The 576,716-nt window shown below is 35.1% G+C and overlaps 3 protein-coding genes across 3 annotated transcripts; 2 read left to right on the top strand and 1 right to left on the bottom strand.

Annotated features, from left to right (window-relative positions):
* Nucleotides 1-146,916: 146,916 nt before the first annotated feature.
* On the bottom strand, nt 146,917-153,316 carry LOC131841404 (uncharacterized). The gene is made up of 3 exons (XM_059189719.1): nt 149,980-153,316; nt 148,120-148,193; nt 146,917-147,090 (listed from the first exon to the last, which is right to left on the bottom strand). The coding sequence occupies exons 1-3, from the start codon at nt 153,314-153,316 to the stop codon at nt 146,917-146,919; spliced, it is 3,585 nt and encodes a 1,194-aa protein (XP_059045702.1).
* A 41,473-nt stretch (nt 153,317-194,789) lies between these two features.
* LOC131841399 (collagen alpha-1(XXIII) chain-like) lies at nt 194,790-556,660 on the top strand. Its single transcript, XM_059189714.1, has 25 exons — nt 194,790-195,639; nt 527,503-527,573; nt 529,695-529,730; nt 530,088-530,123; nt 535,715-535,750; nt 536,101-536,172; nt 536,307-536,375; nt 538,358-538,411; nt 538,967-539,146; nt 539,607-539,712; nt 543,255-543,343; nt 543,867-544,001; nt 544,633-544,656; nt 544,989-545,036; nt 546,526-546,630; nt 547,231-547,275; nt 548,108-548,161; nt 548,958-548,989; nt 550,613-550,862; nt 552,307-552,612; nt 553,233-553,286; nt 553,379-553,405; nt 553,509-553,544; nt 553,797-553,931; nt 556,515-556,660. Exons 1-25 carry the CDS (start codon nt 195,255-195,257, stop codon nt 556,572-556,574), a joined length of 2,445 nt encoding a protein of 814 aa, XP_059045697.1. The 5' UTR covers nt 194,790-195,254; the 3' UTR covers nt 556,575-556,660.
* A 5,584-nt stretch (nt 556,661-562,244) lies between these two features.
* On the top strand, nt 562,245-572,644 carry LOC131841401 (protein toll-like). Its single transcript, XM_059189716.1, has 6 exons — nt 562,245-562,927; nt 565,092-565,998; nt 566,211-566,395; nt 567,753-567,898; nt 569,490-569,615; nt 571,391-572,644. Exons 1-6 carry the CDS (start codon nt 562,750-562,752, stop codon nt 572,642-572,644), a joined length of 2,796 nt encoding a protein of 931 aa, XP_059045699.1. The 5' UTR covers nt 562,245-562,749.
* The last annotated feature ends 4,072 nt before the right edge of the window (nt 572,645-576,716 follow it).

The raw sequence follows: 576,716 nt of genomic DNA, 5'->3' as shown, positions 1-576,716 counted from the left end.
TTCTCGTGTCACAGTTTTCGCTCCCATACTCTTCCGAAACGGATTGACCGATTCTCATGAAATTTTGTGAGCGTATTGAGTAGGTCTGAGAATCGGTCAACATCTATTTTTCATCCCCCTAAATGTTACGGGTAGTCCACCACTAATTATTTTTTTTTATTTTAAGGCTATATAATTATTGATGTCAATATAAACTCTCTTTAATCAATGTCATTAATATATTGACAGCCTCTATGGTCTAGCGGTTTAGCAGACCGCTTTACTTCCGATGGTCGCGGGTTCGAACCATCGCCCTCCTCCATTCCTCGCACGGTGCAAACATTTGTATTCATAAGTACGATTCCTTGTATCGGTCTGGGTGTTTTCTATATATAAACTTTAATTTACTGTTCCATAATCTACTTAATAATAAAGATACATTCACCATATATATCATTAAACATTTGCGTCTAATTATTGTAATACAAGTATAGTACATGTGACAAGAGAGCACTGATACCTATAGCACACGTGTAATACCTAGTTTAGGATATCAGAGTCCTCATTTTGTATTGCACAACTTTCTGCCATTGATTACCTAGCTAAGGAACTTCAACTATGATGTACCCTCCTTTTTAATTTTGTAATCTTGTGGTTGTACAAATAATTATTATTATTAAAAAATGTTTATTTCTTTAAAAAACAATTCTGTTACAATAACATAGCGTTGGGATCACCTAGTAAGCATAGAAATGCCTGTATCAGGTACATCCCGCTCTTCCATATTGGTATATGTGTTTGTTTTTTTTAGATTATTTAAGATATTAGATACCTAATATTATAAAATAAGCAAAAGTTACTTATTAGAAGTGAAGTATAAAAATAATAATAATAATATATTTGTATTAATATCCATGTGTTAGTTTGAATATATATAATGTGTGTGTGTGTGTGTGTGTGTGTGTGTGTGATAACCGTTTTAGTATAGCTTTTGCCCGCGGCTTCGCTCGCGTTAATTTATCCCCTTAGGAGTGACTGGAGTGTTAAAGGAGTGTTAAAATTGACAAAGTTTCATAGAAACTTTCATCCCCTATTTTATCCCCTTGGGGGTAGAATTAATCAAAATCATTTCTCAGGGAATGCCTACGTTATAGTAGCTTTAAGCATGCAAAGTCTCAGCCCGATCGATTTAAAATTGACAAAGTTTCATACAAACTTTCATCCCCTATTTTATCCCCTTGGGGGTAGAATTAATCAAAATTATTTCTTAGCAGATGCCTATGTCATAACATCTACCTGCATGCCAAATTTCAGCCCGTTCCGTCCAGTGGTTTGGGCTGTGCGTTGATAGATCGCTATGTCAGTCATTTATATATAATTATATTTTTTTGTAATTGTTCTACGTATGTGTGTATGTATATGTATATATATACCAATGTCAAATGTGTAATGTATGTTCATATCAATAATGGTTGTCAATAAATTATTTTTCTTTTTTTTCTTTCTTTTTCTTTCATTCAATTTACACAAATATATGCACGAGGTAAAATAAAAAACCTGATTTAGCAACCTGTCCTATAAAATCTAGTATCAAACCTCTGTAAAGATATCTGTAACTATCTCAATTTACATATTTAATTTAATTATCTTTAGCCACGCTAGCTGTGGGCGGGTACATTAAATTTAAATGCAACACAGAAGCCAGTTGGGATCCAAGCAGCGAATAAGTTTGTTTCAAAAAGGAACAGTTTCAATAAAAATAAACCAGTTTTTATTCAACTACCAAAGAAGGGAGTGAATTATTCCAATTCCAAGCAGAGGTTATTTATAACCGACGGCCTCGGTAGTGTAGCGGTTTGGCACATGGTTTTACTTTCCGGTCGCGGGTTCGATTCCTCGCACGGTGAAAATATTTGTATTTTGAGTATGATTGTTTGTGTCGGTCTGGGTGTTTTCTATGTATATTATGTATGTATTCACAAATAATATGCATAACACAAGCTCGACTTAGCTTAGGATTGAATGACGCTGTGCGAATTGTCTCGCAGATGTTGCATCCATCCAGATATCAATGGAAACCACTCTCTTCAAGAAGATGTCCGAGTTTGAAAGCCAGCTGAAGGCCGCTTCGTCTCCAAGTCCTACAGTCAGTCAGCTGCAGCAGCAATTCAGTGAGTTCAAAGAATCCATGCTCACAATATTTACACTCCTTAGGCAACAGATCTCTGAGCTTATTGCCTCTAATGACGATATCGAGATGCGACACAGATGCAACCACCTCCTTATTAGTGGTGTGCCAGAAAGCAGTGATAAAAACATGGCCACCACTGTTGTTAAGCTACTACAGAACCGTGTGGGCCTTACACTTAGTGAAGCTGATATAGTTAGCTGTCGTCGTTTGGGCAAATTCACGGAGGGGCGATGTAGGCCAATCGTATTCCGTCCATGTAATTCTGCTCTGAGGTCAGATATATGGGCTAAAAAGACGAAATTAAAAGGAACTCAGTTTGTCCTTTCTGAGTTCCTGACTCGACGGAGACAGCTACTGTTTCTGGAGGCTCGAAAGCAGCTTGGTATTACAAGGGTGTGGACTCATAATGGCATTATTTACGCTAAAACAGCTGCTGGTTCTCGTCAACGTGTTTCCAGTTTGGAGATGTTGGAGGGCATTACAGTTGAGTCAAGTTTGCCAGCGCTAGTCACCACGGACGTCCCCAATAAGCTTAAGGAAGCAGTTGATGTCGCCGTCAAACCCTCACAGACTGCTGGAGGAGCGCGCTCTAGGCGCACCGGGAAGACGAAGCAGTAGTATTTATGTATCTCTTTTTTATTATTTACCCACTATAGTGCTTGTTTTTTTTTTTTTTCCTAATTTTTTGTATCGATTTATTGTAATGTCTGTTTTTGTTTTGTCAAGCAATCTGTCAATATATATTTTGTCATCGATCGAGTTAATTTATCCGTCAGTCGGTGACAATGACAGTTAGTTTTAAATATTATCTATGGTAGAATACAGTGTAGTGCGCGTTAATTCGTGACTGGATACCTAACTCATACAGTGATTTAAGTTTTTTTTTTTATGTACTTAATGTATATTACTGGATCTGTTTTTTTTTTTTTTGAAGATGTGATATTTATGAATGTTAACTTCTGTATTAATTTCTTTCGAACTTCATATTCTTATTGTAAACTTGTCTTATAACCTACAGTTATTTTTTAATTTATGATAGCAGTTGGCCGGCGGTTTGTGCATTGCATCATTGAAGGCGATACGCTTGCACTTGATTTTGATTTTTTGTATCTATAGTATAGTAGTATTTATATTCATATATATATATATATATATATTTGTATTTTTTTTACTGTATTTATTAATAAATGTCTGATAATGATTCATTTTATACAGCCCACAGTTCTAGTGGATCTTTCGAGTGTCTTGAGGAGTCACTTCTTGAATCTTCCCTGTCTGCTTATCTCAGCAACGAACTCGTTAGTGCGCGCCGTAACCTGAATATTTGCCACATTAACGCACAAAGTATAACTCAGCACCATGGAGAACTGCTAAATACTTTCAGCTCGAATACCATTGATGCGATCCTGGTGTCTGAAAGCTGGTTAAAACCTTCTATACCTTCCACGTATGTAAGCTTACCTGGTTATATTCTGTTACGGAACGATCGCACTGACAGGCGGGGTGGTGGTGTAGCCATTTATCTACGCAGTGGTTTTAATTATAGTATCATGACTAGCTCACCCCACTCAGGCAGCGCTGAGTATTTATTCGTGGCGGTTGATATCAGGGGTATTGGGATCGTTCTTGGTGTTGTTTATTGTCCTCCTTCCATAGATTACTTCCTTGATGTGGAGTCTATTTTCGAGACTGTTATGGCGGAACACACACATCACATTATTATGGGTGATTTTAATACTGACTTGCTTCAGGACACTTATAGATCTCGTAAATTGCGTAGTATCGTGGAGTCTGCGAGCCTCTCAGTATTACCTCTTAATCCTACTCACACTAACATAGACTCTCCTGATACTTGGTTGGATCACATTTTTACTTCATCACCTGAATCCGTATTGAAGCATGGCCAATTTCCCGCATCAGAATTCTCCAGACACGACCTTATTTACATTTGTTACAACATCAAAAGTTTTAAACCAAAACCGGCCGTACTTCGTCTACGTAACTTTTCGAGAGTTGATACCACTCTACTGGGCAAGGATGCGATTGACGCCGATTGGTCACATGTGCTGTCTGCCTCTTCTATTAACGACAAGGTATCCGCGTTTAACAATTCAGTTCTGCAAATCATGGACAAACACGCACCATCTCACCTTGTCAAGGTTAAGAGACAACCAGCTCCCTGGTTAACTAGTGGAATACGTATGGCCATGAGAAGACGTGACCGTGCCTTTAGGACTTTCAAAAGGGACCGTTGTGAAGAGAACTGGGGTACTTTCAAAATTGCTCGGAACCGCTGTAACAATATGGTAAGAGCTGCCAAACGCCGATATATCCACACGAATATTAAAAATTCCTCTTCGGCCAATACATGGAAGTTTCTCAAGTCACTTGGGCTGTGCAAACAGTCTAATGATTTTCCTTCAGTAGTGTCATTAAACGACTTAAACAAGCATTTTTCCTCAGTTACCACCTTGTGTGAAGTTCAAAAATCAACTACATTAGCCGAGATTACTTCGTGGCCTAAACTTCCTATAGAGGAATTTTTATTTTCACCGGTTACTGATGATGAAGTCCTCAAGATAATATCCTCTATCAAATCCAATAGTATTGGTTTTGATGATGTGAGTAGGATTATGATTATTCTCTTACTTGAACATTTGCTTCCTATCATTACTCACATCATCAATTTCTCTTTACTTACTTCCGAGTTTCCCACATCCTGGCTCAAAGCTTTTGTTCTCCCTCTTCCAAAAATATCGTCACCACAACTTTTTAAAGACTTTAGGCCTATCTCTATTTTGCCTTTCCTCTCCAAAATACTCGAAGCTGTAGTCCACCGGCAATTATCTGGCTTTATCTCCATAAACAAACTATTAAGCACCTATCAATCAGGTTTTCGCCCTGGACACAGCACTACTACTGCTCTATTGAAAGTCACTGAGGATGTAAGGGATGGAATGGAGCAATCTAAATTAACTGTTATTGTATTAGTCGACTTTTCCAATGCTTTTAACACTGTTGACCATGATATCTTACTCGCTATCCTTTCTCATCTTAGGATTTCATCATCAGTTGTTAAATGGTTTGCCTCCTATCTTCGTGGACGTCAGCAGGCGATTCGTGTCAATCAGTCACTATCGGATTGGTGCGATCTTGTCGCTGGAGTTCCCCAAGGCGGTATTTTATCTCCATTACTTTTCTCTATCTTTATTGATTTCATTACTAAAAATCTTAAATGCTCTTACCATTTGTACGCGGATGATCTTCAGTTATATTCTCAAGCTGTTGTGTCTGACCTTAGTGTTGCCATAGACCTCCTGAATATTGATCTTGAACATATTCGTAATTGGTCTTCGAGGTTTGGAGTGTCCGTTAACCCATCTAAGTGTCAGGCAATAGTTCTAGGAAGCAATCAACAACTCAACAAAATTGATACCTCCAATTTACCTCCAGTTCTTTTCAACAATCAACCAATCATATACAGTGCCCTAATCAAGAATCTTGGTTTGCTAATGGACAGCACTCTTAGCTGGAATAACTATGTAGGTGAGATAAGTCGCAAGGTCACTCTTACACTACGTAACTTATACAGACTAAAAAATTTCCTTCCTGTAAGTACCAAAATCCTCCTTGTCCAATCCTTAGTCCTCCCCACCCTTGATTATGCTGATGTGTGCTGTTCTGACATGAACGTTGATCTTCTAAATAAATTGGATCGTCTTCTGAATAATTCTATCCGTTTCATCTTTAATTTGCGTAAATTCGATCATGTCTCTTCTTTTCGTTCTCAGCTTAAATGGCTCCCTATCCGTTATCGTCGTAATATACGTATGCTATGCACACTATATTCAATTCTATACGATCCTAATTATCCTGAATACATTAGTAATAAATTTCATTTCCATGGGGACAACACCAATCGCTCTCTACGAACTTCCAGAAAATTCTTACTTCATATCCCGGCTCATTTATCCGGCTTCATCCATTACTCTTTCGCCGTTCAGGCTATCAAACTCTGGAATGACTTACCTCCTGATATCAAGACCGCCACGAGTAAAATTTCGTTTAAACAGAAATTGCGGGAACATTATTTAAATTTGTAACTTTTTTTACTGTCTTTCTACCTTTTACACATCTTTCTGTTATTTCCCTATTGCTCTCTCTATATTTATATATATATATTTTCTTACTTTCAACTTGAGGCTCTACTTATAATTTGATTATCAGATAATTATGTATTTATTTATATATTTATGTTTATATTTATACATTTATTTATGTATGTTTATTATTATTATTAATTTTTATTGAAATTTACATTTAAAATATTTTGCTTTATATTTATATATATATATTTTTTTTTTTTAACATTACTCATTTATATTAGTGCACCGCCAACAATCTTTCTCTGCACCACTCATGGTTGACTGGTAGATAACGCCGCATGGTGTTAAGTCCGCCATATGTACACATTGTTTTTGTGCATTAAAGTTAAATAAATAAAAAAAAAAATAAATTGTCGTGAGATATGTATGAGTTTAAAATATCCACCTAATATATGACCGCAGTTCACCCACATTAAATTTATAGCCTACTAGCTTTTACCCGCGGCTTTGGTCGCATTTAATCAAAAATATTTGTTTTTTTATTTTTTAATAAAAAGTATACTATGTTCATTCCAATACCTCCAAGAAGACGTACAAAATTTCATGATGATCGGTTTAGTAGTTTTTGCGGGAAAGCGTAACAATCAGTCAGAAGTGATGCAATGTAAGTTTAATTGAATAAATGATTTTCTATTCTAATATAGTTTTTTTAATAAAGCTAGTATTACAATTTAAAAATGCGGCATTTTATTACTATGTAGACCGTATCTGCAAGATATATTTAAATAGTTAAGCATATGTCACGTGAATTTCTTGGCTCTGCTAAGATGGGTCGGAGTCTCCATAACATAAAGCTGTAATTAATCAAGTGACCACGCCACTCGCACTAACGAGCGGATACGGCCGTGGCATACCGCGGCATACACTTAGTGTTTTTTCATTACACAACTAACAATGCCCGCGGTTCTACTTGATATTTATAGCCGATGTGTTATTCTGATGTATAAGCTAAGTTTCATTGTTGCGGGTGAGTGATACTATGTTGTTGGTCGAGACGATGTATATTACAGATGATAATAAACTGACAATATGTACATAGAAATATTGATCTTATATACTAAATAACAATTGGAAAATGTAAGGTGGGGTGACACAGTTTAGACACAGCAGTGCTTTGTAGAAAATATTGGATTTGTCTTACTAGACATTATTAAATGCAATTATTATTTCTAGGTAACTGTGTCCCAAATTCATCAAAATCCGTTTAGTAGTTTTTGCCTGAAAGAGTAACAAACATCCATCCATACATACTCTCAAACTTTCGCGTATATAATGTGAAATTATGTTACTCATATATGCTATATGAAATTCCTGAATTTCTTCTAGCAATATTATAAACGCGTACATGAAATTGGTAATAATTCAAACACGAGGAATTGTCAGCTACTGAATTTCATTTTCGCAAAGCAGAATACCATCCTCAACATCTTAATGAATGACAGTCCTCCACCGTGAGTTTTCCATAAACTTTTGCCATGCCACCACATGTGGAATCACCTTCCATCAATGGTATTTCCGAACCGATACGATATTGAAACCTTCAAGAAAAGAGCTCATTTCAATTTAACATCCCGACTCGCACTTGCAATTAGAATGTATGTTGTTTCGTACACACTAAAACGTTTTGATTTATAATAAAGTAAAATATTTACGACTATTGCTAACTTTGCAGTGTTTTTTTGATTAATATTATGCTGGATAATGACATGTTGTTGGCGACCTACCGCCGAACTCTTTTGATATTTATATTATTTTTTAATTTATATTTTTGATGAGTTCTTTTTTATATGTCATGTTATTTGATATACTTTACTTTATTGTATTATTCTCTTATTGTCTTTTGATAGTTTCGCAACTACACATTAATATATTATATTATTATAAACTACGTGCTTTCATCATTTAAACACTCATCATAAATATATATATTGTTAGTATATAAATATATTTTTATATTGTATTTACATGTACGTTGTATTTGTAGTTATATATCACATTTGACGTTAATTCTTTAGTTTTAATTTTTAATTTATCTTTTCTTAATTTTATTATTTGCACTCCTGTGACCCACACACCACTTCCTGTGTCACGCTGTTTTGTGTTGACTGGAAGAGATCTCTTTTAGAGATAAGTCCTCCTTTGTAAACAAAACTTATAAAATATATTCAAAACTTGTATTTAAAAGTGCAATAAAGTATATATACCTACAGTCCACCGATCCATTACACATGTTTTGTTAAGCAATGGTTATGTATTAAATACGAAAAGTAGTAGGCTTGCTGTTATACGTGACATTTCGTGAAGCACCTTGCTTATAGTCGGCGGTAATCACTTACCATCAGGTGAGCCGCAAGCTCCTATGTTTTAAAAAACCGTATAAGGTGTCTAAGAAAGTGCTAAGTGTGCCCACGCTTCTCAACTTCCGCAGGCAGAGCACTGTGTCTAATTAAAACTCATTCTATCGCAGTCATTTAAATATTTAATTGCGCGCAGCCTGAGTGAATTAAAAACTAGAGTATGTGCCACCCACCGGCCCTGATGCGGTGTACGAAACATTATTTCTAACTTTAATTACATTATGCTGATTATGTTACTGGGAATTTATTTAATAGCATAAACAAAAATATTTGGATAGATTTTTAGATTTTCTTTAAAAAAGGCGTGAATAAAATTTACTTTACGGTGTAATGATGAATTATAAAACAAAAGTTGCAGTGAAGAAATATCCTATAATAATAATAATAATAATAATCTCAGGACAATTCACACAGCGCCATCTAGACCCAAGTTAAGCTAGCTAAAGCTTGTATTATGGGTACGTGAATAAAATTTAATTTTTTTTTTTTCGTATACATACATATTATACATAGTGTAATGATGAATTATAAAACAAAAGTTGCAGTGAAGAAATATCCTATTTCGATCAAATTGTTAAAAATAGTTTTACTTTTAAAAAACATACAAGTATTTTTAATGAAAAAAAAAGTATATATCATAAACAATAGGTGATTTATCGAGCATTTAAAAATAACACCATTTTTTAAAATAAATGTAGCAAACATGTTTTATATTCTAAGTATGCAAGAAGGTCAGTTAACAAAGCGGAAACTAGTTCTATTGGAGTAACTCTTAAAGCTAATAAGAAGGGTAACCTATCAAGAAACATTAATACTTTTTCCACTACATAAACTTAACAAGCACTACTAGACGGCCGGGATCTCGTAGAAAAACATTCATGATAACATAGTCCCACTTTACATTATCCCGAGCGCACTAAACCGGCCGAAATCCGGAAAAATCCTGATATGTCCGGTACGGGCTGCTCGGAACTGGTTATTTCCTGTCTCTAGATTAAGATGGCGGACCCTCGTCGCTCTATCGCATTTGGGCGTGCTAACTACATATGAAAGAAAGAGATGCCTTATGTTGTACCATGATAGATTTTGATACGTGTTCACGTCGGCTGTGGCTATCACATCAACACTTGAGTCTGATTAAATGACGGTCGGCGATCGTTAGGCTCCCGCGGAAATTTGTTACGAACCGCCTTTTCTGGATTCGCAAGTAAATAGTGTCGATTATATGCCGCTGGTGCGGCTTTGGACTGCTTATTGGGATCATTGGGTTCCTGTACACGCAGCACTTTGTTCAGAAACTCTTTAGCTTACGCAACGGTTGTTTCATGTGCGTACATTAGCAATGAGGTTAGATTCTTTTTTGTTAAAATCTTAGACGAATTTGTATTTAGAATACGCAAGAACAAATCTATACTTAATTATAGTATAAAATAAAGTCGTTGTCGCTGTCTGTCCGTCCCTATGTATGCTTAAATCTTTAAAACTACGCAACGGATTTGGAAGCGGTTTTTTTAATAGATAGAGTGATTCTAGAGGAAGGTTTAGGTATATATATAATACATGTACACCCGTGCGAAGCCGGGGCGAGTAGCTAGTAATATTATAAAGCTGAAGAGTTTGTTTGTTTGAACGCACTAGTCTCAGGAACGACTGTTTGAAATGAAAAATTATTTTTGTTTTGGATAGCCCATTTGTCAGCGAAAGCTTTAAGCTATATATTATCCGTTCCGTGTAGTATCTTATATATTAACCGTTAGTTATAAAAATTAACTCTCTTTACTTAACGCTTAATTTAGTAATTTTTTTATACCACGCAGGTGGAAATCAAGCATACAGCCCATCACAGGGTAATAGGTTGCCGAAGCCTATACGTGATGGGCCGGGTCATTGGGCGCCCTAAAATATGGTCAAGCGCATGGTGGCTGGCTCAAACGTCATACTCGTGAACGAATGTTGCTTGTAGGGACCGGTCAGCTCTAATCACTACTACTAATCCTTATGTATACTTAATATATGACCCTAATAAATTTTTGTTTTTTGAATTTGAATTGTAAATGTAAAGTTACAATGATTATTTAAAAGAGCAACACGCAAGTTTCTTGCTCGTTCTTCTTGTGATGAGACAGCTTTTCGAATGAGTGGTAGATTAAAAGAATGATAACTATGACTATTCAAAAATACTTAAATTAAGTTTATATTACTAAATGATTTTCTATTCTATTCTATTCTATAGACAACTGACACACCAGGGCTATCACTTGCGCATTACCGACAATTAAGAAACCATTTGAAAAAACGCCATGCTGTATGCCCATAATCTCTAGAGCAGAGGTTCCCAAAGTTTTTTGTGTCGTTTTGAGTAGAACCACCATTCTTATCTGGTATTGATTTTTTTGTAAATTTTCTAACTGTAGTAAAGTTTAGTGTTAAAACATACATTAAAAACAACAAGATGATCGCTGTCGTATACCTTGCAGTTTGTCATAGACCCCTGGGGGTCGATATATACCACTTTGGGAATCACTGCTCTAGAGAAACCTATTGCTAGTCCGTACATACCTAATTAAACCCCTCCACCCCTGAATATCTAAAAACCAAGTTCCAATTTCATATTAAATCCCCCAGTTCTGCTTTGCGTAGTACCAGAAGCCTATGTTTGACGATCCCTGCTCACTCCTCCACATATTATTCCAACTTCTCTCATTGTCCAAGCCATTCGCCTCTGGAACTCTCTACCACTCTCTTTTATATTGATTGCCGCATGCATCCGTATGTAAAGTGCGAATACTGTAACTACCATATAGTAATTTTTGTAGCTGTGACGTGGTCGAGTGAAATGAGTAGTAATGCTCACTAAAATGTCCAGACATGTGGCGGCGTGGTGGGCCGGGTCATTGGGCTCCCTAAAATATGGTCGAGCGCAGTGATGGCTGGCTCATCTGTCATACTCGTGAACGGGTGCTGCTTGTAGGGACTGGTCTGCTCTAATCACTACGACTGATTTAATCTTATTGCATATTTATATTTGACCCAAAAATTAGTGCTGGTTGGTAGTTTGTATTCACACGTTTCGACTTGTAAAATGTGAACTTACAAGGATTATTTAAAAGAGCAACACACAAGTTTCTTGCTCATTCTTCTTGTGATGAGACAGCTTTCCGAACGAGTGGTAGATAAAAAACAAATTGTTATGACTATTCAAAAGTGCTTAAATTAAGTTTATTTGAATAAATGATTTTCTATTCTATTCTATTCTATTCTCCATTCGATCAGCTCAAACACATGCATCATTTAAAAATAGACTAAGATCTCATTATCTCTCTTCATAGTACATTTTTTTTTATTTTATTTTTTTTTCTCATTCTTCCAATATGTAGTATATATGTAGGTTTATATATTTATCCCTAATGTAAGTATGTATATCTAGTAGTATAATAAATAGTGTCTTATGTGTGCCACCTACCCTATTCTATGTACATAAGTCCTCTCTTCTAGGTTGTCAGTAAGAGATTGCATTTAGCGATAAGACCGCCTTTTAATATTATTTTACTATTTACTGTATTTTCTCATTATTTTATGTGTACACAATAAAGAGTTTTATTATTATTATTATTATTAAACGATCGACGAACAGTTTAATTGACACATAAAAAACATTTATAAATGAATCGTGTCTGTGAAGAGATTTTAATCACAGTTTAGGCATATCAGTAAGCTTGGTTTATGAACGTAATAAACGTAAACCATCTTAAGTGCTCGGGGTTAAACTAGAAGACAATTGGTTCCTGCTTATCGGTTTTATAGCTGAATCTGAAACTCTGCGGTACATTCAATTAGTGTTATGTGTTTTCATAAATCAAACGACACATTAAATACAAGTTAAGATAAAAGGTAACGATCGAGAAAGTCGTATTTAATGGTTGCTTAAGAGCGTGGTCTATGGTATGTGACGGTAATAAAATTGTATAGCTCGACACTTACTGGTAATTATTTGTTTTTATTTCGGTGAACATAGATTTAAGAATTAGAAATAATATTTTTTTCAAACAAACTTAATATAAGCACTTTTGAATAATCACATTTTTTTATTCCACCGCTCATTCCGAACGCAAACTCATCACAAGAAGAATGAGCAAGAAACTTGTTTGTTGCTCTTTTAAGATATTAACTAATAAATATAGGAAGTGCATTTATTGATTGATAATAGAAACCGTGCATTTTAATCTTTTTAATAATATAAAAGCGAAAGTTTGTAAGTATGGATGTTTGTTATTCATTAACGCAAAAACTACTGAACGGATTTTGATGAAATTTAAAATTTACAGTAATATAGCTTATGCATATGTATAACTATATATTTTATATAAAAATTTAACGCGAAACCGCGGGCACAGTATTATAGTATAACGGTTAACAATCTATAAAATATATCGTAACAGTATTACACTAAACAAATATTGGACCCATTGTTTAACACAAAATTCTTAAAAACATATTCCTAAACAACACGCGACACGCAAGTTTCTTGCGGATTCTTTTTGTGATCAATCTGTAGAAATAGAAATAGAAATAGAAATAGAAATAATCTTTATTCAAATAAACTCATTACAAGCACTTTTGAATAGTCATATTTTGATTCTACCACTCATTCGGAATGCAGATTCATCACAAGAAGAATGAGCAAGAAACTTGTTAGTTGCTGTTTTTAATAGATGTTTTTTTTCATATAATTTCTGTGTTTGTACTATCCTCTCTAAGTTTAAAATTAGAGTGTTCTGTGTTATTTTTTTTAAAGCTATATAATACAATATAACTAAATGAATGTCTTAGACAAACTGCGTTACTAATGAGTGGTAGAATAAAAAAATGTGACTATTCAAAAGTGCTTATAATTAAGTTTATTTCTATTCTATTAATAATTTGCCTTTTCTCGAGAAATTGATGTAACACAGCTCCAATAAAAAAATATTTTGATATTTAGGTCATTGGCTATATAGTTGTTTCTGTATCGCGTCGCTTGTATATAGATATTTGTACAGTAATACATGAAACATAAAAAATATATATTTCAAATTATTATATATTGTGATTTGTTCAATTTTAGGCCTTGTGTTACGTAACAGGAGTGTTTATATTTTGTACAATTACCAGCTGGCGAACGTTATTTTGTCGTATAAATTTTGGATAGTCAGGGAGGTATCAAAAACAGCTTATAGCCTATTTTTAGACCTACTAAATACAAACCAAGTATTTCATAAAAAATCGGAGAAAAAAGGGTGAAATTCGATAACAAACACGTGTGAAAGTTCCTTTAAATATTCGCATTAATTGCAAAAACCTACCAAATAGTAACCAAATATATTATAAAAATAGTAATGCCGTTTAGGTAAAATTCGATAACTGTAATTTGAATTTTAATAACTGTATTTATGATAAACATGTTCCACTATTATTTGAAAAAAATACGAGCTGAGTTTCTTGTCAGTTCTTCTCATCTCGATATCATTCCGAACTGACGGTAGATTTGACATATCATAAGAGTCTGTAATAGACCTACATGAAAGATATTTTGAATTTGAAATTTGAATTTGAAACACGTGTGAAAGTTCCTTTAAATATTCGCAATCATTGCAACATATTTTATAACTGCGACATATTAATGATATTAATAGCAGAGAAAACAATAATTGTGGTAATAAATAACGGGCACGTGAGCGGTATGCAAATGTGCGTCCCGGCTGATTTATAAATTTGCAGAGCCGCTAGCCCGTGGGAACTGCCGGACCTGGTGTACTGCGTGCAATTACAACACGGTATGCGACAATATGATTTATACAATTAAATAATCATAATTAAAACTAATTAAATTTTATTACTTATTTATATTAATTTTATTACTTGTAATTCAAAATGATGGAAACACGTAGTTTATAATAATGTAATATATTTATGTGTAGTTGCGAAACTGTCAAAAGATAATAGAATAATACAATAAAGTGAAGTATATCAAATAACATGACATATAAAAAAAAGAACTCTTCAAAAATATAAATTTAAAAATAATATAAATATCAAAAGAGTTTGGCGGTCGGTCGCCAACAACTGTATTATTTAATCATCAATTTTGGTTATCAAAAACACTATCGTTTCCCCGATTTTGCAACATTTTTCACTGAAACAGCGCTTCTATTGGTCGTAGCGCAATTCTATACCTATATCTTAAATCCTTCCTCGGCAAATGGACTATCCAACACAAAAATAATTGTTAAATTCGAACCAGTGGTTCCTAAGATTAACGAGTTAAAATAAACAAACAAACATTTCAGTTTTATAATATTAGTATAGATATTAAATTTTTATCAATTTTCATAATTTTTATCATTTTATCAATTTTCATTAAACACAATTACTTATTTACTAAAAAAGAAAAAAAGGAAAATATAAGTAAACCGAATAAATATATTTCATCAAGAATAATTCTCCCTGCATTCCCATACTTATGTACATCTGATTTTGACAAGTGTTTACATTAGCATGATATTCAAATATCGTGTAACTTTGCGCTGAAAAATCTCTTGAGTATGTACAAACAAGCTTTGCGTGAAGTTCTGAAGGAAAATATTTATATTGTACCTTTCTAGATAAGATATAGAAGTGTGAAGACAGTAATTCTTTTTAAATATTATCTTCAAGAAATTGTACTACTCCTCTCCCTCTCTTTTTCTACTACTCTCGACTCTAAAGTGAATTTTATTGGAAATAATAAAACTATTTCTATATTCTATTATTTTTCGAACCAAAGGTTCCAAAAAATAATAGAATAGAATAGAATGATTTTCTATTCCATTCTATTATTTTTTGGAACCTTTGGTAACTCTAGCTCCACTCTACTACTATCTCTCTTACACTCCTACTCTGGACTCTAGTGACCTCTAGATGATCACGCTGACCAATACTTTCCTGTTAAGTGAATTTTGTTGGAAAGAATAAAACTAATTACAGTAGCATTAATTTTATCAAACAGGTGACATAAATAGAAGGTATAACAAATTATTAGACCATGAATATCATTTATTGATTACTTTTCTTATAAGAAATAAGTAATATGATAATGACCTTCCTGTAATGAATTTCAATATTGAAAACAAAAAGAAAAGACCTTATTCCCTATTAAAAGGCCGGAAACGCACTGCAATTCCCCTAAGGCTGCGGGTATTCGTGAGCGGCGGTAATCACTTATCATCAGGTGAACCGCAAGGTCATTTGTCCCCTAAACTATAACAAAAATGAAGATCAACTAATTCTTGATTTATTCTGCACACTGACGTCATTGATAGACATGTTTTCTATAGTCAAGCACATATTGTTCAAACACTGCTTAGATTGGGACTAGATGGCGCTGAGAATTGTCTACATTTATTTATTTAAATTAATATACATTTTCTTCAAGTCACATACCTATTCCTGATCCATAGCTCACGTAGGTCCAAGCAGAGTTACAAGCGTCCTCCAGCCGACGTTCAATCGTTGTAAAAATGTAATTCCGCCAATTTCACCGCCAGCACCGCCATCTCTCCACTCTACTACTCTCTCTCTTACTCTACTACTCTCTACTCTGGTGTTCTCTAGATAACCACGTTGACCAATTCTCTTATGTTGGTAAAGTGATTTCTTTCTATCAATTGTACAGCACAAACTGTTCAAATACTGCTCGATTGCGCTGAGTTGTTATCTACATTTATTTTTTTAAATTAATATACATTTTCTTCAAGTCACATACCCGTTCCTGAACCACAGCTCACGTAGGTCCAAGCAGAGTTACAAGCGTCCTCCAGCCGACGTTCAATCGTTGTAAAAATGTAATTTCGCCAATTTCAACCGCCAGCACCGCCATCTCTCCACTCTACTACTCTCTCTCTCTCTTACTCTACTACTCTCTACTCTGGTGTTCTCTAGATAACCACGTTGACCAATTCTCTTATGTTGGTAAAGTAAATTCTTTCTATCAATTGTCAAGCACAAACTGTTCAAATACTGCTCGATTGCGCTGAGTTGTTATCTACATTTATTTTTTTAAATTAATATACATTTTCTTCAAGTCACATACCTATTCCTGATCCACAACTCACATAGGTCCAAGCAGGGTTACAACAAGCGTCCCCTAGAAGACGTTTAATCGTTGTAAAAATGTAATTCCGCCAATTTCATCGCCAGCACCGCCATCTCTCCACTCTACTACTCTCTCTCTTACTCTACTACTCTCTACTCTAGTGACCTCTACATAACCACGCTGACCAATTCTCTTAAGTGGGTAAAGTGAATTCTTTCTATCAATTGTCAAGCACAAACTATTCAAATACTGCTCGATTGCGCTGAGAATTATCTACATTTATTTATTTAAATTAATATACATTTTCTTCAAGTCACATACCCGTTCCTGAACCACAGCTCACGTAGGTCCAAGCAGAGTTACAAGCGTCCTCCAGCCGACGTTCAATCGTTGTAAAAATGTAATTCAGCCAATTTCAACCGCCAGCACCGCCAAGGGATCGTTCTCTCACTTTGTCGCGTACTAACGCGTTATCATATTATGTTTGTTTCGCTTTAAAATTTACGTCATGCGGTGCTCCAATAATGTCTACTTGTATATTTTGGGGTGAAACATTTGCTTTTATTAAGTTACTAGCTGTGCCCGCGGTTTTATTCGCATGACATTTATAACCTATGTGTTATTCTGATTCTATGGATGGTAGGGAAAAAATGAAAATTATAATGGAAAAATTTTACGTTAATAAAATAAAATGTCCTACATGAATAAATTGATTTTTTAATTTAATTTGAATATATTTTTGTAAAGTTTCATTAAAATCTGTTCAGCAGTTTTTGCCTGAATGAGTAATAAACATCTACCCATCTATTTATACTCACAAACTTTTGCTTTTATAATATTAGTAAAACCACAGATAACATAATATTTTGATATATATATGTAGTTATATTTAACTGAATATACCATTTCGGTCAAGTCTATATACATTTGAATAATAAGAGAAAGTAAGTTGTGAAGAATCTGCATTCCGAATGAGTGGTAGAATCAAAGTATGACTATTCAAAAGTGCTTGTAATGAGTTTATTTGAATAAAGATTATTTCTATTTCTATTAAAGACAATTTATGTTATATTAAGGTTAATTATGGTCATGCAATCGAAGTCAGGGGTCGTAATATGCATATGAATTCATATTCACTACTTAAGGGCACGTTCCCGTATAACTTAGTCAATCAGAAATTTGGGTAAATTATATTTATTGTTTAATTTTTTTTTCTCTCAAGTTAAAGAGAAAACTTAACATCTTCAAATGGTTTTAACTGTAGGGTTCATATAACATATAACCTTCGGTAAATTAGGAATTCAAATAAAACATTCTAAAATAATCCTTAGTAATTTGGAATATGGCAACTTTTGCATTTTTCGCTCATGTTTAAAAGAAAACTTGACTTCAAACATCTTTAAATAGTTCTAAATGTAGGGTTCAAATAATAACCTTTAGTATACTAGGAATTCAAATAAAACATTCTAAAATAATCCTTAGTAATTTGGATTAGGGTAATTTTGCATTTTTCTCTCATCTTCAAAAGAAAACTTGACTTCAAACATCTTCAAATAGTTCTAAATATAGGGTTCAAATAACATAAACTATTTTATACCCCAGTTAAGTAGACACAACTACAAGTTAATACATTCCATTTTAACTAAGCAATAAAATTTCTAAACGTCTCTAGACCATTTTTCATGCAGCCAGATAATACGCGAACTTACAGGGGGAGTGCATACGTGCTCAAATGTTAAGTAGTAAATACACATCGTATATCAAAACGACAAATCTCTCCTGAATTCAAAGTGTAGCCAACGAGGTCTGCAACCAGCGGGGTAAAGGGTAAAGGGTAAGGGGATGGGGTAAATGTAATGTTTCCGTATTACATACCCTTCATAATCACAACACGCCGGAGAGTTGCGCCGCAGGAACATTTCATGCACGAAATAGGAATTTTGAGAAAAATAATACATAAGGGGAATGATAAACCGCTCTGGTATGATGAGCTATAAAGTTTAATGATATTTTGAGCGTCGTACGATATATAAATGTGTTTTTATAATAAGGTTTAGTTATTATATTAGATGACAAAAAAATGTATTATCAACAAAATTATATCCGTTTACTTCTTTATATATAAAAACATCTATTCAAAAGAGCAACACACAAGTTTCTTGTTCATTCTTCTCGTGATGAATTTGCGTTTCGAATGGGCGGTAGATTAAAAAATATGACTATTCAAAAGTGCTTGTACTGAGTTTATTTGAATAAATATTATTTCTATTTCATTTGAAAATTTCAAAATGGCTAACTGTATTATTTCATACTATTAATAAAAATACAATAATTAGATTGTAAAATTAGTCACATTAATTAAGAAATGAAGGTTAAAAGCTGCTATAGGGTAAAAACCAATTTACGAATATTCTATTTTAGCAACACTTACATTTAGCTGTTGAATTAACCAAATACTAAGACTTCATTAGATAAAATTTCAAATCAAATCAAAACATCTTTATTTATGTAAATTCACAGACTCTTATGTTATCTTAATTCTACCTTCAGTGCGGAGTTCTTTCGACCTGAGAGGAACTGACAAGAAACTCAGCTCTTTTTGATATAAATAAAAAAACAGTGTACCTAAAAATATAAGGAAAATAATATTATATACTTATGGGTGTGAATTCAAAACCCAACAATAAATTTGTAATGTGCACACATATAGGTGTGTGCACATTGTACATTACTATACATAATATTTTTATGATGTCCGTGTTATTCACGTTGATCGATACGAGGATTGAAATTACGACCGCCTAAGTTGCCTGAACCACTTACTGTGCCCTCAAACTAAAGTCATATCCGTCAGGCAAGAGTTGGCCTTCACCGCTCCATAAGTCTTTCCGTGTTTGAAGTGACATCTGCACTCGACTCCCATCGCTCAATGAAACAGTAAACAAAAAAAGTCTCATTAAAAAATCTAATTTTACAGTAAATTTGAAAACAAAAAATCCATATTCAGAGTTACCGTTAGGTAGGAGTTGGACTTCAGCCGCTCCATAACTCCTTCCGTGTTTGGAGTGACTGTACTCGGCTCCTATCACTCAATGAAGCTATAAACAGAAAAAGTGTCTCAGTGAAAAAATCTAATTTTGCAGTAAATTTCAATATAAATAATCCATATTCAGAGTGTCCGTCAGGTAGGAGTTGGCCTTCAGCCGCTCCATGACTTCTTTCATGTTTGGAGTGACTGCACTCGACTTCTATCGCTCAGTGAAATTGTAAACATAAAAAATGTCTGAGTTAAACAACCAAATTATTCAGTAAATTTCAATATAAAAAATCCATATTCAGAGTGTCCGTCAGGTAGGAGTTTAAAAAAAATTAATTTTGCAGTAAACTTCAATATAAAAAATCCGTGTTAGTCACGTAGGAGTTGGACTTCAGCCGCTCCATAACTCCTTCCGTGTTTGAAGTGACATCTGCACACGACCTCTATCGTTCGATAGCTGTAAACAAAAAAAAATGTCTCAGTGAAAAAATCTAATTTTGCAGTAAATTTCAATATGGAAAATCCGTGTTCAGAGAAAGTTAAGTGGTCACATTGGGACTAACCGTGGCCAGGACGGGACGGGACAGGGCGCGGCCCGCGGGACGTCGGCCACTTTATTCGATTGGCTCTAATGATCGCCGTGATTTTACCGGGTCTTGAGGGTCGGTCGCGACCTACAGCGATTACTGTAAAAATTACATTTTTATTTAAAAATATCTCATTTAAAAGTGCAATATATTAATAGGTAAAGATTAGTCCATTTCCCTCGCAATGAAATCATGTATCTTTTAAAATTTTCATACCTATTGTCAAATTCACATCGTTATTATAGAAAAAAATCCGTTATTTTAAAAATATATTAAAAGAAGGTAGTTTGTTTTTAGTTCTAATGAAGTACCCAATGTAAGGATTATAACGAATATTGTAAATAGCGCCATCTAGTATTTATGGACCTACCTACTACACTGACTCTGGTCAATAAATACGGAGGTCGGTAGTTGAATAATCCTCTTTCGTAGCGTGAGCCGCGGCATTCAGTCGACGAGCGCAGAGCGTGCCGGTTGTGTTTTGGATATTAAAGTAAATTGTATTAGCAATGGGTTTATTCCGGTCTTAGTTGGGCCTGGGGGGAAGCTGCAAGTAGTGAAGGTGAGTGTTAATGCATTCTAAAAGGGCCTTTTAAACCTACACCCGTGTCACAAGTCACGGGCGCTACTTGGGGTTTCCCTTGCGGTAGCCGGCTTCAAGGCCTCAGTCGTCCATCATAATAAATGCTTCTTACACTTTCGAGTCCATATGACGGTTCTTCCTTTTCACCTCCAGGGGTCGGGGGTTGTTAACTTTCTTAATTTTTTTCGATGCGATCCTGATCAGCTTTAAACATTTGATTATGACATTTGAATGAATAATAAATTCTATTAATAGTTAAAAATGCTTATATACCTTAGATTAGAGTTATCATAAGTGTCTGTAATAAATCTACACGAATAAAGATATTTCAATCGATTTCAATTGAGCCTTTTTGATTATTTTTGACTACGAGCAATCCCAATATTGATAAGTACTAAGCACAGTAACAGTTTATCTATACATTTAAATAAAATTGGAGTGTCTGTTTGTAATATTGAAATACCTGTTTTTTACTACAATATATATGAATACAAATACGGTACATACGCCAAAATAACATTTTTTACAATTTTTGTCTGTCTGTTTGTTTCAGCTAATCTCTAAAATGACTAAACCGATTTTGATGGGAATTTTATTGGCAGGTAGCTGATATAATAAGGGGTAAATTAAGCTACTTTAATTTTAGAAAAAACTTTTTTTTTTAGAATAAAGTATTGTTGTAAAATTCCACGCGGACGAAACCGCGGGTACCGCTAGTAGTATTAATAAGATTACTGTACCTAGTGTGTGCCCTTAAACGTATATAAAAGTTTTATCTATCTATCTATCGCTTCTCGCTAACACTCGGCCGCCACACTGTAAGGTTATAACGCTATGTAAAGAGCTCCATGCGTTAAGGGTGATGAGTCCTCGTGTGCGTGGTTTAGGGCTCTCTAACGTTTAAAAGGGTTCTCATTAGTGGACGCGGTGTACTAAATTCTTTTGAAGATTGAGTTACATGTACTGCATACGTAATTGCTTTTCAATTTAATATATTTACTGAAGGATTTTCATTTTTTGAGAAAATCTAAATATATACAACTCAAAGGTGACTGAGATAGTGATCTATCAACGCACAGCCCAAACCACTGGACGGATCGGGCTGAAATTTGGCATGCAGGTAGATGTTATGATCTACGTATCCGCTAAGAAAGAATTTTAATTAATTCTACCCCCAAGGGGATAAAATAGGGGATGAAAGTTTGTATGAAACTTTGTCAATTTTAAACCGATCGACCGACCGACATGGTAACGGAAAGACAGCGAGAGCAACTTAGTTTTATACCATGTAATGATTATAAACGCGAAAGTTTGTGAGTTACTCTTTCACGCAAAAACTAATAAACGAATTTTGATGAAATTATATAGTAATATAGCTTATGCATCAGAATAACAGATCGGCTATAATTTTTTTACTGAAATTTAAGGCGAGAGAAACCGCGGGAACAGTTACTAAGATCATAAACAGAGAATGTATTGATAAAACAAGTTGGTATTTAATTACTCTTATCATATCAAAACTTATTTGAATACAGTTTTCGCAACCGACATACCCCATGTAATTACCATAAACGTCGATAACTATGAAGTTGACAAATAATAAATCCATACAGTTAGGTTGAACGTACAATTAGAATCAGGGACGAATCGTGAATTTTGGGGCCCTGGACTAAATCTACTAAGGGCCCTACCTAATTATATTACTCAACTAAAAAAACACAACAGAAATTCCCCGTTCCTTTCGATAGATGCCCACTTGCATGGGTTGATTGATCTCAGAGTTGCCAACCTTACGACTGGTTTTTTAACATTCTAGATATTTTTTTATATTATTAAATATCGTTTCAGTGGGGACTTGGGGCCCTTTGTATCTTCGGGGCCCTGGGCTGCAACCCAAAAGCCCTTAGGTAGATCCGCCCCTGATTAGAATCAAACCTAAAATTGACTATATCTCATGCGGTTAGCATTTCTGAATTAAATGGAACATACCCAGTTTGAAAATCATGCGAAGTGCACTACTATTGTAATTCGAATCACACGAAAATATGTTTAGAATAGAATAAGAATAGAATAGAAAATAATTTATTCAAATAAACTTACATTGAAGCACTTTTGAATAGTCATTACATTTTTTTTAATCTACCGCTCGTTCGTAAAGCCGTCTCATCACAAGAAGAACGAGCAAGAAACTTGCGTGTTGCTCTTTTAAATAATTTTATTATTACTTCACATTTTTAAGTTTAAGTGTGTGAATACAAACCACCAATTAGCACTACTTCAATTAAATACTCAAAGAGAAAAAATATTGAATATATAACCAACTGATTAAACAATTAATAAGAGGAAATCAGTCATAGTGATTAGAGCAGACCAGTCCCTACAAGCAGCACCCGTTCACGAGTATGACGGATGAGCCAGCCATCACTGCGCTCGACCATATTTTAGGGAGCCCAATGACCCGGCCCACCACGCCGCCACAAGTCTGGACATTTTAGTGAGCATGACTACTCAAAACACTAGACCACGTCAAAGCTACCTACAATTGCCATCAGATAGTTATAGTATTCACATTTTACATAAGAATGCATGCGGCAATTAATACAAAAACCGAGATTTAATAGAATTGAATCAAAAATCTTTTATAATAACGCAATTTGTTTCCGAACTATACTATAATGGCCGCTGCTGGCTTTAACAGCTTTAGAGAACCGAGGGCGCGTGTAGATGATACTATAATGGTCATATATTAATGGCGAGCAAACAGTAGAACATTTGCAGTAGCTGCGCCGTATTTGGAAGATCCCGGTAGGAGTACGAGCAAACGTGTCGCCTTTATGGAATTGACTCCTCTTATAATTTGATGAGCATCATTAAGAAGCCGGAAACTCTTGCTTCCTATGATGTCCTGGCTAAAGCAAGGCCTATTACTCACTAAACGTTTACTTGAATGACGAGCGTGCATGGCAATAGTTTTCATGCACGGGATTTTCATTTAATGTTAGACATAGACACCTATATAAATACCTATGAATTGTAAATAAACTGGCTTTTAAAAAAAAAGTAATTCAATTAGTTTCTTTCCAGTTCCTCTCAATTGGATCTATATGCCAAACTCGACGGTAGGGAAAAAAAATATAATGTAAAATCTTGACGTTCATAAGCGGCTAAAATGTCCTATATGAATAAATGATTTTTGAATTTGAATTTGATTTTAAAATAAAAAGTATCTATATATATATATATATATATAACTCAAAGGTGAATGACGTAGTGATCTATCAACGCACAGCCTAAACCACTGGACGGATCGGGCTGAAATTTGGCATGCAGGTAGATGTTATGACGTAAGCATCCGCTAAGAAAGGATTTTGATTAATTCTATCCCCAACTGGATGAAATAGGGGATGAAAGTTTGTATGAAACTTTGTCAATTTTAAACCGATCGGGCTGAGACTTTGTACGCATAAATCTACTATGACGTGGGCATCCCCTAAGAAAGGATTTTGATAAATTCCATCCCTAAGGGCATAAATTAACGCGAACGAAGCCCGCGGCTTTGTTCGCAAAAGCTAATTATGTATAAATTAAAACAGATCAACAATACGTACGGGTATACTACATATATGCGAAAACTTTTAAATATTAAAACTATTATATACTTTAATATAATATTTTATGTATAATATACATATATATACCCTACAGTGAAAACTTCTGTTAAAAACTTACCCTGTATCAAATCGCAGAGGGAGCCTAAGAATTTATAAACCCAAACATACACATATAAAACATAATATGAAACAAATAAAGGAAAAAAATACCTCGCTTGACATAAAAGTACTTCTATGATATCACATTATTAGTATATTATTTGTGTCACATTTAATTTTTACTTACTTTCAACAATTTGGGACAACTACTCAAAAAAAGTCATTGTGCTTGTAGGGACTGGTCTGCCCTAATCACTACGACTGATTTACTCTTATTTAGTTATTCAACCAGTTGGTTGTATATTTAATATTTTCTCTATTTGAGTATTTAATTCAATTAGTACTATTTGGTAGTTTGTATTCACACACTTCAACTTAAAATGTAAAGTAACAATAAAATTATTTAAAAGAGCAACACGCAAGTTTTTGATCGTTCTTGTGAAGAGTCTGCATTCCGAATGAGCGGTAGAACCAAAAAAATGTGACTATTCATAAATGCTTATATTAAGTTTATTTGAATAAAGATTATTTCTATTTCTATACGCAGTAACTTAGCTAAAATGTCTTGTTTACATAACTTATTGTAATCATATACTGGTTTTATTTGTTATTTTATATTTATGATGACCTCGGTGGTCTAGCGGTCTGTCACACCGCTTTAGGTCTGATGGTCGCGGGTTCGAGGAATCGAACCCGCGACGGCACAAAGATTTGTATTCATGAGTATGATTGTTTGTATCGGTCTGGGTGTTTTTTATGTATAATATGTATGTATTTACGAAAAAAAATGTATTTGTATGTATTTGTATCAGTTGTCTAGTACCCATAACACAAGCTTTAGCTAGCTTAACTTGGGTCTAGATGGCGCTGTGTGAATTGTCCTGAGATAATTATTATTATTATTACAATATGTGTATTCTTTTAAAACACTAGTTCTAGCTATCAATGGTAGTGGTCGTAAGATTACATTATCTACAAAACTGAATTATTAAACCGGTCACTATAAATCTGCAGCGACGCGGGTTGTTACATTACTAACCGATAGAATTGTCCTGTAACCAATTATTTAAATGTCAATACACATTTTGTTTGTAACACTGATAAAGTGGCCATATAACACAGCGCCGGCGAAGTACAGTTTCGCAATTATGACTGCTATGTGACTAATATGTTATACAGTTGGATTTTGAAATTTAAAACACTACATTTAACTGAACTCTATCGTCAATGTAGTTTGTTTTTAACTCAGGATAACTCAAACAACGCCATCTAGTCCCAACCTGAGCTGAGCTTGTTTTATCCGTACTAAACAACTGATAAATATTATCAGTTAATAATATTTATCAGTTGCTAGATAGCTACCCACCCCGGATTCGCACGGGTGTATTATTATATATATAAACCTTTCTCTTGAATCACTCCATCTATTAAAAAAATCGCTTCAAAATCCGTTGCGTAGTTTTAAAGATTTAAGTATACATAGGGACAGACAGCGACAGCGACTTTGTTTTATACTATGTAATGTAATGTAGTTTTCTTTTAACTTGTGACAACTCACACAGCGCCATCTAGTCCCAAGCTAAGCAGAGCTTGTTTCATGCGTACTAAACAACTGGTATATATTATTTATTTCGCTCATTGTTAATAATAATAGGTTAAAAATAGGTTGGTAATGGTATTACCAAAATTTCTTTTTTATGAAATTAATAATAATCAATACAAATAATATAAACAGGTAATATTTATGTGTGTGAGGTTATAGGGAGTAATATCTGGATCTACTAAAGGTATTTAGAAAATTGTTTTATCAATAGAAAGCAATGTTATTTGTGAGTTTTATAAGTTATATAACATCACGCTATGACCAATAGGAGCGGAGATCAAGTGAAAAATGTTGCAAAAAAGGGAAATATAAGATATAGTTGCTCGGGTATGGTAGTTGTTTAGGTAACTGGAGTTTTTGTAAAAAAAACATATTCTTTTTTACCTTTGATTTTTTTACCCTTAATTTATAATTTGATATAGTTTTAGTTACCAATTAGTTGGTAACACATTACACTATTAAGTCTCCTCAACAATACCTACCGCCTATCGTTCTCAACTCATAACTCTGTTTGCAAGTTCATTATTATTCATCAAAATTAATGAAACACCTCCTATTTCGATGTATGGATTAACTAATCTACGTCCCACGAGTATATTAAACGGATATCGTTCAGATACTCCTGAATTAAGAATGAGTTGGGGACCTTAATGTGGGTAATGACTTCTTGTGGATTCCGACAAAGCGTTTGATGTTGTATGTGAAAGTAAAAGCAATTTGGATAGTGTTTATATCGTACATTATTTAGTAGAGAACATTGGATGCGCTTAGTGTTACAATAGGGTTGACGCGTTGCACAGATGAGGTGATTAAACCCGTAATCCGGCTCGAAGGATCAGCAGTTGTTGTATTGAATTAAGAAACAAATTGTTTGGAATGTTTAATTGATTTTACATAAGTTATTATGTAAATTTGAATGGGACAACACATTGTATTTCTATCAATGACCTATTATGTTATATTATTTGTTATTCATCATCATCATCATCATCTCAGCCCGGAAGACGTCCACTGCTAGACATAGGCCTCCCCTAAAGACCTTATTTGTCATTGCAAGACATTTATTTAATACTAGCTACCAACCTCAGCTTCGCCCGGGTGTACATGTATTATATATATAAACCATCCTCTTGAATCACTCTATCTATTAAAAAAACTGCTTCAAAATCCGTTGCGTAGTTTCAAAGATTTAAGCATACATAGGGACGGACAGACAGCGTCAGCGACTTTGTTTTATACTATGTAATGATAAAATATCAAAATATTTTTTAGTGATCGTCAAATTTAACTCCGTTATATATCGTAAGGTTATTTTGTAACTGATTAATTTTTTTCTCTACATCATGGATCACGTATTAAAGTTTAGATTATAACTTATAATTCGAAGCATCTGGAAAATATCAATTTTTGGTTTATTCTCGAACTATATGTTGTAGAATAGAAATAAAGTGTATCTATATGTTGTGGTCACATGTCTATCAGGGAAACTAGTAAGTAATGTCAATTAATTGTTGAATGTTTTGATGCACTGCACACTTCACTTATAAGTTTCATTTCTAATTGTCCTTTACCCTCTTTTCCGAGGAGATAAAAACCATACAATGCATTATTAGTGACGTCGAAGGACAAAAAAATACCCACAAAATATATTATTAAACTATTTGTAATTTTATAGTTTTGTATTAATATAATTTGAAGGAAAGGAGCTAAGAATATCCTTCAATTCTTGTCCCTGACAGAGAGAAGAGAGTGAAGATGAAATTTTAAAAATTATAAATAAAAATACACTATTAAAATCTGAACTGTCAGAACTCTAGGTAGCGAACTCTGAAAAAGGGCGAGTAGAATAGATCTATGTAGGTCGCAGTGCTACAGGTTCTACAGGTATGTAACAATAGCCCAAAGAAACCCAAAAAAAAAACACATGATTGTTACTCCAGTCTTCAAAAAAAACCCTTGATTGTTACTTTGAATTTAAAAATGAATCTGTATTATTGTAAACATGCACAATATTTATTTGTAAAAAATACGAGCTGAGTTTCTTGTCAGTTATTCTCATCTCGAAATCATTCCGAACTGACGGTAGATTTGACATGTCATAACAGTCTGTAATAGACGTATATGAATTGAATTTTGAATTTCATTTTTTTTTTTCGGACTACTCTAATGCTGTTGGCCGCAGCTGGAATTAAATTTTGATTATCTGTACCCTTCTATATTTGCATTATATACCCGTTTATACTTTCATCCGCTGTGATATATAGATATCCCAACGTCGACGTTCTTTCTTATATTTAATACGGCTGAAATCTGCACCTAAATAAATATTTATTCCATAAACTGGATCCGCTGAACACTAACCATTTTTACATGGCACGTGTCGCGGCCAACATGTAATGAATAATGTATTAGACAATTACTGTGAACCTCGAATCGTAGCTGACCTTGAGTTGACAACCCTAGCTGCTGGTCTGCATGAAGAAGAGATTGCTTAAACGTTAAACATATCTATATCATTAGACGGCCTCTTTGGTGTAGTGGTTTAGGATACCGACACTTACCAACTATGGTCGCGGATTCGTTTTGTCCCAGGGTACAAACTTTTGTTTGTTAATTTGTAACTAGCTACTCTTCCCGGCTTCGTACGGGTGTACATTTTTTATATATATAAACCTTCTTCTTGAATCACTCTGTCTATTTAAAAAATCCGTTGCGTAGTTTTAAAGATTTAAGCATATATTTAAGTTTTATAATCTAATAATACTTTATTGTACAATTAAATTCTAAATAAAAGGATACAATTGACTTAAAGAATAGATAGTATTGTTGAGTATATTTGTTTGTATCGGTCTGGGTGTTTTCTATGTACATATATTACGGTTGTTTTTATACAAAAAATGTAATATATATATATTCATATCAGTCGTCTAGTATCCATAACACAAGCTCTGCTTAGGTTGGGACTAGCACCAAGCTTACCTAAACACTATTTGTATATATGCATACTCAATATACAAAAAAAACGCATAGGCACAAACATTTGTATTCATGAATATGATTGTTTGTATCGGTCTGGGTGTTTTCTATGTATAATATGTATGTATTTACGAAAAAATTATCAATGTATTTATATTAGTCGTCTAGAACCTATAACACAACCTTCACTTGGGTCTAGATGGCGCTGTGTGAATTGTCCTGAAATTATTCTTATTTAACATAGGTACATATGACGTCTGAAGTTGAAATGATTTGTGCGTAAATAAATAAAACTTCCTGTTCAAACGAAATCACAATAATGTTAATGCAAATGAATCCCCAAAGGAAATCATTTTTTCTCATGACCCTTTATGGAATATATATTTTAACAGATCCGTTTATAGATCGTTCTCAATACTGTAATACGTATATATTTGAAGTATATTACAAAAGGACAACCTAAATATACATAGTGGGTGATTGGAATTGTTAGTAATGTGACTGTTGACTCCTTTGCAATGTACCACATCAGCTTGATCTCCACGCATTTCCATCTGGAAACCAACTTGATAAATTTATGGCGAATTTATCACTATGGGCTAACTGATCTGATCTCGTGTTTATCTTACCATCCTCCTATAGTAGCACACCAGCGTCAACCGTTAGATCAGACGGGCGAAAGAATAGAAAAGAATAGAAAATCATTTAATCAAATAAACTTAATTTAAGCACTTTTGAAAAGTCAACATTTTTTTAAATCTACCGCTTATTCGGAAAGCTGTCTCATCACAAGAAGAATAAGCAAGAAACTTGTGTGTTGCTCTTTTAAACAATCCTTGTAAGTTCACATTTTACAAGTCGAAACGTGTGAATACAAACTACCAACCAGCACTAATTTATTTAGGCTCAAATATAAAAACACAATAAGATTAATTCAGTCGTAGTGATAAGAGCAGACCAGTCCCTACAAGCAGCACTCGTTCACGAGTATGATGGATGAGCCAGCCATCACTGCGCTCGACCATATTTTAGGGAGCCCAATGACCCGGCCCACCACGTCGCCACATGTCTGGACATTTTAGTGAGCATTACTACTCATTCCACTCGACCACGTCACAGCTACAAAAATTACTATATGGTAGTTACAGTATTCGCACTTTACATGAGGATGCATGCGGCAATCAATACAAAAGCCGCTACGCTATCATATATCAAGAAAGCAGTATGAAAAATAAATTATAACGTTGTCCGTAAATAAACTTATACTTGCTATATATTGCTATCATCTATAAATGCATGTATCCTTCAAATTCCAATCTGCTCAGCACGAGGTTTTTTTTATAACTAACGAATTTACTCCCAATAACATTTTTTTCATATCGGGTTGAAAAAATGTTATTGGAAACATTGAAAATTGAAAAGGTGCCTGCCTAAATAGGTGATACTACGGTATCCATGCAGACACTTTTTATAAAATCTAGTTCAGTGTAAAACCTCTAGAAAATTGGTCATTGATAATCCTGCAATTGCTCTTTTCATCCTGTAAAAAAAATTGTATTTAGCCAAGAACATAATATAAAAATTTCCAAGAATAATCTATAAATGAAGCTTATGTTTAATAGGCTGCGTCAATTTAGATACGTAATTACTGTCGTATCTGACTTTTTATTGTGCTCTATTTTCAGATTAAATATTTTTATTGTAACGATAAATTTATTTTAATAAAATGTAGATACCTACATATAGTTGTAATGGTTAGCAAAAAATATTGTAAAATAGATGAAAAATAAGTATGGAAGTGTAAGATCTATTCATGTGCATGTTATTTCTCCATCATTAATAATAATAATCTCAGAATAATTCACGCAGCGCCATCTAGACCCAAGATAAGCTAGCTAAAGCTTGTGTTATGGGTACTAGATAATTGATACATAGTTTTTTTTTGTAAATACGTGAAAACACCCAGACCGATACAAACAATCATACTCATGAATACAAATGTTATTGCCGTGCGAGGAATCGAACCCGCGACCATCAGTCGTAAAGCGATGTGCTAGACCGCTACACCACTGAGGTCGTCATCATTGTCTTTAGACTAACCTAAAAATATTATTATTCTCATAATTAAATCTGACCAATGAGCTGACAATATCTTGCTGCTATAGTTTTATGTTTAAGGTGTTATACAATAAATAAATTTGGTTTTAAATGTCTAATTTTTTCACAACCTATAAAATACATTTTCCATTTTCTTCACCTGTGCTTTATCTAAATAAAATATGAACACGAGATGTCTATCAACATAAATATCACGGAACGTTGTCGTAAAAGACAACAAATAAAATATTACAATCAAAAAACAATCTTGCCAACAAAAAGAATAGAGAATGACGTATTTTATGACAGAATACAAAATGGCCGGTGGCATTATGCATTCAGCCACAGTCCCAAGGCACCATAACGGGCACGGATCCTACATGTATTTAAACGGTATAATATCTTTCGGATTGAGCAATTTGGAGCACTTATTTTTTGTTTAGCATTCCCTTAAAACAGTTTTGAGGTTACGCTGTGCCGTTTGCTGGCGTGAATACTTTATGGATTCTCTTTGTCGTCGCGGTTTTGGTGTCAAGTTATTTTTATCTGATTTTAAGTTAAACGGTGTCTTGTCTAAAAAGAGGCTAATGTATAGGAAAATATTTATTTTCCTTCTTTTTTCTTTAATTTTTAATATATTAGTCGAGGCCGGGTTTGCTTAAGGTGTAATCAGTTACTGCATCAGTACAATTTGTTGTTCCTCAGAAGCACAGATAAGACTGCTATGCACTAACGTTGTTAGGTACAATATATAATTGAATAAAAACGAATGAAATTAGTATTATTGTAATATAATATATCTGGTTAATTAGTAGCTAAGGAGGGATAAGTTATTTATAATATAATATACATATTTTTATCCTAAAATATAACTATGAACTGCATTAAATTTGAAAAAAAAATACTATATTTTTTTTAAGTGAAAGTTTCACTTAAAAATTATAGTATTTTTTTAGTTTGATATACATACTATACATGTAAATATTTGAGATCACACACCAGCAACAGCCAGTTTTACTTAAATACTTTATTTGAAACCAGCTTTTGCACACGGCTTCGCTCGCGCTAATTAATCCCCTTAGGGGTGGAATTGGTCAAAATGCTTTCTTAGGGGATGCCTACGTCGTATGTTTATGCATGCAAAGTCTCAGCCCGATCGGTTTAAAATTGACAAAGTTTCATACAAGTTTTCATCCCCTATTTTATCCCCTTGGGGGTAAAATTAATCAAATACCTTTCTTAGCGGACGCCTACGTCATAACATGTACCTGCATGCCAAATGTCAGCCCGATCCGTCCAGTGGTTTGGGCTGTGCGTTGTTAGATCACTATGTCAGTCACCTTTGAGTTATATATATTTATATTAAAAACGGAGATGACATCTTGACGATCTTGTCTATTTAACCCGTAAGTTATCTGGCGTGGAGATATAATAGTGGTGAAATTTTATATAATCTCATTATACTTGTATCTCATACATGACATAATAAAACAAAATCATTTGGCATAATTTAGGTAAATCTTTTGTTATCATAATATATATGTTTTTAATTACACAACTAATTAAAACACTAAATTTTGTAATTTATCTTAAATTCTTTCACAAACTGTTGTTAAAAAGTCGAAATCTCATTTACTTTAAACAAATTCAATATCCATTCATACCGTTCAAGAACTATCTTATTATAAAATCACGAACTCATCCAATTAACTTTTCAAATATGCAGTTTCCAGCATCTCGTCTGTACTTTGTTTGACGAAACTGCGCTGCAGAGACGAGAGCAATTGATTACAGCGTTTCATGAAGTTTCACACAATCCAATAGACGGCTTCATTTCATAAGTTCCAATTTAGTTCGAGGTGCAGAAACTCTGCAACTTGGAGGTCGTTTTTACCTCTGAATAGCTCCATATCTGTGCTGGAATTAGCGCCACCTGGCATAGATAAACGCTTTTAATTACCCCCGCACCACCCTCCATTGCAGCCCTTAGTTCGTTAGCGCGGATAACGGTGTAGATTGCATTACATTCCAAGTTTCTAACAAAGACTAGAGAGAAAAGTATTGCGTTCGATGCGACTGAATTTAGAATTTAATTAGAATATTTTAGACTATTATTAATGTTACTGGAGCGGGAACACAACTACTATTTTAATAAAAACCAAATACTAGTAAAAATGTGTATTCTTCCCAAAAGGGCTCACAGCGAGAAGTAACAAAACAATATATAATAGTCAAAAGTGACGTATAAAAAATAGATATAAAAAATATAAAGTTTGTAAAAAGAATGGTAGACAAGCTGCCAGTAACAATTAAAATTAATTAAAATTTTGATCTTGTGATTTTCGTTGTTATTATATATTTACATATATTTATTTATTTAACATTAATGCACAAACACAATATGTATTCAAAATTAAAAAATCATTTATTCATGTAGGACATTTTAGCCGCTTATGAACGTCAAATTTTTACATTATAATTTTATTTTTTCCCTACCGTTCAGTTCGGTATATAGATCCAATTGAGAAGAACTGGCAAGAAACTCAATTGAAGTACTTTTTTTTTGTATATGGCGGACTTAACACCTTGCGGCGTTATCTACCAGGCAACCATGAGTGGTGAAGAGAAAGATTGTTGGCGTTAATATATAAATTGTGTACTGCTGTCTGTGTGAACGTACGATGTTGGTGGTACTTCTGTTATCTCACACTTTATGTCTTAACACAGGTTGCAAGCAGTGGCTGCAAGTCTTACAAGCTGCGTCTTACAAATAGGTGAGACAGAGAAATATTCTTGTCGACTTTATACAAAGTCCCCATCTAGTATATCTGCGATAGTGCCATATTTATAGCCTGTTCCAACGATTTGATTTACGAGCGTTCTTCAAGTACGTTATTTTAACAAAGATTTTACGTGTTGTATCGGAGAGTTCACGGTCCATTAACTTTGTCAAACTTCGAGCATGCGATGTACTGTGCAAAACCAATGGACAATAAATAATAACATGCACGAGGTCTTATGGAATATTTTAAGTGCTATATCTACCATGCTGTAGTATACTTTATAGATGATGAAATAGTATGCAGTAAAGAACTATAAAATTTGTAGGAATAGTTATGTATATATTTATTTATGTATCATCATCATCATCGCAGTGTAGAATCTCCGATTTTACGAGAGCCGGTACGAGATGGGCGTTTGACAGAATTTTTGTCTTGTCCATGCTCATCTTAAGATCTACTCCTTGTGAGACTCTACTAAGGTCTTCGAGGATTTTGCTAGGGTCTTCCAGGGTCTCAACCATGACCACGATATCATCAGCAAATCGAAGGTGATTGATGTACTCGCCGTTAATGTTGATGCCCAGCCCGCTCCAGTCCAGAAGCTTGAAGACATCTTCCAACGCGGCGGTAAACAGCTTTGGCGATATGACATCGCCTTGCCTGACACCTGCAGTTGGATAGGCTTCAAATTTTGCTCGTGGAGGCGGACTGATATAGTGGCGTTTGCATACAAACATTTCAACGCTTCGATATATCGATAGTTAATTTGGCACCGCTGGAGAGACTGTAGCACAGCCCACGTCTCGATGGAATCAAAGGCTTTTTCATAGTCCACAAACGCCAAGCAAAGTGGCAGGTTGTATTCTTCGGTCTTCTGAATTACCTGCCGCAGCGTATGAATGTGGTCTATGGTACTGAAGCCTTTCCGGAACCCGGTTTGCTCGGGAGGTTGGAAGTCGTCAAACCTGCGCGCGAGACGATTTGTGATGACTCTCGAAAACAACTTATAAACAGGGCTCAACAGTGGCTGATTTACATTTACGGGGCTGAAATTCTTCTGAATTTAGTTATTTAGATTCTATAGAAATATTATTATATTATTTGCACCGCGAACAACTTATCTCTGCACAACTCATGGTTGCCTGGTAGAAAATGCCATTAGATGTTAAGTCCGCCATATGTACTCCTTACTTATATATGACGTGCATTAAAGTTATTTAAATAAATAAATAAAAGTTTGAGACTGTCGCGTACTAAGCAGTAACAAAACGCAATACAAAGGGAGCGTTCTGATTGGAGCGCACACCCATCCAATTTAAATACGCAACGTAACGTACAAATCAAAAAATCAACCGATCGATCTAACGTATAATTTGTTCACCTCACCAAATTTGTAATTACCAATTAAATTCAAGAAATCAAGCAAAATCTATCATTCATTCACCCCGTAATCTGCTGATCTACATCTACCATCTATCATTCGAGCCGCAACATCACCTACCATCTGAGCATTCGAGCCGCATCATCACTTACCAGAGACTGTAATCCCCGAGAGTAGATTAGTAAATAAGTAGAGATCCACTAGTAATTTTACGCAAACATAAAGCAGATTGTAAGAAAAAGAGAATAAAAAAAATGCACAGTAGACTAAGTAATAAATGTACTAAAAATTTAAAATATCGCAATGGCTAAGTTAAAAATATTATTTTCATAATCGTTCCACATGGAGCCATTAAAGCTACTCATATATATATATATATATATGTGTGTAATCTGCAAACTGCGACTTCTGGTTTCCCATTTCTTCTCATTTTTGCCATTATCCGCATTATAAAGTCTCTTACATTAACATAATTATTCTGCACATGATAATTATTTTAATATCCTCTTATAAAACGGAGTTTATTTTAAATATGATATGCTATAATATTTTCTTCTTTCTCGTAAGTACTGCAGAGATATTTCGTTGGTTTATATTAGATCTAACTTGTACTCGCGACTTTTCGTGCTATAACGTTTACAATAGCTTGTGTCTTATGAGATGTATACATATAAATAAATTTTGAGTATCTGTTTGTAATATTGAAATAACATTTTTTACTATTTTTATCTGTCTGTCTGTTTGTACCGGTTAATCTCTGAAATGGTTGGATCGATTTTGACGGGACTTTTTTGGTAGGTAGCTGTTGTAATAAGAAGTAACTTAGGCTAAAAAATCTTTTATTTTAGAATATTAAAGTTAAATTCCACGCGAACCAAGTCGCGGGAACAGCTAGTAACAAATAAATTTACAATTATATTTATAGGTTTAGTAAGAATTGGAATTCTTTGAACCCTTGAGATATATGTATTTATTATTCAATATTTCTTCTGATTAACTGACTATCATAGGCATACATATTATTATGTATATATAAAACTATTATATAAAAAGTATAACTATATATATATATATATATACTGAAGTTTCTTTCTTAAATACTAATATTAATAGTCATGTATATAATATCAGTTACATATCACACACACAGGTATAAACAAATTCATCAGATGTCATATAAGATAGTAAAATTAAAATACGTCAAATTTACCTAAAAATTGTGTAATTGAACAAATGATTAACTATCTAAATAACATCTGTAACACAGGGATTCCCTAGATGTTACGGTCTATAAATTAATGATATTGTTTAAAAATTAATAAATATACTATTATTATTAAATACTAGCTGTCCACACGGTTTCACTCGCGTGAAATTTATAGCCTTTGTGTTATTCTGATGTATAAGCTATATTACTGTAAAATTTCAAGAAAATCCGTTTAGTAGTTTCTGCGCGAAAGAGTGACAAACATACATTCATACTTACAAACTTTCGCATTTATGATATTACTAGCTACTCACCCCGGCTTCGCACAGGTGTATGTATATGTATTATACATATAAACCTTACTCTTGAATCACTCTATCTACTAAAAATAAACCGCTTCAATATCTGTTGCGTAGTTTTAAAGATTTAAGCATACATAGGGATAGACAGCGACAGCGACTTTGTTTTATACTATGCAATGTTTTAGAATCCGATAAAAATAGTAAAAAAAATAATGGGTTATAAAATTAGATTAATAATAATTTAGTTTTAACAAAATTGAAACAGTTCATTATAGCACTACCAAATCCTGATTATTTTGATCTGTAATTTGCAGAATTAAGCTGTAATTTACGATGAAATATATTTTTTTTTTTCGAACTATTTTAATGCGACTGGCCGCAGCTGGCCTTTACAGCATTACCGGACGATAGGGGGCATCTCCACTCGATGGCACTCCAAACCTGCGGAAGGACTTATGGAGCGGCTGAAGGCCAACTCCCGCCTGACGGTCAGGACTTTAGTCTGGAACCGCTAGGAGTTTGAACCTCTTTGGTCCGAAGCTCACCAGGGAGCTATCAGGGTCCGGAAGGTGGCGTGCAGAGGCTATTCCCTGCACGCCTAGATGAAAGGTTCCTTGGATGGGAACCATGTCTTGGAGAATGCATATGCGATCCCATGGATGTTCAAGGAGGAATAGTCATGTTTTTGGCCGGTAAGAATCCGGCTGTACCCATTTTTTTTTTATAACACAGGGGACAAACGAGTATGCGGCTCACCTGATGGTAAGTGATTACCGCCGCCCATGAGCAACACCAGGGGAATTGCAAGTACATTGTCGGCCTTTTAAAAAGGAATAAGCTCTTTTCTTGAAGGTTTCATTATCGTATCGGTTCGGAAATACCATTGCTGGAAGGTGATTCCACAATGTGGTTGTGCGAGGCATAAAGACATTTGGCCCGTAAGCCTCTATGTTGATTTTCCTGACGTTAAGAAAAGGGGTTCGAACCTCGGCTCAGGTCTTAATTTCGATCACCGTTTGAATTAAACGGGGATCGATCGGAGGGGGAGGACTTCCGCTTACATTAGAGATTTTTCCGCGATCACCCATTGCTCCTAGATGAACTTTTTCTCATTAGAAAGTTCGCTGTGCGGAGAATCGCGGTCGGAAATCAATTTATACTTCTGTGTGGAGATCATTTTTGCTGATTTTTCCTTAAAGTTCCTGTATAATTTCTTGGAGATCAGATTTATGTTACAAAAATTATAACAGACATATGTACATACAATAGACCAAACAGACAGATAACTATGACAAAATGACGGTTCTAATTTTGTTACCGAAGAAGTTATTTGTTCACCGAACTAATATAATTAAATGGAATGGAGATCAGGAGACAATCTGTTAATATATATAAAAAATTGGACTGTCTGTTTGCAATATTGAAAGAACTGTTTTTACTACATGCATATGAATATAAATACGGTATATACACCAAATAACATTTTTTACAATTTTTGTCTGTCTGCCTGTCTGTATGTTTGTTCCGGCTAATCTCTTAAATGGCTGGACCGATTTTCATAGGACTATTTTTGGCAGGTACTCCTTATTACATAAGATACCTGCCAAAAAAAGTCCCGTCAAAATCGATCTAGTCATTTCAGAGATCAGCCGAAACAAACAGACAAACAGACAAAAATTGTAAAAGACGTTATTTTGGTGTATGTACAGTATTTATATTCATATGCATGTAATAAAAAACGGTTATTTCAATATTACAAACAGACACTCCAATTTTATTTATATATATATTTCATTACGATGTAGTTATAATGAATATCTAAGTTATGATGAACAATTTGATATCAAAAATTATATAGTCGAGAGTTTCCACAACAATTTTATCCCTGAGGCTTCATTTCAATTTACTTTGAGGAAACCAATTTTGGAGCAATTATAAACTAAACCGTGGTAGAGGACAGAGAAAAATCCCTTTTAAGGGGACAAATAAAAAAGTTTATTGCATTGTACTTAATTTAAGAGCATCTTTAACGACGCACAGACTTCTAAGTCTGAGCCCGGGGCGATGAGATGGCGGCCGTTGTTATATCTCAAAAGAAAACCCGCTAAAACGTGGACCTACAATAGAGCTATCATTTTTATCAACGAACTAGCTTCATAACCCGGCTTCACGCGGGTACGTATTTATATAATACGTACCGACCGATACAAACAATGACTCATGAATATATAATTATTAGAGAAGTTTGTGTCTTTGTAACTTTGGGGATAAAATAATATACGGAAATGCAATATAATGTATAAAAGTTATTCATGAATTACTTTTTGAGTTTTGCGAAACTTGTTTTGTATACTTATAGAAAAAAACTGAAGCCTTCAACAATATATATAAAAAACTTTCTAAAATACAATATATATATAAATTGTTATATTTGCAAATAAAGAATTATTTTCGATATTAATTTAGTGAACTGAACAGGTAGAAAGAAAGATAAACAATTTCTATTTTTTTTTTTGTATTTCATATACCCAAATCAAATCAAAATATCTATTACAGACTCATATGAAACGTCAAATCTACCGTCAGCTCGGAGTGCTTTCGATCTAAGAAGAACTGACAATAAATTTAGCTCTTATTCTTTTCAAATGACCTTGTAATGTGGCGATCATCAGCATATGATATTGTATTTTTGACAAAATGAAATAATTTAACCAGCAACTAACTCAGTAATATTTGTATCAATACACTCGTCTAGGTAATTTTGAAACAAGAGTCCCCTGTAAAAATTCACCTCAGTGCACGGTGTCCGTAATTACGATATGTTGCTGATATTTTTTCTCATTTCCACAACTGTGTATCCTTGTTTTTATATCAAACGGTTGCTCCCCAAATCTGAAACATTGCGCTCCGCTGCCGAAAAGGTTTTTTATGTGTGCCATGAAAAAGTTGGTATCTATCGTGTTACACGTGTACTGTTTCGGTCATTACGACTTGGTAGAATATGAGGTTTCATTGCGTTATAAGAAGGGGAAATATTTCCTTTATACTTTCGATATATTTCCTCTTATGAATGTAGCATTACACGACATTTTGTATTATTAGTTATAAGTAGTGTATTATTTATTTTTTTACAGCCTCGGTGGTCTAGTGGTTAGCACACCGCTTTATTATCCGATGGCCGTGGGTTCGATTCCTCGCACGGCACAAACATTTATATTCATGAGTATGATTGTTTGTATCGGTCTGGGTGTTTTCTATGTATAATATGTATTTATTTACAAAAAAATGTATCCATGTATTTATATAAGTTGTGTAGTACCCATAATAGAAGCTCTGCTTAGCTTGAGACTAGATGGCGCTGTGTGAATTGTCCTGAGATATTATTTATTTGACTTCAATGCACACAATACAATATATAGAACAGTACATTTGGCGGACTTAACACCATGCGGCGTTTTCTACCAGGCAACCATGGGTGGTGCAGAGAATAGCCCCCAGTTACCTTTGAGATATGTAATGATGAGCTCTTGTTACTTTATGATCTTTTTAGAGTTACCCCTATCTACTGTACCATATCGTTGTCTATATTCAAATCTACCGTCAGTTCGGAATGATTTCGAGATGAGAAGAACTGACAAGAAACTCAGCTCGTATTTTTTTTTTGTAATGTTGTACATATTTACAATAATACTATTTCATTTAAATTCAAATTTGGGAGAATAGAGTGACCACCAGCATATGCTATATAAAAAAAAAATAAAAAAATCTAATCAGTGTTCGCAACCTACTATACTAGATAGTAATAACGTCTTTATACCCAATAAAATGCATCAAAACACCATATTTATGGAATATGTGGCTGTTTATCTTGCTTCGCGGCCCATTGGGCCCGCCCGCCGTGTTATGTGGTGCAGAAATACTGTATCGTTACTTTACGTAATAATCACCTTCCAGCAATGATATTTCCGAACGATACGATACTGAAACCATAAAAACAAGAGCTTAGATCAACAATGCACTTGCGATTTTCCTAGTGTTGCGGATGCTCATAGGCGGTAATCACTTACCATCGGGTGAGCCGCGAACTCGTTTGTCCCTTGTACTATAAAAAAGATACGATACTAAAACCTTTAAGAAAAAAAAAACATATTATTCCTTATTATAAGGTGGGCAACGCACTTGAGATTACCCTGGTATTGCGGTTGCTCATGGCCGGTAATCACTTACCATCGGGTGAGCCGCGAGCTCGTTTGTCCCTTGTACTATAAAAAATATTTTATGTACAAAATATATCTAGATTGTTACAAATAAGAATACTTTGGTATTTATTATTGTTTTATTTAACTTCAATGTATAAAAACAATGTGTACCTACTTATGTCGGATTTAACACCTAGCGACGTTATGTACCAGGCAATCATGAGTGGTTAAGAGAAAGATTGTTGCGTTGCACTAATATATATGAGAAATATCAAATATATATATATATATATATATAGGTTAAAAAATATATAAATTTCTATAATAAAATAATATACATACATAAATATATAAATATAAAAATAAATTATATTTATATATATATATATATATATATTTATGTATCTTTACATTAATATAAAAGTAACTTAAGTTACTCCTTATTACATCAGCTACCTGCCAAAACAGTCCCATCAAAATCGGTCCAGCCATTTCAAAGATTAGCTGGAACAAACAGACAGACAGTAGATAAAACGGTTATTTCAATATTACAAATAGACACTCCAATTTTATTCAAACGTATACATAGATTATTCATGAATGTAACAACTGAATAAACCGAAAACCATCGCAAAGAGCTAGTCTCGTAAACTACACTGGACAAATCTATAAATATTGCCTACGCAACTGTATCGAGAATGGAACTGAAATAGCTATCGCTCATAATTCCATAAAAGGTTGCGTTTATCGAATGCCCGGAAGAAACCTTTTCGGCTATTTCGTTAGTTCCGATTCAATTCTCATTTTATGCAAAAGACGATCCAATTTGGTCGGGACGAGGGCGCCACGACCAAAGACCTTCAATCGGGGATAATGCCCTAGAAGAGTGATCCAAATTGAATTCGCGACGAAGACCCCCCTCACCTCCTCAACCCCCCCCCCCCCTCACCTCCTCAACCCCCACGGCTTAGAGGAATACCTCGCCTTCGTCTTAAGGGCTGCTATTCAGCGAAATCCTCGTGCTCGGCCAGATCTGTGAGATTTTTATTAAATTTTCCGCGATACTAGATAGTAGTGTGTTGTCGGGTTAGAAATGCTGTTTCAATATTGCTTTTTAGAGATAATTTTCTCGATGCCTCACACAATGACACAACACAATGAAACAGTTACCATCTATCTAAATATATATAACTCAAAGGCGACTGACATAGTGATCTGTCAACGCACAGCCCAAACCACTGGACGGATCGGGCTGAAATTTGACATGCAGGTAGATGTTATGACGTAGGCATCCGCTAAGAAAGGATTTTGATTAATTCTACCCCCAAGGGGATAAAATTGAGGATGAAAGTTTGTATGAAACTTTGTCAATTTTAAACCGATCGGACTGAGACTTTGCATGCATAGAGCTACTATGACGTAGGCAAACCCCAAGAAAGGATTTTGATAAATTCCACTTCTAAGGGGATAAATTAAAGCGAGCGAAGCCGCGGGCAAAAGCTAGTTAAATATATATAACTAGCTGTGCCCGAGGCTGCACGCGTGTTGAATTTCAATAAAAAATATAACCTATGTGTTATTCTAATGCATAAGCTACATCACTATAGAGTTTCATCAAAATCCTGTGAATTATAATCAGTTTTTTAGTTTATGCTTTATTTTTAAACTCATTTAGTTTAGTTACCCGCGACTTAACTTTATTTTTCTAAATTAAAATATTTATTCTAAAATAAAAGTCCCGTCAAAATCGGTCCAGCCATTTCAGAGATTAGCCGGAACAAACAGACAGACAGTCAAAAATTGTAAAAAAAAAATATTTTCATGTATGTACCGTATTTATATTCATATGTATGTAGTAAAAAACGGTTATTTCAATAATACAAACAGACACTCCATGTTTATTTATATGTATAGATGATTTCATTAAAACTCATCAAAAGGACAACGCCGCCATCGCTCCCCTCGTCGAAACCTGTAACGCGATCACGATTGCAGCTCGTAAATTGGCAGTAAGCTGCTTATTGTAGCTAATTCCGGCCCGATCAGCCGGGCCAATTATTAATAATGGGATCACCAGTTTAATGTCACTTCATCGTGTGTGCGGCCCTTAAGAGCCCGACAATGTCTGTCCGTCCCTATATATGCTTAAATCTTTAAAACTACGCATCGGATTTTGAAGCGGTTTTTTTTTAATAGATAGAGAGATTCTAGAGGAAGGTTAGATCGCTAGTCTTCTGTATGCTTTGCACGGGTGTACATGTATTATATATATAAATCTTCCGTTTAATTATTAATGTTTCTTAAGGACTGTATCTATAATATATATTCATTTTAGTTACAAGAGAAACTACGGTCGCTGATGGTAAAAGACATATATTTCAAATTGACAGTAAAAATGGAACAAAACATAAAATATTTAAAATGTATATATAAAAAAATATAATAAAAGTCTAAAAAGGTGCGTCGTGAACACTTCCTCTTGAATCACTCTATCTATTAAAAAAAAACACTTCAAAATCCGTTGTGTAGTTTTAAAGATTTAAGCATACATAGGGACAGACAGCGACAGCCACTTTATTTTGTACTATGTAATGATACTTAATTTTCTAATCAAAGGATTTGAAAGAAAGGCCAAGTATCGCTTATATATGAATATTCGAAATATGTCACTTGTCTTGTATACATTAAAACCTAAAAAAAAATTACTAGATATTAGTTGTAATAAATACAATACGTAATCCACAATCCGCTAAGTCCTCCAAATATATAATATATATATATATTGTGCACAGCCTTGTTATCATCATTACATAGTATTAAACAAAGTCGATATCGCTGTCCGTCCTTATGTATGCTTAAATCTTTAAAATTACGCAACGGATTTTGAAGCGGTTTTTTTAATAGATAGAGTGATTCAAGAGGAAGGTTTATATATAATACATGTACACCAGAAGCCGGGGCGAGTAGCTCGGTATATATATATATATAATTTTGATTTGTCCATCAATTAGTGCGTAAAACCTTTCTGGCATCATCTTCCCTACAAGTTTATGAATAAACGTATGTGTGTAATAAACTATGGAATAAACGTGTGTACTTAAAACCGCTTTGCTCACTCTACTAGACCGTTGGGGTAAATCTGATAGCCTGGACCTTCCCGAGAAAACGTAATTCATCTAAAATGAATGGATGTAGGAGCATCCCTCAGTTGGTGTCTGTATAATGGACTGTGGATAACGTCTTTGACAAATTACAAGGTTAATTTAAAGATGTTACATCTATGAGTATGTTAGAATGTAAGCTCGACTTAGATGACAGATTGTAAGCTTCTACCATTTAGTAATCTCTAGACATATAAATAAAATTGGAGTGTCTGTTTGTAATACTGAAATAACCGTTTTTTACTACATGCGTGTGAATATAAATACGGTACACCAACTTGACAATTTTTAGCAGCGTAGATCTCCACCGCGATCTTAATCTGCCCTCCATCAAGCAGTTTATGAAGGAAGTGTCTCGACGCTACTTCGACTCTGCCCAATCCCACTCTAACCCGCTTATAGTCAGTGCGGTCGACTACGCACCGAGAAGTAATATCCGACATACTCGACAACGTCGCCCGAGGCACGTTCTCATTGACCCCGACGATCCCATAACGGCAGGTAACCTCCCCACAGGCCCACCCATTTCACCCCGACCACACTTTTACACACACACACGACACCGTCCTCACCGGCGAAGACGACAACCTCAAACACATAATATCGGGCATTCAACCGGGCGCCTGCGCGCGCCCGGGCGCTCCACACCGGCGCCCCCGGGCGCCCCTCCGATCGATCCCCCGTTCAATTCAAACGGGGATCGAAATTACGACGACCTGAGCCGAGGTTCGAACCCCTAGTGGTGCCCTCAGACGTATCCGTCAGACGTAAAGTCGTATCCGTCGGGCAGGAGTTGGCCTTCAGCCGCTCCATAAGTCCTTCCGCGTGTTTGGAGTGGCATCTGCACTCGCCCCATAACGTCCGGTGAAGCTGTAAAGGCCAGCTACGGCCAACAGCATTAGAGTAGTCCGAAAAAAAAAACGATATAACCATTTTTTTAAAAATTGTCTGTTGTCTGTCTGTTTGTTCCGGCTAATCTCTAAAATGGCTGGACCGATTTTGCCGAACTTTTATTGGCAGGTATCTAATGTAGTAAGGAGTAACTTAGGCTACTTTTTTTTTTAAAAAAAACAAATTTAAATTCCAGCGGACGAAGTTGGTTGTACAGTTAGTTACAACATAAAAATATTACATATATTTATGATATGAAGAAATATTTGCAAATAATATATAGTAAGAATAGTTCGCTAGCACCTTATATCAAATATAAGCTATAAACCAGTCACGGGTCGAGATAAAAGTTTCCCCGAAGGAAATTGATGGTAAACCAATAGTTTTTCATACACATCGATTTATGGGGGTGTCAATGGAACTACCCTAAGTTTATCGCTAAAAAATGATTGATGCACCCTGAGCAGGAAGAGAGCAATGACCGCGGATGCATTAGCACTGCAACTCGATATAGGCATCCATCTTAAATGTACATATTTACGATGCATTCAGTTAAACGTGGCGCACAGCTTTTGTTAAGTATACGCATAAAATGTTCATTTTTACTACACAGAAATAGAAATAGAAATAATCCTTATTCAAATAAACTCAGCAAAGATTAAAGAAGTAGATTTCATATTTTAGTATTAATAGTGACGGCATCCAGGTCATTGTTGGTCAGATTTATTTATGAGAATAATATTTTTAGGTTAGTCTAAAGACAATGATGACGACCTCGGTGGTCTAGCGGTCTAGCGCACCGCTTTACTTCCGATGGTCACACGTTCAATACCTCGCACGGTTCAAGTACGAGAATTTATATTCATGCGTATGATTGTTTGTATAGGTCTGGATGTTTTCTATATATATCTAAGTATTTATATCAGTTGTCTAGTACCCATAACACGAGCTCTGCTTACCTTGGTACTAGATGGCGCTGTGTTAATTATCAAAGGTTATTTATTTATTATTTTTATAAAATTATATGTATATATTGACTAGTTTTTAACAGTGATTTTGTTTGTATAATCGGTTTATTATTATCACTATAGTTGTAAAAACAATTTACTCAGATATAAAATTTTTTTTTATTTTTTTTTCAGGTAAGTGCTTCACTTAAGTCACTTTACGAAGGAGGTATGTACAAGTTAATTTCAATGTTATAAGATAATTTAATAAAATTGCAGTGTCTGTTTGTAATATTGAAATAACCGCTTTTTACTACATACTTATGAATATAAATACGGTACACCAAAATAACATTTTTTACCATTTTTGTCTATCTACCTGTTTGTTCCGGTTAATCTCTGAGATGGCTGGACCGATTTTGAGGGGACTTTTATTGGCAGATAGCTGATGTAATAAGGAGTTACTTATGCTACTTATATTTTAGAAAAATAAAGATAACTTCTACGCGGACGAAGTCGTGGGAACAGCAAGTAATAAAACAATATTAATGGATTGACACAGACGCTTTTTTTTATTAAGTATTTTACGGCCCTGGAAATTTCCTTTCCGCCAAACAATTGCATTGTACAAAAAACACGAATGTGAATGAAGTCGCAGGAACAGCTATAATTTAATATATTTGTAACTTTGCTTTGATCTGTACAGTTAATACTATCTTGTAATTTTGCAATACAAATTTGTTTATTGTATATTGTGCTACTTTGTAAATTATTACAATAAATAAAAAGTGACGAACTTTTTAGCATTCTATGGGTCCATCGTGTGGTAGTAAGGGAAACTCGGTACAGACCTATATCAACAGTCACCTGCACCGCTCGTGTTTCTCTTCCTGCCGAGCCACAACTGATAGGAACCTACTAGTGCTGTACATACACAATCTAGTATGGAACTTACTGGAGCTCTAGATGGGCCAAATTCTTTTAGAATAGTGTACAGAGATCTGTCTGGTATACAGGGGCGGATCATGTTTTTGTGGGGCCCTGGACTAAATCTACTTAGAGGCCTAACTAATTATATTAGTCAATTAAAAAAATACACCGACCAAACACAAGCGACCAGAAATTTTCCGTTTCTTTCGATAAACGCGCACTTGTATGAGTTGATTGATCTCAGAGTTGCCAATCTTATGATAGATTTTTTAACATTATAGATATTTTTTTATAATCTAAATATCGTTGCAGTGGGGACTGGAGGTCCTTTGTATCCTCGGAGCCTTGTGCTGCAGCCCAAAAAGCCCTTAGGTAGATCCGCCCCTGCTGGTATACCTTTCGGTCCCATTTCAATCTCATCTGAATTAAACCAATCTAATATATATATAAAATTCTCGAATCACAGGTTTCGTGTTTATACTTTTCCGAAACGGCTTGACCGATTTTGATGAAATGTTATATATATATTCGGTAGATCTGAGAATAGGTTTATAACCCTAAGTGTTATGGGTGGCTCACCCCAGTTTCTTTTTATTTTTACCTTACAAAATTTTTTAAACTTATTTTTTTTATTATTAAAAATACATACAGCCTAAATTTTCACCCTTCTGCCCCTAACCCTTATTTTTTAATAGTGATATTAATACTTAAATTTACATTGTAAAGCAACGTTTGCCGAGACATCTCGTAAACTATTATACATATATATATAACAATAATAAACAATTTATCATAATCTGTTTATATGACTAGACAACTTATATGACTTATAGATTATTTTTATATATTTTTTTTTATACCACTTAGGTGGCAAACGTTAAAGCATACGGCCCATCTGATGGTAAACGGTTACCGTAGCCTATGGACGCCTGAAACACCAGGGGTGTCACATACGCGTTGCCGACCCTTAAGAAACCTTAATATACCCTTCTTGAAAACCATAATATATAACCATAATCTCGAGAAAAGATTATTTTTATATAAAGTATGTTTATAATCCATATAAAAATATCCTAATCCCTACTAATCTAGTGTTGCCACTATTTTATCTTCTCCCAATTCCTATTGTACACACAACACTAACACGGTTATTGTATGAACAATATCCAGCGGCCGTTAATGGGTGTTCCACGCGTAGACAATGGTTCGTTTACAAATGATCTTGTTTATTGTTCGTGGGCAGCGAGCGTCCGATAAATAACTGATGCGATTGGATTATGTTCATTGTGGAACAGCCAGAATTTCGGGCGAATAACCGCACGGTTGCTGTAGTTGATCGTTGGGATTAATGCTTCATATAATATGCACATAATGTTCACAGCCCCGCTGGTTTAGTGGTGTAGCATACCGCTTTACTATCCGATAGTTGATTCGATTCCATGCACGGTACAAACATTTGTATTCATGAGTATGATTGTATCAGTCTGTGTGTTACAAAATTTATACTATTAGTGACAAAATAAATCCGTGTATTTATCTCAGTTGTTTAGTACCCATAACAAAAGCTCTGATTGGCTTGGGACTAGATGGCGTTGTGTAAATTTTCCTGGGTTATTATTATTATTACATACAATCGCTATGGAAATAGCGTTTACAACTAACTGCCGGAGTCTGTACTCAAGTTACCAGGAAATCTTATTATAAAATTGAAGAATTTATAAATGATAATAATGTTTTTGTAGAAAATATCTAACTTAAAATTCATAGCGCTGACAATGTTATCTGATTGAACAGAGATTAAGTGCGTGGCGGTTTCTGTGTTGATTGCATGCCTAATCCTTGTTAATGTAAATCTAGTTAAAACAACATTTATTCAAAAGAGCAACACACAAGTTTCTTACTCATTCTTTTTGTGATGAGTCTGCATTCCGAATGAGCGGTAGAATAGAAAAACTTGACTATTCAAAAGTGCTTATATTAAGTTTATTTGAATAAAGTTTATTTCTATAATGTTTAATTCTGTCAAAGACCATTACAACTGTAGTTGTTTGCTATTTCATACTATTGAAGTGTTCAGTTACCGTTGCATGACGATAATAAAATGTACTGTTACAAATATCGATTCCCATAACTTTATCAGTTAGTGTATAATTTGTGTATATTAATATATAAATTGTATATTTAGTAATAATGTATACATAGGTGTAGAAGTATGAAACCGGAATTTTTTTATAAAAATTGCATGTTTGTATTTTGAAAATTTAAAAAGTTATTTTATTCAAAATAGGATCCATTGGAATTTATACATTTTTCCCACCTCTTCGGCAGGTTATGAACGCCACGCCAAAAATAAAACTCTGACTGGTTAGAGGAAGAAGATGAAGCTACAGAAGCGGTCTTGTGGTCTTTAAACTGATAGCGGGCACCATCTATAGGGAAATTCCGGTTTCATACTTCTACACCTGAATTGAAATATAATTTAGAAATTCTATTTGCAACATCTAAAACGGCAGAGTTAAACGAGTCATGTTAAATTTGCCGTTTTATCCGTTGTAGGTAGTAGGTATACGTTATTCCGGCCCATCGAGTCGGCCGCGCGGCGGAATAAAAAAATACATTCTCACAGGCCATGACGTTTGGTTCACGAACAATTTCACTCGCTTTTGATGTGCGATGCCTGATGGAGCAAGAAATAAGAAAAATATACAGTTTCTGATATCGCGCGGGGAAGGCCATCACACTTACTTTGTCTACTACTGTCGCCCGAATTGCGTACACTTCACTTTTACGAATTACCCACGAGATTGAGGCTATATATTCTTGGGACATGCAAATTCAAATTCAAATTCGAAAATCATTTATTCATGTAGGACATTTTAGCCGCTTATGAACGTCAAATTTTTACATTCTAATTTTATTTTTTTTCCCTACCGTCCAGTTCGGTATATAGATGCCGCCGATCTCTTTAACATGTTGTAAAGCATAGAAATTATAGATCTCGGAACTCCTTGAATTTAATTAATTTTTTACATATAAATAAAATTGGAGTGTCTGTTTGTGAAATTGATATCACCGTTTTTTACTACATGCATATGAATGTAAAGAAAGTACATACACCAAAATATTGTTTTTTACAATTTTTGTCTGTCTGTCTGTTCCGGGTAATTTCTGAAATAGCTGGACTGATTTTGACGGGAATTTTTTTAAGGAGAAATAAGGAGTAACTTAGCCTAAGGTACTCCTTATTTCTACTTTTATTTTAGAAAATAAAGTTAAATTCTACGTGGACTAGGGTTCATGATTTCTCGAGCTTTTCAATTTCTCGGGTCTCGAGAATTCTCGAGGTTAATTTCTCGGGTCTTCTCGGGTTGTCGAGAAATTTACATTTACGTACGTTTTCTCATATTATTTGGTTCCGATAACGTCAAAAAACTCAGTGGTTCCATTTGAGACGAAAACCATTGCATTTTTTGTTAAATATTAAATATAAAATTAATTATAAAACTTTTATTGAGTAGGCTAAATTTAAAAACATTATACATATTATGAATAAGCCATTTTTTTTTAAATACTGAAATATATTAGGTTCTTACATATGAAATTAGCGTTTTGTCGTACTGGCCACTTAGATCTTAAATATCTCCTCTTTGGTTAGAAATTTCAATTTCAAATTTGTACAGCTATTCACTCATGCATTTGTTTTTTGAAAACCGTAATACATATGCTTGGTTTTTTCTTTGGGTCACTCAGCTTACAAAACGGAAAACCTAAAATATCGCGTCATTTACAAGTACAAGTACGAGTTCCGCCATGGCACTAGTGCTACAGAAACGGCTCGAAGGATTAATGATGTGTATGGTGTTGGTGTCGCAAAAGAAAACACAATACATTTTTGGTTGCAACCTTTTTGTTCTGGAAATTTTGACCTGCAAAACAATCCCCGTGGGCGGCTGGAGTCTAATATTGGTAATAAAGAATTGAAGGCTATTATAATAGCAGATCCATCGCAAACCACGTCCGAGTTAGTTGCAGGTTGCGGTGTTAGTGACAAAACTGTATTAATCCACTTGTAGCAAATTGGGAGGGTGAAAAAGCTTAAAAGGTGGGTCCCTCATGAATTGAGTAGACAATTCGCGTTTCGATCGACAAACGCGCGTAGACTGCTGCGTTACATTAGTCAACCGGCATAATAATAAAGGGATTTTAAATCTAATCATTACCTGTGATGATGTGGATCTTGTATGATAATTGGAAACGCTCATCGCAATGGCTGAACCCTGGCAAACCAATCAAATCCTGCCCCAAACGAAAATTGACCCAAAAAAAGTTACTTGCGAGCGTTTAGTGGATTAGTTCCGGTGTTGTTCACTTCAGCTTTCTTAAATCTGGTCAGATGATTACGGCAGATGTGTGTTGTCAGCAAATGAGAAACTATAATGGAAAAGCTAGCTGCTAAACAACCGAGGCTGGTCAATCGCCGTAGGCTTCTGCTGCTTCAGGGCAACGCTAGACCACACACTGCACAACTAACATTTACCAAATTAGAAGAGATTCAATTGTAATGTCGAAGACTTTACAATTGCTCTCCGGATCTTGCTCCAACAAATTACCATTTTTTTCGAAATTTGGATAACTGATTGGGAAAAAATTCAAATCCGATGGGGCAGTCCAAAGTCCAAAGATTTTATTGATATGTCCAAATGCTCCCGTTCAAATGATTTTTTCAGTAAAGCGATCAATGAAGTACCTATGACATGGCAAAAGTGCATAAATAGCAATGGTACATAGTTTGATTAAATAAACATGTTATATTTTGAAAAAAAAAAAACTTCAGGTTACTCCCTTACAAAACACTACTTTCATATATTAGGACCTAATATTATTCAGACTTATATTTATAATGACAGCAATATTTTTGGCTGGTTATTTAGAAAAAATCTACCTTAAACTTGTAAACAAAAATAGTTTCTGTAAAACAAAAAAAAAATACATCAAAGATAAACTTAATATCTTGTATTATTGCGCCGCCACGCAATACAACAAACGGCAATTTAATTTCTATATAGGTACTTGATTTCTCGAGTTCTCGACTTTTCTCGAGCTTGATTTCCCGGGAACGAAACCCAACGATTTCCCGGGAATTCTCGACCCGAGAATTCCCGGGAATGAACCCTAACGTGGACGTATTCACGTGTACAAATAGTTGCTAAATATAATTTAAATTGCAAAATCTGAATAAAAATTACGTTGCCTCCATCGATTTCGATTTTGAAAAGCGTAAGTTATATCGAGATAATCAAAAAGATAAATGTACGCTCCAATTACATATATTACATTTCATATTTCGATGGTGCGTTTTGTTACTATATTATGCGATAATTCTGAAACTGTGGTTTTTAATAATAATCTTTACATCGACGTTATAGTATACTTTAACATTTGAATTTAATAATTTTTAAATTCTGAATTTAAATAATTATGATTTTTATAAAGCTTTCATTATTGTGTTGTAGTGGACTTTTAACAGAGCTTATATTATGGGTATTAGACAACTGATGGTGTTGGCGACCGATCTCCACAAACTCTTTTGATATTTATATTATTTTTAAATTTATATTTTTGAAAATTTCTTTTTTATATGTCATGTTATTTGATATACTTCACTTTATTCTATTATTCTCTAATCTCGGATATTTAAAGTTCAAACTAGGCCGTACTCTGTATCTTAGGCACCAGGTGTTAGATTGGAAAATCACATGTATTTACGAAAAAAATATATATGTCTATGTATTTGTATCAATTGTGACAAATACATAGATACAAGCTTTAGGTAGCTTAACTAACTTGGAACTAGATGGCGTTGTTTGAATCGTTAAGTCTTGAGATTATTATTATTTATTTATTTATTGTAAAAAAGCTTACTATAAAATTGAAGAATTCGTTAACGATAATAAAGTTTTTATAGAAAAACTTAAAATCCATAGCACTGACAATATTATCTGATTGCACTAATAATGAGTGCGTAGCGATTTCTATGTTATTTATCGCATGCCTCTTACTTGTTATACTGTAATTATTTATATATAAAAAACATCTATTCAAAAGAACAACACACAGGTTTCTTACTCATTCTTCTTGTGATGAATCTACATTCCGAATGAGTGGTAGAATCAAAATATGACTATTCAGAAGTGCTTGTAATGAGTTTATTTGAATAAAGATTATTATTATTATACGACAGAGGCCATGATCGACGTTCCGGATTGTATCTGGCGCAAAGGATTTTCCTAGCAATTCAACGTGGAAATGCTGCGAGTGTTATGGGAACCTTTAAGCCGGGTACGATACGGGACAATCATAGCAATTAACTTTTAGGTGTTTTTTTTTATCTGTTTTTTTTTATTGTCTGTATTAATATAATTAATTTTAGGTTTAAATAATAACATCGATTGTATCTTGTGGAATAATATATTAACTTAATAAAATTTAGAATCTGGTGTTATAAAGATTATTTCTATTTCTATTTCTTTATTATTAAATCGTGGGAAATAGCAAGAGCTATATCAACAAGTGCGGCTCTTAAATTATAAACGAATGAATAAACAGGTATTAACCAAACCATCCATCCTACCACGATATTAACAAAAAATTAAATTACTTTAATCGAAATACCGCTCAGGAAGATTGTAAATAGCCACTCAAGATTTTAAATAAGGCACCCCTTTGCTTTTCCATAAAAAAAGGGAAATTTTGAGATGAAAAAATAATAATAATTGACTTGACCCGACTTTGAACGTCAATCCCAAAGAAAAGGGTTCCGTAACGTCCGCGCGGTGAACCGGGTAATATCCGGGACTTTGATGTTGGATAAATATTTTGTATAGTAATAAAAGACCGTATACTATTGTTTACATATAAAGACGTTTGTCATAAGATAACTATTTCATCATCATCATCATCATCTCGGAAGACGTCCACTGCTGGACATAGGCCTCTAACCAAGATCTCCACGACGATCCTGCGCTGCTCGCATCCAATACCTTCCAGCGATCTTGACCAGATCGTCGGTCCACCTTGCTGGCGGGCTTCCCACGCTGCGTCTTCGGGTCCGCGGTCGCCAGTCGAGGATTTTACTGCAATGAATTTAACTACTGGACTAGACAACTGTTTAATATGTTAATTATGGTGAGTCAGGATACCTCTCACTAGTGGAATTGTTAGCAGTTCACAATGCAGTTAGCACAATATTTGACATGCACATAATTATCTATATTTAGTTGAATCCAACATATTTTCATTTATCCAACATTTGATTATTTTTCATCACCTTTCCGGTGATGGAAAATGATCAAATTAGTCAGTTCTTAGGTACGGCTAGAAAAACACTAATAGTGCATTAAATTTTTTTACAAAAAAAATGCTAACAAAGGTTGTAGCAATCTCTTACAGGCAACTGGATACAATTAATAAAAGATTCATTCATTCATTCATAATTTAAGAGCTGTGCTCTTGTCGATGGAGCTCCCGCCACCTTCCACGATCTTCTATCAGTCCCTTTAGCTGTTGATACGACACGACTCCAACTTTTTCTTTAACTTGCTTGATAAAATATAAGATAATAATAATAAGTACATAAATTATAGTTCGAACAATACCTATTTATTTATTTTATGTACACACTTATATGTACATTCATAAAATAATCAAACTTACCGATACAAATAATTGTATTGCGTATGAATCGAATTCGGAACTATCAGAAAATACATTAGTACGCTAAACTACTAGCCATAAAGGTCTTGGTTATGATCTTCACATTAATAATAATAATATTTAAAAGAAAGAAAGAAAGAAAAATATTTTATTCAGTGCAATGTAAAAAATACAATATAAACAATAAACGAAAAAGAAACGAGCAAATAAAATGTACATATAATTAAACTTAATTTACCGTGTAGATAATTAAAAATAAACATAAAATAATCATTTTTTACACAAACCCCATCTAATCCCAGTCCAAAAAGAGCTTGTGTTATGGGTACTAGACAGTTAATATAAATACACTAGCTGTGGCCGCGACTTCGTCCGCTTATAGTGAACTTGACCAAATAGAGAAAAAATTCAATAATGTAACCCAAAAACATAAAAAAAAGATTCCATCTTCAAAATTAAAGAATAGAATAGAATAGAAATAGAAAATCATTTATTCAAATAAACTTAATTTAAGCACTTTTGAATAGTCATAACAATTTGTTTTTTATCTACTACTCGTTCGAAAAGCCGTCTCATCACAAGAAGAACGAGCAAGAAACTTGTGTGTTGCTCTTTTAAATAATCCTTGTAAGTTTACATTTACAAGTCGAAACGTGTGAATACAAACTACCAACAAGCACTAATTTTTTGGGTCAAATATAAATATGCAATAAGATTAATTCAGTCGTAGTGATAAGAGCAGACCAGTCCCTACAAGCAGCACTCGTTTCACGAGTATGACGGATGAGCCAGCCATCACTGCGCTCGACCATATTTTAGGGAGCCCAATGACCCGGTCCACCACGCCGCCACATGTCTGGACATTTCAGTGAGCATGACTACTCATTCCACACGACCACGTCACAGCTACAAAAATTACTATATGGTAGTTACAGTATTCGCACTTTACATGAGGATGCATGCGGCAATCAATACAAAAGCCGCTACGCTATCATATATCAAGAAAGCAGTATGAAAATTAAAATTATAACGTTGTCCGCAAATAAACTTATTCTTGCTATATATTGCTATCATCTATAAATTCATCTATTTTTAAGGGCTTCAAAAATAACGATTTCCCATATAAACTTTCATCCCCTTATTTTATTTTACCCCCTCACACCCGTGGCATTCGGGGCCATCGGCAATAAGGCAGTGCGCCAAACCGTTAAACTACCGAGGCCGTCAAAATAGTAGATTATATTTTATCTCTTAATAATAATGGCAAACAACCTAATATCACATCCGATGGCAAGGAACGGAACCCGCGACCATAGGACTACTAAACCGTTGGACCATCGAGGCCGTTACATTTAATTGTCACTTTCTCAGACTAGAAATAACGCGTATCTCATTTACTATAATAAACGTCATATAATAGTCAAAGATAACTAAATTTCCCGGACATGGAATCATCAACCAAGATGGACTAAGTTGGTCATAGCTTGCAATTAATTCATCTCAGCCATTAGCAGATAAGCTGCCGGCTGACGTACGTGAATATATCACGAGTGGACCACGCAGTTAATCATGAAAGATAGCCAGAAAACATATGACATCTATACAGGGCCGGATCAACCATGGTGAGGCCCCTTGGGGCCCATTTTTGGGGCAAATTAAAACTAAGCCCCACGTTGCTTAAGTAAAAGTAACTAAAACAAATAGAAATAGAAATAATCTTTATTCAAACAAACTTAATATAAGCACTTTTGAATAGTCACTTTTTTTTATTCTACCGCTCATTCGGAACGCAGATTCATCAAACGAAAAAAAAAAACTTGTATGTTGCTCTTTTAAATAAATAAAAAAGTAGCTAAAGGCTCAATAGGCCGTGGCACTCCAAACCCTCGGAAGGACTTATGGAGCGGCTGAAGGCCAACTACCGCCTGACGGATACGACTTTAGTCTGAGGGAACCACTTGGGGTTCGAACCTCGGCTCAGGCCGTCGTAATTTCGGTCGGTCGATCGGAGGGGACAAATGATTGTGCGAGGAATCAAACCCGCGATCATCGTTTGTAAATCTATAATACAGTATAAGTATCTACAATACTTGAACAGGAATATAAAATACAGTGCATCATATCTTAGCTTTCGAACCAGATTATATGTTGTAAAGCAAAACACTCTTAAGAAATAATCTATACATATAAATAAAATTGGAGTGTCTGTTTGTGATATTGAAATAACAGTTTTTTACTACATGCATGTGAATATAAATACAGTACCTACAACAAAATAACTACTTTTTTTACAATTTATCTCCGTCTTTATCTTGTCTTTATCTTGTCTGTTTGTTCCGGCTAATCTCTGAAATGACCGATTTTGACGGGACTTTTATTGGCAAATAGCTGATGTAATAACGAGTAACTTAGGCTACTTTAATTTTTGAAAATTAAAGTTAAATCCATGCGAACGGAGTCGCGAGTACGACTACTAGATTAATAAATAACATCTCTTCGACTTGAGTGATACGGAACAAGCGGTTTTAAAGCCACTTCCAGCGCTTCAACGCTGAACAAACATATCATTTCAGTCCGTAAATCACGGGCGTTCATTCACTCGGCTGAATGGAGTGGACCAAGTCAGCGGATACAATGGGGTCTTGCACATTGTTGCTGCGGCGGCTATCGGCCATGATTTATGGTCCACTACTCCACTGGCGCAGATAAATCATCCAACTATAGACATCAGTTTATCTGTCAACATTTTATTTACTTGTCCAAATATTTTTATTGTACTCGAAAAGTTCTGACCTAATATAGATATAAAATTTTATTAAAAAACAAATGTAAAGTGTTTATATCAATTGACTAGAAGCCATAACACAAGCTCTGCTTAGGTTGAGACTAGATGGCGCTGTGTGAATTGTCCAGTGATATTATTATTATGATTAAAAAAACATAATAAACTATTGTATAACTTTTGTCTCAAAATTAAAAAAATACTATATACTGATGATACAATACAATTCCAATTGAATATCTCCAGAGGTACTGGACAACGTTGCATTGTGGACCCAGTGCTTCTGTACGTGGACACAGATATATGAATTAAATATATCTACGTATATGTATATTATAAGTTACTAACATAGTTTTATAAGTTTTTTACTACAACAATATGGATGTAATCCGAATTAAAATTAAGATAAATAAATACATATTTTATCTTTAGAAATGAACCGCAGGAAATTCTCTACGTACGTATGGTTTACATGTATATATATGTATATATATTATAGTCAAAGACTCAGACTAGAGTAGGTAGTGCTTAGCATACTAGTCAAATATTAGTAGTAATAGACGGTAGGGAAAAAAATTACGTTCATAAGCGGCAAAAATGTCCTACATGAATAAATTATTATTGAATTTAGTTGTGGAAGTTTTTATTTATATTAAAAAACTACAATTTATTCAAAACTCTTAAAATGTAAAACATCTTTTACATTCGTTAATAATTATTTCGTTTGTATTCACACGCTTAAACTTAAAAATGTAAAGTAAGAATAAAATTATTTAAAAGAGCAACTCGCAAGTTTCTTGCTCGTTCTTCTTGTGATGGCTTTCCGAACGAGCGATAGATTAAAAAAAATGTGATGACTATTCAAAAGTGCTTCAATGTAAGTTCATTTAAATTAATGATTTTCTATTTTATTCTATTCTATACTATTTGAGAATCTACAAAATTTTATTGAAGTAATTATACAACTCTATATATATATATATCTCAAACTAAATTTTAGTCTCTCGGTATTTATAAAATTCTGGTACTGTAACTGTGATTCCTACTTTCAAGTTTGTTTATTATTCATTTATATATTTCATATTTACTGGTACAGATTATTTTTGTTTCAAAAAATAAAAGTACATTATTTACCCTCGAGGACATAGCTGAAAATCTGTGTTTTGCTCCTTGAGTGATTCTTCACACTGAGCTATATAGAATTGAATACAAATAATCTTTGTTCAAATAAACTCATTACAAGCACTTTTGAATAGTCATATTTTGATTCTACCACTCATTCGAAACGCAGATTCATCACAAGAAGAATGAGCAAGAAACTTGTGTGTTGCTCTTTTGAATAGATGATTATGTACCAGTTTTGTATTGCTGTAGCACACACATGCAGATTTACCCTTATTGGATTGTTATACTTGTTATGTGATGTTATAATTAAACCTATATATGTATATATATATTATGAGGTCACTCTATTCTCCCAAGATGAATTGTAAAACATGTATAATATTAATTTGAAAAGAATACGAGCTGAGTTTCTTGTCAGTTCTCATCTCGAAATCATTCCGAACTGACGGTAGATTTAACATATCATAAGAGTCTGTAATAGACTGTTAACTATCGTGTGACGCACCATTAATTAAAAATGGTAAAGTCAATAATCATGTAACCTGAAACGGAACGTCAGAGGCCAGAGCCAAATTAATCTATGTGACATTGACAAGTGGATGACGGACGATTGAACGGAGGCAGCGGGAGTTTTGGAGCGAAAGTGTTTATATTATTATAAAACAAATAAGAGATAGATAATTGTGAATATTGTAGGCATTGAGGTGTTTCTCTCCCTGACTAACCGGCATTACGCCTAAGTCGTCAGGATACTAGTGATTTTAAAAGTTCAGAAGCGGTACCAATCCCGCCTACAAATTCGACTGTAAGGTAATTCTGACTAGAAGTTGTGGTAAGTGAATTTACGTTAATAACACGCATACCATTAAACGCAGTTTCTCACTTGTTTTATTGAACTTTTGGATGAATTGCTTTCTACATATTAAATAGATTTAGTATGTACGATAACTTGAGAGTAATGACATGACATGTAGCACGATATTGAGGTATACAATATACCTAAGAAAGAAGTATTATGAATACATTAAGTATAGAACAACATGGCTATCTAATTAGTTTAAAATACAGAGTAACTATTGTTATGTTATTAATGCCTATGATAGAGTATGATAGGATATCAACAGATTAGAAACAGTTACATTAACTATGTTGACATACAGGTTGAACATGAGAACACATACCATGTTATACATATAAACAGTGTAATGGTATTGCTGAGTTTGTTGCTAATTCACAGTAAATTAGTCAAACTTACTGTTCAGTTTTGTGTGTTTGTTCTACGTGAATTGAATTGAAGAATTGTTATTATTTCTTTACATAGGTACACATATATGTTTGATGATCCCATTTCAGATAAATGACAATCACAGGCATAGTCCAGGTATATGTCTTGATGGTGGTTATATTCCCAAATTGAGACACTGTCATATGTATATATATTATATTGGTTGATACTTTGATATGTGTTTATTAATGAATTAATAAAGCATATTAATATAGATAGACACAGTATATTGTTGACATAAACTGATACCAGCAACATAACATGTTATATTTCATAATATTAGATATTAAAGACATTTTAGATGCTATCTCATGATTAGCTGTGAAGCTCTCAGTGAAAATAGTACTTAACTCTGATAGTACAATTATTATATTTATTTCTTGCTGTGTTTTGAATTTTATATATATAGCTATGGCTAACAATTGGTAGTAAACTCCAATGTTAAAAAACCGAATAACTGTAAACTATTATTATTAATAGTTCCTTATTTAATCATTATTTAGTATAAAATCCAATTGAGATCTATTAGAATCCTCAAGGTTATCATAATCATATGATATTGATTATTAATGTGTTGAAAAAGCACCTAGAAATGATATCCAATTCCTCAAAGGTGTCATATTATGCTGGAATTATATATTATATGTATGCTCAGATTGAATGTATTATATGTTTGAGCAATTGGTTCACTTCTTTGATGCTTCTCTTGAAATTCATTAGAATGGCCCTTAGCAGCCATTGTTGATCAATAAAGGTACTTAAAGGTCCTGTGCAGGTACCTGTAGCTATGTACATTTGTCATTTGAGACAATGTTTAGTAAGTGAGTGTTGGAATTTATAAGCACCACATTAATATGTGACATGTTAGAAAGTGATAGATTACAGGTAAGACTATTCTTACATGGTTCAGTTTTATAATTTATGAAGTTGTCTTTTAACCTAAAGAAAAGCTTTTGGTAACTCCAGAAATGAATGTTATTGGCTCTTGATTGTATTATTGATTGTACAAGAAACCTGTTGAATTTTCTAAACAATACTTGAGCAACAAGCTTGTCTTTAAATTTACTATTAGTGTTATGAATATGAATAAAAGTTTTTGGAAATAAGTTAATATTTGTGTACATACAGAATGTTTGGATATATATATTGAGTCGCAACAGTGAGAGTATTTGCCTTTTGATGAGTTATAACTCTCCATACAGTAAATTGCACAAAATGTCATGATTTTATAATATGAATATGTACAACATACGACAATTGTTATCACAATAATGAAAATAGACTATTGTAATATATTGCAATGTATTGCTATATTGTCCAATCTTGTGTAGTGCATAAGCTAATGAACTGAAGATTTGCTGCAAGGATCTGAGCTTAAGTTATCCATTGAGTTTTATTATTTAGTGTCATTTGTAGAATGACAGTACTAAGACACTATAAAGTGGACAGATTCATTGTTAAATCTGTATTGGAATTGAAATGTGAACCAAGGAGGAAATCATTGTTTAAATTCAAATTGTATTATATATTTGTGAAGGACAGATAATAAAAAAAAAAAAACAAGTAGAATATATTATTGAATATTAATATAAATAAATGTATATCAGAAGATAATAACTAATTTAAAGCATTCATGAGTTAATAATGAACTCATCTTGAAGTTAGCACATGGATTGTGTCAAACAGTGTGGTCTAGAATTGTGAAATTTGGATAATAAACTTTATAATTCAGATATTATGGCAGGAAAATGGAAATAAATGAGTGCATAGCACTCTTTTGTTGTATATAGGTATGGACAGATGGGAGAGAATTAAGTGAATACATGTAAACTGTGATATGGTGAAATAGAGGAGAAAGGAATAATTGGATACTATTTTTAAATGGTTTATGTAACTTACCTTCTATGTATTTGTAGACTACAGGATTATAAAATATTTTATGATTTGACTAATGAAGTTTCTGTATATTAATTAGTTATTATTAAATAGTCTCTGGGGGAGGCAATTTTAAGATATTCAAAGTACATAAGCTTTAAAATTATTATAGAGGAAAATTATGAGACACAGACAGACAAGATTGTTAGGAAAGTAAAGAGATATGGATATTCTAGAAAACTTTGCTGATGACCTTGGTAATGTGGTTATTAATAGGCTGCATAATTGTCCATGCATGGAAATTCGTTCCCATTCTATACAACCGTTATATATTTATGAGAATTCCTGATTGTTGGTGTTTTATGCTATGCCTTTATAAGCATGTGGTTTGTTTTATTTAATATAACTTTGTTACCAAAGAGGATGAGACTGAAGTTAGTCGGTTTTATGAAGATACTGTGGCAAGCTTCCAATTATCTTCTGTGAATCTACTGTACTGTAGAGGACAGTGCATGGTGATTTCGGTATAGCTATGACAGGAATATATAAGTAAAAAAAAAAAAAGAATAGGAAAAATCCTCAATATCCTGTGAACACAAGCTAATCACTGCAAATGTAACTTAGATTGAAAGTGAGATGTTGGTATCCGTTGGGATGAACAGTGATTTACAAGCACAGTATCAGTATAATTTATAGAAGAAAAAAAATATATAAATAGTAATGATTCAAAAGAAAATTGTATCATATGTACAGGTATAAATACATATAGTAATGCCTATTTAACATTTAAATAGTATTGTGATTGATTGGATTGTAGTACGCCATATAATGAAATGAAAAATTTATAAGCCATATATATATATATATAAGAAAATGGCAAAGACGACAGACAAAAGAAACGTAGGACAGCAGAAAAAAAAGATAAGCAGATGACATAAGAAAAAAAAAGGAAACAGCAGGAGAAGACTGGATGCAAACTTCCATAGAGAGAGACATGGATAGTCAGTATGGACGAGCTGGTTTATGAATATGGATACTGGCGTAATTTATGAGATTTTTATATGGTTTACTGATGGATAATAAACTACTTTTATTCATAAAGTAGTTTATTATCATATATGTAGAATGAAAAATAAATACTGCATGGTCTAAGTTGTAAGTTTTACATGTTATAGAGAATTATTTGTTGAGAAAATGTTTGCGAGCTGAGCCATTGTTCTTTAATTATAATGGTATTATAGTGAATACAAATTTAAGAAGCACAGGTAGTTAAAAGAAAAACAAAAACAAAAGGACAATTGATTGTTGTTAAATGTATGAGCATTAAAGTTTTGAAAAGTGTACATGGGTATACTAGATTTAAGTTGAAAGAATCCTATTGAACCTATAACTGTTTTAAGAGACCTTTATATCCAATGCAAATAAAATGAGAGACAATATAAGTTGTGGAAGTAAGGCTATATCTGTCAATTTAATCCCAGGAATATATAAGAAAAGTTACTAGAGGATATAAATGAAAGTTAAGATATAAGAAAGTTAAATATTGTTAACAATAGATTACAGTTTACAGTTATAAATTACTGTTGTAGATGGTTTTGCCAATTTTATTAATTTCTAGTTAACCTTTGTTAAATCTTGAGATATTGTATCTATTAAGATTTTAATTGGTTGAAAAAAAAAAGAGTATGATCGAAGCGTATAATACTAAATTAACGAGCATGTAAGAATTGTTGGTATACATGTTGACTCAATTGACTGGAATATGAGATTGGATGTGTTGTATTTAGACCATTGTCACTTTTGACATAACTGTTGAGTTGAAGTAAAATAAAAGTGTTAACTAAGGCTTTTAATAGTAAACTCATCAACATATAAGAATTGATGTTGTCACTTGCATAGCATACGAGAACGGATGTATTAAATAAGTGAGGGTGTTTTAATGTTGAATTGTACAAAATTACAGGTGTAGAGATATTGGAAGTTTATAATAATAACGGTGATGTTGTTTTCAAATATTTGGTTGATATTGATCAGATAAATAAGATTGAATTAAATTTAAAGCGTTGTCTTTGACGACGACGGAAGTTAAAATTTTTATAAGTAATGATCAACGCAATCAAATGCTGGGCATTTGATTCCATAGATTAGTCTGAGCACCTATATGCACTTGTATGTGTGGCTGAACGCCCTTTGGAGAAATCGGATTGACTATTGTACTAACTAAATAGTTTAAATTGAAATTAATCCTTTCAGAATTGATTTTATGTGTCTGTTGTAATTAATGGGAAATTAGAAGAGGTGCTAATTTATAGAACCCAGACACCGTATACAGACACTTTAGAAATATTATGAATAAAGCGCTCGAGGTGTACAAGATAGTTACACTGCAAGATTGTAGTAAGGACGATCACAAGGTAAAATTTGATACACCTCTATGGAAAATAGTCGGTAAATATACGCGGTGAAGAGTTGTACATGAACGAATAGATCTGAAAGATTAAGGAATGCTAGTGATACAATGATGAGTTACAATCGATGACAAGCTGAATTATGAGCAAAATGGCTAATAGAACGGGCGGTTGATATGACAATGAAAAATGATTTGCAATACTTTGATGAAATTATGAGATTAATATAATAATCATATGACTATGAATACGATTTATGGATTTTAAGGTAAATGATGGTGATTTAGATTTGATGATATACTGATGAGATGATTGCGCTGAGATCGCGGCTGATGGTTCCGTATACGTTAGTTCACGGAGAAAATGGGGATCCGCGTGTGCTCAATGCGACGTACAACGAACGACTCGCTTTTTGTTGATGCTACTCAAGATTTGGTAGATAATAATAGGAGTAGGGTATGTGGTAGTAATATATTGCATGTTCGTTCAGAAATTGGTAGATACTAGATATATATCAACCAGATATATAATTCGAATTTGGTACATAATTAAATTGAATTAACTTATGATTAAATGTTATAAAGTCCTTTAAAGCGTTGGAGAAATAGTAAAATGGAACCAGGAAATCCAGTTCTTAAAGATATGTAATAGAATAAAAAGTAATAGTAAATTTTGATGGGAGTGCATATAACCCATAGTTGAGTTGCAATGTAGAGCACTTGAGGCTGAAGTAAAAATAGCATAGTACCATAAAGAATATGACTAGTTGGAGGCCGTAACTCCTTGCGTGCGCAAGCGGTGAATGCCTCATTGAGAAAATGACCAGTTGTTAAATATTTGATGTGTTTCAGTTGGAGGCCGTAGTTCCTTGTGGCGGCAAGCAGTGGCTGAGTCTAATGAGAATCTGACCAGTTTGAGGCCGTAGCTCCTTGTGTGGGCAAGCGGTGGCTGAGTCTAATGAGAATTTGACCAGTTTGAGGCCGTAGCTCCTTGTGCGGGCAAGCGGTGGCTGAGTCTAATAAAATCCAGATCTGTTGAGACCGTAGTCATAGTGGGCAAGCGGTGGCATTTTTTAATGTTTTGTTTTAACAGGTATTTCACTAATTAGCTAGGCAGCCGTGTTTGCAGAGATGCTGACTAGTACCTGGTGTGAAAAATTAAGTGATACAACTTAAGGCGGAAAAATATAACAAAGACTGAATTCATGATGTTGAAATGTAATGTGTAGTTGTCAGTGGCAACTTTCATATTTTAAGTATGTAAAGTATCTCAAACTAAATTTTATATGATTTTAATTTTATTATATTACCCGATGTTAACTGTTATGATAATATCGAATGAGGCCCTTCGATAACGTTGGATGGCCGAAGTGGCTACGAATACCATCGATAAAATATAAAGTGAATAGTAGGCTTACTAAACTCACGTTCGTTTGACGAAAGTTAGTAATTCGTTTTATGGAAATTGCGCAAGGTTTTACAACAAACTCCCAGAGTCTGTACTCAATTTGCCAGAAAAAGAAATCAAATGTGTCATAAAATATTTTCTTTGTAAAAAAAAAAAAAGCTTATTATAAAATTGAAAAATTTATAAATGTCATCATTTATAAATCAGTGTTTTTTTTAGAAAATATCTAACTTGAAATTCATAGCGCTGTCAATGTTGTCTGATTGAACGGAGATTAAGTGCGTAGCGGTTTTTATGTTGATTGCCGCACGCCTAATCCTTGTTGTTAATTAAATATAAGTAAATCAATATTTATTTAAAAGAGCAACACACAGGTTTCTTGTTTATTCTTCTTGTGATGAATCTGCGTTCCGAATAAGCGATAGATTCAAAAATCTTGACTACTCAAAAGTGCTTATATTAAGTTTGTTTGAATAAAGATTATTTCTATTTCACATTAATCTGGAACAGTGGGTTTTGGTTTATGTTAAACTGGTGTTGTAAAGAAAATTGAGATCAGTATCTACGATCATTTATAGTTCCCTAAATGTACAAGGTTCAAAGGGTGCAATAGATTACTTGACCAGTGAGCTGATGGTATTGTTAAGTAAATCATAACTGAAATTCAATGAATTATGTTATATTAAAATAATTCTCTGGTAAATCAAGAGTATCGTCGAAGTAAAATAGTAGTAGTAGTATTGAGGGTATTAGAACCACTTGAATAATATTGACCTGTTATTTTCTATTGGTGAGGTGAAGGCAGGCAGCGATTTTGTTCTAATTTTATGTCACGAGAATAATACTTTCTCTTTATATTTTTTTCTCTATATATGTAGGTAATTAAGTTTTACCTTTTGTAATGTGATATGTTAAATTTATCCGTTAAAATATTCATGATGAGAAATGTCAAGTTCTATTTTGGAGGTATAAAAAAAAAAATGCAATGTTCATAAGATCGGAAACTTACATTGTGATGGTGATATGTTACAGTCTGACTCATAGAAGTCAATCACCGCCAAATAATTGTTTGTTACTCTAAAAGGTTGTTCATGTTTTTGGGTGATTTGGATTATGTAAATTAATATATGTTATGTTATATTTTGTGCATTCTGAATGCATGCCGAAACTTAGCTCTGTTAGTATCGATTTTAGATTGTAAACCTTTGACAGTATACTAAGATAGTCAATGTTATGAAAGTAATGTGTATCTTTAGTTTATTTAGTTAAGTATTTGTTATATGATCCTGTAGACACTATATCCTTTGATAAGCATGACTACGCTCATCAGTTACCTATGTGTCTGGGCCAGACACTATTGCAGGATGGCCGACTGTTAACTATCGTGTGACGCACCATTAATTAAAAATGGTAAAGTCAATAATCATGTAACCTGAAACGGAACGTCAGAGGCCAGAGCCAAATTAATCTATGTGACATTGACAAGTGGATGACGGACGATTGAACGGAGGCAGCGGGAGTTTTGGAGCGAAAGTGTTTATATTATTATAAAACAAATAAGAGATAGATAATTGTGAATATTGTAGGCATTGAGGTGTTTCTCTCCCTGACTAACCGGCATTACGCCTAAGTCGTCAGGATACTAGTGATTTTAAAAAGACCTACATGAATAAAGATTTTTTTTTTATATCTATACTTGGAGACATTTTGTGAGACACTTCACGGCAGTTGCCTTGGTATTATATAAGTGATACACGTAAAAAGGCCAAACACAAAACATAATTCGTACGTGACTTGGGTAAAATTGGTTCGATGGGAAATAATTAAAGTTCCTACATAAATTGTTATGCTCAGGAACTTTCTACGAGTAATATAATAGTGAAAGACAACACGTTCACATATACGTAATATTTTTTCACAATTCTGTTTGATATTACTGGACTCATAAAATTAATACGTGGAGTAAAAACTTTTGTATCCCTTTTTCTGAAAATTGCACGGACGTGTGTATGAAATTTTCGCACATTTATCTAATATAGAAAATTCTCGTGTATATAGTATTTTTTTTTTGGCCGGAAGGCCCCCGGTCCACCCACTGGTGTAGCAGCCGGGACCACTCCGGTCTCCTCCTCCGGCACGACTACTTCGCCAGGGATTATGCACAGGTGGTTCAGCCTCCCAGGGCGGAGATTATGTAATCCCTGGGTTCGGGAACCCAACAACCTGCGGGCGGTTAGCCGTTTCACCGGGTCTCCCTGAACGCCGCGCCACCACGTCGCGCCTATGCTATCCTGAGGCACCGTTGGACACACAGGTCCACCAATACCAGCACAACCATTTCCCATGGGGCTCTGGTCTACTCACCACAGGAACACAGTGCTAGTATAATGTTTTCCGCTTGGTATAAAACAAAGTCGCTGTCGCTGTCTGTCCGTCCCTATGTATACTTAAATCTTTAAAACTACGCAATAGATTTTGAAGCGGTTTTTAATAGATAGAGATTCAAGAGAAGATTAATAGAAAGTGATTCAAGAGGACGGGTTATAAGTATGTATAATACATGTACACCCGTGCGAAGCCGGGGTGGGTACCTAGTACGTAATATTATATTCGGGATTTTCATTTCATTTACTGGAATCATAAAATGAATACGTGAAGCAAAAACTTTGTACCCATTTTTACGAAAATTTCGCGGACGGATGTATATGAAATTTCGCAAACTGTCTGTTTGCTACTGTGCAACGGATTTTGATAATATTTTTAGCAATAGATAGATGAAGTAAATCAAACTAAAGGTTTGTAGGTATCATACATGGACACCCGTGCGAAGTTGAAGCGAGTAGCTAGTATTTTATAAAGAGATATAGTGCAGAATGCTAATGTATTTTTTAAATTTTGCGTAAAAAATATATTTAATGAAGAAAAAAACATTACACACACTATTACACGACTGATGACAAAAGAAAAAAACATTACACACATTACCATTATATTATACGACTGATGACAAAACGTATGGACGTTTTGTAAAATGATGACTGGTTGAGATGGCTCAACCACTCATCATGTATGAGATTTTAAATTTACGAAAAACATCTATGTATTTGTATCAGTTATCTAGTACCGTAACACAAGCTTTAACTAGCTTAACTAAAGCTTGTGTTATGACTGTTACAAAAGGTGGCGCTGTGTGAATTGTCCTGAGATTATTATTATTATTTGTACGTTGTCAATCAGATGATCGGTAGTATTACAATAAGTAAGTGTATATTTAAAGTAATTTATATAAAGATTATTTGCAATTTATTTTTAAATCTATTAGAGGTGTCTTTTATAAATTTAAAAGTAATTAAAATGAGGCCTAAGACGTTTTAAAATATAAAAATCCTATTTTGCTACTTAGAAACATTCGTTTAACTCGAGGCTTAAAACGGATCACGTTTAATTTTTAAATGTCTCCACTTAATGAATATTCATAAGAAAGGCCATTCGATATTAAAGCTAAACGAAAATATGGAAATCAATATTTTTTCATTACTTTTAATATTATAATATTTCTATTGACGATGACGATAATATTTAAAATTTATATATTTTGCATGCCTAATGAGGCAAAACATAATGGGACATTATATTACAATAACAACCAATGTAAACCTATGTTTTGTGCAAATAAATTTGATTTAATTTGATTTGATTTGATTTGATTTGATTTGATTTGATTTGATTTGATTTGATTTGATTTGATTTGATTTGATTTGATTTGATTTGATTTGATTTGATTTGATTTGATTTGATTTGATTTGATTTGATTTGATTTGATTTGATTTGATTTGATTTGATTTGATTTGATTTGATTTGATTTGATTTGATTTGATTTGATTTGATTTGATTTGATTTGATTTGATTTGATGGTGGTATAGCGTTTATGCACCGCTTTACTGCCGATAGTCACTGGTTCAATTCCTCGCAAGCTATAAACATGTGTATTCATGAGTATGATTGTTTGTATCGGTCTGGGTGTTTTCTATGTATAATATGTATGTATTTACGAAAAAAAATTATCTATGTACTTGTATCAGTTATCTAGTACCCGTAACACAAGCTTTAGCTAGCTTAACTTGGGTCTAGATGGCGCTGTGTGAATTGTCCTGAGATTATTATTATTATTATTATATTACTACTTATTTTCGGTCATTCTTCCATCTGTATACCAAACCAGTCATATTTTACTTACTGTAATAAAATATTATATAAGTTTCGATCCAAATTAAGTTTCCTAGAATTAATTAATAACAAAAACAAAAAAATATTTTCTCATAGAAAAGATTCTGCGGGAGGGACAGTTTTTAATAAAGATTAAAAGGTTTCATTAATACAGTAATAATTAATTATAAACTTCTTAACAAAGAAATAATTAAATTTCAATTAGTGCTGAATTGAGTCAGAGGGCCATTGGATTTATTATAATTAGGAGCTGTGCGCGAAAAAATGAACTTTAAGATTGATTGTATTAAAGTTTATTATTATAAATTTACAGTTTTTGAAAGAACTCCAAGCAGGAGAAGTGTCTTAACGGGACTGTATTTTTTTGTATAATCATTTGATAGTTTATAATTGCGATTTAAGATGGATATCATCATCATCATCCCAGCCCGGAAGACGTCCACTACTGGACATAGGCCTCCCCCAGATCTGATCAGATCGTCGGTCCACCTTGCTGGAGGCCTTCCCACGCTGCGTCTTCCGGTCCCCGGTCGCCACTCGAGGACTTTATTGCCCCAACGGCTATCTGTCCTACGAGCTATGTGCCCTGCCCATTGCCACTTCAGTGTCGCAATTCTTCGGGCTATGTCGGTAAGATGGATATATATCGTTACATAGTATAAAACAAAGTCGCTGTCGCTGTCTGTCCGTCCCTATGTATGCTTAAATCTTTAAAACTACGGAACGGATTTTGAAGCGGTTTTTTTTTAATAGATATATATATAAATATATAATATATAAACCTTTATAATTATTTTCCTCATAAAATTCCTAATATATAATACATGTACATCTGTGCGAAGCCGGGGCGAGTGGCGGAGGTTTCATCCGCCTGAAATTTGTATTTGTATCCGTATTAATCTGATGTATAAGTTATATTACTGTGTAAGTTTCATCAAAATTTGTTCAGTAGTTTTTGCGTAAAAGAATAACAAACATCCATGCATCTATCTATCCATTCATACTCACAAACTTTCGCGTTTATAATATTATTAAAATACTACGTAAGTTTTTCTTATGTAATTGTGAATGGAAATATACTGACGGCCCACCGCTTTACTATTCGATGGTCGGGGGTTCGATTCCTCGCACGGTACAAACATTTGTATTCATGAGTATGATTGTTTGTATCAGTCTGGGTGTTTTCTATGTATAATATGTACATATTTACAAAAAAAGTGTATCCATCCATGTATTTATATCAGTTGTCTAATATCCATAACATAAACTCTGCTTAGCTTGGGAATAGATGGCGCTGTGTGAATTGTCCTGAGATATTATTATTATATATATGAAAAATAGCATCACATCACATCATCATGTAACTCTCGTGGTGATATGCATTGCAGTTCCGTTTAGGACTAAGATCTCACGCCTGCATACCTTGTAATTTCACTGGCTTATCTTACCCTCTAACTGGAAAATAAATTACTCAGAAATACTATAATATAAATACGGTACATACACAAAAAATAACATTTTTTACCATTTTTGTATGTTTGTTTGTTCCGGATAATCTCTGAAATGGATGGACAGATTTTGACGGGTCTTTTATTGACAGGCAGCTGATGTAATAAGGAGTAATTTAGGCTATTTTTATTTTAGAAGAATTCTTTTACTTTAGGAAAATAAAGTTAAATTCCACTAGTGATACAGATACAGCTAGTGTATAATAATAATACCTCTGGATAAGTGACATAGCGCCATCTACTCCCAAGCTAAGCAGAGCTTGTGTTATGGATACTAGACTACTGACGTATGTGTTTTAATACTTACATAGTATAAATAGAAAACACTTATACCGACACAAACAGACTCATGATGGTTTGTACCGTGCGAGGAACTGAATCCGCCACTATCGGAAGCAAAAGCGACGTGGTAAACTGTCAGATAATCAAATACAAGATACAATGTAATCAAAATTCTAAGTGTAAAGCAATAAATTACATTTCCCCTTGTGTAGGTCTAAGCCCGAAAATATTTTCTATCACAACCAAAAATAAAGGGCCAATAAGTCACAGCATAAGAGTGGGAAAGCGCACGGGCTATGGCGCCCAAGGGAGCAACTGGTAACCTCATAAATAGGTACCAACGCCTTCTGTGAGCACGTCCGCATTAAGATATCGTATCGACTCATTATAGATCAACCGTAACGTCCGAATGAGGTTCCGTAATGATTTATTGTATTAGTTCGTTTTATTTAATTGACTTGCTGACCCCAAGAACTTCGTGCCACCTCAGAATTTATAATATACTAGCTGTTCCAGCGACTTCGTCCGCGTGGAATTTAACTTAATTTTTTCTAAAATAAAAGTAGCTTCAGTTACTCCTTATTACATCAGTTACCTGCCAAAAAAAGTCTCGTTAAAATCGGTCCAGCCATTTCAGAGATTAGCCGGAACAAACAGATAGACACCACAAAAATAAAAAGTGTATTTTTGGTGTACGTCCCGTATTTATATTCATATGCATGTAGTAAAAAACGGTTATTTCAATATTACAAACAGTCACTCCAAATTTATTTATATGTATAGATTTCATTACGATGTTTTTTTAAAATTTAGTTACGCTATAAGTTTCTAAATGAACCCTGTTTAAAAGGTACGAACAGTTTGTATGTGTAAATAAAATTGCTGTTTTTATTATTTTCTAAGCAATTTCTTCATATTCTATCACCGCTATAACCTTCTCTGGACATCCACGACTATTTCAAGACTAAAATTAGCGAAATCGGTTCAGCCGTTCTCAGTTTTTAGCGAGACTAACGAACAGCAATTCATTTTTATATGTACAGATATAGTGCTAGTTGGTAGTTTATATCACACAGTTCAACTTAAAAATGTAACAATAAAATTATAAAACAGCAACACACAAGTTTCTTTCTCGTTCTTCTTGTAATGAGACAGCTTTCCGAATGAGCGGTAAATTAAAAAATTGTGATGACTATTCAAAAGTGCTTCAATTTATATTTATTCGAATATTTTTTATTCTATTCTATTCTGTTCTTAGGATATTATAATTTAAACTGAGAGCAATATGTTATGATGATATATTTTTATTATGAGTTCGTGAGTTCGAAACTTGACAATATCGAAAATTTTATGGTACGTCTCAGTACATGCAACATAACTTTCTATGTATTTATTTTATTTAAATTATTCTATATTTTTGTAAAGATATATTAATTATATATTTCATTTGTAACATGTACAATCTTACTTATACTACTTACTAATATTATAAACGCGATATTAGAATCACTTTCACGCAGAACTTCTCAACGGATTTTAATGAAACTGAACAGTAATGTGGCTTATACATAAGAATAACACATAGACTATAATTTAAAAGATATTAAGCCAACGGATATTTGGACGGGAGATCGATCGGAGGGGCCTCTCTTAACACAAATCTAGAAACAATAATCTAATTAGGGATGTCCAGTGACATAGGTCACTTCATTTGCACAAAGTAGGATCCATACTTTTCACAAAAATAATATCCAATTAGATGATCGGGGACCGATCCGAGAGGGGGCAGGGGATCGATCGGAGCCATCATATTACCGACACAGATATCCAATCGGATGATCGAGGACCGATCCGAGGGGGGCAGGGGATCGATCGGAGCCATCATATTACCGACACAGATATCCAATCGGATGATCGAGGACAGATCCGAGGGGGGGCAGGGGATCGATCGGAGCCATCATATTACCGACGCAGATATCCAATCGGCTGATCGGGGACCGATCCGAGGGGGGCAGGGGATCGATCGGAGCCATCATATTACCGACGCAGATATCCAATCGGCTGATCGGGGACCGATCCGAGGGGGGCAGGGGATCGATCGGAGCCATCATATTACCGACGCAGATATCCAATCGGATGATCGGGGACCGATCCGAGGGCAGGGGATCGATCGGAGCCATCATATTACCGACGCAGATATCCAATCGGATGATCGGGGACCGATCCGAGGGCAGGGGATCGATCGGAGCCATCATATTACCGACGCAGATATCCAATCGGATGATCGGCTCCGATCCGAGGGGGGCAGGGGATAGATCGGAGCCATCATATTACCGACGCAGATATCTAATCGGATGATCGGGGACCGATCCGAGGGGGGCAGGGGATCGATCGGAGCCATCATATTACCGACGCAGATATCCAATCGGATGATCGGGGATCGATCCGAGGGCAGGGGATCGATCGGAGCCATCATATTACCGACGGAGATATCCAATCGGATGATCGGGGATCGATCCGAGGGCAGGGGATCGATCGGAGCCATCATATTACCGACGCAGATATCCAATCGGATGATCGGGGACCGATCCGAGGGGGGCAGGGGATCGATCGGAGCCATCATATTACCGACGCAGATATCTAATCGGATGATCGGGAACCGATCCGAGGGGAGCAGGAGATCGATCGGAGCCATCATATTACCGACGCAGATATCCAATCGGATGATCGAGGACCGATCCGAGGGGGGGCAGGGAATCGATCGGAGCTATCATATTACCGACGCAGATATCCAATCGGATGATCGAGGACCGATCCGAGGGGTGGCAGGGGATCGATCGGATCCATCATATTACCGACGCAGATATCCAATCGGATAATCGGCGATCGATCGGAGGGGGTCGGGAGATCGATAGGAGCCATTATATTACCGACGCAGTGTATGTAGGGAGGGGCGCCGTGCCGTCTCGAGGAATCGATGTTTCATACGCGGCCGGAAGCGATATCGCGCCTCATAAATCTACAACGTCGCGTTGCTCCTCTGTTCAATGAATAAATTCTACATTCACGCACCAACGATAATGAAGGCAGCTGGAATGGGCGGGTAGGCGTGGTTTTGTTGAGCCACTGTAGAATCTAAACTAGGTAGATTGTGAAAAACTACGTGTTAAATATGAAAACTGTGAAGGTCGATCTGATATGGTATACTGCTATGGCCATGAGGCCAACAATACACATATTATAGTATATTATGTATATTGAGTTTCTGTCATCAATTGAGTTTTTTGTCAGTTCTTCTCAATTGGATCTATATACCGAACTGGACGGTAGGGAAAAAAATAAATTAAAATGTAAAAATTTGACGTTCATAGGCGGCTAAAATGACATGTACATGAATAAATGAATTTGAGTTTGAATTTAAATATATTTACTTAAGTATATACATAACTAGCTGTACCGGCAAACGTTGTTTTGCTTTAAAATAAAATTAAAAATGTTAGGGGTGGACTACCCCTAACATTTAGGGGCATGAAAAATAGATGTTGGCCGATTCTCAGACCTACTCAATACGCTCACAAAATTTCATGAGAATCGGTCAAGCCGTTTCGGAGGAGTATGGGAACGAAAACTGTGACACGAGAATTTTATATATAAGATATACCTAGAAAACAACAAGAACATTATCAATAGTAATACTCATGAATGTTTGTATCGTACAAGGAATCTGACCCATGACTTTCCGATAGCAAAGTGGTAAACCGCTAGACCATTGTGACCATCATCCTGTCTCTTTATTATTGTTGTTAATTGTCAGCAATGTGGACTGATGATCTCATTGCTAGCAATGTACAATGACAGGTTGACCTCCACGCGGTTGCCCCTGGAAACCATCGTGATAGGTAATTTTAAACTTTCGTGTTTAATATACATTATTTAAATTATTAACCGGGTCTTAACACGAATCATTTTATGGCAAATAAAGGTATTTACCTCTCTCGACGTTTCGACTAGTTTGCACTAGCCGTGGTCACGAGCTGACTGGAGTAACAGCGACGTCAATGTAGATAGGTGACAGCAGTTTTTTCTTCATCTACCGTCACTAGATTGTTTAACGAAAGTTCGCGACACACAGCACTCACGGTATCCGTACACTTATTGACTATTGATGCTACTGAACTTTGCTTGAATTTATTTATGACTGGATTCCACGCAGATGATAATTTTAAGCCATCGTCTATGTTCAAATTGGGATGTTTTTTAATTTCAATCGCCTCCCGGACGCTTTCGTGTGTAATAGTGGCGATCAGTAGAGAGGACCTTAGGCGCATGTAGTTCAATCCAGTGATTTGTTCCAGCGTTCAGTAGATAATCGGCAATCGCTGATTTGTGTGGTTGTCGTTTTTAACCGCTGCGATGTGCTCTTTGACTCTCTCGGCTATTGACCGTTTTGTTTGTCCATTATAAGAGCTACCACAACTACAGTCAATTTTGTAGACACCTGGAGCTTCGTAAGGCAGCTTATCCTTTGGTGAACGTAAATTGTTCGTTACTTTTGAAGGCGGATAATATACAGTCTTAATGGAGTATTTATTTAGTGCTGTTCCAATTTTGTCCGTTATTCCTCTTAAGTAAGTCACGTACGCTGGCTGTCTGTTCACTTCCTACCTTAAATACCTTTATTTGCCATAAAATTATTCGTGTTAAGACCCGGTTAATAATTTAAACCATTGTGATATTCACCAAGAGAGCTGACCTGACCTCAATTTTACCTTATCATTCTCCACAGGTGCCTTGTCAGCGCACACTCGTGATAGCCAAGAGAGCTGACCTGACCTCAATTTTACCTTATCATTCTCCACAGGTGCCTTGTCAGCGCACACTCGTGATAGCCAAGAGAGCTGACCTGACCTCAATTTTACCTTATCATTCTCCACAGGTGCCTTGTCAGCGCACACTCGTGATAGCCAAGAGAGCTGACCTGACCTCATGTTTACCTTATCATTCTCTACAGGTGCCTTGTCAGCGCACACTCGTGATAGCCAAGAGAGCTGACCTGACCTCATGTTTACCTTATCATTCTCTACAGGCGCCTTGTCAGCGCACACTCGTGATAGCCAAGAGAGCTGACCTGACCTCATGTTTACCTTATCATTCTCTACAGGTGCCTTGTCAGCGCACACTCGTGCTAGCCAAGAGAGCTGACCTGACCTCATGTTTACCTTATCATTCTCTACAGGCGCCTTGTCAGCGCACACTCGTGATAGCCAAGAGAGCTGACCTGACCTCATGTTTACCTTATCATTCTCCACAGGTGCCTTGTCAGCGCACACTCGTGATAGCCAAGAGAGCTGACCTGACCTCATGTTTACCTTATCATTCTCTACAGGTGCCTTGTCAGCGCACACTCGTGATAGCGAAGAGAGCTGACCTGACCTCATGTTTACCCTATCATTCTCCACAGGTGCCTTGTCAGCGCACACTCGTGATAGCCAAGAGAGCTGACCTGACCTCATGTTTACCTTATCATTCTCCACAGGTACCTTGTCAGCGCACACCGTTAGCGCAGGGGGGTGCACCATCCCATTATCATCCATAAGAAAAATTATTGCCACATTTATTTGATTTAACTCTATGGTCGATGCCATATCGCAACGGACGCAGCCGACTGTGCGCTAAAGAATGGTGTTTGTAAATATACAGCCTCCAGGCGTAAAGTCTCAATTTGTTTGTTTGTCCTTTGTTGTAAACTTCGATAAGCAATCGTTTGATTTATGGGCAATAGGTTCCGAGGTAGTCGCTGCAAGTGGGAAGGGCATAATATTTTTTATGGATGATAATGAAATGATGCACCCGCCTGCGCTAACGGTATACGCTGGCGGGGCACCAGTAGAGGATGATGAGATAAGCATGAGGTCAGGTCAGTTAGCCCATCGTGACAAATTCACCAAGAATTTATCACGATGGTTTCCAGGGGGAACCACGTGGAGGTCAACCTGACATGGTACATTGCTAGCAATAGGAATTTCTAGTTCCTATTATTAACAATCCACTTCTCCCATAGCTATGTTTAGACCTACGCTCCTATGCATTCTATGACTATTTCTCAATCTCCTACCAATAACATTAATAACAATCTCAGGACAATTCACACAGCGCCATCTAGAGGCCAAGTTAAGCTAGCTATAGCTTGTGTTATGGGTACTAAATAACTGATACAAATACGTATGTACTTATTTTATTTGTAAATACACACATATTCATTTCAATTATTCATAACAATTTACATTGTGTTAAATTTTATTACATATCATAATTTTAATTAATTAATTATTTATATGTTTAAAATAAACACATGTCTAATAAGGAAAAATATTGTACGTAGAAAACACTCAGACAGATGCAAATAATCACTCAGGAATAAAAATGTTTGTGAGTGCGATCACAGAGGCCGTCCAATTGGACGGCCTCTGTGCAATTTTGTTAAGAGCAAATAGTCTAATAAGATATATAGAGGAATTCCTCTACCAATGAAAGTGTTGGGTGCGAAACTCAGTTGAAAGTGTCAAGTTTTCGTTTTAACACTTATTAGACTATTTGCTTTTAACAAAATTGCAATATCATATTGTCGGTTAAATAAAATGGCAGTATTCAAAATGTAAATTTTTTTACATGATAAGCATTTAAAGTTTATTTTTTTACTTTAAAATTAAAATTAAATTTATTTAAGTTATTTTTTTCCTTTAAAGTTTTAAATTTACACAAAAGTATTATATATCATTTTAAAAGTATTTGGATAATGATTAAGACGGCGTGGTTAATTTAATTGACTTACATATATAAAAGCAGACAATTCTAGCTTCTAATTTTGAAAAAGGACATTTTTCTATGTAATTGATGGTGAGCTGGTAGTCACTCTATACTTCCAAATTAGAATTTAAAAATAAATCTGTCTTATTATAAGCTAGCTTTTGCCCGCAGCTTCGCTCGCGTTAATGTATCCTCTTAGCGGTGGAATTCATCAAAATCCTTTCTTAGGGGATGCCTACGTCATAGTAGTTTTATGGATGCAAAGTCTCAGCCCGATCGGTTTAAAATTGACAAAGTTTCATACAAACTTTCATCCCTTATTTTATCCCCTTGGGGTTAGAATTAATCAAAATCCTTTCTTAGCGGATGCCTACGTTATAACATCTACCTGCATGCCAAATTTCAGCCCGATCTGACCAGTGGTTTGGGTTGTGCGTTGACAGATCACTATGTCAGTCACATTTGAGTTGTATATATTTAGATACAGCATAGACAAATCTGGTAGGAGTGTCAGCCAGAGTAACTTTAGATACACATTATAGTTTATTATATGAGAGAAATCCTATCCTAATAATCCCAAATAATAAAATATCTTTCATACGTATGCGTCGTGTATGGCCGTTAATGTATTTGCCAAATCTTAGCTATGCATATTTGATCAGCTCCCCAGACGGGGACGAGTGCATGCACGAGTATATATTGCTGGCACGATACGTTATCCTGCAATCTTTATAAATGTTTGAGTTTGTCGTGAAGTTTCTTAGTCACTGGATGTCTTTATCTTGGATAGTATGTGTGGATTGTACACGGAAGATGTATGAAACAACAGATAAAAAATCTATACAAAAAAATTAAAGAGTCTTTTTGTTATTTAAAATTAACAGCTTTTCACGAAATGCGTACCTATGTAAGTTAGAAAGCAGTTAATATCTAGTTATCTATATATTAATACGTGAAATAGTAACTTTGTACTCCTCTTTGCGAAAAAAACGTATTAAATTAAAAAATAAAATAAAAATTATATAAATAAATGTAAAGACGACCTCGGTGGTCTAGCGGTCTAGCACACCGCTTTACGACCGATGGCCGCGGGTTCGATTCCTCGCACGGCACAAACTTTTATATTCATGAGTATGATTGTATCGGTCTGTGTGTTTTCTATGTATAATATGTATGTATTTACAAAAAAACAACTATGTATATGTATCAGTTATCTAGTACCCATAACACAATCTTTAGCTAGCTCAACTTGGGTCTAGATGGCGCTGTGTGAATTGTCCTGAGATTATTATTATTATATATATATATTATACATTACTCCATGTTTTCGTCACAGTCAAACACATGTGTATACTCTTTTCTATAGAGTTTGTCAGCAGAACCTAAATAATGTTTCTATTAAATACATACATTAATAAAAAATGGTAGATAAATCTATATATGAAATTAATTACCACAAAAACACTTTGCAACAGAGCAGCCGTTGACACATACATACATATCTCTCTTTTATTTATAATCTTTGACAATACAACATAAATAATTATTATATTTTAATTATAATAATTAAGTAAAATGGCAAGTAAATCTATTTATGAAACTAATTACATCGTTCCTTTGCAAAGTGATTTTTACAGGTTTCTTATAACTTACGTCATTATCATCTGCTTCTTCCTTATCCCATTTATTTGGGGTCGTCGTAATATGTTTTTCTCTTCCATTCATCTCTGTTCGCAGTCATTCCGTTATTTACTCCCTTTCTCACCATGTCATCTTTCACACAGTCCATCCATCTCTTTTTCGGTCTTCCTCTACCCTAATAACCATCCACATTCATATGTAACACCGTCCTTAGGATATGATCTTCATTCCTACGCATTACATGCCCATACCACGATAGACGATTACTCTTTAACCTCTCTGACATCGGCGCCACTTTCATACTTCCTCTGATGTATTCATTCTTTATCTAGTCTATCCTCGTCACACCACACATCCATCTCAACATTCGCATTTCAGTTGCATGCAGTCGTCTCTCATCCGTCGCATTTATGGGCCAGCACTCTGATCCATACAACATAGCAGGCCGGGTCATGGTCTTGTAAATTTTGCCCTTAAGTTTAAGGGGAACTCGTGAGTCGCACGTTGTCGCCGTAACCTGCCGCCACTTCATCCAACCTGAGTTAATCCTGTTCTTTATGGTTCGGTGTAATCCGCCATTGCTTTGGAGGAGTGAACCTAAATACCGGAAATCGGAGCAGATCGGCAATGGAGCTCCATTTAGTGATATGGCTCAGAGCCAGAAAGACCGCCAAAGTCGCAAAACATGTATTCCGTTTTGGAATTAGTAATCTTTAAGACACCACTTTCCAGCTTTTGCTGCCACATCGCCAATCTACTCTGTATCTCAGCTCCTTAACTCTCTCCTCCTTCTTAGTCCTCCTTAGTCCTTAACTCAATTCCTCCTTAGCTCAACTTCTTATAGCCTGCGAATTGACCAATATTTTACATTATATTTATTTAAATGAAAAATGTCCGAACACACTAGTCGACTATTATTACAATTACAATAATTAAATAATGCTAAAATATTTTACTCTGCTGCAAACAAGAATTATCTGAAATGAAAGGGTAAATATTGTTTAAATTATCACTTTCCATTTCTTGCTTAGATATAAGGTTAAGGAGATAATACTGACTGTACATACATAAATAAATTGTCCAAAAACAGGCGGCACAAGTGTCCTTTATTATTTTCATGTTGCGCTAATTGCCTGTTGGGACGATATTAATCAGGCCGCAGGTGCGTGGTACAAGTGATGAGATGAGGCGTGGAACGTTATTTTGGAGTTCGGTCCATGACGATGTTATATCTACCCATAAAAAGGAATATGTATAAAATTTTTCATAAAAACTATATCCATAATAATAATGTTAGTGCGAAATGAATAGGGGTTTGTCTATTTGTTACTTTTACATATCTAAACAGCTGAACGAATTTTAATATAATCAGTCACAAAGATAGATCACGAATACGTACATGAGCACGGACATAGGCTATATTTTATCACAATAGACATCTGGAAGGAAATAAAATGGGGTCAATTTTGTGCAAATTATCTCGTAACAACTAGTACTGTATTCTATAAAATTTTAATACTTTTCCACTAACATATGAAACTTATTCTGTTGGAAACTGAACATCTTGGATTAGACTAATGTCTTCGATAAAATATATATTTTTTTAGATTCGTGTGAGAGGGACGGATGAAAATTAAAATATATAATATACATACATTTACATTAAATATAGAATATAGAATATACATAAATTATTCATATTCGTTGACTATTTCTTTTGATAATCAGTCTTAAGACACACCATATATAATAGATTCATTAGTTTTATGCAGTGAATGTTTAGTATTTGTATGTAAATTATATAATTACTTAGCTTATTATTATTCAATAGTCATTATCCAGTCATAACATTTCAGATTTTTTTAGAATTATTCTAACGCTGTTGGCCGCAACTGGCCTTTACGACTTCCCCGAACGGCAGGGGGCGAGTACAGATGGCATCCCAAACCCGACTTATGGAGCGGCTAAATGCCCACTCCTGGATACGACTTCAACTTAATAGAAATATTATTAAACAATAATATATTCTTAATTAATTATTTATTTATTTAAAAATTATTAATTTAAAACGCTTACTCTTATGTTTCATGGCAAGGACTCAACGCGACATGGCTACTCTTGGGCACAAATCACAAGCCAATTATTTACATAATACGACTATAGCTGCGTCTGTATCGCCCCCGGCGGCGTTACGGTTTAAACACCGATCAATGGACTACGTACAATTATTATTCATCTATATTTCTATATTAATATTATAACTGTGAGGTGTATCTATCTGTCTATTACCACTTTCTCACAATCAAACGGCTGAACAGATGTGAATGGTATTTAATGCGCTAAACCACCGCGACCAACATATAGGTAAAATACAGAAATAATCTTAATTCAAATAAACTTAAATATAAGGACCTATAGATATATATGTCGCAGAATCAACAAAGAGGATCAATTGATTAATTTCTACTAGAATAGCGCCATCTATTATCGTTGTTGGAAACGTCAAGCGGTTTGCTTGGGTGAGGTCCGTACAGGGTAAAGCAGTTTTAACAGCAATTACGAAACGGCACTTTTGAACTGGGCGCGAGCGTGAGAGGTTGTGCTGCAGTCTGTACCGAACTTGCCGCGTTTCCCTGAATAATTCGTTGTCATCTGACTGATTGTTAGTAATTTTATTATTTTGTTATTGGGAGTGAGTGAGTAGACGATTAGATTTTGCAATAAGACTATTATTTCTTGCCTACACTCTGCCCAACATGGGTTCTGATGACGAAGTATCCCAAATAGAGGAACTACCCTCGTTATATACATAATAAAATATAAGTACTTTTGTATAGTCATATCTTTTTTTATTCTATCATTCATTCGGAACGCAGTATCATCATAAGAAGGTCTAGCAAGAAACTTTTGTGTTGCTCTTTTAAATAAATTGTTTATTAAATAAGGTTTGTTCGAAATTTTAACAATTTTCTGCAAGTACAAACTGCCAAATAGCAATGTAAATAAATAGTTACTTGAGTAACAGTAGTATAAATATACTAGCTGTACCTGCAACTTCGTCCACGTGGAAATTAACCTTATCTTTCTAAAATAAAAGTAGCCTAAATTTCTCCTTATTACATCAATTACCTGCCATAAAAAGTCCCGTCAAAATCAGTCCAGCCATTTCAGAGATTAGCCGGAACAAACAAACACAATAATTGAAAAAAAAATTTCGGTGTATGTACCGTATTTATATTCATACGCATGTAGTAAAAAACGGTTATATCAATATTACAAACAGAAACCCCAATCTTATTTATATGTGTAAATGATATTGAACTACTAGGTCTGTCTGCGGTTTTACTAGCATGAAATTTATAACCTATATGTTATTCTGATGTTTAAGCTATATTACTAACTACTACGGTAGGGAAAAAATATAATATAAAAAGGCGACGTTCAGAAGCGGCTAAACGACTAAAACCTACATGAATAAACGATTTTTGAATTTGAATTTGTATTTACTGTAAAGTTTCATTAAAATCCGATCATCCATCTATCTATGCATCCATACTCACATTCTTTAGCATTTATAATAACTAAGCTTACTTTGAGAGTATCATACTGCAGTATGTTATTATTGTAAGAAGCCCTAATTAAGATGGACGACTGAGGCTTTGAAGCTGGCTACTGCAAGGGAAACCCCAAGTAGCGCCCGTGACTTGTGACACGGGTGTAGGTTTAAAAGGCCCTTTTAGAATGCATTAACATTCACCTTCACTACTTGCAGCTTCCCCCCACGCCCAACTAAGACCGGTATAAACCCATTGCTAATACAATTCACTTTAGTATCCAAAACACAACCGGCACGCTCTGCGCTCGTCGACTGAATGCCGCGGCTCACGCAACGAAAGAGGATTATTCAACTACCGACCTCCGTATTTATAGACCAAAGTCAGTGTAGTAGGTTGGTCTATAAATACTAGATGACGCTATTTACAATATTCGTAATATTCCTTACATTGGGTACTTCATTAGTACTAAAAACAAACTACCTTCTTTTAATATATTTTTAAAATATCGGATTTTTTCTACAATAATGATGTGAATTCTAACATTATGTCACATGTACTACAGTGATCGATACTTGCTCTGGGACTGAAGCGACGCACTGTACACAATTTCTTTCAGTCCGTGTGTGCGCTTCAAATATTTACTTACTGCGGGAATCGACCCCGCTATCTGTATGGCCACTAAACTAGCGAGGTAGTATTAAGGAACTTGCTTCTGTCGTAAAGTGCGAATACTGTAACTACCATATAGTAATTTTAAGTAGTTGTGACGTGGTCAAGTGGAATGAGTAGTCATGCTCACTAAAATGTCCAGACATGTGGCGGCATGGTGCGCCGGGTCATTGGGCTCCCTAAAATATGGTCGAGCGCAGTGATGGCTGGCTCATCCGTCATACTCGTGAACGAGTGCTGCTCATATGGACTGGTCTGCTCTTATCACTACGACTGATTTAATCTTATTGTATATTTATATTTAACTAAAAAAATTTGTGCTGGTTGGTAGTTTGTATTCACACGTTTCGACTTGTAAATGTAAACTTAAGGATTATTTAAAAGAGCAACACACAAGTTTCTTGTTTATTCTTATTGTGTTGACACAGCTTTCCGAACAAGCGGTAGATAAAAAAAAATTGTTATGACTATTCAAAAATGCTTAAATTAAGTTTATTTGAATAAATGATTTACTATTCTATTTTTTCATACGGCTAATGTTAGTTCAGAAGCCACGACTACACAGAAATACTGAAAAGATTGATACTGTCTCGAAAGTGTACCTATTGTATAAATAATATTGTAACGATTCTTCAGGGTTAAATAAAGATTATTATTGTAAAAAAAAAGTATCCGTAGTCCTTACTAATATTATTAAAATAAAAATATACGTGTTTAACAAAGGTATATGTATCTTCTTTTAAAAATATAAAATACTAGCTGTTCTCGCGACTTCGTCCCCGTGGAATTTAACTTTATTTTTTTTAAATAAAAGTAGCCTAAAGAACTAAAAATTAGTTTGTTCGTCTTAATTTATTCTTACCATTTTATTTTGTGGATAATAATGGAATGGTGCACCCGCCTGCGCTAACGGTTTACGCTGGCGGGGCACCAGTGGAGGATGATAAGATGAGCATGAGGTCAGATCAGTTAGCCCATCGTGACAAATACCAAGAATTTAACACGATGGTTTCCAGGGGGAACCGCGTGGAGGTCGACCTGACAAGGTACATTGCTAGCAATGGGGTTATCAATCCACATTACTAACAATCCTTCCCCCCTTATTCATACCATTAGGTACTGATAGGTATATATATACTCATACATTAGGTAACGCTAATCTCGTGGCCCCAACTCAAGTGAGCGTCAAGTTGACTCGTCGCAGTTCCAAGCGGTCCCGAAGTAAGTTGCTCTTACTTACATCTGGGGACTGTCCCGCGCTGATTGAACATAACATACTAGTATATATACTTCACATGTGATGGATACAAAATCCATACTAATGATGTATATTCGAAAGTGGATCTGTCTGTAGTTTTACCTTTTCGGTTTTGACGACCTCGGTGGTCTAGTGGTGCACCACCTTACTTCCGATGGTCGCGAGTTCGATTCCTCGCACAGCGCAAACATTTGTATTCATGAGTATGATTGTTTGTGTCTGTCTGGGTGTTATCTATGTTAATATGTATGTATGTATTTATGAAAAAAAGCATTGTATTGGTGTCAGTTATCTAGCACACAATACAAGCTTTAGCTAGCTTAACTTGGGTCTAGATGGCGCTGTGTGAATTGTCCTGAGATTATTATTATTATTTTCGGGGCTAAACAATAGAATATGATGAATAGATTTTAATGAGATCTGCAACAGCTTCATTTAAAGTAATTTTACATCGTATTTGAAGTTTAATAGTTTATTTGAATAAAGATTATTTCTATTTCTATTATTTATGTACATTTACGTGTTTAGGTCATTGTATTTCATAGTCATGGCCACACTAAAAAAATCATTTATTCATAATTTAAGATACTCTTGTCGGTGGAGCTCTTACCACTTTCTACGATCTTCCATCATAGTCTTTAAACCTTGATACATCACTACTCTAATTCTGTCTTTAATTTCCTTGATACGACTGTACCTTGGTCTTCCTCTCCCTCTTTTTCCTTCTATCTTTTCCTCAATAATAACTTTCATAAATTCATCCTGCCTAAGAAATTACGGTTTTTTATTTAATCTTTAGTTTAAAAACAATTATTGGTCTTATATCTGCGACGCCATGTTTTATTTTTACAGTGTAGCCACTTCGTGTTTTGTTCTGGTAGACAAAGCTTGTCGAGTGATTGTTGTTTATTTGCACTACGCCGGCATCGAACCCGGTGCAGTAATTAGGCCGGCCGGTGGGCGGAGGCGCGGGCGTGAGTTATTGGAGCCGGTAAAGGACTCCTTTTGTTCTGTCGCCGGGTCCCGTGACACTTTATTGGCTCACAAATTGTCCTTGTAAAGTATAAATATAAGACTTATGTTTTCTTTTGTTAAGATGTCTTTACCGACATCACAAAAGAGGGTAGTTGTGTTTATCTACAACTGATTCAAGCGACCAATAATCTCACCATTGTGACGTCACAAAATCGGGGGCAATATCTAACCATATAAATAAAATTCAGGTGTCTGTTTGTAATTTCAAATTAACTGCTAGTCAGTAAAAGCATATGAAAGTATATATGGTTTTTACTTAAAGAACTACTTAATTTTAATAATATTAATTATTAAAATTAATAATTAATTTTTGTCTGTATGTCTGTCTTAAATATACGTCCTGTTACAGTAATGAATGAAACGATTTAGACGCAACTTTCACTCAGAAATATCTATTGTTATAAGAAGTAACTATTAGTAATAATAATCTCAGAACAATTCACATAGCGCCATCTTGACCCAAGTTAAGCTAGCTAAATCTTTTGTTATGGGTACTAGATAACTGATACAAATACATAGATCTTTTTTTTTCGTAAAATACATACATATTATACATAGAAAACACCCAGTCCAGTCCGATACAAACAATCATACTCACGAAATGTTTGTGCGAGGAATCGAACCAGCGACCATCGGAATTAAGGCGGTGTGCTAAACCACTAATCCACCGAGGCCGTCAATGAATAAAATAATGCTAGTATAATATGTATGTCCGTCTGTATGTCTATTTGTTATCTTTAGACGATTAAACGAAACGAAAAATGTGTACCAAGGTTCCAAGGTACATATATTTATGTAAAACGCAAATTACGTTCTGACGGTCGGTGATAGGTTTTTTAAAAGCAAAGAAAGTTCATTTAATAAATTATTTAATTCCAACTTGCAATTTAGGAATCGCGATTGATTCGTCTTATACTAAATTAACCTATTCGCACTAAAACTAGAGTGACCGTCCACCTGCCTTCCTTTGTTCCCGTACTTCTTGGATGCCGCTCGTTTGAGTCAGCCACTGTTGGAAAGTATTGGGACATACTTTCCAAGAACAATCGCTGTATCCATGCCGATTGTATAACTACATCTAGGTAGTTAAATGGACTCAGGGGGTTTGTACTCGTAACACGCATCTAAACTATTTGTTTTTTATATTTATTTTATAATTTAATCAGTATTAATGTATAGAAGAAATCACAATGGCATCCCGTATTCGGGGACAAAATAAATGAGCGCACCACACAAGCAGAACGGCAAATTTACACTGCACTTCACTGGCAACACTATTTCACTCATACACTTCACCAACGTAACTCCTAACAGAAATTATCCACCGTAACACCCCGACTTAAAGATCATAATAGACTACCATCTATTTTCAAAACAGCACATATAACCTTGCTTTTTGGACTTCACTTCAACAAGTTTACACGGTTATAATGTCAAAGGATTATATACTGTAATAGGTATAAAATAACAGCGAGATTTAATAATATAGGACCTACGTAGGTGGACACAAAAGGTGAACGAGAAATATATGAAGTGTGCGCATGTTAATTCGAAAATTGTCTTATTATGCTTTTTTGAATAAATTACTCTGTGATTGTTTGCCTCAGAGTATATTTTAGAATGCATAGCAATTTTAATTATCTATTATTTTTATTGAGATGAAACGGGAATGTACACACTGGCACCGTGTATAGAGTCTGGATAAAGTTGCTTTAAAATCCTTAATTAGAATGACAATAAAAAATTCTTTATTCAAATAAACTTACAAAGAACTTTTTGAATAGTCATACATTTTTTTAAATTAAAATCACATTTATTTTATGTACAATTAACTTTAAGAGAAATATAAATAAACTTCATAGAAGCACTTTTGATTAGTCATATTTTTATTTTACTACTCATTCGGAGAGTTGTTTCGTCACTAGAAGAACGAGTAATATATATTCTTTTCGGACTACTCTAATGCTGTTGGCCGCAGCTGGCCTTTACAGCTTCACCGGACGATAGGAGGCGAGTGCAGATGGCACTCCAAACCCGCGGAAGGTCTTACGGAGCGGCTGAAGGCGAACTCCCGCCTTATGGATACGACTTTAGTCTGAGGGCACCGCTAGGAGTTCGAACCTCGGCTCAGGCCGTTGTAATATCGATCCCCGTTTGAATTGGACCCCTTCGTTGGGATCGATCGGAGGGTGGAATTTAACAATTTTATATTGAAATGTGTGAATACAAACTACCAACCAGCATTTCTATTTATTTGTGGTCGTCGTAATATGTTTTTCCTTCATTCCTGTTCGCAGTCATCTCGTTATTTACTCCCTTTCTCACCATATCATCTTTCACACGTCCATCCATCTCTTTTTCGGCCTTCCTCTGCCCTTATAACCAACCACATTTATATGTAACAACTTCCTTAAAATATTATCTTTTTTCCTACGCATTACATGCCCACCAATCATGTTTACATAGTATAAAATAAAGTCGCTGTTGCTGTCTAGCCGTCCCTAGGTATGCTTAAATGTTCAAAACTATGCAAAAGTTTTTGAAGCGATTTTCTTAATAGAGAGTGATTCAGGAGGAAGATTTGTATATATAATACATGTACACCCATGCGAAGCCGGAGCGAGTAGCTAGTCATAGTATAATATAAATGTAATTCTGAATATAAGCTGAAAATCATGTAAATATATGTGACGAATCTTATGAGTTTAAGCCATGTTTGCTTAGAGTTAACTTACTTCTTGTTAGTGCAACTTCAATAAAACTCACTCGATACCTGTACGACGGCAATATTCGATAACTTTGTTCCCAACTTGCATAACGGTCTGGTGTCCCAAGTTACAAGTTGATTGCGTTCTATTTTCTGTGTGTATTATTATATATCTTCTAAATTTTTGCCATGATTATAATATGATCTGTTTGTGTTGATATAACTCTTCTAAAATAGAAATAATCTTTAATCAAATAAACTCATTACAAGCACTTTTGAATAGTCATATTTTGATTCTACCACTCATTCGGAATGTAGACTCATCACAAGAAGAATGAGCAAGAGAATTGTGTGTTGCTCTTTTGAATAGATGTTTTTTTTATATAAATAATTACAATATAACAAGTACATAAGAGGCATGCGATAATCAACATAGAAATCGCTGCGCACTCATTATTAGTGTAATCAGATAATATTGTCAGCGCTTTGGTATCTTCATCCCTACACTATAGTAATATTTGACCAAAATTGATGATATTTATATATTAATATTACAATAGTTTAATAAGAACATAATATGTATTTCTTTTTAAACATCAATTTAAGATCACAATATTTACACTGTCTGTATTTTAATAACGATTATATTGAATATATAACAATATCTAATTTAAAATTTCTAGATCAATAAATCTTTGTGTAATAATAGCAAAATAAACTATATTAAATTATTGGACATTATAAATTTTATTACTCTGAGTATTTTTATATAAATATATACTTTATTGTAAATATTCACAGTTTTTTAATCTTAGGTTCATAGTTTTACAATTAAGTTATGTAAATATTTTTTTTTGTTTATAATAAAGTATATTTGTTTTAACTTTATTGCACTTCAATAGATTTTTAAATATATTAATTAGAACTAATGTTAACAAACGAGGACTTATCTCTACAAGAGATCTCTTCCAGTCAAGCCAGTACAGCGTGGCATAGGAAGTGTTGAATGAGTCAAATTGTGCAATCGCGTGCGCCGTGCGGTCAATGTATAAGAAATTCCAAAAGATCCAATTATGAAAACATCTATGTAGTTTCATACATATATTTAGTACTGAAATTATTTTCTTGCAACTTGCAACCAATTTCACAATAACGGCTAACTATTGAGAATTGTATAAATTTCATATTGCATGTATAAATAATGATTTAATGTAGGAAACGTTGCACAATGTTCACCATTTTTATTATTACCGTCATCATCATCTGCTTCTTCATCTATTTACTTGTGATCGACGTAATATGTTTTTCTCTTCCCTTCATCCCTGTTCGCAGTCATCTCGTTATTTACCTCCTTTCTTAGCATATCATCTTTCACACAGTCCATCCATCTCTTTTTTGGCCTTCCTCTGCCCTTATAACCAACCACATTCGTATGTAACACCTTCATATATATATATATATTTTATTTTTACCATAAAATAAAAAAAACAAATATTTCATTAATTTAATTTAGCAATCGCTTGACTCCTATAACTTGAAACATATATTACATTAAGAGGGTAGTTAACATTCGTCAATAAATATAAAATAAAAAATAATCCTTGTTAACTCCCACAAGGAATTTTTTTTATTTTATATTTATTGACAAATATTAAATTAATTTAATTTTTATAATCGCTTAACTCTTATAACTCGAAACGTATATTATATTAAGAGGGTAGTTAACAAGTATGGCGTGATGTAACAGTTGTACAGTTTTTGGTACGAAATACCAATATTAACGGTGTACAAGAGTATCTAGTAATAACTAACAAGTAACTTACACTAGTATTCGCAGTTTGTATTTGTTCTTGGTTCTACTTCACAAAGATAGATCTGTTTATAAGGTGGTTGCAGATTTGATTACCGCAAAATACAAATATTCATTTTTAAGTATAATTATTGATATTAGTATTGATGTTTAGAACGTGTGATTCGTTAGTAAAGAGTTAGTGGCAAATTACCAGCAAGGTACCCTATCAGGTCGACCTCCACTAAGTTCTCCTGGAAAAGACCGTGGCATCATCATCTGCTTCTTCCTTATCCCATTTATTTGTGGTCGGCGTAATATGTTTTTCGCTTCCATTCATCCCTGTTCGCAGTCATCGCGTTATTTACTTCCTTTCTTACCATATCATCTTTCACACAGTCCATCCATCTCTTTTTCGGCCTTCCTCTGTCCTTATAACCATCCACATTCATATGTAACACCTTCCTTAAAATATTATCCTCGTTCCTATGCATTACATGTCCATACCATGATAGACGATTACTCTTCAACTTCTCTGACACCGGCGCCACTTTCATACTACCTCTATTGTATTCATTCTTTATCTTATCCATTCTTGTCACACCACACATCCACCTCAACATTCTCATTTCAGTTGCATGCAGTCGTCGTTCATCCGTCGCCTTTACGGAAAAGATCGGAAAGATCTCTTTACGGAAAAGATCGGAAAGATCTCTTTACGGAAAAGATCGGAAAGATCTCTTTACGGAAAAGATCGGAAAGATCTCTTTACGGAAAAGGTCGCCTTTATGGAAAAGACCATGGTAATGGTTTCCAAATAGAACAGCATACGCTTTTTTATTGAGATGTTTAGGCTGTTACTCAGTGGTTTAGACGTGTAGTTTTGCGACATTGTGCTCGCCCTTTTTAATGTTTGCTGTCAGAGATAAGAATTTAAGGATATTCTTAGGAGCGATTGTTTTTTATCTCCGCAACATAGAATGTATACTTTCCAAAGAAGATACTTCGTTATGCATGAGTGCGGTACAACTATATAGGATGATGTTATGTGATGTAGTGGTATTTCCTCTTCCATTTGGCAAGCTGTGTACGCTTATTGACCTGACTTCAGTCTCATCCCATCGTCCTCTATTGGTGCTCAGTCAGCGCATACTGTTAGCGCAGGCTGAATAAAAATAAAGATTATTTCTCTAAAGTTAATCATTACTAAATAGTATAAAACAAAGACGCTGTAGTTGTCTATCCGTCCCTAAATCTTTAAAACTACGCAACGGATTTTGAAGCGGGTTTTTTTAATAGATAGAGTGATTGTAGAGGAAGATTTATATATATATAATATATGTACACCCTGACATTATTTTAATGAAAACCAACTATACATTTTGTAGTATAATACTGAAGATTTTCAAATAGAAAATATTCTTCATATACTTATGAACAATTTTTAAAGTTTCTTAAGAGAAGAATTCTAAGTGAAAAAGACAATAACCTCCAGTGTTGCTAACATATCTATTTCCAATAATTACACAAGCCATATTAAATTGACATATTCAAATTCAAATACAAAAATCATTTATAAAATTTATAAATCTTTAAAACTACGCAACGGATTTTGAAGCGGTTTTTTTTAATAGATAGAATGATTCAAGAGAAAGGTTTATATATAATACATGTACACCCGTGCGGAGCCGGGGCAAGTAGCTAGTTGTATACAGCATAAAGATGATTTTAATTTACCTATTTAATTCATAACAGATTCTGTAGGTCGGTAGTTAATTAATTTAATTTATTCAATAGTGCCTTTGATACGATAGTTTATTTATTGTGGGAATTATTTGAACTTGGGACCCGATTGTGTAAATATTAATTGAGATCGTTAGTTAAGATGGTTACTTAGGGGTCTATTGAGTTACAGTCCTATTGTAATTATATATATGTAGCTGTACACGCGTCTTCGTCCGCGTGGAATTTAACTTTATTTTTCTAAAATAAAAGATTTTTTTTTTAAATAATGGTAGCTTAAGTTACTCCGTATTACATCAACTACCTATCAATAAAAGTCTAGTCAAAATCGGTCCAGCCATTTCAGAGATTAGCCAAAACAAACAAACAGACAGAAAAAAAAATGTTATTTTGGTGTATTTATATTCATATGCATGTAGTAAAAAACGATTATTTCAATATTACAAACAGACACTCCAATTTTATTTATATGTATAGATTAAAGCAGATCGCTGTTACATATGAATGTAAAGTTATAAAGACAAAGCAAGGCTGGAAAAGAGATGGAGGGACTGTGTGAAAGATGATATGGTAAGAGAGGGAGTAAATAACAAAGAAAAAAAACATACAGACAGTAAAAAACTTGACGTTTATAACCGGCTAAAATGAGCTACATGAATAAAAGATTTTTGAATTTTTGAATTCGAATAAAAGAGAAAAACATATTACGCCGATCACAAATAAATGGGATAACGAAGAAGCTGATGATCATGATTAAAGCAGACTGATATATATGATTATTATATATATAGTATATCAGTCGCTGACTTTATCTCGTAGAAATGATACTCGAACTGTTAAACGATTAAAATAAAAGTAGTCCATAACTTTCCTATAAATTTCTTTTTTTTTAAATACCCGTGAACTTTCCTGATTTTTTTTATCTGTAGCGTTTCTAAACACAAACAGTTTATGTAAGTTTAGTGCTAAAATAAATATATAGAATTACGAAAAAAAAAGTTTTTTTTTTGAAAGAAAGTTATGTGTTAAGTAAATAATAATAATAATAATAATAAGTACGAGCCCCAGCCGGTCCTCGAAAGCGACAGCGTCAAGCTCTACTGGGACCGATCCATCATCACGGACAGGACCGTTCTTGCGAACAAACCTGATATCGTGGTGATGGATCGGGCACTTTCGAGGGTGTTTTTGGTGGACATCACCATACCGCATGACGAGAACCTCGTGAAAGCTGACACTGAGAAAAAGAGAAAATATCTCGACCTGGCTCACGAGGTGACCGAAATGTGGGGGGTGATGTCCACCGAAATCATTCCAATGGTTATATCGGTGAACGCTCTTATCCCAACCAGTCTGGAACAACATCTCAGACGGTTGGGATTCCGGCGCGGCTCACTCCCGGGAAAGATGCAGAAAGCGGTGCTGTTAGATTCTGCCCGCATTGTACGCCGGTTTCTCTCCCTGGGGCCCTGAACCCCGGCGGACTGTGCTTCTGCCGGGGGTATGTTACCATCTCCTCTCCTTAAGAGGGGAGATGAGAATTTTTGGAAAAATAAAAAATAATAAGTATAATAAATAAATAATAACATAAGGTTGCTTTTACATTGTTGCACAGAGAGTCCAAATATGAATACCCTTATTTCTTCGCCAGTTGGATAAAAATCAATGTAAATGGTTTCATAATTTCCAATACAAGCATAGTTTAAATAATTCACTGCCATGCAAACAATCTACGTGTTGTGAACACATCGGTTCAGTCCCACAGTAATTGTGGTTCTATTCCTGTATGGGGACAACTCAGGACTGCACGCTACGAGCTTTATAAAGCTTTCCATTATAAGAATTCTGAGAATGTTATACATATCATATTTTATCGATTTTCAATCACCCTCAGGCAAGTTAAATAAGTTATAAAAGTTGTGTAAGATTGAAACTGATTAAAAAATATATACTAATAGTTTTTCTTGCAAAAAAAAAAACATGTTATAAAATTGATAATAATGTTTTTGTAGAAAACTTAAAATTCATAGCGCTGACAATATTCTCTGACTGCACTAACACGTCAGTCAGTATATACCATTATTTTTTTAAGTTGTCTATTACGATAACAAAGGAAGTATATAATAATAATAATTATTGTTCTTTATTTAAATGTGCATTATAATTCATTCCAGAGCCGTAAAAATATAATTCATTCTATTTTCAAAATGCCGTTACCGATTTTTAGGTAGATCTATAGCTAAAAATATATTTAGTTTTTTTTTAATTGGAGCTTATTTATGGTTAATAAATAATCTCTCTATCTTACTACAGAATAATAACAAAAAACCAATTTCATATTAGTAAGTATTATCATGTAAACTGACCGATTTAATTTAAAACAAGAATATTAAGGTTTATGGCTAGTTTTGATTGACTGCAAATACTCTTGAAATAGAGAAAAACGGGAAAACATTATATATTATACTAGCTACAGGCTATTAAGTATCTTGTCTGTTGTTCTGTGTGCAACAATAACTTAAATAAAATCTAGAAATTTAAAATCGGTGCATATATTTGTGTATATTTTAAAAGTAGCATTGTTATTTTAGCAATTTTTTTTAGTACATTCTCTTCAGTATGCATTTCATAAAATTTACTCACTAATTTTATATGTTAAGTGAATATAATAAACTGGCTACTCGCCCCGGCTTCGCACGGGTGTATGTACATATATTATACATATAAACCTTTCTCTTGAATCACTCTATCTATTTAAAAAAACGCTTCAAAATCCGTTGCGCAGTTTTAAAGATTTAGGCATATAGGTACGGACAGACAGCGACAGCGACTTTGTTTTATACTATACAATGATGATGATAATTAATTAATTATTATGGATCTACTATTATAAAATCAAATCAAAAATCACATATTCATGTACGACATTTCGCCGCTACCTTTTTTTAGTTTTTATTTTGTTACAAAATACAATACATACAAACCTTATCAATTTATACTTACAGTTTATATTGTGACTTAGTCCCATATCCGGTTTTGCGTCATTCTCTTGTCAATCAGTGAGTAGCTTTCCACTAATTGGCTCGCTAAAACTTCCGGACGACAGAATTGCTTTAGCTGCTGGGTGCTTAAATACAAGAATTTTATAAATAAGCATAGAAAGTAAAACGAAATAATGTTCTGATGGTAACAAAGTTTTGGGTTACAATGGAGTTCAAAATCTGTAATACCCACTCATTTTAATGTAATTACTCTTTCGTAAAAGAGTTGTCTTTTGGTAATTTCCGAAAAATAAGGAAATTAAGAATTCTAACCTAGGTTTTTTTTAGAAATAGAAATAGAAATAATCTTTATTCAAATAAACTCATTAAAAGCACTTTTGAATAGTCATATTTTGATTCTACCACTCATTCGGAATGCAGATTCATCACAAGAAGAATGAGCAAGAAACTTGTGTGTTGCTCTTTTTAATAGATGTTTTTTTATATAAATAATTACAGTATAACAAGTAAGAGGCATGCGATAATCAACATAGAAGTCGCTACGCACTCATTATTAATGTAATCAGATAATATTGTAAGTGCTATAGATTTAAAGTTTTTCTATAAATACATTATTATCGTTAACGAATTCTTCAATTTTATAGTAAGCTTTTTTGCAAAGGAACTGTTTTATTTGATTAAATGTCAAATAAAACAGTTCCTTTGCAAAAAAGCTTACTATAAAATTGAAGAAAACAGCTTGGTATTTTATTGTAAAACCTTACGCAATTGCCATAAAACGAATTACTAACTTTAGCCAAACGACATTTAGGTAAAATCAGTTTGTTATTGTTACGTAAGCTTTTATTAGTGCAATCACTAACTCTTTTGAGCTTAAACTGTATAACGGAATATATATTGGATGGAAAGAAAGAAAATAAATTTAATAATAATAATAATCAGGACAATTCACACAGGTCCATCTAGACCCAAGTTAAGCTAGCTAAAGCTTATGTTATGGGTACTAGATAACTGATACAAATACATAGATAATTTTTTTTTGTAAATACATACATAATATACATAGAAAACACCCAGACCGATACAAACATTCATACTTATGAATACAAATGTTTGTGCCGTGCGAGGAAATCGAACCCGCGACCATCGGACGTAAAGCGGTGTGCTAGACCGCTAGACCACTGAGGTCGTCAAAATTTAGTATTAATTAATGACATGAAATTAGAAAATAATAATGAAACTTTTTTTGTAATTATACCTACATCTTATTAATTGGCACGGTCCACACTCAGCATCTGCTGTGACAGCTTACTGTCACAGCGATGTCTGTGTAGTCCATAACAAACCTTTTTTTTTGTTTCTTTTTTCGGACTACTCTAATGCTGTTGGCCGTAGCTGGCCTTTACAGCTTCACCGGACGTTAGGGGCGAGTGCAGATGGCACTCCAAACCCGCGGAAGGACTTATGGAGCGGCTGAAGGCCAACTCCTGGCTGACGGATACGACTTTAGTCTGAGTCATTTATTTCGGATATTTATCCATATTAGTAAACAACTTATAAACTATGTTAGTAAATTACATTTTTATACATTTAATTCATATATTTATATTTGTCTTTGTCCACGTCCAGAAGTCCTGGGTCCGCAGCAATGCAGCGATATCCAGTGCCTCTGAAGTGGACATTATGGCTTCAAAACCATCTATCCGCGCTGCTGCAAACATCTCTGATGCGCTACAGAATCGACTTTTATAACACTGTTTTTTTAATAAGGTTATCATTACATAAAACAAAGTCGCTGTGGCTGTCTGTCCATCCCTATGTATGCTTAAATCTTTAAAACTACGCAACGGATTTTGATGCGGTTTTTTAATAGATAGAGTGATTCAATAGGAAGGTTTATATGTATAATACACGTACACCCATGCGAAGCCGGGATGAATGGCTAGTATGTTTATATAATCAAGGTGTAACCCTCCAAGTACTTAAAAGAGTAACATATAGGTCCTATTGTGGATATATGTAGGACAAGGTAACATGATATCGGCCGTTGTTCAGAAACTCGAGAACCCTTTATTACCGTTATTGCATTCCTTAAGCCACCGAACAACCGGACGGACCTACCGCTTGTTATCTATAAGGGTAGGTATGACGTTAGCCCATTTTTTACTCGAGCTGTAGGACGAATCGCCACAGTGTTTATTTCTATGGATTAGAATAGAAGATATAAACTTTATTCAAATAAACTTAATTTAAACACTTTTGAATAGTCATCACAATAGGGAATAGAATAGAATAGAAAATCCTTTATTGAAATAAACTTAATTTACTTTTAAATAGTCATCACAATTTTCTTAATTTGCCGCTCCTTCGGAAAGCTGTCTCATCACAAGAAGAATAATTGAGAATCTTGTGTGTTGCTCTTTTAAATAAAAGCTGTATCTTTATATGGATGATCATGAAGTGATGTATCTTGCAGTGATAATGGTGTACTCTGGCGAGGTACCAGTGGAGGGTGGCAGGATGAAGATGTAGTATATCAGATCAGTTACCTATTCTGGCTAATTCAGCAGGAAATAAGCAGGAATAGCATGGAGTTCGACCTATATTATTATATCAGGCTCGTGGAATTTCATGTGGCCCTACCTAATTGTTCATCTTATTTTTAGAATTGAGAAGTAGCAACTGGTATAAGAAACAGGTATTTATTGTTATTATTTAATAACAGGTATTTTATAACCTCATTGGTCTTTCGTTTTAGCATATCACCTTACAATGGTAAATATGTAAATGACTTATATATGGATGTGCCAATATAAATAAATTAAATAATAATAATAATAATCTCAGGACAATTCACACAGCGCCATCTAGTCCCAAGTTAAGCTAGCTAAAGCTTGTGTATATATATATATATATTTTTTTTTTCGTAAATACATACATAGAAAATACCCAGACCGATACAAATAATCATACTCGTGAATACAAATGTTTGTGCCGAAAAAGAAATTATTCATAACCATTGGATATAAAGCGGTGTGGTGGACCGAATACCAAATATTTAAATGGTGTTTACAGCTTATTTAATGGTGCTGCATAAATATTTAAAATTATAGCACGCTTCATTGTGATTACACGAATTATGATGAAATAAAAATGAAATAAAAGTAAATATAATAAAATAATTAAATTGAAATAAAAATGGAAAAATTGTTGCCGATCCTGCGGAAGGCGATTCATTCGTCGATTGGAAATTCAGACTAACGATGCTTTTAGAAGAAAAAGAAGTTATTCATACAGTTGATAAAAATTATAATGGTGAGAATTACAAATATTTGAAAAATGTCACTAAAAATAAAATAAACATTTTTAATCGTGCAAGATTATATATCCGATAAATATTTAGAAATTATTTAAACTTAGTACACACATTAGAAATGATTAACTGCTTTAGACAATTTGAAAGGATGGTCGCGTATTTTTAATAAATTACATTTAAAAAGAAAACTTATCACATTAAAATGTACATCAGATACAAAATTGTAATTTCTTCATGACATTCGATAGGTTAATAACAGAACTAAACGGAATAGGCAGTACTGTACAAGAAGAAGATAAGATATGCTACCTATTATCCGCTATGCCTTCGAATTATGATGCAATTATTACTTCAATAGAGACAATGTCATTAGAAAATAAAATAAACATAGATTTCGTCAAAGCAAGATTATTAGATGCAGAAATTAAGTACAAAACTAAAGAACAGACAGATATACTTTCAGAACAAATCTTCTGCTGCTATACATGTGGAAAAATAGGTCATAACTCATTTCAATGTAAGAAAAATCAACAAGAACAGTATAATAAAGAAGACATACAAAGATATGGACAAGGACGAGGTCGATCCTGACACGGAGCAGGTCGAAGTCTACCTATACATGTAAATAAAATTGAAGTGTCTGTTTGTAATATTGAAATAACCGTTTTTTATTACATGCCTGTGAATATAAATACGGTATATATACCAAAATCTTTTTTTTACAATTTTTGTCTGTCTGTCTGTTTGTTTGTTCCGGCTAATCTCTGAAAGGGCTGGACCGATATTAACGGGACTTTTTGGCAGATAGCTGATGTAATAAGGGGTAACTTAGGCTACCTTTATTTTAGAAAAGATCTTTTATTTTAAAAAAATAAAGTTAAATTCAACGCGGACGATGTCCCGGGAACAGCAAGTAACAAATAAAATTGTTCAAAGAAAATTCATCTTACATTTGTTAAATAGATAGATAAAATCTTTTATTTGTATCTTAGTACACACATATGGTTATCAATACATTAACTGGGCTAGCACAACGCTTTACGTCCGATGGTCGCGGGGTCGATTCCTCGCACGGCCTTTTTATTCGTGAGTGAAACATTTCTATTCATGAGTATGATTGTTTGTATCGGTCTGGGTATTTTCTATGTATAATATGTATGTATTTACGAAAAAAAAAATCTATGTATATGTATCAGTTATCTAGTACCCATAACACAAGCTTTAGCTAGCTTAACTTGGGTCTAGATGGCGCTGTGTAAATTGTCCAGAGATTATTACAAGTGTGCATTACAGAATATTCAGATCAATACAATAGGTAAACATTTGCGTTATCATTACATAGAATAAAATAAAGTCGCTGTCGCTGTCCGTCCCTATGTATGCTTAAATCTTTAAAACTACGCAACGGATTTTGAAGCGGTTTTTTTAATAGATAGAGTGATTCTAGAGGAAGGTTTATATATATTATACATGTATGTTATGTGTATGTATATTATACATGAGAGCTAGTAAAGTTATAATGTGTAAGTTATTTTTACTTCAACATTTCCATGAAAATGTTAAGTTACAATGACATTAGTGTCTTGCAGTGTTTGCGCAAGCTTTTAGCATAGCTGGTGGAGAAAATACGAGTGCCTTTAGTGCTCTCCGACAACATCGAAAATATGGAATCTTATTTATCTGTTATGACAACAAAAATATCTAATACGAGTTGTACCCGCGACTTCGTCCGCGTGGAATTTAATTTATTTTTCTAAAATAAAAGTAGCCTAAGTTGCTCCTTATTACATCAGCTACCTGCCACAACAGTCCCGTCAAAATCGGTCCAGCCATTTCAGAGATTAGCCGAAACAAACAGACAGACAGAAAAAAATTAAAAAAAATATTATTGTGGTGTATGTACCATATTCATATGCATGTAGTTTAAACGGTTATTACAATATTACAAACAGACACTCCAATTTTAGGTATATGTATAGATATAAAATTCTTTTGTCACCGTGTTTGTTATGAAACTCTTCCAAAACGTCTTGTCCGATTTTTATGATTTTTTGTGAGCATATTCAATAGGTCTGATAATCGGCTGCTTTATATTTTACATACCCCTAAGTGATAAGTGTTGTCCAGCCCTTACAATTATTTTTAATTTTTTGGACAATTTTTTTATAATTTGGCATTAAAAATATATACAACCCAAAATTTTTGCCCTTCTACCGCCAACTAATATTTTTAATAGTGTTATTAGCACTTAATTGATATGGCAAAACAGTATTTGCCAGGACAGCTAGTGGTAGTATAATAATCTGGTGTATGTGTCAGAGAAATTGCAGACTAGAGTATACTCTTGTAAACTACATTGTCTGCTAAGCTTTGGTATGCTAAGAATGTATATATTTTTTTAAATAGAAGATTAAAAAAACAGTATATGACAAGAGAAAGAGAGAGACTTCTTAACATTCGATGGAATCACCGTGCGGGTGCCGGGTCCATCGTGTGGCAGACTCTCTGAGAGAGGGAAACTCTCAGAAGTACCCGGGACTTGAAAACCGGGTGTAAATTTAAGGGACTCTTTTGCTGTCGTACATCAACACTTACCTTCACTGCTCGTGTCTCTCTCCATGCCCAGACAAATCTGGTAGGAGTCTGTCTGAGTACTGCAGTTCTGGACAAGCCAAGATATTTTAGAAGATTATAGAGATAGAACTAGCTTTTGCCCGCGGCTTCGCTCGCAATTTCACAAAATTCTTTCTTAGGAGATGCCTACGTCATAGTAGCTTTATGCATGCAAAGTCTCAGCCCGATCGGTTTAAAATTGACAAAGTTTCATACAAACTTTCATCCCCTATTTTATCCCCTTGGGGGTAGAATTAATCAAAATCCTTTCTTAGCGGATGCCTACATCATAATATCTACCTGCATGCCAAATTTCAGCCCGATCCGTCCAGTGGTTTGGGCTGTGCATTGATAGATCACTATGTCAGTCACCTTTGAGTTATATATTATAGTGATATTTCGCTGGTATAACTCTTGTTCCCACTTCGACCGCATATAAATTAACTACAGAGCAATTTTTTATTAGTATATCTTGTTAATATTTATTTGTTTCTATTAATAGTAATAAAATAATATTTGAGAAAGCCAGAGGGAAATATAATGAGCCAACATAATTCAAACTAAACAGCGCCTGTCTAAATCCACTACCGTCCCTCTATTTCGGTGCCTCTCAGAGACAGATTTGTCATTAGTTGCACGCAAGATTAACAAGATTAATGGAACAGTTTAGACGGTGTTTAATCTTTGATTTTTTAAGACATACACTCGCACATTTTGTTTACATTCGCTTATTTTTGAATGGACGATTTTAGATTTCTGTTGTGCTTAGTGGTCTCATATTTTGATACGAGGTAGGAACTGTTTATCAAAATACATAGTTATATATGTATTTCTATATATAATATATATGTATTTACATTCAAATTCAAATTCAAATTCAAAAATCATTTATTCATGTAGGACATTTTACTTATGAACACTTGCTTATGAACGTCAAATTTTTACATTATAATTTTATTTTTTCCCTACCGTCCAGTTCGGTATATAGATCCAATTGAGAAGAACTGGCAAGAAACTCAATTGAATTACTTTTTTTTTTTTTTTAAAGCCAGTTTATTTACAATGTATTTTTATATAGGTGTCTATGTCTAACATTAAATGAAAATTCAGTGCATGAACAACTATTGCCATGCACACTCGTCATTCAAGTAATCGTTTAGTGAGTAATAGGCTTTGCTCAGTAAATATGATTTAACAGATGTTTTGAATTTATTTAAGGGTAATTCCAACATATCCTTTGGTTTAAATTAAAACATATCGTATTCCTATCAGTTGTCTAGTATCCATAACACAAGCTCTGCTTAGCTTGAGACTAGATGGCGCTGTGTGAATTGTCCAGAATATTATATTACACTAGTTGTGCCCGGTTTCACCTGCCTGAAATTTATAGCCTATATATTATTCTGATGTATAAGCTATGTGGGGTGAGCTTGGGGGGCCGTTCAAGTATTACGTCAGCACTATAGGGGAGTGGGGAATCTCTGCTTTGCTTATTTTGGATGACAATTGGGGGTAGGAGAGTCTACATGATGATTACGTTATCGGTAGTTATTTACTTTTTTACACGAATGGCAACCCTCACATTGTCTTTGCTAAAAAAACAAAACATTAATTGAAAAATGTTTACGTAATCATGGGGGGAGGAGGTAAAAGCTTTGTTTACTTTTGCTGACAAGGGGAAAGGGGGGTAAATAATTGTAATAAATCTGCTTATGTAATACTTGAACGGCCCCTGGTGTACACAATACACTTATTTATTAATTAACAGAAGGAGGTCAACAATATGGAAAAATGAAAAGTCCAGAACTATATGGTTTAAACACGGGCGCGTAAGTAAATGTACAGAACAAGGAGCTTATTATGGAAAGACGTGAGCTTCACGTAACCTTTGAAACCGACTAATTTGCTTATCGCTGCGATCGTATTGTTTGCATTTGAAATTTGATCTGTTTACATTAATCTGCCTCGGCCGGCGGGACTCCAGCGCAATGCAATGCGCTAGAGAGCTATGCAATAAAATATACTATTGCTATTAAAAGTATTTTATGTAGTGTAATATATATATATATGTATGTATATTTAATACTATATTATTCGTTTGGGTTGCCATTGTGGTGAGAGGATTGGCCTGCCTAGACACTGCATTACCGTGTCTAGCTGTTTACAGGTGCGCCGCGATGAGGCTCCTATCGTGCACCCATATGTATTTGGTAGCCGTTGAAACGAAGAAGAAAAAGAAGACTATATTATTAAGTAGTCATATGTGTATAAGTATGCCACAAGTTATATTATTGTAAAGATTCATCAAAATCCGTTCAGTAGGTTTTGAGTGAAATAATAATTAACGAATTCATCTTTAATATTAAACTTATATTAAATTGTTTGATAAATTGATTTTAAAAAGATTATCTTAGCGATACCAGGCATGTAAACCCGCAGGCAACGTCTACTACTTGGTATAATTTCACATGAAGTGCTTGTTATCTAATAATAATCTAATTAGATAACGCCGCTAGCGGTAAATGGGTAATATATATCTTAAGACAAGACCTACCGTGTCTTCATTAGAAAAGAACTGCTTTTAACAATGCGGTAAAAGTATAAGTTTATTTACAACACCGACTTTGTTTTATAATTATTATATAAAATAAAGTCGCTGTCGCTGTCTGTCCGTCCCTATGTATGCTTAATCTTTTAAACTACTCAACGGATTTCGAAGCGGGTTTTTTAATAGATAGAGTGATTCAAGAGGAACGTTTATATATAATACTAGCTGTCCCGGCAAACGTTGTTGTGCCTTAAAATAAAAAAAAATTAGGGGTGGAATACCCCTAACATTTAGGAGGATGAAAAATAGATGTTGGCCGATTCTCAGACCTACTCAATATGCTCACAAAATTTCATGAGAGTCGGTCAAGCCGTTTCGGAGGAGTATGGGAACGAAAACTATGACACGAGAATTTTATATATAAGATGTATATTGTACATCATCATTACATAGTATAAAACAAAGTCGTTATCGCTGTCTGTCCGTGCCCGAAGCCGGGGTGGGTAGCTAGTATATATATATATATATCTTTAAAAAATCTATGTGTTGCAGGTTAGTAATACAATAGTGTCGAGATGATAGTGAACTGACAAATGTACATTGAAATATTGATCTTATATACTAAATACGAATAGGAAAGTGTAAGTTAAGATGACACAGTTTATGCAGAGCTTAGTAGACAATATTTAGTATATCTTACTGACCATATTTAATTACTTGTATCTAGGTAATTGTATCCCACGCTGTTTATCTCAATTTATCTATAATAATTGGTGCTGACGTACTGGCCACATACTTTTATAATTCATATATTGTATTCTAAATAATTTTATTATATTGACGACCTCGGTGATCTAGCGGTGTAGCACACCGCTTTACGACCGATGGTCGCGGGTTCGATTCCTCGCTCGGCACAAACATTTGTATCGGTCTGGGTGTTTTCTATGTATAATATGTATTTATTAACAATTAATTAATTAATTAACAACAAACAAAACAAATTAAATAAAAGTCTATGTACATATGTATCAGTACCCGAATACCCATAATACAAGCTTTAGCTAGCTTAACTTGGGTCTAGATGGTGCTGTGAGAATTGTCCTGAGATTATTATTATTATTATTACATATTTTTGTATACAGAACATTTTAATGTCGAATAAATATTGTGACACATAACAACAATAATATCTCAGGACAATTCACACAGAGCCATCTAGTCCCAAGGCAAGCAGAGCTTGTGTTACGGGTACTAGATAAATGAAATATATACTTAGATACATTTTTTTTTGTAAATACATACATAATAACACCCAGACTGATACAAACAATCATACTCATGAATAAAAATATTTGTACCGTGCAGGGATTCAAACCCACTAAACTAAACCGCTAGACCACCGTCAGATATAATCTAGAATATTCACACAATATCTAAACAGCTCCAAATTACAAAGCACTTCCGCAGGCAGCGTGCAGCTACAAGGGTGCAAGTTAGTAATATGAGTATTTCGCACTAACGGGCCGTGTCCGGCTCGTGTCCGGCGCGCGTCCGGCGCCGGCCCGTGCTACACCCGGAAGCGTCGCCCGGACGCACCATGGGACATCCTGCAGCATTCGATACATAGATATAGATAATATGAATGGAAACGTTAGATATATTAAATTAAATTGAATTTTTAATTCGAATTATGGTTGATGCTTGTAAAAGCTTATAAGCAAGAGCTTATGCACGCAAAATCGATTTTAGAGAAAAAATAAGAGATGATTTATGGTTTATAAAGTGTTTAGCTATCTTAATTCCATTATTAAATATATAAATATTTAAAAAAATATTTCACTTTTTTATTATATATTCTTAAAATTATCAGTGATCAAGATATCCACAGAAAAACTTAAATAACAGTAATGATATCAAATAATATGGGAAATTTTCATAGATCTTTGTCATATAGTAATGTATCAGCATTACAGTAAGACCCAGCATAACACGGGGGATACGTTCCAATATAATATATATATAATAATAGAATAGAATAGAAAATCATTTATTCAAATAAACTTACATTGAAGCACTTTTGAATAGTCATAACATTTTTTTTTTAAACTACCGCTCATTCGGAATGCTTTCTCATCACAAGAAGAACAAGCAAGAAACTTGTGTGTTGCTCTTTTAAATAATTTATTCTTACTTCCAATTTAAGTTTAAGTGTGTGAATACAAACCACCGATTAGCACTAATTCAATGAAGTAATAAAATAGAAAAAAACATTCAATACACAACAACTGGTTAAACAAATAATAAGAGAAAATAAGTCATAGTGATTAAAGCAGACCAGTCCACACAAGCAGCACCCGTTCACGAGTATGACGGATGAGCCAGCCACTACTGCGCTAGACCATATTTTAGGGAGCCCAATGACCCGGCCCACCACGCCGCCACAAGTCTGGACATTTTAGTGAGCATGACTACTCAAAACACCAGACCACGTCATAGCTACTGTAAAAACTTGACGTTCATGAGCGGCTGAAATGTCCTACATGTATAAATGATTTTTGAATTTTAATTTTAATAAGTTCCAGAGCAAAACGATGCTATCTTAACCTGTAAATAATGGGGTTAGGAGAAGATGGGTAGAACATGAGGTAAGTATTAAATTTATTAAACACAAGTTCGAGGAATCCCCTTACAGTTCCCAGGATTGAAATAAAGGAGCGCTAAACCGAAACAACGCTAAATGAAACAACGTTAAGCGGAATCTTACAGTATATAGAAGGGCGTAAATGATATATTTATGAAAGATTAGCAGATTGAAATAAGAACTAGAAAATAAATAATTTACTATGTATAGGTACAGTGCACATAACTATTTTGTCATTCGCTTCTATTCCGTTCAAGCGCCAACTAGAATTAGCCATCTATATCTGATCAGGAATAATAAAACGTCTGGGGAAAGGGTATTGTTAGTAATGAGTACTGATGAGCCCATTGCTAGCATTATTTGCTAGCAATGGGGTCATCAGTACTCATACGATTAATTCAGAAAGAGTGGAGGTCAACTTGACATGGTATATACCATGTCAGGTTGACCTCCACTCGTTCTCCCTGGAAATCTTCGTGATAAATTTTTCGTGAATTGATCTCGATGAACCAACTGACCTGACCTCGTTCATCTTATCATCCTCCACTGCCCATTCCATTCTCATCCGATCACGATGGGCTGACTGACCTGACCTCATGTTTATTTTATCATCCTTCACTGATATCCCTCCAGTATAATCGCTACCGCAGAAGAGTGCATCATTTCATTATTGATAAAAAACGTGAGCGTACTTTAGTATATTATGACACTTCCAGTATTTTCATATAATGATCCTCGACATCCGCTCTTCAGTTAGGATGCGAGAGTATCTGACAAAAGGCACGAATTACCAAAGGATTAAATTATTGTGAAGGGGCGGTGAGTTATGGCCGCCGCTGAAACTAATTTCAGGGGTGACTTAGTTACGTAGCTTTTTACGTTAGGGTTTTATTGCAGTTTGAACAATAATTCAATGTATGATGATCCACATCATGACCTACCGCGTCGTCTATGTCTATTACAGGATATTCCCAGTAGTTTGTCTATCCTGAACTAGACTGAAAGGTTGTGAGTTCAAATTTAACCTACAAGGTTGTAGACCCAGCTATTTAGCATCGTTAATAAAAGCTAAAACCCTATATATGGAGCGAATTCATTAATTAGTGAATTATTCAATAAATGAATTAAATAATTACTTAGTGAATAAATGAAATAATTAATCATTTCAAAAATGAAGTAATTATTGAATAAATAAATTTTATATTCAATAAACGAATTAATTAGTGAATAAATTAATGAATAAATATAAATAAATAAACTAAAAAACTAATTAATTAATTAATGAAAGAACGATAGAAATGTAATACATATACTTCTATTAAAACAGCCTAAAAATATAAATCTACTATAACGGTGTAAGTATTTTCTGTTATCTAACAGTTAATTAGTGAATAAATGAAATAATTATTGATTAAATGAATTAATCATTTCAAAAATGAAGTAATTATTGAATAAACAAATTTATTATTGAATAAACGAATTAATTAGTGAATAAATTAATGAATAAATATAAATAAATAAACTAAAAAACTAATTAATTAATTAATGAAAGAACGATAGAAATGTAATACATATACTTCTATTAAAACAGCTTAAAAATACAAATCTACTATAACGGTATAAGTATTTTCTGTTATCTAACAGTTAATACAAAACATTATGAAGAGATAAGTATTTTAACAATATCTTTGATATCGGCCATATATGGTTTACCAATTTTTGAAGTCTGTTACTTATGGTAGTTAAGCAGTTCGCGAAACTTGTAGTTCACTCTCTAATGGAAGTGAATCTTAAAGTTACTAAGTAAAACAAAAACATTTGCATGTGAATAGAGAGCCATAATGAATAGAGATTCTCTACCATAAACCCTAATAAATTCCAAGGAATACATGTACGAGGATAACGTAGTACGTCCATTAAGTAAATAAAAAAAGTTCCATATAAAGGCAACGCAGTTTGTCTCCTATGAACAAAAGATCAAGCGACTTCCAAGTAGCGTCTAGACGCAGCCGCACATCACTACAATTTATGGCTAATGGACGGGATCCATTACAAAAATAGTGAAGTAAAATATCCGGGGGATAGGAGTTTTCCGGGAACGGCCCGGACTGGCCGGAACGATGACCATTACGCACAAGTTGTGACGGCCCGCTGTAATACGCCACATCAATTGACTTCAACTATAAACATTGCCAGTTCTCAGAGCCTTGTTTGTTCTTCTCTCTGTTAAGTATAACTTATCTCACTGAAGGATTTGCAACGTTTATCCATACTTCCGTACTATCTCCCTCTCATATGTATTTGTATCACCTCAATGGATGAAAATTTCCGTGTATGTTTTAATTATTGTGGGGACTGGTCTGTTCAGGTTGCGAACACTGATTAGTATTTTTTTTTAATAGCATATGCTGGTGGTCACTCTATTCTCCCAAATTTGAATTTAAATTAATCTGTATTATTGTAAATATGTACAACATTAAAAAAAATACGAGCTGAGTTTCTTGTCAGTTCTTCTCATCTTGAAATCATTCCGAACTGACGGTAGATTTGAAATATCATAAGAGTCTGTAATAGACCTACATGAATAAAGATATTTTGAATTTGAATTGTTTTGAGTCCTAATGTGATTTTTTTTAAGTAATCCTCTCTCGACGTTTCGACTACCTTGCACTAGCCGTGGTCACGACTAATATCCAATTCTCTTTTATTACATTTTTTTCTCTTTTATTACTAATAAGTAAAAAATTTGGTTATCGAAATAATTTGAAGTGAAATTGAAAACATCTATCTAAATATATATAACTCAAAGGTGACTGACTGACATTGTGATCTATCAATGCACAGCCCAAACCACTGGATGGATCAGGCTGAAATTTGGCATGCAGGTAGATATTATGACGTAGACATCCGCTAAGAAAGAATTTTGATTAATTCTACCCGCAGGCGGGTAAAATAGGGGGTGAAAGTTTGTATGAAACTTTGTCAATTTTAAACCGATTGGGCTGAGACTTTGCATGCATAAAGCTACTATGACGTAGGCATCCCCTAAGAAAGGATTTTGATAATTACTATCCCCTAAGGGGATAAATTAGTTGAGGTTTCTAAAGACTACTACTTCACTAATTATACATACTTTTATATTTCGGAAAGTATGAAATATTGAATATTAGTAGTTAAAATATCTTATATAGATTTGTGAACATATGGAATAGTAAATATTAATAAATATTAGAAGTAAGAATATCTAACTTACAGATAAAACTGCGAATGGCACAGGCGTTAGAGCACATCTGTACAGAGAATTTATCTGCGTTTCCATTCTAGAAAACTACCGCTCATATAAACTCTTGGTTTTATCATAGCTTATATGTTTTTCTTGCTTCTCTTATTTATTATACGTCTTATGATTACGTACACAATTCACAAGTATCTTTACGATTGTTTACTCCGATTTACTCAGATTCATTGCCAACTATTGTTATCTTTTACATCTTTTGATATCTTTTACATGTCAACGTTTCGTTTAGACTGCTTGGATTTATCTTGGCACCGGATGGCATCGACGGATATACTGTCTCTCCAATTATTTTATTTTGTTATCGGTGTTTCTATCAGAAAGTTAGTATAATTTTAATTGGCATAGTTTTTGGTATCGACACGATTTGATCTCAGGACTTTTGATATTATGATAGCCTCGGTCGTCAAGCGGCGTGGCATACTACCTTACTTCTGATAGTCGAGGTTCAATTCCTCGCAAGGTTCAAATATTTGTATTCATTACCTATACGTAATTGTTTGTATCGGTTAGGGCTTTTTGAAATGAAATGAAATTGAAATGAAAGGAAATGTAATTGAAATGAAATGAAATGAAAGGAAATGAAATGAAATGAAATGAAATGAAATGAAATGAAATGAAATGAAATGAAATGAAATGAAATGAAATGAAATGAAATGAAATGAAATGAAATGAAATGAAATGAATGTTTATTTACAAAATACTGGTAATTACATAGAGCAGATTTATAATGTGTTCAGCAAATTTTACCATTAAAGGTCTGTAAATTATTTAAAACTATAAAATTATTGAAACAACTATAATATAAATTAATTTTTAAATTATAATTTAATTAGATTAATAGATATTAGATAAATATATTCAATTCTCATAAATTACAGTTAGATATAAAAACTTCTACAGAATAATAACAATTATTAATTAAATATTTAAACTATTTCGTTTTAAATTGAGCGTATGGTAATATATTTACATTATCAGATAATATACTGTATAATTTAATGGCCATGCAATAACAATTTCTTTGAAACATGTGAAGTTTCTACATATGTATTAATAAAATATTTAAATATTTGATCAGTTGTCTAGTACCCATATTTTTTTTAATTGTGGAGTTTGGACTATTGTCAAATGCTAAGACCTGTAACACTGCGACCTGTATAGATCTTAGGTTTTTTTATCTCCTCAGGATATAGTGGGTAGTGGTATTTTATCTCCTCAGGATATAGTGCACAGTTACCTAGATACCTCAAAATAATAATTGCATTTAATAATGTCTAGTAAGACAAATTGAATATTGTCTACTAGGCACTGCTGTATCTAAACTGTGTCACCCCACCTTACATGTTCCTATTGTTATTTAGTATATAAGATCATTATTTCTATGTACACATTGTCAGTTTATCATCATTTGTAATATACATCGTCTCGACCAACAACATAGTATTATTCACCCGCAACACATACTTTCTAAAGGAGATATTTCGTTTATGCATGAGATGGCTATAATCACATAGGATGTGTACTGGCGTTTCATCTTCTGCTTGGCAAAATCTGTAGATTTAAGCTAATCTTAGTAACACAAGCTCTGCTTAATTTGGGACTAAATGGCGTTGTGTGAAGCATCCAGACTTTTTATTATTATTATTTGTAATTCAGAATGATAAGCCACTAAGCACAAGATTCTTTAATGGCTCTAAACTGCGTAAAAAACAGTTTAGACCAGGGTCGATATGATCCCTCTAATATGATTGAGTGCAATGAAGGCTGGCTCATCCGTCATACTCGTGAAAGGGGTCTGTTCAGGTTGCGAACACTGATTAGATTTTTTGTTTTTTGCAATGACATATGCTGTTAATCACTCTATTCTTCCAAATTTAAATTTAAATTATTCTCTATTATTGTAAACATGTATAACATTTATTTGAAAAGAATACGAGCTGAGTTTCTTGTCAGTTCTTCTCATTTCGAAATCATTCCGAACTGACTGTACATTTGACATATCATAAGAGTCTGTAATAGACCTACATGAATAAAGATATTTCGAGTTTCAATTTGAATTTGGCATGATTTCGTAAGCAGAACGGACTGGAACTCACGAGGGTATGACGCTCTCAGTATGGGTTCATACAAGTAAACGCATATTGTTGAGAAAACACAAATAGTGCATTACTGTCGCGAGGGGCAGGGGTCGGGGGGCGGAGGGCGGGGGCGGCGGGTGCTCTCAAAGTAATCGCTAATGATCCTACGGCCTCCAACCGTTTGATGCTGCGAAGCAATAGTAAATATAGGAATTTCTCAAAACGTCTCATATTTACAGTACTATATCATTATTGCATGCGATTTGTTATTTGCATTTCCTTTATTTGTAACTAGCTACTAGTCCCGGCTTCGCATGGGTGTATATCTAAATATATATAACTCAAAGGTGACTGACTGAAATAGTGATCCATCAACGTACAGTCCAAACCACTGGACGGATCGGCCTGAAATTTGGCATGCAGGTAGATATTATAACGTAGGCATCTGCTAAGAAAGGATTTTGATTAATTCTACCCCCAAGGGGATAAAATAGGGGATGAAAGTTTGTATGAAATTTTGTCAATTTTAAACCCACCGGGCTGAGACTGACGTAGGCATCCTCTAAGAAAGGATTTTGATATATTTCGCCCCTAAAGGGATAAATTAACGCGAGCGAAGCCGCGAGCAAAAGCTAGTATATTATATATATAAACCTTCCTCTTGAATCACTGTATCTATTAAATAAACCGCTTCAAAATCCGTTGCATAGTTTTAAAGATTTAAGCATACATAGGGACAGACATCGAAAGAGATTTTGTTTTATACTATGTAATGATATTCAATATCAATTATAGTTAGACATATTCGAATAATTTTCGTAACCATCGCTCCTTCATATCTTTTCTCTGACCGACTTAGGTAGCTAATTATAAAACAGGGCGAGCTATACGACCAAAATACGTTTAGACAATTATGCGAAATCCCATTTTGTAGAATGTTACTGCAACATAACGAAATGTATTCCTGCACTTCGGAAATGGCTGCCGTCAAGTTTTTGGGGTACAATAACGAGATTTATTTGCAGTACCACCGAACTCTTGGATATAACAGGTCGATTTACATCCACGTAAGGCAATGGTTGACCGACTTGAAAATAAACGGGTTCAGTTACAATCACCAAAAAGGATATCTCAAGGTCCGAACTTGACTGTCTGTTGTCATATATCAGAAACTACTGAAATAGTATAGTAATATTCTGTAGTTAATAATTTCTTAGGATCTTGTATAATTTTTAATAATAGATATATAATTTTAAATTTTCTATAAGTATTTCAAATTTTCAATTAATTGCATGATTTACTAATATTACAAACGAGAAAGTTTATGCGTATGCATGAATTGCGTTTGTTACTCGCGAATGAGTATCGGATTTTTATGAAATTTTATAGTAATATAGCATATCCATCAGAATAATACAAAAGCTATGAAAAGATATTTAAATTTGGGGAAATATAATGATAAATATAAAGTAAGTATAATACAGACGATGTTAGTTATATACGTAAATAGTGCTGTGACAGTCGATGTACAGACCAACAAAATTATTTCAATTATTTTTTTATTCCGGAACCCTAAAAAAGCACTAATCTAATAAAGGCAATAACTAAATTGAAACACTTGAACTACTACGACCCACGTGTGAAATTGCCGAAAGTTGAAATGTGTAGTTTAATTCGTCACCAATTTATTTGGATCTCTACTATCTCACAGCAGCTGCAAAGAGTTTAGCGTATACCTAATGAAGCTGGGGTCTTGTTACAATTGACACAGCGCGGTTCAGGAAGTTAGTTGATGCCCCTCCGCCCTCCTCACTTCCCCGCCATTGACGCCCGCAGAACGGGAAGTGTTCCAGTGTAGAGGAAATCTCTTAAAATACCTATAGGATAGGGTTGTCAAATCGTATCCATGTCAACTTGTGTTAATTCATTTAATTTATTAGTATGAGGGTGTTTTAATGGAACGATACGATACGCTTTTTACTCCTTGTAGATAGATAGATAGATATTACTGTTGACGTCTCTACCTGAATATATCTCGTAAATACAGTCAAACTAAATAAAATTTATAAATTATTTGGTCCTTTATATTCAGGTTATATTCACATAATATCCTACATTTGTAATTAAAATAAGTTAAACAGCAACATGCAAGTTTCTTACTCCTTCTTCTTGTATGTTTTCCGAATGAGCGGTAGAAAAAATATGTGTCTATTAAAAAATGCTTATATTAAATTTATATTTCTATATATATATATATATTTCTATTTCTATATTCATAACATCAGAACATCTTAATATGAAGTTTGTGTAACATTTGTTTAAAAAGAAAACCCATTTCGTCCATTGTCCATTCTTCTTGGCTACATTTGCATTATGAAAATATATAAAAAGATACAACAATTCAAAAGTGCTCATTTTAGAGTTATAAGAGTATATATATGTTAATTTTATTCCATTTAATATACAAACCAAATTTCGTTACATGCAATATTATACAGACGAGATGTATTTCTATTTTTATTCATATTTATACATTAAAATTATATAATTTACTAGCTACTCGCCCCAGTTTTGCTCGGGTGTATTTGTATTATACATATATACCTTGCTCTTGAATCACTCTATCCATTAAAAAAAACGCTTCAAAATCCATTGCGTAGTTTTAAAGATTAAAGCATACATAGGGACGGACAGACAGCGACGACTTTGTTTTATACTATGTAATGTAATAATTAAATAAACTTCAAAACAACGTTTTAAATTTTTAACAAGTGTCACAAAATGCAAGTGTAAATTATGAATACGTTATAAATAATATCCAGACAGTGTCTCTAGCGCGGAAGAACAAAAATGGCCGCAAAAAATTTAGATAAGAATAATTTATGAAGGAGGAAGCGCCATTAAAATAATATTAATTCACTTGTAACGCGTCTCAGCGGCATCGGCGAGCGCGGCCGCGGGGCGGGCCGATGTTATCGCCTCCCCGTTACTGTGCACTGGCCTTAAGATTGTCTACCACTGAAAGGTTACAAGAACTAATACACACAACTTACAATAACTTGTACCTTAATTTTATTTTAAAGTTTAAAATCTTCCTAATCTTAGTTTAGAACAATCAGCTGTGTTAGTAGGTTTCATGGGGGATTGTTAGTAATGTTGACTGTTCAAATATACATTGTAAATAATCTGGTTTTAAAAAAAAAAGTAATTAACTTGAGTTTCTGGCCAGTTCTTCTCAATTGGATCTATATACCGAACTGGACAGTAGGGATAATAGAATAGAATAGAATAGAAAATCATTTATTCAAATAAACTTAATTTAAGCACTTTTGAATAGTCAACATTTTTTTAAATCTACCGCTTATTCGGAAAGCTGTCTCATCACAAGAAGAATAGGCAAGAAACTTGTGTGTTGCTCTTTTAAACAATCCTTGTAAGTTCACATTTTACGAGTCGAAACGTGTGAATACAAACTACCAACCAGCACTACGATTAAATCAGTCGTAGTGATAAGAGCAGACCAGTCCCTACAAGCAGCACTCGTTCACGAGTATGACGGATGAGCCAGCCATCACTGCGCTCGACCATATTTTAGGGAGCCCAATGACCCGGCCCACCACGCCGCCACATGTCTGGACATTTATTGAGCGTGACTACTCATTCCACTCGACCACGTAACATCTACAAAAATTACTATATGGTAGTTACAGTATTCGCACTTTACATGAGGATGCATGCGGCAATCAATACAAAAGCCGCTACGCTATCATATATCAAGAAAGCAGTATGAAAAATAAATTATAACGTTGTCCGCAAATAAACATTGCTATCATCTATAAATTCATATATCCTTTCATCATCATATATCATCTATTCATAAAATTAAAATTATAATGTATAAATTTGACGTTCATAAGCGCCTAAAATGTTCTGCATGATTTTGAAATATGAAAAAAAAATTTGAATTTGAATTCGAGCTCCACGCGTTTCCCCCTGGAAACCATAATGATAAATTCCTGAAAAAAAAATATGGGCTATTTTTTCTTCACGCGGATTTAACCGCGTGCACAGCTAGTAATATACGTCTCAGTCAGTGGTGGTGCAGCTTTATTATATAAGTAAATCCGCGGTATCTTATCTTTACTTTAATGTTGCTGGTAATTAAAATTACACAAGTTGGTTTACGGTCACTTGCTCGACGGTAACTGTAAACAGTCATTCTAATATCAGACTTTGGGTGGTAAGATCTATAAGTTTGCAAGTTAGTTGGATGGTAAAATGTATTTAAAAATCAGTATCGCATTTATTTAAATTAAATTTACTTGCGTTAAAATAGAATAGTAATACTAATAAAATCCTGGACAATTAACACAGCGCCATCTAGTCCCACGGTAAGCAGAGCTTGTGTTATGGGTATTAGACAACTGATATAAATACTAAGATTTTTTTTAAATACATACATAGTATACATGGAAAACACCCAGACCGATACAAACAATCATACTCATGAATACAAAAATTTTTGCACCGTGTGAGGAATCGAATCCGCGACCATCGTAAAGTAGTCGTCATCTGCTTCTTCCTTATCCCACTTATTTGTGGTCGGTGTAATGTTTTTCTCTTCCATTCATCCCTGTTCGAAGTCATCTCGTTATTTACTTCCTTTCTTACCATTTCATCTTTCACACAGTCTATCCATCTCTTTTTCGGCATCCACTGCCCTTATAACCATCCACTTTCATATGTAACACCGTCCTTAAAATATGATCTTCATTCCTACGCATTACATGTCCATACCACGATAGACGATTACTCTTCAACCTCTCCGACACCGGCGCCACTTTCATACTTCCTCTGATATTCAAATTCAAATTCAAATTCAAAAATCATTTATTCATGTAGGACATTTTAGCTGCTTATGAACGTCAAGTTTTTACTTTAGAATTTTTTTCCCTACCGTCCAGTTCGGTATATAGATCCAATTGAGAAGAACTGGCAAGAAACTCAATTGAATTACTTTTTTTTTAAATCCAGTTTTTTACAATGCATAGGTATTTATATAGGTGTCTATGTCTAACATTAAATGAAAATCCCGAACATGAAAACTATTGCCATGCACGCTCGTCATTCAAGTAATCGTTTAGTGAGTAATAGGCCTTGCTCAGTAAATATGATTTAACAGATGTTTTGAATTTATTTAAGGGTAATTCCAATATAATATATATATATATTATGCGATATAATCATTCTTTACCGTAAAGTAGTAAAGCGTGCTTAACCGCTAGAGCACAGAAGTCTACCGATTTCTATATTGTATTAATATTATAACAATATTTTCTATTTATATTGTTACAGTTTCCTTTATTGTTATTGGTGTAATCTATTGATGTTTGTCAATTATGAAAAAGAAAACATAGATCATGTCTATACAAACATAGTGTATAATTACTATGATATATATATTACATCCAGAGTATATTAATAAGTCCAGATTTATATAGTTGTAAGAAGCACTAATTATGGTGACGACTTAGGCTTTGAAATCGGCTACCGTAAGGGAAACCCCAAGTAGCGCCCGTGACTTGTGACACGGGTGTAGGTTTAAAAGGCCCTTTTAGAATGCACTAGGTTTTTCACGCGGCTTCGCTCGCGTTAATTTATCCCCTTAGGGATGGAATTTATCAAAATCCTTTCTTAGGGAATGCCTATGTTATAGTAGCTTTATGCATGCAAAGTCTCAGCCCGATCGGTTTAATATTTACAAAGTTTTATACAAACTTTCATCCTCTTGGAGGCAGAATTAATCAAAATCCTTTCTTAGCGAATGCCTACATAATAACATCTATGCCAAATTTCAGCCTGATCCGTCCAGTGGTTTGGGCTGTGCGTTGATAGAACACTATGTCAGTCATCTTTGCGTTATATATATTTAGATTAATACTCCACCTTCATTACTTGCAGCTTCCCCCCAGGCCCAACTAAAACCAAGATAAACCCATTTCTAATACAATTCACGTTAGTATCCAAAACACAACCGGCACGCCCCTGCGCTCGTAGAGTGAATGCCGCGGCTCACCCAACGAAAGAGGATTATTCAACTACCGACCTCCGTATTTACAGACCAAAGTCAGTGTAGTAGGTCGGTCTATAAATACTAATATTATTAATATATGTAATATTAATATTTGTAATAATCTTTACATTGTGGGTACTTCATTAGTACTAAACACAAACTACCTTCTTTTAATATCTTTTTAAAATATCGGACTTTTCTACAATATTGATGTGAACTCTAACATAGTGCACTAGCAATAATATATAGTAATAAAATAATATAAAATAAAGACGATAACTTTTAATAATAACATTAATTAGTTAATAAATAAATAAATAACCCTGGATAATTAACATAGCGCCATCTAGTCCCACGGTAAACAGGGCTTGAACTGATATAAATACTATACTATATATAATGATGGAAAACATCCAGACCGATATAAACAATTATAGTCATGAATATATGCACTATGCGAGGAATCGAACCCGCGACCATTGGGAGTAAAGCCGTGTGCTAAACCGCTGGACCACTCAGGCCGTCATTAATTATTACATAGTATAAAACAAAGTCGCTGTCGCTATCTGTCCGTCCCTATGTATGCTTAAATTTTTAAAACTACGCATCAGATTTTGAAGCGGTTTTTTTTTTAACAGATAGAGTGATTCAAGAGGAAGGTTTATATATGTAATACATGTACACTCTGGATAAAACCGGGGAGAGTAGCTAGTATTAATATAAATCAAATTTCAAATATTTTTTTTTGTTTGTACATAATAATGTAAATTTCTACAAAGAAAATTGTCTTCTAAAATCATTAATACGTACATTTTAATGTATTTCCATTAGAGTATAAAAAATTTAAATAACTCGTCGCCCTCAATTACAGATGTCTAGACGAACTTCAATCCGCTTTTATTTTTATCGTCAACTAGCTACTCGCCCCGGCTTGGCCCGGGTGTACATGTATTATACATATAAACCTTTCTCTTGAATCACTCTATCTATAAAAAAACCGCTTCAAAATCCGTTGCTTAGTTTTAGCATACATAGGGACGGACAGACAGCGACAGTGACTTTATCTTATACTATACTCGCTACTCGTCCCGGGTTCGCACAGATGTACATGTATTATACATATAAACCTTCCTCTTGAATCACTCTATCTATTAAAAAACCGCTTCAAAATCCGTTGCGTAGTTTTAAAGTTTTAAGCATACATAGGGACGGACAGACAGCGACGGCGACTGTATTTTATATTATGTAATGATGCCTTTTCATAATTTATTACAAATGTTTCAAAAAGATATGCAGATCGAAATGGAAACGGACAGTTATTGAAATCTGTACCTGTATTGAAAATAGATCACGAATTCCGACTTTCATATATCATATATACACACATTACGTTCATAAATAATTAATCATCATGCAATATCAAAGTTTAGATTTAAAAAGGTTTCCATTCTTAATTGACGATCTTGTTGGTCTAGCGGTTTAACAGACCGCTTTATATCCGATGGTCGCGGGTTCGATTCCTCGCACGGTGCAAACATTTGTATTCATGAGTATTTTTGTTTGTATCGATCTGGGTGTTTTCTATGTATATTATGTATGTATTTATAAAAGAAAAATGTATGTACGTATTTATATCAGTTGTCTAGTACCCAAAACACAAGGTCTGCAGACCGTGGGACTAGATGGCGCTGTGTTAATTGTTCAGGATTGTTTGTTAATATTATATTTAAATGAAATAAATACCATTCAACTAACTTATAGACCTTATCAACCAAATTCTAATAATAATAATAATAATAATCTTAGGACAATTCACACAGCGCCATCTAGACCCAAGTTAAGCTAGCTAAAACTTGTGTTATGGGTACTAGACAACTGATACATATACATAGATTTATTTTGTAAATACATACATATTGTACATAGAAAACACCCAGACCAACACAAATAATCATACTCATGAATACAATTGTTTGTGCCGTGCGAGGAATCGACCCCGCGACCATCGGTCGTAAAGCGGTGTGCTAGACCGCTAAACCACCGAGGTCGTCAATAGATCTTAATTGGTATTATTTCTGATATAATTAATCAAAACATCATACTTTGAATATTTATTACAATCATCTAGCTAGACTCGTAACAGGGTGTACAAAGAATACCCACTGTGAGAAGAAGAAGAAAATTCCTGAAGAAAGTGAAATGTGAAAAAAAATCACATTCTTCTGAAATTTACTCATCAACTCTCTTGAAACTCATGATTTCTATTATAATTCTAATAAGAAATAATTACTGTAATTTGTTTATTAAATTGTATAATTTAAAATTTTGTACACCTTTTATAATTTTTGTAGAACATACGAGAGCCTGTAATAAAACTATCATTATACCTTTGCAACTGAATAACATCATTTTAATTATTTCGTAATTTTAATGACGTACTAATTATACATATATATTTTTATTCCAAAGCGTGTCAACCCTGGAGGCGCGCTATGTGTGTAGTGGAAGCGACAGTTTATTTCGTTAGCCACTCAACAGCTGATTGACCTGGGACGGTAGGAAACGCTGCCGCAACACACATTGACGACCTCGGTGGTCTAGCGCTAGACCGCTTTACAACCGATGGTCGCGGGTTCGATTCCTCGCACGGCACATACATTTTGTATTCATGAGTATGATTGTTTTTATCGGTCTGGGTGTTTTCTATATATAATATGTATGTATTTACAAAAAATATATATATCGATGTATATGTATCAGTTATCTAGTACCCATAACACACGCTTTAGTTAGCTTAACTTGGGTCTAGATGGAGCTGTGTGATGTGTCCTGAGATTATTATTATTATTATTATTACATTTAACTATTAGTGATTTTGACCAGACACCGTTTAATTTTTAGACCAGCATATAACTACACATACTACTTGTAAAAAAACAACTCTTTATGTACATCAAAAGTTGTTTTAAACGTCTCATCTGACGATGTATTAGAACATCTTCCTAGTTTACACAATTTACTTAGCCAAAATATTATCAAACATATATATAAGTTAATTAATTAGTGTGTGCTAAAAAGCACGATAGCGTACATAGTACACAGTACACATATATAGTAAATATATGCTATATTTAGTACAAATATGTAAATATAAAATTTAACAAAAAAAATTGCTACTTTGTGTCTACCAACAATTTTAATAATGATAATAATCTCTGGACAATTCCAGCGCCATCTAGTCCCAAGTTAAGCTAGCTAAAACTTGTGTTACTGGTACTAGATAACTAATACAAATACATAGATATTTGTTTTTCGTAAATTCATAGAAAACACCCAGACCGATACAAACAATCATACACATGAATACAAATGTTTGTGCCGTGCGAGGAATCGAACCCGCGAACATCGGACGTAAAACGGTGTGCTTCTTACAAGTTGTATGTAATTGAGTGTTTATGTATTGACCTCAATTAAGGTAACATATTAGCTTTCTTAATTAAGAAAAGAAAAAAAATCCATGTTAATTGTGGGTTCTCTGCTTATGACAAGCAGAGAATCGACAAAAGTATTTCTAAGTTCAGGAATCCAAGATCTGCAACAAGAAGAACGCGCAAGTTTGTTAGTGCAAGTTACAGTCAACAAATGTCTAACAAATACACTTTAAATATGTTGGTGCAGAGACTGCAGACCAACCATGCGGACATATCCATTGTATGAAAATATATTTTATCAATGCTACCAACAGAATAGCAAAAGATCTTGTATCATCTGATGTACTATACTAAATTGCACATCTTTAAACTGCATTAGAGGTAGCTAGTCTGACAGTGAACGTTGGTGTTGTGCAAAGTTTTCACATTGTCGTGGTGTTTTCGAACTTTGTCCGTACGTTGTTAGTCCGCAGTTTAGATGGCTAGTACACGGTGTTTGATACAATTGACTTCAACCACTTAGAATAGAGACAGGAAGCGATTTTTTCTTATTATTTTATGAACTTTTACCACTAATGAAATATTGTGCACTAGCTGTGCCCGCGGATTGACACGCGTGAAATTTATAGCCTATATGTCATTTTGATGTATAAGCTATATTATAGAAAAGTGTTTTTGTCATTAAAATCCATCTCGTGAAATTTATAACCTATGTATGTTATTTTGATGTATGATCTATATTATTTGAAAATTTCATTAAAATATATTTGATAGTTTTTGCCTGAAAGATTAACAAACATACTACATCCTTCCATCCGTACTCACAAACTTCCGCTTTTATAATATTATATTTGTAAAATTGTTCCAAAATCTTTTGAATTAAAAACTCGTTTATTGATTGAAGGAGAGGAATTAAATATGCCAATACTGTCCTAAGGAACAGCTAGCTTAAATAGTAACAGATGCTAATAGCTGAAGTAACTGATAAATGATAAACACGACACGGTTTCAAATTTCAAGTGTTCTTTCAAAGACGCGTCATAATGATTTGAAGTAATGGCGATTATGATAACTATGATTTTAGTATGTTCAATGCCATGTTTCAAGTTTCTTGTAGGATATTTCTCCTAGGATTTATATAGGATAAGATAAGATGAGAATTTATTGTCTATAATATTATTACAACATATATTATGGAATCGACCAGTTTAGGAGGCCAAAGAGACGAAATATTAATTCGATTCCATTCTTCATAATTATAAACATTACATAATTAACTTTGTTCAGTCTATCTACTATCGTTCGTAACTTAGACCAATCCTAATTCCTGCGGTCCGGAGATTTTAAAGATCTTAATATTTTATTAAAAATTCCTCAGAATACTCCGCCTCTAGAACACTTCAGAAACTCCGAGCGGCGCAAACTATTGCCGGATTCGAAGTTAATTATTAACTACCCAAAGGTATTGTTGCTTTTGGTATTCAAAATACTTTGCTTGTGGCATTAGACTCGAATTAAAGTTAAAGTTTATACATAATTCACAAAGAGGAGAATACTAATTTCCCGTTCGACGGTACAGTTACATTAGTCTGAAACGAGTTACAATATGATCACCTACGATACTTTGACTTCCAACTGAACCCAAATATTTACCCAAGCAAAAGGCTAGAAGGTTGCAGCCGGCAGTAGGCGGCAATAAATTCTAAAGACAAGATTAAACTTGTCAAGGGACCCCATTTACTTAACGCAAATTTATGCAAATTCCACTCCTCTTGTTAATGCTTCTGCAAATCGTGGAGATGTTTTTGTTTTCGCCCAATAGACGGCTTTAAATAGTTTCGTAAACAGTTGATAGGATCACGCCATCAATCAATGTAAAGCTCGCTTTGTCAATATGCCATAGTAGATGTTCAGCTTAACACGTTAAGGCAAGTATCGATGCGAATTGTAAAGAAGAAAGAATAAGCTAATATAGCTATCGCTCTAATGAGTCCATTGTAGCATGTTATTCTATATGCATTGTTTATACATGCATGTTTCTTACTCATTTAACTTTTATCAGTTTAAATTTGACCTTCTCTAAACTAAGGAGTATATCAGCTTTGACCATGAAAATTATGATGGACAAGTTATTTAAGTCTATTGGTGATGATAAGAACTCTATAACCGGTTCAAAAATTATGACTATTCAGTTCAGCTTGTTTGGTATTTAAATAGTTAATATGTAAAACGAGTGACGAACTAACCAAATTTTTTTATACTATAATGCTTTCAATTGATTATGTTGGACTAACTGACTTTACTTCATCCTCATTCTAACGTCTTTCACGGGTGCCTTGATGGTATACCGTTAGCGCAGACTGTCACACCACATAATATTCATCAATACTAAAAATGTGAAAATTCGTAAAGCCACTAACTCTCCTTTCAATAATTTTCCAGCTATCATTAAATGTATGTAAAAGAATCTATATTCTACTGCCATATATAATAATTTTGTATTTATTTTGAAGCATTACATTAGGGGCGTCTAAAAATAAAACAGACAACAGACAGGTGACTGTGTATTTAAACTTTGCAAAGCTTAAGGATGAGAAGACGAAAATAAATGTAAGTGAGACGTGTAGGAAAAACAAGGCGGAACCCAACGTGGAAACGACGATAAGACAAATGCGAAATAAAGCCACTTCACTTACTTCAGAGATAAAGCATTCGGAAGCCGAAGGTAATACCATTTTATCTGTCGAAAATGATCACGGCCTTGTGATGGTTCCAGGCAATGATTATATGCCATTTTGTTTTACTTAATTTGTGTAAGAACATTTGGAATTTGGTATCAAAACAATAAAGCAATTCATTTAGATAATGCAATTAGAAATTTTGCACTAATCCAGAGTAGTTAGGAGACGATCTTCTTAGTATTCCATGGATTCACCGTGTATTTGTCGGATCTTTCGTGTTGCTGAGAAGGGAATCCCGGAACCCGGGATTATTTTTAAAAGCTGACGTACCTCAAAACTTACCTTCACCGCTCGTGTTTCTCTCCCTGCCCAAATCTGATTAGATTTTTTTAGATACACGTTCCAGTATAGGACCTTGTGCAGACTAAGATCTTTTTGAAGATTGTAGAGTGATTTCGCTAGTGTACCTCATTCTTCCACTTCGACTGCATATAAATTAACCGCAGCCATTTTTATAAAATTTCTAATATTTTTTCGAATATTTTCCATTTTATATATCGTGATTTTAAACTTATGAATACAGATGTATGGTGAAATTTAATAATATATTATTACTATGCTATAGTATAGATTATAACAGAGATTCAGGTATTTACAATTAGAATCAATTATTATCAAATACATTACATACAAATTTCACGGCACATCTCTGAAGAGTTCTTGAGTACATGTAATAAAAATTTTAAACTGATAAAAATGTAAAGACTGTCTGTACTTGTATATATAAGAGAAACTGTTATAGTGAGACATTACCAATGTAAAATTACCCAAAACAGAGCTTGTTATGAATTTTGTCTGTCTTGTCTTTTGTCTTATTTACCATGCATTTGTGCGCGCTAATTCCTGAAACCACTTAACCGATTTACGTGCAGTATTTACTAAAGTATTGCCATCAGTTTCACTTAAATTTTAGTGTTTATTTTATTCTAATTGGTTTATAAACAAAAATTCTTTACACGTAAAAAGTCGCAGGCTCAGCTACGTTACGTATAAATTAAATACGCCTCACATAAATTTTATTAATTCCTATTTAAGTCTAGAGCCCCATTACGTGTACTTAAGCTGAGTCAAGCATTTGATACCCAGTTGTATAACAAAAGGAAAATTAATTGTCTCATTAACAATTATTGTTACTTGATAAATTTTATTTTCTTCTTTTTATACTCATGATCCTCTAAATGACTTGCGAACGTATTTCAACGGTACGCGTGTATAAATTCATTTTGCTAATATTATAAACGTGAAATTTTATCAGTATGGTTATTTGTTACTCTTTCACGCAAAAACTGCAGAACGGAATTTAATTAAACTTCGCAGCAATATAGCTTATGCATTACAATAACTCATATGCTATAATTTAAAAAGCTATTATGTAAATTGGACCATATATAGTGATAAATGTCAAATAAGTATGATGCAGACGGAGTTGCACGGGTCAGCTATTTATTGATAATAATAATAAGAAACTTGTTTTACCTGAGCGCCGTTTGACGGAAGTTAGTAGTATTCGAGGAGTAGTGATTCGTTTTTTTGGAAATTGTGTAAGGTTTTACAAGAAATTTTCCAGAATCTGTCCTAAACCAGCCAGAAAAAAATGTCTTACGAAACACCTTCATTGTAAAGTAGCTTTTTATACAATTGAAGAGTTTATAAATGATAATAATGTTTTAATTGAATATAATCTTCAACTTAAAACTCATAGCGCTGACAATATTACCTGAAGTCGTAAAGGTTGAGTCAAAGAATTATTCGTTGTTAATTCAACATATATTTAAAGAGCAACACGCAAGTTTCTAGCACATTCTTCTTGTGATGAGTCTGCGTTCCGAATAAGTGGTGGTGGTAAAAAAATATGACTATTCAATAGTGCTTACATTAAGTTTATTTGAATAAGGATTATTTCTATTTCTGTTTCTATTAATAACGGTGTTTAGTATTCTTTTTATTTCTTCTAATACATCAGTGTAGCGATTAGACACTTGTCCGTGTACAATGTGATCTGTTTCATTAATCATGTCAACGTGGAAACTAAACGCAACCACACGTACCAAAGGAATAGAAACCTTACTGTCCACAGCATAAAGTTCACAATTGTCAGTTTCCGAATATTGGATTAGGAGCCGGTATTTAGCAGGATCAGGCTGATGGATTGGCATCCGGTAGGTCAGAGATCATTGCGCCCGTACTAATTCGTTTGTACCGATTATTATGATTGATTGCTACGTTCGTTTTTCAACAGGCTTCACTTTTGTTCAGAAGTACAAAGGTTTATTGATAATTTGTTTGTATTTACTAACATGTAACTATTTTTGTTAAACCTTTATTCTTATTATAATATACTAATAAATAATTCTTAAAATGACTAGTAACGTAATTTTTGTTAATTTTTAAACTAGGAACTACAATACTTTCTCAATAATTAGATGTTATACTTAAAAATATTTTAAAACTCAATATTTTATAAACTACACTCGATATCAAATCCCTGATGTACTTAACTTCGTCTGAATCACACTTACTTAAAATTTAACATTATATTTCGTAAAATTTACAAATTATCTTTTTAAATTATAGACTGTGTGTTATTCTGATATATAAACTTTATTACTGTAAAGTTTCATCAAAATCCGTTCAGTAGTTTTTGCGTGAAGAAGTAACAAACATCCATGTATCCATCCATTTATACTCACAAACTTTCGCATTTAAAATATTCATAAGACTAATGTATAATTTTATATCGTCTTTAAAAAAAATACAAAACCATCTCTCAATATTGTCTGCCAAAAGCATCGGCTTTCCATTCTAATTTTCCCGTTAATTATTGTTATTGCTTACAAGTTTCTGCGGAGAGGTGCAGCCGAGCAGAAACACGTTAATATCATTTGCGAGTCTGGGAATTCTCATTTGTCGAGTTCGAGCGGTGCCTTATGTAGCTGTATATAAAACTTAATTTACATTGTTTCATTTCGCCAGTCGGCGAGTGTAATTCGCAAATGGAGTCGTGTCGTAGGCTGTGCAATTTGGCTTACTAGGGTTGCCATCTAAAATTTGGAAACCAGGACGAGACGCGTGAAATCCCCAGATTTTAGCGTCCAGAGAACATAGATTTTTTTTTAAATATAGTCAGTGTAATAAACACAGTTTCAATATGTCATAACTCACCTTTTTATTTATTTTCAGACCTTAAAATTATGTAGTAATTTTTTTATCATCATTTTAAATGTACCTAACAAAATAGAATCTTATTACAGTTTGTTACAAATTGTTTTAATAATCAGTATGATTGTTTTGTACTTAAAATAAAACACAAATTATTGATATTAAACCTAAAAAAATTACATTACCCCGCTCGTCGGATGCACTCTAAACTGGGGTAAATTAGGGAAAACTTGGACGGATGGCAACCCTGACTTAAACGAAACTCTTAGCGCATCCGCTGGAAACGCTACTGCGTAGAGTGCTGTTGATTTGAGTGGAATGTAAATTATGATATTAACGGTGCATTAATTTATAATTATATCTATCTATCTATAGATATAAAAATAAATTGCTGTTCGTTAGTCTCGCCAAAACTCGAGAACAGCTGAACGGATTTGGCTAATTTTAGCCTTGAAATATTCGTGGAAGTCCAGGTAAGGTTTAAATGGTGATGAAATATAAACAAATTGTATGTAAAATAGTAAAAACAACAATTTTATTACTGGTATTACTGGAAATGAAGTTGTAGACAGAATGATGGAGATTAATGAACTGGATTGTCATTTGGATTTATCGCCAGTGCCAATAACTGACTACAATGCATTAATTAACAGAAGGATGTTTAGTAATTGGAATAGAAAGTGGGCAGAAACCAAAATGATAAAAGGAAAATGGTATGCTGATATACAGAAAGAAATTTTTGGAAAACCATGGTATTTCAAATTACAAGAACCATCTAGAAGATACATTACAACGATTAATAGAATTCGTATGGGACATGGGCAGTTTCCGGCTCATTTGCATAGAATAAAATTGAGATCTTCTTCAAATTGTGACTACTGTACAGCAGAAAATGCCGATCTACAACATATTATAATGGAATGTCCAGTATTTGGTTTGCAGAGACTTATTTTGATAGATGGCTTAATAAGTTTATATAATAAAAAAGAAGTACCCCGCCTCTTGCCATCTATCCTACAAAATACAGAAAGTTATCCATTTTTATACGAGTTTATACACAATACAATAAGAACGCTATAGATTATAATGCTAAAGATATAGTTAAATGTAATTGTTTGGCTGAAAGGAGATTTCCAAGGCCGTAAAATACTTAATAAAAAAAAAAAAAAACGAAACTCTTAGCGCATCCGCTGGAAACGTTACTGCGTAGAGTGCTGTTGATTTGAGTGGAATGTAAATTATGATATTAACGGTGCATTCATTTATAATTATATCTATCTATCTATAGATATAAAAATGAATTGCTGTTCGTTAGTCTCGCTAAAACTCGAGAACAGCTGAACGGATTTGACTAATTTTAACCTTGAAATATTCGTGGAAGTCCAGGTAAGGTTTAAATGGTGATGAAATATAAAGAAATTGTATGTAAAATAGTAAAAACAACAATTTTATTTTCCCATACAAGCGTCTGATACCTGACAAACAGGATGGGTTCAGAAATTTAGTGCGTAATTAAACTCCAAAAATCCTTTGACATATTTATAACGGAGTTGTTATGGATATTTTATTATCTTAACGGTTTTTTTATTACTAAATTTGAGCGCGTTTGACCGCAATCTCACCTGATGTTGAGTGGTGATGCGGTCTGAGCTGTTACACGCAAGCTCAAAGTGCCCAGGTGACTGACTGACATAGTGATCTATCGACGCACAGCCCAAACTACTGGACGGATCGGGCTGAAATTTGGCATGCAGGTAGATTTTATGACGTAGGCATCCGCTAAGAAAGGATTTTGATAAATTCCACCCCTAAGGGGATGAAAGTTTGTATGAAACTTTGTCAGTTTTAAACAGATCGGGCTAAGACTTTGCATGCATAAAGCTACTATGACATAGGCATTCCCTAAGAAAGGATTTTGATAAATTCCACCCCTAAGGGGATTAAATAGGGTATGAAAGTTTGTATAAATATTCTTAGATTTTCCCCTGATTGAACTGAAATTAAAGATTGGAGCTACTATGATGAAGACGTTCGCTTAAATAGGATTTTGATAAATTCAACCCCCATGGGGATGAAATAAGGGATGATGCAGGATGTAAATGTATTAGTTTGAACCTATCAATACCTAATGGAACGAATTTTTTTTAGAAAAAGAAAGTTAAATTCCACGCGGACGAAGTCGCGGGAACAGCTAGTCACCTATAAAACGGGTATCAACAGGCAATTGACTAAAATGTTTAGTATCAAGTCTCAAAATAAAAATTTTAGAACTACAATGCTTGCGCAGTTACAGTCAAATGTGCAAGTTTCCGAACTCCGTACGTAGTGTTAGATGAACATAATGGTATTGAAACACTGGTAGAGGAAAAACTTTAATGAAAGCAAAGTAACGAGATAAGAACGCGCGCACGGGAATGTACTTGTATACTCGCATCAGCGAGACGGAGTTGAAACTCGAGGTAGAGAAGTGCTAACTCGTAATAAACATAATTCGAGTTAACTCGAGTCAACTCGAGTTACCTGGATTCTACAGTTATTTTTTTGTTTTATTTTTAATTTTTCGAACAAATCTAATGTTTTTGGCCGCAGCTAGCCTTGAAAGCTTCACTGAACCATAGGGGGCGAGTAGAAATGGCACTGCAAAGCCGCGGAAGGACTTACGGAACGTATAATCATTTTAATGATAACATAACCGGACGAATATGCGAAAAAATAAATGATAACCACCTCAAATCATTTTTGACGAGTGAAAATTGTATGATATGAAATGATCGGAAAATTTCATGTTATTCTCGGTTCGACGACAGACTCATGTTGTCGCTCTTTCACTTGATTCGTTCATTTACCAGTTGAATACTTCTAACTCGAGTTGGCAGAATTCAACTCGATTTCACCGCAACTCGAGTTAACTCGGGTTAGAAACTCGATTGACACATCTCTAACTCGAGGTATTACTAACGTGACCATTTATTCTTCGACTCAAAACGGGACATCGGTTTTTTATATCAATTAACAGATAGTCAAAAACTCTTTTTTAAAATTATGTATTCAGAAAAAGTTACGAATTAAAAAATATACCCGATAAATATAATTGAACATTTTGTTTAGTCATTTATATATATCTGATAAAAATTTAATGTTTAGTTATATTTATATATTTATCGGAGGAACATATTTTCTTTTTTAACAAGATAAGTCTCAAGATACTCAAGTAAGAATGACACTCTTGGTACGGTTTTTTATACTTAATTACCAACGACCGCTCGTCTACTCAAAATTTCGCACGGTTACCGAAGACGGAACAATTTCGCGTCCCAGACTTCATTTCAGGGACTGGGACTCTTATTTATAAAATGATACTGTCCCGTTCAAAACGGGATGTCTGGTCACATTAGGTATTACGGACGATTACGATACAATAGCGCGTTGCTACATTAAAACGTAGTTAGTATTAATATGTACTTACTATTAATATATATATACGTGTGTTGTTTGGAATAGGGAATTACTATTCAATGTAGTATGATAAGCATATAATAATTATCTTGTAAACTATTACTTTAAAGGACGTTAGTTTTCTTTTTTCGGACTACTCTAATGCTGTTGGCCGTAGCCGGCCTTTACAGCTTCACCGGACGTTATGGGGCGAGTGCAGATGGCACTCCAAACCCGTGGAAGGACTTATGGAGCGGCTGAAGGCCAACTCCTGCCTGACGGATACGACTTTAGTCTGAGGGCACCACTAGAGGTTCGAACCTCGGCTCAGGCCGTCGTAATTTCGATCCCCGTTTGAATTGGACGGGGGATCGATCGGAGGGGCGCCCGGGGGCGCCGGTGTGGAGCGCCCTGGCGCGCGCAGGCGCCCGGTTGAATGCGCGATATTGAGTGTTTGAGGTCGTCGTCTTCGCCGGCGAGGACGGTGTCGTGTGTGTGTGTAAAAGTGTGGTCGGGGTGGGGGACGTTAGTAAATTGTTTTGTTATTAAGCAACTTTAACTGCGATTCTGTGCGAGGCTAGGATTGTTAGTATGTACCACGTCAGGGTGACCTCCACGCATTTCCCTCTGTAAACCATCGTGCTACTTGTGATTGAATAGAAAGAATTATATGTATAATACATGTACACCCGGTCAAAGCCGGAGTGGATGGCTAGTTAAGAATAAATAACTTAGCGTAGGTTCCATTTAGTTCTGTATCGTATGAAATAGCTTGTAAGAACAGTAGCTACGAGTAGCTAGCAACAATGGCAGTGCGATATCATTGCCAGCTCGATGCTAGTTGTACAAACTTGCTCCGCGTGTTGCCCTCACTTAAGTATGCTTCATGCGAGTTTAACTTAGTCACTCAGTTCTGTCAATAAGACATGTGTATAATTTTGAAATTGGATCAGTTTTTTTCCAGGCTAATCCAAGGCATTGAGCCTTGGATTTGGCCTTGGGGTTGTAATAAAAATACACTTTTCTTTTTTTTTGGGAATATCCTTGTGGATACCCTCTTACCAGCTAAAAACCCCAAGGTGTTCCTTCTCTTAATCTTTTGTTAGAGATACGGGAATGCGCAAGCAACTCTGACGGCAAAAACGGCAAGAATATACTTATAAAATAGAGTTTCGGAATCGTATACATGAGACACTGCGATACCAGAACTTTATATGACAGATATTTATGTAATATATAAAATTCTCGAATCGCAGTGTATATAACAAAACTTCTCCTAAACTCGTCTTTAAGATGTAAACTATTTTTCATACCCTTAAGGGATAAGGATGGTCCATTCCAAATATTTTTTTGTCATATTTTTTTAATTACATGACATTACTACAAATAAATATCTCAATAACCTTAACTTGTTCAGGCTTCTACTTATGCCATATAGTGAAACAAAGGTGCAACTTTATTCCATAGGGCGAGTTTTATACAATGGATCTCCATAGGTCGCAGTTCTACAGGACTAAATCACCTGGAAGTACCAATCCTTCAATAAAAATAAAAAAATCATCTCAATTCCCATTTAATACTAAATCTTTGATTCTACATCTATAACACCCAAATGAAATCAAAATACAACTTCTAAATGTGTTCGTAATGAGAATATTCTCGTCATTAGTAGACGACATGTGATAACAATTAGGCGTAGCATAAAAGTTGTAATTCCCGACATCGGATGCTCTCCTAAACCTCGCATTTAACAAACACGTAACAACTGTAATTGCTCTCATTAATATCAACTTGTTCAACCAAACCTCGGTTGAATTTAAAGAGAAATCCAACAGTGATCACACATTCTCGTGCCCAACTTCTAAATGATACCTATTAGGGACTGCTAAATTACTTGCAGAAATAGCTACGTAGGCTGTATGTAGCAAAAAGTGCAGTCAACTGAACACCGGCAGCAGTCTGGTTAGGGTAGGGTGGCTGCCTATTGGAATTGTACAAGTTATTGTCCCGCCAGCGTAAACAGTTAGCACAGGTGGGATTACCACTCCATTATCATAAACAAAATTAAAAATCCTTAATTAAAATTATTCTACACCTATACTTGTCACTCCATCATCTTATCTGTCATTAAATACTAAATGTTTTAATATGTATATATGGTACAGCTATAATACCCAACCATGAAATCAAAATACAACTTCTAAATGTGTTCGTAATGAGAATATTCTCGTCATCAGTGGACGACATGTGATAACAATTAGGCGTAGCATAAAAGTTGTAATTCCCGACATCGGACGCTCTCCTAAACCTCGCGTTTAACAAACACGTAACAACTGTAATTGCTCTCATTAATATCAACTTGCTCAACCACAACTCGGTTGAATTTAAAGAGAAATCCAACAGTGATCACACATTCTCGTGCCCAACTTCTAAATGATACCTATTAGGGACTGCTAAATTACTTGCAGAAATAGCTACGTAGGCTGTATGTAGCAAAAAGTGCGGTCTGAACGCCCGCCGGCCGCAGCCCGATTAGGGTGGCTGCCTATTGGAATTGTACGATTTATTGTGGCGCATTGAATTGTGTTCATTTTCGGTTTACGACATAATTATCTATATTAATATGTATTGTTGTATATGTATGATACAACTTTTTTTTATGTCATGTTTGATTTGTTTGTGAATCTTCATAGGAATTATACACCCATAAAACTATGTTTTTTTTTAAATATATAGTTCTTGTGTTCCCGCTCCAGTAACATATGTTATATAATAATTTATTGTATATCTTAATATATATATATAATACTCATATAGATATGCCGTTCGCTCCTCGGATTATTAATAGGTACTTAATTGAAATTACATACATTATTTGAAAACATAATTGAACCTTGTACGAGGTTTTGGTTGTCAAAGGACGACGATGATTTGAGCAAATATTTGATCCATATGACTCCAATAATTAATCCAATATTTGTACAAACTTGGTCCCAATATTGTCGAATACTGGAACAAATATTGTGTCAAATATTGGCACAATTATTTGAACCAAAATTGGTACCAAGTTTGTACAAATATTGGGTCGAGGATAGTATATTGGATCTAATATTGGCACAAATATTGGGAGAATTAAATGGAAAATTTTCTTATTTTCAAATACATTCATTAGTTAGAAAACAATACAACCAATTGCGTAAATAAGTAAACTTATATAAATTTATCCAGAAATATACTAGATTATCAATGTTTTTGTGTATACCATAGCAAATACATAGGCGTAGAGTAAATATAAACTGAAAAATAACCAGAGAGAACCAAACGTTCATACTCATGAAAGCAAATGTTGACTTTGTATGCGGATCGAACCCACGACAAATATATGTACATATAATTCAAATACAATCTTGTTGTATTTGGGTTACTTCTGGGAAGCTACATCTCAATAGGCAGCTAGCCTTAAACGGAGGGCTCGTTGGCAGTGGGCGGGAACTACGGATTTATTCCCCACTCGTCCCCGGAGGATTCTCTTATCGACTCAACTCATACCGGCTGATATATGACCCCGTCTACTCTCACGGAAAATCTGGTTTAGATGTTTCATTTAGATTATCTGGGGCTTTGACGATGTAATTTAATTGTTGCACAGCGAGCACGGTAGCCAAATATTGTTCGCAATTTTTTAAATATAATATGTTAGTAGGACTATAAATAAAAAATCACCGATAATCCGATATAAAGTAATAGTATAGAATAGAAAATCATTCAAATAAATTAATAAATAAATTCAAAAATCATTTATTCATGTAGGACATTTTAGCCGCTTATGAACGTCAAGTTTTTACATTATATTTGTTTTCCCTACCGTCCAGTTCAGTATATAGATCCAATTGAGAAGAACTGGCAAGAAACTCAATTGAATTACTGTTTTCTTTAAACCAGTTTATTTACAATGTATATTTATATAGGTGTCTACGTCTAACGTTAAATGAAAAACTATTGCCATGCACGCTCGTCATTGAAGTAATCGTTTAGTGAGTTATCGTTTAATCAGTAAATATGATTTAAAACTTACATTGACTAAACTTACATTGAAACACTTCGTCATTAAATTTTTTTCAATCTACCGCTCATTCGGAAAGCTGTCTCATCACACAAAGAATGAGCAAGAAACTTGCGTGTTGTCAGTAAAATATACTAAGAAGTCATTCTTAACGTATGTAAGTCAAAATCATGTAGGTAACTTTTGGCAATATGACAACATTAGTTATTATGATTCCTAACAAGTTGAACCAGATAGTTCAACTAGCTACTTTAGTTAAGAAGGAAAAGTGATAAGAAACTCAACTGGTAAAAATTTAATCAGTCATTAAAATGTCAGTATATAAATATATAGCAGGTATATATATAATATACATATACATAGGTATATATTAATATATTATTTACGATATTTATATTAAATTATTATTTGCACATTTTGACCCACTCAACACTTGCTATGCCACGTTTTTATTTAGAGATACATAAGTCCTCCTTTGTTAACATTAGTTCTAATTAATTTATCTAAAAAATGTATTTAAGTGCAATAAAGAATATTTAAAATTGTGTATGAGTTTTTCAAATCTTACCATTCATGGGAAACTGGGGTTTTTGGACTGCAAACTCAATTTTACAATCTCGATGTAACTTCGCGACTTATCTCTGATGTTTCATTTGGCAAAATATTATTATTGTGTTGTGCATATAGTATACATATATAATAATCTATAGGTTATTATATATTTTATACATCTATTATTATATTATTTATATGTATAGATAACAATGTAATTGTCTCAATAAAAAATTAATACTAATTTATATTAAAATGTTGTTTACAACGTTTAATAGAACCCAGACCGCAAGTTGCTCTAATACATTTCTTGCATTGCTTTTGTACAATTACACATTTATTGGTAAAGTTTGAGTTACTATATTTACTATGAATATTTTAGTTGAGTTACTTCATTTACTACTAGCTCGACGCCCCGGCTTCACCCGGGTGTACACGTATCGTACATATAAACCTTCTTCTTGAATCACTCTATCTATTAAAGAAAACCGCTTCAAAATCCGTTGCGTAGTTTTAAAGATTTAAGCATACATAGGGACGGACAGACAGCGACTTGTTAATGAAGCAATGGATATAAATAAAAATGTCGATATCACATACACTGTATCTATCTATCTATAACATCACATAAAATATTCATAGCACTGTATATATGTACATGCGTTTAAATTTCCTGTATTCAAGATTATTTCTATAATACAGCAGGATGCTGCCATCTCTGATGTCCCACGGGACCGCAGACGTTTCGGGCCTTAACGAATTTAAGCAGGAAATAGGATGCGTAATGAGATACTACAACGTTTTCCTCCGACTAAAATGAGATGCTACATCATATTTACGGTACAGCATCCAGCTATATTTTTACATAACTAGTCACCGTTAGCTTTAGATTTATCTCGGAGCTATCTCAGAGGTTAGTGCATTTAAAATAATTGCATATTTCTAATAAGATAAAGTTAATTATATCCATAAGTTATACAAAATGCCAATACTAATTTACGATTGCAAAATTTATAATTTGCCATTAAATTATTGTCATAGATTCAACGAGTGGCATTTGATATTTTATAACTAGTATACAGTATAGTTAACGCAGAGTTACTGTTAAGTTAAATACCAAGATGGAAACTGTGATATTCATAAAACTTAATAACTTTCGTGAGGAACCAAAGGTTAAAGAAAACGGTTAAAATCTTTCAACATTTCATCTTTATGATTTTGTTTCGTTTGGGTTTTATAATTTATATCATTACATAGTATAAAACAAAATCGCTGTCGCTGTCTGTTCGTCTCTATTTATGCTTAAAACTTTAAAACTGAGCAAAGGATTTTGAAGCGGTTTTTTTTAATAAATAGAGTGATTCAAGAGGAAGGTTTATATGTATAATAATAATAATCTCAGAACAACTCACACAGCGCCATCTAGACCCAAGTTAAGCTAGCTAAAGCTCGTGTTATAGGTACTAGATAACTGATACAAATACATAGATATTTTTTATTGTAAATACATACATATTATACATATAAAACAGCCAGATCGATACAAACAATTATACTCATGAATACAAATGTTTGTGCCGTGCGAGGAATCGATCCCGCGATCATCGGTCGTAAAGCGGTGTGCTAGACCGCTAGACCACCGAGGTCGTTAATACTAATGCATAATACATGTACACCCGGGCGAAGCCGGGGCCAGTAGCTAGTATATTATATATATAAGTTTTTCCTGCCTATTCGTAATTCCCTGACATTATGAACAAAAACTAATTGCTAGAAACACGTGTGCCAGCTCCTCGTAAGTCATGATTGTAAAAAACCGATTTCTATAATTACCAGTATAATAATAATCATATATTATGTTTCTCTACAAAGCATTGATGTTGACTGCAGTCTACCGTACATAACTCAATTTATTGTCAAGCAGTCATGACGTAATTGATGTTATATTATGAACGGCCTCGGTGGTCTAGCAGTTTACCACACCACTGTTCTTCCAAAGATAGCGGGTTCGATTCCTCGCACGGTGCCAACATTTGTATATATAAGTATCATTGTTTTGTTTGAGTCTTTCCTATATATATTATATATGCATTTTTATATTTATATCAGTTGTCTAGTACCCATAACACAAGCTCTGCTTACATTGGGACTAGATAGCGCTTTGTGAATTGCCTAAGTTTATTATAATTATATATGATAGCCAATGCCATCTGTAATTTAAGAGATAAGCACCAGCTACCCTAAGTTTAAACGGAAGTAAATATTCGTGGATTGCAATATGCTTTGCATAACGTAGTTAAGTAAAGCTTATATCTGAGCAGTAAGCCGCTCTCATATTAATGTGGTCCCAATTACAGCGGGATCTGTGTTTATGATGTATGTTGCTTACGCATATTATTACCGTAAACTATCTCCTCGACCCGACTTCGCACGAGGTAGGTACTTAAGAAAATTAACTGAACCTTTCCTTTACGTATCTAGAAACAAATAAAATGGGAGTGTCTTTTCGTAATTTCAAATTAACAACTTTTTATTATATGCTTATGGATGTACATATATGCAGTACTTACATCAAAAATATTAAATGAAAAGTCTGTCTGTTTATCTGGCTGGACTGACTTTTATCTTATAAGTAGATCTTAATTTAAAGGATTAATCAATCGTATGAGACGATTTTGTTTTAGAAATGTTATTTATTAAAAAAAATCCACAGGGACGAAGTCGCAGGTAACTAGTAAGGACTAAAATTTCTGTATATATTCTGATATTTGTTATCATATTTTTTAATTTTCGGCATGATTTTCAATTTTTTCTTTCATACACACCTTGTACTGACAAATACAAACACAGCAAAACAAACGATAGTATTTTTTTTTAGTACCTGTAGGTACGATAGGTAATCAAATACTGATAATATCAATTGTAACCGATGTGGGGACGGCATATAAATATCTAAATTCCACGTGACAAAAAAAACAAAATATCTCTATTCATGTAGGTCTATTACAGACTTACGATATGTCAAATCTACCGTCAGTTCGGAATGATTTCGAGATGAGAAGAACTGACATGAAACTCTTGTTAGTTTGTTGTCAACAAACGTCTGACCAAACGCTTTCGCTCAGATTCATTTGATTTGTTATATGTGTTTTCAATCAACAGATTTTCAAATTAATATGATTGTGAGTTGCTTGTCAGTTCTGCTCATCTTGAAATCATTCCGAATTGACAGTAGATTTGACATATCATAAGAGTCTATAATGATTAATGATTTATTCAAATAAACTTAATTTAAGCACTTTTGAGTAGTCATAACAATTTGTTTTTTATACCATGCAAAGTGTTATATATCTATGAGATTTCGTGTCACGACGTTTGAGGTGTGCATTCGGGGTTGTAAGACATTAAGCCACGACTCTCCCGTTCCAATATTACATTACCGTTTATAATTTACCTAATATTAATTCGCGGCTCCTTACCATGTATTTCATTCCACAATCCGTGTGTACTCTGTGGTAATTAACCTCAGCCTGTGAACAATTTGTGGCGTATTGAGTATAAATGTCTGCATATTAGATGATTTACGTCGAAACTCGTAATGGTTGGGTAATGTTAATTGTGTTTAGCTTTTAATTGATTTTAATTCAGTTAACTGTTGAGGGAGCAATTCTCTCTATAGTGTCTAGAAACTAAACTCCAACTTGTGGGGACTCTGTTCGAGTTACGGCCACTGCTCAGACTATTTCCTTTTGGGAAAAAGGCAAGTCCTCGTGTATGTCTCTAGGCAGTGCCTGAATATCAGTGGTTTGCTTCTTGTATGCTGCAAACAATACACTAAGGTGCTGCCTTTTGCGTATGGGCTATGCACACACAATACGTTACTCATACCGTTTTTTGTTATCTGTATTGCATTTTATTTTACCTGTATATTTGTTGTGTATTGTATTTTGTTTGACTTCACTAATGTAATGTGTATATCTGTTTTTATTTTTGTTCTTATTATTACAGTGCCTTGTGAGTGTGTGAGTGCCTTTAACGTGAATAAAATTTTTATCTATCTATCTATCAATAGCATATGCTGTTAGTCAATCTATTCTCCATAATTGAATTTAGAATCTGTATTTTAGCATGTACGAGGTCATTTGAAAAGAATAAGAGGTCAGTGTCTTGTCAGTTCTTCTTGGCTCGAAAGCACTGCGAACTGACGGTATATTTGACATATCATAAGTCAGTAATAGATCTACCAGCTATGCATAAGTAAAGTGTGTATAATCTTTTAGTAGGTATTTTATTTCAATCAGTTAATTATTTACATTCACTAAAAATATTTCTTCTGAAAAACCTACAATAGAAAGTCTTCTTTTTATACAATCAAAACAGAGTAGTGTACTTCTGTTAGCATTCATACGTTATAATACAAAAAACTTGACATTTCATTATATAGTATAAAACTAAGTCGCTGTCGCTGTCTGTCCGTCCCTATATATGCTTAAATCTTTAAAACTACGCAACGGATTTTAAGCCGTTTTTTTAATAGATAGAGTGATTCAAGAGAAAGGTTTACATATATAATACATGTACACCCGTGCGAAGCCGGGGTGGGTGACTAGTATAATAATAAATAAATTATTATAATAATTGGCATTTTTATCTTTTCTTTCTTTTCTTTTATACATTTAAAAGGTCTATTTTTATTATTTATATGCGACTAAAATTACTAAAAGAATAAAATTATCACTTCCATACAACTCATTAATACAACAATTGACTATATACTACTAACGTAACTAACGTCAAACTAAATAATACTACTAGACATAGTGATATGGGCATCTGAAGAGCCATAAGATACTACAAACGATACTAACTTGAACCAACTGAAAGCAATATTTAAAAGTCTTATCTGAAATTACCTGTCAATCCATAATAGGATAGACATGTTCAAATAATAAAAAAATGCGTGAACAGAATAATCCGTCGGATGACATTGTTAACCAAACAGCGTTACGCACAGTGGTAGCTTAAGACAAATATTTCTCGCAAGAATCATTATTCAAAGTTCCTTGCGGCTTTCTTATCTTCTTGAAATGTAATCTTGGGCGGGATTCTTTCAGTAAATCATGCAATTCCCACAACTCTTCAGATGTGGTGAGGACACGCGGCCTGGCGGTGGGATGCATAAACTAACAGAGCAGTAGTTTGACTTCCGGTGTGAATATATTTTGTGGCTCATGTATTATAGTTACTCATAGCTAATGAATAGAATAGAATAGAAAATTAATTATTCAAATAAATGTAAGTTTGAAGCACTTTTGAATAGTCATAACATTTTTTTTTATCTACCGCTCATTCGGATAGCTTTCTCATCACAAGTAGAACGAGCAAGAAACTTGTGTGTTGCTCTTTTAAATAATTTTATTCTAACTTGACAATTTAAGTTTAAGTGTGTGAATACAGACTACCGATTAGCACTAATTCAATTAAATAATCAAATAGAAAAAATATTGAATACACAGCACACTGGTTAAACAATTAATAAGAGGAAATCAGTCATAGTGATTAGAGCAGATCAGTCCCTACAAGCAGCACCCGTTCATGAGTATGACGGATGAACCAGCCATCACTGCGCTCGACCATATTTTAGGGTGCCCAATGATGGTGGGCCGGCCACCACGCCGCCACAAGTCTGGACATTTTAGTGAGCATGACTACTCAAAACACCAGACCACGTCATAGCTACTCACAATTGCCGTCTGATAGTTATAGTATTCACATTTTATATAAGAATGCATGCGACAATTAATACAAAAACCGCTACGCTTTCATATTTCTAAAATAATTGAATCAAGAAAGCAATGAGAAAATAAAATTATAACGTTGTATGCTAATAAACTAATTATTTAATTGATATGTTGTCATCTATGAATTCGTCTATCCTGTAATAGGCTTACTTACACAAAAATTGTTTAATATAAGATTTGTATTGCCTCTCTGTCAGATTTAGTGCAGATTCTGGCAGTTTATTATAAAATCTTACGCAATTACCATAGAATGAATTACTGACTTTGTAATGTATACAAACAATTTGATTGCTTCAGTTCCAAGACGTATAGGTTTATCTAATACTACTAAATGGAAACGCATGAGAGCGTTGGAGTAGGGCAAAATAGATTGCCCTAACCTCAGCGAGCTAGGGCCTACAACACTTATAGGGTGGGCCGTCGCCATTTCCCCTCCGATCGATCCCCCGTCCAATTCAAACGGGGATCGAAATTACGACGGTCTGAGCCGAGGTTCGAACCCCTAGTGGTGCCCTCAGACTAAAGTCGTATCCGTCAGGCAGGAGTTGGCCTTCAGCCGCTCCATAAGTCCTTCCGCGGGTTTGGAGTGCCATCTGCACTCGCCCCATAACGTCCGGTGAAGCTGTAAAGGCCAGCTACGGCTAACAGCATTAGAGTAGTCCGAAAAAAAAAAATCGGAGCCAGGGTTGAATGCACATGCGAAACCCCCAGCTCTGGGGAGGAAAGGGAATTGTTAGTAATGTGGGCTATTGACCCCATGCTAGCAATGTACCATGTCAGATTGACCTTGCCGCGATTGCCATTGGAAACAATGGTTTCCAGGGGAACCACGTGGTAAATAATAATTGGCATAAATTCTTGATGAATTTGTCACAATAGCCTAACTGACCTGACCTTATGCTCATCTTATCATCCTTCACTGGTGCCCTGGTGGATTATTCCATTATCATCCATAAAAAAAACCCAACCTCGGCATAGGTGCTTGCAGGTACATCGTGTGGTTTTTAGTGGGTAAAAATCTCACACACCATCCTGCTATGCGGATCATCCATTTCTTTGTATTTTATTATGTACAATAGTTTTATGTTACTTTTCATACTAATATTCTAATTGCGAAAGTTTGTAAGCATGGATGGATATTTGTTACTCTTTTACGCAAAAACTACTGAAGCGATTTTAATGAAACATTACAGTGACATACTTTATATATTAGAATAACATATAGGCCATAATTTAAAAAGATATTAGGTACATAGAGCGAAATATGTTGAAGAGTAATCGTCTATCATGGTATGGACATGTAATGCGTAGGAACGAGGATAATATTTTAAGAAAGATGTTACAAATGAATGTGGATGATTATAAGGGCAGAGAAAGGCCAAAAAAGAGATGGATGGACTGTGTGAAAGATGATATGGTAAGAAAGGAAGTAAATAACGCGATGACTGCGAACAGGGATGAATGGAAACGAAAAACATATTACGCCGACCCCAAATAAATGGGATAAGGATGAAGCAGATGATGATGATGAGAGCGAAATATGATATATGTGATGCAGAAGAACTTGCGCGCGTCAGCTAGTAACATATTTATAAAACTACGATGTTTTATGAAGTGTAAATTGAACTACTGCTCGTATATATTTTATAACTTGTAACTCACGCCATTGATCCCATGGGTCCTCCACAATGGTAATAAAAACGCCTCGGCCCCCGGCGGCGTCTCAGCTCGCATGATTAATGCCCATTCTGACACGGCCCGGTTAGGGTATTACATACATATAAAGCTGGAACGTAGCAGCTTATATGTAGCAAGGAATAAAAAGAATTAATATAATATGTAGAATTGTATGGAGGATGCAAAATTTCGCGTAACGAAAACAATTGGTGCACTTTGAATAGGCAGATTTATTTAACTTTTTAATGTGACTTTTATTTATTCTAACCAAAGATTCGTTAATTTTACTTAATAATTCTGCGCTGCAGATTTATCTGCAGTATTATGGCCTTTTCACTTTTGCGGCACATAAAGTTACTTATATTTCTATAGTCGACCAATTTTGACGGGATTTTTTTTAGCAGGTAGCTGATGTAGAAAGGAGTAACTTAGTCTACTTTTATTTTAGAAAAATAAAGTTAAATTCTTACTTTCGCGGCACATAAAGTCACCTATATTTCTATAGTCGACCAATTATGACGGGATTTTTTTTTGGCAGGTAGCTGATGTAGTAAGGAGTAACATAGGCTACTTTTATTTTAGAAAAATAAAGTTAAATTCCACACGAAGTCGCAGGTGCAACTAGTATGACATATAAATCATTTTTAAACATCATAAATATTTGTTTCTGTGTACACTACGCCGAAGTAGATTAAGTAAGCTTATATAAACTACGTATTAAGAACTTACAAAGATTGGTTTGTAATAAATTATAAAGTATATTATTATTATATTAATTTACAGTTTGTTGTGAAACATTATAAAAATAGTGATTAGAGATAAGGCACAGTGCATTTCTATATACTCGTACAATATTTTACAATTTTTATGTGTTTTAATATACAATTTTAATATATCTTATGATATTTGGATTTCAAAAGAAATTTTAATGTTTAAATAAAGACTTTTGCAGAAAGGATAAGAAATGTGATGTGTCTAAAAAAAAGATACGGAATCAGTGAGACAGGTTTATCCAAGTTTCTATACAGATAGTGTTTATTTTGGTTTTTCTTCCTATATGATAATAATGAATTTATTTGAGATAGGTTTATGTTAGATTTGAGACGATGTCTAAAGAAAGTATGTTGGTATTTCTATTTTAATTTAATATAAAGTGCAACAATGCATCCGTCATACTCGTGAACGGTTGCTGCTTGTGTGGACTGGTCTGCTCTAATCACTATGACTTATTTTCTCTTATTAATTGTTTAACCAGTTGTTGTATATTGAATGTTTTTTCTATTTTATTATTTCATTGAATTAGTGCTAATCGGTGGTTTGTATTCACACACTTAAACTTAAATTGTAAATAAGAATAAATTATTTAAAAGAGCAATACACAAGTTTCTTGCTTGTTCTTCCTGTGATGAGACAGCATTCCGAATGAGCGGTAGATTAAAAAAAAAATGTTATGACTATTCAAAAGTGCTTCAATGTAAGTTTATTTGAATAAATGATTTTCTATTATATTTTCTATTCTATACAATTATAATTAAATCAAGTTATATATGCTAAAATTCAATAACCAAAGAGAATAACGGAGAATAACCTATTCAAGTCAGTATTGTTTTATACAAGTTCAACTAAATAACACTGTATTTTTTCATACAAATTTCTAAAACGCGCTATTAATATGTTTTATAATACTTTATATGAGATATGTAATTTTTTTTTTATTTATACGCCTCTCGATCCGATCAGATCGATCCCCGTCCAATTCTAACGGGGATCGATATTACGACGGACTGAGCCGAGATTCGAACCCCTAGCGGTGCCCTCAGACTAAAGTCGTATCCGTCAGGCGGGAGTTGGCCTACAGGCGCTCCATAAGTCCTTCTTTGGTTTGGAGTACCTACTGCACTGGCGCCCAATCGTCCGGTGAAGCTGTAAAGACCAGCTGCGGCCAACAGCATTAGAGTAGTCCAAAAAGAAGATATTTATACGCTTAGATTAATATTCGATTATTATGACTGTATTTCATTCCATAAGTACTAAAGCTCCTTGTATCCAGAATTTCCATTGTATACATATCCCTTCCTTAGATCTGTTTTCTATCACTTAATAATATGCATACTTTCTAGTGCTTTGTAAGTAACAAAGTTATCTCAAAAATGTGTTAGTAAGTTATTTTTTAATCAATATCTCGATAAAACTGAATGGAAAACTAACCCTTAACAGTTTGATCACATAATTATACAGGGAGTTTTAAATTAAAATTGTACAGTTAGATAAAACGTAATGAAGACACAAAACACGGCCGGAGCCGATCGTGTAATGAACGACTATAAATGTGCTAATGAACCGCCCACTAACAACATTATTTATGTAACTAATAGAAAAGAAGGCATTAAGATGAGAACAAGAATGCGGCTCCAAGATAATCCAATTCGGACAGTCAAGCTGCTCTACTAGCACTTAACTCGTACGAAATCCGTTTTAAACTTATTAGAAACTGTATCCTGCTACTAAATGAAGTAGGAAGCAGAAATAATATATATAAATATATACTGAGATGGGTCCCCAGGCATTCAAATATTGAAGGCAATGAGAATGCCGACCATCTGGCAAAGTTAGGGGCAAAAACCGTCCAACTGGGCCCCGAACCCTTCTGTGGTGTGCCTCGTTGCCTAAAACTGGGACATCTCAAATTAATAACCAAACGAGAAGCACTGAATCACTGGCAAGAAATGCCAGAATTAATACATTCAAAAGACCTAATATCGGGCTTCTCGACCAAATACTCCAATAGACTACTGCTATTGAGTAAAAACAACATATGCATGATGACTAGGGCCCTCACAGGACACTGCAAATTAAACAAGCATATGGCTAAACTAGGCCTATGCACGACAAGTATCTGCAGATTCTGCCAAACTGAAGAGGAAACGCCGCTTCACATCCTATGTGGTTGTAGCCCACTCATGCATAAACGAAATATCTCCTTTGGAAAGTTTACACTCTTTCCCGAGGAGATAAAAACCATCGCTCCTAAGAATATCCTTCAATTCTTGTCCCTGACGGGTCTAGGTAGTGAACTCTGAAAAGGGCGAGCACAATAGATCTATGTAGGTCGCAGTGCTACAGGTGCTACACATCTGACAATAGCCCAAACAATCCAATAAAAAAAAAATGTATGAACGTAGAAAGTACATGGAGGCAAGATACAAAAGTACTCAAGATCAGCAATGTTCGGGATGTAGTGAAGCCAGATGAAGAATGAGGCCAGTGAAGCCTTGACGTCCTTAGTGCATACATATGTGGTGTTTATTGTACATAATTTAATATATGCATATTATGATGATAGAGAATAAATTTCTTTCTTTCTTCGAATAATTCAAATTGCATAACAAATCTTCTTCTTCTTCTCCATATAGTCTACTGCTGGACGCATGCTTTTTGCATAATTTCCATCTTCTTCTTCTCCATCTATTAGTCTACTCCAGCAGTAGACTAATAGATGGAGAAGAAGAAGAAGATTTGTTGCTTGCTTTTTGCATAATTTCCATCGTCTTCTGTCTTAGGCGCATTTGTTCCCGCTCGGTCCTGTCGTTTTCTTGATGTCGTCCGACCATCTGGCAGTTGGTCTGCTTACGCTTCTGCTTCCCATCCTAGACCACCACATAACAATCTACGATTAAGTAAAATACAGTAACAAATGTTCCGTTTATGGATCATGCAAAAAGTTACGTTTATTTAGAGAAAAAAGTAAATGTATACTGGCAAGAAGGCATAAAAACAACCCACAGCAATCCTAGTGGCCTTTGAAGAAATCTGATATATTCATATTGGAGTGAATAGGTAGAAAGGACAAAAGGAGCTCACCGGTGAATTCTTTCTTCGACTTCTCCCGATGATTCTCGGCGCTGGTTCTATTTTCTATTCACCAAGACTAATATTTTTATAATGTTTTTCTTAAAACTTCTTGATTAACAGACACATCACATTAGGGATTTATTTTCACTTTATGCGTTTATTGTATAATAGTTTTGTACAGGCGGATAGCAAATTGAGCAGCGTTAGCGATGGCGGCCGGCGGTGAACTTGAACTTGAACTAACTGGGCGGAAGTCGTCTTTCTATTTCTTCTTGTCCTTTGACATGTTGCATGGTTTCAGGAAGTAGGACAAGGAAGGACATACATGGGATGAGTATGCGTGAGTGAGACAGATATGCAAATTAAAAGGCGCGCTTATGTTTCTATTATATTGGTAGTTAAAAATGAATGAACGAGATGCGCGGCTGCGTGTGAGTGAAATAGAGTATTGATCGAACTATCGCTGCGTAAGGAAAGTATAGGTAAAAATGAAATAATGTTACGTTTCGGCGTAAACAACTTCCCTGGCCTAGAGGTTTTCCTCTAAACAAAGTAAGTTAATTGAATGCGGTAATTAAGTAAAATTAAAATAAAATAAGCGAACGATAAAAAAAAAAAAAAAAATGCATGCGTATAAGAAAATTAATTGTATTACTGGAGAGGCAAGGGGCAAATCCTAACTACAGGTCGAATATAAGTTCCTGACAAAGTTTTAACGCGCACAGTACGAACGATATTATCTTTACCAGGATAAAGTTCATCAATAACACCCAGAGCCCAGCATAGTGGATGCGTATTATTATCTTTAATTATGACAACCATACCCCGATGAACAGGTGTAGATGGTGTATTCCACTTTTGTCTTTGCTGAAGGGAAGTGAGGTACTCTTGACTCCACCTCCGCCAGAAAGACTGCGTTATTTTATTCAGTAATTGATAGCGAGTAAGGCGATTATCAGCGTATTCAACATAATCCTCGGCGGGTAAAAATTTTAAGGGCGTGACGTTTAAAAAATGGTTAGGAGTAAGTGCGGCTAAATCAGACGGATCAGAACTCAACACACAAAGCGGTCTACTATTTAGTAATCCTTCTATCTGCACTAATACGGTATTGAACTCCTCGTAGGTGAGTATATGTGTACCTATTACTTTATTCAAATGTGTTTTTACACAACGGACATTAATTTCACACAAACCATTAAAATGCGGACCATATGGCGGACTATGTTTGAACTGAATACGTTGTTGTGAAAGTTGATCACCTATGTAATTTATATGAGCTTTAGAATGCAAAAGAGTGTAAATATTATCTAATTTACGCTTAGCGCCAATGAAATTGGTACCACCGTCACTATATATCATTGCGACAGGGCCTCTGCGTGATATAAAACGTTTAAACGCTGCTAAAAATAGATCTGAACTTAAGTCTGTGACCAATTCTAAATGTAATGCCTTTGTCGTTAAACAAACGAACAAACAGATATATGCCTTTTGACTTTTAATACCTCTGCGGCGTATATGCGTAATAAAAAATGGACCTGCGTAGTCCACTGCTGTGTGAACGAAAGCTTTCACCTCAGAAATGCGAAAAGCGGGAAGATCACCCATGGGGGGATAATTATTTTTAGGATTTATCTTAAAACATATATTACAGGCATGAACTCTCTGACGAATTAGATTGCGAGCGGATAATATCCAAAATTTTTGTCTAATTAAAGCGAGTAACAAAGCGGGACCAGTGTGTAAATTAGAGATGTGAAAATAATCAACAATAAGTTGAGTTAAGCGATCCTTATAAGGGAGGAGAATGGGGTATTTTTGATCACAATTAAGCTGTGATTGAGATAGCCTACCTCCAACTCTAAGTATGTTATTGTCATCAATGAAGGGATTTAATTTTCTAAGCGGTTTGTTATTACAAATATTATGTTTCTTAAGAGATAAAATATCTTGAGAAAAATGTTTATTTTGAATGAAGCGTATAATATATAATTCCGCGGTATCTAAATCTGTTCTATTTATAGTGCCTCGGGTGCATAAATGTTTCGTAAAACGTAATATATAAACAGTTGTACGTAAAAGTTTCGAATAACTCGAATAGCGGTCAATGATAATTTGCATAGGATTATTATTTTCATTATTAATTATATTTGCTTTTAATGAAGTGGTTTTAGTCTCCGGTATACTTTCGTCAGAACATGAATTTAATTTAAATTGAGTTATAGGCCAGTCCTTTAGTGGCAGAGAAATCCAAGGAAGGGCACCAAACCAGATTTTATTATTAAATAATTCCTTCGGCGTTACAGGGCGTGATATTATATCTGCGGGATTTTCTTTACCGTCGATGTGAAACCAATGGGAAGCGGCAATTTTTGAATTAATTTCAGTTATTCTATTCGCTACAAATGTATGAAATTTATAGGCGGGAGAATGAATCCATGTGAGTGTTACGGTTGCGTCTGAAAATGCGAATATCTTGTCTATATGACAGCGTTTAGATAGTACCTCATGAACTGCGGAGAGGAGATTAGCGAGTAATAAGGCGGCGCAAAGTTCAAGGCGTGCGAGAGATATCTTTTTTAATGGAGCAACGCGAGACTTAGAAGAAAGGAGATGGACAACACCGTCAGAGTGGACATCATTACTCACTCTGATATAAACAACGGCGCCATAACAGGACTCACTAGCGTCTGCGAATCCGATAAGAGTTACATGTGAGTTGCGTGTTATACCTACATGACGAGGAATTTCAATCTGTTCCAAAAATAGAAGTTCAGATTGAAACTTCAACCATTTATTAGATATGGAGGATGGGGTAGATGCATCCCAGTCCAGATTGTTCATCCAACATTCCTGAACTAGAAGCTTTAAAAATGCGGTAATCGGGCCTAGCAATCCTAATGGATCGAATAAACGTGCGGTTACAGAGAGAATAGTGCGTTTGGTACATTGTGATGAATCTGTACTTATTTTATATTTAAAATTATCCTCTTTAGGATTCCATTGCATACCTATAATTTTTGTATTTGCGTTTGAGTCACAGTCAAATGTTACAAATTGCGGATTTTTATTCGAATTGTCTACTTTAGTCATAAATTCCTTACAGTTGGACACCCATTTTACTAATTTAAATCCACCCGAAGAAAACATATTAATCATCTCTTGATATGTTTTTTCGGCTGCATCTAGACCATCTAATGACGATACATAATCATCCATATACATGTGATTATCAGCCTCGTGGGCGGCGAGAGGATATTCAGTGCGACTATCTGAAGCCAGTTGTCTCACAACCCTCATCGCGAGAAAGGGAGAACTAGAGACTCCGAATGAGACTCTGTTAAATTCATAAGTTTGTATATTAGTTTCAGTATTGAATCTAAAAAGTATGCGTTGAAATGGTTGATGATCAAACGTGAGTTTAATACAGAAATACATTCGTTCTATGTCAGCCGTTACACCAATAGCAAACATGCGTAAATTCATCAACAAATCAAAAATATTAGTTTGTAAATTACAACCTGTATAAAGTATGTCGTTCAGTGATAATCCGGACGTGGTCTTACAACCAGCGTTGAGGACTATGCGTGTTTTTGATGTCTGTTTATCAGGGCGATAAACAGCTCTGTGCGGAATGTAATAATGTTCAGAGTCGTATGTAGGATTTTTTACTATACTTAAATACCCTTTATCAATATAATCTTGAATTGTGGAGTTATAATCTTTACGTAGATCGGGCTGTGAATCTAATTTCTTTTCCAATTGTAAATACTGACGTTTTGCAATAGCGTATGAATTTCCTAATTTCGAAGGCGGTAATTTAAATGGTAAGTGAACGGTATATTGACCTTTATTATCTCGAGAATAAGTCGATTTAAAATTGTTTTCACAAATCTCGTCGTCTTTACTCATATGCGTTTTAGAGGGAACACTTTCTAACTCCCAGAAGCGTTGTGTAAGAGTATCAAGCGGAAGCGGGTCGGATTGACAGAAAAATAATTTGTCATTATTTGAAAGCGTACTATTCTGAGAAGGAGAGTCGCAGTCAGCCTTTCCCATGACTATATAACCGAGTGTAGTCTCTAAACCAATAACTGATGAAGTAGGTGATGTCACTTTATCACTACCAAGCAGTATAGGGAACAACTCATTGCCCACAAGACAGTCAACACTGCCAGGTGAGTAGAAATCATCATCAGCGAGCGGTAAAGATTGCAAGTGTTCTAATTGCGATACATCGACGCGAACATTAGGTAAATAATCAGTTATAACGTCTATGACTCGTGCAGTTATTGTATACGAACAGCGGGCGTCGTAGCGTGAGTGAATTTTAAACGTTGTGTACCCATAAGACGTACTCTCTGTTTTTCCTATTCCCCTAATGGTAGAATTAGACGGTGTAATATTTAAGTTTAATCGATTACAACATGTTTTGGTAATAAAATTACTCATAGAACCCGAATCAAGAAATAAACGTACATTCGAACGCTTATTCTGATTGTATACGTGAACAGCAGCGGTAGGTAAAAGAATAGTCGTATTGTTTAACTTATTCTGCGCGGGAGTAGTTACCGACAGCGTTATATTATTTGAATTCCCACTCGTAGCCTGTGCGTTCGACGGAGTACTACGAGGGGCGGGCGTAGCCGATTGTACTGTAGCGACGCGGCTTCGGTCGGGTTGCGGGGTGGGACGCGCTGTGTCATAGCGTGAACGTATGTTGGAATCTATATGCAAAAGCGAGTGGTGTTTATAACCACATGTATAACACCGATTTATAGATTTACAGGCGTTTATATTATGAAAACCTAAGCAATTAGCACATAAATTATTTTTCTTAATAATAGTAATGCGGTCGTGTACGGATTGATTAATAAAATAATCACATTTAAATAAAGCGTGAGGATAGGGCGAATTACAAAATGCGCATGAGAGTTGACGCGGCTGTATGCGAGCGAGTTCGAACGAGGGTGCGTTGACCTTTGGCCTATATATCTGTTGCGGTGGTGCATTATAAGGTGATGCGTCCGTGTTTACAAGAAATGCGTTAGTGTGCGTTACTTTTTTATTATCTGACGAATAATTTGATTTATTCTGAATTTGCGATTTATAATTAGTAGAATTAGAGTGAGAATTGCGTAATGTTTGTATTTTACACTGTTCTTTTACAAATTGCGTTAAATCTGAAAAGTTAGGTATATTTTTATCTTTATAAGTTTGTTCGAATAAGTTTACAATATTTTTATCGAGTTTAGTAAGAGCGGTATGTAAAAATAGATAGTCAGATAGATTGTCTATTTTCAACTGCCTAAGCGCAGATTCAGCTGAACAGAACTGCTCAATAAAAGTATCCAGAGTTTGATTACTTTTAAATTGTAACATCTGATCGACGTATTGTGATGCTTGTATGCGTACATCCTGATATTTTTCTACTAATGCGTTCCATAATAGCGAGTAATTATCGGCGGTGGGTTGAATACCTGAACAGACATTAAGAGCTTTACCAGCCAAACAACCAATCAAGTACTGAACTTTTTCGGCGTCATGTAAATTTTTATTATCGTGAATTAATGTTTTAAAGTTTTCGTAGAAGCTAATCCACTTACTCGGATTCGAACCGTCGTACTTTAAAAGGTTTAGAGGGGGCAACTTTCGACTTAATAAATCTAATTCTTTATTATCCTGTCTAAGATTTTTTATAGAATTTTCCACTTGTTTAATATGACAATATAACTCATCGAATGACGAAAGCGGCGTGTAGTTCGGTATTGCCGTCTTGTCTATAATTAAGCGAGCCTCCAGTAACGAATCTAAAGTTTCTATAAAATCTGAACGAAGCTTGTCTAACGAATGAACGCGAGTTAAAAATTGCAACTTATAATTCTCATTGGAAACCTTTAGACTGAGATCATAAATATGTTGAATGATGCTAAACAAAGAATTTTTCTTTGCTTCAAGGAGCGTTACGTGGTGATCCTCATCTTTACTAATACTTGCAACTGCGTCTTTAAATTTCGACATTGTTAAAGTAATTAAAGTGATAAATAAGTATTATAGATAGGAGTAAAATTGCGAATTAAATATTATAAAAAAATGGCGTGCGGCGCGTGAATGCGAAACAAAATGGCGATCTTGTGAATTGCGCAATAGAAAAATTGACCGTTATAAGTTAAATGCGGTTGCGTTATAAATGACTTGAAAATAAAGTAAATAGCGATAATGAATGAATGATGAAGTAGATAGAAAGGGAATCCGGCTCGAAGGACCAGGACTTGGAGTGAATAGGTAGAAAGGACAAAAGGAGCTCACCGGTGAATTCTTTCTTCGACTTCTCCCGATGATTCTCGGCGCTGGTTCTATTTTCTATTCACCAAGACTAATATTTTTATAATGTTTTTCTTAAAACTTCTTGATTAACAGACACATCACATTAGGGATTTATTTTCACTTTATGCGTTTATTGTATAATAGTTTTGTACAGGCGGATAGCAAATTGAGCAGCGTTAGCGATGGCGGCCGGCGGTGAACTTGAACTTGAACTAACTGGGCGGAAGTCGTCTTTCTATTTCTTCTTGTCCTTTGACATGTTGCATGGTTTCAGGAAGTAGGACAAGGAAGGACATACATGGGATGAGTATGCGTGAGTGAGACAGATATGCAAATTAAAAGGCGCGCTTATGTTTCTATTATATTGGTAGTTAAAAATGAATGAACGAGATGCGCGGCTGCGTGTGAGTGAAATAGAGTATTGATCGAACTATCGCTGCGTAAGGAAAGTATAGGTAAAAATGAAATAATGTTACGTTTCGGCGTAAACACATATGTTTATGCGAAATGCCGTTTTATACGGATCTCAGCCGCCAAGAACTCGTAAACAAGTTTTATAATCTCGTGGCGGGAAAAACATTTGGTTTTTTTACCACCCGCCTTTCTTTTATAAGGTTTCGTTTCACTGAGTCGAAACCAGTAGAGGTGCTAATTTAATTAAAAATTCAAATTCAAATTCAAAATATCTTTATTCATGTTGCTCTATTACAGACTCCTATGATATGCCAAATCTACCGACAGGTCGGAATGCTTTCGACATGAGAAGAACTGAAAGAAACTCAGCTCGTATTCTTTTCAAATAAATGTTGTACATGTTTGCAATAATACAGATTCATTTTTAAATTCAAATTTGGGAGATTAGAGTAACCGTATGCAATTGCAATAAGCAAATAGTCTAATCAGTATTCGTAACTAGAACAGACCAGTCACCACAAGCAGCACCCGTTCACGAGTATGACGGATGAGCCAGCCATCATTGCACTCAACCATATCAGAGGGAACATATTGACACGGCCCACCATGCCGCTACAAGTTTGAACTTTATAGCGAGCATGACTGTTTCAAGTTACTCCACTACGTCATTAAATTAAATTAATATTATACCCATAGTCAGTCGCCATGTCAGTTCTATTTATTCGTACGATGCGTTCTCTTTAAAACGTCTCTTTCGATGTCAAGTGATTTGTGAATGGAAAAAATTCTACTTAAAATGTCGTTATTTCAAATGAATGGAAAATATTTTAAATGGCCATTTAATAAATTATTTTGATGTTTGTAATATTTTTGATGATATTTCATACTAATCATAATATCATACTTTACATTTCAAGTAAAAGGTCAAAATAACAAATAGACTAGTTATCCGATAGGCAATCTAAAAGTTTTTAATTCTTGAAGAACTTGTAACAACCGGAAAAAAAAGTTTATAAGCAGTAATGTCAGGGGCAATATCTGATGAATGAATGAATGAAAACAATGAATCTGTACATCAAAATGACGACAGGGGATTTGGAAAACACTCAGGATTCCGGTGGAAGGCCCAAATTAGTATTCTAAGACTTAAGAGCTTTGCTTATATGAATATAACAAACATAATAATAATAAATAAATAATAAATACAAATCGTTGATTTAAGACGCTTATAAGAGTCTATCTATGTTCTAGCAGAGTATGATGGATGCATTTTTTTTATGTATGATAATGGAGTGATGCACTCGCCTGCGCTATCGGTTTACGCTGGCGGGGCACTAGTAGATGATAAGATGAGCATGAGGTCAGGTCAGTTAGCCCATCGTGACAAATTCACCAAAAATTTATCACGATGGTTTCCAGGGACCGCGTGGAGGTCAACCTGACATGGTACATTGCTAGCAATAAGGTCATCAGTCCACATTACTAACAATCCGAAGAAAAGGTTAAGCTGACGTCCAAAAAACTCTGTGTGCTCAATAGAGCGAAGCGATACTTCACTGCGGACCAGAGACTCCTCTTATATAAGTCTCAAGTTCGGCCGCACATGGAGTACTGCTCTCATCTTTGGGCAGGAGCACCTGGATACCAGCTCGGTCCTTTAGACTCGGTTCAGAGACGTGCTATGAGAATTGTCGATGATCCCAATCTCTCTGACGGTATCGAGCCACTTTGTTCGAGGCGAGACTTCGCTTCGCTTTGTGTGTTCTACCGATTATACAACGGACTGTGTTCTGAAGAATTGTTCGATATAATACCTACGGCCACTTTTCACCATCGCACCGCTCGCCATCGACAGGGAATTCATTCTCACACGCTGGAACCTAAGGGGTCTCGGACAGTGCGGTTTCAGAGGAGCTTCCTCCCGCGTGCATTTAGATTGTGGAATGAACTTCCTGCCGAGGTTTTCTCACGAAACTACAGCATGGGGTTTTTTAAGAAGGGTATATTAAGGTTTCTTAAGGATCGGCAACGCGCACGTGACACCCCTGGTGCTTCAAGCGTCCATAGGCTACGGTAACCATTTACCATCAGATGGGCCGTATGCTTGCTTGCCACCATAGTAGTATAAAAAAAAATCCCCTTTCCCCGTTGGATGTATTAATGGTAACAATATATGTTTAAATTACGAAAACTTCATTGCATAGTATAAGACAAAGTCGCTTTCGCTGTCTGTCCATCCCTATGTATACTTAAATCTTTAAAACTACGCAAAGGATTTTGAAGCGGTTTTTTTAATAGATAGATTGATTCAAGAGGAAGGTTTATATATATATAATAATAATAATCTCAGGACAATTCACACAGCGCCATCTAGACGCAAGTCAAGCTAGCTAAAGCATGTGTTATGAGTATTAGATAACTGATACAAATACGCAACAAATTTTGAAGGGGATTTTTTTAATATATAGACTGATACAAGAGTAAGGTTTATAAATATAATACATGTACATCTGTATGAAGCCGGGGCTAGAGTAGCTAGTAGTAGTATCTATATTTTTATACAATGTCTGTTTTAGCCAAATAAATCCAAGATCATAATCAACAAATTAAAGGTCAGAGTCGCATACAACTCTGTTTTCAAATAAACTCTGGGAAACAATAGGAATTTGTTTTCTGCGCCCAACCACCACCAACAACACCAACTTGTCGAAGAATGCGACCGTCTTGGTACGGGCCCGCTCACTTTAATGAGCTTAATTTGCAAAAGTCACAGCAAAAAGATAAAGACTTTACGCTAATAGAACTTTGTCAAAGGACCCGAATGCGACAAAGCGGGGGCTTGCGGCATTGTAATGGCGGACGCCCTGTTGCAAATTCGAATTATTTCATTATAACGCTAATTAGGAATGATTTCGGTTATATTAATTGTTCTTAACCTACTATCCATTTACTTAACCTATTCTTATTTCAGATCTTATGATCTGTTTTGACTATTTATTAGGTAAATAAAGCAATGGTAAGATTTGTTAGACAAACAATGTTTTGACCAGAGTACCGAAAGATATAATAATAATCTCAGGACAAATCACACAGCGCCATCTAGACCCAAGTTAAGCTAGCTAAATCTTGTGTTACTAAATATTTTTACTGATAAATATTTTTTTTTTGTAAATACATACATATTATACATAGAATACAAACAGACCGACACAAACAAACAATGAATACGAATAATTGTGCCGTGCGAGGAATCGAACCCGCGACCATCGGACGTAAAGCGGTGTGCTAGACCGCTAGACCACCGAGGTACTATAGGTAAATACTCTAATTTATTCATAAAGTAAACTACAGTAAGATCGACAGACAGAAAAAGTTATATAATTAGAAGAGCCACTCAACCTCTAGAAAAACAACTAAACCTCTAAAAACCAAAATAAGTAGGCTGCTATAGCCTTGTTAGATCATCCAATCTAAATATATATAACTCAAAGGTGACTGACGTAGTGATCTATCAACGCACAACCCAAACCACTGGTCGGATCGAGCTGAAATTTGGCATGCAGGTAGATGTTATGACGTAGGCATCCGCTAAGAAAGGATTTTGTTTAAATCTCTAAGGGGTTAAAATAGGTGATGAAAGTTTGTATGAAACTTTGTCAATTTTAAACCGATCGGGCTGAGACTTTGCATGTATAAAGCTACTATGACGTAGGAATCCCTTAAGAAAGGATTTTGATAAATTCCACTCCCTAAGGGGATAAATTAACGCGAGCGAAGCCGAGGGCAAAAGCTAGTCATCTCGTGGTCATAAATCGTGGTCCCATATATATTAAAAATGATAGAATTTTTGATACTATTATGAACATCTAGAATTGTCGTCTTACTGAATTTGCAGACAAACTGAATACCAATACATTCGAATCTAATATAGAACACGCGGACGATAACGTGGCTAAATTAACTAATGAATGTACCGGCGGCAGGATTTAATGAACGATCGCGTGCTCCACCGCCAACAATCAGCGCCACTATTTAGTGAAATGCGATATTGTATCTGACTCGATATCAATGAGAACGGTGAATGTTTGCTAAAACGACCCGCTAACGAGAAATTTGCATACTGTATTTGTTAGTATACGTCACTAGTTTACTAATCAGATCGAAAAAGACTTTATTTTATTTTATTTTATTTATTTTAGGTAATCAACAGCTTATACAATTTATAGACAATATATAGTATTACTTAGTTAGTAAAGCCAATAACAGATACCTCATGAATTTATCTTTAATATTAAAGTTATATTTAAATTGGTTATATAAAACAATACAGTTACACACTTAAACATTTAAACAGGTCAGAACCAAAGATAAAGAACAGGTAAGGATAAGTACAATTAGTAAATCACGTTACAATATAATGCATAAAGTCATCCATATGTACGTACTGTATGTGTATAAAAATGTGTTTCTCTGTCAGTTAAAAAGTATCATCTTGACATTTTATAAAGGCAATCACTAGCTCCTCGACCTTAGAAGCATAATACTCTTTGCACTGACTTATCATTAAATCTACATTGTTAACCGGCTCTTTAACATGGTAATAAATGTCTCCTCTTTACCCTCATCGACTAGGTTGCACTAGCCATGGATTGGAGTCAAGTAGCTCCAACTGAACAACGACTGACGAACACAACTGATTTTGTTAAATTTGAAGATAGTTGCAGTAATGATGATGTGTCTGACTTAGATAATGCTACAGAAAATAACAAACTACTAATGTGAAAGAATTTGACAAGTTTAGATGATGTTCCATCAAATGTGTCCCCATTTACTATCAGTCAAGAATTAAGTAACCTTTTGACACTAAAACCCTTGCCAAAAAATAAGTAATTTATTTATTTTACTGATATATAAAAGTAAAAAATGAAACATGCCTCAAAATATTTTCATACTCAAATATATAAATATATATCTCAAATAAATATCAGGTGATAATAATATGAAATTTGCATTAGGTGTGATATATGACAGCTCCAACTGGTCTTCACGAGCTGACTGGAGTAACAGTGATGTCAAAATTATTCGTGTTAATACATAGGGTCTTAATTTAACTAACAATTAACACTTTAAGTAATGTAAATTAAACACTAAAGTTTAAAAATAGCTATCACTAAATCTTTTCGTTATCATCATCTCCACCTGCATCATATGCCATAAAATCATTATTTGTGCATTCTATTACAATGACAGTAACTCCAAAATCTAATTCAATAATTGGAACTAATTGCAAACTCACTGGTACCAGAAACCAATTTGTGTTCCAATTTATAAGCCCCGCTGTTGGACAAATTGTCATGTACTAACGAGCAAGCTATCACACTATCAACAAATTAAATTTATGTGTTCCTGGACGCTGGCATTATGACACCCGCATGCCATCGCCTCCACAATCGACACCTGATCCTTATCTACTGATTGTTCGATGTCAGATGACAACATGAGTCGATTATCGAATACAATAGAATTATCCGGCGATGGTGTATCTACATGCATTGTTTGTAGAATACGTAATTGGACATTTCGATTGGGATACGAAACGTAACGAATAAAATATATTCGATTCAATATTGGTCTTTGGTTAATTAAATATTTATGAGATCATTGTTGTTGTGCAATATACGTTTGTATTATGCAGAGGGTGTGGTTGTTTTCATCAAAATCAACTGTACTGTTATTGTGATATGCCTGTTACCTTTAGAATTAAAATGACTTAATTAAACGAGAAAAACTTTCAATGTCGCAAAATTTTGCTAGCAAATCTCTTGACTAATTTTGTAAATTTCTTAATTTAATATTAGTTTCTGCTGCAACAATTTTTTTTTTAAACTTCTGAATTGCCTATCATTTTATATTTATCATCTTTAAAATTATTCGTTTCAAGTGTTTTTCGATATTGAAAGAGTCGAAAAATTTGTATTAACTATTTGTATTTTAAAGAATTATTTAAATAATGAAGTAATAAAATCAGTTAAATATTTAAAAGAAAGCAAACAATTATAATCATCACTGCTTTGCCTTTATCCTATTATTTGTGGTCGGGGCAGTATGTCTTTTTCTTCTTTCTCTACTTTCGTCTGTTTTCTATTAGCCGTCATATAACTTACTCTTCTCCTACATTTTTCACACAATTTATTCGTCTTTTTTTCGGTTATCCTCTCGCTTTACATCCATTTTCTTGTCTATAATCCTTTATTTGTGATCGGCGCAGTATGTCCTTTTCTTCCACTGATCTCTATCAGCCGTCATATCTGAACCTACTCTATTCTTATACATATCATATTTCACACAACCCATCAATTCTTTTGGTCGTCCTCTCCTTTTCTATCCATCCACGTTCATTTAAATACTTTCTTTAAGACATGGTCCTCAATCCGCTGTATTACATGCCCATACCAAGTCATAACAAACAATTACATATAATAAAATATAAAAGAAGCTGTCTAACATCTTGATTAGCTCTAACTTCTTGAATAGTCCATTTTCCAATCTTGTATTGTATTTATTTTTAAATAAATATACTCGGATATAAATTTCCAGTCTTTTGACACTTGTTTTTTGTTGTAGTTATATTTTATACGTGTATAGGTAAAAGAAAAGTACTAGATATACGGAGATGTGTAATGGGTAAACTTTACTGAAATTTTATACTTCATTCTGTAATGTCAATATTATAATAATATTATGAACAGAATGAAGTATAAAACAAGAATGTACTAGTTATGTTTGAACTTTCGTGTTTAATATACATTATTTATATTATTAACCGGGTCTTAACGTCGAGAGAGGTAAATACCTTTATTTGCCATAAAATTAGTTCGTGTTAAGACCCTTAATATAAAAGAACTTAGATATAAAGGAACTATAAATTTAGATACAAATTTAGAATAAAAATTACATATCTGATTAGCCAGATGCATTTTATTTAGATTCTCTTACATTTACTACAGCTTACTCAAACATATACATCTAGTTTATTTCAAAATACACAGGGTATATATCTATGTTATATATTATACGTTTTACTTATATTACATACTTATATAGATCCAGTTATGTTAGATACTTTTCAAAGATACAATCATTACATAATATAAAACAAAATCGCTGTCGCTGCCTGTCCGTCTCTATGTATGCTTAAATCTTTAAAACTACGCAACGGATATTGAAGCAGATTTTTTAATAGATAGAGTGATTCAAGCGGAAGGTTTGTGTAATACATGTACACACAGGCGAAGTTAGGCGAGTAGGTAATAAATAATAGTTAGCACACGTCTCTTATTGCCAAATTCAGTTCAAGACATAGCCTATTGTACTATTACTTGCGTAATCTCTTCGTAACTTATCCGATATATCCGACTAACCATTTGGCAGCCACTCTGCATTCCTATACTACGACCATGCAAGCGTTATCTTCAATTGTAACTATAGAGTATGGCTGTGATGCATTAATAACTCTTTTTGGTAACTTGATGGCCTCGATGGTCTAGCGGTTTAGACACCACTTACTTCCAATAGTTGAGGGTTCGAGTCCTCGCACAATACAAACACGTGTATTCGTGAGTATGATCATTTGTATCGATCTGGGTGTTTTTTGTATGTATGTACAAAAAAATGTATCTAAGTGTTTAAATCAATTGTCTAGTACATATAACACAAGATCTACTCAGGTTGGGACTAGATGGTATTGTGTGAATGGTCCTGATTTATTATTATTATAATTACCTTGTACAATATAAATAAAATTACTAAACATTAATAACCATAAAATTCGAAATAAATAAATTATTATTTATTTTCCAGGGACGTAGAATAGTAACGTCCCCGTAAAACTTCTACGGTACGAAATTGTATGTTATTTATCAAGTCATTGAACGCTTGTCAATTAATTAAACTGTACAGGATTTAAAATAACAGAGTTCAATAGAAAATTAGAAGCCGGCGCCGTCAATTGGCGGGCTTACATTACTAATCACTAAACCGTATCTCGGAAGCAGTTCAAACAAATAGCACGATCTATTGAGTACGGCAGCGCGTCTTAAACACCGAACTGAGATCCGACGGTGATGGGATCAATTTGTATTGCATCCAGGGGCGGATCTACCTTAGCTTTTTGCGCTGCAGCTCAGGGCCCCATGAATACAAAGGGCCCCTAGCCTCCACTCAATTTAAAATTCAAAATATCTTTATTCATGTAGGTCTATTATAGACTCTATGTCAAATCTACCGTCAGTTCGGAATGATTTCGAGATGAGAAAAACTGACAAGAAACTTAGCTGATATTCTTTTCAAATTAATATTATACATGTTTACAATAAAACAGATTCATTTTTAAATTGAAATTTGGATGAATAGAGTGACCACCAGCATATGCTATTGCAAAAGTAAATAGTCTAATCAGTGTTCGCAACCCAAACATACCAGTTTCCACAAGCGCCCGTTCACGAGTATAACTGAAAAGAAAAGGCGATATTTAGAATAAAAAAAATTATCTGACCCACGCAAATTCATCTGCATTACACATTCTGATATATATAATAATAATATAAGCAATATTACTGTAAAGTTTTAACAAAATCCGTTCAGTAGTTTTTCCGTGAAAGAGTAATAAACATCCATCCATACTCACAAACTTTCGCGTTTAAAAGATTAGCCTGCGCTAGCGGTTTACGCTGGCTGGGTACCAGTGGAGGATGATAGGATGGACATGAGGTCAGGTCAGTTAGCCCATCGTGCTAAATTTGCCATAAATTTATCACGACAATTTTCAGGGGGAACCGCGTGGGTAGGTCAACCTGACATGGTACATTGAGGTTACTAGTCCACATTACTAAAAATCTTTTTCCCCTTGCCCCTAAGTAGTTTTAGCCCAGGGCCCTACATATTCACAATCCGCCCCTGATTGCCTCCCGTCTCGAACCTCCAAACAATTGGTAATCAAACAAATACCAACCTTAACTGTTACACTTAAAGATAAATTTACCTCATAAAACTTTTGATAGCGGTCTACAGTCACAAGCGGATGGGGAGTCGAAGCGACTGCGTTTACCAGATCTCCGGTTGGTTTCATTACTTCCCCTTTTATAACTGGTGCTGTAGGTGTGCAGGGGGGTGGAGGGGTCTAATTATGTTGGTGTGAACAGTGGTGGAGTTGTAATTGTATGTAATTTGTGCGCATGAGATGCGGCGTGCCAAAGCTTCGTTAGCACCGCTTGGAATGCACTACTCTATTCCTAGGGTGTTATATAGCATGAACCAATGCGTGTGGATGTGACACATATTTGGAATTGTTTAGATTATTAGTTTCCGATAATCACTGACAATATAACGCTTGAGAGACCGTTAGCCTTGCAAATGTTAGCCTTGACTTATAAACTTCAAATAATAATAATATTTATTTCCAACAAAAAAAAAACATTTTATAAACTATATAAAGCAAAACAAATATTTCTGAGGGTATACAGTTAAAAATCATTACCTCCCGTGCTAGTTAGATAACTGTGTTACGGCAAGGTAGAGATTCTTACCTTACTATATGAATAGAGCTCATTTTTAAATGGTCATTATAATACAATGGGATAGGAATGGAGCTGGCAACATTCTTTTGAATATAATGATTACTTATTAAATTATATGTTGGAAGTACTAATCTGATCAGCTAATAATCTGGATCTGACAATTTACATTTTCAAGTCACTCTCTAAGTATGAAGACGGTATAAACAAATGTCATGTCTCTTACTCATTAGAGTAAGAGGCATGCGATAATCAACATAGTAACCGCTACGCACTAATTCTTAGTGACATCAGATAATATTGTCAACGCTGTGAATTTTACGTTTTCTATGTATATACAAAAGTTTAAAAATAAACATGTTATATTATCATTACATACAAAGTCGCTATCGCTGTCTGTCTCTATGTATGCTTAAATCTTTAAGACTACGCAACAGATTCTGAAGCAGTTTTTAATAGATAGAATGATTCAAGAGGAAGTTGCTATATATAATACATGTACACCATTGCGAAGCCTAGGAGAGTAGCTAGTTAAATAATAAAGCATTAAGACAATCGAGTTAAAGATAAAGATAATGTTAACGGGTTATCAAATGCCAACAATTGTAAATGATGGAACAATACAGTCGCAAAGAGGCTGTAGAGGACGCTGCGTGTACCAGAATTCAGTGAAGCGGACGGCCTGGGCTGAGAGATGGAGGATGCGATCGCTGCTAACGATAGAGCACGCATCTGTTACTGTTCTCACGGCGACTCGATTGACAGACAATTATAATATGTATACCGGAATAATATACCGTACTCATGACTTTGCATGCGATGTACATTTTGTTGACAATCGAGTATTTTGAATAGGAAGTTATTTAAATATAAAATTGTGATAAAAATATTTATGATTCCTACTGTTCAAAAATGTAGGTGATGTAGGCATATTTGACCTACCCTCTTTTTTCCTCCTTTTTACCCTACCATGACGTGGACTGTTGAAAAGAACTCCTTACTGAGTCGACAGGCGTGCGAGACGTTTCTAACCAAAATTAATTACGTGTTATAAACCTAATGAGTACAAATTCCTGAGCAGAAATATAGTGCTATTGCCTATCCTGGACTCTGATACGAGCTGAACAAAGTGATATAGTGCTATTACCCCCTGGACCCTGATACGAGCTGGAGATCAGCAAAAACCTCAGCGCATCGAAAAGGTACGATTGACTTTATCCCTCACACGCTTCCACATTTATTCTCAACATTTTTGGTAGCAGAGCTTTTCTTAACACCTACTAATATTATAAATAGAGTTACTTGGTTTACTATTTTTTTAGTGTCATTGGTAGATGTTATCTATTATTTTCTAAATAAATTCATTAACCATAGTAGACGGCGTAATTAAAAATAATAAGAAAATCTTTGTAGGATGGAAAATTTCTTTAATAGGTTAAGGACTCCATTTTAAGTCCGTCTTTACGAGTAACCTTAAGTGTGAAGGTACAAACAGTTTTCGCTTAGTTTCAATTTTATAATTTTATTGTGTCTAATGATAAAATACAATTAAACTTATTATTAGTAACTTAACTATTATAAAATATTATCTACGAATAATGATTACTCCTTTTGCGGTGTCAGTGCTACGCAAAATGTGCGGTCCAAGGTTGTAGACTGCATTCCTTATATAGAAGTTCGTAAGCGAAACAGTTTGAAACAAGTGTCGATGTAAAAATGAGAGACATCCGGATAGTTTTGGATGAGAAGAATAATGAAGCAAAAATATAATTCAAAAGTGGAAGTAATGCAGATCTTGGTTAAGGAGAACATGTCAAATATCTCAAGACAATTCACACAACGCCATCCAGTCTCAAGCGAAGCAGAGCTTGTGTTATGGGTACTAGATAGCTTATAGAGATAGAGTAGCTGTAGATGCATCTAATAATCGTATACATAATGTATTATCCCACGGTAGATTTAAGGATCTCCGGAATTGCTGTGCCTCCACTAACAGAGTTACGGATTTAAATGAGGCAAGAGGTGTAATGTAAATTGGATCCCATTCTCCACAATCAGCCTCTCATATGGGCCGTTGTATAGAGCCGAGACTACTAAAGTAGCCAGCCAAGCTCCTCCCAAAAGCGCAGAAGTCTGGTGTCTTCACAGGCTCCAGGGAGCGACCTCACCGTTCCGAGGATTTGTGTTCGCTGTGTGGCCACTGCAAGTATTCCAGGATTACATGAGCAGCCATTTCAACAGCAACCTTAGAATGTAATGATGAATATCGGTGGTGTATACTTCTCGGAAAGTTACGTAGTGTAGATAATACTCTTGTATTTAAACAAATGACTTTAAATAAGAAGTTCATCAAAACAGTTATAAAATTAATAGCGCACTATTAGTCGGGCGCGTCTCGAGACAACGACGAACGAGTTATAAGTCTTTTTAAGTGGCACTTATAAACTTTTATCGTGTAACTTTAGTATTATTGTTGTATCTAATGTTACATTGGTGTTTAGATATTTACGTGGTGCGGCGCGAGCTCGTACGTGTGAGTACAAAGGACAACACGTCAATTTATTTGATTGTTCGTATTATTAGTAGTGTATTGATTCTCTGTGTCTGTAATTGGTTAATAAACAATTTATCTGTATATCTATTAATATTTATAGTGACTGTTTGTTCATATATTAATTATTGTGTATTTATATTTGACTCTAATAAACTGGTTTATATTCGAACGTTTCGATTTGTAAAATGTGAACTTACAAGGATTATTAAAAAGAGCAAGACACAAGTTTCTTGCTCGTTCGTCTTGTGATGAGACAGCTTTCCGAATGAGCGGTAGATTAAAAAAATTGTTATGACTAAAAGTGCTTAAATTAAGTTTATTTGAATAGAATAGATTTTCTATTCTATTCTATTATAAGAATGAAGGATAATATTGTATTTCAAGAAAAAGGTTGCATGCTCATTATGTAATATCTATCAACTAATTGTTTTTTTAGAGATATAGTCATTATTATAATCTAAATTTAATTCGTATAGTAAGGTACACGGATCAGGTACGTCTTTTACATAGTTATGCTATAATTTTTAGATAGAGTAAAATATTTTAAGAAATCTGTTGCTGAAATAGTTTGAAAAAATCAATACAATACAAAGACAAAATGAAGGTCACTAGTACTTTAATAAAAAATAAACAAAATTAGAAGTATTTTATTAACTAACTACTCACCCCGGCTTCGCATGGGTGTACATACATTTATATATAAACCTTCCTCTCGAATCACTCTATCTATTAAAAATACAAAATCCGTTGCGTAGTTTTAAACATTTAAGCATATATAGGGACAGACAGCGATAGAGACTTTATTTTATAGTAAGTAATGATAATAATGATGATGATGGTAACTTGCTATATTACATAAGTTTAAGTTTATTACATAATTTACAAAGAAAGACACTCAAACAGACACAAAAACAATGCATCATAGTGCATCAGAAATTATAAATAATATAAAAAACTATATAAAACAAAGTAAATATTTTTGAGGGTATACAGTTAAAAATCATTACCTCCCGTGCTAACCGTGGTAACTTGCTATATAATAATAATAATGATTAGGTGAGATCGTCATCACTAAGTTGTAATTAAGCCCGTATATATAACTTGTTTGTCTTAACACGGTTTCAAAACAAACATCTCAATCCGGTCATACGGAAGGCTATTTGATCAGATCCCGTCGGTCATTGTAACCCTTTATTTACTTACACGAATATAGTCTTAAGTATCAGTAATATAAATAAGGGAATATATACAAACAAATAAATTCAAACCATAAGTAAATTTATTTATCTAAATATATATAGTTATATATATTTAGATTTAAGTACTTAAGAGAAATTTCATAATAAATAATAATAAATAATCTCAGGACAATTCTCACAGTGCCATCTAGACTCAAATTAAGCTACCTAAAGCTTGTGTTATGGGTACTAGACAACTGATACAAATACATAGGTATGTTTTTTTTTTGTAAATACATACATATTATACATAGAAAATACCCAGACCGATACAAACAATCATACTTATGAATACAAATGTTTGTGCCGTGCGAGGAATCGAACCCGCGACCATCGGAAGTAAGGCGGTGTGCTAAACCGCTAGACCACCGAGGCCGTCGAAATTTGGTATAACATTACAAATATCATTTGTCTTCATTTCGCGTTTGAATTATAGCAGTTAACGCTGCGTTTTATGTGATCGCGTTATACCACGTCGGCGTATAATAATAGCATTTGATGGTGTCTGCAGTTAATCTTGTTGTTTTTATAAGCAGTGTTGTAGAACACTATTTTACTTAGGTCTGTCAGCGGCAATGCCTTCTCTATGTACTCATTGTTGGGGAATACGAGGCTTCTTAATCCTTTTATGTGAATTTATTTGCGAGCAAATAGAAACACGTTCAGGATCATCTCGAGGGAATTGTCACTGGGGATAATGGTATAAGTGCATGTATATTGTTTTGTTTTGTCTTTTGATACAGGGTGTTTGTTAAGTAATGACTTGCGTAATTGTATAATTATATCTGAACATAAAACATACCTTCACGTATATCTTCACAGATAGCGTAGACAGAGGCCATGTATATTTTATTAAAACTTTAAATCCATAGCACTGACAATATTATCTGATTACACTAATAATGAGTGCGATTTCTATGTTGATTATCGCATGCCTCTTACTTGTTATACTGTAATTATTTATATAAAAAAAACATCTAATAAAAAGAGCAACACACAAGTTTCTTGCTCGTTCTTCTTGTGATGAATCTGCATTCCGAATGAGTGGTAGAATCAAAATATGACTATTCAAAAGTGCTTGTAATGTGTTTATTTGAATAAAGATTATTTCTATTTCTATTGGACAAATGCAACACTAGGTAACCCACGTTTCACTCGGTAGGTAAAGTTAAATCGCACATGGCTGGGAACGTGTTAGCCGCCGTCTCTAGGATTAGCTTGGTTTGTTATTGGTGTTTACATTACTGGAGATAACATTTTGAGATTCCATGACCGACTGGAAACTTTTATATGTATCTACATATGCATATAAGAGTTTCCAGTCGGTCATTGGTGTTTACATTACCGGAGATGTAAACGCCAATGACCGACTGGAAACTTTTATATGTTGATATGTAGATACATATAAAAGTTTCCAGTCGGCCAGATTTGAACTTTGTTTGACTTGATTTTTGGTTAAGTCGAGTAGTAGCCACTGTACCACGACGATCATTATCAAATAATTAAATTTACTGCTTGATGTAATTAATTAAAAAATCTTTAAGTAAAGAATGAGCAAGAAACTTGTGTGTTTTGCTTTTAAATAAACATTGTTGAGATTTACATTTTTAAGATTTTGTATGAATACTAATTGACAAATAGCAAAATCGATAAAAGTGAAGTAAATTTGTGATTAGTTAATTAAATAATTATTATTAATACACACATTATTCAAAATTCAAACATTCAAAAATCATTTATTCATGTAGGACATTTTAGCCGCTTATGAACGTCAAATTTTTACATTATAATTTTATTTTTTCCCTACCGTCTAGTTCGTTATATAGATCCAATTGAGAAGAACTGGCAAGAAACTCAATTGAATTACTTTTTTTTTAAAGCCAGTTTATTTACAATGTATATTTATATAGGTATCTATGTCTAACATTAAATAAAATTCAGTGCATGAACAACTATTGCCATGCACACTCGTCATTCAAGTAATCGTTTAGTGAGTAATAGGCTTTGCTCAGTAAATATGATTTAACAGATGTTTTGAAATTATTTAAGGGTAATTCCAACATATCCGTTGGTTATTTGTAGCCGTTGATTTGTTTTAGGTTTCCGATTTGGTATAACCTATAGCAAATACTAGGCTACATTCATCATCTGCTTCTTCCTTATCCCAATTATTTGTGGTCATCGTAATATGTTTTTCTCTTCCATTCATCCCTGTTCGCAGTCATCGCGTTATTTACTTCCTTTCTTACCATATCATCTACCTACATTGATTATTAAATATCTAGGCTACAATGATTATTAAAAAAAAAAAATATATAAATAATCTAGGCTACATTGATTATTACAAAAAAAAGAACATTTTTTTTTCACGAATATTGAGGGGTGAGTGAAAACCAGAACTGAACTGGTTCACTTCAGAGAGGTTGTTCTTATATCAGCAACAGCTGAGGCACCTACTTTGTATAATAATAATATGTCCAGACAATTCACACAGCGCCATCTAAGCAGAGCTTGTGTTATGTGTACTAGACAACTGAGATAAATATATGGATATATTTTTTTTTTTAAATAAATCCTTTTATACATAGAAAACACCCAGACCGATACAAACAATCATACTCATGAATACAAATGTTTGTACCGTGCGAGGAATCGAACCCGCAACCATCGGACAGTAAAGCGGTGTGCTAAACCACTAGACCACCGAGGCTGTCAATGTTTGTGTACTTTCCTATATATAGTTTTTTTTAATTTGTTAATGTTTGGCAACGTTATTACGTAACATATTTTTTTTCCAATTATCTATCTATAATTGAAAAAAAATTGCATTCACTTTAATTTCAGTGAGTGGGGTGAAATAATAACGTTGTGTCAATTACTGCAGACGGCGTCCTTCCCTCTTGGAGGGTAGGCTCGTACAAATATTTGTCCAACCATTCAGTTCCGTATGTGAAACCCAACAGTGAATTATTAAGATGCCCCGTTAACAGCAGATGCTATTTAGATGTTCTCAAGTTTATTAGTAGGGTCCTGATAATTTGTCATAGACCGCGGTGACGGTTACAATTTACTGGCTACCCTGCAGATAGATTTATAGAGCAGATAGGTGCGGGATGCTGCCAACACTAGCATTAAACTTTCAAACGATACTCATAACGATTGCTGCTTGTAGGGACTGGTCTGCTCTAATCACTACGACTGTTTTAATCCTATTATATGCCTAATATTCGAAGCTAATAAATTGGTGCTAGTTGGTGGTTTGTATTCACACGTTTCTAATAACTAACTGATACAAATATAAAGATATTTCTTTTACATACATACATAGAAAACACCCAGACCGATACCAACAATCATACTACTGAAAACATATTTGTACCTTGCGAGGAATCGAACCTGCCACCATCGGACGTAATCGTGTTAAAGCACTAGACTACCAAGGTCATTTTATGATATATAAAGGTATACGTCCCTCGATGTTTCGGCTAGGTTGCACTAGCCGTGGTCACGAGCTGACTGGAGTAACAGCGATGTCAATGTAGATAGCTAACAGCAGTTTGTTCAACTACCGTCGTTAGATCCAATTAAATTACAACACATAGAAGTATATATGTATATTAGCCATAAAATTATTCATGTTAAAACCCATTTAACTGTATTAATAATTTACTTATCTCTTCACAGATTGTCAGACAATCAGTAACGCTGATTCAGCGAAAATATGTCTGAATTTAAAAACGATAATCCGCATAATAGAAACGTTTGAGGAGGCGAGCCATCAATAAAACGGTCGGAATCATCTTTTCGTTTTTAAAACTTGATAATAAATTGTGGCTGAATCGAGACCGGGCTCACATGAATGAAAACCGATAAAAGAAATATTGAGGGAGATAAATGGATGCTGTTCGTATGATTATCTAATGCGGATTCTCCAGGTTAGCGATTCATTCTTGAATTTTGATGGAATTTAAATAATAAAAGGCATTCAAATGTTTATAGCTATTAAGATAATATCAACTAAGTGTAGATATGTTCATTGCTTGCAATAGGCAATAGGTCACTGTATGGTTAGGATATAGGAATAAACAATACAAACAAACATAATAGTGATAAGCCTGGATAGACACAGCGCCATCTAGTCCCACGGTAAGCAGAGCTTGTGTTATGGGTACTAGACAACTGTGAGAGGGGGAGGTGATTGTTGGTAATGTGGACTAATGATCCCATTGCTAGCAATGATGTAGCATGTCAGGTCGACCTCCACGCGGTCCTCCTGGAAGCCATCGTGATAAATTTCCGGTGAATTTATCACGATGGGCTAACTGATCTGACTTCATGTTCATCTTATCATCCTCCACTGGTGCCCCGCCGAAAACCGTTGGCGCAGGCGGGTGCACCATTCCATTATCATCCTCTAAAAACTAAACAACTAATATTAGTTGTCTAGTATTGAAAGACACATTATTTTTGTAGTAGTACAAAATATTTTTTTAAATAGAATAGAATAGAATAGAAAATCATTTATTCAAATAAACTTAATTTAAGCACTTTTGAATAGTCATAACAATTTGTTTTTTATCTACCACTCGTTCGGAAAGCTGTCTCATCACAAGAAGAACGAGCAAGAAACTTGTGTGTTGCTCTTTTAAATAATCCTTGTAAGTTTACATTTACAAGTCGAAACGTGTGAATACAAACTACCAACAAGCACTAATTTTTTGGGTCAAATATAATCATGCAATAAGATTAAATCAGTCGTAGTGATAAGAGCAGACCAGTCCCTACAAGCAGCACTCGTTCACGAGTATGACGGATGAGCCAGCCATCACTGCGCTCGACCATATTTTAGGGAGCCCATTGACCCGGCCCACCACGCCGCCACATGTCTGGACATTTTAGTGAGCATGACTACTCATTCCACACGACCACGTCACAGCTACAAAAATTACTATATGGTAGTTACAGTATTCGCACTTTACATAAGGATGCATGCGGCAATCAATACAAAAGCCGCTACGCTATCATATATCAAGAAAGCAGTATGAAAATTAAAATTATAACGTTGTCCGCAAATAAACTTATTCTTGCTATATATTGCTATCATCTATAAATTCATCTATCTTATAATAGACTTTTAATAATACATATACCCAGAATACAACAGTCATACTCGTGAATAGACATGTTTGTACTATGAGAGAAATCCGAACGACGACCATCGAAAGTACAGTGGTGTGACCACCGTGGCAGTCGAATACACCATACATTTACAGTTGGCAGCATCGTTGATTCTTTCCATGTGTTCAGGGTTCCTTCTTGAATGCAAGAGAATAACCATTGCACCTTCATCTCAAGATGATACGTTTTCTAAAATTTCATTACCATATTTCTTTAAATTTAAATGCAGTTTACAAAGTAAGCTGTTTGGAGTAGAGAATACGATCCCGACTAGTTTTTTTAATCCCGGGATTTTGGGATTACTGAAAGATAATATCGGGATCCGGGATTAATTTAGGAATGCAGTAGCAATGAAAGTCCTACTTTTATTTTGGTAATAGGTAATAGTTTCATTTTAAAGCCTAAACGAAATTTCTAATTTCATTGAAGACTAATAATTGTATTTTACAAATTATAATACATACTTACTTACTAAAAATTAAACTTAAAAATTAAACTTTGAGAAAAAAATAATACCAGTAGTGTATGTGAGAACACTAGCGGTTTAATATTTGTTGACGACCTCGGTGGTCTAGCGGTCTAGCACTTTTCGCGGGTTCGAGAGAAACAAAATAATACCAGTAGTGTTATCTAGTACCCGGCTTTAGATAGCTTAAATGGCGCTGTGTGAATTGTCAAAAAGAAAAAAAAAAATTTGTCGTCTCGCGCCGAGCGTACCCGGGCTGCCGTGCGCAAGAGGGGAGAGATTCCCCGCGCAAGCGCCGCGAAGTGAAAATGTGGAGCGAAATAACGAGCCGATATTATGTCGCTGACAACTATATATACATACAAGTAGACATAAATAACAAATAAGTGAACACTATAATACCCTACAACCATAGGGAGGTAAGACAAGTCCGAACCTGTACGCAAAACCGCCAACGAAATATTTGCTACGAAATTCATTTCTCAAATCGCGGTAGACGAACTTTTGTACACATTCACACACAACGCCGCCCGTCGCAAACTAATTAAATCAATCAGCTGATTATCCAAGATGGCCGATAAATGTTAAATAGTCATTAAGTTCGTTTCGTTTCATGCAAAAACACAAAATTTATTAATTCGTATAAATTTTTGTTAATCCTGAAAATCCCGGGATTTGTTACATAAAATCCCGGGATCTCGGGATCGGGTCGGGAAACGGTCACTTCCTTCTGAAGTATAAGATAACCGATTTTACCTTTTATACAAAATATTGCCTGTCAGATTGCTTGCAACATCTAATAGATACACATATCTGCCAAAATTAATCTCGTTACATTCTAACTATATATTTTCACAGTACATAATGTTCAACTTCAGTTTCTCGCTGGCCGTAAAAAAATATTACAGTTCGAATTAATCACGATAAAGCGTTAAAAGGATGTGGGGCGAGCATCGTATCGGACACCGCCACACTTTGTCCGCACCCACTGAGCTGTGTAAAAAGATACAGCACCCTTACATCATTTATACAGACCCTCTTGTCTATGCGTGCCCTTAGAAATTAGTTTCATTTAGAAAATAACTCCCGCTTTGATCTGAATGTAGAGTAGTGAATAAGATTTTTAAATCATCTGTGTTTAATTAATTATGTTTAATAATTAATTAATCACAGCTGTCAATCACAGATAAATAATTAATTAACTGTGATTAAGTTTTATTTAAAAAAATAATTTCGACATCTGACGATTTGAATGGCATTGACTTCTAAAGATGTACGTCAAATTGATCTTTAGAAAGGCAGAAAGTTTTTTTATTGGGTTGTTTGGGCTATTGTCAGATGTTTGTAGTACCTGTAGCACTGCGACCTACATAGATCTATTGTGCTCGGCCTTTTTCAAAGTGCGCTGCCTAGACCGTCAGGGACATCAATTGAAGAATATTCTTAGGAGCGATGGTAGAATAGAAAATCATTTATTCAAATAAACTTACATTGAAGCACTTTTGAATAGTCATTACATTTTTTTTAATCTACCGCTCATTCGGTAAACTTTCCAAAGGAGATATTGAATACATAACCAACTGGTTAAACAATTAATACGCATGAGTGGGCTACAACCACATAGGATGTGTAGCGGCGTTTCCTCAGTTTCAGTTTGGCAGAATCTGCAGATTCCTGTCGCAGTACACTAAGTGTTTAAAAGGGTGACACAATAAAAAGTGTAATCAGTACAAAAATGTATTTTAATACTGATTTAGTTTTCTGTAACATTATTTATATTGGGCTTAATTATCGAGCTACTCGAACAAATACTCTAATAGACACTGCTATTGAGTAAAAACAACATACGCATGATGACTAGGGCCCTCACAGAACTGCAAATTAAACAAGCATATGCCAAAACTATTAGAGTATTTGTTCCTATAATTAAGCAATATAAATAATGACAAAAATCTGCAGATAAACACTGCAAGAATCTGCAAACTGAAGAGGAAACGCCGCTACACATCCTATGTGGTTGTAGCCCACTCATGCATAAACGAAATATCTCATTTGGAAAGTTTACACTCTTTCCCGAGGAGATAAAAACCATCGCTCCTAAGAATATCCTTCAATTCTTGTCTCTGACGGGTCTAGGTAGCGAATTTTGAAAAAGGGCGAGCACAATAGATCTATGTAGGTCGCAGTGCTACAAGTGCAACAAATATCTGATAATAGCCCAAACAACCCAATAAAAAAAATTGTGTACTGCTTAATTTTGACTTTTTCTTCTCCTTTACATTTTATGGAGAATATAATAAACACAATTTCAATATATTCATTAAAAAGCTGTTCAAATAGTCAATAGCTATACAGAACTACAAGATATAAGTATCTTTGAATTGTCTTTAAATAAGATTTAATACTATTGCAGGAGTTGCAAAATATTATCTTTACAGACAATCATAAACTGTTATGTACTCGCAGATGTAATAATAAACTAAACTTAATTACAATTAACTAACGGATTGTAAATAATGATTAATGCGAGCTAGATCTGATAGTAGAATGAAATGAGATATGCACCAGGAACGAGACAACTGGCCGGGCGGCTCCTTAGATCGAATGCTGTAATCGTACCTTAATCAAATTTAATCTATAACAACTTTCATAATACTTTCAACTAACAGAGTTTATCATCATTATCATTATATAGTATAAAACAAAGTCGCTGTCGCTGTCCATCACTATGTATGCTTAAATCTTTAAAACTACGCAACGGATTCTGAAGCGGCTTTTTAAATAGATAGAGTGATTCAAGAGGAAGGTTTATATGTATAATACATGTACACCCGTGCAAAGCCGGGGCGAGTAACTAGTTAGTTAATAAAATAAATTTAGAATTTAAAGCCACTACAGAATTTGTACATGAATTGACATCCTCGGTGGTCTAGTGGTAGTCACGACTTCCGATGGTCACGAGTTCGATTCTTGGCACGGTATGAACTTTTGCATTCATGAGTGTAATTGTTTGTATTTGGCTGAATGTTTTCTTATATATATATATATATTATGTTTTTTTTTTTGGACTACTTTAATATTGTTGGCCGCAGCTGGCCTTTACAGCTTCACCGGACGATAAGAGGCGAGTGCAGGTGGCACTCCAAACCCGCGGAAGCACTTATGGAGCGGCTGAAGGCCAACTCCTGCCTGACGGATACGACTTTAGTCTGAGGGCACCGCTAGGGGTTCGAACCTCGGCTCAGGCCGTCGTAACATCGGTCCCCGTTGGAATTGGACGGGGGATCGATCGGAGGGGCATTATTCAACTACCGACCTCCGTATTTATAGACCAAAGTCAATGTAGCAGGAAGAGAAGCGGGGGTAATGGATATCTTATGACAAATAACTTAGTTCGTTGTATAAATACTAGATGGCGTATTTTACAATATTTGTAAACACAAACTACCTTCTTTTAATATCATTTTAAAATATCGGATTTTTCTACAATATTGATGTGAACTCTAACAGTACAAATATATAAATAAAAGTATAATACGTGCAAGTAAATATCAATTATCTCTCTCTTTCTAAAATATACGTAACAAATATAGAAAAAGAGAACACAATCGAATTTATCACATCCACCCTTGAATTAAGAACTTTACCTACATTAAAGTCAGTTCTGAACCTCAATAATGAAACCCACGTATGTGGTTTTACATTTAATAACAAGCGACACTGCGAAATTAAAGCCATCTTCACCGAATACACAGCCATTCAACATTGACCTTCGCACGTGCAGCCAAGTGTGGCTCGGACAACTGTTCCGGGACGCACTAATAACCGGCCACATTCCAACTTAAATTGGCCGTGGTAAATTTTCTTAACAGCCCGGCTGTTGGCACAGCCTCGTCCTAAACACACACACCCTTCGTCGCGGTCGGATAATTTGTCCCAACTTCGACCGCGCAAACTTCTGTTGCGTAGTTTCTTTATCACTATGTTACGAAGTAACTGCTAAACTTATCGGCTCAACTCGTAAGTTGTTCCTACATTTATAATAGCCGTCCTAAATCAAGTTTTTGCCATAAATCGTGGAAATTAATGATTGGAGCTTTTCAGTAATGTGTTCATTGTGTATTATTAACAACTAGCTGTACTCGCGACTTCGTCCGCGTGGAATTTAAATTTATTTTTCTAAAATGTAAGTAGCCTAAGTTACTCTTTATTGAGCTACCTGCCAATAAAAGTCCCATCAAAATCGGTCTAGCCATTTCAAAGATTAGCCAGAACAAATAGACAGACAGACAAAAATTGTAAAACATATTATTTTGGTGTATGTACCGTATTTATATATATATGCATGTGGTAAAAAACGGTTATTACAATATTGCAAACAAACACTCCAATTTTATTTATGTGTATAGATAGATAATATTAGTCATTAGATGTATCCTAATAAATAATGAAATTTCAATTCTTTGATAGTGAAAAAAAATTAATTTTATAACAGAATAAAAAATCTGAAACCAGATAAGCAGTCAAGATTTATATGGGACCTACATGGAAAGTATAAATTCTCTATCAATGGTAAAAATATTTAAGAGAATTCTTGGCACTTGAGTTAGTCTGTCCATCCATCGCCTGCAAATAAATATGTAAATACATATATTTTAGGTACTGCTTGTGGGGGTTGGTCTGTTCGGTGCAAATAAATATGTAAATATATATATTTTAGGTACTGCTTGTGGGGGTTGGTCTGTTCGGTGCAAATATATATGTAAATACATATATTTTAGGTACTACTTGTGGGGGTTGGTCTGTTCGGTGCAAATAAATATGTAAATACATATATTTTAGGTACTACTTGTGGGGGTTGGTCTGTTCGGTGCAAATAAATATGTAAATACATATATTTTAGGTACTGCTTGCGGGGGTTGGTCTGTTCGGGTTACGAACACTGATTACACTATTTGCTTTTGACAAAGTTGCAATAGCATGTGCTGGTGGTCACTCTATTCTTCCAAATTTGAATTTAAATGTGAATCTGTATTATTGTAAACATGTACATTTATTTGAAAAGAATACGAGCTGAGTTTCTTGTCAGTTCTTTTCATCTCGAAAGCATTTCGAACTGGTTGATTTGACATTTTATAAGAGTCTGTAATAGACCTACATGAATAAAGATATTTTGATTTGATTTGATTAGGTCTGATTTCAATTCGATTCCTGGATAAAGACTTCTCTTTATGTTTTTACCCTGCACCTCTATATCCAGAACTTACTCGAGCCACATATTTTCTACAAAATAAACCGTTATGGCACCAATAATTTAATAATATCTATAAAGTAATTTGCTGACCTCAAGGATATCCAACTTTAAAAATACAGTAATTAAATTTCGTGCTCATTCTTCTTGTGATGAGTCTGCGTTTCAAATATAACGCTACTCGCCCCGGCTTCGCATGGGTGTACATGTATTATATATATAAACATTCCTCTTGAATGACTCTATCTATTAAAAAAAACCGCTTAAAAATCCGTTTCGTAGTTTCAAAGATTTAAGCATACATAGGGACGTACAGACAGCGGCAGCAACTTTATTTACTATGTAATAATAATTATATGATTATTCAAAAGTGTTTATTAGAATAAAGATAATTTCTATTTCTACAGTTAGACTGAGAGTGTTAAAACCACAAGGTCCTAAGGGTAGGTACTATAAACCAAAACACTACACTCGTGTATATAAGGTTTATTGGTCGATTTCAAATACAGGTATAGCTACAAAATTTTTTTTCGAACTACTCTAATGCTGTTGGCCGTAGCTGGCCTTTACAGCTTCACCGGACGTTTACCTACAAAAATATTACAAATAACATATGAGAAATCAATAAAACGAAACAATAGCGCGTTTCAATTTTGTTACAGCGCCATCTATTGGCGTTGAATGCAAACACTATTGTTTCACAGATTATAATCTATTTAAACCTTAACATAGAGCGTACCTATCGGTAGTCGGTTAAAAGTCCTCAAATTCCTTGAGCTGATCCAAACTTGTATCCCATTATAGTGAATCATTGTTAGATTCAAATAAGAAGTAAATCACGACCCTATTTCATAACCGGCTACCAGAGAATTAAGATGCTCGATAGGCGTGCACCTCGAGGAACATTTATGACCATACAAGGGATTAAGTCATTATTGAGAACAAAAAACGCTTCTTAACTACCACTCACATCTCACGAGAGACTTAGAATGCCCACGTCTTGTATTGTACAAATGTATAGGAATTTAACTATTTTAATAGAACACTTAGTTTATATAACAGGACTAACTTTAAAGTTACAGCATTCATACTAGCAGATGCCTGCGACTTCGTCTTCGTTTGCGCAGGGTTATTTCGTGTTGCTTGTTCGTCTCTCCTATCTTCTTTATCTTTTTTTTATAAATTACTAATTACCCGCCCCAGCTTAGCACGGGTGTACTAAATATATAAATCTTTCTCTTGAATCATGCTATCTATTGATAAAAACTGCTTAGTTTAAAAGATCTAAGCATACATAGTGACCGACAGACAGCGACAGCTACTTTGTTTTATACTATGTAATGATATAATAATATATATATCTAAATTTCACAAAATAACAAACTAGCCATGTCGTGTCACTGAATCGTGAAACATTGTCATATGCAGAGCGAAGTTCTATTCCGTGCCACACATTATTAATCGAAATGTGTAGATTTTTTTTTGTTTATTATATGTACTGTGTATCGAATAAACGTATTTTCTTTCTTTCTGGTGTTTTAAAAACATATCATACATAATCAACATACATGTTGAATACACACAATACATATAACTAGCAGCATCTTTTTAGTATCACATTCGTTCAATCCCACGTTTCTTACAAAACAAGGTTCTGCTACAACCTTATTTCAACATTTCGGTGTTCGTGATTTATAGACTCACCCCGCTGTTACTTCAGGCTATTTAATGTCTATATTGAGATCTCTAAACTTGATTGTCGGTTTGTTTCGATTCTAACGCATTTACTTTCTATATAAGTCACGATTTAAACTAGGTAAGGAACCAGGATTCGATCATGTAATAATAGGTTAACAACTGCTGAGCTGTACCTTTTTTTACTTGGGGAAAATTCCTAATGGAGACCCGCCCGTCTCAGGGGTTGCTGTGACTCCTACTCACCAAAAACCCCATGATAGCACTCCTCGTCGCCATAGTGCCAGGGTCGCGGCATCGAGCTGGCTATCAACCGTGACCCCAGCGGCTCTTAACCGCAAGCGGGCTCTCCACAACGCGTGGGGGAACTCTTCCAGTTCCCCCGCCTCCGCCCAGCGTGGACGCACCGGAATACGGGGTGCCCCCATATCAGTTCCTGTTGTACGGCAGACTTGAACCCTTGAGACTACCGCCAACACAGAGCCGCGCTCGCTCCGCACCCGTCTCTACAAGGGTAGAGTCATAGCAGGAGCGGGCCACCAACGCGACGCTTAATGGCCGGGGCGGGCCCCACCTGAGCCTATTATCCCAGCATGAGCCGCCCCCCTTCGCCAGACTATCGGCCGACATAGTAGCAATATCCCGAAGGAACTACTACTATCCCGCCCAGGGCCAGAACCAACCCATTGCTCGACCATCGTTCCCCGCGGACGTATCCACGAGGATGGGGAACCTCCCAATGGCAGGAGCATACGAGGAGGTTGATCGACCTCACGCCACCTGCTGAGCTGTACCTAATTTAACCTAACTACTTCATGGTTCAAATATAACACTTCATTGGTTTAAATATTTATGATTTCAAATACTATTATTTTTTTTTAATTTGATTTTACATTCAATATACGTTACATTACTTTAATTTATTATTACATAACATTAATTTAATTTGAATTTATTGATAATATTTGGGTTTAATTCGATCTAAGTTTGATTCGATTTTAATTGATTTAATTTGTGTTGATTTTAATTGTAACTTATAATATATAGTGTGGTATACTATAAAATATTAATAAAAGAAAATTGTAATAACATTTCCATAGAGAGAGACAAAATTAACAAAGGCACGGACCGTTGTCTGTGGAAATAAACAAATAAAATAAAAAAAAAAACTTAACTACCATAAGTAGGTAGTTAAGTTTTTTTACAGTTAAGAAACTGCTTCAAAATCCGTTACGTAGTTTTAAATGTTTAAGCATACATAGGGACAGACAGCGACGGCGACTTTATTTTATCTCTATATAATATCTATGTAATGATGTAATTTTTCTTTCTTCACAGGTAAGAAACTACTGGTTCATTTGAAAAGAAGCTTTTGTACCGGATTGTCTGTTTCGATGTTTCCTCTTCTAGGCGAGTAAGTATTTTAATGTACTATCAAAACCTAGTGTATTTTGACAGCCTCGGTGGTCTAGTGGTTTAGCACACCACTTTACTATCCAATGGTCGTGGGTTCGATTCCTCGCACGGTACAAATATTTGTATTTATGAGTATGATTGTTTGTATCGGTCTGGGTGTATTCTATGTATAATATGTATTTATTTACAAAAAAAATGTATCCATGTATATATACCAGTTGTCAGGTACCCATAACACTACTCTGCTTAGCTTGGGACTAGATGGCACTGTGTGAATTATCCTAAGATAATATTTTTTTTTTTTTTTTTAATATTGAATGCTTACTGCAAAATGTATTACACTGCTGAATTTAAAACACCAAGTTAATGTACACTGTAATATTGATAATTTATTACAAACTAGCTGTACACGCGACTTCGTCCGCGTGTAATTTAACTTTATTTTTCTAAAATAAAAGTTTTTTTTCTAAAATAAAAGTAGCCTAAGTTACGCCTTATTACATCAGCTACCTGCCAATAAAAGTCACATCAAAATCGGACCAGCCATTTCAGAGATTAGCCGGAACAAACAGACAGACAGACAAAAATTGTAAAAAATGTTATTTTGGTGTATGTACATATAGTAAAAAATGGTTATTTCAATATTACAAACAGACACTCTAAGTAAGTACCGTATTTATATTAATTTGCATGTAGTAAAAATAGGTTATTTCAATATTACAAACAGACACTCCAATTTTATTTATATGTATAGATGAGTACAGGTAGGTTACCTTTCTGTTATAATCTAGAGTAGAGGAAATCATTTATTATACAGTTTTACTAATAGCAAAAACGAAAAAGTTTGTCAGTATGGATGGATTGAATTATTGATAGATGTTTGTTAGTCTCTCACGCAAATACTGCTTAACGGATTTTGATGAAACTTTACAGTAATATAACTTATACATCAAGATAACATGTAGGCTATAAAATTTCAAGCGAGAGAAACCGCGGCACAGCTAGTATAATAATAATAATAATAAATAAAAGTGAAAGCCGAAACTGAGAAAAAGAGAAAATATCTCGACCTGGCTCACGAGGTGACCGAAATGTGGGGGGTGATGTCCACCGAAATCATTCCAATCGTTATATCGGTGAACGGTCTTATCCCAACCAGTCTGGAGCACCATCTCAGACGGTTGGGATTCCGAGGCGGCTCACTCCCGGGAAAGATGCAGAAAGCGGTGCTCTTAGATTCTGCCCGCATTGTACGCCGGTTTCTCTCCCTGGGGCCCTGAACCCCGGCCGACTGTGCTTCTGCCGGGGGTATGTTGCCCATCTCCTCTCCTTAAGAGGGGAGATGAGAATTTTTGGATAAAAATAATAATAATAACGACCTATCAACTAAAGTAAGTAATACTTGTTATGTTTTGGAAAGACACGTATTTTAAAAAAGTTAATATCCACGTAGTTATAAAATAGAGCAAGTATTTTCATTATAAACAACAAAATCTAATCGTCCGCTCTAATTTATTGTGGGCCCAACATAATTTGGATCCGAATTCTTACTAACAAGATAAAGCATCAAAAGCGTTAGCAATTTACAGAGCAGCAACTATAAATCCGGTGAACAGAAACAATTAGAGAAGCAACGCACCGGCGATTAAAACATCACGCGTGGATGCTGTCGAAGGGTACAGGGTACAGGGTACAACGATTTGTCCCAATCGGGTGTCATTTGAAATTCAGATGGTAGAACCGTTCAGTTCTAATTGCTATCCGTTTGCTCCTCGCATACTAATTCTATGCAGGGGCGGATCGTGTATTTGTGGGGCCCTGGACTAAATCTACTGAAGGGCCTACCTCATTATATTACTCGACTAAAAAGATACACCGACCAGAAATTCTTCGTTCCTTTCGATAGACGCACTTTCATGGGATGATTGATGTCAGCGTTGCCAACCTTATGATAGGTTTTTTTATATTCTAAATATCGTTTCAATGGGGACTGGGAGCCCTTTGTATCTTCGGGGCCCTGGGCTGCCCAAATAGCCCTTAGCTAGATCCGCCCCTGTTCTATGGGTCGTAGACTCTGTTGAAATTCTATATGGGTCTTTGTTGGGATGCGTGGTATGTGAGAAGTTGAACGATATAATCATAATGTTAAGATTTGTTATCTAAATCATCAAGGCAACATTAGATTTTTTTAAACAAAAATAAATTTTATGTTGATTAGTCACATAGTTTTATGTATTCTATGGAAATGCAGTATAAGTAAGAAATTTGCTAGTGACCTTTATAGAAAGAATAGAATAGAATAGAATAGAAAATCATTTATTCAAATAAACTTACATTAAAGAACTTTTGAATAGTCATCACATTTTTTTTAATCTACCGCTCATTCGGTAAAAGTATACAATGTAGGTTTACTTATTAAATACTTGGTGTACTCGCGACTTCGTCCACGTGGAATTAAACGTTTTTTTCTAAATTAACGTTTCAGAGATTAGGCGGAACAAACAGAGAGACAGATAAAAATTGTAGAAAAATATTTTGGTGTATGTACCGTGTTTATATTCATATGCATGTAGTAAAAAACAGTTATTTCAATAATACAAACAGACACTTCACTTTTACTGTAGAAAATTTCTTTTATTTTAGGAAATTAAAGTTAAATTTCACGCGGATGAAGTCGCAGCACAGCTCTTAAACAATATAATTACATCGTTAAATAGCTGTATTTAAACATTTTACTTTGATTATGGTAAATATCATAATATTTTGACTTAGATCTAATGTAACTTGACATCTTTTATTTTAGAAAAATTCTCTAATAAACCTTTTTGTTAAATTCCACGCGGACGAAATCGCGAGTGCAGCTAGTAAATAAATTTCAGTCAACTTTATACAACTATAAACTAGATTAATCTACTGTAAAAAAACCTTACGAAGAAAAATAAGCGATGACATTATACAGACTAAAATCTTGACCTTTACATTACCGTACGACAGCAAAATTGAAGTTCCCCCGGCGAGGCGGAGGGCCCTAAATCGCATAACCGAACTGGGAAGTTTTTTGCAAACTTTCCGCAATTTATGAGTATCCTAAAATACTTGAAGCCAATATCTGGTGCGGCGCTGGTGACCGGGCGCCGACAATTCATAATATACAGGAAGTGGCTCAATTTACACCCTCCAAGTTACGGCAGAGTGGTGGCCAACCCCGCAACTAATGTTCAACAACACACCAATTCACTTGCACCGAATACTAGCAACGGACAAAGCTAAATGGTTGCACTGTTTAAATAACCTACTACCATTCTCTAATTGTAATATAGCGTATTTATTTATTTATTTACTTAATACGAAAATAGCACAAATTCAAATAAATTGATTATTTAATTGAATTAGTGCTAATCGGTAGTTTGTATTCACACACTTAAACTTAAATTGTAAAGTAAGGATAAAATTATTTAAAAGAGCAACACACAAGTTTCTTGCTCGTTCTTCTTGTGATGAGACAGCTTTCCGAATGAGCGGTAGATTGAAAAAAATGTGATGACTATTCACAAGTGCTTCAATGTAAGTTTATTTGAATAAATGACTTTCTATTCTATTCTATTCTATAGATATTTTTTTGTAAATATCTACATAAAATACATAGAAAACACTCAGACCTATACAAACAATAATACTCATGAATACAAATGTTTGTACAGTGCAAGGAATCTAACCGCGACCATTGGAAGTAAAGCGGTGTGTAACACCATGCGGCATTTTTTACCAATCAACCATAGATGGTGCAGAAAATAATTGTGCATATATATTATTCTGATGTATAAAATTTATTGTAAAGTTTCATTTTCAAAATCTATTTAGTAGTGTTTGCATGAAAGAGTAACAAATATCCATCCATCCAACCGTACTCGCAAACTTCCACCATTATAGTATTAGTAAGATAGCTGAATGAGTATTTAGTGTCGCATCTAGCCACTTCTATCCTCAGGTCGATGTGAATCCATTTAATCAGTGCTCCAACTAAATCGCTCTAATCCGTACTATAAACGAATGTATCACTTTCGTTCAAATTCAAATTAAAAAAACATTTATTCCTGTAAAACATTTTACCCGCTTACGTACGTCAAGTTTTTTACATTATAATTTTATTTTTTCTTTACCGTCCAGTTCGGTATATAGATCGAATTGAGAACTGGCAAGAAACTCAATTGAATTACCTTTTTTTTAAAGCCAGTTTATTTACAATGTATATTTATATAGGTGTCTATGTCTAACATTAAATGAAAGTCCATTGCATGAACAACTATTGCCATGCACGCTCGTCGTTCAAGTAATCGTTTAGTGAGTAATTACAGGTTCAGACTGCTTCCCTTTGCTTGCTTTGGTCATATTCTTAGTAAATTCCCAATCCCTGGACGTCCCAAAAGTTAAACATTCAAGTGAATACATGTAACGTTGTAATGTTGACATCTGCCCAGATTTCCCTAGACGCAGCCTCCATAATCATTATCCGAATTCGTAGTTCCTTCCAGAGTTCGTTGCAAACTTCCAAAGTGGGGAGAGTCCTCTCAATTATTTAAAACACTGCACTGGATTAAATTAAAAAAAGGCTGGCTTGTCACCGTTGGGGCTCCTTGAACTCTGGTTTGACGGAGCGCAAAAGTTTAAATTAAATTTATACGGGAGTGTGAAGACGGATGGGCAGCGCGGCGCACACGTCCCTGCGCTAAATAACGACTATCTAGTTTTAATTGCTGCTATTTGTCTGTGTGAGGTTGCGGATTGCGTCGCCGATACCGCTTTTGTTGCACTAATGAAGCTATGGACTATGAATAGGGGACTAATCTCTAAATTATATGATATTCCTGCTACTCAAAACCGGTAAGTATTTTTTAATTGAATACTTACTATCTACTGCTAATGAAATTGTAGATAAACTAGCTGTTCTCGTGACTTCGTCTGCGTGGAATTTAACTTTATTTTTCTAAAATAAATTCAATTCAAAAATCATTTATTCATGTAGGACATTTTAGCCGCTTATGAACGTCAAGTTTTTACATTATATTTTTTCCCTAGCGTCCGGCTGCCGTAAAAGTAGCCTAAGTTACTCCTTATTACATCAGCTACCTGCCAATAAAACTCCCGTTAAAATCGGTCTAGCCATTACATCGATTAGCCGGAACAAACAGACAAATAGACAAAAATTGTAAAAAATGTTATCTTGGTGTTATACCGTATTTATATTCATATGCATGCATGTATAGATAATTATATTATATACAACTAGCCACTCCTCGCACACTTAGGACGCTTTTTGAAAATGAAACACACCGCATGTTATGCTTTAATCTAGAGATAAAATAATTTTATAATAACCCTGTACAATTAACACGGCGTCATCTAGACCCAAGTTAAGCTAGCTAAAGCTTGTGTTATGGGTACTAGATAACTGATACAAGTACATAGATTTTTTTTCGTAAATACATACATAATATATATAGAAATCATCCAGACCGATACTAACAGTATACAGCCATACTCATGAAGAACACCATCTAGAATAGAACAGAATAGAATAGAAAATCCTTTATTCTAATAAACTTAATTTAAGCACCTTTGAATAGTCATCACATTTTTTAATCTACTGCTCATTAGGACAGCTGTCTCATCAGAAGAAGAACGAGCAAGAAACTTGTGTGTTGCTCTTTTAAATAATCATCGCAAACAAAAGTGGTGTGTTAAACCGCTAAGTGAAGACGTCATCATTTACAAGAGCTAGGTATCATTACATAGAAAAAAGTAAAGTCGCTGTCGCTGTCTGTATGTATACTGAAATCTTTAAAACTACGCAACGGATTTTGAAGCGGTTTTTTTGATAGATAGAGTGATTCAAGAGGAAGTGTGGGTACCTAGTAATGAAGAAATTAAAAAATTCTATGACATATGCGCTAATGTGAACTGACATTCAGAGGTACTGTCAATACTCGATGTAGTGGTTAAATATTATAAAACTGACTCTTAATACGCACAATATTAAGGATCATTATCTAAATATACATAACTCAAAGGTGACTGACTGAGATAGTGATCTATCAACGCACAGCCCAAACCACTGGGCGGATCGGGCTGAAATTTATATGTATAATATACATGTACACCCGCGCGAAGCCGGGGTGGTTAGCTAGTATTCAATATATTCAATAATCTGATAAAATGCGTCTAAATTGCTAAAGAGATTTAAAGAAATTTATTACACAAGTGACAAGGAATATAACCTTCCCGTTCAACACACAATTCCCACATACTTGTACGCTACATTTCGTAGTCAATAATATATTTAGATACAATAATTTAACTATAAACTTCAATCAAACGTTTTAATACTGAGTTATCGACTATAAAATCTTTGGTCCCATCTCTTCTAGCAATTAAGAGTTCGTAGCGCAAGTCCAAAGTGTCGTAAATAATATAAATAAAATATTGAAATGACCGTTTAGATTGGACGTGCATTGATAACGAGTGATGTTACCAGCTTAGATCGGTATGCATGTGCCGTGAGTATTGGACTTATCATGTAATTTTATGAGTGGTTTATTACAATCATTTTATAGTATAAAGCTTCATTAAATAGTATAAAACAAAGTCGCTGTCGCTGTCTGTCTCTATGTATGCATAAATCTTTAAAACTACCCAAACGAATTCTTTTAAATAGATAAAGTGTTTCAAGATGAATATTTATACATATATATATATATATATAGACAATTCACACAGCTCCATTCAGTCCCAAATTAAGCTAGCTAAATCTTGTGTTATCGATAACTGATTTTTTCGTAAATACTTACCTAATATACATATAAAACACCGATACAAATAGTCATACTCATAAATACAAATGTTTGTGCCGTGCGAGGAATCGAACCCGCGACCATCGGAAGTGAGGCGGTGTGCCACACCACTAAACCGAGGCCGTCACAATGATCACAATGTGAGTCGAGGTTGTGTTTTTAATTCGAGCGGCGCTTGAGGCTGCCACTTCGTTTTTAATGACTCTATTAAAGAGATTAATAGTGTCTATGGATTAAAAAACATCTCCCTTTTTTTGTTCTGTACAAATTTAATTAATGTCGATACAGATCTTTAACTGAGTCGGTGCTTAACCATACGGTTAAGTTGCTTATTCAATTTTGGTTTTAGAGTTCCGTGATGCTTTATGGAAAACCAGCGCTACGCACTCATTCTTAGTGTAATCAGATAATATTGTCATAGGTGATAATTTTATCTGATGACTGTGTAGCGGTTTCTATGTTGATTATCGCATGCCTCATGTTGTTTATATGTTTGTTTTATTTTAAATAACATCTATTTAAAAGAGCAACACACAAGTTTATTGCTCATTCTTAGCTGTCTGTATTCCAAATGAGTGGTAGAATAAAACACACAAGTTTCTTGCTCATTCTTCTTGTGATGAGTCTGTGTTCCAAATGAGTGGTAGAATAAAAAATATAACAGATCAGAAATGCTTGTGCAGATGTGCTTGAGTTTATTTGTATAAAGATTATTTGTATTTCAGATTATTATAATTTTGGTTATTACCAATATGTCCAATATATTGAAATAAATAAATAAAATTAACGTATATTAGCAACAGTTACCACTCGCACACTAGGTGTGGTAGATGGCCATTTCAGTTCCATAAAAGTAAATTAAAGAGAACATAATTTTTAACGCAAACGTATACGTATTTGTGTTATCTACAGGTATCAGAAGATTTTTGTTATAAAACTTTATCAGCCCAAATAATTATTGTTTTATTAGTCACAACGATTTTAAATATATTTAACTAACTGACTCTGCGGACTCCGTTCCGCCTCAAAATTAAATATGTCAAAGGTTTTTTGAAGTTTAGTTACGCAATAAATTTCTAAACACACCCTATTTGACAGATAGCAGTTTGTATGCGAAAATAAAAATGTTATTTTTACTATTTTACATGCAATTTCTTCATATTCTATCACCGTTTCAACCTTCCCTGGACTTCTACGAATATTTTAAGACTAAAATTAGCCAAATCGTTTCAGCCGTTCTCGAGTTTTAGCGAGACTAACAAACAGCAATTCTTTTATATATATATATAGATGAGTCTTAAGGATCAACATACGGAACTAAAACGGTGCTTGTTCAAATAGAACTTAACTACATCCCTACGCATGTTATTAATCAACATAATGTATGAAGTCATTGAATAGATACGATTTATATTACCGGGCCTTTGTATTTACAAATAGATTTGGTAAAGGGTCGATCTAAATTATTACATACATATATAATATATTCAAACACTTTAAAATTTATCATTACACTTATTTATCATTACACTAAATATTATAAAAAACAAAATTAAAATCCATAGCACTGACAATATTATCTGATTACACTAATAATGAGTGCGTAGTTATTTCTATGTTGATTATCGCATGCCTCTTACTTGTTATACCGTATCTATTTATATAAAAAAAAACGTCTATTCAAAAGAGCAACACACAAGTTTCTTGCTCATTCTACTTGTGATGAATCTGAATTCCGAATGAGTGGTAGAATCAAAATATGACTATTAAAAAGTGCTTGTAATGAGTTTGTTTGAATAAAGATTATTTCTATTTCTATTTCAATGAATAATATGGTGTACTTCGACATTAATAGTTTCGGGGCACCAGTAGAAGATGATACGACGACCACAACTTCCGATTAGTTAGCATATTATATTGTCGAAATTTCATCAGGAATTTATCATGATTATTTTCAGAGGCATAGAATAGAAAAGAATACAATAGAATAGAAAATCATTTATTCAAATAAACTTAATTTAAGCACTTTTGAATAGTCATAACATTTTTTTTTATCTACCGCTCATTCGGAAAGCTGTCTCATCACAAGAAGAACGAGCAAGAAACTTGTGTGTTGCTCTTTTAAATAATCCTTGTAAGTTCACATTTTACAAGTCGAAACGTGTGAATACAAACTGGTAGTTTCTACCAGCACTAATTTATTAGGGTCAAATATAAAAACACAATATTAAAGGACATAACGTGGATGCAAATCAAATTAAGGCAAAATCTTTTTCGGATTTTTTTTAACTGGCGTTTACTGCTTCACCTAACGATAGGGGGCGAGTGCTGATGGCACTCCAAACCCGCAGAAGGACTTATGCAGCAGCTGAAAGCCAACTCCCGCCTGACGGATACGACTTTAGTCTGAGGCCACCGCTAGGGGTTCGAACCTCGGCTCAGGCCGTCTTAATATCGATCCCCGTTTGAATCGGACGGGGATCGAAAAATCTATAATTTATCCTCAATTGAAGCCATTAGCACGTACTGCTTCCAAGTCAAAGGTCAAGTAGCAACAGTGTTTTATTCAACTCGGTTTGTTAAAAAATATATATATATTCCCGTTGTTTTTCTAACACAACATACAAAGTTGTCAGGTTGTCTAACAAACTTTAGATTTAATGATTATTTATTCTATGTAGAAAGAAACTGGCAGTTGTTAACTAGTTTTGATCAAAGTCTGACTAACTTCGGCGAGTCTGGTCGGTGGGTGGCTTAAATTGAACTATCACTTACAAACACAACAACATTCTACTTATACTCTAAATATACATATATCTAAATTTTAAGTCATCATATTATTTTTTTTAAGCTTTTTATTTTAGGTTCTTAGTTGTACAATTAGGTTATGTAAATACTAGTTATATAATAATATGTATATAAATATACATTTAATTACATTTAGATTAATATATGTATATATATTAATATGTAAATATAAAAATAATTTTTACCTTCCTCAATTATAACATACTCTTACTGGACTGGTCTGCTCTAATCAGTATGACTAATTTCCACTTATTAATTGTTTAACCTTTGGTTGTATATTCAATATCTTTTCTATTTGATTATTTAATTGAATTAGTGCTAATTGGTAGTTTGTACTTACACACTCTAAATTTTAGTTTTCTTTGAAAGTATGTAGCACCTCAACTGAGCCACATAAAAGTCTGATAAAGTCCACATAATATTACATTACACCACACTACGCTACGCTATATTATACTATATTACATTACATTACACTACACTACATTACATTACATTACACTACACTACACTATATTACATTACATTACATTACACTACACTACACTACACTACATTACATTATATTATACTAGTTACCGAAGAAATTTTTAGAAACCCTTTCTTACTAGTTGAGTGCACTCCATAAAGTATCTTGCTACTAAATGTCAAGTTTGTTTATAGATGGAGTAGCATTTAAATAAGACAAATAAATCTGACGGCCTACTGAAACACGGAAGGCGAACGGAAATGATAAACACAGCAACATGGATATTACAGAATAGTGTATTATTATATATAGCTGCAGCATCCATTCTTCTTACAACTTTGCTGCCATTTTATCAGAACCTGTATCAAAACAATCGGTACTAATTTATAAATTTATAAATAAAAGTAGGTAAGATTTGTCTTTATAGAATTTAAATTTTAGATGTAATTAATTAAGAAGTCAACACGGAGCTAACATGCTCACTATTGTGATAAGCTCCTAAATAAGAGAAAAAAAAACTTTGCTGCCTCCTTGGCTACTGTTATGTGGATGGCTAGGCACGGGTCATCGTCATTGCCTTGCCTATATCCCATTATTTATGGTCGGCGCAGTGTGTCATTCTCTTCCACTGCTCTCTATCGGTCGTCATATCTGAGCATTCTCTTCTTTTATTCAAATCATCTTTCACACAATTCATCCATCTTTTCTTAGAGCGTCCCGTCCCTTTACATCCATCCACATTCATATTATACACTTTCACGGGTGCACTTGTTTATTTAATTCGGATTACATACAAATTGTGTTTTTGACCTAAAGACTCATATAGATATATTTTGTTGTATTTTCTCTACCTAAAGGTTGTCTGGAAGAGATTGCTTCTAGCGATAAGACCGCTTTTTGTACTTACATATCTCTTTTCTGTATAATTCTTATGTATTAATTCTATTGGTGCAATAAAGAGTTTATAAATAAATAAATAAATAGACCAGGAATCTCTACTATCCTAAGTCTTTTGACACGACATTTTTGACGGCGAAACGTGTCCAGCTGTGAAGCTGCATCTACCAAGTCTAGAATGGAAATTGGTATGGGAAACATTATTGTGCAATAGAAAATATGTCATGTATAATGTTAGTTAATTACGGAGTTCATTGTGAAGGTCTAGATATAATTTGCGGTTATGTGAGCTCAGCTACTTTGGGCATGAGTGTAATAGATACGTGATACCAAACTTATAATAATCTCAGAACAATTCACACACCGCCATCTAGATCCAAGTTACGCTAGCTAAAGCTTGAGTTATGGGTACTAGACAACTGATACAAATAGATTTTTTTTTCGTAAATACATACAGATTATACATAGAAAATACCCAGACCGATACAAACAATCATACTCATGAATACAAATGTTTGTGCCGTGCGAGGAATCGAACCCGCGACCATTGGACATAAAGCGGTGTGCTAGACCGCTAGAACACCGAGATCGTCACTTATATTCTTACTTACTTATTTCACGCAAAAATAACTCAACGGATTTTGATGAAACTTTACAGTAATATAGCTTATATATAGAATAACGTACAGGCTATAAATTTTGATGGGGTAAACCGCGAAAAAAATATACAATACGATACAAAATGATAATTTTATATAGAAGTAAAGAACAATTCTTACAGAGAACAGAAGAATAGGATAGAGAACATTAACAGCTTTGTGTAAATTGAAATCTATAAAGAAGGAATCAATAAAAAAATAATGTATGGCCTGTCAAAGTAACTTTTAGGACAACTACGATGTCTGTGATCTGTGAATGCAGGTGTGATGTTGAAAACATTTTAAATCGTAAAAAACTTGGTCAATTTTAAAAGAATTCACCAAATTTTTTACGATCAAGTATCTTGTTTTATTGCTAACAAACCGTTACAACGTTTGTACATCAACAGAATTAATAAAACAATCTTTACAACTCTATTAACACCATCCAATACCAAAAACTGACAGCACCCAAAACGAAATCAAAAACATAAACATCGTCCCACATTGGAGCCGAGCTCCAAATATGATCATTTACATTCATTGCACACTAAATCACACAGTTTAGTATCGACCGTGTCTCATCAGGCGGGACCCGGCTCCGGATAACTGGATTGCTGTACACCCCTCGGTTTCCACGCGAGCTGCGCTCAATTTGGTCTCTTGCCTGCAGCTTTTTGCACGCATCCCTTAATACCTTCCATAGCTATCAATAAATACGACTCATGCCGCATTCTCGAGGTCCAAATTGCCAGCGGACAATTTAAACCTGACTGCCTGTTTTTATGATTGTTAATTGCTTTATACTGTTTTTTTTTAAATCGTAGGCGTTTGAAAACGTACGTTATCGTGTAAAGGTTTGCCAAAATTGTTGAATCAGATTTAATAAAACTTTAGAGACAAGCATAATATGATCGGAGAGTTGTAATAAATATATAATATTAAAACTTTGAGCTTTGTCTGATTTATTTATAAGAAAACTAAGAAAGCTGTCCCGGCAAACGTTGTTTTGCCTTAAAATAAAAACAAAATTTAGGGGTGGACTAGCCCTAACATGAAAAATAGATGTTGGCCGATTCCTACTCAATACGCTCACAAAATTTCATGAGAATCGGTCAAGCCGTTTCGGAGGAGTATGGGAACGAAAACTGTGACACGAGAATTTTATATATAATATAATACTATTGTCTTATTAAACTTTTATTAAACCGCAGCAGAAACTGGCTGGGCAGTGACAGAATGTATTTTAATTAAAAATGTAATAAAAATAATGTTTTCTTAGTATATTTAGTAAATTATGAGAAGCATTATTAAAGTAAACCTTGTTTAAAATGAAATTATCAAAATCGTCGCCAACATTAAGTATAAAAATGTATAGATACAAAGGCAAGTAAAATTGTTTCAATACGGTACACATTCATTATTGACTTAAATTATTTGAAGTATTTCGAATTTTTATTCATTAGGTATACCTACATTTACTTTTTACATTTTATTTCTGTTTATTGCGATATTTAAAGTAAATTCATAAGCAAAAAGATTAATTCGTAACATCAAAGTGTCCATCAGACTTAATACTATTTGAGTTTAATTTCCTACATACATTTTCGTAGCACTACCCATTAAGAGAAAACTGCCAGCGGGCAATAAGAATCTAATATACGGTCGGAGTGTCTCTAAACAAGTACTCCCAAATGTTGAAGGGAGCTATATCAAAGTTGCCGTCGTGTATAGCGCACGCTCGTCTCGTAGCGGCTGCATGGAGTTGATCCCAACAACGCGGCAAGGCACGCAAGACTCAGTGACTCAGTCAGTGGCGCGCCGCCTATCGAGAACATTGCATGTCCTGCCCGATCGCGCGGGATCGCAACGAATTCAAACACGATCGCACGAACGAACAACTCGAGATTGCCCGAAAAACCGAATAAGATCCTATTTAAGTTAAACCTTTTGATTTGTTACGATTTTGTGTTTCCTATGTGTATTTTGTTTGTGTTTCATTATATTCAGATTTTTTGATATTCGATCTGAGTTGTCGCTTCGAAAGCTACGTTTTTTTTTTGTGGTCGCAATGCATTTTTCGATATGTTCCGGTCCAGTTTAAGGATAATATAGATGGGGACGTTAGAGATGAGTTCTTTTAAATTCCCTCCAAAATCTTCTTCATGAGAACACAAATTTGGAAAATATGATTTTAAAAATGGGAGGGAAGCTGCCTCCGGGCCCGAAGCCCGAGAAGGAGACAAAGAAAGAGGAGAAAAAGGAAGTCAAGAAGAAATGGGAAAGATGCGAAGACAAATGTCCCGGAGATCCCTGGGCGTACTGCATAGTGTTGTGGTGTGCGTGCGCGATGAGCCTCATCTCGAGCGGCTACAGTTTGTACAAGCAGCAAGGACTTCAGGACAGACTGTCTCTTTTGGAAGAACAGCACTTGGCATTGAGAAGCGCTGTTCTCGAGCCTCAGCAGCCTCTTGTGGAGAGACTTCGCAGGGAGGTGCTATCTCGGCCACCGCCGAGTTACTGGAGACCGAAACGGAGTATCAGGGATTATGGGGACTGCGTATGCCCATCAGGTAAGTCAACATTTGATCAACTTTCTATTTGTGTACAGTGTATTATAAAATTATAAAGTTTTATGATTTTGTAATAATTTGATCTATTTGAAATTAATTAAAATTTATTTGTCAAAACTTTGCTAGATAATATGACAAATATCATACGTGGTCAAAGTTATAATGAATTAGTTAGGAGATACTAATAAATGTTTTAACTACTATTTAACTTGGAATATAATTGAAAATAATATCTGTAAAACAAAACTAACAGATCCAATTATGGAGTAAACTGCCGACTTTAATATTTACCTTATCAGCCACAGTCAATATTAAACGGATGATCTGCCGTCTATATTTACTCAGAGATGAGAACCGTTTCCGTTTCATTCAACTAAACCTCTGCTTTATCATTTTGCTGGGTATTGTTTTCGTTTACAGGCTCAATTTATAAATTATTCATTGGCCATTGCTATTATTTACCTCTCACTATAATTTATTATTTATATGCAGGCTGGTGTTAATAAATTTCTAACAAATTCAATACCTTTAATATAAGTTTTTTTAAAGATAAAATCATAGACTTAACAGAAGGTACAGACAAAATTATACGAACTAAAGTAAATACAGAACACGCAACGAAATCATTACGATACGTATGTATATTGACCACATAAATTTTACCAATTTTCTGTCTATAATTTATAGTTCTTATGATACAACAAATTCAAATTCAATAATCATTTATTCATGTAGAACATGTTAGCCGCTTTTGAACGAATCTATTCTATTTTTTTTCCTACCGTCATCCACAAGAATCTTCATTTAGTCGTTTAAAAGTGCTTTATAAAATTCTCTATTACCCTACTATATAATTTGGAAACAGTATTTCCTTCAATAAAACCTTCTCAACACAAAAAGCGTCTCCATTTTAGATATTTCTCTATTGATGGTCCTAGATGATTTCTTGAGTAAATAATGAACGAAATTGCCTTCGCCAATTGCAATTCCCCGATGAAATAACATGTGCCGTAAATTATTCTATTCATACCGCACGTTACGCGAATAAATTTTCTACATAAAAGCTCGACGACAGCAATACCTATTGATTCAGCGATATATCATTTCCATTCACACTTATTCGTTTTTATCGAACCTGCGTGAGATGTCATCGAAAGCCGTATCAGTAGCTATATTATGAAGAAAATATTTGATAAAAAAAGCAACAATAATCCTAATTAATAAGATAATAAGAACTTAATTACGAGTATGTATATTTGAGCTATTAGTATAACTATACCGTTGCGTGTCAATATATGTGTATATATGTACTCAAATATTCGATATGTACGCAAAAATAATCACTCAATTCCAAGTAATACCCATATTCATAATATTAATACTAGATTTAAAGACAAACCTGCTGTTAATATATCTTTTATGGGAATAAAAATTAAATGTTTTAAATTAAGGTTATACTAGAATTACCTTTAAATAAATTCAAAATATTTATTAAATCATATTCATTGAGCAAAGCCATATATACATTAAACGATTACTTGTATGACAAACTTGCATGGTAATAGTAGTTCATGCACGGGATTTTAATTTAATGTTAAACCTAGACACCTACATATGTACCCAATGTAAATAAACTGGCTTAAAAAAAAATATTTTCGAGTTTCGTGCCAGTTCTTCTCAATTGAGTCTGTATATTGATTTGGAGGGTAGAGAAAAAATATTAATACAAAAAATTGACGTAAACATAAACGACTAAATACATGAATAATTAATTTCTATAAGGTATATTTAGAATATTTACATAATTTAATTGTACAACTAAAAACCTAAAATTTAAAAGCTTAAAAAATATAATATAATAACTAAAATATATTATTAAAAGGACTAGGTCCCTTTAGGCAACGTTCCGAAGATACTGTCAGCGTTCCCTCTTTGAATAGCTAGACTAATTCTTTGTCCAAGGTAGCTGCCAGCTCTTCGATCTTCTGTGATGTCGACTAACCTTTTCGTTATTTCTTTGAAAAGTCTTATAGCGCTAGGACCCCACGGACCAAGGGTCTCGACACCGAATGGGACAAAATCATATTATAATTAATTGTTCATTAGATTTTATATGTTTCAGAAATAATAGGAGTAAATCAATTAAATTTCCCTAAACTGAATTTGTAGTTAACGATAATGATGTGGATAAAATTAACTTTATTATACTACATGTTTTATCTGCATATTATACCTAATTAGAAATTATAATAGAAATGAAATGCTCGAACGAACTTCAACTAACAACCGCCGAGACTAAATCAAAGCGGTCCCAAAGGCAATTCTACTCAAAAAAGCTATTAAATTTCGAGCTTCACGGCCGTTCCAAGTTAATCCACAGTTGAAAGCTGTCAACTAACCCCACGGTTATCTGGCGGGTTCTACTGATCGAAAAAATGATAAACAACCGATGGTGCGAATGTGTACTGAGGGTGACACTTTTATTTAAGGGATGGAATGAGACGTGGATAAGAACGATATAGCTGCCTCTCAACGCACGGTTTGTGGTGGATTTAAATCATTTCCGTAACAAAGTTCAGTACTTATGTAGAATTAAAACTAGACGCAATTTTTTTTTCTACCGACAAGTTTGTTGGATGAAATCGTAAACGAATTAGTATTTGGTTACGTAAAGATAGTTAATAATTAGTCTTTAATATTACTAATATTATATTATATACGCGAAAGTTTATGACTATGGATAGATGTTTGTTAATCTTTCACGCAAAAACTACTAAACGGATTATGATGAAACTTAACAGTAATGTAGCTTATAGACCAGAATAACACATAGGCTATAATTGAAAAAGATATTTTGTAAATTGGATATATAATGATCATGGGCAAGTAACCCGCGTAACTTTGTCTGAATTACGCATTGAGACGAAGTAATGTTATAAAATAACAAAATGATTATCAACATCAGCACATGGAACTAATGAGTTTAAAATAATGTTACCAACTTCACCTTTATTCATTAAATATTGTCTTAATATATTATCTTAATATATTACTATCTTTTGTCCGCGGCTTCGCTCGCGTTAATTTATCCCCTTAGGGATGGAATTTATCAAAATCCTTTCTTAGGAGATGCCTACGTCATATTAGCTTTATGCATGCAAAGTCTCAGCCCGATCGGTTTAAAATTGACAAAGTTTTATACAAACTTTCATCCCCTATTTTAACCCTTTGGGGGTAGAATTAATCAAAATCCTACGCCTTCTTCTTCTTAGCGGATGCCTACGTCATAACATCTACCTGCATGCCAAATTTCAGCCCGATCCGTCCACTGGTTTGGGCTGTGCGTTGATAGATCACTATGTCAGTCACCTTTGAGTTATATATATTTAAGATAAATCTGTTCTGCTCTGCCCTCTCTGCTCGTGTACTACCTGCGGCATTCCTCTAACTAGTCGTTACTGTCGCCGTTCGTGCACTGTTCGCGGGAGGGGGTCCTGTTAACATCTTCCACTCGGGTAATGTTTCATTAGACTAAAGAAATAAGGACAAAGAAACTAAAACACAGCATGATTACATTCAATATCATGTTCTACCATGTATTTAGCATTTATCTAACATATATATGTTTTTATTTTATTTCAATTCACTTAATAAGTAAATAGTTTGTTGGCAAAATTGGTTTTCTTAATTCTTACCTATATACATCTATACACATAAATAGACGTTTTTACAGAAATTTAGCAGTAATCTATGTACAGTTTATTTTTTAAACTTTATGTGTTGGTACATTGAATTGGACATTTTACCTGAATTTTCTATGTTTTATTTGTAAAAAATTGTAAAAATTATTAATTCTTGGATTGTTAAGAAGCTCGCAAAATTTTATATTTCATCAAATGAGCCCCTTTTGCCCAGAATACCTTCCTCTTTAATCACTCTATCTATTAAAAAAACCGCTTCAAAATCCGTTGCGTCGTTTTAAAGAAGCATACATAGGGACGGACAGACAGCGACAGCGACTTTGTTTTATACGATGTTATAATAATTATTTTGGCATTTTCTAATTCGGAATACCGTGTGATTCATACAAACGGATCAATTTAAATAAAAGCCTGTAATAAAAATAGCGAAGCCCGTATATCATGCAATTAATAGCTTTTAGAAAAAGCTGTGTGTCGAATAGAAATAATGTGGGAACTCTCCAATCTATAGTAAACATTGATGCTCGTATTTGAAGGTGATAAATGCGGCGCGTGCACATGACGTACGCTGGTCACCCTCTGTTTATTCGGATTATACCAAAGTACCACGTACAATTGTGTGTAATTTATAGTCTGCATCAAATTTAAGCTTTATTTCCAACGACAGAAGGGTCACAATCTGAGTGATTGGCAGCCCATTCATGAGTGGACGGTTAGCACCGAGTGTAGATGTTTTTCAATAGTTAAGTCTCATTATATTGTAGTCCGCGCCTATTTCCACGGATTTGCGGATATGTTTATTGGGTGTGTTCATTGATTTGTTAACGTTGATTGTTCCCAATAGACCATTATGTGTACCATGTGGCAATAAGCATATTTAAATATATTTGATGTTTAATTTTGTGAGATTATTACTTCGTACGCGTGGAATTTAACTTCATTTTTCTAAAACAAAAGTAGCCTAAGTTACTCCTTATTACATCAGCTACCTGCCAAAAAAAGTTCCGTCAAAATCGGTCCAGCCATTTCAGAGATTAGCAGGAACAAACAGACAGACAGACAGATAAAAACTGTAAAAATTGTTATTTTGGTGTATGTAGGTACCGTATTTATGTTCATATGCATGTAGTAAACAAACGGTTTTTTCAATATTACAAACAGACACTCCAGTTTTATTTATATGTATAGATTAAGGAAATATCAAATGCGTTAATGTAAATACATGCAATGTTTTTTGACAATCAAATTTAATATTACAATGATTATTTCGAGGACTATTTAATATTTTGATATATTATAATGTTATTTTGTTAACACCTAGGTAAGCAACACCTATTTAGATATTGATTATTACTTAGATGTATGACATTGTGATTATTACCCCTTGGTAACATCTGTTAAAATGTTTGACCAACTCCCAACTTCTACAAGAACTTTTAATAAGTACCTATTCATAAAATATTTAAATGATTTACTATTTAAAAAACTATTTAAAAAAATATTCTGATATATTTTATATTTAATTAATGTATATTATAATAGTATAATAAATATATGAATAATTCAAATGATATATTTTTAGTTATATAATAATATAATATAATTTTTTTTTTAATATGATTTATTTCCTACTATAATAGTAGTATTTTTTATAGTAAAATACTTAATTTATTATTTTATGTATGAATAATATTAAATTATATGTTATAGTTAGTTATAATAAATTATAATAATAATAATAATAATCCAAGGGTTATAATAATAATAATAATAATGTTATGTTTGCGTGCCCTAACAGGGTCATAATGATCTAAAACCAATTATGAATATCTTTCAACGTAATGTTATGGAAAACAATAAATATTGACTATTACGATAAAATAGTATAAGAAGAGAATCTGTTCAATCTGCAAGTAACAAATATATCATCATCTCCTCGCCCCGGCTGTACATATATTATATACATATAAACCTTCCTCTTGAATCACTCAATCTATTAAAAAACCTCTTCAAATGCCGCTGCGTAATTTAAAATATTTAAGCTTATATAGGGACGGACAGACAGCGACTTTGTTTTATACTATATAATGATTAAAACCTATTACATTATAATTACAATACCTGGCCGATTATTCTAGTACCCCATTACGTTTAAAAACAATCTGATACGAATCAATAAAGCTATTCGTTTTATATGTTAAAATTGACTGAGATAGATGTTTAATTTCACTAATATTAATAAAAAAAAATTCAAAATATCTTTATTCATGTAGATAGACCTAAATGAATAAAGGTATTTTGAATTTTGATTTTTTACAGACTCTTATGATATCTCAAATCTACCGTTATTTCGGAATGATTTCGAGACGAGAAGAACTGATAAGAAACCCATCTCGTATATTTTTTTTAATGTTGTACATATTTATAATAATACTATTTTATTTAAATTCAAATATGGGATATGTATAGTTCTAAGAATAAAAAAACAGTAGTTTTATCCCACTGCAGGGCACGGGTCGAGACCCGTGCCCTGCAGTGGCCGAGGCAGGTGCAGGGCCGAGGCCCATAAAAGATTCGAGTTTTTAATCGCCACAAATTGTAGGTACAACTTTTATAATGAGCTAACTTTAACGCGTACGAACAATGATTACCTAAAAACACTTAATATGCTAATTACATTATTATTTCCACTATACAAGATATTATAGACCCATCTAAATTATAGATTTACATTGTACACCGTAATAATATAATAGCGAAGCACGAGAAAAAATATTAAAAGCTATAACTCAGGTTTTGTTGCACGTAAGTGTTGTTGATCATATTAATCATTATTAAGACCATTGATCATATATTTGGACCACACAGAAGTGGGCCGTAATCCTTTAAATTGATAGTTGAAGTATATAGCTTTATATTTAAATAAGAAAGAAATATAAAGCTGGGTACTGACTAGAAATATAAATGTTTTCGTTCGAAGAGAATGTTTTTTTCATCATCCTGTTTCGCAACATGTTTTATTTTTTGACTAATTGTACCCGCGACTTTTTCTAAAATAAAAGTAGCCTAAGTCACTCCTTATTACATCAGCTACCTGCCAATAAAAGTCCCGTCAAAATCGGTCCAACCTTTTCAGAGATTTGTCGGAACAAACACACAGACAGACAGAGAGAGAGAAAAAATTTTTAAAAAATATTATTTTGGTGTATGTACCGTATTTATATTCATATGCATGTTGTAAAAAACGATTATTTCTATATTACAAACAGACATTCCAATTTTATTTATATGTATAGATATCAAAAGTCGCTGACCTGTGCAATTTCGTCTGTATTACATTGAGATAATTTAATTAGATTAGATTAATATTAGATAGCTTAACTAGATTTTTCGTTGTTAAGTCCGCTGCTATTGGTCGTGATGTTTTATAGTACAGATAAATGAGCTATAGAATACGAAAAGACTTTTCAAAATCGATTCAGTAGAACCAGTGGGTATCCCCCTACAATCAGACAAACTTTATCTCTTTATAATATTTGTAAAAAAACAATATAATTATAACAAAATTATTAAGTTTTTAACAAAACCGTCACTAGTCTATTGTTTTTATATAACTTTATAAATTGTGTATGTATATAATTACATGTTAAAATTATAATTATATATGTTATTGAATATATTATTTGTAATTGTATATAATTGTTAAATATATTATATGTAATAAGTAATTAAAATTATATATGATTAATTAAAATATGTAAAATAGATGGTAAATTGACTTCGAATAGTGCATTTAAAAATGTTCATAAAAAAGAGTTAAGTATATTTTCATTCCGTCCGTCCGTCCGTCCGTCCGTCCGTATATTTATTATAGTTCAGATGAGAACGGAAAATTAGTAACTACAGGACCAACTAAGTGTAGTTACATTAAACGGAAACTTAATAACTACAGAAGACCAGCGAAGCGTAGTTAAATTAACAGAACATAATACATTATATACGCTTAAAATAATAATTTGTCTTTATCAATGGTCATTCACAATAACGGAAACATCCAACAACTTCAATTTAAATATTAGACAGTTGTGACTTCCTATCAAATTAAATTCAAATTCAATATATCTTTATTCATGTAGGTCTATTACAGACTCTTATGAACTATCAAATCTCTGACGGTAGATTTGATAGTTCATAACCAACGGAAGGCATTGGATGCGAGCAGCGCAGGACCGATCGTCGTGGAGATCTTTGGGGGAGGCCTATGTCCAGCAGTGGACGTCTTCCGGGCTGCGATGATGATGATGAACCAACGGAATGATTTCGAGATGAGTAGAACTGACAGGAAACTCAGCTCGTATTCTTTTCAAATTAATATTATACATGTTTACAATAATACAGATTCATTTTTAAATTCAAACTTGGGAGAATAGAGTGTCCACCAGCATATGCTATTGCAAAAGCAAATAGTCTAATGTGTTTGCAACCCAAATATCCCAGTCACAAGCAGCACCCGTTCACGAGTATGACGGATGAGCCATCATTGCACTCAACCATATTTGAGGGAGCACATCGACCCGGCCCGCCGAAAATGTTAAATATCTTAATTATAAAGCTGTATAGTAAATTTATAATATTATTAAGAAATAACTTATTAATTTCGGAACAATATTTGTGCTACGTTGTATCATAATTTTGTAATACAGTAATATTCTCAAGAAAACTTGGCATCTAAATTGAAACTGTATTTCCCTCGCTCGATCCCCTCCTAATACATCTTATTATTGTTGTTACAATCGGCTTGTCTGTTCAACTGAAACTTTGTCTATAGTAATTAGTGGAATAATAACAAGGTAATAGAAATATAATAGTTATTTTGATGAAGTTAATGTTTTTGGTTAATAAATACTGAGTAAGGAGATACTAGTTAGCAATTGTGAAGTATGATTTTTAATTTGTTAAACTTAGTTGAGTAAATGATGATTTATATAGTGTTTTATTAAACTAAAATTATATTTTTAAATTAGTCATACGTATATATCTAAATATATATAACTCAAAGGTGACTGACATAGTGATCTATCAACGCACAGCCCAAACTACTGGACGGATCGAGATAAAATTTGGCATGCAGGTAGATGTTATGACGTAGGCATCCGCTAAAAAAGGATTTTGATTAATTCTACCCCCAAAGGGATAAAATAGGGGATGAAAGTTTGTATGAATTATCAATTTTAAACCGATTAGGCTGAAACTTTGCATGCATAAAGCTACTATGACGTAGGCATCCCCTAAGAAAGGATTTTGATAAATTCCACCCCCAAGGCGGAAAATTAACGCGAGCGAAGCCGCGGGCAAAAGTTAGTTATTTATATACGTATGAATAATTTAGAAACTGGTATGGGCTTGTTATGCAGAGGAACGAGGACCATGTCTTAAGGAAAGTGTATAATATGAACGTGGATGGATGGAAAGGGAGAAGACGCCCTAAAAATGATAGATGGATTGTGTGAAAGATGATAGGAATAAAAGAAGAGTATGCTCAGATATGACGGCCGATAGAGAGCAGTGGAAGAGAATGACATACTGCGCCGACCACAAATAATGGGATAAAGGCAAGGCAATGATGAGTCATAGGTATACATTATTTGCAGGATTATTCCAAAATACTATAGAATATGTATTTATATTAATGTGTATTATGTAATTAATTAATAAATGCATGTAGTAAATGTTGAGAAAACTCTTTTGATATTAATATATTTAAAAGTTTTTTCTATTCTGTAATCAAAAATATAGAAACAAAATTATATTGTGTCACCTTCACTATCTACCATCTTAACATTAAAGTACATTTTTCAGTCATAAATAGTTTTATTATATATTTTTACAACAGTAAAAAGTGATTTCAATATTACAAACAGACACTACAATTTTATATACATGTATAGATTAGTATAAATAAATGTACAGTATAACTGAAATACAAGTATTTATATAAAAATGCATTATACATTTACTTGAACAAAGTTGCATTTCGCGCTAAACTTTTACAGTAACTCTAGAATCTTCGTGTAATAATATCTGCTTAATAAAATTCCGTGCAAATCTGTAACCGCGGGGCAAAGGGCCAGTCGTATCCTACACAAGTATTTGCAAAGCAAAATTAATGTTTACCAAAGCTTATTTCGGTTATCTGATGCAGCATGCGAAGGTCGAAACTAATAGGAAGTTCAAACAATCAGCGTGTTCAATCAAAACTATGCGAAAACAGTTGTGAGAAGCCTTTGAAAATTTAGTAACGAAAACCTCTAACTTCCCACTGAAAGGGCCCGGCCATCGTAACTTCTTTACTTCGACGGAATTCATAATCAAGTTTGGTGAAACTCAGCTGCCAACTATCGATACTCTACTTAGCTCGTTGAGTATTCAGGAATATTAGTGCATTCAAAATTTCCTTATTTTGGTATTCACAGATATATAAAATAGAAATAGAAATAATCTTTATTCAAATAAACTCATTACAAGCACTTTTGAATAGTCATATTTTGATTCTACCACTCATTCGGAATGCAGATTCATCACAAGAAGAATGAGCAAGAAACTTGTGTGTTGCTCTTTTGAATAGATGTTTTTTATATAATAATTACAGTATAACAAGTAAGAGGCATGCGATAATCAATATAGAAATCGCTAAGCACGCATTATTAGTGTAATCAGATAATATTGTCAGTGCTATGGATTTTAAGTTTGTCTATAAAAACATTATTATCGTTAACATAAGTATATATAATTTTTTTAAAATGAAATAGTATGGGTAATTCCAAAATATGTTTATTTTTTCTTGGCTGCAATTTGGTACGTGATATAAATTAGGTAGCATTTGAAACGAAGAATCGAATGGATTCGATTTATTTCTGCATTAATTATGGTCACCTTGTCGAAATTATGGAGAAAGAATAAAAAATATTATAATAATATGTATATTTAAAATATATATATTATACTTATATATCATATATTGTAGTTGTACAATTAAGTTATGTAAATGATATAATTAGTTAATAATTAAATATTTAATTCTAATGGGCTCATTGACGTGCCATTAAATAATTTTGACTTTCTGATTATTTGGAAAATAATAATAATAAATACTATCAAAACTCTATGAAATAAAGTAAACATAAATTATATATGTACAATGTACATACATTTTGTTTAGTTAATTATATATTATAGTATTAATATCACAAATTTTCGCCATTAATAGCTTTTGCCCTACAATGCTTTCTAGTTCTACCCCAACGTTAGCTGGTAGAGAATGCCATATGGCATTAAGCTCGCCTCTTGTACACTCTTTAAAGTGCATTTAAGAATAAAAAAAATATACCTAATATCATAGGATAACTCATACAGCGCCATCTAGTCCCAAGCTAAGCAGAGCTTGTGTTATGGGTACCAAACAACTGATATAAATTTTTATTTGTAAATACATACCTAAGATGAACCACCGACACCAATACAATCTTTAATACTAATGAATACAAATGTTGGAATCGCGCGAGGAATTGAACCTGCGACCATCGGAAATAAGGCGGTGTGCTAGCGTTAATTTATCCCCTTAGGGGTGGAATTTAACAAAATCCTTTCTTAGGGGATGCCTACGTCATAACATCTACCTGCAGGCCAAATTTCAGCTCGATCCATCCAGTGGTTTGGGCTGTGCGTTGATAGATCACTATCTCAGTAACCATTTGAGTTATATATATATATATATAGATGTCTGGATGGTAGCAAAAAACATAACTTGCAGAAGAGGTCAAAAGGTCCTTTTTTGAATAATTTTATTCTATTGCACTATCATATCTGTCTTCATGCAAAACATTAATGTATTCAGGCATTTTAGTTAGGAGACATACAGTGACTGGTGGATGTGGTCCAGCGGATCAGTTCCCACGGCTGTCCACTGGAGTGGTCCACGGTACAACTGCGGTAAATGATCACTGTTTGTCAATTCTACAGTTTACAAACAACCATCGTTCGAGAATGTTCTCGTATGATTGAATCCCATTAGTGTGTTTGTAGATTGAACGGGCATGTCGTATGCTTGGGTAGACTTTATTGAAATGTCCTCAATTATGTACGAGGAAAACAGCTTGAAATTATATGATTAACACACGATTTGGTGGGAATAGAAATCTTATAATAAGCTCTTACAAAAGGTAACAGATAACTAAGGAACGTTCTGATTGGAGCGCACACCCATCCATTTCAATCTCTCGAGATACTATACTTTAATAAACGAATCGATCGAGGCAACGTGCATTTTGTTCACTCAACCAATTTTGTAATTAACTAGTTACTCGTGTACATGTATTATATATAATAATATAATATAATATAATAATCTCAGGACAATTTACACAGCGCCATCTAGACCCAAGTTAAGCTAGCTAAAGCTTGTGTTATGTGTACTAGATTACTGATACAAATACATAGATTAGTTTCGATTAGATCGGTAGTTTGTATTCACACATTTAAACTTAAATTGTAGAGTAAGAATAAAATGATTTAAAAGATCAACACACAATTTTCTTGCTCGTTCTTCTTGTGATGAGACAGCTTTTCGAATGAGCGGTAGATTGTAAAAAATGTGATGACTATTCACTTCAATGTAAGTTTATTTGAATAAATTATTTTCTATTCTATTCTATAGATATTTTTTTCGTAAATACGTACATAATATACATAGAAAACATCCAGACCGATACAAACAATCATACTTTACAATATAAATGTTTGTGCCGTGCGAGTATTCGAACCCGCGACCATCGGACGTAAAGTGATGTGCTAGACCGCTAGACCACCGAGGTCGTCGAGCCTATATATATAAACCTTCCTCTTGAATCACTCTATGTATCAAAAAAATAAGTTAAAAAAGTAGTTTTAAAGATTTAAGCATATATAGGGACGGATAGACAGCGACTTTGTTTTATACTATGTAATGATATTGAAATTATCTAGTAATATTATTTTCCATTCGTCTCGTATTTTCTTAATGTCTCGGGCTATAAACTTTAATTAATTATGACGGAGTACTCAGTTTTCATGTCAGATGTGTACCATTATTTAATTTACATCGCCCATAACCTGTCACACGGGAAAACTCCCTTGATCATGGCTCCGCGCTCGGAATAGACCCTTTCGGCTATTCTGCCATAATTTATCGTCTCGTTTAAAAGCACACGAAAGTGGAAGAGTCTGTCTAATAGAATGTTTGTTCGTTTGATGAGTGTCACTTGATTTACATGCAAATAAGAACTCCTAAGGAATTATCTTGTTTATATTAAATTATGAAGCTAAGCATAATTGATTGCAAGCATCTTAACATAGTACAAAACAAAGTGGTTGAGGCTGTCTGTTCACTTATATCTTTTAAATTACGCAATCGTGACAGGGAAAGACACTCTACACTTACATTTTTCGACTAAAAATTAATTATAATATTAATACTAGATTTAAAGACAAACTTGCTATCCCCAGGTATCGTTTGAAAAAGTCAATAGGTCTTTTATGGGAATAGCTATGAAAATTTACCAAAGGATATACTGGAATAACTCTTAAATAAATTAAAAACAAATATTAAATCATATTTACTGAGCAAACTCTATTACTCACTAAACGATTACTTGAATGACGAGCGTGCATGGTAATAGTTGTTCATTTAATGTTAGACATAGACACCTATATAAATACACATTGTAAATAAACTGGCTTTAAAAAAAAAGTAATTCAATTGAGTTTCTTGCCAGTTCTGCTCAATTGGATCTATATACCGAACTGGATGGTAGGGAAAAAATTACAATTATAATGTAAAAAATTGGACGTTCATAAGCGGCTAAAATGTCCTACATGAATAAATGATTTTTGATTTTGAATTTACGTCTTTATAATAATGGTAAGAAATACAAAATAAATAAAATAAAAATCGATATAATAAATAAAAAAATTATGATATAAATAAAATTTAACAGAGTAATTTTATTTATTTGGTATATCGTGCCAAAGAATAACTTCCTTTATATACGTAAAAAAGGTCAATTTTTTATCTATTATTTACATTTTTTGTTCGGCATACCTCTCAAGAAGCACTATTAATATCTCTCACACGCATCCATACCCACACTTATTTGAGACGATTCGGATATAATTCGAATCCACTTGAAATCTTTTCTTAGAAACAGCAATCGTGGTGTGATGACGGAGCAATACTGCTGGCGACAGCAGAAACTTGTCACAGTGGTGTCGCGTGTTGATACAGAGTTCAGCGCCTTGTTGACAGCACGCGTGCGGCTCCGTTGACAGAACAAATGAGTGGCATTAATTACCAGGCCGCACGGATCGAACCCGGGACCAATCCCGGTGGAATCCATGTTTGTTCTAAGTTATGCCCGCTACGGATCTTGCGGTTGGATGCCCCGAGTGACGTGCTGTAGCGTTTTCACTCATTTAAAATTATTTGTGTTATTTTTTTATTATAATTAAATATTCTGTATTGCATTTAAATACATTTTTAAGATATATTAATTAGAACTAATGTTAACAAAGGAGGACTTATCTCTAAAAGAGATCTCTTCCAGTCAACCCAATACAGCGGGACATAGGATGTCTTGATTGGGGTAAATGTCAGAAATAATTAAAACTAAACAACTTTATAGTTGTAATTGTACTTACATAAGCACATGTAGAAGTTGGACTTATGTAATTTTATTTAACTTGTATAGTTGTACATAATAATATACAAGTCGATACGAATTTCTTAGCATTCTGTGAATTCACCGAGCCGGAGCTAGCTCCATCGTGTGGTAAAGAGGGTAACTTTAGTTAGTTAAAAATCTTAAATTGATTACGTCAGTTAAAAAAATATATATTGACTTAAATTATAACCAAGTTTGTGATGAATTATAAACAACAGCATAAAGAATTTTTTACAACATTTTAAAAGGAAAATGATATCCCACTAAATATTAACTACGACGTATTATAGAAGTAGAAATAGAAATAATATTTAATTAAATAAACTCATTACAAGCACTTTTGAATAGTCATATTTTGATTCTACCACTCATTCGGAACGCAGATTCATCACAAGAAGAATGAGCAAGAAACTTGTGTGTCGCTCTTTTGAGTAGTGATATAAAGTTGTTTAGTCAGCTTAATCAATGAGGCCGTTCATTTAGCTTTGTAATTGCATTTTTTTTATCTACCTCTGTAACTCTTACAATATACATACACTTTATATTGTTCCATACTATATGTTAGTTAGACTGCCTAATTCGTGTTAAAGATTATTTACTATTATTTTGACAAAATTTAAAAACAACCAATATGCGATTTAACATTTATTGATTGGAGAAACATAATAATGTCCCAGTCGAAACATTTTTTACGTACCGCTGTAAATCTTATAACATGTTCATGTACTTTATATTATTCCATACCACATATAGACTGTCTAATTCATATTAAAAATTATTTACTATTATTTTGACAAAATTAAAAATTAACCAATATAGTATTAAAAACTTGACAATGTCCCACTTTCCGCTGTCGCTTGTGACTTGGAGAACAGGCACCGAATCTCACATCGCCACTAATGGCTGCGTGGTGCTTAGCTAATTGATTTCTCTAAACTCTCCGACAAATGAAAATCGTTCAACCACCGAATAGTTTCACTTACAAACATGGATCAGAGAACATGGCGTGTGTGACCGACTCTATCACATATATTGTGCACATATACACACAGACAAATGTAAAAATGTATTATATCTATCACTAGCTACTCGCCTCAGCTTTGCACGGGTGTACACGTATTATATATACCTTCCTCTTGAATCACGCTATCTATTAAGAAAAACCGCTTCAAAATCCGTTACGTAGTTTTAAAGATTTAAGCATACATGACGGACGGACCTAATGGTTTTCAGGCAGCCTCCATTAAAAAAAAACTAAGATGCGAGTTTTTTACTACATACAGATAAATTTATTATATTTAAAATAATAAAAAAAATATATATTAAATAACATCTGGGATATATACACAAATATGAATATATATAAAATATATTACAATATTCAATGCTGATAAAAACCAAAATCAGTTACAATAACAGTAAGAAACGAAAAAAAAATTACAAAGACAGAAAGAAAAGAAAACTGTGTCACTGCTCACATAAAATGTATATGTGTGTATATCTATCTATACAATAACGTTTAATGTTTCCACATTTCATTCATTCATTCCATTCCAGAAAAAAAAATATCAGGACTGATGACATCAGACCTGAGACGAGTATTTACAAAGCGATACAAATAACATTACAAAAACTAACACGTATTTTAACACTACGATTCGAACCGACGACCTTTCACTTAAAAAACGTCTGCACCAACCATAAGAGTCATCATATAAATCAGTCACTACCGAGCGTATCACTCGAATGTTTTAAAATAACATCGGTTCAGACAACTGCCATATCCCCGGGGAGGTGTTGACTCAATCAATTTTCGTGCTTTAGAGGCGTGAGGTTCGAGGTTCGATTCCCGAGGGCAGCTAATTGAGTGCTCATTCCAGTAGATGGGCTCGTGTTGAGTTAATTATGACATTCTTTGGATGGCTGGCTTCGGGATACGGCCGTTTGGTTTATCTATATTTAGTTACTACAATAGTACGGGGAGGAGGCAATGTCGAATAGAAATAGAAATAATCTTTATTCAAATAGACTTAATATAAGCACTTTTGAATAGTCAAGTTTTTTTATTCTACCGCTCATTCTGAATGCAGACTCATCACAAGAAGAATGAGCAAGAAACTTGTGTGTTGCTCTTTTAAATAAATATTGATTTAATTATATTTACATTAACAACAAGGATTGGGCATGCGACAATCAAAATAGAAACCGCTACGCACTTAATCTCTGTTCAATCAGATAACATTGTCAGCGCTATGAATTTTAAGTTAGATATTTTCTACAAAAACATTATTATCATTTATAAATTCTTCAATTTTATAATAAGCTTTTTTACAAAGAAAATATTTTATAACACATTTGATTTTTTTTCTGGCAAATTGAGTGCAGATTCTGGGAGTTTGTTGTAAAACCTTACGCAATTTCCATAAAACGAATCACTAACTTTCGTCAAACGGCACTTAGGTAAAACTAGTTTGTTGACATTACGTAAGCTTTTATTAGTTTAATCACTTACTTTTTTTAAACTGTTATTATTTTTCCTGGTATACATATGTTCGTAGATGTATTGAGAAGCATGGCTACATGGTTTATATCCGTGTTTGGCTGTTTGATACACAATAACGTTATAAAAATTGGATACATTTCGATAATATTTTTACAAAGATATTTAGATTAATAGCCTCGGTGGTCTAGTGGTTTAGCACACCGCTTTACTATCCGATGGTCGTGGGTTCGATACCTCGCACGGTACAAACATTTGTATTCATGAGTATGATTGTTTGTATCGGTCTGGGTGTTTTCTATGCATAATATGTATTTATTTACAAAAAAAATTGTATCTATGTATTTATATCAGTTATCTAGTACCCATAACACAAGCTCTGCTTAGCTTGGGACTAGATGGCGCTGTGTGAATTGTCCTGAGATATTAATACATTTAAGTCTGAAGCTTATATATTAAATACTATATTTATTGGAAACTATGTGATATATATTTTTTTTATAATAATTGTTTGATTTTTCATTGACATTTGGTCAGTAAAGTAAAATCTTTTCTTTGTTATCTTTTACTTGCTCGTTCTTGATGTGCTTTCGAATTTATACAGTTCCGTACAACATTAGAGTTTTTAATTGCTTGTAAAAATACTTTTTATTTGTCTTATTTTGCAGCTGTAATCATTATTACATTGGGTGTCCCTCTTTTCTCGGTAAGTCGTACACTATTAGTGTGACCTATGAAATGACTTATTTGATTGACTGATTTGATACTTACCTGCACCATTCTTCATTCTATTATACTTTTTACATTTTTTTATATTAATTATACTTTATAAGAGGAGAAGATCCGTGTCGTATAAAGAATTAAAGAGCATGATGGAAGATCGCGGAAAGTGGCATGAGTTCCACCGACAAGATCGTAGCTCTTAAATTATGAATGAATACTTTTTACATGCATCTATGAATTTGCCATTCATCATTATAGTTTCCAAAGTAACCCCTCCGATCGATCCCCCATCCAATTCAAACGGGGATCGATATTACGACGGTCTGAGCCGAGGTTCGAACCCCTGGCGGTGCCCTCAGACTAAAGTCGTATCCGTCAGGCGGGAGTTGGCCTTCAGCCGCTCCATAAGTCCTTCCTTAGTTTGGAGTGCCATCTGCGCTCGCCCCCTATGGTCCGGTGAAGCTGTAAAGGCCAGCTGCGGCCAACAGCATTAGAGTAGTCCGAAAAGAAAAAGTAATAAAACGAATTCAGTGAGTTTATTTTTATTTAAAAACTAATTTATTTGCGACTATCTGTTCCCGCAACTTCGTCTGCGTGAAATTTTTCAGAAATTTGAATATGTAACGTTTATTTTGGTAAGTCGACATTTATAGAACTCAACTTTATTTTACTAAAATAAAAGTTTTTTTCTAAAATAAATGTAGCCGAAATTATTGCTTATTACATCAGCTACCTGCCAAAAGAAGTCCCGTCAAAATCGGTCCAACCATTTCAGAGATTAGCCGGAACAAACAGACCGACAGAATAAAATTATAAAAAATGTTATTTTGGTATATGTACCGTATTTATATTCATATGCATGTAGTAAAAAACGGTTATTTCAATATTACAAACAGACTCCAATTTTATGTATATGTATAGATGAATCTTAAGCAACGTAAGTATTGGTACTCGGTACTTGTCCTCAATATAACTTACCCTTAAAGTTGATTAAGCAACACTAAGCTTTAAAACTTTTAAAGTAAGCTAACTACGTTGTATATATTAGTACGTTACCGTTATGTTTGTACAGTTAAACAAACCCTAATCTGACAACCGTGTATTGTATACAGCAGTGGTTCTCAAACTTTTAAAAATACATATCCTATGAAATTTTTAACGTAAACCTATTTTGATAACTGTCTATTTGGAAGCTGATGAATCTTTTGTGGTGCAACATAAATATTTATCAAAATCTGACTAGTGGTTTTGAACTATCTACACATATAAATAAAATTGGAGTGTCTGTTTGTAATATTGAAATAACAGTTTTTACTACATGCATATAAATACGGTACATGCACCAAAATAACATTTTTTACCATTTTTGTCTGTCTGTCTCTGAAATGGCTGGACCGATTTTGATGGGACTTTTATTGGCAGGTAGCTGATATAATAAGGAATAACTTAGGCTACTTTTATTTTAGAAAAATAAAGGTAAACTACTTTCTATTGTATTCTATACAAACGGAAGTATGGTTACAATTGCAGATAGTTTTGGAAGCACTGTTCCCATGCGATAGCTGCTTCACGTAGGTACAGAGCGGGCGTATCTTACTGTTGGTATTACCAATTTACCGACAGCATGCTTGTAGTACTTTAACAAGAACAGTGTTGTCTCAGAATACAATTATGTTCCGACTGTTTAGAAGGAAAATGTTTTATGTTTGTTTGCACGATTATTATACTCAATTATAAAAATACTAGCTACTCGCCCCGGCGCCGCACGGGTGTACATGTGTTATATATATATAAACCTTCCTCTATAATCACTCTATCTATTAAAAAAACCGTCAAAATCGGTCCAGGCATTTCAGAGATTAGCCGGAACAAACAGCCTGAGACAGACAAAAATATTAAAAAATGTTATTTATATTCATATGCATGTAGTAAAAAACGGTTATTTCAATATTACAAACAGACACTCCAATTTTATTTATATGTATGTATAGATGTATAGATTAACTAGCTTTTGCCCGCGGCTTCGGTCGCGTAGTAAGTATTATTATTAATATGGTGTAGTTTTTGCGGCTTTACTTTCGTTTTGCGTATGTACAAAATTAGGGCCTACAAAGTCTAAGAAGATTTATACAAACTTTCATCCCCTATTTTATCCCCTTAGGGGTGGAATTTATCAAAATCCCTTTCGCTTTTCTTATTTCTTAATTCTTAGGGGATGCCTACGTCATACTAGCTTTATGCATGCAAAGTCTCAGCCCGATCGGTTTAAAATTGTCAAAGTTTCATACAAACTTTCATCCCCTATTTTATCCCCTTGCGAGTAGAATTAATCAAAATCCTTTCTTAGCGGATGCCTACGTCATAACATCTACCTGCATACCAAATTTCAGCCCGATCCGTCCAGTGGTTTGGGCTGTGCGTTGATAGATCACTACGTCAGTCACCTTTGAGTTATATATATTTACATAATGATCCTTAATATTTATTTATTTATTCTTTATTGCACTTTTAAAAATTGTACAATTTGGCGAGCTTAATGCCATATGGCAAACTCTACCAGCTAACCATCAGGTAAGAACAGAAAGAGGTTGATGGGCAGTGGTGGGAAAGGACTAACCTATAATTTTACCTAACATAGGTAAATAGGTTTTCTTAAAATAATTACAAATATACATACATAAATATAAATATATACCTAATATAATACATAATAATGATACACCAATAAAATTTTATACACCAATAAAATTAAATAAAAGAGAAATTTACATATATATTATGACAACAATAGATAATTAAGAACCGTTTTGTTCATTCAAGAGATAATCAAAAATTTTCCGTTTAAAAACAGGCTTACTCTGTGCTTTATTTTTTAATATTGTGCGTATTAAGAATCAGTTTTATTATATTTCACCACTACATCGAGTATTGACAGTACTTCTGAATGTCAGTTCACATTAGCGCATATGTCATAGAATTTCTTAATTTCTTCTATACTAGCTACCCACACTTCCTCTTGAATCACTCTATCTATTAAAAAACCGCTCCAAAATCCGTTGCATAATTTTAAAGATTTAAGCATACATAGGGACGGACAGCGACAGCGACTTTGTTTGATATGTAATGATATGATTACATTAAAACAAATCTTATTCATTAACAAATCATAATTATTAATGTCAACTAGATCATTAATTAAACTCCATCATCCTGACTCATTACCGACGTTGTAATTATCGTCGATTTACAGCGCGAACGTCCATCACTGTCGGCTGCTGTCAGTCAAAATTTAAACTGACGTGAGACTGACGTCTGTAGGTCGTTAGAGTTCTCACCTACATAGAGCGAAATCACAGAACGTTGGTAACAGTAAGAGGTGTTTACTGTACCGGGTGTATAATAATAATAAAGTTTATTAGAGTAATATTAAAGTTTTAATACATTTCATTTGTATAGACGACCTCGGTGGTCTAGCGGTCGAGCATACCGCTTTACGTCCGATGGTCGCGGGTTCGAATCCTCGGACGGCACAAATGTATCCATGAGTATGATTGTTTGTATCAGTCTGTGTATTTTCTATGTATAATATGTATGTATTTACTAAAAAAAATTATCTAAGTACTTGTATCAGTTTTCTAGTACCCGTAACACAAGCTTTAGATAGCTTAACTTGGGTCTAGATGGCGCTGTGTGAATTGTCCTGAGATTATCATTATTATTAACTCCAAATTTCATTTATATCCGTTTAGTCTCGTAAAAGGGACCAACACAGAGACAGTAAGACATATTTTCTATTTTATATTACATTCTTTTGTTATAAGAATTTCGTAAAAGGCTGCCTAGGATAAAACAGAAGAAAATCTGTTCATTTGGCTGTATGGTCAAATAAATATATCCTAAGAAAAAAACTGTCGACGTATACTCAAACAAATATAGAAAGAAAGTTATACACCGTGCCAATCACTGAATAAAGGGTTACAAAAATTGAAGCAGAGGGCGTCACACGTGTCATGACAAAAACAACAAGTTTAAACAGCGAAACCGTGTTGCAATGACAAGTGTTATTTTTTTCGTTTTTGACAAAACACTTTTGGCCGATTTTTGTTCGGAACGTTTCACATATTTCGACAGTGACATAAATTGTTATGATACTACTAATATGTTGTATATATATACATATGTATATATATATACATATATTTAATTTCTGTACTGTGTTATAAAACAAAGCATTTTAATATACAATCAAGAATATACACCATTTTCTGTCTATATTCAAATTCAAAAATCATTTATTCATGTAGAACATTTTAGCCGCTTATGAACGTCAAATTTTTACATTATAATTTTATTTTTTCCCTACCGTCCAGTTCGGTATATAGATCCAATTGAGAAGAACTGGCAAGAAACTCAATTGAATTACTTTTTTTTTTTAAAGCCAGTTTATTTACAATGTATTTTTATATAGGTGTCTATGTCTAACATTAAATGAATATTCAGTGCATGAACAACTATTGCCATGCACACTCGTCATTCGAAATACATAGACTCATGAAGTTAGATATACTTGTAATACAAATAAATAATCTTGGATAACTCAGTGATCTAACCCCAAACTAAGCAGGGCTTCTACTATGGGAACTAAACAACTGTAATGTTATTCATTATCAGATTTACAATAAGCTAAATATTTCATATTGTTCCATTGCCCAGTCTCAATAATAACACATAGAAATACGTAATTTAAATCTTATACAAACAAATCAACTCGCTTGATATATTATATATATTTATATACCTTTTTTTTTACGTGGGGAAAATCCCTCACGGAAACCCGGTCGTCTCAGGTGTCGGACGGACGGGTACTGTGAGACTCCTACTCACCAAAAACCCCACGATATTTCTCCTCGCCGCCATAGTGCCAGGGTCACGGGATCGAGCTGGCAATCAACCGCGACCCCAGCGGCGGTTGCCCGCTAGCGGGTCCTCCTCAACGCGTGAGGGAACTCTTCCCAGTTCCCCCGCCTCCGCCCACCGTGGGGAAGATGCACCGGAATACGGGATGCGCCTCCCCCCTGTTGTTGTGAACGGCAGACTTGAACCCCTGAGACTGCTACACACACAGAACCGCGCTCCGCACGTGTCTCTACAAGAGTAGAGTCATAGCACGGGCCACTAACGCGACGCTTAAGGGCCGGGACGGGCCCCACCTGGGCCCATTGCCCCAGTCTGCGCCGCCCCCCTTCGCCGGACTATCGGCCGACATAGTAGCAGTATCCCGAAGGAACTACCACTATCCCGCCCAGGGCGTAACCAAACCATTACTCGGCCACCGTTCCCCGCGGACATAACCACGAGGATGGGGAAGCCTCCCAATGGCAGGAACATACGAGGAGGTTGCCCAACTCACACCCCCATATATATATATTTATATACCTAGTCTTGGACTACTTAGGTTGGTTTAATATATACGGCTGACACCAAGCTTTTGTGGTGTCTGGAATATGACCGACATCTCCATACATACAAACCTACTCTCTTTAATACCCTACATCTCTGATTGTAATATTATAATGAACATGAAAAAAATACGTGAATTGGCGCGAAATCGAAAGTTTTTAAAATAATATACGCGTTCCAAATTCAAAATAATTAAAAAGTAAAAAAATAAATGTTTTTATGTAACAGTATTTATGGCCAGGCTAATAAAAAGTTTGTACACTGTTTACGCCGTGCCGTATGGACGGCAGAGCGGGACGGAGGGGGGCGGCACACATCAGTGCGAATATAGCAACGAGCGCGGTGCCTACGATCATACAAAATAATACTATAACGGATCGAAAAACGTATGTAGATAGCCAGCTGCGGCCAACAGCATTAGAGTAGTCCGAAAAAAAAAGTATGTTTGGCACCGGTGTCAGAGAGGTTGAAGAGTAATCGTCTATCATGGTATGGACATGTATTGCGTAGGAACGAGGATAATATTTTAAGAAAGATGTTACAAATGAATGTGGATGGTTATAAGGGCAGAGGAAGGCCGAAAAAGAGATGGATGGACTGTGTGAAAGATGATATGGTAAGAAAGGAAGTAAATAACGCGATGACTGCGAACAGGGATGAATGGAAGCGAAAAACATATTACGCCGACCCCAAATAAATGGGATAAGGAAGAAGCAGATGATGATGATGATTCTCGAACATACGCCCTTGTACGCGTCAACCATATATATATAATTGTAAATCATTTCACAATAAACTCTTTGGAATTCTACAATAAACAATTTGGTGATCCTACACGATCACATACATTTGGTAACCCCTGATCTACTCACAAACATACACTTTACGAAAATTTCGCGAAGGAAAGTGTATGAAATTTCGCACACTTTTAGTTTATATACATATAAATTCGAAGCGAAAAATAACTTTCATAGAAATCCAATTACTTTGAGATCGTGCACAGACATTTTAAAATAAATTTATAAGATCAAAGTATAGAAATGTAATTATTTTTGTTGGCACTAAATAAAATGTATATTTTCTATTCTTATTAAACGTTGCGCCAGAATGTCACAGTTAGGGTCAGATATTTATAGAAAATTGGTCTGTCGCAAATAAAGTATTACTATAAATAACAGTCTGACTTAATAATGTTAAAATATATTGAAATATAACATTAATTTTCTAAAATAAAGAATTTGTAGTAGCCTAAGTTACTCCTTATTACATCAGCTACCAATAAAATTCCCGTCAAAATCGGTCCAGCCACTTCAGAGATTAGCTGGAACAAACAAACAGACAGACAGACAAAAATTACACTACGAGTATGACGGATAATGTACGTAAAAATAATGCCAGTATTATAACTGAACCAAAGTTAAAAAATAATTTAGTGATGTAGGACAGTGGTTCCCAAATGGTTTTTCCCCTCCTTTCCTGCGTACCACTTCAAAAAAGACCTCAAACCTTTCGTACCTTATTGTAGCAATCACACTAATATTATAAATGTGAAAGTTTGTGCGTGTGTGTGTATGTTTGTTTCACTGATATATACACTGCTATCTGTCCCTATGTATGCTTAAATCTTTAAAACTATCCAACTGATTTTGAAGCGGTTTTTTTAATAGATAGAGTGATTCAAGAGGAAGGTTTATATAATAATAAAAATAATAATAATCTCTGGACAATTCACACAGCGCCATCTAGACCCAAGTTAAGCTAGCTAAAGCTTGTGTTATGGGTACTAGACAACTGATACAAATACATAGATTTTTTTTCGTAAATACATACATATTATACATAGAAAACACCCAGACCGATACAAACAACCATACTCATGAATACAAATGTTTGTGCCGTGCGAGGAATCGAACCCGCGACCATCGGACGTAAAGCGGTGTGCTAGACCACTAGACCACCGAGGTCGTCAAAATAATTATAACTAAGTTATTCAGAAAAATATCTCAGATTTACAATTTATAAAACCTTATCTTTACACGGACAATAGATAGTCTTCGTATAAACCGATCAAAGTGGTATGGAAAGTTTATAACTTATTATCAGATTTCGACCTTAGTTTTCGGTTTCGGTGAAAGTAGTTCGTATCATGAATACCGAATATCCGTAACTTCGACTTTCGCACCTTAGGCATATATACCTTTTTTATTATGATGCCAAACGATCCTTATGTAGGCTACAGAACAGAAGGCTGTAGAACAGAAGTTCTCTCATACTTTGCTCCAGAATCATTTGATGGTAAATTGTTACCATCGTTGATGCTTTAAATGCCAGATATTTATTTATTTTGCATACATTCACATTTTTTTTCACACAGTAAGAAATTTTAACATACCTTTTTAAGAACCCCCATAGTTTTAAAATACAAAATTCAAAATTCAAAATTCAAAAATCATTTATTCATGTAGGACATTTTAGCCGCTTATGAACGTCAAGTTTACATTATATATATATATTTTTTCCCTACCGTCCAGTTCGGTATATAGATCCAATTGAGAAAAACTGGCCTGAAACTCAATTGAATTACTTTTTTTTTAAAAGCCAGTTTATTTACAATGCATAGGTATTTATATAGGTGTCTATGTTTAACATTAAATGAAAATCCCGAACATGAAAACTATTACCATGCACGCTCGTCATTCAAGTAATCGTTTAGTGAGTAATAGGCCTTGCTCCGTAAATATGATTTAACAGATGTTTTGAATTTATTTAAGGGTAATTACAATATATCCTTTGCTATCTTATTGTAAATTTTTATACCTATTGACTTTTTCTAAACGATACTTGGGGACAGCAAGTTAAATGGAATGTTAAAGTGACATATTTGATATTTAAGGCATCAAGATATATAAAAATTTCTCTCTGTAGTCTCCAGATTACAAACATTCGAAATGTGGGCTTACAGGAGAATGTTAAAGATATCGTGGAGAGACAAAGTGCGAAACGAGATTGTTCTCCAAAAAAGACAGAAGTACTGAACACCATCAAACGCCGTAAACTGCTGTACCTGGGTCACATAATGAGGAATGAAAAATACAGTCTTCTGCAATTAATAATACGAGGAAAAATGCAGGGTTGCCGACCAGGCAGCCGCCGTACTTCCTGGTTAAAATACCTCAGGCAGTGGTTTGGGTTGGGCACAAAAGGGACATTTTCAGGATCGCCTCGGACAAAGTAAAGATCGTCAACCTCCAATAGGAGATGTCATCTAAAGAAGAAGAGTCTCCAGATTAAACTTCAGTAGGCAGCTTTCGTCATCTTAGCGCTCGCGAAAGGAAATTCCTTCGTAACAAAGAAGAACATGGCAAACCTAAGCCATAACAAAAATCTGAAAATTTTGCCAAACTGAAGAGGAAACGCCAAACACCCTATATGGTTCTAGCCCACCCATGCATAAACGAAATATCTCCTTTGGAAAATTTACTCTTTCCTGAGTAGATAAATGCCATCGTTCCTAAGAATATCCTTCAATTCTTGTCCCTGACTGGTCTAGGTAGCGAATTTTGAAAAGGCCGAGCACAATAGATCTATGTAGGTCGCAGTGCTACAGGTCCATGCACCTCACAATAGAAGAAAAGAGACAAATATAGACTCTCTGTTTTCTCGAAAAAAGCAGGCGAATTCGCAGATAACCGTTAGTCTCGAATACAAAACAAAACTTGCAAGCCAGCCACTGGAAAATGTAAAAAATCCCCATCGCATCGATGCATGGCTGTATCCCATGGCCACCGCACCGTCACCCTTGCTTTAATGGCGGACGCTTTTATTTTTATTACTCCCGTTTATGGCGCGGAGATTCACTTTCAAGCAACTCTGATAATTGAATCATTGGATGCATAACAATTTTATTAGTCTGAGTAATGGACCGAGATTTGTTGCTCTTTTTAGCTGACTTTATAAAGTAAAATCATTGAAATGCATCCACATACTGTTAACTTTTAAAATTAGTCAAAGAAATTGAAAGACCTCCAATTGAAACTTAATAATAATCTTAGAACAATTCATACAGCGCGATCTAGACCCAAGTTAAGCTAGCTAAAGCTAACACTAGGTACTAGACAACTGATACAAATACATAGATAGTTTTTTTGTAAATACACACACATTACACATAGAAAATACCTAGACCGATGCAAACAATCATACTCATGAATACAAATGTTTGTGCGGTGCGAGGAATCGAACCCGCGACTATCGGAAGTAAGGCGGTGTGCTAAACCCCTAAACAACTGAAGCTGTCTTGATTGAAACCTTATTGGGAGATTGTTTTTTAATTTGTAATTTATTGTGGCTCTCGTATCGGTTTATACAGCCTCGAAAAGAGCAGCCCATGACGCCATAAATTGTCTACAATTTTGTATATATTGTACGATATACACTTAGTTATATGTCAATTGTTATTGCATATTATTTATGTAACTTTTATTATATTGCGTACATAGCAATAGTTGTTCATGCACGTGATTTTCATTTAATGTTAGACATAGACACCTATAGCCAGTTTATTTACAATGTAAATATACATTGTATATTTACATATAGATATATATATAAGGGCATATTGGGAGACTATAAAGCTCACTTGGTGTGACGTAAATAAATAAATTCACATTCAAATTCATTTATTCTTGTCGGACATTTTAGCCGCTTATAAACATCAAATTTTTACATTATAATTTTCATTTTTTCCCTACCGTTCAGTTCAATACATAGATCTAATTGAGAAGAACTGGCAAGAAACTCAATTGAATATATTTACAATGTAAATATACATTGTATATTTACATTGTAAATAAACTGGCTTTAAAAAACAGTAATTCAATTGAGTTTCTAGCCAGTTCTTCTCAATTGGATCTATACACTGAACAAGACGGTAGGCAAAAAATTATTATATAAAAAATTTTACGTTCATAATCGGCTGAAATGTCCTACATGAATATATGATTTTTTAATTTAAATTTGATTTATTTTGAAGTAAAACTAGTTACATATAAAGAAAAAAAAATTATACTTATTTATATAATACATCAAATATAATTTATCAGATGTTTGAGTATATAAAACTAATCAAATGTATATAATTATTTCACATAATATATTGGAAATATATATTTGTATTAATATGTATGTACAATTGCCTCCATCCTACGTAGCTCAGCTCTCTACAACTGGTCGATTGATCAAATCTTTATTTATTCAGTTAAAATACAGTGTAATGATTTATAATGACACCTATAGATAACGCACAGTAATACAGTAAAGTATCTGTGAATTATAGTACACCGTTGTGTACCTAATACAAGTATTTAAATAAAATATCATCTATACATATAAATAAAATTGGAGTGTCTGTTTGTACTATTGAAATAACCGTTTTTTACTACACGCATATGAATATAAATACGGTATATGCACCAAAATAATATGTATTACATGTTTGTCTGTCTGTCTGTTTGTTCCGGTTAATCTCTGAAGTGGCTGGACCGATTTTGATGGGACTTTTTTTGGCATGTAGCTGATGTAATAAGGATAATTTTATTTTAGAAAAACAGAGTTAAATTCCATGCGAACGAAGTCGCGATTTCAGCGTTCAGCGAGCTAGTATTTAAAATATTTATACTAGGAGGTTTAATAGAAATCATTTTGCCTCCATTCATTGATATTTGCATCTAAATTGAGAGGAGATTAAAACAAGAAACGGCCTCGGTGGTCTAGCGGTTTAGCACATAAGGTCGTGGGTTCGATTCCTCGCACTCATAAGTATGATTATTGGTACTGGTCTGGGTGTTTTCTATGTATAATATGTATATATTAAAAAAATATTTATATATTTGTATCAGTTGTCTCATCATCTTCATCATCTGCCCACTGCAGTCCACTGCTGGACATAGGCCTCTAGTCTATCAGTTGTCTAGTACCCATAAAACAAGCACAATCTAGCTTGAGCTTGGAACTAGATGGCGCTGTGTGAACAGTCCTATCCTGAGATATCTTATTAATATTATTAATGCGAAAGTTTGTGAGTACGGATGGATGTTTGTTACTCTTTCACGCAAAAACTACTGAACGGATTTTGATGAAACTTTACAGTAATATTAGCTTATACATCAGAATAATATTTAGGCTGTAAATTTCATGCCGGTGAAATCGCGGTCGCAGCTAGTATAATTGTAATTATATAGAATAGAATAGAATAGAAAATCATTTATTCAAATAAACTTACAATGAAGCACTTTTGAATAGTCATCACATTTTTTTTAATCTACCGCTCATTCGGAAAGCTGTCTTCATCATGTCTGTCATCACAAGAAGAACGACCAAGAAACTTGTGTGTTGCTCTTTTAAATAATTTTATTGTTACTTTACATTTTAAGTTGAAGTGTGTGAATACAAACTACCGATTAGCACTAATTCAATTAAATACTCAAATAGAGAAAATATTAAATGTACAACCAACTGGTTGAGATCTAAATCAGTCGTAGTGATTAGATCAGATCAATCCCTACAAGCAGCACCCGTTCACGAGTATGACGGATATATACGGATATTATAGTTTAATACAGAATTACGGTAATAAACTACAGAATGCTGTTCCGAGTTCAATTTCAAAGAGAATATTTGCTGTAATCTGTAACATTGACACAATTTAATAATGAAACGCAAACATCCTGTACACACAAAGGGTTGCCGCGGGTCGACGCACCCCATTTTTTCCATGGGCGTGCAACATGGCGGTCATTGTCTCACACAATCCCTCTGGGGTTCGGGCAAACCCCATCGTGCAATTTTTCGAAATAGTGCAACTCGCGAACCGTTGCTTTGCATTCGATTTGAAAACGATTCGCTGTCGAGATTCGGCCGTACAATGGCGGGGTTTGTTTATCTGATGGTTATAATATATACATTACACTCGTGACTTTGTTAGTGGTATATTATACATCTATACAAATAAATAAAATTGTAGTACGTTTGTAATTTCAAATTGAAAGCTTTCAGTTAATTCATTTATGAAAGTAATGCCATATAGCATTTATAATAACTATCTGTACTGGCGACTCGTCTGCGTGGAATTTAAAAAAAAAGATAATTAGAGATTTTTTCTAAAATAAAAGTATCCTAATTTAGTCCTTATTACATCAGCTACCTGCCAATAAAAATCCCGTCAAAATCGGTGCAGCCATTTCAGAGATTAACCGGAACAAACAGACAGACAAAAATTGTAAAAAATATTATTTTGGTGTATGTAAGTATCGTATTTATATTCATATGCGTGTAGTAAAAAACGGTTATTTTAATATTACAAACAGACACTCTAATTTTATTTATATGTATAGATGTATAGATTGTAATGTTTTTGTAGAAAATATCTAATTTAAAATTCATAGCGCTGACAATGTTATCTGATTGAACAGAGATTAAGTGCGTAGCGGTTTCTATGTTGATTGTCGCCTGCCTAATCCTTGCTGTCAATTAATATTTATTTAATAGAGCAACACACAAGTTTCTTGCTTAGTCTTCTTGTGATGAATCTGCATTCCGAATAAGCGGTAGAATAAAAAAACTTGACTATTCAAAAGTGCTTATATTAAGTTTATTTGAATAAAGATTATTTCTATTTCTATTTCTATTGTATTTATCCGCTGTATTGTTTTGTCGTGACACCTCATATTATTGTCTGTGGTCCTGTAAAGTAGTTCAGACAGTTTGATAGCCACATAGACAAAGTAGCTATCACTACTGATTTAAAATGTTACTTTAAAGTTTAAAGAATCTACAATTAAATTATATTGTACAGACTGTTTATACTTTAAAATAAACAGCTTTTCACTAAAGGCATATGAAAGTGTAAGTACTTAGATCATAAAAGTTTTTTTAAGGGTTTTTTCAGTATGTATGTCTGGTTGTTCTTGTTAATCTCTGAAACGGCTGAACCGATTTTAACGGTACTTCTACTCGCAGATAGACAATCCTAGAAGGAGTATGTTTTTTTGGTATTCCACAACAAAAAAACACTAATCCTCACAAACATCAGTTGTGGCATACTATTACAAACAGAAGCATCAAAATACTATGAATTCGATCGTCGCTGGACTTTCCGGTCACCCATCCGACAAATAACTACAGACGACGTTGCTTAACCCCAGAAGCATTAAAATCCGTAAATTTTAATCGTTGCTGGACTTTTCGGTCACCCATCCCATTAATGACTGCACGCAACGTTGCTTAACCATATTAATCGATGCATAACTAAAGTCTGTTCGAATTATACAGTTAGATATGTATCAGCTACTGTAAGAACAAGTTATTCCAAGTCCGTGGTCGCAGCTGCTACACGTGTTTTCTCTAAACACTGTCACTCATTTGCATCACAAAGACGAACAGACAAACAGTAACGTATTTAGTTATTTACACAAGTTCAAACGTTACAATATAAAGCTACGTTCATTGTTGCTTCCAATACAGCGCTCTATTGAGTAGGGCCGTATTTCATTTCAGATATCGAGGCACGACTATTAGAATGGAATAGAAATAATCTTTATTCAAGACTAGCTGTTCCCGCGACTTCGTTCGCGTAGAGTTTAACTTTTTATTTTTCTAAAATAAAAGTAGCCTACGTTACTTGTTATTACATCAGCTACCTGCTAAAAAAGTCCCGTCCAAATCGGTCCAGCTATTTCAGAGATTAGCCGGAACAAACAGACAGACAGACAAAAATTGTAAAAATGTTATTTTGGTGTATGTACCGTATTTATATTCATATGCATGTAATAAACTGTTATTTCAATTACAAACAGACACTCCAATTTTATTTATATGTATAGATGTATAGATAAACTTAATATGAGCACTTTTGATGTCAAGATCCATGGAAAGTTGATTAAGAACGCATTCAGAGGTTACTTACGACTTTTTGACATATCAAACAAGGCTTATGGCGCATATACGATCTTTGCGTTGCAACAATTGACCATCCATTTTCAAAGTAAATTTCAATTATCTTCACTCGCTGTTCTGTTGTAAACTTATCCATGATAAACATTTCCAGGGATTATATTTTTAATTCTGAAAAGAGAAAAAGAAATATATTCATAGAAAAAAAAAAATTTAATTTTCAAAATGTAAAGTGATTTATGGGCCATCCTGTAGTAATTAGTGTAGGAGTATGTTGATGTGTTGTTGACGATTGAATGAACTCACAACGTGTCATTATTTTTTTATTCAAACGTGTATTCACACCATATAATGATTCCATTTGTATTATATTGGGGTGGCTAGCAAAGTATGGACCCAGCTGATTGGAAGTGACCTATCTATATTAATTACTACCTGTCCCGGCAAACGTTGTTTTACCTTAAAATAAAAAAAAAATTAGGGGTGGACTACCCGTAATATTTAAGGGGACGAAGAATAGATGTTGGCCGATCCTCAGACCTCCTCAATACGCTCACAAAATTTCATGAGAATCGGTCAAGCCGTTTCGGCGGAGTATGGGAACGAAAACTGTGACACGAGAATTTTATATATAAGATAATAAGTCAGAACAATTCACACAGCGCCATCTAGTCCTAAGCCAAGTAAACCTTATGTTATGGGTACTAGACAACCGTTAGAATTCTTAAATATATCTATACATATAAATAAAATTGGAGTGTCTGTTTGTAATATTGAAATAACTGTTTTCTACACATGCATATGAATATAAATACGGTACAAAGTACACCAAAATAACACTTTTTACAATTTTTGTCCGTCTGTCTATCTGTCTGTTTGTTCCGGATAATCTCTGAAATGGCTGGACCGATTTTATTAGCAGGTAGCTGATGTAATAAGAAATGTAATAAGAAAGTAACTTAGAAAAATTCTTTTATTTTAGAAAAATAGAGCTAGTACTCACCTAGAAAACCCTCAGACCTACACAAAAATCATTCTCATAAATGTAATAAATCTAGACAACTGATACAAATACATCGATTTTTTTTTTATAAATACATACATACATTGTCATACACATTTTATACACAGTATGGGACACAGTCACCTAGATACATAAAATAATAATTGCATTTAATAATGTCTAGTAAGACAAATTCAATATTGTCTACTAAGCACTGCTGTTCTAAACTGTGTCACCCCACCTTACTTTTCCAATTTCTATTTAGTATATAAGATCATTATTTCTATGTACATATTGTCAGTTTATCATCATCAGTAATATACATCGTCTCGACCAGCAACATCGTATTATTTACCCGCAACAGTGGTGACCCCGACGCGATCTGCCCGACGTATATCTAATTACGTGATCCAGTCGGCAACGTTGATTTGCCTTAAAACGACGAAAACAAGAGATCTCTGTCTGACGGCATCCTGCGCACCACCAACGATTGCATATTTCCACCGGCTTCCCAGAAGCGGGTCTCACCGGCTCGGAAATTCAAGAGGCATAAAAGTCGTTGGCAATACTGCACAACAAGGATCCTGCCGTGCTACTGACCCCAGTAAACACAACTGCCTGCTGGATATAATCTCTGGACGAAAAATTGAAACTGGAAAAATAAAGCAAAAATGCTGTCTACAAAAGTACAGCCAACAGTCACCGCCGACGTCATTGCACACCTGTCGTCACTAATTGCGACACTGCGATCAGAAATTGCTGATATATAAAAGCGCTACACACAAACAGACGCAGCAACTACCGATCTAGGTCAAATTCGCACCTACGGTCATTGCATAGTCAGAAAAATGACTATTATTTATATTATATCATCGCAAATATAAAGAAAAGGCATACAAATGTAACATGCCGCGCTCCTATAACATAAAACTAGATACACAGAATAAGACGGAACGCTGTGCTTTTCAACCGTCTAACCGCCTAGCTATACCCGACTCTAACAGTGGCTATAGAATTTTGGTGGACACCGAGCAAAAATCTCGAATAAAAAACAAGCACAGACCAAAGAGAGCGCTAGCGAAATCAAATTATTCGCCGCAAACAATTAATATGAGCAAATGCGAGTTCTTCACAAATGAGTTAGATTTTCTTGGTTATCATATAACGAGCCAAGGGATGAAACCAACGCAAGCAAGCAATCGACGAGTACCCTAAACCCACGACAGTCGAAGATTTACGTCGTTATTTGGCTATAATGAATTTTTATTGTTACTAAAGTGGATAACGTCTTAAATTTTACAGTTAACTTTTATAATTTTTTTTTGTGTGAAATATATAAAAATTTTTTTTTTCTCTCAAGGGGGGAATTTCTATGGGACACAGTCACCTAGATACATAAAATAATAATTGCATTTAATAATGTCTACAAAAAATTCAATATTGTCTACTAAATGCTAATCTAAACTGTGTCACCCCACCTTACATTTTCCTATTTCTATTTAGTATATAAGATCATTATTTCTATGTACATATTGTCAGTTTATCATCATCAGTAATATACATCGTCTCGACCAGCAACATCGTATTATTTACCCGCAACACACAGAAAACACCTTGACCAAACAAACATAAATACAAAGCTTTGTGCCGTTCGAGGAAACGAACTCGCGATCATCGGAAGTAAAGCGGTATGATAAACTGCTAGACCGTAACAATTTTTTTTCGGACTACTCCTTTGCTGTTGGCCACAGATGGCCTTTACAGCTTCACCGGATGATAGGGGGCGAGTGCAGATGGCATTCCAAACCAAAGGAAGGACTTATGGAGCGGCCTAAGGCCAAGTCTCGCTTGACGGATACGAATTTAGTCTGAGAGCACTGCTAGAGGTTCGAACTTCGGCTCAGGCCGTTGTAATTTCGACCCCGTTTTAATTGCACGGGAATCGATCGTAGGGGACCGTAATAACAGTTTAAGTAACCACTTTATAAAATACATTACACTGTCCCTAACGCATTGTCATTCCTGACGAGTATGTTTAAGTTATCATGAGTCTGTACCCTGTAATTTTCCTGCCATATCTCACCCTCGTACCGGAACACAGCTTGCACATTGTCAACTTTCGACATTGTGCACGCAACACTTGACAATAGCAATTTCGTTGAATAGAATATGAAATACTTTATTCATTCAAATTAAGTTACATTAAAAAAAAATTACTACTTCACTTTTGAATAGTCATTACTTATTTTTCAATCTGCCGTTCATTCGAAAAGCTATATCATCACAAGAAGAAGGAATAACTCTATGGTAAATAATGGTTTTACCTCCTTATTTACCTTTCTCGACGTTTCGACTAGGTTGCACTAGCCATGGTCAGGAGCTGACTGGAGTAAAGGTCGAGAGAAATAACAGTATGTGTCACAAATAATTTTATGGTAAATAAACGTAAAATACCTTTATTTACATTAAAGTTATTTGTTTTAAACTCCATTTAACTATATTAATAATGTATAGCAAACTCAAAAATTTTAAAAAAGGTATAAACTATTATTTACTTATTAAATACTAGCTGTGCCCGCGTTAAATTTCTATATAAAATACAGGCTGTATTTTATATAGAAATTTAACTGTATTTATGTATTTGGTATTCTGATGGATAAGCTATATTACTGTCAATTTTCACTAAAATCCGTTCAGTAGTTTTTGCTTAGTAACAAATATCCATACTCACAAAGTTTTCCTTTTATAATATTACTATCTTTTGCACGCGGCTTCGCTCGCTTTAATATATCCCCTTAGGGGTGGAATTTATCAAAATCCATTCTTAGGGGATGCTACGTCATTGTAGCTTTATGCATGCAAAGTCTCAGCCCGATCGGTTTAAAATTGACAAAGTTTCATAAAAACTTTTCATAAAAAAGAAAGGATTTTGATTAATTCTACCCCCAAAGGGATAAAATAGGGGATTTTATCCCTTTGGGGGTAGAATTAATCAAAATCCTTTCTTAGCGGATGCCTACGTCATAACATCTATCTGCATGCTAAATTTCAGCCCGATCCGTTCAGTGGTTTGGGCTGTGCGTTGATACATCACTATGTCAGTCACCTTTGAGTTATATATATTTAGATTAAGATTAGTAAAAAAAATACTAAACATGTTCTTTCTAAATGAAATCATGCAACTTCCCAACTAAACTCAACGCCCTTTAACCGTACTCGACCCTATCGGTATTCAAATGAGAGGCCAGATCAAGATTAATGATTCCTTCATTAATACTGAAATAACTGAGCTCGCTAATACGAATTTAAGAGTTTAATAACGCTAATGGGTGACAATGTCTCCATCGCGACGTGTGCGTGACGCCTAATGTCTTTACGGTTACGCTGTATGTATGTGACTAAAGCAGATTTGTTCCGCGTGTGCGTTTGATGACTTCGAAGTGTTGCCATTTGACGCATTTAAATATTTTCTCAATTTTTAGGGAGATTTTATTACCCATGTATCTTAAGGTGGTACTCAAACGGAGATCGAAATTATGACGGCCTGAGCCGAGGTTCGAAACCCTAGCGGTGCCCTCTGACTAAAGTCGTATCCGTCGGGATGTAGTTGGTGTTCATCCGCTACATAAGTCCTTCTGAGGGTTTGGGGTACCATCTGTACTCGTCCCCTATCGTCCGGTGAAGCTGTAAAGGCCAGCTGCGGCCTACTAGTATAAAAAACAGCCCATATAAGTCACAGTCATGTATTTGTAATATTACATAGGTGAAAGATTTTTTTTAATCTAAAATATGAATATTATATTTTTTAATATAATATATTTATTTTGACATCACATACAGTTGTGAACAATCTGCATTTATCGTCATCCGCAATTTATTTTCATCCCCTATTTTATCCCCTTGGAGGTAGAATTAATCAAAATCCTTTCTTAGGGGATGCCTACGTCATAACATCAACCTGCATGCCAAATTTCAGCCCGATCCGCCCGGTGGTTTGGGCTGTGCGTTGATAGATCGCTATGTCAGTCCTCAAATATAACCTCTGAGGTATATATATTTAGAAATGAATGTTCCTTTTGAATCATTCTATCTGTTACTAAAAACTGAATTAAAATCTGTTGCGTAGTTTAAAAGTACTAACCGAACAGTACTAAGAGACTTCATTTTATACCATGTAAAGATAATATTATTTAGGTTTTTGGATATGTATGTATGTAAATATATATACTCAGATATATTTTAATGGTTGCCATTAAAATGAAATATGATATACGAAATACATAAATATTAAATTTTACTACCAATAAAAACTACCATCAAATGAATTATATATTACTGAATTTGGCAACACTAAAGCCCCGGTATGGACACAGCGATTTCGTGGCTTTATTGTGAAGTTCTAATATTGCGTCACGTGACGCTGTATCTAATAGCTTTGTGTTTTTATTTAGACACTAGCGGCCCGTCCCGGCTGGATATTTTTACATTTTTATCTGATCTTCTAGCAAGCAGCTTTGTAGAAAGAAGAAAGAAAGAAATAAACTCATTACAAGCACTTTTGAATAGTCATATTTTGATTCTGCCACTCATTCGGAACGCAGATTCATCACAAGAAGAATGAGCAAGAAACTTGTGTGTTGCTCTTTTGAAAGTACTAACAACCCCTATTTTTTATAATGATATTACTACTTCAATGTTCTGAGGAATTGTTCGGATTAATACCAGCTGCTGAGTTTCACCACCGTACCACGCGCCAGGAACTAAAATACCATCCTGATCATCTGGATGAATGGCGGTCTTCCACAGTGCGGTTTTCTAGAAACTTTTTGCCTCTCACAACCACATTATGGAATCACCTTCCAGCAATGGTATTTCCGTACCGATACGATATTGAAACCTTCAAGAAAAGAGCTTATTCCTTTTTAAAAGGCCGACAACGTACTTGCAATTCCCCTGGTGTTGCGGGTGCTCATGGGCGGCGGTAATCACTTACCATCAGGTGAGCCGCATGCTCGTTTGTCCCCTGTGTTATAAAAAAATAAATGTATATGGCAAAATAATATGTGCCGGGTTTGCTTGCCTTTGCAATGCTACTCGTAGCTGTAGAGCTCGTAATCCGTTCATGTTATCCGTTCAAGTCACGATCACTTCGTAAACAAGAGTAGTATTGTGTAAACACATTTCTATTAAAAGCACATAATTTCATTGTAACTAAATCGCCAGCTATTTGTAATTACTTGTTTCTATAACAAATACTGTAACATAATTTTGTTAGTTAGTTAAATATATTTTAAAGTGACACCGTTTTTATGGTTTTACAACAAAATACCAGAGTCTGTTATAAATCTGCCTGAAAAATGATTTAAATGTCATATAAAACAATTCCTTTGCAAAAAAGATTACTATAAAATTGAAGAATTCGTTTTTTTTTCGGACTACTCTAATGCTGTTGGCCGTAGCTGGCCTTTACAGCTTCACCGGACGTTAGGGGGCGAGTGCAGATGGCACTCCAAACCCGCGGAAGGACTTATAGTGCGGCTGAAGGTCACCTCTGCCTGACGGATACGACTTTAGTCTGAGGGCACCACTAGTGCTTCGAACCTCGGCTCAGGCCGTCGTAATTTCGATCCCCGTTTGAATTGGACGGGGGATCGATCGGAGGGGTAGAATTCGTTAACGATAATTATGTTTTTATAGAAAAACTTAGAATCAGTTTAACTTATAATAAGGGCTAGCACAAACTGTTATTAACAACTTAATTTAGTACAGCATCAGTTGAATTATAACACTGCCGCCTAAGTCTAAGAATGTTGATAAAGCCAATTACCGCCTATGGAATGTTATTCATATGAATTGTCCATATACAGAGAGTGTGGGCTTTCACTCCACGCATTGTAGGCGGACGCGAGATGAACCCAATAAGATCTGTTAAGAAAATCTGACAGTAATCCACGCTACGTGTTCATTGTGGGCCACAAGAGGCGGCATTGTGTTGGTCACAATAGTCTCGGATTTTCACTATGGGCAACGACACTGCACTTCTTAATAAAGGACAGTAGCAGCTGTACGTTTTTTTTATAATTTAGTGGCAAAGACGAGCTTATAATTTAATAACATACATGAGATATCTCACACGTTCTTTATACTATGATTAGCTTTTGCCCGCGGCTTCGCTCGCGTTAATTGATCCCCTTAGGGGTCTTCTTAGGGGATGCTTACATTATAGTAGCTTTAAGCATGCAAAGTCTCATCCCGATCGGTTTAAAATTGACAAAGTTTCATAAAAAAATTTATCCCCTATTTTATCCCCTTGGGGGTAGAATTAATCAAAATCCTTTCTTAGCGGATGCCTACATCATAACATCTACCTGCATGCCAAATTTCAGCCCGATCCGTCCAAAGGTTTGGGCTGTGCGTTGATAGATCACTATGTCAGTCAGTCACCTCTAAGTTATATATATTTAGACTATAGTATAGTAGTAGTAGAAATAGTTTTCAGAGCTACAAATATTTCATTTTACATGAATAAATAATATTTTAAGTTTAGGACCCACTCGGTACATTAAAAGCATCAAATTTGAACAGGGGTGTCTTCTGATCCCCTCTTTAACAGTGTTAAAATCTCGTTAAAATCTCAATCGAGGGGACACTGTATAAAGTTACGATAATAAGCAGTTATAACTAGAGGAGTCAGTTGTTTCATTTTGTCCCGACATTCTGTGGGACACAATGCGTTAGGTCAAATGTCCCATTATTCAAGTGACAAACCCATATCATATTTCTCACATGGAAACATAATAATTTTTATTTAAAGGCGTTTAGTTACTAATGTTATAAAGCTGAAGAGTTTATTAAATTTGTTTATTTAACAATAAAATACCAAAGGATATATTGGAATTACCATTAAATAAATTCAAAACATCTGTTAAATCATATTTATTGAGCAAAGCCTATTACTCACTAAATGATTACTTGAATGACGAGCGTGCATGGCAATAGTTGTTCATGCACTGGATTTTCATTTAATGTTAGACATAGACACCTATATAAATAAACTGGCTTTAAAAAAAAAGTAATTCCATTGAGTTTCTTGCCAGTTCGTCTCAATTGGATCTATATACTGAACTGGACGGTAGGGAAACATTAAAATTATAATGTAAAAAAATTGACGTTTATAAGTGGGTAATATGTCCTACAAAAAAAATTATTTTAGAATTTAAATTGAATTTGAATAATATCAATTTTTGTTACTTAAAAAAATTACTTTTCATCAAAATCGATCAAGCCATTTCGGAGGAGTATGAACTCGAAACCTGTGACACGATAATTTTATATGTATGTATATACAGTCTCCCACTCCTTGAATGACAATTAATCATATAATTTTTTTTCTTTTTTTTTTTTAATTAAATATCTGCCTATATTTTAAAAGAATCGAAGTTACGACGCTTTCATTTGAGGAAGGCCTACTCGCGACAGCTGTTTGTACCACGCTCTGCATTCGTTGTCTGTTTATTTTGAAGGGCCGTTATTAAGTTCCGCGACCGATCTGTTATTGTAACGCTATCGTCCGCGTTGAAGTATCGCAAATGGACTCCATTTTGTTTGATTTATTGCTCGGAACTTTTTGCAATTATTTTCTGTTATCTTTGAATTTAATCTCCGTGAGTACGTAAAAACAGCGTCAGCAGTACTTTTGTTGCGACAACTGCTTTTTAATTACTACTTATCTATACTATACTAATATTAGCTGAAGAGTTTGTTTGTTTAAACGCGCCAATCTTAGGAACTACAAGCTCGAATTGCAAATTTATATATATAAATGTTTATAGCAATTGTTACTTTATATTTCACTTTAAATAAATAATTTACCTCTTTTTTTGTGCTTTACGCTATGTTTTGTATCTTTACGCTATTTAATTTTTTTTTTCTATTAAATATTGAGGGTTTATTCCGGAGAATATGCTATCTCCATCGGTGCAACAATACAAAATATTTAAATACAAATTTGACTATATTGATCATTTTGATGGCCTCTTATGTTATTGGGTTATTGAGAATACTATTGCAGAGGCCGATACCATTTCGAATAGAAGGTAACAATTCGCGTTATTTGATCTCGTTCCGTGCGCATTCCATATATTTAAATTTAAACATATAAAGAGAAATCACTATAAATTATATATTATTTAAATCTACCTACATCACTGCATATGTATACCAGATTTCATAACGATATGATAAAAAATCACGAAGTTATAGATTTTTGATCCGCTTGATTCCATAGTGCGCCCCCTCGATTATCAGTATTACGACGGCCTGAGCCGAGTTTTTTTTCGAACCCCTTTTTTTTTTATCGTGTGGAAAAATCTTCAACAAGTCCGTGGGAAAATCTGCAAAAAAACCACACGGTATACGTCACGCGGCTTGGCCTGTCCTGTAGATGTTGTAGGACAGGCCCCCTCTCTCTGGTTAGGGTACTATGACTTGTACCCTACCTTCTCGTGGAGGCGGTTTCGAACCCCTTTTTTTTTTTTTAACGAGGGGAAAGGTTTCAATACCGAAACGTCCGCCTTTATGAATACCACGAATCCGACCCACCAAAACCCCTCGGTGTTCCTCCATGAACCACGAAAGACGCCTTCGTGCGGGTTCGCATTTGCATTCGACCGCACTCCGGCCGCGTCCAGCGCCGAAGTTGGGCCGGGACCACTTCGATCACGCCTCCTGGGAACTTCGGATGCCCCTACATCCTCCGCTCCGAGTGTCCCAGAAAAATACACCTTCCGCCCCCCACGCAAAGCGGCCGCTGCGTTGCGCTGTCCTGAAGGCACCGCTCCGCCCGGTGCCCCGACGGGTCGGGGCGACACACGATACTTACCTTCGGCGACGTGCGCCGTCAGCAGTCTGCCCACCAAACCGCACCAAGGAGCAGCCCGGGGATGTCCTCCGCAGATAGGACTCCCGATCTTAACATGTTAAAATCGGGAGCTGCCCACTCGTGAATACTTACCCAGATTCGCGATGCGCCTCCGGGACCGTATCCTCCGTAAGCACTACCGCGCCACACGGTTAAACCGTAGGCGCCGGTACCTTCTCCCAGCATCCGAAGACGCCTAGCAACGATCCTCCCGCTGTCTTCTCACGCCGCGTCGACTCCGTCGTCTGCGGGCGCTCCTCGCCCGGACGACGTCCTCCTCGTCGACAGCCGCGCCGACCGCCCGCCAGAGGTTTTTTATAGAGCGGTGTTCACATTAAAGTCGCATCTGTCAGGCCAGAGTTAACCTTCAGCCGGTCTATAAGTCCTTCCACCGGTTTGGAGTGCCACCTGCACTCGCCTATCGTCCGGTGAAGCTGGAAAAACCTGTGATTCTGTGAACCTGGAAATTAAGCATGTGCTAAAACCACTAGGCCGTCGGTATACAGTCGTATATTGTAACTGATAAGGGTATTTTAATTCACGTGGATAAACAGTGGGGTCCCGCGGGCGACGGCGACGGTTCCGTATCTCATTGCGGGGCGTTTATTGCACAGAACCCTCGCGAGATAAGATCACAATGTGCGCATTGTTTGGATGAGGAAATTCCGAGCTACCCATTGTTAACTGATAGACGTACAGATTAAGCGGCGAATGTGGCAGAATAGTGGATTTATGACTATGTCTGTGTAATTGTTGGGATACATTCATCCTAAGTTGTAAATCTACCGAAGGAACAAACAGTATTCTTATTAAGTTATAATTAAGTTACAGTTGTATAAAGCTCGTATGTAAGTAACTATAAATTGATGGGTATATTTGCACAAGGACTGTTTTATTACATAACTAGCTACTCGTCCTGGCTTCGCACGGGGGCACATGTATTATCCATATTATATCCATAGACGACCCCAGTGGTCTAGCGATCGTGCATACCGCTTTACGTCCGATGGTCGCGGGTTCGATTCCTCGCACGGCACAAACATCTGTAATCATGAATATGATTGTTGGTATCGGTCTGAGTGTTTTCTATGTATAATATGTATGTATTTACGAAAAAAATATCTATGTATTTGTATCAGTTATCTAGTACCCATAACACAAGCTTGAGCTAGCTTAACTTGGCTCTAGATGGCGGTGTGTGAATTGTCCTGAGATTATTATTATTATTATATAAAAAACCGCTTCAAAATCCGTTGGTTACTTTTAAAGATTTAAGCATATATAGGGACAGATAGCAGTGTATATATCAGTTAAACAAACATACAAACTTTCACTTTATAATATTAGTGTGATTGCTACAATAAGGTACGAAAGGTTTGAGGTCTTTTTTGAAGTGGTACGCAGCAAAAACCATTTGGGAACCACTGTCCTACATCACTAAATTATTTTTGAACTTTGATCCAGTTTTACATTTTAAATCTTCCTAACTGAATTTTATATATGTACAACGACAATATTTCAAAAGATTTTACATAGCTTTCTTAACACCAATGTATATCTATAAATATAAATAATCTGTAACGCATCAGAGATGTTTGCAGCAGCGCGGATAGATGGTTTTGAAGCCATAATGCGAAATAGAACTGCATCACTGATGTGTAGAATTCAGGGGAGCTCAAACAGCCTCCTAAACACCATATCCAATATATCGGATGGTTCGCTCCAGACGCACTGGATATCGCTGCACTGCTGCGGACCCAGTGCTTCTGGACGTGGAAATAGTCATAAATATATGAATTAAATGATTGAAATAGTAATTTACTAACATAGTTTATAAGTTGTTTAATAACATAATATGTATATATATGAAATAAATGGAAAAAATAAAAAAAATTACAATCGCACTCCGAATCTAAACATAAATGTAATCTCACTTTCTTTCCCTTTAAGTTCATATTGTCCTCTTTGTCTCATAGTTCCCTTCATATTTTCTGAAGATATGTGCATTATTAAGTATATGTATGTTTACGTATGTTTATATTTTATTATATATATTAATAGATATATTTATGTGCAAATGTATATTTATGTTCATTACGTGCACTACCTACCCTTTTCTTATCTTAATGTTACTTTCTCTACAGGTAGTCTGGAAGAGATTGCTTAGCGATAAGACCGCCTTTTGTATCAGTTTATGTTTGCATGTATGCAATAAAGAGTTTAAATAAATAAAATAAATAACTTCCACACCCAATTCGCTTCCAAAAGGAAAACATATGCTAAGGTAATTTGACATCGGCGGGTCAAACGCGGTCGCTCCCAAACATAACTGTCACAATAAAACCTGAGCAGTAACAGCAGACACAGGGTGGTTTAAAAATAACGCTCAACTGTCGAGTGCTCGTAAAATCTCAATATCCGCCCGATCATCTTTAATCTTCGATAAATATGTCTGTACCTGTGTTCCTTATTGTAGAAAGAGCAAGTCGCGACCATCCCGTTCATGATGATCAGCGTTTGGTGATCATGATATTATATGATGTTCATCCACTAACTATGTCATGTCAGGAAATTAAGTGATTTTATCTTTTTTTTAAAAATATAAATATGTTCTGTAGAGCTTATTTAATATCTATACCTACATATGAATAAAATTGGAGTGTCTGTTTGTAATATTGGAATAACCGTTTTTTACTACGTGCATATGAATAGAAATACGGTATACACCATAATAACATTTTTTACAATTTTATGTCTCTCTGTCTGTCTGTTTGATCTGAATAATCTCTGAAAGGCCTGGACCGATTTTGATGGGATTTTCTTTGGCAGGTATCTAATGTAATAAGGAGTAACTTAGGATACTTTTATTTTAGAAAAATAAAGTTAAATTCCACGCGGTCGAAGTCGCGGGAATAGCTAGTATCTAATACTTTTTAATTTAAAAGATAACTAACTAACATTGATAACCTAAAACTTTACCTTAAGAAATATAACATGTTATGTTATATTATGGGCACGAGAAGTGATTGAGCAAACTGTAGAAAAATATATTTATAATAAATCGCAAAATTAATAAATCTATTCTAAAATCCCACTGTGTATGATGTGAATAAAATAATAATAAACTTGGACAATTCACAGAGCGCCATCTAGTCTCAAACCAAGCAAAACTTATGTTAAGAGTGCTAAGACAACTGATATAAATACTGAGTTATATTTTTTGTAAATACATACATAATATATATATATATATATATATAAACACCTATACTGATAGTAATTCTCATTTATATAATTAAAGTAATTAAAATTGTCATTAATATATATACACTGTATAAGGAATCGAACCTGCGACCAACGGAAGTAAAGCGGTGTGCTAAACCGCAAGACCACCGAGACCGTCAAAATAAAAAGCGGTATGAAGTGTTTTATTCGTTTATTATTTGTGTTATATTTCTAGAGAGTTCTCATTATTATTGAGAGTCAAACACACAGTCACATAGACAAACACACTTCATAACAATTATTTCTACAACATTAATATTACTAACTAACTTATGCATATTGTTTTACCTGCATGACGATGATTAATTGTAGCAAAAATAGTCTATGTTCATCTCCATCCCAAATCATCATAATTATCATTACATAGTATAAAATAAAGTCGCTGTCACTGTCTATCCCTATGTATGCTTAAATCTTTAAAACTACGCAACGGATTTTGAAGCGTTTTTTTTAATAGATAGAGTGATTCAAAAGGAAGGTTTATATACATCTAACTTCAAGATGACAGAATGATGATAGATGATGACAGATGAACAGATGACATTGATTGACAACAACATACCAAGGTAAGTAACAAACAAACTCACCTTTGGTATAGTTATATTAGTTTGGCCAGTTACCTAGCAACGTTAAGTAAAGTAGACACAAAGGAAATGAGTCCACACATTTTGAAATAATGTCATAATTTCACCCCCGGCCGTGGGGCAGGGCAGGTGAGTTGTAACGGAAATTAACGAGCCCTTATCATGTATCCGAAATTACCATTTCGTTGGAAACGATCCCAGGACCGTGCGATGGGCGGGACAATTAATTTAAGTTGTCTACTTACAATTGTGCTTAAACGATACTGCATATTAGTACTTTAAAAGTATGCAATAGTTGGGGAACGGTGTCCTCCGATCGATCCCCCGTCCAATTCAAACGAGGATCGAAATTACGTGTGCTCTCAGACTCGTCGTATCCGGCAGGCGGGAGTTGGCCTTCAGCCGCTCCATAAGTCCGTCCTTTGGTTTGGAGTGCCATCTGCACTCGCTCCCTATTGTCCGGTGAAGCTGTAAAGGCCAGATGCAGCATTAGAGTAGTCCGAAAAAACCTGTGATTCTTTGAACCTGGAAATTAAGCGTGTGCTAAAGCCACTAGACCGTCGGTATACAGTCGTATAGCTAGCTACGTCCAACAGCATTAAAGTAGTCCGAAAAAAAAATTGAGGAATGTGATTGTTAGTAACGGCTGCTTCCCTATCAACATCACAGCTCTGAGAAGAGAATGACCTGAAGAAGAGTAGTGGCCGTCTATTAAGATAGATCCCCCTCGTCGGAGCTGTAGAAGAGTGCAAGAGGGTAATAGGCGGCAGAGGTATACCTTTGGGTTTTAGCCGGCAGAAGTCTGGCAGTACCCGTTCATTACCCCTGTAGCAGGGTCCATGATGGATTTCCCCAAAAAATGGGGATTATTAATAATGAAATTTGTAGTCTCGTTACTATAATGTCCGATCACGTGCTTATATTTAAGTACATTAAATTAAATTCCATTCTTAAACTAAGTTAAATTTAAAATTAAATTTAACATAAATGGAGAACAAAAACAATCTGACGTTGAACTTAAACACACAAATAACTTGGTACAACTGAGTATAGCATGAGACAAACGACTATAAATAAGTATATTGAACGGATGGTATGCAACTATTATGGTGAGAGAACATGAAGGTACATGACGCCACGAATATTTAACTTTTAACGAAGTAAAAACGAGTGTCATTATTCGCCAACAAACTGCAAAGCAGTTTGGCGATCATTGTAAAAATAAATTGTGTATTATATGTAATACTTATAAATAAATTTTAGAAAAAAGGTTTCTTTATTTTTCTCTTTTATAAAAAGTAAAGAAAGAATAATAAATAGAAGATAAAGATAATGATGTATATATAGAGATGAACAATTTAAGAAAATAAGTTAACGTTGCTTTATATTGAAATATTTCATAACATGTATCGTAAATGAATTTCTCTAATATAATTTCTATTAAATATAGATGTTGCAAAGAGTTTGTGAACGTGTATATTGCACTTAAAAACTAAGCAATCCAAACAAAGTTTGCAGCCGTTAAAGATGCTTTAAAAACTCTTGTAAAACTTGAACACAAAGTTTTTGTGTATACATTGTTAGAAATATACTTAGAGATCCACTTTTGAACGTTACAATACTTTTGATCAAAACTGCAGATCGACTATCAAATCGGTTAGTGTCAAACTTTCATATATAAAATCGTCTATTAATATTTATTTTTAACAAGTACGTACAAGATCTTATTATCTAAACTAGCTTTAGCCCGCGGCTGTGCTCGCGTTAATTTATCCCTTTAGGGGTGGAATTTATCAATATACTTTCTTAGGGAATGCCTACGTTATAGAAGCTTTATGCATGCAAAGTCTCAGCCCGATCGGTTTAAAATTTAAAAAGTTTCATATAAACTTTCATCCCGTTTTTATCCCTTTGGGGGTAGAATTAATCAAAATCCTTTCTTAACGGATGCCTACGTGATAACATCTACCTGCATGCCAAATTTCAGCCCGACCCGTCCAGTGGTTTGGACTGTGCGTTGGTAGATCACTATGTCAGTCACCTTTGAGCCGTTTGTCATGAAAATGTAATAAACAGACAGACAGACACGTATTTATTTTAACGCCTCGGTTATAGATCTAAAATGTTTATGTCTTGTTCACAAAATTTCATAAGAAACTACTTTTGAAGGATTTTTTTTACAATCACTCGAACACGAGAATTTTATATATTAGAAATTTACCGGCTTACTTCCAACGGTCGCGGGTTCGATTCTTCGCACAGCTCAAACATTTGTTTTCATGAGTATGTTTGTATATGTCTGGACGTTTTCTATGTATATGAGGTATGTATTTAAAAATTCTAACGGTTGTCTAGTACCAATGACATAAGCTCTGCATGAGACAACCTCGCTCCCCGTATATGTTAGGATATGTACTATCGTTGGAAATATTCTTCCAAACACTTCCGACCTTCGCAGTCCACCTGGTATCTATACATATAAATAAAATTGGAGTGTCTGTTTGTAATATTGAAATAAGCGTTTTTACCGTATTTATATTATATGCATATGAATATAAATACGGTACGTACACCAAAATAACATTTTTTACAATTTTTGTCTGTCTGTCTGCCTGTCTGTTTGTTCCGGCTAATCTCTGCAATGGCTGGACCGATTTCGACGGGACTTTTTTTGTCAGGTAGCTGATGTAATAAGAAGTAACTTAGGCTACCTTTATGTTAGAAAAATATAGTTAAATTCCACGCGGACGAAGTCGCGGGAACAGCTAGTCTACAATAAATAAACATCTCACGCAACCGTCGGATCAAAAACTCCGCCGGTCCAGTAACGCGGACGTTTGCCCGTTTCGGTTCAACTCTCTTGTTATTCTTGTCGGCTTGTGATACCTTTAACTTAGTTGTATATTTATCTACAACTGGACTTAATAAAGGATAACATTGTATATATAACCTTAAGAGAAGAAATATCCTTGGAGGTACCACACTATCTCTGCGCTGTTTTATGCATGACCCAATTAGAAAGTTGTATAACCTAGTTATTCTAACAAAATATTAGTAAACTTGTGTGTTGCTCTTTTGAATAGTTTTTTTATATAAATAATTACACAATAACAAGTAAGAGGCATGCGATAATCAACATAGAAACCGCTACGCACTCATTCTTAATGCAATCGGATGATATTGTCAGCGCTATGAATTTTAAGTTTTTCTACAAAAACATTATTATCGTTGACGAAATATTGAATTTTACAATATGCTTTTAGTGTTTTCAGGCAGATTTTACAATATATTTTTAGTATTTTAAACGACAATTAGAATAGAATTTTATAGAATAGAATTTTTTTATTAACTCGTTTTTACAGTAATAACATAAGAAATACAAGAATAATTTACACATTAAAAAACGGAGTCAATGTGGGCCACAACTCAGCATAATGCTGGAAATAGTTTCCAGCGCTGATTTTCAGTTGGGCCCCCAGTACGGACGCGCAAATATTACAATTAAAAAATACGTATACATTAACTTAATAAATCAGATACTATGCAATTAAAATTAAAATAATAATATCAAGAGAAAAGTATATAAATAATAAAAAGTAAAATTATATATTAATAATCTTAAATAATAATCCTAAAACATTATATACGTAATGGATAAAAGAAAAAATAAACAATTACAAAGAAATAAAATTAAAAAAATATATATATATACCCACAGTGATGCGTACGGTGCATTTTACGTATTCTAATAACGGTATCGCAGTATTAAAATAAAAATATCCATAACACTTGCTCTCTGGTACCAGCAAATAGTTTCAGCCAAGGTAAATGTCGCCACCCACGCGCCTTTAATGAATCCTTTATCGTTATTATCAATTATTTTTTTGAACTTGTAGCAAATGTTCTTTAAAATGCTTTCGGAAAGTATATTTTGTTTTCACTTCACGCATAGGTGGTGGGAGAACATTCCATGTTTTTGAGGCCGCTACTTTAAATGAATAAATATTTTTTCAGGCAGATTTAGAACAGACTCTGGTAGTTTGTTATAAAAACTTACGTAATTACAATGAAATGAATTACTACGGGGATGTGATAGGTTAGCATTCAGGGGTGGCAACGCATGAGGACACTATGACCATCACTTTTTTTTCGGACTACTCTAATGCTGTTGGCCGCAGCTGGCCTGTACAGCTTCACCGGACGTTACCGGGCGAGTGCAGATGGCACTCCAAACCAAGGAAGGATTTATGGAGCGGCTGAAGGCCAACTCCAGCCTGACGGATACGACTTTAGTCTGAGGGCACCACTAGGGGTTCGAACCTGGGCTCAGGCCGTCGTAATTTCGATCTCCGTTTGAATTGGACGAGGGATCGATCGGAGGGGCGCCCGGGGGCGCCGGTGTGGAGCCACTACGTTTCTATTGACATACAATTATACCAGAAATTCTATATGAAATGAAATGAAATGATATTTATTCAGTAGAAGAAATAACTGAAACACACATTAAACAAACAAAAAAAAAACAAACAGTGCGACAATTAAAAATAACAGTACACAGATTACGTGTGCGCGCGTGTGTGTGCATGTGTATGTATGTCGAAGCATCTACTGAATAGGTCCGTGCTCAGCATAATGCTGCAGCGGCTGGAGCGCTGCAACGCTGTTTTTCAGCACAAGACCTGGGGTAGTGTTTTGCCGTGTTGTACACGATTTATGATATGATATACTAAATATATAATAAAATGATAATGTATCATTGCAATACTATGAACCAGTTGAAATGTTACGTGTTATTAAATTTAATCGTATGTTTAATATTGCACACAAGTGAATTAATTAATGTACACAGAGCAAATACATTTCTCCTATACAAAGTTGCTCAGTACATTCTGTTTGTGAGACACACGACCATATAAGTGTGTCTGATATACAATGCATTGGTCTAAAACAGAGGTTCTTGTGTCGTAGACTCCTTGCCATATTTTTCGGTTTTCGGTAGACCCCCCATTCTTACCTGGAAATGATTTTTAATAAATTTCTAACTGTAGTAATGTTTAGTGTTAAAAACAACAAGATGACCCCTTGCAGTTTGTTATAGACCCCTGGGGGACGAAATAGATCACTTTGGGAATCACTGGTCTAAAATATCATTACATAGTATAAAATAAAGTCGCTGTCGCTTCAAAACTACGCAACGGATTTTGAAGCGGTTTTAATAGATAGAGTGATTCAAGAGGAAGGTTTATATATATAATAGCTGGTAATTTATAAATCCATAGACATATTAAACAGAATGTCTTTTGGCCAGAATTCGATTTTTAGAAGGAAACTTGAAAATAAATATTACAACAATTAAATCGTTATCGCTCGGCATCTCTTCAAAAACAGAAAAGTTTGAACAGCTGTTGAGTTTCACGCGAATAAATTACCGGTGACTTGCTGGGCGGACTGTTGCTGCAGATCCTCTGTTTATATTATACAGTTACAAAACAAGTGTTGATGCTTTATGCAAAGATATTCACTGGCAAAAGACGGAGAATTCGATTTTTATTAATTTGAAATATTTAATTGGACTATATTATCATTTGTATTATCATATACTAGCAGTGTCCGCGGTTCCATCTGCATTACTGTAAAGTTTCATCAACTTAAAATTCATAGCGCTGACAATGTTATCTGATTGAACAGAGATTAAGTGCGTAGCGGTTTTTATGTTGATTATCGCATGCCTAATCCTTGTTGTTAATTAAATATAAGTAAATCAATACTTATTTAAAAGAGCAACACACAAGTTTCTTGCTTATTCTTCTCGTGATTATGCATTTCGAATAAGCGGTAGAATAAAAAACTTGACTATTCAAAAGTGCTTATATTAAGTATATTTGAGTAAAGATTATTTCTATTTCTATTAAGGCGTTGGTTGTCACTATCCTTCATGTGGATTTCCTTTCCATCATTGCTTGTTGTACATTTATAATTGTCAAAATAAATCTGCTGATACTAGATTTTTTTTAAGAATTATTTAATCCTGTTGTTTAAATATATCAATGTGACTAACTACGGGTCTCATGATTATTCATCAAGCTCAAAGTCACTCAGAGGGCGAGTTTCTCTGTGTGACCGAATCAGAAATGACTGACATAGCCCGAAGAATTGCAAAACTGAAGTGGCAATGAGCAGGGCACATAGCTCGTAGGACAAATGGCCGTTGGGGCAGTAAAGTCCTCGAGTGGCAATCGCGGACCGGAAGACGCACCGTGCGAAGGCCTCCAGCAATGTGGACTGACGATCTGGTCAAGATCTCTGGAAAACAATGGATGCGAGCAGAGCAGGACCGATCCTCATGGAGATTTCGGGGGAGGCCTTTGTTCAGCAGTGGACGTCTTCCGGGCTGAGATGTTGATTCATCCCCTATGGTATAAAAATAGTATATATATATATATGTGTTCACTAGTCGTTTTGTCCGTGTGTCCAGAGTCTGCATCGCCTCTGCAACACAAATGCAAATGTACTCGTCCACACCCGTCTGTTTTCACTTATCCAATTTGCTCGCAAGCGTGATGCCTCACGCCGCTGCACCTTGATATATTAACATGTTGTATTAAGACTACTCCACTTGAGCAATACATGTTCATTGGGGTGGAAGGGAAGGAAGGAAGAAGGAAGACTGTTGACCCCATTGCTAGAGATGACGTCAGTCAGTCCGGTTGACCTCCACGCGGTCCCTCCTGGAACCCATCGTGATAAATTCCTGGTGAATTTGTCATGATGGGCTATCTGACCTGACCTCATGCTCATCTTATCATCCTCAACTGGTGTCCGCCAGCGCATACCATTAGCGCAGGCGGGTGCACCATTTCATTATCATCCATGAAAAAAAATAAATGTTCATTCTGGTGGAAGGGCCTTGTTAGTAATGGACTGTTGACCCCATTGCTAGTAATGTACCAACCAACCTGACAGATTGACCTCTGTTACGGAAGGAAGGACTGTATTAGAGCTGGTTAAAAAAGGGACAGGTTCCTAGGTGAGGTAAAATAGGTAATCAGCTCGCTAGCAAAAATATAAAAACAATATGGCATAAGAAAACAAACGGTATATAAAAACAGAACGTCAAAATATAAAATTCAAATATATATAAAAAACATAAAAACTATCAAAAAGGTTGCCATCGGCAACAACCTCCATGGGATTCTCACTGGAAACCACCATGATACATTCTTTGTGAATTTGTGATGTTGATAATTTTTTTCCTCCCAGCGCCATCTAGTCCCAAATTAAACTACCTAAACCTTGTATTATGGGTACTAAATAACTGATAAAAATTTTTTTTTTGTAAATACATACACTTTATATATAGAAAATACGCATACCGATACAAACAATCATACCCATGAATACAAATGTTTATGCCGTGCGGGGAATCGAACCCGCGACCAAAGTAAAGCGGTGTGCTTAACCACTGGACTACAGAGGCCGTCATTTAATGTTTTATAATGAATATGACTGTATTATACAGTAATCTACTTCCGTTATTTCAACTATTCAAGCAATAAAAATGCCTTATTTTATAGATTTCAATTTTAATAACCCGCCGTCTGAAAGTGCAGCATACCGGCACGGATGCGCTCATAACGCGGCACGGCGCGACACGGCGCGACACGACGCGACACGACGCGACGCGGCGCGTTATTATCGCGTCACGTGGCTGGCGTGCGGCCAATGTACACAGGCAACTTTGAGCACCTACTACTCCACAGATCGCACCGTTCTTGTCCGTATATTAACACTATATTATATATCCTCGGTGGTCTAGCAATCTAGCACATCGCTTAGGACCGATGGTCGCGGGTTCGATTCCTCGAACGGCACAAACATTTGTATTCATGAGTATGATTGTTTGTATCGGTCTGGGTATTTTCTATGTATAATATGTATGTATTTACAAAAAAAAATCCATGTATATGTTATCTAGTACCCGTAACACAAGCTTTAGCTAGCTTAATTTGGGTCTAGATGGCGCTGTGTGAATTGTCCTGAGATTATTATAAAATATATATCTTCATTATCGCAGCATCGGAATATCTGTCTGTTTTAGGATTGAATAAATATATAAGTTTTTTTTAAAACTTTAATATTTATATTTGTGTGTGATAGTTTCGCCAAAACTACATTTTTATATAATACTAGCTCTTCGTCCGCGTGGAATTTAACTTAATTTATCTAAAATGAAAGATTTTTTCTAAAATAAAAGTAGCCAAGTTACTCGTTATTACATCACATACCTGCCAAACAAGTCCCGTCAAAATCGGTCCAGCCATTTCAGAGATTAGCCGGAACAAACAGACCGACAGACAGACAGACAAAAAATTTAAAAAGTGGTTTTTTGGTGTATTTTCCGTATTTATATTCATATCCATGTAGTAAAAAACGGTTATTTCAATATTACAAACAGACACTCCAAGTAACCGTTTTTTACTCCATAGATATAAATATAAATAAGGGGCATGCACCAAAATTTCATTTATTACAATTTTTGTCTGTCTGTCTGTTCCGGCTAATCTCTGAAATGGCTGGACCGATTTTGATGGGACTTTTTTTGGCATGACTTTTTTTACTGATGTAATAAGAAGTAACTTAGGCTACTTTTATTTTAGGAGAATAAAGTTAAATTCCACGCAGACGAAGTCGCGGGTACTGTTATAAATGAAACGCCTCGTTTACCGTTCTCCAATATCGCGGTTAATGAAAATGTTAATAGTTTTCACTGACTTTGAGTCCGCCCAGACGCCGCTGTTGGAGCTCATGAATAATTGAATACCTAATATCATGCTCGGATCCTTAATTATTGTGTTTAGGGATAGTCGGCCGACAGCTGCCGATCGCATAAGATGGAGCTGATAAAAATATAGGAAGTGTCAAAAATATAAGAATTATTCGTCTTGATGCCCACGGCTATCTTTTACCATCGACAGGGAATTCATCACCACACGCTGGAACTTAGTATCAAAGATATAAGAAGTGGTGAACATACATAATTCGACTTGATGCCCACGGCTATCTTTTACCATCGACAGGGAATTCATCACCACACGCTGGAACTTAGTATCAAAGATATAAGAAGTGGTGAACATACATAATTTGACTTGATGCCCACGGCTACTTTTTACTATAGCACCGCTCGCCATCTACAGGGAAGTCATCACCACACGCTGGAACTTAGTATCAAAGATATAAGAAGTGGTGAACATACATAATTCGACTTGATGCCCACGGCTACTTTTTACTATAGCACCGCTCGCCATCGACAGGGAAGTCATCACCACACGCTGGAACTTAGTATCAAAGATATAAGAAGTGGTGAACATACATAATTCGACTTGATGCCCACGGCTACTTTTTACTATAGCACCGCTCGCCATCTACAGGGAAGTCATCACCACACGCTGGAACTTAGTATCAAAGATATAAGAACTGGTGAACATACATAATTCGACTTGATGCCCACAGCTACTTTTTGCCATCGACAGGGAATTCATCACCACACGCTGGAACTTAGTATCAAAGATATAAGAAGTGGTGAACATACATAATTTGACTCGATGCCCACGGCTACTTTTTACTACAGCACCGCTCGCCATCGACAGGGAAGTCATCACCATACGGTGAAACTTAGTATCAAAGATAAAAAATGGTGAACATATATTGTTTGACTTGATGTTCACGGCTACCTTTTACCATCGCACAGCTCGCTATCGACAGGGAAGTCATCACCACTTAATTTAATACAAATATGGTGAAGAGAATTGTAGGCTGTAGAAGGGGAGTATAGTAATGAAGGCTGATGTCCCCTTTCATACCAATGTACCATGTCAAGTTGACCTCCTAGAAGCTATTGTGATATATTCTTGGTAAATTTGAGGCTAATTTGACCTGACCTCATCTCTATATTATCGTCTTCTACTAGTAAATCATTAGCGCAGACTGGTGCACCATTCCATTATCATCCATTAAAAAGAATACTTACATATATAGCCACCTTACAGCACCAAAAAAAATTTTGTGTCAATTTATATTTCTGACTGTGACTGAAACACCGTGTCTTCATATCATTTTTTTGGAAAGTATTTTAAAGTAATCATCATGAAGCACTCATGAATTTATTTTAAAGTAAATTATCAGTTGCAGAGCTTGTGTGGAGGCGGCGGTTAGTCTCGATTGCTGTTGTTCCGGCTGCCGGCCGTCGGCACTCTACATAGACCGACACTCGTGTTTAATTATATTAGTACAGTAATTGCACAAGCGGCACAACATTCGTAGCAACTAGTCAAGTGTCATTATTTCATTTTCGTGTAGCGAAATGTAGTTTTGTTACTACATTATATGTAGTGTTCACATCATCATCACCATCACCATCATCACCATTATCACCGTCATCATCATCATCACCATCATCACCATCATCATAATCATAATCAACATTTCGACCCGGAAAACGTCCACTGCTGAACAAAGGCCTCCCCCAAAGTTCTCCACGACGATCGGTCCTGCGCTGCTCGCATCCAATGCCAGCGATCTTGACCAGATCGCCGGTCCACCTTGCTGGAGGCCTTCGTCGCCACTCGAGGACTTTACTGCCCCAACGGCCAGATGGCCGTGTGACAGATGTCCTACGAGCTATGTGCGCTGTATGTAGAGTTTAATCACATCCAAATTATTGTTTAATTTGTACACAGTTATTAAACTAAGTAAGTTATTTATTCGCTTGACAGACAGATATTTATAAAAAAAATATATCATTATCATTACATAGTATAAAACAAAGTCACTGTCGCTGTCTGTCCCTATGTATGCTTAAACCTTTAAAACTACACAACGGATTTTGAAGCGTTTTTTTTTAATAGATAGAGTGATTCAAGAGGTAGCTTTATGTATAATACATGTACACCCGTGCGAAGCCGGGGCGAGTAGATAGTATAATAATAAAAACTGGTTTTTATTTAACTATTATATTATTTCCTTTACTATATTCATTGTAAGTAATTTAAGTAATTAAGTAATATATTTATTCACATTACAGACAGATATACATAAACAATTATATATTAAGTTCCACTAAAACCCATTATTCTATACTTATTCAAAACTTCAAGATTTATAATACCAATAAAAGTCTTCAACTTGAAACATCTGAGAAATTACATGAAACTGTCTGGCTCGCTAATATACTAAACAGAGCCAACGTCTTCTCTATACATAGAATTTCCATAAATTTCTGCACACAGCAACCCTTTGTGAGAGAAATGAACATAATATGAGTTTTATACAAAAAATCTATATATATATATAAAACTCAAAGGTGGCTGACATAGTGATCTATCAACGCACAGCCCAAACCACTGGACGGATCGGGCTGAAATTTGGCATGCAGGTAGATGTTATGACATAGTCATCCGCTAAGAAAGGATTTTGATAAATCCCACCCCTAAGGGGATAAATTAACGCGAGCGAAGCCGCGGGAAAAAGCTAGTATTCAATAAAAACTTTAATTTAATTTAGAAATTAGTAGCGATTTCTATGTTGATTATCGCATGTCTCTTACTTGTTATAGTGTAATTATTATATAAAAAGAAACATCTATTAAAAAGAGCAACACACAAGTTTCTTGCTCATTCTTCTTGTTATGAATCTGCATTTCGAATGAGTGGTAGAATCAAAATATGACTATTCAAAAGTTTATTTGAGGGTTTTATATTTTATTTGCTATTTTTTTTCTTATTGTATTTTTCACATTGCACTGAATAAAATATTTTTCTTTCAGTCTTTCAAAAGTGCTTGTACCTAATGAGTTTATTTGAATAAAGATTATTTCTATTTCTATTTCTAAATACACACCAATGCAACAAGCAGTAACTTTCAGGACTCGTCGTAAATCAAATCAACAAAAACTTAATAAACATTTCGTCGGACTTAAACAAAAAAAGGGTATTTGGTCTTGTATAAATAAAAACAAGAGGTCTTCATCGAACTAACAAATCACTGGGGATGTGTTCGTTTTTTGTCGTTTGTCGGTCGGTTATCGATCGTTGTGGGGTAAACACAGTTTCGCTCTCCGATCAACGATACGGATCAATAATGGCCGGTCCGGATAAAGCCGCGGCACAACCATGCCGGTTTGATTTATGCGCACTTTAAAATAATTACAAGAATGTGCGTGGGCTTCAAATTGTTCTCAACGTTATTACTTTTTTATTAAGACTTCAATTTAAATGATAAATCTGTGTATATACATACAGACAGATTATACATAAATATATACATACAAATCTATTATCCGAGTAGCGGTGTACATAAAATAATCATAGAAATCGTAAAATGAATCTGTGTTATTGTAAACATGTATAACATTTATTTAAATACTAGCTGTACTCGCGACATCGTTTATTTTTCTAAATTAAAGATTTTTCTAAAATAAAGTAGCCTAATTAACTCCTTATTACATTAGCTACCTGCCAATAAAAGTCCCGTCAAAATTGATCCAGCCATTTCAGAGATTAGCCGGAACAAACAGACAGACAGACAATTTCAAATTCGAACTATGTTTATTCATGTAGATCTACTACAGACTCTTATGATATGTCAAATATACCGTCAGTTCGGAATGATTACGAGATGAGAAGAACTGACAAGAAACTCAGCTCGTAGGTATTATCTATACATATAAATAAAATTGGGGCGTCTGTTTGTAATATTGAAATAACCGTTTTTTATTATATGCATATGAATAAAAATTGTAAAAAAATATTTACAATTTTGGTCTGTCTGTCTGTTTGTTGTTCTGGCTAATCTCTGAAATGGCTCGACCGATTTTGACGGAACTTTTATTGGCACGTAGCTAATGTAATAAGGAGTAACTTAGGCTACTTTTATTTTAGAAAATAAAGTTAAATTCCACGCGGACGAAGTCGCGGGAACAGCTAATCACAAATAAAAACGTAATATATAACCAGAGTGGATAGGAATAAATCTTTCCCATACGTAAAGGATTTTTTTTTAAAGCAATAAGTGCCATTACTCTAGTCTGAATGCCATTCATGGTTCTGTATCAATCTCATCACATCACATAAATTATAAAAAACAGTAATCATAACACTATTGTATGCTAAACCGATGGGTAGTGTACAAAAAAATGTTTACAAACAAATCACAATGAGTTTTTGTGTCTCCCTCGTCATAATAAGTTGGGGCTAATAAAAACGCTATTGACTCCCGGAACTGTGGGACAAAAAGTTACATAAATCACGGAGTGACTGCTCGAGGAAGTGCGCTGTTCTCAGTGTTTTTTATGGCAACACTGGTAGGTACTGTAGGAATAAGTAATTGAAGACATACTTGCATATAAATAGAGTAATAGTTTTTTTTACTGTACTCAATTATCCAGAAAGAAGATTCAAATGTCATAATATAATTTAATTTGTAAAAATTTATTATAAAATTAAAGAATTTGTGAATAATAATAATAATAATGTCATATAAATAGACTAATCGTTTTTACTGTACTCATTTCGCCAGAGAAAAGATTCAAATGGCATATTATAATTTAATTTGTAAAAAAGTTTATTATAAAATTAAAGAATTTATAAATGATAATAATTTTTTTGTAGAAACTATCCAACTTAAAGTTTATAACGCTGACAATGTTATTTGAAAGATAGAGTGCGGTTTCTATGTTGATTGTCGCATGCCTAATCCTTGTTAATGTAACTTCACTTAAAACAAATTGTATGCTGACAATGTTATCTGATTGAACAAAGATTGAGTACATAGCGGTTTCTATGTTGATTGTCGCATGCCTAATCCTTGTTAATGTACACTTAAAACCAACTTTATTTCAAAGAGGTACACACAAGTTTCTTGTTCATTCTTCTTGTGACTAGTCTGCGTTCCGAATGAGTTGTAGAATAACAAAAATATGACTATTCAAAATTGCTTATAATAAGTTTCTATGAAGAAAGATTACTATACTTTAGGCACGGAACCTCAAAAATAATAACAACCGCATCCTAAGCGTCGTATACACTTTGAGAAAAGCAAACCAATAACGAACAGTAATTTCTCGAAAGTTATCATATCTCTGAAATTGTCCAATTTTCCTAAAATGCCCAACAAAAACGGAATTCATATTTCTGACGGTTATTTCAGTTTCATTAGGAACCTTTGTTTATTTATTCTCGTAGTTATGTGAAAAATAAGGCAATTTCTAGATTCCGAGGTAGCCGGCGCCCGGCGGGGGGTCCATGTTGGTGGTCCGGCGGCGGGGGGTCGCGTAGGCATACCACTAGCTGCGTCCCCCGGCCGTGCCTGTGTATTGTCACTGAACGAAGAGAAAGCTGTGCATTGTGACGCAAATATTTATAGCTAGCCTATAAAACCGATCGCCAAGTTATTATGCGAAACACGAGTCAGATCTGTCTCGTATACAAGATCGTTTCTCAACATTGAGCCAGTCATTACTTTGCTAGTACCAGACTAATAAATAAACTCAAATTTAAAATCATTCGTTCGTGTGGTACTTACAGGCTCTTATGTACGTTTTTTTTTCTTACCGACATAATAAAACAATTATTATGTAATTTAAAGATGTTGAAGATCAATAAGGAAAAGATTAATTTTTGTTTGTTAGGAAGAAATACCAGTATTGAATTTTAATTTCTATTATTCCACGTTACGTTACGTTTTATGTTAATTATTTTTCAAGTACTGCTCCTATGGCTTATTAGAGTGATCGAAGTTAAGACTGTTTGAGACTATTTGGAGCAGTATCTCTATGCTTTTTTAAATATAGTTTCCACGGTCATTTACTCATCATCAGACCGGAACACGTCCACTGCTGAACAAAGGCCTCCCCCAAAGATCTCCACGACGATCGGTCCTGCGCTGCTCGCACCCAATGCCTTCCAGCGATCTTAAGCATCTGCTTTTTTTGATTGTCGATCCACCATGCTGGAGGCCTTCCCACGCTGCGTCTTCCGGTCCGCGGTCATTTACTATTTCTATCTAACTAAATAAATATAACTGAAAGGTGACTGACATAGTGATCTATCAACGCACAGCCCAAACCACTGGACGGATCGGGCTGAAATTTGGCATGCATATAGATGTTATGACGTAGGCATCCGCTAAGAAAGTATTTTTGAACGATGAAAGTTTGTATGAAACTTTGTCAATTTTAAACCGATCGGGCTGAGACTTTGCATGCATAAAGCTACTATGACGTAGGCTTCCCTAAGAAAGGATTCTGATAAATTCCTCCCCTAAGGGGATAAATTAACGCGAGCGGAACCGCGGGCAAAAGCTAGTGTATTTATATAATAATAACCGAAGACAATTCACACAGCGACATCTAGTCCCAAGTTAAGCAAAACTAGCAGAGCTTGTGTTATGGATACTAGACAACTGATATAAATATTTAGATACTTTTTTTGTATATACATATATAATATACGTAGAAAATTAAATACAAACAATCATACTCGTGAATGCAAATGGTTGCATCGTATGCGGAATCGAACGGGTGACCATTGAAGTTAAGTGATGTTCTGAACCGCTAGACCACCGAGCCCGTTTTTTATATTATGAGTAAACATGAACTATTGTGTTATAAAATTATTGGCATGTATTCTATCTGCATAGATATTTAATAGATAGATAGATAGAGCTGAGCACCAATCATCCATTCATCGGGTCCTGTAATTACGTCAAATTGGAATGGACATTCCGTCGAATTAACCTTTGGCTATCATTTCGTTATTGCAATGGAGTGGTCTATCCGCAATGTTCTAATCACAATTTATTATATATAGGTATGTATGTGTGTGTATGAAACACATACGTACATACTATCACGGCTAATATACTAGCTGGGGTGGTCAGAGATACTGTCAGCTATTGACGACATGGTGAACGTGGTGACGTATGTTTGAACTTATGAAATTTAGTTTATTCTTTATTGAAAACGATATAAGATTTTATTTCAGAGTTTTATTGACATCAAGACTAAGCGAGCCTTACAGCTTTCCAATATGCTCACTTAGGAAATATTATATAAAAATATCAAATATTAATAATAACAAAAAAAAAAATATTTAAAACAATACGATATTGAAACCTTCAAGAAAAGAGCTTATTCCTTTTTAAAAGGCCGACAACGTACTTGCAATTCCCCTGGTGTTGCGGGTGCTCATGGGCGGTAATCACTTACCATCAGGTGAGCCGCATGCTCGTTTGTCCCCTGTGTTATAAAAAAAAAACAATAACAATCAACTATTTTACGTATTATTTAGTGCATTGCCAGTCTACTAAACTTTAACAAGTCACATGTAAATATGTTCAGCTCATGAAATCGATTAACGACTCCGTTGAGTAGACTCAGTGCTAGAGTAATAGGAGCCTGCTTGGCCAGGTCTATTCTTCTCCAAGGAAGATTAAATAAGTGCCTTCGGTCTTTATAAGTTCACCGGACGATAGCGGGCGATTGCAGATGGTACTCCAAACCCGGGACTTATGGAGCGGCTTAAGGTCAATTCTTGTCTGACTGACTTTAGTCTGACGAGACCGTCAGGGGTTCGAACCTCGGCTCAGGGCATCGTAATTTCGATATTCCTTTGAATTAGACGGGTAGCTATCGGAGGGAAGCAGAGGAATGTTAGAATTCTATACTCCTTCTCCATGTCACAAAATTTCGGTGCACGTTTGTATTGGACAGAAGATTCATCCGTCCGCATAATATTTGTGAAAAGCTTTTGTTTCAATCCATTATCATCATCATCATAGCATCCCGGAAGACGTCCACTGCTGGACATAGGCCTCTCCCAAAGATCTCCACGACGATCGGTCCTGCGCTGCTCGCATCCAATGCCTTCCAGCAATCTTGACCAGATCGTCGGTTCACCTTGCTGGAGGCCTCCCTACGCTGTCTTCCGGTCTGTGGTCGCCGAGGACTTTATTGCCCCAACGGACATCTGTCCTACGAGCTATGTGCCCTGCCCATTGCCATTTCAGTGTCGCAATTCTTCGAGCTTTGTCGGTCACTCTGGTTCTTCTGCGGATCTCCACATTTCTGATTCGATCACGTAGAGAAACTCCAATCATTAATATTACGATATGTATGTATATATCCCAGGTACACTTCCACTGTACTGAAGGCGCACTATTGTATGAGCCGGTCTGAGATGAGTTGTTAGTTGACACAGCGCTGCAATTGTGACAAAGTGCGCTCGAGTTTACCATGTGTCAAGTGCAATTAGCATTACACAATATTTACACTCGCCGCTCACAGCCACATTTTATTTATGTGTGAGCTGTACAAGAATTGACAATGATCATACACACACATATAAATATATATATAACTCAAAGGTGACTGACTGATATAGTGATCTATTAACGCACAGCCCAAACTACAGGATGGATCGGGCTGAAATTTGGCATGCAGGTAGATGTTATGACATAAGCATCCGCTAAGAATGGATTTTGTTTAATTGTACACCAAGGGGATAAAATAGGGGATGAAAGTTTGTCAATTTTAAACCGGGCTGAGACTTTGCATGCATAAAGCTACTATGACGTAGGCATTCTCTAAGAAAGGGTTTTTATAAATTCCACCCCTAAGGGGATAAAAATTCAACTAGTATTAATATTTTAAATGTGAATATGGAATGGTGGACCCGCCTGCGTTGAAGGTATACGATGACGGGACAGGTATCTACCAGTGGAGGATGATAAGATGATCATGAGGTCGAGTCAATTAGCCCATGGTAATAAATACATCAGGTAAACTCCTGATGTTTTTCCGCGTGGAGGTCAATCTGTCTTGGTACGTAGCCTTGCAGAAATCACATTGAAAAGTCATTTTAGTAATATTGAAATTAACAGCACTGCGTAGTTACATCGTGTTATTGTAATTAATCTATACATCTATACATATAAATAAAATTGGAGTGTCTGATTGTAATATTGAAATAACTGTTTTTACTACGTGCATATGAATATAAATACGGCACATACACCAAAAAACCACTTTTAAAAAATTTTGTCTGTCTGTCTGTCGGTCTGTTTGTTCCGGCTATTCTCTGACATGGCTGGACCAATTTTGACGGAACTTTTTTGGCACGTAGCTGATGTAATAAGGAGTAACTTAGGCTACTTTTATTTTAGAAAAATAAAGTTTAATTCCACGCGGACGAAGTCACGAGTACAGCTACTTGCAAATAAAAATGTACTTAGGTAGTCCATTATTATCAATGTAAAGATTGTTAATAATGAAATAATTATATTATAATACACTTTTATTGAATTTAAAATATTGATATGTTTAACTTTTAAACACCACATTTATATTCCAAACACCTCTGCTCTAAGCCATGTGTATTTTATCTATACATATAAATAAAATTGGAGTGTCAGTTTGCAATATTGAAATTACCGTTTTTTACTACATGCATAAGATTAAAAAGATGGCACATACACCAAAAAAACACTTTACAATTTTTGTCTGTCTGTCTGTCGGTCTGTTTGTTCCGACTAATCTCTGAAACTGCTGAACCGATTTTGGCAGGTAGCTGATGTAATAGGGAGTAACTTAGGCTACTTTTATTTTAGAAACATTATTTTATTGTAGAAAAATGAAGTGTAATTCCACGCGGACGAAGTCGCGTGTACAGCTAGTCAACAACAACCCACAACACAACCCTTCTAGTAATAACAGTGCTGGGTGTATTACCAAATAATCCGGCGGTACCGACCCCCTGACTCTAAATCCTCAGGAGATTACTAAATGCCGAACGTGAACTACTAATGAACTACATGAAACATTTGACATATTATCTGGATATTTGGTTGGTTTATAATACAGCAATCCCAAGACAAATAATTGGTACATTCGTTTGGTTAATAATACCTATGAAATACTCAATTCTAATCATATATAATATAAACTAGCTTTTACCCGCGGCTTCGCTCGCGTTCGTTTATTCCCTTAGGGGTGGAATTTATCAAAATCCTTTCTTAGGGGATGCCTACGTCATAGTAGCTTTATGCATGCAAAGTCTCAGCCCGATCAGTTTAAAATTGACAAAGTTTCATACAAACTTGCATCCCCAATTTTATCCCTTTGGGGGTAGAATTAATAAAAATCCTTTCTTAGCGGATGACTACGTCATAACATCTACCTGCATACCAAATTTCAACCCGATCCGTCTATTGGTTTGGGCTGTGCGTTGATAGATCAATGTGTCAGTCAACTTTGAGTTATATCTATATATATATATATATATATATATATATAGATAATTACATGTCATTAATAAAAACAATCATTGTAATTATTTATCAAACTATATAAATATCCCCTTGGGCACTTTGTGGCTCAGACGTGCCGTATAGGTAGTTTTTTGTTGATCCTTTTTCACTTGTTGATCCGGAGGCCTTTTGTTGATCTAATGCCAGCTGACGATATATAAATGTTGATCCTTTTTGAGCCACAACTGTCACGACGAGTAATAATAATAATTAAGCGATTTATACACGATTTTATACAAATCCACCTTTTTGGCATTCGACCACTTCTTGATCCAATTCAAACGGGCCAATCAGGGTGCAGCATTTGCAGCAGGGCTTCCTCATTGGCACGTTTGGACTACTACATTATGGCTACAGTAACTTAATAATGTCTAGCTAGTATTTCAAGAATAATAGTCTATCTAATCTAAATATTTATAGAAATCAGTCTAGAGGAACGTGACTCCAGATCAAACCTCAATACGTGTTATTTTTTGGACGGGAATTTTTCCTTTAGTAGCAACGTTACTGAGCGAATGAAGAGAAGACGTAACGGCGGATCCAGGGGGGAGCGTCATGGAGGTCTTGGGAGTCATGGGGGCGTCATGACTCTCCCCCCTTACCCCAGGACTTAGGTAGACCACTAATTGAACTAAAAAATAATGAAACAGCAAATTTTTTTGCACGATCGGAGTGTTGGTGCAGTAGTATTAATTATAATTAAACATTGTTACTTAAAATATAACAGTTAAAGTACTATAACACTAAAAGCAAAATAGGTATTTTCAAAATACTTTTTCAAAATAAATTACCCTTTGAGTTTTTGTCCAAACCTCAGATATTTTATTTATTTTAGGTATATCAATCATTACATAGTATAGTATAGTATAAAACAAAGTCGCTGTCGCATCTAACAAGTACATAAATAAAGAAAGAAGACTTTTTGGCTCTGAATATATTTCAAAAATCAATTACTTGTGTTAATCAATTTATATACTCTTTCTTATTTCATAGTACTTGTTTTGATCCGAGTATATACAGATACCGTAACGGTCTATTAATTATGAATTTATTATACCTAACCTCGATATTCTATTTTGACGAAACTCCGTGTAGTAGTAGTATCCGATAAGGGTATGCGAACCCTAAGTATTATTTCAAAATGACCAGTAACTTTGAATTTTGAATTTTGATTTTAATAAGCCTTTGAATCAACTTACCAAACGGACGCTCAAGGTTCGATTCCCGCCACCGATTTTTTTTGTTATTTTTTTTTTGTCTTTATTCTAATTTTAAATTAACTATTTTAATAATTAAATGAATTTAATCGAACAAAACGTTGTTAAGTATTCAATTAATTTTAATTTACATTACCTATTGTACTTTCTAAATTGTAAAGCAGCTAACAATTATAGTAAGATCTTATAAATAACTAACACAACAAGTAAAATATTTTAAATGTATTTTCTTTATTATTACAAATATTTTTTATGCATAATATAATAGTTAATATCACTTACAATTAATTTAATACTTAACAACGATTTTATCGATTAAATTCATTTAAATATAACCCATAAATGTATAAATATTATATATAAATATATACATAATGATCTGATAATCAAATTATAAGTACAGTCTCAAATTGAAAGTAAGAAAAACAGAAAATATAGAGAGAACTATAGGGATATAACAGAAAGATGTGAAAAATGGAGAAGGACAGTAAAAAAGTTACAAATTTAAATAATGTTGCCGCAATTTCTGTTTAAATGAATTTATTACATTATTATATATATTAGGCATACGACTAGCCTTATGACTGTTACTTTTTTTTTAATCTATACATCTATACATGTAAATAAAATTGGAGTGTCTGTTTGCAATATTGAAATAACCGTTTTTACTACTTGCATATGAATATAAATACGGTACATACACCAAAATAACATATTTTACAAGTTTTGTCTGTCTGTCTGTCTGTTTGTTCCGGCTAATCTCTGAAATAGCTGGACCGATTTTGACGGGACTTTTTTTGGCAAGTAGCTGATGTAATAAGGATTAACTTACGCTACTGTTATTTTAGAAAAATAAAATAAAATTTCACGCGGACGAAGTCGCTGGGGCCAGCTAGTCTATAGATATACCGAGATTTAATATTTAAGTTGCTATTATGTTGTTGACAAAATTTTACTGTAATGTTACTATTACGTTATCCTACACAATTTGTATTATTTTGGATGAAAAAATAAATAAATAAATAATAATCTATACATATAAATAAAATTGGAGTGTCTGTTTGTAATATTGAAATAACCGTTTTTTACTACATGCATATGAATATATATAAGGTACATATACCAAAATAACAATTTTTATAATTTTTGTCTGTCTGTCTGTCGGTCTGTTTGTTCCGGCTAATCTCTGAAATGGCTGGACCGATTTTGACGGTACTTTTTTTTGGCAGGTAGCTGATTTATAAGGAGTAACTTAGGTTACTTTTATTTTAGAAAAATAAAGTTTAATTCCACGCGGACGAAGTCGCGGGAACAGCTTGTTTTTAATAAAAACGGTTTATTTCATAGAAAAAACATCTTTTTTGTGGTACTTGAGAATGTTGAAGCCTGTTGTTTGTATTATTGAAATAACCGTTTTTTACTACTTGCATATGAATATAAATACGGTACATACACCAAAATAACATATTTTACAATTTTTGTCCGTCTGTCTGTTTGTTCCAGCTAATCTCTGAAATGGCTGGACCGATTTTGACGGGACTTTTTTTGGCAGGTAGCCGATGTAATAAGGAGTAACTTAGGCTACTTTTATTTTAGAAAAATAAAGTTAAAAACCACGTGGACGAAGTCGCGGGAACAGCTACTGTATAATATATTAGAGATACCAACGTGTTTTTTTATTGATGACTAGCTGTACACGGGATTTCGTCCGTGTGGAATTTCACTTTATTTTTATAAAATATAAGAAGTTAAATTCCACGCGGACGAAGTCGCGTGTACAGCTAGTTGTCGGTAGTCTAGCGATTTAGCTAGCACACCGCTTTGATTCCTGCTTGGTGGTCGAGGGTTCGATTCCTCGCACGCTGCAAACATTTGTATTCATGAGTATGATTGTTTGTAACGGTCTGGGTGTTTTCTATGTATAGATAATATATATGTATTTACGACAAAAAATCTTTGTATTTATATCAGTTGTCTAGTACCCATAACATAATCTTCAGCTAGCTTAACTTGGGTCTAGACGAAGCTGTGTGAATTGTCTTGAGATTACTATTATTACTATAATAAATCTTTTCAAATCAGCCGATGTTTATTTTTGCCATAATACGTGCTGTTACCATGTGATAATATTACGTACTTACTGTTTGAAAATGTGATAATATTACGTACTTATTACTGTTTTAAATGTGATGCGTTCATTATTTGTATTTCCTTTGAATTAAAGACAAATGTATATATATATATATATATACATTTATATAAACTTGCACACTTAGTTGATCCAGCCACGATCCGTAGATATTGCTGATTCCACTGTCTCTCTCTTTCTACCACTATAACGGTAGCGTGGCGGAACGGCAACATGTTGCCGTTCCGCGTTCTACCACTATCTTTGTATTCTAGTATGCGATGTTGCCGTTCCGGCCGAGACCATGCGTTGTTGCCAAATGTATTCGTCGATAGTAGTAGATACTCGATATATATTTTTTCAACAATTTCTTGCAATAGTGAATCCGTATCGGCAAAATTTTTTAAATGCACAAAGATTTTTTGGCTCTGAATATATTTAAAAATCATTTACTTGTGTGTTGATGAATTTATATACTAGTAAATGAAGTACCTAATACTTGTTTTGATTTGAATAGGTAGCGATATTATGAATTTATTATACGTAATCTAAAGATTTTGACGAAATAAAAGTAATTAGTTATCTGTTAACCTTGACTTCATGCTGGCACCAGTATTATCAGATGATGAACATACTCTTCGAAAACTTACAGCAGAAATATCGTGTTTGGACTCATTAGATAGGTCTCGATGAATAGAGTTTAAAAAACTTAAAATAAATGGTAAATTAGAAATAATGTATAAATACCACTTACGTAAAATTCAACCACTTTAAACTTAATAATAATAATAATTAGGAAAAGAGAAAAGCTATACATGCACTGAAAGTAATTGATGCCTTCCACACAATATTTTCAGTATTAAACAACTCTGTTTGTTCAGTAAAAGTGTAAATACACTGGTAACCTTTAATCATATTTTATATGCAAACATTACATATACAAACCCTAAAGTTTTATTTCAGAATAGCCAGCAGTTTTCAAGAAATAAGTCTTTGAAATTGTACGTGTAACTTATATATATACTAGTTTTTTCACCATAACAAACAACACCAATATGGCCTAGTTAGTAGTTTACCTGTGTACCAATTAATAATAATAGTAATCTCAGGACAATTCACACAGCTTCATCTAGACCCAAGTTAAGCTAGCTGAAGATTATGTTATGGGTACCAGACAACTGATATAAATACAAAGATTTTTTTCGTAAATACATATATATTATCTATACATAGAAAACACCCAGACCGTTACAAACAATCCTACTCATGAATACAAATGTTTGCAGCGTGCGAGGAATCGAACCCTCGACCACCAAGCAGGAATCAAAGCAGTGTGCTAAATCGCTAGACTACCGACAACTAGCTGTACACGCGACTTCGTCCGCGTGGAATTTAACTTCTTATATTTTAGAAAAATAAAGTGAAATTCAACACGGACGAAATCCCGTGTACAGCTAGTCATCAATAAAAAAACACGTTGGTATCTCTAATATATTATACAGTAGCTGTTCCCGCGACTTCGTCCACGTGGTTTTTAACTTTATTTTTCTAAAATAAAAGTAGCCTAAGTTACTCCTTATTACATCAGCTACCTGCCAAAAAAAGTCCCGTCAAAATCGGTCCAGCCATTACAGAGATTAGCTGGAACAAACAGACAGACGGACAAAAATTGTAAAATATGTTATTTTGGTGTATGTACCGTATTTATATTCATATGCAAGTAGTAAAAAACGGTTATTTCAATATTACAAACAACAGGCTTCAACATTCTCAAGTACCACAAAAAAGATGTTTTTTCTATGAAATAAACCGTTTTTATTAAAAACAAGCTGTTCCCGCGACTTCGTCCGCGTGGAATTTAACTTTATTTTTCTAAAATAAAAGTAACCTAAGTTACTCCTTATAAATCAGCTACCTGCCAAAAAAAGTACCGTCAAAATCGGTCCAGCCATTTCAGAGATTAGCCGGAACAAACAGACCGACAGACAGACAGACAAAAATTATAAAAATTGTTATTTTGGTATATGTACCTTATATATATTCATATGCATGTAGTAAAAAACGGTTATTTCAGTATTACAAACAGACACTCCAATTTTATTTATATGTATAGATGTATAGATTATTATTTATTTATTTATTTATTCATCCAAAATAATACAAATTGTGTAGGATAACGTAATAGTAACATTACAGTAAAATTTTGTCAACAACATAATAGCAACTTAAATATTAAATCTCGGTATATCTATAGACTAGCTGGCCCCAGCGACTTCGTCCGCGTGAAATTTTATTTTATTTTTCTAAAATAACAGTAGCGTAAGTTACTCCTTATTACATCAGCTACTTGCCAAAAAAAGTCCCGTCAAAATCGGTCCAGCTATTTCAGAGATTAGCCGGAACAAACAGACGGACAGACAAAACTTGTAAAATATGTTATTTTGGTGTATGTACCGTATTTATATTCATATGCAGGTAGTAAAAAACGGTTATTTCAATATTACAAACAGACACTCCAATTTTATTTACATGTATAGATGTATAGATTAAAAAAAAAGTAACAGCATAAGGCTAGTCGTATGCCTAATATATATAATAATGTAATAAATTCATTTAAACAGAAATTGCGGGAACATTATTTAAATTTGTAACTTTTTTACTGTCCTCCTTTTTTCACATCTTTCTGTTATATCCCTATAGTTCTCTCTATATTTTCTGTTTTTCTTACTTTCAATTTGAGACTGTACTTATAATTTGATTATCGGATCATTATGTATTTATTTATACATTTATGGGTTATATATTTATGTATGTATATTGTTATTTTTTTATAGAAATGTATATTTTGCTTATCTTTATTATCTTTATAAATCTTTTTTTGACATTTCTTATTTATATTAGTGCACCGCCAATAATCTTTCGCTGCACCACTCATGGTTGCCTGGTAAATAACGCGGCAAGATATTAAGTCCGCCACATGTACAATTTTTTTTGTGCATTAAAGTTAAATAAATAAAAAAAATACAATACTGTTTAATGAAAATGCGTATTGTCTAGTGCTTTGAGATGTATCAAAATAAGGTCAACAAAAAAGTCCGTGATGGTATATGTCTATCTCTCAAGGATAACCAACAATAACCATTTTTTATCTTTTACATTTTACGGGAATTTTTTTTATCGTATGTTTCCCTTAAAATCATGTAAACTATGCTATTATGTCATAATCTAAAGAAATAATAATATTTTATAGTGAAATATCCACTATAAAATACCAAAAAGTAGCAATGTAATTCGTTACGCGCGAATCAGGTGTTATAAGGTCAAAGGTCGGTGCACCCCGCGTATTTGATAAATCTAAAGCTTCTCTGGATGTCTTTAAGAGAAAATGGCAGTATGTACGTGTATATGTCACACAAGTCCTTAAGTGATAAGTTTTTCAAATGTACAATATAGAATAAATATTTTTAAGTACAGTACTTACGTACATTAATATAATACCTACTTTTTACTTGTATCTATTGTTATCAAAATTAAATTATAAGTTCTTAACTTGACCACGACTATGTGACCCTCTCTTGGCGCCAAAACGAGTGAAAAAATGAACAGCATACGACGACGACGCAGTACCTATAGAGTGGAGCAACTGCTTATTCAGTTTTATTCAACTATTTAGTCCCTCCACCGTTACAATGAATGGAGGCGGATATTACAATGTACGTAGCATTGCGAATATAAAATATCTAGATTAAGTATAATAAATTCATAATTCATAGGCCGTTACGGTATCAGAGCCAAAAAGTCTTCTTTCTTTGTTTATGTACTGTTAGATGCGACAGCGACTTTGTTTTTATATTACTATGTAATGATTGATATACCTAAAATAAATAAAATATCTGAGGTTTGGACAAAAATTCAAAAGGTACTTTATTTTGAAAAAGTATTTTGAAAATACCTATTTTGCATTTAGTATTTGAAATACAAAAACAAAACTATTATTGTTTTTAGAGTGACATTTCTATGAATTCACTGTCGATAGCGAGCGGTGGGATGGAAAAAGATAACCGTTTATAAATATATAATAAATAGCCCTGGACAATTAACACAGACTGATACTGAACTGATATAGATATTTTTATTTTGTAAATACATATATAATATACATATAAAACACCCAGACCGATGAAAACAATCGATGACCGATGAGTACAATTGTTTGCACCGTGCGAGAAATCGAACCCGCGACCATCGGATGTAAAGCGGTGTGACCACCGAGGCAGTCGAAATATATAAATAATCTTATGAATTTAATTTATTCTAATTTGTTTGTGAGCGCGGGGTGCGGTGTACGGTGCTCCCCCTTGCCTCCACCGTTGCTGGAGCTTGCATGTATGGAGCATTGCGAATATAAAATATCTAGATTAGTAAATTCATAATTGATAGACCGTTACGGTATCTATATATATTCGGATTAAAATAAGTATCGCAGTAAGGACCAGTATATAAAGTGATCAACATAATTAATTGATTTTTGAAATATATATACAGAGCCAAAAAGTCTTTGTGTATTCAAAAAATATCTAATTTGTTTGTGTGCGCGGGGTGCGGTGTACGGTGCAGGGGGACCCTGCCTCCACCGTTGCTGGAGCTTGCATGTATGGAGCATTGCGAATATAAAATATCTACATTAGTAAATTAATAAATTCATAATTGATAGACCGTTACGGTATCTATATATATTCGGATGTAAATAAGTATCGCAGTAAGGACGAGTATATAAAGTGATCAACATAATTAATTGATTTTTGGAATATATTCAGAGCCAAAAAGTCTTTGTGTATACCAAAAATTTAGCCGTTCGGAGCCATTCAGTCACGAATTATTAGTAAAAAAAGTGTCGAGTATATCGTACTATCGACGAATATATATGGCCGCATCGCAAAATAGAATGCGACGTTGCCATACCGCCTGAGATATACGCGATAGAGGTCAAGTTATTCAGTGCAAAAGGTGGAATCGGCAAGTGTTTAGGTTGTGGCGTGATCAACAAAGTGCCCAAAGAGGTGTATATAATGATAACAACAATCTCAAGATAATTCACACAGCGCCATCTAGACCTAAGTTAACCAAAGCTTATGTTATGGGTACTAGATAACTGATACAAATACATAGATATATATATATTTTTGTAAATAGATACATATTATACGTAGAAAACACTTAGACCGATACAAACAATCATACTCATGAATACAAATGTTTGTGCCGTGCGAGGAATCGAACCCGCGACCATCGGAAGAATGGCGGTGTGCTTATTATTATATTATTCTTTATTGTCTTGTATCAATATATTCATATTCTTATGTTAATATAATTATTCTAAGGATCTATTTTATATATGATAATTTTAGTTATCCAATACGTTTAATATTAAATGTTTAGCTTTATATAAAAAATCTATTCATTTGGTATTATTTACTACATTAGCAACATCTGAAGACATTTGTACAGTGCTCATTTCATCTGATCCCTTTTTCAAACAATATTATTAAATAAAAAATTTGCTATCCTTTGTGAAAATCTAATACTAGTATCTAAATTCGTAATAATAATCCGTAGTTTTATAAATTGAAGCATCTCAATTTATATTCAGACTAGCTAACCCCCTCAGCTTCGCACGGGTGTACATCTAAATATATATAACTCAAAGGAGTGCGGAATCGTAATTATTAGAAAGTTCGAATTTAATGTTGGTAAATTATAATACTTAACCTTTGTGGTGGGGTAATAGAAAATAGTTGGTTTATTTCAAGTCTTCTTAATCTAAATATATATAACTCATAGGTGACTGACATATTGATCTATCAACGCACAGCCCATACCACTGGACGGATCGGGCTGAAATTTGGCATGCAGGTAGATGTTATGACGTAGGCAGGCAAAAAGGATTTTGATTAATTCCATCCCTAAGCGGATAAATTAACACGAGCGAAGCCGTGCAAAAGCTCGAGTATTATATATATAAACCTTCCTCTAGAATCACTCTATCTATTAAAAAACCGCTTCAAAATCCGTTGCGTAGTTTTAAAGATTTAAGCATACATAGGGACGGACAGAGAGCGACAGCGACTTTGTTTTATACTATGTAATGATGAGTCCTTTGTAGTGATCAGTTGAATTCCAGTCTCGACTCTAGACGATATATCTTTAGAGTCAGTTTTTTTTAAACACTTCTATCTATATATTCCCAGACTATACTAATTTATTATTATAACATTTTATTGCACCAACATATAAAGGACTTGAACAAAATTAAAAACATAAAAAAAGAATAAAACTAAGTACAAAAGGCGGTCTTATCGCTAATGCAATCTCTTACAGACAACCTTTTGGAAATTGAGTAACTAAAAAAAAAATAGAGCAGGTGGCGCATTAGTGGAAACATAAAAATTATATACACTTATTGAAACAAAATATAGTACATACACAAATTTACATATATATACATACATATGAATACATAATAATATAATAATTTTATTATTCTCTGACTGTCTGTGGTTGACTGGTAGAAAATGCTGCACGGTCTGTCGAATGGACTAATACTACTTGTAGTGGTTGCAGTGAAGTTAAATAAATTACACAGGTAAATATATATAAATACTATTTAGATAATGACGCCTACAAACTTGAATAGAAATCTTTCATTACCAGTATCACCAAGTACATAGAAAACACTACCACCTACAACATTCCCTTTATAGTTAACACTCCTGAGTAGATGTCATTCTGAATAGAGAATTCAGAATTTAAAGCTATCTTTAAAAAAAAATACGAAACAGCTAGATTCCTATCAAATTTTTCATGATCTCGATCTTGCATTTAATCGTTATCACTTCTGAGTATTAAGGTCCTCACCCTTTAGTCAGAGATTACAGCTAGCTTTAAAAAATCACAGCAAGCAGGTTTCTATCATATTTGGCTCGATCTTGCTCTAAAAATATCATCACATTCTAGTCAGAAATTACAACTAACTTAAAAAAATCACAGCAAGCAGATTTCTATCATATTTTGCTCGATCTTGCCCTAAATATATCATCACATTCTAGTCAAAGATTACAGCTACCTTTAAAAAATCACAGCAAGCAGATTTCTATCATATTTGGCTCGATCTTGCCCTAAATATATCATCACATTCTAGTCAGATTACAGCTACCTTTAAAAAATCACATCAACCAGTTTTCTATCTTATTTGGCTAGATATTGCTCTAATAATATCATCACACTCTAGTCAGATATTACAACTACCTTTAAAAAATCACAGCAAGCAGATTTCTATCATATTTTGCTCGATCTTGCCCTAAATATATCATCACATTCTAGTCAGATTACAGCTACAAAAAATCACAGCAAGCAGATTTATTTCTATCATATTTTGCTCGATCTTGCCCTAAATATATCATCACATTCTAGTCAGATTACAGCTACCTTTAAAAAATCACAGCAAGCAGATTTCTATCATATTTTGCTCGATCTTGCCCTAAATATATCATCACATTCTAGTCAGATTACAGCTACCTTTAAAAAATCACAGCAAGCAGATTTCTATCATATTTTGCTTGATCTTGCCCTAAATATATCATCACATTCTAGTCAAAGATTACAGCTACCTTTAAAAAATCACAGCAAGCAGATTTCTATCATATTTTGCTCGATCTTGCCCTAAATATATCATCACATTCTAGTCAGATTACAGCTACCTTTAAAAAATCACAGCAAGCAGATTTCTATCATATTTTGCTCGATCTTGCCCTAAATATATCATCACATTCTAGTCAGATTACAGCTACCTTTAAAAAATCACAGCAAGCAGATTTCTATCATATTTTGTTCGATCTGGCCCTAAATATATCATCACATTCTAGTCAGATTACAGCTACCTTTAAAAATCACAGCAAGCAGATTTCTATCATATTTTGCTCGATCTTGCCCTAAATATATCATCACATTCCAGTCAGAGATTACAGCTACCTTTAAAAAATCACAGCAAGCAGATTTCTATCATATTTTGCTCGATCTTGCCCTAAACATATCATCACATTCTAGTCAGAGATTACAGCTAACTTCAAAAAATCACAGCAAGCAGATTTCTATCATATTTTGCTCGATCTTGCCCTAAATATATCATCACATTCTAGTCAGAGATTACAGCTACCTTTAAAAAATCACAGCAAGCAGATTTCTATCATATTTTGCTCGATCTTGCCCTAAATATATCATCACTTTCTAGTCAGAGATTACTGTTAGCTCTAAAAAATCACAGCAAGCAGATTTCTAGTCAGAGATTACTGTTAGCTCTAAAAAATCACAGCAAGCAGATTTCTATCATATTTTGCTCGATCTTGCCCTAAATATATCATCACATTCTAGTCAGATTACAGCTACCTTTAAAAAATCACAGCAAGCAGGTTTCTATCATATTTGGCTCGATCTTGCCCTAAATATATCATCACATTCTAGTCAGATTACAGCTACCTTTAAAAAATCACAGCAAGCAGATTTCTATCATATTTTGCTCGATCTTGCCCTAAATATATCATCACATTCTAGTCAGATTACAGCTACCTTTAAAAAATCACAGCAAGCAGATTTCTATCATATTTTGCTCGATCTTGCCCTAAATATATCATCACATTCTAGTCAGAAATTACAACTACCTTTAAAAAATCACAGCAAGCAGATTTCTATCATATTTTGCTCGATCTTGCCCTAAATATATCATCACATTCTAGTCAAAGATTACAGCTACCTTTAAAAAATCACAGCAAGCAGATTTCTATCATATTTGGTTCTTTCTTGCCCTAAATATATCATCACATTCTAGTCAAAGATTACAGCTACCTTTAAAAAATCACAGCAAGCAGATTTCTATCATATTTTGCTCGATCTTGCCCTAAATATATCATCACATTCTAGTCAGAGATTACAGCTACCTTTAAAAAATCACAGCAAGCAGATTTCTATCATATTTTGCTCGATCTTGCCCTAAACATATCATCACATTCTAGTCAGATTACAGCTACCTTTAAAAAATCACAGCAAGCAGATTTCTATCATATTTTGCTCGATCTTGCCCTAAATATATCATCACTTTCTAGTCAGAGATTACTGTTAGCTCTAAAAAATCACAGCAAGCAGATTTCTAGTCAGAGATTACTGTTAGCTCTAAAAAATCACAGCAAGCAGATTTCTATCATATTTTGTTCTTTCTTGCCCTAAATATATCATCACATTCTAGTCAGAGATTACAGCTAACTTCAAAAAATCACAGCAAGCAGATTTCTATCATATTTTGCTCGATCTTGCCCTAAATATATCATCACATTCCAGTCAGAGATTACAGCTAGCTTTAAAAAATCACAGCAAGCAGGTTTCTATCATATTTGGCTCGATCTTGCTCTAAAAATATCATCACATTCTAGTCAGAAATTACAACTACCTTTAAAAAATCACAGCAAGCAGATTTCTATCATATTTTGTTCTTTCTTGCCCTAAATATATCATCACATTCTAGTCAGAGATTACAGCTACCTTTAAAAAATCACAGCAAGCAGATTTCTATCATATTTTGCTTGATCTTGCCCTAAATATATCATCACATTCTAGTCAAAGATTACAGCTACCTTTAAAAAATCACAGCAAGCAGATTTCTATCATATTTTGCTCGATCTTGCCCTAAATATATCATCACATTCCAGTCAGAGATTACAGCTACCTTTAAAAAATCACAGCAAGCAGATTTCTATCATATTTTGCTCGATCTTGCCCTAAACATATCATCACATTCTAGTCAGATTACAGCTACCTTTAAAAAATCACAGCAAGCAGATTTCTATCATATTTTGCTCGATCTTGCCCTAAATATATCATCACTTTCTAGTCAGAGATTACTGTTAGCTCTAAAAAATCACAGCAAGCAGATTTCTAGTCAGAGATTACTGTTAGCTCTAAAAAATCACAGCAAGCAGATTTCTATCATATTTTGTTCGATCTGGCCCTAAATATATCATCACATTCTAGTCAGATTACAGCTACCTTTAAAAAATCACAGCAAGCAGATTTCTATCATATTTTGCTTGATCTTGCCCTAAATATATCATCACATTCTAGTCAGAAATTACAACTACCTTTAAAAAATCACAGCAAGCAGATTTCTATCATATTTTGCTCGATCTTGCCCTAAATATATCATCACATTCTAGTCAGATTACAGCTACCTTTAAAAAATCACAGCAAGCAGATTTCTATCATATTTTGCTCGATCTTGCCCTAAATATATCATCACATTCTAGTCAGATTACAGCTACCTTTAAAAAATCACAGCAAGCAGATTTCTATCATATTTTGTTCGATCTGGCCCTAAATATATCATCACATTCTAGTCAGATTACAGCTACCTTTAAAAAATCACAGCAAGCAGATTTCTATCATATTTTGTTCTTTCTTGCCCTAAATATATCATCACATTCTAGTCAGAGATTACAGCTAACTTCAAAAAATCACAGCAAGCAGATTTCTATCATATTTTGTTCTTTCTTGCCCTAAATATATCATCACATTCTAGTCAGAGATTACAGCTAACTTCAAAAAATCACAGCAAGCAGATTTCTATCATATTTTGCTCGATCTTGCCCTAAATATATCATCACATTCTAGTCAAAGATTACAGCTACCTTTAAAAAATCACAGCAAGCAGATTTCTATCATATTTGGCTCGATCTTGCCCTAAATATATCATCACATTCCAGTCAGAGATTACAGCTACCTTTAAAAAATCACAGCAAGCAGATTTCTATCATATTTTGCTCGATCTTGCCCTAAACATATCATCACATTCTAGTCAGATTACAGCTACCTTTAAAAAATCACAGCAAGCAGATTTCTATCATATTTTGCTCGATCTTGCCCTAAATATATCATCACTTTCTAGTCAGAGATTACTGTTAGCTCTAAAAAATCACAGCAAGCAGATTTCTAGTCAGAGATTACTGTTAGCTCTAAAAAATCACAGCAAGCAGATTTCTATCATATTTTGCTCGATCTTGCCCTAAATATATCATCACATTCTAGTCAGATTACAGCAACCATTAAAAAATCACAGCAAGCAGGTTTCTATCATATTTGGCTCGATCTTGCTCTAAAAATATCATCACATTCTAGTCAGAAATTACAACTACCTTTAAAAAATCACAGCAAGCAGATTTCTATCATATTTTGCTCGATCTTGCCCTAAATATATCATCACATTCTAGTCAGATTACAGCTACCTTTAAAAAATCACAGCAAGCAGATTTCTATCATATTTTGCTCGATCTTGCCCTAAATATATCATCACATTCTAGTCAGATTACAGCTACCTTTAAAAAATCACAGCAAGCAGATTTCTATCATATTTTGCTCGATCTTGCCCTAAATATATCATCACATTCTAGTCAGATTACAGCTACCTTTAAAAAATCACAGCAAGCAGGTTTCTATCATATTTGGCTCGATCTTGCTCTAAAAATATCATCACATTCTAGTCAGAAATTACAACTACCTTTAAAAAATCACAGCAAGCAGATTTCTATCATATTTGGCTCGATCTTGCCCTAAATATATCATCACATTCTAGTCAGAGATTACAGTTACCTTCAAAAAATCACAGCAAGCAGATTTCTATCATATTTTGCTTGATCTTGCCCTAAATATATCATCACATTCTAGTCAAAGATTACAGCTACCTTTAAAAAATCACAGCAAGCAGATTTCTATCATATTTGGCTCGATCTTGCCCTAAATATATCATCACACTCCAGTCAGAGATTACAGCTACCTTTAAAAAATCACAGCAAGCAGATTTCTATCATATTTTGCTCGATCTTGCCCTAAACATATCATCACATTCTAGTCAGATTACAGCTACCTTTAAAAAATCACAGCAAGCAGATTTCTATCATATTTTGCTCGATCTTGCCCTAAATATATCATCACTTTCTAGTCAGAGATTACTGTTAGCTCTAAAAAATCACAGCAAGCAGATTTCTAGTCAGAGATTACTGTTAGCTCTAAAAAATCACAGCAAGCAGATTTCTATCATATTTTGCTCGATCTTGCCCTAAATATATCATCACATTCTAGTCAGATTACAGCTACCTTTAAAAAATCACAGCAAGCAGATTTCTATCATATTTTGCTCGATCTTGCCCTAAATATATCATCACATTCTAGTCAGATTACAGCTACCTTTAAAAAATCACAGCAAGCAGATTTCTATCATATTTTGTTCGATCTGGCCCTAAATATATCATCACATTCTAGTCAGATTACAGCTACCTTTAAAAAATCACAGCAAGCAGATTTCTATCATATTTTGTTCGATCTGGCCCTAAATATATCATCACATTCTAGTCAGATTACAGCTACCTTTAAAAAATCACAGCAAGCAGATTTCTATCATATTTTGTTCGATCTGGCCCTAAATATATCATCACATTCTAGTCAGATTACAGCTACCTTTAAAAAATCACAGCAAGCAGATTTCTATCATATTTTGCTCGATCTTGCCCTAAATATATCATCACATTCTAGTCAGAAATTACAACTACCTTTAAAAAATCACAGCAAGCAGATTTCTATCATATTTTGCTCGATCTTGCCCTAAATATATCATCACATTCTAGTCAAAGATTACAGCTACCTTTAAAAAATCACAGCAAGCAGATTTCTATCATATTTGGCTCGATCTTGCCCTAAATATATCATCACACTGTAGTCAGAGATTACAGCTACCTTCAAAAAATCACAGCAAGCAGATTTCTATTATATTTTCCTCGATCTTGCTCTAAATATATCATCACATTCCAGTCAGAGATTACAGCTACCTTTAAAAAATCACAGCAAGCAGATTTCTATCATATTTTGCTCGATCTTGCCCTAAACATATCATCACATTCTAGTCAGATTACAGCTACCTTTAAAAAACCACAGCAAGCAGATTTCTATCATATTTTGCTCGATCTTGCCCTAAATATATCATCACTTTCTAGTCAGAGATTACTGTTAGCTCTAAAAAATCACAGCAAGCAGATTTCTAGTCAGAGATTACTGTTAGCTCTAAAAAATCACAGCAAGCAGATTTCTATCATATTTTGCTCGATCTTGCCCTAAATATATCATCACATTCTAGTCAGAGATTACAGCTACCTTTAAAAAATCACAGCAAGCAGATTTCTATCATATTTTGTTCGATCTGGCCCTAAATATATCATCACATTCTAGTCAGAAATTACAGCTACCTTTAAAAAATTACAGCAAGTAGATTTCTATCATATTTTGTTCGATCTTGCCCTAAATATATCATCACACTTTAGTCAGAGATTACAGCTAGCTTTAAAAAATCACAGCAAGCAGGTTTCTATCATATTTTCCTCGATCTTGCTCTAAATATATCATCACATTCTAGTCAGAGATTACAGCTACCTTCAAAAAATCACAGCAAGCAGATTTCTATTATATTTTCCTCGATCTTGCTCTAAATATATCATCACAAGAGTGTGATGATATGTAATCTCTAACTGAGAGTCAAAGATTACAACTACCTTTAAAAAACCATTAACATTACTAAATAGAATAGAATAGAAAATCATTTATTCAAATAAACTTAATTTAAGCACTTTTGAAGAGTCATAACAATGATTTTTTTTTCTTTAAATCTTTAAAAAGTTAAAGTAGATACTACAATTTTGTGACGTAAGTCCAGAACCTTACGGTTTTTATCAACTAGACAACAATTATTGGGCAATAAGTGTAACTATTTATAAGTTATGTCTACTATTATATTACTGTCGCAGGAGGACAGTAGCTCGTATCCGGAACAAGAGGACCAATTTATTATCAGATAATGAGACGTAACGTCACGCAAGCCAAGCTTATTAACGTCACAAACAACAATAATATGTACCAGTCACTCGACTTAATAAACCCTTCGGTAATGGGCTACCGCGTCCACAAATTACTTACCGAATGATTGAAATGTTGCTTATTGGTGGGTCAACACACTACACATTACGAATATGTTTATAAATCAAATCAAATCAAACTACATCAAATCAAATAAAATATCAAGTCAAATCAAGTCAAATAAAATCAAAAATATTGTGATTATGTATTTAATATTTTTGACTTTATACCGTTTTAACTGTCAACAGAGATTCTTTATCACCTGCGCCGTTATCCAGAGTATTCAATGACGTCTTTTCAAGTCGCGAATTTTTTTTTCTGTAAAAATATAAATTTAGACTGAGTTCTGATTTTAGATATTATAAATTATACTGCTAGATAAAATCTGAGTTGTTGAACTATGTTGGAAAATCATGATTAGTAATAATAATAACTATATAATTTATACAGTGACATCTAGTTCTAAACTAAGCAGAGCTTCTGTTATGGGTACTAGAAAAGGGATACATGTAATTTTTTAAACATTAAACATACTATATAATATATATAGAAAATATCCAGACCGATACACAATTAAACTCATGAATAAAAATGGTTGCATCATGCAAGGAATCGAACCCGCGACCATTGAAAGTATATCAATGTGCTACACAGCTACACCACCGATATTATTAAAATAAATGTCTAAAACTAAAACAGGAGAACTTCCCAAATGTGTCACATCCTTAATTTGGAGATCCACCCGCGTAGAAACTTCACAGCCATTTACCCGCACGCATCTTTTACACTATTAACAACATGGCGGCAGTCAGTCAAGTAAACGAGGCCGGCCGTCCACGTGACAACTCGTCACGAGCCCCTATGCTATACCCACTTCAGCGTAGTGCAGTAATTCCGTCAGAAATAGTCACAATTAGTTAATTGGTCGCGTACCGTCCTGCCGAGCCCGGGTCGTTCGGGAAGTAGTTCGTTTTATTTGAGTCGTTTCATAAAGATAGAGCTATATGTCAGTAGATAACTTGTTAAGAATATTGAAAAAGGTGTTTGGGAAATTGAAATTTATATTTGAGTCCTTAAATTTCAATATCCCAAATACTTCTTTCATTTAGATAAAATAAAACAAATCTATACATATAAATAAAATTGGAGTGTCTGTTTGTAATATTGAAATAACTGTTTTTTACTATTATATAAACTAAATAACATCTTTTACAATTTTTGTCAGTCTGTCTGTCTGTCTGTTTGTTCCGGCTAATTTCAGAAATGGGTGGATCGATTTTGACGGGACTTTTTTTGGCAGGTATCTGATGTAATAAGGAGTAACTTATGCTACTTTTATTTTAGAAAAGCACGAAGTCGCTGATGCAGCTAGTAATAAATATTATTTTATCTGATGTACCATGGTTTAAAACTGAAAAGGCTAAAACAATAAGTACAGTATAGTAAAGGGTATAGGGGTGGAATTTATCAAAATTCTTTCTTAGAAGATGCCTCGTCATAGTAGCTTTATGCATGCAAAATCTCAGCCCGATCGGTTTAAAATTGACAAAGTTTCATACAAACTTTCATCCCCTATTTTATCCCCTTGGGGGTAGAATTAATCAAAGTCCTTTCTTAGCGGATGCCTACGTCATAACATCTACTTGCATGCCAAATTTCAGCCCGATCCGTCCAGTGGTTTGGGCTGTGCGTTGATAGATCACTATGTTAGTTAGTCACCTTTGAGTTATATATATTTAGATTAGTCTTTGATTATACTTTTAAAGGCACATGAATTATGAAAATGCAATCCTCCGATCGAATGCCTCATAAGATATCTGAACTAAAGTACATAATAATGAACTTAAAACACGTACTTAAAGTTCAGTTCAGTTCCTCTGGTAATATATGACGGGCTTTACTTCCAAGTACTCACTTGGCTGTGGTGTCAGACAATGCATCAATCACAGGGGATCATCCTCTAAACCTACCCCCTATATTTATTTATTTCACTCCATCAACGACATCGCCCTTGCTTTTTAATGTGTTCCTCTTTTATTGAATGAATGAACGAATGAATGAATGAAGGAAGGCCTCCAGCAAGGTGGACCGACGATCTGGTCAAGATCGCTGGTAGGCATTGGATGAGAGCAGCGCAGGACCGGTCGTCGTGGAGATCTTTGGGGGAGGCCTATGTCCAGCAGTGGACGTCTTTAGAGCTGCGATGATGATGATGAAGAATTGATTACTTAAGTCCACAATAAATAGTGAAACAAATAAATCTGAACAGCAGTTTTTATGACAAAAATTATTGTGCAACACTTATTCTTCAGGATGGTTGTTAGTAATGGAATTAGTTGCAGTACAATATACTATCTTAGGTCGACCTCTACGCTTTAGATTAACTGATTCAATATTATGTTCATTTTATCATCCTCCACTAGTGCCCAGACTGCATATAGCGATTTTAGCATAGAGAAGCGCCATTCTATTAAAAATAAAAAATGTTTTACAAACTGGTGCATAATTTCTGCAGCTACATTATCTGCATGTAGAAATAAAAAAAGACGAGTCATAAAATAACAGATTTTCGAAGTCCCACGGTACTTTATTTTACCAACTCATACAGTAGACAACTAAAGTGCATAACTACACGCATTTACACTAAATTTAGCCTTTATTGTAACGATATAGGCTTCAAGATTGTTAGCCTTTTTTGGTGTTGCCACTTGTCTATACACGAGATAAATCGCGTCGCAGGCGTATGAATAATTCCTAGCACCCATCAATCGGGCGACAGGACCGCGGGTTTAAAACAACGTTCCGGTGTTTGTGGCGCCGGTTTGATTCTCAGTTGAGGGATAGGTATGTTTTACCCATCTGTCTGAAATATAACAATAAAATTATAATAATACTAGCTGTCCCGGCAAACGTTGTTTTGCCTTAAAATAAAAAAAGAATTTAGGGGTGGCCTACCCCTAACATTTAGGGGGATGAAAAATAGATGTTGGCCGATTCTCAGACCTACTCAATACGCTCACAAAATTTCATGAGAATCAGTCAAGCCGTTTCGGAGGAGTATGGGAACGAAAACTGTGACACGAGAATTTTATGTATAAGATTAATTTCTTAGTACTATAAGTTTGAGTGAATTATATTAAAACGTACCATTAACGGATACAATTTTAGATTTATGTATTTTCAAATAGCCCGTGCAGAAATCACATTGTAAAGTCATTTTAGTAATGTTGAAATTAATAGCACTGCATAGTAACATCGTGTTGTTGTAATTAATCTATACATATAAATAAAATTGGAGTGTCTCATTGTAATATTGAAATAACCGTTTTTTACTACGTGCATATGAATATAAATACGGTACATACACCAAAATTAACATTTTTTTACAATTTTCGTCTGTCTGTCTGTTTGTTTCGGCTAATCTCTGAAACACCTGGACCGATTATGACGGGACTTTTATTGGCAGGTATCTGAATTAATAATGAGTAACTTAGGCCACTTTTATTTTAGAAAAATTCTCAAACTTTTTTGTAAAATTCGACGCGGATGAAGTCGCGGTTACAGCTAGTAATAAATATATTTTAATATTTTCTTTTTACTCTGTAACTATTCAAAACTACTTAAATTAAGTTTCTTTGAATAAAGTATTCTCTATTCTATTGATCTATTAATAATAGTAACATCCTAATAGTATAGTTACTATAAGTTTTTTGAAATGTATATAATACAAATTCGTCATAGTACACCTTGTAGATGACTTTCTGTAAAGTCTATCACGTATTATAAATAGGACATAAAAATTAATGGAAAAGAAGAAAAAACCTTAATAATATAATTAACTATATAATTAACAGAGCTTTCCGCTCAATAGCTAACACTATGTGATATCAAATAATATATGATAGATTTTAAAACGATATCATCATCATCATCGCAGCCCGGAAGACGTCCACTGCTGGACATAGGCCTCCCCCAAAGATCTCCACGACGATCGGTCCTGCGCTGCTCGCATCTTTTAAAACGATATAATATAATAGAAATAATAATCTCAGGACAATTCACACAGCGCCATCTAGACCCAAGTTAAGCTAGCTAAAGCTTGTGTTATGGGTACTAGATAACTGATACAAATTCATAGATATTTTTTTTTTCGTGAATACATACATATTATAGGTACATAGAAAACACCCAGACCGATACAAACAATCATACTCATGAATACAAGTGTAATACAAATGTTTGTGCCGTGCGAGGAATCGAACCCGCGACCATCGGACGTAAAGCGGTGTGCTGGACCACTAGACAACCGAGGTCGTCAAATTGTTATATATTGTTTAATATCGAAAACTTTATTATTATTATAAGCTATTACAAAGATACTTACAGTTACTTATACCTCTATAAAAACAGTACTTTTATCTTACTTTTTAATTAGTATAGCGACAACGGACACAATTCTAAACGGTTATATATTTTCATTGAGAAACAGAAAATCACCACATAACTTCTTCATATCAATTTCATTAGTAGTACTTACGCATACAATTTATGTAAATATATGACATATACTCACATAACATTATGTTAATTCGTTCGTAGGCGTAATTCTATTGCAGTGATGCATATTTCTCGATTAATTTATTCGTGTACTATTAAAAAATAAACGTGCGACCTGTCAACCGACATGTGCACCTATCTGAAATACTTATTATCATTACATAGTATAAAACAAAGTCGCTGTCGCTGTCTGTCCGTCCCTATGTATGCTTAAATCTTGATCATGATTTTGAAACGGTTTTTTAATAGATAGAGTGATACAAGAGGAAGGTTTATATATATAATACATGTACACCCGTGCGAAGCCGGGGCGAGTACCTAGTTCACTATATACTACGACACTTGTTAATACTATACGATAGGCTCAGTGGTCTACAGCATGCCGCTTTATTATCCGATGATCGCGGGTTCGATCCTCGCACGGTACAAACATTTTGTATTCATGAGTATGATTCTTTGTATCGGTCTGGGTGTTTTCTATGTGTAATATGTATGTATTTACGAAAAAAAAATCTATGTATTTGTATCAGTTATCTAGTGTTCATAATACAAGCTTTAGCTAGCTTAACTTGGATCTAGATGGCGCTGTGTGAATTGTCCTGAGATTATTATTATTATTATTATAATACTGACATTTTTTTTACGTACATTATCCGTCATACTCGTGGTGCTGCTTGTGAATGCTGGACTGTTATTATTATACGAGAGAACGAACATAGCATTCCGTGGATTGACCGTGCGTGTACCGTACATCGTGTGGCAGAGAAGGAAACTCCGAACAGTTCCCGGGACCTAACCTGAACATAAATTTAAAGGGCCCCGTTGACAACGTATGACCGGTCATTTTTCTCTATACCCAGCTAAGCCTGTTAGAAGCCTGCGACGGTTATTACTTACCATATGGTGGACCGTCAGCTTGATTCTCTTCTAATGTAAAATGGCTTCTAAAAAAAACAAATTCAGTTAAGTTTCTTGGCATTCATGGCAATAGTAGTTCATGCACAGGATTTTCACTTAATGTTAGACATAGACACCTACATAAGTATACAATATAAATTAATTGGCTTTTAAAAAAAAAAGAAATTCTATTGAGTTTCTTGCCAGATATTCTCAGTTGGATCTATACTGAACTGGAGTCTAGGGAAAAATATTAATACAAAAAAAATACGTTTATAAGCGGCTAAAATGTCCAACATCAATAAATGATTTTTGATTTCATTTGATTTAATTACCATTATCTGTTGTCATTCAATATATTTTATAAATACTGTAATATTTCTATTTATTAAAGCTTCATTTACTATCTTAGCGGTCACTATAAAACCACATGAGTTTTTCACAAATTATGAGATTCAAACCTACAACCTACGATCGTATAGCGCGTCCAGTGACGGGTGACTGAGAGGCGTCCTCCTTCCGACCTTCTGATCTCATTCATTTGGTAAAGTGCTGCCTTATCTCACGCTGACACCTGCATTACAGCATCACTTGTGACTCTCCCTTATCAACGACTCATGACACTTCGCTGATACGGTGTGGACGGTTTTTTATTTGCTCTTAAGTTACTTATACAATTTAGATAATAAAATTAAGTTATAACTTTCATATTAAAAGCGATGATGGTATTCTTCTGTAGTCTCACTTTCAAAATAGAATAGAAAATAGTTTATTCATATAAACTTAATTTAAGCACTTTTGAATAGTCGTAACATTTTTTTTAATCTACCGCGCATTCGAAAAGCTATCTCATCATGAGAAGAACGAGCAAGAAACTTGTGTTGCTCTTTTAAGTAATCCTTGTAAGTTTACATTTACAAGTCGAAACTTGTGAATGCAAACTACCAACCAGCACTAATTTAGTATCTGTAATATTTTACTGTTTAAATTCATTGATAATTTCAACTGGAAAACATTGTTATGCCAATATTTTCGTGACATGATGTAGTAATATTACAATGTTACCTGGCTCTTTCATATATTATAATAGTAGCTATCTGCTAATGAAAATCCCGTCAAAATCGATCTAGCCATTTCAGAGATTAGTAAGAACAAATAGACGTACATATAAATATTTTTTAAATTACTTTTTTATTTATATGTACCATACTTTCATATGCATTCATCAAGCTCTTAATTTAAAATTACAAACAGACAATTAAATTTATTTTGCATTATGTGTATAGATTTTTAAGACTCTCAATTTTTAATCCTATTGTGTACTTAATATTCAAAGCTAATAAATCAGTGCTAGTTGGTAGTTTGTATTCACACGTTTCGAATTGGAAATGTAAAATTACAATGATTGTTTAAAAGAGCAACACGCAAGTTTCTCGCTCGTTCTTCTTATGATGAGACAGCTTCCCGAATGAGCGGTAGATTAAAAAAAATGTTATGACTATTGAAAAGTACTTAAATTACGTTTATGTGAATAAATGAATTTCTATTCTATTCTATTCTATTTACACTTTATTGTTGACAGAACTATACTAATTAAATTCTCTTTTTATTTCAGGTAAACACCGACACTTGCACGCCTCTACAACGTGTAGTTACCATTTGTTTTAAACTTCATCAATATATTCATGATGCAGGTAAGACAATATACGTGATTTGTAACAAACGCACGGACAGAAATAACAATTTGGAGTTTATTGTCGCGGCTATAAACAGTGTCCGTCGTTGAATGGAAATATTGTTGGGAACATGTTCTGTAACGTTTGTGATAGTGAGACAAATTTGTACATGTCCGACACTTGGAATAACTAATGGTTATAATAGACAGTCGTTTGTAAAGTAACAATAAGTATTAGAGTGAAGTGACTTGAAAATATAAAGCCTGATTTAAATTAAAAAATTCACATCAAAAATATTTTAGTCAATGAAAACTGGAATTTAAAATCTGCTATTTGTAGTATGCAAAATTACTTGTAATAATGGAGCAGTAAGTATAACTAAAAGAACATACTTTTGTTGCAAGTTATTTCAAAATAATCTCCCTTATTTGCTTATATTGTGAAAATAATCTATAAAAAAAATTTAACATTTTAGGTAATAATTTAGTTACCTTATCTCTGTCTATGTATCTATCTTGTATAAATATGAATTGACCTACATTAATAGATATACCTTTGATTTGATTCACATTATAATAATGTACAAGGAAAGAAAACAAATATTTATAGACGCAAAGGAATCGCACATCGTAACAATACTTACAGTTAATTAACCACTCTCTGAAACGCAGATATACTAAATATAATAAATAAAAATTCGTAATGAAATACAAAAAATTCAAAATTCTAAATATCTTTATCATGTACCTAGGTCTATTACAGACTCTTATGATATGTCAAATCTACCGTCAGTTCGAAATTATTTCGAGATAAGAACTGTTAAGAAACTCAGCTCGTATTCTTTTCAAATAAATGTTGTACATGTTTACAATAATATAGATTCATTATAAATTCAAATTTAGGAGAATAGAGTGACCACCAGCATATGCTACTGCAAAAGCAAATAGTGTAATCAGTCTTCGAGCATATTGACTTTGAAAATTTACACACATTGACAGAATTTTTCACTTCTCTTTAAATATCATATTAAATGTGACGCATTCGAAAATGTGCAGCGCTTCTGTAGGTGTGGCTCGATCCTTACATCTATTTTGAGCTGCTTGTGAGACACATGATTTCTTTATTTGATTCACGTGGGTAGTTGTGCAGTATAATAAGGCCATATCGTATTTTAAACCAGTTTATTGCCATTTAAAATATCTTTACACGCAACTTTCTATGTACAGACTTTGCACAGAATGCTGTATATGTCGTACTGGTAGCAACAACGTGTAAAATATGTGAAATTAAATCTTACGCTAAAGGGAATGGAACCGGCAACTTTCTATTAGCCGTAACTATGAATAATGCTTTTCACAATGAAATACTAATAATAATAATAATAAGGGGGTAAGTTGCCATCTCTCCTTAAGAGGGGAGATGAAAATTTTTGTAAAATAATAATAATAATCTCAGGACAATTCACACAGACCCAAGTTAAGCTAGCTAAAGCTTGTGTTATGGGTACTAGATAACTAATCCAAATACATTTTTTTTGTAAATACATAGAAAACACACAGACCGATACAAACAATCATACTCACGAATACAAATGTTTGTGCTGTGCGATGAATCGAACCCGCGACCATCGGAAGTAAGGCGGTGTGCTAGACCGCTAGACCACCGAGGTGATATGTTGCTATTATGTTTATTTATTTATTCATTGTATGTTTTAGAAATTCTTCGGTATTATATGTTAGTATTATGGTAATACTGGCCCAATTGTTTTTTTTATTAATTTCACGAGGATTTGTTGAGCTCCTAACAAAACAGAATAAATAAACAAACTTACCATCTATACATAATATTAATAAGGTTTATACAGAGAAGTTTTTTAAGTTTACACTCTCGCGATTTGATGCACTTTGTATTCTAAGTGGTAGATAAGAAATGATAACGTAATTGTAATAGCGTGTTAAGTAGATTCAATTATTTGTGTAGTGGAATAATCAACAGTAATGGCTGTGAGAGAGGAACTTCCGCGCGTACATCATAAACAGTTTTAGAGCGTCTGCCGGGAAGTTCCCATTTTTACTGTTTCCTATGTGTTACATCACTGCCAGGGGCGTAACTGCCGCCGCATCTGTCATATTAATTATACGGGGCCCGCGGACCACGGGGCCCCCAACGTGCGTAGGCAAAAATTAACTTCCCAAATTTGGTGGGGGAAAGGGGATGGTTAGTATTGTGGACTGATGATTTTATTGCTAGCAATGTACCATATCAGGTTGCCCCCGGGTCCCGGGGGGCCCAACGTGCGTAAACAAATATTAGCTTCCCAAATTTGGGGGGAAAGGGGATTGTTAGTAATGTGGACTGATGATTTTATTGCTAGCAATGTACCATATCAGGTTGACCTCAACGCGGTTACCCCTGGAAACCATAGTGATAATTTTTTTGTGAATTTGTCACTATGGACTAACTGACCTGACCTCATGCTCCTCCAGCGTCCAGCGTAAACCGTTAGCGCAGGCGGGTGCATCATTCCAATATCATCCATAAAAAAAACTTTTTTTTTAAATTCATACATGTAATTAGGGACTTTCGTAATATGATAATGCCAGTCCCATCGTAACTTAAAAAAAAAATTCACAAATTTTTTTATTCCACAAATGACATAAGTAAAAAAAATCATATTCTTTTTTCCCCTCATCAGCTATAAATTATTTAATAAATCAGTTTGCCGAAAAAAGGCAAGGAGAGTGTCTATTGGAAAAATGTTGAAAATATGATGATGTTTTAATTTTATACAATTTTTTTTGTGAGTAATCTTTACCCTTCCTAAGGGGCCCCAAACAAATTTTCATACGGGGCCCCGCGATGCCTCGATACGCTTCTGATCACTGCATAATGTGGGCCATGCCGCCACTCGTATATTGTCGCGAAGGAACATTTCATACCGGATTCTTGCACATTAAAAATTTACCGCATATATCCGGGAAATAAGATTTTTGGAGCAGTTATTATTTAATAGGTAGCTATTTTCTATTTAGTTATAGTTAGTTTATTCAGACACAGACTACAGACTACTAGTCTGTGTTCTTTTCTCTTTAGATCATTAATACACTGTACTAATTTATATCTTTCTGAATGATTGCGTGCATATCATAATCATTACATAATATAAAACAAAGCCGCTGTCGCTGTCTGTCCCTATGTATGCTTAAATCTTTAAAACTACGCAACGGATTTTGAAGCGGTTTTTTTAATAGATAGTGTGATTCAAGAGGAAGGTTTATATATATAATACATGTACACCCGTGCGAAGCCCGGATGGGTTGACCACATGACCTTCAATATATCTATAATAGGTTTATACATATTATTGTGTTGAGTTATATTATATTATATTTTAGGAAACTATTAACATTATTTAAATATCAACTGTTCATCGTTCGTAACTGTAAGATGTATTATAAAGTGTATATTTTCTTAAATATTTGCAACAAATGCACCAGTTTTTGGTAATGTTAGACATGCAATGAGAATGACTATCAGTTTTATATATTCTTTTATCCATATCATTACATATGAAACAAAGTCGCGGTCGGTGTCTGTCCGTCCCTACGTATGCTTAAATCTTTAAAACTCACAATGGATTTTGAAGCGGTTATTTTTAATAGATAGAGGAAGGTTTATATGTATAATATGTACACCCGTGCTAAGCCGGGGCGAGTAGCTAGTTCAGAATATGATGCTATTTATATACATTTTGTTTTATACACTTCTGTCATTTTTTTTTCGGACTACTCTAATGCTGTTGGCCGCAGCTGGCCTTTACAGCTTCACCGTTGCGTAAGGTTTTACAACAAACTGCCAGAGTCTGTACTTTATTGTATTGTAAATATTTGCTTTGTAAAAAAGCTTATTATAAAATTAAAGAATTTATAAATGATAATAATGTTTTTGTAGAAAATATCTAACTTAAAATTCATAGCGCTGACAATGTTATCTGATTGAACAGAGATTAAGTGCGTAGCGGTTTCTATGTTGATTGTCGCATGTCTAATCCTTTCTAATGTAAATATAATTAAATCAATATTTATTTAAAAGAGCAACACACAAGTTTCTTGCTCATTCTTCTTGTGATCAGTCTGCATTCCGAATGAGCGGTAGAATAAAAAAACTTGACTATTACTATATTGTTTCAGTGTTGACTCCACAATCAAACAATTATGTTTTTTTAATATTTAATTCAATACAATGGTAGCGGAATTAAACAAAATCCATTCAATAATATAATGATATGTAGACATCAAAACGCTAGTATTGTTATTTTAAAACCAATCAGGTAAGTCGGACCTGTGTTGCAACATAGGACGAACTGGCAATAATAAGGTATATTGAGCATGGCACAAAGATGCCAGAATACTATTTCCGAGCCATAAAGTTTGAGTGCGCGGTGCGGTGGGATCCCGCGCGGACGGGATGAACCGCATCCGCGGGGTCAACGGCCTGTCTGTATACATTCGCAAGTCGACCTTGTGTGACGGCCTTTTGTGACGCGATCTCCTTTTAAATGATTAACGTAGTACATTTTGTTCTATAAAAAACCGTATAACAGTTCTGGTTAAAGTTGTATTTAGAAAAAATAATATAATAATGGAATAGTTACTTTGAATAGCACTTTAAATTATTTTAGCAAAGAAAAAAGTTTCATCATTCTAGCTTTAAAAATGATGAATTTCCATATAAAATTTCATCACGTATTATTTTGCCTCCTTAAGATATATCCTCAAATATAAGTTTCAAGCTTCTAGCTTCAAATAATACTTCCATACAACTATATAATATACTTACTACTAACTATACAATACTTTCGTCTCCCCTTACAACCCTTTTTTTGCATTAAAATGTAGTCTATATCCATTCTCAGGGTCAAGGCTATCTGTGTACTAAATTTTATTAAAATCAGTTTAGTAGTGTTGGCGTGAAAGCGCGACAGACAGACAGTCACAAAGAGTTACTTTCGTATTTATAATCATCATCTGCTTCTTCCTTATCCCATTTATTTGTGGTCGTCATAATATGTTTTTCTCTTCCATTCATCTCTGTTCGCAGTCATTCCGTTATTTACTCCTTTTCTCACCATATCATCTTTCACACAGTCCATCCATCTCTTTTTCGGTCTTCCTCTACCCTTATAACCATCCACATTCATATGTAACACCGTCCTTAGGATATGATCTTCATTCCTACGCATTACATGCCCATACCACGATAGACGATTACTCTTTAACCTCTCTGACATCGGTGCCACTTTCATACTTATCATATTTTCGTATTTATAATATTAGTAAGAATTGAACTGCTTGCAATTCTAGATTCATAATAAAAATACAGTGGGATTGAAAACATACTGTTCTTAGCAGACGGCTTAATAAAAATTTTGCTATTAATAAATTAGTTAGGTACAGTGACGACATAGGTAGGGATGTTGGTAATAACTGGATGATAAAGGCTGAAGATGAAAGGTAAAAGAGAAAGCAGCAGTTAACTGCAGTTGCTGATAATGTTGATGAATAAATTAATATGTGTAAGAGACAGTAAACTTTTGCTAAATACAGTTATATAGACCTATCAAATATTACCAATAAACATTTCCGCGTGATAAAAACAAAAACATTTTTCAACACAATATCCCCATAGATATAAACCTTATGCGTTTTCTACCGTAAACCGCATAAAAAGACATTAAACGAACAACCTGTTGTAAAGTTTTACGTCGCCAGTAACACTGTTACCAGTCACTAACGCCTGCTTGCAAAAACTGACTTTCATGGGACGTAACAGAGTCTAAACTTCCTCGTACGTTTCAATATAAAAAATAAGTTGTACAATTTTCGTGTACACCCGTTGTCGCCATGTTTGCTCTCGCAATTCAGGCTCCTTCATTTAGTAAAGTTATTTGTGAAGCCCTTTAAACACTCGGACACTGTTTTCGATAAAGTTCGGAAAGTTTCGAAGGGACTGCAAACAGAATCAGACACTTTGTAAAATACTTGAACGTGCCCGAGAGGAAGACGCGGGTTCCTTCGCAACTTATGCGTATTTCTTGGACACATGCTTAGTTCAACACACATTTTAAAGATCTCTGTATATTTGTATAGGTGGGAAAAGTTACTTTGTAATACTTGAAGAAACAGCAAACAAGCCGTCCCAACTAATGAAAAGTGGTCGTGACGCGTGCAGACAAGAGCTACAGTATGGTCCTCATAGATGTTGTAACACTCTTGAGTAATAGGCTATTGAGTTCTAGTGGTTCTCTCTAATTTACCATACAAGATACTTTTTTCAACGAGACCATAGAACTGTACAAAGGTAAAAAATAGATAGATAGAAAAATAGACGAAGCTCTCGAGAGAAATGTATGCGCGTCACCTAAAGAAACCTATAAATCTCGGAAACTAAGAATGCTAGCTTAATGAAATGAATTGTATTTAGTAGACAATTAAATACTGCTTAAATTAAGATATTAATTAAATACTAAATAGGAGTTTATGTCATAAAAATTCAAATTTGAAAAAGGGAGATTTTCGAAGATGGAGCTACGAAATTACTGCATTTGATTTTGCTTTATTTTACATGAATTTGTATGGAAAGTTAGCGTGTTATTACTAAACATGTATTTATGTCACTCTGCACTAAGATATAGTGCATGTTATTTTTAATACTACTATTACATTTTAATGAGGATACTTTGAATCAGGTTTTAAATCAATTGTGCTGACATAACCCAATGACGGCCTCGATGGTCTAGTGGTGTAGCATACTGTTTTACTTTCGATTGTCGCTTATTCAATTCCTCGCACGGTGTGAATATTTCTATTCAGGAATAAGATTTTTTGTATTGGCCTGGATGTTTTCTATATATATTATGTATTTGTTTAAAAAATAATAATTTTAGTATTGAAATCAGTTGTTTAGTATCCACGTTACTCAAGCTCTGCTTAGCTTGGAACTACATGGCGCTGTGTACATTGTCTAAGGTTATAATTATTATCATACATGCTTAGTGAAATACAATTGCGATATCCAAGTTAATCCGCATCAGATTCTTTGCCCAAAACTACAGTTTGGTGATAATCAACATAATGCAAGGGTACTCAATGATGTTTTCTTTCTTCTGCATGACTTCTCTGATTCTAATCATTTGTCGTCCAAAAATAGTAAATCTTATTGCCCTGCAATACAGTGAAAAATAACAATTGCAGTTCTTGAGAAAACATTAACCGCTCAAATCTAATTGTACATCAACCAGTACCAGACAGTAATTGATGATAGCCTCTCGAAAATGGATAACATAATACATATTTATGCCCTGTCGGGACTTACAGCGATACAAGTGCTAAATAAAGCGCAGTAAGCTGGTGTTCCGACTTCCACAAATGGTTCAGCTCTCAAAAAGGCGCCAGTTCTGAATAATGTTGGTTAATTGCGATACGTGCCCAGAACAATGACTCGTCCACGGCTGCACGCGTGGGCTGCGGTACTAAGTTTTGCTCTCCTACGTATCTGTATCTTTTCTGGCTATTTTTGTTTAAGTAAAAATTGTGTGTAAGAATAGATGGAAAGGGAGAGGACGCCCTAAAGAATGATGGAGGATTGTGTGAAAGATGATATGAATAAAAGAAGAGTAAGCTCAGATATGACAGCCGTTAGAGATCAGTGGAAGAGAATGACATACTGCGCCGATCACAAATAATGGGATAAAGACAAGGGAAAGATGATGTGTCTAAGAAGCAAATGACACTCCATCTGTCTTGCGAGGCAGTTATTGTAGATGCAGGCTGAGATCTGCGGGACAGTTAAATGATAATTACTATTGGTGATTTTCGAATGTATTTCGTGTATATTGATTGTCGCATGCCTAATCCTTGTTAATGTAAATCTAATTAAAACAATATTTATTTAAAAGAGCAACACACAAGTTTCTTGCTCGTTCTTCTTGTGATGAGTCTACGTTCCGAATGAGCGGTAGATTTAAAAAAAATGTGACTATTATAAAGTGCTTGTATTAAGTTTATTTGAATTAAGATTATTTCTATTTCCATTTCATACGTTTGACTAAAAATTTTAACAAAACAAACTGGCATGAAATTCGGCAAACGCAACTTAATTTGTTCGCGATAATTTAAACTAACTACCTATTAAATTCTCGTATCACATTGTTAGTTACCATACTTTTAAACGGCTTAATTGTTTTGATGAAATATCATATGTATATTCGGTAGGTCTGAGAACAGGTTCTTATCTATTTCTTATACCCCTAAGTGATAAGTATGGCCAGCCATAGTTTTTTTTAACTTCTACACTTCATTTTTTTATGATTAAATTTATATCGATATTAATTTAAATGACAAAATAGGGTTTTCCGGTTTAGCTAGTATTTTATGACAACACTAGAATTTAACTTTATTTTTCTAAAATAAAAGTAGCCTAAGTTACTCCTTATTACATCAGCTATCTGCCAAAAAAATCCCGTCAAAATCGGTCCAGCCATTTCAGAGATCAGAGAGCAAAGAGACAGACAGACAAATATTTTAAGAAAATGTTATCTTTGTGTACGTACCGTACATTCATATGCATGTAGTATAAAACGGTTATATCAATATTACAAACAGACACTCCAATTTTATTTATATGTACAGATTTCATTTCATGTTAGCCCACTGTAGTCCACTGCTGAACATAGGTCATTTCATTTGTATTATTATAATATTTTTTGATAATCTTAATGCAAATTTACTTGGACATTTAATATTAAGTAATGGCCAATAAAATAAACCTTGTACTTTATTCTCGACGATCATAAAATTATCTCTAATTTGTACGCTGTCAATTTCTTATAATTTAAACGGCCTGCGATTACTTGGCTTATATGACCTGCACGTGGCAATTAACATAAGATGGACTGGTTTAGTAAGGAAATGAACGTACATACGCGTTGGTAAGTCATTTTGCTAAATGCTATTTTATTTAATTAATTTTACTTTTTTTTTTATTTTAGGGACTTTTGTACAATCCAATAGTACATGCCAGTCTCATTTATACATATAAATAAAATTTGAATGTCTGTTTGTAATATTGAAATAACTGTTTTTTACTACATGCATATGAATATAAATACGGTATATACACCAAAATAATATTTTTTACAATTTTGTGTGTCTGTTTTTTTAATTTAATTGAATTAGTGCTAATTGGTGGTTTTTATTCACACTTAAACTTAAATTGTAAAGTAATAATATAATTATTTAAAGGAGGAACACACAAGTTTCTTGCTCGTTCTTCTTGTGATGAGACAGCTTTCCGAATGAGCGGTAGATTAAAAAAATGTGATGTCTATTCAAAAGTGCTTCAATGTAAGTTTATTTGAATAAATCATTTTCTATTCTATTATATTCTGTCTGTCTGTCTGTTTGTTCCGCCTAATCTCTGAAATGGCTGAACCGATTTTGACTGGATTTTTACTGGCAGGTAGCTGATATAATAAGCAGTAACTTAGAAAAATAAAGTTAAATTCAACTCGTACGAAGTCGCGTGTATAGCTAGTTGTACTCCAAAACTAATCACTCCATTACCTCACCAGTGAACAAATTGCCTTATCCGCACTGTTTGAAGGATAGACTAAAACTGTTTGTATGTCACCAACATCTAATATATTTATTCTATGGTCTGCAGTTATTCTACGTCGTAGACTCTCGTTCCTGACACACTCCATCAGCAAATGATATACATCCTCTATTGTACCACATACTTCACAATTTTACTTAAGGCTTTGGAGCTTCTCTACCTATGTGTCAGGTAATTGGAGTAATAATAGAGTAATATTTTTTTTACTATTTTAGTATTACCTACCTATCTACTAATCTACTATTTCTCATAGTTTCTGAACGTATGTCATCTTATCATCGTAACATCTGTTTGGTAGAAAATTATAGTAGAGACAAAGTCAACTCAAAAAATTGGTCGTCCATAAGCGACTAAAATGTCTTACATTATGCAATTTTAAATGTTTAAATTATATATATATAATTTAAAATAACAGAAAACACGTGGAGAAGTTAAATCAGAATTTCAATCTAAATATATATAACTCAAGGTGACTGACTGACATAGTGATCTATCAACACACTGCCCAAACCACTGGACGGATCGGGCTGAAATTTGGCATGCAGGTAGATGTTATGACGTAACCATCCGCTAAGAAAGGATTTTGATTAATTCTACCTCCAAGGGGATAAAATAGGGGGTGAAAGTTTGTATGAAACTTTGTCAATTTTAAACCGATCGGGCTGAGACTTTGCATGCATAAATCTACTATGACGTAGGCATCTCCTAAGAAATTCTGATTTCTGATTTTCCACCCCTAAGGGGATAAATTAATGCGAGCGAAGCCGCGGGCAAAAGCTAGTGAATATATATACATATATATACATTTTCACCTATATTCTGTAAATGTCAAACTATTTGTTGAGTCCGTTATTTTTGTTGACGTAAATTAATGTGGCAGTAAAGTAATTCAATAGAAACGACCCACCATCGAAATAACACGCGATCGCTCTAGTTTGTGGAGTGGAGGATATTTTAATAAATAATCGACGTGACATAACGCCTCTACATTTTGTTATAGGCAACTTGTCAATGAGTTATATATATATTCCGCATGATAATAGATGTTAACAGCAATAATAATTGCAATAACATATGCTGGTGGTCACTCTATTCTCACAAATTTGAATTTAAATTAATCTGTATTATTGTGAACATGTACAACATTTATTTGAAAAGAATACGAGCTGAGTTACTTGTCAGTTGTTCTCATCTCGAAATCATTCCGAACTGGCGGTAGATTTGACATATCATAAGAATCTATATGATGATAGACCTATATGAATAAAGATATTTTGAATTTGAATTGTTAAAATACTGGTAAATAAGAGAGGCGCTGGAATTTGTAATTAATAGATACTATATTAATTTTTTATTCTAATTTATGCGAGCCGCAATGCAGGTTGGAATTAGTTTATGGAATAATACTTGTATTTTTTTTATTCAAACATTTTCTAAGTAACTAGTTATATTAGATTTAATATATAACAGATACCTATCCAGTATAGTCCCCAGATGTCCAGTGAAACATGAAGTTACAACGTAAACTTTCTTTTGTTAAGAAAAGTTAAGTAGAAGAATCGTTTAGACGACTTTGTCTATACAAGGGGAGGACAATGTTTGCAGTCAATGCAGTCGCAACATATAGACAAATATTGATTTGTGGACCCCTCCGACCGCACATCCACACACACACAGCCAACTTGTCAATTTGCCGCTTCATTTCCTAATTTTACTTCCCATCTACAAAGATACGTAGGAAAGAAATAAAAATGTATAAATTATAATGCGAACTAAACATTTAACGCGCAAATAATATTATTTTTTATAATAATAACATATGTATGTAATAATAATAATAATAATCTAAGGATAATACATATAAATTGTAAATAAACTAGCTTTTAAAAAAAGTAATTCAATTGAGATTCTTGCCAGTTTTTCTTAATTGGTAGGTCCAATTAAGAAGAAATTGGTAGATCCAATTAAGAAGAACTGGCAAGAACCGAACTGGATGGTGGAAAAAAAATATTTTGTAAAACTTGACGTTCATAAGCGGCTAAAATATCCTACATGAATAAATAGGTTTTGAATTTGAATTTGAATACAGCGCCAACTAGACCTAAGTCTAGGCCCAAGAGGAGCTATCTAAACTTATGTTATGGGTGCTACAAACTGATAAATACAAATACAAAAATATATCTATATTTGTCAGTTGTACAACTGACAAATACAGAGATATATTTTTTTCGTAAATACATACATATTATACGTAGAAAACACCCAGACAACACGATACAAACAATTATACTCATGAATACAAATATTTCTGCCGTGTGAGGAATCGAACCCGCGACCATCGGAAGTAAGGCTGTGTACACCGCTAGACCATCGAGGTCGTCATATTTATTTATTAAATAATTAATTAATTGGAGTCATATTGTCATCATTATATAAAGAGAAAATGATACATGATCGCGAGTTATACCAGGAAGTCTAAAGATACGGGTGTGGCTCTTAAATTATTAACTAAATATAAATATCAGCTCAGATCTATGAGAGTTTGTGATTATGGTCATTGCGTTGATATTCTGTGCAAAACATCGTAATTGGCAGAAAAAATTACCACCAATTTAATGCAAGAGATCTTATAATTTGATACAGCTCTGTAGAATCATAACCTTATACTGCAGAAACACATATGGCAATAAAATCGTTTAATTCCCAATTGTACTTAATCTATACATATAAATAAAATTGTAGTGTATGTTTGTAATATTGAAATAACCGTTTTTACTACATGCATATGAATATAAATGTGGTACATACACCAAAATAACATTTATTACAATTTTTGTCTGTCTGTCTGTCGGTCTGTTTGTTCCGGCTAATCTCTGAAATGGCTGGACGCGACTTTTATTGGCAGGTAGGTAATGTAATAAGGAGTAACTTAGGCTACTTTTATTTTGGAAAAATTCTTTTATTTTAGAAAAAATAAAGTAAAATTCCACGCGGACGAAGTCGCGGGAATAGCTAAAATAAGATCGCTTTTTTTTCCATCCTTTATTTTTACTATGGAAATAAAAGTCTACTAAACTTCTGATTATAATTTTTGTATAATATAGTGTTGCCAACTATAAAATAACAAAAAACCAGGACAATTTAGTATAAAAACATGACACAGTAATAGAGTTGTAATAGATAAATTAATGTGTAGTGAAAATCATACTTTTTAATAAAATAACATTATACGTATCGAAAACTAGTTAAAATACTGTAGAAGTTGCTTGAAACTATTCAGGTGATCTCAGGACATAACAGAAACTAGGATATGTCCTGAGAAAATCAGAAGATTAACTGTAGTATACCATACTCAGAGATATTGCATCTCTGTGCATTTTCTACCGCATATATCACGGGGAGTGTTCTAAGGAATTGTTAGGATTAATACCAGCTGCTGAGTTTCACCACCGTACCACCCGCCAGAAACTGAAATACCATCCTGTTCATCTGGATGAATGGCGGTCTTCCACAGTGCGGTTTTCTAGAAACTTTTTGCCTCCCACAACCACATTGTGGAATCACCTTCCAGCAATGGTATTTCCGAACCGATACGATATTGAAACCTTCAAGAAAAGAGCTTATTCCTTTTTAAAAGGCCGACAACGTACTTGCATTTCCCCTGGTGTTGCGGGTGCTCATGGGCGGCGGTAATCACTTACCATCAGGTGAGCCGCATGCTCGTTTGTCCCCTGTGTTAAGTTTCCTTTACTTTTTTTTTATAACATTTATACTTTTTTCAGATTAGTGAATATTAGATAGCATATCTCATCTTATATATATATCATATTTCTTTCTATCATACTCAATAAGTGTATTAATAGTTATGTATAAATATATATATAATAACAATCCCGCTAGACTAAAAAATAAAAACTCTAGTATAGTGTTATGTTTGGTAAGAAAAGATACAGATTTCTTTATCATAGAGTATATCCCGGGAGTAGTAGCGATAAATTAATCTATGAGTCGACTAATCAATGACTTGTCACCCCCTGATTATACGAGGGTGAGTAACATCGGATATAAAATCAGAAGGAATTGAGAGAGGGGACTGAAAATGTGATAATTACTGATGGCCAATTTATTTGTTTATTTATTTGGGACTAGCTGTACCCGCGACTTCGTCCACGTGGAATTAACTTTAATTTCTAAAATAAAACTAGCCTAAGTTACTCCTTATTATAGTAGCTACCTGCCAAAAAAAGTCCTGTCACAATCAGTCCAGCCATGTCAGAGATTAGCCGGAAAAAACAGACAGACAGACAAAATTTTAACAAAATGTTATTTTGGTGTATGTACCGTATTTATATTCATATGCATGTAGTAAAAACGGTTATTTCAATATTACAAACAGACACTACAATTATATTTATATGTATAGATAAGTGAAATAAGGTTTAGTAATATGTATGTAATAGAAATCCCGTTATACCTGATTATGAATGAAGAATATTTAATTACATGTTATAAATACCTACTAAAGTTAATAATAGAATAGAATAGAATAGAAAATATGTATGCTTAAATCTTTAAAACGGATTTTGAAGCGGTTTGTTTGAAATAGATAGAGTGATTCAAGAGGAAGGTTTATATGTATAACTAGCTTTTGCCCGCGGCTTCGCTCGCGTTAATTTATCCCCTTAGGGGTCGAATTTATCGAAATCAGAAATCAGAATTTCTTAGGAGATGCCTACGTCATAGTAGATTTATTCATGCAAAGTTTCAGCCCGATCGGTTTAAAATTTACAAACTTTCATACAAACACTCAACCCCTAATTTATGTCCTTGGGGGTAGAATTAATCAAAATCCTTTCTTAGCGGACGCCTACGTCATAACATCAACCTGCATGCCAAATTTCAGCCCGATCCGTCCAGTGGTTTGAGCTGTGCGTTGATAGACCACTATGTCAGTCACCTTTGAGTTATATATATTTAGATACATGTATACAATGGCGAAGCCAGGGCGAGTAGATAGTTTAAGTATAAACTGAATCTAACAATATTGAAAATGGTACTGTTATAAAGATAATACAACGAGACATAAATTATTACTGACTAGACACCTACGCAGTTCGATTTTAAGAACAAACTCGACATGCTTATGATTCTACAAAATTTTATCGAGTGAGAGGCAATTTCATATATTTTTACAGGTTATAAACTTTTATTTGAGCGCATTGAAGGCCCGTGTTGATGAGACAGTTTATTATTATGGCTGGAAAGGCTTTATGCGGCCATCGTAAACTTATGACGAGAAGTTACGCTGATTTAGATTGAACGAGCTGTACGACTTCGGCGGTAACGCGTCGCACATACGGATAGAAAGATTTTTTTTTTATAGAAATACTGACAATTTTTTTTTTATAACACGGGACAATCGAGCATGCGGCTCACCTGATGGTAAGTGATTACCGCCGCCCATGATCACCCGCAACACCAGGGGAATTGCAAGTACGTTGTCGGCCTTTTAAAAAGGAATAAGATCTTTTCTTGAAGGTTCTAATATCGTTGTCGGCCTTTTAAAAAAACCGGAATTCATCCAGATGATCTATTTTTTTCTTGATGGTAAATTTGACATATCATAATACTCCCCGTGATAAATGTGGTAGAAAATGCACAAAGATGCTATATCTCTGAGTATGGTATATGTTATGTTTATATTTTTTTGATTTTAATCTATACATATTTTATATAATTGTATAATAAAATTGGTTATAATGTACAAATATTTGTATTGAAGAATATGACTTTGTATCGGTCTGTAATATGTGAAATAATATCTTATCTAGTACGTATAACAAGCTTTGCTTAGTTTGGGACTTTATTATTTAAAAATTAAAAATATGTACCAGCTAAAAAGAATAAGTGCTTTTCTTGTCAATCTCGAAATCATCCGAACGACGAGTCTGTAATAGACCTAATAATATTTTGTTTTTGATTTTAATCTATACATATAAATAAAATTGATAATAAATATAACATAAATCGTTTATATATTTTTTACTGTCTGTCTGTTGTGTTTGTTTTCGCTAACTCTGAAATGGCTGCACTTTTTTCGGCAAGTTGGTAATAAGCTGACCTTTAACATAATCGTTTATATCTGTCTGTGTTAACGAGCCTGAACGGTTGCGCTGACCACAACCGCGGTGCAGTGGGCTTAACCAGATATTTTTATGACTGTTCCAGCATTATTTCCAGCTTGAATTATGAACGTGTTAAATGTCATATAGCGTGATTGGATCATGTCCAATGAGAGAACGGTACAATGAGCCCGCTTTGTAGTCGAGATTCATGGAAGCTGCAGTATTAGCGCCGTAACTGTACGATGGATAGGTTTAGTAATTGGTTAAATTTGAATAATTTGGTATATGGCTTGTTAAATTACTCAATTTAATAACTATCTCAATTAGCATTCGATAATTATGTTATATATCGTAAAGCTAGATTTTATTTTTGCTAAGGTATTTTCTAATCTAAATATATATAATATCGGTCTGGGTGTTTTCTATGTATAATATGTATGTATTTACAATATATATATATCTATGTATTTGTATCAGTCATCTAGTACCCATAACATACGCTTTAGCAAAACTTAGGTCTAGATGGCGCTGTGTGAATTATCTTGAGATTGTTATTATCATTATAGTTTGATAAATAATTACAATGATTGTTTTTAATAATGAAATGTAATTATCTAAATATATATAATTCAAAAGTGACTGACATACTTAGTGATCTATCAACGCACAGCCCAAACCACTAGACGGATCGGGCTGAAATTTGGCATGCAGGTAGATGTTATGACATAGGCATCCACTAAGAAAGGATTTTGATTAATACTACGCTCAAGGGGATAAAATAGGGGATGAAAGTTTGTATGAAACTTTGTCAATTTTAAACCGATCGGGTTGTGATGAGACTTTGCATGCATAAAGCTACTATGATGTAGGCATCCCCTAAAAAAGGATATTGATAAATTCCACCCCTAAGGGAATACAATAGACGATGAAAATTTGTATAAATCTTCTTAGATTTTCGACTGATTGAACTGAAATTAAAAATTGTTACTATTATTAAAGTTATTAAAGTTGCTACTATAATGAAGACGTTCGCTTGTATAGGATTTTGATAAATTCAACCCCCATGGGGATAAAATAAGGGATGATGCAGGATGTAAATGTATTAGTTATAACCTATCAGTACCTAATAGTATTTTTAGTTCTTTAGGCTACTTTTATTTTAGAAAAATAAAGTAAAATTCCACGCTGACGAAGCCGCGGGTACAGCTAATAAAATAGAATATAAATCTATAAAAAAATACATTACTCACACTACCATTTAATTGACAAAATCATTCCGAACTGACGGTGGATTTGACATATCACAAAAGTCTGTAATAGACCTACATGAATAAAGATATTTTGAATTTGAATTGAATTAAACATTAGCTGTATCGTTTATCTTATGTGGATTTATTATTTGGGATTAAGTAATTTCGATAAAGCTTAGCTCTTTCCAAAGGTTGTCTGGAAGAGATTGCATTAGGGATAAGATCGCTTGTTAAGTGAATATAATATCTCCTTATCGAATACGGGCTTTATATATAGTTTTAATGTCAAATACCGACTGATTGACATTATTGTAATAAAATATTAAAAGACAGTACAATTCTGCAAGTACATATAATATATATATATACGTTTACCACAACAACGCCTTTGGTACTTAGTTTTATTTTTATTTTTTTAAATTGATTCATGTCCTTTCTATATTGGTGCAATGAATTGTTATAAATAAAAAAAAAAGTAATGGACAGTGGTCGAAACTTTACCGTAATAATGTTCCGTCAGTTCGGAATGATTTCGAGATGAGAAGAACTGACAAGAAACTCAGCTCGTATTCTTTTCAAATTAATCATGTACATGTTTAAAATAATACAGATTCATTTTTAATTTAAAATTTCGGAGTATAGAGTGACCACGAGCAGTATGTATATTGCAAAAGCAAAAGGTCTAATCAGTGTTCCCACAAATAGCACCCGTTTACGAGTATGACGGATATCATTGCACTTAACCATATTAGACTAAGATAATATTAGTGGCGTGTATATATGTCTACAGATTCATTTTTAAATTCAAATTTCGGAGTACTTTGACCAGCATATGCTATCTGTAATGACTCAACTGATGAACGATTGCCATAAACTATCCTATATCGTTTTCGATACAACTCTGAAATGTAACTATACCATTTCCCATTACGTCACTAAATTGTCCAGCGTGTTACGCGACGTATATTCGGATTCCGCAGGTAAGGGCCGCAATCTCGTTACTTAGACGTATCGATACGACTGTATCGTCCCAGATAAAAAACTGTGTACACATAATATATCGTCTGCTCAGATCGATTCCCCGTCCAATTCAAACGGGGATCGATATTACGACAGCCTGAGCTGAGTCTCGAACCCCTAGAGGTGCCTTCAGACTAGTCGTATACGTCAGGCGGTAGCTGGCCTTCAGCCGCTTCATAAGTATTTCCGCGGGTTTGGAATGCCATCTGCACTTGCCTCCTATCGTCCGGTGAATCTGAAAAGGCCAGCTGCGGCCAACAGCATTAGAGTAGTCTAGAATAAAAATCTAGTTTCAATTCTGAATGATTTCAAGATGAGAAGAACTGATAAGAAACTCAGCTCGTATTCTGTTCAAATAAATGTACATGTTTACAATAATACAGATTCATTTTTAAATTCAAATTTGGGAGTACAGTGACCAAAATAAATAGCATATGCTGTTGCATATGCTATTTATAATAACTCAACTGATGAACAATTGTCATAAACTATCCTATATCGTTTTCGATACGACTCTGAAATGTAACTATACCATTTCCCATTACGTCACTAAATTGTCCAGCGTGTTACGCGACGTATATTCGGATTCCGTAGGTAAGGGCCGCAATCTCGTTACTTAGACGTATCGAGGGATACGATTGTATCCTCGTAGATAAAAACCGGCGTTCATATTATTTATCGTCAATAAACACTGGCTCGTTCGACTGCGGCCCGCTCGCGTGCACCGATCCGTTTAGGGTGAGATTGGGAAGCTTTATCTGTCAGTACCTACTTTATTAGGATTGTAAGTTTTGTGTTCTATTATAGAAAATTGTTTAATTATTCAAATTCAAATTCAAAAATCATTTATTCATTTAGGACATTTTAGCCGCTTATGAACGTCAAATTTTTACATTCTAATTTTAAATTTTTTCCCTACCATCCAGTTCGGTATATAGATCCAATTGAGAAGAACTGGCAATTGAATTACTTTTTTTTTAAAGCCAGTTTATTTACAATGTATATTTATATAGGTGTCTATGTCTAACATTAAATGAAAATTCAGTGCATGAACAACCATTGCCATGCACACTCGTCATTCAAATTATTATATTACTAGCCATAAGCTCCGGATTCGCACAGGTGTCATCATCATCATCATCATCGCAGCCCGGAAGACGTCCACTGCTGGACATAGGCCTCCCCCAAAGATCTCCACGACGACCGGTCCTGCGCTGCTCGCATCCAATGCCTTCCAGCGATCTTGACTAGATCGTCGGTCCAACTTGCTGGAGGCCTTCCCACGCTGCGTCTTCCGGTCCGTGGTCGCCACTCGAGGACTTTACTGCCCCAACGGCGATCTGTCCTGCGAGCTATGTGTCCTGGCCATTGCCACTTCAGAGTCGCAATTCTTCGGGCTATGTCGGTCACTCTGGTTCTTCTACGGATCTCCTCATTTCTGATTCGATCACGCAGAGTAACTCCGAGTATAGCCCTCTCCATTGCCCTCTGAGTGACTCTGAGCTTGTTGATGGGGCCCATAGTTAGCGACCACGTCTCTGTTCCGTAAGTCATCACTGGCACAGGTGTACATGTATTATAAACCTTCCTCTAGAATCACTCTATCTATTTAAAAAAACCGTTGCGTAGGATTAAAGATTTAAGCATACATAGTGTAAGAAGCACTAATTATGATGGACGACTGAGGATTCGAAGCCGGCTACCGCAAGGGAAACCCCAAGTAGCGCCCGTGACTTGTGATACGGGTGTAGGTTTAAAAGGCCCTTTTAGAATGCATTAACACACACCTTCACTACTTGCAGCTTCCCCCCAGGCCCAACTAAGACTGGGATGAACCCATTCCTAATACAATTCACTTTAGTATCCAAAACACAACCGGCACGCTCTGCACTCGTCGACTGAATGCCGCGGCTCACCCAACGAAAGAGGATTATTCAACTACCGACCTCCGTATTTATAGACCAAAGTCAGTGTAGTAGGTTGGTCTATAAATACTAGATGGCGCTATTTACAATATTCGTAATAATCCTTACATCTGGGTACTTCATTAGTATTAAAAAAGAAACTACCTTCTTTTAATATATTTTTAAAATATCGGAATTTTTCTACAATAATGATGTGAATTCTAACAATAGGGACAGACAGCTACAGCGATTTTGTTTTATACTATATAACTAGCAACTCGCCCTGGCTTCACACGGGTGTACATATATTATATATACATCTTCCTCTTGAATCACTCTTTTTAATACTAAAAACTGCTTTAACATCCAATGCTTAGTTTAAAAGATGTAATCGAACAGACAGCACACAACTGATATAAATACTTAGATATTTTTTTTGTAAACACATACGTAATATATATAGAAAACATCCAGACCGATACAAACTATCATACTCAAGAATACAAATATTTGCACCGTGCGGGGAATCCAACCCGCGACCATTGGATGTAAAGCAGTGTGCTCAACCGCTAGACCACCAAGACCGAAATATTATACATATACTTATAAGTTAAAATTACTTCAGAAATGATTCAATTCAAACTGTGTGAATAGTTGCAAATCTGCGAAATTTATATTCAATTGGATGCCACAGACTAGTTTCGATTCTACGGAGATCATTGCACACTGCAGATTTACTCCAATTTTATGTTAATCCAATATCTAACTGTGGCGGCGTTTAATCAAGAGATTTATTTGTCTGGCTCATTACATATTTGTTGTTAGTCACTAAACGATAATATCTGTAACGAATTTTCGACATAGTGCTGGTGTAGTTTGATATTATTAATATAATATGTACTTAAAACAATATAAATATATTATAGCTGTTTCTATATATATACTAGCTGTACCCGCGACTTCGTCCGCGTGGAATTTAACTTCATTTTTCTAAAATAAAAGTAGCCTAAGTTCCTACTTAATTAGCTACCTGCCAAAAAAAGTCCCGTCAAAATCGGTCCAGCAATTTCAGAGATTAGCCGGAACAAACAGATAAATAGACAACAATTTAAAAAAATGTTATTTTGGTGAATTTACCGTATTTATATTCATATGCATGCAGTAAAAAACGGTTATTTCAATATTACAAACAGACACTCCAATTTTATTTGTATATATAGATATCTTAATAATTGTGTGTGGAGAATCGCGTGGAGGTCGACCTAACACCGTAAATTGTCAACAATGGGGTAATATAATAATAATAATAATCACAGGACAATTCACACAGCGCCATCTAGACTCAAGTTAAGCTAGCTAAAGCTTGTGTTATACTAGATAACGGATACAAATACAAAGATTTTTTTTTTCGTAAATACATACATATTATACATAGAAAACACCCAGACCGATACAAACAATCATACTCATGAATACAAATGTTTGTGCCGTGCGAGGAATCGAACCCGCGACCATCGGAAATAAGGCAGTGTGCTAAACAGCTAGACCACCGAGGCCGTCAACAGGGGTAACTATTCCCCAATACTAATAATACCTTCGCCCCTAATAAGGTATCATACCTCAATATCCCGTCATTTCACTGCCTTAACTTGTCCTTCAATCGAAACACGTTTAGCAAAGCAAAGCTACATAGAGACTCCTACTTGAGACAGAGCTACCAACCAACATAGGTTTAGTGTATTCTACCTTGCTAAATTTTCAGCTTATCACAATGTTGGTACTCATGGATGCCGTCCGTTGATTCAAGTCACATGGGCCCGCGTGGTCGCGTCCCATCGAGTGTCGTGTCCCTTCCTCTATCGATCGATGTGTAATTGCGAGCCGCTCGCGGGATAGGGGACAAGTGCCTAGGGACGAATCACTATCTGCAAGACAAGGGGACACAGCCACTGCAGTCCGCGGAACTAAAATGAGATAAACGAAACTATTTATAGGATCACCCAATTTTCTCTTACTTTCTCCCCACTTTGAAGGAGCAAATGTTTCGAGTACTGGTATTATCCCATCAAAAACATAAATGTGAAATGATTTTATATTATGATATATGTCTTGATTTTGATTCATGACAAAAGAGATAATCTAAATGGGTGCCAAAATGATTGTCATATTTATAACAATATAAATATCATTTCTTCTTAAACTTAGACTATACTGACAACTAGAATATACAATTATTACTTTCGATTGTTGTTACTACTAAAAATAGGAACCGACAAGTAACATGTTTAGAACTTGCGAAAAAATATTTCGTATATGAAAACTGTAAAGACCTTTATTGAATTTAAAGTTTCAGAATTTTTCCTTTATAAAATTACCTATATATGAACTTCCTAGGTCATCTGGAAGTGGGTTATAATTTTGATATAGTTGATCAGTGATAAAAATGACGATTTTTTTAATATCTAAATAACCGTTTGAATAATAATAATATATTTATCTCGCAAGTGTCAATATATGAACCAAATTTGACAGGTTTATGTGAAAGAGTTTTTGAGTTATGAGGGGGTCAAAAGTGGCAAATACGTAATATACACACGGTGCTGCTCGTCGCCATACATTTATTTTGGAAATACATGCATAAAATGAGATATTTTATGTAATTTCAGTTTTTTTTTAATGGAAATAAATAACAATATCTCAGAACAATTTACGCAGCGCCATCTAGCCCCAAATTAAGCTATATAAAGCTTGTGTTACGGGTACTAGATAACTGATACAAGTACATATATATAGATATTTTTTTTCGTAATAACATACATATTATAGATAGAAAATACCCAATACAAACAATCATACTCATAACTACAAATGTTTGTGCCGTGCGAGGAATCGAACCCGCGACCATCGGTCGTAAAGCGGTTACCGCTAGACCACCGAGGTCGTCGTGTTTCGAGTACTCGTATTAGATGAGATATTCCATATGATTTCGGTTTTTGTTTAATAAATGATAATAGAATAATAATATCTGAGGACAATTCATACAATACCATCAAGTCCCAAGCTAAGCAGAGCTCGTGTCATACATAACACAGTATCCGTAGGTACTAAACAACTAAATCAAATATATAGAGATACATTTTGGAAATACATACATAATATATACATACATATTATGAAACAATTAATCGGGTCGAAATTGGGGATGAAATTTTGTACAGAAATTCGTCATTATTGAAGCTAGAACGATAAAACTTTTGGCTTTGGATTTTTTGGGTAAAATTATTAAATATTTTTTCTTTATCAAGGTCAAGGCCACTATTCTACCGCTAGTGTCTCTATAAAGTGTCAATGAGACAACAGCCAACAGTTAAACAGACTACTTACATCGATTTCTTACTAATTTACAACAGTATAGACTCGTCACTTCACGAAGAACATTAGCGAAACTTTTTCCCAACGCGCCGGTCACCCAGAACCACAGATTGCCGCTTGCTTTTTATATCCACTTTTAAAGTTTTATCTACCCACACAACTTCGGGTCCTGATGTTTTTTCTATCTATTTTCACGCCAGATGCCTTAGGAGGTGGGCAGAGTAGCTGAGTACCACGGGTTTTATTTACAACTCTTGCTTCATTCACTTCCACATACTGTCTTATGCTTGCACTTCAAGTACTTTCTTCAATTTTTATCTTAGATATAGATAGATACAAATTTTTTTTATTAGGGAGTTTGGGCTCGTATGAGGTGCTATGTCCTGTAACACTGCGACCTGTGCTCGCCCTTATTCAAAGTTCGCTACCTAGACCCGTAAGCGACAAGAATTGAAGGATATTCTTAGGAGCAATGGTTTTTATCTCCTCAGGATATAGTGTATACTTTCACTTTAAAGAGAATATTTCGTTTATGCATGAGTGGGCTACAGCCACATAGGATGTGTAGTGGCGTTTCCTCTTCGGCAAAATCTGCAGATTGATGTTAAGCTAGGCCTAATTTCGCCATGTGCTTATTCAGCTTGCAGTGTCCAGTGAAAACCTTAGTCTGATAGATACTAGATGGCCTTTATTTCTAAATTTAATAGAGTATTTTTATCTCGTAGTATCAAAATTACTTTATCTTGTCCTGTCTATGTCCAGCAATGAAATATTCTGGACTTATTATGATGAATTTTAAAATTAAGTGATACGTCAATTATTACGTGTTATGAGCATCTATAAAATGTGGTCTATTATTATAAAAAACTTATTTCACGAGACTAAAAATCACCTACATATATACGTATCTAAAGGTTTTTTTTTTGGACAATTCACACAGCGCCGTCTTATAAAGTTAAGCTACCTAAAGCTTGTGTTATGGGTACTAGATAACTGATAAATACATAGAATTTTTTTTGTAAATACATACATATTATATATAGAAAACACCCAGAGGGATACAAACAGTCATACTCATGAATACAAATGTTTATGCCGTGCGAGGAATCGAACCCGCGACCATCGGAAGTAAGACGGTGCTAACCGATGACCACCGAAGCCGTCAACGGTGGTTAAATAGTGAAATTCAATAAATCGTATTTTCCTTATTCTGAACTCTTGTCTGTATGTATATAAGGTAATCTCTACGTTACTTAAATTAACAAAACATTCTCAAAATTTTAATGCCTCTAATCGTTCACACGGCTCGTACATTAACAAAAAATTTACAACTCACCTACATAAAAATGTGGCTTCTAAAATTCCCATTCAATTTTACGAGGTGTTAAAATAACATCTCATTTTGTGCTTTAAAAAAGCGCCTACACAGCCAACACCACAGTATGGCCACTAGTCACGTAGGAACAATATCGGACTACAATAAAACTGTAATACCTAACATCTGTGGACTTTTATTGTATTTTTTATATATATTTAAAATCCATTTTCTCATCATCAGCATCAGCCTAGTGCAGTCCACTGCTGGACATAGACCTCTCCCAAAGCACGATCTTCAGCCCTTGTCATCTAGTTAGTACCCGTAGTAATCCATTTTCTATTGTTCCATTATTTGTCTTTCACCATCAGCGAACTAAAAATAAAATCTATATGTATATATATATATATAACTCAAAAGTGACTGACATAGTGATCTATCAACACACAGCCCAAACCACTGACCGGATCGGGCTGAAATTTGGCATGCACGTAGATGTTATGACGTAGGTATCCGCTAGGAAAGGATTTTGATTAATTCTTTCCCCAAGGGGATAAAATAGGGGATGAAAGTTTGTATGAAACTTTGTCAATTTTAAACTGATCGGGCTGAGACTTTGCATGCGTAAATCTACTATGACGTAGGCATCCCCTAAGAAAGGATTTTGATAAATTCCACCTCTAAGGGGATAAATTAATGCGAGCGGAGCGAACTACTCGCATTAGAAAACACCCAGTTCCTTGCGCGGTGCAAACATTTGTAGTGAGAAATAGAACCCGCGACCATCGGAAATAAAACAGCGTGCTTAACCGCTAAACCACCGTGGTTGTTTTTTTTTTTTTTTTTTTTTTATAGAATAGAATAGAATAATATTTATTACAATCACACATCACAACACAACAATGACGATGCTCACAGCAGCATATAAATTATTATAACATATAAATAGAAATATTAAGTACAGTACAAATCATTAAGAGAAAAAAAAATTAAATAAAAAAAAAAGCGAACAAGAAAATCAAACAAAAGAAAATAATATATATAAACACATATACCAAAAACAATATTAATATTATAATTATCAGTTTAGTTTTTAGTCTATATTACTATTTTCTATTTATTTATTTTTGTTTATTGTCACTACCAAAACTCATTACATTCTCATCTCGAAAGATTGTACGCACTGTATCAGCGAGAACACACGAGTCTCTATTTGTGTAATCAACCTAGAAACTTTGTTATTAGGTTACGTTATCATCTATACATCTATACATATAAATAAAATTGTAGTGTCTGTTTGTAATATTGAAATAACCGTTTTTACTACATGCATGCATGCATGATTGAATATAAATGCGGTACATACATAATGCGGTAATAACATTTTTTACAATTTTTGTCTATCTATCTGTTTGTTCCAGTTAATATCTGAAAAGTCTAGTCTAGACCGATTTTGACGGGAATTTTATTGGTAACTGACGTAATAATAACTTAGGCTACTTTTATTTTAGAAAATAAAATCAAATTCCAATCGAAATCGCGAGTATAGCTAGTCATAAATATATGATACCTAAATATTTAAGTTAAATATAGTTATATACATTCGGAACAGTTCGCGTGTGTTAAAACTGATGTAATAATAATTTTACAAAAAATAACGTTAAAATCCACGCGGACGAAGTCGCGGGTACAGCTAGTTAAATTATATGAGTGTACCGTGTTTAAACCATAAATATAAGATACTTAATTATTTAGGTTAAATATAGTTATAAAACTGAATAGCTGGCGTGTGTTAAAACTCAAATATTTGTACTGAACCTCCGTCAGAACAAGTCCCACTAACCAGCGTGTTATCCAGTCCTTACCGTTTCAATCCAGTAACTTAATTCACACGAACTTCAACTATATCTCTACAGTAAATCAAATCTAAATCATCTATACATATTAATAAAATTGGAGTATCTGTTTGTAATATTGAAATAACCGTTTTTTACTACATGCATATGAATAGAAATACGGTACATACTTGTTGTATGTACAGTATTTATATTCATTACAGTTTTACAATTTTTGTCTGTCTGTTTATTCCGGCTGGATCTATAATCTCTGAATCGGCCTGTCTGACCATTTCAGAGATTAGCCGATTTTGACGGTACTTTTTTGGCAGGTAACTGATGTAATAAGAAGTGACTTAGGGTACTTTTCTTTCAGAAAAATATAGTTAAATTCCACGTGGGAACAGCTAATATACAAATAAATCCACCGAAGTACTTCAGTGTGCCACGCAGCCTGTTCTCGTCTATAAATACCTGGCGCCGTGCCGCCCGCTGACAGACAGACTAATTTTCTAATACATAACATCTTCAGAAAGTATTTTAAAATAAGCACAAAGAAAACGTAAAGGTTACTGAGAGGCAAATCGTCGCGGCCATTTTTTTTTTGATGACTGTACCCGCGACAAAATCCGCGTGGAATTTAACTTAATTTTTCTAAAATAAAAGTAGCCTAAGTTACTCCTTATTACATCAGCTATCTGCCAAATAAAGTCCCGTCAAAATCGGTAGATACAGGCATTTCAGAGATTAGCCGCAACAAACAGACAGTCAGACAAAAATTGTAGAAAATGTTATTTTGCTGTATGTACCGTATTTATATTCATATGCCTGTAGTAAAAAACTGTTATTTCAATATTACAAACAGACACTCCAATTTATTTATATAGTATGTATAGATAATGGAATGGAGCACCCGCCTGCGCTAACGGTTTACGCTGGCGCTCCGGTGGAGTATGATGAGATGAGTATGAGATCAGGACAGTTAGCCCATCGTGACAAATTTATCAGGAATTTATCACGATGGTTTCCAATGGCAACCGCATGGTAACCTGACATGGTGCATTGCAATAGGGATACTAGGATGGAGGGGATTGTTAGTAATGTGGACTCATAATTCTTTACTAGCAATGTACCATGTCAGGTTGACCTCCACGCGGTCCCCCTGGAAACCATCGTGTTAAATTCCTGGTGAATTTGTCACGATTGGCTAAATGACCTGACCTCATGCTCATCTTATCATCCTCCACTGGTGTCCTGCCAGCGTAAACCGTTAGCGCAGGCGGGTGCACCATTTCATTATCATCCACAAAAAAAAAACCGTAGCCTATGGGGGATTGTGAGTAATGTACGCTCATTGCTAGCAATGTACCATGTCAGGTCGACCTCCACGCGGTCCCCTTGGAAACCATCGTGATAAATTTGTCACGATTGGCTAACTGACCTGACCTCATGTTCATCTTATAGGCCTTCACTGGTGCCCCGCCAGCGTAAACCGTCAGCGCAGGCGGGTGCACTCCATTATCATCCATAAAAAAAAAACCCCCGTCCCTTTCCCCCCCCGTCGCGGCCATTAGGAAATCATAACTCAAAGTTTATGTCCGAGATAGTATCTAAAGAAATTCGGCCGTCATTTCAATACGGGCATAGGTTGGAATAGTGTCTAGGCCATGTGTTATCACATACAAATGTTATCGGAAAACGATTTGGAGTCCAGACGGAGTCCGCAACAAAGCAGGCCCCGCGCCGCCGCGCCCGACCAAATAAAACAAAGGAAACTTTTTATAACACTCTCAATTGCCGTTATCCGATGTATACTGAGATAGAAAAGTACGTCAGGGATCCATTGCCCGACAACTATTCACTAGGATATAAATTTTCGATATCGCTATGTATAAAAAATAGGTCGCAATATACGACCAAAATGTGAAGAGAAAACGGCACTGGTATAGTCGATAAAATATTGTGTAATAATTACTTATGTCATATAAAAACAATATTTACATAAAAAAAGCTTAAAAAATATTGATGTAAATGATATAATTAGTTAAAACCCAATTTTTTTTTTTTTCATAATTCAATACAAACAATTACAAAAAACAATCATTGTAATCCAACGCGGCACATCGAGGCAGCGTACCCAAGATACTGGCAGCGTTGCCTCTTTGAATGGCCATACTTAGCCTTTGGGCAAAATAGCTACCAGATCCAATTTTTTTAAATTTTATATTTCTAAAACAATATAAATTATAAAAACATAAGTAATAAAAAAGGTATAAAAAATTGTTTGTATCATAGTCCCGTGTAGCATTTTGCGACACAATTATTTCCTCATGGGGTAGGGCCTTTTTGTCCAGCACGGGTTTCCTCAGCGTGTCCCTTTTATTGTGACTTCATCATCATCATCATCGCAGTCTGGAAGACGTCCACTGCTGGACATAGGCCTCCCCCAAAGATCTCCACGACGATCGGTCCTGCGCTGCTCGCATCCAATGCCTTCCAGCGATGAATTGACTTATGTCATATAAAAACAATATAATATTATGAAAATAATAATATAAATAATAAAAAGGGTATAAAAATATTTCGCAACAGTATGAATTAAACGAACAAAAAAACTTTTGCACTTATTATTGTGTATCTGTATTGTTATAATCGAACTTTATTTTTCTAAATTAAAAGTAGCCTAAGTTACTCCTTAATACATCAGCTACCTGCCAATAAAAGTCCCATCAAAATCGATCCAGCCATTTCAGAGATTAACCGGAACAAACAAACGGACTGTCTGGTTGTAATATTGAAATAACCGTTTTTTACTACATGCATCTGAATATAAATACGGTACATACACTAAAATAACATTTTTTACAATATTTGTCTGTCTGTCTGTTTGTTTATTCCGGCTAATCTCTGAAATGGTTGGACCGATTTTGACGGGACTTTTTTTGGCAGATAGTTGATGTAATAGGGAGTGACTTAGGCTACTTTTATTTTAGAAAAATAAAGTTAAAATCCACGAAGTCGCGTGTACAACTAGTATACAATAAAAAATCTGTACGTTCGTCATTGTACAATAATAACACTTGTGGTGTTTACTGTACACAAGCGGAGTCAAAATATGAAGTTGTAAAATTTTGGTCACGAGCGTGCTCCTCGCGTCGCCGGGGAGAGGGTGAGGAGGGCAGCCCCGGCTCCCGGGGGACATGTCTCTGCTGGGGGACGTGATTGCCGTTGATTTTACTTATGTCAATTGTTTTGCCAGTAAATCACAAGTGGACCACCAAATAGTCGGCAGAGTTAGCATTTAACAAACGTTCAGTCTAAAAATGCATTTTAAGTGTTACCCAGGATTATTCACACTGCGCAATCCAGTCGAAGCTACGTAGAGCTTTTGTTATGGGTACTCGACAACTGATATAAAAACTTAGATGCATTTTTATTTTGTAAATATATTATTTAGTACATCTGCTACCTGCCAATAAAAGTCCCGTCGAAATCGGTCCAGCCTTTTCAGAGATTAGCCAGAACAAACAGACAGACAGACAAAAATAGTAAAAAACTGTTATTTCAATATTAAAAACAGACACTGCAATTTTATTTATATGTATAAATAACAAATCAACTAACGAAAAAAATTAGTAAAAAATATCACAAATATAACTATAAGACTTTTCAAAGAAATAACGAAAAGGTTAGTCGACGTCACAGAAGACCGAAGAGCTGGCAGCTACCTTGGACAAAGAATTAGTCTAGCTATTCAAAGAGGGAACGCTGCCAGTATCTGCGGAACGTTGCCTAAAGGGACCCCTTTTAATAATATATTTTAGTCATTATGTGTTGGAGTTGATAAAGTTATTTATTGATCTGTGTCAGAAATAGTTTCCAAAAGATATTAAATAAATACTTCTACTTATGACGTCAAACAACCTTTATTGATTAAGGAACAAGCCAATTGTAGAGCTAGGTACTTATCACGTCAGTATCCTATTACATTAATATGCTTTTTCTTTATAGTAGACTAGCTGTACTCGCGACTACGTCCGCGTTTTTTTTTTATAACACAGAGGACAAACGAGCATGCGGCTCACCTGATGGTAAGTGATTACCGCCGCCCATGAGCACCCGCAACACCAGAAGAATTGCAAGTGCGTTGTCGGCCTTTTAAAAAGGAATAAGCTCTTTTCTTGAAGGTTTCAATATCGGAAATACCATTGCTGGAAGGTGATTCCACAATGTGGTTGTGCGAGGTAAAAAGTTTCTAGAAAACCGCACTGTGGAAGACCGCCATTCATCCAGATGATCAGGATGGTATTTCAGTTTCTGGCGGGTGGTACGGTGGTGAAACTCAGCAGCTGGTATTAATCCGAACAATTCCACAGAACACTCCCGTGATATATGCGGTATAAAATGCACAGAGATGCAATATCACGCCGCAAAGCCAATGGGTCGAGTCTGTCACATAGACGTTGATTACCAATGATTCTGGCTGCTCGCTTCTGAATGCGGTCAAATGGAAGTAGCTGGTATTGTGGTGCTCCCGACCAGAGATGAGAACAGTATTCCATGTGCGGCCGGATCTGCGCCTTGTATAATTGCAAGCGATGGGCCGCCGTGAAATACCGTCTCACTCTACTGAGCACACCAAGCTTTTTTGAGGCTATTTTAGCCTTGTCCTCCAAATGACCGCAAAACTGAACGTCACTGGATATATCAACGCCAAGGACCTCGAGATTTGGCTTCACATCAAGGAGAGTGTCTTGAAACTGAGGAGATACGATAAATGGATTCTTTTTAGCGGTAAAAGCGTGGAATTTAATTTTTTTTTCTAAAATAAAAGTAGCCTAAGTTACTCCTTATTACATAAATTTTAACACACGCGAGCTATTCGGAACGTATGTAACTATTTGACCTAAATAGTTAAGTATCTTATATTTAATACGCGACTCCGTCCGCGTGGAATTTAACTTTATTTTTCTAAAATATAGTTAAATTCCATCCGGACGAAGTCGAGAGAACAGCTAGTGTTAAATAAAATACAGTTGCTAAAATTAAATAAGCGTAAAAAGTTGTCATATATAGAATCTCCTCTTATTCGAAATCGGTTAATTATACAATACAATAGTGAGAAACAACGGCTGGATTATTTCGAGACCACATAATTGATGTACGCGCATTGTTATTCACATGAAACATTCAACAGTGACGCTCGAGTTATTGGTGTTTTAAAAGGATCTCGAGAACTTTGGTTAGGGTTCAGTTTTGTGATACCCACACACTCGGACCATTGAACTGGTCATGTCTGTTGTTTATCGTGACTTTGTAGACCGTTACGTGAAGACATCTCATCTTTTTTAATATAGCTGGAGACGTAAACACGCTGACGTCCCTTCAAATGGTAAGAAATAGCCGACGCATGTGTGAAGTGCACATGTAATAGCCGACCCCTCCGATCGATCCCCCGTCTAATTCAAACGGGGATCGGATTACGATGGCCCGAGCAGAGGTTCGAACCCCTAGCGGTGCCCTCAGACTAAAGTCGTAACCGTCAGGCGGGAGTTGGCGTTCAGCCGCTCCGTAAGTCCTTCCACGGATTTGGAGTGCCATCTGCACTCGCCCCCTATCGTCCGGTGAAGCTGTAAAGCCCAGCTGCGGCAACAGCATTAGAGTAATCTGAAAAAAACCGCCATTCATCCAGATGATCAGGATGGTATTTTAGTTTCTGGCGGGTGGTACGGTGGTGAAACTCAGCAGCTGGTATTAATCCGAACAATTCCTCAGAACACTCCCCGTGATATATGCGGTAGAAAATGCACTGAGATGCAATATCACGCCGTAAAGCCACAATTTTCAAACTTGGCATTATTGATTTCATTTTGAATCATGCTATACCTACTTTAATTTAGTCATAAATTTATACTCGTATACAGAAGATATTATTCCATTAAATCCACAACAAAAACATTGTAATTTCCAATTAATTCCCACGACATTGCAGTAAATGACGATACGATAAAAAGGTTTAAATTACTTGTGAATCACGAATTCAATATGCGCGCGAGACACTCAAATCGCACATGACAATGCGCAAATGTTTTGTTGCAAAATAAAAACGGTCAAGTCCGATCCGGAATTTTGTGTTAGGGTTTAGTTTGATATTGTCGAAAAATCGGATATTTTAAAAATATTAAAAGAAGATAGTTTCATTATTACTCGGTATCGTTAAACTAGTTGCGTATAACTCTCACTCATATCTTCTCTGTATAAAAGGGAGGGTTTTTGTAAGCCACGGCCCCCCTCCGAACGATCCCCCGTCCAATTCAAACGGGGACCGAAATTACGACGGCCTGAGCCGAGGTTCGAACCCCTAGTGGTGCCCTCAGACTAAAGTCGTATCCGTCAGGCAGGAGTTGGCCTTCAGCCGCTCCATAAGTCCTTCCGCGTACCATCTGCACTCGCCCCATAACGTCCGGTGAAGCTGTAAAGGCCAGCTACGGCCAACAGCATTAGAGTAGTCCGTAAAAAAAAAAAAGCCACGGCATTTTGTCTTTGAGCACAGGATGTGCTGGTTGTATTTTAATTCCTAAAGTGAATTGTTTAAAGACATAGTTAAATTAATGCTATATAGTTGTTATTTTATTATAATACATACTTTTATTAGTATATGGAGTATATATCTTACACTATAATTTATATACATACTATTGCATAAGCGAAACTGTGACTGTCAGTATGTTTGATATAGACAAAGAGATCTTAATACATTATAACATTGAATAAATTGTATCAAAATCAATAAAATCAAAATTAAAACATATTATGGTATACATTCACACGTTTCGACTTGTAAATGTAAACTTACAAGGTTTATTTAAAAGAGCAACACACAAGTTTCTTGCTCGTTCTTCTCGTGATGAGACAGCTGTCCGAACGTAGTTAAAAAAAATTTTATGACTATTCAAAAGTGTTTAAATTAAGTTTATTTGAATAAATGATTTTCTATTCAGTTCTATTCTATAAAAAATCTTATTTGTATTATAATACATACATTCATACACGGATTGTAGACCAATACATTAGAATATGGTAAGCCTGCATGCACCATAGTAATACAAATTCAAATGAAATTGGTTACTATATGTCTCTCTATAATTGTTTCAGGTACACACTCATTTTCACGGTCGTAATCAAAGATAGGGTGAGCAGTGGCATCTTCAGTCGCAATTCAGGTAATTTCTGCAGTTGCCTTGCAAACGTCGGCCAGGAAGGACCCACCGGCTGAATTTTGTTCATGCCGAGTTTTCCAACACTGTAAATTTGAATTTACACAAAGTTGCTGTCGCTCTGTCGATATCACGACCTTTATAACCTACTAGCTGTTCCTGCGATTCCGTCCGCGTCGGACTGAATTTAACTTTATTTTTCTAAAATAAAAGTGGCCTAAATTATTCCTTATTACAACAGCTACCTACCAGAAAAAATCCGTACTATTAATTTGAAATTACAAACGAATGTTTCAATTTTACTTATTTGTATAGATTTTTAGCTGTCCCGGCAAACGTTGTTTTGATAAAAAAAAATAAAAAAAAAATAGGGGTGGACTACCCCTAAAGACCTACTCAATACGCTCACAAAATTTCATGAGAATCGGTCAAGCCGTTTCGGAGGAGTATGGGAACGAAAACTGTGACACGAGAATTTTATATAGGTATAAGATGATGTCGTGGTTTGTCTCTACTAGAGACTCTACTAGTATAGATAATACATATAAATAAAATCGGAGTGTCTGTTTGTAATACTGAAATAACCGTTTTTTACTACATGCATATGAATATAAATACGGTACATACACCAAAATAACATTTTTTACCATTTTTGTCTGTCTGACTGTTTGTTCCGGCTCTCTGAAATGACTGGACCGATTTTGACGGGATTTTTTTTAGCAGGTAGCTGGTGTAATAATATACATAGTACATATATATATAGTACCTGTTGTAGCAAGTATTTAAGTAAGTACGTATATATTATTGGTATATAAGCATACTACTATTGACATACATATATATCTAAGTTAGGTAAATACAAATAGTATGCCATTTTCCATTACTGCCTTTCAACCGCTTTCTGTTTTTACCCAATGGTTAGCTGGTACTGCTGGTAGAGAATGCCATATGACATTAAGCTCGGCATTTGTAAATAAAAATAGTGCATTAAAAGATATATAGAAAGATATAAGGAGTAACTTAGGCTACTTTTATTTTAGAAAAATAAAGTTATATTCCACGCGGACGAAGTCGCGGGTACAGCTAATTCAGAATATAGAAAATGCATGTATCCAAATAGATACGTAATGGCTCTATGTTGTGCCAAGTTCCGATACAGTAACAGTGTCAGAAGGCTGTTTAATTTCCGTTCTAATTTTAGCTTTTACAAAGTTACTAACATCAATATCGAAATTATAATTATGCTGATAACATTAAACTTGAGCAAATCATCACTACATAGTATAAAACAAAGTCGCTGTCGCTGTCTGCCCCTATGTATGCTTAAATCTTTAAAACTACGCAACGGATTTTGAAGCGGTTTTTTTAGTAGATAGTGTGATTCAAGAGGAAGGTTTATATATATAATACATGTACACCCGTGCGAAGCCGGGGTTGGTAGCGAATTAATTATAAACTAATTTTACATACAGAATATTATTATAGTACAGGTCTGGCTGGACCGATTTTGATGGGACTTTTTCAAAAGTATATATATTATATTATGTTCGTTTGAATAATATGGGATAAAGAATAGAAACATAAAACACCAAATATAGCCTATATACGTATTAACTTTTTGCGTTATATTAAATTAATATAATATCACTAAGAATGCCTTAATTTGCCGTGACGACTATAGTATATTATCTACGGCGGCATCATATATATATATTATAATAATACTAATCTTAGGACAATTCACACAGCGCCATCTAGACCCAAGTTAATCTAGCTAAAGCTTGTGTTATGGGTACTAGATAACTGATACATATACATAGATATTTTTTGTTTTTTTTTTTTGTAAATACATACATATTATAAATAGAAGACAATCATACTCATGAATATAAATGTTTGTGTCGTGCGAGAAATCAAACCCACGACCATACCGCACTAGGCCGCTGTACCACCGTGGTCGTCGCTATATACACCATATAGTATATATCATTATATACACCATATAGTATATTATACACACCGGCATATAGTATATTATATACACCACTAATCTGCAGCTCCATTCAATGAATTGCTCACTTCAAATAGCCTTGTCGTGCTCCAGTAATTTGCGAGAAATACTCCTGCTAACACTTCTAGCAAATATTGCACAGAATAGTAAATAATGTAACAGCCACCTAATGGATAAGGATGTTTTTTATAATGATTGTTCCGGTCAATTTCTATAACACAGACAAAAACTGTAACAAAAGTTAAAACGTAATATTACTACATCTACACTTAAACATCAAAGTAAAGAAATGACTGCCAATACATAAATACGAAAGTTCATTCCATCCGTACCTAACTCTGCAGTTAATAAATTAACCTTATTAACATCTCGATGCATATGCGAATGAATAAATAAGTGCGAGGCGTGAGCTGGCCGTGGTTTAGCTTCCCTGCAAATAGCGGCCCGTGTTAGTTGCCACTGAACTGTTTATGGCCAAAGTTCTACATGCTCTGGCCTCCTGGCTGAAAGGGAGTTGCGTGATAAGTGACTCCCATTTACGAAGTTATAACTACGTTGAGTACACCCACATATTCATTTGCATAACTTTAAGTAGCTGTGACACAACTGTTCAAAATTTATTTTATATGATAATCATATAGGTCACTTATCAAATTAAAAAATCATTTATTCATGTAAGACATTTTAGCAGCTTATGAACGTCAAATTTTTTATTTTATAATTTTTTCCTTACCCTCCAGTTCAGTATATAGACCCAATTTAGGAGAACTGGCAAGAAACTCAATCGTATTACTTATTTTTTTTAAAAGCCAGTGTATTTACAATGTATATTTATATAGGTGTCTATGTCTATCATTGAACACTGAACTGTTTATGGGCGAAGTTCCACATGCTCTAGCTGAAAGGGAGTTGCGTGATAAGTGACTCCCATTTACGAAGTTATAACTAAGTTGAGTATACCCACATATTCATTTGCATAACTTTAAGTAGCTGTGACACAACTGTTCAAAATTTGTATTATATGATAATCATATAGATCACTTATCAAATTCAAAAATCATTTATTCATGTAGGACATTTTAGCTGCTTATGAACGTAAATTTTTTTATGTTATAATATTTTCCCTACCCTCCAGTTCAGTACATAGATTCAATTGAGAAGAACTGGCATGAAACTCAATCGAATTACTTCTTTCTTTTAAAAGTCGGTTTTTTACCATGTATATTTATATAGGTGTCTCTGTCTAACATTTAACACTGAACTGTTTATGGGCGAAGTTCCACATGCCCTAGCTGAAAGGGAGTTGCGTGATAAGTGACTCCCGTTTACGAAGTTATAACTACGTTGAGTACTCCCACATATTCATGCATAGCTGTAAATAGCTATGATAAAACTGTTCAAAATTTTTATTATATGATAATCATTTATCAAATTCAAAAAACATTTATTCATGTAGGACATTTTAGCTGCTTATGGACGTCAAATTTTTTATATTATATTTTTTCCCTACCATCCAGGTGGATATAAAAAATCAGTACCCAGTTTACAAAGAGCCTGGTAAAGATGATAGATACATTTAAGCAAGCAGCACCGCCAACGCACAACATGTTTTCCCTTGTTTCAGTGGGAGTTATGCAAATTAAAACCTTTCATATTTGATACGAACGATTTTGAATAACTTCGCAGAACTTCAAATCTGTAACCTTTAACACAAATTGAGTTACTATTTAATAATATATATCCGCAACTTCTTGGCTTAATAACACTGTTCTTCTCTATTAAAAATATTTTATCGCATGTGTGCCAAGTTGTTTGGCTGGTGCATTTACCAAGCAATATTCAAAATTCAAAATATCTTTATTCGGCAGCGGCGAGATATTGCATCTCTGTGCATTTTCTACAACATATATCACGGGGAGTGTTCTGAGGAATTGTTCCGATTAATAGCAGCTGCTGAGTTTCACCACCGTACCACCCGCCAGAAACTGAAATACCATCCTGATTATCTGGATGAATGGCGGTCTTCCAAAGTACGGTTTTCTAGAAACTTTTTGCCCCGCATAACCACATTGTGGAATCACCTTCCAGCAATGGTATTTCCGAACCGATACGATATTGAAACCTTCAAGAAAAGCGCTTATTCCTTTTTAAAAGGCCGACAACGTACTTGCAATTCCCTGGTGTTGCGGGTGCTCATGGGCGGCGGTAATCACTTACCATCAGGTGAGCCGCATGCACGTTTGTCCCCTGTGTTATAAAAAAAAAAAATTCATGTAGGTCTATTACAGATTGTTATGATATGTCAAATCTACCGTCAGTTCGGAATTATATCGAGATGAGAAGAGCTGACAAGAAACTCAGCTCGTATTCTTTTCAAATGAGTTTGTATATATTTTACATGTTTACAATAATACAGATTCATTTAAATTTAAATTTGGGAGAATAGAGTGACCACTAGCTTTATGCATATTGCGAAAGCAAAAAGTCTAATCAGTGTTCGTAACCTGAACAGACCGGTGCCCACAAGCAGTACCCGTTCACGAGTATGACGGATGAGCCAGCCATCATTGCACTCAACCATATCTGAGGAAGCACGTTGACCCGGCCCACCCCGCCACAGAACTTTATAGTGAGCATGACTGTTTCAAGTTACTCCATTACGTCATTTACATTATTTACAGATAAAAGCTGTACTAATCACAGTTTTAAAGTTATGTAAAGGCACAGTTATATGCCAGTGCCCACAAGCAGCACCCGTTCACGAGTATGACGGATGAGCCAGCTATCATTGCACTACCATATTAGACTCAGCCAGTTATTAATGGTATAATACTATAGGCATGTAAATATCACTAACAGTGCTTGAAGGAGCAGCAGTCGTATATGTGCACCATTACAGACCATAAAAGCGTATAGCTATCGGAAAAAAATAAAATTTTACGTCCAAGGACTTTGAGATCACATGTTTTCTTTTACTGTTGTAAGCTTTTCAATCGTACACAATTTAAAGTTAATAAAAAAATATTGCTTGTCTTTATCTATACATATAAATAAAATTGGAGTGTCCTAATGTAAGAAGAAGAAGATACAAGAAGATACGCAGCTATTGCTTAATGATGAAATAATAAATTTTGTTAATGATACAGTTTTTTTAGGAATAACAGTGGACTCGAAGTTACAATGGGGGCCCCATATTTCAAAATTAGCCAGTAGACTTAGTTCTGCTGTTTATGCAATTAGAACGATAAGGCAATTAAAAGACGTGGCGACGGCAAAACTTGTATATTTTAGTTATTTCCATAGCATTATGTCATATGGCATATTGCTATGGGGTAAAGCAGCCGATGTAAATACTATATTTATTTTACAAAAGAGAGCCATACGTTCTATTTATGGTATGGGTTCTAGAGAGTCATTACGTCAATGCTTTAAACAACCAAATATCCTCACCGTTGCCTCACAGTACATTTATGAAAATATTATGTATACAAGGAAAAACTTAGATAGTTTCAAGAAACTTAAAGACTGTACAAGTAGAAACTTACGCAATAAAAATAAACTAATTTTACCTAAATGCCGTCTACACAAAGTTAGTAATTCATTTTATGGTAATTGCGTAAGATTCTATAATAAACGGCCAGAATCTACGCTAAAACTGACAGAGAGGCAAGTAGTCATGCTCACTTGATTAATGAAATAATAATAACTTTATTGTGCAAAAAAAAACAAATACAAAAGTTTATGTTTATGTAATATATATGTATATGAATTGATATAGTTATATATCTATATTAATTCCATATATATACAATAGTTCTTAAAACTATTTAATATCAAGTCCAGTGCAGTAGTGTCTGAACTGGGCCTAGCCTGTATTTCAGACACAGACAAATAAATTTATTATTATAAGTTCCTAAGTTTCATGAAACACAGCCTAAAAGTTGTTTTTCTTATCCTCTGAAATAGTCGCGATATGGGTAGTGATGACTCTGTGATTAGAAAGTTTACCTCAGTTATTAATGATTACATCTAAATATATATAACTCAAAGGTGACTGACGTAGTAATCTATCAACGCACAGCCCAAACCACTGAACGGATCGGGCTGAAATTTGGCATGCACGTAGATGTTATGACGTAGGCATCCGCTAAGAAAGGATTTTGATTAATTCTACCCCCAAGGAGATAAAATAAGGGATTAAAATTTGTATGAAACTTTATTAATTTTAAACCGATCGGACTAAAACTTTGCATGCATAAAGCTATTGAGACGTAGGCATCTTCTAAGAAAGGATTTTGATCAATTCCACCCCTAAGGGGATAAATTAACGCAAGCGAAGCCGCGGACAAAAGCTAGTATGCAATGAAAATTAAGGTCACGTATGGTAGAGAACTGTTTTTGATGTCGATTAACATATACTAATGTCCGTCGAGGCCATATATACTACTCGATTAGCCAGTTTTCTGTTGTTTTATTACAAAATCTAAAACCTGCATAAAGTTTAAACAAACAAACTGATTGATAGACCAACCAATACAAACAGTTACCGTACATTTCACTACACGTTAAATTTAACGGCACTCCGCCTCCTAAGCATTGGTTTTAACCGCTGCAGTAAACCGGAGAACAATGGGGACAAACAAATAAACGTCAATCAATTGACAAGCCTCATGCGTTGTAGGTACATTGGTGGGAGTATGTGTGATGCAGAACGGGTTTAGATGGCGCGTCACTAATCTTTACCTTATAAAAAGTCGTCTTAATTAATTAGTTATCGATTGGTACCAGTTATACGTTTCAACGTCCACGTATTTTAGTGCTATATTCTGCTCATGCTCATTCTGTACTATTAACGTCGATTGAGTATTAAAATTTACATGTTATTACATTATATACAAGAGCATGAATATAACATCAGTAAATAATAATAATAATAATAATACCCTGTATACTACTCTATTTAGTCCAAAGTTAAGCAGATCTTGTGTTATGGGTACTAGAAAACTGATCTCAATACTTAGATATTTTACAATTTACTTTAAATAAAAATGCCCTTCCGATCGATTCCCCGTCGAATTCAGACGGGGATCGAAATTACGACGGCCTGAGCCGAGGTTCGAACCCTTATTGGCCCTCAGACTAAAGCCATATCCGTCAGACGGGAGTTGCCATCTGCATCTGCACTGTTCCCTATCATCCGGTGAAGCTGTAAAGACCAACTGCGGCCAACAGCATTAGAGTAGTCCGAAAAAAAAACGTTAAAATGATATTCAAAAATAATTTCAAATATTAAAAAAAAAATAGGGTGTTACTATACAATGTGTTGGTGTTAAATCACATCCATTGAACCCCCTCAAGTACCCTATTATCAGCTGGGTGTGCACTAATGCACGATCTTCTATCTCGCAGACAAAGGTGACACGGCAAATCTCCAATACCACTCAACATCTAATGCATCTCGGTTTACATCAACGCATTCAATGGGGCGTTTTAAAAGCATTCATGTACCGCATGTGTGCAACAGCATCAGCTATTCCTGTACCACAGATGTGTCAAATACCTGCAAAAAATACGTCACAGTTAATCTGTGCAGGAATCCTACTCTGGGGACACATTGTGAGAGTTTGTCGGCTCGTATCGCAATATGTTAAGAACACACTGATGGGCTGCTATGAATGCTCGCATATTGATTAATACCCGGACTTCGTCCGCGTGGAATTTAACTATATTTTGCTATTTTTTTTTTAAATAAAAGTAGCCTTTGGTACTCCTTATTACATCAGCTACCTGCCAATAAAAGTCCCGTCAAATTCGGTCCAGAAAAATCATACTCATGAATGTTTGTACCGTGCGAGGAATCGAACCCGCTACCATCGGAAGTATGACGTGCTTAACCGCTAGACCACCGAGGTCGTCAAAATATAGAAATGTGAAAACCAGTATTATAAATGTGAGAGCGAGCCTGTTTCTTTATTTGTTACTTTTTCACGATTAACCGGCTAAACTGATCTTAATAAAATTTGGCGTAAATATAACCATATACTATATACCGAACTTTATTTACAAAAATAATAGCATCATCATCATCATCATCATCATCATCATCATCAGCCCACTGCAGTCACTGCTGGACATAAGGGACGCCACTGGGCACGATCTTCAGCCCTTCTCATCCAGTTACTACCCGCAACCCATCGCTCCACCTAGCTGCGGTGCGTCCTACACTACATTTGCCAAATCACGGTCTCCACTCTAAAAAAATATATCTAAACTATCTGAAAGATCGTGAGGTAAGGGTTGAAAATGTATTACAAAATTAAAAGTAATAACTAACAGTAGTAACAAAAAAAATTTACGTCGACCTCGGAATAGGAAGAGCTGAACATTTTGACAACAAATGACAGTCTAGTGACAGTCTGAGTGTGGCGGCGTCGAAATGTCGCGGCGCGTCAATTTGTCGCGTTAATTTACGTCGCGTCGCGTCGCGTCGCACGTGTATTTTGAGAACAATACGCCATATGTGTACGTTTGTGTATTTTCGGAAGTCACACGTATGCATCAGGCCAGTCAGTTGCGTCGAAGTGTTTACGAGTATGAACTTCATAATATTAATACTAGTGTACATGACTCCTTACAATCGGGCTGGCTGGTACGACAATTCCTTATTTTTAAATATTTATATTTTATATTGGTTGATATAGTTTTATTATTCCTTCTAGTGCACTTGCTTTCATATAGTTTGTTACGACATATATTTTTATAATATACTATTACTTTTCAATATTGCACCTTTAATTACCACCATCGTTGGCTGCACCGACCCCAATGCTCTATACACAGTCCCACACAACTAGATTTAAAGACAAACTTGCTGTCCCCATCGTTTAGAAAAAGTCAATAGGTCTTTTATGGGAATAGGTATAATAATTTACAATAAGATACCAAAGGATATATTGGAATTACCCTTAAATAAATTTAAAACATCTGTTAAAACATATTTATTGAGCAAAGCCTATACTCACTAAACGATTAATTGAATGACGAGCGTGCATGGCAATAGTTGTTCATGCACGGGAATTTCATTTAATGTTAGACATAGACACCTATATAAATATACATTGTAAATATACTGGCTTTTAAAAAAAAAGTAATTCAATTAAGTTTCTTGCCAGTTCTTCTCAATTGGATCTATATATGATCATCATATTTTGAATTTGAGATAATATAGTTATCTTATTGTATAATATAATTATAAACAAGATTGAAGGACTATTCTCGAGTCTAATAAACTATCTAATCTAATCTACAAAAATTTATTGATGTACTACCTGTACTCGTGATTTCGTCCACGTGGAATTTAACTTTATTTTTCTAAAATAAAAGTAGCCTAAGTTACTCCTTATTACATCAGCTCCCGCCAAAAACAATCAATCAAAATCCGTCCAGCCATTTCAGAGATCAGCCGGAACGAACAGACAGACAGACAGCCAGACAAGAATCGAAAAAATATTATTTTAGTATATGTACCGTATTTGTATTCATATGCATGTAGTAAAAAACGGTTATTTCAATATTACAAACAGACACTCCAATTTTATTTATATGTATACATAAGTCGTTGTAGTTCTGGCACTTGTCATGTAGATTAATGTAGCAAGTAGCAGAATTTACAGCTGCATGCCGCGGCGTCACAGAGTAATATAGCTTCATGAAAGGATGCAACGTTTTCTGTCCTCACTGTGTATGACTCTTACATCTCGACTGCAAATAAACGCATATAAATATACACATTAGTAAAGATATCCAATATTTATTGCCAAAGAAGAGGTTTTTTTATTATACTTATACATTTTTTTCGGACTACTCTAATGCTGTTGGCCGCAGCTGGCCTTTACAGCTTCACCGGACAATAGCCGAGTGCAGATGGCACTCCAAACTAAAGGACTTATGGAGCGGCTGAAGGCCAACTCCCGCCTGACGGATACGACTTTAGTCTGAGGGCACCGCTAGGGGTTCGAACCTCGGCTCAGGCCGTCGTAATTTCGATCCCCGTTTGAATTGGACGGGGGATTGATCGGAGGGGCATTTTACTTAAATATTTATTTAAAGTAATTTGTGAAGTGTCTAAGTATTTAATAGCTGTGCCAGCTAGGGGTTCGAATCTCGACTCAACAATTATACACATGAATACAAATATTTGCACTGTACGAGGAATCGAACCCGCGGTCATGAGACGTACCTTAAGCGGTGCGCTAAACCGCTATACCACAAAGGCGGCAACATAATCTTAGAGCATCAATATCAACAATATCTGACAGCATTTAGAATACTCATTCGATTTTGTTTTCAGAGGTTTATGAGTATATATGGATGTCTGTTACTCTTTCACGCAAAAACTACTGAACGGATTTTGATGAAACTTTACAGTAATATAGCTTATACATTAGAATAACATATAGGCTATAAATTTCGAAACCGCAGGCACAGCTAATATTATATATATATATACATACATATATATGTATATTCGGGTATTGGAAAATATATTAGACGAGTGTTTTTAAGTATAGCTCTGGGACAGTGTCCTGTTTATGTAAAATTTCAGCATAGTAAACCGATTTCATATAGGATGGGCAGCTAAAACGATTATGGGCAAATTATGATATGGGGCGCGCTCGGCCGACACTCGTTTGCACAGTATGTTACCACTATACGGTTCCCATGTTGATTACTGGAAATATTTTGTGTTTATCTAAAAGAATATATCTAAATCTTAATATTAGACCAAATTTTATGCCTATTTCACGACCTCAGTGGTCTAGCGGGCTAGCATACCGCTTTACGACTGATGGTCGTGGGTTCGATTCCTCGCACGGCCCAAACATTCGAATTCATGAGTATGATTGTTTGTATCAGTCTGGGTGTTTTCTATGTATAATATGTATATATTTACAAAAAAAAACATTATCTATGTATTTGTATAAGTTATCTAGTACCCGTAACACAAGCTTTAGCTAGCTTAACTTGAGTCTAGATGGCGCTGTGTGAATTGTTTTGAGATTATTATTATTATTACTATTATTATAAACATATGGATGTATTAGTTCATGTAGATCCGTCTGGTATTGTAATAATTTATTGTATTGTATTTATAATAATTTTTATAAATACAAATATATCATTACATAGTATAAAATAAAATCGTTGTCGCTGTCTGTCCCTATGTATGCTTAAATCTTTAAAACTACGCAACGGATTTTGAAGCGGTTTTCTTAATAGATAGAGTGATTGGTCGTAGCGTAATGTTATATACCTAGCTTAAAGCCTTCCTCGATAAATGGACTATCCAACACAATAATAATTTTTCAATTCAAACTAGTAGTTCCTGAGATTAGAGCGTTCAAACAAACAAACAAACTCTTCGGCTTTATAATATTAGTATAAATATATACAAGTATATATAATTCTTATGCAAATTATACAGACTGTGTTTTTGTATGTATAAAGTATAAAAAAAACCTGCGCAATCACTGTTTACAAATTATCAGTCAGCAGTTTCCCGAATACGATACCGTCGGTCCTTTTCAGAGCTTTATTTATTTATATAAACCCCAAATGTTTGTTAGCGATGAATAAAAACGAGAGAAAATTCAGAGAAAATCTTGTTTTTAACACTCGACCTATTTTTGCTAGAGCGATAAGCAACAACTTGATAAAGTCTTTGGATATGCAGTTATTTTAATTCCTTCTTGCTAATCTGAACAAAACATAGTTCAAATTGACGGCCTCGGTGGTCTAGCGGTAGCACACCACCTTACTTCCGATAGTCGCGGGTTCGATTCCTCTCACGGCACAAACATTTGTATGAGTATGATTGTTGGTATCGGCTGCTTATTTTCTATGTGTAAAATGTATGTATATACGTAAAAAATATATATCTATGTATTTGTATCAGTTGTCTAGTACCCATAATACAAGCTTTAGCTAGCTTAACTTGGGTCTAGATGGCGCTGTGTGAATTGTCCTGAGATTATTATTATTATTATTAATAATAATAATAATAAGTAATTGTTACGCCTCGACCAGACAGTCTAATCACACCCCTCCGTACTAAGGTTGTCTGGAATAAATCGCTATTTAGCGATAAGGCCGCCCATTACCTATATATTGTAATTGGTCTTTTTAAATTTGGTGTATATATTAATTTATGTAATTGTTAATTTCATTCTATTAGAGGAACAATAAAGAGTTTTTCATTCATTCATTCATTCAATAGATGAGATATTAAGTATGTTTAAAAGAGACGGTTCTAGAATTTAATTAATTCCTAATGTTATGTAACTGGCTATAGAGTACGAGTGTCACTGAAGTGTCCCAGTAATAAAGCAGGATGTGCACAAGCGTGTGAAATCTGTCGTGTATCGGCGACAAAGCTACGAGTAACTGCCGGAGCAGATGTGCGGAGGCGCGATAAAATTTTACGAGGACCAAGGACTCGCTGACTACTACTGACTCGAGGGTCTGCTATTAGAGAAGTTTCCGATCCTCTAGTGGACACTAAAGTCGGGGTCACACCACGGGATCTGATGCTAGGCGTATCACTAGCTATATGGTCTGAAAGAAGATCGAATGCTTAAGGATATGTAAATTAAGACCTAAGGTGAAAGCAGATAAGTTCCTGCTATTAGAGAAGTTTCCGATCCTCTAGTGGACACTAAAGTCAGGGTCACACCACGGGATCTGATGCTAGGCGTATCACTAGCTATATGGTCTGAAAGAAGATCGAATGCTTAAGGATATGTAAATTAAGACCTAAGGTGAAAGCAGATAAGTTCCTGCTATTAGAGAAGTTTCCGATCCTCTAGTGGACACTAAAGTCAGGGTCACACCACGGGATCTGATGCTAGGCGTATCACTAGCTATATGGTCTGAAAGAATATCGAATGCTTAAGGATATGTAAATTAAGACCTAAGGTGAAAGCAGATAAGTTCAGGCTCTCGGTTTGATATTTACCTGAAGGCAGATTCAAATTATATGAATTTGTAGGACGTGCAAACGTGATTTTAGCATATAAATGAATGTACTAGTACCATTATTAAAAAATAGGGGTCGATTGTAGAATAGAATAGAAAATCATTTATTCAAATAAACATACATTGAAGCACTTTTGAATAGTCATTACATTTTTTTTAATCTACCGCTCATTCGGAAATCTATCTCATCACAATAAGAACGAGCAAGAAACTTGCGTGTTGCCCTTTTAAATAATTTTATTATTACTTTACATTTTTAAGTTTAAGTGTGTGAATACAAACCACCAATTAGCACAAATTCAATTAAATATAATTTTCTTTTTCGTAAATACATACATATTATATATAGAAAACACCCAGACCGATACAAACAATCACTCATGAATACAAATGTTTGTGCCGTGCGAGCAATCGAACCCGCGACCATCGGTCGTAAAGCGGTGTGCTAGACCGCTAGACCACCGAGGTCGTCAAAAAGGTATAAACAAACTATAGTTAAACTATAAACGTATATATACTATAACTAAAGTATAATTTTCCATTGAAATGTAAATCAAACTGCATATGTAATATGACTGAAGTTCGGTTGTAAACAATAGCACGTGCGGATTTCCCGCTTTAGGGCTGGTGTTCGGTTCCCGGTTCTCAGTGCTCAGTGCTCGGAGCGATGACAAGAGCAGCTGGCGGGTACCACTGTCGACAGAACTAACATGATCAAAACAGGCTTCACCGCATATTCCTTGAATATATCTACACACTATTTGCATTTCATTATCACTCTATACTTCTCTAAAGTAAAATCCACGAATGTTATTAACTTTGTGGATAAATCCTTACTAAATGCGAAAGTAACTCTGTCTGTCTCGCTTTTACGTCAAAACTACTGTACCAATTTAAATTAAATTTGGTACACATATAGTCTAGACCCTGAGAAAGGACATAGGCTACTTTTTAATCCGCAAAAAGGGTTGTAAAGGGTTGAAAGGGGGGATGAAAGGTTGTTTTTGAGGCTATTGATTAAATATAAATAAATATGACTGTTGGCGACCGACCGTCGCAGCCTCTTTTGATATTTTTATTATTTTTAAATCTTAATTTTTAGGTCTTTTTATACGTAATTTTTTTTGATACTTTTCAATTATTCTATTATATTATTGTCCTTTTGATAGTACGTAACTGTATATTAATATATTATATTATTATAAACTACGTGTTTTCATCATTTAGACACCCATACAGTTCCATACAATGACATTCAAAGTTTGTATAAAATTTACCCTCAAGGGGGTAAAATATAATAGGGGATGTAATTTTATATGTAAATTTGTCTATTATATATTATATATGAATCGTTTATTGAGTTAGGTCATTAAACATTTTTTCATAATTCGGTCAAGGTCACTATTTTAGTAGTTTGGTTAGTATTCTATAACGCAAAATCCTTGAATATAAATTATTTTTGCGGATGAATCTAATTTGAGCAATTTGTAATCTTAGTAGGTATACATACTACGTACCGTAACTTATGGACGCCTGAAACACCAGGGCTGTCACGTAAAATATGTATTATATTTGTTGTATGGTTATTACACTACGATAGTGGCAATCTACCTTTTTTTTTTTTCGGACTACTCTAATGCTGTTGGCCGTAGCTGGCCTTTACAGCTTCACCGGACGATAGGCGAGTGCAGATGGCACTCCAAACCAAGGAAGGATTTATGGAGCGGCTGAAGGCCAACTCCTGCCCGACGGATACGACTTTAGTCTGAGGGCACCACTAGGGGTTCGAACCTCGGCTCAGGCCGTCGTAATTTCGATCCCCGTTTGAATTGGACGGGGGATCGATCGGAGGGGGGGCAAACAAGCATACGGCCCATCTGATGGTATATGGTTACCGTAGCGTATGGACGCCTGAAATATCACGAGACATCCATGAGCACTGCCGATCTTTAAAGAATCTTAATATGCCTTTCTAAAAAAAACCCCATTCTGTAGTCTCGCAAGAAAATCTCGGCGACATAACTTTGGTGATCGTGTGTGAGTGGTTCTGCGAACGACATTTTTGTTATTGATATATCAGGAAGTTAGACGTTCTTTGCGATAAAAAAAATTGCAGTCAAGTAACAGTTTGTATTTGAGTTTTTTCTTTTATTTATAATAGACATATATATTTATATATGTACTGTTTATCGCTTTGCCAATTTAGCTTTAAACAAATTGGTTTTTTTTAACAATCTCTCCTATATTAACTTTGTATGTTCTTGTACAGTAATAATAATAATATCAACTCACACGGCGCCATCTAGTTCCAAGCTAAGCAGAGCTTCTGTTATAGGTACTAGACATCTGATATAAATATTTAAATACATTTATTTTTTTACATGAACACTCACGAATACAAATGTACCGTGCAAAGAATCGAACCCGCAACCATCGGAAGTAAACCGCTAAACCACCGAGGACGTCAATAACCCGACACAGTCGTAAACAAGCACGTGTCATATTACACTGCCGTCAACAATGACACGTCCATGTAACGTGATGAGTACAACAATACGAACAAAACTGTACAGACGGACAGACAACATACCACACCTGTAACTACGAAACCGACTATCTATTTGTGAGCAACCTGTTTTATAACAATAAGTTACGGAATGTTATGCCATGTTTGTTACCTGTTCTGGTTCAAATTCAAATTCAAAATATCTTTATTCATGTAGGTCTATTACAGACTTTTATGATATGTCAAATCTACCGTCAGTTCGGAATGATTTCGAGATGAGTTGAACTGACAAGAAACTCAGCTCGTATTCTCTATATAGTGTAACATTATTTATTAATTATAATTTATTTTGTATAAACCATATATATATTTAAAATAGATATTTATTCGATTAATATAATCTGTAATGTTAAATGTTACCTTTAAAGTGTACGTCAATTTGACATGCATCTTTAGAAGTCAATGTCATTCAAACGTCAGATGTCAAAGTAATTTTTTTAAAATAGAAACATACAAACCAATTTATGAATATACTGTCTCCACAGTAGAAGATATCTGAAGAAGGAAAAAAGAATTTAAAATAAAGAAATAATACCAAAGATTACGGCTGTATGGGCTTAGACTCTTTGACTTTCCATTATGGATAAATAAAACAAAAAAAAATTATGATCAAAACGGGAAAATAACAAGATTGTCATTGTCGGTTGAGATATAAAAAAAGAGGGGAAAAGATAAACTTGCTTTGTATTGTGAAACTGCAAAACCTTCAATAATTTAATTTGACGACGGTGGTCTAGTGGTTTAGCACACCGCTTTACGTCCGATGGTCGCGGGTTCGATTCCTCGCACGGCACAAACATTTATATTCATGAGTATGATTGTTTGTATCGGTCTGGGTATTTTCTATGTATAATATGTATGTATTTACGAAAAAATATCTATGTATTTGTATCAGTTATCTAGTACTATGGGTACAAGCTTTAGCTAGCTTAACTTGGGTCTAGATGGCGCTGTGTGGATTGTCCTTAGATTATTATTATTATTATTATTACTTTCATAAAAAAATAAATGATAAAATATTGTGTGTTACATATATATGTATTATTAAACAGCTGTTTTAATAGTCAGACGTGAAGCGGTGTGCTGGACCTCTAGACCACGGAGGTCGTCTAAACAAAAAACAAGATATTTTTCTATGACCACGGCCCAATACCGTTGTCCTAGAATTGTCCCGAATTTGATAAGTTTCTATCTGGCAACCCTACCAGCAGCAGGTAACAAAGGCTTGAGTTTTGGAATGGTGTAAACAGCACATGAGTTGTGAATGATATGAAACATTTCTTTTGTATCTAAAATTTGATTTTGACAATACAAACAGTTCCACATTCTGATATTGTTTGAGTATAACTTGCTGCTTGGTAAGGAATTTAAACATTTTCTAATGTGTTTTTTATACAATGGAATGACAAACAAAACAGAATAATCATAGGGTGATATGTATATATATATTCTAATAGTTTAGTTTTATCATGAGTTCGATTGCCATACTGCCAAATATTTTTTTTTTATGGATGATAATGGAATGGTGCACCCGCCTGTGCTAACGGTTTACGCTGGAGGGGCACCAGTGGAGGATGATAGGATGAACATGAAGTCAGATCAGTTAGCCCATCGTGACCAATTCACCAAGAATTTATCACGATGGTTTCCAGGGGGAACCGCGTGGAGGTCGATCTGACATGGTACATTGCTAGCAATGGAATCATTAGTCCACATTACTAACAATACCCTTCCCCCTACTGCCAAAGATTGGAACACACTTCCAGCGTTCGTGTTCCCGGAGAAATACAATCCCGGGTTCTTCAAGTCTATGGTGAATAGATATCTTCTGGGTAAGCGCGCTACATCCTTGGTTTAAACATCATTCCCATCATGGCAGGACCAAGCGTAAACCCATTAATAATAAAAAAAAATGGTAAGAACATTTCACCTGTTATATATATTTTTTTATTTTTTAGAATTTGTTATAGTCAGTGGCGATAAATTGATTGCCGGTACTAAAGTGTTGCCATATGTGTGGAGAGCCTTAGTTTATTATATAGTCAACGATATGTTTTATTAATATGGATATATTCTGTATATTTTCATTATTAGTTGAGTTTCGCCTGCTTGAAGTTTACAGTCAATATATTATTGTCTTGTAATCTCTAAGTAGATACAATTGCTTTGAAATTCCGGCCATTTTTACATCATCTGCAGGCATCGATCACCGCGGGGTGTGTTTGTAGTACTAGGAAAAGGCTGGTGTTGTATGTAGTACTAGGAAAAGGCTGTTTAGTATGTAGTACTAAGAAAAGGCTGGTTGGTATGTTTTGTAGTAGGAAAAGGCTCGTGTGTATGCAGTACTAGGAAAAGGCTGGAGTGTGTGTAGTACTAGGAAAAGGCTGGTGTGTATGTAGTACTAGGAATAGGCTCGTGTGTATGTAGTACTAGGAAAAGTCTGGTTGGTATGTAGTACTAGGAAAAGGCTCGTGTGTATGTAGTACTAGGAAATGGCCCGTGTATATGTAGTACTAGGAAAAGTCTGGTTGGTATGTAGTACTAGGAAAAGGCTTATTCGTCGTGTTTTACTCAGATTATCTCGTAAAGAAATGGGCGGCTACTACCGCTTCACTGCTGTGATAACCTGCTGCCTATAATTAATTGGAAGATTACAGCTTGCCACAGATATCGAACAAGTCGGCTGGATATATCAATTTAGATCATTAATATTCTTGTTTTTAATAGCCCCGCGTGTTCTCCCAGATTGATTAATTTATCATAGCAATAGAGTTTTCAAATGCTAGTGTACCGTTACTCGAGTAAAATGATATATAAATTTGTTCTGATTTCATTAGTACCGAGTAACATAATTGTGTGGTCCAGTTTATTGCAGGCTGTTGATAATTTATGTATTTATTGATAACATTTTCTGTTTTAATATCATAGTTTATTAGTAAATAATAAGTTAATAATTATGTTATATTACCATACAACAATTGCACAAGTATAAAACCAGTAGTCGTTAGAAATATATAAAATAGCGTTTGCGATATATCCTGTCATTATATTATAATCATAATTTTCTTAGTATGTTATTTAAATAACATTAACACGCGAGAAATATCTTATCTGTCCACCTCACCTACTAAACGATAAATTAATTACTTTACTAATATTATAATAGCGAAAGTTTGTGAGTATCGATGGATAGATGGATGTATGTATGTTTGTTACTCTTTCACGCTAAAAGTACTAATCGTAGTTAATTGAAACTTTAGATAATATAGCTTATACATAAGAATCTATATATATATAACTCAAAGGTGACTGACATAGTGTTCTATCAACGCACAGCCCAAACCACTGGACGGATCGGGCTGAAATTTGGCATGCAGGTAGATGTTATGACGTAGGTATCCGCTAAGAAAGGATTTTGATTAATTCTACCCCCAAGGGGATAAAATAGGGGATGAAAGTTGGTATGAAACTTTGTAAATTTTAAACCGATCGGGCTAACTTTGCGTGCATAAATCTACTATGACGTAGGCATCCCCTAAGAAAGAATTTTGATAAATTCAACCCCTAAGGGGATAAATTAACGCGATCGAAGCCGCGGGCAAAAGCTAGTATAAGTGATATAGTAGTTTAGCATATATATATAAATACTTAGATAGATTTTTTTGTAAATACATACATAATCATTATATAGTATAAAATAAAGTCACTGTCGTTGTCTGTCCATTCCTACATGTATAATACATATACACCCGGGCGAAGCCGGGAGAGTAGCTAATAATATTACAAATGTGAAAGTAGGAATGTTTGTTACGCCTTCACGCAAAAACTACTAAACCGATCACCATGAAATTTTGTATACGTGTTCTTGATGGATGGAATTAGAAAGGACATAACTTTTGATTAAAGCAGATATTTTTTATTCAATGCAAGCGAAGCCGCGGGTAAAAGCTAGTACGTAATATAGAAAACATTCAAATCATTACAAATAATCGCTTATGAATGCAAATGTTTGTATCGTGCGAGGAATCGAACCTAGGAACTAGGAAGTAAAGTATAATTATAATTACTAGCATTACAGTGTATCATTTTTAAGATATCACAAAATCCGGGTAGAGAAAAGTAAGCAGAAACGTATAAGGAAATATTGAAGGAAATGTAAGGAAAATTCGTAGGGAAACCGTATAACAAGCCTGTCGACCTACGTGGTATGGTAAATCCTATTCTATTTTCCTCAAGATACATAATCAGCAGAGAGATGATAATATTACGTTATTATGAGATTGTAACTAATAGGTGCTTTATTACTAACTAAAATTGAGAATAATCAACGCATATATAGGTATCTCTGATAGAAATAATACTCAGTGTTTTAATATATATTACAAACATATAACATACATGAGATACAGAAAAAAACATGAAATTAATAAAAGAAATGTAAGTTAAATAAATAATAATAATATCTCAGGACAATTCACATAGCGCCATCTAGTCCCAAGCTAAGCATTATAACTACATGGATGCATTTTTTTATAATATACATAGAAAATATCCAGACTGATACAAACAATCATACTCATGAATATAAATGTTTGTACCGTGCGAGGAATCGAACCCGCGACCATCGGATAGCAAAGCGGTAAGCTAAACCACTACACCACCGAGGCTGTCACAATTCAATTCGATCAATTTAAAGAGTTCATTGTTAAATAGAATTGTAAGTATAATTAAAATTTTCGATTTTTTTTATTTATACCGCTTAATGAACCAATATTGAAAAGACATCAATAAAATTCATTCATTCATAAATTTAAGAGCAACGCTCTCAGAGCGAGCTCTTGCCACTCTTCACGATCTTCCATCACACTCTTTAATCCTTGATACGACACGACTCCAATTCTGTCTTTAATTTGCTTGATGTAACTGTGTCTTGGTCTGCCTCTCTACCTCTTTCCCTCAATAATTACTTTCAAGAATACATTGCGCCGCATCAAGTGCCTTAACAATTTTCCTCTATATAAAACATTAAAAATTAAACTAAGCACAAAAGGCGGTCTTATCACGTTTTTTAATTGTCAGAATCAATAATAATAATAATATCATCACAAGTTTCTTGCTTATTCTTCTTGTGATGAGACAGCTTTCCGAATAAGCGGTAGATTTAAAAAAATGTTGACTATTCAAAAGTGCTTAAATTAAGTTTATTTGAATAAATGATTTTCTATTCTATTCTAAATATCAGGACAATTCACACAGCGCCATCTAGTCCCAAGTTAGGCTAGCTAAAGCTTACAACATACAAATATTTAGATTTTTTTTTCGGAAATACATAGTTTAAATAGAATAGTACTAGTACTTAACCTTAAACCAAATGACGCTGGTAATTGTCCAAGGATATTTTTATTATATTTGTATATACATAGCCCTTTATTTAACTATAATCTATTTATTTTTTTCAACTTTTTACCGATCGAATTTACGACATTTTCAATCCACGAAACGGGTCGTTACCCCGGACTAATGTTCGCGAGAAACTCAAAAGTTTTGTTATAATCCAGATAATAAGTTTAACATTACGCAATGAATTATAACACTCAAAACTTTATAAGTTTCTGAATTATTTTAATGGCTTTCTCGCGGTAACAAAGGTCGCAATCTTAATAATTAAGTTCATATAAGTTCACTGCTAATTTATTAATTCGAATCATTTATTTATTTAATTTTAATGCACACAATATAATATATAGTACAGTACATTTGCGGCATTTTCTACCAGGCAACCATAGGTACAGAGAATTATTGTTGGCAGTGCAAATATAAACAGAACATAAATACAATAAATATATATATACTAGCTGTCCCAGCAAACGTTGTTTTGCCTTAAAATAAAAATAAAAAATTTAGGGGTGGACTACCCCTAACATTTAGGGGGATGAAAAATAGATTCTCACCATGTTTACCAGTTCGTAGTACTTTTCTTGTATGTAGTCGATATTTACCACTTACCATAACATGCCCACCTTATGGTAAATTGTCGTCAGCGAGTTTACCATTGCATTTACATAAAAATAACGACGCAAACGATCGAAGTGCCCGTTTTAAGTAAGTGTACATTGAAGTGCCTCGCTTAGAATCAGTTTCGTTAAACAGCGATTCATTTAGCCAATCCCCCGAGACATTTTAACCCTACCTCGACATATTAATCCTTGTTAAGTCCGATAAATTATTCAGCTTACTTACTGCCGTTTACGGTACGTTAAGAAACAATATCGTTTGGGAATATTATTACATGTACTCTTGACTTCAAAACTCGCTTTCACTTATCTTCAGATTGAGGATTAGATAGTATATCCATTCTTCTTAATAATATTGTAAACTTGAAAGTTTGTGAGTATTGATGGAAGTTTAACGTAAAAACTACTGAACGGATTTTATTGTAACTTTACAGTAATATAGCTTATATATCAGAATAATAATAAGATACCAAAGGATATATTAGAATTACCCTTAAATAAATTCAAAACATCTGTTAAATCATATTTACTAAGCAAAGCCTATTAATCACTAAACGATTACTTGAATGACGAGCGTGCATGGCAATAGTTGTTCATGCACTGGATTTTCATTTAATGTTAGACATAGACACCTATATAAAAATGCATTGTAAATAAACTGGATTAAAAAAAAAGGAATTCAATCGAGTTCGAGTTCTTCTCAATTGGATCTATTTACCGAATTGGACGGTAGGGAAAAAAATTAACATTATAATGTAAAAAACTTGACGTTCAAAAGCGGCTAAAATGTCCTACATGAATGTTTGGGAAACTACTCTGCTACCAAAATGTTAGGGAACTTACTCTCTGTATATATATAGTGAAAAATGAGTGGAAGCGTCTGTCACGTACCTGTATGGTTCTGCGGATTTCTTGGGCTTCAGGGTCTCGAAGATATCTTCGCTAGCATTCCAGTTTCACAGTAGGTTTCACAGTTCTAATTTATTTTAATTCACAACACAATGCGCGCGCGTCATGGCCGCCGTACAGTCGGTTTTTTTTTTTTTGTGGATGATAATGGAATGGTGCACCCGCCTGCGCTAACGGTATACGCTGGCGGGGCACCAGTGGAGGATGATAAGATGAGCATGAGGTCAGGTCAGTTAGCCCATCGTGACAAAATCACCAGGAATTTAACACGATGGTTTTCAGGGGGAACCGCGTGGAGGTCGACCTGACATGGTACATCGCTAGCAATGGGGTTATCAATCCACATTACTAACAATCCCCTTCCCCCCCCGTACAGTCGGTTCAGTACTGTAGGTAAGGAAGAGGAACAGAAACCGCGGGAATATAAACTAACGGACTCTAATCTGTGCTTACGATGGTACAGGGTAGATTTTGAACAATGAATGATTTTCATTCTGATGTAGGTTTTGAGAAGTCGTTTCCGAAAGGACTTTGATATATTAGCTCTGAAAAGATGTTTTATATCTTAAAACGCGCTAAAAAAAAAGTAAGTAAAAAAAATATAGTAATAAATTCATGACGTGTAGGTTAAAGATATACTAATATTATAAATAGGTAAAGTTTATAGGCGTTATAATATCTGGTTCTACTGAACCGAATTTGAAAATTTTTCTACCAATACAATACCACATTATATTTGAGTGTCACTGGCTAAATAACATCAACCAAATGCAAAAAGAGGAAAAATATGTTGTGCTGACGAAGTTGTTGAATATGAGCTAGTGTAATTTAAATTGAATATTGAAGTGAATTCGATAAAAATATCTTTAGTTTATTTTATTTGGGATACAAACGGTTTCACAATGTAGTATGTATTTAAATACATAAATATGAAATAATAATAGTAAAACCAATACAGATATCCACGGGTTATGTTACTCTTATTATTATATACATTACTAGTTTTTACCCGCGGCTTCGCTCGCATTAAGGAGTATTATTATTAATTAGGTATAGTTTTTACGGCTTTACAGTACTTTCATACAAACTTCCATATTATCCCCTTAGGGGTGGAATTTATAAAAATCCTTTCTTAGGGGATGCTTAAGTCATAGTAGATTTATGCATGCAAAGTCTCAGCCCGATCGGTTTAAAATTAACAAAGTTTCATACAAACTTTCATCCTATTTTATCCCCTTGGGGGTAGAATTAATCAAAATCCTTTCTTAGAGGATGCCTACGTCATAACATCTACCTGCATGCCAAATTTCAGCCCGATCCGTCCAGTGGTTTGGGCTGTGCGTTGATAGATCACTACGTCAGTCACCTTTGAGTTATATATATTAGTTTTACTGCCGGTTTCTAACTAATATGTCTAATAGGGTTTTCTTACAGTTAAAGTATGACAAATCAAATATATCTAAATCAGGAAATTTGGTGTTCAATACATCAACAATATAGTGAAGAGGTGCTCGTGCACCGTACGTCCGATAGGTCGGGGTGAAGAATACACGACGTACCCTCACCGAACGACGGTGTACACTGGCTGGCACTACGTAGCACAGTTTATTAGTTATCCCAGTACAATTAAATGTATTTGCACAAATTTTATATAGGGTCATAGTATAAAACAAAATTCGTCTACGTTCCAAACACATCTTAACTACTTATAAATAAAATGAACGGTTAGACGATAAATTGTTATTCGTGTTCAAATTCAAATTCAAATTCAAAATATCTTCATTCATGTAGGTCTATTACAGACTCTTATGATATGTCAAATCTACCGTCAGTTCGGAATGATTTCGAGATGAGAAGAACTGACAAGAAACTCAGCTCGTATTTTTTTTAATGTTGTACATATTTACAATAATACTATTTCATTTAAATTCAAATTTGGGAGAATAGAGTGACCACCAGCATATGCTATATAAAAAAAAAAAATCTAATCAGTGTTCGCAACCTGAACAGACCAGTCCCCATAAGCAGCACCCATACACGAGTATGACGGATGAGCCAGCCATCATTGCACTCAACATATTAGAGGGAGCACATCGACCCGGCCCACCACGCCGCCACAAGTTTGAACTTTATAGCGAGCATGACTGTTTCAAGTTACTCCACTACGTCATTTATATTATTTACAGCATAAACTGTACCAATCACAGTTTTCACCCATTACAATATTTAATTTACATTATTTAAATTACAATATGTCATTACTAAATTTAGAACAAGTTTCTTTATTGTTTATTACATTATCTATGTCAATGAGAAAGTTATATACCTCATAACAAAAGTTAAAATTGTAATTAAGTCCACGCATTGTAGTCATTCAAGTAGTCGTTTATTTTATAATAAGCTTTAGCGCAAAGTGTATTTTTTACATGTATCTTAAATTTCCCTTCATTTAAATTCAAAACATTATCCGGCAATTTATTATAAAAACGTATACAATGTCCCATGAAAGATGTACTTACTTTTTTGAGACGATAACTAGGCATATTTGATTTATTTTCTTCCTTGTCGTTATTATTCGTTCCTTTATTTCCGTGTTGTTTATTTATATCGGTATGTTGGTGGATGGTGTGCATATTGTAGGCGAAGGTATTAAGTGTTAGGAAGCATTAGAATGATTAGTGTTCCGGGTCACATGCATATGTATGTGTTGGCATCGAGAGCAAGGGCGGCCGGGCACCGTGACAGCTGAACAATTTTCCTTCAATATCAGTTGGCTTCCCAAAGTGGTGGGCTCTCAATAAGATTATATTTTAGTTTGTGTCCATGAAAGGTTAACAATTTTCATTCAATAATAGCTGGATTTCAAAGTGGTAGTCTCTCAATAAGATTGTAGTTATACTTTTAAGATTTCTTTTTAAATTTTGTAGACTAATTCCTTTAAAGCAAAACAGATAGGGATCGCTTATCACTACTATTGAAATATCGCCACAGGTTTTAGGGCCGTGTGTTGACGCTTTTCTGAAGAATCTTAAAACATCAAAGCAATGCAGTTGTGCATGTGCGACAAATACGCAAATTACTCAACCTTCAAACTAGAATTGTCTAAGCTATGATTAAGAAATATAAAAAATTGCGAATACGAGTCGTAGCGAGGGTTCTGAACGATTTTATTTATCTAAGTATGATATCCTTCAAGAAATAGACAGTTGTCTTTGGTTTTTTTCTTCCCCTATTTTTAATAGCGATTTTAATTTATATGGCAAAACGTTTGCCGGGTCAGCTAGTATATATTGCGGTTAAATGATACGATATTATTGGTAGAGACTTATGTATATATATGTATGTATATGTAGGAGAGGAATGTATATTATAGATGATAATTGACTGACAATATCTACATATAGAAATATTGATCTTATATACTAAATGACAATAGGAAAATGTAAGGTAGGGCGACACAGTTTAGACACTGCAGTGCTTAGTACACAATATTGGATTTGTTACTAGCCATTGTTAAATGCAATTATTATTTTGATGTATGTAGGTGACTGTGTCCCATAGATATATATATGTACTTGATTCATCCCTAAAAATCAGAGGTCGAACAGCTGCGAGACAAGAATAAGAACCAATTCTGAAAGTTATTTTCCTAACTTGACACTCCACTGGAACCGGTTCTTCATTTATAAAACATGATATTGTTAAATCTGTTCCACAGTATATATTTATCTATCTATCTATTTCTCTATCTATATTTATTTTCTTGTAACATTCTAACTATTTCTATTTATTACACTGTCTATTTCTATTTTCTTGTAACTACCTACACTTGGTTTAATAAAATGTATAGACATTATGACACTTCTGTGTTCAGGTCGATGGCCGACACTTCTTTTTTAATTTATTCAAATAAACTTAATTTAAGCACTTTTGAATAGTCATAGCATTTTTTTTAATCTACCGCTCTTTCGGAAAGCCCTCTCATGACAAGAAGAACGAGCAAGAAACTTGTGTGTTGCTCTTTTAAATAATCCTTGTAAGTTCACATTTTTCAAGTCGACACTTCGGAATACAAACGACCAATTAGTACTATTTATTAGTATCAAATATAAATACACAATAGGATTAAATCAGTCGTAGTGATAAGAGCAGACCAGTCCCTACAAGCAGCACTCGTTCACGAGAATGACGGATGACCCAACCGTCACTGTGCTGACATATTTTAGGAAGTCCAATGATACAATTAAGACACGGTGTCCGTACTGCTGTTCATATTTATGGATGAGAATTGCAAATATCCATCAAGTCATCTGCTTGTTTAGCATTTTAATTATTTTTTTATGTGTTTAATAGATAGATAAGTTACAGACTAAATAATTAAGAAGGTATAGAAAAAATAAATGTACGAATAAAAGAAATAGAGGTAGCTTTATGTGCTGCCAAGGTGAATAGGCAAATGACTCAGCATAAAGCTACTAAAGATAATCCTGCAGCACTGATATTCCGTTGGCTCTTATACTTAAACTAGCTTTTGACCGCGGCTTCACTCGCGTTAATTTATCCCCTTAGGGGTGGAATTCACAAAATCCTTTCTTAGAGGATGCTTACGTCATAGTAGATTTAAACATGCAAAGTCTCAGCCCGATCGGTTTAAAATTGACAAATTTTCATACAAACTTTCATCCCCTATTTTATACCCTTCCTATTACATAATCAAAATTATTTCTTAGCGGACGCCTACGTCATAACATCGACCTGCATGCCAAATTTCAGCCCGATCCGTCCAATGGTTTGGGCTCTGCGTTGTTAGATCACTATGTCAGTCACCTTTGAGTTATATAGTTAAATAGATATAATTGATTAATTAGCAGCGCTTTGCCCTGCCCGCGGTTTCACCCCCACGAAATTTATAGCCTATGTGTTATTCTGATGTATAAGCTATATTACTGTAAAGTTTCATCAATATCCGTTCAATAGTTTTTGCGTGAAAGGGTATCAAAGATACTTACAAAATTTCGCGTTTGCAATATTAGTAAGACGATATGCAGCTTTTCCGAAACTTAATTTCAAATATCTTTGCTAAATATTACAATTACTACACAAAGGTAAAAAAAAAACAAATTTCTGCAACAAGAACAATATGATAACAAATTAGCAATAAACAGAGCGTACCTTTCGTAAATGTCCTCGCTTGCTTTAAACGTAAGCTTTTAAATCTCATTTGATACAGATCCCTTAATTAGGGTCCTGCGTATTCAGATTTGATATTTATTTGGACAGAGTTGATGACAACGGTATATATCAACTCTATATATAGGTATATGTATATGATAACGAGCTGAGTTTCTTGTCAGTTCTTCTCATCTCGAAATCATTCCGAACTGTCGGTAGATTTGACATATCATAAGAGTCTGTAATAGACCTACATGAATAGAGATATTTTAAATTTTGAATATTGGTTGGTAAATGCACCAGCCAAACAACTTGGCACTGAATGAACTCGGAATTGAATATTTATATATCCCTTTGATGGGATGATAGACTTGTCTATGCTTGTGTATGCTTAAATCTTTAAAACTACGCAACGGATTTTGAAGCGGTTATTTTTATATAATATAAGGTCGCCGTCCATCCGATCCTCCATGGAAAATATAATAATAAAGCCTTTATTCAGATATTAACTTTTTACAATTTTACATTTCTTAACATTTACACATATATCTATATCTGTTTGCTAACAAGCATAGCCCTCCTCCAACTGTCTCCTGTGGTCTCTATTGTTAGCAGTTCTTGCCCAAGTACCACCTGCCACCACTTTGATATCATCTATCGATCTACTGTACGGTCTTCCTCTTCTCCTTTTCATATCTTTTCTGTACCAATGCATTATTGTTTTACTCCATTTATCTTTTCCCCTCATGATGTGTCCCGTTCATTTCCATTTAAGTTTCTTTATTGTGCATGTAACATCTGTAACTTTTATGTATTTTTTATATGTTGTTTATTTCATTTTATCTGATAATTTTACTCCTACTACTTTAGCATCATACTTCTTTCCATGTTATTCTGGAAAGAAATATGATGCTCCATGGAAAAGGTCGTGGTTAATTCCTGGTGAATTTATCACAAAGGCCTAATTGACCTGAGTTCAACCTCATCCTATCCTCCACAGGTGCCACGCCTACGTATACCGTTAGTGTGGGCAAGTGCACTATGCAATTATAGTCCATTAAAAAGATATGCAAATGTGTGCATAATGCAAGGATCTAAATAGTATTTCATTGGAAGAAAATGCAGCGTATTAAACCACGAGAGCGGAGTCACGATTAAAATTGAAAACCAAATAAAAACTACAATTAGTAAAACTCACGGGATCCTACAACGTTTTATTTTAATCCAGTGATTGGTTTAATTAAACAAAAACAAAAAACGTGATCAGAAAGTATATTAAGACATGAAGGTACTATGAGTATAGTTTGGCGAGATGAATATCGAGCAACAAACGAAGACGTGTGAAGGTAGACGGTGCTCTTCAGTTTACCCGTGATCATGGCGGTTGAAACACTGTCGAAATATCAGGAACTAAGTAAATATAAAACGTGGTAAGATTATACGTACAAATAATGACCGTGTCAAATTTAATACAGTATATAAATAAAAACTATTCGAAAACTCGGAAACAAACCCAATGGACTAACTAACCCGACTTTACTTCCGTGATGCCGATGTTTTTTATGACAATAAAATCGTAATTATCTTTGACAATATAATTAGAGACTTCCCTTGAGATGAGAGAGAGAGCGGAGCCACCAAACTTCAATAAAACAGCGCCTCCATGAATATAATTCAAGCATTAACAAAGTTTGTATTACCAAATATTTGTCCCATTATGTCATCACTGGAAGGTAAAGTCTTCGAAATACTAAATACTCCCAACTAACCCATTATAAATTCAATTACGAGCATAAGACGTAGACAATTTGCGGGGAGATGGCGTGTGAGGGGGTGTGCAAGGGTGCAGGGGGTGTGACTAAACATATTGCGGGCCACTCGGGTCTAAGTCAGGGTAATCCGACCCGACTGGACCTTTATTGTTGGGTACATGGTGACTCGCGAGTATTCGAACTTGTGACCAGTTTTGCCTCGCCCAATGAACATCACTTTAACAACGAAACTTTAGTTACTAATACCATTATAAGTAATTTTGGGTAAAATTTATATGTAATTACCAAGTGAATACTAACTACCTAACTAAACTACTATTATAAACAAAAGTTTTCAGGAAGAAAGAAAAAAAAGAACAGAAAAGTAACCCTTTGATCGTCATAGGCAATCAATATAAGATTTTGAACATAGTTTCATGGATAAAGAAGGACATAACATACTTTTCATCGCGTTCGATCTCAACCACAACTACAAAGTTGCAGTCAAGAGCTAATGAATCTAAATATATATAACTCAAAGGTGACTGACATAGTGATCTATCAACGCACAGCTCAAACCACTGGACGGATCGGGGTGAAATATTGAATGCAGATTGATGTTATGACTAAGATAGGATTTTGATTAATTCTACCCCCAATGGGATAAAATAGGGGATGAAAGTTTGTATGAAACTTTGTCAATTTTAAACCGATCGGGCTGAAACTTTGCATGCATAGAGCTACTATGATGTAGGCATCCCCTAAGAAAGGATTTTAATAAATTCCACCCCTAAGGAGATAATTTAACGCGAGAAAAGCCGCGGGCAAAATCTAGTTTATTTATACAAATAAATAAAAATTAAGCATCTGCTTGTAATTTCAAATTAACTGATTTTCACAAATTGCGTATTTCAATATACGGTACTTGATTTAAAAAAAAATTTTGTCTGTCGGTCTATTTTTTGTAATAGCTGCACTCAGATTTTGTCGGGACTTTAACACTTAGATAGCTAATGTTAGAAGAAGTAAATTAGAAGACTTTTATTTTAGTAAGTTATTTAAAAAAAAATTCTACGCAGGCGTCATCATTTTAATTTTATTCATGACAAAAAATTTTTGTTGATATCCCATTAGAGATCTCTTTTTTTATATGCCACTTTATAACAAATTGATTCGGTCTTTCAACCTCTTAAATATTAAAAAAAAACAGATGAATACAAACATAAACAGACAGTTGTACCTGGCGAAGATAGACTAGGAGAGTCGACCCCAAATGAAATAGGAAATGGCTAGGAGAGAGAGAGCGAGAAAGAGAGAGAGAGAGATGAATACAAACATACAAATATTTTGTTAAAGTAGCTAATTCAATGACCTGTGATAGTGATACCCAAGTTCGTATTTAAAGTGTCACTATGCAAGATTTTGGCAGCTCCTTTGTCGAGCCTTATAAAGGCATAAGGCAATCGAGGTGTGGAGTTACAGAGGGCTACTGTAATTCTATTCTGAAGCACCTCCATTCAGCTTCCGCATTCTAGTGTTCTGCCGCGAAAAGCTTGTGTGTTTCAGAATTAATCTAAATATATATAACTCAAACGTGACTGACATAGTGATCTATCAACGCACAGCCCAAACCACTGGACGGATCGGGCTTAAGTTTGGCATGCAGGTAGATGTTATGACGTAAGCATCGGCTAAAAAAGGATTTTGATTGATTCCACCCCTAAGGGGATAAAATAGGGGATGAAAGTTTGTATGAAACTTTGTCAATTTTAAACCGATCGGGCTGAGATTTTGCTGGCATAAAGCTACTATGACATAGGCATTCCCATAGAAAGGATTTAGATAAATTCCACCCCTAAGGGGATAAATTAACGCGAGCGAAGCCGCGGGCAAAAGCTAGTATACTATATGATCACGAAAGTTATGACGATGAAAAAAAATTACTATTATTAATAATAATAATAATTTTACTACTATTTTACTACTACTACTTCCACACTTACTAAGCTATGCGCTTAGTAATAAAAATAAGTAGTAATATAATATAAAAGAACTTTAAAACTAGCTTGAAAAATATTTTATTAAATTTATATTAATTATTATATTATTAAGTAAATATAAATATGTACATATATATGACGCATTCGAAGTTTATAATAATAACTCTTAAGATGGTAAAATAAAATGGGGGATGAAATTTTGTATGGAAATTCGTCATTTTTGAAACTACAATGAAGAACAACATGAAGGATGAAACTTTTTTCTTTGGTTTATTTTTTGTGAATATTGATTTTTTTCTCTATTTGCTCAAAGTCATTAATCCATGCAGACGTAGTCATGGGCATAACTAGTATAATAAAAAAGAATAATGTTAAAGTTAGTTGGATGATGATATGTGTAATCAATATAAGAAAAATGTATAATGTATAGCAATAATCAATCTCAATTCACACTAATGTAATTCTAAGTACTTTAATTTTTAGTTATAACGGATCTCATGATTTTTCTAAAAGACGTTCAGGAAATTTCAATTCCAAATTATTAATATCGCTCGGCTCAATACTTTCGCATTTCGTTTATCAAATACTTTCCAAGACAAACAATTGGACGACAAACAATCTCGAGATTAACTAAAATGTATACATAAATCGTGGGCGCAGGCCATTCCTGAGTTATGCTACTGTTTTTAGTGCCAAAGGATATTGAAATCGGCTTTTTGAATTACTTGTTCACTTGTTTTCCTATTTAATGGACGTTTTCGTTAGTAGTTAATCTATATATCTATACATATAAATAAAATTGGAGAGTCTGTTTGTTATATTGAAATAACCATTTTTTACTACATGCATGTGAATATAAATACGTTACATACACCAAAATATCATTTTTTACAATTTTTGTCTGCCTATCTGTCTGTATGTTTGTTTGTTCCGGCTAATCTTTGAAATGGCTGGACCGATTTTGACGGGACTTTTTCTGGCAGGTTGCTAATGTAATAAGGCTACTTTTATTGTAGACAAAATCTTTTATTTCAGAAAAATAAAGTAAATTTCCATGCGGACGAAGTCGCGTGTACAGCTAGTAGAAAATATAATCGTATTGCTGTACATTATATATTGACTACCTCGGGAGTCTAGCGGTTTAGCACACCACTTTAAGTCACCGCGGGTTCGATTCACTGACTGATACAAACATATTGTTTGTATCAGTCTGGGTGTTTTCTATGTATAATATGTATGTATTTACAAAAAAAATATCTATGTATTTGTATAAGTTATCTAGTACCCATAACACAAGCTTTAGCTAGCTTAACTTCGGTCTAGATGGCGCTGTGTGAATTGTCCTAAGATTATTATTATACAACTTTAAAAGTTAACAACATTAACTGTAATAGTTAATTTATCTCTCAGCAGCAGTATCTACTAACTTCATCATTTAAATCCGGCAAAGCCCTCCCTAAACTCCCCTTTTATTATATATCAATTATGTACGTCCTTTTCTTGCAAATACAGTATTACATAGCTACATCTCGCTCGCAGACTCCTCAGTAATGAATGAGTATTAGTGTATCTCACATTATTGACCGCCTCTTTGTTGTTACTGTCTTAATTATTTCCAGTTTTATGTTGTTTATTTGGGGTCCCGTTTTAACATTGAAGAAACACTGCAACTGAACGTATTCGTTGAGCAGTGCCCAGTCTATTTGTAGATTTAAAGAAACTTAGAGCAAGTGCGTACCGCCGATCTTTTCTTTTTCGTTTTTTTTTATTTGTACTTGTTGGCGACCGTCCGCTGTTTAAATAGAAATAGAAATAGAAATAGAAATAATCTTTATTCAAATAAACTCATTACAAGCACTTTTGAATAGTCATATTTTGATTCTACCACTCATTCGGAATGCAGATTCATCACAAGAAGAATGAGCAAGAAACTTGTGTGTTGCTCTTTTTAATAGATGTTTTTTTTTTATATAAATAATTACAGTATAAGTTTAAGTTTAAGATTATTTATTAATTATAAAAGTAAGTAATAGTAGTTCACTCCGTGCAAACTAGATGGCGCCACAGGTAAATGTAAATGGCGCTATTAAGATGTTTTTGATTTTAATGACCTCCCTATAGTATTTTTTTATTAAATTCCTATCATCCCTATTGAATGGTAGTCTTAATTGGAACCTTAATAGTAGCTTTTTGATCTCACGGTATCTATTTGTTCAACCGCCACAAACTCTTTTGATATTTATATTATTTTTAAATTTATATTTTTGAAGAGTTCTTTTTTATATGTCATGTTATTTGATATGCTTCACTTTATTGTAATATTCTCTAATTGTCCTTTCAGTTCGCAACTGTATTTAAATATATTTTACTATCATATTATATACGTGTTTTCATCATTTAAGTACTCGTACAGTCCACCGATTCATTACAGTACTCTTTATATATATTGATATACGGTTGTATATTTTTAATGCAACATAATTAAAAAAAAAAATTATTTGTCTAAACAATAAAAAAAATATTAGAGGTGGAGAACCCTTATCACTAAGGGATATGAAATATTGATAAGCCGATTCTTAGATCTACAGAATGTGCGCATATAATATCCTAAAAATCGACCAGCCGTTTCAGAGGAGTATGGTAACTAAAATTGTGACAAGAGAATTTTATATATAAGATAATTGTAGGCACATATCTATAGAGAGATTTTTTTTAATGCTAATAACATCCCTCTACGGGTATTAAGTAATAGGTTTTATTGGACACATTTCTTGCTTCTTACCGACTATTTAGGGGTACAATTTAGGGGGTTGTACTAATACATTGGTTCTACTTAAAACTATTTTTACATTTTATTTCTTTTATATTTTTATTTTCTAACGCTATTTATTAGACAAGTGGTTATTCACTAAACGATTACTTGAACGACGAGCGTGTATGTCAATAGTTCATGCACTGGATTTTCATTTAATGTTAGACATAGACACCTGTATAAATATATATAATACATTATAAATAAACTCGCTTTTAAAAAAAATATATTCAATTGAGTTTCTTGTCAGTTCTTCTCAACTGGATCTATATACCGAACTGGATGGTAGGGAAAAAATATAATATAAAAAAATTTACGTTTGTGGCTAAAATGCTAAAATGTCATACATGAATAAATGATTTTTTAATTTTAATTTGAATCTGTGTAGTGATGAATAAATATTCTAAATATATATAATTCAAAGGTGACTGACATAGTGATCTATCAACGCACAACCCAAACCATTGGACGGATCGGGCTGAAATTTGGCATGCAGGTAGATGTTATGACATAGGCGTTTGATTAATGGAATGGATTTTGAGCATTGGATTTTGATTAATTCCACCCCAAGGGGATAAAATAGGGGATGAAAGTTTGTATGAAACTTTGTCAATTTTAAACCGATCGGGCTGAGACTTTGCATGCATAAAGCTACTATAACGTAGGCATCCTCTAAGAAAAGAGTTTGATAAATTACACCTCTAAGGTTAAGAGCTAAAGCTGGCTGGCTGGTAGCTAGTTATATATATATTTATTCATCACTACATAGAAAATCTAAGAGATTTAACTACGGAACCATCCCCACTTCACAAGATATTTTCTCAGTCCGCCCCGCGTGGCCCCGTGCAGGGCGGCGCCCTGTTGACACAACTTGTCCTTGTTTCAGTATTTTTAAAGGAACATTTCATTTTATTACAAATTAAACCCTTTTAATGAGTCCACTAGGACGTTCCAGCGTTGCGTCGGTCTGTTGCTTTGTTTCGTTTTATTCTACTCTCTGTTAAATTGATTCTGGGAACGAAATACCCGAATAATTAAATAAGAGGAAAGTCTTCTTTAAAAAAATGTTCTTTTCTAAATTGCAGCAGTTACTGTCACCATCGCTTATCACCTACTAGCTACTCGCCCCGGCTTCACACAGGTGTTCATGTATTATATATATAAACCTTCCCCTTGAATCACTCTATCTATTAAAAAAAACCGCTTCGAAATCCGTTGCGTAGTTTTAAAGATTTAAGCATACATAGACAGCGCCTTTGTTTTATACTATTTAATGATTAATATTAGACATGTAGTATAGATATTGTGTATTTAAATTGTGCCTCAGCATGTCAAAGTCAATTAAAATGAATTATTAAATCCAATATTACGTTGTGTTATATGAATTTATTCGTGAAATCACAACGAAATCCAAATTAAATAGGACAGAATTGCTCTCCGCCAACATTTTATTATTGACAAAAATTGTAACATTCGCGCGTCGAATCCATCGCCGCATATTTGGTTCAGGAACACGAGTACACTGCAACATATCCGTACATGGAAACCGTAAATTCGTTCGCACACAGAAACCGTAAATTCGTTCATACACTGTTACCGTAAATTCGTTATATCGATACGGAGCTCTCGATACAAACGAACTTGTTGAAGCGATTCCAAATAACATCCGTTTAAGCGGACCATTTATTTATTTTTCATTCGAATGAGAGTTGTAATTACGTAGCACTAAAGCTGTTATTACTGTAATACGGAGCTGCCACAGTGTATGCAACACACGTATGGAAATCAGTGCGTTAAACATGTTAAATAATTTAAAATAGTTAGTTTGTTAAAAAACAAATTCTTTGTCCAACCCATGTTCCCAAGTTTATCTGGACGGTCTCCCTGTACATTTGCGCCAGAGAACTTTGTAAATAAGTAAGTAAATCGTTTATTTGCATTACAGATAAGATAGTATATCTGTTCTGGGTTGTTTTTTTTTTATAACACAAGAGACAAACGAGCACGCGGCTCACCTGATGGTAAGTGATTACCGCCGCCCATGATCACCCGCAACACCAGGGGAATTGCAAGTACATTGTCAGCCTTTTAAAAAGGAATAAGCTGTTATCTGTATATTAAAGTTGTGCTGGTCCATCTGCTTCTTAATATTGTTCCACCAAGTGGCGCGTGGCCCCTACCTCTGGTCGAGTTTAGTATCTTGAGCACTTTTTTAATCACGGAGTCGTCTTCGTGTTTGGATATGTCCATACCAGCGTAAGCGACTTTCTCTCACTTTTTCCACGTTAGGAGCCACTCTGAAGGAACCTCTAATGTACTCGTTTCAGGCAATCCATAAACAATATTTTTAAAGTAAGTTTAGTGACTACCTTTAGCTTACTAACTTTTAAGTAAATTTAGTAAGTTTTTAAGATTTTTAAGTTCTTTGCGAATGAAACTTTATTCGAACTAGTGAAGATCCTAATCATCATTACATAGTATAAAATAAAGTCGCTGTCGCTGTCTGCCCGTCACTATGTATGCTTAAATCTTTAAAACTACGCAACGGATTTTGAAGGGGTTTTTTTAATAGATAGAGTGTGAGAATTCAAGGAGAAGGTTTATATGTATATAATAGATACACCCGTGCGAAGCCGGGCGAGTAGCTAGTAATAATAAAAGCAAAGAACACTAATTCTAAATATGAATACATGCCGCATAGTCAGGAAATTTTATCAAACAGATTCATAGTACTATATTCATGTAAAAATATAACTATTATATATTTTATGTATAGAAATAGAAATAGAAATAATCTTTATTCAAATAAACTCATTACAAGCACTTTTGAATAGTCATATTTTGATTCTACCACTCATTCGGAATGCAGATTCATCACAAGAAGATATATAATATGTATAATATAATATATATACCCTACAGTGAAAACTTCTGTTAAAAACTTTCCCTGTATAAAATCTCAGTGGGGGTCTAAGAATTATACACATATATAAAAAAACTGTGAAACAAATGAAGTAATATATATATATGTATTTGGAAACGGTGGCGAGGTACTGCTTTGTAGATACTCTGTGGTAGCTTTAGGCCTTCCGGCGCATTTATTAATTGTCAGTTGCTATCTGCATTCGTAATAATATCTGGGATATGAAGACGTCTACGTCGGCCGCGGGCGGAACGATGGGCGGTAACTAGTGCTGTGTGGTTAACACAAACCCCAACAATTAATGTCGAGATGGTTAACAAACAAATAACCTGACGTACCGTGTTATTTTGTTATATATATATAAATCACTTACATGTAGGCGTATAGATAGATCAATTCGTAAATTTAGAATAGAATAGAATAGAAAATAAATTTATTCAAATAAACTTAATTTAAGCACTTTTGAATAGTCATAACATTTTTTTTATCTACCGCTCGTTCGGAAAGCTGTCTCATCACAAGAAGAACGAGCAAGAAACTTGTGTGTTGCTCTTTTAAATAATCCTTGTAAGTTTACATTTACAAGTCGAAACGTGTGAATACAAACTACCAACCAGCACTAATTTTTATTTTGAAGTTTATTTTATTTCTATTTTTAAGTTTATTTTCTATACTAGGTGTATTTAGTTTTTATTATTTATTTATATTTTAATATTTATTTTAAAATATACAATTGTTACGATGTTAATATTGGACCCCGCAATAGGTGAACCTATATGTAAAGTTAATTTATTTAGTTGTACTGGACATTGCAACATTACTTTATTTTTCTAAATTAAAAGAATGTTTCTAAAACAGAAGTAGCCTAAATTACTTCTTATTACATCAGCTACCTGCCAAAAAAGTCCCATCAAAATCGGTTCAGCAATTTCAGAAATTAGCCGGAACAAACAGACAGACAGGTAGACAGACAAAAATTGTAAAAAATGTTATTTATATTCATATTCATGTAGTAAAAAACGGTTATTTCAATATTACAAATAGACACTCCAATTTTATTTATATATATAGATAATAACCTTAACTGTTCGTGTTGTGTACACAATGCTCTGTAATGGCGGTTGTTTTCTGTCATCAAAAATAATAAATCTCGTGTGCCCGCGGCGACTTCATAACGCATACCACAAGACAGTTGGGCGCTGTCCAGTGTTGCCATCTCAGTTGAATACTACCATTACAATAAGTAGATTTGGTTATTTCAAATGCAAAATTAGGATTTTTAGAGGGCTATATATATATATCTTATATAAAATTCTCGTGTCACAGTTTTCGTTCCCATACTCTTCCGAAACAGCTGGACCGATTCTCATGAAATTTTGTGAGCGTATTGAGTAGGTCTGAGAATCGGTCAACATCTATTTTTCATCTCCCTAAATGTTAGGGGTAGTCCACCCCTAAATTTTTTTTTTTATTTTATAGACAAAATTTTTATATGTTGTATCATATTTTTGTATGTTGTATCATAAAATAATAGAATATTTTATGATACAACATACAAAAATACATACAATCCTAAATTTTCACCATTCTATCATCAACCCCTATTTTTTTATAGCGTTATTAATTTATAATGCAAAATAAATTTGCCGGGACAGCTAGCATATATATATATATATATATATATATTAATATTTTGTATCTTTATGTATATTGTATTAGTATATGTATTTTCGACATTATATTTTTATGTTTAGTTTTAATTATTTATGACAACTATATTAAATTATTTTCACAATTTGACCCACTCTACACTTCCTACGCCACGCTGTATTGGGTTGACTGGAAGAGATCTCTTTTAGAGATAAGTCCTCATTTGTTAACATTAGTTCTAATTAATATATCTAAAAATGTATTTAATTGCAATAAAGAATACATATTAATTTTCAATCCTAATTTCGCATTAAATAATATTTGATTTACATAAGTTGATTTTTTTATTAAACTAATATTAAAAAAAATGTGCTTCATCCAAAATTAGAATTTGATTGTTATTCTTGTGGTTACATTAATATCAGTTCAGAAATATATTAGTATTATTTTAGGTTTTAGGAGATTCAACTAGAACTATGTTGTAACACTGTCATTGTACTTGAGTTCTGTACAATTCAGATACAGGGCTGGAATCGTTTCGTCCATTTATCTTTGTTTGCATACACAGAGACTTCACTCCTTTAAATGTAAATACACATCATCATCTGCTTCTTCCTTATCCCATTTATTTGGGGTCGGCGTAATATGTTTTTCTCTTCCATTCATCTCTGTTCGCAGTCATTCCGTTATTTACTTCCTTTCTCACCATATCATCTTTCACACAGTCCATCCATCTCTTTTTCGGTCTTCCTCTACCCTTATAACCATCCACATTCATATGTAACACCGTCCTTAGGATATGATCTTCATTCCTACGCATTACATGCCCATACCACGATAGACGATTACTCTTTAACTTCTCTGACATTTAAATGTAAATACACAAAGTAATCTTAATAATTTTATAAACGCAAAACTTTGTTACGTGTGGATGTTTGGTACTCTTTCACGCAAAAACTACCGAATTTTAATAATTTTGATGAAACTACAGTTAAGATATATAATCGTATTGTCAGTCGTTTTAAACGTGCGGCCTATGGTTTGGGTATACGCAGAGGGCATACAACGCTCTTCGTATACAGTATAATAATGGGTTTAGGATGTTGTTGGGGCTCCCTCGGTTCTGCAGCGCATCAGAGATGTCTAATGCTGTTGGCCGCAAATGGCCTTTACAGCTTCACCGGACGATATGGGGCGAGTGCAGATGGCACTCCAAACCCGCGAGGCTGAAGGCCAACTCCTGCCTGACGGATACGATTTTAGTTTGATGGCACCACTAGGGGTTCGAACCTCGGCTCAGGCCGTCGTAACATCGATCCCCGTTGAATTGGACGGGGGATCGATCGGAGGGTCAATAGTAGAATGGCCTAGTTAAAACTTTACCTTTGTGCCAACTCAAAACGTTGATTTTTTTTTTCGGACTACTCTAATGCTGTTGGCTATAGTTGGCCTTTACAGCTTCACCGGTCAAAACGTCGAGAGAGGTAAATGTCTTATATGTTTTGGTCAAAATGAAACGATAGCGTGTTTTAATTTTACAACAACGCCATCTAGTAGCATTTGTGAGTATTAAATTTGTCTTATATTCCTAACAGACATGTGTCACGTACAAAGGATGGATTGTAGACAATAATCTCGACAATAACTTGACACTAGTGGAGCACGTGCCGGGCTGCGGGCGCCGTGACACGCAGAACACTGCCTCCATACTCCATACGTCTCCGTGGCTATGTTCTTGTCAAAATGGAAGATTTTTATGTAGTCGGAATGGTTAACAAGCTGACACCCCATCTGATGTTAACTGTTATGTACAAAAATAAACTATACAGACATTTGTATTTTTGTTAACTGGTAACCCAGACAATTGATTTTAATTTTTGTAATTTATATCAAAAGTTAATTTATACCAAATGGTTCGTGTAAATATACACACGGTGCTGCTCGCCAGTTCCCTTACTTGAAACTCGGCTTTGACACGCTACCGCGTGTCTAGACTGTAAACTAAGTTGGGCTTAAGGGCTTGTATCCAGAGCCGTAAACCATATTAATAAAAAAATTAATAGCCTATGACAGTGCTCCCCACCTAGCTTAGATGCTATATACAGGGTGCTAACAGCAACCGGTCCAGATGATGGTGCCAGATGTAGCCGTTGCCCATCATAATTTTGTAGTGTAGGCGCTAACAGATAATAAAATAAGAATAAAAAATTAAGTCGTATATACCCTTAACACTTAGAGGAATAAAATTTAGTTATAAACCTATTCTCAGACCTATTGAATATACATTTAAAATTTCATCAAAATCGGTCAAGTCGTTTCTAAGGAGTATAAACACGAAACAAATTTAAATACTAAACAGGTCTAGTTTGTGAGTTTAGATGTTCCGAGTAATCTCCGGTACTATTGGTGCGATTTTAAAAACTCTTTTAGTGTTGGAGAATAGAACAGAATAGAAAATCATCTATTAAAATAAACTTACTTTAAGCACTTTTGAATAGTCAACAATTTTTTTTTAATCTACCGCTTATTCGGAAAGCTGTCTCATCACAGGAAGAATAAACAAGAAATTTGTGTGTTGCTCTTTTAAACAACCCTTGTAAGTTCACATTTTACAAGTCGAAACGTGTGAATACAAACTACCAACCAGCACTAATTTATTTAGGCTCAAATATAAAAACACAATAAGATTAAATCAGTGAGAGAACCCTTTTATTCAGAAAAATGTCGCATTACCCTAAAACTAATAGAAGTGGAGCTGCCATGATAAATGCAAAATCGGGGCAAATTCAGACGAAGATGCTAGTCTGCTAGTTACTTTACAAAAATATTAACATAACATAGTATCTGTAGACAAAATATTGAATGCATCCAAATATTACGGGCCTATATTTACTCCAACGAACATAATTGAGACGTGGTGGCTGCTCGGTTGCCCTACAGGGCATGTAATTACACGCCCCGAGAAACACGAGCACAAGCCCACACACACACCCCACGCACCGTCACCTACTTTGTTCTTCCAGAGATTCCCCTCTTTGATATAACACATTACCTTTAAGAAACGTGTCACAGTAACCTGAGGGATTATCAGCATTTTCCTTTTAGCGGTTTCAATTGACTAGAGTGTACAGGTAGTTCGGCGTTGTCTGTTGTAATCATACACTTGATGTCATTTTTGAAGTTCTTTAGTTTCTGTTATGAGTTATCATTAAGGCTCGGAATAGGTAGTGCAATTTTATGTACTTGCGATTTTGTGACATCAATAGTATGAATAGAGTATGAATAGTCATTACATTTTTTTTATCTACCGCTCATTCGGAAAGCTATCTCATCACAAGAAGAACGAGCAAGAAACTTGCGTGTTGCTCTTTTAAATAATTTTATTATTACTTTACATTTTTAAGTTTAAGTTTGTGAATACAAACCACCAATTAGCACTTAGTTCCACACATCTTTATTGGACATATCATAAGAGTCTGTAATAGACCTACATGAATAAAGATATTTCGAATTTTTTTTTCTTCATCATGTTTTATCTTAATAATAATATTTATTACTTCACGGTTTATATTGGTTACTAGTCTTAGCCATCGATAATGATATAGAAAGAGTAATGGTACACTACAGATAGTTAGTATATCCGTATATAGTTCAACTGGTATCAAAGCTATTAAGGAACAAACAAATTCATCACACTAATTGTATTTTACAAAGTGATAGACGAGTCGCGGCTATGACAATTTATTCAATGCAATTCCACCAATAATCCACAAAGCCCCCGAAATGCAGTTAAGATTTAATTCCGGAATAGACTCGACTATCAAAGCTAATGAATCCGATACAAGTCCGATGATAACAATACTAACGAACAAACACAATGCAGTGCAGCTGGAGTCAAGAACGTAGTAAAATTTACAATATATTTCTTGTTACTTGATAGTTTCTCTTATTTCTCATTCCTTATTTCACATTTCTTACTTTTAGCTGCAGAATAGAATAGAAATAGAAAATCATTTATTCAAAATAAACTTAATTCAAGCACTTTTGAATAGTCGTAACAATTTTTTTTAATCATCACATTTATTATCAATATTAACAGAACGGATTGATGATCTAGTTTTGTAGACATCGGTAGAAATGTTTGTAGAAATCGGTAATCGCTAGAAATCGATTTCTTCATTACATAGTATAAAACAAAGTCGCTGTTGCTGTCTGTCCGTCCCTATATGCTTAAATCTTTAGAACTACGCAACGGATTTTGAATCGGTTTTTTTTAGTAGATAGAGTGATTCAAGAGGAAGGTTATATGTATAATACATGTACACCCGTACTAAGCCAGAGCGGGTAGTAGCTAGCAACATAAATAATGATAATCGACTTTATCTATAATGAAATATTCTTAATTTTTAATACAGGTATTTACGAGAATAATGCTATTGAAATCGTCGGCAATCAATGATTATATGAAATGCCTTAGTATATTGTAGGAAACGATTACATTTACGCGCACATCAAAACCTCCAGAACTCTTCATTTATACCGCTATAAATTGCCTATAATAATTTAATAACAGAGACCTCCCCTACACAGTTCGATAGCTGTTGCCACAGTGTATTCATATATTACGAAGATTGCCTACCTCAGGCTCGAGGGTAAACTGTGGCTGCACTCTACGGACTTCCAGTTTTTTTTTAACATTATTTTTTTTAGAATATTTTATTAAAAGGAAAGTGAATTTGCCTATTTATTAATGACTAAAGAAATTTGGAATATAATTACTAATATTTTAAATACGAAACGATACGATTTAAATTTAATTTGGTACACAGATAGTCTATCTAGACCCAGAGAAAGGCTACTTTTTAATGCGAAAAAAGTGTTGTAAGAGTTTGAAAGCGGTCATGAAATATTGTATGAAAGTGTCGTCATTTTTAAAGCTAGAAGTTTAAAACTTATTTTTTTGGCTGTAGATTGATTATAAATAAATATTCAAAGTTTGTAAAAAATGTACCCTTATGGGGGTAAAATAAGGGGTGAAAGTTTTTATGGAAATCCATCCTTTTTGGAAGCTAGAACAATCAAATATATATTTCATTGGCTTGTTTGGGTTGGATTGTTCAATATATTTTCTTTATTTGGCCAAGGTCACTATTCCACGCGAACGAAGTCGCGGACACAGCTAGTATACTATATGTAGTTTAAGATACGAAATGAAAGAACTGCTACAACATTTATTTTTGCAATGTGATCGTTTATTAAATATTTACACAGAATGTGTTAAAACTGCTACATCAGCAGATAACTTCACTCACTTAGTAATTAATTTCTAAGTGATAGAAGTGCTGAAATCTGCTTTGTTCAAACTAACAATAACTCTATCAGCTTTCTATTGGCATTATCTATGCTATTCGTAAAATCCGACATTTGAACAACCTTCGAAATTATGGGAATATTATTATTTCTTAATGAATAAATACACTGGACGTATTTATCTTTGCTCTGTTAGATTACAAGTTATTTATTTATTTAAGCTTTATTGGCCAACAAAATATGACAAAAAATGGGGCTAGATGTAATAGCTGAATATATATAACTCAAAGGTGACTGACATAGTGATCTATCAACGCACAGCCCAAACCACTAATGGATCGGACGTAGGCATCCGCTAAGAAAGGATTTTGATAAATTCTGCCCCCAAGGGGATAAAATAGGGGATGAAAGTTTGTATGAAACTTTGTCAATTTTAAACTGATCGGGCTGAGACTTTGAATGCATAAAGCTACTATGACGTAGGCATCCCCTAAGAAAGGATTTTGATAAATTCCACTCCTAAGGGGATAAATTAACGCGAGCGAAGCCGCGGACAAAAGCTAGTCAGCCTATAAGTCTGGTATGACTTTACTCGGTCTGCAGTATGTACAGAGATTCTCAATAGCGGCTTAATATTGAATATAAAAACTTAGCATACACAAATACAAAGATATTACATATTTAATATAATACATATAAATACGTAGTAACTATAGTATAAGGATATATGTAGTGTATATAGAATTTGGGTCTTAAAAATTATAATTTATGAATCTATTATCAAGAAATTTCTTTAAATTTTGTAATTTATTCTGATGTACGTAATGTATAATAATATTAATATATATGTATTTTTGTTTTCAGGTAATTCATTCATTATAGAAGATTTATATTAAGAAATTAACACTTAAGAACTGTCGCAGTCACAATCAACAGGTATTACAATTTTTTTATATTATATTTTTTTTACCGTCCAGTTTAGTATACAGATTCAATTGAGAAGAACTGGCAAGAAACTCAATTGAATTTTTAACTTTTTTTTTGTGTAAAAAATGCAGTTAATTTACAATGTATATTTATATAGGTGTCTATGTGTAACATTAAATGAAAATCCGGTGCATGAACAACTATTGCTATGCATGCTCGTCATTCAAGTAATCGTTTAGTGAGTAAATGTCTTTGCTCAGTAAATATGATTTAACAGATGTTTTGAAGGGATGTTAAGTTTATTGTAAGGAATATTGGAGAAGTCGTTTTCTAAAGCACAAATTCTAACCTCACAGTTCCTACAGTATATTAAACTGAACCGTAGTTATTAGAACTTAAATGTAAAAAAGATATTGAAAGTGAATCTAGACAAAAAATAAATAACACTCACTCACTGACTCACTCAACAAAACACGCGAGTTTCCCATTTTATAATTCACTCCTGAAACAGCGATAATGGGGTGGATGATTGCATTAAACAATATAAGGTATCTACACGAATATATGCATGGCAATCTATGGGGCATCATATGTTTAACATTACACTAAAACGTTGACAATAATTTATAGAAAGTTTTTCTTCCATATCAGAGTCAAAAATTTCATAATATGATGATATCTCTGCTATATGATGATGTTACACCGACCCCAAATAAATCGGATAAGTTACAAGCAGATGATGATGATGGTGGTGGTGGTGGTGGTGATGGTGGTGGTGGTGATGATGACGATGATGATGATGATATCTCTGCTGTTTTGCCACCGAAATTACATACGACAAACCATTGAAGAAAATTTAAACGTACATAAAAAATATCAAAAAACTTACAGATATAAACTTCATCAATGCATAGATATTTTTAAACTTTCATATTTAATATCTATTATTTATATTCTCAATTGGGCCTTAACACGAATCGTTTTATCTATACATCTATACATATAAATAAAATTGGAGTGTCTGTTTGTAATATTGAATACATCATGTGAATATAAATACGGTACAAGCACCAAAAAACCACTTTTTAAAATTTTTGTCTGTCTGTCTTAGGATATTAACTTAGGATATTTTTATCTTAGAAAAATAAAGTTAAATTCCACACGGACAAAGTTGCGGGAACAGCTAGTGGTAAATGAAGGTCTATTTCTAGTATATGTAATTGGTTTGTATTTATTAGTTGTAATTTTGTTTTAATTATTATCATTAATATTTTAAATAGTGCCCTCTCTCTCTCTCTTCTCTTTTATATATATATATTTTCCTCGTTTTAGTGCCACTGAAAACCAGCTGTATGTTCACATAGGACATACATTAAAGCTGAGTGGAGCCATTTCAGTGCATTTTTGGATGTAAAAAATGATTATTTTATGTTTATTTTTAATTATCTACATGGTAAATTTGGTTTAATTATACATTTAATTTGATCTTTTTTTCGTTTGTTTTTTACATTGTATGATTGTATTGTATTTTTTACATTGTTGAAAAGCACTGAATAAATATTTTTCTTTCTTTCTTTTTTTCTTTCGTTCTTTCTTTCTAATGTCCCGCCTGTAAAAGATAAAGAAAACTTTTCTCTTAAAGGCACAGCCTTTTGCAAGCACTTGGATACAAACCTGTTCTGCTATTAGGTGCGGCCGCGCGTACCCTGTCGTGTATAACGGATAATCCTCTTACGCAAATGTTAGTACACTGTTCATGTTCATCCAAACATCAGTAGGTACGAGCGTGGATCAAATATTTGGCAGACAATTCAATTACGGCAGTACATAATACATGGCAAAGTTTCCGCTGTACCAACTGTAGCCACTTCGCCCCGATTGTTTGTTCCGACCGTCTGTGCACACATACATACATTATATTACTTAGATATGCGCCCGAAGATAGAGTTACTTACTTCACTTTGTATGTAGATACATATATAAACCACAAGTTTGCATTGATGCAAGTAAAAGGGCATTCACCACAATACCTTTTTAATAATTAAATTGTCAGCAAACATACTAATATCTTCTAACCTTACAATAGAGAATCACTAGCTACTCGCCCCGGCTTTGCTCCGATATACTTGTATTATACATATAAATCTTCGTCTGGAATCGCTCTATCTATTAAAAAAACCGCTTCAAAATCAGTTGCGTAGTTTTAAAGATTTAAGCATACGGACAGACAGCGACAGCGACTTTATTTTATACTATGTAATGATTATATGTATCTGCAGTGGGAATCTTCTATATATATATATAAATGAATTGCTGTTCGTTAGTCTCGCCAAAACTCGAGAACGGCTGAACCAATTTGGTTAATTTTAGTCTTGAAATATTTGTGGAAGGTTTAAACGTTGATAAAATATAAAGAAATTGCATGTAAAATGGTAAGAACAACAATTTTATTTTCCTATACAAACTGCTGATACCTGTCAAACGTTCAGAAATTTTTTAACTAAATTTCAAAATACCTTTGACAAAAAAACTTTGTACGTATCGTATTTATGTTCATATGGAACATAAAAACGGAACATACACCAATATAACGTTTTCTAAAAATTTTGTCCGTCTGTCTGTCTGTTTGATCCGGCTAATCTCTGAAACGGCTGGACCGATTTTGACGGAACTTTTTTTGGTAGGTAGCTGATGTAATAAGGAATAACTTAGGCTACTTTTATTTTAGAAAAATAAAGTGAAATTCCACGCGGACTAGCAAACAAATATAAATCTTAAATTCCTTGAAATCACAATTGATAACCAACCGATTCTATATACAACTGTAGATATTCAATTAGTCTAACAGTAGGTACCTGTCATTGCTGTTGACCATTCCATTACACAAATAAGCTTTCCTACAAGCTAATTGTGTAAACCTCGTGAGCCCCTGACGATTCTGGCAGGGGTGAGGGTAGGAGGCATATTGACAGTGATCTGACCGGGAACCCGATAGCGATGGTAATGCTATTAGCTTTGATGGTATTGACTGTCGACCTGCGATTGATGATCAGTGCTATACAGAGCTATCGTAGATATATTGAACGAAGGGTGTACGGTGACACCTAAAGTAATATCGAAGTTGATGAGTAAATAGTTACTTGAAAGGGGTCTGTCAATTGACGGCCGCGGTGGTCTAGTGGTTGAATACACTGCCTTATTTCCGATGGTCATGGGTTCGATTCCTCAACATTTGTATTCATGAGTATAATTGTTTGAGTCGGTCTGGGTGTTTTCTATGTGTAATATGTATGTATTTAGAAAAAAAATATCTGTGTATTTGTATCAGTTATCTAGTACACATAACACAAGCTTTAGCTAGCTTAACTTGGGTCTAGATGACGCTGTGTGAATTGTCCTGAGATTATTATTATTATGACCTCTTAGTACTACAGAAAAAATATATCTCGCGTACTTAAAATCAACTGAAAGCTGCAAATCACATTTCAAAACATTAAAAATCCTTACTGTATACTTTGGAAACATGCAAATTTGTAAGGAGTATCCAAACTTTTTCAAAACATTGAGTGAATCACGTCACAAAAACGATTTAGTAGATTTAGGCTTGATAGTTTATATATTATTACACAGATTATATTGTATTATAGATATCTTGTAGGGTATTGATTACTATCTTGTAGCTTAATACGTAATATATACCTACCGAAATCATTCAAATTCAAATTCAAATTCAAAAATCATTTATTCATGTAGGCCATTTTAGCCGCTTTTGAACGTCAAATTTTTACATTATAATTTTATTTTTTCCCTACCATTATATTGTAAATTGTTATAATGTATTTGAATATAGATTTAGGTATTTAACAATCAGATTATGTGTACATCTGAGATTTATTAATGTATAATAGAAATAGAAATAATCTTTATTCAAATAAACTCATTACAAGCACTTTTGAATAGTCATATTTTGATTCTACCACTCATTCGGAATGCAGATTCATTACAAGAAGAATGAGTAAGAAACTTGTGTGTTGCTCTTTTTAATAGATGTTTTTTTTATATAAATAATTACAGTATAACAAGTAAGAGGCATGCGATAATCAATATAGAAATCGCTACGCACTCATTATTAGTATAATCATATAATATTGTCAGTGCTATGGATTTAAAGGTTTTCTATAAAAACATTATTATCGTTAACGAATTCTTCAATTTTATAATATGATCTTCTGAAGTAAATATACAGTAATAGATTTTACTAATCAGACTATGGAAAGAGTTGCTTTGATTCCTTTTTTCTCAAAAAATTGCTTTATGACCTGTACCTACATTATTTAAATCATTAACAGGGTTTTAACACGAATAATTTTATGGCAAATAAAGGTATTTACCCTTCTCGACTAGGTTGCACTAGCCGTGGTCACGAGCTGACTGGAGTAACAGCGATGTCAATGTAGATAGATGACAACAGTTTTTTCATCTACCGTCGCTAGATTGTTCAACGAAAGTTCGCGACACACAGCACTCACGGTGTCCGTACACTTATTGACTATTGATGCTACTGAACTTTGCTTGAATTTATTTATGACTGGATTCCACGCAGTAGATAATTTTAAGCTCTGTTGAAATTGTGCTCTGTTGTGTTAAGACCCGGTTAATAATTTAAATAATGTATATTAAACACGAAAGTTTAAAAATAACTGTACCTACATTTACTAATCTTATGTCACCATACGTTCAGAAAATCTTTTGTAATTTATACGATTTAATAAATTCAAACAACTAATTGCATATAACAGAAACCGATTACATTCCGATAAACCTTTCTAGATACTTGACAAATAACGTGAAACTGGACAGGTTTCGCTAACTGGACAAGTGGCATTACGTGAAAGTCAATATGTACTGCTTTGTAGCGTCTGATTCACACTGACCGGATGAATATAAAATGCGCACAGAACAGAACCTATCACAAATGATTCCATTTGTAATTAAGGAACAATTAATGTCATATGTTCGACCTTTATTTCTCTTTTTAATTGTATATAAGTTTGTACTTTATATAAAACTAGTTACTCGCCCCGGCTTCGCACGAGTGTACATGTATTATATATATAAATCTTCCTCTTGAAGCACTCTATCTATTTAAAAAACCGCTTCAAAATCCGTTGTGTAGTTTTAAGATTTAAGCATACATAGGAACAGACAGCGACAGCGACTTTGTTTTATAATATGTAATGATACTAAAAGAATTCTTCGATTTATTGTCATAAGTTAAAGATTTAGATTTTACAATATTATTTACTTATTAAAAAAGAATTACCTTAAAATTATCAACATTTTGTTCAATCGAATTCAAAATATCTTTATTCGTGTAGGTCTATTACAGACTCTTATGATATGTCAAATCTATCAGAATGATTTCGAAATGAAAACAACTGACAACTATTTTTTTATACTAAGGTGGCAAACGTTTATATATTAATCCAAACAAGCATATATATAAAATAGCAATAATATATAAAAACTAATTGAAAGTACTGTTCCAACTATATATATATACTTTCTTACAAAACGTGAATTACTGTTTGTAAAGCTATAAATGTTAGTTAATTTTTTCTTCATCCCTTATTACTTACTTGAACAGCATGCACTTTTACATCCCAAATCCCATTTTCCCAGACTAAGATTGTCTCAATCTTAAATCCGACATACGATGCAGTTTCAAGACATTTTTATCTCAGGAAATCTTGAAAAACATAGTTCCTGTTTAACTTGCAGCCGCATTATATATCAAATGCAGAGAGTTGACCTTAATAAATCTTTTGTATTGCAGAACAATAGAAATAGCTTTATTTTCTGCATGGTAATATTCAAATCAAGTCAAATGAAAATATCTTTATCAGATCTTACAATAATAAATTCAAATTCAAATTAAAAAATCATTTATTCATGTAGGATATTTTAGCCGCTTATGAACGTCAAATTTTTACATTACAATTTTATTTTTTTCCCTACCGTCCAGTTCGGTATATAGATCCAATTGAGAAGAACTGGCAAGAAACTCAATTGAATTACTTTTTTTTAAAAGCCAGTTTATTTACAATGTGTATTTATATAGGTGTCTATGTCTAACATTAAATGAAAATCCCGTGCATGAACAACTATTGCCATGCACGCTCGTCATTCAAGTAATCGTTTAGTGAGTAATAGGCTTTGCTCAAATTACTTAGGAAAAAAGATTAACCTTAAAATTATCAACATTTTGTTCAATCAAATCAAATCAAAATATCTTTATTCATGTAGGTCTATTACAGACTTATGATATGTCAAATCTACCGTCAGTTCGGAGTGCTTTCGAGATGAGAACTGACAAGAAACTCGGCTTGTATTCTTTTCAAATAAATGTTGTACATGTTAACAATAATACAGATTCATTTATAAATTCAAATTTAGGAGAATATAGTGAGCACCAGCGTTTACTATTGCAATTTTGTCACAATCATTTTTTGTATATTCAGCGGCCGTAATCCGAACAGTCGCCATAAGCAGCACCCGTTCACGAGTATGACGGATGAGCCATATGCTGGTGCATATACTGTTAATTGTGTGACTAACGTATCTAAAACTTAAAGTCCATAGCGCTGACAATGTTATCTGATTGCACTAAAAACGAGTGCGTAGCGGTTTCTATGTTGATTATCGCAGGCCTCTTACTTGTTATTGTGTAATTATTTATATAAAATCTATTCAAAAGAGCAACACACAAGTTTCTTGCTCATTATTCTTGTGATGAATCTGCATTCCGAATGAGTGGTAGAATAAAAAATATGACTATTCAAAAGTGCTTGTAATGAGTTTATTTGAATAAAGATTATTTCTATTTCTATTTCTAATCTTTAACAAAGTCCAGTAATTCGGTAGCTAGCAATGTATTTAATTGGCAGACCTGCTATATTCCCAGGGGCGTAGCCTACTACCCTACGTTGTAAGGTATATTAATTAGGGGATGAGCGAAATTATCGTCTTATGTAATTATTCTTTCCACACGTTTGATTTCCAGGCATTGCACGTTTCATTAACTACGACTACGTTACTAGAAATGTAGCGGGAAATAATCTGCAAAATATAATAACACTTTTACAAAAGACTTACATACACTTTTACAAAAGACTTACATATATATTTATATAACAATAATATAATAATAATCTCAGGACAATTCACACAGCGACATCTACACCTAAATTAAGCTAGCTAAAGCTTGTGTTATGGGTACTAGACAACTGATGCAAATACATAGATTTTTTTCCCTTAAATACATACATATTATACATAGAAAACACCCAGACCGATACAAACAATCATACTCATACTCATAAATATAAATGTTTGTGCCGTGCGAGGAATCGAACCCGCGACCATCGGAAGTAGACCGCTAGACCACCGAGGTCGTCAGTAGTTTATGTAATTTATGATTGTATTCTTTTTTGTTTTGTTTATATTTTGTTGCATTTTATTTATCACTAGCTACGCCCGCGACTTCGTCCGCGTAGAAATTAACTTAATTTTTCTAAAATTACATATGTGTGTGTGTACAATTTGATTTTTTTTTAAAGTCCTTTTATTTACAATGTATATTTATATAGGTGTCTATGTCTAGCATTAAATGAAAATCCCGTGCATGAACAACTATTGCCATGCACGCTCGTCATTCAAGTGATCGATTAGTGATTTATAGGTTTTGCTCAGTATGGTTTAACATATGTTTTGAATTTGTTTATGGATAATTCTCGTCATCATTTTTTCCACGATCGCGATAGGTCCGTTCAGTAATTAGGCGGCCGCGCGGCTATATTTCACGGGCAACACCCGATACGGGCGAGTTATGCGACCACTATCTTGCTACTGTTGTGGTACAAGTCATGAGCGTAACACCTAACTGTTTATTGGATTCTAAATTTTACGAATGAGATCAAAATGTGAAAACTTTGGTTGTAAAATTCTATAACATAATTCTATCACCAAACTTCGGTTAGGTTTAATGTAAAAAAAGTAATAAACTGTTTCTTTATGCTCAAAATACAATTATTATTTTTCTCCAAATTGTGAGGCCATAAATCAGTAATTAAGCCGTAATCCGTTGCAGGAACTAGTGTTAGCTCATAACCTATTGTTAAAAAATACTTGTATATAGTGACGTTCAGTTTTGCGGTCATTTGGAGGACAAGGCTAAAATAGCCTCAAAGAAGCTTGGCAGATCCGGCCGCATATGGAATACTGTTCTCATCTCTGGGCCGGAGCACCACAATACCAGCTACTTCCATTTGACCGCATTCAGAAATAAATAAATGAGCAGCCAGAATCATTGGTAATCAACGTCTATGTGACAGATATGAATGAAAGTCGATATATAACTGGCTTTGCGGCGAACTATTGCATCTCTGTGCATTTTCTACCGCATATATCACGGGGAGTGTTCTGAGGAATTGTTGGGATTAATACCAGCTGCTGAGTTTCACCACCGTACCACCCGCCAGAAACTGAAATACCATCCTGATCATCTGGATGAATGGCGGTCTTCCACAGTACGGTTTTCTAGAAACTTTTTGCCTCGCACAACCACATTGTGGAATCAACTTCCAGCAATGGTATTTCCGAACCGATACGATATCGAAACCTTCAAGAAAAGAGCTTATTCCTTTTTAAAAGGCCGACAACGTACTTGCAATTCCCCCGGTGTTGCGGGTGCTTATGGGCGGCGGTAATCACTTACCATCAGGTGAGCCGCATGCTCGTTTGTCCCCTGTGTTATAAAAAAAAATATATATATACAGGAGGTTTTAATATATTATTGGCCATAACATATAGCTCAACGTAGCAACCCATCTTACTCGAGTTGCGATCCCGTTCAAGCAGCAAATAAGAAGTAACTCTCAGGTAGATACAGCAAAAAATCAATGGAAGGACGAAAATATCTCAGAGGTGTTTCTTATGACTGTCTAAGACAGGTATTTATCAGTACTGAACCATAAATTACTGAAGTAAACATAGAGACGAACGTTTTAGCATACGGGTGCCAGTACTGAGCAGTTCCCGGGACTTGTGACCCGGGCGTAGTTTTAAGAGTCCTAGAGACCAACTTTTTTCATTCCATGGTTTCACCGTGCGGGGGCCACGTCCGAGCAGTTCCCAGGACTTGTGACCCGAGGGTAGGTTCAAAAGGCCCCTTACCGACATACGTTAACACTTTCACTGCTCGTATTTCTCTGCGTGCCTAACCAAATCGTTAGGTTAAGTACGCGCCAGCTAGTGCAGCTTTAGATACAGGCTCTAGAACCTCTCTTTTAGAAAATTGTACAGAAATTTCGCTGGTATAACTTTCACTCCCACTTCGACCTATAAATGAACCACATTGCCATTTTTTTATTAATTAGTTTATTAGTTCATATGATATATTTATCAATTCATTTCTTAATTCTTACTAGTTATTTGTTTTTATTTAAAAATAATTAATATTTCTGATACGATCTTCTATGACTTACACCATATACTAACGTATAGTATGAGCGGCGTTTAGCACGATCACACCATATCCATAGATCTCTGTTGTTGGCTGATGCAATTCCCATTGATACATGGCTGTTGCAGACCGCCACCATGCACCACCGCACCGCACCGTGCAGATAATACTCCAATTACAACCCTCGCCCGCGACAACCATCCCTGATAACGATGTACACGTCCATTGCAACGGGTTCCTGACAAAATATCGTTTATATAGTACGAAATTCAAAATCAAATTCAAAATATCTTTATTCATGTAGGTCTGTTACAGACTTATGATATGTCAGATCTACCGTCAGTTCGGAATGATTTCGAGATGAGAAGAACTGACAAGAAACTCAGCTCTTCTTTTCAAATGAATGTTGTACATGTTTACCATAATACAGATTCATTTTTAAATTCAAATTTGGGAGAATATAGTGAGCACCAGCGTATGCTATTGCAAAAGCAGATAGTGTGATCAGAGTTCGTAACCCGAACAGACCACTCTCGTTTATTTTTATACCACGTATGTATGTGGCAAACAATCTATTGATGCCTATCTGATGGTAAACAGTTTCCGTAGCCTATAGACACCTGAAACTAAACAATTTATTTACATTCTGTACTTAAATAGGTGTCTATGTCTATCATTAAATGAAAATCCCGTGCATGAACTACTATTGCCATGCACGCTTTAAGTATAACGGGTGAGACAGCCATCATTATAGTCATGAACGTAATAAAACTGGGAGATAAGAATGATTTGCCTAATTTGTAATGATGAATAGTGATGAGCTGGCCTCCATTACAATAAGGGCTGGTGTACATGTACATAAAACAGCAGTAGGTTTACGGTTACCTCCGCTCAGTTCGAAAGGGGCCTTATCTATTGTCTCGGTCATTACATACAAATGTAGTCTAATCTGATCTAATTTGAATATAGAAGTCGTACAAGAGTTGCAGATAAAATTGTCTTATCAGGAATAACCAGTTGTACTGCAATGGTCGTAACAAATGATACGATTATTCAGTTTACTTTTGCCTGATTTTATTTTGATGTTCTTACTCCTTTGAATCTTTAGAATAGCATAGGATTTATAAGAGAGAAGGAGATTATAAGAAAGCGTATATGGTTGTCTGTATTTGCATATTTCTACTTAAATTTCCAACTAAATTATTTAAAAGAGCAATATGCAAATTTCTTGATCGTTCTTCTTGTGATTCTTTACGAGTGAGCTGTAAAAAAATAAGTAATGACTGTTCAAATGTGATTAAATTTAAGTTATTTGAATCAAGAACTTTCTAGTTTCTATTCTATTCTATTTATTTCAGTATATATTATAAATTATGATGATTTACTATGATACTATCTTGGTAGAGGTAGTTATATATAATTATGACACATAAGAGGCCAAAAGGCCTTACATAAAGATATATTTTTTGATGTGATATAAACAAAGTACATTCCCAGCATGGCAATCGTCTCATAACTTGTTAAGTTGGACTAAAAAGGACTTGTATCCAGAGCCGTGAAACACGTTAATAAAAAAACAAAAATTCCAACATGGCGGGAAACTTGTATCGAGAAGTAACTGACATACTTCTAGATAGCAGTTGCAAAACAAGTAAGTCTTAATGTGATACTAATTCCTTTTTTATTGTTATTACATTTTACCTTTTACGTCTTTCTAAATTAGGTGTAATATTAAATCAACTTAATATCTTTTATGACCTTTTTAATCTAAAACAGCTCGACAGCCTCGGTGGTCTAGTGGTTTAGCACACCGCTTTACTATCCGATCGTCGTGGGTTCGATTCCTCGCACAGTACAAACATTTGTATTCATGAGTATGATTGTTTCTATCGGTCTGGGTGTTTTCTATGTATAATATGTATATGTATTTATTTCCAAAAAATAAAATATCCATGTATTTATATCAGTTGTCTAATAAATAGTAAGTTAATGCGGGCAGAATCTAACAGCACCGCTTTCTGCATCTTTCCCGTGAGTGAGCCGCGCCGGAATCCCAACCGTCTGAGATGTTGTTCCAGACTGGTTGGGATAAGACCGTTCACCGACACAACGATTGGAATGATTTCGGTGGACACCACCCCCCACATGTCGGTCACCTCGTGAGCCAGGTCGAGGTACTTTCTCTTTTTCTCGGTTTCGGCTTTCACGAGGTTCTCGTCATGCGGTATGGTGATGTCCACCAAAAACTTATTATTATTATTATGTATATATATATATTTATTATATCTCCCTTTTTACGGGGGTAATATATTCAAACACGCGAGCCTTAGCCAAGCATGGAACAGTTATGTGATGAAGATAGAAATTTTCTGACTATTCGGCATGTGTTTAGTATGACGGCTTTTTGTATTCTATTGTAATATGCAACGTGTCTAGATGTTTGTTCAGACTTTTATTATTATTAATATTAAACTTATTATTATTATTAATTATTATTATTATCATATATATGTTTGTTCAAACATCCATTCCTTCATTTAAAAGAACAACACGCAAGTTTCCTTCGCATTCTTCTTGAAATGAGTCTGCATTCCGAATGGAGAGTAGAAAAAAAATACTATTCAAAGTACTTATATTAAGTTTATTTGAATATAGATTATTTCTATTCTATACGTTTCGGCCACCATTTACCATCTCACCACTCGCCATGGACAGGGAATTCATCCCCACACTCTGGACACTTAGGTGGTCTCGGACAATGTGGTTTCAGATGAGCTTCCCGCGTACACTTAGATTGTGAATGAACTTCCTGCAGAGGTTTCCTCACTTATAGCATGGGGTTTTTCAAGAAGGGTATATTAAGGTTTCTTAAGGGTCGGCAACGCGTATGTGACACCCCTGGTGTTTCAGGCGTCCATAGGCTACGGTAACCATTTACTATCAGATGGGCCGTATGCTTGCCACCATTGTACATTACCATTGTATATTACCAGTGTTTGGTATAAAACTGTATTGGCCTTATTACAAAAAGATAAACCTGGTTTAGCACTAGTAATAAACCATTCACGAATGTATTCCTTATTACAAAATGAAGTTTATCTCTAAATCGTGATGCGTCTATGGTCTAAAGTTAAACCTGCGATGCCCCTAGTTTAACAGTGGTCTAAATGCTCAAATCCATTTTAAAAATTGTATTGTAAGTTGTTGTTTTTCGAAAAATATTTTAACTAAATTAAAAATATATTAACTAAAAATATTTAAAGCTAATTTTACGATAATAAAAATATATAAAAGACGTTATTTGTTATTTTTTCACTCATTTGACTTTGAAATAGTCACCATTCGAATCGATCCAAAAAAATATCCCGCCGTTCCTTTTCTCCGTATAGGACTCCTACTTGTAATTTAAAACTGATTTTCAGCCTAATAGTACATTAACAAATATAATATATTAATGAAATAGTTATAATAAAGACATAGATAAATAGAAATAAATTTATTTTTAGTATATACATTTTTATTTAAAGTAATATTATTTTTGATCTTTTCATATTTCTGGTACAACGGAACGTAATTGTACAACAGACATGCGATTTCTGTATGGAATACATAATGAACGATTTACACACCTCTGTTAATCTGGATTCATAATAATGATGGTTTATTCCAAGTATTAACTTTAAATGGTTTAAACCACGACCATTTAGACCACGTTTCGTCCGAGTTTTAACAGATTTTTTGTAATAAGACCGTATTAGTGTATTGGTATGTAAATAAATCTGCGTTCGTCAGACATGTCGCTATGCGAACTGACGTAAAATATTTTACGAGGGCACCGGTATAAAAACTTTACTAACATTAAGGCTGGATTTCACCAATCGCAGTATAAACGCGTTCAAGGAAACGGAGTTCAGCGTGAACTCGAAAAAAGAACGACGTTGATCTCGTTTTACTTTAAATGGAATTCACCAGCGCACGATACACACTGTTAAAATAATATATGATGTAATGGGTAATTTAACTAAAATAATATTAAGAAATATTTGTAATTCAATCATGTGATAATCAGGATAAGTTTTTTAGTGTTTAATTTAATAAGTAGCGACGACTACAATATATATAACAACAACTTTAACTTATAAACAAATTAAACACTACTGGCAATTTTCTTTTTATTCTCTATATTATACTGTCAAAAATTTCATAGATGACTGTTTGACAACTGACAGTTACTTTAACTACGTTTAAAGAGTTAACCGTAGGAAATCGGGCGTTCAGAATAAACGTGTTTAGCGAAATTTATAGTGGTGAAATGCAAAATGAAGCTTTGAACAGGTTTAAACGTTTTAATGGCGTTCAGATCGAACTAAACGCGATCAGTTTGTTTGGTGAAATCCGACATGAACCTCTTGCCAACTACGCATCATATGTGCAATGTGTGCACTATGCACTAAAGTGAATATACGCCACAATGCACTCCCATCAACTATTGTCGTAAAACGAAATAACGCTGTTAAAGGACCATTCCCACGCGTATGTCTTGCTGTAATCGCGTGGGTATACCGGATCGAGTCTGATCTAGTCAGTTTATCTGAATAGTTGCTAAATATATTAATATTTTAGACAAGCCAAATAATACAGCTTGCAACGGCATATTGTCTTTTTTTTATAGTAAAGTAAACTCACTAATCCTTTGAATAGCTTATATTTTTAATATAACTATAGAATTAACCACAATTAAAAAAGGAAAAAAAATATTTATAAAAATGGTTCGAAATAAGGAAATATACAAAAGACCTGTTCCAAAACCAACTATCAGAAAATATATCGTGTCCCAGTGGTTTAGTCCCTCGATATACATCGGAAAGGTCGTGAGTTCTAATCTGACTGACTACATAAAACTTTGTTTATAAATTTGCATCCCCAATTGACCCTCTGGTGATGGAAACACCAAATCTATCACCATTAAACCAAAAATTAACATGAGAAATAGATATAGGTAGGTTGCTGCTGCCGGTTTAGACTGAAATTACTCAGCAAAATGTAACCATTTCAGATCATTCTTTATGACGTCGACAATACTTCTGCCCATCCCATCCGAGATAATCGTCATTACGATATATTATACGGCCTGGATAGTCTAGCGGATTAGCCCACCGCTTTACTTCCGATAGTCGCGGGTTCGATTCCTCGCACGGAACAAACATTTGTATTCATGAGTATGATTGTTTGTATCTGTCTGTGTGTTTTCTATATATATTATGTATGTATTTACAAAAAAACATCTAAGTATTTGTATCAGTTGTCTAGTAACCATAACGCAAGTATAGCTTACCATGGGACTAGATGGCACTGTGTTAATTATCCAGGATTATTTATTGACTAGCTACTCGCCCTGGCTTCGCATGGGTGTACATAACTGTACATGTATTATATATGTAAACCTTCCTCTTGAATCACTCTATCTATTAAACAATCCGCTTCAAAATCCGTTGCGTAGTTTTAAAGATTTAAGCATACATAGAGACGGACAGACAGCGACAGCGACTTTATTTTATATTATGTAATGAAGTATAGATTAGAGAATCAACATTCACCGATGGTCAAATAACACGAAGCATCCTAATATTGGATGCAATTGAATGGAATGGAATGTCTATAGTCCATACCATAGACATTCCATTGGTATTGTATTTATTAACTTTATATACATCTTTTAGATATTATCATATATAATATCTTTACTTTATTGTTATACTAGCTACCGACCCCGGCTTCGCATGGGTGTACATACATGTATTATATATATAAACCTTCCTGTTGAATCACTCTATCAAAATCCGTTGTGTTTTAAAGATTTAAGCATACATATATAGTGATGATTACTGTTATATGTCACTACCAACTTATTACGTTTTAGCATATTGCATTCTTTGAAATGGTACAGAAGAAATCGGTCCAGCAAATTCAATTTCAAAACTCACAAGCATTCCTCAGCGTCCCCTCCAAACCGTACCTCAGCGTTGTCATCGGGCAATTCAATTATTAAAAACGAGCGTTGCGTACAAATTATCATATCGGTTCCATTATTTGGGTGGTAGATGAGTCAGGCAGGTCATCAGTCACGTAGCTTTATTAGTAGAGCCTCAATTAAGTGCGACCGAGCCGAAGGCATTCCCTAGCTTTTCAGAGTGCGGAATCCTAATTATTAGAAAGTTCGAATTTGATGTTGGCAAATTGTAATACTTGACCTTTATGGTGGGGCAATAGAAAATAGTTAGTTTTTTTCAAGTCTTCTTAATGGAAAGCGACTAACTATACGTTGAGTAGACTCAATGCCAGAGAAATAGGAGCCTGTTTGGCCAGCTCCGTTCTTCTCCATAGAACATCAAACAAGTTTCTTCGTGTATATATAACTCATAGGTGACTGACATAGTGATCTATCAACGCACAGCCCAAACCACTGGACGGATCGGGCTGAAATTTGGCATGCAGGTAGATGTTTTGACGTAGGCATCCGCTAAGAAAGGATTTTGATTAATTCTACCCCCAAGGGGATAAAATAGGGGATGAATGTTTATATGAAACTTTGTCAATTTTTAACTGATCGGGCTGAGACTTTGCATGCATAAAGCTGCTATGACGTAGGCATCCCCTTTTTTTTTTTTTTATCGTGTGGAAAAATCTTCAATAAGACCGTCACCCCGCCGGAGGGATGGCGAGGTGGTGTGTGGGACTCGTACCCACTAAAAAACCACACGGTATACCTCGAGGTGCCGCGGGCCGAAGTCCGGGGTTCGCACTTGGCACTCAACCCAGACTTCGGCGGCTTGGCCTGTCCTGTAGATGTTGTAGGACAGGCCCCCTCTCTCTGGTTAGGGTGTTATGACTTGCACCCTACCTTCTCGTGGAGGCGCGTGGGTACACGCGTGCGCCTCCAGGGGCCTGGTTGTGGGGTGGTGCCTTGACGTAGGCATCCCCAAATAAAGGATTTTGATAAATTCCCTAAGGGGATAAATTAACGCGAGCGAAGCCGCGAGCAAAAACTAGTTAGTACATATGATACGTTTAGAGTATAAATCGTCGATTACCTGAGCCTGACAACTGCTGTTTTGTCCTCTAATCAGGACTATCAGGCAGTTAGTCTTCTCACAAAGTAATCACGATTTGACACAGTTTTATATTTACTTTGTATGTCTTTGCGCACGGACGTTCGTGTTACCTTGTTTAACTTTGCTAATACAACTAAACTCAAAGTATGGTACTAGTATTAGTTATAAATAAATTACTTTTTCTCTTCAGCATTACATAGTATAAAACAAAGTCGCTGTCGCTGTCTGTCCCTATGTATGCTTAAATCTTTAAAACTACGCAACGGATTTTGATGCGGATATTTTAATAGATAGAGTGATTCTAGAGGAAGGTTTACGTATAATACATATACACCCGGGCGAAGCCGGGGCGAGTAACTAGTTAGTTATAAATAAATTACTTTTTCTCGTCATTTTTATCGTTACACAGTATAAAACAAAGTCGCTGTCGCTGTCTGTCCGTCCATATGTATGTTTAAATCTTTAAAACTACGCAACGGATTATGAAGCGGTTTTTTTAATAGATAGAGTGATTCAATAGGAAGGTTTATATGTATAATACACGTACACCCGTGCGAAGCCGGTCATCAAAATACAGTCTGTAGAAATCGGTAACCCTTAAAAAAAATGTATTTAAGTATTTATATCAGTTGTCTTAGTACCTATAATACAATCTTTGCTTAGCTTGGGACTAGATGGCGCCCGATTCTCATGAAATTTTGTGAGCGTATTGAGTAGGTATGAGAATCGGCCAACATCTATTTTTCATCCCCCTAAATGTTAGGGGTAGTCCACCCCTAATTTTTTTTTATTTTAAGGCAAAACAACGTTTGCCGTGACAGCTAGTATAGTATAAATGTCTTATCAAATATAGAAACATATTATTGGTAGTAATAAAGAGTAACTTAGACTATTTTTATTTTAGAAAAGTAAAGTTATATTCCACGTGGATGAAGTCACGGGTATAGCTAGTACAAAATAAAATGCACCCAACGCACGCACCAGGTGAGAATGTACGGGTTCGAATAAAAAACTTGTCTGCAATGCGCCTAGGAGGCTGGAGGCGTGGACAGAGAGCGAGCGGCTGTGTGACTGTGTGAGTGTACTGTGTCCCATTGATCGAGAACTATGGTGGGAGCTTATTATAAACTCAATAGATAATAATTCTCTTTTTAAAAACACATATATAGTAATTTAAAAGAAAGGTTTTTTTTTTATGGATGATAATGGAATAGTGCACCCGCCTGCGCTAACGGTTTACGCTGGCGGGGCACCAGTGTAGGATGATAAGATGAGCATGAGGTCAGGTCAGTTAGCCCATCGTGACAAATTTACCAAAAATTTATCACAATGGTTTCCAGGGGGAACCGCGTGGAGGTCAACCTGACATGGTACATTGCTAGCAATAAGATCATAAGTTCACCCCAATCCCCTTTCCCCCCATAAGTAAGGTTGGGATATACGTGATATACTTAATACATGCATTGCTTAGGGGGCGTCCATAAATTACGTGAGATGTTTAAGAGGGGGAGGGGGTCGAGTCAAATCTCATCTAATCTTACGTTGGAGGGGGTTCTAGGCAAATATCAGGCAATTTTTTCCTGATTGAAACGAAAAAAAAAATTATTTTCGTCCAATTAATCCAGATTACACTTATAACTCTTAGCAATATTGATATTGAGAAATAAAATTGGAGTGTCTGTTTGTAATATTGAAATAACCGTTTTTTACTACATGCATATGAATATAAATACGGTACATACACGAAAATAACATTTTTTACAATTTTTGTCTATCTGTATGTTTATTCCGGCTAATAACTGAAATGGCTGGACCGATTTTGACGGGACTTTTTTGGCAGGTAGCTGATGTAATAAGGAGTAACTTAGGCTACTTTTATTTTAGAAAAAATCTTGTATATAAGTTAAATAAAGTTAAATTCCACGCGAACGAAGTAGCGGGTACAGCTAGTTAATATTATTGATAGTGTTGAATTTTCAGTCGAAGATTCATTTATTCACTTTCAATTAGTATTAAACTAGCTGTATTCATTATATATATGATTATAACCCCCGATTTAGAAACCTATGCTTTTTTTCTTTTATTCTGATCTATAAGCTATATTACAGTAAAGTTTCATTGCAATTCATTCAGTAGTTTTTGCGTGAAAAAGTAACAAACATTCATCCATGCCCACAAATTTACGCGTTTATAATATCAGTTACACACAATATCTACTATTTTCATTGACGTATATCGAGTGATACGTAATAGGACTTCTTACGTATACTGTATCAATGAATGGACGTACATACATATAGATATGTTGTAGTGCTGGCGAGGATTAAACTCATCCGTAACACTTACACCACGTGTCGACCGTGTTGAGGATCATTTAGGAGACTATTGCACTATCTGTTACACGCTGGTTTACCTGCACGTGTCATTACATAATATAAAACAAAGTCGCTGTCGCTGTCCGTCCCTATGTATGCTTAAATCTTTGAAACTACGCAACGGATTTTGAAGCGGTTTTTTTAATAGATAGAGTGATTCAAGCGGAAGGTTTTTATATGTAATACATGTACACCCGTGCGAAGCCGGGGCGAGTAGGTGTTTTTTTTAATTTTCTGTAGTGGTGAGATGTCGTGAAATTATATTCAACCCCCTCCCCCATCCCCCAAACTCGATATTACACGATAAATAGATTGTTATTGTAAAAAGAAAAAAAAATGCTTCGTGCTTTTATATACGACTAGTTAAGACTAGTAATCAATATTGCAGAGTTATAAGTGTAATAAGCATGTACAATCTGGATTAAATGGACCAAAATAATTTCGTTTCAAACAGAAAAAAAAAATTCTTCACCTTACATTTTTTTTTTTGTAAGGAATAAGATTTAGTACTATACATATAAATACGAAATAACCGTTTTTTACTACGTGCATATGAATGTAAAAATAACATTTTTTACAATTTTTGTCTGTCTCTCCATTTGTTTCGGCTAATCTTTGAAATGGCTGGACCGATTTTGACGGGACTTTTTTTGGCAGGTAGCTGATGTAATAAGGTGTAAGTTAGGCTAACTATATTGGATCTGTGTACCGAACTGGACGGTAAGGAAAAAATTAAAATTATAATGTAAAAATTTGACGTTCATAAGCGGCTAAAATGTTCTACATGAATAAATGATTTTTAATTTGAATTTGAATTTGAATAACTTTTCTACTTTTTATTTTAGATTTTTTTTATTTTAGAAAAATAAAGTTATTGGGAGGAACTAGCGGGAACAGCTAGTAAGGAATAAGATTTAGTAGTTATAATATGGAAATGGCTGCGGTGTCGCGAAAAATTTATACCGCAATAAATAACGCTATAAGTGTAAAGATAAAAACGTGAATTATTCAAATCGGCACGATTGGGACGCGTTGACAAATCACCAGCGATAAACTTTTACAACTCACCCCTCAGCACCGGCACAGCACTGGGGTATAATTCGAATTCAGTCGGCGAACTATCTCGATAAATCGCGTAACCGCACGCCCGGGCGACGCGACGCGACACCACGCGACACGGGGCGACACGACGGGCAGTGATAATTCATTCGTAATCATTCATTTCATTTCATTCATAATTTAAGAGCTACGCTCTTGTCGGTGGAGCTCTTGCCACTTTCCGCGATCTTCCATCATGCTCTTTAATTCTTGATACGACACGACTCCCATTTTGTCCTCAATTTGTTTGATGTAGCTATTCCTTGGTCTTCCCCTCCCCCTCTTTCCTTCTATTTTCCCCTCAATAATAATTTTCATGAAATCATCGTGCCGTATCAAGTGCCCTAACATTTTTCCTCGTCTATTTTCTATGGTGTTCAATATTTGTCTTTTTTCTTTTACCCTGTGTAGTACTTCTTCGTTTCTTACTTTATCCTTCCAGCTAATTCTTCCCATCCTCCTCCAACACCACATTTCAAAAGCCTCCAGTTTGTCTCTTTCCTTTTGATTTAATGTCGTAATCATACCAACCACGTAATTGAGGGAGAAGATTGTTTTATTAGTAAGTAGTGTACATGTATTATACATATAAACCTCTTGAATCACTATATCTATAAAAAACCGCTTCAAAAGTAGCGTAGTTTTAAAGATTTAAGCATACGTAGGGACGGACAGACGACAACGACTTTGTTTTATACTATGTAATAATAATAATCTCAGGACAATTCACACAGCGCCATCTAGACCCAAGTTAAGCTAGCTAAAGATTGTGTTATGGGTACTAGACAACTGATACAAATAGAATTTTTTTTTTCGTAAGTAGTAGTAGAAAACACTCAGTCTGATGACTCATAAATAGAAACAATCATACTCATGAATACAAATGTTTGTGCCGTGCCAGGAATCGAACCTGCGATCATCGGACGTAAATCGGTGTTAGACCGCTAAACCACTGAGGTCGTCATATAGTCAAGTAGTCAAGTAATGATGTGGACTGATGATCTTATTGCTAACAATGTACCATGTCAACTTGACCTCCACCCGTTTCGCCCATTATGGATAAATCATAATGTATGGGACACAGTTATCTAGATACATCAAAATAATAATTGCATTTAATAATGTCTAGTAAGACAAATCCAATATTGTGTACTAAGCACTGCCGTGTCTAAACTGTGTCACCCCATCATACATTTTCCTATTGTCATTTAGTATATAAGACTAATTTTTTTTTTGTACATACTAGCTATATACACGCTACTTCTTATGCGTGTTTCTAAAATAAAGGTAGCCTAAGTTACTCCTTATTACATCAGCTACCTGCCAATAAAAGTCCCGTTAAAATCGGTCCAGCCATTTCAGAGATTTACCGGAACAGACAGACAGACAGACGAAAATTGTAAAAAATATATTTTGGTGTATGTATATAGTAAGAAACGGTTATTTTAATATTACAAACAGACACTCCAATTTTATTTATATGTATAGATAACAAAAGAGAACGGGCATTCTTTCTTTTTTTTTCTTGTATGGAACTATATGTAGCCACTTTATATGTAGATAATTTAAAATCACCATAATTATAACCACTACACCAGCTGGTATAAGAAATTTTGAAGGTAATATTAATTTGATTTTTAATAATGAAATTAATGTTACTAAAACTGAACGGAATCCGATTTAAAAATTTTTTTTTTCGGACTACCCTAATGTTTTTGCCCGCAGCTGGTCTTTACAGCTTCACCAGACGTTAGGGGGCGAGTGCAGATAGCACTTCAAACCCGCGGAAGGACTTATGGAGCGGCTGAAGGCCAACTCCTGCCTGACGGATACGACTTTAGTCTGAGGGCACCGCTAGGGGTTCAAACTTCGGCTCAGGCCGTCGTAATATCGATCCCCGTTTGAATTGGACGGGGGATCGATCGGAGGGGTCCGTACAAAGTTCTCTGCGGTTGATAGAAATACTCATCACTTGTTCTACTGTCAAAGCAACTTCCTTTCTATATTCTACTTCGGTTTCAAAAATCTCTCTCTCTTCCCAGCTATATATCCCACATGGTGGTGGGGTCAGCTTACCTTGTTTTTCTCCGCCACTTTATCCTGTGCCCAAAGATGGCAGTAAAAAAATAGGGTAAGGAGACGTGACATCTTAGTTCTCAGGAATGGCAACATTATAGTAGGATAATATTCTAATGCTGTTGGCCACAGTTAACACTGAACGATAGGGGGCGAGTGCAGATGGCACTCCAAACCAAGGAAGGACTTATAGAGCGGCTGAAGGCCAGCTCGCCTGGCGGGCGACTATAGTCTGAGGGCACCACTAAAAGTTCGAACCTCGGTTCAGTTTATTGTAATTTTGACAACGTTAGAATTGGATAGAGAGGAACAACGCATGCAGCGTAAGGTTGTCAAAAATCTTACAAAAAATAGATACATGTATGAGTTCGGTGAACAGGGAGGCCGATGCTCGTTCATAATTCAAGTTGTTCTGCCGCGAGTAGATCTCGTACTACGATATACGATTTCCAATATTGATGTTAATCGGCTTACGTGATTTGAAAACCAAATATGCAGGGGTTAACTTTGTATGATACATATTATAGCTGCTTATACATTCTGCACGGGTACCAAATGTACAGACGTGTAACATTCTACCTAATAATGTATTAGAATGTATAAATGTGAATTTTTGATCGTGAACGTTAGGTGAAGCGAACCATTTTAATACGGAATCAAGTTTCTTTTTTATTTCTATCTCTGTTCGGTACATCTGTCATCACTTTATCACGCTCCAAATCAGTATAATCAGATATATCAACGTTTATTAATCTCATTTGAATATTTGCGAAAATGTGTATTTGTATCGGTAAATAATCACCGAAGTATTATATTTCGAACATAAAATACAGAAATGGTATTGTTGGAGGATCAATTGGTTCAGAAATAGAAATAGAAATAATCTTTATTCAAATAAACTCATTACAAGCACTTTTGAATAGTCATATTGATTCTACCACTCATTCGGAACGCAGATTCATCACAAGAAGAATGAACAAGAAACTTGTGTGTTGCTCTTTTGAATTGATGTTTTTTTTAATATAAATAATTACAGTATAACAAGTAAGAGGTATGCGATAATCAATATAGAAATCGCTACGCACTCATTATTAGTGTAATCAGATAATATTGTCAGTGCTATGGATTTTAAGTTTTTCTATATCAACATTATTATCGTTAACGAATTCTTCAATTTTATAGTAAGCTTTTTTGCAAAGGAAGTGTTTTATATGACATTTAAATCTTTTTTCAGGCAGACTTATTAGTAATTAAAACTAGGCTGTGAAGTTTAGCAATGTAAATTAGTAACCCTATTGTAGGTTTTCTCACGAGACTACAGCATGGGGTTTTTCAAGATGGATATATTAAGGTTTCTTAAGGGTCGGCAACGAGCACGTGACACCCCTGGTGTTTCAGGCGTCCATAGGTAACAGTAACCATTTACCATCAGATGGGACGTATGCTTTTTTGCCACCTACGTGGTATATAAAAGAAAGGGGAAAACATGTAACGCGAACTTAAATAAATGCGATAAGAAAGAAGCTAGTGATGAGGGTGATGATGAACCCTATTGCTAGCAATGTACTGTCGACGTCAGTGGTCTAGTGGTCTAGCACACCGCTTTACGTCCGATGGTCGCGGGTTCGAATCCTCGCACGGCAAAAACATTTGTATTCATGATTATGACAATGACGTAAGTAATGACAAAACAATATACAGAAGAGTAAACAATAGAACAATAGTAGCAAAAAACATATCCAAAATTAAATCTATTAAAATACTAAACACTAATTATAGTTATACTTATTTTAAATGTGATTGATTAGACTTTTTCTTCTAAAATCAATGTGCCTAATAATTCATACATCAAGCAACTCAATCTCATCCAGACTGTATGTCTCGCAGCAGACTCATACAATTTCTTTGATCAACATGTTCAAACGTTTCATTTCAAAGGGGTGATGACGTCATGTGTCAATTGATATGCGTCACCGGATTTGGATTGTTTATCTGTCTGCGACGACGTAGGCCGGAAGGGGGCCGGCAAGTTACGGCATCCAAATACAGATTAGCTTTATGTGTAACATAAGTTTCAACGGTGCATCGTGAATTCACCTGCGAACGAGGGAAGACATACTAGGGGTGTAGAAAATTAAAAAAAAATCTTTTTTTTTTTAATTTGTCGTGTCGTGAGTCGGATTTACGGGATATAACGGATTATAGGGGAGTATATTATAATATTAAGTTGGTAAAGTTTGGTTATATATACTCGTTTATATATAACATATATATATATATATATATATATATAGTGTTTATAATGATACTAGCTACTCGCCCCGGCTTCGCCCGGGTGTATATGTATTATACATATAAACCTTCCTTTTGAATCACTCTATTTAAAAGAATCGCTTCAAAACCGTTGCGTAGTTTTAAAGATTTAAGCATACATAGGGACGGACAGACAGCGACCTTGTTTTATACTTTGTAATCATGATGTACCAGTACTAGTATCAAATAATCACAGTATTTTATCTCATATTTATTTACTAATTCTTCTTGAAGTACAATTGGAAATTTCATCATTATCAAATTTGATAAATCCGGCTCGAAGGATCAAATTTTCAGTCAGAATATTTCATGTACATTTTACAATTGATTGACATATTTTTTTTTATAATTCTATGCATTTGTATCAGTTATCTATATATCTTATAACATAGGCTCTGCTTAGCTTGAGACTAGATGACGTTGAGACAGTTGTCTACTGATATTAACAATCTTAAATCTACAACCTTTTATAGCTTAATTAAGTTACAAGTTTCAGAAATTAAAAGTGAAAAAGATATCACTACATAGTATAAAACAAAGTCGGTGTCGCTGTCCGTCCCTATGTATGCTATATAATTATTAAAACTACACAACAGATTTTTTTAACCGATAGAGTGATACAAGAGGAAGATTTACATATATGTATAATACATGTACACCCGTGCGAAGCCGGGCGAGTAGCTAATGCTTACTTCCTTTCTAATTTTATAAATACGAAAGTAACTCTGTCGGTCTGTCTGTCTGTCTCGGTTTCACGTCAAAACTACTGAACCGATTTAAATGAAATTTGGGACACAGATAGTCTAGACCCTGAGATAGGACATGCATTCTTGAATGCGAAAAAAGGGTTGTAAGAGGTTGAAAGTGGGGATGAAAGATTTGTTTGGAGGACTCGTCATTCGTCGTCAAAAATCAACGTCATCATCAACTTAGTTTTAAGGCTGTTGATAAACATGACATTCAAAGTTTGTAAAAATTTTACCCGTAAAATAAAATAGTGGATGAAAGTTAAAAATATATTATGTAAATTGGGCGATATATAATGATATGTGCAATGCAGACGAAGTCACGCGGGTCAGCTAGTTATGCATACGCGAAATAATATCTTAGTACGTGCAAAGGTGTGTAATGTTAACTAGGTATAATATCAGCGCTTAGCCCCAAACGGGCCGGCAATCCGCTTTTGAATATATTATCTCACTAAATGCACTGTTGACTTATCCTAATATCAAACTGAATACAGCCGCCGGTATCAACCAAAGCTCTCCTAAATAAACGTATTAAGCAATCCACCCTTACGCCATACACAGTTAGCACTAAAATCCTGCCATAATCAGGGTTCATGATCCCGTGCCGCCTGGCCTTGACGTCAAGACGAATTATATTAATCTGGGACAATTAACACAGCGCCATCTAGTCCCAAGCTAAGCTAAGCTTGTGTTATGAAAGAAAGAAAGAAAAACATTTATTGACAACCATTATTGATACAAATATACATTTACACATTTCACATAGATACATATATATGTATGGGTATGCATACATACACACACACATACATATATACATACAGATACATACACACGTAGAACAATTACAAAAAAATATATTATGAGTAATAAACAAGTGATATAAATACTTTTTTAAATCCATATATCATATCATGAAACAAGAGCGATACAAACAATCATACTAATGGATAGAAATGTTTGTGCCGTGAGAGGAATCGAACCGGCGACCATCGGAAGTAAAGCGGTATGATTAACTGCTAGACCACCGAGGCCGTCTATATGTTCTACTAGCAGTTCCCGCGACTTCGTCCGCGTGGAATTTAACTTTATATTTCTAAAATAAGAGTAGCCTAAGTTATTCCTTATTACATCAGCCACCTTCCAAAAAAAGACCCGTCAAAATCGGTCCAGCCATTTCAGAGATTAGCCGGAACAAATAGCTAGACAGACAAAAATTGTAAAAAATGTTATTTTGATGTATGTGCCGTATTTTCATTCATATGCATGTAGTAAAAAACTGTTATAAAATATATGTATAGATAACGCATGTAGGTATGTATATATACATAATATACATAGAAAACACCCAAATCATTATATACACAATTAACACAGCGCCATCTAGTCCCAAGCTAAGCTTGAAATATTGAAACCTTCAAGAAAAGAGCTTACTCCTTTTTAAAAGGCCGACGACGTACTTGCAATTCCCCTGGTGTTGCGGTTGATCATGAGCGATGGTAATCACTTACCATCAGGTGAGCCGCATGCTCGTTTGTAAGTTAGTTATTTATAAAAAAATATATAATAGAACTTAAGACTTGTGGATAGTATTATTATTATTATTGGGTTGTTTGGGCTATTGTCAGATGTGTAGCACCTGTAGCACTGCGACCTACATAGATCTATTGTGCTCGCCCTTTTCAGAGTTCGCTACCTAGACCCGTCAGGGACAAGAATTGAAGGATATTCTTAGGAGCGATCGTTTTTATCTCCTCGGGAAAGAGTGTAAACTTTCCAAAGGAGATATTTCGTTTATGCATGAGTGGGCTACAACCACACAGGATGTGAAGCGGCGTTTCCTCTTCAGTTTGGCAGAATCTGCGGATACTTGTCGTGCATAGGCCTAGCTTAGCCATATGCTTGTTCAATTTGCAGTGTCCTGTGAGGGCCCTAGTCATCATGCATATGTTGTTTTTACTTAATAGCAGTAATCTATTGGAGTATTTGGTCGAGAAGCCCGATATAAGGTCTTTTGAATGTATTAATCCTGGCATTTCTTGCCAGTGATTCAGTGCTTCTCGTTTGGTTATTAATTTGTGTGGATAGTAAACCTCTAAGCCAAATCCCCTTCATCAAGACGAAATTCCGGACTATCTCTCTACAAGATGCGAGTGTATAGTAAATAATTTAATAATTAAATCCTGGCTGCCGACATCATGTTAGAATGGGAGGCGACGTAAGCCCATTGGTGTGTGGTGTAAGTTACAAGCTACGGCGATAACACGAAATGTAGCAAGCTAATTTATTTATTTAATTCAGGCTATTAGGTCCATATTATAAACTAGCTGTTCCCGCAACTTCGTCCGCGTGGAATTTAACTTCATCATCATCATCATCTGCTTCTTCCTTATCCCATTTATTTGGGGTCGTCGTAATATGTTTTTCGCTTCCATTCATCCCTGTTCGCAGTCATCTCGTTATTTACTTCCTTTCTCACCATATCATCTTTCACACAGTCCATCCATCTCTTTTTCGGCCTTTCGGCCAAGAAACTTAAAGACTGTACAAGTAGAAACTTACGCAATAAAAATAAGCTAATTTTACCTAAATGCCGTCTACACAAAGTTAGTAATTCATTTTATGGTAATTGCATAAGATTCTATAATAAACTGCCAGAGTCTACGCTAAATCTTACAGAGAGGCAATTCAAATCTTATATTAAACAAATGTTATGTAAAAAAGCCTATTATAAGATAGATGAATTTATAGATGATAGCAATATATAGCAAGAATAAGTTTATTTGCGGACAACGTTATAATTTTAATTTTCATACTGCTTTCTTGATATATGATAGCGTAGCGGCTTTTGTATTGATTGCCGCATGCATCCTTATGTAAAGTGCGAATACTGTAACTACCATATAGTAATTTTTGTAGCTGTGACGTGGTCGTGTGGAATGAGTAGTCATGCTCACTAAAATGTCCAGACATGTGGCGGCGTGGTGGGCCGGGTCATTGGGCTCCCTAAAATATGGTCGAGCGCAGTGATGGCTGGCTCATCCGTCATACTCGTGAACGAGTGCTGCTTGTAGGGACTGGTCTGCTCTTATCACTACGACTGATTTAATCTTATTGCATGATTATATTTGACCCAAAAAATTAGTGCTTGTTGGTGGTTTGTATTCACACGTTTCGACTTGTAAATGTAAACTTACAAGGATTATTTAAAAGAGCAACACACAAGTTTCTTGCTCGTTCTTCTTGTGATGAGACAGCTTTCCGAACGAGTAGTAGATAAAAAACAAATTGTTATGACTATTCAAAAGTGCTTAAATTAAGTTTATTTGAATAAATGATTTTCTATTCTATTCTATTCTTCCTCTGCCCTTATAACCATCCACATTCATATGTAACACCTTTCTTAAAATATTATCGTCATTCCTACGCATTACATGTCCATACCATGATAGACGATTACTCTTCAACCTCTCTGACACCGGTGCCACTTTCATACTTCCTCTAATGTATTTAACTTATTTTTCTAAAATAAAAGTAGCCTAAGTTACTCCTTATTATATCAGCTACCTGCCAAAAACAGTCCCGTCAAAATCGATCAACAGACAAACAGACAAAAATTGTTAAATATGTTATTTTGGTGTATGTACCGTATTTATATTCATATGTAAAAAACGGTTATTTCGATATTACAAATAGACACTCAAATTTTATTTATATGTATAGATAATTTATAAACTAACATACAAAAGAAATAATAATGAAATATAAATAAAATTGTCTCTATGGTCACGGCACTGACGACGGCAATCTGCCACGGTAGCGCCGGTACACCAATCCCTGCGGACAGTAGTCCTCCTTCATGAATTGTAGCATTTTGGAGAGGACTCGGGCCACGAACTCCTTGAAGGGTTAGTGTAGACCTGTGTGTTTGTATTGCTGTTCTATTCTGTGAATTAAGAGCTAAATACCAAAGGCATTTTTTACTATATTAAGAATACCGAAATCGCTATTCATCTGGTGTTTATAGAGAAAAGCCTATATCTCGTAGTACAATTTGTCCCCATATAAGATCTCCTTCATTCAGATCATTTTAGTCGTGAATAAATAAACTGACAGATAGAGATACTTTATTAATACTATCTCTTACCAACTCACGGAACTTCGTCTTTTTTTTTAATAAACGATAGTTTACGTCTATCCTAATGATCTCTACCCCTACATGACATTACATTCTAGCGATTTCTATGTTGATTATCGCATGCCTCTTACTTGTTATACTGTAATTATTTATATAAAGAAACATCTATTAAAAAGAGCAACATACAAGTTTCTTGCTCATTCTTCTTGTGATGAATCTGCGTTCCGAATGAGTGGTGGAATCAAAATATGACTATTCAAAAGTGCTTGTAATGAGTTTGTTTGAATAAAGATTATTTCTATTTCTATTCAGATTAGTATGGATTTATTATGTTGTTTAATAATATACTATTGTTTAATAATATGACTGACCATAAGGGGAAAGGGGTTGGTATTATTGCTAGCAAAGTACCATGTCAGGTTGACGTATACGTGTTTCCCCTGGAAACCTTCGTAATAAATTCCATGTGAATTTAGCATAGATAGGCTAACTAACCTGATCACATACCATGTTTTATCATTCACCACTTGTGCCCCTCCAGCGTAAACAGTCAGCGCAAGCGGGAGAATCATTCCATTATCATCAATTTTTTTTTTTTATTGAACAAACATCTTTTGTTCAACAGGCGAGCTTAATGCTGTATGGCATTCTCTCCCAGGATGACCTTAGGGTATAAACAGAAAGCGGTGAGGGGTATTAGCGAGAACTGTTTTAAAATTAGTTTAATTAAAATTAGTTGTGTAAAATTATTATTATTAATTACATACCGGTTATAGTTTATCGCTGCCTCCTCTCACTTGTACCGAGTGGCAGCCGTCATAATCGAGTGGAAACCACGTCTTTTGTCCGTCGCTGCTTATTATCAAGTGGCGCTTTTCACAGCAATTAAGTGCAGGCTCGTCGGTGGCCGTGGTCGACGACAGTGTTGCCACCTTCGTGGCTTTACCACTAAAACTGGTGGACTTGACACCCCTTTTGTGAGAGAATTTGTTTCAGGTGGATATTAGCCATTTTTATAGTATATTTTTGTGTGTCTACGTCTAACATTAAACGAAAACCCAGTGCATGAACAACTATTGTCATGCACGCTCGTCATTCAAGTAATCGTTTAGTGAGTAATAGGCTTTGCTCAGTAGATTTGAATTTATTTAAGGGTAATTCCAATATATCCTTTGATATCTTATTGTAAATTTTTATACCTATTCCCATAAAAGACCTATTAAATTTTTCTAAACGATGCTTTGGGATAGCAAGTTTGTCTTTAAATCTCAGGATATAGTGTATACTTTCCAAAGGAGATATTTCGTTTATGCACTAGCGGCGTTTCCTCTTCTGTTTCGCAAAGTTTGTACATTTTTGTTGATTTTCGTGTTGTCTTCCTGAAATATTATTGCTAACAGTGTTAGTTTGACAAAATCTGCAGATTTTAGTTCATTTTGGTGCTGTTTTGCTGGTAACACCGATCGCTCCCACACGCCGCCGAGAAAAACCCGCACCGCGGCGCCGCGGCGTCTGTTAAATACTCATCTAGAGTCGTAAATGAGGCTGTAAACGGAGGGAAATAACGCAACAGCTTTGTAATTGAGCATAGGCTTATTAGGATATGTATAGCGTATCTCTAATATTTGAAACGATTTCATTGCAGCAGCAAAGCAAATTAATATAATACATTACACTGTGCAACGAAATACATTTTAGATTACAGTTAGAATTAAAAACGAAATTTATTATTTCTATTTTATAGCTAACTAGCTGTTCTCGCGACTTCGTCCGCGTGGAATTTAACTATTTTTCTAAAATAAAAGTAGCCTAAAGAAGTAAAAGTTATTTTGTTCGTCTTAATTTATTCGTTCCATTAGGTACTGATAGGTTCAAACTAATACATTTACATCCTGCATCATTCCATATTTTATCCCCATGGGGGTTGAATTTATCAAGATCCTATTTAAGCGAACGTCTTCATCATAGTAGCTCCAATCTTTAATTTTAGTTCAATTAGTCGAAAATCTAAGAAGATTTATACAAATTTTCATTCCCTATTTTATCCCCTTAGGGGTGGAATTTATCAAAATCCCTTCTTAGTGGACGCCTACGTCATAGTAGATTTATGCATGCAATGTCTCAGCCCGATCGGTTTAAAATTGACAAAGTTTCATACAAACTTTCACCCCCTATTTTGTCCCCTTGGATTTTGATTTTGATTAATTCTACCCGAATTAATCAAAATCCTTTCTTATACGTCATAACATCTACTAGTCTAAATATATATAACTGAAAGGTGACTAATATAGTGATCTATCAACGCACAGCCCAAACCACTGGACGGATCGGGCTGAAATTTGGCATGCAGGTACATGTTATGACGTAGGCATCCGCTAAGAAAGGATTTTGATTAATTGTACCCCCAAGGTAATAAAATAGTGTATAAAATTTTGTATGAAACTTTGTCAATTTTAAACCGATCGGGCTGAGACTTTGCATGCATAAAGCTACTATGACGTAGGCATCCCCTAAGAAAGGATTTTGATAAATTCCACTCCTAAGGGGATAAATTAACGTGAGCCAAGCCGCGGGTAAAAGCTAGTATAATATAAAATTCTAATCAATTCACCTATTATTTCAGACAACTCCATCTGTTCTGGCAGACAGTCTTATAAAGTCTTGCCCATAATTAATTTAGTAACAGTAATATTTAAATTGATCCAAGTTATGCTTCAAGTTAAATTAATTACATTACCATTTAAGCCAATCTATACGGCCTCAAGTAATGCTTAAGTTGAACTCGAATTATATATAATCACGGCAAATAACGTTCAAGAATAACTTAAAGAATTAAATTAACTTTTCTGAATAATAACTGCACACTGTAAATGATATGTTATATTCTATACTTTTATTTAAAAATAAATAGAAATAATCTTTATTGATAAAAAAAACTCGGTATAAGCACTTTTGAATAGTCATATTTTTTATTCTACCACTTCTTCGAAACGCAAAGTTATCATAAGAAGAATGAGCAAAAACAACTAGAGTTATACGACGGGTTTGTATAGTTGTAGTAACAGTTTTAAGATTCAAATTCAAAAATCATTTATTCATGTAGGACATTTTAGCCGCTTATGAACGTCAAGTTTTTTGTATTATACTTTTTTTCCTAACATCGTATCTATAATAAATAAAATAAAATAAGAGTGTCTCCTTGTAATATTGAAGTAACCATTTTTTACTACACACATATGAATATAAATACGGTACATACACCAAAATAACATTTTTTACAATTTTTGTCTGTCTGTCTGTTTGTTCCGGCTGATCTCTGAAATTGCTGGACTGATTTTGCCGGATTTTTCTTTGGCAGGTAGCTAATATAATAAGGAGTAACTCAGGTTACTTTTATTTTTGAATAATAAACTTAAATTCCACGCGGACGAAGTCGCGGGAACAGCTAGTACACAATATACACATACACCAAAATAACATTTTTTACAATTTGTCTGTCTGTCTGTTTATTTCGGCTGATCTCTGAAATGGCTGGACCGATTTTAACGTAACTTTTTTTGGCAAGTAGTTAATGTAATAAGGAGTAACGAGTACAGCTAGTTCTAAATATTAAAATCATTATTACAAATATGTCAAAAAACCAAAACTCGTTGCGGCGTCCTATTCACCCGCATATAATTTCCACTCGAACTGCTATAATAATGACAGGGTGCCGCAGGGACAAACAGCTCTAACTAACGCTGAATGACAATAAATAACGGTAATCTAGCGGATTATTTTGGGTGCAGGCAGAGCTGCGTGAAATTAACTAGCTAGGCGCGCGCTCCTAACTGTCTCTAGTCTCCCATATTTTCATTGGTGTCAAATTAACGAAACTGCTCCGTGTAAGTGTTGTGACAGGGGATTTGTTGTACACTAGCTGTACCCGCGACTTCGTCCGCGTGGAATTTAACTTTATTTTTCCTGAATAAAACATTTTTTCTAAAATAAAAGTATCCTAAGTTACTCCTTATTACATCAGTTACCTGTCAAAAAAAGTTCTGTCAGAATTGGTTCAGCCATTTCAGAGATTAGGCGGAACAAACAGACAGACAGAAATTGTAAAAAATGTTATTTTGGTATATGTACCGTATTTATATTCATATGTTAGACATAGACATCTATATAAACATACATTGTAAATAAACTTGTTTTTAAAAAAAAAGTAATTCAATTGAGTTTCTTGTTAGTTCTTCTCAATTGGATCTATATACTGAACTGGACGGTAGAGAAAAAATTAAAACATAAAAAAATTTACGTTTATAAACAGGTAAATGTCCTAAATAAATGATTTTTGAATTTTAATTTAATATATGCATGTAGTAAAAAACTGTTATTTCTATATTACAAACAGACACACCAATTTTATATATATCTACTGATGATATACGGACTGTGTGACTGCTTCATAAACAATGTTGTTTTATAAATTACCCCCACATACATATATATTAAATTATATTTTTCTCTTCTGGTGTGATACCAATAAACAGATGCATAACATTATAAATATCTTGTCTTATTAATACGCGTCATAACTAACAGACAGACAAATGACTTCTCCTCGAATAATATTACATATTTATAGTTATTTTTTCAACCAACATTTCTATCTTTCTTCTAAATATAGCTGACTGATTTATGTTCAGTTACATTATGAATGATTCAGCTTTGCGGTTCGTTGTTAAAATATATTCATTGAACGTTTCTCAAATATCAATTAAATGTTGCAGATGTTCCTAACATTTAAAAGTGTTTAAATTTAAGTTTATTTGTAGTTTATAACTTACTAGCTACTCGCCCCGGCTTTGCCCGGATGTACATGTAAACCTTCCTCTTGAATTACTCTATCTATTAGAAAACACCGCTTCAAAATCCGTTGTGTAGTTTTAAAGATTTAAGCATACATAGGGACGCACAGACAGCGACAGCGACTATGTTTTATACTATATAATGATTAAGTTTTAGCCGATCTGTTAAATCATATTTACTGAGCATAGTCCATTACACACTAAACGATTACTTGATTGACGAGCGTGCATGGCAATAGTTGTTCATGCACTGGATTTTCATTTAATGCTAGACATAGACACCTATATAAATATACATTGTAAATAAACTGGCTTTTAAAAAAAAGTAATATAATTGAGTTTATTGCCAGTTCTTCTCAATTGGATCTATATACCGAACTGGACGGTAGGGATACTATCAAACCATACTCACAAACTTTTGCATTTATAATATTAATAAGATATCTTACTCTGACGTATAAGCTATATTAGTGTAAAGTTTCATCAACATACATACAGTAGTTTTAACGTGAAACAGTAACAAACATCCATACCCATCCCAAACATTCGCGTATAATATTAGTAAGAGATTTCTTACAATAAATATCATGTATGCGCTAAACATATTGTTAAAGAAAATTTCGCATTTAGTTCTCATCAGATATCTTAATTTTTCCTCGCAGCACCAGGCCCGGGCCGCGAGGGTAGAGATGTGACAACTCGAGTTAACTCGAGTTGTGGTGCATTCTAGTTAATTCGAGTTGAATTCTGCGAACTTTGGAAGTATTCATCTGGTAAATGAACGAATCAAGTGAAAGAGCGAGAGCATGAGTCTATCGTCGAACCGACAATGACATGAAATTTACCGATAATTTCATATCATACAATTTTCACTCGTTTTCAATATTGATTTGAGGTCGTTGTCATTTTTTTTCGCATATTCGTCCGGTTATGTTGTCTTTAAAATGATTATGCGTTCCATAAGTCCTTCCGCGGCTTTGCAGTGTCATTTCTACTCGCCCCTTATGGTTCGGTGAAGCTTTCAAGACTAGCTGCGGCCAAAAACATTAGATTTGTTCGAAAAATTAAAAAAAAAAACTTTAGTCCAGGTAACTCGAGTCAACTCGAGTTACCTGAATTTCAACTCGAGTTATGTAAAAAAAAATAAAAGAACCTGTTTAGTCCAGGTAACTCGAGTCAACTCTAGTTAACTCGAGTTACCTGAATTTCAACTCGAGTTAACTCGAGTTATGTTTAATACGAGTTAGCACATCTCTACGCGAGGGGCGTGCGTCGTTTTATAGCCCTTTCCTTCTATCGCCGAATACATTTCAACGGCCATTAAACTTTATGGCATCAACTTTTCAGCCACCGACAATAAAATCATTTGCGTTATTTATATGAGGCGTACCATCTCCACCGACGTCTGCATGCTCCTGATCATAACAATAACTTTATATTTTTCCTCGTAAATGAGGAGCAACATCGCCTTCAGTGTCTTGTTCACATGGAACGGTTTAATTCTAATTAAAAAATCATTTATTGATGTAGGACTTTTTAGCCGCTTATAAACGTCAAGTTTTCATTATAATTTTATTTTTTTTCCCTACTGTCCATTTTGTATATACATCCAATTGAGAAGAACTGGCAAGAAACTCAATTAAATTTCTTATTATTATTTATAAAGCCCATATATTTACATTGTATATTTATATAGGTGTCTATGTCTAACATTAAATGAAAATCCCGTGCAGGAACAACTATTGCCATGCACGCTCGTCATTCAAGTAATCGTTTAGTGAGTTTGGCTTTGCTCAGTAGTTTTGAATTTATTTAAGGGTAATTCCAATATATCCTTTTAATAATAATATATTAAAGTTAATAGGTCATTTATATAGGTCATTTATAGGGAATAGGTATGAAAACTTATTTTATACCTATTCCCATAAAAGACCTATTGACTTTTTCTAAACGATACTTGGGGACAGCAAGTTTCTCTATAAATCTAGTATTAATATTATGAATATTGCTGTTTTTTGGAACGCAGTATGTTTCTTATTTTCTTTCGTACTTTCTCCTATCTATTACATTACACATCAGTGTAATGTAATAGATAAATTAAGGAAACAAATCTTGTGTTGACCACAACACAAGATTTGTTTCCTTAATTTTTTTCTGTTTTTGAGTATTTCTATGGCTCCGAGTATGAATAAAATAGTGGGAGATAGCTAATAACTTACATCTTTTCTATTATCACTTTGACGAAAAAATATCAATATATTATTATTAAGATAAGCAATCACATTATTATATTCATGTCGTAGTATGATATCATTGTTGATCTGCACAAGGAGTGTATCAGAAAAGAGATTTACACCCTGTCAGGTTACATTTGCCTCATGCCTATTACCAGCGCGCTTGCATGTGATTATTCTTTATTTTTATAATACCTTTGTGATCTTTCAGAATTTAATCTCGTATGATCATCAATTTCACTACCGTACGTAAATGCATTGCTTTTTATATTACCACTAGCTTTTGGCCGCGGCTTCGCTCGCGTTAATATATCCCCTTAGGCGTGGAATTTATCAAAATCCTTTCTTAGGAGATGCCTACGTCATTGTAACTTTATGCATGCAAAGTCTCAGCCTGATCGGTTTAAAATTGACAAAGTTTCATACAAACTTTGTCCCCTATTGTATCCCCTTGATCAAAATCCTTTCTTAGTGGATGCCTACGTTATAACATCTACCTGCATGCCAAATTTCAGCCCGATCCGTCCAGTGGTTTGGGCTGTGCGTTGATAGATCACTATGTCAGTCACCTTTGAGTCATATATATTTAGATTTAGCTTATAGCGGGTTAATACAATAGCATATTAAATAATGCATAATGTTCTAACGTAACTAACACTTAAAGGAATATTTCCAATGACTACATTTCCTTTAGCATTTTTAATATTGCTAGCGGAAATGGCGGAATATGACCTCTCTCCGTTTAATTGCTCTGAGAAGCTACCAACATTAAGAAACCATTTATGTTTTTATTTCGTAGTTAGAAAATGAACTCTGAGTATCGCCATTATGGTGCAATTTCAAAAAGCACATTAACATTAGGTGCACATTTTAATCTAGACTTTGAAGTACTTTTTGCTGGGTGCAATTAGGACTCCTGCGACAAAGCGGCAAAAGAGATTCCAAAGGATTAAATGTTTCCATTACACACAGATTTCTATCTTGCGGAAAATGTAGTGTTTTATTTGGGATCACTGTCAAGAAAGATCTTGGCAATAAAATATTTGTTATAATAAATACACTTTGGATAAAAATAACAATTGAGATGAGATGAGACCTAATATAATCCTGGGTGTTTTTTAGTAGCTGGCATAAAAATAATATCATATAATAATATCTCTGGACAATTCACACAGCGACATTTAGTTCCAACCTAAGCAGAGCTTATGTTATGGTACCAGACAACTTATACAAGATAACTTATACAACTTAGAGAATATATAAGTAACAATAATACACTTAAATGTTTGTACTGTGCGAAGAATCGAACCTGCGACCATCGGCGATAAAGCGGTGTGCTAAACTTCTATACCATCTAGCTAGTGAAATCGTTAGCATAGTTATTGACTTCAAAGTACCCCAATCCACTAAGAAAGTGCAGCCAGACTCGTGTTTCCCCGTGCTTAGAATCTCAAGAGGTGTTAGTTTCAGTGCGGCCGGGTAATAGTGGATTGCTTGTAGCTTCACCGGTATCTCGAATGTTCTCGAAGTTTCTTTTGTAACGCGATCTCTTGTGGACGTACCGTATTTGTGAACTAACTAAGCACTTAGCATTTTTCATACTATAGATTACCTCTTTACTTGACTATAGCTCTTATGTTACTTTGTTGTAGGTATATATTTGTGTATTGTTACAAAATACCCTTTCTTATCCACTGGTAAGTATGGATCTCTTATTACTCCTCTCATAGTGAGAGATTTTCTTCTCTTTTTTTTATTGGGTTGTTTGGGCTATTGTCAGGTACTTGGACTTGTAGCACTGCGACCTACATAGATCTATTATTCTCGTCCTTTTTCAGAGTTTGCTACCTAGACCCGTCAGGGACAAGAATTGAAGGATATTCCTAGGAGCGATGGTTTTTATATTCTCGGGAAAGAGTGTAAACTTTCCAAAGAAGATATTTTCTTTATGCATGAGTGGGCTACAACCACATAGGATGTGTAGTGGCGTTTCCTCTTCAGTTTGGCAAAATGTGCTTTTCTTCTCTTGCTCCGATGTTTCTGTGCTTTCTTTCCTAATATGATGTTTGATTTTTATTGTCTGTTGTAAGTACAATAGCAAGTTCATGACTCACATGACAGTAAGTGGCAACCGATGCCTATACATAATTTGGATTAGATAAACTTTACCTCGTTACTATATTAGTATATTTAAAAACCTCTAAGGTCTCATTATCTATCTCTATAGCTCATTTTTCCTATTTAACTTTGAAATCTTCCAATATGTTGTATATATGTATGTATATTTAATTATTTATATGTCTATTTATTCGTTTAATAATTATAGTGTCTTGTGTGTGCCATCTACCTCTTCTATGTACGTTAGTCCTATTGCTTGTTAGCAGGTTGTCTGTAAGAAGTTGCTTATAGCGATTAGACCGCCTTTTGTTCTTGATTTTCTATTTATTTATTATTGTTTTTTCTTATTGTATTTCTTCTATGTGCACAATTAAGAGCTTATTTTTTTTTTTTCTTGACTTTCACCGGTAGTTTTGGTATTGTTATTATTATTGTTATTACACTTAAAAAAAGTCTCATCTGGCAACTTACCCCCGGCAGAAGCACAGTCGGCCGGGGTTCAGGGCCCCAGGGAGAGAAATGGGCGTAAAATGCGGGTAAAATCTAAGAGTACCGCTTTCTGCATCTTTCCCGGGAGTTAGCCGCCCCGGAAGACCAACCGTCCAGACTGGTCGGAATAAGACCGTTCACCGACATAACGATTGGAATGATTTCGATGGACATCACCCCCCACATTTCGGTCACCTCGTGACATTATTATTATTATAGTTTACGATACGTGCCGTAATGAACATTATTTCTTCCTTCATCACAGCGCCTAGTATATTTACTAATATACTAGATGACCAGAGTTTTGCCATATAAATTCAAGTAATTATATCTCTATAAAAATAGGGGTTGGTGGTAGAAAGGTGAAAATTTAGGAGTATGTATTTTGTAATGCCACATCATAAAAAAATTCCCAATTTTTTTCTATTTGTTGTGGGCCACCCTTATCACTTAAAGGTATAAAAAATAGATAATCCATTCCAAGACCTACCGAGTATATATATATATATAATGTCATCAAAATCGGTTAAGTCATTTCGCAGAAGAATGCAACTAACACTTTGATACGAGAATTTTATATATAAGAAGATAGTTACAATAAAACATTAAATAGGATGCACAGTTGACTGGAGCTCGTCGTGACAGCTGTGCTGTGCCATAGAGCGTATAACGAACAAATATCGAACACACCTGCAACAGCAATCAGTGTTCTAACACGCTGGCGGCGTGATGACATGATGACATGACGACACGACGTGCCCTGCACATCACACCCTATCTCTGACAGAAGACATGATGTATTAGTAATTCCCCGTGTTTGAGAGATGCATACATTATGCGAATCTTTCAAGTTGGATCAAATTGCACACAATGTACAAATCAATTTTGTAAGATAAAAGAAAAAGCTTATAATTATCTTTCATTTCATTTCATTTATATGAATGAATGAATGAATGAAACTCTTTATTGTTCCTCTCACAGAAAATACAATTACATATACAATTATGTACAAAATGATAAAAAAATATATATAATACAATAAACAAGACAAAGAGGTAACAATGGGCGGCCTTATCGCTAAAAAGCGATCTCTTCCAGACAACCTTAGGATGGAGAGAAGTGATTAGATTTGTGTCTGGTAGAGGTGTAATGACGGTAACAATATTGGAGGATTTATAAATATATATTTGTTTTTGTTTCAGGTGAGTGTAGCGGTCCTCGACGCGTCGTAATGAAATATCGTATGTATTGTTTTATAAAACTTTAAGATTTCACACGAAGCAATGCGGGACTAAGGGATAAGATTGAAGATTATCTTATATATAAAATTCTCGTGTCACAGTTTTCGTTCCCATACTCCTCCGAAACGGCTTGACCGATTCTCATGAAATTTTGTGAGCGTATTGGGTAGTTCTGAGAATCGGCCAACATCTATTTTTCATCCCCCTAAATGTTAGGGGTAGTCCACCCCTAATTTTTTTTTTTATTTAAGGCAAAACAACGTTTTCCGGGACAGCTAGTTATATATAATAATATTGGATAATAATAATGGATGGGGTTAGGGATAAAACAAATGACGTGGGATAGTGACTCTCCAGTAACATAGCAAGACTGGTTGTGATCAGCGACTTGATCCCCGCGTGGAATTTAACTGAATTTTTCTAAAATAAAAATAGCCTCAGTTACTCCTTGCTACATCAACTACCTGCAAAAAAAAGTCCCGTCAAAATAGATCCATCCATTTTAGAGATTACCCGGAACAGACAGAGAGAGAGATCCAGACAAAAATTGTAAAAAATATTATTTTGGTGTATGTACCGTAAATATATTCTTATGCATGTAGTAAAAAACGGTTATTTTTTTGTTTTAATCTACTACTAAGTAAGAGATGATGCAGGATGTAAATAGTTTGAACCTATCAATACTTAATGGAACGAATCAATTAAGACTATCAAAATAATTTTTAGTTCTATAGGCTACTATTTATTTTAGAAAAATAAAGTTAAAGAAATCGCGGGAACAGCTAGTATATATATATATATATATATATATATATATATATATATATATATATATATATATATATATATATATATATATATATATATGTCGCATCATTTCAAATTCATATTGGAGTAACATGTATTGATTACGTGCAATTTGGATTCATCATTCGTCTCTGGAATCCCTTCAATTTGCCCCACGCGGTATACTGCGAAGCAACGCGCGTCGAGTGAAAATCTGACTTGTGCAAATTGCATTTTTTTATCCGTTCTTACTGGAGCCGGGTGTCGACGGCAATGTATTTACTTTTTAATAAAATCGCTCGGTACGTGTGCGGCGGAGTCGTGACTCGTGACCGGGAGCAGTTGGTTTGGTTGCTTATGATTGTGTAGTCGTTCCCGTCCGTATATGATTGTCGACGTGTGCCATCACTTGCCATTATCGAGTTTTAATGTCATACTTGGACCGTTTAAGTTACTACTTTTATTGTAATTTACAATCAACAATAATTTATATGTAAAACTATCTGTTCTCGCGACTTCGTCCGCGTGGAGTTTAACTTTATTTTTCTAAAATAAAAGTAGCCTAAGTTACTCTTTATATCATTAGCTACCAATAAAAGTCCCGTAAAATCGGTCCAGCCATTTCAGAGATTAGTCGGAACAAACAGACAGACAAAAATTGTAAAAAATGTTATTTTGGTGAAAAAATATTTTTCCACATTCTGACCCTCAACACTTCCTGTGCGTCTCTAGATCTCTTTTAGAAATAAGTACTCATTTCTTAATATTATTTGTAATGAACATACTTAAGCGATGTATTCAAAATCTCATAAATAATATAAATTAACCAAATTTAATAGAAAATTAATACCAATCCATAATTATAACTACCTGTCTATAATTATTATTAATTTTCATTAATTATTTTAACTTTCTCTTCTCCTACTTTTATTACTCGACCCGCAGGAATGGTCGTTGTTATCGTACAACGTGTGAGGCTAATAATTCCACCTAATGTGCAGATAATCAATGTAGCGTTCCCAGTAATGCGTGCCATCAATAAACTCCGTCACTGTGGGACTTGCGACTGCACTACCGAGCACGCACCGGACAGACATTACAAAAAAGTGGAATTTAACTTCTTATATTTTAGAAAAATAAAGTTAAATTCAACATGTACTGATTTGTAATTTTGTGCCGCGTACTTACCCCTAGGGTTGTCTTACCTTCGTTAGTATTGCAGTTATCATTAGAAGTAGGAACTCGTCATGTGCAAATCTACAATAGTTTTTATATACATATCTAAATCGAATAGTTAGACAAAAGAAAAAAAAACTATGATAATAATCATAATAACTGCTTAGCTAACTAGCAGTGTAACCTTAACTTTTCAATGGTTGTAGATTCGATGCCTATGCAATACAAATATGCTGTTGTGCATGGAATACCAAAAAAGCTGACGGGCGTGATAGTAAGTAAGTCTGTTATATTCTTAAACAGCACTGTGGGCATCACGTTATCATGTGACACCCGTGATACTACTCATTTATAACCAGAACATTCCAGAGAACTATGTCATACTTTTTATCTTGTATTTAATTTTTCTAATCTGTACCATATAACTAAAACATACCCTACAAAGCAACCTGTTTAGACGCTGAAATACTATTGAAATTGTTACGTGTAAAAGTTTGTCAATAGTTGTTCATGCACGGGATTTTTATTCAATGTTACTCATCATATATAAACTGTACAAACTGGCTCTTAAAAAAAAGAAATTCAGTTGAGTATTTCGTCAGTTTTTGTTAATTGAATCTGTATACTCAACTGGACGGTATGGAAGAAAATATTAATATAAATAAACATTATATTCATAGGCGGCTAAAAGGTCTTACATGAATAAATGATTTTAGATTTGATTTGCCTTAATAATATACTGTTTAAAATGAGAATAGCTAATGTATTGTTGATTTATTATATGTAAATTTAGGTATATGTATGTGCAATTATAAATAAATAAATAATTGCATTGTCCAAATCGCCACGTTTTGAACTGCAAAGTTTCACTGTAATGTTGCTACACCGGTTATAATTTAATAGCCCTAAATATCTTGATAATATATTATTTATAATGAGAATTGTTGATAATTGCATTTTATACATTATTTATATTATTAATCGGGTCTTAACACGAACTAATTTTATAGCGAATAAAGGTATTTACATCTCTCGATGTTTCGACTAGGTTGCACTAGTCGTGGTCACGAGCTGACTGTCGTCGCGACGTCGCCGTTGAGAGAGATAAATACCTTTATTTGATATAAAATTAGTTCGTATTAAGAACCGGTTAATAATATAAATAATGTATATTAAACATGAAAGTTTAAAAATAACAATTGCATTGTAACCTCTGTACCGTAGGACGCCACTCAACATTATATCCAAATTGTCACGTTTTGAACTGCAAAGCTTCACCGTAATGTTACTACACCGGTTATAATTTGATAGCCTAAATCTTGATAATATATTATAATCTATAATAATAATCTCAGGACAATTCACACAGCGCCATGTAGACCCAAGTTAATCTAGCTAAAGCTTGTGTTATGGGTACCACATAACTGATACAAATACATAGATAATTTTTTTTTGTAAATACATACATATTATAGAAAATACCCAGACCAATACAAACAATCATACTCATGAATACAAATGTTTGCAGTGCGAGGAATCGAACCCGCGACCATAGGACGTAAAGCGGTGTGCTAGACCGCTAGACCACCGAGGTCGTCAAATTTTATTTAAAAAGAGAATTATTAATAATTGCATTGTAAACTCTGAACCGTAGGACGCCAATCAACATTATATCCAGATGGCCACGTTTTGAACTGCAAAGCTTCAACGTAATGTTGCTACACCGGTTATAATTTAAGAGCCCTAAAGGCATGAGTAATTGCTCGTTCCGCGACCTTATTCCTTATGACGTCACTAAAGAGCGGGATTACCGATATATACAGAGACACATACGCTTTATCTCGCAAATCCCTGAAAAAAAAACGATTCATATTATATTCACTTACTTTTTCAGACTCATTTGTTCGCGCCCACATGCTCTTCAGATTAGATGTAAACTCATTTGACGTATGCTTCGCTTCTATTAGTCGTAGCGTAATGTTTTATAGCTTAAAGTCTTCCTCGATAAATGGACTATCCAACACAAATATAATTTTTCAATTCGAACCAGTAGTTCCTGAGATTAGGGCGTTCGAACAAACTCTTCAGCTTTATAATATTACAAGCTACTCGCCCCGGCTTCGCACGTGTGTATATGTATCATACAACCATTCCTCTTGAAACAATCTATTTATTAAAAAAACCGCTTCATAATCCGTTGCGTAGTTTTAAAGATTTAAGCATACATAGGGACGGACAGCGACAGCGACGTGCTACCTCTTTTATCTTCGGGTATTTGTACAGCTATATATTACCGTTAGATTATTAAAAAAAAAATAACAAATTCACAAGAGTACATAGTTAATTTACAAGAGTACAATCCGAAATATATCATATGAAAAGATTTAGAGTGTTTTAAATCCTAAATAATGTTTCATAAACAACTCAATTTCCAACCAATGCAATGCAAATGATCTTTGTATAAGAATACAATCTCTCATACAATAACAGCCTAAGTGGTTTAGCGGTTTAGTACACCGCTTTACATCCAAAGGACGCGGGTTCGATTTCTCGCACGGTGCAAATATTGGTATTCATGAGTATGATTGTTTGTATCGGTCTGGGTATTTTCTATGTAGGTATATTATGTATGTATTTAAAAAAAATCTAAGTATTTTTAGAAGTTGTCTAGTACCTATACCACAAGCTCTGCTTACCGTAGGACTAAATGGCGTTGTGTTTATTGAAAAAAAAATCAAATTCTAATTCAAAATAAAAAATCATATATTTCTGTAGGACATTTTAGTCGCTTATGAACGTTAAATTCATTATTTTTCACATATGCACAATTTGACCCCAACGTCATCACTACATTGCTTGCCAACCTAAGCAATACCATAAAAACCTGTTAAACAAACTGACAGTGTACAACGCGTACATGCAATGTCTCGTTCTGTGTAGGTTTAGCAGAGCTATGTACTCTCAATTAGACAATTCTAGGTACTTACCTAGGCATGCGACACAATGGAGTCGCGACCTGAATGACTGCATCAGTGGGCAGAGGATATCCATATAGTGTGCAGGAAATAATATTGCACATGTTGATATCATAGTCATTGCGTAATCTATACATCTATACATATAAATAAAATTGGAGTGTCTGTTTGTAATATTGAAATAAACGTTTTTTACTTCATTCATATGAATATAAATACGGTACATACACCAAAATAACATTTTTTGTCTGTCTGTCTGTTTGTTCCGGCTAATCTCTGAAATGGCTGGACCGATTTTGACAAGACTTCTATTGTCAGGTAGCTGATGTAATAAGGAGTAACTTAGGCTAGTTTTATTTTAGAAAATCAAAGTTATATTCCACGCGAATGAAGTCACGGTAACAACTGGTATAAAATAAAGTCGCTGTCGCTATCTGTACCTATGTATGCTTAAATCTTTAAAACTACGCAACGGATTTTGAAACGGTTTTTTGATAGATAGAGTGATTCTAGAAGAATGTATATATATATATCATACATGTACATCCGGGCGAATCCGGGGCGAATAGCTAGTAAACGATAAAGCAAACCAAACCACAGCTAGCATAGATGTCTTTTAAATTGTTACAGCAGCCATCAAAATGTGATAAAGTATAATTAATATCATGCGTAACACAAGCATGTCTTTTTAAAGAAACCATCAAAATGCATTCAGAGGCGCGTTAACTGCACGTTGTATCATAATCGTAGGCAAAATACTTTGGCTGGATTTCACCAATCGCAGTATAAACTAGTTCAAGTAAACTGAGTTCAGCGTACACTCGAAAAAAAAATCGACGTTGATCTCCTTTTACTTTAAATGGAATTCACCAGTATTATACAGATGGCGTTTACCAAAATGAAGTTTAGATTTTTATTCGTTCAGTGTTACACGCTCACAAAATAATATTTGATGCAATGGGTAATTTAACTACAATAATTTAAAGATATATTTATATCAATCATGTGATAATGAGGATAAGTTTTCTAGTTTTTAATTTAATAAGTTATATACAAAATATATTACAACAATTTTTACTTATAAACATGGTAAAACATTATTTTATTGAGGTTTTTTTTTACAGTACTGACAATTTTGTTTTCATTCCCGATATTATATTGTCAAAAATTTGATTGATGACTATTTGACAAGTGACAGCTTTTTTAAACATATTTAAGTTAACCGTAGGAAATTGGGCGTTTAGAATTTTTAAACTAATTTAACGAAAACTAGTTCAGTTTGTAATGGTGAAATGCAAAATGAAGCTTCGAACACGTTTAACCGTTTTAACTGCGTTTAGTTCGCACTAAACGCGATCAGTTTCTTTGGTGAAACCTGGCCTTTAGTAATCAAATAGGAATTAAGGCGAGCTACACACGAGATGCGACGTCTCGGTGTCTACGAGATATTAGCCAACGTTGACTTTCTGTCAGCTGACGAATTATAATGCCCTCGCTTTCAGGAGTCCCCTCTTATCTCATTGACGAACGAGTAGACCGGCCATCCGTATCCGTCAAGTTTTTGTTTTACGCTATTTATTCTGTTATGACCCACTTTTAATCTCCGAAAGTTGATGGAGGATCTTGGTATCAAAATAACTGCAGGTTATAAATATTCTTAAGTATGTTTACATAACTGACAGACATATTTCCAAAACAAGAAATAAAAATAATCTTTATTCAAACAAAGTTAATATTTTGAATATTTTTTAGCTATTTAAGTTTTGTGTAGTTATATAATATTTTTTTTCGTACAGTCGAAAAGCAGACTTATTACTCAGAGTAAATGAGCAAAACAAAAAATGTTATAAGAAAAAATCAATAAATTAATAAAAAAATAAACTGAAAACTTGTGATAAATAAAGTAAACGATCACACTACAATTAAAGTAAATTTATAGCATCTTATATATTATATCAGAGCAAATTAAAAAGCTGTTTGTCAACGTTTATAATTTTTAATTAACTTGTATAAATAGAAATAATCTTTATTGAGAATAAACTTCACATACGCACTTTTGAATAATCATATTTTTTTATTCTACCACTCATTCGGAATGCAGACTCCGGAATACACATTATATATATATATAAATGTGTATTTCACTAATGGTTGTCAATAAATGTTTTTCTTTCTTTCTTCCTTCTTTCTTTCTTTAAAAGTAAATACATATTAAAAATTATTAAATATAATAATAAATGTACAGAAACCTGTAATAATTCTATTCGTTACATTCAACTGACCAGTTGTATTTCGTTAAGACAGTACAAGTTTACGAGCGTGTGCATCGCTGAGTGATGGTTTGCCGAGACAGCTACTTGACTAATGCATACTTAATCCCAACTTAAAAACAACTTGAGCACTTTAAAAACATTAATGGAATTGTCAAGTAGGTGCTTAGAAATATTGAAAGAGGATTAATATAAGTAGGTATAATTCGGGAGCCTCTTTGATTGAGTTTTGTACAGTTCGCGGCGAAGAAATTGTATATTAATAATAATCTCAGGACAATTCACACAGCGCCATCTAGACCCAAGTTAAGCTAGCTAAAGCTTGTGTTATGGGTACTAGGCTACGCAGACGATTTAGTAGTCATGGTCAGAGGGTACTGTGCAACAACAATATCAGACCGCATCCAAAGAGCACTAAACATCATAGTTAAATGGTGTAAGGAAAATGAATTATCAGTAAATCCTGATAAAACAGTAATTGTTCCGTTTACAAAAAGGAAGAAACTTGACAAACTTGTCATGCCTAAAGTAAATGGAAGAATATTAGAGTGCTCCAAAGAAGTCAAGTACCTGGGCGTAACCTTCGACCAAAAACTGACATGGAACACACACATAGACAACATAACTCAAAAGGCGAAAACATCCCTAGGTATAAGCCGACGGGTAGCGGGGCCCAGATGGGGAATCAACCCCAAAATTGCCCTATGGCTTTACACAGCAGTGGTGAGATCGCTTACCACCTATGCCTGCGCTATCTGGTGGAGGAAAACCCTCCAATCCACAGCCGCCACCAAGCTAAACAGCCTACAGAGAATTGCTTGTCTGATTATTACAGGTGCCATGAGCACCACGCCGGGAGCAGCTCTAGACGCATTATTGGACTTGACGCCCCTTCCTTTATTCATACAGGAAAAGGCGAAAGCCAATATGCTCAGAATAAGTTCCCAAAGGAGGACATCTTGGCATTCGCTGGCCATAAAAACTATACAAGACTCGATTATGAGTGATCCTATTCTGGGAATGCCTGAAGACAACATGGCACCAGAGTGTAACTTTGTACAATATTACAAAATCGAAATATCTGGAAGAGACGAATGGCAAAATAACCATACACCGTCTCACTCAGAGCATGACCTAGTCTGGTTTACAGACGGGTCCAAAATAGGAGATGATGTAGGATGTGGAATATGTGGTGTAAAACCCAAAATCTGCAACTATATAGGCTTAGGAAAATACGCCTCAATCTTTCAGGCAGAGACTTACGCCTTAATTAGATGTCTGGAAGTAATCCTAAGCCTCAACTACATCAATCAGAACATATACATTTATTCGGACAGTCAAGCGCTCTACTAGCAAACGTTCCGTTCTAAACTTATTAGAAACTGTATCCTGCTACTAAATGAAGTAGGAAGCAGAAATAATATTATACTGAGATGGGTCCCCGGGCATTCAAATATTGAAGGCAATGAGAATGCCGACCATCTGGCAAAGTTAGGGGCAAAAACCGTCCAACTGGGCCCTTAACCCTTCTGTGGTGTGCCTCGTTGCCTAAAACTGGGACATCTCAAATTAATAACCAAACGAGAAGCACTGAATCACTGGCAAGAAATGCCAGGATTAATACATTCAAAAGACCTTATATCGGACTTCTCGACCAAATACTCCAATAGATTACTGCTATTGAGTAAAAACAACATATGCATGATGACTAGGGCCCTCACAGGACACTGAAAATTGAACAAGCATATGGCTAAGCTAGGCCTATGCACGACAAGTATCTGCAGATTCTGCCAAACTGAAGAGGAAACGCCGCTTCACATCCTATGTGGTTGTAGCCCACTCATGCATAAACGAAATATCTCCTTTGGAAAGTTTACACTCTTTCCCGAGGAGATAAAAACGATCGCTCCTAAGAATATCCTTCAATTCATGTCCCTGACGGGTCTAGGTAGCGAACTCTGAAAAGGGCGAGCACAATAGATCTATGTAGGTCGCAGTGCTACACGTGCTACACATCTGACAATAGCCCAAACAACCCAATAAAAATAAAAAAAATAAAAAAATATGGGTACTAGATAACTGATACAAATATTTAGATTTTTTCATATTATACATAGAAAACACCCAGACCGACACAAACAATCATACTTATGAATACAAATGTTTGTGGCGTGCGAGGAATTGAACCCGCGACTATCGGAAGCGGTGTATTAAACCACTAGACCCCCGACGCCGAACGACGTTGTAGGTATAAGAATAAGTCTAGTTTAAGACCAGTCATTATTCTACTGTGTATATAATGCTCTTTACATAATTGTGGAGGAACTCTCCACAATGTTTATACAATTACTAGCTGACCCGGCAAACGTTGTTTTGCCATATAAATTATTAAAAAATAGGGATTGGTAATAGAAAAAAATTTAGGACTGTACATATTTTTTAATGCCACATTAAAAAAATTGCCGAAACAATGTCTTGTTCTTCGAAAAAATTCTGTCCTGTCCTTTGCTTTACGAGTACATATTGGACCCTTATCCTTGTCCATTCCTCTTATCGTGTGACTTATCCATCTCCACTTTAACTGTTTATAAGATTTATATGTATTTTTGAAATTTGTTTTATGTTTAATTGTTTTTAGTTTTACGCGTTCTTTTCTTTTTACCCCTATTATACTTCTCTCCATACTATTTTGTCAATTTTTTATCTTATTTGATAAGTCTTCAACGCCCAGGTTTATCATCCGTATAGTGGTAGAAACATGGTAGAATACACCTGTTATATACGTTTCTCTGCCACTCATCTTCCACTAGTAGTGTTTAATTGGAACTCAGTCAACATTGACATATCAATATATCTTATTTTTCTCGTATTAATTCTACTTTGGAAGCTTTCAATCACATCTCCGAACTCATATCCCTAACCGTCATATAGTACACGTCATATCATAAGGAGGGGAGCAGGGGGTTGTAGTGGAGGGGGGAACACGTGGCACGCATGTAATCGCCTCGTAAATCACCGTCGACGAAAAGTATTAAAATCGTAAGCGACCGAAATTACTTTGTGAGAAACGACTTTATGGCTCTTAGATATAGAGATTCTTATTCGTAGCGCTCTAAAGGTTGATACGGTAATTTGTGGTAGGTAGGTACTCGCAATTTATGATAGATTAATCGTTGATCGTAGTAATGTATTAACCAATTGTATCTCGTGACGAGAGTTAGTGAAAGTAGGCACATCACAACTGTTGAGTATATAGAGTGTAGGACTCTCTGACGAGAATCTTTACGTAGCTTCTTAGAATAGAATAGAATAGAAAATCATATATTCAAATAAACTTAATTTAAGCACTTTTGAATAGTCATAACATTTTTTTTTTGTCTACCGCTCGTTCGGAAATTCTTTCTCATCACAAGAAGAACAAGCAAGAAATTTGTGCTTCTTGATATTTTTTTTTTTATTTATTGCGTTTAGTGCACACACACGGTTCATTCCTTAGATAATAATCTATTCATATAAATAAAATTGTGTCTGTTTGTAATATTGAAATAACAATTTTTTACTACATGCATATGAATATAAATACGGTGCATACACCAAAATAACATTTGTTACAATTTTTGTCTGTCTGTATATTACTCTGTTTGTTACGGCTAATCTCTGAAATGACTGAACCGATTTTGACAGGATAATTTTGGCAGGTAGCTGTTGTAATAAGGAGTAACTTAGGCTAATTTCATTTAAGAAAAATAAAGTTAAACTCCACGTGGACGAAGTCGCGGGAATAGCTAGTAAAATATAACTTTATAACATTAGAGGAACATTTCGTACTATTTATGATGACTCTGGTAATCTGATTTTTCAAAGTTGTTTTTTTATTGGTACATATGTAATCAAATTAAATAAATTTAAGATATATTTTTAATATATGCAAAAGATGTCTAAATTTAACAAGCAACATCTGTATGTCATGAACGCTTGTTTCTGTATAAGATACGACAATCGGCCACCAACATCGCAGCCAACACATACAGCCACACACGCTCTGGCTGTAGTTTGCAACTCATTACCGTCACCTAAATTGTTCACTGTTAAGTTAAGTGCCTATTTCAACTTTGTGGAATTCTTGATGCAGACTTCAAAATGAAATAATTCTCTTTAGTAATGTTCAGACTAATAATATTTATTTGTTACATTACAAGAATAATAATGAGTCCACATTAATATTGTAGAAAAATCCAATATCTTAAAAAGATATTAATAGAAGGTAGTTTGTGTTTAGTACTAATGAAGTACCCAATGTAAAGATTATTACAAATATTGTAAATAGCGCCATCTAGTATTTATATACCGAACCAAGTTGTTTATCATAAGATAACAGTTACCCCCGCTTCTCTTCCTACTACACTGACTTCGATTTATAAATACGGAGGTCGGTAGTTGAATAATCCTCTATCGTTGGGTGAGCCGCGGTATTCGGTCGACGAGCGCAGAGCGTGCCGGTTGTGTTTTGGATACTAAAGTGAATAGTATTAGAAATGGGTTTATCCCGGTCTTAGTTGAGCCTGAGGGGAAGCTGCAAGTAGTGAAGCTGAGTGTTAATGCATTCTAAAAGGGCCTTTTAAACCTACACCCGTGTCACAAGTTACGGACGCTACTTGGGGTTTCTCATCCGGTAGCCGGCTTCAAAGCCTAAGTCATCATTTTAATTAGTGCTTCTTACAACAATAACCCAGGAGAATTCACACAACGCCATCTAGTCCCAAGTTAAGCAGAGCTCATTGTATAAGTGTTAGACTACTGATACAAATCTTTATATATAAAAATTACGTGTCACGTTGTTTGTCCGCGATGGAGTCGTAAACTACTGAACCTATTGCAAATTTGATTTGTATTCAATTTGATCCAATTTGAAAGATAGGATAGCTTGCATCTCAATTTATAGTCGCAATATTATTTTTTTGATGAACCTCAGCCACAACAACGCGTGGCCGGGTCTGTTAGTACTTATATATATTTTTGTAAATACATACGTAATATATATAGAAAACACTCAGAGCCATAGAAACAATTTATTGCAGAATTCAACAGATGCATTTTCAACTGACAGACTGTTCACATGTTACATTTTTTATGTATCGTCAGCCCTTACTACGACCGAACCCCGTCCAATTCAAACGGGGATCAAAATTACTATCAGAGCCGAGGTTCGAACCCCTAGCGGTAGCCTAAGTCTAAAGTCGTATCCGTCAGGTAAGACTTGGCCTTCAGCCGCTCCATAAGTCTTCCGCGGCTTTGGAGTGCCATCTGCTCTCGCCCCTTATCGTACAGTGAACCTGTAAAGGCCAGCTGCGGCCAACAGCATTAGAATAATTGGAAAAAAAATCTTAGGCCGGCTGTTGCGCTGGATAAACACCGTCTATGGTATGACTTGTTAATTATAATAATGCTATTCACCGGAGTGGGTAAGCGAAACGTCCCCGATGGCAGTAAACCCATTTCTGTAGTACTTTGATATAACCGAAACTGCTCTGAAACGTCAGTGCTGAATTTCTGCGAATGTGAACAAAGGTAGCGACCATCTAAAAGGCAAATCCGCTTTATTAGACGTCATCACAATCAACATTCTTGCGGGGAGCTGTTAAACGACTAAGTTGGTGAGATTCGTCAAAGTAGACAAAGGGCTGAAGGGTTGGTGCGAGGGGATGGATGGGACGGTGGCGGGGTGGGGGTCGGTGTCGACGCGCAACGTTCGTTGTGCAATCAACACTGTTCCATTAAAACTTGCCGCGTTCATTCAGTAAGTCGCTTCAAAGAGTTAGCGGAGGAGAAGTTACGGCAAAGTATTCCATTAACACGATACGTATTGTGATAAGTAAATTAATATAAGTACACTTATCGAACGTCCCTTGACTTCGTCCATAATATATTTTGTTTTATGTACCTAAGTACATATGTTGCTCATTGTGACTGAAGCGGGAACACGACTATATTATTGAAAATATGAATAGGAATAATATATGTGTATATTTCCCAAAAGGGCTCACAGCGAAGAAGTAACAACAGTTAGTCAAAATTGACATATAAAAAAGAAATATCAAAAATACAATTTTATATCACGGGGAGTGTTCTGAGGAATTGTTCGGATTAATACCAGCTGCTAAGTTTCACTACCGTACCACACGCCAGAAACTAAAATACCATCCTGATCGGTTATGGATTCACCTTCCATCAATGGTATTTCCGAACCTATACGATATTGAAACCTTCAAGAAAAGAGCTTATTCCTTCTTAAAAGGCCGACAACGTACTTGCAATTCCCCTGGTGTCGCGGATGCTCATGGGCGGCGGTAATCACTTACCATCAGGTGAGACGCAAGCTCGCTTGTCCCCTGTGTTATAAAAAAAATACAAAGTTTAAAAAAACAATGGTAGACAATCTGCCAGCAACATCCTCTTGTGACATAGTCACATCCTACTGAAAGTATACTGGCAATTTGACCAGCCATTTCAATGGCCATCAGAGTATGCCTCCAGAGGTGCTTACCTCCGCTACCCTAACTATACCAACACGGCCCAGAAATACAGTGGCTATCCGACCTAAAGACCACGTACTTTGTGGCAGCAAAGGGTCCACAATAAGGACCGTATCTCCTGCGGTCACTTCCTAATTTGTAATAAGTGTTTAATAAATTAAACTTGAAGACAAAATTGACCACACTTACCCTCACATTCAGTTGTTACGTATATCGAGCAGACCAGAGCCGAGGCCATTACAATAACCAAGCTCTTCCCTGAAGCGCTGAACCTCTCTGAATGCGATTTACAAGCCGTTTTTCGCTTATTCATTCTAGATTTTTATGAATAGTTCCTAATTTGTAATGGCTGTCTAATAAATGGAATTGGATGACAATTTTGTCTCTATTAACCACACCTAGCCTGTATTCAGTTGTTGCACGTGTTGATCAGAGCAGATCCGAAGCTATTGCAACAACCATTCAAGCTCTTCCCTGAAGCGCTGAACCTCCCTGAACCTCCCTGAAACCACACCCGGGCCACACAGGGTTTTAAACCGTTTGTGGCCCGGTTGCTCATGCTGTCCAAGTTCATAAACAAGAACTACTGACAGAAGGGAGTGGTATATGGTGCTTGTGATCCGGGTCCTCACCAACATGCTGCCTACCTTCATAAAGGAGAACTAGTAACCAAAGAGTGTGGTGTTATAAGCGCTACCGTGGGAGATTGCCGTCCTTACTGCTGTGGCCATAGATCAATTTACTTTATAATATGAGCCATTAGTAGCTCTTGAAATTAATAAAATATCTTCGCAGACTTTACGGACCAACCTCTCTGATATGAATATTTGTGTACATTGAGAAGCCACAGCTATGCACTCTAGGATTACGTGATCCGCTGTCTGTTTATTATTAGAGGAGGCTCGACAAAGAAGGCTGTAGGTTATGTAGCTACCTTAACTAACTTAGCTAACTGACTAATAAGTTAGCTAAAATTTAAAATAAATATCTTTATTCATGTAGGTCTATTACAGACTCTTATGATATCTCTAAAGGTTTATTTTATACTGAAACTATGTTACTTCAGTTCGGTTCAGTTCTTCGGATAAATTGCATGCATTTAATTTCATTATAAGACATTCATTGGAACGCTTCGCGCTCTTCCCACCTTTCTTCTAGTTACATTAATTAGTGTCCATTTCTAGAAAGAACGGTGAAATAACTATACGGACAGTAAATACATTAAATTTGCTACCGGTATAATATACTTATAAGTCTTTATCACAAGAAAATTTATTTGAAAAGAATACGAGCTGCGTTTCTTATCAGTTCTCATCTCGAAATCATTCCGAACTGACGGTAGATTTGACATATCATAAGTCTGTAATAGACCTACATGAATAGAGATATTTTGATTTGACTATACAATAAAATTTACGATACCCACGCAATTCTCACTGGAATTTCCATTGTGCCACATTGTTGTCGTGGTTTTGTCGCGTATAATGTGAGTCATACAGCACGATCCTCAGTCATTCTGGGAATAAAATAAATATATGATTTCTATCTATGACACTTAAGTATTTTATAAATCTCAGGACATTATTTTAATATTTGATATTGAACTATTTAGATAAAGATACAGAATTTACAGATTTCGGCACTTTTCAATATATTTTTTTTACATATGACGTTCCTCCGTATTGTTATACAATATATTTATTTTTTATTCAAAATTCAAATTCAAAAATCATTTATTCATATAGGACATTTTACGCACTTATGAACGTATTTTTTTTTATATTATAATTTGATCCCTACCGTCCAGTTCAGTGTATAGATCCAATTGAGAAGAACTGACAAGAAACTCAATTGAATTAGTTTTTTTTAAAGCTAGTTTATTTACAATGTATATTTATATAGGTGTCTATGTCTAACATTAAATGAACAACTATTGTCATGCACGCTCGTCATTCAAGTAGTTTAGTGAGTAATAGGCTTTACTCAGCAAATATGATTTAACAGATGTTTTAAATTAATTTAAGGGTAATTCCAATATATCCTTTGGTAAATTATTATTATTCCCATAAAAGAAAACGATACTTGGGGACAGTATATTGCTGTTTTTTGGAAATAAATCAAGTTTTTGTGAACCTACAGGATATTTGAGTATACGAATTGAGGACCAACGATGAGAATATTATTATTATTATTATTAATTGCAGAATTGTTAAGTAATTTCAAAATCCGTTGCGTAGTTTTAAAGATTTAAGCATACATAGGGACAGACAGCGACAGCGACTTTGTTTTATACAATGCGATGAAATGATGAGTAACGTAAGACACAGATAACGTAATTATACATAGTATATATAATCCCAAACGGCTATAATAACAGTAATTCCACTCGTATTCACCTGTGCGCCCGTAATTCTCAAGAAGCCAGAGTGTAGTGAAGAGCGGGCGTTATTAAAAAGGGCTCAGCTCAAGCGGATTACCGCTCGCTTAGCACAATACCATAGTATACTATCTCAGTTCATTGTTATTTGCTTTTAGCGGAGTATGATAAGATGAACTTAAGATTTGGACAGTTAGTCCATCGTTTTTTCAAATTCAAAATATCTTTATTCATGTATGTCTATTACAGACTCTTATGATATGTCAAATCTACCGTCAGTTCGGAATGATTTCGAAATGAGAAGAAATGACAAGCAAATTACAGTTTAAGCGGGAATTTCTTACGATGGTTTCCAGGGGGACCGTGTGGATATCACCCTGATATAGTTTACTGTTAACAATCGGGTTATCAGTCCACATTACTAACAATTCCCTTACCGATACTATTGAAGTTATTAGGATATAAGCTGAGCGTACGCGCAAAATCAGATCTATCAAATTAATACCTATGAAATCAAAATTGGTATTGTGTCAAAATTGGTCCTGTGAATTATCCTCAATATTATTTATTTATTTATTTAAACTTTAATGCACAAATACAATATATAAATGTACATATGGCGAACTTAACACCTAAGGGCATTCTCTACCAGTCAACCATAAGGCTAACTGAGAATTTAGTAAGCGGCGCGTTATATAAACATTAACGTAGTAACTTTAAAGACATACATATATATATGCGACACATAAATAAATATAACATATATATATATATATACATATACATACTTGGATCATACATGGGTAATATTCCTGTATCTAAATTATACAGGAAAATTACCCATGTATGAGGCAGAAAATAAGTTCAATAGAGCGGAAAAGAAAGAGATAAACAAAGAGAATCAGAAATTTAATTATGATTGCACATTGCGTAGAAAATGAACCCGTAATTTAGCTTTGAAAGATTATTTTTATTATTCAAATCAATGCTATTCAACTTATTTCTTGGGAAACTGTACCTACAACCAGTTTTAATGAGTAAGGTAAGATATACGAAAATTATTAGGCAATTCATAGAAATAAATATATTTTTGTAAATACATATATACTTAATATACATAGAAAACACCCGGACCAATACAAATAATCATACTCATGAATACAAATGTTTGTATACGAGGAATAGAACCCGCGAGCATCGCGGAAAGCGGTGTGCTTGACCGCTAGACAACCAAGCCCGTCATACTATGTAAAGATATTACAAAATTTCAGTTGATAATATGGTGAAATGCATCGTACGCTCCGTAACTGCGCTTTGTTCGGAGCCGTGTTAATTAAACACTACCCGCCCCTGTCACCTGGACAGCTGTACTCTCGTACTGCAGCGGCCATATCGCTTATCAGCTGTAATCTTGTACCGAAATATTGTACTGCATGTATTCATACGCTTTGAAATTCAGATTATACTGTGACATGCAGGTATGATCACTTTTAGCTGGTTTAATTTATTCCTACTAACAATAATAATAATAAACTAACAAAGTACACAGATCTAGCAATAGAATTAAAAAAACAATGGAAAGACACAATATCAACCGATCGATCTAACGTATATTTTGTTCACTCCACCAATTTTGTAATTAATAGTTATACCAAAAATTCAAGACTATAACACGTTGCATATCATTTTCTACAATAGAACTACTACAAAAAGCCAACATCACCTACCATCTGAATAGTCAGAAAATTTCATCATCACATACCAATGACTTTTAGTTGGTTTAATATATTCCCCCGTAAAAAGGAATAAATAAATATATATATACATAATAAATAATAATAATAATCTATACCCATGTTAAGCTATCTAAAGCTTGTGTTATGGGTACTAGATAACTGATACATATACATAGATATTTTTTTGGAGATACATACATATTATACATAGAAAACAACCAGACCGATACAAATAATCATATTCATGAATACAAATGTTTGTGCCGTGCGATAAATCGAACCTGCGACCATTGGTCGTAAAGCGTGCTAGACCGCTAAACCTGCGAGGTCGTCAGAAATGGGAGCTGGTCACCACCACATCGACATTTGGCGACTCTGACTACCTCTGATTTAAATTCAATTTACTGCTCAATATTTATTAATCAAAATATACCTTATGTACTAGTACATAGCAGCAAGTTTCCAAGTTTCCACATGCTAGGTAACGTCAGGGGACGGACGTGAGCAATCGTCTAGTGGGAGAGTAATGCATTTAGCGTTCTGCATGACCCTGTAATTGTTTTACCACCCGTCTCGACACTCGCCAGGTACCCGGAGCCACTGCAGCGCATTTGTGTCTGCATAACCAGATCACGTTCAACTACTACCAATTAAACTTCTTCATGATATAAAATTGCTTGCACGTGTTGAGGCTGTTTTGTTTTATTGGCTCAGCTTATATACTATTGAATCGGATATAGAAGAAAACTTTATTAAATTCTCGTTTGATTACTAATCATCATTTCCATAAGTCAATAGTTTATTGTTTCATTCATTCATTCATTCATTGATTACTTAACAATTGTGCAATTAATTTAAGAGCTGTGCTCTTGTCGGTGGAGCTCCCGCCACCTTCCACGATCTTCTATCAGTCCTTTTAGCTGTCGATACGACACGACTCCAACTTTTTCTTTAACTTGCTTGATATAGCTGTGCCTTGGTCTTCCCCTTCTTTTCTTTCCATCTATTTTTCCTTCTATAATGTTGTTAATTAGTTCGTCGTGTTGTATCATGTGCCCCAAGATTTTTCCCCGCCAATTCTCAATAATATCTATGATCTGTCTCTTTAAAACAAAAAATCTATGAGCTGATACTTTAAGGCACACTTATTTCACCCACACTTCACTAAACGACTACTTAAATGACAACCGTGCATTACAATATAAAAAAACAACATAATTACAATATAGCTGTAACAATAAATATGTCGATTTAAAAATATATTCATAATATTAATACTAGATTTAAAGACAAACTTGCTGTCCCCAAGTATCGTTTAGAAAAAGTCAATAGGTATTTTATGGGAATAGGTATAATAATTTACAATAAGATACCAAAGGATAGACTGGAATTACCCTTAAATAAATTCAAAATATCTGTTAAATCATATTTACTGAGCAAATCCTATTACTCACTAAGCGATTACTTGAATGATGAGCGTGCATAGCAATAGTTGTTCATGCACTTGATTTTCATTTAATGTTAGACATAGACACCTACATAAAGATACATTGTAAATAAACTGGCTTTAAAAAAATGATATTCAGTAAGTAAGTCGTTTATCTGCATTACAGACAAGATAAGTAAACAATTAAACCACAATGAGTTTCCTGTTAGTTCTTCTTAATTGAATCTGTAAACTGAACTGGACAGTAGTAAATAAAATGTTAACTACAAATTTGCCGTTCATAAGCGGCTAAAATGTCCTATATGTATAAAAAGTTTTTGATTTACCATAAAATTATTCGTGTTAATACCCGACTAACAATATCAATTTCTATTTCCATTCAGGCAATTAAATTGTGGTGTGTGGTTACTTATTTATTTACTTGTATCAAGCTACTTACTTAGCTCAAAAGTTTTTATTAAACTTGAATTTTATGAGTTAATTATGAACATCTGGTTTACTTAATTCTATTTTGATGATACAATTAGTGTTACAATGTGACAAATAAAAAGAATCACTCACGCATTTGTAGTATAATTATTAGGAAGCCGGTAATAATAATAATCTCAGAACAATTCACACAGCGCCATCTAGACCCAAGTTAAGCTAGCTAAAGCTTGTGTTGTGGGTATTTATCTAGTAGACTTAGATCTCGGTGGTCTAGCGGAGCACACAGTTTACATCCGATGGTCGCGGGTTCGATTCCTCGCACGGCACAAACATTTATATTAATGGGTATGATTGTTTGTATCGGTCTGGGTGTTTTCTATGATAAATATGTATGTATTTACGAAAAAAAATCTATGTATTTGTATCAGTTGTCTAGTACCCATAAGACAAGCTTTAGCTAGCTTAACTTGGGTCTAGATGGTACTGTGTTAATTGTACTGAGATTATTATTATTTATAATATTAACTATGTGCTGAGATCTCTAAATTATTTAAAAAGTCCAAAAAACTTCACAATCACAATGGCGCTATTTAACAATCACCTTAATGCTGGACTTCTCTAACTTTTTTTTTAACACAAAAGGACTCCGGCGGAAGCCAAATCGGATCATTTTTGGTTCGTTGCTTTATCCGGCCGTCTGTCATCTCGTCGTAAACGTTCGTCATTTCGGCTTGGAATGCTATAAAATTTTATGATGATACGATATGAGGTTTAAAACTGCTTTGTCTTTTAAGTATCGGCGCCCCGTCTGTACTGAACCTATTCAACTGTTTAAAAATAACTATATTTTGATATCGAAAATCATTTATGACATATTTTATTAATACTATTTTCATTTTAAGAATTGAACTTTTGTATAAAGTTAATGTTATCTACATATGTATACTAAATATAACTGATCTAATAAGTTTATGTGATCTAAATTGGATTCTATTATCGCATTTATTTGAAATGAATACAAGCTGAGTTTCTTGTCAGTTCTTCTCACCTCGAAATCATTCCGAACTGACGGTAGATTTGAGATATCATAAGAGTCTGTAATAGACCTACATGAATAAAGATATTTTGAATTTGAAGTCACTGTCACTGCCCAACAAAATTTAATACACAATGAAAACTCAATACGTTGAACTCGTAAAAAGTTTTGCCTTAAAGCACGACCGAAGTGGAGATAAAATATTTTAGTGCGGATAGCAATATTTTCTTAAAGAACCGATTGTTTCTAAGTTTTTTTGTTTATTAGTATCGTCAGATAGGACCTTCCTGCGAAACATTCGTGTTTTACGAGTGTATGGAGCCTGAAGCGTGACATATCCGTGGTTATTGTGCAGGGCCTGAGATGTGAGGCACCGTACCGCACCGCGTCCACAGCGCACGAGCGGAGCGAGACCGGCTAGTGTTAACGTAGAGTTTATAACTATGTTAACGGTAATTCGCCCCGCTCCGATATTATGATATGGTTCATATATTACATTAACGGTAACAATATTATTGAATTTCAACACGTATGACAAGCATCTATAGTATTAAGAATCCATTTCATGAGTTGACTAGCTGACTTCGTCCGCGTGGAATTTAACTTTGATTTTTTTAAATAAAAGTAGCCTAAAGAACTAAAAATTATTTTGTTCGTCTTAATTTATTCGTTCCATATGGTACTGATAGGTTCAAACTAATACATTTACATCCTGCATCATCCCTTATTTTATCCCCATGGGGGTTGAATTAATATCCTATTTAAGCGAAGCTCCAATCTTTAATTTCAGTTCAATCAGTCGAAAATCTAAGAAGATTAATACAAACTTTCATCCCCTTAAGGGTGGAATTTATCAAAATCCTTTCTTAGAGGATGCCTACGTCATAGTAGCTTTATGCATGCAAAGTCTCAGCCTGGTCGGTTTAAAATTGACAAAGTTTCATACAAACTTTCACCCCCTATTTTATCACCTTGGGGATAGAATTAACCAAAATCCTTTCTTAGCGGATGCCTACGTCATAACATATACCTGCATGCCAAATTTCAGCCCGATCCGTCCAGTGGTTTGGGCTGTGCGTTAGTTCACTATGTCAGTCACCTTTGTGTTTATATATATTTATATTACTTGTCAGTTTTTCTCAACTGACTGTAGACTTGAATTAGGCTAGATAAGATCAGTAGGATTACAAATAATAATAAAATTAATATCCCTAATTATGTGGCTAAAATACACGATACACTCTTCATAGCACCTAAAGTATTAAAGCCTAGCTGAACGCCAACTCCCGCCTGACGGATACGACTTTAGTCTGAGGGCACCACTAGGGGTTCGAACTTCGGCTCAGGCCGTCGTAATATCGATCCCCATTTGTACCAGACGGGGGTTCGATCGGAGGGGGGTGCTGGTCGCGCCGCTGTTCGCCGTTCACCGTCCGCTGCGTATAATTCATGGTGTAGGTTCGGTGCTCGTGCACCGTGTAATTACTGCAACTATCACTAAACGTCTCTGTCTGTCCGTCTGTACAGAGCGCACTGCTGTGCCAGTGGGATTGAATGAAATTACTTTTTAACAATGTAGCACAAATGTTTCTACGCTAAGGGTGCAAGTACACTATCGTATAATTGCTGTATAAGATATTGTTTTCTCATATGAGCATTTTTCCATTTAACTTTCCGCTTAATTTTACTCAAATACCTTTTAGAAAATGACTACATAAATACAAAAGTGATATATGTAGTTAAAATCTTCAGTATTCAGATAAATCTATTACTTTTACGTATAATTAATAAAAATCACGGGATCTTACCGCGTTTTATATTTATTGAGTTCCCGATATTTCGGCAGTTTTTCAAACGCCATGATCACGGGTACACTGAAGAGCAGCGGGTAGATGGAAAATAAATATTTTTTTATGGACAGACATATGCGTCTATCTTCACACGTCTTCGTTTGTTGCTACCACTGTAACTGGATCTTACCACGTTTTATATTTATTTACTGTAGTAAATAAATATAGAAGTGTGAAGGTCCGTGATTTTTAAATCTATATATATATAAAATCTATATCGATATATAAATCTATTACTATTTCGCTTTTGTAAGTGCTTATATGATATTTTTTATGATTAAATGTTTGTTTACACTTTCTGTGAGGGTCTTCTACTGCAGTAATTACAGTCGACAGCGGCGACTCTTATAATTTCTGAAACTAATTAATTTGTCTATTTACATTGCTATTCTTCTATAATGTGTGCATTTAAAATAGAGTTATATATGTAAACATAGAAAATCTAATATAATAAATATAAATATTTAAAAATGAGTTCAAGAAACATTATAGAATATTTAATAGTAAAATCTGGCACATGCATTTTTATGCTTAAAAGGAGTCTACAACAATATATAGTACTTAGTAAAAATGGTGTTACCTAAAGAAATAATACCGATTTTTTAATTGCTGACACACTATTAGAACAACAGAATTGATGTCTCTATACTTTTTGTGTTACATAAGATATTTTTATAGCACAGAGGACAAACAAACATGCGGCTAATCTGATGGTAAGTGAGTACCGCGCATGCGGAACTTCTATAGCCATAGCTAGTTATATGACCGCACATGGAGATGTCTGCGGTAATTGGAAACGCAATGCTAATTCTGAATTATTACTAGCACACAGATTAAACATCCTGTTAAACAAATTAACATTAAATCATACGCGACAAGTAGCGCAGCTGAGATCCGAATGTTATGAGAGATTTGAGGATCGTAAGAGGATGAACAACATTCTGAATGAGTATATTACAATATGTTTGAGACATATTACAAAAATATCGATTCATGATAAGAAAAATAAAATAGTTTATATTATAGATATTGCAATATCAAACACACATAATCTTTTACAAACACATACAGAAAAAATGGTTAAATATACTGATTTTGACAATAGAACTAAAAATACAATGGCAGGTAGAAACAGTGAAAACTCTCCCAATTATTATCTCGTCCACAGGTGTCATCCCAGCATCCCTACACACTAGCCTCAAGATATTACAACTTCACCCACTTACTTTCATCCTTCTCCAAAAAGCTGTAATATTAAACACTTGTAGAATAGTCCGCAAATTTTTGTCTTCCATATACATACTATCGTTGTTTGGTGATTTTTACCCGCAATGATCAGTCTATTACCCCATCAAAGGGAGATATATATTATTTTTGTAAATACATACATATTATGCATAGAAAATAACCACACTGATACAAACAATCATACTCATGAATAGAAATGTTTGTGCCGTGCGAGGAATCGAACCCGCGACGAATCATAAAGGTCTCCTCTCTCGACGTTTCGACTAGGTTGCACTAGCCGTGGTCATGAGCTGACTGGCAATCAGCGATGTCATTTATATATATTTAGATAAAGGTATTTACATCTCTCACACATTGTTTAACGAAAGTTCGCGACTAGTCGAAACGTCGAGAGAGGTAAATACCTTTATCTAAATATATATAAATCAAAGCTGACTGATTGACAGTGATCTATCTACGTACAGCCCAAACCACTGGACGGATCGGGCTGAAATTTGGCATACAAGTAGATGTTATGACGTGGGCATCCGCTAAGAAAGGATTTTGATTAATTCTACCACCAATGGGATAAAATAGGGGATGAAAGTTTGTATGAAACTTTGTCAATTTTAAACCGATCGGGCTGGGACTTTGCATGCATAAATCTACTATGACGTAGGCATCCCATTACAAAGGATTTTGGTAAATTCCATCCCTAAGGAGATAAATTAACGCTAGCGAAGCCGCGGGCAAAAGCTAGTATGCCACATATTAGTTCGTGTTAAGACCCGTTTAATAATATAAATAATAGGGTTTAGATTATTTTGTTTCAATTTGTTACCATAATATAAATCCATTAAGTGAGGAAATGAACCGAGAAATAACACATAATTCCATAAAACATTTTGTTTATTTCGAGTTTTTAATGACATTACGTTATTTTAATTTTATTTCATGAACTTGAACCGACAATACTCATGCACTCTTCCTACAATACAGCCCCTCGAGCCTAAAGTGGAACTACACTAAATTGAACATAACAAAGTGTATTAACAATAAATATTATTAACTTTTATATTATACTAGCTACTCGTCCCGGCTTTGTACGGGTGTACATGTACTATACATATAAACCTTCCTCTTGAATCACTCTATCTATTAAAAAACCGCTTCAAAATCCGTTGCATAGTTTTAAAGATTTAAGCATACATAGGGACGGACAGACAGTGACTTTGTTTTATACTATGTAATGATTTGTTAATAAGATTTTCTAAAATACTAATTAAACGCAATTAATATTGCCGCTTAAAAACACTTTGGGATGAACCCTGCCAGATGTTCTAATGTAGCATATTTTCCAAGTAGTGGTCGGAATTGAAAAACGATGTTAGAAATTGCGGATCGTGGAGATCTTGTGTTAATGTTCAAGAATTGTAATATAGTCATTATATGCTGTAAGTATATTATGACTATGTAATGATTAATTGCATTGTATTTTTATAAATAACGAAACTTACAGTTATGCAAATTGCACATTTGTTGTAAATACAAGACACTACAATTTGTCCTAAATTATAATAATAATAATAATATCTCAGGACAATTCACACAGCGCCATCTAGTCCCAAGCTAAGCAGAGCTTGTGTTATGGGTACTAGACAACTGATATAAATACATGGATACATTTTTTTTTGTAAATAAATACATATTATACATAGAAAACACCCAGACCGATACAAACAGTCATACTCATGAATACAATTATTTGTACCGTGCGAGGAATCGAACCCACGACCATCGGATAGTAAAGCAGTGTGCTAAACCACTAGACCAGCGAGGCTGACTGAAATTAGTAAAAGCAAATAACCTACGGAAATCTCTGTCAGCCTGAAATGTCATTGCTAATTAGAATCAACGAGTGTCCGCTGCGCCAGAGCCCTCGCTTGCAGCTTCCCAACGTATCCAATAGAATTACACACGGCACATAAAACAGAATTAACATAACTGCTCATTTCGTTATTCGCAGTCACGAGCCCCGACTCATTACCGTTACTCATTCGGACAATCACTACATAGTGTAAAACAAAGTCGCTGTCGCTGTCTGTCCGTCTATGTATGCTTAAATCTTTAAAACTAAGCAACGGATTTTGAAGCGGTTTCTTTTAATTGATAGAGTCATTCAAGAGGAAGGTTTATATGTATAATACATGTATAATATTGTAGAGAATCACTGATAAATTTAGAGGTTTCTAATGTGATGTCGTAAATAAATACATTTTTTGCGCTTACATTGGCAACGCTGACCTCCACGAGATATCTCAAAATAATGTACTACAGTATTGTGCACCTTAAAAAGGTTAACAAAAAAATCCAAGATGGTATACGTCTTAAGGATAACCCACAATAACCATTTTTTATCCTTTACATTTTACGGGAAAACATGGCTTATTTACGAAGTGATTTTAAGCAATACAGCATTTTTTTTTCTAATTAAGTATCTTAAATATATTCTTCATTCAATATAGATCAAAATGGTCCTAAACAGCATGTAATTTAAATTAATATTTCTGAAGATATTACAGATTTAAAATGCAGGGACATACCGGCCCGGTGGCGCTAAACAAAACATGTTTGTACTGTCTAATGACAAGAAGTTTATTCTGTAGTAGTAGTAGTAATGCGGAGGTCGGTAGTTGAATAATCCTCTTTCGTAGCGTGAGCCGCGGCATTCAGTCGACGAGCGCAGAGCGTGCCTGTTGTGTTTTGGATATTAAAGTGAATTGTATTAGCAATGGGTTTATCCCGGTCTTAGTTGGGCCTGGGGGGAAGCTGCAAGTAGTGAAGGTGAGTGTTAATGCATTCTAAAAGGGCCTTTTAAACCTACACCCGTGTTACAAGTCACGGGCGCTACTTGGGGTTTCCCTTACGGTAGCCGGCTTCAAAGCCTCAGTCGTCCTTGATAATTAGTGCTTCTTACAGTAGGCTAGGCATATTTGATGTTTTTGGGCTGGATGACAAAAAAACAAAACGGATATATATTATTTGGTAATTATAATTGATATACATGTGTGTACAGAGCAAAAAGTACAACCCAAAGAGACCGAGAAAAAAACAGAACAGCATGGTAATCACTTTGACAGATGTACTAGTGTTATTATTCTATAAAAATATTTAGTATCGACATTGCACCCGTGCGGAACCGGGGCGGATTGCTAGTATATAATGCGGCGCGGTGCTTTGTCGCGCCTGTTAACAACGTTTTGTCGGCGAGGCCGTGACCATCGATTCTCGTTAACACCGCTTACATTTTGTACTTAGTGATTTCAATAAATCTGTCCAAGTGTAGAAAGTCCGGTTGGTTTTGATTTAATTCTTTAATAGTTATTTGAAAGCGGCAACGCAGTGGCCTATGTGTAGGCCTAATTCGAGATAATCACTTGTTTATTAAGATAGATAAATGGACAATTTATTTTAACATAGATAGATAGACAATTTAGTGCCAACATAGCACAAAAATTTCTATTATTAACCGGGTCTTAACACGAACTAATTTCATGGCAAATAAAGGTATTTATTATTCTCTCTCTCTCTCTCTCTCTCTCTCTCTCTATATTTTCTCTTTATTTATTTATTCTTATTCTCGACGTTTCGACTAGGTTACACTAGCCGTGGTCGCGAGCTGACTGGAGTAACAGCAATGTCAATGTAGATAGGTGACAGCAGTTTTTTCATCTACCGTCACTAGATTGACAAGACACAAATCAGTTCGTGTTAAGACCCGGTTAATAATATAAATAATGTATAACACAAAAATTACAAATTATTAGAAAATAAGAATTAAAAAATAACATACAAATTTGGCAATAGGAGCTGCCTCAGAAGTTGCTGATATAAGTACAACCTCAATGCACCTATACAGCGCTGGTTATTATGTAGCTTCCATAACTCATAAAAAAATACTGGCATGCGGGGTTTTTTTAATTAACAGTCATTATATACACATACATATAAATTTATGATATTAAGACTCCTCCACACAAGAACAGCAAAAATAATTCTACGTCAATTGAAGATTCAATATGATTTCAAACATACCAAAGTTTTTTTTCTTTGGAATGTTCACACTCTTTGCTGAGGAGATAAAAACCATCGCTCCTAAGAATATCCTTCAATTCTTGTCCCTGACGGGTCTAGGTAGCGAACTTTGAAAAGGGCTAGCTCAGTGCTACAGGTCCATGCACCTGACAATAGCTCAAACAACCAAAATAAAAAAAACACAGACGCATTGACTCACATACATCAAGTATTCTCCTTAAACACAAAACTGGCGAAATCAGTAAAAGAGTAGCGTTTGGAGTTGTTTAAAATTCAAGGATCAGACGCGAGCACAATCCTGAAAGGAACGTTTCTTTTTATGGGGGTCAGTCGGGTAAATAACGTGTCTTCATTTTGGGGTGAGCCGCGCTTGCAGTCGGCTCACGTAGAGCCGCTCACCCCCGCCGGTGCCGGCACCCTCGCCGTACAGACAACAGGCTGGACACTTTGAATACTTAACGTTTAATTTACTTTCGCTCCTCGTGTGCACGTAACAACATTATAGTTCTCGCCGTCAGCGCCCATTTGATTCCAATAAAGCTTTTTAATGGATTTTGTGCTGGTATTATTGTATAGAGCAATACATTGATTGTACCACTTTAAAAAGAAAATAAAGATGTTTAATCATTATTCCTAATTGTTAATAGCGTGATAATCCAAAGGAGTTTTAGTAGTTTTTTGGGAGTAAGCAATGATAGAGAGGACTTATTTACGGTTATATGTCTTAATATATAAAAAATACATGTCACATTGTTAGTTGCCATATTTCACCGAATTGACTTAACTAATTTTGATGAAATTTTATATTTGTAGTCGGTAGATCTGAGAATAGGTTATTATCATTTTAAACCCTTAAGTAATAACGGTGACCCACCCCAAATACTTAATCTATTGGACAAAATGTTTACTTTTTATTAATATAGCATTAAAAATACAACCCCTGTAGTACTTTCATTTATATGTCTACATTTTCCGGATGAGCTGGTTATGTAATATAATGTGAACAATGATTAGTTTTATAAATGTATTGTATGATACTGGAGCCCCTGCTGTTTGGTGATGAGGCCGCCGCCTCCTCTGGAATGATTCGCATTCCCGCGCCGTACGCACTGTCCCAACATTACATGTTAGCGATTTAAAAGTTCCTTCACCCCTGAAATTGCGAGGGATCTCTGTCCGTTACAACTGACTGCCTCGAAAAGAGATTCTTACTTTGATATCATATTATTGTTTCACAGATCCTCGTAATATCCCGCCGTATACAAATTTATATTCATTAAAAATTCTCCTTGAGCAACGAGATCTAACTTGATATTTTAATATCCCACTTAACATGTTAGCGCATATTTAATATCGTTTTCATTTGCCGACTATTTTATAAATTAACATTATTTATTACAATGAGTAATATAATGAGTTTCAGGATAATCTTTGAAAAGATTGCAAATTCCCTGTTTATAATGCTGGATTACAACTTAAGTTTAGTTTTTGGTCTGTTCAGGTTGTGAACACTGATTAATTTTTTTGTTCTTTGTGATAGCATATGCTGGTGGTCACTCTATTCTCCCAAATTTGAATTTTAATAACTGTATTTATCATAAACATGTTCCACTATTATTTGAAAAAAAATACGAGCTGAGTTTCTTGTCAGTTCTTCTCATCTGGATATCATTCCGAACTGACGGTAGATTTGACATATCATAAGAGTCTGTAATAGACCTACATGAATAAAGATATTTTGAATTTGAATTTGAATTTTCAATTCGAGCATAAAATTTTGTAAAGAGCCTGCTGTTGTATATGTAAATGTAAATTGGACTCTAGTCTCCGTCTCTCATCTGGGCCGTAGTGCGTGTAGAGCCGAGACTACTAAAGTAGCCAGCCAAGCTCCTCCCAGAAGCGCAGAAGTCTGGTGTCTTCGCAGGCTTCACGGAGCGACCTCACCGTTCCGAGGATTTGTGTTCGTTGTGTGGCCACTGCAAGCACTCCAGGAATACGTGAGCAGCCGTTTCTTCAAGCCTGCTGTTAATATTAAATTGATCGTAACCCTGGATTTGTAATGTTTGTATGTATTAGGAGTAATAATAATAATAATAATCTCAGGACAATTCACGCAGAGCCATCTAGACCTAAGTTAAGCTAGGTAAAGCTTGTGTTATGAGTACTAGATAACTGGTACATATACATAGATATTTTTTGTTTTTTTTTTGTAAATACATACATATTATATATAGAAAATACCCTAACCGATACAATCATACTCATGTTTGTGCCGTACGGATCACACCATCGGAGGTTGTCAAAAAAAAAGAAGAAGAAGCTTATCCGCCAAGCGTATATTCCGGACCGATTGCCCCATAACATATATCCTTAAAAGTACCCGCCAACTAGTTATATCTTATACACCCTATATTATATAACTAAATGAATTCTTAAGAAGTATTTCTCAGTCAGTAGAATATTTAAAGTGTTTATTGATACTTTTACAGATAAAAATATATCTATAAATATAAATAAAATTGAAGTTTGTAATTTAAAATTAACAGGTTGTCACTTAATGCATATGAAAGTATATAAGTAAATTACATTAACAGTGTGATGTGACAAATTTTGGTCTGTCTCTGTCTGTTTGTTGTTGCTAATTTCTGAAATTGCCGGATCGATTTTGACGAGAATGACACTCGTTGATAGCTAATGTTATTAAGAATAACATAGGATAGATTTTAATTTTAATTAAAAAGTAATTATTTTAAATAAAACAGCTACATATATCTAACTACTATATTCATGATTTAAAAATAAAAAGAAACAATATACTTTTCCTCTACCAAAATTAGTTAGAAAATAAACTATAGTTTAACAAAACAGGAAAGCGCATGTAGTAAAAATCTGTCGCTGAATATAAATACGTAAAAATGTTGTGCTTAAAAGAAACTTAAAGTTCATATTTTAAAGATTCATGGGGGGCGGGGATGTACCGCCGCCCGCCCCCGCCCCCGCCCCCGCCCCCGCCCCCGCCCCGCGCCATAGGAAGTGTTCAATCGAGGATATTGCAGCGAGCTTCCGAACTCCCGTCGACAGCTTCCGACTACTGTATCTGCGAATTCGTAAATCATACCGTTCAAAAACTTGCGTCCAATACTTTATCGAGCTCATTTCCTCGGCTTTTGAATCAAAAATTTATTTGAACACTAGCTGTATCCGCGACGTCGTCCGCGTGGAATTTAACTTTATTTTTCTAAAATAAAAGTTGCCTAAGTTACTCCTTATTACATCAGCTACCTGCCAATTAAAGTCCCGTCAAAATCAGCTCAGCCATTTCAGAGATTAGCTGGAACAAACAGACAGAGAAAAATTGTAAAAAATGTTATTAGATACTGCCATAATAATAATAATAATTTACCTGAACAGTTCACACAGCGGCATTATATTATAGTCCTTATTACTTCAGCTATCTGCCAATAAAAGTGCCGTCAAAATCGGTCCAGTCGTTTCAGAGAGTAGCCGAGAAAATATTATTTTGGTGTATGTACCTTATTCATATTCATATGCATGTAGTAAGAAACGGTTATTTCAATATTACAAACAGACACTCCAATTTTATTTATATGTATAGACATCGCGATTTCGGCCTTTAGACAGTATTTTCGTTAGGAATAAAAACGGATCGACAATCTCGACGTCAAGACTAATGGAATGCATTGAAGCCGATTATATATCACGGGCCACAACAACATACACGTCAATCTATATGCGCTTAATTTTATTTTTAAACTAGCTGTACTCCGCGTGGAAAATAACTTTATTTTTCTAAAATAAAAGTAGCCTAAGTTACTCCTCATTACATCAGCTACCTGCCAAAAAGTCACGCCAAAATCGGTCCAGCCGTTTCAGAGATTAGCCTGAACAAACAGACAGGCAGACAAAAATTGTAAAAAATGTTATTTTGGTGTACATATGTACCGTATTTATATTCATATGCATGTAGTAAAAAACGGTTATTTCAGTTGTACAAACAGACACTCCAATTGCATTTATATGTCTCGAAATCATTCCGAACTGACGGTAGATTTGACATATCATATCGCATCGCAGTGATGGCTGGCTCATCCGTCATACTCGTGAACGGGTGCTGCTTGTAGGGACTGGTCTGCTCTAATCACTATGACTGATTTCCTCTTATTAATTGTTTAACCAGTTGGTTATGTATTCAATATTTTTTCTTTTTGATTATTTAATTGAATTAGTGCTAATTGGTGGTTTATATTCACACACTTAAACTTAAAAATGTAAAGTAATAATAAAATTATTTAAAAGAGCAACACGCAAGTTTCTTGCTCGTTCTTCTTGTGATGAGAAAGCTTTACCAATGAGTGGTAGATTAGAAAAATGTAATGTCTATTCAAAAGTGCTTCAATGTAAGTTTATTTGAAATGATTTTCTATTTTATTCTATTCTATTCATAAGAGTCTGTAATAGTAGGTCTATCAATAAAGATATTTTGAACTTTAATGTGAGATGATAAAGCTTAATTACCTATCGCAGTGTTTAAAAAAACATACGCGACTCAATCGCAATAAATAACGTCACTTACACAATGCTCGCGCCTCTTTACATGTGAATTCCTGAAAATATTTCGCCCATACACTCGTGTGTTGTGTTTGATAAACGTGTTTTGTACGCTTGTCTGTCTGTTGGGATAAAACAATGATCCGTTCTTATTACTGGAGAGCATAAATCTGCGACGCCACGCTGTGGACGCACGACGAGACGCTCTAACGACTTGCGTACTAATAAAAATACGAAATACGAAGACCAGTGCACCACAGTCTAAACAAATTCAAATTCATTTATTTATGTAGGACATTTTAGCCGCTTATGAACGTCAAATTTTTACATTTTAATTTTAATATTTTCCCTACCGTCCAGTATATAGATCCAATTGAGAAGAACTGGTAAGACACTCGATTGAATTACTATTTTTTTAAAAGCCATTTATTTACAATGTATATTTATATAGGTGTCTATGTCTAACGTTAAATGAAAATCCCGTGCATGAACAACTATTGCCATGCACGCTCGTCATTCAAGTGATTCAAGTAATCGTTTAGTGATCGTTTAGTGAGGCCTTGCTCAGTAAATGTGATTATAATTTTATATGTTGTTTTTTTTATTCTATTAATGAAGACGCATCAATATAGTTACTTTCCTATATACTATACTACATATATATTATTTACCAAAGTAGAATTCCACATCGGGTTAATATACATACTTGATATAAATTTTATCGAAATACTAGCCTTATCCGCGGTTTCACTCGCATGAAATTTATAGCCTATATGTTATTCTGATATATAAGCTACATATATTACTCTAAACTTTCGTCAAAATCCTCCTCCATACTCACAAATTTTCGTTTATAATATTAATTCGATATTTCTTTTAAGTACAGTATTATAATTTAATAGTAAATCTAAAAATATTTAACTTATCAAATAGAATACAACGGTGCAGTGTTGTACAGCTGTGCTTTAGCTAAGCTGTGTCAGTGCGCCGGGCCGGGCCGCTGGTAGTGTTGGCTGACTTCCAAAGTGCTGCACGGTCAGTGCCGTGCACCTTTCTGTTCAAACATACATTTCGAGTCACTATCATCTTACTAATCCACTTTTGTGTATGACTCAATCCAATAACAAATGCTAATTAAAATAACTCATTGAGCGATAGTCTCTTGAACAAATTATGAATTATTAAAATTCGCACATCTTAAAGAACCCAACCTTTGATATACCATCATTATTTTGGTATGAATTATAGACTGTTTTATATACAACTAGATACTCGCCCCGGCTTCGCACGGACATAGACATGTATTATACATATAAACCTTCCTCTTGAATCAATCTATCTATTAAAAAAACGCATCAAAATCCGTTGTAGTTTTAAAGGTTTTAGCATACATAGGGACAGACAGCGACAGCGACTTTGTTTTATACTATGTAATGATGATGATAAGATTCTCCAATTTTAATCTTTAACAATTTTCGTTCCACATATTTGTATTAAAACATTAATTTGCCAGAAAAAAAATTCAAATGTCTTATATGTATATATATTGACTTTTGAATATTAAAGCGGTCTAAATGACCGATGGTCGCGGGTTCGATTATGCCGGCACAAACATTTGTATTCAAATGACGGTATCAATAATGTATTATAAAAAAAATATCTATGTACTTGTATCAGTTATCTAGTAAAACAAGCTTTAGATAGCTTATGTGTGAATTGTCCTGAGATTATTATTATTATTATTATTATAAAATATTTTCTTTGCAAAAAAGCTTATTATAAAATTGAAGAATTTATAAATGATAATAATGTTTTTGTAGAAAATATCTAACTTAAAATTCATAGCGCTGACTATATTAACTGATTGAACAGAGATTAAGTGCGTAGCGGTTTCTATGTAGATTGTCGCATGCCTAATCCATGTTAATGTAGTAGTAGTAGTAGTGTAGTACTCATAACACAAGCTGTAGCTAGCTTAACTTGAGTCTAGATGGCGCTGTGTGAATTGTCCTGAGATTATTATTATTATATATTACATAGGACAATATATATATAATAGCTATATAAATAGCTTATATGTAGTCATGTAAGTAATTCTGACAATTGATCAAATTTATAATATAATATTACATACTAATACAAAGTATAGCCTTATATTTATATGTATATTTGTAAGGATACGTACCCAAAGGACATTTTCCGGAAGGACGCGTCGCAGTTCTTAAATCTTAATGGATAATTTTAATATTGTATAAAAGGAAATGCAACTTCCGAAGGATAATGGCAAAATAACGGAGGTCTGGGGGACGGGGTTGGAAGGGGGCGCGGCGTAAACGTAAACAAGTGGAGCGGCAAATTGTCCATTTAATTTGTATGAAAAGCTGAGGATTTGGTTCGTTTTTACATAACTGCCGAAGATTCAGCGCGCGGCCATTTAAATTCCGCGGCGGTGCGACGGCACGTGCAGCTCGTAATGACACGTGCACACTCCCACGTGGAGGTGGCATCTATTTACTTTATTTTAAAAATCTTCATTATCATTATATAGTATATATATATCGCTGTTGCTGTCTGTCCCTATGTATGCTTAAATCTTTAAAACTACTCAACGGATTTTATAGCTTTTTTTAATAAATAGAGTGATTCAAGAGGAAGATTTTTCAAATTTAAATTCAGAATATCTTTATTCATGTAGGTCTATTACAGACTTATGATATGTCAAATCTACCGTCAGTTCGGAATGATTTCGAGATGAGAACCGACAAGATATTCAGCTCGTATTCTTTTCAAATAAATGTTGTACATGTTTACAATACTGAGTCATTTAATTTGAAAATTGGGAGAATAGAGTGTCCACCAGCATGTGCTATTACAAGTGCAAAAAATAATAAAAAATTGTCAGTGTTCGCAACGTTTCGTTTATATATATACATACTACCTATTTCCTGTCTGCGTTGTCGTCTGCGTAGAATTTAACGTAATTTTTCTAAAATAAAAAAAAACAAACTAAAATAAAAGTAGCCTAAGTTACTCTTTATTACATCAAATACCTGCCAAAAAAAGTCCTGTCAAAATCGGTCCAGTCATTTCAGAGATTACACACGGATAGACAGAAAAAATTTTAAAAAACGTTATTTTCGTGTATCGGTTATCGGTATATCGGTTATTTCAATATTAAAAACAGACACTCCAATTTTATTTATATGTATTCCGTATTGTATTAAATCTATTTATATTTATATAACTGTTCCATGTTTTTTTAAACAAACGTATAATTATATTGTAATTACTTTTTTATTTATAAATATAAGTGGCTTGCTAAAAGCGTCCACAGCGTGTTTCATTTACATGAGGCGAGGGGGGGGGCGGGGGCTGAATCTTTTAAAATTTCGAAACAAGTCATGTTTCCACAATTTGCCGTAAAGCCTCACGTTTTCACGACATAAGCTGTCGTTATCTGTGGCGCGGCGGCCATTTTTCTGGCTCAGTGTGCGTCGCGCGAAATATTGTCCGCCAGTTAGCGAATCGCACCCTCCAGCATTTGCATACATTTACATTATAATCCTTGTTGTTTGCAGCTCTAGTATTTGACTCTGATATTATTTAATGTACGGTTTCATTGGTGCGACCGCACTTTGACCCAGGGGACACTAAGTGGCAAAGGTTTTATTTATATGACAAATACTAGCTGTTCCCGCGACTTCGTCCACGTGGAACCTAACTTTATTTTTTTTAAATAAAAGTACCTAAAGAACTAAAAATTACTTTGTTCGTCTAAATTTATTCGTTCCATTAAGTACTGATAGGTTCAAACTAATACATGTACATACTGCATCATCCCTTATTTTATCCCCATGGGGGTTGAATTTATCAAAATCCTATTTAAACGAACGTCTTCATCATAGTAGCTCCGATCTTTAATTTCAGTTCAATCAGTCGAAAATCTAAAAAGATTTATACAAACTTTCATCCACTATTTTATCCCCTTAGGGGTAGAATTCATCAAAATCATTTCTTAGGAGATGCCTACGTCATAGTAGCTTTATATGCAAAGTCTCAGCCCGGTCGGTTTAAAATTGACAATGTTTCATACAAACTTTCATCCTCTATTTTATCCCCTTGGGGGTACAATTAATCAAAATCCTTTCTTAGCGGATGCTGACGTCATAACATCTACCTGCATGCCAAATTTCAGCCCGATCCGTCCAGTGGTTTGGGCTGTGTTGATATATATTTATCATTAAATTTAACCTTTGAGTTATATATATTTAGATTAAATTAATAAACCAAAGATGGAAACAAACTACTGATTGCAAACAATCAAAAGTGGCAATTCCTAAAACAAACTATCGATTGACACCTACTGAATCTCGATAGGCATAACCTCAGAATAATGATAGGGACAATAACGGGCCACTGTCCCTTCAACAAACACCTGTACACAATCGGTGCTACAGACAGTCCCCTTTGTCAGGGCTGCTTTGAAGCCGAAGAAATCCTGGAGTGCTTGCAGTGGCCACACAACGATAACAAATCCTCGAAACAGTAAAGTTAAAAGAAACTTAAACTACCTACTGAGTCGCCAGAATGAGCTATAGCTCTTTGGTGTTGAATTAAGAGTATTATATTCATATATGTATATATATTATATATATCACATTTATATCTATTGTGTATATATTATATTTATATATCTATTATAGTTTTTATTGTCACAGTTTTTCGCCACTACTGCCGTACAACGCATTAGAATAGAATAGAATAGAAAATCATTTATTCAAATAAACTTAATTTAAGCACTTTTGAACAGTCAACATTTTTTTAAATCTACCGCTTATTCGGAAAGCTGTCTCATCACAAGAAGAATAAGCAAGAAACTTGTGTGTTGCTCTTTTAAACAATCCTTGTAAGTTCACATTTTACAAGTCGAAACGTGTGAATACAAACTACCAACCAGCACTAATTTATTTAGGCTCAAATATAAAAACACAATAAGATTAAATCAATCGTAATGATAAGAGCAGACCAGTCCCTACAAGCAGCACTCGTTCACTAGTATGACGGATGAGCCAGCCATCACTGCGCTCGACCATATTTTAGGGACCATTTTATTTGTACCTAAAGGTTAGCTGGTAGAGAATGCCATAAGGCATTAAGCTCGCCAATTGTACATGTGTTTTTGTACAATAAAGAAAAAAAAAAGTCGCTCCGTGAGGCCTGTGAAGACATCAGACTTTTGCGCTTTTGGGTGGAGCTTAGCTGGCTACTTTAATAGCCTGGCTCTCCACGCACAACGGTTCACATGAGAGACTCATTGCAGGGAATGGAGTCCAACTTACATTAAATTACATTACATATTTATTTATTACGACTATGAAATACAATATTAAATCGCACAGTGTTAATAAAACAATACCTTAAACAAGCGCAGCGCGGTGCACTGCATTACTGGCCGCACCGTCCTGGCACCCGCCAACTCTCTCAAATAGTTTTATTGACTTTACAAACTTCTCAGTTATGATTAATACATTTATCTCTAAATGTTTTAGCGTTTGTTGAATGGAATACATTTTGAATTCATAAATGATAATATTATATTTGCATTTGTTACTATGAGCTGGCATTTCAATGATATTGTCTTAAGGTGCGTCTTTGTCAGGAGAAGACAGATTCTAAATTGTGTGAAACACGATTGTGAAATGTTTATATGGTTTACACATCGACCTGTCATTTAAGGATATAGTGTGTCTAATGATTCAAGATCATAATAACGAATAAAAGGTAATTACATTGCTTAGGCTTTTATGTCGACCAGGTAATTGTCGTTCCACCAATATGTATTGTGTGAGACACATTCGCTGAAATCCTTACATACATAAATTTGACCTAAATTACATAAAGAAAATACTTATTTATATATTAATAGTTGAAGAAGATTTATATATACAAATAATAATAATATATAATAATATCTCAGGACAATTCACACAACGCCATCTAGTCTCAAGCTAAGCATAGCTTGTGTTATGGGTACTGGACAACTGATATAAATACACGGATACTTTTTTTTTGTAAATAAATACGTATTATACATAGAAAATACCCAGACAGATACAAACAATCATACTTATGAATACAAATGTTTATACCGTGCGAGGAATCGAAGCCACGACCATCGGATAGTAAAGCGGTGTGCTAAACCACTAGACCACCGAGGCTGTCAAAGTCAAATATAATTAAAATGTCTATTTGCAATTTCAAACTAACGGCCTTTCACTAAATGGATATGAAAGTATACGTAAGTAACTTGGACTTCTTATATTACAGAATTTGTTAAAAAAAAAGTAATATTCCACGAAAGCAAAGTCGCTAGTAGAAAAGAAAAATATATGGAAAGAACGAACTAGTAGATAATGCAATCTCTTTTAGAGAACACTAAGAAAGAGGTACAAAACAAAAATGAAGAAGGTAATAATTTCTATTGCGGACCTGTTAGCATTTAATTGTCTTTAGTCTCTGTGCTCTTCAGACGTGTGTAAGACCCACTAATTATGACATCGACTTAGGCTTTGATGACGGCTACCGGAAGAGAAACCCCAAGTAGCGCGTGACTTGTGACTCGGGTGTAGGTGTAAAGTGCCCCTTTAGAATGCATTAAGCTGGGGAAGCTGCAAGTAGTGAAGGTGAGTGACCTTCACTACTTGCAGCTTCCCCCCAGGCCCAACTCCGGGATAAACCCATCTCTAATGCAATTCACTTTAGTATCCAAAACACAACCGGCACGTCATCTTATCATCCTCCACTGGTGCCCCGCCAGCGTAAACCGTTAGCGCAGGAGGGTACACCTTTCCGTTATCATCCATAAAAAAAAACGGCACGTTCTGTGCTTGTCGACTGAATGGAGTGGCTTATTCCACGAAAGAGCATTAAGCCATTTTTTTTCGGACTACTTTAGAGTAGTCCGAAAAAAAATGGAATACTGTTGGCCGCAACTGGCTTTTACAGCTTCACCGGACAATAGGGGGCGAGTACAGGTGGCACTCCAAAGCCGCGGAAGGAGTTATGGAGCGGCTGAAGGTCACCGTCCGCCTGACGGATACGAATTTACTCTGAGGGCACCGCTAGGGGTTCGAACCTCGGCTCAGGCCGTGGTTCAGAAGCGGGGGTAACGGTTATCTTAAGACAAACAACTTAGTTCGGTCCACAAATACTAGATGGCGCTATTTAGAATATTTGTAATAATACACAAACTACCTTCTTTTGATTTTTCTACAATATTGATGTGAACTCCAACACGTGTAAACACTGATATACAAGTGTGTATGCACGAGTGGGCAGTCGTGACCTGACAGACAGATAATACGGTGTAATTCCATGGGAGACACGTTAATCCGTCACTACTGTAATTCCACACGTTGTCAACGATGCAACCGCGAGTTAGCAACTGACCCTCGCATTATGATATTTGTATCTTAAACAACAGATAACGTAATATATACTAGCTTAGTTATTTTTTTGAGAATTCTTAAACCTAATGGTATAGTTTTATTACTACTATGAGTACCTAGTAGCTTTATGTGCTAGTTGGTAATATGTTTTAACACGTTTCGACTTAAGAATTTATACTTAAAAGTATTATTTAAAAGAGCAACACACAAGTTTCTTGCTCATTCTTCTTGTATTTTACAGCTTTCTGAATGAGCGGGAGATTAAAAAAATTGTGAAATGAAATGAAATTAAATAATTTATTTGCGAAGTATTGATACAGTATTATACTATTACTCCAGTCAGCTCGTGACCACGGCTAGTGCAACCTAGTCGAAACGTCGAGAGAGGTAAATACCTTTATTTGCCATAAAATATTCGTGTTAAGACCCGGTTAATAATTTAAATAGTGTATATTAAACACGAAAGTTTAAAAGTAACTATATTATAATTAATATAATGTTACATGAAATTGATTGATCAACAATATTTATCATACAGGCATGCAAATTACGTGAAAGTGTTTATGTTACTTAAATATTCTTGGACACTGTAAAAATTACCAAATGACAGCCAATTCTTTAGTTTGTTTTTGAATTATGTGATGACTACTCAAAAGTGCTTAAATTTAGTGTATTTGAATAAAGGATTTTCTATTCTATTCTATTCTATATATCTTAATATTAAAGCGTATTCTTGAAGATCCATTTTTTCTACCATTGACAATGTAGAACCTGACCAGGTCTCCTTATAATCTACTATCTTGGTGAGTGCAGTGGACCTGTATAATTTGCCTTCCTCTTTTTCTCAACGAACAACATCGTTGACGTAGTGAAAATTTCACAGATTATATTCTTATGCTTGTAGTAAAAAACGGTTATTTCAATATTACAAACAGATACTCTATTTTATTTATATGTAATAGATGAATTATTTATATTTGTAGCATTAATTCTAATCAATAGTCATTAAACTCTATCGTGTTGTTTAAATTTAATGCCATAAATAGGCATTACTGTTTCACATTGTTAGAGCAAAGTTAAGTATTGAAAACAAGTATTTCAAGTTACAAATACATGTTGTATCAGTGTAAATTTTATTGATCCAATATATCAGGATTAGCGTCTGTAACATTTAATCTAGACAAGTGCTTACAAATGACTGCTAATGATCTCCCACGGTCGTTCATTAAGTATTTTGTGTGGTGTAACTGGACTGGAATTACTGGTTGCAGTCTACGAGCAGACATCGTTGCAGGATTATTCTGTACTAGATGTACTCGCGACTTCGTCCGCGTCTATTGTCGATACTTCCTCCCCTTTCAACCCCTTATTTAAAAGAGCAACACGCAAGTTTCTTCCTCGTTCTTCTTGTGATGAGACAGCTTTCCGAATAAGCGGTAGATTAAAAAAATGTGATGACTATTCAAAAGTGCTTCAGTGTAAGTTTATTTGAATAAATGATTTTCTATTCTATTCTATTTTGATTTAAACAACTTATATATTACTACAATACCATTATATCTATGTAAGTTTGAATCGACATATTGGGAGAAATTATCACATATCTCAATTGTGCTATAATAATAATAATAATCTCAGGACAATCCACACAGCGCCATCTAGACCCAAGTTAAGGTAGCTAAAGCTTGTATTATGGGTACTATACAACTGATACATATGCGTAGATTTTTTTTTGTAAATACGTACATATTATACGTAGAAAACACCCAGACCGATACAAACAATCATAGTCATGAATACAAATGTTTGTGCCGTGCGAGGAATCGAACCCGCGACCATCGGTCGTAAAGCGGTGTGCTAGACCGCTAGACCACCGAGGTCGTCAATTATAAGGTACACAGTGCATCTACTCTACTAATCTCAATACTATATTCGTGCGATGCATTACTAATCTCTCAAAGAGAATAGAGGGCGGACTACGGACAGCGCTCAATTTGTCACCATTACGCCTGACACCTGGTTCTTGCAATCCGACACTCGCTGGACAACCGCGCGACTCACGCACGACTCTCGCGCAACTACCGCGCGACTCCCGCACAACTCACGCGCGACTTCCGCAATGTTGTGGGTGTCCCCACTCGACACGCTCTCCACTTCAATATGAACACGTCATAAATCAACATTTATGACAGATATGTAATTGAAATAGACTCGTTAATGATCAAGCATTATTATCAGCAATATTTAAATCAACTGCGTAATGAATATAGAATTTATTGTTTTTGAGTTTCGGAAGAAAACATCCGAATTAAAAACAACCACTATAATATACAAGACGTCGCCTATACAGATGGACAGTATCGACCGCTCCGATCGATCCCCCGTCCAATTCAAACGGGGATCGATATTACGACGGCCTGCGCCAAGGTTCGAACCCCTAGCGGTGCCCTCAGATTAAAGTCGTATCCGTCAGGCGGAAGTTGGCCTTCAGCCGCTCCATAAGTCCCTCCGCGGGTTTGGAGTGCCATCTGCACTCGCCCCCTATCGTCCGGTGAAGCTGTAAAGGCCAGCTGCGGCCAACAACATTAGAGTAGTCCGGAAAAAAAAAGCTATATTACTGTAAAGTCGTCAAAATACGTTTAGTAGTTATTGCATGAAAGAGTAACAAACATTCATACTCACAAACTTTTATATATAAGATTAGGTGACCCCGCAAAAGTTGGTTTGCCATATAAATTAAAATAGCATTTAAATAATTGGAGTTGATGCTAAAAGGGTGAAAATTTAGGGTTGTATGTATTTTTCAATCCTAAATAATAATAAAATGAAAATAAAATATTTAGGGGTGGATATCCCTTACCACTTAAGGGTATGAAAAATAGATAATAGCCGATTCTCAGACCTACTGAATATGCATATAAAATTTCATAAAAATCGATCAAGCCGTAGGGAGGAAGGAGTATGGTAACTAACATTGTGACACGAGAATTTTATATATAAGATTAAGATTAATATTGTAATTATATTTAAACGGATACCGTTCTGTATAAAACTTGAAACTGCTCAAGTGATTCGTTAACATTAACTTCATAATTACGTACGTTGATGTTGCTAACTAAACCAATGCGTGTACGCTATGGTAATTACTAAGGTCGGATTTCACCAAACAAACTGATCGCGTTTAGTTTAAACTGAACCCCATTAAAACGTTTAAACGTGTTCAAACCTTCATTTTGCATTTCACCACTACAAATTTCGCTAAACACGTTTATAAATTCTAAACGTCTGATTTCCTACAGTTAACTATTTAAACGTATTTAAAGCAGCTGTCAGTTGTCAAACAGTCATCAATAAAATTTTTGACAATATAATATCGGGAATAAAAAGAAAATTGCCAGTAATGTAAAAAATCCTCAATAAAATAATGTTTTACCAGTTTATAGGTAAAGGTTGTTGTTTTATGTTTTATAGTCGACGGTATTTATTAAATTAAAAATTAATAACTTATCCTAATTATCACATGATTGAATTACAAATATTTTGAAAGAAAGAAAAATATTTTATTCAGTGCAATGTAAAAAATACAATATAAACAACAAACGAAAAAAAAGAGCAAATAAAATGTACATATAATTAAACTTAATTTACCATAATTAAAAAATAAACATAAAATAAACATTTTATGTTTATTTAAATTTCTTTGAATTATTTTATTTAAATCACCTATTGCATCAAATGTTATTTTATGAGCGTGTAACACTGTGAACGAATGAATCTAAACTTCATTTTGGTAAACGCGATCTATATGACGTTGGTGAATTCCTTTAAAGTAAAACGAGATCAACGTCGTTCTTTTTTTCGAGTTCACGCTGAACTCCGGTTCCTTGAACGTGTTTATACTACGATTGGTGAAATCCAGCCTAAACCAAGTTGCACTGGTGACAGAGATGGGGTTCCGCCAGACGCTCCGCTCGCTGCTAATCAGCACACCATAACACTATTAGCGACTTACCCCCACCCTCTCACCCCCACAGTAATGATGTATCTACAACCCTGTTTAATATCATTACGACATCACTAACACGCGTTTACTTCAACGTATAAATCTATTAATTTTGTGGTAAAATTACTTTATGAATGTTATAATATTTTACTATCTAGGTTTGATTGTTCAAAATATAATTCTTTGCGTGAACATTATTCCAAATTTCTTTAATAGTATTCAACCAAACTTCTATTGAGATATGGTATTATATAAACTCCATGAGATTATATGAATATTTATTATATGTAGTTTAAATTTATATTTTATTTATATGTAATCCATAAACTTATATATTTTATATTGGTATATTAGTATTTTTATATATTTGCATCTGTATATGTATGTATTATTTTTATGTATCTATTTGTTATAATTTTAGTTTTTTTTTTTCTTTTTCAATTAATTATTAAAGTGCTATTACGCCTTATTATCTCTGATCAACGCGACGGTTGACTGGTAGAGAATGCCATCAGGCATTAAGTCCACCATGTATACATTTTTGTGTGCAAAAGAATAAATAAATAAATAAAATAATTCTGCCCATCTTAGAATGAATTATTTATCCATTTTTATAGAAGGTGTCTTTTCATTTAGTTTGTATACTCAGTGTTGTGAAACCCCTTTCGTTTAATTTTTTATATTTTTATAGTTCGTTCCTAATATTATTGTAAAAAGTGACATTATATTTTCTTTCTTGATTTACTAAAATAATTGTATTTCTTTATATAATAGAATATATATAATTAGTAGATCGGTTGGATGGTGTCATTTATCTATAAATCCACTCATTCTATGTACCCGCTGTCCCGGAACCTAGTATATATCTTTATCCACAGCATCATCGATTTATCCGATCTATCACACTCAGGATTATTTTCTTATGTCAATGTATTAACGACAATGTCGGAGAGGTTAAAGAGTAATCGTCTATCGTGGTATGGACATGTAATGCGTAGGAATGCAGATCATATCTTAAGGAAGGTGTTACTAATGAATGTGGAAAGTTATAAGACTGAAAACTGAAAAAGACGAAGATGGACTGTGTGAAAGATGATATGGTGAAAATCTTGAATCACTCTTTCTATATAAAGTCCGTTGACCTTTTTGATCTAAAACCGATTTTTTAAAAGCCTTTTAAAAATTAAAAATATTTGAGCTTTTCATGTAGATCTATTACAGACTCTTATATCGTCTCAGATTCAGTATCAGTATCTCTTATATAGTCTCAGACTCACCGTCAATTCGCAGTGCTTTCTAGCTAAGAAGAAACTCAACTCTACTTAACTCACTCAGCAAAATATATAATATATCTTTTGCTGAGTTACTTTATTTTATACTATTTAGAGATTATTGTTGTCCAGTCAGTGAGTCTTCTAAATGACAAAGTGATCGATGTTGTTATACCAGGTAATAAATTGTTTATTAGATTCAATAACTTGTTATGTTCACATTAAATCTCGATCAAATATAACATTAACGTTTATATGACTCTATAAAAGAGCACCAGCCAAGTTTCTTGGTCATTCACCATCTAGTCCGAATCTAAGCAGCACTGGTGTTATGGGTACTAGATATAACAGATAAAAATACTATAGTATACATAAAAAACAGGCAAACAACATTATATTCATTAGTATAATTACTAATAAATATAAATGTTGTTACCTTGCGAGGCATCGAACCTGCAAACATCGGAAGTAAAGCGGCGTACTAAAAAGTCTCTGTAGACTCATTGTAGATTGCTATTCAAAACTGCTTATGCAAATTTAATTTTAAAAATGAATCTGTATTATTGTAAACATGTACAACATTTATATGAAAAGAATACGAACTGAGTTCGTTCAGTCGTTAGTTCTTGTCAGTTCTTCTCATCTCGAAATCATACCGAACTGACGGTAGATTTGACATATCATAAGAGTCTGTAATAGACCTACATGAATAAAGGTATTTTGAATTTGAATTTGATACTGCATGATATATACAGAGGTAGTGAAGTTACATCTAAGTAAACAGCGATGAGTGTATTTATTAGTATGTGGTGTTCTGGCGTTACCACTCAACTTATCAAGAGCTCGTATGAAATTCGATTACTGTTCCCGCGTTACCTCTATTTGATACGTGGCTATATATTACTAGTTATACCCGCGAGGTTGCCCGTGTACAATAGTTACATATACCTTGACCAAATAAATACAAAATATATAATAGTCTAATACAAAATAGACAAAGAAAAAAGTTTCATCGTTCTAACTTCAAAAATGACGCATTTCCATGCAAAATTTAATTTTAATAGTAACATTTAAAAAAAGAATGTCATATTTGTTTTTATTTAATCAATAGGCTAAAAAATAAGTTTCAAGGCTCTAGCTTTAAAAATGACGATACTTCCACACAAACTTTCATGTCCCCTTTCAACCCCTTACCTCCTACCCTTCTTTCGCATTGAAAAGTAGCATGTGTCTTTTCTCAAGGTTTAGACTACCTGTTTATCAAATTTAATTTAAATCGGTTCAGTAGTAATAAAGACAAACTTGCTGTCCCCAAGTTACAATAAGGGATATACTGGAATTACCCTTAAATAAATTCAAAACATCTGTTAAATCATATTTACTAAGCAAAGCCTCACTTACTAAGCAAAACTCACTAAACGATTACTTGAATGACGAGCGTGCATGGCAATAGTTGTTCATGCACGGGATTTTCATTTAATATTAGACTTAGACACCTATATAAATATACATCGTAAATATACTGGCTTTTAAAAATAAGTACTTCAATTGAGTTTCTTGCCAATTCTTCTCAATTGGATCTATATACTGACAGTAGAGAAAATATTATAATATAAAAAAATTGACGTTCATAAGCGGCTAAAATGTCCTGACATTAATTTTTAATTTGAATTTGTAGTTTTGGTGTGAAAGCGAGACAAACAGACAGACAGAGCTATTTTCGCATTTATAATATTATTAAAGAAGTAAGGATAATGTATAGATTTATATATTATCTATAACCCTGTGTGGGGTTGAGTACTTAACACAGATCACTTTCACTCATTTGTGATATGGATCACTCCGCTCACGTCGGCTCAACTTTACCGCCAACCTACCTAACATAGATAGTGTGGGCAGCTCGAAACATTTACTAGCTGATATCAACATCCACACATATAAATACAATTGGAGTGTCTGTTTGTAATTTGTAATAACCGTTTTTTACTACATGCATATGAATATAAATACGGTACATACACCAAAATAACATTTTTAACACTTTTTGTCTGTCTGTCTGTCTGTTTGTTCCGGCTAATCTCTGGAATGGCTGGACAGATTTTGACGGGACTTTTATTGGCAAGTAGCTGATGTAATAAAGAGTAACTTAGGCTACGTTTATTTTAGAAAAATAAAGTTAAAATCCACGCAGACGAAGTCGCAGGTACAGCTTTAAATAAGAACTCTGCGTCTAAATTTAACTGTGTTTGTTCATGGTCATGTTGTGGCTATATTTCACATGTTCCCGGTATGGTGATAGCCCTATATCTAAATCGGTTCACAATAAAATGAATGTTAACCACCGCATCAATCAAGTGACGGACCGCGGGCGGCACTGACTACGGTTCTCAGTAAAGCACACAAATAAATTGCCCGTGGAATGTGCAAGTGACCAGAATCAATTCACAATAAATTCAAATTCAAATTCAAAAATCATTTATTCATGTAGGACATTTTACCCGCTTATGAACGTCAAATTATAATTTTAATTTTTCCCTACCGTCCATTTCGGTATATAGATCCAATTGAGAAGAACTGGATAGAGAAAATAATTAACAAACATAATATCAAAACTTTTTATATATACTCACTTAAATCAAGTAGGTAAGTAAGGCTAAAACTGTGATTAAAAACGAATAAGTTACTTTTAAGTTTCACCATAAACTTAAAAATACGTACTTCTTACCTGTACAGGACTGACCACACTTTTACACACACACGACACCGTCCTCGCCAGCGAAGACGACGACCTCCAACACAACATGCCGCGCAATTAACCGGGCGCCTGCACGCGCCCGATCCCCCGTCCAATTCAAACGGGGATTGAAATTACGTCGGCCTGAACCGAGGTTCGAACCCCTAATCGACGCCCTCAGACTAAATTCGTATCCGACAGGCGGGAGTTGGCCTTCAGCCGCTCCATAAGTTCCTTTGGTTTGGAGTGCCATCTGCACTCGCCCTCTATCGTCCGGTGAAGCTGTAAAGACCAGCTGCAGTCAACATTAGAGTAGTACGAAAAAAAACATTTTTATTGTACTTTATTTGGTTCTGCACAAAATCATTTTTGAATTTTAATTATAATGTATTTATAATATGGGCCTAGTTGCCTGGAATAAGTCTGAATAGTATATTTTAGATGATCTCAGTATCAAATCTTTATTCCAGTCTGTGCCAGTAAGCAGGAAAACATAAATCAATCAGGGAAAATCTTACCAATCTATATTTATGAGGTGGCTCAGATTTGCAACAAAATGATAACTTGATATCGGTTCAGCTATTTAAATATATCCATCCTCATAGAATTCACATTTTTTCAATTATAAAAGAACGTAATATCTTGACAAATTGAAAAATAATATTTCTTCTTGATTATAATAAAACGCCTAAAGTATGGATTACTTTATTATTTTTTTTTAGAATTGGGATATTATGACTTCAAAAAGAACAATAGATAAAACGAGAAAGTAGGCATATATATTCATGATCTTGGACTATAAAAATAAATATAGCTGTACGTGTTATATTTTTGATATTTTTTATAACACAGGGGACAAACCAACAATACTACTCACCTGATGGTAAGTGATTACCGCCGCCTATGAGCACCCGCAACTCAAGGGGAATTGCAAGTGCGTTGCCGGCCTTTTAAAAAGGAATAGTAAAAGAATAATTTCAATATCGTATCGGCTCGGAAATACCATTATAATAATAATAATCTCAGGACAATTCACACAGCGCCATCTAGACCCAAGTTAAGCTAGCTAAAGCTTGTGTTATGGGTTCTAGATAACTGATACATATACACAGATATATTTATTTGTAAATACATACAAATATCTATAACGTAGAAAATATCCAGACCGATACAAACAATGAATTAAAACGTTTGTGCCGTGCGAGGAATCGAACCCGCGACCATCGGACGTAAAACGGTGTGCTAGACCACTACACCAACGAGGTCGTCAAATTGCTGGAAGGTGATTCCACAATGTGGTTGTGCGTGGCAAAAAGTTTCTAGAAAACCGCACTGTGGAAGACCGCTATTCATCCAGATGATCAGGATGGTATTTTAGGTTTTATGCTAGATTATAAATCTTATTACGAAATAAATCAAATTTATAGCTTCAATATTAATTATATTTATAATAAATTTGATTTATTTCGTAATAACTTCAATATATTAATATAACAAAGTATGTTACGTCTTATATCTATATATACATATAAATAAAATTGGACTGTCTGTTTGTAATATTGAAATAGTCGTTTTTTACTACATGCATATGAATATAAATACGGTACACCAAATTAACATTTCTTACAATTTTTGCCTGTCTGTCTGCCTGTTTGTTCCGGCTAATCTCTGAAATGGCTGGGCCGATTTTGACGGGACTTTTATTGGCAGGTAGCTGATGTAATAAGGAGTAACTTAAACCACTTTATTTTAGAAAAATAAAGTTAAATTCCACGCGGATGAAATCGCGACTACAGCCAGTATAATATTTAAATAAAAAAATAAGTAATATCTCTTCATAAAGCAGCCATAAGATCACTTAGCTCACTTTGCTTCTTCAGCTGTAACCGTAAGTTCAACAAACACTCTAGTCTTTCACTTTGCTAATAAAAGACAAGAGCTAGTCACTTAGCTAGCTTTCTTTTGTTTTTCTACGATTCAGTTGCTTATGAGTTCCAAGACTACTGCAGTTGACTTCAATATTAAACATCTGTAAATATCTTTATTTATTTAAACCTTATATTGTATAATAATAATTACACTTATAATAATCTTAGGATAATTCACACAGCGCCATCTAGTCCCAAGTTTAGCTAGATTAAGCTTGTGTTATGGGCACTAAATAAATGATACAAATATTTAAATGTATATTTTTTCGTAAATACATAAACATTATACATATAGAAAACCGCTTCAAAATCCGCGTAGTTTTAAAGATTCAAGTATACATACGGACAGACTGACAGCGACTTAATTTTATACTATACTAGCTACCCACCCCGGCTTCGCACGGATGTACATGTATTATACATATAAACCTTCCTCTTGAATCACTCTATGTATTAAAAAACCGCTTCAAAATCCGTTGCGTAGTTTTAAAGATTTAAGCGTACTTAGGGACTGACAGACGGCGACAGAGACTTTGTTTTATACTATGTAACTAGCTTTTGGCCGCGGCTTCGCTCGCATTAATTTATCCCCTTAGTGGTGGAATTTATCAAAATCTATTCTTAGGGGATGCTTACGTCATAGTAGCTTTATGCATGCAAAGTCTCAGCCCGATCGGTTTAAAATTGACAAAGTTTCATACAAACTTTCATCCCCTATTTTATCCCTTTGGGGATAGAATTAATCAAAATCCTTTCTTAGCGGATGCCTACGTCATAACATCTACCAGCATGCCAAATTTCAGCCCGATCCGTCCAGTGGTTTGGGCTGTGCGTTGATAGATCACTATGTCAGTCACATATATTTTGAGTTATATATATTTAGATGATACGAAAATGAAATTAATATCATAATATTTGAAGCATTCATAATACAATTACACGTAGTAATCGGTGTCATGCGCGCAACAATCGTACAATCCAGAGTAGCAACAGGACGCCCTACTCTGTGTTTTATTCAACAATAATAATAATCTATACATACAAATAAAATTGGAGTGTCTGTTTGTAACATTGATGAAAATAAAAGTAGCCTGAGTTACTCCTTATTACATAAGCTACCTGCCAAAATAAAGTTTCGTAAAAATCGGTCCAGCTATTTCAGAGATTAGCCGGAACAAACAGACAGACAGACAAAAATAGTAATAAATGTTATTTTGGTGTATGTACCGTATTTATATTCATATGCATGTTGTAAAAAATTGTTATTTCAATATTACAAATAGACACTCCAATTTTATTCATATGTATAGATGTATAGATAATAAATATTGCAAGTGGTAGAAAGTTCGTCAGATCATCTATTAGTTCATAAATATGGTAAGCTATATACTCGTAACTATTATTTTTTGTACTATGACAATATTATGTCATAACATTATGTTAACATGTAACTATTATTCTATGACAACAGTCCGGCAGAGAATACTATAGTATTCATAATGTATCTACTATTATAGAATAGAGTAGAATAGAAAATCATTTATTCAAATAAACTTACATTGAAGCACTTTTGAATAGTCATCACATTTCTTTCAATCTACCGCTCATTCGGAAAGCTGTCTCATCACAAGTAGAACGAGTGAGAAACTTGCGTGTTACTCTTTTAAATAATTTTTTTGTTACTTTACATTTTTAGGTTTAAGTGTGTGAATACAAACCGCCAATTTGCACTAATTCGATATAAAATAAGTTTTATTATTTTTACTACCATATAGAAATGTACAAGTGGAATATAATGTTACGCTCCAAACAAACCACAACAACAAACAAACCCACGACTCACAAAACGTCTATTAAACCTAAATAGGTAAAACCTTAAAATAATGATAGAGACAATATCGGGCTACTGTCCTTTAAACAAACACCTGTACACAATCGGTGCTATTGACAGTCCCTATCGGGCCTGCTTTGAAGCCGAAGAAACGGCCGCTCACGTAATCCTGGAGTACTTGCAGTGACCACATAACGAACACAAATCCTCGGAACGGTGAGGACGCTCCGTGAAGTCTGCGAAGACACCAGACTTCTGCGCTTCTGGGAGGAGCTTGGCTGACTTTTTTTTTTTTTTTTATAACACAGGGACAAACGAGCATGCGGCTCACCTGATGGTAAGTGATTACCGCCGCCCATGAGCACCCGCAACACCAGGGGAATTGCAAGTACGTTGTCGGCCTTTTAAAAAGGAATAAGCTCTTTTCTTGAAGGTTTCAATATCGTATCGGTTTGGAAATACCATTGCTGGAAGGTGATTCCACAATGTGGTTGTGCGAGGCAAAAAGTTTCTAGAAAACCGTACTGTGGAAGACCGCCATTCATCCAGATGATCAAGATGGACCATGCGAAACGCGATATCGCTTAACGCCGGTTTTATGCCGAGGTGTGTGTGTGTGTGTGTGAGGTATTTCCCGGTTCGAGCAGCCCAATCGAGCTGAACAACCACGTGTGGTCGTACAGCTTGCTCTACCACTGGCTACGTTAGTAGTCTCGGCTCTACACGCACAACGGCCCAAATGAGAGGATAATTGCAGACTATAGAGTCCACATTACATTTTTTTTTTTGGACAATTCACACAGCGCCATCTAGACCCAAGTTAAGCTACCTAAAGCTTGTGTTATGGGTACTAGATAACTGATACAAATACATAGATATTTTTTTTTTTTTTGTAAATACATACATATTATATATAGAAAACACCCAGACCGATACAAACAATCATACTCATGAATATAAATGTTTGTGCCGTGCGAGGAATCGAACCCGCGACCATCGGTCGTAAAGCGGTGTACTAGACCGCTGGACCACCGAGGTCGTCAAACACAAAACAAACACAAAACATTACATTACATAACATTACAGTGTTACGCTCCTTTGAATGTGACGCGTCATCTCTGCATCTTAACAGATAATCTCACGGAGTCATTTGACTGTGTAAGTCAAACCAGGAATATTCGTGTGTTAAATAATGAGCGCAGATTAGCGTTTAAGCCAACACAAGTGGACCGGGCGATTTGACGTAGGGCTGTCACCATTGTAATGTACATCACTTCTATACATATAAATAAAATTGCAGTGTCTGTTTGTAATATTGAAATAACCGTTATTTACTACACGCATATGAATATAAATACGGTATACACACCAAAATAACATTTTTTGCAGTTTTTGTCTGTCTGTTTGTTCCGGCTAATCTTTGAAATGGCTGGACCGATTTTGATGGGACTTTTATTGGCGGGTAGCTGATGTAATAAGGAGTAACTTAGGCTACTTGTATTTTAGAAAAATAAAGTTAAATTCCACGCAGACGAAGTCGCGTGTACTGCTGGTTGTAAATATAAGCTGAAATTATTTTTATAAATATACAATGTCCTTTGGCAATATGGACGAATGATCCCATTGCTAGCAATGTACCATGTCGGAACCTCCACACGGTTCCCCCTGGAAACCATCACCAACCATTTATCTTATCATCCTCATCTGGAGATCCACTAGCATAAAACGTTAGCCGTAAGATCAGACAGTACACTGATACTGATGCTGCTACCTTAGTCTACTTTAGTTATTTTCATAGTTTACTCTCTTATGGTATACTAGCTTTTACCCGCAGCTTCGCTCGCGTTAATTTATCCCCTTAGGGGTGGAATTTATCAAAATCCTTTCTTAGGTGATGCCTACGTCAGCTTTATGCATGCAAAGTCTCAGCCCGATCGGTTTAAAATTGACAAAGTTTCATACATACTTTCATCCCCTATTTTATCCCCTTGGGGGTAGAACTAATCAAAATCCTTTCGTAGCGGATGCCTACGTCATAACATCTACCTGCATGCCAAATTTCAGCCCGATCCGTCCAGTGGTTTGGGCTGTGCGTTGATAGATCACTATGTCAGTCACCTTTGAGTCATATACAATTAGATTATTATGGGGAAAAGCGGCAGATATTAAAAATATATTCATATTATAAAAACGTGCCTTTCGAACGATCTACTGTATGAAGAGTCGTGACTCATTAAGAGAGAAATTCAAAGAGGCAAATATTCTCACCGTTGCTTCTCAATTTATATATTCAAATATCCTATATGTTCATAAAAATATTGACTTATTTCCAAAAAACAGCAATCAGTCAATCACCAAAACCATATTTATTATATATTTATATATTTACTGAGCAAAGCCAATTACTCACTAAACGATTACTTGAATGACGTGCGTGCATGGCAATAGTTGTTCATGCACTGGATTTTCATTTAATGTTAGACATAGACACCTATATAAATATACATTAGAAATAAACTGGCTTTAAAAAAAAAATATTCAATTGAGTTTCTTACCTTCATCTCAATTGGTTCTATACTGAACTGGACGGTAGGGAAAAAATTATAATACAAAATAATTGACGTTCATAAGCGGCTAAAATGTCCTACATAAATAAATGATTTCTGAATTTCAATTTATCAATTACACTATTCCTGCTTTAAAAAAATTAAAGTCCGAAATTGACAGTACATCCCAGACTGAAGGCAACCCTGTCCAACTGGCGCAGTGAATCCCAAGGGACAGGTAGTGAGACGTGCAGGCGTGTAACATTATTAATTGAAGAAAACGTGGGCGACGACCACACTTGACGAACTAATGCACCCCGTAATAACAACTTGCAGTTATTTATACTGCTCATGAATTACGGCGCGTCTCCTCTCGCGCAAGTAACTCCACTCGCACGAGTACTCGTACGAGTACTCGCACGCCAGTTGATATGCAAGTTAGTGTTTCTGTTCACCTTTACTTCGTGCTGCAGTCTTCTACTTTATGGATCTAAATACTTAAAGTAATGTTTTATTCATTTGTTAGTTGCATATACTCGCTCCCACTAAACATACTTTCCTGTTTAGAAATAGAAATAGAAATAATCTTTATTCAAATAAACTCATTACAAGCACTTTTGAATAGTCATATTTTAAATCTACCACTCATTTGGAATGCAGATTCATCACAAGAAGAATGAGCAAGAAACTTATGTGTTGCTCTTTTTAATAGATCTTTTTTTTATATAAATAACTACAGTATAACAAGTAAGAGGCATGCGATAATCAACATAGAAATCGCTACGCACTCATTATTAGTGTAATCAGATAATATTGTCAGTGCTATGGATTCAAAGTTTTTCTATAAAAACATTATTATCGTTAACGAATTCTTCAATTTTATAGTAAGCTTTTTTGCAAAGGAAGTATTTTATATGACATTTTCTCACACACACACTCACACACATACACACACACACACACACATACACACACACACACACACACACACACACACACACTGGCTAAATTGCATAAAATATTAATTAGATTTATGTCTGCATGTAAATTAATTAAAACTGTTATCCTTGTTTTGGGAAGGAACTGACTCCTGATATACAGCTCACGCTAGTTTGGGAGTCAGGACTACGTCAAACTGTACACTGATGAAAGTTTAAATAAATAAATAAATAAATAAAAAAAAAATTAAATCTTTTTTCTGGCAGATTTATAACAGACTCTGGTATGTTATTGTAAAACCTTACGCAATTGCCATAAAACGAATTACTAACTTTAGCCAAACGACATATATGTAGGTAAAATCAGTTTGTTATTGTTACGTAAGCTTTTATTAGTGCAATCACTAACTCTTTTCAGTTTATCAAATACAAAGGCCATAACGCCAGTTACCCTTTATACAGGCTCGTTGGTTTGTGTTACCTCTATTGTATATTAATTAAAAGAATAGAATAGAATAGAATAGTATATTAATTAGAATAGAATAGAATAGAATAGAATAGAATAGAAAATCATTTATTCAAATAAACTTACATTGAAGCACTTTTGAATAGTCATAACATTTTTTTTTAATCTACCACTCATTCGGAATGCTGTCTCATCACAAGAAGAAGATAAAGGAAACGCTCATTGGAAATTAAATATATATATGTGGTAGGCAGTAGACGGCCGTGTACACACAGCCTTATCTATTAGGTTGTGATCACACGCGCGCATACAAATTGATGCATTACGTGTGCGCGCTGATTATAATCTTAATAGCTTTCTGAGATGAAGCTATATTGAAAAGTTATCTATAGGCAAATGTTTAGATTGTTGAGGCCGCGAGTCGCAGCGTGACATTAATTTTATTTATAACTAACTGTACACGCGACTACGTCTGCGTGGAATTTATATTTTTAAAATAAAAATAGCCTAAGTTACTCCTTATTACATAAGCTGTCTGCCAAAAAAAATCCCATCAAAATCGGTTCAGCCATTTCAGAGATTAGCCGGAACAAACAGAAAGACAGACAGACAAAAATTGTAAAAAATTTTATTATGGTATATGTACCGTATATGCATGTAGTAAAAAACGGTTATTTCAATATTACAGACAGACATTCCAATTTTGTTTATATTCAGTCGCTGTCGTCGCTGTTGCTGTCGCTGTCTGTCCGTCCCTATGTACGGTTAAATCTTTAAAACTACGCAACGGATTTTGAAGTGGTTTTTTTAATAGAGCGATTCAAGAGGAAGGTTTATATGTATAATATATGTATACCCGGACAAAGCCGGGGCGAGTAGCTAGTACTATTATATTCAAAAACATCAATCGAAGCTACTCGTATCGTTCAGCCAAGTCTCGTCGTTAAATGCTTTTAAGAGATCAAACACCCCAACCGAAGCCAATAACGTAGGTGTTACTACGGGTACTGTACACCCGGAAACTAATTTAATTTGAAGTATAAAAGTGGATTGAGTCGGACATATCGGCCGATCGCAGTAGTGCGGCCGGAGCGGTTTCGGCCGACTAATTGAAAAAGTTTTTGTCGCGCGAGCGACGGCGACGAGCGACGCGGGTCGTCGCGCGACTGAACGTCTACGTGGAGTCGCTTTTATTGACCGCTCACTGTGTAATAGACTGTCAGTTTGAGAACTCCAACTGGATGGATACCTACACTTAGAGATGTGCTAACTCGATTTGAAATTCAGGTAACTCGAGTTAACTCGAGTTGACTCGAGTTACCTGGAATAAACAGTTATTTTGTTTTTTTTGTTTTAATTTTTCGAAAAAATCTATTGTTATTGGCCGCAGCTAGCCTTGAAAGCTTCACCGAACCATAGGGGGCGAGTAGAAATGGCAAAAGCCGCGGAACAACTTATAGAACGCATAATCATTTTAATGATAACATAACCGGCCGAATATGCGAAAAAATAAATGATAACCACCTCAAATCTATATTGAAACATTTGTGACGAGTGAAAATGATCGTAATATTTCATGTCATTGTCGTTTCGATGACAGAATCATACTCTTTCACTTGATTCGTTCATTTACCAGTTGAATACTTCCAACTCGAGTTGGCAGAATTCAACTCGAGTTAACTCGAGTTACATCTCTACGTACACTTATACCATTACGATACAGTGCAACACAATGCAGTGTACAATGACATGCTCCATTGTTACACACATGTTACTTTTTCATTTCCTGTGCCTTGTGTGTTGGCAATATCATGTTGTTATATTAAAGGAGAACTAATTGAATGGCTTGTCGATAGTTCATTGATAGAGCCACAACCCTAACTGGAATGAATTTACCATTGTTGATTGTATTTTAAAACAGTTATAGGCCAGCCAGAATCATTGGTAATCAACGTCTATGTGACAGACTCGACCCATTGGCTTTGCGGCGAGATATTGCATCTCTGTGCATTTTCTGCCGCATATATCACGGGGAGTGTTCTGAGGAATTGTTCAGATTGATACCAACCGCTGAGTTTCACCACCGTAACTAAAGGAACTAAAAAACTGGGATGAATGGCGGTTCTCCACAATGCGGTTTTCTAGAAACTTTTTGCCACGCACAACCACATTGGAATCACCTTCCAGCAATGGTATTTCCTAACCGATACGATTTTGAAATCTTCAAGAAAAGAGCTATTCCTTTTTAAAAAGATATTGAAAATATGTATGAATAAAAATAAATAAATACTATTGACTTTGTAATTGCTATATATATACATTATAACATCTCACAAATGCTTCTGGCTACCCTATTAAAATCGAATTACAATCGTGATGTACTTATTTTTCATTAATTTTATAATAATACTAGCTTTTGCGCGCGGCTTCGCTCGTGTTAATTTATACCCTTAGGGTGGAATTTATCAAAATCATTTCTTAGAGGATGCCTACGTTATAGTAGCTTTATAGTAGCAGTAGTAGCTATATAGCAAAGTCTCAGCCCGATCAGTTTAAAATTGACAAACTTTCATCCCCTGTTTTATTGTAGAATTAATCAAAATCCTTTCTTAGGGGATGCCTACGTCATAACATCTACCTGCATGCCAAATTTCAGCCCGATCCAACCAGTTGTTTGGGCTGTGCGTTGATAGATCACTATGTCAGTCACCTTTAAGTTATATATATTTAAATGTACATTTTTTGTTTCAGGTAATAAAAACCAGATTTAAACAGCAGATAAACTGCAAATTTACACATTATTACGAAAAGGTATGTTCGTGAAATTCCAGTTGTACTTTGACAATCTAACAGCACATATAAAATCTTTGTAGAAAATATCTAACTTAAAATTCATAGCGCTGACAATGTTATCTGATTGAACAGAGATTAAGTGCGTAGCGGTTTCTATGTTGATTGTCGCATGTCTAATCCTTGTTAATGTAAATATAATTAAAACAATATTTATTATACTCGAGTCAACTTGAGTTAACTCGAGTTACCTGAATTTCAACTCGAGTTAAATCGAGTTAAGTTTATTTCGATCATCGATTATCGAGTTTGCACATCTCTAAGCTAGGTGTAAACGCATAATTTGTCAAAATTACCCACCTAACAGTTTCTATATTCAATCTTTATATACTGTAATACTTCTTTTGTTTCAAAACTACCGTAAAATATTTTCACTAACCTTTCAGTGCTAATATGTATATAAAAGTCCTCTACATAGATACAAATTTCACTCAGCACGTAATCTTAAAGAAAAACGCACTGCCTTTAGAATGGATAGCCGCAGCCGGCCCGGCGCGTGCCTCACTTGTCACGGGAGCCCGCGGCCGCGCTCGGGCTGCGCCGGCGTCCTCGCCACTGAGCTCTAATGAGCAAATTGTTGTCCACGAGGAATTTAATATACCGTCCCGACATGCTCGCCAGACAGTTTAACTGCGGTCACCGAGAAAATATTACTTTAGACCACGTTGTTGCTGACGATTAGGTTAATCGTTTAAATAAGCATTTTCTTTCTTCTTGCCATGCGTCGCCAAGTCTGCATGATCTGACAATTTTTAAGCACAAATCATTTGCAATATTTAAATAACTTTACTCAATGAGTACATATGTAGCGAACTGAATGGGAATCATAGAACATCCTAGCAGTTTCAAATTTTATATTTTTTTAGTTATTGTTTAATTATTTAAAAAGGCGCTTATAAATAAAAGGTAGACAAATTATTACTTTGCAGTTGAAAGAAAGAAAGAAAGAAAGAAAGAAAAATATTTTATTCAGTGCAAAGTAACAAAAATACAATATAAACAAGAAACCAAAAAAAAAAAAATGAGCAAATAAAATGTACATATAATTAAACTTAATTTACCATAATTAAAAATAAACATAAAATAATCATTTTTTACATCCATTGAAGAGCAATGTCATTAAAACACTTTCTACTAGACAGCCATTACATTGGCATCCATCCATACAGTTATACGCATTTTCCTATATTCTTTGAGTTAACCAAATTATACACGAAGTAATAAATATTGTATTCAACAAAAAAGACTTTCTCTATATAACCTTAAGGTTCATCTGTCATCCTAGATATCATAATTACTGGTTTAATGAATGTTAAATTAATTAAATTAAATAAATGTTAAGTTAATTATAGGAGCCAACAGAATATCAGCGCTGCAGACTTATCTGTAGCTTCATGCTGAGTCGGTTGCCTCGTCATCATTACACGACGACGATTTTTTTAATAGATAGAGTGATTCTAGAGGAAGGTTTATATGTATAATACATGTACACCCGGGCGAAGCCGGGGCGAGTAGCTTGTGGGCGATAAAGGAAACCAGGGAGTTGTAGGATATATATATATTGTATATATTAATATTATAAAGAAACACTACTAACTAGGGCCAGGAAGGGAAACCGAAAAAGGACAATAGATAGTAGTGACAATTTTGAATATAATTTTGGTATTCGAAATATAAAGCATATAAAATAGTTATAAACAAATAAGTGGCCTGTATTCCACATAGCTAATATAGTATAAATTTGAAATTTTGAAAAAGAAATAAGTTGTACCGTACTAAACTATTTAAAGTTCGCTAAAATATCTTGACTTTAATGTCACAAATGTATTTACGGTGGTCGGTAGAGATTCGCGGCTGAGTCTCGCACGATTTCCGCCTGCAATCCTGGTATTCGTACGAGCGACGCGACCGACGCGACGCGACCGACGCGATGCGACGCGTGTTTTCAACAAGTTGCATTGCACCAACTTTGTATGTAGATCCCATTACGTTTGCTTCATGCATGCATATTACAATTTAAAACAGTATATTATTATGTAAAATAGTTTAATGTCTTCTGCAATAGAGTCATTGAGCTCCCAAAAATATGGTCGAGCGCAGTGATGGCTGGCTCATCCGTCATACTCGTGAACGAGCTGCTTGTCTGGTCTGCTCTTATCACTACGACTGATTTAATCTTATTGTGTTTTATATTTGAGCCTAAATAAATCAGTGCTGCAATTGGTAGTTTGTATTCACACATTTCGACTTGTAAAATGTGAACTTACAAGGATTGTTTAAAAGAGCAACACACAAGTTCTTGCTCGTTCTTCTTGTGATTGAGACAACTTTCCAAATATGCGGTAGGTACCAGCAGATTAGATAGATACCAATAGATTAGAGAATACCAATAGATTAGATTTTAAAAATAATTTCTAAATACTTAGAACATCTGCTAAACAGAGTTGTTGCAATGACCATTGACAACCGAGTGGACTCCGCTAGCGATCCGGTTATAATTTACCGCCATTTAAATTGCTTGTTAGAGAACATCTAAATCTTAGTTAAGACATCCTGCTCGTGGTTATATATGGTGTAGTAGTTGTTTATAAATAGCCAGTGCAAGTGAGGCCGGGTCGTGACTCCATATCGCTTGATCATTTCCATCTGATTCCAGTCGATTGCTCGCTGACTTATCGCCTTTCACTGCTTGCTGGCTGATATATTCCGCTATAATTGACGATATAAAAGAATATAGACAATTTCAAAAGAGTTAGTGATTACACGAATAAAAGCTTAGGTAACAATGACAAACTGATTTTACTTAAATTTCGTTTAACTAAAGTTAGTAATTCGTTTTATGGCAATTGCGTAAGGTTTTACAATATAATACCAGAGTCTGTTATAAATCTGCCTGAAAAAAGATTTAAATGTCATATAAAATACTTCCTTTGCAAAAAAGCTTACTATAAAATTTAAGAATTCGTTAACGATAATAATGTTTTTATAGAAAAACTTAAAATCCATAGCACTGACAATATTATCTGATTACACTAATAATGAGTGCGTAGCGATTTCTATGTTGATTGCCACATGCCTCCTCCTTGTTAATGTGTATTTACTATATTATATTTTATATAATATATTATACTATATATTATATAATATATACTATATTATACTAGAACATATATTCAATGGGACAACATTTTAGTTTCTTGCTTATTCTTCTTGCTTCTTTTCTTCTGCGTTCCTAATGAGATGAGCTTATATTAAGTCTATTTGAAGTACATTTAGGGAAACTACAAAAAGTTTATATATATACGCATCTATACATATAAATAAAATTGAAGTGTCTGTTTGTAATATTGAAATAACCGTTTTTTACTACATCCATATGAATATAATTTTTGTCTGTCTATCTGTCTGTCTGTCTGTTTGTTCCGGCTAATCTCTGAAATGGCTATACCGATATTGACGGGACTTTTGTGGCAGGTAGCTGATGTAATGAGGAGTAACTTACGCTACATTATTTTAGAAAAATAAAGTTAAATAACCACGCGGACGACGTCGCGAGAACAGATAGTAAGTAATATTTCTATTTCTATTTCTATATACATATAATATTTATCACATTTGCCGTAAATCTGAAACAATATAAAAGTAAAGTAGTATAACTATAAAAGGTAGCGTCTCTGTTTAATATCGGCGGGCGCACATTATTGCTCCATATCTCAGTTTTATTGCGACTCGATCCGCTGCCAATGACTCCAGCTTTTTCCGGCCACATTAAATTCCTCGGGAGCTGAACAAAACACCAAATAAATCGTCTGCATGCGGTGCAGCATGGCCTCGGCTTTTTGCCATACATCTGGGCTTAAGTCGGCTCCTTATTTTAAGCTATTTTAGAAATCCGCACCGTAGATGCGCAGTTATTTCGCAATGCGTTTGTGGCATTCTATCTCCTCACTAAAGCGAAGAATTTGTTTAAGGTCTCGAGGTACTGGTCGGATTTGAAAACACCTATATGGGCTATTCAAATTAAAATTCAAAAATCATATATTTTTTTTATTTTGTATTAATTATATTATTCATATGTAAGGTATTTATAATATAGGCCATTAGTAGCCTGATTTAAAGAAATAAGTAAATAAATAAAATAAGACGAGACATACGAGCATGCGGCTCATCCGATGGTAAGTGATTACCGTCGCCCATGATCACCCGCAACACCAGGGGAATTACAAGTACGTCGTTTGGCCTTTTAGATATTTATCCTTATAGGACATTTTAGCCGCTTATGAACGTTAAATTTCTTACATTATAATTTTAATTTTTTCCCTACCATCCAGTTCGGTATATAGATCCAATCGAGAAAAACTGGTAAGACACTCGATTGAATTACTCTTGCCAAAGACAAGGTGTTAACTGTACTTCATATTAATACTGCGTGTGAAACCACGCGGCACTGCTAGTGTTGTATGGTACAGAGAGGTGACAAATACCGGCATCACCAATTAGAAACACTCCCGTCAATTACGGAGATTGACTGGCGCCGCCTCAGCAGATGACACGAACTACTCCATCTATTTTTACACGCCGAGTCTCAAGTGTTCAGTGTTCAGTAGAGCTATTCTGTAAGCATCACTTACGAATTCGAAAGCGGAATCCGCGATGAGATTACCATATAGTAATTTTAAGTAACTATGACGTGGTCGAGTGGAATGAGTAGTCATGCTCACTGAAATGTCCAGACATGTGGCGGCGATCTGACAAAGTATATCGCTAATCGAGATAGTATTCCCCATCAGTAACTCCCCTCCTCTAACTCACCGACTGAATTAATATTATGTCTGTCTTCAACACAAAGAGATAATATCACGGATTAATAATTGGATCATATTTTATTTCGATACGTTACTGTCACAGAGAATTACAAGGAAAATTTATGTGGATAAAGTAACGGACAAAAGCTATTAACGTGGTCGAGTGGAATGAGTAGTCATGCTCACTAAAATGTCCAGAAATGTGGCGACATGGTGGGCCAGATCATTGGGCTCCCTAAAATATGGTCGAGCACAGTGATGGCCGCCTCATCCGTCATACTAGTGAACGAGCTACTTGTAGGGACTGGTCTGCTCTTATCACTACGACTGACTTAATCTTATTGTGTTTTTATAATTGACCGTAATAAATTAGTTATTGGTAGTTTGTATTCACACGTTTCGACTTGTAAAATGTGAACTTACGAGGATTATTTAAAAGAGCAACACACAAGTTTCTTGCTCGTTCTTCTTGTGATCAGACAGGTTTCCGAATGAGTGGTAGATTAATAAAATAATTTTGTTATGATTATTCACAAGTGCGTAAATTAAGTTTATTTGAATAAACAATTTTCTATTCTATTTATATTCTATTCTGATTGTACATTGGTATTCTGTAAAACTCGATAGCGACTGCAGCGCCACACGTCCATGAGCGGGATGGAGGTAAATCAGGCAGTGGTGATGTTTTTAGAAATATAGGCAAACTTGATAGCACAGTAGGAACTTTATATTTGACAAGTGATATCAATGTCTTGAGTGAAGCGATGAGTGAAATGAGTTTAAGAAATGCTTACAGAATACCAATGGTGGTCATTACTTACCAAATTATTTTCTCTAGTCTGTGTGGTCATTAATTTTATTTATAGTTTGACGATCGTGATTGATGAACCGACTGACATTTGATTAATTTGTTTAACAATTTATATCAATAGTCATATATCATTTATCATTACATAGTCTATCTCTAAAACTCAATACATGTACACCCGTATGAAGCTAGCTAGTATAATATAAAATTTAATAATATTTATAGTTAATACACTTTTTTATGTTCCCACTTATAAGTAAGAGAATTAGAGTCGGTTCAAGTTCATGAAATAAAATTAAAATAATGGAATGTACACCCGGACGGAGCCGGGGCAAGTAGCTAGTTATTTAGATAATATCATAATTAGAGTAGATATACAAATGGAATATTACTAGGTATCTAAATGTAGAATACAAACGTACTTCCCATGACTTGTTGCTTTGGCGTACCGAGGAACACCGTGGAGTTTTTAGTGAGTACAATCTCACATATCCCAGCCGTTCCCCTGGACGGGTGGTTGAATCTGTGAAGATTTTCTCCACGTAAAAAAAGGTATCTAAATGTATTGAAGGATTCCTTTTTACTCAATATGAAATGAAATTAAATGATATTTATTCAGTAGAAAACTAATACACACATTAAACAAACAAAAAATAGAATAACAAATAGTGCGAACAATTACAAACAAATAACAGTACACAAATTACGTATGTGCAATAATTGGTCTGATTTCTCGGCAACTAAAGTTTCTCCAAGTATTCCTGTTTATGAACTTGACTGTACATGGAGAATTTGTAAACGTAAATCACAGTGAAGTGATTGGTGTCAGAGAACTGGAGCTGTGCTTCCAAGAAATTAATTGTCACATTTGTTAATCATAAATAACTGGTATAAAGCATCTATTATTAAACGAGCCAATAAAAATGTTACGATTCCAGATAGGGTTGTCAAATTTTTTTCACAAAAAAAACGTATAATCTGGTTTGGATAGGAAAAAAATAAATAATTAGGGATAAAAAATGTATTTTTCAAATACTTTGTTTTTATTGGTTTAAAAACTTATTTTTGCGTGCTTTTAACACTAAAGCTGTGACAATGTGAAATGTCACAACTCACAATTGACATGTAACATTTTGTTCAGTAATTATAAATCGCTACCCATAATGAGTATTTTGTTTTACGCATCACAGTATAGGTTGAAAATAAAGTGTTTTTGCATACTTTATGTAAAAGTACAAAGTTAATCGCCAAAAATAAAGTAGGATACGTTATTACAAGGTATGGTTGGCAACCCTAATTCCAGAGACAATTCTGGTAACTTTTTTGTCATGTGCGAATAGTGGACGTATCTGAGCGGCGCTGGCTGCTGGATGCTGGATGCTGGCGAGTTGCCAGCACACGTTGTCTGCTAGGGTTGCTCAGAATGGGAGGACCGTTAAACGACTGCAATTAACGGTTTTGAAATTTTTACTACAAAAAACTGCCTCGTGACAGCGTCTAAGAATCTTACATGGTACTTGTAAATGTTATTTTTATTAGACAGTAGACAAATAATCAATTTTTTTACTTATATATACATTTAGTAAAACTACAAAAAGTTTATATATGTATATGTATATGTATGTTTATTTACGTATCTATATATATGAAAAAATTGGAGTATCTGTTTGTAATATTGAAATAACCATTTTTTACTACATCCATATGAATATAAATACGGTACATACACCATAATAACATTTTTACTATTTTTGTCTGTCTGTCTGTTTGTTCCGGCTAATCTCTAAAATGGCTGATCCGATTTTGATGGGACTTTTTTTGGCAGACAGCTGATGTAATAAGGAGTAACTTAGGCTACTTTTATTTTAGAAAAATAAAGTTAAATTCCGCGTGGAATTTAACTTTAGATTTTACTAAGCTAGTAATAAAATATGTAAAAATAACCCTTGATTAGTGTTACTGGCAGCTTATCTACCATTCTTTTTATAAACTTTATATTTTTATATATATTTTTTATACGTACTTTTGACTAATTATATATTGTTTTGTTATTTCTCGCTGTGAGCCCTTTTGGGAATACACATTTTTACTAGTATTTGGTTTTTATTAAAATAGTAGTTGTGTTCCCGCTCCAGTAAAAATTAGTTCCAGAGCTCCATCTAGCGCAAACTATGCAGTAATACACACTTATATGCATTTTTTGATGAAATGTAAAACTCTTTAGATTTTCATTCATTCATTCATTCATTCATTCATTCATTCATTCATACATGTAATTTTACCAGAACTATTAAATCAAAGTGTCAGATAATTTCGGACGTGTCCGCTCAACCGGAGATTTATTGATGTTAACACCCAGACATCGATCTGTCAGTTTCTCCACGACACGTTAAACGAAAAGGGTAGCCCTAACACGGCTCGAGTCGAGAAAGAACTTAACTGTCGTCTTTTAAATTTTCCAATTTGAATCTTAATGAGTTAACATACGGAATATTTCATCTGGCAGATTTAACGCACTTAAGCCTAAGGCCGGATTTCACCAAAGAACTGATCGGGTTTAGTTCGAACTGAACGCCATTAAAATGTTTTAACGTGTTCAAAGCTTCATTTTGCTTTTCACCACTACAAATTTCGCTAAACACGTTTATAAATTGTGAACGCCCGATTTCACACGGTTAACTCTTTAAACGTATTTTAACCAGCTGTCAGTTGTCAAACAGTTATCAATCAAATTTTGGACAATATAATATCGGGAATAAAAAAAATGCCTGTAGTGTAAAAAAAGTCTTCAATAAAATAATGTGTTACCTTGTTTATAGGTAAAGCTTGTTGTTATGTACTTTGTAGTCAACAGTACTTATTACATTAAAATCTAAAAAACTTATCCTAGTTATCACATGATTGAATTACAAATATTTCTTTAGTTAAATCACCCATTGCATCAAATATTATTTTATGAGCGTGTAACACTGTGAACGAATGAAAATCTAAACTTCATTTTGGTAAACGCGATCTGTATAACGCTGGTGAATTCCATTTAAAGTAAACCGAGATCAACGTCCTTTTTTTCGAGTTCACGCTGAACTCCGTTTCCTTGAACGTGTTTATAGTACGATTGGTGAAATCCAGCCTTGGTTTGCCGTTTGTTATTTGATTTTTAATAACATAACGAGACATTAATTATCTCCCGAGCAGTTGTATTAAAGAGGTATTTACAATGGATCGGTAAGCAAAATATCAGATCTTAAAAAACTACTATTATTATCATTACGGCCTCGTTGGTCTAGTGGTTAAGCACATCGCCTTACCTCCGGTGGTCGCGGGTTCGATTCCTCGCACGGACGTGCAGAACAGATTGTAATCTTACAAATATTATAAACGTGAAAGTTTGTGAGTATGGTTAGACAGATGGATGGACGTTATTTATACTTTAGTTATACTTTCACGCAAAAGTTAATGAACGGATTTTAATGAAACTTTACAAGTGATATAGTTTATGCATCAGAATAAAAGCGGGCATAATGATTAATACATTTGTTTGCCACTTGTCTGGTAGATAAGATCAACAGTTTCCTATCTGTCTAGCCAGTGTGTTCTGAATAATGAAAATAATAATAATAATCTCAGGACAATTCACTCAGCGCCATCTAGACCCAAGTTAAGCTAGCTAAAGCTTGTGTTATGGGTACTAGACAACTGATACAAATACATAGATATTTTTTTCATAAATACATACATATTATACATAGAAAACATCCAGACCGATACAAACGGACGGTAGGGAAAAAAATAAAATTATAATGTAAAAATTTGACGTTCATAAGCGGCTAAAATGTCCTACATGAATAAATGATTTTTGAATTTGAATTTGAATTCAAACAATCGTACTCATGAATACAAATGATTGTGCCGTACGAGGCATCGAACCCGCGACCATCGGACGTAAGACGGTATGCTAAACCGCTGAACCACCGAGGCCATCAGATTTGATATATAAAGGATCATCTTTTGAATGATTTCCCTTGTAGTTTGTGGAGAACTTAAAATCAAGTCCAAATTGAAGTAAAGCATCGCAAGTCCGTCAGTGTTTCAATAGTGTGTGCTCGCCTTAGTTTAAATTATTTGCGAGGTATTCGTGTGGTTGAAGTATGGCCACGGCGGCAGTTTATTTTATTGTCTCACACTTCTGCCGGCCTGGTACTTTCATATCATAATGAATTATCTTTCGCAAAATGACCAATTGTGAGTAGCTTTGACGTGGTCTAGTGTTTTGAGTAGTCATGCTCACTAAAATGTCCAGACTTGTGCCGGGTCATTGGGCTCCCTAAAATATGGTCGAGCGCAGTGATGGCTGGCTCATCCGTCATACTCGTGAACGGGTGCTGCTTGTAGGGACTGGTCTGCTCTAATCACTATGACTGATTTCCTCTTATTAATTGTTTAACCAGTTGGTTATGTATTCAATATTTTTTCTTTTTGAGTATTTAATTGAATTAGTGCTAATTGGTGGTTTGTATTCACACACTTAAACTTTTAAAAATGTAGAGTAATAATAAAATTATTTAATAGAGCAACACGCAAGTTTCTTTCTCGTTCTTCTTGTGATGAGACAGCTTTCCGAACGAGCGGTAGATTAAAAAAAATGTAATGACTATTCAAAAGTGCTTCAATGTAAGTTTATTTGAATAAATGATTTTCTATTCTATTCTATTCTATTCAAATTGTTCAAGAACTCTTTACTTATCTTATAAATATTTCTAACGCGTGGAATTTAGCTTTATTTTTCTAAATTAAAAGTAGCCTAAGTTACTCCTTATTACATCAGCTACCTGCCAAAAATGTCCCGTCAAAATCGGTCCAGCCATTTCAGAAATTAACCGGAACAAAGCGACAGACAAAAATTGTACAAAATGTTATTTTGGCATATAGTAAAAAACGGTTATTTCAATATTACAAACAGACACTCCAATTTTATTTATATGTATAGATGTATAGATAAACGTAAAAGTGTGTAAGTATGGATGGATGTCTGTTACTCTTTCACGCAAAAACTACTTAACGGATTGCGATGACTCTTTACAGTAATATAGCTTCTACATCAGAATAAAATTTCAAGGCTATAAATTTCATGCGGGTAAAACCGTAGGCACAGGTAGTATATATATATATATATATATATATATATATATATATATATATATATATATATAAATATATATAAATAAAATGAAAGTATCCGTTTGTAATTTCAAATTAACAGTTTTTCATTAAATGGTTTGAAACTAAATACGGTAAAGTACATTAAAAAATAAATTCCATATTTCATGTTCATCTGTCTAGAATAGAATAGAAAATCATTTATTCAAATAAACTGAATTTAAGCACTTTTGTTCGTAAAGCTCCTTCGGAAAGTCTCATCACAAGAAGAACGAGCAAGAGAGTTGTGTGTTCCTCTTTTAAATAATCCTTGTAAGTTTACATTGTACAATTCGACCAGTCCCTACAAGCAGCATTCGTTCACGAGTATGACGGATGAGCCAGCCATCACTGTTTTTGTTTTTGTAATCTATGAAACGGCTGGACCCATTTTGGCGGGACTTACACTCGCAGATAGCTAAAGTTATAGCGTAACTTTCTTTAAGACATGGTCTTCACTCCTCCATAATTCAGTAACGTACCGAATTATTTGTTATATTTCTTTTATCCTTTAATAGTATACCTTTTATCGCATAAATAACTAGCTTTTACCCGCGGCTTCGCTCGCGTTAATTTATCCCCTTAGGGGTGGAATTTATCAAAATCCCATCTTAGGGGATGCCTACGTCATAACATGTACCTACATGCCAAATTTCAGCCCGATCCGTCCAGTGGTTTAGGCTGTGCGTTGATAGATCACTATGTCAGTCACCTTTGAGTTATATATATTTAGATATATGTATATTACAATAGTACCGGTACAATGGAAGCCGCGACGGATCGCTAGTGTGTAAATCAACAACACCAGCTATTACCTGCCCCCTCCCCCCCTCCCCCCTTTCACGTCTCCGGCACAAAACAAAGCGTCCGATCTAATGCACTATGTTTAAGAGATCGCAGCGTCGTATTTAATACTTGAACTGGTGATTTGTGATTCTCCACGGGCGGGTGCCTCAGGAGCCGTAAACACGGGGCACAGCGCTATACGCGGGACGTACACTCAGCTGCGTATTACTACCTCGCAGTGTTCATCATTCATGAACAGTCAGCATCATCGTATGCGCTACGTACACTCAGCTGCGTATTACTACCTCGCAATGTTCATCATTCACGAACAGTCAGCATCATCGTATGCGCTACGTACACTCAGCTGCGTATTACTACCTCGCAGTGTTCATCATTCATGAACAGTCAGCATCATCGTATGCGCTACGTACACTCAGCTGCGTATTACTACCTCGCAGTGTTCATCATTCATGAACAGTCAGCATCATCGTATGCGCTACGTACACTCAGCTGCGTATTACTACCTCGCAGTGTTCATCATTCATGAACAGTCAGCATCATCGTATGCGCTACGTACACTCAGCTGCGTATTACTACCTCGCAGTGTTCATCATTCATGAACAGTCAGCATCATCGTATGCGCTACGTACACTCAGCTGCGTATTACTACCTCGCAGTGTTCATCATTCATGAACAGTCAGCATCATCGTATGCGCTACGTACACTCAGCTGCGTATTACTACCTCGCAGTGTTAATCATTCATGAACAGTCATCATGATCATCGTACGCGCTACGTACACTCATGCGTAATACTACCTCGCAGTGTTAATGATTAATGAACAGTCATTATGATCATCGTATGCGCTACGTACACTCAGCTGCGTATTACTGCCTCGCAGTGTTCATCATTCATGAACAGTCAGCATCATCATCGTAGGCGCTACGTACACTCAGCTGCATACACCTACCTCGCAGTGTTCATCATTCATCAACGGTCATTATCCTCATCGTACGCGCTACTTACACTCAGCTACGTATTACTGCCTCGCTTATTATATTTTTATTAGTGTTTATCATTCATCAATAGTCATTAAAAGATGTCCACTGGTGAACAAACCGTTATAAAATATTATTCTACAGTTTTAAAATCTATAACCGACGTACTTAATTAAATATTTTAACTTTTAACTTAATATATTTATATAGTTAAAATTCAAGTAATTTCGTGTATTCGATATTTTTTGTATCCGTTAATCACCAATAATATTATCGGCCGCGTCGTTAGTCAACTTATTAACTCAAATTCAAATTAAAAAATCATTTATTCATGTAGGACATTTTAGCCGCTTATGAACGTAAATTTTTGCATTTTAATTTTTTCCCTACCATTCAGTTCGGTATATAGATCCAATTGAGAAAAACTGACAAGAAACTCAATTGAATTACTTTTTTTTTAAAGCCAGTTTATTTACAATGTGTATTTATATGTGTCTATGTCTAACATTAAATGAACAAATATTGCCATGCACGCTAGTCATTCAAATAATCGTTTAGTGAGTAATAGCATAAAATAATATTACATAGTAATAGGTTATGCTCAGTAAATATGATTTAACAGATGTTTTGAATTTATTTAAGGGTAATTCCAACATATTCTTTGGTATCTTATTGTAAATTTTTATATCTATTCCCATAAAAGACCTATTAACTTTTTCTAAAAAATACAAAACATCATTTATTCATGTAGGACATTTTAGCCGCTTATGAACGTAAATTTTTACATTTTAATATTTTCCCTACCATCCAGTTCGGTATATAGATCCAAATGAGAAGAACTGGCAAATAAAGCTGAGTGTACGCAATCGTAGCGCCGCGTCAACTGCAATTATATGTGAGGTCTCACTGAGGGAGCGGACACTGTTTGCAACAGTTTAAGAAAATGTAAATGTATGGTAATCGTGCTTTATATCTGTTTGCAACGAGACAACCGCCCTACTGCGTCGCTAACTCCACGCTGTACCTTCCCTCTCCCCTCTTATTGGTAGCAAATATGCCTCGAGTAATCTTTAAACTTTCGTCTTTAATATACATTATTTATATTATTAACCGGGTCTTAACACAATTTTATGGCAAACTAACTGTTCCTGCGACATCGTCCGCGTGGAATTTAACTTCATTTTTCTAAAATAAAAGTAAATTAAAGTCCCGTCTAAATCGGTCCACCAATTTCAGAGATTAGCCGGAACAAACAGACCGACAGACAGACAGAGAAAAATTGTAAAATAAAATATTTTGGTGTATGTACCGTATATATATTCATATGAATTTAGTAAAAAACTATTATTTCAATATTACAAACAGACACTCCAATTTTATTTATATGTATAGATGTATAGATAAAGGCAAATAAAATATTAGTATTGCAGATTTTGCCAAACTGAAGAGGAAACGCCACTACACATCCTATGTGGTTGTAGCCCACTCATGCATAAACGAAATATCTCCTTTGGAAAGTATACACTATATCCTGAGGAGATAAAAACCATCGCTCCTAAGAATATCCTTCAATTGTTGTCCCTGACGGGTCTAGGTAGCGAACTCGGAAAAACTCACAAACTGACTGGAGTAACAGCGATGTCAATGTAGATAGGTGACAGCAGTTTTTTCATCTACCGTCACTAGATTGTTCAAAGAAAGTTCGCGACACACAGACACGCGACAAATACCTTTATTTACCATAAAATTAGTTCGTGTTAAGACCTGGTTAATGATTACATACTATAATAAAGTCGCTGTCGCTATCTATCCCTATTTATGTAATAATAAAATCTATATTACGCAGGTATTTATTTGTATACAATATACAATATAAATCAATATTTATCCTGTCCTTTTTTTACAGTAATTGAATTTAAAATTCAAATTCAAAAATCATTTATTCATGTAGGACATTTTAGCCTCTTATGAACATCATTTTTTTTATATTATAATTTTTATCTACCGTCCAGTTCAGTATATAGATCCAATTGAGAAGAACTGGTAAGGAACTCAATTGAATTATTTTTATTTCAAAAAAGCCAGTTTATTTACAATGTATACATAGGTGTCTATGTCTAACATTAAATGAAAATCCAGTGCATGAACAACTATTGCCATGCACGCTCGTCATTCAAGTAATCGTTTAGTGAGTAATAAGCTTTGCTCAGTAAATATGAGCATATGCATGTTTTCCAGTTGTGAGTGACAAAAACTTGTATTATATTTCCTCGCTAAATGTCACGATCCGATATTTAAAACCCGTTGACGAAATTGCACATAATCGCGGTCTCGATTGCTCCCGTCGACCGCGAGTACCGCAAGTACCGCATCCGCACCGCATCCGCACCGCATTCGCACCGCATTCGCACCGCACCCGCATCCGCATCGCATTCGCGTCGCACTCGCAGCGACTGACGACACACTCGCAGCGGCGAGCGGGGGCGGAGGCGAGGGCGGGGGATGACGGCGCACGATGATATTAAGATTCCTCGGCTGCGACCCCGGAACGCAATTTTTGCGAATACTTTATGCTAATGTTTACCGATACCGTATTAAGCCCCTTTCATTATGTGCGCCCGACGACGCCCAGATAAATTTGAATTGAATTTTCGCTGAAAACAATCTGTTTGGACAAATTGAGAAGTTCGAGGGCGCTCTCATTTACATAAAATAATACTAGTACGTCGCGGTCGAGTGCTCGTGTCTGTATGTTCGACTTAAACCTCGCTGACACCCGGCCGTGTACATACATACATACATATGTGTAACATTGAACGAACGAACGTCAAATCTACGAGTTATCTTGATATTGGAGTCAACTAACAGCTACAATTGTCGATAAAGTGTAGTCTATTTTAATATCACTACGATGGTAGTTCTCTTCAGCACTGGTGAAACAGAAATAATCTTCATTCAATTAAACTCAGTAAAAGCACTGTTTCGGAAAGTAAAGTCATCATAAGAAGAATGAGCAAGAAACTTGTGTGTTGCTCTTTTGAATAGATGTTTTTTTTTTATATAAATAATTACACAATAACAAGTAAGAGGCATGCGATAATCAACACATAAACCGTTACGCACTCATTCTTAATGCAATCAGATAATATTGTCAGCGCCATGAATTTTAAGTACAAAAACAATATTATCGTTAACAAACTCTTAAATTTTATAATATGCGTTTTTACAAAGTATTTTATACGACATATATATTTTTTTTCCTTTTTTCTGATGCTCCTACGTCTCTCTCTTTCGCTGCACCCATCCAAGTCTTGTTCCTTACAATTAATGGTATCGACACAGCGCAACGATTATCTCCGACTTACCTTCTACCAGTTCTTCGTCTTTACTTTACGATATGGAATTACATTAAATTTATTTGTTATAAAAGTAGTACATAAATGGTATGGTTATCTAAATATATATAACTCAATGGTGACTGACATAGTGATCTATCAAGGCACAGCCCAAACCACTGGACGGATCGGGCTGAAATTTGACATGCAAGTAGATGTTATGACATCCGCTAAGAAAGGATTTTGATTAATTCTACCCCCAAAGGGATAAAATAGGGGATGAAAGTTTGTATGAAACTTTGTCAATTTTAAACCGATCGGGCTGAGACTGCATGCATAAAGCTACTATGACGTAGGCATCCTCTAAGAAAGGATTTGGATAAATTCCATACCTAAGGGGATAAATTAACACGAGCGAAGCCGCGGGCAAAAGCTAGTTTATGTTATATCGCTCTCACTTTTAGTCTTTAAGGCAAATACATTTTTGAATGAATCTATAAGCAACATGACCGACACACGACATTTTGTTTTTGTGTTCATGTTCATTAGATACGAGTTATGGTAGCCTGCCAGTCAACTTATCAGTGGGTGTACATTTCGAAACGTATTATTCTAAATTGTTTTTCGCCACGCAACTGAGGGAGAGTCAATTTCTTATGAAATTGAAATATTATTATGCGTTTATGTAGATTTTGTTTATCTCCCAGTGGAATGTTTTCACGAGACGATAAACGCAGCCGTTTATCCCCGCATCCGAAGGGAGAGACGCCACTAGAACACAATCAGCATAATGAAAAACTGTTCCGCCGAGAGATTTATGTACCTACGGAGAAAACATGAACAGCTCACGTACGGGATAAAATTCTTTTGCAATTCTTTCCGCGGACGAGGAGCCGCTCGCGGATGTCCAACTCGTTTCCTTATAGTTTTTATTGCATCTCCACCTGAAACTTGGCCGCGGTTATTGCACAATGCGAGAATATCGTTAAAATAAAAACTTCCGCGGATATAACACGCGGCCCGTACAAGTTTGTAAAATTTTTGAAATTACTCCGAGGTGTTTGAGTTCATTTCCTCTTGGTTGCGTTTTATCAATGTACGCTCTATTGCAAGGGTGTTAGAGTGCATAGTAAGTTACATAGTGACTATGTTATGAAAATGATAGGAAGTGGGCGAGATCGCAGGGCGGCGTGTGTAGCGAGCGGTGTTACAAACAAAAAGGAGTAGCGTTACTCGCTAATAGACAATGCGGCGGGTTATTAGAAAAGTTTACTAATCGAACGACCCCCTCGCGTCCCCCAGCCCCCAGCCCCTCACCCCCCGGCCCTACGCACCGTCACTTTTCTTAATTTTCCTTAACTGGTAACTTCAAGCGGCCAACGGAATGTAATCTTAATATAAATAGTAACTTTCACTTAGTCGGTTTGTAATGTTGTAATATTACAATTGGAGTTCACGGAATCATTTAAAAAAATCTCTAATGTAATGTAATCTAAGTTAGACTCTATTCTCCACAATCAGCTCTCATCTGGGCCGTAGTGTGTGCATCGCTTTGTGTGTTCTACCGAATATACAACGGACTGTGTTCTGATGAATTGTTTGACATGATGCCTACGGCTACCTTTCACCATCGCACCGCTCGCCATCGACAGGGAATTCATCCCCACACGCTGGAACCTAAGTGGTTTCGGACAGTGCGGTTTCAGAGGAGCTTCCTCCCGCGTACACTTAGATTGTGGAATGAACTACCTGCCGAGGTTTTCTCGATAGACTACAGCATGGGGTTTTTCAAGAAGGGTATATTAAGGTTTCTTAAGGGTCGGCAACGCGTATGTGACACCCCTGGTGTTTCAGGCGTCCATAGGCTACGGTAACCGTTTACCATCAGATGGGCCGTATGCTTGTTTGCCACCTATGTGGTATAAAAAAAAAAAGAGCCAGGCTACTAAAGTAGCCAGCCAAGCTCCTCCCAGAAGCGCAGAAGTCTGGTGTCTGCACAGGCTTCACGGAGCGACCTCACCGTTCCGAGGATTTGTTATCGTTGTGTGGCCACTGCAAGCACTCCAGGATTACGTGAGCAGCCGTTTCTTCGGCTTCAAAGCAGCCTCGACAAAGGGTAATGTCAGTAGCACCTATTGTGAACAGATGTTTGTATAAGGGACAGTGGCCCGTTATTGAAAAAAAAACTCTAATCATGTGACCGACCGTCGAAAAGAATATCTTTCTTTCCTTCTTCGAGTGGTGTGAGAGCTATAAAAAAAACTCCTAATATTGAAGATGTCTCTAGATGAAGAACACATAACTTTTAGAGGGGCTCCGATTTTCATGATTATTGTATATTAGTTGTGCCCGCGTTTCCCTCGCATAAAATTTATATCTTACTAGCTTATCAGCCTGGGTGTACATGTATTATACGTTATTACTCTACGTTTACATTCAACCGCTTCTCCTGCCACTCGCGCTGCCGGAAATATTGCCGCGCGACAACTGAGCTATAGGGCTGAATGTAAAAGCACGCTGCCACTCGCGCTGCCAGTCCTTTGACTCGCGCAGGAAGAACCAACAATCGAAGGAGCGCCGGCCAGCGCGAGTGGCAGCGCTAATGGCATGGGAAGTGTTTCCACTCGTATTAACACTTTCGCGCTGCTCACTTCCCTGCCCACTCGGGCTGAGTGTAAATTGGGCAATACATATAAATCTTCCTCTAGAATCACTCTATCTATTAAAAAAAACAGCTTCAAAATCTGTTGCGTAGTTTTACAGATTTAAACATACATAGGGACAGACAGCGACAGCGACAGTTTATTTTATACTATATAATGATAATTGCAATTCTGATGAGATGCTGTTTCACTTTAAAAACATAACTCATAACTTTTAAGTGTATTGGATGCAGTCGCGGGGAGCTGCCCGAGGGCAGCCGTCTGCGTCTGGTCTGCGGAATCGACGCAGTCTAGAGAAAAGTTTCAACTCCATTACGAGATAGCAGCGCGGTCCACAGTAGTTAAATGTATCAGCATTCCTAAAGCCGTGACAGTCAATTCGCTACTTGTCCGAGATGATATCTGGAGTTAATTCTGCATTTTTTATACTACGCCTAGCTGTTCCCGCGACTTCGTCCGATTGGAATTTAACAAAAATAGTTAATTAGAGAATTTTTCTAAAATAAAAGTAGCCTAATTTACTCCTTATTACACCAGCTACCTGCCAATAAAAGTTCCGTCAAAATCGGTCCAGTCATTTCAGGGATTAGCCGGAACAAACAAACAGACAGAAAAATTGTAAAAAATATTATTTTGGTGTATGTACCGTATTTATATACATATACATGTGGTAAAAAACGATTATTTCAATATTACAAACAGACACTCCAATTGTATTTATATGTATAGATATGTAAAACATTCTGATAACACGTTATTATGTGGCACGCTTCATGTGTTCACATTCTGGAAGACTAAGATATAAATGCCTCTGTACTATGTACATTGACTGACGTACAAAGTAAGCTAACTAACAGAGAAGAACCCAGAACATCAATACTAATCATCAATACCAATATTTGCACCATGCGAGGAATCGGTCGAAGGGAAGTAATGATGTGATGACGATGTGCTAAATCATTAAACCAGCAAGGCCTTCTTGAACGATTTTGGAAATTACGTCCAAGGATAAACTTTGGAGAAAATAACAATCAATGTGGTGAACTGTGAACGACAAAATTTTTGGTGATTCCAAAATGACATACAGATAATTTTAGCCCACAATATGTACACCACGTAGATAATGGGGATGCCATTATCTACGTGGTACTCGCTACACACAGACTGAACAAAAGCAACAGCTTTACTATTAGAGAGTGGAGCACAATGGCGAGCGGAAGATACGCACTTTTCAACTTTTGATTTAACGAGTCTAGCGAATGGCCGTTTAATGAAGAAGTTGGAAAAACGCCGCAAATGAGCCACCGTCGCGGAATATTAAACGAAAGTTATACCCACTTAGATCTGTTGTTTTCACGAACTCTCTTATTAAGTTTGGCCACTCACTTATTACATTAACTAGAACATTATATTTCTTACAATTAGTCTTAAATATTAGGTCCTAACATATGAAATTGGGGTTTTGTAAGGGAGTAACCTAAGGACGATTTTTTCAAAATATATTTATTTAATCAAAGTATGTACCATTGCTATTTATGCATTTTTGCCATCTCATAGGTAGTTCATGGATCCATTTACTAAAAAAACCATTCGGACGGTTATCAATAAAAGGCTTTGAAGGCGCTTTGGACTGTACCATCGGAGTAAATTTTTCCCTTGCAAGAAGTTATCAATATTTCGAAAAAAATGGTAATCTGTTGGAGCAAGGTCCGGGGAGTACAGTGGATATCTTAGACATTTCATTTGAAGCTTAGAAAAGCTTCAATTCAATTTAGGCTAAGAGATTTTTAATTTTTGCTTGAGGTAGAATTTGGCTGGTTCGCCAGGGTTCAGCCATTGCTATGAGCGTTTCTGACTCGCACAACTTCGTCTGCATTTCATTTCCCCACCTTCTGCAATATTTTTCATTACAGCTCCGCTTCTAATGGTCGTAGCATAATGTTATATATCTCAAAGCCTTCCTTGATAAATGTACTATCCAACACAAGAAGAATTTTTCAATTCGAACCAGTAGTTCCTGAGATTAGCGCATTCAAACATACAAACTCTTCAGATTTATAATATTAGAATGGATATCTCCTTAGCTTCACAGAAATACTGACAGCACAGAATTTTACATTCTGGTAAAGTTTTAATTTTTATACAATTTCCACGTACATTGCAAACAAAAACAGTTTTAGTGTGTGCGGTGTGTATGAGTAAGTTTTGAACTTGCATCCACCACGTGTAGAGTTTATTATGAACTTCTACCAGGAAACCATAACCTCGGCGCAGTGGCTGCGGGCTGTGTAAATCAAAAACTTACAGCATCATGACGCATCCCGGTTTCCACTGAAACTTATATACTGACAATGGACGTTAATAATGTGTAGGATAGCTACATATGTAGGTAGATTGGTTCTCGATATGGAATAAAATAATAGTTTGTTTTTGAGTTTGCTTGTGGGGACGGGTCTGTTCAGGTTGCGAACACTGATTAGATTTTTTGATTTATTTTTATATGCTGGTGGTCACACTATTCTCCCAAATTTGAATTTAAATGAAATAGTATTATTGTAAATATGCTTTTTTATTTGTATTGCTATTTTTTTTTAATGTTGTCATTAAAAAAAAATACGAGCTGAGTTTTTCATCTCGAAATCATTCCGAACTGACGGTAGATTTGACATATCATAAGAGTCTGTAATAGACCTACATGAATAAAGGTAATTTGAATTTAGAATTTTTTGAAAGTTTATATTCTTAAATTATTGTATTTTATAGAATACACAAAATATTCAATTATGCGACGTATGGACGCTCGACAAACAGAACAAGACGTAAGTCAAGTTGAATCTGACATTGACACATAGCAACTGTCATATGACAGTTTCTTTTTATATAACACAGGAGATAACCCAGCATACAGCTCACTTAATGGTAAGTTTATGCTGTTATGCTGTATTATCCTAGATAATGTAAATATAATTAGAACAATATTTATTTAAAAGAGCAACACACAAGTTTCTCGCTCATTCTTCTTGTGATGAGTCTGCATTCCGAATGAGCGGTAGAATCAAGAAACTTGACTATTCAAAAGTGCTTATATTAAGTTTAATTGAATAAAGATTATTTCTATTTCTATTTCTCTTAAATACATTTTTAAAAAACAATTATAACATTCCTAAACTATAGACACTTTAAAATACGATCCGAATGAAATGGGAGAGGATAGGTAGAGTTAGAGATTCATAGAGTTACACTTTGTATGTTCTAAATAATTAATAAATAATAATAGTAAAATAAGAATTTAAATAAAAAAAAACTATTTCATTATGATACTGTTTTCATTGAAATTATATTATACTAGCTACTCGCCCCGGCTTCGCACAGGTGTAAATATATTACATAAATAAACCTTCCTCTAGGATCACTCTATCTATTAAAAAAATCCGATTCAAAATCCGTTGCGTAGTTTTAAAGATTTAAGCATACATAGGTACAGAAAGCGGCAGCAACTTTATTTATATTATTTAATGACTTTAATATTGCATTACTCTGTAATAAAATAAATATGCTTTGGTTAAAACAATATAGTTTTTAATAAAAATTGTACTCTTCATGAAACGTGTACTAAACGTTGTGTATGTGAGCATTACTTGGCTCAGTTTCATTAGGGGCGGCGCACAAGTTTACGCACGAGACGTGATCTACACGATCTGTTACGTATACAAACAGAAATACAGTTTGTGAATATTGAGTTCGTGACCCAGACGTTGAAACATAACATATACTATTATTATTCTTTTGCTATTATTTGCAACCATGTTGTACCTTCCATATCTAGTAGCGGTAGATTAAAAAATGTAATGACTTTATTTTTAGATTTATTACAATTATTTACCCCCTCCCCTTGTCAGCAAAATTAATGTAAGTTTATTTGAAAAATTTTTCAATTAATATTTTTTAGCATATCCAATGTGAGGGTTGACATTTTCGTAAAAAAGTAAATAATTACCGATAACGTAATCATTATCTAGACTCCCCCACATGCACAATTGCGTTCAGTTATACCTGATATACACTAAATATAAAATATTTTATTTTTATATTGACAGCCTCAGTGGTCTAGTGGTTTAGCACACCGCCGTACTTCCGATGGTCGCGGGTTCGATTCCACGCACGGTTTTGTATTCATGTAATTACTTGTATCGATTTTCAATATGTATGTATTTATGAAAACAAATATCTTTTGTAGCATTATATAGTACCAATGCTAGCTTAATTTGGGTCTAGATGGCGCTGTGTGAATTGTCCTGAGATTATTATTATTATTATTATTATAATGAATCTGCTAAGAAAATACTGCATACTTCATATTCTTAAAAAAACATCATTGCAATAACCGTAGCGGGGCTGGTAACTAGTTATTTATAAAATAACGCAAAGCGCTCAGTAAGCTGACGGAAAATCTCTCGCCGTAGACACGTTATGTAAATGTACAGAATTGCTTAAAATCCTAAATAATAATAAAACTTTATTGTGTAGACAGACAGATGAAATAATAAGAAAATACAGTAAATAGTGAAATAATTACAAAAGGCGGTCGTATCGCTAAAAGCAATGTCTTACAGACAACCTACAATAAAGGACTTATGTACATAGAATAGGTAGGTGGCACATGTAAGACTCTATTTACTATACTGATAATACATACTTACATTAGGGATAAGTTTTATTTTTTTTATTTTTATAAAACATTTTTTTTTTACATATATAATTAGTTAATAATAATAATAATAATAAAACCTTTATTGTGCATAAAAGAAACGGATAATTACAAAAAGGATTTGTATTCATGAGTATCTCTTACTTGTATCGGTGGCTCTATAAAAAGTTAGATAATATATGAATACTATATATACCAAATAATAATATACATATATATATATATATATATATATATATACTATAAATATATACATGTAGAATATATAATTATCTAGTACCATTACAGAAAGATTTTTAATTGGAGAGAAAATGAGATTTTTCTTTTTTTAAAAATGGACTGGGATTGGGCAGATCTGATAGAAAGTCGGTCTGGACAGTGAAGGATTGGGAAGCTGTAGAATGAGGAGGGGGGTTACCAAACAAAGTTAAAAGGCCTGAGATTATTATTATTATTATTATTATTATTATTAAATTATTATTATAATGAATCTGCTAAAAGAAAATAATACGCACCCTGAGGCACGCAGCATTCTTAAAAAGGACGAATACATCCTTATACAATACCCTGCCGGGCGGGTAAAACTAATTACCGTTGGAGATATGTTAAAGAACGTATTAAACCGAGCAAGACATCAAATTCAACGGTGTTAAATGCATTACGGTCCAGTAACGTTAACACCGTCAACTGCGACTTGTCCATGACACGTTATCATCGGTGATTTTGATGATGTCGTGCTATGACCCGGACGGAAACCAGATTGGAGAGGGTTGAGAATGTTATTTTCTAAATAATAATAAAACTAGGCGCTCTAAGACTTTAGATTGTATAGAAATAGGGCGATAGTCTGAGGAGGTTGAGAGTGCTATAATAAGCATCTTTCCAAAGGAAAAGACACTACAGTAGTTAATAGTGAAATAATTACAAAAGGCGGTCGTATCGCTAAAAGCAATGTCTTACAGACAACCTACAATAAAGGACTTATGTACATAGAATAGGTAGAGAGAATGTTTAAAGTATTTACTTTGCACACGGAAGAGCAGAAATGTTTATTGAGACTATTTATATTGTTATACTGATAATTTTTTCCACATACTTACATTATGGGGTAAGTTTTATTTTTTTATTTTTATAAAATAATTTGTTTTTTTGAAGAACCTTTATATCTTCATATATAATTAGTTATATTTTTTTTGTAATTGTTCATCGACTTAATTAAATGGTCCAAAATTAGTAGATATGTAACAAAACTTATAATTAATTACAGATAATGGTAAGAAAAAGCGTCATTACATGGTACAATATACATTTTTTTTAATAATTAAAAATTAGTAGATATGTAACAAAGTATATTTATAGGTATATTTATGTATATATTTATTTATATATATTCTATAAAAATGTTATAATATTATTTGCACCGCCAACAACTTATCTCTGATAGATATATCATGGTTGCCTGGTAGAAAATGCCATTAGATGTTAAGTCTGCCATATGTACTCTTGACTTATGTATGAAGTGCATTAAAGTTATTTAAATAAAAAAAATAAGTATGAAGTTGAACTAAACCGAGTTAGTATCCCTCGTCAGCGCCCCACATGCTGATTGTAAATAAATATTTTCCACCCTCCCAGCCAGATAATTTCGTTTAGGCGGCTTCTTTTCCGCGTTTTTACCCCTACGTACTCGACATCAAACGACCCGCCGCCGCGCCGCCCGCGTCGCTCGCATCGCCCGCGCCGGTCGGACGACACGACGCAAATCGATCGCACGACTTTAGGATAATGATTACAGTTAAAGTTAATAGTATTGGGAAGTTTCAGAAATGATACGTCGACGTTGCATCGCTGTATATTCACGTCTGGTCGTCTCGGATGCGTCGAAAAGAGAGAGATCAGCCCCCTCCCTCCTTGTTCCCGGCCTCTTTATATCTACTACTATTGGTGGCGGCATAATCGTGACGTCACCAACATCACGTGACTCACTATGGTTCCAAATTTGAAATGTAAGTAACAAACTAGTCAACTGAGTGTTCTTGATGTATTGAAGCTAACAATAGTTCTACAATATAGTGCATCACATGGTGAACAATTTAGAAAAATTAACAGAATTATTATTAGAAAGATGTTGATTAACGAAGGACACACTCAGACACGCGGACTATATACTATGATTATTATCATAACTTTCATCTCTCTCGTTATAAATTTTCAATAGTGTTGTTCAACATAAGCTTTGTCGACGTCAATTTCATGGATTTACTGAATAAATATATGGTTAACGGGTAGGTTAAATTGAGGACAAAATGGGAGTCGTGTCGTATCAAGAATTAAAGAGCATGATGGAAGATCGCGGAAAGTGGCAAGAGCTCCACCGACAAGAGCGTAGCTCTTAAATTATGAACAATGAATGAACGGATAGGTAGATAGAGTTATAGAGATGTTTCCAAATATCTGTGGAGTCTTGAATGTAACATTACTTTACTAAGTAATAATAATATAAGGTTAAATGGACATCTAATTTATTAACTATTAAATAAAAGACACTATTTATTAGTTTAAAAATAAATAGTAAATTCAAAACAACAGTTAAAACATATTTACTGAACAAAGCCTATTACTCTCTAAACGATTACTTGAATGACGAGCGTGCATGGCAATAGTTGTTCATGCACGGGATTTTCATTTAATGTTAGACATAGACACCTATATAAACATACATGGAAAATAAACTGGCTTTTAAAAAAAAAGTAATTTTTGAGTGAGTTTCTTGGCAGTTCTTCTCAATTCGATGTATACACTAAACTGGACGGTAGGGAAAAAATTATAATATAAAAAATTTTACGTTCATAAGCGGCTAAAATGTCCTACATGAATAAATGATTTTTGAAGTTGAATTTTGACGTGAAATAAATCGTGTACCTAAAGTTTGATACATTATGGCGACAAATAAACTTCCATTGTTCCAGCATCCATACGAGTAGCTATACATCGAAGCAGCTTTAATTCACGCCGCGCCGTAGGACTTTGTCTAATATTAACTAGAAGCGTTTAATTATCCCGAGAGGCTGACGCCTGATAGTAATGTCTAGCTATAACTCCGTCGACGCAGATTAAACTCGTTATGAAGCAACTTAATCATCACAACAGTGCTTTCTTTGTCTCGCGCTGATCTCCCAGTTAAAACAAAGCGCCATAAACTCGTGAGCTGCGCAGTAAATCTCCAAAATTAAGTTGGAATCCTCAGCAGTCAACCCTCCGCAATATTATCTGGAGATGCAAATGTATGCGGCAAACATTACGAGGAGACAGCCTGCACTACCGCTCTACCGGGCCGCCAACACGCCACTATATGGGTACACGGGTGGATGGCGTACTGTCATAAAGTTTATTTAATAATATATAATATATTACGTAATATTATATCAGTCATATCGTACGTACATTTTTGCAGGAATAATAATGATAACACTAGTCACACCAGTCACACACTCACTCATACACACACGCGCTCATACACACTCACACATGCGCACACACATACACACACACACTGCACTTACTTACTTGGTTTCGGCCCGTAAGTGTGGAAAAAACCAGCAAAACCTGAGAGTGAGACGATGATAATAATAATAATAATAAAAGGAAAAAAACCAACAAAAACTGAGAAAATGCGACAATGGCGTAAATAATAATAATAAAAGCTGTAATTCCAAACACATGTAGGATAGTCCGCAAATTTTTGTCATCATAATCATTTCTTTTCTAATTGTCATTGTTTGGTGATTTTCACCCTCAATGATAAGTTTAACACTCTATCAAAGGGAGATATATACATAAACAATAATAATAACAATTCCTGACCTCCTCAATAATATCTTCACACAGCACAACCACTCCCACACTTGGCCAAGGCCCGTGTAGGTGAGGATTACATTTTCTTAAATTTGTAAAGAAAGTGAAAGATAAGAGAAATAATAATAACAATAAATCATACACACACATACATACATACTTGGTTTTGACACGTAAGTGTGGTATACGCCGCAAAGCGTAAAAACCCAGCCAAAATAGGCTGAAAAAACAAAATATAATAATAATAATAATAATAATAATAATGTTGCCATCTCCTCTCCTTAAGAGGGGAGATGAGAATTTTTGGAAAAAAAAAATAATAAAAAAAAACCAGAAAAGCTGAGAGAAAATAAAAAAAATATATGAGGACAATTCACACAGCGCCATCTAGACTCAGATATTTTTCTAAAATACATATTATACATAGAAAACACCCAGACCGATACACACAATCATACTAATGAATAACGTTTGTGCCATGCGAGGAATCGAATCGAACCTAGAACCATTTGAGGTAAGGCGGTGTGCGAAACCAATAGACCAGTGAGACCGTCATTATTTACATTCTGTGTACGTACTACATCGACAGGTGTTCGATTTCGAAAGTATTGTTCAGCTCTTAATATGTTCAAAAACATCTCTAGTATGTACTACATACTCCTTCACTGAAAGCGAGAGATTTTATATCAATCTTTATAATGTTGCTTATAATTATTAGATATCAAATTATTATAATTATGTACGCTAATTTTTTAGGAATAACAAAATATATTCGAGAATATTGTTTTACTTTTTTTGTATTGTTTGTTTATATAATATACTAGCTGTACCCGCGACTTAGTCCGTGTGGAATTTAACTTTATTTTTCTAAAATAAAAATAGTTGAATTTACTCCTTATTACATCAGCTATCTGCCAAAAAATGTCCCGTCAAAATCGGTCCAACCATTTCAGAGATTAGGCGGAACAAACAAACAGACAGGTAAAAATTATAAAAAAATGATATTTTGGTGTATGTACCGTATTTATATTCATAGTGAAAAACGATTATTTCAGTATTACAAACAGACACTCCAAGTATATTTATATGTAAGATGTTGCAAACTCTTTCACATTTTTATATATTTATTTTTCTACCAATTTTAAATGTATTTTCTTTTAGAATTGTCATATATTTTTTATTGTCACTTTTTGCCTACAACCGTTTGTACACGTACTGTCCTCATTATAAGTATTTACCATTTTCTATCCATTGTTTGATTTACATTACACATACAGTCCACTCATTCTATCACCTACATAAGATGCATAGACAACATTTCTAATTATTTAATTAATTAAGCTAATTCAGTTAATAAAGCTACAATAGTTAATTTCAATTATCTCTGTAAACACGTGGCTCAGTTAAACTGTGTATTAAATGTCCGCATTGAAGTTGGGTGCTTATAGACGAGCAAAAACTGGCAATAAGTCGCAAGCAGGCGGCCACGCGACGCCACCAGACCGGTTTTTGTGGTGTCGCTATTTAGCTTGAAGTATCTCAAGTGGTCTGCCGTAGAGAGGCTGCTCCTGCGAGCTCGCATTACACAATATCGTAGAGAAATAAAAGCACATGAGAATGTATAATATTTTGCACGGCTCAATGCAAAATCTAAATATATATAACTCAAACGTGACTGACATAGTGATCTATCAACGTACAGCCCAAACCACTGGACGGATCGGGCTGAAATTTGGTCTGCAGGTAGATGTTATGACGTAGGCATCCGCTAAAAAGGATTTTGATAAATTTCACCCTTATGGGGATAAAATAGGGGATGAAAGTTTGTATGAAACTTTGTCAATTTTAAACCGATCGGGCTGAGACTTTGCATGCATAAAGCTACTATGACGTAGGCATCCCCTAAGAAAGGATTTGATAAATTCCACCCCTAAGAGGATAAAATGGGGGATGAAAGTTTGTAAAAATCTTCTTAGATTTTCGACTAATTGAACTGAAATTAAAGATTGGAGCTACTATGATGAAGACGTTCGCTTAAATAGAATTTTGATAAATTCAACCCCCATGGGGATAAAATAAGGGATGATGCAGGATGTAAATGTATTAGTTTGAACCTATCAGTACCTAATGGAACGAATAAATTAAGACGATCAAAATAATTTTTAGTTTTTTAGGCCACTTTTATTTTAGAAAAGTAAAGTTAGATACCACGCGGACGAAGTCGCGGTAACAGCTAGTATCTATTGTATATTCTTATCTTAACACAATATCTTGGTCCAATGTTGTATTACAATTATTTTTCTAACATCGTAATTTTATAAATTATAACTTTTGTAATAATATTCTTGCTCTCTGTTGAAAGTATAAAATATATTTGACGACATGTAAACAAGATCGACGAGACCTATACTACGTAATCTATACATATAATCATAATCTATAAATAATTCTGTCTAATATAATAAATAATTTAATCTATAAATAAATCTATAAAATTGGAGTGTCTGTTTAATACAAATATTGAAATAACCGTTTTTTACTACATGCATAAGAATATAAATACGGTACATACTCCAAAATAACATTTTTTTGAATTTTTGTCCGTCTTTCTGTCTACCTGTTTGTTCCGGATAAACTCTGAAATGGCTGCACCGATTTTGACGGGACTTTCATTGGCAGATAGCTAATGTAATAAAGAGTAACTTAGACTACTTTTATTTTAATTTTTATTTTTATTTTAGAAAAATAAAGCCCGTACGTAATAGAAATAATTATTAAATCGTGTAACACGATCTTTCAGAATCCATTGAGGTGCTACCTACCAACTTTGTATAAGTCGAAATAAGTTGGAGCTCGTGACCCGCCTACCGAGCGACACCCGCCGACCTTCGCACAATGTACGCACGCATCTCGCATAGTTCAAAGATTCAGGGATGCTGGACACGATCTCATTATCATTAGATTCCATTCGCATACAGTTACATCCCACTGAATTGTATAAAGTGTTATACAATACTTAGACTTACATTAATTTTTTGTACAACTGTATTAAAACTCCGTCAAATAATTCTCATTACTATTATGACTCCGGTAGTGTAGCGGTTTAGCACACCGCCTTACTTCCGATGGTCGCGGGTTCGATTCCTCGCACGGCACAAACATTTGTATTCATGAATATGATTGTATCGGTCTGGGTGTTTTCTATGTATAATATGTATGTATTTACGAAAAAGAAATCTATGAATTTGTATCAGTTGTCTAGTACCCATAACACAAGCTTTAGCTAGCTTAACTTGGGTCTAGATGGCGCTGTGTGAATTGTCCTGAGATTATTTATTTATTATTAAACAATCAAGAAACTTCCATGTTGTCGCGTGGTGTCGCGTGGTGTCGCGTCGTGTCGCGTGGTGTCGCGTCGTGTCGCGTCGTGTCGCGTGTCGTACATATAAGTAGCACCTGTTATCGCGAGGTGTCGTCGTGGGCCGCTAATGAGACGCCTTGTATTCGCGTGGCGGCGCATCCACCCCCGGCTTCCCGCCACCCCGCCGTGCATTCCATACCCCGCATTATCTCCAACCTTTTCAGAGTTAAATCTACCATTTATTAATATCAATAACAATAACCCTCAACAATTTATAAAACACCATCCCATATGAATTTTTTTTTGGGAAGAAACTGACTCCTTACAGCTCACGCTAGTTTGGGAGCCAGGACTGCATCACACGGTTTAAATAAATAAATATAAAATCTATAATATCAATGTTAACCCCAGACAATTCATACAGCGCCATCTAGTTCCAAGTGAGGAGGGAAAGGAAATTGTTAGTAATGTGGACTGATCTTATTACTAGCAATGTACCATGTCAGGATGACCTCCACGCGGTTTCCTCTGGAAACCATCGTGATAAATTCTTGGTGAATTTGTCACGATGGGCTAACTGACCTGATCTCATGCTCACCTTATCATCTTCCACTGCCCCGCCAGCATAAACCGTTAGCGCAGGCGGGTGCACCATTCCAATATCTGCTGCCCACCTTCATGAAGGACTACTGGTCGAAGGATGTGGTATATCGGTGCTACCGTGGCAGATTGCCGTCGTCAGTGCCGTGACCACACAGACATATATTAGTTTTTAAATATTATTTCATATGTACGTTGGTCTATAAGGTAGTTATGATATGGACCTAGTTGCCTGAAATCTAAATACCTATATATAACTCAAAGGTGACTGACATTGTGATCTATCAACGCACACCCCAAATCACTAGACGGATCGGGCTGAAATTTGGCATGCAGGTAGATGTTATGACGTAGGCATCCGCTAAGAATGGATTTTGATTAATTCTACCGCCAAGGGGATGAAATAAGGGATGAAAGTTTGTATGAAACTTTGTCAATTTTAAACCGATCGGGCTGAGACTTTGCATAAAGCTACTATGACGTAGGCATTCCCTAAGAAAGGATTTTGATAATTTCCACCCTAAGGGGATAAATTAACGCGAGCGAAGCCGCGAGCGAAAGCTAATGTGTGTATATATATGTATGGCCGGCCAACGACAACAATTGGCGAGTTAGTGCAAACACGGCGCCACGCGGCCCCGCGAGCTATATTAAATCAAACGCAAATAACATGCACATGTGTGAATCTGGGGGCGCGATCTGAATATGATAAACAAACGGACAGCGCGCCCCGAGCACCGAACACGGAACCCCGGGCCCCGAGCCCGGAATTTACATGATGTCCGTTGTTTGGGATCTCTCCACGTTTCGCCTTATTGAGTCCACTTTCACATTTCCTATCTGACACTGTATATATAATATATTAATAAGCATATTGTCCAGTTTTTGACAGGACTTCTTGCTGGCCGTTTATAAGACACTAGCTACTTGCCCCGGCTTCGCACGGGTGTAAATGTATTATATACCCTACATAAACCTTCCTCTAGAATAACTCCATCTATTAAAAAAAACCGCTTCAAAATCCGTTGCGTAGTTTTAAAGATTTGAGCATACGTACGGACAGACAGCAACAGCGACTTTATTTTATACTGTGTGATCATAATGATGTAAAACAACTAGAATTATTCATATACGCACTTGTATGTCAATAAAACTGAAGGTGAGAGCTAGCTCTAATAATCTTTAATTGACGACCTCGGTGGTCTAGCGGTTTAGCCCACCGCTTTACGACCGATGGTCGCGGGTTCGATTCCTCGCGCGGCACAAACATTTGTATTCATGAGTATGATTGTTTGTATCGGTCTGGGTGTCTTCTATGTATAATATGTATGTATTTACAAAAAAAAAATCTATGTATATGTATCAGTTGTCTAGTACCCATAACACAAGCTTTAGCTAGTTTAACTTGGGTCTAGATGACGCTGTGTGAATTGTCCTGAGATTATAATTATTAATATACATCTAGATAAATCTAGACAAATAGACAGTAATCTTATTGCGATTACCATCTAAATCTACCAAGCCTACATTTTATTTTTCATTTTAACTCTGTTCATATTAATAATTATGTTATTTCAGTTGCAAATTCACATGAATGTAATAACTGAGTACATAGACTTTGCTACAGAAACCGAGCAGTGTGTCGTCCGGCCTGGCCTGGGGTCGCCGTTACATATAGCCTTAAAACTGCTCGCCAGAATAAACACTAGGCACCAACCTCTTGTATACTTGGGCGGGGAATATGAGCTTATTTCATTATACCTTCATGTGGCAGTAAAAGCTTTTGGGTTAAGAGAATACGTTCTGTTCTTACCGAACTTTGTGTTCACAAGGCGACACCTCAGTTTAACTGTTTAAATATTATTTTTAAAAATCATATTGATTTTGTTCATATTTTTTAGAAACACTAATTGTGTAAGTGTAGTAGTAGTAAGTGTTTAATTTACGAATATACATAACACATCAATATATATATAATAGAAATAGAATAAAGAAATTCTTTATAATAATATAATTCAATATTTCGATACGAATTTTGTCGCGCTCCGCGCTGTTGATTGCGTGGTGTGTTAGAGGGAGCTGTCAGCAGGAAGAAAATAAAAATGGATCATGCAAAAACAAGTGTGTGTGAATAAGGTAAAATATATTATAAATAGACAGTAATAGTTGAATAATAATTCAACTTCAAATCTAGTTTCTTTGTTTACAGAGAATCAATTTTTAGTTTATTTTATAAAGAAACCCTGAAAATGTCATTATAAAATAAACTAAAAATTGTTTCTCTGTATGTATATATATATATCTGAATATCTGGATAAATACATAATTATTAAATATACAGGAAGAAGAGTATGTAGAGAGATGTTTACTTAAAACTTTAAGAGATATTATAATGCATTGTAGTATTGTAATATATATATATATGTTTATAATATAAATGCTCTTGCATTTATATCTTATTTAGTAAAGTAAACTGCCTTCGAATATCTGCACTCCATAAGTTTGGCTGGTAGAGAATATCATTAAGCCCGCCTGTTGTACAAAATTTAATAAAGTTTGAGTAAGTTAAAGTTAAAGTTTTAAATAAAGAATTATTATGAATTTTTAACTACTATTTCGTAAGTTGTATACTTGTGTACATAAAAGTATAGGTTAAGAGAAAACTAAAGAAGAATTGATTTTCACTTTTTTCAAAATTATACAAGAATCTGCGTCCGATGTAGAGATTTCTCTGCCTATCCAGATTACGCTGACTGCCTAGAAGAACATGGTATGAAATCAAAATATATATGTAGGATGGAACGGTTCGTGTATGAGGAGCATGTTTATTGTTTATGTGTTAATTTGTAAGTCGGTCGCGACGTCACAAACAAGTCGTCGTTATCAGATGTAAACAGCGCCTCCACCCCTGCACCCTCGACCAGCCACCCCTTCATGACAGCCCGTCACGCCACGTCCAATGATTTATTGATATCTGATTGAATAGACTGTTAATTTCTATTTCACGCGGCACGCGTTATCATGTTTACCACTTAGTTACAATTTATTGTGCGTTTGATTGATTTCATTTTGTCATTTCAACGTTTTTACTGTAGCCGGTGACGAAGCGAAGCGGACGTTTTTAATAATGTTAAACAAACGCTATTTAAAAGGAAACGACGTAATATGTAGATACTGAGAATACAGAATATATTTGTATTTTTATATGTCGCAAATAAATCATTATAATAATAAAATAAATAATTATTACGTAAATGCTACAGTGAGGCAGAGAATATTACTGAACGTTTATGGTAATTGCGTAAAGTTTTACAACAATCTACCAGACTCTGTTCTACATCTGCCTAAAAAATTTATAAAAGCATATTATAAAATTGAAGAGTTCGTTAACGATGATAATGTTTTTGTAGAACAACTTAAAATTCATAGCGCTGACAATATTATCTGATAGCACTAAGAACGAGTGCGTAGCGGTTTCTATGCTGATTGTCGCATGCCTCTTACTTGTTATATAAAAAAAAACCATCTATTCAACAGAGCAACACACAAGTTTCTTGCTCGTTCTTCTTGTGACGAATCTGCATTCCGAATGAGTGGTAGAATCAAAATATGACTATTCAAAAGTGCTTGTAATGAGTTTATTTGAATAAAGATTATTTCTATTTCTATTTCTGAACCAATTGATCCTCCAACAATACCATTTCTGTATTTTATTTTCGAAATATAATACTTCGGTGATTATTTACCGATACAAATACACATTTTCGCAAATATTCAAATGAGATTACTAAACGTTGATAAATCTGATAATGTTGGAAATACGCGCCAAGTTGTTCGATGTACGGGGGCCACACGCGGGCTCGCCTCAAATATATATTCACATTCAAATGATAACGATATCAAAAGTTGGAAAGTGGAGATAAATATGTAAATGAGCGCCAGACGCCGGCGCCGCGCCGCGCCGCGCCGCACCGAGCAAGCAGTCAGGTTATCGATGCAATGTCATATTAAAATGGTACAATGTGGGTCAATTTAATGCTATATAAGTCTCAAGTTCACATGGAGTACTGCTCTCAACTTTGGGCGAGAGCACCTGGATACTAGCTCGGTCCTTTAGACTCGGTTCAGAGACGTGCTATGAGAATTGTCGATGATCCCAATCTCTCTAACGGTATCGAGCCACTTAGCTTGAGGCGAGTCTTCGCTTTGTATGTTCTAACGATTATACAACGGACTGTGTTCTGAGGAATTGTTCGACATGATGCCGACGGCCACCTTTTGCTACCGCACCGCTCGCCATCGACAGCGATTTCATCCCCACACGCTGGAACCTAAGTGGTCCCGAACAGTGCAGTTTCAGAGGAGCTTCCTCCTGCGTACACTTAGATTGTGGAATTAACTTCCTGCCGAGGTTTTCCCGCATGGGGTTTTTCAAGAAGGGTATATTAAGATTTCTTAAGAGTCGGCAAAGCGCACCTGATCCCCTAGGTGTTTCAGGCATTCTTAGGCTACGGTAATTTACCATCAGATGGGCCGTATGCTTGATTGCCACCATCGTAGTATAAAAAAAACTATAATCGGATTCCGAGTTCCAGCCAGGGACTTATATATATCTAACACTCAGCTTATTGGCAGAATTAAATTGTACGGAAGATCCAATTCAAACGGGGATCGAAATAACGACGACCTGTGCCGAGAACCTCTTGCTCTCAGAAAAGTCGTCCGTCAGGTAGGAGTTGCCATCAGTAGCTTCATAAGTCCTTCCGCGGGTTTGGCGTGCCATCTGAACTGAATAAACGATAGGATATCGTTTCTTAATGCTGTAATGGTCAGCTGAACAATCCAAGACAGAAATAATTTAAAAAAATTTTGCGAATAACGTAAAAATAAATATATATTTACTGTACATAAATATACTGTAATAATGAAGTAAATCGAATAATTCAAATTCAATAATTATTCATATATATGTGGACATTTTAGCCGCTTATGAAGGTAATTTTTTTTATGTTATAATTATTTCCCTACCGTCCAGTTCAGTTTACAGATTCAATTGAGAAGAACTGGCAAGAAACTCAATTGAATTTCTTATTTTTTAAGAGTAGAGCAGAATATAATATTCCTGCCAACATTGTATGGCATGCTTTAGGTAGGAGACGCTAGATTTCTAAATAAAGATAGAACGTATACTGGAATTAACCTACATCGTAATTATATTGCGCTCTAGCTTTTGCCCGCGGCTTCGCTCGCGTTTATTCATCCCCTTAGGGGTGAAATTTATCAAAATCCTTTCTAAGAAGATGCCTACGTCATAGCAGCTTTATGCATGCAAAGTCTCAGCCCGATTGGTGTAAAATTTACAAAGTTTCATACAAACTTTCATCCCCTATTTTATCACTTTGGCAGTAGAATTAATCAAATTCCTTTCTTAGCGGATGCCTACGTCATAATATCTGCTTGCATGCCAAATTTCATCCCGATCCGTCCAGTGGTTTGGGCTGTGCGTTGATAGATCACTACGTCAGTCACCTTTGAGTTATATATATTTAGATATACACTCGTCTTAACTTTTTCAGTAAACAAAAAGCTAAGTCTATGTTAAAAATGTGCAGGTTTTTGAGCAGACTCAATCCGATGGGCTTATTCCCCTGCGTCGACAGATGGTCCGACACTCGGATTGACACGCTCTTGTCACGCAGCGTGCGTTGCAGCTACACCGCATTCCTTTCGAGATTCTTCTACAGCTTCACTCGTTATCACATCTCGAGATATCGACTTCACGGTGTCCGAATTTTTTTACCTTTCTTCAACTGTTGTTTGTGATTTGTCTAATAGATAATTTCTTGTTGCAGGTAACATGTTTGTACCATCGTCGTGACAACGCGAGGTTGTAAGTTAATAATTACATAATCCAGACAGTAACCCGTCTGGATTTTTACTAACTATAGACACATAGCTACGGTCTGTTGATATTTTATAGGCATATGAATCAAGAGTACGATCAATTGCGCGAAATTGTGTCACGTCACGTCACGACACTCGACACTCGACACCGACACCGACACCGACACGTGTAGACGACAACGCTCGTTAGAAATGCGCCGATGGACCGTGATGTGACGATAATGAACTGTGATATATGAGCCGTGATTATTATGATAACGAACTGTGACGCGCCACTGTCACATGTTGTCACACTCTACCACACGTTACTTCGACATCTTATTATATGACAAATAAATAATTCTCGCACAAAATGTATGTCCAATAAATAGTAAATTCCTCGAAAAATAAACCTTACTAAAATACATACATACACACTTATATAAAATAACTATTAATAGAATATAGGAATAATCTATCTTCAAATAAACTTACTATAAGCACTTTTTGAAATATCACATTGAATAGTCACATTTTTTCGATTCTACCGCTCATTCTGAATGCAGACTCATCACAAGAGGAATGAGCAAGAAACTTGTGAGTTGCTCTTTTAAATAAATGTTGTTTTAATTATATTTACATTAACAAGGATTAGGCATGCGACAATCAACATAGCTATGAATTTTACATCAGATATTTTCTACAAAAACATTATTATCTATAATAATATAATTATAAACTAAATATAATTTATAAATTCATCAATTTTGTAATAAACTATTTTACAAAGAAAATATTATAATACTTATATATATATAAAATATTAATCAGATTATTAGTTACTAGCTACTCGCCCCGGCTTTGCACCGCTGTACATATTATATATATAAACCTTCCTCTAGAATCTCTCTATTTATTAAAAAAACCGCTTCAAAATCCGTTGCGTAGTAAAGATTTAAGCATACGTAGGGACGGACAGACAGCGACAGCGAATTTATTTTATACTATGTAATGATTAAGTTGTAGGTTTTTGTTAAAATACTTTGCAATTATATCAATTAGTGCCCTATTTTTTAATAATATACAGTCACAGTTGAATCTGTTTGTCACATTACTAAAGAATGACAGTTAAATTCACTAATACAAGCATCTAAATAACTAGTAACGTTAGTCAAATCTAAACATTTACTTCAAATATAATTCACGCCTTGTGCACGCACCTTCTTAGAGTTTTATTGTATTTTTTTAAATATATATTAAAAATCAATTTTTCTATTGTTCCATTATTAATGTCAATTGTCAATCTATACATATAAATAAAATTGGTGTGTCTGTTTGTAATATTGAAATAACCGTTTTTTATGAATATAAATACGGTACATACACCAAAAAGCCACTTTTTACAATTTTTGTCTGTCTGTCGGTCTGTTTGTTCCGGCTAATCTCTGAAATGGCTGGACCGATTTTAACAGAACTTTTTTTAGTAGCTGGTGTAATAAGGAGTAACTTAGGCTACTTTTATTTTAGAAAAACAAAGCTAAATTCCACGCAAACGAAGTCGCGTGTACAGCTAGTTTGAAATGTCTTTTACCATCAGCGACCGTAGTTTCTCTTCGAATTAAAAATAAAATATAAAATATATATAGTCTTTTAGAAACCTTAGTCGTCAAAACGCCTTGTTGGTACAGGGTGTGAATTATATTTATCGGAATATTCTAAAGAAAATAATTTCAAACATGACTATAGATTCTGGTTCGACGTTCGAAGCAACTTGATTCAATATTACAGGCAGCGAGCCAGTAAATTTATAGTAATGGACTTAACTAGATTGAAATTAGTTGGAGGAATGATTGCAGTTGATGGGGTCCTTTAAATTCATACGGTAATGGATCACCCCGTATGGAGGCTGCCGCTCTATCATCTTGTAATGATGCATACGAGTATTAACGCGCTAAACAGCTATCCTGCTGCCGCACTCAATCAGGATGAGTGTAATGAGATCAAGATTACAGCCTCCGATAATTTGCGGAGCTGCCGGTCACTCGACAGATGTGGGGAGGCTATAATGGCCACCTTGGTGATTGCAAATTAGATGCCGACGCAATTCATATTCACAGTCATCGGGCCGGGAATCTTAATATTATAAACACGAAAGTTTGTGAGTGTGGATGCATGTTTGTAAGTCTCTCACGAAAAATTACTGAACGGATTTTGATGAAACTTTTCATATACATCAGTATAAACAAGCTACAAATTTCATGCAGATGAAACCGCGGGCACATCTAGTAGTATATATCATTTAACACATCATCCTTAGCACAGTATATTTAATTATTTCACTAAAATCTTTTTTTGATATATTACGATGGTGGCAAACAAGCATACGGCCCATCTGATGGTAAATGGTTACCGTAGAAACTCTTTTAATAATAATATATTTAAAGTTTTCTTGTATTCTTTAATGGAAATTATAAAAACAAAATTATATAATTGTCACTTCACTGTCTACCATCTTACCATTAAAACATTTTTCCAGTTATAAACAATTTAATTACACATTTCTACAACAACCCGAAACACCAAATCCGCCTGTAATCAATTGTAGAAACGAGATATATATATATATATATATATCTTTGTAATAATTTTATTAATTCATTAACCAATTTTCAAAATTATGGACAGCCTCGGTGGTCCAGCGGTCTAGCACACCGCCTTACTTCCGATGGTCGCGGGTTCGATTCCTCGCACGATACAAACATTTGTATTCATGAGTATGATTGTATCGGTCTGGGTGTTTTCTATGTATAATATGTATGTATTTACAAAAAATCTATCTATTTATATCAGTTAACTAGTACCCATAACACAAGCTTTAGCTAGCTTAACTTGGGTCTAGATGGCGCTGTGTGAATTGTCCTGAGATTATTTATTTATTTATTTTATTTAATATCGACTCGTACAGTCACTCCTAATTACATCCGAGTATGTTTTAATCAGACATCTTGACCCTAAACCGATAAAAGGTCACCTACTACTGACATTAACATATTATCTATAGTCATTATCTTTTGGTTATTATTTATTAGTTTCTATATATATAATAGCATAAACAAAGTCGCCGCCGTCTGTTCGCTTATATCTTTTACTACGTTTACATTCAGCCGCTTCCACTGCCACTCGCGCTGCCAGTCCTTTGACTCGCGCACGAAAAACCGACAATCAAGGGAGCGCCGGGCAGCGCGAGTGGCAGCGCCAATGGCATGGGAAGTGTTTCCATTCGTGTTTACACTCTCGCGCTGCTCACTTCCCTGCCCACTCGGGCTGAGTGTAAATTGGGTAAATTACGCAATGGAGTTTTAGCAGCAATAGATAGAGTCAAATAGAATAGAATAGAAAATTATTTATTCAAATTACATTGAAGCACTATTGAATAGTCACAACAATTTTTTTTTATCTACCGCTCGTTCGGAAAGTTGTCTCATTACAATAGGAACCAGCAAGAAACTTGTGTGTTGCTCTTTTAAATAATTCTTGTAAGTTTACATTTACAAGTCGAAATGTGTGAATACAAACTACCAAGCAGCACAAATTTATTAGGGTCAAATATAAATATACAATAAGATTAAATCAGTCGCAGTGATAAGAGCAGACCAATCCCTACAAGCAACACTCGTTCACTAGTATGACGGATGAGCCAGCCATCATTGCGCTCGATCATATTACAGGGAGCCCAATAACCCGGCCCACCACGCCGCCGTCCCATATCTGACATTTTAATAAGCATGACTACTCATTCCACTCGACCACGTCACAGCTACTTAAAATTACTATATGGTAGTTACAGTATTCGCACTTTACATGAGGATGCATGCGGCAATCAACACAAAAGCCGCTACGCTATCATATATCAAGAAAGCAGTATGAAAAATAAATTATAACGTTGTCCGCAAATAAACTTATTCTTGCTATATATTGATATCATCTATAAATTCATCTATCCTATAATAGGCTTTTTTACATAACATTTGTTTAATATAAAATTTGAATTGTCTCTCTGTCAGATTTAGCGTAGATTCTGGCAGTTTATTATAGAATCTTACGCAATGAATTATTAACTTTGTGTAGTGTAGTGTATATAGTAGTATAATAGTGTGTAGTAGTGTAGTGTATTTATTATTTTATTTCGTGTATATTTACAAAAATAGAATATCTAAGTATTTATATCAGTTGTCTAGTACCCATAACACAAGCTCTGCTTAACATGGGACTAGGCGGCGTTGTGTAACAGGACATTTAGTCCTGGTATATCATTATTTGCGTAATATATGTTGCTATCAATGTATTGTTTGATTAATAGATGTTACAACACGCATACTTTCCTGCGGCACCTTGCACGTGGTGCGGCGTTGCTCCCTAATCGGCGAGTTATTGCCGGATACAGCTGATTTAATGTCATTACACTCGTTTCCGACGTGCACCAATTTGTCATCTCCCCCGCACCCCTCTCGTCTGCGCCCTCCGCCTCACCCCCGGCCCCCTACAGTCCCCCACCCGACCATCAGTGACATTCCGCGCACTCCTTCCGATTCCCATAGAAAATGTCTGGAATTATCATTTTAAATATAGAGCGCACGCAACCGGCTATGATTGGAGTACTAGTCAAAAGTCATCACCCGCTCTATACCGTACGGTACGGAACCACTGAGAGTCGATGCAAATTATTATCACGAGATAAAAGAGAAATATAAATCTTTATCGTTGCAATGAAATATGGAATGTAACGTTCATTATGTTATTGTAAAAGATACCAACATACTCTTAATTATTATGAACTTCATTATATTTATCTTTTCTTTCTCTTCTTTTATATATATAAATTTACTAGCTACTCGCCCCGGCTTCGTACATGTACTATATATAAACCTTCCTCTTGAATCACTCTATCTATTAAAAAAACCGCTTCAAAATCCGTTGCGTAGTTTTAAAGATTTAAGCGTACATAGTGAGGGACAGCGAAAGCGACTTTGTTTTATAGAGGAAGGTTTATATGTATAATACATATACATCCGAGTGAAGCCGGGGCGAGTAGCTAGTCTTTTATAAATTTAAAAGAAGGTAATACTCACCCACACGGGGCTTATTATTATTATTATTTTAATATTAGGAAGACATACGACCTGACAATGTATTAGTACTAGTTCGTAGTTTGTATTTAACTTAAATAATAATAATAATAATAATATATTTATTTAAATTATAAAGTGTAAAGTTGCTACAAAATTATTTAAAATTGCAACACACAAGTTTCTTGCTCGTTCTTCTTGTGATGAGACAGCTTTCCGAATGTGCGGTAGATTAAAAAATGAGTAATGATAAAAATGCTAAAATGTAACTTTATTTGAATAATAAATTTTCCGTTCTGCTCTGTTCTTCTTATATATTCTTATGACCTGATAGGAAATGGGTGTCAGCCCATGAACATTGTCTACAGCTTGAAAATTAAATATAAATGAAGTTTGACAATTTTATGTATATTTTATAACGATTTACTTAATTTACTCGAGTAAAATAGATTATGGATCATTATCTACAGATCATAATGCACCTACCAGCCACCTCAAACTAATTCTGAATCCAAACCATTTGACCACAGAAACCAAACGCTAAATACATAGCAGTTGGCCCGCCCGCGACCCGTCCGACCCGCACCGATATTTATGTGCGGAGTAATCAGTCCGCCCCTAATTAAAAACATATGGGTTTGCGACGTGTACAACATACACACGATCTGCTTTCCTGTTCAGTTATAGAATACCGTAATGAACAATATTAATTATTTAGTGTTTGACCTTAAACTACAGTATGGGAGCAAGAGTTACGCAAATGCCAGCACCGTACGGAATCTTTAGATAGCAGAAGTTCGTGAGGGATATAAATGATGAAGTGAATTATAAGAATGACCTATCAGAATCAGAGAGGAAAGACCATTTACTGTCTAATATAGAAATCAAATATCACTAGTATCAAATTCAAATTCAAATTTAAAAATCATTTATTCATGTAGGACATTTTAGCCGCTTATGAACGTCAAGTTTTTACATTATAATTTTTTTTACCCTACCGTCCAGTTCGGTATATTTGAGAAGAACTGGCAAGAAACTCAATCGAATTACTTTTTTTTAAAAGCCAGTTTATTTACAATGCATAGGTATTTATGTAGGTGTCTATGTCTAACATTAAATGAAAATCCCGTGCATGAACAACTATTGCCATGCACGCTCGTCATTCAAGTAATCGTTTAGTGAGTAATAGGCCTTGCTCAGTAAATATGATTTAACAGATGTTTTGAATTTATTTAAGGGTAATTCCAATATATCCTTTGGTATCTTATTGTAAATTTTTATACCTATTCCCATAAAAGAGCTATTAACTTTTTCTAAACGATACTTGGGGACAAGTTTGTCTTTAAATCTAGTATTAATATTATGAATATTGCTGTTTTTTGGAAGTAAGTCAAGATTTTTATTTTATAGGATGTCGTGAGTGTCTAGAGGTTATCGGCACTTGGCTTTCCTTTATTTTATTAGGTACTTTAGTTGACATTTAAAATGAGTAGCTACTGTTCTGTAACCAACCAATTTTAATAATTAGTGATTCAGGATTTAATATTATTTTAACAGAATTTAATTTTGGAAATTTCTTGCTATTATTGATTACGCTTCTGCTATATAACAACAGTTCTATATTACACATACTATTTAGCGCTTTCGAAGTTCCATTCAGTGGATCACAATTTCTTTAGTTTTGCCGTCAATACTAGAAAATGCTTGGTTTCTATGGAAAACTGTTGTTAAGCTGTAACATTACACTGACCACATGTCGTCACCTGCAATAAGCAAACAAAGTCGCTGTCGCTGTCTGTCCGTCACTATGTATGCTTAAAAAAAATCTTTGAAACTACGCAACGGATTTTGAAGCGGTTTTTTTTTTTAATAGATAGAGTGATTCTAGAGGAAGGTTTATATGGGTAATACATGTACACCCGTGCGAAGCCGGGGTGGCTAGTCATAGATATATTAATCTGATAATGACTTGCGCCAAGCTTAGCGATGGCTGGATGCCGATAAGCGAGACTGGGACATGGTACATGGAGCGCCCAGGGTGGTCCGCTGCATCTACATAACCATATTATATGGTGCAGTATTAAAATATTCATGATCAATAGATCACAGATACGTTATCGCCTCTCGAGTACAAGAACTACATTGAGTACGCAATTAGTACACTTATATTTAGTAGTGTTATTTCTACATCTAATTGTTTACTATGTTACCACTGTACTATACTTTCTCCTTCATTACATTCACCTTTGAGTCAGTCACCTTTGTTATATATATATATATATATATATATATATATATATATATATATATATATATATATAGACTATATATATATATATATAAACCAAAGGTGACTGACATAGTGATCTATCAACGCACAGCCCAAACCACTGGACGGATCGGGCTGAAATTTGGCATGCAGGTCGATGTTATGACGTAGGCATCCTCTAAGAAAGGATTTTGATAAATTCCACCCCTAAGGGGATAAATTAACGCGAAGCCGCGGGTAAAAGCTAGTATAAAATAAAGTCGCTATCTGTCCCTATGTATGCTTAAATCATTAAAACTACGCAACAGATTTTGAAGCGGTTTTTTAATAGATAGAGTGATTCAAGAGGAAGGTTTATATATATAATACATGTACACCCGTGCTAAGCCGGGGCGTGTAGCTAGTGTAGAATAAATCAAGTTATATTGGTAATATACGCCCAAGTGAAGTTTTATATACACATCGTATTATTTAGCACAACACTAGAAATTTCAATGATTACAACTGATCTCCACTCACTGCCATCTATACCAATATTATAAAGCTGAAAAGTTTGTTTGTTTGAACGTGCTAGTGTTAGGAATTACGGGTTCGTATTGAAAAATGATTTTTATGTTGGATAGTCCATTTGTCGAGGGAGGCTTTAATAATATAATAATAATCTCTGGACAATTCACACAGCGCCATCTAGACCCAAATTAAGATAGCTAAAGCTTGTGTTATGGGTACTAGATAACTGATACAAATACTGTAGATATTTTTTTTTCGTAAATACATACATATTATATATAGAAAACACCGATACAAATGTTTGTGCCTTGCGAGGAATCGAACCCGCGACCATAGGACGTAAAGCGATGTGCTAGACCGCTAGACCACCGAGGTCGCCAAAGTTTAGGTTATATAACACTACGCTCTGACCAACAGAAGCGAAGTATCAGTGAAAAATGTTGTAAAAACGGAAAATATTATCCGTATTTAAGAGCTTCTGTTGCGTCCGCTGCGCGTACGAAGTCGCGGGCACAGCTAGTCCGTAATAAACAATAAGCAAATAAAAATATATTCGAGTTGGAACTCGAATATATTTTTTAAATCACGTGCACTGCATTTGGTGTATGCTTTGTGCTAGTTAAAAGTTTAAATTTGCCGCTTACCTGTCAGTGCAGGGCGCACAGTTAGCTCCAACAACTACCTACATAGAGTTTTAACTTTGAGCTGAAACCACCAGAATATAGGCTCGCCTGAACTCAGTTCCAAATTCACAAACAAACCAAAACTTATTCATTCTAAGTCGTAGTGATTCCTAGCAACATATAGCCTAAACTATTACGACCTCGATGGTCTAGCGGTCTAGCTTTACGATCGATGTTCGCGGGTTCGATTCCTCGCACGGCACAAACATTTGTATTCATGAGTATGATTATTTGTATCGGTCTGGGTGTTTTCTATGTATAATATTTATGTATGTACAAAAAAAAATAATCTATGTATATGTATCAGTTATCTAGTACCCATAACACAAGCTTTAGCTAAAGCTTGTGTTAAGCTAGCTAGCTTAACTTGGGTCTAGATGGAGCTGTGTGAATTATCCTGAGATTATTATATTCAAACATTTAATAATCTTGTACTAATAATTTTAATTGTCACTCACCATAAATGTAATCGTACTGCACGCACACGCTGTTTGCGGCTGCTAACGTCGCTTTAAACTTTTAATCGTAATCTTGAACGCGAACTCCATCCCACGCAACTAAACTTCGACAGTTAAATGTAAATTTACTGTAAAACACTTTGCTGTGAGTGGCTACATACATACACTTGTAACTAACAAGGACCAAACTTTAATATTTCACATATTAAGCTTATTAAGATCGACCCCTCGTCCAATTCAAACGAGGATCGAAATTACGACGACCTGAGCCGAGATTCGAACCTCTAGTGGTGCCCTCAGACTAAAGTCGTATCCGACAGGCGGGAGTTGGCCTTTGCTCCATAAGTCCTTCCGCGAGTTTGGAGTGCCATCTGCACTCGCCTATCGTCCGGTGAAGCTGTACAGGCCAGCTGCGACCAACAGCATTAGAGTAGTCCGAAAAAAAATTATGCATATTAGGAAGCTGGACGTTATAAAATTTGCCTAAAATGACGGTTTTAATACGTCTCAGATAGACAGAAACGTCTGTATAGTCTGATAGTTAAAAATTAGAACCTAACGGATAAATCTGTTCATAAATTTAAGTTTGAATTTAATTGCTAAAGAGTGGTTGAGTTTACTCAAATAACAAAACAGGTGGTCGTTGGCTCACTTGTTCTCTAGTTCGCTCGCTCTCTCGCTCTCATACTGCGAAAGGCGGCTGGCATTCAGCAACAGTAGCTAATGGCCCGCATACGATGGAATCGCTGATAAAAGTTTCATACTTACTGTAGAAATATCGAAGTTTCTGCTTCGAAACACATACAGTACACGTATATTAACATAACTGTACCTGCACATGTACTTGCGATTAAGTAAAAGGTGTATTTAGCGTACTGTTGCCATATTGGTCAGGCACCTCCACATTAGGATAGACTGAAGAGGAAACGCCACGTATTTTGCAGGAATATTATTCCAATATGTAAATGTATGTTTCCTTTCTATTATATATAATAAACTGTATGTTAACTGTTACATATTGCTCTTTAATGTGTACATTTTCTACGTTACAGTTGTCTGTCTTTTTCTTAGTCTCTATTTACTATCTTTTGTTACGTTCTCTTTCTGTTGTCACTTTTTCATTGTCAGACTATGTTATATGATATGTATATGGTATTTTTGATTTATATCTTTTATTTCATATTTATTGGTGTATGTATATGCATATATGTATATCATTTGTTTAACCTATTGTTCTTCTTATTGATTACATTTACACCGGCTACAGTTTCTCTGCACAGCCTGTGGTTGACTGGTAGAAAATGCCGTAAGGCATTAAGTCCGCCATATGCATTTCCCTTGGTATGTTGTGCATTAAAGATATATAAAAAATAAAAATAAATATGCCGCCTAATAAAAATGCGACGCAATATATGAATTACTCTACCATTATTTTCACATTTGAATTATATCTAATATAGATCAACAATACAATTGCCAGACAGTCTAAATCGTCACATTTTTCAATACAAATTAAAACGTTCATGCAAATTACATTAACGTGAACAAGTCGCTCAAACTTTATTGCATGTGTACCTATTTGCTTTTGAGAATCAAAGCAACCAGACAGTGCATGTTTAAATATTACAAATTGCTGTGATAGTATAGTGGTGCAGGGTTGTTGAGGAGCAGGGTTGTTGAGTACATATTTAAATATTACAAAATACTGTATTAATATAATGCTGCTGGATTGTTGGGTTGTTGATTTGCAGAGTTGTTGGGTTGTTGGGTAGCGGGTTGTTGTGTTATTGGGTACATATTTAAATATTACAAAGTACTGTATTAATGTAATGCTGCTGGATTATTGGATTGTTGATTTGCAGAGTTGCTGGGTTGTTGGGTAGCGGGTTGTTGTGTTATTGGGTACATATTTAAATATTACAAAGTACTGTAGTAATGTAGTGCTGCTGGATTGTTGGGTTCTTGATTTGCAGAGTTGTTGGGTTGTTGGGTAGCGGGTTGTTGTGTTATTGGGTACATATTTAAATATTACAAAGTACTGTATTAATGTAATGCTGCAGGGTTGTTGGGTTGTTGGGTTGTTGGGTAGCGGGTTGTTGTGTTATTGGGTACATATTTAAATATTACAAAGTACTGTATTAATGTAATGCTGCAGGGTTGTTGGGTTGTTGGGTTGTTGGGTAGCGGGTTGTTGTGTTATTGGGTACATATTTAAATATTACAAAGTACTGTAGTAATGTAGTGCTGCTGGATTGTTGGGTAGCGGGGTTGTAGAGTAGGTAAGTGGCGGCGTGGCAGGTGCGTGTGACGCATCGCCGCACCGATTGTCATGCTAATGCACGACGGCTCTAAGAGGCGAGGGTGGATCTGTACATGATGTGGCTTGATTGAAAAACTTGTTCAGCGTTCGCTCATAACCATAAAATCGTATTTTTAAATTACACGTACAGCAAGATTAGAGTCTGTGTGGTCACACATCTATTCGTTAGTCTCGCTAAGACTCGAGAACGGCTGAACCGATTTGGCTAATTTTAGTCTTGAAACATTCGACGAAATTGCATGGAGAATAGCAAAATTTTATTTACCCATACAAACTGTCAAACAGAGTGCCTTTTGAAATTTATTTCGTAACTAAACTTCAAAACTCCTTTAATACTGAGGTGCAACGGAGTTCGCGGGACAGCTAGTAGTTAATAATATTTGGCGGACTTAACACAATGCGACATTTTCTACTAGTTACCTATACAACAATAGTTTTAGATTTATTTTAGTAATAATAATAATAATTCAAGAATATAAAATGTATTAATTAAAATAAAAAAAAATCTCAGGACAATTCACACAGCGCCATCTAGACCCAAGTTAAGCTGGCTAAAGCTTGTGATATTACTACTACTGGGTACTAGATAACTGATACAAATACATAGATATTCATTTTCTAAATAATAATAATAAATTTAATAATATTTCAGGACAATTCACACAGCGCCATCTAGTTCCAAGCTAAGCAGAGCTTGTGTTTTGGGTTATAAGTACATGGATACATTTTTTTGTAACTACATGACATAAGTAAACAATCATACTCATGAATACAAATTTTTTGCCATGCGAAGAATCGAACCCACGACAATCGAATAGTATGTGCTACATATTATATATAAAAAACACCAGACTGTCAAACAATCATACTCATGAATACAAATGTTTGTGCCGTGCGAAGAATCGAACCCACGACCATCGGAAGTAAAGCGGTGTATTAAACCACTAGACCACCGTGGCCGTCATTAGTAAGTCTATTTACAGAGTGAATAGCAGTTTGTAACATTGCGAAAAAGAATTACAAACTCATGTTTTTGCTTGTAAACTTCAATTCAATCACTGCTAACTTGCAAGCGCCTCTATAGCCACAGATAACATAATATTACATACTATAGCTCAGCTCTAAAATAATATTATTGCCTATGAGAGCAAAGTTGGTCCCGCTTACAACTTCACCGTCCGTGGCCATTGCCAATGTAATGTTTACGATTTGTTCCGGTCTCTCTTGTGTACCATACTGATAGTCTCAGGAGTACGAGTACTTCTTTTTACTATATAGTTTATTCCCGCGGCATTTTGCATATCAAAATCTAAGTCAGCACTGGTCATAATCTATACATCTATGCATATAAATAAAATTGGAGCCTCTGTTTGTAATATTGACATAACCGTCTTTTACTACACGCATATGAATATAAATACGGTACATACACCAAAATAACATTTTTTGCAATTTTTGTCTGTCTATCTGTCTGGTTGTTTCGACTAATCTCTGAAATGGATGGACCCGATTTTGCTGGGACTTTTATTAGCAGGTAGCTGATATAATAAGGAGTAACTTAAGGTACTTTTAGAAAAATAAAGTTTAATTCCACGCGGACGAAATCGCGGGTACAGCTAGTATTATATATATTGAGTATTAAGTTGTTTGAATCTCGATTGTGTCATAATATTAACGTAAAATTACTTCGGTAAGTATCCTTGCATAGAAGAATACAATAAATTTGCGACGGAGTGGGAGCGAGCAGCGAGCAGCGAGCAGCGAGCGGCTTCCGCTTTAGCCTCCGCTGTCTAAAAGGATAATAAAGAGATGAAAAAGCAAGGTTCGCAACTTAATACCAGTCGCTCTGACTCGGACCTCCCAATTTTTCTCCGGTGAATTATGTAGCGGGCCGGATCATCCCCGGGGATAAAAAGCAGAGCCGGCGACGTCGCCTCCCCCGCCCCCAGCCCCCCCGCGACACCCGCGACACCCTCCACGAAGGCAGCACCCGAGAGGGAACTGTTTAGCATACATTAAGAAATTCGTAACAACTGCTCAATTTATCTCCAATTAAGAACTATTAGAAATTAAATTATACCTACCCACAAATAGTCATAACAGTTAATGGTAGTATAGTAATCATTACATAGTATAAAACAATGTCGCTGTCGCTGTCTGTACGTCACTATGTATGCTTTTCTAAAATAAAAGTAGCCTAAGTTAATCCTTATTACATCAGCTATCTGCCAATAAAAGTCCCGTCAAAATCTACCCAGCCATTTCAGAGATTAGCCGGAACAAACAGGCAGCAGACAGACAAAAATTGTAAAAAATGTTATTTTGGTGTATATACCGTATTCATATGTAGTAAAAAACGGTTATTTCAATATTACAAACAGACACTCCAATTTTATTTATATGTATAGATGACTAGATGTTAAATTGTACCGTTAGTGAACCACTGGACTCGAATCTAGGACATTCCTGCATGGACTACCTTAGAAACTCTTTGGGATGAGATGATGAGAGGCGTCCTCCCGTGCCCTCCTCATAAAGCGGTGGCATTTCACTCATAATTATCTGGAACAACAAGGCGCACTCAACTAGCGACATCTTATAGAACTTCCTTCGTTTTGTTCCCAGATATTTTACATCCCCCAAAGTGGGGACATTTTTTTTTAATAATAATAATATTTATTTTTCTCCACAAAATCATACATAATATAGAGTGCTGCAGAGCCTTTGAGGCATGTAAAATTCTATGCAAAAATACAGATTTGTGGAGAACTGGTGCCTGTACTAGGTATCCGAAGAAGCTGTATCACGGGTCACCAGTTCCCCCACTAGATCTTACATGCTAAAATTTATATGTAGGTACATTAGATGAGGGATATGATATGGCTACTACATTTAATGATACAGAGAATATGTAAAGAAAGAACAATTAAAATAAACGAGGCACGGTGTACGGGGGCGCGGGTGTGTCAGTTCTGTGGCGAGGTGATTATTGCCGCCACGATTTTCTTAATAGATATACATAAATAAATGTTTGAAGTTGCGATCCACTTACAAACCTCCATCTAAATATATATAACTCAAAGGTGACTCACTGACATAGTGATCTATCAACGTGCAGCCCAAACCACTGGACGGATCGGGCTGAAATATGGCATGCAGGTAGATGTTATGACGTAGGCATTCGCTAAGAATGGATTTTGATTAATTTTACCCCCAAGGGGATAAAATAGGGGATGACAGTTTGTATTAAACTTTGTCAATATTAAACCGATCGGGCTGAGACTTTGCATGCATGAAGCTACTATGACGTAGGTATCCCCTAACAAAGGATTTTGATAAATTCCACCCCTAAGGGGATACAATAGTGGATGAAAGTTTGTATAAATCTTCTTAGATTTTCGACTGATTGAACTTAAAATTAAAGATTGGGGCTACTATGATGAAGACGTTCGCTTAAATAGGAATTTGATAAATTCAACCCCCATGGGGATAAAATAAGGGATGATGCAGGATGTGTAGTTGGAACCTATCAGTACCTAATGGAACGAATAAATTAAGACGAACAAAATCATTTTTAGTTCTTTAAGCTACTTTTATTTTAGAAAATTCCGCGTGGAATTAAATTCCACGCGGACAAAGTCGCGGGAACAGCTGGTTTATAATATTTGGATAGATAATTGATTTATTGCCAACATAACACAAATAATACAATATACAATAAGACACAGAATAATGAATAAAAAATAACATGCAAAGTTGTCAATAGGAGCTGCCTCAGCTGTTGCTGATACAAGCACAACCTCAATGAGGTGCACCTATACAGCACTGGTTTTCAGGCAGCCCCCATTTCTCATTAAAAAAAACTAAGATGCGGGTTTGTTAACTATATACAGATACATGTAAATTTATTATATTTAAAATAACAAAAAAATATATATTAAACAAGATCTGGGATATATACACAAATATAAATATATATAAAATGTATTACAATATTCAATGCTGATAAAAACCAAAATCAGTTACAGTAACAGTATCAAAAGAAAAAAAATTACACAGATAAAAAGAAAAGCCAATCTGCATTACATGTTATTATTTATTTAAACATTTATGATCCTTAATCGGTTAGTTAATAATATGTTTCTGTAATAATAAAATTAGTAGGAAAATCACACTTATCTTTCAATCTACTTGATGAGGCCTTATTGTGACTGACTTGTGACTTGACAATTTGAACATAGAGTAAGGTGTATGATATAGATTTTCAATAAATATTTATATACGTATAAAACGTTCTTATTAGTAGACACTTACAGAAAAACAAATAATAGATATGTGAAATACCAATACAATAAACTTTCCCGAATAAAATTTTGTTTCATTAGGTTTCATTCCATATTAACAAGATTTTCGTTTCATATATGTATCTATATACATACATATACAAATTCAAATTCAAAAATCATTTATTAATGTAGGATATTTTAGCCGCTTATGAACGTCATGTTTTGTACATTATAATTTTAATTTTTACCTTACCCTACCGTCCAGTTCGGTATATAGATCCAATTGAGAAGAACTGGCAAGAAACTCAATTAAATTACTTTTTTTTTAAAAGCCAGTTTGTTTACCATTTATATAGTTGTCTATGTCTAACATTAAATGCAAATCCAGTGCATGAACAAATATGCCGTGCCATGCACGGTCGTCACTCAAGTAATCGTTTAGTGAGTAATAGGCCTTGCTCAGTAAATATGATTTAACAGATGTTTTGAATTTATTTAAGGGTAATTCCAATATATCCTTTGGTATCTTATTGTAAATTTTTATACCTATTCCCATAAAAGATCTATTGATTTTTTCTAAACGACATCACGGCATGTACGCAATAAGCATTGCGTTTATTTCCCGACACCAGTGAAATGGTATATCTAAGAGCACGTATCTGAGATTGTTTTAGGAGGGCGAAGAATAAAAGAAGCTTTGAATAAGTATTATTGAGATGAGTGGCGACACTCGGCGACACTCGGCGACACTTGTTAGCACCGCGTGTGTTGCCGCGCGACGCCGCCCGCCACTCTTCGCACTCCGCACTCCAGGCGAACATGGGGCCACCTCTTGTATATACTCCGATAAAGTCTACTTGCACGAAATTCCAATTAGGGATTAACTTACGCATTAAACGAATGGAAATACCTACATGTCCTGCTTTGTTAGGAACCATAATAAATCACTCGCTATTTGATATTTGTATTGGTATTCTGTAAGCGTGTTATCAACTCACTTCACTCATCGCTCCACTCAAGGCACTCATAATAATAATAATAGCCTTTCTTACATAATATTTATCTCAATCTTATTTCATTACTTGAAAGTTGTCTTGCTGTCCAGCATAGGCCTCCCCTACAGTTCGCCATTGAATACGATTCTGCGCTACTCTTTTCCACGTATGTCCCGCTATTTTTTTAATATCCTCTTCCCATGTACGACACTATCTCCCTTTCCTTCTTTTATATTGTCTCGGGCACCAGTCTGTAACATCCTTGGACCACTTATCTTTCTTGCTTCTAATCAATACATTTTAGTTTTTTAGTATAGTAAATTACATCTTCTAGTTTTTTTCCTGATAGTATCCAGTTTAATTTTGTCTTTTAATTTGATGTTCAGTATGCTTCGTTCCATGTTGTGTTGACAAGTTTCTAGTTTATGTATATTATGATTAGTTAAGCTCCAAGTTTGGCATCCATATGTCATAACAGGCAAAATGTGTGAATTAAATATTTTACTCTTCGATTTCACTGGTACGAGTGGATTCTTCATTACCTCTTTGAGATACCAGTATCTTTTCCATTCATTTCACTCATCGATCCACTCAAGACACTTATATCACTTGTCAAATATAAAGTTCCTACTGAGCTATCGAGTTTATATATTTCTAAAAAAATCACTAATGTCTGTTTTACGTCCATCCTACTTTCGAGCGTGCGGCACTGTTTTTGGCTATCAAGTTTTACAATACCAATGTACAAGCTCACCGCGGATTCCGCTTTCGAATTCGTAAGTGATACTTACAGAATAGTGCTACTGGACAAAGTTGAATACATACACGTATCGTAAGAGTAATCCTTTAAGTTATCGTGGGAACACATCGGGTACGGGGACGAGTGCGAGTGGGAGCCAAAAAACTAGTAACAATAGCACCTTGTCCCGTCCAGGAAGCTATTCGTCTCCGTCTTCCGACTCGAATTATGGTCCTTGTTTAAGATAGTTAAATGTAAGTAATTTTAGTTCACTCTGTGCAAACTAGATGGCGCCACAGGTAAATGTAAATGGCGCTATTAATATGTTTTTGGTTTTAATGACCTCCCTATAATTTTCTTTAATAAAAACCGTATCGTCGCTTTTGAATGGTAGATTCAATTGGAACTCTCAGTAGCAGTAGCTTTCGAGCTCACAGTACCAGTATTTGTTCAGTCCTAAATAACAAGCCTCGTTTGTGTCCCATCGTGATAAACACTGATACACACTGAATATAGTACACAAGTTATAATTTGTAATGGAAATAATTTGGAGGCGTGAATCCCTCACTCGGTAATGATACGGTATCATCCGCCGCCCTCACCTTCGCACCAGTATTTGTGAAAACTATAAAATGTTTTACAACAAATCTATTGGAAATAATGCCAGCTTACGAGCAGAGGACGTACAAAAAGGCGTTCACGAAATTAAAGTTGTCGGACATTAAATTACTTTCAAATTTGGGGCTTTTATCGTAATTGTAATACGTTTTATAGCGTTATTAGAGACTCCAATTGACTCGATAATTACGTTTTAATAGTGAAGCATCGGAGGGGCCGAGGTGGGGCCGGGGCCGGGGCCTGTCACTGCGGGTAACGAGAGTGCCATCACCTCGTAAACTGTAATGCCTTCTTGTCAACACCAGCCTGTGTCAATTTTTATGTTTACTTTGTTAGTTGTAGTTTAGAACTTAACTTAATGTGCTACGTCGTCGTTACTCTCTTATTGTATTAATTTACTAGTAAAGGCTATAACAGAATAGCAGAGAGGGTGGACTCACTGCCCTCTCTGAGTTATAGATCGTTTTGTCTTCTTCGTTACTTTTAAATTTTATTATTGTATAGACAACAATTGTATTAATTTTTGTTTGAGATTATTATTATTATTATTACTATATGTATCCACAGCCCCCGAGCCCCCGAGGCCGCGCCGTTTCTTGCACTCGTCGCTGGAATATTAACGAATTTTGCACCGCGACAAACAACAGTTTAGCAACAATAATAGCCAAACTTGAGCCATTAGCATATTTTATTCGTTACTTTCGCCGGTTGTTGGAGAAACCTCGGGGAGCCGGCGAGGGGTCGGCAAAGGGTTATCTCTGAGCGTCTGCCGTGTGCTGGCGGCGACTCTCGTGTAATCCTTTTATCAGAGGACACTAGCTGCCGGGACACGGCAATCCCCAGCCGGGGCGTCTCACATATATAATGTTATATATATGTACAACAGTTTATCACACTGAACGTTTACGATATTTATATACTTATATTATACTAGCTATTGCTCGCGGCTTCGCTCGCGATAATTTACCCCTTTAAGGTGGAATTTATCAAAACCCTTTCTTAACGGATGCCTACGTCACAACATCTACCTGCATGCCAAATTTCAGCCGGATCCGTCCAGTGGTTTGGGCTGTGCGTTGATAGATCACAATGTCAGTCACGGTTGAGTTATATATATTATACATTATTATATATATTATATATTATATTGTATGTATGTATTTTATATATTAATAGGAAATATGATTAATGTTCCTTCTATTCCATCATGCGCCATCCACCACCTACTGTCTTTTCTCCTGTACCCAAAGGTTCTCTGGAAGAAATCGCTTAAGCGATAAGACCGCGTTTTGTAGCCATAGTCTAAATATTAGTTTTCTTTTGTATATACATATATATTTTGTTATTATGTGCACCATAAATAATAATACTTATATTATTATTATTTATTTTTGTTATTATATTTATTTATACTTTATTATTTTCAAAGTAGGTGTAAGTAATGAGTTTGTATATTTATTTATATTTGTTATCTTTTCATCCAGTCTATAGTTAAACTGAGTAACAGTTTCAAATATATTTTTTAGTTGATCTTAAGACATAAAAGACAAGTACATTTACTGTATACCTGTTTATATCTACAGCCGAGCCCGCTGAGTACACTAAAACAAAATAATGTCAAAATTTCTCTTTTTGTAACCTCAGTAACATTTCTTTATATGTATTCACTTCACGTTCGTAAATATAATTTATTAAGACTTTTAAACTCCATATTCATAGGCAGAGAAGTTAGACCAAGGTTCTTAATTGCTAGAATAAACAGATATAAGAAAGCGAGAAATAAACCAAGTGCTGCACTCAAGTAGGGACTCGAGGTCGAGGGCGAAACGTCGCGTCGCGTCGCCGCCCGAGCGGCTGCAACAAAATGGAAACACGGAGCGACGTCGAGCGCAGCCAGAGGCGATTCATTTTCACAACAAACACTTGTAATCCCGCTGTTTTGCTAAATACAATATTTTCATTACGCCTCTTTAAGAGGTCCCCTCCAAACAAAAAACAAGATTACTTTCTGAAGTTTGAAGCGAAATGACGCTTAAACAAGGTTAACTCAATTTGCGCTAAATTCCTCTCGCTCGAGAGGGTGCTACGAGAGCCATATTTTTTGCCCTCCGACGACGAGCCGCGGGGATTAACTCGATTATCAGAATTCAGAATTCAGAAAAGGGCGGTAATGGCTCAGTAATGCGCTCCGGATTTGTGGCTCGCATCCACTGGGACCTCAGGTCCGCGACGAACAGCGCTGCGCTGCTCCGGTGTGACCATACACCAGCACTGCCAGTTTAACAAAAACGCTGTTAATTAATAATTGAAGTCAATCCTTACTTATAAATGCGAAAGTAACTCTGTCTGTCTATCTCTCTCGCTTTCACGCTGAAACCACTGAACCGATTTAAATGAAATTTGGTACACGGATAGTCTAGACCCGGACATAGGACATAGGCTACTTTTTAATGCGAAAAAAGGGTTGTAAGGGGCTGAAGGGGGAGATGAAATGTTATTTAGAAGTATTGTCATTTTACGCGGACGAAATCGCGGGCGCAGCTAGTACTTTAATATATATATATATATATATAATGAATGATAGATATACGTGTAAAAATTACGTGTCACGTTGTTTGTCCACTATGGACTCCTAAGCTACTGAACCGATTTCAAATTTGATTTGCACATTGTGTGCAATTTGATCCAACTTGAATGATCGGATAGCTTACATCTCAATTTAGGGGTGCAATATTATTTTATTTAAGAACCTTAGCCACAGCAACGCGAGGCCGGGTCTGTAATATAATAAAATCACGTGACCTAGAAAGTATAGTTATCTAACTACTGAAGGTAGTAATGATTTTTTTGGTAATCTATACATCTATACATAAAATAAAATTGGAGTGTCTGTTTGTAATATTGAAATAACTGTTTTTACTACATGTATATGAACGTGCATACACCAAAATATTTTTACAATTTTTGTTTTTTAATTTTGAAATGCCTGGACTGATCTTTCAAAAGCTATTATTATTATTACATCATGTAATAAGGAGTTCTTTAGGCTACTTTTATTTTAGAAAAATAAAGTATAATTCCACGCGGACGAAGTCGCGGGTACAGCTAGTAACTCCTATCTTTGGTGCAATGTATAACCGTAGTGGTGGATCTATTATCAGATTTCTCAGTGTGCTTTACACGACATATTATGCGACGACTGAAAATTAAATCTTTGTACGGCGATACGACGTGACCGAAGAACTGAGTTAATATTAATTCAAACTCCCATCGTGATCTATGTTTTTTAATTTTTAACATATCTCTAAATTATATTGTATTTCACTACATAATATTCTTTATCTATATCTACTTAAATCTTTAGAAGATTTTGATGCGGTTTATTTTAATAGATAGAGTGATTCTAGAGGAAGGTTTATATATATAACTAGCTTTTGCCTGCGGCTTCGCTCGCGTTAATTTATCCCCTTAGGGTTGGAATTTATCAAAATCTTTTCTTAGGGGATGCCTATGTCACAGTGGCTTTATGCATGCAAAGTCTCAGCCCGATCGGTTTAAAATTGACAAAGTTTCATACAAACTTTCATCCCCTATTTTATCCCCTTGGGAGTAGAATTAATCAAAATCCTTTCTTTATTAATCAAATTTCAGCCCGATCTGTCCAGTGGCTTGGGCTGTGCGTTGATAGATCACTATGTCAGTCACCTTTGAGTTATATATATTTAGATAGATGTACACCCGTGCGAAGCCGGGGCGAGTTGTTAGTAATCTATATTAACAAAAGGTTCAATAGAAAATAAGTAAATTGATGAATATCTAAAGCGGTCGAGCAAATAGGGACCACCGGTCTTGGACGAGTCAAATATATATTTTTTTTATTTAAAATATTCTCAAACATAAGTCACGAGAGCTAAAAATGATTTAAAGAATTTCATTTGAATTATTGTTCTGGCGTCAGTTCTCACAAATTTTGTGTAACTAATGAATGCAATAAAGGAATCGCAAATTAGGCTTTTGAAAAATATACATTGAATTCCGGGAGGGCGCGCGGGGACCGATTAACGGTGCGGCATAATTTGTTCGGTTAATTTGAAAAATGTTTGTAATACTTAAGAATTCAGGAATCGAAATACGTTAATCAGACTGAAACTTGTAATTTCCTACGTAATTCGTAGACGATAGACATGCGGCGTTTTTTTTTTTTTTTTTTTTGCTATCAGTTACGTTGATAATGTTCATGTTATTATTAACCATGGCGTGTGTAAATTTCAAGAAAAACACAGTTAACTTTATTAATTAAAAAACTAAAAATATCAACTTACTCTTACTGTCAGTAGTTCAGATGTGAGGATTCCTTTTCTAAGTTTAGCATTGCATTTGGTTGCATTGTGCATATATAGCTGAAACTAAATAATTAGCAATAAATAATAAGTAATTCAATTGAGTTTTTTGCCAGTTCTTCTCAATCAATTATAATATAAAAAATTTTACAAAATTGATGCTGAGGGTTCATCAAAGAACATTTGTGATAGTACGTTGCTTCAATCTTCAAGTCTGGATGGCGTCGAATTGCTAAATAAATAACTTTATCAGATTTTATAATTTGAATTTAACTAGAAAATATCGGCAGACAAGCTTCGCTTACAAGGTTCGTGGAAGACTGCAGGTTTTTCCGCACGAATGCACTGTTATGAACATTTGACCATCATATGTAACTGTACCAACATAGGCCTTACAGTGAACAGATTTATATAAAGTTATTTAAGTTGCAGAAATAAACATGTTACACTTTAATATGACATTGTTATTGGTTTTTAACAATATGAATAACAATCATTGCCCCTCGTCAAATCTATATATATATACTAGCTGTCCCGGCAAACGTTGTTTTGCCTTAGATAAAAAAAAGATTAGGGGTGGACTACCCCTAATATTTAGGGCGATGAAAAATAGATGTTGGCCGATTCTCAGACTTACTCAATACGCTCACAAAATTTCATGAGAATCGGTCAAGCCGTTTCGGAGGAGTATGGGAACGAATACTGTAACACGAGAATTTTATATATAAGATAATGAACTGCTGTTCGTTAGTCTCGCTAAAACACGAGAACGCTGAACCGATTTGGTTAATTTTAGTCTTGATATATTCGTGGAAGTCCAGGGAACGTTGATATAATATGAAGAAATTGCGTGTAAAATAGTAAAAACAACAATTTTATTTTCGCATACAAACTGCTGATACCTGTCAAACAGGGTGCGTTCAGATATTTATTGCGTAACTAAACATCAAAAAACCTTTGACATATTTAATTTTGAGGCGAGATGGAGTTGGTCACTAGTTAATAATAAAATAAACTTAATTAAATAATTCAGTAAATGTTTAAAATGTTTTTTATTAAATGCGTATGGTGCATAGTAGTGAGTCGTCGGTTGGTTCTGGCGGCGTTGTTCTTTGGTGGCTGGAGGCGCGGGTCCCCTGCGGGGGTGTCCTGCGACCCTCGTCTCGCGGCCGGCCTCATCTGCGAGGGCTCGTCTTCGGTCGGCGTACCCGACCTCCTATTAGGAATGTTCGATATTTAATTAAAGTGCGTTTTTGGCGATCCGCCTCCGACGTGCCTCCGCTCAGGCACAATTAAATTTTATTGGAGCTAATCGAAACTTAAGCCTGTATTAAATAGACAAAGATTACGTGCCGGCACCATCCCCACACTAAGTGAACAACACTACTTATAGCATATATTTATATATATCGTATATATAAAATTCTCGTGTCACAATGGTAGTTACCATGCTCCTCTGAAACGGCATGACCGATTTTTATGAAATTTTATATGCATATTCAGTAAGTCTGAGAATCGGCTACTATCTATTTTTCATACCCCTAAGTGATAAGGATTGTCCACCCCTAACATTTTTTTTTGGGCACATTTTTTTATTTATATTTTTTTATTATGTGTCATTAAAAATACATACAACCCAAAATTTTTACCCTTCAACATTAACCCCTATTTTTTAATAGCGATTATATATAACGGTTTAAACGAATATTGCATACATTAGCCTGTATTAACAGTACAGGACAATGAGTGAGTGGTGAGTGGTGAGTGGTGAGTGGTGAGGCACTGTGACTGTCCTGTCGGTGGTGACGTGTGTTGCATGTGGCGGACAGCGGGTGCGGGGGGCGGGTCTCGTCGCCGCGACATCGTTTTCGCGTGGCCTTCTACTTTTTGTTGCGTACAACCCTTGGGTGTCCCTCATGCCCCATATCATTTCCACTTACGTGATGACAGCCCTATGCCACTTTTTGCCAAGATTTAACGATTTGCATGAGTTTTTATTAACCCCGGCTGTGGATGACATATTAACGACTTGAACACAAGAAAACGGGAAAATGTTTCGAACGTTTAAATATCACAGATAGGTAACTATTGAAACATATCTTAAGGGTTGTGCACAGCTGATTATATGTGTAGTAGTCATTCATAACGTATAGGAACATAGACAATTTGTAAATAAACTGGCTTTTAAAAAACAAGTTATTCAATTGAGTTTCTTGCCAGTTCTTCTCAATTGGATCTATATACCAAACTGGACGGTAGGGAAAAAAATAAAATTATCATGTAAAAATTGGACGTTCATAAGCGGCTAAAATGTCCTACATGAATAAATGATTTTTGTGTTTGAATTTGAATTTGATACGGTAAGATCTATGCCTTTATTTCAACAAAAACGTTTTCATATTTTGTTTGTATTGTTTTTTTTTCATATTTTAGTAGTATCTATCTACTTACCGTGTTTATATAATTTCGCTACCTCATACTGGCATATGCCCGTTATTGTACCATACCGAGCAATATAAACACGCAGCGAGTCCCCCACTAGATGTGGTGAACAAATTGCATTTCTAAGCTGGCAATATCTCCACAGATAACACAACACCGCCCTCGGCCTATTCACTGCCGACCCTGATGAAATGGGGGTGAAAGCCGAAACAACGCGACGCAAAAAGTGCTATGTCGCAATCGGTGCGACTTCTGACGTAAGACGGAAACTTACCGGGTGCCAATTTATAAAAAATCACACAAATACATCTGACTATCTTACCTATTAAATCTTATGGAAAGAAGAAGAAATTATTCAAAAACCAATACAATTATATGTTACATTATAATAACGTATCTATTACTTACGTATATATAACTTTACAAACTCGGTGGTCTAGCGGTCTAGCACACCGCTTTACGACCGATGGTCGCGGGTTCGATTCCTCGCACGGCACAAACATTTGTATTCATGAGTATGATTGTTTGTATCGGTCTGAGTGTTTTCTATGTATAATATGTATGTAGGTATTTACAAAAAAAAATCTATGTATATGTATCAGTTATCTAGTACCCATAACACAAGCTTTAGGTAGCTTAACTTGGGTCTAGATGGCGCTGTGTAAATTGTCCTGAGATTATTATTATTATTATTTACAAACTTAAATTAATTTTATACGATACGTGTATCTAACGATAGCATGCCAAAATATGCAGAAAGCAGACTTGCAAATAAACTGAAAATGCTAAGTTCAAGATGACCATGTTCATAAAGATAAGTAACTACCACCGGACTGTGCCTAAGCTTGATCGTCACCTACGCTATGTGAAAACTATATTTCATAAAGTTATTTCTGTCTTCAGACAATGTTAAAGTAGTGTACTTCGGGTTGATATTCCTTTACATGACGGCACCGTCACCCGACCACGCCGCGCCGCGCTGCGTGGTCGTCATTCGACACTTTGAGACGACTTCTGTGCAGCTTCCTTAATTTGTTGGTGCGGACAAACAGCGCTCTCTTCAACTGATAAAAACTGTTTGCACACGTAATTGAATGCGAAATGAATTGCGCAGATCAAAGATGGCACGTCTCGGCCCGCATCGCAGCCAGCGGGCGAGGGCGCCACCGGCATCTTACTTTACGATGTTTTAATTTATTTCAAAAAGACGCTCAGCCCGGGGCCGGCCCGATCCCGGCGGCTTAGCGTTCAAAGTGCCGCCTTCGTTTTCCCAAAATTTCCTCTTTATGTTAGACGTCATCCCACTTCGGGTAATGTTAGCAGTCATATTTCACGAACAAAGGTAACAATAGGATAATAAAGTGCGGTCATAATCCGCCGCACAAAGGCGCGACGCGATGGTCCACAGGTGACTCGCCACACACCACTCGCCGGACAGAAATAGGAATAATCTTTATTCAAATAAACTTACTTCCATTTGGACGTTCGTAGTCATCTCAGGGTGCAGAGTTTATAGTCCATACCTCTTCTGCTGCCACTTTGAAATGTTTCAACGATTTAAATTAATAGTATTAACAAGTACATGCAGTAGCTAATATATATATACTATTGACTCTTCCATTACAATATAATCATACAACCACAGTTTCATGATAGACCTCTGTACCGCAGGTCCATCAACGAGTTAATTTATGAATGTAACACTGCGGGTGTTTTACATTTTACACACGAGTAAAGTAGTATTAATATCTTGAGAGTACCGCCGCTGGATATGCGAATCGGATAGTAAATATGATACAGTATGGATCTAGTGAGACTGCTATAATGTTCTCACAATAAATTTAGAGCAGCGGGGTACGTCGAAACCACATTCCCTCCACATAACAGTCATTAACGTCGTAATTAAACTTTGATTTGGGAGTGCCGCCGTTATTAGGCACACGGCCCACTCGCTCGCATATGAATGCTATCTGATACGGATCGAAACCATGCCAATACCAATTTTGTACTAGGGGTATAAGACACAAAATGATTTGAAGAGCTCTCCGTCACGAAGGCCATCGGGGACCTGCGTCAAGAGGCGACAGCTGTCACATCGGGAATCACTTGCATCGCACTTCGTTAAATTGTGATGAAGTTCAAATCGCGCTCCCAGCCTTCTTGTGACGAGTGGCCACCGTGTCAAACGCTACGTATACTCGCATACGAGCCAATTGCCCCTATATGATCATGTCACACGGGGACCACTTGTTCGTAATTTCACATTTTTATCGCCCCATATTAATTGAAATTAGAAATTAAATTGGATCTTCATTCAATTTGTTTAATATTGTACTAAATAGAATTGCAGCCTGGTGCAGACTGACAATTAGATATCTGAACCTAGAAGGAAACTATATGTACAATGTTTTTTAACTTATTGATGGAATCACTACTACCTACTACTAGTTTGATTTTTAAGTTCATTCCCGTACAGTATGTTCCTAGAATATTTACATTCAAATTCAAATTCAAAAATCATTTATTCATGTAAGTCATTTTAGTCGCTTATGAACGTAAAATTTTTTACATTATAATTTTAATTTTTTCCGCCAATTTATTTACAATATATATTTATATAGGTGTTAATGTCTAACATACTATACCCCCAATAGTTCGAGCCTAATATTGAGAAGTTATTATTTTAAATTGCATACATCTGTGGAAATCTATACTAATATAAATTTATTCACGTTCACAGGACCTCCAGGGCCGCCCGGCAAGAGAGGCAAAAAGGGCAAGAAAGGAGACCCGGGCGAACCTGGACCACCGGTGAGTATACCGAGTACTGACCTCGCTGTCCGCAATTTTTTATACAATCCTGAGAAATCCTGATCGGAATTCGAAATCTATTTAAATAGTAGATACGTTATTACAGACAGATATGTATTCTAGGGTTGTCAACTTTATTTGACAAAAAAAACGTATAAACTGGTTTAGATAGGAAAAAATAAAATATTTTTCAAATTGTATGTTTTTATTAAAAAGTATTTTCGTGTGATTTTAACACTAGAGCTGTGTCAAATGTCACAACTCACAATTCACATCTAACTTTTCGTTCAGTAATTATAAATCGTTAAGTACCCATAATGAGTATGTTGTTTTACGCATCACAGTGAAGGTTGAAAATAAAGTATTTTTGCATACTTTATTTGTATGTAAAACTATAAAGTATAATTACCAAAAATAAAGTAGGATACGTTGTTATAAAGTATGGTTGGCAACCCTAATGTGTTCCACACTGCATCACGAAAAGGTTGCAAGTGGGTGGAAATTTAGGGTAGAGGTCATATCAGTATCTACACTACTACATTTTATGCTGTATTCATGGTATGATACCGCACAGAGCATACCATTATGGCTAAGGTGATACGTCTCATGCCTTGGCATTTCTAAGGACTAAGGTGTATGTGCTATATGCCTACAAGCTTTCACACTCTCCAAACCAGAACACAACGTATAAGGACTTTAAAAATGAGTTAAAAGATAAACTTGTGTGCTTCCGAACTTCGTTCAAGTCCCAATAACACAATAACCGAGAGTCGTTAATCTTAAATAATATTATTTACTAGCTGTACACGCGACTTCGCGTGGAATTTAACATTATTTTTCTAAAATAAAAGTAGCCTAAGTTACTTCTTATTATATCAGCTACCTGTCAAAAAAAGTCCCGTCAAAATCGGTACAGCCATTTCAGAGATTAGCCGGAACAAACATACAGACAGACAGACAAAAATTGTATAAAATATTACTTTGGTGTATGTACCGTATTTATTTTCATATGCATGTATATTAATTGTATTAGTTTTCCATATTTGTTTCGAGTAATTTTCCGATGGAAATAATTTCCACCAATTTTGTGAGTTAAAATATCTATTAAGAAACCAAACTATTTCAGCTATAAAAACACAGAAATACATAATTGGTTATTTAAATTAAACATTATGTAAACGTTAATTAATATACAAGTGTTTATTTAATTAAATTCAGAGTACAAGGAACCTGTTGCAAACTCTTTGCACATTTTTATGTTTATTTACTGAAATGTGGGCGATAGAATGAGTGGATTGTATGTGTGATGTAAATCAAACAATGGATAGAAAATGGTAAATACTTATAATGAAGATACCTGTACAAACGGTTGGAAGGCAAAAGTGACAATAAAAAAATATTACAATTCTATAAAGAAAATACATTTACAATAATCTCAGGACAGTTAATCTCTCTAAAGCTTGTGTTATGGCTACTAGACAACTTATAAAAATACTTAAATTTTTTTAAAATGCATACATAATATACCTACATAGAAAACACCCAGACCGATATAAACAATCATACTCATGAATACAAATGTTTGTGCCGTAAAATTCAAAATTGATAGAAAAATGAACATATAAAGATGTGTAAAGAGCTTGCAACAGAATATTTAGTATGTTTGTCAGACCTTATATATATATATATCATATACTTACATATACCGACATAGTCACATATTGTTAATTTAGTATTGTTTGTTTTTGTTGTGACAAATTACAATTAGCACTGCGCAATAACACAAACTGATACGGCCAGTGTTATGTACAGTCCACTCTAATTTTATTGTGACTTTAGATAGATATATAGATAATTTATTTGCTTCAACATTTACAACAACAGTACAAATGTTCGCCTCGTATTCAGGGGGCATGCAAATTATAATTCATAACAATTACCTTTACAATTAAATAACATTATAAATAAGAATATTAAATGTCAGGTCAATTCTCGCAAAGAGTATCCGCATTGATTATTATTTGTTATGATTTTTTGTACATTTATTTTATAGTATTGTACTGTATGTACATTTATCGTTGTTCAGTAGTTTTATTTTATTTTTGTTTATTTCGTTTTCAGGGTTTAACTGGGGCGGCAGGAAAAAATGGATTTCCGGTATTTAATTTCAAAGTTTTATTATTTTCTTATTTTTTATCAATACCCCTTCGTTTACGTACTCACCGATCATTACCTCTGATGATTCTTTATTTATTAACCCTATTTTCATTCTTGCGCGCCCTCTATTGTGGAGTGGTAGTAACTACCTAACACAGAGCTCGAGCAGTGACTTTAACGGTACGAGCAGTATTCAAACTATAATAAAGTACCGATAGATGTCGCGAGAACAACTTTAGAGGGCATTATATTAATTTTTCAATTCATCTGTTTCATATTTTGATCTACTCAAGTCTTTATTTTTCATATCTTTTACTATTTTTCTGCGGTGTGTTGTACCCGGATATGACGTTTCAGGGGAGCAAAGGCGATAAAGGCGAGCGAGGTTTCATGGTAAGATCCGGGCGTGTCCGGGCGAATTAATTAGTGTTAGAACTAGACCCCGGTCCCCGCCCTCGCCTGTGTAGTGTACCAGCCCCTACTGTAGTACACCCACTAACTCATCAGCTCCTTACAACTTTTGCACAAAGATGTTTTAGACTATCGTTTAGAGATCGCGTCGATTTTTTTAGCGTTACTTTTAATGTTTATACCTTTAGACCGATAAGTAACCGTGAAATTATAAAAATCGTCATAGAATAGAATAGAATAGAAAATCATTTATTCAAATAAACTTAATTTAAGCGCTTTTGAATAGTCATAACAATTTGTTTTTTATCTACCACTCGTTCGGAAAGCTGTCTCATCACAAGAAGAACGAGCAAGAAACTTGTGTGTTGCTCTTTTAAATAATCCTTGTAAGTTTACATTTACAAGTCGAAACGTGTGAATACAAACTACCAACAAGCACTAATTTTTTGGGTCAAATATAATCATGCAATAAGATTAAATCAGTCGTAGTGATAAGAGCAGACCAGTCCCTACAAGCAGCACTCGTTCACGAGTATGACGGATGAGCCAGCCATCACTGCGCTCGACCATATTTTAGGGAGCCCATTGACCCGGCCCACCACGCCGCCACATGTCTGGACATTTTAGTGAGCATGACTACTCATTCCACACGACCACGTCACAGCTACAAAAATTACTATATGGTAGTTACAGTATTCGCACTTTACATAAGGATGCATGCGGCAATCAATACAAAAGCCGCTACGCTATCATATATCAAGAAAGCAGTATGAAAATTAAAATTATAACGTTGTCCGCAAATAAACTTATTCTTGCTATATATTGCTATCATCTATAAATTCATCTATCTTATAATAGGCTTTTTTACATAACATTTGTTTAATATAAGATTTGAATTGCCTCTCTGTAAGATTTAGCGTAGACTCTGGCAGTTTATTATAGAATCTTACGCAATTACCATAAAATGAATTACTAACTTTGTGTAGACGGCATTTCGGTAAAATTAGCTTATTTTTATTGCGTAAGTTTCTACTTGTACAGTCTTTAAGTTTCTTGAAACTATCTAAGTTTTTCCTTGTATACATAATATTTTCATAAATGTACTGTGAGGCAACGGTGAGGATATTTGATTGTTTAAAGCATTGACGTAATGACTCTCTAGAACCCATACCATAAATAGAACGTATGGCTCTCTTTTGTAAAATAAATATAGTATTTATATCGGCAGCTTTACCCCATAGCAGTATGCCATATGACATAATGCTATGGAAATAACTAAAATATACAAGTTTTGCCGTCGCCACGTCTGTTAATTGCCTTATCCTTCTAATTGCATAAGCAGCAGAACTAAGTCTACTGGCTAATTTTGAAATATGGGGCCCCCATTGTAACTTCGAGTCCACTGTTATTCCTAAAAAAACTGTATCATTAACAAAATTTACTATTTCATCATTAAGCAATAGCTGCGTATTTACTTGTTTTACATTAGGCAGCGTGAATTTAATGCACTTAGTTTTGTTGGAGTTCAATAATAGATTATTACATGTGAACCAATTTAGTATAGCAGAGATAGCATAATTTACATCGTCTAATTGATTACATTGGCGAACAATTTTAAACACTAACGAAGTATCATCCGCAAATAACACTATGTCTGCAACTTTCTCTACCATGTAGGGAAGGTCATTTATATAAATTAAAAAGAGAAATGGGCCTAATATTGAACCTTGAGGAACGCCCATTTTTATATTAGTTCCCTTAGACTTTACACCATCAATATCTACAGTTTGCACCCTATCCTCTAGATAAGTTTTCATTAGTTTCATTGGTTTCATTCATTATTTCATAATTCTCAAAATCGTAAAAAAATCTTTATTGATATATTTGTTAAACACTATACGAGCTGTGTTTCCCGTCAGTTCTTCTCATCTCGAAATAATTCCGACCTGGCGGTAGATTTGACATATCATAAGAGTCTGTAATAGACCTACACGAATAAAGATATTTTAAATTTTATGAACTGTTCAATATGATGTATGTTCTACATGACATTATATTATATTTGTGGCTGTAAATACGGACAACCAAAGCGTAAATAAACTATAAGCTAATCGACTATGATTACTTAACCGCAAATTCATTAGTTTCCTCGTACCAAGTGATGGTAGCAGCGCGACGGGCGTCGCCCGGGGCCGGGACACACGCACCAACACTGACCAATATGTAGCTTCTATTTATAATTAAACTAGCGGCGGGTACAGCTACACTTCGTCCGCATGGAATTTAACTTTACTTTTCTAAAATAAAAGTAGTCTAAGTTAGCCTATTACATCAGCTATCTGCCAATAAAAGTCCCGTCAAAATAGGTCCAGCCATAGATTAGCCAGAACAAACAGACAGAGAGACAAAATTTGAAAAAATGTTATTTTGGTGTATGCACCGTATTTATATTCATATGCATGTAGTAAAATCGGTTATTTCAATATTACAAACAGACACTCCAATTTTATTTATATGTATAGATGATATCAAAGTATTTCAAACACAAATCATGTCAAGGACTTGTCGATCCACAAATAGCGCGCAACTACCTGTGCTCTGGTGCTAATGTAATATGCACAAATAAATTGTTTTTTTTTCGGACTACTCTTAGTGGCAGCTGGCCTTTACAGCTTCACCGGACGATAGAGAGCGAGTGCAGATGGCACTCCAAACCTGCGGAAGGACTTATGGAGCGGCTGAAGGCCAACTCCCGCCTGACGGATACGACTTTAGTCTGAGGGCACCACTAGGGGTTCGAACCTCGGTTCAGCCGTCGTAATATCGACCCCGTTTGAATTGAACGGGGGATCGATCGGAGGTGTAAATAAATTTTATCAAAATTGAAAAAGACAAGTAACGGATGTCCTGCGTACATTAACGTGAAGAGATCTTTCTCTTAACTCCGTTCATTTGCTATGAATAAAAAATATTGCTGGATTACATACATACATAGACAAACTAAATAAAAAAAATAGAAAGAGGTCTAGAGACGCTTCCAAATATATCAAAGTTATACTAACATCGTATATATATATATATATTACAAAGCTAGCTGCATGGCTGTTGAAATATCTGAAATTGATATACATATGCCGACGAATTTTTATGTTGTAACTTAAGAAAAAAATACCTATTCTACTACATTCTACTTTTTGGTTAGATTCTAATACTTTGAGAAAATTCTTACAGAACAAATATTAAGCAAATAGCTCAGGTAATTGAAAAATTGCAGCAAATTTTTATCTTCGCACATTGTACAACAATTACACGAATGGTGACAATACTCGTGACATATACCGGGACAGAACAACTACTGTCGAGCCAGTCTCAATCTCATACATTTATATTTCTCAGTTTGTCACTACTTTTTAATCGTTGGAATAGTTAGCATCGTAGTTTTGTTTATAATAATAATAATAATCTCAGGACAATTCACACAGACCCAAATTAAACTAGCTAAAGCTTGTGTTATGGGTACTAGATAACTGATATAAATACATAGATATTTTTTTTTGTAAATACATACATATTATACATAGAAAACACCCAGTCCGATACAAACAGTCATACTCATGAATACATATGTTTGTGCCGTGCGAGGAATCGAACTCGCGACCTTCGGACGTAAAGCGGTGTACTAGACCGCTAGACCACCGAGGTCATCAAACGATGAACGCTAAGTATCTAAGATGAAGTTTAAATCTGCTCTATACGAGACATCAACACATTTATTTATTTTATTTATTTATTTAATTAAAACATTTCCACATAAACATATCCAGTCGATCGAGACGCTCTTAAAAGGGTACTTAAACTATATTTTAAAAAAATTGGACGTAATCTTGATGTTGGTATGTACCACGGTATATTATCTGATCCTGTATCGCCAGCAACATTTTTTATTTTCATTGTATAGTAGAAGATAATGTTAGTAATAAGGAGCTGTTCAACTATTATGTAAGAAGATATATTACAATTTCTTACCCCCTCCCCCCATTCTAACGTAAACATTTTTCAATTAATGTATTGTTTTTTAGCAAAGACAATGTGAGAGTAGCCGTTCATGTAAATACCTATTGATGACGTAATCATCATCTAGTCTACCCCCATGTTATCCAAAATATCCAAAGTAAACCCCCCGCCCTCCCAAAGTGTAGTGTCTACGTAATACTTAAACGGCCCCTAAGATACGATAGGACTGGCATCATATTATGATAAAAGTCCCTAAACAAATCTAAGAATTTAAAAAAATCGGTTATACATTAGACAAAGTTGTACGGATGCTGCGGCCCGGTCGCTCCCGAACCTCTGCCCGCCCTCACGACACACTAACTTGGTGGTTTGCGTTTGGTACTCACTTTCCTTCACTATTCATTTCAATGCCTAACTCATCAACTTGCTTATTATAAACCTACTTAATGCTAATTTCAGTTTACTAATACTTTTAAGTTATTTTTTTATACTACGATGGTGGTAAACAAGCATACGGCCCATCTGATGGTAAACAGTTACCGTAGCCTATGGACGCCTGAAACACCAGGGGTGTCACGTGCACTTTGGCGACCCTTAAGAAACCTTCTTGAAAAACCCCATGCTGTAGTCTCGTGAGAAAACCACGGCAGGAAGTTCATTCCACAATCTAAGTGTCTATAAGACTCCATTGATGGGCTGCCAATGTCATCCACACGGCACCCATTCTACAATAATTTAAAATCTTATAAATTTATTATTGAGTTATCAACTGCTTCTTCCTTATCCCACTTATTTGTGGTCGTCGTAATATGTTTTTCTCTTCCATTCATCCCTGTTCGCAGTCATCTCGTTATTTACTTCCTTTCTTACTATATCACCTCTCACACAGTCCATCCATCTCTTTTTCGGCCTTCGTCTGCCCTTATAACCATCCACATTCAAATGTAACACCTTCCTTAGAATATTATCTTCATTCCTACGCATTACATGTCCATACCACGATAGTTAATATCACTAATATTGAATATTCAAATATTGAGTACAATTTGATATTGAATTAACTCTGCCTACTGAAGGTATGTAGATTATTTAATCGCATGTTAAAACCTGTACTGACATATACCATGTGCGCTGTAGCATGGCGCGGGTGACAGATTCATTGACGTTTCGTTACACTCTTAAAAGTTGCCGCGATTTATAAATTGCTAGCTACTCGCCACGAATTCGCACGGGTGTACATGTATTATATATATAAACCTTCCTATATAGTCACTCTATATATTAAAAAAACCGCTTCAAAATCCGATGACTTAGTATTTCAGCTGTACCACATTCGTAATATATAAAATCATTAACTTAAATGTCGCTTGTTAAATGTAAAAATAGTAACTGTTACCCGCGCCATCCTACAGCGCACACAGTATAGTGAGCATTCAACGTTTCCTTTTTGATAGAAATCTCCTAAACTCGTATATATCTACGTAACTTGTAGTGTTAGAATGAACTACATGCTGTTGTTACCGTATATACTTGGTTACTGACTGTACCCTCTTCCACAGGGTCCCATCGGGCTGGACGGGCCGAAAGGAGATCCGGTGAGTTAATCCATTTCTTTTATTTTTCATTAGCTGTTCCCGCGACTTCGTCCGCGTGGAATTGAACTTTATTATTCTAAAATAAAAAAAACTAAAATAAAAGTAGCCTGTTACTCCTTATTACATCAGCTATATGCCAAAAAAAGGTCAAAATCGGTTCAGCCATTTCAGAGATTAGTTGGAACAGAGAGACAGACAGACAAAAATTGTACAAAAAAATAATTTTAGTAGCGTAAGTACCGTATTTATATTCATATGCATGTAGTAAAAACCGTTATTTCAATATTACAAACAGACACTCTAATTTTTTATATGTGTGTGTATGTAATAATTTCGTATACGTGTTCCAGGGTCGACCCGGAGACAAGGGACACAAGGGTGAGCACGGTAGCCCTGGCTTCGACGTGTTCTCAGCTGTCAAGGTAAATATACTCAACACTCGATTCTTGTACTTATTTTCATAGCGTTTTACAATAAACTAAATTGATAACTATAACTAAATTTAGTTGTGTGTTTATTGGTGTACAATTTAAATTATAAATTACTGAAATTGCAGGGTGTAAAAAGATCAGTGGACAACTTTAAAATAAGTCCGTACACCACAGCGGAGATCATTGCCGTAAAGGTATATAATACACGGCTGCCGATGTGGCCAACGCTAGTAGGGCTGCCAACTTTTTTTGACAAAAAAAAACGTATAAACTTGTTTGGATAAGAAAAAAATACAGTTTGGGGAAAAAAATTAAATGTATGTTTTTGTCGCTTTAGAAACGTATTTTTGTGTGTTTTCAACACTAGAGCTGTGACAATTATCACAACTCACAATTGACATGTAACATTTTGTTCAGTAATTATAAATCGTTAAGTACCCATAATGAGTATTTTGTTTTACGCATCACAGTAAAGGTTGAAAATAAAGTATTTTTGCATACTTTATTTATACTTTACTATAAAGTATAATTGCCAAAAATAAAGTAGGATACGTTGTTATAAAGTATGGTTGGCAACCCTACGCGCTGGTCAATCGCTGCCGCTTATGTCAACCCTCGAGCCGTAGTTAGGCCGTGTTTTGGATTATGCTTCTGTCGTGTTATGTACCTACATATACATATTTTGATGTTTTTTATTATTGCGGCCGAAGACAAGTGCAAAATGTACATCTGCTTTACTTAGTTATTTTCGCGCCTCTTTTTTCGATAGATTTATCGTAATTTCTTAAACGTATTATTTTTATTACATTTGTTCAAGTTTTTTTAAACCAACCGACACTTGGCACATACTATGGTTTCTCTTTTATAAATTCAATATAATTAAACTGTATCAATATGTGTAATATTCAATGTTTTTCTTTGATGCATATTCTGTTTCACATAAAGTCATTTAATGTTATACATCAACACAATATTGTAAGTAATATCTAATTTCTATCTAATAGACTATAGATTATATTTATGTGTTAACTGTTGGTTTCATTTTGTTAATTTAAGTACGTATTTGGTAGTTAGTGCCTAAGCGTCGACGACAGACTAAAATATCCACGTGTGCCATACCATGCCATCTCTATTGAATATATCCACCATCACTTTTTAATGTTGTAATTTTTTTCTCTGAATGATAATGTATTGATACAGCCGCCTGCGCTAACGCTGGCGGGGCACCAGTGGAAGATAAGATGAGCATGAGGGCAGGTCAGTTAGCCCATCATGGTAAATTCACCATTAATTTATCGCGATGTTTTCAGGGGGTACCGCGTGGAGGTTGACCTGACATAGTATATTGCTAGTGATGAGGTTATTAATCTACATTACTAACAATCCCATTTCTCTCCATTGTTGTTGTATTGTACGATCTCATTTTAGTGTATTTCAAGAGTATGTACATAGATAGTGAGGTAATTTCACACTGTAATTGTGTGTGGCAAAAAGTTTTTGGGAAAACCCAATTTGCGACGCACTGGTTTGACGCATTTAGATTGATATATTTATTTAAATTGATAGGCAATGAATTCCCCACGCATTACATCTAAATGGTCATTAACAGTTTTATAAATACAAAAAAACCTTATTAAACATGTTGGTCTTATTAAAACATTGCATTATTTATCTACAATAGCAACATATTTTCAAGCATGACCTAATAACTTCCTTTGTAAAAAAGAAAAACATAAAATTCATAGCGCTGACAATATTATCTGATTGCACTAAGAGTGCGTAGCGGTTTCTATGTTGATTATCGTATGCCTCTTACTTATTATTGTGTAATTGGGTTTTTAAAAATTGCGCGCCTTTTAATTACTGATTTTCAATAGAAGATTTTTATCAAATACATTTGATTGAAAACCTGATTATATTAATTACTTGAATTTTACTACATATTACTATAAATATTGCAACACTATAGCTGCGTTCTGTTTTTAAACAGGGTGCTCCTGGTTTTTAAATTTGGTTTTGGCAACCCTATTCTATTTTAATAGTTGGGGTGTAATCAGGCTGGTTGTGGCGTGGTCTGGTATGACGTGTCGTGACGTGTCGTGTCGTGTCGCGGTATGCATGTGTTCGTGTGTTGGTGTGTTGGTGTATCGTACTGACTTAGATGTACTGTACGTAGGGCCTGCAGGCGGCCGGACACAATGTCTCCGCGCACACCATCATACAGCTCAAGGTAAGTACCTCATCTGCACTTCTATTAACTTCCGGATGAGCAGCAGGCGGCAGGCGGCAGGTATTGTCGTTCTTGCCTTTCACAGTATTAAATTGAATTTCTTTCGAGCTTGCTTGTTGATTTGTTGTAATTGTATTATATCAAAGATGCATGTAGTAGAGTTTCAATATTTGCCTATTGTAAATCACATATGTTATTTTTCATACTCACAATATCAATTAATAAATATTATACTCTATATGATCAGCATATATTATGAAGTAATAGTAATACACAAACTATAGACATTTTTAATTCACGAAAAAAAATATTGAATTTAACTTAATATATATAAAATAATATCTACGGACAATTTACACAGCGCCATCTAGTATAATACTCTTAGAAGTACAAGACTGATACAAACAATCATACTCATGAATACAAATGATTGTACCGTGCGAGAAATCGAAAGGCGTCATAATTTATATATACTTTTCAGTATTAAAAGATAACTAATTGCAGGCAATCGATAAATGTTATTTAAACATATTATAAAATATAAATTGCTTTCAGGGAGAGCCTGGCGAACCGGGGCCCCCAGGCCCCGCAGGCCCGCAGGGTCCCGACGGGCTGCCGGGCCACGACGGGAGGACGGGGCCCGCGGGTACCGCCGGCCCGCCGGGACCCATCGGCCCGTCGGGCCCGCCTGGACCCGTAGGACCCATCGGACCCAGCGGTCCTTCTGGACTAAGGGTAATTTATTTCCACTACTAAAATATGTTTGAATGCTAACTAACTATACTATACTAACTTATAACTCACTCTTCTATAAATACGTTTATTATTAACTACTAGGTGTACCCACGACTTCGTCTACGTGGAATTTAACTTTATTTTTCTAAAATAAAAGTAGCCTAAGTTACTCTTTATTACATCAGCTACTTGCCAAAAAAAGTCCCGTCAAAATTGGTCCAGCCATTTCAGAGATTAGCCCGAAGGCCGAACAAACAGACAGACAGACAAAAATTGTTAAAAATATTATTTTGGTGTATGTACCACCGTATTTATATTCATATGCATATAGTAAGAAACGGTTATTTCAAAATTACAAACAGACACTGCAGTTTCATTTATATGTGTAGATAATTAATGTCCACCTCGTGAGGAAGACATTCGTGTTTCTGGTCTATAAAATGTAACATTTCGTATGCAGGGAGACAAAGGAGACAAGGGCGAGCGTGGCTTCACGACGACACTGAAGGGCGACGCGTTCCCCACCGGCATCATTGAAGGCCCGCCCGGCCCCCCGGGACCTCCCGGTAACTACCGCCAGCTCCCACCGGCTCAGTAGTAGTAGAACGTCAGGTGGCCGCCAGCCGGCACCACCGCTGTCGGCCGGCATGCTTGTCGTTCAAGTCTAGTTCCGCTAGTGTCCGACCACGAATTTCGGTTTCGGGCAAATTCAATGTAAAATTGGAGTTCTTAGTTCAATTTGACTGAAACCGAAATATGATCATAAAGAGAATACACAAAATAGAAACATAATTCAATACAGAGTTATGTAACACATCATAAGTGAATAGATCCATGATCGTTTCACTAATTGATAAATTTGTAAAGTAAGTTTCCGGAAGAATTACAAAAAAAGGTAATCTTCAGTTTTGGTTGTAACTAGAGTTGCCAACGTTTTCGACAAAAAAAACGTATAAACCGGTTTGGATGGGAAAAAAATAAAGTATTAGGGAAAAAAAAGTATTTTTCAAACTTTTTTTTTGCATTAAAAACGTATTTTTAACACTAGAGCTGTGACAAACATCACAACTCACAATTCACATCTAACATTTGGTTCAGTAATTATAAATCGTTAAGTACCCATAATGTGTATTTTGTTTTATGCATCATCATCAGTAAGGGTTGAAAATAAAGTATTTTTGCATACTTTATATAAAAGTATAATGTATGATATAATTACCTAAACTAAAGTAGGATACGTTATTATAAAGTATGTTTGGCAGCCCTAGTTGTAACATCTAGTTTGGGTCGGACACTGAACTGGCTTTTTTAATTTTTATTGGGTACACACTAATTTTAATCCGCATTATTCGTAATGGTTTGATAGTTGAAGCTTATATGTTTTAATAAAGTAACCATTGGTTAACAAAAGACATACATTTAACACTGTCTCAAACTTTTTTCTGGGCTGTTTAAAATTGAATATTTTAAACGCGAGTTGAGTTGGATAGACGTTTGTTACTCTTTCACGCAAAAACTACTTAACGGATTTTGATGAAACTTTCCAGTATTATAGCTTATACATCAGAATAACACATAAGCTATAATTTAAAAAGATATTATGCAAATTACGCGAAATATAATGATAAATGTATTAATTGTTAATAATGAATCATCAGGCGAAACCTATTTTTGAATACTAAATTATTCTAGATGTTCATGAAAAACAAAGTATCAGTTTTTAGTGTATGTTTCCTGTTAACTAACAACGGTACTAATTTCACAATGGAGTTAATGTGCTCTCACTGGAGGCAATAACCGAGTAGTGCTATAGTTGTTCACCTTTTGCTACTGACGTAGACACTGTTGTAGTAGTTTTTTTAATGTAAAGCTTTTACTAAATGTTAATGCGATGTTATTTAATGACATAGGACTGACCTGACTGAAATATAACATTCTATATTTACCGGGTACGAATGACGGTACAGTCGCGTAATACTACGGTATGAAAGAAAACGAGAAGGTTACAAGAAAGGAGGATCCAGGGATTACATACCAAACATCTTTATATAGTATAAAATAAAGTCGCTTTCGCTGTCTGTCCCTATGTAAAATGCTTAAATATATAAAACTACACAATGGATTTTGAAGCGGTTTTTTAATAGATAGAGTGATTCAAGAGGAAGGTTTATGTATATAATACATGCATAACATTGTAGAGAAACACTGATAAATTTAGGTAATTAGGTATATTTAGTACCAGCATAGCACCCGGCTAACGGGCGAGCGAGCCGGGCGGGTCGCTAGTATTAATTCAGTAAGCAAAGAAGCGGACAAAATAAAACAATCAGTCCTCAAGTAAATATATTTTAATAGAAATCAATAAATGTAATTTAATGTCCCTAAAAATGGGAAAGACATTCGTGATGGGAGTGGTGAGATGTGGGGAGGGTGAGAGGGGTGGTGGGTAGTGTGGAGAGTGGCGCGGTGCTGAGGCTGGTGTGGTTGAAGGGGCGGAGGGAGCGCGCGGGGAGCGCGGCGAGGCGGGGGCGGCGGGGCCCGCGGGGCCGCCCGGAGACAAGGGCGCGCGCGGCAAGCGCGGCAAGCGGGTACACAGCACACAGCACGCAGCACGCAGCACGCCCACACATACTCCACTCTCTACTTCCATTTCTAGAGGGTTACGCATACAGAGTGAAAGCCTCTCGACCGGTGCTCGTTAGAATCGAATTAGGGTTGTCAAATTTTTTTGACAAAAAAAACGTATAATCTGATTTGGATAAGAAAAAATAAAATATTAAAAGAAAAACAATATTTTTCAAATTAAATGTTTTTATTGCTTTAAAAACGTATTTTTGTGTGCTTTTAACACTAAAGCTGTGTCAAATGTCACAACTCACAATTGACATCTAACATTTCGTTCAGTAATTACAAATCATTAAGTACCCTAACGAGTACTTTGTTTTACGCATCACAGTAAAGGTTGAAAATAAAATATTTTTGCATACTTTATTTGTATGTAAAAGTATAAAGTGTAATTACCAAATATAAAGTAGGATACGTTGTTATAAAGTGTGGTTGGCAACCCTAATCGTAATAATTATTTGAAACATTTGTTTCACCGTCGACGTTGAGTTATGACCGAAGCTCACAGTCTGTATGTAGTCCTCTGCGGTGAATGGTGCGTCCAGAGTTGCCCTGTCCTCTTTGAACTCGTCGCATGCAGCACGTGCGCCGTCCATATATCTGATGTCCCTGCATGTTCGCTTACATTGCCCCGTAGTAATGGTACAAATGACCACGGACACGTTTCGCTTGTATTAATTGGTTGGCAGGCTTGTTATTGACGTTTGCGGGTAGCGGCTGCTCTGTCGTGTTAGTAGATTAGTACGGCTTCGAGGCGCAAACTGACCACGCCACGCGGCACATCACCCGGGTAAGGTATATCACACTATTTACTAATTTTATTAACAATCTATACATGTACACAAAAAATAATATTTTGGTATCTCACTAGGTATTGGGTAAAGATAGCAAATCATTAAGACCTTAATTTATAAACTTTGAATTAGCTAATATTGGAAAATTAAATATAACTTCCGGACTCGATGGTTTAGTGGTATAGCATGCCGCTTTACTATCTGATGGTCGCGGGTTCGATTCCTCGCACGGTACAAACATTTGGATTCATTAGTATGATTGTTTGTATCGGTCTGGGTGTTTTCTATTTATAGTATTTACGTATTATTTAGTGCCCATTACATAAGCTTTAGCTGTCTTAACTTGGGTTTAGATGGCGCTGTGTGAATTGTCCTGAGATTATTATTATTTTTATCTTTAACTTTATTTAGTTTAGTTACGATGGGAATGGTGAAATCGAACTAAACTAATTCACTAAATAATATCGAAATAACAGCATTCTCCCAAAATTCATCTTTAGAAAATATGCAGAAAGCAGGAAATGTAGGTCCTATCAGTATGATAATGGGGTTCCAATTTTCAAATTAATTTACTCATTTCAGCTCAATCTATATACCGGAATGATCCTGGAGAATCAAATCGTACTCGTGAGTTGTGTTTACAAGGAGAAATACTAAACTGTCTAACGGTGTAACATCTCGCATTTCAGGTAAATCTGGCGAGGCCGGGCCGCGCGGCCCGCCGGGCCTGGACGGCTCGCCCGGCTCCTCGGGGGTGCAGGGACCGCCCGGGAAACCAGTTAGTATATATTTCATTCAATATTAGATCCACCCCACACTTACATCATTCATCATCATCATTTCAGCCTGTATCTATCCACTGTTGGATATAGACCTTCCACCAAAGATGGCACTCCAAACCAAAGGAACGACTTATTTATTTTTATTTATTTATTTAATTTAAAAATTACAATGACTTACAAAATTATGACTGTACTAAAAAGCAAGAATGCTTTGTGCGCACACAGGGCCGTATATAATACAATAATTACTTATCTGCTAGATTTATGACAGGTATACAAATCTTATTGCAACTTATTTTACTACTTTTTTAATCAGTACTTAAAAAGCAAGAAACGACTTTGTCTGACACAGGCACCGCTATATACTTTGGCTGAGATCGCCGTAATTTCGATCGTTCGTTGAATTGGATGGGGGTCGATCGGAGGCGCTGTAGGACGTATAAGAAACAGCGAGTACTGATGCAATGAAATATATTATCTTAAACTTTAAGAAGTTACTAGTATGTGTTTATATTGCAGGGTGAAATAGGTCCGAAAGGGTCCAAAGGCGAGTACGGCGACATGGGCTCGCCGGGCATGCTGGGCGCGCCGGGGCTGCCCGGCCCGCCCGGGTACCCGGGCCTCAAGGGGGAGAAGGGGGACAAGGGCGACTCGGTGAGTCACACGCATATATACCGCTCCTATTACTAATTGTTGTTCTAAAACACAACAATCTGTATTACGAATGCAGTATAATAATAAAAATACTCGCATGTATTTCTTTAACAAAATCAGTTATTATTTAAAATAAGAGAATCAACAACAACAACATCGGGCACACTGGCTGAAATCCGTTTAAATAGTTTTATCTATAACTAACTGGCCCGGCAAACGTTATTTGCCTTATGAATTAAAATCGGTATTAAAAAATAGGGGTTGGTGATAGAAGGTTGAAAATTTAGGGTTGTATGTATTTTTCAATAGTAAATCATAATAATATAAAAATAAAGAAATTTGTCAAAAAAATGAATTAAAAAATTCTGGGTGAGCCACCCTTAACACTTAGGTGTATAAAATTAGTTATAAACCTATTCTCAGACCTATTGAATATATATATAAAATTTCATCAAAATCGCTGAAGCCGTTTCGAAGTAGTATAAACGCGAAACCTGTGTCACGAGAATTGTGTGTGGAGTGTGGGGAGTGGACGTGGAGTGGACGCGTGCTGCGCACAAGTAACGTATCGCTGGGGTTTCGTATGTTGCATGTTGTTGGCGGCGTCGCGGCGGCGGTTCCCGACCAGAAGTACAGGAAGCTGAGGAGAAGACAGGTGACTATCCACTGCTACCGGCAACACATTAAACAATCGCACAACCCGCCTCCCGGACACAGATCACGTCAACACTAACCTCATCTAAATTAATAGCCTCAAGAGGATTGAGTTTATCTTTTGTATTACCTAAAAAGCTATATGATAGGCCTAATCATAAAATTAATCATTTAAAAAAAATGAGAAACTACCTGTAATTGCACGTGAGAATCCAGGCGGGTTGCTAGCTGTTATATTAATTAATTAATTCAATATTTGAGTTATTGAAATATATCGGCCATAGCCGGAACCGGAAGTCCTAAGAGAACTGTTAATCTTTATGCCCACTGTTGAACTTGCAGGGAGACGGCACTGGATACGAGCTGTACGGACATGATATTGTAAGTAACATTTTTATATTTATTTATTCAATTCAATTATCAAAAATGCTAGGTCATAAAATGAAATGCATACTAACCCCCTCACTGACTATTCATGATATATATAAAACCATACACAACTTAAGGCGACCTCTTGGAATACTTTGCGGAGAATCGCCGGGTCTTCTACCTCTACCTATGAACTTATACTATATCGTAGCATGTTGTACGTGAGTCTGTCTTATCCCATTTTTTTTTCGAACTATTCTAATGCTGTTTGCCGCAGCTGGCCTTAACAGTTTCACCGAACGATATAAGCGCAGATGGCACTCCAAATCCACGGAAAGATTTATGGAGCGGCTGAAGGTCAACTCCTGCCAGAGGAATACAGTTTAATCTGAGGGTACGGCTGCTGTAATTTCGATTCCCGTTTCAATTCGACTGGGAATATCAATTCCTCGTCGAATGAAAATCGGATGAAAATGAAAAATCGGTCCCCGGTCGCCCCTTCTATCAAGAACGGGGCGACCGGGGACACCATGGTCGAGCGCCCGAGCGCTCGCAGACGCCCGGGTGATTGCTCGAAATGGTGTGTTTGGGGTCGTCGTCTTCGCCAGTGAGGACGGTGTCGTGTGTGTGTGTGTGTGTGATCGGGACGGAACGGGTGGACCTGTGGGGAGGTTAACTACCGTTATGGAGTCGTCGGGATCAATAAGTGCGTAACGTGCTTCGGGCGACGTTGTCGCCTATGTCAAATATCTCTTCTCGGTGCGATCAGTCGACCATACTGACTATAAGCGGGTTAGGGTGAGATTGAGCAGAGTCAAAGTAGCGTCGAACCGCTTTCTTCATGAACTGCTTGATGGAGGGCAGATTGAGATCGTGGTGGAGATCCATGCTTCGAACGAGCCACGGCCCACTAGTGGTTCGACGCAGAAATTTTGGACTAGTTGCGAGTAATAACTGGAAGAGAAGGGCTGAAGATCGTGCCCAGTGGCGTGCCTTGGGAGAGGCCTATGTCCAGCAGTGGACTGCAGTGGGCTGATAATGATGATGTTTTTTAATAATTATGACTTGTGTGAACAAATTATGATAAGTTTTTATATAATGATTGTCATAAATAATATAGATTGCAGACAGGTAATTTAATTTTGTAGAGCAATTATCTGACGAAATCCAAATATTTATCACGTCAATAATAAGCTGACAAGGTATGTACAAAGTTGGTTACAAATGATTACTCGTATTGTGTTGCTTACTCGTATGGAGTAATCTCCGGAACGGACCATACAGCGCCGTTCACTTGCAAACAAGTAAGAGCGACCATTGTTCGACTACCGTCAGCGATAGCTCCTTCATATTAACTGAAAAATTACAAATATTAAAGAATTAAACTTACTTTATTTTACTTAGTATGTTGTTGAGGTCAATTTTTTTTGCCAAGTGTAATCGACGATCGATATATGTATGACGTGGTCCTCATTTGATGAGTGTAATTGTGCGTCCGCAGATGATGGGCCCGCCGGGCGCGCCGGGCCCCGCGGGGCCCCCCGGGGTGGCGGGCCCGCCCGGCATCAAGGGCGACAAGGGCGAGCCCGGCGTGCGCGGGAAAGCGGTGAGTATCTCACACCTTCATAACTCCACACCTCCACACGAGTACACTCGTTCTCGAATGGTCTAACACCTTATAACTCCACACCTCCACACGAGTACACTCGGGAGTTATTCTCGAATGTTCTAAAAGACATTTGGAATCACTATAATAGTACACATCCTATTAGGTACTGCCTACTTGATACTTTAAGATTGATCTTCTCGAGCTCACACTCTGTATGTGTGTCTGTCTGCGGAATATGGTACATTTGCTGATATGCATTTGAAAGCACTAGAAGCTGAAAGTCTATATATATAGGTGAGAGTTATCACGTCGAATCAAGTAGACCGACAGATTGAGTTTCTTGTCAGTTCTTCTAATCTCGAAATCATACCGAACTGACGGTAGATTTGACATATCATAAGAGTCTGTAATAGACCTACTTGAATAAAGATATTTTGAATTTAAATTGTTAGCCATTTCAATTTATGCTACATATTATGAATTCACTATTGTATATATATTTTGTTAGTTATTCATGAATTAATTTTCACTATTATTATGAATTTTTGAATAACTTTTAGAACGAAATCATTATAATGTGTAATTAAATTATTTCAGGGTGAAAGAGGCGAAAAGGGAGACGCGGGTCCCATGGGATTACCGGTAACTATCACTCATAATAATAATTAAAAGGTTCACAATATACACACACACACACACACACACACACACACGCACACGCACTCACACGCGCACACGCGCATACACACTTACACATACGCACGTACACACACATACAAACTACACTTAGTTTACTACTGGTTTTGGCCCGTAAGTGCGGTATACGCCGCAAAGCGTAAAAACCCAGCCAAAATAAGCTGAGAAAACAAAATATACCAATAATAATATAATTACAGCATTTGTTGGTCACCGGCCGATAAATAGTCTGCCATACGGCCAACCTAAGTTAAAAATATCACAATTTCTCAGTACTATCTATTTCCTTCTATATTAGAATCTGGAATGTTACAACGAGTGTGGTCATCGCGTGTGTTGTTATGTATGTAGGATTTTAAACTTGGCGATATGAATTAATGGAAACGAAAAAGTGAATGGATGAGCAAGGACTGTCCTATAGTGAGATCGTTCTTTCTGGTTGTAATTTTTTTTTATTTCAATAAAAGGAGTTGTAGTAGAGACGACCATACTATTATTTGCAAATCCTCATTCCCACATATCTATATAAAATGTTATCATTCCTTCTATTTATATTATCGTGTTGATTATTATTGTTATGGACCTGAAGCAGTCCGTAGCCAAAAACGAGACGGTTTGAGGTCCAAATGAGCTCAGTATTGAGCATAGTCTGCTACCATAACGGGTATCGCCATCATTGTAGGCCTAAGTAAACTGGCCAATCGATATTTATATATTATAAAAATATATAAATTTCGAGCTGATTAATAATATTTTTTTATTTATGAACATGTTCCAGGGACCGGTGGGTCTGCCGGGTGAGCAGGGCCGGCCCGGCGACATCGGCGCGAGGGTGAGCACACGCACGCACTGTTGTTTCCTGTAGTTTTTTTTATATTAACACGCACTTCGTAGTGTCGTATTAAAATATTAACAATATTAACCAGCAATATTTGTAGAATATTATTCAGTACCCACTGTACCTGTGCATATTCTCCCAGTATAAAAATAATTAGTGACATTGTCCAGTTGCACTGTTTCACGTGTCAATAGCTGCCTTTCCACGCGCGAATCGACTGTCACGGCAAATAATGCGCATGTAAATGTAGAAAAGAGAACGACATATGCGCGTCGCCTGCTCTCGCGCATTACTAATCTTCAATCGAGCGTTCATTAGCGCCTTTTTATAATAATTAATTGACATTGCAAAATGGCGGACATCTAACCATGGAGCAAAGACAATTATAGAGTTATTGATAATTTATAAACCTTAAACTTTGGAAAATAAAATCTGGGAATACAAAATAAATAAATAAAAAAACTAATAATTGCATGAAACGTACGCGCCATCACGCGCCAAAGAGTGACCACAGAAAATAGTAAAATGCAATCACTCACGATTGCGTGCGCAATCAAGCGCTTTCCCGCGCTAGTCGAGCGCGCTCCTGACCGCGCGTGAAAAAATGTACCGCGTAAAGGCATCTAATACGGTCGCGTCTGTCGTACCGCTCTGTCCGCGGACTGTACAACTTCCTGTAACGGATGCGACGAAACAGTCGCCGTGTTAGTAGAGAGCGAGCCGGGAGCGTGCACGGGTACAGTGGTGGGTAGTAGTTGGTGGGTACTAACCTGGCGCGGTGTGGGCGCAGGAGAACCGCTGGCCGCCGGACTTCGCGTTCACGTAGTGGCGCGGCGCGAGGCCGCCGCCTCCCCCCCGCCCCCGCCCCCGCCGCCCCCGCCGCCCCCGCACACGCAGGCGCAGGCGCCGCCCGTGCCCGCCCGCACATACTTGTAAATTGTAATATTTGTACGTATCCCTCTAGTCTGTAATTAAATCTTAACAGTAAGCGATTCGTAATATAAAACGAAGCGAGTGGTTACCAAACTTAATGCTAAGCGTTATACGACGTACGGAAAGATGATAATATTTTTAACTAAACTGCCGGTCGGTCGGAATCTGTAAAATTTAGAATGCTTAAGGAACGCTTGCATTTTCGTTTTGGCGGCACACGTTCGAACGAAGCAACCATCACTTTAATGAGTATTGGACGGAAATGTGATATGTGAATTAAAATAATGATGTATAAATATCACAACATTCTACTTATAATGAGCCAGTTTATGAGCAATTTAATAAATCATTTACCTATGTGGTCTGCATAAAGCCACACTTCACTCACATATGCGAGTAACACATACAAAAGTGTGATCATATTTTTCCCTAACGTCCAATTTAGTATGTATAGTGTGGCGTGTTCCCGATGCCTGCTTTCTTCCGGTGTAGCACGCGAATGCAGTTGCTGCGTTGCTGAATGCTACCAGCTGCCGGCCAATTGTTTGAAATAATCGTTTCAACTACGTTTATTTCATGTCTTAATCTAATGTGTTTTTTAAATTTCATTACCTCTCTATCTCTCTACTCTACAAATTTTCCGACAAAATCTCATGCATTCTTCTTTCATCTTTCACTATTTTTTTCTTTAACGTTAGTTTCTTACATTGGGTCCAAAAACTCTTCGGTTGCTTTACGACCTGTCCTGAAATCTTCCGCCTGAACGATCCTCACCCTCGTTTCCATGGCATTGAATGCGAGCGTTTCTTACATTAATCTGTCATTAGCTACTATTAACTACAGTGTGTTGGGTTAAGCACATTGGTCCTCTATACAAGTTTGATAATTAACCGCTAGATCAGTTATTGTTATAGTATGTATATTGACATACTACTCATGTCTACTTATGTATCCATGAGTGTTAATTTTCGCATTTATTCCTTTTTATCCGATGGACTGTTCACGCGATCGCAGTAGGTATTGCGTTAACGAGTTACAGATTCTGACTGTTATTGTACAATAGAATGCTAACCTTTTGTATTTTATAACTTTAGAATATGTACCAACGATCAGAGTGACTATTTTTAAAGTATTTGTATATTTGGCAAATTATTCTAAAATGAGAGAATGGGTGCCAAGTATTGATGTAAGTGATACCTCACTAGGTACTTGTAAGTACGTATATATATGATAAGATATCGTCGGACATTTTGTATAGGTAGGTATCTTAAATCGTTTGTGATATGAGAGTGTCGTTAAGTAACATGTATATTTATATCTGTCGTTTACATTCGTGTGTATAAACGAGTATCTCGTCATATCTTTCAATATTGTAACTACTCCTATTATAAGTATTTATTCAATTGCCCAATTTCTTAGATTACGCCTCTTTGCCTGTTTATTATCATTATATTTATTAATGTCTCCTTTACTCGTATGTATTATTATGTATTACCTGTAAGTATTACGTAGAGCCAGCGGCCACGCGGTCGCGAGGCGTCGCCCGCCCGTCTCGTACGCATGCGACCTCGGACGTACTCGTGCGGACGCGTGCGACCTCGGACGTACTCGTGCGGACGCGTGCGACCTCGGACGTACTCGTGCGGACGCGTGCGACCTCGGACGTACTCGTGCGGACGCGTGCGGACGACGCCGCCCGCCGCGCGCCGCGCCGCACCCGGGTGTTACCGTCCCGAGGGGGCGCGCACCGCGCCCGCCTCATGTATTAAGAATATTGTACGAGTATCTTTACCTGTACTGTACCTACATTAATGTTGACTCGTGTGTATTGATCTTTTATCATCGACTACTACTTATTCATCGTTCTCTTGATGTATTATAATAATTACTCGTCGACTCGACACTGTATTATAATTGTGAGCGTTTAGGAAGGCTCGAACGCACTGAGACATCGGTGCGCGGTCCTCGGACTGTGGCTCCACCTAAATAATTGATGACGCCACGCTTATCCGATGGCACGACAGTTATTGTTGTTGTCTGTACATCCTGCGCGTGCGAATAATGTTTCAATTTTACTAGAGATAGCCTACCTCACCGCACCGCACCACACCGCACCGCAGTGATGTCTCATTGCGCCCAGGAGATGAACCTCTTCACAAATGTACAAAAAAATATTGACGATTATTTAGGCTAGGACTGATCGCGTCCCCCTTCGCCGCTGAAGCGCGTACCGTTGCCTCCACCGACGGAGGGGGAGCTCTTTTTGTAATTAAGGTTCATACCATTGTTATTATCATTTCTAATCTAAGACATCCTTGGATGCGCTTCTGAAGTACATTCACATATATAAACTGGCCTGACCAGTGCACAACTTTACAGTTAAACGCAGACTCCGTTGGACTTCAGACGAGCATTGAAGTCGAGCGTACAGTACAATGCTGTGTGTGTGTCAACAACACTAATGTGTGTAATAACCTAATACAGGAACTTGCATCAATTTCAAATCACACCATCCTATTGCTAATGCAGTCGGTTAGTTTTGATCATTTTGTAATGTAAGTACATGGAAACTTGCTGCATTCGATGAGAGCGGAACGTGCGGCTCGTCCGTCGTCGCCGCGCCGGTCTGATCGTTCCTTAACTACTACTAGCTTAGTTTACTTACCATATATATACCATAGAAAATATGATTCAAAATTAATAAGATAATAATACACAAGTATATAGTCTATCCATACGTGCAGCACAGTATCCGTGTACACGAAATCTGAAATGTATCATCATTTTGATGTTCATGGTCATGTAATTAATTTTACACGAAAATTGTTAAATTGTTAGTTGATGTAAAATCATTTTTTATCTTACCTTTCCTTTACTGGCATCAATATTGCTCCAAATTCTCTTTGGCTTGTTAAATTAATTTGAAAATATGTACATAACAATGTGTATTATTTTTGAGCAAATCCATGTTATTGTGTTATATAGTAATTTTCAGAAAATACGAAAACGGAAAGTACTTTTAAACTGGCCACAATATGCATGTATGTGTCGGTGTGGTAATGTTGCCAGTGAGGGTGATGTGAGCTGAAATACGAATATTGTTGATTATTTTGGCGACCGAACGTCAGCTGCCGCTGCTAAATAAATTAATTTTATTTTTAACAAACTGGAAAGTTGTCATTTGTACCATAATATAACGTCAACAGAGCATAAATTATTGTTGTTTACAAATTATTTTGAATGAAAATAAATATTTGCATGCTGTGCATATTGGTCTTTCTCTTCGACTCGTACCCTCCGGCTGCCCTGTCTCACCTCTTGGCCGCCCGTTCTGCCGTCCACTGTCTCCGCTCGCGGCATCACTCGCATGGCGGTCCGCCGGTATGCGCCGCATGCTGGGCCCGGCGCCGCACCCTCGTCTGCATGCTGATATTGGCGATTCACTCCCCGTAAGGCTGTGGCTGACGTGTGCCGTTGTTCCGCAGGGACCTCCCGGACTCGACGGCATGAAGGTGAGTCTCCGCGTGCCCGAGGCGGCGCTGCGCTACACCATACCGCCCGCGACTGTACCCACCCCACCCCTACCCTACTACCTCTGTACTACCTGTATTGTACTTAATCATATTTAAAGTACACCTATTAAAAGACACATGAGTACTTCGACAGCCTCGATGGTCGGTGGCGGGTTCGATCTCTCGCACGACACATACATTCTTATTCACTGATATGAGTATGATTGTCTGTGTTGGTCTGAGTGTTTTTTATTGTATTATACAGATATGTATTTATAAAGAATATATTTCTGTCAGTTGTCTGGTATCCAAAGTCTGCTTAGTTTGGACTAGATGTGAATTGTCCTGGTAAATTATTTTATTAATTAAAAAATAATTTCTAATACTAAAACCGGAATATTTTATCCACGATCAAAAGAAAGCTATATGAGTAATATACTCATAACCAAGTGGATGTGAGTTAGGCCAACAGAGATCCGCTTAGATTGCCATATATGTATATTATTAGAGGGCCATATTCGGTTAATTAATGTTTCATTATAATATATTTTTGTCGTTGTCGTCATCACTTTCTTTCATAATTTTGCATACGTCTTGTGAACCGTTGTCGGCTGCTGCAGGGAGCGCAAGGTGAGCCGGGTTCTAAGGGCGAGCGAGGAGACCCAGGACTGCCAGTACGTCACAGTTATTTTTTTCTTAACATTATGATATTGTGTCTTAACTGCAGACTTCAATAAATTAACGCACCAATTGCCTCCATTTGCAGGGAACCGATGGCATTCCCGGACAAGAGGTCAGTTACAATAAAATATGCAATGTGTACTTTAATAACAAGTAGTCGCCAAACATTAAGAGTAGTGTACACGTAAGACGACTAATCGATATCTCCTCGATAGGGCCCGAAGGGAGACAAGGGCTACAAAGGAGAACCCGTAAGTAGCGGAACGACAGGCGCTTCATTCATGCATCTACCTAATTTTCTTGGCATAACGCATGCACTAACTACTAATACGAGGGTATGAAAACTAAATTTATTTACAAAATACTTTAAATGTTACCAGTCGTCGGTACAGTGAACAGTCACAGCTTGTGATGCTCTTATTTCAGGCATCGTGTTAAATATATATTATAGTATACCTCGTAGTGTGCAGTGAGGTAACAGCGCGGACCGTGGTTGTCGGCAGGGCCCGGCGGGCAAGCGCGGCCGCAAGGGGGACAAGGGGGAGCGCGGGGAGCAGGGCGTGCCCGGACTCGACGCGCCCTGCCCGCTCGGGCCCGACGGCCTGCCGCTGCCCGGCTGCGGCTGGCGGCCCAGCAAGGTACCTCGCCACGCTTCCTATGTCCCATTCGTCGTATTATACCTAATCATCCTTTCTATGTATCGACCGACAGACCGTCCTATTGGCTGCCTTTACAGGTACGCTAATTTAACACGCGTATAGGCTTTCACACAAGAAATAATTTACCTTCTTTTTCGTTCTCTTAGCCTACTAAGAGAACTAAAAAGAAGGCACGCGCCGCCAGCTCTCGCGTTCTTCAATCATTATCATCGCAACACTGCTACAGTCAGTAGAGCGAAGACAAAAGTATACAATTTATAATAATTTATAAATTAATACGCGTCTTTAGAAAATAAGATCTTTAGAATAATAAAGAAAATATTAAAAGAAAGTAAAATTACATGAAACGTTCACGCAATCACGCGTGAAAGAGTGATCACAAATGGAGTGAAATGCAAATCACTCGCGATTGCACGTACCGACTTATCCGCGCTGAGTCGCGCGCTTTCCGCTTTCCTGATCGCACGCGAAACAATGTGTCGTGTGAAGGCAGCGGTCACGCGTGACGCCCGGCGTCTTAACGCTGTGGAAAGAAATGTACATGATATGAATCTCTGGATTCTCATTCCCTAAGGAAAAGAAGTTAACGCAGTTGTGAGGCCAAGAAGCAGGTAATATGTGATATGTAATGTACTATTATAAACGAAAGAGTACCTCAAAGGTGCAGAGATAGAGTTAGGTTCCGGTTGGGTGACTATAACACGATATTTGGTCGCGTCAGAGAACTCGCGTATGACGCTTGCAATATAGGTTTGAGCTGAAATGATGATGATCAGAATGATAATTGTACAAGTCAAAGGGCACTGTGTTCACGTAACGTACAAAGTATTACGAGTATAGATACACTGTTAATTCCTAAGTAACTAATGACGACTGAGAAGACATCATTTTTACTTAATTCGCAACAAGTGCCTAGTAAGTTCATAATCACTGACCTACACCAAACAAATTGAATTCATAGCTTTTTAATAAAGGGCTTCAGCACTAGTAGCTAGCTGTGTGGTGTTCTGAAATTTTAACAACGGAATGCTTAGTGGTAGTTTAGTAAAGCAATCCAACCTAAGGTGGTGGTGGCCACTAACTATGAGTCCCCCGTGTGGCGGCGCGCGCAGGAGGCGGCGGGGGCCCGCGAGGAGGCGGCGGGGGGCCGCGAGGAGGTCGCGCCGGACGACGCGTCCGACGAGGAGCCCGAGCCCGACGCCGGCGACGAGTACGACCGCGACGACGAGCTCGACCCGCCGCGCGACTACGACGACTACGCCGACAACACGCACCACCAACACCACCGCCACTGACCGGCCCACCCCCTCTCACCCCCGCTCACCACCGCTCACCCGCGTCTCCACCGTCCCGCGCCCTCTATCGATCCTCCACTCTTCTACTCTACGCTTTTATGTTCTTTACAGTTGTATAACTTATACGGTTTCCGATTTCCATAGATTGATAATGATGGGTAGTCGCCGGTGACGTCGATTGTACACGTCGTGAATATAAGTATAGCGGTGTGCCAGTGCGCATGCGTGCGACCACTGGTCGTCGACGCTTATATAATGCTCCCCGATGAGTTGGATTCATATATGTATGTATGTATCCGACGACACCACACATGAAAGAACTAGAGACGACACTTGCAGTCAGCGAGCGTTATACGACTAGTATTAATTTTTATTTTTTTGTCAGTATTTCTTTTATCGAAGAGTCGGCTATAAATATAAATTGACACGTTAAATTTGTTTTAACTCGTACTCACATCTTTTTGGGGGTTATAAACTTCTGGGCGACGTTACCAGATACTTCTATGGACTGACTATATACTATACATATGTATCCATATAAGACACCTGCTAGGTTTTTGGCTTGAAACTGTTTTAACTAAATATAATTTCTAACTTATAGATTTTCTTCAATTACTAATCTCCGTTAAATTCTGGTTTCTGGCTTCACTTTCTTGTGGTCGGTGGTGGTTGTTTTCACTGTTGTCCTAACAAACGAAGTGAGTTTCCGTTACTTACTATGGTGACATACAGAAGGCATGCCAATTAATATTATTTATGTAGCAGTAGTGTAACTAAAACCTATTTGTACTAACTTACAGCTACACACTCACAGTCATTCATTACATTCACAACCATACACACGTACACACTGATCGATTTTTTGCCAAACGGAAGAGAAAACGCCACTAAACATCCTTGTGGTTGTAGCTCATATTCATAAACGAAATATCTCATTTAGAAACTACATATTTTCTGAGGAGATAAATCCCATTGCTGCTAAGAATATTCTTCAATCCTTGTAACTGACGGCTCTAGGCAGCTCCAGAAGAAAGGGCGAGCACAATGGATCTTTGTTGGTCGCAGTGATACAGGTTTAAGGAACCGCGTAGTCCAAACTCCTTAATAAAAAACATACGAATTGTAGAAAATGAGCTGCAATACAGCTTTACAGTGTAACTAGAAGGTATAATAATTGTTTTGACACACAATATACGTTTGTTTGTTACAAAATTATAAATAAACGGAATATGTGAATTAATTGTGAATGGTCGGTGTGGTCGTACAGGAGGCGGTGCTGCAGTGGGTGCGGCGCCGCCTGGACGTGGACAACGACCTGCCCGTGTGAGAGCCGAGGCCGCGACGGTCACCGCCGCACCGCCGTCACTACGGTCACCGCGGTCACCCCGGTCACTGCGGTCACCCCGGTCACTGCGGTCATCTGATCACTGCGGCGTCGCTGCCACTCGCCGCTGTTGCTGTTCCACTGTTGGTTGCACCCAACGTTGATTGGACAGTATCAAATTACATTATCTATGTATACGCCGCCATCACAGTTTCATTGTGAATACGACTGAGTAATATTTTTATTGTATTCCTGTAGTCATAGCTGCCGGTACTCATAGCCTACTTTAGTATACCTTATTTTATTGTCGTCGCATGTTTTATTACAGAAACTACATATCTCTCGAAATAAATTATGCGATAATAATACCAATGAGTAGGTATAGTAATACGGTTGCCAACCACAAATTTAAACACCCAGAATTTGAAGTTAGATGAAACAGGAGAATTCAGTTTAAAAAAGGACGCAGTAATATTGTAGTAGTTAAATTAACATGTAAAAATATGTGACATGAATTTAAGTAATAACAATAATATATTTTTTTAATAAAAATATTTTAATAACTTCATATATAGTTATAGTTTTGAAATTTATAAACCCAGGACGCTGCTTGAAAACTATTCAGGGCCTCCCGTGACACTAGAAAAACTAGGACATGTCCTGAGAAAACAGGACGGTTGGTAACTCTAATTTATGAATGTTGTGGGGCATACCGAAACGTGTCGTTAAGTTGACAGATAGTGTTGTACTGTATTTGACTCTGTATAAAGTATTTTTTTCAATTTTATCATTCAGAGCGCCAACGCCAGCTGCGTCGTTCGCTAAATTGTTTTCCCATGTAGTAATGGTATTAGTACGTTGGCTGCCCACAGAAAGAGAGGAATTAATAACTATCAGAGATTATGAAGATGTTTCCAACTTTCCTAATTACAGTCGGCTCATGGCGCGGAGTAGTTACACCAATATTTAATGTTTATGTCCTTATCTGTTAGGCAATGTATGCAATACCGTCTTTACCATAAGGGCACACGGGGCCCGTGCCCAGGGCCCCCATTCTCAAGGGGCCCCCGAAGGACTGTCCATTTTTCTTACACATATATTCTCAAAAGATTTTTGTCGGGCACACTACACTTTTTTCACAAATCAGTAATGTTATCAGAAGGTGTGTATCAAGGCCATGCCATGAAATATATACTACGCCATTATATCGATTACTCCGCCTATTCCTATGTTCTTATACCTAGCCTACCCCAGTTTTTTTTTACTTTCAAAAAGGGCCCCGAATTCTTGTGTGCCCAAGGGCCCCAGCCTAGTTTAAGACGGCGGTGAATGTATGTCAGACATATGTATGAATTCCTCTTATTTCTCTCTTGATTCTTATTCAACTAGATTGGTGCAGTTGGTACCTAAATATATTCAATGTCTACTATAATTGACCTCTGGTCAATAGTACATATACTTGATGTGCTGAGGGCAGGATGTAGGTACGGGGCTAGTCCTAACAAGTAGACGCTTGACGCATCAAAACTCTCCTAGGTAACTAGCTGCTAGCTAGCTAGCTGTGTTGGGACGACCAATGATATGTCTAATATATAATAATTTACAGTTTTCACCGTTCATTGGGAATGCAATAATTATCTACTTGTACCTCAAAGTATACGACTCTCGATTCTCGACTAGTTATAAGCACAGTTTTAACAATCGATCTCTTCGCTTTTTATACATACACTTTACCACATCCCGTCCAATTCAACAACGGGGATCGATATTACGACGACCTGAGCCGAGGTTCGAACCCCTAGCGGTGCCCTCAGACTAAAGTCGTATCCGTCAGGCGGGAGTTGGCCTTCAGCCGCTTCATAGATCCTTCCGCGGGTTTGGAGTGCCATCTGCACTCGCCCCCTATCGTCCGATGAGGCTGTAAAGGCCAGCTGCGGCCAACTGCATTAGAGTAGTCCGGAAAAAACTTTACCTCACATCCTTTGCACGAGTGCGTAGACAACAGACGTGCATTTCTATGTATTTAATGCATCGTTATATATTGCATTGGGTATACAGAAATGTAAAATAGTATAGTTTTAAAGAATGTAAATAGCTGAAAATATAATATAGGTGCGAGTATTTTGAATATAACTAATTTTTTATGTAAGTACAATTTATAAAAAATGTAGTTTAATCTAGGTATATAAATAGGTAGTGATAGTGCAGCGAGAAACTTTCCACTTAAACCTCAAGTCCTCGCTCGCGTCATCTCGTCTCCATTAGCGACATCGCTAGTACGAAGGTTTTAGTACAGGCGCGCTCTACAATCGACACAAGTGCACAATCGACGTTCGTGAAGCTAATTTCGATAGTACCTACCTACCTATATATTACCTAGGTATACCCATAGTGTCTAGGTATACCTGTCTGTGACACTCTTACAATTTACACTTCTTACTAGCGATATCGTGACGGCGATGTTATTTTGATAGAGAATTTACCGAGGACAGTATGTGCTGAGTAGAGATAGGTGTGTAACTCGAAGGTGACAACGATGTGGTCATCATTATGTACCTAGTACCATAATAACCCCAATACTTTAGAAACTCAACAGAAATCTACCCCAAACAAATTAATCAGACAGGTCCTGACATATGAAGTCAAACAATTGCTTTCTAATTACGTAAAATTTGAGAATTGTATCTTACTGAAATGAAAGAGTGTAAATGGGCGTTCTTATGAATGAGCGTGTAGAGTCCCGAATTAAACTGAATGTGACGAACAAAATATAGATAGACCGGCCTTATGGACGGTCATCTGGTCTGGTTAGTGAATGAGAGAATCGATTCAAACCATATACCGGTAACTGCGCACTTGAACAATGTCACGCGACTAAATATGTATTGAATATATGTGTATGCTGCTATGTAGCAAAACAGCGAACTTTAATAATGTTGTAAATACTTATTAGTTTCAAATGTTTGTTTATATTATACATATTAGCTTACCCAGTATGTAGTATATATGGAATAATATTTATTTGTTGAATGATAAAACAGGGTACGGAGGCATGTCTCCTTACTCCTCCATAAGGTCAGCTTATCAGTGCATAAGGCACCGCTTGAGCTCGTAGGTATACAGACGAGCAGCGACCAGCAGGCGTTACCACTCACCGTCAGGTGTGCCGCCAGCTCATGTCATTGGGTCATTCCAGTTACAAACAAGACCATTACGTCTGGTGTGTGTTGTAATTGTAATGTACGTAATGTGCGGACATATTGTTATAACTTTTATATATTTTTGTAATTATAAATTATGCGACTGTATAAATTATAATAATTTAATTGTACTTGAACTGTAAATAAATAATATAATAGCTATTTTTATCATGAGCGACTTTTTTATTTTTATTCACCGTCTCCCCGGTCCCCAGTCTCCGCCGTCACCCCGGCACTTGTATCCACGATCCACATTGGAGCCCCATCTGGATTCCTAAACTAATGAATACAGCAGAATAATATTTATAATTTCGACATTACTGTCTGTATATAATAGTAAATCTTTTTGAAAGCATTATTGTTCAAAATGCTAATGATATAGATGTCGCTGTAGTACAGTGGTAGTACCAACAATGCCTCAGATAGTGGGTAGCTGCAGACATTAATTGATCGAGTTTGAGATGATCCGACACTTATCTGTGTTCTAAGATTAATAGATGTGCCAGTTACCTAACTAGTCGGACAGTACGGTTTCAAGTAAGTTTCTTTGCACGCACACTCAGATTGTGAAATTAATTGTCGAGGTTCTACCTAGAGACTACACCATGGAATATTTTAAGAAAGGTTATATTAAGACTTCTTAAGGGTCGGCATATCCCGATAACTAATGGCATATCAAATGGGCCGTTGATTGCCACAACGGTGGTATAAAAAAAAAGCTAACAGCTCAAATTGTTGACCAATCATCATCAAAAGAAAGAAAGAAAATAGTTAATTTGGTACCTAACAATATTAACATTAATTTTTAAATTACATTATATAGGTTTATATTAATTTCATAGTACCTATCACCACTGTTAATGTTCCTGCAAGTTCTCTAATCCAGATAAAGCGTCGAAAGTATCTTGCCGAATAACTACACTTTACGAGCACCGTTGCATTATCACCCTTAAAAAAACTACACTTTAGGTAGGTATCTCTTATTACATTTACTTTCAAATTCGTTTCATATAATCACATTGAATACAAACGCCTATCTAAACGAAGTCTAGCAGGGAATATTCTGTCTCCTTCGCACCGTTCCCTGGTGTCGTATGTCCTGCTCACATAGATTATGTCGTTTTAAGAACCGATATTTAGGATTATAAAGAATATTTTTTAGAGAACTATTTATTTTTTAGTATTTACTAGATTCAGTAGATTTTTTTTATGGATGATAATAGAATGGTGCTGCATGCGCCAACGGTTAACGACGGCGGGTCACCAGTGGAGGATGATAAGATGAACATGAAGTCAGGCCAGTTAGCCCATAGTGGCAAATTCACCAAGAATTTCCAAGAATTTATCACGATGGTTTTCAGGGGGAACCGTGTGGAGTAACCCTTTCCCACTTAGGCCGCATATTAGACATGCGCATTACATGTTAGCCCTCTGTGTGTGTTGTCTCATCACAACATATATACGCTTCAGTGATGAGGATAATCACCGCGCTACAAGTCACTTAACATACCTTCTTAGGGCCCAATATTACTTGACATTTATAAGAAATCAGGATAAATGATATTACTTTGCTGCTCCAATTATTTGACTCGATTAAGTTTCTTTGACTGGATGGTGTTTTCTTGCCAATACCTAATAAATAATATTACACCTTTGAATGACATTCAGTTGAGCTGTCGTCTGGTACGTCAATCTCATTTTTACTTCTTGTGCTTTACGCGTCAGTCACGGCATGTTCAGTGTTGCCACCTTCGTGGTTGCACCAATAAATTTGGTGAGTTTGTAAAATTTGTTTCATTTTAGTGAGTTAATGTTAGATAAACAAAAGTTTTGTTTTCATAAAAAATATATAAATAGACATCGATTTTTTATACCACGATTGTGCCAAATAAGTTTAGTAAATGATAATATTTATGACGCGAAAGTGTATAAGTAACACGTATTAGTAACATATATAATACGTATTATAACAGTTTTGATAGGAAAGTCCCTAAAGCACTCATATTTTCGGAAACAAAGATTTTATAAAATGACAATTGTATTGGTTGAATTCTTCTTTCTTCTTCCGATAAATTCCTATTATAATTTCTTTATTTTCAGGCTATTTTGGCCATTTAGAGATAATGTTACACTACTACTAACTAACATTAACTCTAAAACTTTACTAGTGCAGACACAAAAACGCACACGAAAATAATAATAACAAAAATAAAGTAAAAATAATTATGACCGCTGTATAATTCCATTGGAGATAGCACGGCAATGATCAATGAAACAAAAGTATGACAAAATTATCTCTGACAGTATTTTTCGATAAAATCATTTTTTAAATGAGTGCATTTTTACGCAAAATTATAATTTAGTGATATTTTGTGATTGCATGAAGATACATTAAAAACTTTTTGTGATTTCTGCCTAGTGGACACGTCCAAACATTGTTAGCAACACTGGTCACGTCAAGTTATGTCAATGTCACTAAGTGGCTGTACGGTGCGATATGTGTAATATTTATTTTGTATAAAAATATAACAATTATTTGTTTAATGTCATTGTTTTTAATGAACATTAGTTTGAGTACCTACTATAAATGTATAATTGAAAGTATAAGGTTGCCTGCAAATGTAACGTGTGTGTCATAATAACTGTGGTGTGATTGTGTGATTGGTGTTATCTGCTGGCTGCGCTAGCTACGGTGACTTCCGTACAGTTCACAATAAGGAAAATTGTAAATATATGTTCCCGAGCACATGCGAAGCGACCGAGCAAATGCGATTTGTTTCTGTACGCACACATAGACGCGAGCGCTAGCGTCACACCTCGGAGCCGATAATTGGAGAACTGTAATCCCGAATTCGAGGAAAAAATCCTTTAGTTATGTGTTTTTATAGGTGATTGATAGTTTTGAAGGAGTAGACTGTATTATATTTTGGTTGTAAGTGTCGTCGAAGTGAGGGTGATGAGTGTGCCACTGACGTGTAATGATGTGTCGAACTATGACCATGCCGCCGTGCTACATGGTTGTCATGCTAGCGCTGTTGGCGGGTGTACGTAGCACGCCGCTCGACTCGCTGCGACCTGTGTGCCCCCCCACCGCCCAACAAAACTGCACCTACGAACAATCTTCAACATCCTATGAACACTTTTACTCGATTAATGGTAAGGAACATGTACACCCACGGGCTACATCACATAACACGGTCATTTGTTGATCATCATATTTCCGCTTCTGTTCATAAGTCAGAACTACAGAAACATTTAATTATGTTTAACAATGACAAGATTTAACTTTTCTGTCTGAGTATATTATTGTATGACTAATCTGCTTCCTTACTAAATTCTAATTGTATGCCTAATATGATTTGTGCTGTTTAGTAGTTTGTTATCACACAAAATTATAGTTATCTAAACTAAGTTTGATAATCGGGCAGGGCCAAATAATTTGCAACTATGAGATTATAAAACAATATGGCCACATTTGTTGCTCACTGTGATGTACTCCTGGGTATATTTGATTTGTGTGTTGTTTATTTAGTCACATAGGCCACAACTATACAAAATTGAATTAAAATTATAGCAATGTAAACAGTCAATTCAATCAAACAATTCAATGTAAACAAAGAACTAAATTAATTCTTTATATTTACATAGAACACAAAGCAAGATAATTTGTTATTACACTGTTTTAAATTTGAAGAGGTCATTATTTATATGTATAGTTAGTAAAAATCATCAAATCTCACCACATTTTATATTTATTGAGTTCTTGATTTTTCAACCGCTATGATCACGGGTAAATTGTTTCAATAAATATAAAATGTAATATAATAATAATAATAAGCTCAGGATAATTCACACAGCACCATCTAGACCCAAGTTAAGCCATGTAAAGTGGTATGCTAGACCACATAGGTCATCTAGCGGTGGTAAGATACTGTGATTTTTACCAATTACAGTCAACCCTCCTATAACGCGGTACTCTCAGAACGCGGTTTCCATATAACGCGGAGCTGAAATTGCGACAGCCCTCCTATAACGCGGTACTCTTACAGCGCGGTTTCCGTTCAACAACGTCCCATCAGTTCTTTCCGTGCACCCAATGAATGGTTTTAACTGGATATGTTTATATCAGTGTGGTTCACGGGTGGGTGGTTCTCCTCATGCGCTATCTTCCACTTCTATTAACTAAATAGTTTCGCATCGACAGCGTGCCATGCGTGTGTGTGTCTAACGAAACTGTAACATGAAAGATATATATGTGATCTTTTGACTACATTGTCGCGTGAACTATAGAAAAACTACGTTCTGCTTATGTCTTAGCCGCTTAAAACCAATGTGAAGATCAACCAAGTGAGGAAGACATTTTGCCCATTAAAAGAAGGCGAGTTAGGCGACTCATATCTGACAGTGAGGATGAGTGTTGAAAGATTACATCATTTTACAAAAGTCTTTCTTTTGTTTTTGTTGGAAAACAGTTTTTTAGTTTAGTTTTTGTTTCATTCATCATTTCATCATTTCCTTATTTTTATTGAATTGAAGAGTTCATACTCTTCAATTCAATAAAAATAATTTATAATTTATCTTGTCTTTTGTATTTATTGGTCTCCATATAACGCGGTACGAATGATGTGATTTGTACTTATTCTGAGTCTCTTATAGCGCGGTTTCCATACAACGCGGTAGACGGTTTCCATAGAACGCGCTACGAATTAGCCTGGTTTGTACGGTTAAATCCGAGTTTCTTATAGCGCGGTTTCCATACAACGCGGTACGCACTCACCGCGTTATAGGAGGGTTGACTGTATACATATAATTTGTTAATGTTTCATGTCATATCATAATATTTAAAAATGGGCCTTAAGACTTTACAAATTTTCATAGAATATGTTGTTAAGTATGGATCAACATGTACATGTACATGTAAAAAATTTTGGAAATATTACCCTCATCTTAATTTGTTGATTGTGACATGTATTTTTTTTATGAGGGTTGATAATGGAATGGTGCTATCGCCTGCACTAACGGTATACGCTGGCGGAGCACCAGTGGAGGATGATAAGATGAGCATGGTCAGTTCAGTTAGTCAGCCCATAGTGACAAATTCACATTGAGGAGATCAACCTGATAGGTACTAAACATTGCTAGCAATGGCGTTATCAATCCACATTACTAACAATCCAAATTAAATGTGCATGCAAAGTCAGGGACACCACTGGTACCAAACTTGTCTGATTAACCTCTTCATGTACTGTGTCAATTACCTTAGGTTACAATATATTCATCATGTGCAGAGTGCTAATAATGATATTTTTATATGTTCCAGGTAATAATGTACGAATAATATTTAAAGATGGAGATTTTTTTAAACTGATTTGCAATAACATAAAATTAGACAAATCGATACTGCCATCGTTCGCACGACACGTAGTAGTTCACACGGTGACTTTCAAGAAGTGTCCACCGCCCGACATCAGTTATGCAGAGTTATTTGCGGCTCTCAACGTCTCGAAGCCGCGGGAGCTGGTGCTCAGCAACGTGCCACCCGAGCCTCGGCTGAGAGCGTCTCATTTCATCGACATCACTCTAGAGAGGCTCGAGATCGAGGCGAGGAGAAACGCGTCGCAGAAGCTGGACGCGGAGCTCCTCTCCTTACTGGACGGCGGTCCCGGCAAGCTGTACCTCACGAACGTGAAGCTCGACCGCCTGCCGGTAGGAAGGAGGGACTTGCGCGTGACGAACGCCGGAATCGAAAGCCTCCCGATAGAGGCACTGGAGAAGTTAGAAACGCTACACCTGGACGAGCCGTATCTCACGGACGTGCGCAACCTGTCGGAGGCGCCGCTGCTGAGCAAGCTGAGCCTGACGGCGCCGGTGCGCGAGGCGCCGAGCCCGCCGCGGCTGAGCGACCTGTTCCTGTCGCTGTGGCAGGAGGCGCGGCCCGGCCGCCGGCGCGGCTGCGGCCGCCTGCGCGCGCTCACCGTCACCAGCGCGGCCGCGCGCCGCCTGCCCGCCGCCTGGCTCGCCAACTGCAGCCTCCTCCGCAACCTCACGCTGCAGCGCCTCACGTGGCTCGAGGAACTTCCCTCCGATCTCCTGCGCGACGCCGCCAACCTCACCAGGCTCACGATGCAGAGCTGCAACCTCGAAGCGTTACCGGAAGAGTTCTTCTCGTTTTCCTCGAATCTCCGCGTGGTCAATCTGAACTACAACAGATTGAAAACCTTACCGAGGTAACGACTCTCTACTGTGATCGCGACGTCCTGTGATTTTCATTTTCTTAACGTTTTTCAAATGAGTGTGAAATAGCACTATAAATATACTCGAGTGTAGGATCGAATTTTGCAATGAAACTTAAAACATATATATATTTAACAGTGACATACGATCGCAGAGAGTCGGCCCTCTCAAAAACGGTGATACCGTTTCGTTTGTAATATTTCAGCAAGATTTCATCACTACAACAATTGGAAGAGTTGTCGCTGTTGCACAACTCGCTGACATACGAGATCGCACCGGTGCTGGCGCCGCTGACGTCGCTGCGCAGGCTGGTGCTGTCCATGAACCCCCTCGGGGACCTGTGCGGCGCCCGGCCCGCGCCCGGCCTGGCCGCCGCGCTCGACATCCGCGGTGAGTGATTACGTCAAGCGCCCAGCGTCAAGTCCTACGTCAAGCGTCAAGTGGACGCTTGACGTGGACGCGCCGCATTGTGTGGGCTGCCTTTTAAGTTGTGTTCTTTGAAATAAGTATATATAATATAACAGATTCGATCATTTATTGTTTTTCAAAATGTTCTCCGCGACATTTAATACACTTTTGCATACTTCGTTGTTCAAACCAGTTTTTAAAACATTTATTCCACTCCGAAGTTGGGGTAGTCAAAATGGCCGATTCGTATGCGTCGACGGCTTCTTCGGGTGAGCTGAAACGTTGACCACGAAGACTTAGCTTAATTTTTGGGGAACGTAAAAAAATCGTTAAGGTTTAAGTCAGGACTATAAGACGGATGATCCAAAATTTCGACATTTTGGGTGTCCAAAAACACCTTTGTTGAAGGGCGGTGTGCGAACGTGCATTGTCAAGGTGCAGTATCATACGACGTCTTGAATTGATTTTTAGAAATTCGGTGATGACTTGTGGCAAACAAACAGTCGTATACCAGTCAGCGGTAAACATCTTGCAATCTTCTAGTACAATAGTAGCCCTTTTTTTTATATTGCTCCGTGAGCGAATGTATTTGGTCGGTTTTGGCTCATCCTGGAAGACCCAAACAGTTGACTGCTACTTAGAATCTGGATCGTGAGCATATATCCAAGACTCGTCACCACTAACCATATCATAAACATGCTTTGACTGTCCTCGGTTGAATCGCTGCAGAGTTTTGCGACACCAACTAACATGGGCTGTTTTTTGGTCGTCGCTACGCAAATGTGGTATCCAACGAGAGATCAACTTTCTTACGCCAAATTCTCCGTGCAGGATATTTTGGACAGTGATTCCTAAAATGCCCACGGATGCCTCTATCTCACGGTATGTCACATGACGATCTTCGAGGATTAGTTGTCGCAAGGCTTCGATATTCTCTTGTATTATGACGATTTTTGGGCGACCTTCACGTGGCTTCTCACTGAGCTTAGAGTGCCCACGTTGAAATTCTAAATACCATCGTTCTATAGTCTTAAGACATGGTGCTACATCAGTAAACACAGAAGTGATTTCCTCAAAGCTATGAAGTCGCGATAGGCGTAGAAAATTATCGCACGCAAATTTTCCTTAGAGATTTCCATTTTTACAACTGACTTGTCACTTTTGAATAGACGATACAATAGAACTATTCGACCAATCTGAAAACATTCTTTTGTTTTCGAATTCTAAATTCAAAAAGATGTACCTAAATGTCATATGCTTTTTTTTAACAATCGCGGGAGGTTGGCAAACGACAAGAGTTAAAAGGCAGCGTAGGTATTAACGTGTTGGGTGTGCGCAGACCAGTCCCCGCTGGCGGCGCTGGGCCGGCTCGAGGTCCTGGAGCTGGCGCGAGTGAACGCGAGCCGCGTCTGCAGAGACTGGGTGGAGGCCATGCCGCACCTGCGCCAGCTCGACCTCTCGGGCAACAGAGTCACCGAACTCACGGTATGCGCCCGTTCACATACTGATACGCGCGATGCGCTCTCCCGGTCCCTACTGATAGTATTTACAAATTAAAAAAATATCTAGAAAGTTAAAAAACCTATCGTAAAGTAGCCGACTCTGAGATCGACCCGTGCAGGTGCGCGTCTATCGAAAGGAACGGTGAATTTCTGGTCGCTCGTTTTTGGTCGGTGTATAATATTTTAGTTGAGTAATATAATTAGGTACGGTAGGTAGGCCTCTAAGTAGATTTAATCCAGGGCCCCACAAATTCACGACCCGCCCCTACGTGTATTCACACCTCACCGGTGGCCGCTCGAGTATACCTGGAGAGTAGAGAGAGTATCACGAGCGAGCGCTGCCACCGTCATATTTATATGTTGACGTGCGACTCCCGAAACGTAATTTTATATTTTTTGCTTTCCCCTTACATGTGTAATTTTCATTTCAATAGAAATCCCATAAAGCCATGTCGGATCGGTGTCATAATGTTTAAAAAAATATATTAACGACTTCAAATATATGGAGATATCTTACACTTTTATTTATTTATTACTATATACCCACCCCGGCTTCGCACGGGTGTACATGTATTATATATAAACCTTCCTCTTGAATCACTCCATCTATTAAATAAAACCGCTTCAAAATCCGTTGCGAAGTTTTAATGATTTAAGCATACATAGGTTTTCAACCGTTGTACGGGTCGGAGTAGGGGTGTTAGGTTTATTTTCGTTATAATCCGCTTATGAATATGTTTCAACAAATCGGTATTGCAGATACAGCACTACCTCGCTACAGCTGGTAACTTTATTTGAAAATTTGATATTTACGCCTGTGAATTTAGAGTCGGATATTAAAAAACAGACTATACATGTAAAAACAGTTACAGTAATAATATTATGCAGTACATTAAATAAATAAATATAATATAATAATCTCAGGACAATTCACACAGACCCAAGTTAAGCTAGCTAAAGCTTGTATTATGGGTACTAGACAACTGATACATATACATAGATTTTTTTTCGTAAATACATATATATTATATATAGAAAACACCCAGACCGATACAAACAATCATACTCATGAATACAAATGTTTGTGCCGTGCGAGGAATCGAACTCGCGACCATCGGACGTAAAGCGGTGTGCTAGACCGCTAGATCACCGAGGTCGTCAAAATAAATATATGAATGTAGCGTTAGACGGCTCAGTGGATACTCTCCCAGATGCACTGACACCATCACTTACTCTCCACTTTTGATCACTTCATGATTAGCGTGTGATTTTTCATTTGCTTGGATCTGGGGATGACGCTACATTAAAATTATTACAGTTTTTAAAAATATGAATTATAAAATAAATATTCTTAAATTAATTTATATTATAACGTTTGTTGGTTTTGATACTTAAAGTACAAAAACATTGTTTTTTACACTAAGTCATTTGGACGAATAGTTAGCAGCACACGCAGTACAAGTCGGGCGCTGCCGCTGTACAATGGACGTTATTATCAGTAAATGTACTTAAGTATATATTGTTTGATAAACTTGGATTTGTTTTTGTAATTTTAAATGTTGTGTCTTTTGTAGTATGAAGACCTTCAAGCTCGTCGAGACCCGACGAAATCCTTGGTGAATCTAAGACGTAACCCCATTGAAAGAATTCTATACGATAAATCTCAATACGAAAGAGTAATATCGGAACCCACTCATATGGTAAGTATACGATTGTGTCGCTATATTCACATTACATTTCAATATTTTGCCCTTTCGTCATATAATCCATTTATGTTTTATCTATTCTCTCACTTTATGTTCATTAGTTTTCATATTTAATGGTTTTTAAGTAAATACGTATTGTCTTTCACATGTTCCTTCTTATATATATATATATATATTTTTTTATATTCCATAGATATTATTTTCCTAAAATATCAATTACCTTTGTTCCGTCAGATGTCCGCCATTTTGCAATAATAAATATAGACTTTTTTTATCTCGGAGACAAATTTGACAATGCTGTCAACTTTTTACGATTCTTAAATAGTGCTGTGACATTATCGGAAATTGATATGAATTACCCATTTTTATAGGTTACTTTGAAATAATGTGTGGAAGTTTATTATTAAAAACGCATTAACACAAAATTTAAGTATAGATATTAATAACTGTAAGGTTGTTGTATTAATTAAATTTTTTTAATAGTCATATATTTTAATACAAAGACTAATTTATTTAATAAAATTACCTTCACATGGTACATTTCATAAAGCATAGTCACTGTCGAAAATAGCTGTTTGAAAGAAAAAACATTAAATGGCACTCGGGAACTGCCGCGGTAAAGCTATTGCATAGCATTTTTTATCAATTTATCCCGTATATAAATGTCCAGTTCAGAATATATAGTAGATCCAATTAGAAGAACTGGTAAGAAACTCAATTGAATATTTTATTCATTTTTTTTAAAAGCCTGTTTATTTACAATGTATATTTATATAGGTGTCTATGTTTAACATTAAATAAAAATCCCGTACATGAACGCTCGTCATTCAAGTAATCGTTTAGCGAGTAATAGGCTTTGCTCAGTTAATATGATTTAACAGATGTTTTGAATTTATTTAAAGGTAATTCCAGTATATTCTTTGGTATCTTATTGTAAATTTTTATACCTATTCCTAAAAAAAACTTATTGACTTTTTCTAAACGATACTTGGGCACAGCAAGTTTGTCTTTAAATCTAGTATTAATATTACGGAATTTCTTGAATCATTCGCCGCGCTCAAAGCCCGCGATTAAAGCTATGCAATAGCTTAAAATTCTTTTCCTACCTAAAAATCCGTTCGCATCTCGTTCCAAATCAAGTGTAGTGCCTTCAGTTGTTTCTCAAGATCGTTACATTTGGGTCCTTTGTTCTTTTTGATGTTCGTTAATAATCTTAGCATTCAGCATTACGTCACAATATAAACTTTACTCTGACGATCTTAAAATCTATAGTCATCAAATCGGTGGACAATTTCAAATACCAACAAAACCATACTAATGCTGTGTGAGATAGCTGATGTTCTCGCAGTAGTGATGGGTTCTCAATTTGTCGAAATGTGCACATTAATTTACGCGAAAAAGGCGGCCAATAGACGTTTTTATAATATTAATAGCGTTCAGGTTAAAGAAGTATCTAAGCTGTGCGGAGTGATACTAGATAAGAAAGTATACTTCCGCAAACACGTAAGTGCAATAGTAAGTAGAGGTATTAAATTTACAGGTTTTATAGTAACACAAAATATTATTTTCTTTTGTTGTTGCTGTTTTATTTTATGTATTAAAAACATGAAAGTAAATAAAAATTTAGGAAATCGGTGTCTCAGTTACAGCACTACTCCCCTACAGCCGATAACATTATATGACGATTCGTCTTTTATACCTGTCAATTTAGCTTTCGATATATATAAATCATTCGATGGGTCGATGCGATACATGCCGCGCCTCCCCAGGTCGCGCGCGTCGAGATCGACTCGCAGCTCACGTGCGACTGCCAGCTGTACTACTTCGCGCGCGCGCTGCGGGAGAAGCCGGCGCACGTGAACATCAACTCGCGCACGTGTCGCGACGGCCGGCCGCTGGCCGAGCGCGCGCTGGACGACCTCGCGTGCCGGCTGCCCGCCGCCGACTGCTGGCCCGCCTGCCGCTGCGAGCTGCGGCCCGCGCTCGGCGGCGAGTGCGGCCCGGCCTGCGGGCTGCGGGCCGAGTGCGGCGCGCCGCCCGTCGGGCCCGGGCCGCCCGCGCTGCGCCGCCTGCGGCTCGCCGAGCTCGGGCTGCGCGGCGCCGGGCTGGCCGCGCTGCCGCCCGCCGCCGCGCTGCCCCGCGGCCTGCGCCTGCTGGACGCGCGCGACAACCGCGTGGAGGGCGCGGACGCGGCCGCCGCCGCCGCGCTGCTGGCGCCGCCGCTGCGGCTGCGGCTCGCCGGCAACCCGCTGCGCTGCGAGTGCGGCCGCCGCGCGCTCGTGGACGCGCTGCTCGACCGCGCCGACCGCGTCGAGGACCTCGCGCACGTGGCCTGCGCGGACGGCGGGCCGCTGGTGCGGCGCGCGTGCGGCCCGGCGCCGGCCGCGCTGGCGGCGCTGGTGGCGCTGTCGGCGGCCGCGCTGGCGGCGGCGGCGCTGGCCGCGCTGCTGGCGCGCGCCGAGCCACGGCTGCGGCTGAAGGCGTGGCTGTACGCGCGCGGGCTGCTGCCGTGCGCGGCGCGCGAGGAGGAGGCCGGGCGGCCGTTCGACGCGTTCGTGTCGTACGCGGAGGAGGACGAGCGGTTCGTGGCGGAGCGGCTGGCGGCGCGGCTGGAGGCGGGCGCGCGGCCGCTGCGGCTGTGCCTGCGGTACCGCGAGTGGGCGGCGGGCGCGTGGATGCCGGCGCAGCTGGCGGCGTCGCTGGCGCGGTCGCGGCGCTGGCTGGTGGTGGTGTCGGCGCGGCTACCGCGCTCCGCCTGGGCGCGCGCCGAGCTCCGCGCCGCGCACGCCGCCGGCCTGCGCTCGGCGCGGCCGCGGCTGGTGGCGGTGCTGGTGGGCGCGCCGCCGCTCGACGCCGAGCTGCGCCGCCTGCTGTCGGCCGCCACGCTGCTCCGCTGGGAGGACCCCTGGTTCTGGGAGAAGCTGCTCTACGCGATGCCGCGCCCCCGCAAGCGGCCGCGCCCGGGGCCCGCGCCGCACCAGCCGCCCGCGCCGCGCCCCGCCGCCGCCCCGCCCGCGGCCTGACCGCAACCTGACCGCGACCTGACCGCGACCTGACCGCGACCTGACCGCGACCTGACCGCGACCTGACCGCGACGCGATTACCGATCTGATATTATAATTATGCAGTGAATCGATCGATACTCACGACTGTCGATAGAGTGACGCAATGTTACGATGACGAGATACGCTCTCGAAAACTTCTCGTACCGACACCGTCGTTACGAATCCTTAGCTGCCTAAACACGTACGCTCTTTCACTCGCGAATCGACCGACCCTGTATGTAAATATAAACGAACAGAACGAAAAATAAAAATACATATTTTTGTGGTCTAGTATTGAATACTGTATCGAACAGAAATCCGACTATATTTTCTTCGAACAGCTAAATATATGAAATACGACAACATAATATAAAATAACATTAGTAATTTTATTTTTTTAAAAAACAATGTGTGTTTGTAATAGTCTAAAATAAAAAATATTTTTTGATATATTATATCAAATATTTATTAATGCGAATAATTTATTAATTTTGTATTAATACCTTTTAAATAAACACCCACACGTTATTTTTGAGACAGACATAAAAATCAATCGTTCATATAAATTTCCGATAATGTCACAACACTATTTAAGAATCGTAAAAAGTTGACAGAATGGTACTGTCAAATTTATCTCCGAGATAAAAAAACTGACTATAATTATTTATTATTGCAAAATGACGGGCGTCTAAGTATGGAGCAAACATAATTACAGTAATAGATAAAACATATTTTTGAAAAATAATATACGTGGAATATTTTTTTTTTTAAAGAATGTAAAATGACATTTGAAAGACAATGAATGACATACGCGCAATATCGCGAAAGAGTGAACATGTAATATAGATACAAACGTAACTGTTTTTTGCGCGCGCTGTCTTAGTGTAAAGGCAGCTATTGTTATTGTTATGTGACAGAATAGTCAATTTTCTAATATCAACGTACAGTAAGTAGTGTCTGTCACATAAAAACCACACTCGTTCTGTGTTTAATTAATTATTTGAAACATTACCGATTGTTTAACATACGTTCACGTCGAATGTTATTGTGATCTGATACGATTTGTGATTGTTTACCTCCGTAGATCTGTTTATTAATAACATCGTGTAGTTCAGTAAGACTGGTACTGGACCTCGTACCCGTGTGCCATCACACCGTGCCAACATACAAGCGCCGACTTTTTCTACACTTGTTTGTGTATAAATGTACATAGTATATAGTGTTTCTGTAATTATTTTGTAAGCAAACATATAAATAAAGGATCATGTTGATATTATAATTGTGTATAGAAGCGGACACAGGGCATGCCCCCGTCTTTATTTGTGTACAACGCACAATAGAGGCTGATAACATTGTAAATAATACATATAAAGGAAACATTAGTAACTAAGAGGTATTGTTATCCATGTTTCAAATGGACTTTTGTATTGCTGTATTGTGATGTATATATTTTAAAATAAATTAGTGTGCCTTTTTATATTGTATATACCTTTTTGAGAATATTTTTATATAATCTATAGGTATACTCTGTTAATAAACGATATTATAATTGTTAATTTTTTTTTTTACTGAGTCCTACGTCCCTATATCGACGTCTATAATTGTTTGGCATGTTCAAATAAATTCTTATGACGCTCCAAACGTTTGTAGTAGATTTATTGGGGTTAGGAATAAAAAAATGTAACTTCACAACTGTCAGTGGAATATCAAACGAACTTTAATACATATCATGGACAAACAAAACTACAAACGAACGGAAAGGACCAACGCGAAATAGGAAAGTCGAAAGACCATCAAGACGGTGCAGCGGTGGGCTGGGCTAACCAGCGCCGCGACAGTCAGCTGTCACGACATATGCTGAGCGTCGGCCATGTTGTCAACTAGACATTTATATGTGTAATTGATGTCGCGTGTATAGTGTTCACTTATTTGTTATTTATGTCTTCTTGTATGTAAGTTGTTATCGACGTAATATCGGCTCGTTAGCCATAGCTCCACGTCTTTACTCCGCGGCGCTTGCGCGGGGACTCTCTTCCCTCTTGCGCACGGCGGTCCGTGTACGCTCGGCTCGAGACGATAGATAATAAACTGCTAGTGTTTCCACATACACTACATCTCTCTCCTTTTTAAGTTTATTTTCTTTTCAAGCATGAATCAATCCACTCTATTAGGTATTTGTTCCTTGGAGGCATGTGTGCTACGTTACAACGATGGTGGACTCATTTTGACACTATACTGCCACACATAAGCCGAATGCCTCTAGTGCGATTGGCCTTTCCAGCGTAACCAGCACCGTGATTTTTCCTCCTCTTTTGAATATAAATTACATTTATATATTAACTCCAATTTACTCTGTGTTTCACATACTTCACCTTTCTTCTTTTATATTTGTTTTCATATAATCGTTATTCCACTTTGTTATTGTGTAATATTATGTAAGATTAGTATAAAGCACTTCTGAAAAAAATGTTGTATGTTTTATGACCAGAATATCTTTATCATAGTAGTCACTACTTTATATTTTGTAGGTTTACGGTAAATACTTATATATTTTTTCCATTCTATCTGTCTCATGCAATGTGTTATTTACATGTAGTATTTTTCTTTATCATGTACATTTGAATACTGATTATCTAAACATAATCTGGAATTTCTTCAAAACTCCCCACTATTTATTATTATCATTCCATACAATATTGATGGGTCCTATGGTGGTATACCAGAATATTATTATTATATCAAGAGTTGCATCAACAATTGCAAACGACTTTCCACTATATTCTGTCTACACATCTGATATCAGTCCATGTAGTATTAATTGGGTATAACTATAACCATTCTTCATCGTACAAAATTATCTCTCTTATCACCTGCATTAATTCAGTGCTAAAATATTAGGAAAGGTTGTCAGACCAGTCTTTGAGCGATCGACATATACCACATATATCACCACAGCGACTCTACGTACTCCAGCAATCGTCAATTATATTAGTTATAGAAATTATATTTTCGACCAAAATTAATTTGTGTACTATGACTTTTGATTTATTATATTTTACTGAATCCGCTCCATTTCACTCCGATAATTAATATGCATTAAAACTGGCAATTTTTTATTACTTATATTCACCCGCAATTTAATGCAACATTCTATCAATTTACCTTTAATGAATAGGACACCATTCATCAATACACAATACAATGCTTGATGACCCCGCCAAAGACAATTTAACACAAACTGGACGTTAATACGCAATTTAATGCTTAACGACCCAGCCAACGCAATTTAATGCAACCTGTCCGCCAATACGCAATTTAATGCTTGACGGCCCAGTCCAACGCAATTTAATGCAATCTGTCCATCAGTTCGCAATTTAATGCCTGATGGCCCAGCCAACGCAATTTAATGCAATCTGTCCATCAGTTCGCAATTTAATGCCTGATGGCCCAGCCAACGCAATTTAATGCAATCTGTCCATCAGTTCGCAATTTAATGCCTGATGGCCCAGCCAACGCAATTTAATGCAACCTGTCCGTCAATACGCAATTTAATGCTTGACGGCCCAGTCTACCTTACCTCTGTAGCTCCTTTTTTAGAATATCAATGCCATTGTCACCGTCATTATAATCCATTGAACTTCTTAATTCATCCTCTTTAAGTATTGGTTATTAGTATTATGCTCATTGTTTTTCTTCCTTTGCTAATTTCTTTAAGGTCATCTGAGCCAATAGTCACTTTATAAGCAAATCATGAACTCCTGCAAAACACCAAATTTTATAATTATAGCACAATTAAACGCCACTCTTATCCATTTAATTTTCACAATATATACATTTATGACTACTAATATTAAACATATTTCAGATTTATGTACTCCACAAGAATGTCCAGTAAATAATTCTAATCTAAAGTATGGGAATACTAATAGTATCCTCAGAACTATTTTTTTTTCCACTAATGTATCGTTAGTAATTGTTACTATCATGCATCATGGTTTACATTATTATCTAGTAATAATAATAATAATTGTGCAGCCATAATATAACGCAC

The sequence above is a fragment of the Achroia grisella genome, unplaced genomic scaffold, assembly GCF_030625045.1.
Source record: "Achroia grisella isolate CSIRO2021 unplaced genomic scaffold, CSIRO_AGI_Agris_v1 utg1668, whole genome shotgun sequence".
NCBI lineage: Eukaryota > Metazoa > Arthropoda > Insecta > Lepidoptera > Pyralidae > Achroia > Achroia grisella.
The sequence above is the reverse complement of the archived record's forward strand: the minus strand, read 5'-3'. Positions and strand labels throughout refer to the sequence as shown.

Bases quoted from the DNA above. Each gene is read 5' to 3' on its own strand.
- LOC131841404 (XM_059189719.1), bottom strand. From the start codon at position 153,316: ATGTCGAAATTTAAAGACGCAGTTGCAAGTATTAGTAAAGATGAGGAT. The intron at 148,194-149,979 runs GTGAGTCCTGTT...TTTCTGGCGGAG, and splicing joins TATCGGATTCGCAGACGCTA to GTGGAGTCAAGAGTACCTCA. The intron at 147,091-148,119 runs GTATGGTTGTCA...GTGGTGGTCTAG, and splicing joins ATCTACACCTGTTCATCGGG to GATGGGAAGCAGAAGCGTAA.
- LOC131841399 (XM_059189714.1), top strand. From the start codon at position 195,255: ATGATTTTAAAAATGGGAGGGAAGCTGCCTCCGGGCCCGAAGCCCGAG. The intron at 195,640-527,502 runs GTAAGTCAACAT...TCACGTTCACAG, and splicing joins GGACTGCGTATGCCCATCAG to GACCTCCAGGGCCGCCCGGC. The intron at 536,376-538,357 runs GTATATAATACA...TACTGTACGTAG, and splicing joins CGGAGATCATTGCCGTAAAG to GGCCTGCAGGCGGCCGGACA.
- LOC131841401 (XM_059189716.1), top strand. From the start codon at position 562,750: ATGATGTGTCGAACTATGACCATGCCGCCGTGCTACATGGTTGTCATG. The intron at 567,899-569,489 runs GTATGCGCCCGT...TGTCTTTTGTAG, and splicing joins ACAGAGTCACCGAACTCACG to TATGAAGACCTTCAAGCTCG. The intron at 569,616-571,390 runs GTAAGTATACGA...GCGCCTCCCCAG, and splicing joins TATCGGAACCCACTCATATG to GTCGCGCGCGTCGAGATCGA.